Source organism: Pezoporus flaviventris, unplaced genomic scaffold, assembly GCF_033815535.1.
Source record: "Pezoporus flaviventris isolate CSIRO_AGI_PZ_B2104156 unplaced genomic scaffold, CSIRO_AGI_Pfla_v1 ptg000097l, whole genome shotgun sequence".
Classification (NCBI taxonomy): Eukaryota; Metazoa; Chordata; class Aves; order Psittaciformes; family Psittacidae; genus Pezoporus; species Pezoporus flaviventris.
Genome location: NW_026892645.1, coordinates 4,774,168 through 5,224,763, shown reverse-complemented (window position 1 = coordinate 5,224,763; position 450,596 = coordinate 4,774,168). Strand labels below are relative to the sequence as shown.

The 450,596-nt window shown below is 47.3% G+C and overlaps 12 protein-coding genes and 3 long non-coding RNA genes across 42 annotated transcripts; 10 read left to right on the top strand and 5 right to left on the bottom strand.

Annotated features, from left to right (window-relative positions):
* Positions 1–6,935: 6,935 nt before the first annotated feature.
* FIBCD1 (fibrinogen C domain containing 1) lies at positions 6,936–22,153 on the bottom strand. 4 transcript variants are annotated; one of them, XM_061476606.1, is made up of 7 exons: positions 22,031–22,153; positions 15,975–16,451; positions 14,985–15,144; positions 14,094–14,230; positions 9,522–9,618; positions 9,072–9,251; positions 6,936–8,830 (listed from the first exon to the last, which is right to left on the bottom strand). In XM_061476606.1, the coding sequence occupies exons 2-7, from the start codon at positions 16,446–16,448 to the stop codon at positions 8,571–8,573; spliced, it is 1,308 nt and encodes a 435-aa protein (XP_061332590.1). In that variant the 5' UTR covers positions 16,449–16,451; positions 22,031–22,153; the 3' UTR covers positions 6,936–8,570. The 4 variants fall into 4 exon arrangements, with proteins under 4 accessions (XP_061332590.1, XP_061332587.1, XP_061332589.1 ...); XM_061476603.1 differs by lacking the exon at positions 22,031–22,153 and adding an exon at positions 21,084–21,222; XM_061476605.1 differs by lacking the exon at positions 22,031–22,153 and adding an exon at positions 20,518–20,880.
* A 10,802-nt stretch (positions 22,154–32,955) lies between these two features.
* On the top strand, positions 32,956–50,617 carry LAMC3 (laminin subunit gamma 3). 2 transcript variants are annotated; one of them, XM_061476804.1, is made up of 28 exons: positions 32,956–33,482; positions 36,818–37,122; positions 37,281–37,411; positions 38,355–38,521; positions 39,053–39,241; positions 39,394–39,511; positions 39,592–39,690; positions 40,001–40,137; positions 41,502–41,618; positions 41,883–42,075; positions 42,284–42,396; positions 42,619–42,837; positions 44,586–44,774; positions 44,858–45,103; positions 45,432–45,585; positions 45,676–45,818; positions 45,900–46,078; positions 46,170–46,308; positions 46,719–46,924; positions 47,188–47,264; positions 47,357–47,491; positions 47,790–47,934; positions 48,047–48,208; positions 48,491–48,593; positions 48,706–48,905; positions 49,161–49,307; positions 49,513–49,612; positions 50,229–50,617. In XM_061476804.1, exons 1-28 carry the CDS (start codon positions 33,065–33,067, stop codon positions 50,477–50,479), a joined length of 4,782 nt encoding a protein of 1,593 aa, XP_061332788.1. In that variant the 5' UTR covers positions 32,956–33,064; the 3' UTR covers positions 50,480–50,617. The 2 variants fall into 2 exon arrangements, with proteins under 2 accessions (XP_061332788.1, XP_061332789.1); XM_061476805.1 differs by having other exon boundaries at positions 32,957–33,482; positions 48,050–48,208.
* Positions 50,618–52,646: 2,029 nt separating this feature from the next.
* On the top strand, positions 52,647–64,239 carry AIF1L (allograft inflammatory factor 1 like). Its single transcript, XM_061476512.1, has 5 exons — positions 52,647–52,788; positions 57,330–57,396; positions 60,336–60,377; positions 61,450–61,612; positions 63,234–64,239. Exons 1-5 carry the CDS (start codon positions 52,711–52,713, stop codon positions 63,319–63,321), a joined length of 438 nt encoding a protein of 145 aa, XP_061332496.1. The 5' UTR covers positions 52,647–52,710; the 3' UTR covers positions 63,322–64,239.
* Positions 64,240–65,839: 1,600 nt separating this feature from the next.
* NUP214 (nucleoporin 214) lies at positions 65,840–109,483 on the top strand. Of its 4 annotated transcripts, none has more exons than XM_061476694.1 (36): positions 65,840–65,956; positions 67,262–67,457; positions 68,248–68,399; positions 68,667–68,871; positions 69,284–69,354; positions 69,689–69,752; positions 70,448–70,551; positions 71,156–71,262; positions 71,870–71,936; positions 72,506–72,629; positions 74,560–74,721; positions 75,788–76,244; positions 77,611–77,786; positions 78,446–78,537; positions 79,100–79,189; positions 79,532–79,681; positions 79,919–80,077; positions 82,213–82,316; positions 82,836–83,018; positions 83,503–83,588; positions 83,690–83,773; positions 84,104–84,340; positions 85,085–85,246; positions 86,138–86,246; positions 89,387–89,462; positions 90,162–90,270; positions 91,428–91,533; positions 93,193–93,266; positions 95,059–96,810; positions 98,306–98,376; positions 98,877–99,030; positions 101,147–101,296; positions 104,026–104,197; positions 107,564–107,706; positions 108,532–108,556; positions 109,251–109,483. In XM_061476694.1, exons 1-36 carry the CDS (start codon positions 65,915–65,917, stop codon positions 109,282–109,284), a joined length of 6,249 nt encoding a protein of 2,082 aa, XP_061332678.1. In that variant the 5' UTR covers positions 65,840–65,914; the 3' UTR covers positions 109,285–109,483. The 4 variants fall into 4 exon arrangements, with proteins under 4 accessions (XP_061332678.1, XP_061332676.1, XP_061332677.1 ...); XM_061476692.1 differs by having other exon boundaries at positions 98,874–99,030; XM_061476693.1 differs by having other exon boundaries at positions 98,303–98,376.
* A 9,462-nt stretch (positions 109,484–118,945) lies between these two features.
* Positions 118,946–129,577, bottom strand: FAM78A (family with sequence similarity 78 member A). The gene is made up of 2 exons (XM_061477085.1): positions 128,219–129,577; positions 118,946–120,544 (listed from the first exon to the last, which is right to left on the bottom strand). The coding sequence occupies exons 1-2, from the start codon at positions 128,479–128,481 to the stop codon at positions 120,016–120,018; spliced, it is 792 nt and encodes a 263-aa protein (XP_061333069.1). The 5' UTR covers positions 128,482–129,577; the 3' UTR covers positions 118,946–120,015.
* LOC133281459 (uncharacterized) lies at positions 126,174–130,551 on the top strand. The gene is made up of 3 exons (XR_009747524.1): positions 126,174–126,349; positions 126,475–126,620; positions 130,438–130,551. It is a non-coding gene; the product is annotated as an uncharacterized LOC133281459 (long non-coding RNA).
* Positions 130,552–131,277: 726 nt separating this feature from the next.
* Positions 131,278–131,989, top strand: LOC133281367 (uncharacterized). Its single transcript, XR_009747489.1, has 3 exons — positions 131,278–131,394; positions 131,648–131,784; positions 131,888–131,989. It is a non-coding gene; the product is annotated as an uncharacterized LOC133281367 (long non-coding RNA).
* Positions 131,990–134,165: 2,176 nt separating this feature from the next.
* On the top strand, positions 134,166–147,524 carry PLPP7 (phospholipid phosphatase 7 (inactive)). Its single transcript, XM_061476843.1, has 2 exons — positions 134,166–135,317; positions 146,686–147,524. The coding sequence occupies exons 1-2, from the start codon at positions 134,867–134,869 to the stop codon at positions 147,048–147,050; spliced, it is 816 nt and encodes a 271-aa protein (XP_061332827.1). The 5' UTR covers positions 134,166–134,866; the 3' UTR covers positions 147,051–147,524.
* Positions 147,525–164,652: 17,128 nt separating this feature from the next.
* PRRC2B (proline rich coiled-coil 2B) lies at positions 164,653–213,018 on the top strand. Of its 14 annotated transcripts, none has more exons than XM_061476584.1 (32): positions 164,653–164,775; positions 178,525–178,688; positions 179,650–179,827; positions 180,037–180,139; positions 180,952–181,024; positions 183,815–183,958; positions 184,586–184,827; positions 185,221–185,342; positions 185,805–185,947; positions 186,548–186,641; positions 187,021–187,213; positions 187,595–187,913; positions 188,555–188,751; positions 191,205–191,412; positions 192,133–192,352; positions 193,004–195,067; positions 196,025–196,224; positions 196,712–196,857; positions 197,224–197,365; positions 197,961–198,043; positions 198,703–198,894; positions 199,034–199,228; positions 199,664–199,750; positions 200,666–200,770; positions 201,376–201,568; positions 202,837–202,934; positions 203,511–203,638; positions 204,465–204,705; positions 206,167–206,343; positions 207,004–207,095; positions 207,653–207,773; positions 208,222–213,018. In XM_061476584.1, the coding sequence occupies exons 2-32, from the start codon at positions 178,574–178,576 to the stop codon at positions 208,360–208,362; spliced, it is 6,756 nt and encodes a 2,251-aa protein (XP_061332568.1). In that variant the 5' UTR covers positions 164,653–164,775; positions 178,525–178,573; the 3' UTR covers positions 208,363–213,018. The 14 variants fall into 14 exon arrangements, with proteins under 14 accessions (XP_061332568.1, XP_061332566.1, XP_061332567.1 ...); XM_061476582.1 differs by having other exon boundaries at positions 178,521–178,688; XM_061476583.1 differs by having other exon boundaries at positions 164,659–164,823.
* A 1,718-nt stretch (positions 213,019–214,736) lies between these two features.
* On the top strand, positions 214,737–226,653 carry POMT1 (protein O-mannosyltransferase 1). Its single transcript, XM_061476818.1, has 19 exons — positions 214,737–214,909; positions 215,196–215,302; positions 215,879–215,929; positions 216,268–216,414; positions 217,413–217,524; positions 218,258–218,323; positions 218,895–218,988; positions 219,435–219,590; positions 220,179–220,309; positions 220,544–220,639; positions 221,978–222,070; positions 223,088–223,184; positions 223,276–223,368; positions 223,532–223,652; positions 223,912–224,009; positions 224,509–224,622; positions 225,129–225,255; positions 225,917–226,094; positions 226,311–226,653. The coding sequence occupies exons 1-19, from the start codon at positions 214,788–214,790 to the stop codon at positions 226,483–226,485; spliced, it is 2,178 nt and encodes a 725-aa protein (XP_061332802.1). The 5' UTR covers positions 214,737–214,787; the 3' UTR covers positions 226,486–226,653.
* Positions 226,521–232,828, bottom strand: UCK1 (uridine-cytidine kinase 1). The gene is made up of 7 exons (XM_061476816.1): positions 232,701–232,828; positions 232,441–232,600; positions 231,666–231,762; positions 231,425–231,567; positions 231,246–231,340; positions 230,147–230,195; positions 226,521–229,778 (listed from the first exon to the last, which is right to left on the bottom strand). Exons 1-7 carry the CDS (start codon positions 232,785–232,787, stop codon positions 229,591–229,593), a joined length of 819 nt encoding a protein of 272 aa, XP_061332800.1. The 5' UTR covers positions 232,788–232,828; the 3' UTR covers positions 226,521–229,590.
* A 943-nt stretch (positions 232,829–233,771) lies between these two features.
* Positions 233,772–234,637, top strand: PRRT1B (proline rich transmembrane protein 1B). Its single transcript, XM_061476627.1, has 3 exons — positions 233,772–234,098; positions 234,220–234,363; positions 234,454–234,637. Exons 1-3 carry the CDS (start codon positions 233,853–233,855, stop codon positions 234,598–234,600), a joined length of 537 nt encoding a protein of 178 aa, XP_061332611.1. The 5' UTR covers positions 233,772–233,852; the 3' UTR covers positions 234,601–234,637.
* A 3,187-nt stretch (positions 234,638–237,824) lies between these two features.
* RAPGEF1 (Rap guanine nucleotide exchange factor 1) lies at positions 237,825–321,553 on the bottom strand. Of its 6 annotated transcripts, none has more exons than XM_061476807.1 (26): positions 321,380–321,553; positions 288,575–288,714; positions 284,361–284,539; positions 281,038–281,194; positions 277,091–277,179; positions 276,633–276,785; positions 275,125–275,248; positions 273,789–273,972; positions 272,681–273,196; positions 266,346–266,548; positions 263,702–263,860; positions 254,144–254,425; positions 252,699–252,791; positions 250,971–251,059; positions 249,518–249,629; positions 247,829–247,904; positions 244,780–244,864; positions 243,381–243,473; positions 242,838–243,023; positions 242,595–242,679; positions 242,273–242,367; positions 241,720–241,798; positions 241,475–241,576; positions 241,002–241,099; positions 239,817–239,945; positions 237,825–238,835 (listed from the first exon to the last, which is right to left on the bottom strand). In XM_061476807.1, the coding sequence occupies exons 1-26, from the start codon at positions 321,402–321,404 to the stop codon at positions 238,685–238,687; spliced, it is 3,684 nt and encodes a 1,227-aa protein (XP_061332791.1). In that variant the 5' UTR covers positions 321,405–321,553; the 3' UTR covers positions 237,825–238,684. The 6 variants fall into 6 exon arrangements, with proteins under 6 accessions (XP_061332791.1, XP_061332792.1, XP_061332793.1 ...); XM_061476808.1 differs by having other exon boundaries at positions 263,702–263,857; XM_061476809.1 differs by lacking the exon at positions 252,699–252,791.
* A 33,402-nt stretch (positions 321,554–354,955) lies between these two features.
* MED27 (mediator complex subunit 27) lies at positions 354,956–440,033 on the bottom strand. 3 transcript variants are annotated; one of them, XM_061476813.1, is made up of 8 exons: positions 439,757–440,030; positions 437,495–437,639; positions 407,790–407,920; positions 382,317–382,410; positions 372,119–372,226; positions 365,745–365,786; positions 357,486–357,563; positions 354,956–355,463 (listed from the first exon to the last, which is right to left on the bottom strand). In XM_061476813.1, exons 1-8 carry the CDS (start codon positions 439,960–439,962, stop codon positions 355,329–355,331), a joined length of 939 nt encoding a protein of 312 aa, XP_061332797.1. In that variant the 5' UTR covers positions 439,963–440,030; the 3' UTR covers positions 354,956–355,328. The 3 variants fall into 3 exon arrangements, with proteins under 3 accessions (XP_061332797.1, XP_061332798.1, XP_061332799.1); XM_061476814.1 differs by lacking the exon at positions 365,745–365,786 and having other exon boundaries at positions 439,757–440,032; XM_061476815.1 differs by lacking the exons at positions 382,317–382,410; positions 407,790–407,920 and having other exon boundaries at positions 439,757–440,033.
* A 2,114-nt stretch (positions 440,034–442,147) lies between these two features.
* On the top strand, positions 442,148–450,283 carry LOC133281356 (uncharacterized). The gene is made up of 2 exons (XR_009747483.1): positions 442,148–443,845; positions 450,060–450,283. It is a non-coding gene; the product is annotated as an uncharacterized LOC133281356 (long non-coding RNA).
* Positions 450,284–450,596: the final 313 nt, after the last annotated feature.

The window sequence follows — 450,596 nt, the reverse complement described above, 5'->3', positions numbered from 1 at the left end:
ATGGGCAGGCAGGGGCCAGTTGATGGGGCTGGGGAAAGCCCTGGATCTGCAATGTTGGGAGTGGGATTAAAGGCTAAATTTAGCTGAGTACAGTAGGAGTTGATTTAACAGATCAATGCATTTAACAGTTTGATTGCTCCAATTTTCAAGGCTATTGAGCTTAAAAGTGAGAGTGCTCTGGAGGAAAAATAGCTGTCGTGTTTTTGTTTTGGTTTTTCATGTCTTTGAAATTACAATGTTCATTCTGTCAAGTTTTCCTTTAATGTCATCCTGCCTTTTGTTGAGAAGTTGCTTGTCACAAGATGTAAAGTGTGGTCAGTATTTTATGCTCACGCTTTCTCTCAAAAGGAGAAGAAAGTTATTAAGGATGGGTTGGTGTCTCATAGAGATGCTGCTGGACCAGCGTGCTGCCTGGCCCAGGGATGATTGGGGGTCAGCTGATAGCCTCTTCCTTCCCTGACATTAATTCTTGCACGGTTGAAAAGAGAGGAGAATAGACCTAAAGGCTGTGTCACCCTGGAAGAGGTGGTTCCAGGTGTCACACTGGCATCTCAAAGCGCATGGCTGCTAGTCCAGGTGTGGTTCCTGGCTTGGGTGGGTTGCTGAGAATGATGCTTCTGGATAAACCTTCCTCTCTGGTCAGTCCTGATGCCTTGGCAGTGCTGTTGGTGCCCTGAAACTGTGGGTTAGGACCAGCCCTGCAAGTCTTTTGACTGTTTAGGCAAGGCTCAAACCTATCGCCCTGAAGTGCTGCTTGGTGTTTTATCAGGGCTAGATCCAGCTCAGCAGAAAGCATACCTGCGACCCAGGCTACACTGAAGTGCTTCCCCAGCAATCACCCCCCTGTCGAAGGCTGTGTTTGTCCTAACATCCAGTGTGCTGATAGAGGTCCTACCCCTGCTCCCAAAGCTGCAGTGCTGAATGACCCATTTATGATGCATTACCCACTTCATGAGTCCCATGGACATGATTAAATCGTGTTCTTTCTCCACAGAGGATCCACTTGGGTTTCTGAGATTTGCTGCTGCTGTTGTATGAGTGTGTATAGTGCTGCAGGGCTGCTTGGGGTGGGGAGCAGCCTATGGGGATGGAGCAGATGAGTGGAGATAGGGCCAGGGGAAGGACCAAGGTTGTGCTCTGGTCAGGGAAGGACAACAGTGTTTTATAGAGGGTCCCAGCAGTGGTGTGATGGCACCAAGTGTCTGCATCGGTCCTTGCATGGCTGAACCCACTGGCCATGTGTAGAAGCATCCAATGCTACCTGGTGCTGTCCCTTTGTGGGCTGTTTGCATGACAGTGGCCTTGCCCTGCCTTGTCCACACTGCTGCCTGTGTGACCATGTCACAACTAATCTGGCTCCGTCTGTGTGCAGGTGGGTTCTGAGCTCTCCACTCAAAGGTGTTGGGGGCCTGGGTGTTTCCTTGGGGGCTGCCCCACAAAGGGATCTGAGAGGGGTGTGTGTTCCAATGGGAACTATCCATGTCCGGCATGCAGGGATGGGCTTTCCAACCTCCCAGGGGTCACTCCTGGTGTGTTCTCCCTCTCCCTCCTCCCAGACAACACCCCCAGGCTCCAGGCAGTTATTTTCCATTCACTTTTACCTTCTCCACCAAGCCTCAATCACCAAGGAGCAGCAGTGAAGAGCCTGGAGCGCTGCCTGTTCCCATCGGCCATCCCAAGGAGTGCCCCTTTCCCCCCCCCCCCAGGGTAAGGAGGATGATGGCACCATCCCCATGGCATCCCTATGCCCATCAAGGAGCCCTGGGGTGCCTGGGCTGAGTCCTGCTCTGTTCCAGATACCAGGTAAGCGCTGTGGGAAGCTCTGGCTTTTACTTATGAATAAGTTATACAGAGGGTGGTTGTGCTTCAATCAGAGCCTCATTATACATATGGTTTTATCACGCTGCTCTGACCCTATTCCTCCCCTGGACTTAAGAGCAGGAGCTCAGGCATCCCCCCAGGCCCCACCATCACCCAGCAGGTTTCCTTTCCCTTCCCACAGCGCACGGTGCCACTTTTCCCTGCAGCGATCCATCACGGCAAAGCCAGGGATTTACCCGCCTTTGCTAACCCAGTGTTGCTCCGGAGCTCTTTGCCCTCCCTCCCTCCCATCCCTCCCCTCCCCAGCTCCAGCGCAGGGTAAAATTGATCAATGCATGCTTATTGATGGTTTGAATGCTCAAAAGAAAGGGGGGGGGGGAAGAGACGTTGCCATAGAAACATCGATAACGTTCCTGTCTCCGCTGCGCCTGCGTCCCCTGGACCCACAGCCTTTGCTGGGAGCCGGGAGGGATCAGGGTTGGGATTGGGGTGCCCAGGGTGGGTTCAGCCCCCCCCCCGGGTGCCACTGGGTTTGTTGGTCGCTGCTGTGGTCCCCATGGTGCGAGATGCAGCAGGGATGCAGGGGAAGGGAAATGCCCTTCCTCTCATCACAGCCAGCACCATCCTCATGCAAAGACCAAACCCTGATCACCTCTATTCCTGGACTCCCTCCCATTTCATGCCCATGGGGCTGTGACCCACATGTAGGTCCCTTCACCAGCCCCTGCCTCCATCACTCCTCCCTAGACCTGGTGTTTTCTTGCAGGTTCCAGCTTGAATCCATTCCCCCTTCAGTCCCACACCGCTCCCGCTGCTAGAGCAGCTCGCCCTGGCCCAGCAGTGCTGTATTAAGTGGTCTGTCTACTGATGGACTTTATAATGCGTGTCTTGGAGCCTGATTTCCAACCCCCACCCCCCCCAACCAAGTCTTGCCACAGTCTTTGATTTTGAGGGTGCAATTTAGCTCTTGCAAATCATTGCCCTGCTTCGTTTCTGTGCCTGCAATGAAGTATTAGCAGTCGTTTGGTGTCTAACTTGCTGTTAGTGCCTGCAAACCAGGTAGTTAGACCTCTGATTACTAATATCTCTTGCCTGCAGTGGCAGGCACAAAAGCAAATGTCGTCATTGGCATTGGCAGAGCTAAATCTGTCCAGAGGAGGAGAAGGCTGAAGATGAGGCTTATCCTCTGCTGGATTTTGGGGCTCACACGTCCCCAAGCTGCACTGTTGGCAGTGGAGGGGACTGGAGAGCAGGAGCACACCGAGCACCCATTTGTGGCCCTGGGGAGGTGCAGAGGTCCTTGTTTCAGCTCCTCTGCACCCAAGTTACTGCAGGGATTACAGCAGGAGCAAGTGGTGATAAGGCACCAGGAAGGGCAAGTGCTGGGTGATGTGACAAGGACACTGAAGGTCAGTCATCACCCCCTCACCCTGGTCGCTCTGACAGGTCCTGGGCCAGGCAGTGGGGCTGCAGCAGGACTGGGGATGCCAGGGCAGATTTCTGTGCTCCCTGCAGGGGTTTCCAAGGACAGGATTTTCTCAGCCCACTGGCTCGCACGCAGGAGCTCGTGTGAGCAGCATCTTGACACTAAGCAGAATTTGCTGCCAGAGGGACTTTTCCTTAGCAGGCAGGAGAGCAGCAACGCCACAGCTCTGTGGAGAGCTCTGAGGGTCCTGCTCCTTCCCGACAGCCCTGTACCACAGATACCGGCACCATCAGCACTGCTGTAACCCTTCGGCCCCTCTGTGGCCATGCCAGCTCTGCCTGTCCTGGTGCAGCATCCCTGTGCCGCAGACAAGGCTACGTGTGACAGGGGCTTCTTCTTAAGGCACCCTCCTCATCTTCCATTGCACTGGCTCCGGATGGAACAGGAGAGCTGGAGCAGGGCTGCAAGCGGAGCACACACTCTGTTCCCCTTCCCCAAGCAGCAAACACTCCCCCCCCCATACCCTTCTGCCCAAGCAAACCCAGATGAGACGGAAGGGAAGGACGGGACTGGGTGACCCGGAGGACGTCGAGTCCAGGCGCTCATCTCCCGAAGCGGAAGGTGAAGCCCAAGGTGAAGTCCCCTTTGCTCCCGCTGCAGCCGTTGAGCTCCTGGGCCACGTTCCGCTGCGCTTCCCCCCCGGCCCGGAGCTCGGAGCCGCGCTGCCGGCCCGGCCGCTGCCCGGTCCCTTCCCCTCCATCGCCCCGCAGCTCCCGGGCGATGCTCAGCAGCGCGCTCCGCTCCTCGCTCCGCCCGCTGGGACCGAGCAGGGTCCGTTCCCCCCGGGGTCCCCGCTCCTGCGGCCGGCTGCGGGGGAAGCAGGTCCCCAGGCTCGGGAGGAAGAGGCCGGACAGCGAGAAGGGGGCTCTCATCTGGAGGAAGGGCAGACATCAGTAAGCACAGAGCATCCTCAGGCAGCGGCCAAAGCCTTGGCTGGCGCATGTGCCCATCCCACACCCCAGCAAGAAAACCCCTCCAGCACCCACTGCTCCTCTACACCAGCACCCAGTTGCAGCAGGGATGCTGGCATTAGGGTCTGAGCCCCCTTTGCCTTTCCTCTGCCTCCTTCAGACCTCCTCCCATTCATCTTTATCAGCTCCCTGCTGCGACTCCCCTGGTTCACAGCCAGGATGGGGCTGGCTGAGCCGGGCTATTACCACTCAGGTTGATGGGTTTCAGAGCTGCTCATTCCTCTCAGAAGCACTGCAGGGAGGACTTAAGTGCATTCACCTGAGCCAGGCTCATCCTCCCTGTGTGCAGGTCCTACCTGCAATGCCTTCCTAATGCGAGAGTGGAGGAAGGTGCTCGACATCCCTCTGCTTTATGGGGCTTGGAGGTGCTGAGCAGCGCGGCATGGAACGATGCTGGGATGACCTTGAGCGCAGGCAGGGCTGCTCTGCTGCCCCTTCCTCCTCCCGCAGGTCTTCAGCGAGGGGCAATGGGGGTTTTAATTATTATTATTATTACTTTTTGCTGGAGATTTTGCCTTAAAATGTCACCGCAGGTGATGGGGACACCGCAGGGTGTCTGCCTTATGCTGATGGAGGGATGCTGTGGGTGCTCCTTGCTTCTGCGCTGGACACAGCTGAGCGCAAGACCCTGTTCCCTCCTTCCCAGCAACCTCTCTGCCCCTGGGGCTTCACTGTGGGGTGCTCCCTGCCTGGTTCACACCTTCTGCCTGCAACGATTATTGTCTTCCTCTAGATTAGCCTTTGAAGGTCTATAATTTGAAAGTATAGGCTGTAAATTGAGAAATTGAGAGCTAATTCCAAGCAGGAGCATGATGATCCAAGCGGCATCTGCCTGTTGCCTATTAGAATCCCTTGTTTAGTCTATGAATGACTAGGTATTCCTGAAGTACACGGCCAAGGTGATCCAGTAAAGTCAAATAATCGTTAATTTTAATTGCTGTGTTGTTAAAAACGTTCCCATGATCTGTTTATCTGCCTTTCTGTTACCTCCCTCTTCCCACGCAGCTGCCCTTCATGGACCCAAATTGCTGGGTGCACCCAGAGTGGGGAGCAAGCAATCAGTGCTGCCTAGTCCCATCCCATCAGGGGTACCAGTGGGTGTCCAGACCATCGCCCCTTGCTGCCTCCCACCAGTCTTTGCCTCCCGCACTGCCCATCAAGGTAAGGATGCAAAGCACGGGCAGACCCAGACCCAGACCCAGACCCGGACCCACACACTCACCTCTCCGCCTCGGGCAATGCCCCAGAACTGCTCCACCGGCCCCACTCCGTGCCCAGACTGAGCTGCCCAGCCCGCACTGCTGGCCATTAAATACCCGCTGGTGCTAATGGCTGTGTGACCCCTTAGTGTGTGGCCCTGCTGGGGAGGGGGACAGGGGGCCGGGCTGGTGGAGCCGCCACAATGGGAACTCGGGTGCTAATTAGAGCACCTCCCTCGTTTGCTGTCTCATTTAGAGGAGAGGCTGCGTGTGCTGTGCTGGGGCTGGAGCGGAGGCACCGGTAACTGATGGGGATGCTGGTGGGAGGGAGGGTTTTGTCTGGGGGTAGCAGCACCCTCCATCCCCTTGTCTGGTGCTGGGGGTGCCAGATGTGTGTGCGAGTGTGGCGGGTGCACAGCACTAACAGAGAACCCTGAACCCCCAAACCTGCTTAGGGCCTGGCGCTGCACAGACAAGCCCCAGTGCTCCCACCCTCCTTGGCCAGCGCACGCAGTCCCCCGTGCTAAAGTGTGGTCCCCAACGCTGGCACCTTGCAGCATCCCCCGGGGCTGCTTCCACTGCCCCATCCCTGCCCTGTTGGGTCTCCCCAGCCCTTCCCAGCAGCACACAGAGGGGTTTTGTCAGGCCAGACCCATGACGGGATGGTGCTTGGATGCCATGTGCGAGCCCAGTATCACCCGTATCACGGTGGGAGCTGCGGTAACGCGGTGCTGTTCCCTTTGCCATCACCACAACGGGCTCCTCCACGGGCACAGCTGCCACCACACCAACTAACGATGAGTTCCTTTTATTAAGGAGTTTAGAAAGTCCACATGTACAGCTTTGGACACCACTCACACACGACCTAGACTTCACAGCACTGCTACACACCACGACCTGGCCCAGGGCTCCATCAGAACGTACGTGGCCAGGTCCTGGACCACCCCCCTCCCGAGGCATCCCTCCCCGGGGAGGTGTCACCGAGGATGGGTTTAGCCTAATTCAGGGCTGCGGCGCTCGGGAATAATCCTGGGAAATCCTGCATCTTGGCATGGATGAAATACCTCTCGTGCAAGTCAAAACAGAGTCATGAGGGAGTCCTGGGGGACAGGGGCAGGTACACAAGGGTGTGCTACCGACAAGCTGCACGTACAGCATCCCGCATCCCCTCCCCAGCACTGAAAACTACTGGTGGAGGGGGCCAGGGAAGGGATGAGCCTTCCCACCCAGACACACGGCTCCGTGTGCTCCTTGTCCTGAAGGTGAGCGCTAGAAAACCCGGCTACAGCTCATCCATAGGAACCGATGGACAGAAAGCAAACACGGGTGTTCTGCTCCCTGCCTTGCGCACAGGGGTCCTGAGGTGCACGGGGAGATCCTTGGAAGCTGTTGGGGGGCTCCTGCTCTTGTGCTGGCTGGGAAATGCCACCACTGAGCATCCTCGAGTCCCATGGTTTGAGCATCCAGCCTGTGGGCAGGGATGGAGCCGGTGGAGCTGGTGCCTGCGCTCGGAGCTCGTCCTTGTCTGCAGGCTCAGAGGAGCATCTTTGGCAGAGGGGGAGCTGCGGTGATCCCGAACACATCACTGGTCCCTGTTTTCCTGCCAGGACAGGCAGACAGGGACTCGCCCAGTGGGAGGAAGGGGCTTGTCCAGCACAGGATCCAAGGTGGGGAAGGCTTAAAGGAAAGGAGAAGCACGCAGGGAAGATGAGCCTTTGATCTCCCTGTGCCTTAAGCTGCCCTGGAAACAGGGATGCTGGGAGCTTTCCTGCTGTCCTCGGGCAGTCTGATGGTGTCCCTTGGGGACAGGGCAGGGGTTCTGCTCCCCATCGCTGCTGTAGTACAAGCAGAAAAGCGTGGCAGGGTCCTGGCTGTCCCCCTCCCCGCTCTGCTCCCATAGAGCCCACTCAGGCCGGGTTGTTTTGGGGTCAGTTTTTGGACTTGATCCCCCATTTGAGTCTTTGCGGGGAGCCAGGGGCAGAACTGAGCCCCACACCTTGTAGCAGCTCCTCCTTGGGTTGGCTGGTGAGAAGCATCCTTCGCCTGTGCCTGGTTATCAGGGCCCTGCAGATGCTAAGCCCCACTTGGGGCTTCTTTCTGCAAAACCTTAAAGGGATTTGAAGAAATGAAAGGCTTTGAATATCTGCAGGTGCTGAGCCAGAGCATGGCTCATCCTGAGCAGAAATGAATGCGGATCCCCAGGGTGGGAGCGAGCAGAGCTTGGGTTGTGCTGTCCCGAGCCAAGGGGTTTGGGAAAGGTTGCAGCTTTTGGATGGTGAAAGCCCAGCGTGGATCCGAGTGGGTCTGGTTGGGGAGGGAAGAGCAGCAAAATGCAGCGGAGCCGTGCTGAGAGCCTTCCTCTCCTCCTCCTCCTCCTCGCTGTGCTCCCTGTTCCGAGCTCTGCTAAAACAGCTCCGTGCTGCTCAGTGCTGGGTCCTTGCAGCACCAGGCCAGGGGCGATGGGGACTGAGGAGTTTGTCCCTTTGTAGCTGCATCCTCTTGCAGGGGGAGAGGTGAGGGGTTTACAGACCAGAGAAGGAGTCACTGCCACAGTCTGGTGCCGGCACAGCCGAGCCCTCCCCATCCCAGTAGCACCATGGGGTGAGCTGGGACCATGGAGCAGCAGCTTTGCCCTCTGGGCTCTGTGGGGCTCAGGGCTCCACACACTGAGTGTCCCCCAGTCCCTGTTCAGCTCAGTGAGGCCACTGCTGGGTGTCTGTGTCTGAAGCAGAGATGAATGGAGGTGTCCCATCTGCCCAGGCTGCTGCAGCCCTGCTCCCTCCCTCCTTTTCCTTGCTGGGTACCACTTCCCACATCACTGCATCCCACAGCCCTCTCTGCCATGGGCACCAGCTGTGGGTCACACTCTGTCCAGGACACCCAGTTTGGCTGCAGGAGAGCTGTGGCAGCAGGAAGGAAAGGTCCAGTGATGTCCACGGGTGCCTGGGGGCTAAAGACACCCTCAGTGGTGCTCCCAGGTGCATCTTGAAGATGAGTCAGCCCTTAGGGAGCATGGGGAGGGTGGGAGACGGGGGAATGGGGCGGTGGGGTGGTGGGGAAGGGCAGGGGGTGGGGGGGTCTCATGCCATCCACCTAATTCTCCTCGCGGACAGGCCGGATCTTCATCTCGGTGAACTTGAGGGAGTACTGCCAGCCGGTCCAGGAGGACCACTCGATGCCGTCGGCGTAGGAGCTGTGGTGGCCCTTGAGGTACTGCCCGTTGAGGTTGGAGGTGTGGCAGTTGCGGTACCACCAGGCGCCGTGGTAGAAAGCCGCACAGTTGTTCTCCGAGTGGTCGTTGTCCAGGTCCTTGGTGGTGAACTTCATCCCGTTGTGCTTCAGGAAGGAGTCACCTGCCCCGGGGAAAAGGGAGCCATGATGGGCCCTTCCTGCCCCTCACCTCGCCTTTGGGCAAGCTCCTTGCCCTATGGAGCTCCCCTGGGCACCCTTTGGTGATGTACAAGGCACTTGGGGGTCACTCAGCCTGCAAACACCCAGATGCAGCCCCTCTCCTGCCTCCGGCTCCCTGTGGCTGCAGGGATGCAGCACCGGAGGAGGATGCTGACGCCCCACCGTGGGTTATGGGGTCCCTACCTGCTGTGCCCGAGTAGTCAGCGATGGAGATGGGGTACCCGTCCTCCTCGGGGTCAACAGAGAAGAGCCCCACGCCGAAGCTGCCATAGTGGGCGAAGGCGGTGCCGTTGTCAAAGTCCTCCAGGTCGATGCGGAGCTCGTAGCTGCCCTGCACTGTCAGCATGTGGATGCGCTTCAGCCCTGCAGCGGACGCAGAGGGTGAATGCGGGGACCCCACTGAGGATGGAGCCCATACACAGGGTGTGGGGTAGGACATGGAGCGATTCCCACCCTCCAGCCCTTGGTCTGCTCTTGCTGCATGGCCAAGGGCATGGGTTGTGATTGGAGGAAACAGCCCCATCGCTTCCCTGCCCCTGTGCACCCACCCGGTCCCCCCCTGCCTGGTCTTGGTGTCCATTCCCTTGCAGAGCGGACCCCAGGCTTCCCAGCAGCGCTGCCAGCCCCACACACCTAACCAGTGCTCCCCCGTCAGCTTCCCAAAGCCATCCCTGTAGGCTTCCCAGCCACGGAAGAAGTTCACGGAGCCGTCCTCCCGCCGCTGGAACACCTGAGGAAACACACAGGGCATCAGGTATGGGGCTGCTCCGAGCCTGCGCACCCCGGGCTCCCCGCCATGGTGCAAATTAAACCCTTTCAGCTCAGGGATGTGCTGGTGTGCAGGTCCCCAAGGGGATGCTGGATCATTATGTGCCAGCTCCCAGGGATGGGTGAGTTGGTTCAAAGCCCTCCGCTGGATCCTCTGCCTGGAAATGGGAGCAGAGCTTGGGAAAGCCACAGTGTGCTCCTGCAGGAAGGTGGCCAGTGCCCACGGGCACATCCCTGAGGCTGAGCACATCTCTCCTCCTCCCTTTTTCCTCTCCCGTTGCTCATCAGCACGTCATGCCCTGTGCGTTTCATCCCCCTTTTATCCATACTTTCGGGCTTGATTTGTTGACACTGATCCAGAAAATGCTGTTCTGTGTCCAGCCATTTGAACTTAATTAAGCCTCCAGCCCTGGATTAATTGCATTAAACTTGGCTGAGCCAGCCTGCCCGATTGCCACCAAGCGCTGCGTACCCATGGCCACAGCAGTGATTTGGGAACAGCCATCCCATGTGCTGGCACCTTGGTTCTAAGTCTGGGCTGTGCTGCTGAGCCCATTCACCCTGGTTCCAGCATCCCAGGCTCGGGCAATGCAGCCGAGTCCTTGTGCCGGCCGGGAAGCACCGTGCTTTGCCGTGCCGCAGGGATGCTCCTGGCTGCTCCTACCCTCTTGCACAGGCAGGGTTTCATCCCAGAATGCAAAGGAGACTCAGCTTGTGTTTGCCCTTTACAATGGGTGTTTTGGGGGGCTGCGGATGCCCTGCTCCGGCGCGCTCCTCGGCACGGCTCTGATCCTGCTGTACTTACCTTCTAGAATTAGAGCCTTAATTTTTATCCCTGCGTTGAGCACTTGAGAAGCTGTGGTTAAGCCTATTTAAAGGGGCTTTCTTGAGGCTTGCTGGGAAGGGGGATGGTGCTGGATGGGGCCCTGAAGCTGATTTTCCTTGGCTCCAGTGCTGCCATGCAGGGAAGGCAGCAGAAGCGGCACCGATCTCCCTCCTAATCGGCTTTGACCCGAGGTTGTAAATAGGCCAATTGCTGAGCAGTGCCCAGGGAAGCGTGCGGGGCACGTCCCCGTGGCTGAGCTTTTGGCATGCTCAGGAATCATCACCTCAGGCATCGCAGCAGCCCTTGGAGCCTCGCTGCCCACCAAGCTCAGCCCCGAGGGGCTTGAAAGCAGGCCGGGAGGTTGCTGGAGGTGCTGTGCCCTCCTGAGGCTCCTGCTCCATCCTCATCATCCCTTGTGCTTCACCCCTGCATCCGCCGGGGATGTGGGAGCTGCCTCCCCGCACCGGGATGCTGTGAGCACCGGTGACCGCAGGCTCGCAGCCCTGCCTCGCTGCTCTGCTCCTCCTCATCAAATATGCATCACCCTCCTCTTAAGCAAAAAGGATTTCCTTCCCTTCTTTAAAGGCAAAGCTAAAATATTTATCTCCCCCGCTCTCTGCCTCCCCCGGTCGCTCTGAGCTCACAGGGCAGGGACAGGCTCCTGCAAAGGTGCCAAGCCAGAAAATGGGTTAAAACCAGAGGAAAGTGGGAGCGCCAGCCGGTGCCTGCCATGGTGCTAGCGGGGAGGGAGGGCTCTGCTCCTTCTCCTCACAGCCCCCCGATGCCAGCTCCCACCAAACCCCATCAGGCTCAAATCACAGCCACAGCCTGGGGAGATGCTCGACCTCACACCTCAGTGCTCAAGCTCCTGGTTTCCAGCAGCCACAGCATGGACCCCATAGCCTCAGCCCTGTGGGGTTCCCTGCAGCCCCCATCTCCATCTTTGGGTTCAGCGATGGACAAGACAACCTCGGAGCACCACAGGAGCCAGACCCTGGGAAGCGCCAACCCTGTGTCACAGCCGGTGAGCACTGTGACCGGCAGCACTGTCCCCACCGGCAGAAGTGTCTTGTCCCCGTTCATGGTGACACATAAATCCTATCCTTTAGGAACAGCACACGTCACCCCAGGCTGCTCTCAGCCCCTGCCTTCGGCTCAGCCCAGCCTGAGTGTAAATGCATTGGTGTCTGCTCAAACCCCCAGCCCGCTCCAGGACCCTCCAGCGGGTGATGAGCAGGATGGGAGCAGCCATCCCCACCAGCATCCTCTGTGTGACAGGTGCCCATGAAGCTGGAAGCTGTCACTTAACATTACCACAGCCCTCACCCTGCTGGCACAGCCTTTTCTTACGCATCTTTCAGCTTTCCCACTGTGGACAATGATGCTGAGGTGGCCAGAGCCATCACAGCACCGTTGCTTACAGAGCCGAGATGCTGATCCCAGCTCCAGCAGGGCAGCGATGGAGGCTCAGGAGCACCATGAGGTGCATGGAATGTTTGCAAAGACTTCCAAAGACAACAGCATGTGAAAGGCAGCTTTTTCGGGCCTCCAGGATGCTGAGCCCCCCCCGCCCTCCATCACCCTGTTATTACTTTAATTACATGCTGGAGGTGAGTGCCAAAGTGGGAAGTCGGGGTCAGGATGAGCAATTACATGGCTGCATCCTGGTGCTGCTGCCGTGCTTGGCTCAGCTGCAGTTAAAGTCAGTGCTGAGCACAGGACGCAGATGCTCCTGTTGCCACTGAACCAGACCGTCCCAGGCTGGATGTGGCCACAGTGGGAAGCAGAAGCGATGGTCCAGCGAGCGCTGTGCCTTGCTCAGCCTTCCCAATGAAGACGAATGACCAAGGACCTCCGGCAAGCGAATGGGGTGACACTAGAGGTGAAGCAATGGGGACAGGATGGTGCTGAGCAGCCACCCCGGCCAGGTTTGTCCCCAGCAGGCTGTCAGGGCAGCTCCCCGAGGTCCCTAAGCTGTCCATGCAGGCTAAAGCTGAGCTCAGCAGCTCCCAAGCTCCCGAGTCAAAATTGATTCAGCTGCTGCCATCGCTTCCATCCACCCACCCACATGCAAATGAGCCCAAATGTCAGGAGTGAGCGCTCCGGAGGAGGAGGAGGAGGGAAATTTCCCAGGCTCTGCGCTGCACCTGGAGCCCTGGAGAGCCCCAAGGACCACCCTGCACCCCCGACCCCATGGGACATGGCTCAGACGCCCCCTGCACCCCAAGGGACCGCAGGTACGTTTAGGACCCTGTGCTGCAGAGCAACCCCAGGAAACGGGAACGGGAGCCTGGGGCGAGCATCCTCAGCGCTGCTCTGGATGCGCCCATCTCCGGAGCGCCGGGATTCGGCACCTGGCTCGGCTCCTTGGCCACGCCGTGCCCGCCCCACTGACAGAGCCCACGGCGCTGCTGGTGTCAAATCCTTCCCTTCGCCCCCTTCCCAGCCCAGCCGGAGCCCTCCCGTCTGCAGCAGCTTTAAATAAGCCTCTGAGTGCCTCGCTAATCACCTTGGGCTGCGATTCGGGCAGCGCTTGAGCTCGGCTGGCGCTGCCGGAGGCTGCGCTCGGGGCTTGTAAGGACCCTTCCCACCCTGGCGAGCCAAGGGCGGTCCCCCCTTTTCCCCTCTATGAGCCCCCGAGGAGCTGGTTCCCGGCCGTGCCTCAGTTTCCCCACTGGTACAAGCTGTGCATGGCCGCCCGCAGGGGTGGGCGCTGGGCACTGAGGTCGGAGGCTCAAGAGCCCCTCGAGGGCAGCGGGGTAAGCTCTGTCCTGGCGCTGCTCAAAGCTTCTTATGGGAATCAGATCGTGGGGATTTGTTTCCTAGAGCACCCAGATGGAGGGGTGCTGGCTGCTGGGCTCACCCAGCCTGGCCTTAGGGAGAGGCTGCTGCCCACTGAGCCCCTGCCAGCTCCCTGGCACACCCTGCTCACTGCCTCTGTTACTATTACTTATTATTATAGAATCATAGAATAGTTAGGGTTGGAAAGGACCTTAAGATCATCCAGTTCCAACCCCCCTGCCATGGGCAGGGACACCTCACACTAAACCATCTCACCCAAGGCTTCGTCCAGCCTGGTCTTGACCACTGCCAGGGATGGAGCATTGTGGGGACGTTGCAGCAAAGCAAATAGGCCAGGGCAATGAATGAGTGAATGAGCGCAGTGAATGAGCCCCCCCGTGCACCCCTGCATTAGACAAGGCAAAGTGTGCCAGGTTTGGGGTCTATCCTGGTCCCAGCTCACCAGGACCACAAGGACAGGGCAAAGCACAGCCACATGTCCCATGGCACCGGCCCCACCAAGGATGAACTCCAGCCATGGCATCCAGCTCCCTGCCTTAAACCACCCTCCATTTCCAGCTCCCCAGACCCAAGGCAAAGCCACCGTGCTCTGGCTGGAAGCACTGGGCAGTGCTGGCACAGGTAACATGGCCAAGCCCATTTGCTCACTTCCCTACGGGAGCCGGCACCCCATGCACAGCCAGACCCCATTAACATTTCTCCCCCAATCCCAATGACACATTCAAGTGCCAAGAGTGACATCTCCCACCCCAGCATCCCATGGCCAGCGGTGGCAGCACGCTGGCATCCCCAGCACGGCAGCAGCTCACCGTCCAGCCACCCCCATCGGTTGTCATGTCACAGTAGACCTGGAAGCCGGAGGGATAGTGTGTGGGGAAGATGGAGTAAATCCCATCCTCTTGCTGTCCGCTCACATAGATGTCAAAGCAGTCTCGGGGCCGGGAGCCTGCAGGGTGGCATTGGGATGGGGTGGGACAAGAGGAAGGCTGGTTAATTAGTGATCTAATTTGATGTCTTGCCATCTCTTTCAGGCTCTCAACCTTGCTGCCAGCTCTAGTTGGCTGCTTGGTGCTGCCTTGCTCTTTCTCCTCTGATGCTCAAAGCGAGTGATGCTCGGGGGGATGCAGCCACCATGGGGACCTCTCAGGGCAGCCAGGACTGACCCCGTGTCCCTGCGTGATTGCAAAGGCAGGCAGGGACCCAGATGGGGATGAGGGAGCTGATGCCTGGAGGTAGCTGCAGGCAGTGTGAGCACTTGCTCACAGCCCCAGGACAGTCTTACTCAGCTTCATCTCAACCAAATGATGAAGAATGTGGCTGTGAGTCCCGTACAGCGCTGCCCTCTCTGCCCGAATGGAGGTGAATAGTCACTTTTTGCTCTGCTTTTACCCCTTTTACTCTGCTTTTTTTAGAGCTGCATCTGTATGGAGAGCAAGGAGGTCTGCAAGGGTGTGAAGTGGGTTTTGTGCTGGCTTGGCAGGCTGGTTTGTGGACAACCGCAGGCTGCACGGTGAGAACCGCTCCTTCTAGGACACAAGTTTCCATCTCCCTTCTGCTCCATCTCCCCCCTCACCTTGCCAACCCCTCTGCTCTATTAAACCCCTTCTCCGGGCTGGTTTCCCCCACCTCACGCAGTGTTCTCCCTCCTTCTCACGGGGGCAGAGACCTGCCAGAGGGACCGATGAGGACCCACATCTCACCATTGGAGCAGCCCCGGGGCCGCGCTCCCCTGGCCGGTGCTCGCTGCAGGTCAGCCTTGAGCCGGGGCCGGGCTCCACCTCGCTCCTTCTGCAGCGTGTCGAGGACGTCGCTGACGGAGCTCACCAGCCGAGCCATGTTGGTCTGGCTCTCCGAGAGCAGCTGTGGGCAGGAGGGGGCAAGGAACTGTGGTTAAATGTGGTTAAACCCCTTCCACACCACAGCCCCTTCACCACCCGCAGTGAGGATGCTCTGCCTGCTCCCATGGCCAGGCTATGGCAGCAATGCTCCCTGCCAGGTTATGGGCTCGTGGGCACCCAGTGGGGACATAGAAGCCACAGCAGATCCCATATGGCATCTCCAATGCTTTTTGGCTGGGGGTCAGGGTCCAGATAGCTCCTATTTGTCACCCAGACTTGGGGGTGTTGGTGACGCCACCCCGTGGGATAAAGAGCATCTCTGGGCAAGGGATGGGATCATGGAGGAGGCAGGAATAGCCGTGTCCTGAGATAGCCGCCAGCTCTCTGCCATCCCCTGAGGTGACCCGGGCTGGGTGAGTGACATGGGGTGGCTTGTGTCAGAGCAGCAGGATGGGGAGTGAAGTGAAGCAGCGGGATTGAGCAGCTCCGGATGGAGGGAGATGAGCACCAGGAGGGATGGGCATGGAGCCGAGCATCCAGTGGTGCCCCTGGCATACCCAGGTAAGTGTTTCAACACAGCCCATAGACTGGGAAATGTGAGGGATTCTAAATGGGGTGTGTGTGTGTGTGTGTGTGTGTGTGTGTGTGATTGCTGCATGAACAACCCTTGGGATGGTCCTGTGCTGTGCCCAGCTCTACTCAGAGCTGATCAATTCCCGAGCACCCATCTTAAACCTCAGTTCATCTCCCCCGGATACCATGGGCAAGAGATGCAAGCAGCCATGTCCCTGGGGACATCAGTACATGAGGGTCCCCAAGGAGCACCCTGCATCACCCCCAGCCCCAGCTCACCTGGATGAGCCTGCCCTGCTCTCCCTGCAGGGCGCTGAGCTCCTGCCCCATGGCGCTGTGCCCCTTCTTGAGGCCGTCGCAGTCGGCACGCAGCTGCACGGCGTGTGTCAGCAGCTTGGCCACCTCATCCGCCACGGTGACCAGCAGAGCCTTCTGCTGGCTCTTGCTGGCCTTGGCCTCGGCATCGTGGTCGGTGATGGCACGCAGCAAGGAGCTCTGCAGCCCCTCCAGGCGCCCCACGGTGCCCGCTGCGTCGGGGCAGTTGGGGTCGATGAAGATGTTGATGCGGGAGCTGTCGGCTTTCTCGATGGTGACCAGCGCGTTGGCTTCCTCGGGGTTGGTGCTGATGACCGGGGGTGACTCGGTGACGGGGGTGTGGTAGTGGTTCATGAAGAGGATGGCCCCCGTCACCGTCACGGCCAGGAGGACGGCCACCGAGAGCAGGACCGTGCACAGGATGTACCCGCAGCTCATCCTCTGCGGCAGAGACACGGACACCATCGCACCCATCCCGCTGCCCTTCATCACACAGGTGGGTTCAAACCCTCACAGGCTTTGGGGAGGGGGGGGTGGGTCCAGCAATGAGGGAGGTGATGTTGGACATGGGGGTGATGGCAGAGGAGGGGACCACGGAGACCACGGTGCTCAGTGAACAAAGCAGCTAAACCCGCCTGGAGCTGGAGGTATGAAACAGCAACGAGAGCAGCCGGTGGTGTGTGTTATCTAAGGAGATGATGCTCCAGTGGAGGTGCAGTGCAGGGATCCCTGCTGCCCTGGGCACAAAAGTGGGGAGAAAAAGGGAAAACACCCCCTGTATCCCCCAAAGCAGGGACTGCAGGGGTAGCAAGGAGGAGAGGGAAGGCAGGGGCTGAACCAAGAGGAGGCTGCAGGTAGATGATGGGGACGTGGCACCCAAAGCATCGTGGGGACCTGCTCTGCGCAGGGCCACACATCCCAGTCCCCCTTGTGCCCTCACTGCCTGCTGGTGGGGAGCGCTGCTCACAAAGCCCTCAGACCTGTTCCAGAGCCTCTGGTGATGGGGAGTTGCTATAGAAAAGGTCTCTGACACCCCCCCAAAGCCCCTGGGGCAGCTCTGCTGCTGCAGGGACCCATTGGCTCAGCCCATGGGAGCTGCTCCGTGCACACCGAGAGCCTTTTCTCCTTGCAGAGTGTGAAGCGCTGCCATCAACGAGAGGGAGCGAGCTGCCTCCTAACCCCATCAGCCCCTGTCCCCCCCCCGCCAGCTCCCCTTCTCATTGCACCTGCAGGACAGAGGCTGTGATTCTCCCCTGACCCCGGCTGCGGCTGTCACAAGGCATTGCAGGGCTGCCAGAACGCTGCAGATTCGGAGAGACAAAGCCTGCTTTCCCCAGAAACGAGGGGAAAATTGCTGCATCTGCAAAGATTGCCCAGGCCCTGTCCCCTCCTGTGCACATCTATCTGGAGTGACACCTTCCTTCAAGCACCCTTCAATTCATGCACGCTCCCGCAACCATTTGCATTAAGGTGACCCCCCAGCTGCAGTGGGGCTGGTCTGACCAAGGGCCTGCGGTCCATGCGTGTCCCACCAGCCCCAGGGGATGCTCTGGGTGTTTTCTCTAGCCCATAGAGTGAGGCTGGAGATGCAAATGGTGCTGGGTTGAATGCGAAGCTACCCTGCAGGGACCTTGCAGTGAGGCAGCCCCAGGCTCAGCCCCTTGGTGTGCATTAAAAGATGTCAAAGGCAATGAAGGGAGCTTTTGGTGAGCAACACGTGGAGGAGTTCGCCCTGTGATTGCGGATATGGAGCCCTGGCCTGGGGGCACGAGGGGCAGCGGGGAGCAGCAGGATGGTGCCAGACAAAGGTGCCTGTCACTGACAACCTTGCATGGACAGCAGGGTCCTGGGCTCAGTCCAGCCCCTCAGCACCCTGCAAGCATAGAACTGACAGGAGGGACCAGAGGCCGGCATTGGGTGGTTTGGGATCTGGAGCATGAGATGTCCCTGTGGCTGTCCTGGCTATCACAGCAGCTCTGCATCCTCCCATCCCTCGCGCTGCTGCTCCCCACCATACTGATGTTCCCAGCTCAAATCCTGCCTGCTGGGACACCCAGATGGGCTGCGATGACCGAGGCACCCATCTGAGCATCAAGGGTTTCAGGAGCAAAGCCACGCACGGCTGATGCTCATTTCCTGCAGCCACACAAATCCTTTAACACACTGAAACCCCGCAGCTGTATCCAGATGTTTTCCAGCCTTCAAGCCCCAGCGTCGCTGCCCTCCCACTGGCACTGGGAATTGGGGAAGGAAGCGGGGACCAATCCCCTTGGCAAGTGACCCCCCTCTGCTTGCCACCACCAGATCCCACGCGGCGGCAGCTTTACGAGTCCCACAGCATCCTGCTGGCAGGTTGTGTTACCTGGCAACCTGCAGTGGGGAGAGGAGGGAAACGCTCCACCAGCGGCACCAGCGATGTTCCGAAGTGGGGTGTGGGTCCCCTCAACCCCCTCAGCTCCCAGCATGGGGCCCTGCAGACACCTCTGCCCCATGCTCCTGCCCCAGCATGGACACAGCCCTGGTGACTCCAGGGTCTTTGCTGCCCGTGCCATGGCCTTAGGCTGCTGGGTCTTCCTGGCAGGACTTTCAGACAGCTGCAGGACATCGCCCTACCCTTGGTTATTGATGTCCCCCTGGGGACACCCATCGGGCTGGAGGTCCCGGTGTCTCCACATCACCTCTTCCTAAGGAGAGCAGAAGCTGAGAGTCTGGGATGTGCCCAGGAAGAGCAGAGCTTCACTCTCAAACCTGCTCTGGAGCTGGGGATGGAGCTTGGGAAGGAGCCTCAGGCAGGAACCGCGGCACTGTTGTACCCCGGGTGTGAAGCTGAGCCACGACCTGCACTGGTTTAGCTTTAGCTCAATGCTTGGCCACCCATGGGACAAGGTCCTTGGTGCCCCAGTCACACTGTGCCTGCCCTGCACCCTGGGGCTGTGGGTCCCCAATGCCCATCATGCCCCCCAAGTATCCCCCACGAGTGCCCGTGCTGGGTGAAGGGAGACAGCAGCTCCAGCGCATGCAGCCTGTGGGGAGGGAAGGAAAGGAGCCAAATTGTCCCCGAGACAGCGAGAGCAGAGCTGGAGATGGGCTGGTCCTTGGGGAGCATGGATGGAGGGAGGTGGCAGGAGAGGCTGAGCTCTGCCGTGGGAGATGCTCCTCGAGGAGGAGGTGCCCTTAGCTCCTGCCAAAGCCGCTGCTCTTTGCCGGCTCGCCAGGCAAGCTCTGAGCTGTGCTATGGTAGCAGTGATCACAGGCACCCCTGGGTGCTCTGCTCACCGAGCCATGGTACAAACCAGGACCCCTGCCTTGCTTCTGGGGTGGGTGAACGCTGAGGTTTGCATTGCCAGGGCTCAGCTGCTGCAGCAAACTTTAGTCCAGGTACCCCCACGTTACTGCCGGGGTGCCCCCAGCTCCAAAGCAGCCCCAGGACAGCAAGGGCCAGCCCCTGGACCCCCCAACCCATTGCTCACTCTAGAGCTGCTCCAACAGCTCATTGCACAACCCAGCCACTCACTGCTCCCCTGCCCGTCCCTCTCCATCCTCCTGCCTGCCCAGCTCTGCTACTGCTCAGCTTTGTGCAGGGCTGCAGCCCCCTTCCTGCTCACCATGGGGCTGTAGCCCCTGTACCCACATCCTCCCGGAGCCTAATGCTGCACTTCCCTGTGTCCCTGCAGGCACAGAGGCAGACCAACTGCATCCCACTCCCGTTACCTGCTCTCCTCCGTCATCCAAAGCCTGCCTGCCACTGCTCCTACAGCATGCCGTGCCTTGCAGCTCGGGGAGAGGAAGAAGAGGAGAGGGCTGGTGATCACACCAAGCTGGCTCCGTGGGTGAGCATGCAGGTGGGATGGGATGGGTTTCCACTGGAGCTTACAGGAGCTGGGAGACGGGCTGTGCAGCATACTCTGTCCCTCCTTTGCAAGCCCCTGCCTGAACCACTGCTCTGGACTGTGTTGTCCAGCCCCATATGGGTGTTGGGGTCCGATCCATCCTATCCAGCTCATCCTTGGAGCCATGGGGGGACACAGAGCTGGTTGGATAGAGGCTCCAGCCAGATGCCACTGCTTGGAGCCCTGCATGGAGGGGATGCGTGCCAGGAAGGGGAGAGGAGAGTGAGGTTCCTCGCTGGGGTCTGGAGCTTCTGCTGCCTCCCAGCGCTGGCAGCCCCTCTCCAGCGAGGCAAGGGAGCCCTTTGCCATGGATGAACTGAGCGGGGAGGAGAGGGCTCAGAGGAGGGCGTGCAGAAGGGAGAAGTCAGGCAGCAGTCCCTTTCCTGCATCGCCGCCCGTGGAAGGAGGACGGGGAAGTGGCAGACCTGGGAGTCAGTGTGTCTCATGGCTGCTCACCCAGCATCGGGGTGCAGAGCAGCGGCGGGCGCTGCCCTCTTCAGCTCCTTCCCTTGACCCACAGGCTCCATCGCTGTCCCCCAGCTCTTCCCAGGCACTATTGCCCACGCTCCACACTCCTTCCCTTCCCACCACGCCGCTTTGTGCCTCCGCTCCCCTACCTGCTCGCAGCCCCTCGGCGCCTGGAGGCCGGGCAGATGGCCGCTACCTGCGCGCTGGGCTGGACACGTGCGGCCGGTTGTGAGAACAGGCTCCGGCACGTGTGCGGCACCGCAGGCTCTGCCACCGCTTCACCGCACCCCACCGCAACACCAGCACCCGGCGGGGGTCGGTCCTGGAGGTTAAGGCAAGGCCGCAAGCAGCTGGGAGACCCCGAAGCGAGAGGGATGCCTCTGGCTGCAGCAGGGAGCTGAGATGCCAAATCCCTTTTGCAGGGTTATTTAAGCAGTTTAAGGCATCGCAGGCGTGTGTGGCTGCCCCAAAGCGTCACCCGCTGCCCGGCAGAGAGGCTGGAGGGTGGGGGGACACTGGGTGCGGGTAAAGAACTCGGTAATTGGGGATGGGGGTGACGGGAGGCAGCGCGGGGGCTCCGCACGGCCGGTACAGCACCGGGCTGCACCGGGAGAGAGGCTCCATGGGGAGAACCGAGATAAAGGGAGGGGGGATAAAATGCGGTGGGACCCCCGGGCTGCCCCCCGCTGTCCCCCGCCGCCCCCCGCCCGGTTACCTGCGATTTCTCCTGCTGCCCATCCTCAAGTTGCGAGGCTCCTCCCATGGTTTTCCAGCGCTCGTTCCCCATCGCGTTGCCAACTTCCAGCACAAGTGCTCAGAGCCCCCCCGGACCCCTTCAGACCCTCGTCCCCGGCAGCGCAGCCCCCGGCCCGGCTGGCCGCGGCGGGAGGACGGGCGGCGGCGGCGGCGGAGGAGGAGGAGGAAGAGGAGGAGGGAGGAAGAGGAGGGAGGGAGGACACGGGCACGAACACGGGGGTGGATCTTCCCTCCCCGCCCGCCCCGCTCCCCCCCCCCCGGGGCTCCCCCTGCCCCGCTCAGGGGACACCGCCCGGCGATGCCCCGGGGGCTCCCCCGCTTTCTCCCCCAACCCCGGTGGCTCCGGAGTCATTCCGGATCCGAGCCCCTCGCCCTGCCCCGGGGCTCCGCAGCTGCCCAGATGTGGCGCACAGCTGGAGCGGCGGCAGCAGGTAAGGAGCGGTTGGGGCCAGCGGGTCCTGGGTGTTACGGGGTGCTCGGGGCCGGGGGGGGGGGGGTGTGTGTCCCGGGGACCCGCTCACCCATTTTCCAAGGCTCCGGTCCCCATCTCAGCACCCCATGGTGACAGGGCTCAGATCCACCGCTAAGGCAGGGATGGGCAGAGAGGGGGAGGGCATTGGCATCGCCCCCCCCCAAAACCAGTGTGCCCAAGGGTAGCAGGGGGCTCTTAACAAAACCCAGTGTATGGTGGAAAGCTGGTGCTGGCTGGGGGGAGGCAGCGGCAGGGCCCCCCGGCACACAGGGTCACACCGATGCCCACTGGAGCATCCCTCGCCGAAAGCCCAGCGTTCCCAGCCCCAAGCAGCAGTGCTGGCCCTGCGTGCAGCCAGCTCCCACACACCATTCCCCCCCCCCAACATCCTGATTTACCACTATCTCTCCGGGATGTGGTTTTCTTTACCGTACCTTTGCAGCACCTCCCTTAAATCTTTTATTTGCCGCTTGTCTGACCTGCGGGCAGGAGCGCTACTGAGTGGCTCAGAGGAGCATCCTGAGAGCAGTGCGGGCTCAGCACCGGGCTAATCCGGCTGGGGGGAGGCTGGGTTCTCTCTTGAAGCCCAAGGAAATCCTCCTAGAGACCCCTGCACACTCCCCCTCCTGCAGTGTGGGGCTGGCCCCTGGGCAGACGGCACAATGGGGCTGGGGGATGCCCTGAACCCCCCCGGCTCTCATTCTCTGGAGCTCAACCCCAACTGAAACCCCTCCATCAGTTCCCATGTGGCTTCACTGGGGTGGGGGCTGCCTCCCTGCCATGGCAGGTACCACAGGGGTGGCAGGTTGTGTGTGCTGGGGGCCAGGGGTCCAAGCAGCATCTCCCAGGACACATACCCCATTTCGGACAGAGCTGCCTGAGTGCTGGGCTGGCAATCAGTGCCCTCAGGCTCTCTGGGGCGTGTTGTCTCCCAGCCAGGTCCAAATCCTGCCTTTGGCTGCAGGGATGTTGTGAGGATTTACCGGGCAATGCTCATGGCTGGCAGCCCAGCTCCTTCCCTGCGGATGCTTTTCAAGGACTTCCCTTTACAGCTGAGACCGTCCAGCTCATTGCACTGGTGGGGTGCTCAGCACGCCAGCGCCAGCCAGGCTCCATCCCCGCACCACTTGGCTGCTCTGGAAGCAGGAGGCCGCGGGCACCCAGGAGGCTGTTTTAGCTGAACTCCAAACAATAAAAACTTATCATTAAAAAGAAATGTATCTTGGCTCCGCGCGGCCTGGCAGCGCGGGCAGGAGTGATTCAGTGCCTTGTCAGCCCTGGGTGTTAGGCACGCCGAGCTGCACAACTGGACCCTCTCCAAGTCCAGCAACTCATTTTCTGCAGATGGAGCCGGGACCGTGCAGCCGCTGACGTTTAATTTGCAAGCCAACATACCTTGACATCACCCACCGCCGACCCGCGGGGCTGCTGCGGGAGGGGAGGATGGGGTTGTGCAAGCAGGGCTGGACCCTTGTAGCCCCTGTCGTGCGTGGGGTGACCCTGCTGCGCCCTGACATAGGGGTGCAGGGTCTTGCTCAGTGGGTGTCAGTGATGCTCCTGGACTTTAGGCTCGTGTGTGGTGCTCTGAGCTGCGGCAATAGAGCGGTGAAGGGCTGTGTTTCTATGGCTGCCCCATCCCTGGCAGTGGTCAAGGCCAGGTTGGTCAGGGCTTGGAGCAACCTGCTCTAGTGGAAGGTGTTCCTGCCTGTGGCAGGGGGCTGGAACTGGGTGAGCATTAAGGTCCCTTCAACCCAAACCATTGTATGATTCTACAAATGCGAGTGATGCTCAGGGTAAGCCACCCCAGCAGGTTTGCTGGCCTGGCTCATCACTGACTCACACCAAGCCATGTCACCTCCTGCTACCCGTGATGGGGTCTGGCTGTAGATGCAGCACTGGGACCTGGGAAGGGTCCCTGGCTCCCACCCTGCACCTCCAGTGGCCCCACAGCCCTGGATCCCCACCGGCTGTGCCAGCAGGGATGGGATGCTCAGGGTGTAAGGACTTGGGCACACACTGGGGCCAGGGTCCATTGGGCACAGCCAACTCCCCGGGGCTGACAGCAGCTTGTTTGGTTGGGGAGTGGGCTTCTGCTAGCAGCCCAGCCTGGATCAATGACAGACGAGGGATGATTCATGTCTCGGGCTGTGGCCGGAGGGCAAAAACGGAAGAGAGGTTTGATGTGAGGATGCCGGGAGGCTGCTGCGGCTCCCAGCAGCATTTCCCTTCCCCGCACTGGCTCTGCTCACAATGCCCGGGGGTCCTGGCTTGGCCTGAGGGCAGAAAACAACTGAAGCAACAAGAGATTGAACCCGTGCACTGAAATGAGTCTTTTAAACCCAGATCCAGACACTGTCTTTTATTCCGTGGTCCAAGACTGCGGGAATCACAGCGGTGGTGGCGGCGGGCAGGGGCTGGGGTCAGGTTGGCTTCATGCTCCTGTGGGGGCATGAAGAGTGAGACACCATGAGACAGAGCTCAGTGGCACTTCACTCTCCCTGTTGCGCTCACGGTCTGCATCCCCAGGGCAGCCGAGAGGACCCATGTCCACCTGAGACACGGAGCGGTGCTGGGATGGGGGAAAGGCTGACGAAGGGACCGACCCCTTCCCGTGGCCGGTGCCACCCGAGGCAGAGCCGTCGCTGTGCACACGCAGCATCAAACATCATCACCATATTAATAATGAAAGGGCAGCTCCTTCGGAGCTCTTCGCCCTGCGCCGATGAGAGCTCGCAATGCAGAGCAGGCACGTGAGCCTCATCCCAAGCAGCCGTGGGGAGAGCCGTGCTGTGGTACCCAGATTGTTCTCCCCCAAGCCACTGACATGGGGTGACAGAACCAGGCCAGGTCCCCCCTGGGTGCTCTCCTTGTTCTGAGGTTCCCTGTATGGGAGTGGGGCAGCCCATGGTGACCCCACTCCTGTCCCCTGTGCAGGATCCCCCATCCCACCGTGTCCCATAGGAAAAGGCCATTTTGGGGTCCAGGGAGCAGCCTATTTCTTGCAAGGGCAGAGCGCTCTGACCATCAGTGACACCACTCGCTGTGCCAGGGCCTTTGCTTGCCACAGGGGGAATCAATAGCTCAGACAATGAGACAAACTACCTGCACAGAGGGCTTGGGCTGCAGACAAAAGTGGGTCTGTGGCAGCAGCTCCCGGGGCATCTCTTCTGCTCATCCCTGTGTAAGAGCTTTGGGTCGGCAAAAACCTGTCTTTAACCCCTCACTTTTGTCCAGAGCATCTCCAAGCCTGGTTGCTCTTTGTGAGGATCTCAGCAGGACCAGACCGAGGGCTGAGCATCCCTTCTTTATCCTCTGTGCTAAACCCCCTGTGGATGCCCTCCTCCAGGTAGGAAGGACTCAACCCCCCTGTGCTGGTGGAAGTGGAGCACCCTATGCCCACCCTGCTCCCATCCCATGCCCATCTCCCTGGTGGTGCCCTGGTTGGGAGGACCCTGCTGTGTTCCCCCCGCAGTCTTTTCTCAGGCTCTTTTCTTTTTCTCCCACCAAACACTACAAAAGCCCCAAATCCTCCACAAATGAGAATTCTCTTTTTGTTCCTTGTTTCCTTTTGCTTCCTGCCACGGCACGGTATCGATTGGAGCTGATGCGCTGTAATCCACTGGTTCTGTGAAAAGCTGGCATCCTGGAGTCCCTGGAGGGGCCAGATCCTGCCCTGGGGTGGATCTTGCTCCTCTACGAGGCTTGGGGTGCAGCAGGAAGTCTGCGTCCCCCCTATTCCATCCTATCCCTCCCCTTGGTGAGGGGGAGGCAATGCAAGCAGCTGCTTGGTGGGGAAAGGTCCTGTCTTAGCGCAGAAGCAGGTTGGATCCTGCTGGGATGGATGTTCAGAGTGCCAGGCACCAAAGGGAGCCCTCCTGTCCTTCCAATGGGGCAGGGGATGGTGGCACAAGTAGACACAGGAGCTGGTGAGAGGGTCTGGCTGTGGGGCTCTATAGAGAGGAGCAATTCAGCTTCCCAGCAGCCAAGAACCCAGCCTGAAAGCAGCTCAATTTGGGGTGCATTGCTGTACCTGCATCTGCAGCCCCTCTGCTCCCCCCTGCCCCACTCCACCGCCATTGCTGCTCCATCCACTTACTGATGGCAAATGGGCTGGAGCTCTGGGAAGCAAGGGAAGAGGGATGGAAATCCAGCCAAAACCCTTCCAAAACCACTGGCAAGCTTCTCATGTCAAACCTTTTCCCGCATGAAGAGCAGCAGCCCGGGCCATCTGGAGGAGCATATGCAGGTGAGCAGGAGGTGGTGGTGCCTTCCCTGTGCCATCACCATCAGCAGCACCCCTAAAGGGCTTTTAACTGGTAAACACTAACCCCAAAGGAGGGGTGGGCACCCCAATCCCAGCCGGATCCCTGGCTTTCCGTCCCCAGCTACCAAGAGCTCTCTGTTTAATATAGCAATTTGCAGAAGTGATGATGAATCCCAACGCAAACTGCAATAGCGGCCGAGTTTATTGCAAGACATTAATTCAGTGGTTTAATTGAAAGCACAGGAGCAGGATGGGAAAGCACCAGCCCCGGGTGGGAGGAGGATTGCTGACCCTCCCTCAGCTGTACCCACATCCACCCCTAATTCCCGGCAATCAATGAAGCCCGAATTAGCAGATTTACTCCTCAGAGGACTCCTCCATTGGCTGAGCATCACATCCCGCATCCTAAAGCCCCAAGTCTCCTAGCAACTCCCCAGCGCTGCCTCTGCCCACCCATTAACCCTTTCCCTGGAGCCCTCTGCGCCGTGAGCAGCACCCCAAAGCTTTGAAGGCATCGCTGCCACGTTGGGTGTGAGAAGAGGTTATGCAGCAAAGAAACCTGCGGTGGTACCTAAAGGATGCTCGGGATGCTCGGCTGGGCTGGCTAAGTCAATACTCGGAGGGTTTTATTATGGGTGGCACAGAGAAATCCTCAGGTTTATGTACTGATGGCAGAGGGTTGGTTTCTAAATGTCACAGTAGTTTGGAAGGTTTTATCCTCCTGACTTGCGGAGATGCTGCGAAAAGGTCAGGGAAACCCCAAATCAAAGCCAGCCCACACAGCTCCCATCCGGCATCGGTGTTAGGGGGAGCAAAGCATGAGCCAGCCTCTTCCTCCTATTTCAATAGCAAATCGATCATACTGATTCTTTGGGAAGGGCATGAATTGTGCTGGAGTCCCTCTCCCAGCCTCCCTGCCAATGGAAATGTCCTTGGAAGTGTAAAATCCCAGCAGGACACGGTGTCATATCCAGGCTCAGGCTGGAGGGTGTGAAGCTGCTCAGTGTGGGTGTTACTTCAGTTCGGATGTCCAACACATCCCTGGTTTTGCCTTTAGAGATCAAAAAGACGGGGGAAAAAAAAGGGTTGGAAAAAAACCAGTGGGGTTTTGGTTGAAAAAAAACCCCAACCCAGTCTTTTTCTGTTTTTTGAACAGTCTGAATATTTACAGGCTGAGAAATATGCCCAAAGATCCTGTGCCTCTGAAAAGGATAAATCACTTCTCTTACTTTCATGTGCTTTGTTGGGCTTTATCTGAAACATAGTCATAAAATTACCAAATTGAAATTCGGAATGGGGGGGGTGGGGGGTGGGGGGAGAAGGGCAGAATATCTGGAGGGTTTTGTCGCTGCTTCTATTTCCTTATTGCCAAATAAAATACAATTAAAGCAACATTTTCGACGCCAGCCAGCAGAGCTAACATCAGTTTTCTGACGGCACTTTTCTTCTGTCAGCCAATGAAAATAAATGATGCAGGATTACCAGCGAGCATCCAGGCTCCGTGCCTGCAGGGGGATTCGGAGCAGCAGGCATTCGAGGACGAAACAGAGGATTTCAGTCCTGCTCTAAGTGGAAATCTCTGGGGACGTGATGCACAGAACCCTCCTCCGCTGCCTGCAGCGATGCTTTGCTGCTCCCCCACTTCCCACCAGTGTAACCCAGTCCTCGGTACAGCTCCTGTTGGGGGATGAATGAACCCAGGACCCTGCAGCGCTTTTGGGGTGCCCTGGTCAGATCAGTGTGGGTCTGGTCCCCCCATGGGGCTCACTCCTATGCTGGGGGCTACCGGCGGCTCAGCTGCTGACTGCTCCGAAATCCCCGTGGTAATTGGATGAGGGCACTGGTTTCCATGAGGATATTAAATCAGAGCCCCAGCTCCGATCCGGGGCGACACGCTTGGGAATATAAAGACACGGTAGATCACATTAGAGTGGGGTTATTTCTCCTGCTTTAAAGTCAAAGGTATCACAACAACTTCTTATTTGTCACAGAGTGTATTGTACCATCTCTTATTGATGGGAGGGAGATGTTTGTCACTGCAGAGCCCGCAGCAGAGGGGCTGAGCACTCACAACTCATCACAGCGATGAGCTCTCAGGGAGCTTTGGAAAGCTCTTAAGCCCTTTCCGAGCCTGCTTTCCCAAAGCTCCCTGAGAGCCCATCACTGTGATGAGTCGTGAGTGCTCAGCCCATCTCAGGGAAGAGCTTAAGGAGTGACTGTGACCACCAGCAGTTGTGGCTGTGCAAATGCAGGTCCCCCGTGTGGCAAAGCAGGAGGGGCTTTGTGTGCAGGAGCTCAGTGCCATCATCCTGAGCTCGCTCCCGTCTCCCCATGGGACTGGTACAGGGAGTCACTTAGGAAATGAGAGGGCTCCAGCCCCCTGGATAACCCTCCCTGTTATGGGTTTAGTTGGGTTGCTCGTTGTGGTGACCATCTGGTGGCATCTGCTGCTGCTCAGCTGTCACCTGCCCTCCTGGTGAATGGGGTGCCAGGGGACGTGTCCATGGACCCAGCACAGGGCTGCCATGCCAGAAGACTGGCTCCCATCACTCCTGCCATGGTGGGATGAATGGATGGATGGATGGATGGATGGATGGATGGATGGATGGATGGATGGATGGATGGATGGATGGATGGATGGATGGATGGGTGGGTGGGCGGGCAGAAAGACTTCAGGGGAGGACAGACAGACAGACAGATGCATCTCATTAGATGGCCTCAGGTGATGATAACAAGCCCATTAAAGGGGTTTATCAAGGCAGGCCATGGGCTGGCAGCAAGGTTTGCTGGCTTTAGCTGAGATTCTGCTTTTGGGCTGGGTAGAGCCTAAGCTCCTGCTCAATAATTAGAAAGGCTTTGAGGAGGTTTATACTGGTTGGCCTCACTTGTGAGCAGCCATAATATGATGAGTGATTAGGGACTGTGAAGCTTTTTAGCAGGTATCATTAAGCTATTGATGAGCTTAGCAGGGAAAGGGCCTTTTTGGCTGTGCCTGAAACCCACTGGTCCTGCCCTGACCCATCTCTTCCTCCCATACTGGTCCTTGACCTCCTGAGCCCCAGTGAGATGGGTGAAGCGTGCGTCCTGGGGACAATGACAGCTCAGTTGTCATCCCGCTCTTAGTCCAGGTCAGACCTGGTGTCCTTCCCCAGTGAGATGGTGAGCTCGTGGTCATGCATGGCTGAAGCTGGGATGTCCCTGTTTTCACTGTCTGCCAGGTGTGAGGAAACTTGGGATAATTAGCTCTGAAAAGGTGGCTTCCAGACATCTGCATCAGGGGAGAGGATGGTGACGCCTGTCTTGGCAATTGCTTTGGGAGCATCTTGCCCCCACAGAGCTCGTTTCCCAGCTATGGGACTACCCCATTTATCTGGGTGCTGCTGGGGAAGTCTTCATGTTCAAGGGGTTGTCCTCTTGAAGGACAATGTCCCTGCCTCGTCCTCCTCTTGTCCCCCTGAAGCCCTCAAAGGCTGGGAGCCTGCCTGCCTTGGCAAATCCTCCCTCAGCTCAGCAGCATCCTGCCCATCGTGGCCTAGCTGGCATCAGTAGCGTTGTATTTACAGCAGTGTTAATTAAATACTCTCTGTAATCAGTGCCATGCCTGACCCCGCTCTGTGAGCCAGGGTTGGGCTGTAATGTGCCATCACGGAGTGAGAACACGACTGCTGGCGTCCTGGGGATTTTCTAACAGAGATTTACTCATCCCAGGCCTTCCATTTCTCTGTTTCATGACATTTTGCAAAGTTCAGGTTTACAAAACAAGCCGGCGCGTGGAAGAGATGCTGCGGATGTTATTTAGACTGCATGTGCCGTTTCCCACTCCAGGGGATCTTCATCCTATGGGAGCAGAACTGAGGGGGGCTTCCAGATGTGCTCTCCTGGGCTGGTCTCCTTTGCCCATGGGGCTGCTGCTCTTCATAGCATCATAGAATGGTTTGTGTTGGAAGGGACCTTAAAGCTCGCTCGGTTCCAACCCCTGCCACGGGCAGGGACACCTTCCACTAGAGCAGCTTGCTCCAAGCCCCTGTGTCCAACCTGGCCTTGAACACTGCCAGGGATGGGGCAGCCACAGCTTCTCTGGGCACCCTGTGCCAGCGCCTCAGCACCCTCCCAGGGAAGAGCTTCTGCCTTGTATCTAATCTAAATCTCCCCTCTGTCAGCTTAAAGCCATTCCCTGCCACTTCATCGCCCTGCTGCAAAGCCCTCGGTGCTAGAGATCCCTGCTCCTCTCATACCTCTGTGTGTTGGGGAAGCAGTAAAGCACTGTGGCTGTGCCGATTGGAATGATTGTGGCATCATTCAGCTGAACCTGGCTCTAATCCCCGCTCCAGTCCCAGGGCGAGGGATGGAGTGGGAGAGATGGAGCAGTTGGGGCTGCTACCCCAGAGGGGCCAGGCAGGCAGGATAGATGGGCTGCTGTTGTTTTGGGGGCTAATTGGGATGCTCAGCTGCTCTCTCTTAAAAATAAGCCCTGTGTAAAAGCTGTTTGGGAGCACGGGTGCAGAGGCAGATGCTGCTTGCAGAATCCTGTTTTAGTGTGCAACAGCCTCCCAGGGGCTCAGTTATGGGCAGAAAAGCCCCTTTTGGCAAGTTGCTGGTGGCAGGAGCTGCGTGCTCCAGGAGGGTGATGCAGCATGTGTGCTGAAACCCAGGGATGGGGAGTGCGGAGGAGGGTCCATCCTGGTAGGGTGCAGCAGGCATGGAGATGCACCAGCACAAAGTGATACCTGGTGCCTTTCTGACCCATTGCCGTTTAACCCATGCTCAGCTCATGAGCTCTGTTGGTGAGACCTGGGGGAAAGGTGCATGACCAAACCTCCTCCTCAGCATGGAGCTGGCCTTGTCCTACCCAGCGCTGCAGCAAGGGCAGCTCATCCCTTCTGGAGAAGGTTCTGCTGTAGAGCAAGCGTGTGCCCATCTGGCAGTACAGGCCTGGGATGCAGCCGGGGTCAGGGGTACCCATCCAGCTCTCACCGCATGGGATGGGGCCACCCTCAGCCTCAGTCCCACACCAAAGCACCCTGTCTAAAGCTGGCTGTGCTGCCGGCTTTGAGCTGGGCTGCGGGGAACAGGAGCTGTGGCTCTGCACACCTCGCTCCTGCCCCCTGCCTGCCTTGTCAGGTCTGATCAGGAGGAGCATCAGTCGGCCCCGCACTCTCTCTCCAGATTTAATTAACGGGCCTTTCATCTCTACCCTGAAGGAATCTGCTATCTTCTGTCTTCTTAATTAACGTTCATTAAGCAAATCAGAAGAACATTTTCTCCTCGCCGCCTCCACAGCTCTTAACCCTTGCGGGGTGCCAGGTCCGTGCTGGGGCAGAAGGTTCCCGTGCTGTGATGGCAGGTTGGGCTGTCACCACAGCCTTGATCTCCATGCCTCTACTGCATTTGGACCAAAGGCCTGGGGCGGTGGGTGAAGTGTCTCCAGGCACAGAGGACTTCAGCTGAGGTGGGGCTGGGGGCAAATCTCAGCTCTGATTTCTCTTATGGACACCCTTGTTCAAGCTCGTCCATGGAGGACAAGGGGCTGCTTTAGCTCTTCTTCCTGCCCAGGGATGAAGCTCACCCAGGGCAAGGTGATGTATCTGTCTTGCTGTGAGAAGCCACTGTCCAGACCTGGTAGGCATCGCAGCGTAGGAAAGATGTGTCCAGCATCTTGTTCTCAGAGCAAAGGGGATTATTTGGGGCTACTCTTGCCCTTCTCTTGTGCAGTGACATTGGATGTGATAGGGTTTTCTCCGTGTAGTGTCGCCCAGATCTCCATCAAGCTCTGGCCCCACGGGCTGTGCTGGAGGAGGAGATGGGATGGGGATACCCATCAGCTCTGTTCAAATCCACTGTGCATCCCGTGAGCAGCCATTGCACCCTGGCTGCATGATCTCATTACTCTCTAATGTCAACCCCTCTGCAAGTGGGGATGGGTTGGGCAGGAAGTAATCTCCTGGGTGTGTGTAACACCCTGAGGAGAAGGTGTGAAACCCATTGCATGGGAGACCCTCTCCTGTCCCAGGCTTGCAGCCCCAGTAACAAGGCAAAAAGCAAAACACCTGGAAAACCTCACCCCTGCAGGATGCAAATCCCTTAAAACAGTGGAGAGGCGCAGGGCAATTATGGAGCTGAAAACCCTTCTCTTTCTCCCCGGAGGCTGACAGCGGGTTTGCCACCGGCTGCCCGCTCCCAGGCAGCTGATGCACAGCTCCTCGGTGCTGGAAATTCACCCTTCCCAGCAGAGCTGGCTCGGGCTGTCAGAGCCCGGGTCAATATATGGTAATGGGGCTTTGAAACGGCGCTGCTGCGGGAGCCGCTGCCGAAGACTCTGATTCACAGCTCCCCTCCAGTGCTTTCTCCCCGCAGCGTGCGCGGAGAAGGAGAATAAAACAAATAGGAGTGGAAGGGAAGGGAAGGGGAGGGGAGGAAGGGAGCTTAAATTATACATGAGGGTTAAGCTTCCAGGGCTCCTGGGGGCAGCTCGGCTGAGGGCCAAAGGCAGTGCTCCCCTTTGCACCCCACTTCTGCCTCTCTCCTCATGTGCTGACACCCTCCTGCCCCCATGGGTCAAATCTGGAGGGTGCCACAGTCCTGAGAGGGCCCCCCCTCTGGCACAGACCATCCTGAGTGTTACCTGTGAAGCTGCTGATAAAGTGGCTTTGGCACCCTGCGGATATGCCCCATGGCAGCAGGCAGGGATGGGAGCCCTCATTCATGGGTGCTGGTGTGGAGGGTTAGGGGCTGTCCCACACCTAGCCAGGTTGGTCTGAGTGAGGGAGCAGTGTGATTTATGGGGTGAGAAGAGGGTGCTGGGTCTGCTCCAAAGCTTTTCCCTCACCCTCCTCTTGATTTTGGGGTTGTGAGAAAAGTGGAGACCCCCATCAATCTAAGGAAAAACCCATGGTGTGGGGCATGTATCACCGCCAGCTCATCCCCGGGGCTGAGAAATGGAGAAGCTCAGCTCCATCTGTGCAGCTCAAGGTGCAAACACCCCATCCCCAAAGCAAATCTCCTCTGGAGGGATCCCATCCTGCCCAGCCCCGCAGCGTGTGGGACCAGGGGAAGCCCAAACCTCGCAGCCTGGATTCAGACATGGAGCTTTCGACATTCCCAGCAGCTTCCACAAGGTGGACCTCGGAGCGAGAGGAGGTGCAGGGGAGGGGGACTTGTCCCATCCCATCCCATCCCATCCCATCCTGTCCCGCCTGCTCTCGCTATGCCATCCGGAGGAGGCTCAGAGTCCGGGCAGGCGAGCCCCAGCATGGCACAGCATCCCGTGCTCTGGCTGCTGGCCCTGCTGTGGCTGGTGCTTAGGGCAGGGGGCTCATCCTCCTGCTGGGACCCCCGGGGCCAGCCCCGCCGCTGCATGCCTGTCTTTGAGAACGCTGCCTTCGGCCGGGCTGCTCAGGCCACCAACACGTGTGGTTCACCCCCGGAGGAATACTGCCTGCAGATGGGCGCCCGCCACGCCAGCGCCCTGTGCCACCGCTGCGATGCCAGCGACCCCCGGCACCACCACAACGCCTCCTTCCTCACCGACTTCCATAGCCAGGAGGAGAGCACCTGGTGGCAAAGCCAGTCCATGGCCTTCGGCATCCAGCACCCCAACTCCGTCAACATCACCCTCCATCTGGGTAAGTGCCGGTGGGAGCCCCTGCGGTGCTCCATGGGCAGTGGGTGCAGCGATATCTGGGTGTGGATGCTCCTGCATCCCATAGCAATTGCTGCTGGTTCGGGGTTAAAGGCAGGATGTTCCCTGGGGCTTTTAGGGGGTGTTAGAAGGGAGATGCCCTCTATGGGGAGATCACCGAAGGGACTCGGGGAGGGTCTGCCCCATCCATCAGCAGTGCTCTGGTCCTTTGTGGGGTGAGGATGCCAGCACTGTGCCAGCCTGTGCTGTTTCCCAGCCACCTCTGCCTGGGGTATCTGCTCTCACAAGGCTGCTTTTTACCTATTATGCAAGTTTACATAGCGGGGGACAGGCAGGTCCCTATCCCTGGCCCCCCACAGAGAGCCTTGCCCGCTGTGGGTGAGCATCGTGGGGCCAAGCCTGTGCTGTTCACCCCCGGTGCACTGCTGAGGATGCCCAGTATGTCTCATGGACCCAGGGCTCTGCACACACAATCCCAGTTTTCCCAGCTGGGATCTGACCCTCTACATTTCAAATACTGTTCAAGCCGCTCCCTCGGAGGGAACTTAAACCCATGGGGCATGCCTGGCATTTTAAAAAGGTTTTTTTAACATTTGCCTGCCATCTAAACTACCCTGACTATTGGCCAGCGCTGTAAAATCTTCATTCTCTGCAGTCTCCTGCCATCTGCATGCCGAAGGGGGGTAGTGGAGGGGCTGTGATTGGAGCCGGTAAGGGGACAGCGAGTGCTGGTGGGACCCAGTGGCCGGGGTTGGGGTGATGGTGGAGGGTCTGTGCCTGCCCAGCAGTGTCATAGGAGCTGCTTGGCTGGGTGAAGGTCACTGCTTTCCCAGCCCCCTGTGAGCAGATGGACATCTGGCCCTTGTCCCCAGGGTTGGGCTCCCCGCTGGGCATGAGAAGTGATGCAGGAGGAGCCTGCTCCTGCCAGCCCCATGGCAGGATATCTGCCGGCCACTCACCCATCTAACACAGGCTGTCATTGCCCCAGATTCACTCGTGTTTGACCCGGGGCACAGACAATCTGAATGCAACTTGAGAGGCCAAGCAAGCCATTGCTGCCGGGAGAGTTTGTGGCCACCAGTCCCAGCTCAGCACATGGATCTGTGCAGGCTCCAGCACACCAATGTGTGCAGCAGCCCCTTGCCCACCCTGAGCTGCCCAAGCCTCGGGGTTTGCTTCCCAGTCTTTGTTCTGGTTCTCCCCCACCTGCAGCCCTGTTGGACCCCACACTTGGGTTTCCAATGGAGTCTTGTCCAGCCCCTGTGACCTCCCTGCTGTGTGTGTCTCCCATTAACACATCCAAGGCCATAACGTTGCACTGAGCTCATCTGCAGTCCTAGTCCCTGTGTCCCTTCCTGAGCCAGAGCACTCAGAGTACTGATACCAGAGCATCCCCCTGCAAATGCACCCCTCCTCCTGCATGGCTCAGATACTTTGCTGTGTTGAAAAGTGCCATTTTGGTGCCCGGTGCATTGCTGTGACCTTTCCCACAGCTGCTGGGCCCTGTTCTTGTCCCAGCTGCAGACTCTTATTGCTACCTTAATGCTTTCACTTGGTTTATGGAGGAAAAACCCAAGTGGCCCCTGCAGCTCCCACATGTGGCCCAGGACGAGTCCTCGCTCGTCAGCTCCACTGAGTAATCAGGTTTTTAACCCATGGAGCATGTCCCTGCCATGCTGCTCATCTTGCTCATTCCCGAGGCAGATGTCTTGTAGGCTCTGCAGCGTGGTTACCTGGGGAGCTTATTAACTAACATATCAAATGAGGTGCACAAGACCTGTGTTTACCTGTGTGCCCTTGGTTGGCGTTAATTACATTATCCTCCTTTAAATCTCTCTTCTCCGAGAGGTTTCAGCCACGCTGTTACAGTGCATCCCACTTGGAGCAGACCACTAATCCCAAGCGCCCGTGGCCATTGCATTTACCCTTCAGACATCAGGCAGGACCCCAAAATACCCGAGGGCAGCCCATCAAAGACAGCAATCAGGGCTCCTGCTGCTGTCACCCTTCGCTGCCTGTGCACCCTCCCAGAATCCCTGTCCTGCTGCCCACTCGGCTTTGGGATGTGTCACACCTTCCCGAGCAGCAAAGGGTAGGCAAGCAGCCTGGGTTATTGTCTGGAATTCTTTTCTCTCGGCAGAATGAGGCTGATTTAAACGCCTGTCTGGGAAAAGCACGCGCTCCCTCGGGATGCTTCCCAGGGCAGCCAGTCTCCTCCACCCTGGCTGGAGGCACCGAGCTTGGGCTCCCCCAGCCCAGCGGTGCCTCCCCTTGTGCAGGGCTGCTTGAGGCAGGAGCTGTTTGTTGACACAGCGCCGAGCTCCCTTCCTCTCCCAGAGGAAAATGCTCCAGGAGGTGATGGCCCTGACCTCGCTGCTTTGGTTGACATCACCACAGGGACCGTGATGCCTGGGAACCAGCACTTGCTGGGCATCCTCCCCTGTGCGGGGTGCAGGCAGGGGCACCCCCGCTGTTGAAGTCCCAGAGCATGGTGGTGATGGGACGACCCAGTTGTGGCCCCTTCCTGGTCCTCATCACCTCTGGGTGGGCTGTGAATGGGTCTGTGTGTCCCCCACCGGGTGCTCCCCGTGTCCCTGATGGGAGGCAGCTGCTTTTCCCAGCTCTGGTAGCTGGGCTGCCTCGGCTCCCCCGCAGCAAAGTTGCAGCACATATGCGACAGTATTCATATGGGCCCAATTAAAGGCTTGTTTTCCTAGTCCCGGAATAACCCCTCTAACATTCCCAACTCATTATCTTTTCAAATAAAGCCAAAACCTTGCAGCTAATTGTTTTGTGCTGTCAGAAGCGGTGCTGTTATGGAGCAATCCAGTCTTTGAGCTGGTCCTTCATCTCTGGCAATTAAGCGGTTCTGATGTTCACTTTGGTGTTTTCTTTTTCCCCTTTTTTGTTAGTTCTTTCAAGCGCTTTCAGAGCTGCCCCGGGGATTGGTGCCTCTCTTTGTTTTCATCCCAGCAAAGACAGCGGCAATGCTGGGTCCCAGCATGCAGGTCCCTGGGAAGGGACTGGCCTTGACCTTTCCCACTTTCCTATCCCTGTGGCACTGCTGTCCTGGGGATGCTCCTCAGTGCCCTGGGCCTGACTCTTCCCCTCCGGCAGCTGGTTAAAGCCTGGTTTTGCAGTGGCTCTTTGATCCTGCAACCCGTCCGGTTGGATGGATCCGGATGGGGTTTGGGCTGCAGCGATGAGTAGCAAGGTGCTGCTTTAGCTGTGGTAGATGGGGTCAGTGCAGGAGGGTGCTGCTGGCAGCTGTGCGGGATGGAGTGCTGGGGTGCTGATGCGTTGCGGGCCTGTCCCTAGGCAAAGCCTATGAGATCACCTACGTGAGGCTGAAGTTTCACACCAGCCGCCCCGAGAGCTTTGCCATCTACAAGCGCAGCCGCGCCGAGGGGCCCTGGGTGCCCTTCCAGTACTACAGTGCGTCCTGCGAGAAGACCTATGGGAAGCAGAAGCGGCTCTTCCTGCGCCCGGGGGAGGACGAGCAGGTCGCCTTCTGCACCGATGAGTTCAGCGACATCTCCCCACTGAGCGGGGGCAACGTGGCCTTCTCCACCCTCGAGGGACGGCCCAGCGCCTACAACTTCGATGGAAGCCCCGCGCTGCAGGTGCTGCTGGGGTGGGAGGGGAGATGGCGCCTGGTGCCCTGGGATCGAGTGCGCTAATGCCTGTGGTGCCCTGCATCCTTGTAAGAAGAGCTGCAGGATGCATCCCGGTTGGGGAGCTGGTGGTCCAGACCAAAGCATCTTCCCCGTGTCTCCTGTAGGAGTGGGTGACCGTCACTGACCTGCTTATCTCCTTGAACCGGCTCAACACGTTTGGGGATGACATCTTCAAGGACCCCAAGGTGCTGCAGTCGTACTACTATGCCATCTCTGACTTCTCTGTTGGCGGCAGGTGAGAGCAGGAGTGGTGGGACCTTCCTGGTCTTGTTTGAATTATGGTTTTGGGGCAAAGTGCCCAGATGTGGCTTCCTCCATGTATGAGCCAGAGCTGGCAGTGCAGAGATGAGTGATGAAACCTTGAGCCCTTTCAGCTGTGGGCTTTTTCCCCTCAAGCTCTCTCCATTTGCCACCAGCTGTATTTGCATTTGCTTTGCCCCCTCCCAGCTTTTAATGGCTCCTATGGGTTTTAATGGTGCTGGGGCTTGTGTTACTACTCCTGTGGCCCTGCTTGGTCCCTAGGAGCCGTAAGAGGGGGTCCTGTGGTGCTAGCAGAGAGATACCTGGAGGCTGGTGGAGGAGCTTGGAGCACGGCCATGGCCTGAGGAGCTGCTGGTGGGATGGGGGAGCAGATGTGGGACAAAGAAGCTGGTGGCATCCACTTGGTGCTGCCCCTGGGCTGTGCTCCAGCTGGGAGGAGTGAGAAATCTCTCTATTGTGTGTAAGAGCTGCCTGCCCCAGGCAGGGCCATGGCTGCTCCCCACTGGCCAGCAGTCCCCATCACTGTCAGCTCACCCCTCCCAGGCTCCAGCAGTTGGAGCTGGTCAGCATCTCCCACAGGCCACCCTCAGTGTGCAACCTAAGGGCTGGTGGGGCTGGGAGCACTTCAGGGACACAATGGGAGCTTCAGTGCCAGCACAACCTGAGCTGCTTCCTTTGAAGCTTTCTGCTTCTCAAGGCCAGGCTGGATGTGGTTCTGGGCAACCTGGTCTAATTGAAGGTGTCCCTGCTCGCTGCAGTGGGTTGCAGTAGATGACCTCTGAAGGTCCCTTCCAAACCAAACCATTCTATGGTTCTGAGCAACCTGCCTCGCTGCGCAGCCCGGGCATGGCCCCAGTGCCGGCTGCTGTCCGTACAGTGTCAGAGCATCTCACTCCTGTGCTGGGGCCTTGCTGCAGGTGCAAATGCAATGGCCACGCCAGTGAGTGTGCACCGGATGAGGCCGGGCAGCTGGTGTGTGTGTGCCAGCACAACACAGCCGGCACCGACTGTGAGCGCTGCCAGCCCTTCCACCAGGACCGGCCCTGGGCCCGCGGCACCGCCGACGCTGCCAATGAGTGTCTGCGTGAGTATGTCCTGGCTGGCTCCGTGGTCATGGTGTGCGGTTGGTCCCAATGGGGTTTGCTGGTGCTGCTGCATCAGCACATCTGGCAGCTCCTGCCCTTGCTGCATGGGTTGGAAGCGCCTGCTCTATCCCGTAAGGCTGCTCTGGGCAGGGAGGGAGGAATGATCCATCCCTGGCAGTGTTCAAGGCCAGGTTGGATGGGGCTTGGAGCAAGCTGCACTAGTGGAAGGTGGCCCTGTCCATGGCAGGGGATTGGAACTGGATGAGCTTTAAGGTCCCTTCCAACCCAAACCGTTCTGTGATTTGCCCCCTTCACAGCATCCTCCTGGGATTCCCCAAGATTTCTTTATGCCATGAACGCAGCCATCTGCTCCGTGCATGATACTGCACCAACAGCAGAGCCACTGCCAAAAGCTCCCACCGCTGAGCCAAAGCAGCCCCTCCGGCTCATTCAACCCCATAGAACGTTGCTTTAACCCCTCTGCCCCCCAAGTGCCAACCGCCATCTGCCTCCCCCCCTCCTTCCCGCAGCTTGCAACTGCAGCGGCCGCTCGGACGAGTGCTTCTATGACCGGGAGCTGTTCCGGCGGAGCGGGCACGGGGGGCACTGCCGCAACTGCCGCGACAACACTGCCGGGCCGCACTGCGAGCGCTGCCGGCCCAACCACTACCGCTGGGAGCCGCAGGCAGCCTGCCAGCCCTGCCACTGCCACCCCGCGGGTGAGAGCGCCCGCACCCAGCCGGGCTCCGGCCCCAAACCCCTGCCCCAGCCCGGGCTCGGCGATGGGGATGGTTGGGGTGCGTTGTCCTTTGCCCCGGGGGCTCCCCATCGCCCTGGGGTTGAGCCTCAGGGCTGGCCGGGGTCCCCGCAGGCTCCCTGCAGCCGCAGTGCGATAGCTCGGGGACCTGCCTCTGCAAAGCCAACGTGACGGGGTGGAAGTGTGAGCGCTGCAAGGACGGGTACCACAGCCTCAGCGAAGGCGGCTGCAGGTGAGGAGGAGCCCGGCCCCGGGCGGGAGCAGGGAGACAGGGCTGGGGCTCACATCATGCCTTTATCTTGCCCTATCTAGACCTTGTGCTTGTGACCCAGCGGGAAGCGTGGGCTCCTGCGACCCCAACACGGGGCATTGCACCTGCAAGGAGAGGGTGGAGGGGCACTTGTGCAACAGGTAAGCACTGTGACCCCCGGGTGGGGATGGGACCACTGCCCCTCTCCAGGTCTGGATCAATGGTGGGGCCCAGTGGTCAGTGCAGAGCAGGCGTCTTTCCTCCCGTGGGACATTGCTGCTTCCGACCCCCTACACAACCCCTTTGAAAGGCTTTGGGGTGGGAATCCTGCAGGGTCACTCCCTGCAGAGGCCCTACCAAGGTCCTCTGGATCGCTGGGATCGGGCTCACTCGGAGCTGTCTCCAGTCCCCCCTATGGGATGCTGCTGTGGTCCCCTGTGCCACAGCCTCCTGCTTCCTCCCCGTGCACAGGTGCCAGCCGGGCTGGTTTAACCTGCAACCCCACAACGCCGCTGGCTGCACCAGCTGCTTCTGCTATGGCCACTCCACTGCCTGCACAGCAGCAGATGGCTACGAGGTGGCTCAAGTCCGCTCTGACTTCAGCCAAGGTACCAGCCCCAGCCCTGGGTGAAATGGAGGGCCAGCTCCAGCCCCAAAGCTCTGGCAGTTTGGGAAGGCTGGGGCTGAGCATCCCCCTTTGGGGATAACTGGTGGTGATGGTTGGAGGGAGGGGTCTCTGGCATGCCTCTACTTTGTTGTTAAACCTCAGCTTTTGCCTCCAGCTCTACGGGGATGGGCTATTCCCATGGCATCCCTACAAGCTGATGTGCTCCCAGGGCTCTGCAAGGCTCAGGGCAGGCTGTAGAGCCAGGCACAGCCATCCCACCACACCAGGGACTGCTGGAGCACTAAAAACCAGCTCAGAAAGATAAAAACTGAAAGGATAGAGCCTGGTGGAAATTTCCCCCTTATTCCCTCCTCTCCCCACCCTTGCCTAGGATAGGGCAGGGATGATGTGAGTCAGGGGAGCAGGATGGGATGCTCTCGCCCTGCTGCATCCAGGGCTATGCATGGCAAGGCTGGAAGCGTTCAGGATGCTCAGGGAAACCCTGCCATCTGCTGTGTGCAGCACTGGCTGCAGGCATCATGGTCCCCTTGCAGGGACCCCTGGGCACCCTTCCTTGCCTGCATCCCGACGGGATGTGCGCGCCAGCAAGCAGATGGATGTGAACACGCCAGGCGCTGGTTTATCCTGATTGCCTTTAAACCACTCTGCCAATTGCTGTAATGTCTTCCACGGCCTTGAAACAGAGCCAGGCTCTAAACTGAGTCTTTTTTCCACCCTTCATGCAGCCAGTTTGGGGCTGCTCTTTTAGGGACAGGTTTGGCAGAGCCCTGGGGCCGGGATGCAAAAGCCTCAGCACGGCCACTCCCCAAAGCATTCCGCATCCCGCAGCTGAGCTGGATCAGATGCAGGTTTCCTGTCCTGGGTGAAAGGGTCCATATTCGGGGTGATTTGATAACAGAGCACAGCCTGGGAGGGATTTCCAAGTGTTCAGCCTGGGGCTGGAAGAAATAACTGACCCTGGGGAGCAGGGGGGGCTTAACTGGTTTCTGAAGGAAACCAACTTAATGCAATTACACCCCGTCTCTCCTGGGCTTCCTGCCCTCTCCAGCCCACAGTAATGCTGGAGCCGCAGCACAGACAGGGGGGCAAAAGTTTAAAGGTAGTAATTTCCTCCAAACCTAAGAAAATAAACAGATGGGGGATGGATAGGGCTGCTCTCCAGCGTGTGGGAGCATGGAGCCCAAACAGAGCAGGGTGTTACAAAGTGCTGTCCCCTTCCAAAACCCTTTAGAGGCTTGGGAGGAAGGACAGAGCCCCCCAGAGCAGCATCCCCCTCCCGGTGCTGGGCTGGTGGGGACTCACTGCTCCCTTTTTGCCTGTGCAATGCTGTGTGCTGTCACACAGGGCCGGAGGGCTGGACTGCTGCAGCTCCGGGTACCACAGACCTGCCACTGCACTGGGCTGATGGGGAGATCATCACTGAGTGGCATGGAGAGGAGCCCGTGGATTTCCTTGCACCAGGTATTGTGTGCGATGGGTCCCTGGGGTCCTGCTCTGCCGTGGGGATTGCTACACTGATGTGTGAGGTGCTGGGCTCCATCCCAGAGCTCAGCCTGTCCCAGTAACACAAGGCCAGTGGGGAGGGATTGGAGTAGTGGATGAAGACCCTGGGAGAGCAGATTTGGGCTGGCCCTGTACCCTCAGGGTGACCACTGCTCTTGGCGATGCCCCATCAGAGCCGGTCCCTCCATGTCCTACAGCCTTTGCTCCTCTCTTCCCTTGCAGAGAAGTTTCTGCAGAACCAGCGCCTCAGTTACGGGCAGCTCCTGTCCCTGCTGCTGGGAGTGGAGGGGACGGTGGTAGAGACTGGGGTGCCCCTGCTCCAGGTCCAGCTGGTGCTGGAGGGTGAGGGCCTGGAGATCACCATGCCCAGCAGCGAGAGTCATCCCCAGCGTGGAAAGCAGGCTGTCACCTTCAGGTACCCACAGGGTGCTTTGGGGAACCTCGGCTGGGTTTGGAACACAGCGTGTCTGACCTTGCCTGGGCTGCCCTGTGCTCCCTGCATCCCTCAGGGATTTAACTGTGCCCCCTTGCTGTGCCTGCGTCCCAGTGGGGAGCCGAGCTGTCCTGCAGCACATGGTTGTCAGCCTCACCCTGTCCTTCCTCCCTTGTTCCTTCTCCAACAGGCTGCAGGAGGCAGAGGAGGGTGTGGAGCCTTTGCTGTCAGCCTTCAGCTTCCAGCGCCTGCTCTCCAACCTGACCGCCCTCCGCCTTCGTGTGAGCCACGGCCCTGGCCGAGGTGAGTGCCTCCGTGACTCATCCCCTTTGGGATCAAGCTGGGAAAGGGCTGGGGACATCCCAGCAGCATCAGGCTCTCTGGGATGAGCGGGTATAAATACCAATACCAGTACCAAGGGGTATCTTGGGGTCTCCTGTGTGTGTGTGGAGCGTTTCCAGGCAGGATGGAGAGAGCAGAGCCAAGGGCTGTGCCACCCCATCATGCTGCTCTCTGCTCTCGCAGGCAGGCTGTCCCTGAGCGAGGTCCAGCTCACATCTGCCCACCCCGGGCCGGGAGCAGGGGCAGGCTGGGTGGAGGAGTGCTCGTGTCCCGTGGGATACACCGGGCAGTTCTGCCAGTCCTGCGCACCCGGCTTCAAGCGCGAGATCCCCTTCGGTGGCCCCTTCGTCAGCTGCGTGCCCTGCGCCTGCAACCAGCACGGGGATTGTCACCCCCTCTCAGGTGTGCACCCCCGGGCTCCCCGTTCACCCCGTGCTACGTGCATGGGTGACAGAACCTGTCTTTGCTTGTTTCTGAGGGATGCTGGAAACCATCCGGGAGGTTGCGGTACCCAAAACCTGTAAGTTGAACTGGTTGTAAGGACTGGATTTGTAACTGCAAAGAGAGATAATTAATGAAGAGCAGTAACAGTGGGAGTTTATAAAGGGGTATCTTTCAGGGTACCTTATGAACTTCAAGGATGAGGAAGGAGAGGTGCTGCTCCTCAGAGGAGTAAGCAGGCAGGGGTCAGGGCAGGAGGGATGGAGGATGGGTCTCATAGGCAGCATTGCTGCCCGATGAGCAGAGCAGGACTTGGCACAGCCCTTACACCCACAAAACGGACAGAAACCTGAGCAGAGAAATAAGGAAAAGAGCAGGAAAACAGAGCAGTGCCAGGCTTGCTGGAAGTTACCAGAGCATCCGGCTCTCATGCTGCCTGCCCAAGCCCTGTTCTGCTTCCAGATCCAGCTCAGAGGTGCGTGACTGCAGCAGGGACTGTGGCTTGAAGGGAGGAAAAAGCAGTCTTCAGGGCAGCGTGACTGTGTCTGAGGTGGTTTGTGGGGTGTTGGCTCTCCCCTTCCTCCCAGCAAAGTGTCTGGATGGCTTTGGTTGGGGAAAGGGGGCAGGACTGCAAACTGCTGCCTTGGAGATGAGCTGGCTGCATGAACCCAGCACCAGCCTCAGGGCTGTCAGCCCCAACAGATCAGAGCCATGAGGGGTTCACGAGATGCTGCCATCCACCCCTGCAGAAAGCAGCAGCTCTGATCAGCGCTGGGAATAAGATGATGCATTTGGTACCCAGACGGAGCCCCTGGGGCTCCTCGCTGGCTGCCTCCTCTGGGCGAGGAACTACAATAGTGTATGGCTGCGATGGGAAGGGCTGGCAGTGACTTTGTGCTCAGTCAGTGCCCCTGCCCTTGTGAGCAGCAGCTCTACAAACTCACCCCTTCTCCTGCAGAGCTGGGGCTGGTGCCACCGACTGCACAATCCCAAGGGATAGGGCCAGGTTTTTGATGTCCTGGCCCGGGCGCTGCCAGCCCGCCTGCTTCCTTTGGGTTTATTTTTCCTGCCACCCACTTTTCCTTTCCTTTCTATCGTCCTGCTCTGCCTGGATATGGGGAAAACGGAAACACACCCAATTCCCTCCTGCGCAACCCATCTGGTATGACCTGACCCCACAGATCGGGGGGGGGGAACCTCCCCCTGGCTCCTTAATCCAGTCAAGCAGAGCATCTGCCTGGAGGTGGGGGCATCCTTCCTCCTCCTCCTCCTCCCAGCTGATTTTGGAAGGCCATGACGCACCGGCTGGCTCCCAGTGGGTGCTGGCTGGCTGCTCCCGTGTTCCATGACAGGCTGGAGATCACACGCCTCGCTGCTGCTGGGAAATGTGTTGTGGATTATCGCAGGCGCCGACAGACTCCTGGCACGTTGACGGTGCTGCCAGCGCCGCCTCGTCCCAGCACTGCAGGGGAGGGCAGGACTGGCAATGTGGCTCTGGTGTCCTCTCCAAAACCTTGTTCCTTGAGCAAGGACAGGGAGGGAAAACACTCCAAGTTGTGGCTGGGGATGTGCAGGCCATGTGGGATGCCATGGCTGGAGCTGTGCATCCCTCTCTGGCCCTCAGCACTTGGCTCTCCATCCCTCCCGTGGTCCCTGTTGTTACTCAAGGCTGTTTCTGCAGACCCTCAGCCCCATGTTCCTCCTCGCAGGGCACTGTCAGTGCTTACACAACACAGAAGGTCCCTCCTGCGAGCGCTGCAGCCCCGGGTTTTATGGCAACCCCTTCACAGGGCATTTTGATGACTGCAAACCATGCCCCTGCCCTGGCAGCTCCCCCTGCACCGAGGTGCCCAGCACCGGGGAGGTTGTCTGCACCCATTGCCCACCAGGGCAGAGAGGTGAGGCTGGGGACGGGTGGGCAAGGGGGGCACTGGGCAGCGCTGGCATGGCTGGATCCTTCCCACCTTTTCGCCTTCCCCAGGGAAACGCTGTGAGCTCTGTGATGATGGGTTTTTCGGGGACCCTCTGGGGCAGAGGGGCCCTGCGCATCCCTGTGTCCCCTGCCAGTGTCATGGGAATGTGGATCCTAACGCAGTGGGCAACTGCGACCCTGTGTCCGGTCGGTGCCTGCGCTGCCTGTACAACACAACGGGCGAGCACTGCGAGAGGTGTCGGACGGGCTTCTACGGGGATGCGCTGGCTGCGAATCCTGCTGGGAAGTGCGCATGTACGTATGGTCCTGAGGGCTGGTCCTGCTCCCATCGGTCCCACTGCAGCCAGAATCCCCCAGCAGCGGAGGCAGAGGGTAAAAAGGGGATGCCCAACAGGTTTAGGGGCTGAGGGATGGTTAGGGTTGGTCCCAGACGCCTAGAAATGGTCTTTGCCCCCTTCCTCCACTGCCATCCTTCCTTGGAGATACTCCATCCACTCAAAGCCCTGTTTGATGGGGGGGATGTGGCCCTCCATGTTTATGGGGCTCAGCCCTGGTGCCCTATTCCCACTGTCCCATCTGTCAGCCCCATGGCATGATATAAGCAACGTTTTGTCTCCCATAGCTTGTGGTTGCAACCCTGATGGCTCAGCCCCGGGGCTGGAGGGCTGCGATCCCAGCTCGGGCCAGTGCCACTGCCTCCCACATGTGACAGGCAGAACCTGCGGGCTCTGCCAGCCTGGCTACTATGACCTGCAGCCCACCATGGGGTGCAAGAGGTAATGTGGGGCTGTGAGGTGTCAGCAGTGGCTATGGATCCCCATCTCTGGTCTCTACTCTTTGCATCCATCACTCATTCATCCCCCCAGCTGCCAATGCCACCCGACGGGGTCACAGGACAGCGAGTGCCATGCAGTGACGGGGCAGTGCTCCTGCCAGCCTGGTGTCACAGGGAAGCAGTGTGACCGGTGCCACCACGGCTTCTTCGGCTTCTCTGCCAGGGGCTGCCGAGGTAACGGGGATGGGGATTGCACCGCGGTCCCTGAACCAGGGCCGGCAAGCATGGTGTGATGCCTTTCTGCCACCGCTGCAGCCTGCAACTGCTCGCCGCTGGGCTCCGTCACGCCGCAGTGCCATGAGAACAGCACATGTCTGTGCCACCCCGGCTTCGTGGGCTACAAGTGCGACCGGTGCCAGGCCAACTTCTTCCCCGACCCACCCAGCTCCCGCTGCCAGCAGTGTCCTGCCTGCTATGGGCTGGTGAAGGACGAGGTACCGCTTGTGTCCTGCCATTGCGGGTGCACCACCCCGGCCCCAGCGCTGCATCACTCTTCTGCTGTGTCCCCTCGTGTCTTTGCTGCAGGCTGACCAGCTGAAGGCCAGGCTGCAGGAGATGGAGGAATGGCTGCAACAAACAGGCTGTGATGCCCGCCCGGGCCAGTCCCTCATGATGAGAGATGCAGCTCGAGGAGATGGGCTGCCCAGTGCTCACCTCCTGCAAGGTATGGGGACACCCGCTCGCTCCCCACATCACCCTTTGGGGACCCTCTGCTCCCATAGAGTGGGAGTGACATGGTGGGTGGGTGCAAGGAGGTCCCAGGTCAGTGCTGGGATCAGCATGGGTGATGGGGTGACTGAGAGGGAGGCCATGCCTTGTTGTGTAGGACAGAGCACTGCAGGGATGCTTGCATCAGTGGTTTTGAACAGCCATTGATGGGCATTACTGGGGGCTGAGCTTTGGCCCATGGGGCATCCTTTGCGTGCTGCATCCCATGGTCCCTCCTGAGCATCTGGCAGCAAGTTGCCTTCCTCTTTCATCAGCAAGCAGTGGGAAGGGTCTTGGGCTTGGGGCAGCATCAGGGAGCCCTGAACACGTCCATGGGCATCAAGCAGCTGCCTGTGCTGCCTGCAGGTGCCCGGGCCATCCTCTTGGCACAGGTAGGGTGGCTGGCAGGGGCGCTGGGCACCGCGCAGGGCCGTCTCAGCAATGCCAGCCAAGCCAGTGGCTGCTCCGGCCACGGACACCCCAAGACCTGCACCCTGCTGTCAGAGGTCGGAGCTGCGCTGCAGTCGGCACAGCGGGAGATCCTGCATGCTGCAGACACCCTGGCTACCACGGTGCGGGTCCGGGGGGGGCTGGTGTCCATCCTGGGGGGCAGTGGGATGCGCAGGACTGGCGGGTGGGATGTGACCAGCACTGCAGCGGGAAGCCTGGGGTCCATGTGGGTACAGCCCTCCTCACAGCTGGGTCAGGAGGAGCTTTCTCCCTTGCTTGCCAACCTCCTCCAGCCCTTTGGGAGGTTCGCATTGGTGCTGGGCCAGTGGCATCCGGGGGTCCCTGCTCCTCGATGGGGTCTCACTGCTGCTGTTTGGGTTTCAAGGAGATTCCCCAGGAAATCCCTCAGCAGCCCACAGACTGGAGCCGCCGGGCGCTGGAGGCACGGGCACTGGCCTTAAGGTACATCAGCACACCCAGGAAGGGGAGGCTGCCTGCCTGGCTTGGGGTGCAGGATCTGAACATCACCCCTCCGTGTTTCCCTGCCCTTGCAGCCATGAGGACGCCTTGGTGCAGGTGGAGGCAGTGGTGGGGAGAGCGCTGCGTGCCTCCAACGCCAGCTCCGAGCTCCTGCAGAGCTTGCTGGAGGGGAATGCGACGGAGGATGTGCAGCGTGAGCTGGAGGCCGGGTGAGGAACTGGCAGCAAAGGAGCCCGGAGGGCACCACAGTGCCTTGCCCCTGGCCAGGTCCCTGTTATAAGACTGGATAACAGTGATTTAGCATCTGCCCGACAGGGATGCGCTGAGTCCCGTCAAACCCACTGCACTGCAGCGCTGCAGAGCAGAGAGCCAGGGCGCTCCGTGCTGGGGGTACTTCAGGGAAATAAGCCCACAGCATTTCCTACTGCACCCATGACTGGAGCCAGGTCTCAACGATCATCTCCATCCTTTCCGTCCACGGGTGACAGTGGCTTCCTGTGCACGTAGGTACGAGGAAATCCAGCGGGCACGGGATGAGCTGGGCGCTAGCGTGGCCGAGGTGGCAGCGGAGGCCAGGAGAGCTTTAACAGCCGTGCAGCAGGCGAATGCAGTCATGGCCGAGCAACTTCTGCTGGTGTCTGCACTGGGGCAGGTGAACAGCGTCCACACTGAGGCTCCTGCTTGCATCCCTATCCTGTTGGGCAGCGCTGCCTCCCGGGCAGGGAGGTTGCTGTCCTGGAGCGCTGACATCCCTGACCCCACAGCAGACGCTGCTGGCACAGGCTGGAGACCTGGCACAGGACACGGCAGCGCTGGAGCAGGCAGTGGAGGCGCAGGAGCCATCAGCTCTGCAGGCCACGGAGGCATCGCGTGCTGTGGCAGCCGGACTGCAAAGGGAGCTGCAGAGGATTCGTGGCTTCAAGCAGGTGAGTGCTGCTCACCTGCATGGGGTGTCCCTGTGGAGTAAGTGATGGGGACCCACTGTTCCAGCTGGAGCAATGGGCAGGCTGAGTGCATCCCTCTCCTGGCTCCTACCCAGGGTACAGCGGGTGGTTGAGCCCCATTCCCACTGCTCCAATGACTGGGAGGGGGTCAGGGTGCATGTTTTAGGAGACATCTCCCCTTAGGATCCAGATCTCCCAAGGAACTCACCTGCTAAGCACCTCCTTGCCCCCTCCCCAGCCTCACTTCTTCTCTCCTCTCCCCAGCTGCAGGACCAGGCTGGCTCTGCCCATGGCACAGCCACATCGGCCGTCTCACATGGGAAAGCTGTGCTCTCTGATGCAGAGTCCCTCCTGGCCAGCGTGGAAGGTAAAAGACACCAGCCAGAGCATCTCTGGCCACAGCTCAGCTCTCGTCACACTGGCTCTGGGTTTCAAGGGGAGAAAGGGGCAGTTTGGTGATGGCCGGGTTGTCCCCGCAGGCATGAGGAAGGTGCTGGGGCATCGGAAGGGCCAGGCTGCCCTGCACAGGAGGATGGCGCTTGTGCGGGATAGGACAATGGTGGAGACACAGAGGAAGATTAAACAGGCAGAGAAGACACTGGGAAACTCCTTATCCATCTCCACTGCAGCCCAGAGGACAGCCAGGGAAGCTGAGCGAGTCACTGGGGAGAGCGCCAAGGTCTGAGCAGAGGGATGTGGGGTGCGGGAAGCCCACATTAGGCTGCAGGACATGGCTGGGCTGGCAGCCGCCACAGGCAGAGCCCATCCTGCTCCAGGGCTCCCAAATACAGCTCCTGCTGCCCATCCAGCACAGCCCATCCTTGTCTGCATTGCAGATCAGGGGGATGCACCCGACCAGGGCTCCAGCCTAGGAGCCAGCCGTGGTCCCCCTGCATGTCCTGATGTGACTGTCCCCATCTCCATCCCTTTGCAGAGGGCACAGGCGGTGCTGCAGGAGAGCAAGCGTGCCCGCAAGCATGCCAGCCAGCTTGCTATGCGTGCCAATGAGACCCAGTGGGAGCTCTCCCGGCAGGAGCATGTGGCTGAGAAGCTCAGGAGGGACCTGGAGGAAGCACATCAGGTGAGCTGGGCACCCTCAGGCAGGCTGTCCTCCATGGAGCCTGGAAAGGGGATTTGCCCACAGGGGAAAGCATAGGGAAGAACCTGGGAGCTCGGGCTCCACTGTATGGGGATTGTCTTGGGGATGCTCCTGGGATTCCCTCCCTGCTCCTGTCCAGCCAAGGGGCAGCAGTGTCCCTGATCTGGGTTTCTGTCTGTGTTGGAAGGTGGGGATAGAGGTGAATGACATGGCAAAAAGTCTCCAGGAAGCCCGGGGCTCGCTCACTGCGGACATCGAGACCCTGAACGACCTGCTGCAGAGCCTAGGTGAGACAGGGCCCTGCGGAAGGGACAGCCTGTTGGGGTTTGAGGGTCTCCTGATGGCTGGTGCTGTCCCTCCTGCCCTCTGGCATCCAGGCTGAGCTGGGTGCCTCTGCTCAGGGTCTTAGCAAAGCTTCTTGAGGGCTCATATCTCAAGGAAAGCCCTTGTGCGGGATGGATTGGAGCTTGCTGAATGTGTGTGCTCATGCGTGGTGTGGGGACAATCATCTCCCTTGGCATCTCCAGGAGGAGCAGGGCTTGATCAAGGGCCCGGTCCCTTTGGAGCCAAGGGATGGGTTCATTCCTTTGTTGCTGGCTGGGTTTGCTCCATCTCCTCCTGCTTTGATCATCCGGGTGTATTTCTGAGTGCTCCAGCACTTGTGCGTCTGAGCAGCTTTGTAAAGGGGTGGAAGTCATCACCCATCTGTAAGAGAGATGTGCCCCAGCCCTGCCTGCAGCCACAGCCCTCTTTGCTTATCTGCCATCCCTGGGAAGCTGCACTGCCTCCATGCCCCGCTGCACCCGCTCCCTACAGTTTGCCTGGTGCCGAGGGTCTGGAGCACATCCAGAACCTCTGTTCCCAGCTCTTTGCCTCTCATCCCTGTCCTCTCCCTTTGCCCAGGTAACCTGGAGCCGGCCGTGCCAGTGGACGCGGTGCTGAGCGCCGGGAGGCTGCGGCTGCAGCAGCTGCGGCTGCGTGTGGCTGCACCGGGCGCCCTGGCTGGGCAGCTCAGCCTGCTGCAGCAGGAGGCTGCGCGGCAGCAGGAGAAGATCCAGGCGGTGGAGAGCGAGCTGGCTGAGATCCGGGCTGACAAGCAGAACCTAGAGGACATCCTGCGGAGCCTCCCCGAGGGCTGCTCGCAGTGGCAGTGACAGATCCATGGTGGCTGCTCCACCACATCTGTGCTCCCCTGCAGAGCGAAGGACACCCTGTGCTCACCAGCATCGATCCCCCCACCGCTCTCCATGCTGCTCTACATACAGTATCACAGCCCAGGTCCTTATTTGCACAGGTTCAGGCTCAGCATCCCATGTGCTCTGTGATGGACTTTGGCCACCAGCTGTCCTCAGGGCAGGGGGCAAGCAGCTACCAGTGACCACCCATGTTCCTGTAGGATATGGAGAAACATGGTCATGGAACATCACAGAGTTGGTCTCTCACCATGGAGTGAGCAAAGAACTGCCACCGATCTCCATGCTAGACACATCCCTCCATCTGTCCCACCAGCAGGGAGGGACTGCTTATCAAGTGTGTAACATACCAAAGCTGCGGTGCCTCCTGCCCCAGGAGATAAGAGAGAGGCTGTTGAACGCATGCTGGAAGCTGGTCTTGCTGCACAGCATCCTGCAGTGCGATGCTCATGCGCTGGGGTCACAGAGGTGCAAAGACGAATCCTGGTGAAGCCAGGCAGTCCCAGCTGTCCTGTCCCGGCTCTGCTTGGCTCAGTGGATGCCACCAGGTCTGGCTATGAAGCAGCCCAGCTGCTGGCGGGTGGCAGAGCAATGCACTGGGCAGGAGGGGGCAGAGCTGATGCTTGCAGCCCCGTATCGGCACCCGAACACCCTCCCCGCTGCAGAGGAGCCGCTGTGGCACCAGGCAGCGCAGTGGAGAGCAGCAGGACACGGCCAGCTCCTGCCAGTGTCACTCCCGCAGGATGTCAGAGGTCGGTGGCTGTGTCTCCTTTAAAGGAAAGGCATGTGTGTGTGTCCACCCTGCACTCCCATGCGGCTGGGCCCGGCCCTTGCTCAGCCCACCCTGTGCTGGCTGCATCCTGACTCCAAGTAGCAGTTGAAGTCACTCCCATCAGACCAGAAAGGAGTCCCCAGGCTGGAGCCCACTTCACTTTTTAACCTGTTTAACCTGTTTTCTTTGGCTCACAGTGCTGGAAATCAGGTTTGCTCAACTCTGTTTGTAGTGCTAGATGTGTACCTGCTGCCATAGACACTGAAACCCCCAGTGTCATCTCTGGTGGGTCCAGTGGAAGGGACACAGGATTTTCCTACCAGGAACAAACCTATCATCTCCCTCCTAATTCTGCACAACAGCTGCCCAAAGAGTGGGGTGCCAGACCTGCAGCATTGCAGGGGCTCCCCGCTTGCTGCCCAAGAACAGCTCAATCACACAGCAGCACGAGCACATTGTGGTTCAGCTGTGGTGAGAAGCAGGGAGCCACAGCCACGTACCATCTCCCTGTGTTAACGATTACACATCTCCAATCCCCATACAGATCTGCTGCTGTTACAGAGATGCCAAGGCTTTGCCTTGTGCCTGCTGCTGAAATGTGGTTCATCCTCCCTTTCTGGTCTCCTTGGGACTCTGTTTTAGCTGGTGACACCTGCCTAGAGCCATAGCCATTAAAGTTTCTTAATACAAGACATAGCTAAGCATCTGACCAAGCAAATGGCAGCAGGAGGGGGGAGATGTGCTTGCTGCCTTCTCTAGGAGCAGAGGAAGCTGCACCAGGGGTTGAAATGCAGCTGGGTTCATGGTGATGTGGGCCAACAACCTGACAATTCCTACTAAAACCCACTTTAACATAGCTATTTCTAAGAGGAATGCCTAGCCAAGACCACAACCTCCACAACAGGCTGCTCAAGGTTATGAACGATCCATCCTTGCAGTGTTCAAGGCCAGGTTGGGCAGGGCTTGGAGCAACCTGCTCTAGTGGAAGGTGTCCCTGGTGTACCTTTCCAACCCAAACCATCCTATGGTTGCATCCTGCCCAGGACAAGCATCCTTTGCTCGTGCGGTAGATGCTTTTTCCCTGCTGTTTCTGCGCCGGAGCTCACTCAGCACCGATCCGCAGCCGCTTGTGCTTTATTACAGCCCCGAGCTGCTCTCAAACAGCATCTTAGAAACGTGGTCCCTGTGCCGGCAGCCTCCAGCGACCGAGCCCCGATGGGAGGGACGCGGCGAAGCCGCCGCGTCCCTCCCATCGGGGCTCGGTCGCTGGAGGCTGCCGGCCGCGGTACCGCTTCCCGGCCGCGTAGTTCTCCATTCAAACCCTCCCCACGGAGCAGGGAAGGGGTTAACGACCGGGGAGAGGGGCCGGTCCTGCCCGCCTCTATTTAAGGCGGCGGCCGTCGAGGGGCGGCTCCGAGAGATGGCGGCTCCGCGCCGACCGAGCGGCGGGGGGCTGCGGCGGGCGCCGCAGGACGGGCGGCTGGAGGAGATCAATAAGGTGGGGTTAGAAGGGGATAGACCCGATCCCTGCGGGAGGGAGCGGGGATGCGGTGATCCCGGTGGGGACGGGAGGGAGGAAGGGGCAGGTGGAAGTGGGTCCCACGGAGGGAATTTGGGCTGGATAAGGGCAGTGGTGGCTCTTTGGCAAGGGGGGGGAGTGTTCCCTCTTCGGCTTCTCCACCCGTGGTGTTAGGATGCCACAAAAGCCCCTTTGGGAACATGCTACAGCAAGAATAGGAGCTGTTGCCCTCCCGGTGGGCTTCGACCTCCCCTTTGCGCTCTGATTTCTTCTCCCAGACCAAGAGGTTCTGCTGTTCAAAAGAGCAGACTTAAGCCTCTCTGGTTTTCAGCTGCAGTGGGTGAATGGGGAGCCCGGGGTGGTTGGATGTCCCACAGACCTCGCAGGGGGAAAGGCAGCTCCTGGATTAGTGCAAAGTACACTGGGCTGCATGCCCTTCATGCTGGGGTTAAGCGAGGTCCTCTCCTCAAGCTTTCAGCTTGCCCCATCCCTTGGCATAGCCAGCGAGGGCAGGTCTGTTAACATCCCCCCCTGGCCAAGAGCAGTTCTGAGGGTGAAAAGTAGGTTTTCACCTTGAAACAATGAGCAATGGCATTTCCAGGGTCATTTTCAGGTGGAAATCACGGACGTAGCTGATGCAGCCAGTGTTACAGGTGGAAAAATCAGACCACTGCACAAGATGAGAGCCTGGAAGAGGCAGTGGGCTTGCCTTGCTCTTGTGTTGAGTGGGCTGTGAAAAGTGCCAGTGTGTTCCTCCAGGCAGGGGTGAGACAGCGGAGGTGAAGTTTATGTAGGTCACTGGAGGGGGAATTGCGTCAATAGAAACCAGGAGGTGCTGGGGAATAGGAGTGGGGAAAAGTGTAGAATGAGAGCACTTGGCTGAAAAGGAGCCTTTGAACCCTGCTGTGGGAAGGCAGGCATGAAACCCTGCGCCAAGGAGGTGCATAGGTGGGTCTGATGCAACCCCCATGGCCAAGGTGGGGTTGACCCTTGGGTTGGGGAGGAAGGGGGCATGCTGTACCTACTGCTGCTCCAGAGCCGCCCTCCAGCATCGCTTGGATGCAGGGTAAGTACATGATCCTTCAGCTGGCAGGAGCACAAGGACTGAGCTTGGGAAGCCCCAGGATACTGCTGCTGTGCCACTGCTGTGCCCCAGGGTTGGGGGCTCTCCGTTCCACACAGGGAACAGGCTCCTCTCTTTTCCCATCACTTCTGGCAGGCTTTCTCTCTGGGTGAGGTTTGGATGACAAAAATGAAACAAGCTACATAACTTCCCACTGACGGAGCTTGCTTGTGTCCTTGCTGCCCTGTGTGTTGGCTCGGTGCTAGGAGCAGGGATTTGAGCAGCTAGAAATCAAGCTGCAGATAGCAGCTGCCTATAGACCCTGAGAAGCTGTTTGTGCTGTAGTGGCTATAGGCAGCAACCCTGATGCTGATGTGCTCTGCCAGCTCTGTTGTGGGGAGTTTGCTGTGAGAGGGATGCAAAGCAGCTCGCGCCTCCCTTGGACACAGAGCTGGCACTTAAACCTGGGCTGTTATGTGGCTGGAACCAGGAAAGGGGTTTCCCAATCCCTCAAGAGCCCCAGGGCTGCAAACCAGTTAAGTGCTGCTAATAACACCTATCAGGCCAAATTCCTATCAGGCTTAATCTCATTGTCTCATCCTAACACTTGACTCCCTCCCAGCCCTGTTTTCCTGGCTGGTTTCTACCCCAGAGTTCTCGTTGGGAAAAGGCCCTTTGGCACGCAGCATCCACAGTGCACATGTGTTGCTGAAGGACAGCTGAGTCCTAGTATTGAATTCTCTTTTCCAGCCCAAAACACTCCTCTGGGATTCCCTCTTGGCCATTCCCCTCTTCCTGGGGAACAGCAATCACATCGGTTGGCCTTTGTGCATCAAGGTGGCAAGTTTAATCCAGCACAGATTAGTTCCAACCTAGTTTTACCTTCTAATACGCTGGGCTGCGGGGAAAGAGTTCATCCTGATGGGGAGCAGGTACCTGCTTCTCCCACCCCAGCAGGCACGAGCATCCCTCAGCCCCTTCCCAGCCCCAGCAGGCAGGGAGGCTGGCATCAAGCACAAAGAGCCCAGCGAGTGCTTGGCCTGATGCTTTTTGGGGGATGCTCCTTTTTGGGGAGCAACGAAGGATCTGGCTTGGCTCAGGCTGTCTTGCAGGTAGCTGGGACTTGTGTGGCTGAATTTATTGGCTTAGAGAAGTCTCTGTGCCCCAGGAAAGGCTGTTGAGGGCAGGAGCACAGGAAAGGCAGAGGCTTATTAAGCAGTTCTTATTAATAGAACATGCCCCTTAAAATGGGAGCTTTCGCAAAGGGCTCTAGGAGGAACTTCGGCCACTTAGGGCTGAGTCTGAGTCACCGGCCCTGGGGACTGAATTCCTGTGTGCTATTGTGAGCCTTTGCCTTATCGCAGTCACAGCCAGGCTTGCATACAATGTGGAGGGAGGACTGCCTTTGAAATACGCTCCCCTGTTGCTTCCTTTGCCCTAGAGCAGAGCTGTGACACAGGTGGGCTGTCCGGTTCCTTCCAGTTGAAGTGCAAGGGGACTGGGTCCTGGGTGCGTGCTTGTGTCACCCATCCTGCTCTGGTACCATGCTGGCAGGGGCTGTTGGTCCCTCTACCCATTGTGTATGGATGTAACATTCCCTTCAGTCTTTGCTGTGCTGCTCCTTGCTCCCATGGAAATGCAGGGTTTTGCTCTCGCATCCCATCCTGTTGGAAGGGGGAAGCTGTTTGCTGCTCCTGCAGGGCAGGAATGAAGCTGTGACCTGGTGCCCAGGGGATGCTCTACCCCTGTTTAGAGTCTCAGTGATGTTTTCAAGTTCCTAATACAGAGCCTATTCAGTGGCAATAGCAGTGGGTAACACTACTCTGCTCTCTGGTGACTTCTTTTGCTGGCTGAGCCCAGGTCTCGAAGCTGAATCGGGCCTTTTGTGTTGGGCTGGCAAATGATACCCCTGGGTAGAAAATAACAGATAAATGAAATTGAGTTGACACAGGAGAGGGAACTGGGAGCTTTGCTTTCCACCACAGTTCTCTATTTGAGCTGGTGTCCATGGTGAAAAGGGAAGTCTGTGCCACGCTGGTTTAGTGGGCATGGTTGGGAGGAGGGGATGGCAGTCACTTCTGTCCTAGGGGACTTCCTATAAAATCTTAGCTCAGCTGCAGGTAAAAGACTTGCCAAAGCGGTGGTAAACTGGCTGTAAAGGCATCTGGATTCCCTGGGTAGATCCAGGCTGTCCCAGCAAGGAAGGAGGGAGCAAGTGTGGGCTGGAGGGGTCTAGAGATGTGCTATAGAGTTGGGGTATCAGGCAGTGATCAAGTGTGAGAGACTTGGGGCAGGCTGTGGCAGCATGAACCAGGCATCAGCTTGGGTGTGCAGTGCTGCTGGAGCTGGCTCAGCACATTGCATGCGGGAATAGCTCCTCCTGGAAGAAAGGGGAATGTGCTTTGCAGGGCATGTGGTTACTGATGCCTGTGTGGATTTCATGCAGTCCTGATGCCCTGGAGCCTGCACGTGGGGCTGCTTTGGGGTAGTGGTTTCATTAATCACAAGTGGTGCTGCTCCACTGCCAGTGCCAGAGATTCTAGATTCCTGGTGACCCATTCCTGCCTTCCTTGTGAGAATGGAGAGCAGTGGTGGGGAGCACATGCCCAGAGGAGGGAACAGCCTCAGCCCTCTCTCCACTCTAACCCCTGGAGAGGTTTTATCTTGGACAGGCCACGCTCAAGCTGTGCAGATGTCAATGATTTCTGCACTGAAGAATGTGGTGCTGCTGCTGAGCACACATCAGTCGTTGAGCTGTGCTGGAGCTGGGCGGTGTGGGAGGGGAGAGGCAGGAGCAAGACCCTGCTGCTTTGCATAGCGGTGTTGATGGCAGGGCATGGTGGTGGAGCTGGCTGGGCAAGCTGTGGTCTGTTCTTTTGGGGACCTGAAGGGTTCTGAGGTGGGTCTGGGGATGAGCAACCAGAAGTGACCCTCTACAGCCTGAGCAGGGCAGTGGGGGAAATGGGGAGAGAGTCTGCGAGTGAGAGCCTGTTCCTTGCCCCAAGATGCAGGTCCTCTCTTGGGTGCGTGCTGTTCTGCAAACACTGCCAGTTCTATTTGCTGGCCCTCAGAGTTTACCCAACAACTCTGACATCAGAGTGCTTTTTGCAAGGACTAGGAGTCCTTGCTGGGAACAGGGGCCTGACCCCTGTGCTGTGCATGCTTAAGCAGGGAAGTGGGGAGCTGAAACCTTGGGTGAGCAAAAAAAGGGGTTCCTGCCTTTATTCCAAAGGCACATGGGGTTCAGTGCAGTTGGTGGGGAATCTGAGACCCCAGAGGCATTCCCCTTGCACTGGAATGTTAATGACAAGGTGTGGAGGGATTCAAGCCATTTGCAAGCTTCCTGGCGCAGTTGCCCAGATGTGGCTCTCTGGGAACTGCATAGGTCTGATGGGTGATGCTGCATTTGTACGTTTTCCTCTGCATCTTTAACCTTGGGGATATTATTCTGTTTCAGGAATTTCTCTGTGACCCAAAGTTCAGCGATGAAGAAGATCTGGAGGAGAAGTTGGCAGTGTTCAAAGGTGAGAACTGGAGGCTTTCCTTGTCCTTTCAGCCCGTTTGCTCTGAACAGATTACTTTCCTCTGTGCTTGGAGGTTCTCTGCCAAATCCAAGTGACTGAGCTGGCATGGATGCCTCCCCCTTGCTTGTGGGATGCAGTGAAACTCCCTGGAGAGGTGTTTTTTTTTCCCACAGGAGCCTCTGTGCTTCCCTGACTTGCAGGGCAGGGACATGTCACCCTGCAGACATCGTGCCTGGCGGCTGCTGCTACTGCAGAACCTGCTGCGTGGGCAAAACCCCAGGGAGCAGCAAAGGAGGATGGTTTCTGTCTGGTTACCTACACAAGCTAGCTGGTATAATGGATGATGCAGTCCATCTTCTCTCAGTGAGTAGGAGGACTTCTTCCCACAGAGGAAAGGTCTCAGCTGCTTCCTGAAGGAGTTGAAGCCTTCCTCTCCCCAGGAAGAGAGTCCCCAGACTCTTCAGTCTGATTTAGACCTTCCCAAGCCCCCCAGGTACACAAGGAAACGGCAGTGAAATGTGTCTTAATCCTGGCCAAAGCCTACCTACAGGGGGTCAGCACATCTGGGGCTTAGGTTCTGGCCATTTGCTGGGATAGAGAAACAGCTTGAAAACTTGGGGTCCTCTGGAACTGGTCCCCAAGGTGGTTGCAGGGCAGGAATTGGCAGGGCTGTTCTGGGTGCATCCACTTTCTTTCCAAGCAGTGGCTGAAGGCAGTTGAGAAAACATGCCTTCTGCGTCACACTGCCCTTAAGGCTTGTCCTCAACCTGGCTCTAACCAAACAGAACCTGACCTTGCTTCCATTGCAGGCATTGTTTGTTATTTCCATTTGAATTTTGGCTTTGCAATCCAGCAAGGAAGAAGCTGGCTGGGGTTTTGTGATCCCTTACTCTGCTGGGCACAGAGGAGCCTCCTGTGCTCCCTGTTCTTTCTCTGTTGCCTTTTGTATGGCTTTGGCTTTTGGCTGCAGCCCTGCATTATTTTTCCCATCACAACTGGGGCTCTTCAAACATTGCAACCGTAGGTCAGAGGCGCAGAATCCCCTGTAATGAGAGCCTTTGGCATCTCCCCCCGCTGCCTCGTGAGCTTGCCTCCGTGGCCTGTCCTGCTCTCCAATGCCTCCTCCGGCTCTGCCAACAATCGGCTCATTGTGTGATGATGGGGGGGGGAATGTTTCTTCTCCTCTGTCCTCCCCAGCCGGGCCTGGGGAGCCCCCGTACACTGCTTCTGTAAATGCATTCGTGAGGGGAGGGACCATGCGTGGTTTTATCTCACTAAATCCCTGCATCTGGGGTGGGAGGGAAAGATGTGAGCCGAGGCTCAGAGCACAACGATGTGAAGCTGCCTCTGTTCTCTCTGCTTTTGGCCGAGCGTCAGCTGAGAAGGAAAGAAAATGTGTGCTGAGCACAGACATGGCAGAGCAGGGTTTGTGCCCCCGGCACACGCTGGGGTGCCTGACCCCTACCCAGGGAGGTGGCAGTGCATGTACACAGGGTCACGATGGTGCGGCAGGGTGTGGGGAGAGCCAGTTGCACAGCAAGCATTGCTTTGGCCCCGAAGCATGTGTGTGACAGCCCCGATTTCACCTAGGATTGGTTGCTCCGTTATTGAAGGGAGACCTTTATCCCTGCCTGAAGCATAGACAGCTTAGTTTTGTATGTGGTATTCCTGTAGGGTCTGTCCTGGTCAGCTTGTGACAGCAGTAATCCCTCAGTTAAGATCCAGATGAAGACATGCCAAGCCGTTCCTCTGCTTCCTGCCTGTAGCTGCCCATCACTCCAGTTAACCCAGCACTTTCCCTTCAGAAACACAGGTCACAGGAAGGCTCTGATGTGTGAAATACCCACTCTTGCCTTTAGCTCCTTAAATCACCCTGCCACTTCTCTGTTCACGCTCATCCACTTGCTGGTGCCCCTGGAGCAGAGGCAGAAAGTCCTTTTCCCTTGGGGGAAAGGAGCAGCTGGGGAGGTCTTGCTTAATTTGAGCCCTCTGAGGCTGTTGTGGGGAGTGCTAACTGCAGGGCAGCGATCTCTACAGCTCAGCGTGGATGGGTGGTGGCAGCAGGCAGCTTGCTCCTCTCATTTAGCAGAAGCGAGATGATGGGGGGCCCCCTGCGGTGCTGGGAGCTATAAGACAGACAAATCCTTGCCTGAAGAGCTTAAAGTCTAAATGGGGAGCAGCTAGCATGGAGAGGGGAGGTAGGAAGAGCAGGTGTGCCATTCCAAAGGTCAGAAACAGCACAGGATGGATTTGAGTTGAATAACCAGGATTTTGGCGCTCTTTTGTCCTGCAAAGCTAAACCAGACCTTCCTGAGCCGGCTCTGCCTTTCTCTGAGGATGCTGGAGTTGCCTGTTCGGCAGTGTTTGACACGAGGCTGGAAGGGCAAACAACCTGCTCCAGCCTAACTGCTCCTAGGTGTGCTCTTGGCTTTGCCCTCTTGATGTGGTCCTTGAGCATCCCTCCTGCAAGGTGCTGCTCTGGGAGCACAGCACACAGCGTTGGGAGAACTGCAGAGTCTGACCCTTGCTATTGCAGGCAGCTGTGTCATTTAATCTCCCTCCTAATCCGATCAAGATTCATTTTGAGAGTGTTCAGAGTGTTGTTTTCCTTGCTACTCTTTCTGGGAGTCTGTTCCAGAGCTTTGTTTTTCTTGCTGGCAACCGTCTAATGCTGTTCGTGGCTAGCTGATACCTTGTTCTCATGCCAGTGTTTTCCTTCGGTGCAAATGAAGAGCAGCCACAATTAAAGAGCACTTAACTCTAGAGCTCTGGAATTGAGATGTGTGATAAAACCACGTCTGGAGATGGTCTCACTCTCTGAAACTGTACCAGTCTTATCCCCAAACCTTTTATTTCACTGCTGTAAGCAGGCAGTGCCCCAAAGCCCTGCACACCCCCTACTCTAGCATCATGCTAACTTGCTTCTGTGTCTCTTCCAGAGAAGTACATGGAGTTTGACCTGAACAACCAAGGCGAGATTGGTGAGTGATGCAGGGATGCTGGGCTGCAAGTGCAACTGCTCACCGAGCTGGTGTCTGCTGTTACATCAACTGCTTCCTTCTGTGCTTGTGTTGCTGAGGAGGAAAACCAGTGTTCTTTTCCCTGTGTCCAGCCTTGCTTGGATCTTCATTGCCATTCAGGGGCTTCCTTGGCTGTTCAGCCCCTGCCTATCGGTCTCCCTTCACCTGCTTCGAGATCTAAGCTCTTCTCAGCCCTCACCCCAGGTTTCTGCTTAGCTCTTCCGCTCTCTGATCTAAATGCCCTTTAGAAGTTTTTAACATCTCCCTTTTTTCTCCACTGAGGTCATCCTCTCAACCCGCAGCATTTCCAGGGAAGCTGCAGGGCTTGGATGCTTTGCCTGGCTTGAGGCAGAAGTGTGTAAGACCAAGAAGCTCTTTGCTTTGCTGGGAGGGGAGCGGAGGGAAGCAGGGACTTGGGTGTGAGTCTGGCTCCTCTGAGCAGCCTTGGTTTGGGCCCCAAAAGCACCGGTTATGTAAAGATCTGGCCTGGAGCTGACACTGCAGTGCAGTCGCTCGCATGCTGTGCCCTTCCAGGAGGCTGCTGCCTTGTTCCCCTCCTCCATCAGTCCTCAAGCTGAAGGAGAGCCCTGACTCAGGGCTGAGCTGCTGTTTCCTGGAGGGAAGGGGCCACAGCTCTCAGTGCAATGGAAGGAAATGGCCTGTGGTGATGGGCACCTGCTCCCCACAGCCTGTTTGTCTCTGGCGTTAACCCCAGCGTTGCTTCCCTCCTCCCCATCATTGTGATTCTTGGCACCATGCTCTGAGCTGGAGAGCAGTGTCCTCGCGAGTCTACGGAGCACTTGGAGAGCTGTTCCTCCTCTCTGTGGTGTTTTCATCTTAAGCTGCATAAATAGGAAGTCGATGCTCTGTACTGGGCAGTAAACTGTACTGGGAGGTTTCTCTTGGCTTTCGGCAGCAGCTTAATGCTGTCAGCCTTGGAGTCTGCAAGGGAGGTGGGAATTCATTCCTACGTCCATAGGGTTGGTCTGTGCTTGGTGTAGTCACCTCAACACCAATCGCTTTGCTCTTGCAGACTTGATGTCTGTCAAAAGAATGATGGAGAAGCTGGGGGCTCCAAAGACCCACCTCGAACTGAAGAAGATGATCTCGGAGGTGACCGGAGGGGTCAGCGAGACCATCTCCTACCAGGACTTTGTCAACGTGATGCTTGGGAAACGCTCTGCTGTGCTCAAACTGTGAGTGTCCCTGGGAGCAGTGGGGAAGCAGACGTTGTTCTGCCTGGTGGAGGTGGAGCTGTGCTCGCTTGGTGTTCCTGGAGGGCAGACAAGAATCCTTGTGAAGGGGGAGTTTGCAGAGAGACATGAGGGTGTGCAAGCTCACGGCGAGGCTGAGCAGTGGCGAGTACTTGCAGCAGAGCTGCCTGCTGTGTGTTAGCACAGGCTTCCTCCCACAGGCTCCATGCAGAGCCATTCTCCTCTCCTGAGGGCGTGCAGGCACTCAGCACTGCAGGGCTCCTTCCCGTCCCTGCCCTGTGGCTCCCGCTGGCTTTGGGGACACAGGTTTCCCTGTGAACGGTGGCAGGACTTGAGTGGTGAGTGATGGTCCTGCCAACAGCGGCAGCGCTGGCTCCGGTTTCCCACAGGATGCTCCCTCCCTGCCTGATTGTGGAGACATGGGCAATAGATGGAGATGCGACACAAGCTTGAAACAGCCAGCTTGCGCTGGGAGAGGTTTTCTGCAGTATAGGCTGCCAGCATTAGCCTCCCATGGCCCCCTCTGCCCTCTCGACAGGGCTCTGAAAGTCCTGGTGTCACAAACGGCTTCCAAACACTTGCTTGGCTCCATCTCCACCCCATTGAAGCCCGGCTTTTCCTTTCACAGCCACAGAGGCCGGCCCTGCTTTTGTATCTGTAGCCACCATGAATAGGAGCTGCTCCTCTCCTTCCTCCTCACCCCTTTCTGAAGGCAGCTTTAGAAGCACAGCCAGCTTTCAGGGCAGGTTGGGAGGAAGGACCTTGTGCCCACCTCTTATGTGGTCCTTCTAAGCCAGTGCATGCTTGTTGGCCATGGGTCTCTCTTCTCCCCACCGAGTACACTGTGCCTGTATGTTGGGATGCTCCTCTTCCAAGCACACGCAGACTTCTGGCACCCCTCCTCTTCCTTCCTTTCCCCACCAGAGCAGGCTGAGCTTGTCTCGTATCTCCCATCTTTCCTCCCAGCTTCAGCAGCTTTCACAGATGGGTCCCTTCTCTTGCTGAACAGACGCCCCATTGTCTGTTTGGCTCTTTAAAGCAGGAGCAGAAATGTAAAACTCGTGGCAGGAGCAGTGCAGCCCTTTGATCCAGCGTGGCAGCTGGCATTCCCAGCGTAGCTGCAGTCCTCGGGGAGGAAGACAGTGCGAGTGCTTGCAAAATGCTTGGGATTCTTCTAGCCAGTGCCTTGCTCTTTGTCTCTGCCCTCCTCCCTGCCTGTTGCTCGCTTGCTGTTGGCTTTTGAATGTTCTGCTGTGTACAAGGTGGGCCAGGGATAGAGTTTGCTTTTACGCATCAGGAGTGCTTGGCGTGCAGTGTGCATCGAGTGTGGCCGTCTAAAACGCGCAGATCCTCTGGGCTTTGAGAGGAAAACCAGCAGAGGTTTTAGGAACCCACTCCTGGGAGCTGCTGGGAAAGCAAAGCTCCCACCAGCCCGGCGGCACTGCCCTCTGTTGGCTTTCCCTCCTCTGCTAATTGCCGATCCCTCCTTTGCATAGGAGGCAGATGCTATTTTTCAGCAGAGAACATAATCCCACCCCCAGTAATGGGTAAAGATACAGCCACGTTTTGGTTTTATATTCATATTATCTGTTCTGCTTTGCAGGGTGATGATGTTTGAAGGAAAAGCCAACGAAGGCAACCCAAAACCTTCTGGTCCGCCTCCGGAGAGAGACATAGCCAGCCTGCCTTGAAGAGGACAGGCTGGATAACAGGCACTGTTTGCTTTGCTGGTCTGTAACAGAGGTTACCTGTGCTTTGTTACTCTTTACTACGGACAGTCCTAGTTTTTGACTAACCTGCCTTAGAGGAACAGCAAGGGAAGCTGGAGACCCCCAGTTTGTGTCTTTCTGCTGCATCCCTTAGCAACGTGATTTGTTAGACAGAAGCTGTAGCATCAAGTATAACGTGAGACCAAAAAAAACCATAATCCTGTGACCTTCCTCTTTCCTCTGCCCTTCCTGCATTTCTCAGATGAGGAGCTAACTTTCCTCCCAGTGTAGGGATTCAGAGGTGTGCTTGTCCTGCCCTTGGCCTTGCAGCCAGACATTGAGCATCTCTCTGACAGCAGTTTCATGGGTGCAAAGAACTAAGTGCCTTCTCGTCTCTGCCCTACACTTCCTGACTTTGGACTCGTTTTTCCCCTCCTGACCTCACCAAAACACAAGTCGGGCTCACACCTCTGTGGCTTATCTGATGCTAGGTGAATGCTGGAAGGTGCATGGACACAGAGGTGTGCCTGCAGGGCCTTTCACCTTGGAGGTGGGCACAGTGACTGCAGGGACAGCTTCTGCCCACTCCTTGGGTTCATCCTGCAGTCAGATCTTAGTGGGTCCACTTGCCACTGCAAGCGAGGAGGGTAAAAGCTACCGGAGGGTCCCCCTTCCTGATAAATCTCTGCTTGGATCCAGTCAGGAGCATAACCTCCCAGCAGGTTATCTGTCCTATCCATCGAGTGCAGAAACAAGCCTGCTGTTCTGCCTTTGCAGCCCCTCAGGGAGGCCAAGGGGACATTAAACCTTCAGGCGAAAGGAAGTTGGGTGACTGAGCTGTGAGGTCTGTCCTCATGCACATGCTCTGCCCCCCTGTGTGTCTTTCAGTATGGTCCCCTGCACTATGAGACAAGCCCTCAAGCCTGCAGAATCAGAATGGGTGTAAGTGTGGGCTATGAGCTGGCATCCAGATATAGCTGGGCCTGTGCTCCCCACACCGTGGCTACTGCAGGGATTCTTGCTCTATACTTGCTTTCTGGAATCCAGATGTTTCCTCTTTGCCCGTTCCCTCCTCTTTTCTTACATTTTCTTGGCAGCTTTTAACTTTTTTTTTTAAAAATCATGGTTTAATAAATAATTTTTGAAAGGAAACGCTGATGATTGACTCCGCTGGGCGATGGCTCCTGCCAAAGGCTGCACTTGGAAATAAAACCCAACATTCTTGCTACTGTTTGCGTGAAAACCAAAGCTGTAACGGGACGGGAAAACGATGAGCAAAAGCAGCACCAGTCTACTTTAAGGACTGAAAATAAATCTTCTGAAGCTACACTGTGTGTCAGTGTATTTAGTTTAGCTCCTCTGAAGCTTCATCTGTATGACTGATTGCAGATTAAGTGTGCTGGTTTCCAAGTCTGTTAATATAAACCCTTAAATAGATCCTAGAGATAGGTTTGGGCTGTCTTGGTCTGATCTTTATCTGTAATAACTGAGTGCTGTGGAGTTTGTGTTAGGAAATGCAGAGGCTGCCTGCTAAAAGCTGCCTTTTCTTGATTTACTGAAGGGAGCAGGTGGTGGTGCTTGTTGAAGGAATAACTTGTTTATCAAGAGCCGACACTTGCAGTGCTCCTCTTGAAAGAGGTTTTGGGTTGTTATTTTTTTCATCCTCTCTGCTCTTGAAGCAATTGCCTGAGGTTCTTGTCTGATGTGAGCTATCGAAATGGAGACCAGGCTTCCTGGGGGGATAACTGTATATGCTTTTCCTATGTGTTCCTCAAAAGGACAGCACTGCCCTTAGATCAGAGCCTGCGTTTGCTTTCTGCTGCCTCTTAGCCTCTGGGACCGCACCTGCTTTATTGGATGTGTGTGTTAAAGCTGTTGTTGGGTTAGACAATAAAGGGAGCACATCCCACAAGGGAAACGGGGTTGTGGTTTGCCACAGTTCAGGTCATGCCCAAAGCCATCGCTGCCTTGTGTCTCTGTGGTCCTGGAGAAGAGAAGCACGAGAAGCACAACCCGATGGAGCTGGGAACAGCCTTTCAAACGTGCCCTTGTCTCTATAGGGCTAAACGCCAAGGTGATGCGCTGGCGCTGAGTGGGGCAGGGGGCAGCAAGGCGAAGCCCTGTTAAAGCCCGCACTGCTCCCATGGGTCCCAGAGCACCAACCGAATCCGCTCACAGCTTCCCAGCTCACCCCCCCGGAGGTGCCCAGGGACCACCCCGACCACCGCACCGGGCGCTCCCACCGCAGCCCCCGCTACCGGGAGCGGGATGTGCTTAGAGCTCCAACAAGGGCGGCGCACAAAGCACCGGAGCCCCTCACTGTGGGCTGAGGGAGGCGGCGGAGCAGCCCCCGCCCCTCGGGGGCCGGTCCCCTTTGGGGCCTCCGCGCCTGGGCACCAGCGTTCATCAAGCCCCGCTCCGCCTTCACCCTCCCGTCCCCGCCTGGCGCAGCGCGGCCGAGGCGGAGCCTGCTGGAGGACCGCGGAGCACGGAGAGCGCGGCCCGCCCGGAAGCGGAAGTGAGCGCAAGCGGCGGGGGATTCCCGGCTGTGGCAGAGCGGCGGGGACCGCGGGCCATGGGGGACGACATGGACGTGATCCCCGAGCGGGAGATGAAGGTGAGCGGCGGGGAGCGGGTTTGGCTTGGGGCCGCTGTGGGCCGTGAGGGGAAAGGGGGCTTGGGGAGGGCTCGGTTCTGCGCTGTGAGGGGTGGTGGGTTATGGGGTACATAGGGCTGCGTGGTGTTGGCTCGGGTCATGGCGGCCCCCTTTGAGGCGGCCCTGGGGGGGTTGTGTGGGGCGGAAGGGGGAAGAGTGCGGCGTGGGCGTTGTTGGGGAGGGTGTTGGTAACGGCTGCGGAGGGGAGAGGTGGAATGTGAGGGGTGGAGGAGCCTTTGGGGAGCGATGTGCTGAGTGCTGCCGCCAGCACGCCGTGTGCTGGGGATCCGCTTTGGGAAGAGGCGCCTGTGGCTGTCTGCTATGGGGCAGTGTAAACTGCAGGGTCGTGCCGGGCTCTGCCGTTGCTGTGTTGACCGGAATGTAGGAGCAGGGACATGGGGGTACGGATTCCTGAAGCCCACGCCGGTGTTTGTGTAGCTGGTTTCTGCTCAGGCACCTGCACAAACAAGGGAGTTGGGCTGTTTGTTTTGTGGAAGTTTATGAGTTCTGCAGCCTCCTCAGGCCGAAGGAATGTTCTTACTCAGTGCTTTAGCAGTAATCTGGAACACACAGCTCAAATGCTTGGTTTGAGTTACTGGCCTTAGACCCAGTGCTCTGTTCGGCAGCTGGCACCTTGGGAAGTGAGGCTCATTCCTAAGGGGATGCTCAGGTTTTGCATGATAATAGTGGAGCTGAGGTTTCTTAAGTCAGTTTGTGTTTTGGGAGGTTTTTATCTCCTCTCCCTTTTGCAAAGCGGCAGTGTAAATTATAAAGAGAAACAAATGCAAAGAATAACATTATACAAAGTAATTACTGGGATGGGTGGTAGGAATTACTGTGTCTGTTCAGTGTGTTATAAAGTACCCTAGCAAGCAAAGATGCATCTAAGCAGATGTGTGCTTTTGTTCAAGCATGGTGTGTTTCTGCTATGTTCCCTTCTCTTTCCTTTTCGTTCTGTACCCGTTGGCTAGTTTTGGTATGTTTTTGAGGAGGTAGATGTATTCAGCTCCAACAGGTTTTATGAACATAGGCAGGGGGTAGAAGAGAGATTCAGCGATTGGAAAAATGTGGTGTGATTTCTGCCTTTCTTAGATAAGGCAGAAAATGGGATGGGATGGTGAGAGACAGTGTGGATGTGGACTTGGCCTTGGCAGGTTTGGCAGCTCTTGTGGAGAGGATTTTCAGCTTGCTGTCTTACAGAAACTGAAGTAAACTATTCCTTTTCACCAGCATATGTACAACTACTTCCCGATTGTCTTGCCACAGGATTTTCAGTTCAGAGCACTGAAGAAGGTCAGGATCTTCGATGCCCCTGATGATCTTCCCAAAGAGCGCTCCAGTCTCCTTGCGGTGTCTAACAAATATGGGCTGGTCTTTGCTGGTGGAGGAACCAGCCTGCAGATCTTTCACACTAGAAATCTCCTCATGCAAAACCAGCTGGGAGAGGATCCCAATAAAATTGGTAAGGTGCACTTGGGTTTCATGGTCTTTGCAGAGACAGCTTTATGTGGTTTTCTATGATATGGAGCTCTTGGCTTCTGATACAGCCCTTGTCATGCTCTTAAGTGTGCTTGAAATTACCACATTTTCTTGTGCAGAAGGCAGGAACAATATTTGCTGCATTTCTAGCAGAGATGAAGTGCAGTTGTTGGGAACATGTCACCAGAATGCTCTGTGGTGACTCCTCTCCCAGTGTCATTCAGGTTTGGTCATCTGTGCTCAGTGCTGTACAATGAGGTTGCCTTTTTCCCTGTAGCCACATGTTGCTTTGGTGGCCAGTCTTTGAACCATGAACTTGTGCACGCATCAGGGATGTGAGTGAATGGAGGGGCAAAGTTCTCGCCCTGAGTTACCTGCCCTGGCTACATGGTTGTCCTCTAAGAGAGGAAGCAATCGCTGTTCCACCACCTAAGTTCTAAATACACCAAAGTGCAAAATGATTTTCATTGTCCTTAGTAACTGTACCATCTGAGGTATTCATGTGCATGCATAAGTAAACCCAAAAATCTGTCCACTTATTTTTCCTCCAACTTAGGAAGAAAAGTGGAATTTTCTCTTCTTTTTTTTTGGCAACTATTGAGACTGTTGGTGGAGATCAAGGGATTTGCTTTCACTTAGTTTTTCTAGACATTAACTTTGATGGTGGGTGATTTTTGCATTAACTTGTTCTAATGGTATTGTTTTTCAGGAAGACTTTTTGCTATTGAAATTTGTCCCCTTTATTTTATCTTTCTTTCCTTTTGTGTTTTAAGTGGAGAACGTTCAGAGTACTTCAGTTCCCATGAAGTTTCCAGTGCAGCACCTGGCTTTAAGCTGTGATAATCTCACGCTGTCTGTGTGTATGATGTCCAGTGAGATCGGTTCCTTCATTGCCTTTTTTGATGTCCGCACATTCTTAAACCAGGTAAAGTGTATGGAAAGTGGGTTGAGGTTTGGGGTTTGTTTTTGTTTTTCAGAATACAGCAAGAGGAGAGGCATAGCTTGGGTGGGATTTTCTGTCTCTGTGATATATCTTGTAAAGGAGTTGCTCAGTAAACTCAAAATATGCTGCTTATTTTTTTTATCCATCATTAATTTAAGAAAGATCAAAATGGTTTTGAATTATGAATCTGGGGGGAGCTTGACTTTGTGCTCAACTTCGACCATCTCATGTGTTTTTCTTTCCTAAAAGGCAAAACAGCAGAAGCGTGCATTTGCTTATCACAAACTGGCCAAGGACTCGGGAAGCACAGCAGTGGTCAATGACCTGAAGTGGAACCCAGCCAGTCCTGCCATGGTAGCCATCTGCCTGTCTGATGGCAGCATCTCTGTCCTGCAGGTCACAGACTCTGTGAAAGTGTATGCCACGCTGCCTTTCACTGTAGCTGTTACATCTGGTGAGTGGCAGCCTCTGATAGCGTGCAGAGTATCTGACACTGGACAGGAGAAGCAGACTGGTAGATGTAAAAAGAATCAAGCTGTTTGTCTCAGGAGGAGGTTTCTTAATGAAAAATCCTTCACAAAATGAAGGATTTAAACTCCCTGAGACTCAGAAAATATGTTGCAATGTGGCCACCTTTAGTTTGTGCTGTCTCAGGCTCAATTTATTTCCAAGGAAGCATGTTATAAGGGTCATTATCTGTTGGGTTTTGATCTGTGCAGTCTTGCTTTCTCTGTGACTGTTTAATTCAGATTAATTTTTTTTTTCCAGGGGAGAAAAACTGTGGTTTTAATTTGTTGGTTCTGCTTTTGTGAGGCCTTGTAACTCTCCAGTTCCTTAGAGCTAATGAAATTCTCTTTTTTGCTTAGTGTGTTGGAGCCCAAAGGGAAAACAACTGGCTGTAGGGAGACAAAATGGCACCGTGGTGCAATATCTGCCTGTAAGTATGGTTTGTAGTAAGGCCTTATGTCTGTTCATTACTTTGTAATATGCTTTATTTTCCTCGTGTCACAAGCTACAGAATTTAATCAGGTGGCACATGGTGTGAGCTATATGAAGCTGCTCAAGTGCTTCAGTAATTCAAGTGTCTTAGACCAATGATGGGTTTAGTTTAAGGTTTGCACCTTACACTGAGAAATCATGATTTCAGCGTGGCGCAAAGTGAATGTTAAAGAGTGGGTGCTCAAAACCAGTTCTCTGGGCTTTCTTCAAAGCTTGCAGTTGGCTTTGTTTGTTGGCTTATTCTTTGTATTTAAGCATGGTTTCATTTGCAGAATCTGCAGGAGAAGAAAGTGATCCCTTGTCCTCCTTTTTATGACTCGGACAACCCTGTTAAAGGTACATCTTGTTTTCTCTTTTCAAATATTTCTGCTCATTCAACCTCATGTTGGGTTTAGTTCTAGCAGCTGTATACTGCACTGGTTATATAATTACAGTGTGGGTTTTAAATACTTGGAAAAAATAATTATATGTTTTAGCTCTGGGTTGTGTTACAAAAATTACCAGTTGGCCAGGGTGCTTGTCTATTTCTGGAATGCTTTAAATACGCATATTAAAAGCTATTTTTTGCTCACTGGAGTGATAGACAATACTGTCACAAGCAGCCTCCATTTAGCAGGAAGGTTTCTGGATATATATCCCATTCTCGTGTCTCCTGTGAGTTTTATCCCATCATGTCTCTTCAATAAAATGTCAAAGCAGTAAGTTTAGAAAAACAAACACTTGGTATGGACATGCCAGAACATCAGCCATGTTTGGAAACACTGGCAGTGTCTGGCCTGTGATAAAAACAAGTAAATCAAATACATTCTTTGTTTGAAATTTCTGGGATTAAATAGGGCTGTTTTTTTTTCTTCCCCTAACAAGATTGATGTTCTCCAGACATACCACTGAAATTCTTTATCTTGGAAGTTATTCCTTGTTTGCTTGTTTTGTCATTTACTTTTCTCTGCTGTGCAGTGTTAAAATCAAGGTACAAGGAAGTATCATTCTGAAGTATTCCTGGCTGAGGTATTTGCTTCCTTCTCTTCCAGTTTTGGATGTGCTGTGGATTGGCACATATGTCTTTACTATTGTGTATGCAGCAGCTGATGGGACACTGGAAACACCTCCAGAAGTGGTCATAGCCATATTGCCTGTAAGTGCCAGAAAGTCACTAAAACAGGAGTGTTTGTTGGTTGTTCTTGACTTATTACAATGGCAAGTTGCTTTTATTAGTCACGTTAGTATTGTATAGACTTTGAGTTTGGTGCGACTGTAAATTATGGTTTTGGGGTTGGGGGGTTTGAGTGGAGGTAATAGTATCCACTTGAATGCCAATCAGTAACTTGTTCTCTGGTGAGATCAAGTTATGACAGGAATACTTCTATTATCTGAAGTAAACAGGTGGGAAGAAAACCTAGCCAAAATAAGAGACACACACACAAAAAATATGTATGAGGACTCTACATCACTTAGTTAAGGAGATTTTAAGGCTTGATGATATGCTTTTCCTTGGTATAAGGTTATTCATTACTGGGGAGGCAGGGGCTGTGAGATTTAAATTCCCTGGTAGCCTCTTTATTGTTCCTTTTGGAAGGAGGGTTTTGGTTTGTTTGCTTTGTTCTTTTTTAAGTGGTCTCATGATGCCTGTTCTCTCTTGAAGTATGTAGCAATTATTGGTGTACCCTGATGCAGTGGTATTTCTGGGAAAGTACTTGATTTCTGTGATGGAAGGTAAATTATCAATGTTTGCTTTGCAGAAAAAGGAAGAGAAGCGACCAGAGAAGTTTGTGAATTTCATGGAGCCTTGCTACGGGAGCTGCACAGAGAGACAGCATCATTACTTCCTCAACTATGTTGAGGAATGGTAAGTGGTAGGAATCATGGCAGAATCTTCCTGTTGTTTCTCATGTCTGAGTGGTCAGTGCTTCTCTGTATGTTATGTCCCTCCTTTTTGTGAAGTACATAATACCTGAGGGTGAGAGAAATTAACTGAAACTATTATCTTGTAAATGCTTTGTTAAAGTACAGCTAATTTCTCCTACATGCTTTATCTCAGTGCCAACATACTCATTTGTCTGGTGTTATCTTGTTATATGTTGGTTGAAGCACAACCTTTTGTCTTGCTTAACTGTGTGTGAAGCAGCTGTCCCTAACTTTTCAACTACTTAACTTGAACCATCATTACTTATGATGATAAAGTGTCAAGTCATTGGAAGGCAAAGGGATTCAGCCCCTGGTGGCTAGCTTTAAATAAAAAAAAACCAAAGCCCCATCAAAACAAAATAAATGTTCTATAGTGGTGTAACCAATCATGCCTCCCTTAGGAGGCAGTTAAAAACATCCAAAGATGTTTTCATCTCGGGAAGAAAAGTCAGTTTTATAGTCTCATAACGTAGTTTTTAATTCGTACAGATTATAATGTGGAGCTGGGGGCCTTGTTGGTTTTGACCTGTTTGTGTCTGTGCTTACAGGGATCTGGTCTTGGCAGCTTCAGCAGCTTCCACAGAAGTCAGCATTCTTGCCAGGCAAGGGGATCAGGTAATATTTTTTATTCCTCTTCCATTTGTGCCTATGCACCTCCTCTTTCTTGAAAATCTATGCAAGTATAACCTATATAAGCCCTGAAGTACAATGAAATGGTATTTTTTTAGGAACAAAACGAAAACGCTTTCTTTTTGCATCTGAGTTGTACTGAATCTCAGGATAAACAGAATTCTTAGTTGAACAAGAGGTCAGAGTGGCACAAAAGAGAAAGGTGAAACAGAAGCAGTATGTTGTGAACCAGGTACCAGAAGTCTGTTTTTCATGATTCACTTGGCATTCTCAAAATTTGATAAAGCTGACTATAATGAAGTGATTCATATGAGTTCATCAAGTTAAACACTAAAACTGTCTGACCTTAACTCTGGTGTGCAATGAGGTGTGAGAAGTCACACAGGAATCTGTGGAGGGCCCTGATACTTCTGGCATTTGTTAATCTGACAAATGTAAGTAGTTGCTCTGTAGCTTTTTTGCAGTCTTGTTTTTCAACTGTACTGGGCTGAAGTTCTGCAGAAGGCTGATCACAGGAAAGCAGCAGGCAAAATAATTATCTTTATTTTTTGCAGAACTGGGAATCATGGGTTTTGGAGGACTCCAGCAGAGCAGAACTTCCTGTGACAGATAAGAGCGATGATACTCTGCCTGTTGGTGTTGCTGTAGACTACACCAGTAACATGCCTATTGTGATCAGTAAGTCTTGTTAGTCTTTCCTGTGGAATAATCCAACCATAGCAATATATGAGATATTTTTGAGGGGGAGCCTGGAGATCTGGGTTCTGGGAGATTGTTCTGAAAGGGAGACCAACGTATGTCCTGCCTTTTTATATCAAACCCACAGCATGTGGGCTTAATTCTGTGTAAGGATTCAAGTGGTAAAGTGTTAAATACAGATCTTGAAAGCTTTCAGCAGCCTGGGATACTGCACTAACACAGCAACAAAGCACCCGAGTTATATCTGTGTTTCACAAAGCTGGGGTAACAGTGGGTTTAAAGCAGTTGTACTCCAACACCAGTGATTTCAGACTGCCTGCGAGGTTTCCTTTGTTCTTGTAGCTCATGTCATTTTGCAGAACCATTTTGTATGAAGCACATTTGCACTGATCTAAAGGAAAAGTGGGTTAGTTTCAAAGCCAGAAAAAGCTAAGATCATTGAGGTGGATCCATAGGTTTTCGCTCTGCATTAAAGCACAGAACCTATACTGACTGAACCCTGCTGTGCTCTACATCTAGTCCGTTGCATCGCTGCTGTAACCTCTGTGCTGCCTGAAGGCTCTTCAAAGCACCTTTGTCAGAGGTTGAAGCTGGAGGTACATCTGAACCATTGCATTGTACCTTAGTGAATTCTGAAAACTCTCTCTTGAAACTTAGAGACAGGTTGAAATAGAGATGCCTTCAGGCAGAGTGGAAGGTACTGCAGTCAGGAGTTCCTGAAGAGCACAGGAGGATGCCAGTTAACTGAGAACTTTACCTGAATGAAAACCTACGGTAGGGAATTGAGGTCAACCTTTGTACTTGAATGCCAAGTTGAATTTGAAGCATTTTCTTTGTTAGTCTGTACAATTATTGGATTAAGAAACTTGTCAGGACAGATATTTTAAAGCCCAGGTTGTGCTGCCCTAGGAGTTTTTAGAAAGGTTTTTGGAGAAGCTTTGCTAACGCATTGTCTGTGTTCTCAGAGTGAAGTCAGCTCAGGTTTTGGCTACACATTAATTGGCTTTGCACTTCACTGCAAGGTTGGATTGCAAAGAAACTCATTTGTCCTGGAGCTTGTTCCCATGTGGAAACTGGCCTTCCCTAGCATGCTTTTCGTGAAGAACCAATAGCTAGAGAAACATGGCCACCCACTGCACTGCCTAACAAAGCACTGTGATTACAGCAGATTTTTCCTGCATGCTGGATTTGTTGGGATATTTTGTTTAATTTAGCACAGTTAAACCATTACAGATTTTTTTATTTCTGTATTGCAGTATCTGTAATATATTCTATATAATATTACAGGTATTATTTATTTATTCATAGAAATATAGGAAATGATTTGGGGCCTTTAACTATGCTGAGGCTATTTGAACTGAAGATTCTTAGGCTCAAAGCTGCAGCTGCACGAAACACAGATATTTTATATCAGAGGTTCAGATCATCAGGGTGATTGCTTGATGTTGGCTTTCTTTAAAGTTAAAAAGCTGTGAGTCTCTCTGTACTTTATGTACATGAATATTAATGATGTGACTGGACCCAGTGGAATGTGGGGATTGCTGAAGGGCAGAGAGGATTGAAGGAGGGAGCAGCGTATAGGTGAAGAAAAAGGTGCTTCAAGATATGAAAAAGCTTGGCATTGGAATTCATGGGCGAAAGTTTGGTTTTGTCATTCAGGAGGTGGCATTTGATTGTCAAAATAACCCTTCATCTATGAATTTATGAATCACGAAGTCAGGAATAGGAAGGAGTAAAGAAGGGAAAAAGAGAATTGGGCATTCACAGAGAAGCAAGGGAACAAAGACGCAAGTGAAAGCAAGAAGGGCCGTATGTAAGAAATAAGGTGCTAAGCAAATCACCTGAAGGTGCCAGTAGGAGCAGAGCAGGAAAGTGTGGCTGCAGGACTTACATGTGTGATTTCTGGCAGGTGACGAGAAGACCCTTCCTCCAGCTCCAGTTCTGATCCTGCTCTCTACGGATGGTGTGCTCTGCCCGTTCTACATGATCAATCAAAACCCGGGGGTTAGATCACTGATTGTGACCCCAGAGCCATTGATGTTAGTAGGGGAGAGAGTTCCAAAGTCAGCAGGTAGGTGCTTCGGTGGGTTAGGAGAGCATTTGTCTTTGTAGATCTTTGTCATCTTCATTGGTAAGTTTGGTAGACAGACATGTATGTGGTCACAGAAAATATATTTCATTCTTTATAATGGTAATGGGGAGCAGTTCTTGGGTGTTTTGTGCTCCCAGGACTGTTCTGTGAATCAGTGTGAAATTACCTAGTCCTGTTCATTATTCAGGATGTTGAGTACTTTGCAGACTGTGCACGTAGACTCTGTTCTGCAATCAATCTTTGGAGAACAGGGCCAAAGCAATTCTAAGAGGCGCTTTGCCCAGCTTTGGGGTGTATGACTGGAACTGCAGCAGTGGCTGCAGGCTCTGCTTGGGGACAAGGATCAAGCACTGAGCATGATCTTTATGTTACGGAGGGGTGATGGTTGTCCTCTACATGTTTTGCTATAGGAAGCCATGGTATGAACTAAAGTTTTGGCTGCAGCAAAAGCTTATTTAAACAGCAGGTTTCTGCAGCACTGAAAATTCTGTTTGCAGGTGAGGAGTAGTAGTTTTATCTGAGTTATATATGTGCTGCTGTATGCACTGTGAAGTAGGCAGTTTCCTGTGCTGGGTTAGGCAGATAAGGTGATTGTTTTGCTTGTTTGCATGCATGCAGTAGTAATTGCAAACTGACCATTTTCTTCCCTAAACCCAAATTTGCTTCTCCTTCCTCAAACAGAATGCTTTTGTTTGGCAGCCTGCCTCTCTGCAGCACTGGCTGACTTGTGTGCTAACAGCCTGTTTTATATAAGGTGGCAGGAGAAGGGTGAAGCCTTTTCACAGGAAATTCCAGAAAACATTAATCTGGGCAGACAGTAGTATTGATTTTGAGTTGGACTTTGTGCAGTTTCTGTATCACTTATTCTGTTTTGGGGCTGGAAGCCTGGCTCTGCCATTTCTCTTCCTCAGTGTAACTGTCTGTCCAGCTAGTGAGGTGTGGTGCTGAGCTGTCCCCATCAGATAGCATTTGGCCTTACAATGCCTTCTGCCATTAGTCAGTGCAGCTGTATGAGTCTCTTCCTTTCCCATTTGTCTTTCTGCAGGAAGTACTGCCACAACTCCAACCACTCCTCCAACTTCTTCAAAGCCTGACACAGCACCAGGGGTTGCTCCTGCTGCGCCTGCCTCAAGTCAGGCTCCTGCAGCAGGTGGAGCAGCTGCTTTTTCCTTCATGCCTTCAACTGTGAAGATGCCCGGCTCTACAGGCAGTGATCCTCCACCTTACCCCTTTGCCGGTGAAGCCTCCAAGCAAGCCCCGACTCCCAGTCTGACTGGAGCAGCAACATTCTCTTTCTCCTCTGCTTCTCCTAAGTCATCCGTGACCCCTGCTGCTTCTGTAGCCACTACTACAACTACTGCCACCTCCTTTTCATTTGGATCCATGAACTTCAAACCAGCTGCAGAGAGCTCACCAGGGCCACCTCTCTCCACACCACCTGTTGCACAGAAGACCACTTTTGCCACTTCGGCTTCTTCAGTCAAAGTGAACCTCAATGAGAAGTAAATAGATGCAGTAGTTAATGCAGTGGTTGCATATTTGTTAAATTGCTCCAGGCACGGAGTGTGTGGTAGTTCTGAAGATGGTTTCTGGCTTTTTGCCTCACAGCTGTTTCCCATGCTTCCAAGAAAGCACTGAGGAAGCCTCTCTTTATCTGAGTCATAGGACTCTGGAAACCCTCCGTGCACACAGTGATAGAGGTTATGTTCAGGGGCAAAATAATAGTCAAGGGATAATGCAAAAAATTAGACTGACTGTTTGCCAAATTGTCAGAGACCTGTTTTTTTCAGGCATCAAACAGTAATTCCATGCCTTAGTTTGATGCAAATTATGTTTAAAGACTCCTGGAGAACACTGGGCTTTGCAATCCTTTATGTCTGGGCCTGGTTTAGTGTGGTGGTGATAGCACATGCTTCTTTGAGTGTTTGTTGAAGGTTCCTTACCCCTAATCTAAAGAGCAACTCGCAGAGCTGAGAGGAAGCTGTACCCGTAGCTGGCTGATTTCTACTCCCATGGTCAGTAGAGAAGGTGCCAGACCTGATTTTGTTCTTCAGTGGGTGCTTGTCACTGACCATAGGATCCGAAAACTTCAAAGCCTGTTCATGCCAACTGAAAGCAAACTAATCTTGATTACAGACTGTGCAGAATGAATTTGGGTGATGAGTGTTCACAGATCATATACCCACTCTTCCCTCCAGCTCCTGAGACTTGCTCTCTGTTTTCAGAAAGAATGGTTTAAAACACAGCTTTGCTAATTGGACTTGCTTTCTAGGGAGGGAAATTTCCATGTAAATGCATTGTAAGAAATTCCTGATGCTTTAAAGGATTATTTTTTTAATTAGGAAAATCTTAACTGCACCAGGATCTGATGGTGGCTCTTAATGGCTTTTTGAATTTTATATTTTGTGTATAAAGCAAATGATACGCTTGTGAATTGGCTGAATATTTAAATTGGCTGCCTTGAGGAGCTGAGTTTGCAGATGAATAGAAATTCATAGTTTGCAGGGTTTCTTTGAGCCTTGCTGCATGGATGACACTAAAGACAGCTCAGATTTGCTATAATTGGTGCTTTGGTGAAAAACTACGAGGTGCATTTTGAAGCAGGAGGGTACTTTTTGTGGCATTTAACTTTTGCTCACTGGGTGGGTCTATGGTAGCAGCCTTTGTGGTACCACATATTCAGAAATGATCCTGAATGGCTCCTTCCTGATATTACCAGAAGCTACACTTGTAATGCTGTATCTGGAGCTTGAATTTTTTGCTGATCCCAGAGGATGCCAACTCATTAGAACCTAGTGCCTCATTTTGGATGGAGGGAAACAGCCAGGACCAGTTCAGAGCTGAAAGATGTTCTGCTTTTCATTGCAGGTTCACTGCTGTAGACACCTCTTCTCCCACTAGCAGCAGTGGTCAGTGCACTTCCCCAATGTTTTCATTCTCCAGCACTTCAAAAACTGCTTCTGGAGCTCCTCTGAGCCAGTCCACCCCCCCTGCAGCTTCTCCCACCACACCACTGAAGGCTTCGACACCTGTGCCTGCTGCAGGTAGGATTCTGATGCATGTTGTTGGGCGTAATGCACTGTAAGCAATGTTCTGAAAGTTTTAGGACATAATGAGCTTTGTTTGGCTTCTTTCTTGTTTTTCCTGCTGCCCTTATTGATGCAGTGAACCTCCTGATCTGCACACTGTAACGATGGGATGGATTTAGTGCTGAAACAGAGAAGTTTGGCCATTCGCATTTGCTGCTCCCTAGAGAGCCAGATGTGAAATGAACATATTCAGCTGCTTAAGTTCATCCACAAGTTCTGGCACTTTCAGTGATCTGTAATGCAACTCTGATTAGGAATGTTTCTGAGCAGTCACACAAATCAGTGCCTTATCTTGCATCTTGATCAGAAATGAGTTTAAATTAGATCACACTTGTTTGTTAGCAGAATAATATTCAATCTCAGAGGATCCTGTGACCATATTGAGGGTCCTTCAGGAATGTTAGAGCCACATGCTGGAGAGTGACAATTGTTACTGTTAGCAGGGAAGTTGAATGGGATTAAAACAGCACCTAAGGAAGGTGTGTTCTTGCACTAGGGCCATACTACCGTTGCTTTTGGATTTGACAGTGGCTATTATAGCTTTGTGTGATCGCAGCCTTTTTTTCTCAAGCTTTGTATAAGTTCATAATTTACTGTTTCTCTTTAAATTCCAGTGTCACGTCCTGCTCAAAACATGCTTTCCACTTCTTCAGTACAGAAGACAGCCAAAATCACCCCTTCTGCAGCAAAGCCAAGCTCTACTCAGGTAATGGGAACTTGAGTGGACTCTTTAGAGGCTGAATGTTTTACATGTCCTGTGAGTCACTTAGAATTCATTGAACTGAACGACTGTCCTTAGGTCAAAGAATTAGCTGACTTTAGACATTAAAATAGTAGCAAATCTGTGGGACTAAATCCATGTTTTGTGCAGGTCTTTGGGAGCTGTGTTTTGGTGTATGTTGTCATAATCACAGTAACAGAAACTAATTCTTCTTGTTGGTATGGAAATGAGGTTTCACAGCTTTCCTAGCTAGTAAGCAGTCAAGAGTTGCCCTGACTGGCTATTAAGAGAGACATGGATATTAAAAGCAAAGCACTAATACAGAGCAGCCCACAAAGACTTTGTTTGCTTCCATAAAGCTTTAGCCATGTATCCCCAGGTAGCCTATGGTCCTACTTCAAATGTGAACATATCAGTCTTAGTCTGTGAAACTAGTCTGAATGGAGTTTCTAACATCAGGCCTCTTGATATTCTGAGCTCCCTGTTTCTAAGGATATATCCCTAATATTGTATTTTTTGTTTGTGTGGGTTTTTTTTTCTTTTTTAGGGCAAATCATCAGTCCCCAACACAGCTCTAGATAAACAGGCCCACCAGTGGAAGGATTCAGACCCTGTCATAGCAGGAATCAGAGAGGAGGTGAGATTTCCAACCAGTTCTCTTAATTTTGGAAGCTGTAAGACCACAGACGCTTCAGCTCACCTGTGATCTGGTGGTGTCTGTCAGTAGTTTAGGAATCAGAATGGCAATTTTTCCCAAGTTAATCAGCCTGGTTTGTAATTGCTGTTTGTGTGTCCTGTTCAGTCATCTTTAATTTCAGCCACTGTGCTGGAAAAATGGAGTCTTTTCCCTGTTAATGTTCAAGAATAATTTCTTGCTTTGGCTGCAAAACAGCCAGTGTTTACTGTGTGATGTCCAAGAGCTGTGACATTTGTTCTAGTCCCTGCAGTGTTTCAGTGGTTGCACTTACTTCCTCTGTAGATTGCACATTTTCAAAAGGAAATGGAGGAACTGAAGGCCCGGACTTCCAAAGTCTGTTTCCAGGTTGGTACGCCAGAGGAAATGAAGATGTTGCGAACTGAGTCGGATGATCTTCACACTTTCCTCTTGGAAATTAAGGAGACAACAGAGGTGAGCAGAGTATCTTCAAACTGTTTAGCTCCTCAGCAGTGACTGTTCCTCTCCTGATGTTCCTATTTGACCTGCTAGAGCTGAAATGATGTAGATGGAGCATCTGACTGTGCTGCTTTAATGTGGGGGTAACATCTGCGTTTGTGCTTTCAGGCAGACCCTTGCAGAAGCCCCTGTGCTAGAGATGGCAATTAAAAATAGTTACTTTGAACCTTGTTCCATCTGTTCCATTTGCAGTCACTTCATGGAGATATTTGTATTCTGAAGACAACCTTGCTGGAGGGATTTGCAGGGGTAGAAGAGGCTAGAGAGCAGAACAAGCGGAATCATAGCTCGGGCTATCTACACTTGCTCTATAAGAAACCTTTGGATCCCAAGAGTGAAGCACAGCTTCAGGTATGAAGTGTGTCAGCCAACTTCTAATCTAGAGTTTGAAATAAAATAAAACTGAGGCTTGTGTAAGTGCCCAGCAGTTTTGGTCTCCTGTAGATATTTATTGTTTCAGCAGGCCTAGTAAAAGTGGGATGAGCTTTGTTTTCCATGAGTTTGCAAGATATGCTGAAAATCCTCTCCTGAAGTTCCTCTGTGTTGTTGCTGTTTGCAGTGATGACTCAAAACTGATGAAAGGCAGTAGTTCACCTGAGATCCAAGTCTATTCTAAGCTTAGAATGTGACTCTTGACATCCTGTTCCTTCTCAGCCCGTAGTGTTTGCTCAGGGATTTCACTTAAATGAGTACTTTTTTTCCCCAACACTTTGTAGAAGAGTTCTTAGAATTATTTTTATCTTCAGCAAGTGCCTTGTGGAACAATTTGATGATTTATTATGACTTACAGAATTGTGTAGTTAATTTCATGGATGGCAGAACATAAAGCTAAATGATATTCTAAAAGCTGGGGCACAAAGGCAAATAACCAGCAGCACATAAAGAGGCTTTCAAAAGCATGAAAGAAACTAGGGGTGAAGCACTCTTGCAGCTCGTGATGAAAGGGCTATTTAACCCTAAGCAGAATAGAGTGAATGTGCCTTACAGATGATACTTGGTTTTGAGGGGAACTTACTAGTATATAAAAGATCTTTGACTAGCAGGCTGAAAACATAATTGAATGTCATCTTTATTACAGTAGGTATGAAGAGCTTGCACGCAGTTACTAGAAATCAGCCAATATGAAGTAATTTCTTTTAGGCCTGATCTCTAATCTTCACCTGGATTCTGTAGAGTGATTCTTAGTCTTAATTGTATGCCTGCTTTGATGTCCAGTATGTCTCTGTGACATTTCAAGCTTATGCTCATGACTTCAGTGAGGTGACAGCCTTGAAATTAGTGTTTTACTGATCTAGAGAGAGGATCATGAGGAAAGAGTAACAGTGAGAGAAGTGGAAGTGGATTGGAATGTATGGAGAGAGCTGTCAGGTCAACTTTTGGAAAGTGTAGGAGAAAGACGCCTCTAGTCTGACTCTTAAACCTTGTTCAGTCTACATCCCCATGCTCCTGGGTGATAAAAGCTCACTTAGTTAACTTCATGTATTGGTTTTCAGTGATCCTGGGGCTTTTCTGATGTCCAGCCATATTGATTTGCTGTCCTGAGAGTGACTGCTATATAACACTCCTAGTTGCTGGGGAGAGGAAACCTGTGCTTGGTAGTGTGTAACAGCCCACAGTAGGACTGGATTTGGTTACAGCTTGAGTATGTCACATTAGAATTTCATGCTCTATCTTGAGAACAGTTGCAGTGGAATTTTTCCCAAGCTGTGTTACTTGGCTGCTTCATCGTTGTATTTCAGCGAGCATTCTGTTGGGATGAGCTGAAACCAACTGCAGTTTCCATTTCCACTGTACGAGATCGGAGTTCAAGACATGTTCATGCCATGACAGGCTGGAGGGATGACAGTAATAAGACTGAACACTGGTTTTGTTTAGGGAGCAGGGCTTGTAGCCAGAGGTCTCTGGTTGAGTTGTGCAACTCTGTGGTCGTGGATAAGTCACTTTACTTTTTCTGTGCCCTTTTTTCTTTCCTACCTATAAAAATCAAGTTAATTCCTTGCCTTAATGTGGGAGTTATGAGCATTTGTGAGTATTTTCATGAATCATGGTCTGTGAATGCTGGTATCCTAGAGCCATGTGAATAGCCTGCAATGCTTTGAACACCTATAATTGTTGGAAGTTTCAACACTGTAAAATGGGAGCAAATGAATCATGTTCTGCGAATGAGATTTGAAATAAGGTTTGTTTTGTATAATGCCTGATGTTTGTAAAACCCTTTCTGCAAGGACCTGGCAACGTTTTGAAAACATTATGGAAAGTATTATTTCCAGCTGAGAGCTGGAATAAAATGTCCTGTGAGTGCTCCAGCCATTGATAAGTGGATTTTCACCATGTTGGGTTCTGTTGTGCTGGTAAAACTTTCCAGGCAGAAATATGGGAAAGTGCTGCATGGCTTGGGCCGGATGAGCTTAAAGAGTCTTCAACTTCTTCATCTGAAACTGAGATTTCTGAAGTGAATGAAAAGCTGACTTTGTTTTGCATGGTAGGAAATTCGGCGCTTGCACCAGTACGTGAAGTTTGCTGTTCAGGATGTGAATGATGTTCTGGATTTGGAGTGGGACCGGCACCTGGAACAGAAGAAAAAGCAGAAGTGAGTAACTGAAACTGGAATACAGAACAAGGAACTTGTCAGTGAACGTGGCGTTATTCTCGAATCAAACAGACAAAAACCCTTTTCTGTTTAACAGTATGATCTTTTACAAGGCATCTAGGAATGAAGCGTGACTAAGACACCTAATGGGAGCTATAGGTTCAGGCTGTTTGGCTTCATGCATGCTACAAGCTCTGCATCTTTGTGTACAGCGTAAATAGTGCTTATAGAAAAAAATGTAAGCTTTGTAGAAACCATTCATTGGTGGTAGCTGCTGAAACCTTTCTAATAAGTAAAACATCTGAAATTAAATGAGGTAAACTAATAAACTTGCAGCATATCCAAAGGAGAAATACATATTTGAGATGAACTGAACTGCTTTGGTGTCCAAAGCAAGGCACGTTGGATCGCATGGAGTTTAAGTAGCTAGTACCACTAAACTACTTTGTGTATGCATGCCTGCTTGTGGCCAGATAATAGAGTGGTCCTTATCCCTGTCTCTTGATCTGGTGTCTTAAGGCGTCTCATAGTTCCTGAGAGGGAGACCTTGTTTAACACCCTGGCTAATAACCGGGAAATAATTAACCAGCAGAGGAAGAGACTAAACCAGCTCATAAACAGCCTGCAGCAGCTCCGACTTTATAATCAGACATCTCAGTGGAGTGTTCCCAGTGATACATCTTCTCTTAGCAGTGCTCAAAGGTATGTGAAACACAAGTTCCTGGGTAGTGTTGACACTCCTTCTCTCTTTCCTCCAGCAATATGCAAGGGTGCATCTTCCAAAGAGTGCTGTTTGTGGATGTGGTATTGGAAACAGGATGTCCTAAAAGTCATACTAAATTATGCCCATGTAATAGAGAAGCTCATGGGTTATGTTGTGTGGTTCACTCTTTGATGCTTATCAGAAATTTCCCCTACAAGTTACAATTTTTATGGTAAACAGGACAATAAAGCCTCCTACCTCAGGGTACTGCTGGCTGTCTGAATTCAGGGGAGGAAGAAGAGAATGGCTCTTAGAGTTCCAAAATAAAGATGCATTTATTTAAATAGCAAAGTATCTAGAGGTGCCAGTTGCTCTTGTAGATAAACTAATGGTTCCAGTGCCTCCTTTTGTCCCCCTTTTGTTTCTGACTGGGTTGGTTTCTTTCTGCTGATCATGGTTTTTCACTGCTCTGTCTTGTCCCAGTTTTGACAGTGACCTTGAAAGCCTGCGCAATGCCTTGTTGAAAACTACCTTGGAATCACATGCCAAACCTCTGCCTAAAGTACCTGGTAATTTATTCTTTTTTCCTGCATTCACACCATAAATGTGAATCACTTTGGTTTTGGCTTGCAGTTTGATTATAGGCTAATAGCTGTCTTTGCTTTTCCAGCTAAGTTATCCACTGTGAAACAGGCACAGCTGAGGAATTTCCTAGCCAAGAGAAAGACTCCACCAATTAGGTCTACAGCTCCAGGTAAACCTTTAGTTGCCATAGAAGTCTGAAATCCTTTCCAGGAGGGTGACCTACCAGCTGTGGGAATCAGTCCTGAAATTACCTTTTGGATTCTAGCTCCTCAATCCCTATTTTTCATTTCCTGTTCCCTTATCAGCTGTCAGTAAGTTTCCTTCAGTTACTGTCTTATCAAAGACATCTTTTTGTCACAGTTAAGAATCCTGTCAATGCAGGATTAAAACAAGCCAGTAGAAGAGCACCCTAAGATAGAATGTCTCTGTTTTGGCCGTTAGGCTGGATGGTTCCCTCAACTTTTAACACATACATGTGATTTTGTTTCTGATATTGCAGCGAGTTTATCCCGATCTGCCTTCTTATCCACAAGATATTATGAAGATTTGGATGAAGTCAGTTCAACATCCTCAGTTTCCCAGTCACTGGAGAATGATGATTCACAGGCAGTGGATCAGGAAGAAGAGGCTGCTCCAGTCCAAGTCCCTCGTCATGCTCCTGTGGTCCGTACTCCCTCTATCCAGCCTGGTTTGATGGCACAGTCTCCATCCTTTGGGAAGCAGCAGCTCTCCCTGGGTACTTTGCGTGAGTTGTTTTTGCGGTGTCTCTCCCCTGTCCTGCACGTTTATCTCAGTATCTTTAACCACTGTGTCCATTGCCAGTGCTTCAGGTCCTGGAGAAATGAGGCTGCAGCATGCAGGTTTACATTGCCAGGTTTTTAGAAGCAGTTAGCAGACAGGCGTTGTAACCTCATGAACTTGACCTGAAAGCACTAAAATGTCTTGACTTATTGGCTGTGTTTTTCTGATAGCCTGTTTCTTTCAGCTAGTACTGACCATAGGTAGCATTGTCTTCCTTTAGTAACTTGCCTTAGGTGTATGCCATTATTTCTTTAAATAACGCCTAAAGACCAGGACACTGAAGTACTACTACATTTGGTTGGTGTGGCCAGAGTTAGGAGTTCTGAGCCCAGTGAGTCACAGTAAGAATTAAATTTGTATACTGTCAGTTTTCCTTGTGTGAGAGATCTTTTTATATTTTCAATCTCTGTATCCAGAGAGAAAGATATGGTGTCAGCAGACGTGTCTGTAACGGCAAACTGGAAGTCATTGAAATAATAACTATTGAGACTTCCTTGCTTGATTCATTGGGATATACAGAAACTGCCAGGGACAGATTGTGTTGATTGTTTAAAAGCCCTGCAGTCTTGTCAGAAGGAAGCTGTGTGCTTAGAGGAAGTGTAATTCAGCAAAGGCTTTCAAGTGTCTCTGATCTATAGAGTTATAATGAACTGTAATATTTTTGTTTGCTTGTTTTTAGTGTCTACATCTCCAAACCGAATCATACCGCAAGGGGCAGATAGTACGATGCTTGCAACAAAGACTGTGAAACACGGAGCCCCTGCTCCCACTGTCACTGTTCCAGCACCACAAGCAGCTGCTGCTGCAGCTCTTCGGAGGCAGATGGCTAACCAGTCCCCAGGTAAAAGGATGGCTAATTGCCTAAGTGATGTCTGAACAGTTGAATGTGGCTTTCACAAGAATTTATCACTCTCAGAGGAGAAGGTCATCAAAGAAAATGTGACACAGATCTGTATTTGTTGCACCTCTGAGTTATCCAGTGTTTCTTTGTCTTCCTTCTTCCTTTAAGCCTGAGAAACTCCCACCTTGGGTTTCTTCGTACCCCTACTCATCTGTGCAGTGGCAGAAATGTCGATAACTCTCAGGAGATCTTAGAGTAGCAATTGATCTGTGTGCCAGAAACTGCTGGAGAGGCACTGGCCTCTATTAATAACTGCTCATTATTAGCTAGGCAATTAAAGATCTGAGCTGTAAAACAATTTTAATATTGAAAAGCTGAAGGTGAACTATTGAATTAAGCCTTGAATCTTCTTGTAAGGTTTTGAGTTGACAGGAGAAAGGTTTCCCAATTTAAATTCTTCTTGTTTGGTTCTAAACAACACTGCAGCATTGGTGTAGAAAAGAAACAAAATTCAGTTACTAGTAGTTTATTTTCCGTGCCCAAAGAGAGCTTAAGTGTAGGAAATGGACTAGTGATATGAATTCTGGTGGAGGCCAGGTGTAACTACACAGGCCATGTCTGTAAACCTGGGATGTTGCAATGTGGGTAAGGAAAAATTTGTAAGAATAAATAGGTTTGGTCAACTAACAATGAAAAATCTATCAACTAGATAGAAAGCTCTCTGCTGCTTTGGTGTCCACTCAGAAGGCTGACATACCAAACATTAGCTACACCACATACCTTCTAGAAACCTGGATGGGTTTCTTCTGAAGTTACTCATAGGCAACCTATTGAATGAAATGCTTAATATGGAGAACATCTTTATCCGTGTTTTTTTCCTTTTCCTTAAAGTTGTAAGCACTTCCTTGACTGAATCAACCCTGAAAAACGTACCTCAAGTGGTGAATGTGCGAGAACTCAAGACTAGTGCATTGACTCCAGCTGTCTCTGCAGTCATAGGGTGAGTGGGTGCTCTCCTTCTTTCTGGTAGCTTTGGATAGCACTTGCAGTAGAGCATGTCTGCCGATGGGGAGCAGTAGTAGTGTTTTACATAGTCTGACAATGTAAGACCTAAAGTAGATGCATTTAGAGAAGAGTATTGAGTTTGTTGAATGAAAGGAAGAAATACTTTATTTCCAGGTCATTTAAGGATTTGCTAATGGCTTGTCCTGAACAAATGACAAGACCAGTGTTAACCTCCTTCTCCATTAGTCTGTGAAATGTGTTTTAGTGCTGCCTCTCCTTTTGGGATCCAGTGGTTTCACTGCTAATATGTACTTTGTATCCGGTGCCTCTCCAGTCACTACCTCTGCTCTGCCCTTCTGTGTGGGAAGTGCACCCCTTTGTCGCTGAGTGTGGTCTGTGGCCTTAAGCTGTCCAGATGTTGTTCCTTATACTTCATCATCCATTACAGAGAAAAACTTCTCTGGAGTTATGCCTCTTCTGTGTGTCCTCGGATTCACCCGCTGGGGGAGGGAGAACTGTGCTGTGGCTTTTCTGGATATCAGACATCAGAATTTTGACTGAAGGGTTGGGTGTCACTAGGGGCTGATCTTTGGAAAAATACGGAGCTGCGAGTCTGTCTTCCTCACAAGTAAATGATGAATGTTGCCTTTAGCATTTAACCTTGAATTTGTAAAGGCTTCGTGTGAGTTAGCTGTAACACTTGGCTTTCCTACTTCTGTCTCCTACAGACAACAGCCAGCTCAGCTCATTCTAGAGATTTCTGTCTTATCACCAGGCTTTTTCACCAGCCACAGAACTTGTCCCTTTCTCTGTCCTTCTCATGACCTTGAAACTCTTTGCTTGAAGTTCCTACAGTTGCTTAAAACCAAGATAGTGATTGTCCGTTCTGGGGCTGGGGAGGCAAGGTCATCACTGAAAAGTCAGAGCAAAATTGGGCTTCCTGTGTAAATAAAGCAGGAGAAACTCACCACATATATTTGACATGTCCACGTGGAGCTGTAAATGCTTTATCCATGTAACCGTGGGCTATACGTGCAGCTCCTGGAACAATTTCTCTTGTGCATCACTTGTCATTTTCTTACTTTGTGTATACCCTCCATTGTCAAAGAAAAAAAAGTGATTTTTCTTTGATGCAGCTTTTCAAAAAGGGGAACAGAGTCTTGCAGTGCTGGTACTCAGCTGCTGACCTTGACATTTACTTCATGGCTTCTTCTGCATTTTAGTTGGGAAACAGTTTGGGAGCCTTTTGCTATTTTATTTTCTCCTGAAAGTGATGAACTGAGAGGGGGAAGGGCAATGCTACATCTTTTGAAATGAAAATTTGCAGACAGCTCTGCTTGGAAGATTTTGCTAAAAGCAATGTTGTGGCCAGGAAGAGTTCTCCACTCTTAGTTTCATCAGAACTATGATAAGGAAAGTGAAGAGTACTGGCTGTACATAGACAAGGACAAAAGCGAGCAGTATGTCTCTTGAGTTAAACTGTAGTTAAAGACCTGTCTTTCAAGTCATTTTAGACTGACAGTATTGATTGATCTCTCTAATTTATAGAGCACCAGCTAGCTTGATATCTTGAAGGCTTTTTACAGTCTTATCTTACAGCTGACCTCATAAAAATGTACCCTCTAAAAAGTCTGCCCAGATGAACTATGCCTGCCAGTCAGGTTCAGCTCTAAAATAAAGAGCATTCACCCAGCAAAGTTAATTCATCTGGTTTTGCTGCTTCAGCCATCCTGGCTCTCTTCTGCTGCTGCAGCACACTCTTTGGGTTGTTAAGCAGTAACGGGTTTTCAGTCGTTATCAGTTGTTCAATGGCCTGTGGTGAGGTGTGTTGGTGGTCCCAGTCCAGTTACTTTATATATATAGTTTCCAGTGTAAAAAAAAAACCTCTTTCCATAACTGAAGTCAAACCCAACATTTTCATAGCCTTGTCAGAGAAGCTTGGGTTAGGTGGTCTTTATACTGATGAAAAGGTCTCACCTCACATGACTTTCACAGGCCTCCTGTTGGTTTATTCTTTGTTCAGGGTGCCTGTGAACTTGAAATTTACAGCTGTGCCTTCCCAGCATGGACTCTTTCCAGTGCTAATCTTGGAGTTTTTCTGGTTTTCTTTACTTTTGCTCTGGGTAGAGGGCAAATCTGGGCCATGCAACAGAGAGAGTGCTCATTGCTGGAAGGAAGGACTTAACAAAGCTGTTGAAGGCACAAAACCCTATCCAAGACCAGATGGCTATGCAAATTTATTGTTCCATGTGTGTATCCCCTTCCTTTGGAACATAGGAAATTTCTGAGTTAGCCCATCTCTGATCAAATAGTAAATGCAGCTTGAGAGTCCTCATGAATTAGGAGATGCACAGCTTCTGATGCCCAGATTCACTTACTGTCTGGGATTTGAACTTAAGCTTCTGGTATTGGTCTTTTAAGCTGCTGAGCCTGGTAAGCCACAGACCTGAGGAGTTGCTAAAACTGGATGGCTCATCCCAAGTTATGGTGGTTTGTTGTGTTAATGGCCCACAGCATGTAAGTAGGATGCTTCATCCCAGAAGTAGCTGCCATTCTGCAGCAATTGTCTGTGGGCTTTGCTATACGATTTATTTCGTGGTTAAAATTCCCAAACCTGTAATGTAGAATATAGGTTAATTTTATCACAGTTCTTGCCATGACTTATTAATGTTTATACTACACTTCAAAGACACGAAATGCTTCCCCCCCACACCCCCAGCTTTGCCTCCTTGCTCAGCATTCAGAGAGTTGCATGTACTTGTCTGGGCTCCACACTACAAAGGAAGCTTCTTAAATTTGTTATCCACTAGGCATAAAATTGTAATCCCCTTACCTGCTGATTTTTCATCAACTCCCTGTAAAATAGAAGGGCCTGACTCTCTTCAGAGACAAGAGTGTGTGAAGAAGGCTTGATCATTTAAGTCTAGGGCTTTAAGCACATTTGCAGACTTCCTTTGTTAAATGTGGCTGATTCATTTAAGAGGTTTATTCCCTAACCAGATTTGTTAGTTTGGGGTTGTGTGTGGAATCTTTAATAGCGGTGGTTGTTCAAGTGTTCTGGAAGCTGTGCTTTTGAAAGGTGAGGAAGTCCTCTTTTAAACTAGTCATTTAATGTTTGAATTTTTACTTTTGAAGGTCGTCTGTACCTCATTCTGCAGCCCAGGCAGTCCACCAAGTTTTGGCAACTGTTGCTACAAATCAAGCTAAACAGGTATCTTTATAGAACCCTTTCCCTATGGAATAGTGTACCTGCACATGCTCAGCACAGTTTGGGGGTGTAATTGTTGGTGAAGAGGTCATCTAAAAATGTCTCTTCACAGCTTGCCCTGCATTCCTGGCAAACCACTTATTCATCTGTGACCTCGACAGTGTGATACCAGGCACATCTTTGTTATGTCTTGCCTTTTCTTTCTTATGAAGGCTTGCAGCTTTCTAGTGGCCATAGCCTTGCAGCAGTAAGGGTAGCAGCTAACAACAAACAGTATTGGGTAGATACACCAAAATTTCACCAAGAAAACTTGAAAAAGTGCTATGCAATCAAGGGAGAGAGTAGTTTGTCTATGCTTTTGTTCTACTGAAAACATTTCTTACTGGTCTACAAGCTGCTAGGTTTTACATTCACACATCAATAAGAAACGCAGCAGTCTTTGTCCCCTGGAATCACTGAGCTGTTGCCCATGGAGGCTTACTGGCCTCTGCAAGAGACTTGTTCAAGAAGTTGAGTATTGACCCTGCAGGTAAGTGTTGGGGCATAATGGGCCTCAGATTGAAGAGCACTTCTAAGTGCTAAGCTGCCTTCCTCTGCTTAGTTCTTAAGTCATTGCGTGACTCTCGTGATACCAAACCAATGTCAGAAGGACCTTTGTTAATGGACAGACTGCACTGACCTGAAGTGTAACTGTGTTTTCAGACACCTCTATCAAGCTCACTTAAGGGACAGACTCCACCTTCCTCTGTGTGTGCACCCTGTCCCGTGGCATCTACAGCTGGTCCAGCATCTTCCAGCAACAAAATCTCAGGTAAGTTGTCTTTAGTGGAGATGGAAATAAGGCCTGGGTGTCTCTTGCTACCTATTAGGCTGCACAGTCCAGAGAATGAAGACACTGAGGAAAAAAAAATTGCCTCCACTGAGAGGTTGCTATGCTAATTTTGATGGTGAGAATTTGAAAAACCAAGGTACGGAAGAGCAGGAGGTTTGTTTTGCATCCTGCCCTATGTTTTGTCTCTGTTCCTGCACCTAGAATTCGGTGATAAAATTCCTTGTTCAGAGGGGACTGAGAATGTGTAACCCTTATCAAGAAATGTGGAAAGCACATTTACCAAAGTCTGCTGTGATTTGAAAGCATTGCCATTTTGTTTTTTAAACATGAAAATCATGCTGTTTTCAGACATGCTGGTTTGATTTCTAAGCACACAGCACCTTAGGAGTACCTGAACTAGCTTGAAACGAACAAATTCAGGTACTGGGTCTGTTGAGCGCTGAACTTCAAGGCCAGTTCAGGTACTGTGATCAGTTGCACACGGTTTAGAGGCTTCTAAGGAAAGGAGTATACATCATTCAGTGCAAATGGGGGAAGATGAAACACTTAAGGAAAGAAGGAATTGATTTTTAATGTGTATTAGATAATAATGCTTGCACTGGACATGGTTTTATAAGCTTCTTGCATAAATGTCTGAAATCCATCTCTGATCTTCTGTCTGTAATCCATGGATGTAGGTTGCCTCTTAGCCAGGGGTAAGAAGCAGTAAAAATAACTAGAAATCATTTGACTTGGCAAACACTTGTTAAATTTTGGTTTATTGAAAACATCAGCTCCTGAATTTGACAGCACTTCCTTTGTATTTGAACCATGTTTCAATGCGTTGATGAGAGATTTTAACAAGGATTTCTTGATTTTGTTTAATTTTTTTTTGTCAAGATGATGACACCTATCTTTGCTCTCATCTGGTATATATTTTGCCTTAATTCTTTGAAATAATGAATGTGTTCTCTGATCTACCAACAGTAGCAAGAATGTTGCTGTGTATAAATACCAGACCTGGCATAAGTGGCAAAAAGCTTTGTTTCCAGTTGATAAAATTGCTGACTGCATGTGCAAACTGTTCCTTCCTTTTCTGATAGCTAGATGACAAGATGTTTTTTCTCTTTTATAACACTTGTTCTTGTATCTTATAGGACAAGGGACAGTAAAAACAGTTACAGCTGTGACTTCTTCTACCGTGCCATCCATACAAGCAACAACTGCACAGCTTAACAAAGCCTTCTCCTTTTCTTTTGTGGGGTCTGTATAACATTAATATTTCTTTGTAGCTGATATTAAACATGAGTATTGGCTGTTACAAACATTAATATTTCTTTGTAGCTGGTATTAAGCATGAGTATTGGCTGTTAGACCAAGTGTTACTTAAAAGCTGCATAATACTGGAGAATGGCACCTGCAAATGTTAGATTGGGGGGACGTGTTGCACTAGAATTCTTGGAAAAGACCTTCTTGTTTATGGAATCCTACCTGAGTGAGGTCTGAGGGTCTGTGAGAATTTGACACAATATCATGTTCCTTTGAGATTTTTCAGTCTGTAACTTACCAAGAGTGCATAATGGCTGGTTTGCTTTTCAGGTTTATCTAGAGTGGACTATTAAACACATCATACGCTCTGTGTACTGCCGTTTCTCATCATTAGATGATGATTTGAGATTAAATTTCCAGTTAGGACTTGAAATTTGTACTGATGGTCAAACTTGCCGAATTATTTATTTCAGTATAACAAATGCCATGTTTTGGCTTGAAAAGTAGTCTGCTCATGAAGGTGACTAGGGAGTCCCCAAGCCATCTGGTGATTTCTGTTACATAACAGTAACACAAAACAAGGTATATGTTACGAACATGCAGTTATTCTGAAATCTCTCTTATAGAGTGTTTTTTCTTTTCAGTGATGACAGAAATATTTCTTTGATCATATCTCATGTTTGGGGGAGAAGGATGACTCCTTAGAAATGATTGTTTTAAATTCTGCATGTTTACCTGTCTGTTACTCAAGTGAATTTCTCATTATGAAGTGGCTAATATTAAATGTTTCAAAACACTCACACTTTAAAATAGCTGATTTCTTTCAGTCTTAACTATTTCTCTGCCAATTGGTCAAGTGGATGTTACCCAAATGCCTTGCTGTGCTCTTCACAGGGCTAAAAGAGTCCTTTTGAGAGATGGAAATTCAGATTCAAAGTACAAACAGACCCAGCCTTTGTCCCAGGCTGCAGGGCCTCAGTCTATAAATCATATGCTAAATACAGTGCCGTTGTCAGTCCTGTCTGTTACACATCCTGAATTCTTCATCAGCAGCTGGTCTTTGAGAATCAGAGAAAGTTTAAAAAGCCACAGGGAATGAAGGTCTCTGGAGGACCCCAGTGCTCATTTTGACAGATTACAGTTTTTTTGCAAGACAGTATTTTTAGTGTGAAACAGTCATGGAAACTTTTAATACCTGAATTGCTATGAGTGATCTCCTTTTTGACAGGTGGTAGTATCCAGTTATTCCCTATTGTACATACACTGTCTCTTAGCTTTTAGCTCTTTTAAAGTCTAATTGCCACTGTGGCTTCTGCTCTCACTAGTCTCTGAAAAGCAGTTAGGACTTGGTGCATGGTGTTCTGCTTAGCTGAATGGGGAGGGAATACACAGCAGAATAGAAAGAATTTGGGAGGATGAGGGGTGGTCAAAAGAACTTTGACTCTTTAACCCTCTAGAAGGGTTACAAATAGGAGACAAATAGAGCCCAGTCATGCTTCTCTCTGTTTAGTTGTTGGAGAAACTGTTCTCGTGCCTGAGCGTTGTACAAGTCTGTACTGGAAATCCGAGTCTCAGAGTTGTGTTAATCATGGGGTTGGAAGTTTCACCCCTTTGAGCTAAGTGTCATTCTTTCCCTTTCTCCTTTCCTTCTAGGTCTGGATTTAATTTTAGTGTTGTCACATCAGCTGCTTCATCACCGACGCTGCCCAGCCTGGCTTCATCACAAGGTTAGTTTGGAAGAGTGTGCAAACAATATCTCTTCGCTGCTAAGAGAATGCTTACTCTTCCTAATTTGTGTGGTTCTTGTTGTAGTTCTATTATTAAAATTGCAGTAGCTGCAGTAACATTACATATATATGCTGGATTATGCCCTGTAATGCACAGAAATCTAGGCCCACCTGCCTTTTAACTAAAAGTAAGCAAAATACTTGCTGCCAAGAACATCTAGGAGGGACTGGTTTATGAAAAGGATAACATCTGTAGTCATTTCCTCTGTTGTCTTTAATCTGTAGATTTGAAGTTGCCAAGGTGGTCTGATGCAGCAAGCTGTCATTAAGTGGAATGAGCTTTTAGTAATGGGAGGGGAATGCTTGGGATGGCATTGTGTTGCTTCTGAAATTGAGTTGACAACATATAGTCCTCTTTTCCTTTTCATAGGCAGACAATACGTGGTTTGTCTGGAAAAAGGGGACTGATACATCTGTTTTATAGTATTATTGAGGATTTCTGCCTCAAATATCAGTTTTGCAAAAGAGATTGGATGGTCAAAAAGTCATTTCCAGTATTACTGGTTACTTTAATAAGAGATACTACCTCTTCTTACAAATCTTGACTTGCTTCTATCCTTAGAGCATCACAGCCCCAGCTATGCTACTAGTACTCTCTTGGCCTTAAGCAGAGAGAATGAACTTGGCTTAAAACTTGAAGATTTGGTTAATGTAAAAGCTTAAGTAAATAACACTGATTAAAAGAGCAGTGGGAGGTGCAGGAGACAGACTTGTAAACCACAGCATTGTGCGAGGGCAGTTACTGCATGCTGCTCTGTGAAATGGTAGGAGCACCTTTGCCTGTGTTAGCTGGTGATGGAAAAAGAACAGAAGAAATTTCAGTGCCTCAGGAAGAAACAAATGCTACATTATTCAGTATCAGTAACTAGTATACTTAAATATACTTAATAGACATAGAGAGAAACACAAGGATAATACCAGCTGTGCTAAGCTTTTGCTTTTTGTTATTTAGTCTTCATGCATATTTCCTGTACCTTATCCAAATCAACACATAGTCCGAACACCAGTGCAATGTTTTCAAGTCAGAGTTTGGGTGCATTTGTTGCTCAGAAATGAAATTACAATGCCTCAAACTTGTCCAGTCTCCCTTGAAGCTTCAGCACTTTCACACAGTTAGACAGCAGTATATCTTGTAAGTGGGGCTGCTTTGGCAATTACATCTGAGAGCTTTTCTCTAGTCTTTCAAAGCTGAAAACAGGATGCATAGAAACTGGTTGATGGTCTATAAATAGTTGAATTTATAAAGAAAGATATGATTCTGTAGAATGCAGTGCCTGAAAGTATGTTTGTGACCCAACTCTGTTCTGAGCCTATTCTGCTCCCTACAGAGATTTCTGTAGTGAATGTCAGGGTTTAGCTGAACCAAATAAGGGGTGAAAATGGTGTTAACAGGAAATGGTCTGTAGTAACCAGGTCTTCTGTGTTTTATCAAGTTGTTGAAAAACACATCAGAGCTAAAGGCTGAAATTGTCTGTACTCAGAGGAGGATGGTTAAGTGGAGGCTATGACATGAAAGTAACAGTCTTTGTTACTGCAACCCTGTCCATAAAGGCTTCAGATGTCACTGTTGTCTCCTGAATGCACGTGGAAGGGGTTAGAGGCTTTATAGTTTTGAGGCAAGACCACTGTTTAGCCATCTGTAAAACACTAAAGCATGCTGTTATTGTAAGAATTATAAATGAGCTTTGCATACTGTAACTCAGTTTGTAACTTCTGTCACTCTCTCTGGCAGCCCCTGCTAAGGAGTCCACCCAGACCGACTCGTTTTCACTTGCTGGGGGTTCCAAATTTGGAGTAGCCCCTGAGAGCTCCTTCACTTTTGGGTCCCTCAAGCCAGCAAGTGCTCCAGGGGCCTTAGCAGGAAACAGCTCCTCAGGAGATGGTACCCAGCCAAACAAACCTGCAGCAACAACATCTTCTGCTCCATCCACAACGGCTGGCAAGTTGGATGTCCCATCTAAATCGGGAGATCACTTGTTTCAGAGCAGTATAGCTGGGGAAACTCTTGGGAGCTTCTCAGGACTACGGGTTGGTCAAGTAGATGATAATGCCAAAACCACCACTAAAGCACCACCTACCAGTGTTGTAGGAGCGCAGTCATCTAAGGTATCTACAGTACCTTCTGGGTTTACTTTTGGTGCTCCCCTGTTAGGAAAAACTGGAGAAGCTGCTTCAACCTCAGTCACATCAGCTGGCACAGCATCCCTGTCCATCAGCACTAGTGCCACAGGCAGTCTCTTTGGTAATGTCCAGATAACCAGCACAGGGTCCTCTGGGGTATTTAATCTTGGAAGCTCTAGTGGCAGCAAGCCCACCTTTTCATTTGGTGTTCAGCAAGCAAACAGTATGAGCACGTCCATCTCTACCCCTTCTACCTTCTCCACGTCAACGTCCCTCTCATTTGGAAATTTCTTGAGTTCAACACAAACTGCTGCAGCTTCTGCTAAGGGTGCAGGGGATACCAAATTACTGTTTGTGCCAGAAAAGCCATCTGAAAGTGAAGCTGTAGCAGCTGGATCTTCACCTCCAACAACACTCTCGCCACAGCCACAAATACAGCTTTCAGAGCCCATTAAAGAACCCGCTTTACCCCAGGCCACAGCTGGGGACATGGTCTCTGCAGGCTCTGGCACCACATCACCAGCATCTCCCCCTGATGCTGTTGCTGCTCCTGCCGCCACAAGTGATTTGAAGGCACCAGTGCCTCCTGCTGTTCCTGCAGCTGCCCCACCGGATCAGAATGTCCCAGCAGCAACTTCTGCAACAAACATTGCCTCTCCTGCAGAAGGCACAAGTGTGTTGGCTGCTACCTCTGATGCTACTACATGTGTTCAAAGTCCAGCTGTCGGTGCTCCTGTGTTTGCCCCCACTTCTGCAGGCTCCTCGGTGTTCTCTCAGCCTTCAAGTTCCAGCTCTTCTGGCTCAGCATTTAGCCAGCCTGCTGGTGATACAACTGCTGCTCCTTCCACACCACCTGTGTTTGGACAACTGCCAGCAGGTACCACAGCATCCTCTCCGTTTGGACAACTCACCACCAGTACCTTGGCCACTGCCACCGCTACTACACAGGCTGCCAGCTCAGGTTTTGGTACTTCTGCTTTTGGTACCACCACTACTGGGGGCTTTGGTCAGCCAGCCTTTGGACAAGCACCGACCTTTGGGCAACCAGCAAGCAGTTCTTCAGGTGGTTTTACCTTTAGCCAGTCTGGGTTTGGGGCAATGCCAGCCTTTGGCCAGCCAGCAGCTTCCACAGCAGCCTCAAGCAGTGGCAGTGTTTTTGGAGCACCAGCTAGCACCAACAGTGCCAGTTCCTTTTCCTTTGGACAGCCATCGGCCAGCACTGGAGGTGGGCTCTTTGGACAAAGCAGCCCTCCAGTGTTTGGGCAGAGCACTGGCTTTGGGCAAGGAGGATCAGTCTTCGGTAGCGCTGCCACCGTTACTACTACAACATCATCTGCTGGGTTCAGCTTCTGCCAAGCTTCAGGTAAGAACAAACGGAGGGAGATGTGATATCCCAGTGGTGATGTCTGGCTGAAGTACAGAGAGCACTGAGTCACTGGGGAAAGTAGGACATTTTTAGTGTCTTTTTTTATTCCCCCTATGGCACTTGAGGGTTTTTGGTTTGTTGGCTGGGTTTCTCTTCAGTTAGTAAGAAGAGGAGCTGCAGTGTGTGTATGAGGGGGAGGCTAATGCTGGAGACTAAAGAAGCTTTTGCTGTGCTTCACTCTTCATCAGTGGGCCTCTGAATGTAGCCTTGTCAATCCAATCTTGTATTCATTTTTATACTTACAAGTCTACCTTGACTTAATTTTGAATTATGAATTGTCCTGCCTGTACAAAAATAAGTGGGTTGGATTCAGCACAGTGTAAAAGATCTTAAACTAGTGTGCTGTTGTAAATTGTTACACTCAAGTGGCAAGACAGCTCTGAAATCATAATCAAAGCAATGAGTACAGATGCAGCACTTCTTCAGTGGGCTGCATAGAGTACAGGCAGCAGTAGATGTATAGCCAGGTAATGGTGCTATATCATTATTGGAGATGGCAGTAGATTTTAAGCCTTCCAAGTGATGGGTTAGCAAGGAACTAATCTGTTAAATCTGCTTTTGCCTTTGGAAACATCTCAAAATGAAATATAGCAGCAACATGAGCATCAGCTACCTTGTCTACACAGTTCAATTGAATACTTGAACAGACCAGGCCTTCTTTGTCAATCTCCTTTTGTTCTCCACATTGCTACAATATATTGTTGGTTTTTTTCCCAAAGCTTTGTCTGTACAATCTTCAGATGGCTCCCAGGGACAAGTGAAAAGTACACAGTAATAATAGAGAACATGTATTTCCAAAGAAGAAAAACTAATTAGGCTCATTTAATTAAAAATGATGGCACTGTAGGCAAACTGCTTGTTCATTTTAACTACAGTAACAGAGAATACTTAAATAGGGGGAAGTGAACTCTGCTTGAGAAAGGTGTTCCTAATTATAGAAATGAAAGTTTTACTACAAAATGCACATTGAAGTGAACTGGAAAATGGAACATGGAGTTCTTTTTCTAATCAAAACATTTCATTATCTATAACAGGAATCTTTAGGTAACAAAGCTTCTTACGCAAGCGCAATCAAAACGCTACAGCGCTTGTTCGTGACATGGAGGATTATTATAGCCATGTTAACAGAAATCCAGTTCTCTTATATTGTTAGCAGCAATGTCACAATTGGCCTTTTGTTTTCTGTTTGGTTTTAAGTTGGCCAAAGAGAAAAGGAGACTGACTTTCAAATAAACTCTCAATGGAATTTACCATGTGTGTGTTGGTACATACTTTAAATCTGTCTAACCCAAATATATTTGGTAACGGTGTATCCTGTGTTTTGGTGTAGGAGACCTGTCCTCTCCCTGCTCTGGACTAGTGTCACCTCCCTGAATTGTCTTACACCCTAGTAATAGTCATGATGGTTTATTTTCCTTTCTCTTCTTAGCAGGTTTTGGTTCCAGTAACACAGGCTCTGTGTTTGGGCAAGCAGCTAATACTGGAGGCACCGTCTTTGGCCAGGCAAGTACTTACTGCATTTGTAGAAACATGAGACTGTTTATGTAGAGTGGACTTGTTCAGGATTCCCTGCCTATTTCTGGTAAAAAGGTATAATTTGACATACTCAGTAAAAAGCATCCCAGACTGTACTGAAAGTATTTGCTATTTTAGTGGGCACCAAAGCAGCATTTGAGCAAATGTTTTCCAAGGAGCACGAGGGATAAATGTTTTATCACGTGCAGGATAAGATAAGACATGTGGAAAGTCACCTCCTTTTATTCCATGCCAAGTGGACAGTGGAGGGTAAGTTTCAAAGACATTATTATTCTGTGTCACAGACAAGGTTTAAGACAGACGTGAATAAGATTTCACTGCATTACCTGTGGGGATGTAATTGCTTTCTGGTTCATCAGCTCCTTCATACATCTAGAGGAACAGGCCAAACAGAAAGATCTGCCTTGGGAGCTTGTGGTGCTTTGACTTTGTTTAAACCCCTTTTTGTCCTTTTTGTGTTCTAGCAGCCATCTTCTTCCAGTGGAGGCTTGTTTGGAGCTGGAAGTGGTGGGAGAGGTGGAGGCTTCTTCAGTGGTCTGGGAGGAAAGCCAAGTCAGGATGCAGCCAATAAGAATCCCTTCAGTTCCTCCAGTGGAGGATTTGGATCTGCAGCTTCCCAGAGTAAGTGAACAAAACAAGAATACAAAATGTGCTGTGATTTCCATCTGCTTTTGGGATCCCATCTGCTTTTCTGCTGTTAGTCATGTTTGAGTAAATTCTGTGTTACCATGAAAGGCTTCTAGGGGGTAACAGAGACAGATACTACGCATCATGTGTAATCTGGAATTTTTCTTTTAGGTTTATGGAGAACAAATAGGGAAGCCATTGAAACTAAAAAGCAGATGCAGCAAGCGAGAATAATATCTATATTCTGTAGGGAATTTGTGGCCAAATGCTTCTTTAAAATGGAATATTCTAAATTCTTGTCACTGAATTTCTGCTTCCAACTTGACTGGAAGTTAGAAAGCTTTAATTATTTTTAACCTTCTCTAACTCTGGGCAGTATTAATAATCTAGGTTCAAGAGAAACCAAGCTAACAAGTATGTGATGGGTAGCAGTATCCTCAGCTTTGGCCCCGGAATGACTAACACATATGGATAAGCTCTCTGTCTGTCATTTTTTGTATATAGGAGGAGATGTGAATTTCTTCAGTCACATGGATGTAAAGAAAAACAAATGTGTGCAGTGGCTGGTTTGGGGATGTAGTCTGTTTTGGCAAGGAAGCAGAATTAATCAGTTTTTACCCAGATTTGATAGGCAGGGTGGGTCTCTCACAGGTAAACTCGTACAAGGAATTGTGTTGAAGCCCTCTTTGGGAGGAGGGACTCATCCCTTGTCCTTTCTTTTGCTCCAGTTGTCAGCTAAAAGGCATCAGTCCACATGCGTGTGTTTGCTAAATCAGTCTGCATGTGAGGTGCCACACCAACCCTCCCACATGTTGCTTCTTGTCCAACCAACCTACCAAAAGAGGCATGAAAAGTAGTTAAGAATAAATTAAAGCTGCTCACAGGTTCCTTTGCACCAGCGACTTTAAGGGGCTATTAGAAATTCTTTCTAGAAGCTATAAAGGATTAACTGTAAAGGCAAGAATCAATCACTGTCCACTAGTGTAAAGATCTGATTTTTGAATGCCAGAGTCAAGATAAAAACATGTTAGTTTTGAGTTTTCTGGGCTAATAGGTCTTGGTAATACCCTAAAATTTGAGCTGAATGCATATATGCCATTGTGTGCTCTAGCAATTAGTTGGAAATACTAGCAGGTGCTCTCGTGCCTTTCGTGTGCAGCAAGTGTAGGTCTGCACTTGTTCCATGCATTTGGATGTCACAAAAGGGATTCATAATGATTTCTGAAGTGTTACTGTTATTTAATGAGACTGCCCAACTTTGTTATTTCATCACTTGTGACATGGGTTTGGGAGAAGGGGAAGGCAGGAGGGGTGGAGTCCAGCAGGTAGAAAGCACAAAGAAAGGGAAACTGTGTCCAAGATGTAAAAATAAGGGAACAAAGGGAAGCTGTAGAATTCACTGCAAGTGGCTAGAAGTTGGCTTCAAGTCTTGGGAGAGCAAATCCATTTGTTTTATTACATCTTTAATGATCCTTTGGGATTAATGGTTGAGGTCAGTCCTCTAACTTTGCTAATTGATCCCTCCTTTATTGCAGCACTGGGTTTTGTGATAAAATAAAACAGATGGTTCACCAGAGAGGAGCTTCGGTTATTCTGTGTCCTGCCACTAGATGCTAAATCCCTCTGTAGCCTTATGAGAGAAGAAAACTTGAGTTATTTCTCAGTAAGGCTGGAAAAGTTTGGCTCCTACTTTAAGGTTCTGTCACATAGTTGTGTTAGGAAATACTAGCCATTGCCAGAATAGCTGAGAATCTTTAACTTATGGTAAACTCCTATTTGTGTTGTCAAGAGAGACTGATTCTAGCTGCTGTGATTTCTCACTTGAGGGATTGTCTTTTAGTGACTGCGGCACAGGATGCAACTAAAATCATCCATCACTGTGATTTCCTAGATTGCAGCAATAAAGGGTTGTTGGTGGTCCGTGAGATCCAGAATGGATCTCGGTGAAACTACAAAGCCCTCTAGGAACATGGGGAAATTTGGCTTCTGCCTGCAGAGTGCTGTTTTCAGTGTGGTGTTCATTTTGTGCTTGGGGATCTGCTAATCCCGATAATAAAGTATAATGTAGGATGTTGTCTGTTATGAACTTCTCAACTCTTCTTCTCCCCAGATTCTTCCAGCTTATTTGGAAACAGTGGAGCAAAGACTTTTGGATTTGGCAGCTCATCTTTTGGAGAGCAGAAGCCTACAGGCACTTTCAGCTCTGGTGGTGGAAGTGTGGCATCTCAAGGCTTTGGATTCTCCAGTCCAAACAAAGCAGGTACTTTGTTTAATCCACCCTCTATGAACAGCCATGGTTATCTGTGAGACATTTAGGATTCTACCATTTAGATGTCTACAGCCTGGACTCGATACATGTACAGGAATTGTCTCTGAACAATTAGTGAATGGAACTTTAGCTGGTGGATTCAAGGCAAGGATTTACAATTCTATGTGCAGAAAAGCATCCAATAAACTACGTTTTCAGGTGTTCATTCCAGAAATTCCCACTGCAGTTTAGGAGCAGAGAGCTGTGTGAATTAGTTCTGGTCTTAGGTACCATAAAATGAGGAACACAAAGTATGGAACTGAAGAAATTTTTCCCATTTTAGATGCTTCCTTGGAATATTGTCTTCCAGACTTCACTCTGAGTTTTGTAACTCTTTTTGTCCCTATTTCTTCACTTGAGTGAATGCAGATGCCTGCAGTGGGAAAGCGTCCTCATAAAACTTGCATCCGACATGGTTCAGGTCCTTCTCTTTTGAAATCAGTCTTGACCTGCCATCATCCTCTCTTCTGTTCTCTGCCAATTGAATTAATTGAATCAAATATTGGAAATTTCACAAAAGCTCTTTTCTTTTTACTGTCATCTGCCCAAAGAAGGAGCCACAAGAGGAGTGGTGAGTGGCAAAATGTTCATTTTGTTGATAGTCAGACAAAAATGGAGGTCCAAAGGGTCAGGCAAAGCAAAGCTTCTCTCCTTTATCCTCAGCCCATTCTTACAGTGCACATTGATGAAGATGGGTACCGTGCTCCAAGAGTGTCTGTTGAAGCTTTGTTACTGGGGGAAGTAGTAAAGATTTAGTCATCCTTGAAGTTGTCTTGAGAAAATGGTGCTCATGAGCTCCCTTTGGAGAAGCAGTGCACTGAGAGGAAGCGCTCTCTGCTTGTCATTAGCTGTGCTCTCATGTTAGTGAAGTGGCTGAGAGCATAATGATGGTGCTGTCAGATCCAGCAGCCCTTTGTAAGGTGTCTTTCAAGTATTGCATTCCACTTGGTAGCTGTAGTTTCTTGTGTCTGGCATACCTCCCATCTGCTGTTTTTGCTAGAGGAGGAGAAAGGCATTGCTGAAGGAAGTTCTTCTTTCATTCACCCACGAACTCTTTCCTTGCTTTTGGTTAGTTTCAGAATTCTTCTTGTGATAGGATTTTCAAGTAGTTTCTGCAGAAAATTCTTCCACTCACAGCGAGCTCAGATCCTTCCCTCCTCTGCTTATATTTGCTAAACACCGAAATGAACGGGATGTCTTCCCCTTTCAGCTGCAGTGAAGGGTTTTGCTTGATTGGAATCCCCCTTTGCCCTGGTTTCACTACTTAAAAATAGTGGAGAAAGAAAAATGAAACATGTTAATATGCTTTGCAGAAGAGAGTTAATGCCAAGCAGAGCTTCAGCTCCTGTGATAAATACTCTGACTTCCTAGAGATAGAGGTAACAAGATACCTATTCTGTGTTTAAATAATTCAGGCCTAGCATTTATTATTTTCCAGACCTTTTGTGTTTACAGCCAAACACTATCTGTTACCTTGACATGGACTGGAATTTCACCCAGGGTATTGAAACGTGGGGTGGTATCCCATCCTCATCCCTAGTCAAACAACAGAGCAGGTGTCCCTCACGCTCCACAGTGTCAACTAGAAACAGGACAGTAGTATCAGCAGATGAATATAGAATAAAATCATCTGTGTAGGAGTCTAGATAGAGCTGCAGAAAGCAGCTAAACCCTGAAGAGAAATTGCCAAGAGCGGAGTTCAGCTCCTGATTCCCTGCAGGAATCTGCTGACCTGGCATTTAATCATTGCATGTTAGTTTCCACCACTTAAACCAGGATTAGATGATACCCTACCTGAATCTTTTTGCATCACGGCAGCACCTAAAAACCAAGCTCACTATCTATGATCTGATCTTAAGAGGTGAGGGACGCTTACCCATTGCATAAGGGAGTTCTTCCAGTTAAAGCACTTGCATGCATGAAGTTCTGTCTGCAAGACACCCGTGTGTCCTTCCAGAGCTTTAGATTAGAAGCCAGGGTAAAACACTGCAACCAGGCCACAGCAGCAAACGTGCACAGAGCTGACCTTTACAGGAGGCTTTTCATTCTGCACTGTTCTTTGGGGTCCTTTGGATAGTAACTTGTTTAAATGGTGATGAGCAGAGCTTTACTTTAAAAGTGACTACATAAGTTAAGCTTTTTTTTTCTGGTAAGAAGTGCTAGTTTTATGATGAAGGAAGAATATGTGTTTTTTGAATAATAATAAAAGCACCAGTCTATCACCTGCTCTATGTATGTTTATTGTAACTTGGTTGTTGTGCACATTTCTATCTCACAGTTAAAATTCTGGTCTTTTTTTTATATAAAGCCAGTAGAGATTCCTTCACAGTGTGCTACCATGTATGATGTATAACCACCTTCTAGTACAGCTCTGGGGATTGAGTCGATCTTGTGATGAAACGTTCAAGAGACCCAGAATATGGTTTTCTTCTGGATAGTCTCTTTAATTTGGTGCAGTTTTTTGCGTGCATTCAGCCCCTTTTCTTATCCCTGCCATACCCTGCAGTTTGGTAGCAGTGGGGCAGTTAGTTTTATAAATAATGCTGTGTCCATATGATAAGGTGAACAGCCCCATTATGGAGATTGTCTGCTTAGAAATCTAGTTCTTTGTTTTGTCTCTTTCTTTCTGCATTATTGTTGATGTGATGTTCTTGTTCCTTTTTTGCCTCTGTTTTGCTCAGGTGGCTTCGGTGCTGCTCCAGTGTTTGGCAGCCCTCCCACTTTTGGGGGATCCCCTGGGTTCGGAGGGGTGCCAGCATTCGGTTCAGCCCCAACCTTTTCAAGCCCTCTGGGCTCAACGGGAGGCAAAGTGTTCGGCGAGGGTACAGCAGCAGCCAGCGCCGGAGGATTTGGGTAAGCCACCGGGGTCCAGGCATGGGGAAAACAACGTTGTTGCATGCCAAACACTATTACGTTTAGCTACCTCTGCATTAAGGTAAAGAATATGTTCTGTGATTGACTGCAAAGCTCTAAGTGTCCATGGTTTGTTAGTTTAAAAATCAAAGAAAAAGGCAGAGAACGAAGACTTCATTCCCAAAGGAAATAATGCGTATGATCTCATTTCAATGCTGAAACTACTGTGTTGAATCTTTAGTTTCAGAGATTCAGAGGGGAAGGGATGCGAGTCATCTTGCAACTGTCTAAGGAAATGCAGGAGTATTTTCTGTGTGCACACTTAATGAGTTCAGATCTAGGCCTACAAACTGTGCCTGGCAGAGCAAATAATAAACATCGTTATCTGTGACTGTCTGGCCACCTTATCTGCTTGTGAGATTTGGGCTAGAGATACTAATGAGAATTCAGGCTGTCCTCTCACCTTTGGAGGTGGGATGAAGCATTTGTAACAGTCTGTGCTCCCGGAGCGATTCGTGTTTATCCCACACTGATTGGTTTTGTCTGTTTCTGTACCCCTTAAGCCTGTGCTTGGCACCAGAGCAGATAGCACTTCTTGTTTTGTTCATTAAACACAGAATTTCCAACCTTGCAAAGCAGCTTCTGCAATAGGCAGCCAGTGCACTTCAGCATTGCACCACCAGCAAGCAACTCTCCTTCATGCCCTACAGTTATATTCAGACAGAATAGACCCAACTGAAAAAAGGAAAAACCTCCAGTGAGAAGAGGAAACTGGGATCTTGGTGTTTACTTATTTCACAAGCATTTCTCTTTTAGTTCCAGCAGGAACTGCCTTTATGTAAGGGACATTAGAACATCCAGAAGTGTCACCTGTTAATTCCCCATGAGTTTAGGCAGATGCCCATCTGCCAGGGCACTCCTGAGCTACGGGAGGCTTCAGCTCAGTGGTTCTGCTGCATCCTGAACTCTGGTGCAGCGAACTGGAGAGTCCCTTTGGAAAGAGTAAAAACACAGGCAGCTTATTTAAATCCCCACAAAGAAGGATGCAGGGATGACTTAGCTTCAACCCAAGTGATACTTTGTTGAGTTCCAGCTTGCACCCATTGTGCTGCAGGATTTTGTAGTGAAACTGGATGCGTTCAGTGACAATGTTGGAAGCTTAAAATGGGATTTGGAACAAGCAGCATGATGATGCAAACAGAGCTCTTGCATAAGCACTCTGCAGGCTCAAGAAAGATAATTCAGTGGCTTTAATTGTGGCAAGTTTTGAGACTTTCTACTCTAGCAGGAAGGTGCAGACTCGGTCTGATGTTTTCAGAGTTTCCTGAGGAATTGGATCCAAACCTCACCATAAAATTGTGAGCAACAGCTTAATTCTGCAGTATAAGGCAGTGTCTGTGCAGGGCACCTCTCTTCTGCCTTTCTCTTGAAGTGAAACTCTAAAAATCCCAATTCTGGAGAAGTTACTTGCCAGTATGTTGTGTGGTATTAGCTCCGAGTGGCTGAGAACACCCTGCTAACTTCAATCCATGTGATTCATTGCTGCTTCAGTTCTGAAAGATCTGCATCACTTGATAAATGACTTGGGTGTCAAAAATAGAAACCACTACACTCCTGCAAAGTCTGTAATTCCGACTGTTTGTGAGCAAATCATGTTTTGCTTGCATAAACTAACCTCAAGTGCCTCTCAATTCTGTTTTGCATAGAAGCTTACAAAAGACCTGGAAATGTGAGCAAGCTAAGTTTGATTAAATTGTTACCAGGCAAGCACTGTATTTCATGTCTTTTTACGTAAAAAAAAACCAAACGTATCCATAGCTTGAGCTGTTTCTCTGCTTGTGCTGTGCTTCAGCTTTTTCAACAGGCATGTTCTTCTGGTTGCAACTGAAAGAGGCAGTTTGAACCACACGTTTCCTTGTCACTATTTTCATCTCCACTTCCTTTCACCGGTTAGACATGATGTGTGTGTTTAGTTGCACGGTCCTGAGAAGATGGAGCACTGTGAAAATCTCTCGTTCTAAAACACATCACTTTATCTTGCTGCTCTTTGAAAAATGAGCTCCAAAACTTGTTCTGCCTTTCCTGAGGAAACCGTATTTGCGGTTCTGAGCTGAAGTTGTCTGCATGTTATATAGGTCAAGAGCCAAACCAGAGGCACAGGGATGATTAGCAGGGCCATGAACTGCCCACTGTATCTAATGCTGTATGTGGAAGCGGCGTGTGCAGTTGACAGTGTCTGGGATATGAGAGGTGATGTCCTTTACCAGGTGAATTGCTTGTCAGACTGCTGCAGGAGTTATCTTTAATGTGGAGAGATAGATTTTGATGTGTGTGCTGGGTTTTTCTGGGTTTTTTTCTTTGAAGTCTACTAGATCTGGATGGATGGAGAGGTGCGTTAACGTGCTGTCAGCTCACATTTTAAGTCAGAAATGACAGGAGCTTGTGTAAGGCACAGCCTTGCGAAGCTGGCACGCTGTTTGACTCAACTGTCTGCTCATGGGAGGGCTGGCGCTGGGTTAGTGCTTGCAGCATTGTGCACTTGCAGAGCTGAATGCGCAATGTCTGTGTTTTGCCCTGTTCAAGTTAGAGAAACACTTGAAGCTTGGTTTTGGAAGGCACCTCTTAATGCTTCTCCCAATTCTGAATCATGAGTGGGGGCAGAGAACCGTGATGTGTACTGTGGTCTCATTAGTGTGTCATGCTGATAGCTCTACAATGCCTGGTTGGACAGAGTGGGTGGAGAAGGGAGACCAATTTCCATATGTAAAAATGCTTCTTATTTCAGTCCCCAAAAGCAATTGGGGAAGTACTCCAAGGGTAGTGGGGAGAAGTGCCAGGTAGGTGCAGATCTTCAGGGAAGCACTGGAACTGAGTGTGGTTCCAAATGGGCTGGGTGAGGGAAAGGAATTGAGAGATCTGCAGATGGTTCATGTAGGCAACAGGTTAAGGAGCCATCTGAAAGCTGGGAGTCAGGGCTCTGCTTTGTGCTCTGGCCATCAGCAGCTCATACCAATCCTGTGTTTGCTGGGTGAAAACTGCACAGGGGTGAAATAATATCTTCCATTTGATGGCTGGAGTTGGTATTTCCAAGCACTTAAAAACGTACCCTGTGTAAGCATGAACATATTTGTCTTTCTACCTGGTGTACGTTAAGCACAGGAGCTGAACAGATGTTTGTATGTACAATAGCCTTCCCCAAAAGAGTAAATCCATTTTCAGAGCGAGCAATTATCATTATTCATATCAGGTGGTCTCTCTTGATGCATCATTGTTTGAGTGTGCTGTTATCATTGCAGGTGTGGGGACAAACTTCCAGTGTAAGTTAGATGATGTTTGCAAATACTGATTTTTCTCTTTAAACTGCAGGTTTGGTGGTACCAGTAACAACACAGCATCGTTTGGCACACTAGCAAATCAGAACACCCCGACATTTGGCTCGCTCTCACAACAGGGAACCGGTTTTGGCACACAAAGCAGTGGATTCTCAGCTTTTGGGACAGGTGGAGGAGGTAGGAAAAGCTGAAATATAATGAACCTAACAGGCCCCATGTGTACAGCTTTCCCTGGAACGTGGGTGGGAATCCTCAGCTCCTTGTCAGAAATCTGCGTGGCCCTAATGCTGCTGTAGGGAAGGCACCACGGCCTGGAGAATTGTGCTGCAGGGGCGGGTATAGTGTCTTCCCAGAATTTAGCTCGTAATTCCATCACTGAGGTGCTGTGTTGCATCTGAATAAATCACTCTCATCGGGTTAATGCTTTTCACCCCCTTTCATAAAGCTGTTCTTTCTTCTCCAAGGGAAATCTTGAGAAATAATGACTATTCAGTACCATATGCATGGGTCTCTGTATGTAAGCACTTGGTGTCAGAAGAAGATGCACTGCGAGCCTGAGCTGGAACAGCAATAGCCAGATTTTTATTTGGTGTAATTTGGTAAAGCTGCAGTGATTTATGCAGGGCTGAGAACAGAGCCTTTGGGAGATGGTATGCTCATTGGTGTCACCATTGGCTTGTATTAAGCACAAGCTCCCTCTTCAGAGAGCCGCCCTCTATTTTCATGGAGAGGTGAATAAAGCAGGGACATTGTATGCAGTTACTGCTAATGAATGGACCTAGCTGATTGCCAGTGAAAGCAAAGCCCTCTTAGGAACTGAGGCAAGTCAGTTTTCTTCTAGATGGAGATTTGACTTCCATTGTTTGCGCATTGCTCTTTCCCTGGCCTAAGGCAGGAAAGAAATGCTTTTCAATCTGTGTGTGGGAGGGGATGTTTACTACAAATCTTACGCATTCATTTTACTTTTTACCAATTATTTTCTTACTCTTGCATTTCTTTCAGGGTTTGGGTTTGGATCAGCTAACACGTAAGTACCATTTTCTGTCCACTTCTTCATTAAAAATACAAATAGAATCAAAATAGAAGAGTTGAATGGTTTACGAGAGCAAGCTTTGAAAGTAGCACTAACACACGAGTCCTGGTTTCCTTTTCAGTGGCACTGCATGGAGCTCAAAGTCGTGGCTCTCAGTGTGTGCTTTCCAGTGAGGTTAATCTTTCATATGAAAGAGAATTTTCGGTTAGATCACGCTCTTTCTTCACCTCTCAGGCACAGGATGTGCGTGCTCACGCTGTGTGTGCGAATCTAATATCTACTCCATTTATCAGGTTGAAACAAGGAATTAAATAAGTACTTTTCTGGCTGAATTGAGATGATGATTTACAGTTAAAGAACAGGACGAGGAGCCGAGGTTAGCTCTGTCATTCACTCTGCCACTGCCCTGCTCAATTAGGTTTAGCAGGTTTCTTAAACCTTAGTTTCCCTATCAAGCAGAGCATGTGTATCTCTCCAGAGAGAATTATGCTTATTCTAGAACCTTCCATCTAGGTATGATGTTATACCTGAGCATCAGGTAAAAGATGCTGGAAATACCAATGCGTTCTCATAAGCTTCTGATATTAGGGAGACTGGAAGAGTGTTTGAGAGAGCTGCTGACTTAATACTGCCTGAGGGAGACTCCAGCACTCATTGCTGTGTCGTTTCTTTTCTTCTTGCTCCACAGATCTTCCTCTGGATTTAGTGGATGGAGAAGCTAGAAACATCCTGAGCCCTCCTGCAGAACTGCCATAGCTCCTGCATTCATGGATCGTCCGCACGACCAATACAGTTTTTCTTTGAAATACAAGTTCTCAGACTTTTTTTTTCCTTTTTTTTTTTTATTTTAAGAAAAAGATTTTGCTTATTTTTATGTAACACTTGTTCTCACTCTATATTAAACTATTTTATCTGCCTTGATGTTAGTTGTGTGGAAGGCTTTATCTCCCTGCATCTAGAAGAAATAGATGTGTGCTGTGGTTACTAGCCCCGTAGTGGAGTTACCTTTCTGCTGTTCATACCATGCCTAGACGAGGGAGTAGCTCAAGTTGGTTTGTGATACAAACCAGCATGTATTTCATTGAAGAGAATGACTGATTGTCCAGGGCCCTTCACAAGGGGCTGAAGTTTTGCCCTGCTAATTTTAAGTATGGGATGGTCCACATGCTTCTCTCAGTGAAGTGCTAAAACTGAGTCATGTGTGAGCCAGAGGCTTAGTGGAGAAATAGGAAATTATCTGAGAAGAAACTGGCAGCGTGCAGAACACGTTCCCATGGCAGTAACATTCAGCAAAGAGGTGGGAAGGAAAAGCTCTCCTATTTTTACCTTTCTGTACATTTTACAGAGCTCAGAAAATGAAACTCGGGTTATAGGGAAAACTTCTGGCCCTTGTATTAAAGCGTGACCTCCATGCAGAGGCGTTAGTGATTCTGCAGCTTACAGTTTTGGCTGTGGGCTTGTGACATGTCTGAGATTGTGCTTGTTCCCTGTGGCTCTCAGCTTTAGTCAGGGTCCTTTGAAACTCTCATCTGTTTATACTTGAGCATAGTGAGCAAGTGGCTTAAAGAATGCCCTGAAGGCATTCTGGACAGACACTTTCTCTGTCTGATGCATCTGACCTTCACGAAACCTCTACATGATGTAAATGGGGTTTTGTTGCTCTCTGAAAAATGCTTTGGATATAACAGCTTGTGTATTAGTTGAATACATGCAGATGGGATGGGGTTTATCTTGTTGGTTCTGTTAGGACATTTTGGGGTAGTTCTGCTTTTGCTGTTATCAGCAGAAACATTAAGGTTTCTTTTTAATACCACACAATTTAAGTGTCACTTTTTGGTTTGGTGGGCACGTGGTGGCTTTTTGGGATTGTAAATAGTTGATAACAGCTTGGGTTTGGGTCCAAGTGTTCTAAACCAAATACTTCTGTCAACAGTTCCTGAAGAAATCCCTTCTTTCAAGTCAACCTAAAAAGTTAGTGTTATCCTAACTCCTGTTGTGGAAAGCATCCTTCTGATCTCTGCAACAGGGAATGACATTAGGTAGGTCCCCTTTAAAAAGGAAGACCACTGAAAGATGGGAATTACAGTGTACAAGGAAGGCTTATAGCTTTGCTATAGGCTCCAAGGCTTTTACATATGCCCTGGATTTCTGAACCCTGGCATGCTGCGTGTCAAATTGAGACAGCACCCTTGTCAGGGGGTTGTTTATAACCTCCCTTTCCCTCTAATGGAAGAGAGTGAGCACTAGAGATCCTTGGAGAAAATCTACTGCAGTTTTGCTGCTTTGGCGATGGAAGAAAAAGCTGAAGATGGTTGAAGTGTGCCCTCCTGCTACGTCCTCCTTGACTATACACCATTTCTTATGGCCTAGAGGTGATACTGCTGCTCTGCTTTCCTTCCTCTTTATAAATAGCAGTTGGCCCAAACCATTGACCTTAAATTCTTTGCATTAATCTCCCCTCGCTGTGGCATGCGACACCTCCTAGCGAGGCCATATCAGCTGTGCTGCCCCAGATAGCTAATGAACCTCTTGCTATGGAGAAGATTGGCTCGGTAGGAATGTGATGTTGGCACGCTGGACCATTTCAAGTTTCTCTTGTGGAATGATGGGAGCAGTTGGGGGGTTGTCCCTGCTGCGCTGCTCGCTACCTGTTAACTCCTTTACCCTGGGCGAGTGAAGGGCCTGTGGAGTCACTCCAGATCCTGACTGAACACTGATTTCCTTGCCACGCTTCCAACATCATGGCTGAAACAACCCAGCCCCCTGAACTGCGTGCCCTGTTTCCATAGTAGCTGCTGGAGGCGCCGAGCAGCGCAGAGAGGCTGATCGTGACCACGAGCCTACAGGAATAAGCACAAAACGGCAGCAAAGTCGGCTTTGAGCAAATCTGCATTTCCATGGGATGAGTCAAGGGCTTGGCGAGCGCCTGGCTCTGGGTCGGTGGTTGCCAGGAGCTGGAGCTGGCTGTCAGCTGCGTTAAGTGGTCTGGGACCTCATGGCCTCCCTCCAGGGTTCTGGGGACAGATGTCCACCACAGAGTAAAGCCACTACCGCAGGAAGCCCCGGCTCAACAGAGCTGGTAAAGAAGCCAAGGACTGACTGGGCTTGGAGCCCTGGTTCTGGTGGCTTTGTTGTCCGTGCTGGTTCATCCTCAAGTTAACTGATAGCAGTGACTGCTCTAAAGGAGCTTACCCGCTTGTCTGTGCTAACGTGGCCGTGCCTTTTTACCCTGCCAATTCCGTATGAGAAGAAGCCTCGCCAGGCTTTCATCAAAGGTGGATTCTTAATTATTTCTAATGAAAGAACACATTTTTCCCTCCCTTGAGACCGTGCCATGGCCTGGAGGCAGCGGGAAGCCGAGTGCTATGGCAGAGTGCTAATGATGATGTTACAGGCTCGGTGGGCAGAAGGGAGCCTGAGGTGTAGAGAGAGGATCTCCCCAAACCCATGGAGAGACCAGGACGGGGATTTCTGCTTCTTGAAAAGGGAGGAAAGCTCCTCAAATCTCTCTGTAAAAGGGGCAAAACGTGGCTGTGTCAGAGGCACAAGAAGGAATGAGAATTATTTCATCTTGTGTTTTGAAGAGGTTTACTGTATAATGCTTGGTATTCCAGAATACAGAGGTCTTGCAGAGTGCCAGTGGTCTCAGCGATACCCCTCAGTCTGGATCCATCTCCTGGGAGAGCAGGCCATTGTTTCTTTGGCTCTTCCTTGTCACAGCACCATAATGCCATAAGAACAAGGAGGAGTTGCAGGGTTGGAGCTCATCTCGTGCTGCCAGGTTATATCCCATGTGGCCACCTCCCTGCCAGAGGAGAGCCAACCTGCACTGACCAAACCCCTGATGGTGCTCAATGGGAGAAAGCAGACGTGTTTGACGTGACCATCCTGCTCAGGGCAGGCTTATCGGGCTCAGCAGCGAGCTGCTGGGCTGTGCTGGTGTCTGTGTGGTGAGTCTCAGGCAGGAGGAGGATCCCCGTGAGAGATGGGGGAGGTTGGAAAAGTGCTGCTGAATGTTCCAGGCCCTTGATCCAGCTGCTGGGAGCAGGGTGGAAAGGTGAAGGAGGGTGGTGGCATTACTTCTCCCACCCTTTGCCAGCAATCCATGTGGAGCTGCCTCGCTTTCCCCCCTCAGCCCATCTGTGTCCCTGCTGCAGCAAGCCCAGAGGCTGAAGTGACATTTTATTTATCCCTTCTTAGTTTTCATGCGTCCTGCCCTTGTGCATTGCTTCCAGCATCGCTTCCAAGGAAAAATAATCCTGCATGAGCATGTCTGCTGGTGCCGAGGGAGTGTTTGTTCCCAGATAAATGTCGTGCTGAGCCCCAGGGGCTCAATGGGATGAGCAGCCCGTGGTCAGCAGTGAGACCAGCGCTGTTCTCCCCCCTCTCACAGCAGCGAGACCCCAGGGTGATGCAGCCATCAAGTAAAGACCATTCCTCACCGAGGGATGAGCTTGGACGTGCGAGCATCATTTTCAAGCTCTCTCCTGCATGGACTGTGGATGTCTGTCCCGGCTGCACGAGGACCCTGCGGTTATGCTCAGTGAGGTTACACTCCCCATGTCCCCTGCCTCCCACCATCCCCACCTCTTTTGTCCGCGGTCACAAAGCTCCTTCCCCGTGTCTCTGGCTCCTGCTGCAGTCAGGACTTCTCCTACGTGCCCTTATCACGCACGGGCACACTCTGTGCTGCCAGCGCCCGTGTCTGAACTCATCCTGTTCCCAACCACGAGATAAGATGAGGTGTGGGGGCACTGCTCCTGGGGGTGCGCAGCCATGGGTGATGCTGCAGCCTTGGGCTGGGCTCCTGCCTCGTCACTGCATCCCCTTCCGACAGGGACAGGACCCCTTTTTGTTTTGGAGCCGTTCCTGGGTCAGTGCTCCCTATAGTATATGGGGTATGTAGTATAATATATGCATATAGTATATGGAGTCTCTGCAGTGCTGCTCTGCAGGCACCAGGAGCTTCAAATGCACTGTGTTTAAATGATGCTTCAAAGGTGAAATAAGCTATTGCCCTATACTGAGGGAAATAGGGGACAACCCCACAGTTATGAACCAGGGCAGGATCAGACCTCACTCTCCAGTGCTGCTCTCCTGTGTCTGGGCTTTTTGGCAGGGCTCTGTCTCCAGTTTACACTGACTTACAAAGGTGTTACTAAAGGCAGCCTTGGGTACCTCGGTGCAGATTAATGAGCTGTGTTATAATTACACGGAACACATGACGCGGTATTTTTGCTCTATTTTTTTTTCAATAGATGCCTCAAGGCTCTCCAGTGCATTGCTAAAAATATTGGGCTTTAACACTTGAAAACATGCGAAGGAACAGAGCGAGTGCTTGCAGCTGCTGCACGTGAGCAGCTAAAGGAGACGTGAGACAGAAGAAACAGGAAACAAAACCTGATTTGCATCAGCAGAGGGAAGTCCCTGCAGAGCGCTCGGAGCAGGATGGGGAGGCCGGTGCCCTCCACTGAAGGAATTGCTGCCCCTGCTTAAAACCCGGCTTAGGAAATTGCAGAGCCCCAAGTGGCAAAAGGTGAAGTTTGAATTGCAGCCCCTGTACCCACTGCAAGGAAGGGTTGGGGTTGGTGGTGCTTGAACGGGGCTCCAGCTCAGCAGCCAAGGTCCTCCCCGTATCCTCGTCCTTCCCGGTGTCCCTGTGCACACAGTAAGGGACCGGGTGCTCTTGGCTTTGTCAGGGTGTCACCCCAAACAGCTGCGGGCTGGCTGCTGTCCTCTCCGCACCCCTCCCTCCGCATCTAGGACATCTAAATTTAACCTCCTCCCAACAGATGAGCGGGACAGTTTCCACCCTGCAAAGGGATCCCGGAACCTGTCCTCTCCTCGGGCTCCATCCCTGCACATTCCCTCCCTCAAGCCATGACCTCCTGTATGTGCCTTTCCTCCTGCCCTTGGCTTTGTGCCGCCGATGGAACTCCCCAAACGGGCCATGTGGCTCTGTTTGATGTGGGCCCGCACCTCGGTGGTGTGGATGCTGGCGCCGGCTCTCCCCACTGCAAAGGTTGGCTGCAACCTTCAAGGGGCACAAGAGGCTTGTAGCAGGCTCCAGGCAGGACACGAGGAGAGGCAGTGAAGGGGGGACATGGGTGCGAGGTGCTCCTCATTGGGGGTGCTCCACAGGAAAGCCTTGAGCGTGGTGTGGGTCCTCCAGTCTGACCAGGCAGGAGGGTTCTACTGTACTGGGTGGAAGCGGATGCAGCAGGTAGAGCAAGTCTTTGCCCTGCTGCTCCTTGGAGAAGCCTTGATCCTGCTTTACAGCCTCGTCAGAGAGCAGCAAAGCTACTGAAAGGACAAGGGAGAAATTTGTGTCTTCCTTTGGCGTGTGGGCAGGAGCCCTTGGAGGGGTTGGTCATGGCAGGAGGAGCTGGAGCACGGACCTAGGAAGTGCCAGGATTGGGCCCTGTGGATTAACAGGTCAGTACAGAAGCTGTGCTCCCCAAAAAGAATCCCAGCAGTTTCCTTTCCTGGAAAGCAAATACAATCATAGAATAGTTTGGGTTGGAAAGGACCTTAAGATCATCCAGTTCCAACCCCCCTGCCATGGGCAGGGACACCTCACACTAAACCATGGCACCCAAAGCTTTGTCCAACCTGGCCTTGAACACTGCCAGGGATGGAACATTCACAACCTCCCTGGGCAACCTATTCCAGTGCCTCACGACCCTAACAGGGAAGAATTTCCTCCTTATATCCAATCTAAACTTCCCCTGTTTAAGTTTGAACCCGTTACCCCTTGTCCTATCACTACAGTCCCTAATGAAGAGTCCCTCCCCAGCATCCCTATAGGCCCCCTTCAGATACTGGAAGGCTGCTATGAGGTCTCCACGCAGCTTCTCTTCTCCAGGCTGAACAGCCCCAACTTTCTCAGCCTGTCTCCATACAGGAGGTGCTCCAGTCCCTGATCATCCTCGTGGCCTCCTCTGGACTTGTTCCAACAGTTCCATGTCCTTTTTATGTTGAGGACACCAGAACTGCACACAATGCTCCAGGTGAGGTCTCACAAGAGCAGAGCAGAGGGGCAGGATCACCTCCTTTGACCTGCTGGTCACGCTCCTTTTGATGCAGCCCAGGATACGGTTGCTTTCTAGGCTGCGAGCGCACACTGCAGCTGGCTGAATGTGAACACTGTGGGGGGCAAAGAACGATGGAGTTAATACAGGGCGGTATTTCAACCCCACTTGTGTTGTGTGGCACGTTTTAACCTCTCCTTTGCCTGGGCTGGAAGGGGCAGAGGTGCTCTCTGCTGCCCGGGGTCCCCATGCCTGGCTGAGGGGCTGCCACTCTCCAGATGTGCCATTTACAGCTCAGCATCTGACCGTGCTTTTGCTAAGTAAGCATCAGGAACCCCAACTGTGGCAGCTCAGCTGCTGCGGTGCCACCAGCGCAGCTCCGTCCTGCTGCTGACAAACACGGGGTGTCTGCTGGGGGTTTGAACCAGAGCCCTGCGCCCGATGCGGTCTAACAGCTGAAGGGGCACCCGTGGGAAATGGGGTGCTTATTGCTGCCTTGGAACGTGCGTGCAGAGGTGGTGGAGCTGCTGGTTCAAGAGCGGCTTCCACCCAAACGACTCCAGGCGGACGCGTCTGAAAACGTCACTTTATTTCTCTGTTATAAAAGCAGGGTTTTGTTGGTTTTACATCTCTGTAAGTGTCCAGACTCGGTACATCTCGGGGTGGTTTTCACAGTATCTCTGCAAGACCAAGGACGATTCTTATTGCTGCGCCGGGGCTCGGGCAGCCCTCGCCTTACCCCTTGCTGCTGGACCCAGCCTTGCTCACTGCTGCGCCGGCTCAGCAGGTCTATACCCCCCCCAACACTGCTTCACTTCTCTATTGACTTTCTAAGGGGCTGCCCCGCTCTTGCCATGCTCATCTCAGCGTTAAGGGTAGGAAAGGAGAACCGTACAGCCCATGACGCTGTGGGGCTAAGGGGAGGGTCTTGGCCAGGGCTCACCCTGCTGCTTCCCACCCTGGACCACCACAGGATTCTGACTGGGATGGTCAGGCTCTAAAGAGCCGAGCATCACCGATGGGAGAGGTGAGGCAGAGACAAGCTCACGCGCATCAGGATCCCATGGTGGTGCCCCATCGCCTTACCCGTGTATCCTTTGTGCATTCCTGGTTCTGTAAGAAGCTGCCAGAGAAGGAGCTTTATTTACCTCTTATTTACCACCCTACTCAGTGCAGGATGCCCTGGGTCCCCAGACATTTAAGTCCCCATTGGGACCCTGTCAATCCCCATTCTAACCCCATGACCGTTAACCAGCCACAGCAATAGCGATGTCTATAGCACCTGCAACTTCCAGCCGCTATTCCTTCTCTATTCAATCTGTCCCAGTCAGGTCTGTAACGAAGCAGCGTTGGAAAAACATCACTTTTAATCACAACGCATGAAATCTCAAAAGAGGCAGCATCACTTTTCTATGCCATGTCTGGTGATGGAGGTGGAGGGGCACGTTTCAACCTAGGCACGGGATAAAGGCATTCTTTGGGAAGGGAGAAGTCCATGCAAAGCCAACCCCAACGTGAACTTTGAATTTCATATTTACTGCTTAGCTGGGTCTGTTCAGTGCAACGGAACGCATTAGCCAGGAGGTTACTATCAAATTGCATGGATGCATCCAGTCTACCAGGTAGAGGGAAGTAGGAGGAACGAGATTTAATGCACTGGGAGACTAAGTCCGACACAGAGCTAAGTGGAAAAGGACGTAGGTGTTCCCTGAATGTGGTTTTTGGTGACTGAGAAGAAATCTTTCCTTGGAATTCCTTCGTGCAGCTTATTAAGACAACTGGGTCCGATTTCTTGGACCCATGCTGACATCAGTGAGAACTGTAAGTACTCAGCACCCGGAGACAAAGTGAGTACCAGGCATAAATACCCCTTTCTGCTCATCCCAACGGGACTGCATCCAAGCGGTAGCCGAGATGCGAGCAAGCGTTATCAGCTCTTCACCCACAGCTCACATTTTGTCCTCTTCTGCGTGTATTGCCTAGGAGAAAATACAAGTCCCAAAGGGCTGTGCCAGTAGAGCTATAGTTAGCATTTGAATCTGTGTAAGAAAATGGAGTTTAATACAGAGTGACCGTGCAAGTCAAAGTCTCCCTAGCTTCATCCTGTATAGTCCCAAAGCCTAGATTTAGGCTAACTTTGGCTCATGGATTTGGGTTTGATCCAGTCCTCTTGTCTGCAAGCTGCTTGTGATGCTGGACTTCCTACCTCTGGGATCTGCCCGATGAAGAGAGCAGCTCCGTGACTGAGCATCTCTGAACACCAGCGCATGGAGGAGGGTGCTCTTCCTGGGAAATGGGGGTACAGTGGTTGCAGGGACCCAGGATCCTTGTTTGCTGGTTTGAGATTGTCATGGCGGGGGGATCTACCTTCTTGACCTGCTTTCCCCGGGCAGGTGATGTTGAACCTGGTGCCAAGTCGATGACGTGGCTTTGGAGAAGTGGGAAGGAGAACTTCTTGCTGGTAATGTCCTGTGCGGGAGATGAGGATGGCAATAGCAGCGAATCGGTGCCTCCCCGAGGGGAGAGCCTTTAGAGCAGCGTGTGTGTGGTTGTGAGACCTGTTCAGACCAGCTCAGCAGGGCCAGGCTTGTCTCTGGCACGCCGAGCTCTCTTCAGTCCTTGCTCTCGAGGCAAATTGTTAACAAGAGATGTTTTCTAGGGGCAGGAGCTGCAGAGGGAAGGGGAAGTGCTCTGCCTCAGGCTGTGTGCTGGAGCAAGAGAGCAGAGCCTCCGCTTCCCATCCTGTGCCCTGTCCTCCAGATGCCACCTCTGCTGCAGGACTTCCTCTGCGTGCAAACCATGCCCTTCCCATTCCAACGGCTCCTCCACGCCGGCTCCCTCTGCAGAAGTGCCTCCGGTAACCTCTGAAGCCTTATTGAAACCTACAGGCTCCACCTCCTGCTCCAATGCACCTTCCTTACTGGAGGATCTAGACCCAAGACTCAGTGCTGCCCTGCTCGCACCTTCTCACGCCTTACCCTTTGCTACATGGATGTTTGTGCAGTAACCAGACAGGCACAGTACCATGGTCCTGTCCGTACCCCATTCCTGATGGGTGCGTAGACCGTGAGGTCATTTGGAAGAAGATTCTCTAACCCCAGCGTGATTTGTTGTCATGGGAAGAAGAGTTTTTCCTAGCTTCTGCTTGGAATGGGTGCCTGTTATTTTCAGCTGTGGCTGCTCCTGAATTATGGATATTGCTGGGTAGACTTGGTAGATAAGATCTGCCCTCGCTTACACCCATGCATCTCCAATTACTTCAGAAGGATCCTTTTTATATCCCGCTCTTCTTACAGCGCTGTCAGTTGGATTTCATGGGAAAACTGGGCAACAGCTTCACCAGCAGCCCCAAGCTGGTGGATTGCGGGCTGTAGCTGGCAAACATCTGTGTGTCTTAAAGCCAAACCCCGTGGGACATCATCCCCTCTTGGTGTATGTTACCTCCCAGGGCCACAACTCCAGCTGTGAGCTTGTCCCGTACGATTATGCTAACAGGAGACTGAGACCACCAAGCGTAAGCAGTGCAAGCTTCTTGCTACCTCTTCTGTGAAGCAGGGACGTGGCCCGGTAGCTCCCACTCGAGAGACATCCTACCGCAGGTTTGGTATTTGCATTGCTTTGAAACTGAGATTATTTCCATGCTTTCTTGATCCAGGTTGTAAAACCAGGAAGATTCTCTTTTTACCGTGCTTCTCCCAACTTCAGGCCCTTTTCTTTTCCCGTCCATCAACACCCTGATGGATCCATCCCTCGCTCCAAAACTTTCTCCCAGAGATTCTGTAGAAAAAGGACATTCTGCCTGGTGGTGGTGGTGTTGGTTCGTTGTTTTTCAGACGTAGCTTTAAGGCAAAAGTTTGGCAATGCAAAGCAAAGTCTACATAAGGCCGCATGACTTGGATTTGCAACTCAGAACCTGATAGCTTAAAAAAAGAAAAAGAACCATAATCCCTATCTTAAATAATGAACTTTTCGCTCCAGGAACTTGTTTTGTTCTCAACCAAAACGGAAAAAAAATAAAAGGAAAAAAAAAAAACCAAACCCCTTTTAAAATCCCAAATAAAATGTCCTTATTGTTCGGGGCAGTCTGGACAAGCTAATGAGACTGAAGTTCAAACAGTAACTAAAGTAGGGAAGAAAAAAAACCAGCTCTAGGGGTAGACATCAGTGTTAGTTTCTTCCCTTAGGAATCCAGTGATGAGACAGACCCCGGTCAAAGGTCTCCTCTTTAGCTTTAGCACAGTGAAATCCGTCCCAATGGGAGAAGGTAGAATGGTTGCATTTGTTGAATGAAGAAAAAGTGCATTCTTGATCTTGCTCAGATTCTACGTGTGTGTTCTAATACCTAAGTGATTGTTTTGCTTCTCGGGTTCGTCGGTTCGTTTCTCTTTTTCTCCCTTTTGGTGCCGGGACGCCAGGTTCGTATTACCGATGTTTGGGAGGTATCACCACGAGCGGCTGCCCATCCTTTGGCCTCCACATGAGTACCTGAGCATCATTGGCATTGGGTTTGACAAGGGCACTGGGTGGTATTGGCTCATTCTTGCTAAGGACCTGGGGCTGCTCTTGAGCAGAGGGCTCCTGCAGCTTGGCACGCTGCCCCAAGGGTCTGCTGGGGTTCACCTCGATGCCCAGCCTCATGCGCCATTTGATAGTCTGCAAGGTCACCATCTCGTTGGTAGCCGTGTTGGTTGCCACCAGCCACGTGGTGAAGCTTTGATCCCGGTGAATGCTTGTGAGTTTGGCCACGTTGCTCTCGCTGACGGGCACTGCCCACGTCACGCTCGGGTAGAAGTTGTCGTTCATGCTGATGTTGAACTTGGACTCCTTCTTGGTGGGACCCACGATGGTGCAGGTTTCCGTCGTGTTCCCGTACCAGGGATAGTTCACTCCATCTGAGTCGCTGATGGCCTGGATTTTACCGTCCAGGAGATCCGGAAGCTCCCAACTTGACCTGCCGCAATCAACAGCAAGTTATGGATAATGCATTAATTAATTAGATTAGAAGCATGCCAGGCTTCAAGGAGGGGGTGTGAATGCATCCCCCTCCCCTTCAGCTTTTACTTGAATTTGTGCCTTTCACACCATCCTGCTGAAAACGCCCCATCCCTGCCCTTAAAACTGCCTGCCCATTTCCAGGACTGATCATGGAAGTCTGTCCTGCTGTTAAACACCACTGAGGAGCAAGCATCAAGCAGGGATACCTTGCAGGGACCGACGGTAGCCTGGAGTGGTTCAAACTGTGTCTATTTAAGGCTGCAAAGGGTAAGTGCTCCAGCGCTGGAGATAACGCAGTGTTGCAGGTATCTCCTTGCAGGTCTTTGGCTGTCTGAACACAAGGACTCGCCCCAGCACTGTATTCACCGGTGAGAGCAAGGCTCGGGGCTGAATTGCCTTCTCTCAATAGCACAATATCTCCGGTGTCAGCAGAAGATCAGGCAGGCTCAGAGCTGGCCATGGGCTGAGCTGACAAAAGGACCAAGCGATTGAAGTAGGACCCAACATAAAGCTTCCCACTGCCCTGTTCTGTTCTTCCCTTTCAGTCCCTGGATAAGCCGCTGTCTCTCCCTGCTGTCTGCCTGGCGCTGCCCCTGTAACCCATCCTTCTCCAGCCCTAGGAAGGACCCAGTTCAAAGGCTGCACCCCAGGCTCCGGGCTGGGGATGCTATTACAGTAATCAGAGAAACTGAGGTCAGCCAGCCTGTAAAACTGCCTGAGCCGGTCGCTGGGCGCTGCGCTTGCGAGCAGGCAGAAAGGTCGGGCTTTAGAGCGAGCAATGGAGTGAAAACTGCCTCTGTCACCTTGCAGCGCACAACTGGGGTTGCGTTTCTTTATTAACTTCTGATTTAATTAAGATGAGGTCTGCCAATAGGAACAAACTGCTGTAAATGCCTCAGACAAAGGGTTAGGGACAGGCAGAGCGATGGCATAACCACAGAGCATGTGCCAGGTATTTTAAGGACACTCCTTTATAAAGCAGGCTGGTAGACATGGCTCTGATGTATCTTCTCCTTCTTGCTTACGGATGAGCCCTCCCAGCATCCAGAGATGCTGAAGTGGCAGAAGGGGCTGTGTGGCAGCAGCTCCCAGCCCTGACCCACCATGGGGCTGGGATATGAGGCTGTATCCCAGCCCCCCCCCAAACCCTGTGGCCCCCTACATAATGGGACATAGTTTATCTTGGGAGGGACACCGAGGACATGTGCTCAGGCTCAGCAGAGTGACTGTCCAAGCCTTTATTAAGCCCAGTGCTGCAGCTTAAAATAGCCCCTTTGGCTGAAGCAGGGGCTGGAGTGGGCGCAAGCAGGCAGGGGGCTCATGTGGGGCCCAGCCAGCTCTAACCCAGCGCTGGATGAGCTGCTCCTCTGCTCTGGCCAGGACTAATGTGTCAGTCTCACAAGGCTGTTTTGTTAATTAGTTAATGACCGTGAAGTGCCTCCATGTTTGGAGCCATTGGATCGCTCAGCAGTTGGCTGTAAGTGCCTGGCTGGGGCTAGAGGATACTGCAGGGGATTTAAAGATCTCATTTCTCTTTTCACCCTAGCAGGGGGGGGTCCGAGTTAAAAATGCCCCCTGTGCCATGGCAGGCGTTGAGCAAAGGGCTGCCCTGTGCAGGAGGTGGCTGGTTTGCAGGGCAGATATGGCCTGGGAGGTTAAGGGCAAGGCAGGACGCATGCTGTGCAGCAGGGATGGAGGGATGCTCCGAGCAGCAGGACCAGGGTTATGCAAGCGCGACATCTCCGTGCACAGATTTAGGGGCTGCTGTCAGCTCTGGCACCGCAGCTGCAGCAAATCCTCCCCTCCCGAACCCATGGCCAGCAGGCAGAGGGAGTCCTTTCCCTGGAAGAAAATCTGTAGTGAAGGCAGCCAAAAGGAGATCCCTGAGCAGCCCTGCCAGGACCCCCATTGCTGCAGAGACGTTGATGCGCTCTGCTCTCTAAACCAGAGTCATCCTCACTCGCCATCCCCCATGCTCTTCAGGGAAAAGCCCTGGGGATGCTGGATGAGAGCAGCCCTCAGCAGGCAGATGAGCAGAGGTCGTGTCTGCAGCCCCCACCTCCTCCCCACCACACAGCCCGGCTCTGAAACACCATCTGGGGGCTCTTTCTCTCCCTTTCAGCAGATGGTTTAGGATTACTTTCCATTCAGTGGCCAGGACCCAGCTTGGCTGTCACCTGGGGATGAGATGTGATGATTTCCCAGAGGTTCACCCTGACAGGCGTGGTGCTAAGGTGCAGCTGCAGCATCTCTGTGGGTACCACAGTGCCAATCTGGGACCTGGGATGCTGCAAGAGGCTGGTGGGCGAATGGCAGAAGAATCAGGTAGAGGATGCTCTGAAACTGCAGGGCAACTAAGACCTGCTTGTCCCTACACATATCAGATCCCCAGACCAGTAGAGAATCCCAGACTGGATTGGACTGGAAGGGACCTTAAAGCTCATCCAGTTCCGACCCCCTGCCATGGGCAGGGACACCTTCCACTAGAGCAGGTTGCTCTATTATCAGGATTTGCCCAGGGTTTAAACGAGAGCAAGAAGTGGATCTGTGTCAGGGCATGGGGAGGTTGCTGAAGGCAGGATGCTGCCCTCAGAGCCTGCAGAACCTCAGTGCAAAGCTGAGCGTGTTGGTGAGCAGCATGGCTGCGCTCAGGCTCAGAAGCGCATCCTGCTTAGGAAAAGGCATTGGCAGGAATGGGGAAAAAGAAACTGGGCTGTGTTTCCTCAGGGAGCACCCTGTGTGTGGTTAACCCTGGGGTTTCAAAACCACGAGGCTCTGTCTGCACAGCTTAGCCATGAGAAGAAAACCGAGGCCTTATGATGATCCCATGACTGGAGTGAAACCAGATGGTTGCTGCTGGTCGTGGTTGGCCCTGTCCTGCCGCTACAGCAAAGCCTGCACGCTGGCCAGGTTGGTAGCCTTTGCTTGCATAGCGTGTCCGTGTTAAACAATATGCTAACAACTGGCTTTTTTGGATGATTTTGAACAGAACGCTGTGGAATGGTCTTTGGCTGCATCAGCATCTTTCTGTGGTGGTGTGGAGCCAAGAAAAGACCAGAAAGTGCCCAGTAAACACTTTGCTGACAATAGCAGGGAAGAGGCATGAAAAGAAACCAACCTATCTGGTTTCGTGGATTCACCGTGGCTGATCAGCTCCAAAATCAGTAGGTTCCGGTTTGTAATGCTTGTTCCTGCCTCTTCTGAAACCTTCACGGTCAGGATGGGCACCACCAGAGACTGGATGCTAACAAACCCCTATTAACAAATGGCTTTTTCCTATCAGAAGGAACTTTGAGCTACTTCTTGTGGCACAAGCATAGCCCTGCTGCTGACAGCCAAGCAGCTTTATGTAGGTTTTCGCCTCCTAGTCCTCATTCAGATACACTCCTTCCTATTCTGTCACATGAAATGAAGCCCCCCAGCTTACCCCGAGCCCCCCCCAGCACAAACTGGAGCCATCACTGCAGTGACCTGTGCAGTGACAGCAAATCCAAGCAGAGCGGCCTCCGGCCCTGTGCATCCCGCAGTGACACGGGGACGTTCAGTTAACCTTTTACGACAGGCATCAGGCACTACCAGCACCAATTCCTTAAAGCCAGCTCCTAATTAGTCACAGGCCAGGTGGACTTGCATAACCTCGTGCTTTCCCACACCCTTCCCCTCCACCAGCTGCCTAGATGGGAGAAGCCGATCTCGGATGCTGACTGTGCTCGGTGCGGGTACCGGTGCAGTGCGTGTGGGTGCAGTGAAAAGCCGTCTCGAGTATTTCGCATCCCTGCTCCTGCCTCCCTCCCTCCCCTGCGCCTGTGCTGAAAGAAAGGGAACCTGACAGTCGGAACTGCTTGATTTTAAATTGCCCTTTCCAGCGCTTGTCTCGCCTGCTGCAGCACAGCGAGAGACTCAAGCCGCGGTTACAGCAAAGAACAGGAAGGAAATTCAAGATGTTGTTCCCCTGTTGTCGGAGTCACGCTGCTCTGGTCCCTCTTCCCTCCCCATCCTCCAGCTGCGTGCTCCTCCTGGTGAACCGGCAGCGCTGCTCGCTGCGTGCTGGTTCAGGGAGTAACACCAGCAGAACGCTGGCATTAAGGGACAGATTGCTGCTGCTTTAGCTGAGCAGGCTCAAATCGGGCCGGACAACCTATTTGCCTGTGTTAAAGTGTCTGCATACAGCACAGGTAAGGGCAGCAAAGCCTTTTCCTCCAAACCCCCAGAGGGTCAATTCCCACTGTGAGCTGACCTCCCTTTGCTTCCCAGGGAAAGGATAACCTTATTTTTCTCCTGTGGTGAATCTGGTTTTGACTGTGTTTTCCCTTCCGAGGACTCGGGGTTTATTCTCTTGACAAGTTGATTTCTCGAGTTCATTGTGCCTCTGCTGCAGGGCATAGGAGATTTACTGTCACAAGAGAGATGCCGGGTAGGTAAAGCGATGATGTAATGCTGCAAGCTGCCCCATCAGGGAGAAAGATCCACCTGAAACTTCTCCAGATTCTGGGCTGATCATATGCAAACTCCAATTTATTTCTCTCCCTGTTTTGCATATCTCCATCTGCACCGCTTCTTGCACATCTCCATGGAGATGAAGAAACGAGGCTGGATAATGCTGTTCTGGCATCACCCAGCCACTAACACAGGTCCCAGCAAGTGCTGCATGATGGGGAACCAGCACCCATGGGGGAGATCCCAGTGGGGACCCCATCCAGCTGCTCCCACACAGGCCTGATCCTGATGCTTCCCACTGCACAGCAGCATCCTTCCCTAAGGAACAGGGTAAAACCCTGCTCGAGGGAGCAGCAACAGCAGCCAGGAGATTGCCCCAGTTCTGCAGGGAAGTGGGGTCAGAGAGCACTTCCACATCCTCATGCTGGAGGTTTTCACATTCCCAGCAGCACCTACTGACTTACATGTAAAATAATGCCAGCGTTCACGCGTCATCTAAGCTTTACTTGTTTTCCTTTACACCTAAAACCACTTTGTTTAGCCCCAAATGGCCAGTGCCACTTTAAATGTGTCTGAATTATTCCCTCTGTAACTAATATCCCTATATAGGCACCGCTCCATCTGCTCCAGTATTTCTCAGCTGTTTCTGTCCTCAACCTAATGGCCAGCTTATACACAGCTAACAACTTTGGAGCATGGAAGTGACAAATTAACCCAAAGCCTGCTGTAAGCACTGATGCTCCGAAGGATTTGTGATGATTTGGTGTTTTCTGTTTGCTTGTCACCCCAGTGATCACAGATATGTGTGTGGCAGCAGCCTCTCTCCATCATGGAAAGTTGGGACAAATACTCTGCCGGCATAAATCAATGCAGCTCTGTGGAGGTCAGTGAGATTACATTGAGTTACACCAGCTACAGGCTTTGCCCATCTTTCGGATAGGTTTGTGTCCTGTCCCTCTCTCTGTAAAGGTCTTCCAAGAGCATGTGTCAATGGCATTGAGAGAAGCCTTTCCTCCCAAACACCTTTATTTATAGCTTTCAGATGGTGACAGGTCTATAGAAAGAGAGTGGAGGAGCAGGCCAATTCCTGCTTGTGTTTGGGTAACTCCTTTCTCTGTATCAGTTAAATATCAATGAACCTCTTAGGGAAAAATCCTTGTTTCCATGATTTTCTAGCTAATAACTCCCTGACATAGCTGCAGTGCTCAATTCTGACTACCTGTTTCCAGCACTCAGCCTGTAGATACAACTTTTCCTTGGTCTCAAAGCATTCCAGTAAGGGAAGACTGTACCAAACCCTCATTCCAAACACAGGCAAACTCAGGTGCAGGGAAACAGAAGGATACAGCAGTGCTCTGCTGTACAGAGCAGCTCTCTGCCCAATCCTCCTTGTTTCAGTGGATGTGAGCTGTATTTCTATACAGTGGACTTCTCTGTTTTCCTTCGCAGCTGGTCGCTGAAGACAGGATTTCTAAATGAGCCTGAGAATTACACATGCAAATCCCATAGGCCTGGAATTGGGAACATCTGAGCAACAAATTGTCCTTGCTAAAGATGGTGCCGGAGCCAAAAAGCCTACAGATTTCGGGCCTGCTGTAAGTACTTTTAAAATCAAGCTAAGCTGGTCTGCTCCCTCGCTGAGCCTCACTGGTGCTGTTTGCCGGGTGCCAGTTTGCTTCTCAAGGCACTTTATGCTTGAGCAGAGAAGGGACATGGGGACAAAAGTGGGGGGGACACTGTCATGGCTACTCCTCACTTGCCTTTCGCTCTGGTCCACATCTTACAACACGTATGCGCTTTATATCTGAGATGCTGAACCCGTGTCCTTATCTGAGCTTACAGGCAGGAGGGAGGGAAGAAGGGCCAGGATGTGCATGCAGATGTTCAGGTTGATGGCAGGGAGGCACTGCACTAAGTCAGTCTATCCTGCTCTGCAGCCCTACCCGGTGTTCCCTCAGCCCTCCTCATTGACCGTCTTTTAAGCCACACAGAATGACCCTTGAGGGGCTGAGCCAGCATCCCTCTAACACCAAACACTCAGGTGAGCAGATGGGAGAGTTCCTTAGGATCTGACCTTCCCGTCCTTCCTCCCTTGCCCCTGAGACCGGGCAGCATCAGCACCTCCAGCCCCCAAACCATCTGCCAGCCCAGGGCTCTGCGGTCAGGCTCATCCCCGTGGCTGGACAGACAGATCTCTGCTGCACCCAGCGCTGCCAGCACCGTGCACTGCAGAACTGCTGGGCTGTGCAGGCATCTGGACATCAGGTGCTGTTGCTGCTTTAACTGCGAGCCAAATCCTGCACCAGCGTCTGGTGATCAAACTGGCAGAGGACTGGGGAGGAGGTGACTTTTCTGTGGGGAGGTGACATTTTCATTTCACTCGCTCCTGTCTTATTCTTACTGTCTGACCAGTAACAGGGTGGTTTTCCTGTGCCAAACAGCCCCTCACTTCCCCCTATCTTATACATATACCTATCTTTCTCCTCTTATATTACCCCAAAAGTGGGTAATGTGAATTTTTCACCCTGTAAAGGGTTTAACTCTCAGTGGGTTAAATCCATCTTGTTCTGTCCCTGTAGGCTGCCTGCTGCCATAGGCAAGGCAAGCAGGATCCATCCCCTGATGTCAAATGTGTTCCCAAAGCTGCTGGGCCACCGAGCCCCCAGTGGTGGCCCACTGCAGCAGCAGCAGTGCCCGCTGGGGCCAGCAATGTGCCACAAGTGTCAGCCCTTGGGTTTCCCTGGGGCTTCTCAAGGAGCAGATTTACCCTGGGAGGGATGGGGAGGATGCAGACAAGAAGAGCAGGGGGTCAGGGGGACCCTTTGTGTAAAGCATGTATCAACAGGGCTGCCTGCGGTACCAGGGCGATCTGGGCTCCCAGGATCTCCAGTGCTGCTCAAAAGCTGTTGGGAAATGCAGGATTGCTTTTGGGTTCCTATCAGAGCAAGTGGGTTTTGGTTATGGCTTGGGCACATTTCCATTAGATGGGAAGAACACCCACTCCTTTTAAAGGGCAGGGACAAGCTCTCCTGTGTTTTAAACATAGGGTAAAGTCCTGTTAAGTTTCAGAAGAGCTGGGTTTTAAAATCAAACCATCTGCATTAGAATTTTCAGCTTAATCCAGTACTTCCACCCAGGCCATGGTCCTTCCCACAAGGCAAACGCACCCGCACGTGCTCGTGGAAATACTTACATTCCCTGCTCCCCGTAGTGATTGTAAAATTCCATGTGGCTGCAAGCCTGGATCCAGCCCACAATCCAGGTCTCCTTCTTGGGAATAGGGGGCACCAACACTTGTGCAGAGGCTCGGAAGTGAGGGGTCCGGTAGCGCAGGACCACGCTGGAGGACTCGTCGATGCTGGTGGGAATGGGATCGATGGAGGCTTTGACTTCAATCACTGAAATACTTTCCCGGAAAACTTTGGATTTGCAGCTAATACTCTGAATACAGCCCATGGCATACCCCGAGTACAGTCCGACGCAGCTCCTAGGGTACTCCAGCAATCCTGGGGAATATTAGGCATTGAAATTATCTGGTGCTAGATCAATTACAGATCTTCTTGGTTTGTAATCTCAAAACTGATATCCATAGGATAGAAAATTCATCACGTAAAGCCTTAATTTGAGTATCTGTCTTACAAGTACTGCTATTTTTGAGGCTAGCTGCACTTCAGAAGCAAAAAGGGCCTTTAAAATTGTTTTCCCCTTTTAATGACCCATTAAATGTATCACTCAAACAGTCTTTGGGTTAAAAAAAAAGGGCTCTTGAGTTCAATAAATAACGGTGGTGTTCTTAGCCGATATATTTAGTCCTTCCTTTCCTCAGATGCGGTCTGTCATTCACCGTCAAACATAGAACTAGCCGGTATTTCCCTTTATTCTTTGGATGAAAAGCAGACTGTTGATAGACACATCTATATAAATAATGAAATAGTTTTTAGCCCCGGCTTGTCACAACCGGTGTGGATTTCCACTTCCTGACTTGCAGTTGTTCAGAACTTCCTTTCGCACACAAAAAAATCACAATAATAAACCCGAAAGAAACGACGGGTGGAAAACGCACGGAGTAGCCAAAGCCCCGGTGCTTGGAGGCTCCTCCGCCGGCGATGCGGTGGGGATTATTATTAACTATAATGCCCTTTCCTTAGAAATAGCCGGAGCCGCACGGACCGACCGGGGGTCCCGCTCCCGCAGCGGGGCCGCGCTCAGCACCGCGGAATCACCGCCCGTGTCATCCCGCCGCCACGCACCGGCCCGGGGGGCGCCGGCCCCGCGGCTCCCCTTCCTCCTCCTCCTCCTCCTCGGCGAGCGTCTCTCCGCAGGGGTGTCCGACCTTCCTCCTCCTCCTCCTCCTCCCGCTGCTGCTGCCGGCCGAGCGGGCTGCGGCTCAGCCTGCGGGGCTCATGGGCTGCCCCGCACACACGCGTGGGCCCCGCGGGGCGGTCACAGCATCCCGCGGCGGCGGGAGCAGCGCCGAGCCCCGGCCGCCGCGCTCCGCACCGGGCTCCGCACCGGGCTCCGCGCTCCCTGCGCTGCGCGGAGGCGCGGTGCGGCGGGCGGAGGTGGGGGGGGGGGGGGGGGGGGTGTATAGGGGGGAGGCTCCTTCTCTCGCTCCTTTTTTTCCTCCCTTCGCCTCTTTGCTAGATGCCCGGGGAGGTGAGAGGAGCAGGATCGGTGCCTCCGCCTCCTGGCTGCAGCGAGCTTCCTCTCTCGCAATACATTCATGCATACGGGGACAGCGCCGGCCCCGCGCTCAGCCTCGCCGCTGGAGCTAAAGACGGGGGGGGGGGGTGGTGTCGGGGAGGGCTCCCGCTCCGGTCGCAGCCGCAGGATCAGAAAGGCAACGGGGTCAAACTTTGCCCGAACTCGCCCGTTGCTGCTCCGAGCCCCCCGGCGCTCCCCGCCGGCCGCCCGGGCTGGGACCGCCGCATGACAGCGGCCCCGAGCCCGCTGCGCTCCCTGCCCGCCCGTCCTCCCTCCTTCGCCCAGTCCCATCCCTCCTCCCCCTTATTTCGCTTTTAAACTGCAGCTGTTGAGGCTAACCCTCCTTTGCAAAAAGCAGCATTTCCTCCCACTGCTCCGCGGATTGTGGGTAATGTAGTTTTGGTGAGACATGTCTCCCCACCCCTTCCCTTCCCTTTTCTTTTCCCCTGTGTATTTGCTCTTGGGGTTTCAGCTTAAGAGTTCCCTCTCCCAGCTGGAGCTCGGGTGGTAGATTTGGGAAAGGGGTGGTCTCCTTCTGTGCAAAACCTGTAGCCCTAGGTTGATGGACTGGGTTTCAAGCAGCCAGAAAGGCAGAGCTCTCCATAGCAGCGCAGCGACTGAGGGGCAACTGGAATAGAGCCTTAGGAGCCACCCAAGGCAGCAGCGGCCCGTGGCAAAGTTATAAACTTCTGTAATGGATCATTTCAGGAGTAACGCTGCTGAGGATCCCAACGGCAAGAGCTGAGCACCAGGAGAGGGGTGTGCGTGTCCAGCGTTTTGGTAAGAGCTGCTGTGCATTGAGGGGGACGCAGAACTCCGGGTGCGTGTTTGTTATTATTATTGTGTCCTTTGAGGTGTGCTTCTACGTAGGAAACCTGGGGAACCAAGAGTAAAAACCTCTCTGCCAGTGATGCCTTCAGTGTGCTACAGCGGAGCAGAGTGGAGTAAATGTCTTTTATTCATGGAGACATGGGATCAGGAATGGTTTGGGTTGGAAGGGACATTAAAGCTCATCCAGTTCCAATCCCCTGCTACAGGCAGGAACCCCTTCCACTAGAGCAGCTTGCTCCAGGCCCCTGTGTGCAACCTGGCCTTGAACACTGCCAGGGATGGGGCAGCCACAGCTTCTCTGGGCACCCTGTGCCAGCGCCTCACAGGGAAGAGCTTCTGCCTAAGAGCTCATCTCAGTCTCCCCTCTGGCAGGTTAAAGCCATTCCCCTTGGCCTGTCCCTACATCCCTTGTCCAAAGCCCCTCTCCATGTTTCCTGTAGGCCCCTTTTCAATACTGGTATATAGTCCTTCCCACCCCGTGCTCTCAACAGGCTCGATGAGCTCACGCTGTGCCTGGCATTCTCCAGCACTGTGCACTTGCTGTCTGCCCTCCGATGGGAAGGAGAGACAGGAGCTACTGGGTGATCCTGACAAGCGAATGCCACGGGATGAGGGGAGGGTCTTTTCCACTGCAGCAGGTGGAAAACACCCCATCTATTGCTTTTCTTCTGTGCATTTCTCAAAGGTTTGGCCAAGTATTTCCTTCAAACTTCCCAATGAAGTGCACAATTACAGTCACTAGCCCCGCCACAGCTACAAGAGCCAAGAACACACTCAAGTTACAAGCAACTTACCATCACGTAGTACAAGAAAGAATGGAATGAGCATCTCCAAGTGCAATATCCAGTTGCTTCAGCAGCCTCCAGAAGGTGTTGAAATCCTTTGACATTTCCAAGACTCTTTCACACTTTTCAAACAAGCTTGTCACACTTTCAGAGCATCATGAATCTGGTGAAACTGCGTCTTCAGCACCTCCATTCTCACGAAGCTTCAGCCAGGTTTTGCTTCAACTTGGCTGTCTCTGGTGTTCTGGTCAAGGAGGAAATTGCATTATCTCATTCTAATTAAATCAGATTTTTTACTGCAGATGGAGTTTTCTCTGGGTTTTGGTCGTGCCCATCCCCATCACGCTGCTGGGAGTGATGAGTGTGGCTGCACTGAGCCCGGTATTAAACGACTCCTGTGCCCGAGAGCATGCTGCTCACTGATGGAATGGTTGGAGAGGTGAGGCCAAGCTGTGATAAGTATGAATTAGGAGTGTCTGGTGATGCTGTGTTGTGTTTCCTTCTGCTCCTTGTTTGATGAACCTGCCCATGTCTCACTGTAGCATGGCCGTGCTCCATTCCTCCTATTATTACCCCCAGCACTGTGCCTCCATGTCCTTCCAGCATGGTTTCCTGGTTTATGGAATTGCAGGATCTGCTCTTCACCATCTGATCAGCAACACATACAAGCGGCCCACTGGAGGCTACGCTGTGCTGTGCTGATGGGCCTGGCTGGATCTGCTGCCTGTGCCATGCACACTGCAGAATATCACATTTCACTTTGGCCAAGCTCTCTCTTTTTCACCCCCTGAACAATCACACCCAGGAACACCATGGGTTTGCTTGCAAGCACTTTGGCTGCAAGCTCTGCTTCTTGGCCAGGCACTGCTGGAGGCTGGGATGCACCAACACTGCCGGTGAATCACAGAGAAAGGGGATGTTGCTGCCCTTCCCATCCCACCCCATCTCCAGCCATCCATGGGGACTTGTGGCAGGCACCCCGGGACTGCAGCACAGGACACTGCAGGGTGACCGGGAGGCAGGAACACAGTGAGGCTGAGGGAGCTGGGTGCATGGAGCACACCAGATTTGTCCGTGCGGATTTGTCCGTCCGGGCATTCTCCCAGGTGATCCGTGTGGATCGGGTGTCAGGCCTGGAATAGCCCTGCTGCAGCAGGAAGCCTGTCTACAAGCTTAGCAGGGATATTTATAAACCCTGGGGTTTGTGGCTGTGTTGTGAGCAGTGCAGCAGGACGGTGCTCATCATGGTCGCAGTGCAGGGACTGGGGTGGTTTCCTTCCCAAGCTCGGTTTCCCTGGCTGGATCTGGTGCTGACAGCCCACCCTGCTGCAGGAGAGCCCAAATTGCTTTCCTTTCCCACTGCCCTTTTGACAGGGGTTTGCTGGTGCTGCGTCCATCCCATGCGACCCTTCCTCCTCCATCCCCTTCCCGCTGGGGCCTCGGGCTGGGCTGTGATGCTGGACTCTCACAGGGAGGCTGGGGCAGCTCTGTGTGTAAGGCAGGGAAATTCCCTTATATCAGCATCAGCAGAAGAGACAGGCACCAGATTAAATTAACTCCCCGGGCTTTCAAGGTACTTTTTACCCTGTGACATGCTCAGTAATAGCTCAGCATCCTGGGCACTGGACTGGACAGAGGGAGGGATGATTCTCCCTCTTTCTGTAGGCTTTCTGTGCCTGTGATGTTTGCAAAGAGCCCTGCACAGCAGCGGCCCTGCATGGAGCTGGAGAAGCAGGGCACCCATCCAGCGGGGAGGTGATGTCTGGAGCCAAGCTAAAGCGGTGCTGATGGTTATCTCCTCGGCTCATGGCAGGTGGGTCGAGATTTACCACATGCCTCGGAGCCGGGCAGCGGGATGAGGGCAGGCAGATAGGGACAGGGTGCTGACTGCCCTGATAACGTGAGAATGCTGCTGAGCAGACAGTGACCAGACAGGAGCTGGTGGGTGTCGGGGATGTGACAGTGCCAAGTGGTACCCGAGCTGAAGGGGGTTGTGGTTTATGGGCTGCCTGGGGTGGGGGGGCAGCTCTTCCTCCAGCTGGAATCATCACAGATGAGGGGTAACTTCCTAGAGGGTGTGATTCAGAGATGAATTGATGCGATTTTCCCTTGAGAAAGGGAAATATGAGCAAACCCAGGAGCTCCTCAGGACCTCTGGCACTTGTTCGGCCAAGCATTGCTCTCGCCTCTGGTCAGTCGGTCAGTCAGATGGGCAAGGGCTGGATGCATAATTCTCACAGAGGGTTTGAAGAGCTATGGATTAAAAGTGCAAAGAAAGTGCAAACTTTTTCTTACTGTCTTAGGAAGCCAAGAGCCACCCCTCAATTAGCACCTCACTCTCTGTTGTAGTTTGGACTGTTAAAGACACCTGGGTGCCTGATTCCCTGGGTTACCTGTCCAAATACTGACCTCCGCAACTGGGTGTTTGTGTAGGCAAACGTCACTGTCACCGAGAGATGCGCCTGTTCAGCTCCTCGGTGCAATACTCATCCTCTCCACTTCTCTGCCCACGGGGGATTTCCAGCCTATGTGCATAGGAATAATCGTGTTTCTCAGGCGTGTGGGTTGTGTGGAGCCGTGACAGCTCCTTGCCCAGGGAAGGTAACCTGCCTGTCACCCGCTTTCAGCCTGGGATGTGCGATGCTGGATGACACGGCACAAGCGTGCGGTATTGAGGCCATGCTCAGCGCTGGGGGCAGGAGGATGGGAATTCATTTGTGGTGCCGTGTCTCTTTTAATCAGGAGGCAGGTGATGCTTCTCTTTGGTCCAGGAACGAGGTGAGTGATGGGAGATGCTGCGGGGGTGCATCCTGAGCGGGAAGGGAGGATGGAGCTCGTGATGCTTGAAAGGTATCCATCCAGGGAGAGGAAGGTGGTGTTTAGGGTGCCCTTGCAGGGGGGGGAAGATGTTGCAGAACAGATAAATCAAGAAGATACCCAGGTAGAATTCCCTGTGGGGAAGCCCCTAATCAACACCCAGCCTTGGAGCTTGCAAAGCCAGGCTGCACAGTACACGATAGGAGCAGTGCTAGCTGCCATGGGGAGAGGGGATGCTGTGATCTCCTCCAGCTCCTTCTCTCTGATACAGAAATGTGAATTGCCGTGCCTAAAAGAACTACACTTCCCAGTTTCCCTTGCAGCCCAGGGGAATAAGCAATTGGAAGATTTAAATAGACCAGGCCAGAAGCAACCAACCTTTGGCACAACGCTTTTCCCTCCTCTTCTTCCAGTCTATTGGCTGTTTAACCTTTTTCCCTGGCACTGGAGTGGCTGCCAGGCCTGGCATTAATTCTCCTTCCAAGCTTGCTAGGCCCGTGAAGTAAACAGCCATGTGCATTCCTTACTCTATATTTAACAGCTGCAGTCTGTGCTGGGGGGCAACTGCAACAGAGGGGAACCTTTGCAGCTTCCCAAATTCACGGCTTGTGAGGGTAGGAGTGGGGGAAGCTTCCTGCAGGGAGAAGAGGGATTTCTCTCCTTCCCGGTGTTTGCAGAGCAGGTTGCGTTAAAGAGAGACTGCAATGCCAGCATCCCAGCCGCGGTCCAGGGCAAGAGACAGGAACAATGTCCTCAACAGGGCTGAGTTCCTCTCCCTGAATCAGCCCTTGAAGGGGACCCAGGAGAACAAGGGCTCCGGCAGAAAGCAGAGCGGCCAGGCCGGAGGAGCTGGTACCCAGAGCAGCAGCCCCAAGGAGCGGAGGCAGTCGCAGCAGCTGCCCGAAGAGGACTGCATGCAGCTCAACCCCTCCTTCAAGGGAATCGCCTTCAACTCCCTGCTGGCCATCGATATCTGCATCTCCAAGAGGCTGGGGGTGTGCGCCAACACAGCCTCCTCCTGGGGTGGTGCCCGCTCCATGATCAACCTCCTGGGGATAACGGGGCACGGCATCCCCTGGATCGCGGGGACGCTCATCTGCCTGGTGAAGAGCAGCACGCTGGCAGGCCAAGAGGTCCTCATGAACCTGCTGCTAGGTGAGTGGCAAACCTCCCTCCCCACCGGGAGAGCCCAGCCCTGGTCACAAGGGGCAGCAGCAATGGGACTCCTCCTCTGCCTGCTCCCAGCCACCGGTGTGGCTGGGAAGCAGGGAATGACCTTTAGGGTGAATGCTGCACGTATTGGCTGTCCCGGTCATGGGTACCATGGGTGATGGGTGTAGCAAAGAGTTGTCTGAGAGGGAGCCAGGAATCCTGGAAGCTGGTGGTACCCATGGAGTAGGGGCAGGTCCTCAGTCCTGCACGGGACAGGCTTGTCCAGTCAGATCAAGGAAGTGTCTGTGATGTGCAGGTGTATACCAGCAGCCATGTCTGTATTTAATCTAGGGTCATCTGCATCGGTGGTTTGATAGGTGGGAAAGCGTAAAGATTTGAATCTTTGATACGTGGATCGATTCCTGAAGATATCCTTGAGGAAAAGGTGTTCCCAGACCTTGGTTCACATCTCAGCCACCACGTGATGGAGTCCTGTCTCCTTCCCTGCTGCAGTTTGATCTAGTCTCGGCCTTCCCTTGAGGACCTTTCTTGCTGCTGTCCCATTTCCGTGTGCTAATTTGACCCAGAGGCTGTGCAGGTGGGCTGGGATCTCTCTGCCTTTCCTGCTAGTCCTCCTTTGCGTGGTGGTCGGTGTCGTTGCTTCTGGAGGTTGGGATGTGTTAAAGGAGTTGCCTTCTCAGTTAAGCAGGGCCTGTTCCACCTGTGTGGACCAATGCCCCACCAGTGACCATGCTGAGCTCTAGGCATGACTTCCCTTAGATCCTGGCCCCAAACCGCCCTGGCCATGTCTATCTGAGGACCTTGCTCTTCTTGCTCTTCTGCTTTTGGCATGGTGCTCAGTTATCATGTTTTTCCTTGTGACTAACTGCTATCTCATCTGGCTGGGATCCACCCGAGTGTTTCACCCTCTCCCAAAACCAGCGATTGGATCTCCCACTTTTGGTTGGTAAGAGAAATCAAAAAACATTGGATTTAGGCCTTTGCTTCTCAGGGATCCTTTTGAGAAGACATAGGGACCTTGTATTTCAGAGGCGCCCCAGGTAAGGGACCACTGCGACGCAATGTGGGCTCTGCAGCATGGCCCCAAGCTTTTCTTTCTCACAAGCTCACCTGAACTGGCTTGCAAAGCACAGTGGTGCCTTTTCTCCCCTCTTGCCTTTGAAAGAGCCCGTCCTTGTGCTGTGACATCTAGAGAAGGGAGGCCATGGCAGGGAAGCAGCCAGAATAGCATCAGCGTGATGCAGAGCCCGCTGATGTCAGCAGCTCTTCCAGGGGCTCCTCAGTGTGCTGGGTCAGCCTCTCGCTGAGAGAAGCTCCATTTAAAAGGGCACGAGGATGAAATAGGAGGTGACGAACGTCAACGGGCACCGTGTCCAGATGTCTCTTGACCTGAGAGCCTTTGATGGTCTTGGAGCATGAAAACTGACCTCTTTGGCTCCAAAATATTTGCGGTCCTTATAAAGCGCTAGTGCCACCTTTGGCTTAAAAACAAGGTAGGTTTTCTCACCCTTCTGTTGCCATCTGAGGAGGCCAAATGCGAAGCCACCTCTGGGGCACATAGGAACTTTGAGTATCGGGTGGTCACTGGGAGAGCTCAGCCCTGCACCACTGCTTGGGTCTCAAACGTGGTGACTCGACAGCTCCATGGAGAGCTCCAAAGAGCAGCCTCCAAATCGCTCCTTTTTGCCCTCCAAGTGGACATCACTGAGCAAAGCACCCTGAGCCTCTGTTGTCAGAGCTTCCTCTGCAGGACTCGTGTCACCCCACAGAGCTCATCTCTGCGTGGCCTTGGTTTGATATTCCAGATTGCAGTCAGAAACTCCGAGTATCCGAGTAGCTGCTGGGGTAATATCTGCATTGCTGATGGAGGAAGGAGCCTGGCTCTGGAGCGTGGCTCTGGTGGACCCAGGCAGAGCCCATGAGAAGTGGGGTCTTGTGTAGGTAGGAAGGGCATGACACAGCTGCTGCATCTGGCATCCTCGGTCCCTCCCGCTGCTGTTTTCCTATGGTTCACATCCATCAGGATGTGCTGTAAAGTCCTCCTGGGTAGGGACAGCCCAAAGGGAGGGGAACCTCCTGATGCTTCCCTGGTCTCTGGGGAAGAGGGAAGCGGGGAAGCCGGTGCTGTCTGTGGTGCCCCTTCCTCACCTCCCCTGTCTGTCCTCCCTTCCCCCTGCTTGCTGAGGGTTTCATACATCAAGCAGAATTTCTGATGCAGTCTCTGGGCAGGGAGCCAGCCCATCACAGAGCACTTGTTTAGGATGTGCAATCAGGCTTTCAAGGCGAGGAGACAGGAGACTGCTGGAATGGGACCGGGAACCTGGCAGAAGCATCACTGCAGATGGAGGGGGGGCACTTGCGCCCGAGGAGCTCTTGCCAACACATGTGGGAGCATTTTGGGTGAGGGGGTCTGACGCCGGGCTGCTCCATCCATCCCAACTGCAGATGTTGATCAGCAACCCCAAAGCAATGTTTTCCCTCCGTGTTTGCCATCTGTGATGGAATCTATCGATTCCCCTTGTCAGCCCTCCCAGCAAATGCCAAACAGCCAGAGGAGCACGTTCACGAGTTGCTGCCGAAAAGATGGAAGGGATCAGATATCTGTGCCCACTGTACAAAATCCCTCTGCCAGAATGTGCTTTCAGGAAGACTCTATCGGCGCTGCCAGCCCTGGCTGTTGAAGAGTCAGGAAGAAAGTCTGCACCCCTCAGCCAAACGGAGGAAATCAGGAAACCCCCACTTTTAGAGTTCATTTTATTTGAATCAATGACTCAAATTGGAACTTTCAGGGCCTTTCAAGCTCTCCTCTGCAATCACAAGGTTTTCATGAACACGGAGCTCTCAGAAAATCATTTGAACCTTGCAATTGGTCTTTCAGGGGGAAAACAGATGTAAAGCTTGCACTGAAATTCCCAACCTGCTTTAGAACCAGACAGAAACTCCACCGAACGCTGGGGGAAGCAGTGCCTCGGTGTCTGGTTCTGATCCATCTGGTGAGGATGTGGATCCAAATTTAGTGATTCATTGACTGTAAAGCCAGTAAAGAACATTTGGATCATCGATCTAACCCAAGGCAAAATACATGCTGGAGCACATCCCTTAATTTATTCCTGTTCAATTTGTTATGGGGAAAAACCCAAACACTCAATCTGATGTACAATTACAAGTGAGGGTGAACTTGTCAGAACTGTTTCTGTATTACTGCAGTGGTAGGGATGCTCACAAGCGCCTTCCTTTCAGTTTGACTCTTCCCTTCACTGCATCTGCATACCCTCGCCTCTCCAGCTGAATAGCTCTTTTAGCCAACATCTCTTCTGCCTTTCAATATTTTGGATAGTGCTCAAGTCATTTCTTCACCTCCTATTTATTAAGCTGAACAGATTGATCTTCTTGTTAGAATGATGATCTTTCCAGGTCCAGGCTACCTTCTTGCTCTGATGGAATATGGTTATCTATCCAAAGTGGTCATTCCAGTGAAGTCCACCTATTGTGTTTAGAGCCAAATAACCGCCTCATTTAGTTATCTGCACTCCAGCCTTGTGCCTTTGCTGGCAGAAGGTATCTGCTTAGTTAACCCTCGCATATAAAATACATATTCATGCTCAGTTTGAAATACCACCATTAACTGGTTCTGCTTTGCTCACAGCTTTCTGAAATAGGCATTTAGATGAGGAGAAAAGAAAGCTCCAGTCACCCCTTTGCCTGTTGTCTCAGTGACACAGGTCCTGGTCCTCCACCATCACCAGCTGGCTCTGCGTCCCTCTTCCAAGGGGCGGGTTGGCTCTTTGGTGCTGTCACTAAGCATTTATTGCCATCAAGTAAAGCAGTGCTGTAGGGTATGGCCGTAGCACCATGAACAAATGACACAGCAGGAGGAAAGAAGGGGAGCCCAGGGTCACTTCTCCTCTCCTGAAGGTCAGTGAGGAGGCAGTTCTTGCTCTCTTCAGCCTTCTCCCTGAATACTGACCTAGTTTTAGTCTGCCTGGGAACCAAGCCATGATATTCTGAGGCATAGTCCCCTGCAGACTTTATCCAAAGCCATGTATGTATTCATGTTTAAATATATATGTATTTATAAATACATATACAGGTCCAGGACTCTGCAGTCCCACCCCAGAAGCTTCCAAGCAAGACCAGGTTGGTAGGAAAGGAAGGAAAGACAGCAAGAAATGCCTTCTCCTGGCCCCTTGAGCCCCTGCTGACCCTGCTTTAACAATACAGAGGTGCTTCGGGTATTGTCACTGGAGGCCATGTGGTGAAAACACAGATAGTAAAGCCCATTGCTGCTAAAGGTCACTGAGTAAATCAAGTGCCCAGGCAGCACAGACAAGTTCATCCTGTTGAGCCTCAGGGCCCAGCAGCCCAGACTCAGCCGAGAGGCTGGGGAGTTGCACGGTGGATGGATCAGTCTGTACACATCGCTAAGCCGAGAGCCCCAGAGGTGGTTTGGGGCCAGATGTGTCTGTTTGCTCCCCTTTAATTTTCCCCCTGTGAGGCTCAGGATTTCCTGAGCTAAGCAGGGCAGATGATGCTTCGGCAGGGAGGGGGAGCCGGTGTCCTGTGTGAACCCTCCCTCCTTGTAAAACCCGGCCCAAGGAGGAGGTCCAGCCCCTGCCCAGTGTGCACTGAGACCTCAGCAAGTTTGCTGCACATCTGCCCAGTTTAAATGTCAGGTAACCCAGTATGACTGAGCCATGGCCAGGCAGAGGGAAGGACACAGATGCCCGCTCTCTGCATCCAGCATCTAGACACAGGTCCAGCCTGGCATTAAATACTCCATCACATCAGGCTGCTAACCTGCCTCTAGTTGTCCTGCCCGGATACAGCAGTTATCTGGTCCTTTGGTGGTGCCATCCTCACCCTTCATCACCCTCAAGGCTGATGAGCTCAGGCATCCCTGAACAGCAAGTGATGCTCAGCTCTCCCAGCTTCCCTGCCCCCCTTCCCTCTCCTTCCCTGCCTGCTTCCTCTATAGCAAATGTATACTGCTCACTGCAGGGCAGGCTTGTGAGTCTGCAGTGTCCCTTCAGATGAAGGACAGTCAGTGACAGGCTGGGACCCATCTGCCTGCAGCTGGAGCAGGCATGGGGCTATTCCCAGGGACATGCATAGGGTCTCTATCAGCCCCATGGTCTGATCAGCCCCTGGGTACCAGGCAGCATCAAGGGGCTCAGCTCCTGGCTGGCTGCTTGGTGCTGAGGATGCTGCAAGGCCTGCAGCCATCAGCGTGCAGCCCTTGGGGAAGCTGCAGCAAGCTGAAATCCAGCCCTCACACAGAGTGAGCAGGCAAAATGTTCCACAGCCTGAATGCAGAGTGAGAGAGAAAGAAGTGCGAGGGTTGTTGAATGGGAAGAGGGGGAATAAACATGGGAAATGAGTCATCCTTATGTCTGTCACTCCGGGAACGGCTTCCCATTGCCCCTGCCTGGAGCAAAAAGGGGACTGTAGCTGTTTCACGCAGGCAGAGCCAGCCCTGCCGGGGAGGCTGAGCCAGGCTCTGGCCCAAAGGGAGATCCCGGGAAATGGGTGAGTGTGTTTGCCTCTAATGCGACCTGACGGGAGCAGTGGCTGGGAAGAGGAAGGTGGAGGAGTGCTGGGCAGTGAGGTGAGTCTCTGGGAGGAGCAAGAGCAGGGAGAGCCCATGGGGTATCCTGCTATGGGACCGGAGCAGGATGGGAGGGGGGAATCGGATGAACTGGCTCTTTTCTTTCCCCTTGGAAGCCATCTCCATGTTTTCACCTGGAGCACAGTTCTGGTCTCACTCTCTGTTTCCAACTAGACAGGGATGCTGGAGACAAACCTGACCTGGGTGTAACGCACTGCGAGGCATGATGGTTGGAGACCCTCTGAGTACCACAGCATCAGCCCAAACTGGGGTTCTGGGCTGTTTGCCTTGCTGAAGGCAACAGGGTGTACACACAAGCCTAAGCAGCACTGAGGCCAAGGGAGGAGTCCAGCCTCTATGGGCTGCACCGTGCTGGTGGTCACCAACCCAAGGCATTTTCCTTCCTTCACCAGTGCTTGTGGGTTGCTGCGTGTGGCTCTGGGATGTGCTGATGTTCCCTGCACTGCTGCCATAGCATTCAGGGACATTTCAAGCTGTCAGAACCCTTCTGGGATGCAGCTGAGCCATCCTGGGGGGGTGCTCCGCTCACGTTCCTCACCAGCACAAGCCCTTTTCACTGCGCTCGCCATCTCATCCCCAAGCTGTGCAGCCCCCCCTCAGTCAATGATGCTGAGATGCAAATTACCCAGCTCCCAAGGGCACAGTATTTCCAAGGAGGGAACTCCAGGCAGCCTGTGTTTGCACTCAGGGCTGTTTCTAATCATCTGGGATATAGCGGCTCTATTTTTAGTTGTTGGTTGGGTTTTTTTCACTATTAATTGTACAATGCAGCTTTCCACCATTATTCTTCACCTCCCTGTGGCCACTTATCCCATGCTGCTGCTTGTTCAGCCAAAAAATAACCTCCCACCAAAATGCTCCAGCATCTGATTCATTGGTTCTTCAGCGTGTCCTGCCATCTGTGCCTTTTCTCAGCTCTTACACCCAATAGTACCACATTTGGGGAAGAAAATGGAGTAAAGGAGTTCACTTGCAGAGGAGTGGATCTCTTCCAGCTTCCACCAACTCCACCGGAGAGGGGTTGGAGATGCTTTTGAAACCTGCATCTTGCATTAGTATCAAGTAGGCAAGGCTGCAAACAGCTCGTTTTCCAGGTCAGGGAGCCTAATGCCTGCGGGAGATTTGGGAAGTTCAGAAACAGGGGCTTCCCAAGAAGGAGGCAGTGCTCATTATTATGAATTAATTATTATAATAAAAATGAATGAATTCATTATTATAATAATAATGAATGAATTCTTTATTATGAATTCTAATTGTGCAGCAAAAAAATCCGTTTTCTGGGAACGGTGACATCTGCCCTGAGTGGCTGATCCGGGAATACAGCACCTTCAAAGCCAGCTGTAGTGGGGAGCACGTGCCATCTCAGTGGTGGTGGTGTAGCACAGAGTAACCCGGGTCGGAGCTGGCTGCAGGTTCTGAAGCACAGGCAAAGAGTTATCGACAAGTTGTCTTTGCTTTAAGACAGTGCTGGGGCCAGGCAGATGGGGTGTTCAATGCCCTTGGTTGCTCCTGAGCTCACAGGATGGGGTTGCTCTTTGTTCCTGGGCATTTACCCCCACCTTTTCCTCTCCCCACAGCTCATAGTCCAGCTTGTGGCTGCTTCTGATCCCAGTCTCACAGGCTGGGCTCTGTCTCATCCAAGCAGCCCCATGTGCACGGAGTCACATGAATCACGGCTGCAGGAACGGATGAAGCCAAGGGCTTTTTTGGCTTTCTCCTTTTTCCCTCTCTGCCCCCAGCACTGCACCCAGGGTGTTTTTCAGCTGTGATTACATGTTCATATAAACATCTCAGCTGGAATCATCCTCTGTCCCTGGAGACACTGCCTGGCTCCAACGTGGGGCAGGCAATGGATGCCCCCAAGGGTGCTCGCTCCATCCTCATCCTCAGCTGGGGCAGAATGGACCTTATGGGACAAAAAGGACCTTATGGTGACAGGGGATGTCCAATAGGTTCAACTTTTCATAAACATGAGCTTTGGGGTTTGGCTTGGTTCTGCTGCAACGATGCTTCTGGTTTGTCCTTGTGCCCTGCCTGCGCAGGGCTTGCCTCTTTGCTCTTAATGGGCTCCTAAGGTTTGGTGGCAGGAGCAAGGCAGATAATTGTTTTCCTTTTCTTATTAATAGATATAAAACGTCTGCCCAGGGGGCTCACTTTCAGCTCATTTGCTGTGCATCTGATGCCAGATGTTGGCTATTTACATACCAAGGTGATCTCTGGTGCTAAAATTGTCGCAGGCAGGCAGGACTTGCTCTTTGGTTTTGTGCTTTAAGGAAGTTTTCGGTGTTAGTGGAGCTTTTTGTGATGGTTTTGCAGGGGGAATCTGGAAGGATTTTTTCCCTTTGACAGCAGGTCAAAAGGGAAATTATGGGTCATTTTCAGAAGAATGTGAAAGCTAATCCTTCCTTTGCTCTTTTATACCCAGTGCTACCTGGAGTTTATATCCAATGCTGCCTCTGTTTTAAATCCAGTGCTGCATGGATCTGGGGAACGGGCATGATGAAAAAATCACTTTAAATGAAGATTTCTTGCTCCTCTGCTCTCACCTCGGTCAGGAGGCACGCTGCCATCCCTGCTGCGCTCCGACAGCCCCGTCTGCCTGTCTCCAGAGAGCAGCATTACGCAAGTGCAGGCTGCTAAATCAGCTGCAGGCTCCCTTCTGCAGTCCCTCCCCGGGCTGTATTTCCTCCAGCCTTTAGTCGGGTCACTGAAGGATTTGCTCATCTCCTTCCCATGTTAGGGACAGGGAAAGGGCAGACCGAAGGTGATGCTGCTGCTTTGCAGGTGGCTGCTCTGGGAGGTGCAAGATTAAGGGCCTTCGGATGCAAGCAGTAGCCAGTAGGCACCAGAGATACCCATCTGCAGCTGGACCCATCACTAAGGATGCCCATAAGAAAGTTAATCCCGTAATGGATGAGGAGGGAGGGTTTGGTTTGCGTTAAGGAGCAAAAGCAAGTGAGCTGAAGTCCAAGTGGGTATGTAGGTCAAGGAATTGCAAGGGAATAGGGCTCAGGCTGGGGCTGCTGAGTATCTCTGCTCCTGCAGGGTGCCCCATTGGCAGCACCATCATCAGCAGTGCTTGTGCTGATTCACCCTGGCAGCGCAGCAGCAAGTGGGCAGGGGCACAGAGGTTCTGCTGAGCCCCAGAGCTGGGTGAGGGCACTGGGACCCCCAGTACCTTAGGGGCTGGGGCAGGGCAGGCTGCTGGGGCTGCTCCATAAATCAGTTGTTTCATGGAACTGGGTGGAAGGAACAGAAAGTGCAAGGGGAAGAGGCAGAGAAAGCACCAGACAGAGGGATCTTGGGGAGGTTTGATTTCAACAGCAGATTAACCCCAGTTTTAATGCTGTCATGCCTTCAGATCTTGAAATGTGAGCAAAGGAGGCTTTCTGCTTTCTGTGCATCATTTGATGAAAACCAAACCTAGCAGTACTGAAGGCCCATTTTAGTCATCTGCTGAATGAAAGGACTATTAAACCAGCTCTTTGGCATGTTCTCCATGCCCTGAACACCTCCATGCACACAGGCCTGCATCCCTCAGGTTGCCCTGACATCCCCTTTGCCCATAAAAAAATCTTGGAGGTGCAAAATACTGACAGATATTGGTGAACACCACCCATCAGTAAAGCACAATACATCCGTGCTACTGATCTGCAGGCAGATTTCATGGGGAATGGTGTGTAACAGGTGTATTGTACACCATGGAGGAGACACTGGGTACTTTGGGGTACTTCCTGAGCCCTGGCTGAGCTCCTCAGCAATGCAATAAGCTGCTGACTTCAGCAGGAGCAGCTTCTTCTCTTGGCAGCGCTGGTGCATCACCTTTGCTGAAATGAACATGTGTGCCTGGGCTCCTGAGTTTGCATCCCAAGGAGCCAGTTCTCACCCAGTTCTTGTCCAGGTGAGATGGGACCCATGAGCAATGCAGCTGGTGAGCTGAAGGACTTGGCTGCATCGAGGCTGTGGAAGGGTCACCTTGCTGGGGTGAGGAGCTGGGCTCAGGGTGATTTAGGAAGCCCAGCATCAGCAGAGCCGCGTGGCTGCCCAGACACAGCAATACTGCTGGTTAGCTTCAGCACTTCATTACCATCAATGCTGACAGCATTCAGCTTTAACAGGAAATCCCCAAGACTGGCTGCTCCAGCCTGGGTTTGAAATTCCTCCCTCCCATTCCCCTCCCAGCCAGCCCCTTAATAACATATCCGCAAACCATCAAATACAGAGATCCACTCTGTGCCAGGGTCCCCCTCCATTGGCTGTGGACCTCCCCCTTCTCTCTGCCCATCACATCAGGCAGGCTCGGTGTCCTGTCTGTCCTTGTCCTCCTAAGCCCATTGCTACTGCTGGTGTTGCATCTGCAGCCTCACACCTTGATTCAGACATCACCTATAAACCTTTCCTTCATCTCCACCTTCTGCTTCTCATTGTGTTTAACTTAGAGTCCCACTGTGGCCTGTGCTGCTGTTGACACTATAAAGGAGCTGGTACCCAGGCCTTTTCCCCTGCTCCATCTCTCCTCCACAGCTCTGAGAACCCAGGAGTGGCTCGGGCAGGACCTGGTTTGCAGGAAGTCCAAGGAGTTCCTGCTGTCCCCCTTCCCCATGCAAGATACCCTGCAGATGAGAATAGCCCTTCTATAAGGAGAGAATTTGGCCAGGATAAACCCCATCTGCATCCCAAAGCAGTGCCGGAGGCTGGCTGTGCAGGGGTGGCACTGCGGGAGGCAGGCAAGCAGAGCTGCCGTGACAGCTCCTGCCAGGAGGAGCTGCCTGCCTCCAATGTGCCACCTCATTTCCCATCCCCTGCCACCGCCGCACTCCCATCCATCCTCCTGAAACCTTGTCAGCTCTCAAGGAACAGTCTTTATCAGCGGAGAGGAAGCAGGCGACTGGCTGCTTGCATTCCTGCTGAAGGAGCAGGCTGTGCTCATGATGCTCTATATTTCCTTGTCATCGCTGCGAGGAGCTGAAATCAGCACTCTGGCTAATGAGGAGGGCTGGGGAAAAGCAGATGAGTGGATTAAAGAAAACTAAAATCAATGCTAGGAAATAGAAACGACAGTACCAGTCGGCTGGGACAAAGGAGGTGGGGTGAAGAGGAGGGTAATGAACACAAGTGCTGATGAGTTTTGCTCCCAAAGCAGTTAGGGAAGAAAGGTGATTTAGCGTCAAGATATGTAGCTGCAGGGATGGTCCCTCTGCTGCCACAAGCCTGGATTTGCTTAGGCTGAGGGATGTGTTAACCCCAAACCACGTTTGCACAGGGAAATGGGTGCATGGGGTGACTTGAAGGGAGGAAGCCCCAGGAAGAGGGAGGAGAGTAGAAGCAAGAAATGGCTTGTGAGTGTTCAACACCTCAGCTAAGGGAGAGGGAGGACAGGAACAGGGACACTCAGTCCGGTGGTTTCAGGGCCAAAAGAGTGTTAATTTTAGCTTCACCAGTTGCTCTTTCCCTCCCCAGGCAGATCGCTTGCCTCTTCAGTTTGGGTTTCTCCCAAAAGAGATGGTGCTAATGGTACTTGCCTTCCCCATGGGAGGGTTAATTAACATTTGGGTGGTGATCAGAGGATGGGGAGGCTGCCTTCAGCTGAACCGGGGACACATGGGTGGAAATGAACCCAAATCTTTATCTAAAACCAGTGACCATCCTTGAATGTTCTGCCTTGAAACTTGCCTTTGACTCAGCTCCATCTCTGACCTTTCTCTCTCATCTCTCATTCTACAGCCCTGCTCCTGGACATCATGATTGTGGCTGGGCTGCAGAAGCTGGCCAAGAGGAAGGGTCCGTACGATGTCACCCCTGGCTTGTTGGACTACCTGACCATGGACACCTATGCGTTCCCAGCCGGGCATGCCAGCCGGGTGGCCATGCTCTCCAAGTTCTTCCTCAACCACCTGGTCTTGGCCATCCCTCTCCGGATCCTGCTGGTCCTCTGGGCCCTCTGCGTGGGCTTTTCCCGTGTCATGATCGGACGGCACCACATCACAGATGTCCTGTCTGGCTTTGTTTTCGGCTACTTACAGTTCAGGCTGGTGGAGTTGATATGGATGTCTTCTAACACATGTCAGATGTTGATATCCATCTGGTGAACACAGGGGACTTGATGGCCTTTCCACTGGAAACGAGTAGATACTTGAAGAGTCTCCCTCCCAGTGTTTTCTACATGTTGTTTGTTGGAAGCAGTTGTAGCTTCCATGAGTAGTGGTGTTTTTTAATGTTGCTTCCCCACTTGAAAAGAGTTTCTTGCAATGGATTGGGTTTTAGCAATCAAGGGCCATACCTTTGGCCCTATTCTCAAGCTGTGTTTGGACAGCAGCCTAATTTAGCTTTACGGGTAAAAGAAACGAGCTACACGGCTGCCCATGGGTGGTTGACATCAGCACCTTGGTGTGTCCTCAGGAGAGGCAGTGCCTGAGGGTTTCCTGAGAACACGTTGGTTAACTTTTTTGATGCTAAACCATTTTGGCCACAGTGCTTTTTCCTTTTGTAAGCCCAGGAGTGTGTCTTGTACAGAGTCAGGACACTGCCGGCACTTCACAGATAATAAATAATCAGAGAAATCCTGCCCTGTTTGGTTCTTATCCTGAGGGAAGGGACAAAAACCAGCTCAGTGCAGCTTTGAGATACGCGGTCAACTGGGAGCAGGTCTTGACCGAGGGGATGCAAATGATCCCTTCAGTGGTTTGCTTTGCACGGGGTGGACCTAGATGGGTGCTCAGGATGCTGAAGGTGGTGTGTTGAAACCAGCCTTTCATCTGCTGTTCAAAAGTCTGCTCCGTGAGGGTTGTGGGGAAAGGTTGGTCTGGTAAAGGGCAAATGCAAGTTGTCCATTTTCATCCTAGTTAGGGAGTAATTGAATAGGCCTTGTGCTGAGTCGTGGTGATTTTGCAAAGCAGGTCTAGTTACAAAGCAGAGTCTTCGTGGCTATGATTTTGTAATGATGCCAAATGATGGGAATTTTCAAGGTGAGTCTTGTACAGCATTGACTGTTTTCTGGTGCACCCAGCAATGCTGGTGAGCTAGAGGGAGGCAGCCAGGACTGCCCATACCCCTGTCTCTGCTTGCTTAGCTGTAACCTCATTAGAGGTAAATGTTCCTGTGTCTTACCCTGTATGAAATGAGGAGACCGCTCTGACCTTCCTTATTGCAAGGCTGAACTAATTGATGTCTGTGAACTGGTCCAAGGTTACTGAATACAAAGTTTGATACCCAGACACTGTTCTGCTGCTTCCCATTACTGACAAGCAGCCACCTTGAAACCTGGCTGATGTTTCCACTGGTGACAGCCATCCTCAGTGCAGTGTCTCTGAAACGGATCACCCATCGCAACTGTCTAAGAAAATCCCATAGTTTGCACAGAACCCTCCAGTTCTCTCTGGTTTCTCCGTCTTAAGAAGAGTTTGATGTTTGGAAGGTGATGGACACTGCTAGACTTACCACCTGGGTGCATCCTGCAAAATGAAAGGATCCCATCATCCCTGTCCTCCTGTCTCTCCCAAGTGAGCAAAATACACCCAGCAAGGCCAGGGAACAATCTTGCGCTCTCATCTATCCATGTGTGCTGGAGATCCTCTTCCTACAGGAGCTGCTGGTGAGAAGGAGACATTCAGATAATGACTGCTGCACGCCGCTGACATTCCTTGCTCTTTGATAATTAACATGAAAAGAAGCTAAACAGAAAATCTATCCCTGGCATGTGTCTCCAGCTGGGACGTGAGCGCAGCGCCCTGGGAGTCACCGAGCTCCCGCGCTGCCAGCGCCGAGGCTGGAGCAGAAGCGTGGTGAGGAGAACCACCGTGTCCTTCGGAGACCAGCCTCCCATGGAGCTCCCTGGGGAGGGCTGTGCGAGGGTCCCGCGGGAAGGGCTGTCACTGAGTGTGCTCCAGAAAGGGGAGAGCTCTGGGCCTTGCTGGTTGTCTCTGGAGGCTGCAGGTCGGTGCAGCAGCAGGCAGAGCAGCAGGGGGTGATCAGTGATGCCCCAATCCCCTGCTGCTTCTTGTTTAAATGGGGTGGGAGCAGAGACATGGTGCTGCGCTTGGCATCCATCAGGGGTTTTCTTTGCCAGGCTCCTTCTCCTGCAAAAAACGTATGTGAAGAAGTGAGCTATGGTTCTTTCTCTTTCTTTCAGACACTTGTCAGCGTTTATCCTCGCCCCTAGGAAGGATGGAGCATGTTACTGCAGCTCCAAAGGTGTGTGTGTGCACCTATGGGTAGCTGGAGATGGTGGGTACCTAGAGGTGCTTTGTGGGAAGCTCTCACTTCGTGATTCTAGGTTTTATACTGAACCTTTGCAGATAGGCTGGATGCGTCTACGGCCATGTCACTGGGTCTAGGTTTCCTTGCACTTGTATTGCCTTGGTCTATCCAGGATGGCTTTGAAGGAGTTCATCCTGGTCTTTGCTGGTGTGATCAGGAGATTGTGGCATGGAGAAGCTGCCATTGTAGGTAACTTCAGCTGAGCTGGTCTCATCCTAGTGTGTAGCTGCAAAGCAAAGCAGGAGAGCAGGGAGAGGTGAGTTGGGGTAAACTGGGGTTCACAGGGCAGGGCTCGCTCCCACACAGGGTTTTTGTGGGGAACCTTCCTCCTTGGCACCCCTGCAGCCTGCACCCCTCATACTCCCTGGTACTTCAGTGCCCAGAGTGGGGGAGCACCAGTGCTTTTGTGCTCGCTGCAGGGAGGGTTTGGGGTGAGCCCTTGCAAGATGAGTGTAGATCTGGGCACAGAGGCACTAGGAAAGGCCCAGAAGAGCCTTGCCTTGGCCATGCCCATTCCTCCCAGCAAGGCAAGTGGCACAGCAGCACATGGCATCTCTCATCTCTCTCTCCCAGCTGCCTGCCATGCCAAAGGTACCGCTCAGAAACAACCAGCATCACTGCAGTGAAAAACAGCTTCTGTCTCTATAGCAACAGTGAGGGATGGTGGGTACCACCGTGGGGCTGCATGCCCAGTACCCATGTCCCTGTCACCCCACAGGCTGGGGCTGGGTCACCTATTACCTCCTGTGGGGAGGCAGAAGACAGCCAGCCTGGCCTCCCTGGGGACACAGCCAGGGAGCAGAGACAGGACAACGTGGTTCTTCCATCAAAAAGGTACAATCTGGAGCATCTGTCCTCAGCTTTCAGTCCCAGTAACACTACCTCAGGCTGTGGTGAGGATCTGAGAAGCAGCGTGGGGAGGGATTCAGCTTCCTGCGCTGCTCTCACAGACATCTGAGGCCAGATCCTGAGTGTTTTGGCTCAGAGGCAAGGAGGGCACAGCAGCATGAGGGAAAGGACAATCCCTTTGTTCAAAGGGCTTTGGGCTTTACATCTGTGCAGATGCCATCTGCTTTTCAGCCCTCAGTTGCTGCTTGTGAAGAAGAGGATGGATGCAGTAGCCTGTCATTAAAGCCCTGCAGTCTGAGGAGCATTTTCTCCCTGCTTTGAGGGTGTTAGAGGGATTGGGATGGGTGTCAGCCCCAACAGCACTACTGGATCATGGGCTTCTGTGTAATGTGCTGGCGGCATCACCCAGCTGTGCTCTCCACTGGCCTCAATTTAGCAGGGGCTGTAACAAACCTCAGTGGGGAGGCAAAAAGCCAAACGGTTTGAGCTCCTTCAGGATGGCCCAGGAATGTGAGTGTTTTCCCTGAACATTCAGATCCCCAAATTCACCCCCACAGGGCTCAGGGAGGAGTGGTCCTTCCCAAGCCAGGACCACTCCATCCCAGCAGGAATGAACAAGCCCTGATCGTGGCATCTTCTGCCTAGCAGTTAATTTAACAGATGCATTAAGACAATTCCTCAGAGGAGGCAAGTGCAGCCCGTGGATTTGGGTACCATGCAACCGGGAGAGTGGTGGTGATTTAGTTTGTGATTCTGCTACGTGCAGTGGAAGGCCCCTCCTTCCCTCACCCTAATGCTGATGATGCTCAGCAGCAAAAAGAGATTTTAATTTATCAAAAAATATTAAAGAGGGTGCCAGGGCAAGGAGCAAATCTGGATTATATCTTTGGACACATGTGGGAATCACAGCCTGGGTGCTTAGATCCCCCCCTTCCTGACCTAAGCTGGTGTTTTATTCCCACAAGCTGTTTCATACATTTGTGGCTGGGGCTGTGCTGGAATGAAGGTGGGACAAATCCCTTCCCATACCAGGGATGAGCTGTCCCCCCTGCCATAGGGCTGCCCATGGGGTCCTCTCTGCTGCCCCCAAGATGGGGTGACTCAGCCCCTGTGTGTCCCCCCCAGGATGAGGCAGGTGATGGAGAGGGAAGCTGGCTGGTACCCCGTTGGCAGATTTGAGGATCAGGAAGGCTGTTACACAAGGTGTCCCTTCAGTAGCACAGGTCTGCCTCTAGTTCACGCCATGCTGGGTTTTCTTGGGCAAAACCACTTCTTTTACTCATTTGGTGTGTTTCTGATGCGGGCGAAGGGACCCATGGGCTTAAGCAGCTCCCAGCAGCATGGTGCTCATGGCACAGCCCCAACACTGCTTCCTGCAGCACCCAGGATGGCCCCATTAGCCACAAACTACTTTCTGGGGCTCAAAAGTTTCACCCCAGTCAGGGATAATCATCTGCATAATTTTAAGTGAAGTATTTTTATTAAAGTGATAATTAATATTGTCATTTCCAAGCTAGAAATTTGTTGTGGAAAGCCTAAAGAAACAGGATGGTTCCTCCCTTTCACACCCGTGTACTGTGGAGGGTGCTGTCAGAGCAGGTGATGCTGCAGATGAAAGATGCGTGAACACAGCTGATGCCTTTTATGTGTGTTTGGTCATCTGAAATAGAGACATAACCCGTTCCTGCCTTGGCATGGGGGGCTCCAGGCACAGGCACATTGGCTGCAGGGTAGGAGCAAGTGATGGTGTCACCCCAAAAGTCCCTGGCTGATGTGCCTGTATCTGAATACATAGCTTGGTTTCAGGTGGCGCAGTGGGATCAGCTCCCCCAGGAGGGCAGGGATGGGGTTACTTTGTTCCCTGCTTCACTGGGACTCAGATCTCCGTGTTCGTTCCCCAGGACACAAGAGTCAAAGCGGATTACGGGTCCCTCGGCTGATCACAGTTATTTCATTATTTGAGTGAAATCCCTTGTAAATACCACCTCCCCCCTTTTCTCTTTATAAAAATAGAAGGCAAGGAAGAATTGGAGATTTAGGAAAAGTCAATCGCAGGAATCACTCGAAAGCCATTAACCTCCTGCAGCCTGAGCAGGGCTGAGCAGCGCCTGAGCCGTGCGGTAGTGGGGAGATGCTGAACGCCCCAGTGCCAGTGGTTTCCCTAGCCTCCCAAAGCAGGGTTTTCCATGGAAAATCTTAGCAGGGGAGGCGTCTCCGGCTGCGTGGTGTTACAGCCACTTTGTTCACAGCTTGGCCATGATGAACTGCTAATTGTGGTGGTGGAACAAATTGGCTCAAGCACCCAGCAGAGTCCAGCACAGTCAGGTCTCTGCAGCCGGGAAGCCCTGCGGCAAATGAGTGGGCTCAGGGCCATTGGAAATGCTGATGCTCTTCCCTTTACTGTGTGGCTCCTCTGAGCCCCTCTGGAGGATGGGAACCTGGGCATTGCACAGGGATCTCTCCCAGTTTTCCTAACGGATTTCAGGCAGCGGGAGCTGGTTTCCACTCCCCAAAACCTGCTCTGTCCCCATCCCCATCCCTCCCATACACCCTTGCCACAAGACCTTCTCTGACTTCATCACTTCTCCCACAACCAGCAGCCTTGTGCAAGTCCATCGGTGCTGGAAAGTCAGACCTGCAGCAAGTCATTAAAGTAAGAGCAATGGGAAGAGAAAAGCTGAGAGCTTATGATGGATGTTCACAGAACACTTGTCCAGAGACCAAAGTGCTCTGGGCATTGGGTGATGTTTGCTTCCAGCCAAGGAATAAACACGCTCGATGCGGTGGTGATTAAGGAAGCAGCCTCTGATATCTTCGTGCATCCACTGCAAGGATGCACACAGCAGTGATGCCCTCTCCCCACCGGGACTTGCACCTTGGAGCTGCCAGTACTGGTTTGTCATGATTTGCTTGCCCTGGCTGCTAGGGGAGGGGAGGGTTTATTTGCTTTAAATCCTAAACCTAAAGTTGTGTATTAATAGCATGGTAATGTGTGGCTTTTGTGTCCAGTGCAAGCCAGGGGTTATATAAAACACAGATTAATGGGAATCAGCAGAATAGAGGAGCACATGGAGGGATGCGGTGAGGATGTCTTGGGAGGGGAGGCAGGGGGAAGTTGGCAAGTCCAGAGAGGAGAGAAGGTGCCTGAGCAAATTCAGAGTGCTTCCTGGCAGGATTTGCTCTGGTGGTTGTTCTGCAGTCCCCGATTCAGGACATTTCCTGAGCCAGCATTGCTGTGACTGGGGTCTTTTGTCCTGGGGTGATCACAAGAAGGCAGAAATGGGGTCTGTGAATTTGACTAGAAGTGGTTCATGTATTTTTCGACACCATACATCATTTCTGCACCTGCAAACCAGCAAACAAACCACAGGCCAGAAGGTAAAGTCATAAGCCAAAGGAAAGGCACATTTTTCACTAGGTTGTAAATAAACCCCCATCACCAGCCAACGCAGCTAGTTTCTCCTCTCCCACCCCAAAAAGCATGGCTTAAGAAAGACTGGGGATTGTCAGAAACTCCTTCTCACTCTTGCTCCTCAGTGATCAATGGTTTCTATGCACAACCCACAACAGCATCGCCCCAGTTCTGGGCAGAAAGGTTCCCTCTTGCAGACTCAGCCTAGAAACATTCAGTATGTGCTGAAGGGGCAGTAGGGACACTAAACCAAACCCCTGGCCTTTGCAGAGCAGGGGCAGGGCAGGAGAGATGAGCAAGAGAGGGAAAGCAACAGGTTTTTGGGCACTTGCCTCTGATGGTGACCTTCCCTAGGAGAGCACGACCAACTCAACCACACAGGAAGATGCTTCCCACCCCGGAGGAAGGCACAGCAGGATTCCAACCATCAATCACATCCCGCCGGGAAGGGCTTGTAAGGGTTGTGGGATTCCTGGTGGGATAGCCTTTTTTCAAAGCCTCCTGCAATAACAGCAACCGTTGCTCAGCTTCCTTTCTAGATAACCTTTTTCCTGCTGCCCAGCATGCTTATCTGCTGCAGACAGACTGGCAAGATGAACCGGAAAGCTGATACCTTATCTCTCCCTCTCAAGGAGCTTATTTAAGTGTTGGAATGTGTTGCGATGGTAAATGATTGTTAAAATCTAAGTGAGGTACATGGGCCTGAGGACAGGTCCTGCTGGGAGGGAGCATCCAGTGAAAAAGGACACTCGCAGGACTACAGCTTTTCCAGGCTTTTCCATCTTTTATCTGCCCAAAGATGCAACGCCTAAGCCATGAAGTGTTTGTTTAAAACCAAAAGGCATGGACTGGGTTCCTCACTAATCTATGGGCTAATGCTGCAGGCTGCTCACAGCTCGGCAAGGCTCACCCCGTCCCCTCGATATGGCTTTATCTGTGCTCAGTTTACTCATTGCAGGAAATACACTGCTGTGGGTGGGAAATATACTTGCGAGGGGTGCAGTGAGGGTTAACAGCGTGTGATATCACATAGCACATATTCCTCACTCACCCTTTAATCTGTACTGGTGCAGGCGGCAGTAAGATGCTAACACATCCATAAAGGTAAATAGGATTTGAGAGCTATTGGGCTAATTGAAATGAACGGGGCTCGCCTGCTCAGACAGCCTGATACAATGAAATGAGACCTCTCTGGGGACACAGGAGTCGAGCAGAGCTTCAGCACTTCACTGATTTCAGCCACTGCAAGTGGCAGCCACAGCAATAGCGATTGCAGACGCCGGGTTTGAGCACTGTGGCAGCAGAGGAGCCAGGGAAAACCAGTGTGGATGGGGTGATGTCCCTAACAGCTGCTGAGGAGAGGCGAGACAGGCTTATTTTGTCCTGTCCTGGGTGGAAAATAGATGTCGGAGCCAGTGCCAGCCTGGAGCATGCTGCCAGAAAAAGCAGGGGAGCTATCCCTCCCAATGGGCAACTGTGTTCCAGCGTACATGGAGGATAGGATGGGGAAAAGGGGAACAGGGAGCAGCCCAGCGCCAGTGTGGCCCTAAAGAGCTCTAGGTGCGAGTGTCCAGATCCCAGTGAGTGATGGGGGCGAGGAGGAGCCCCTGCCCTAACAGCACCACTGAGGGCCGGGCTCAGGCTTAGGGATGGCTCTTGCTGCTCCAGCTGCTGTTGCATGGTAGTTGCTAGAGAAACTGTACGTTGGCAACTGCTGCCACGGGCTGCTGCCTCTGAAAGTTAATCTGTTCCACATCACTGACTACTTTTCCATAGCGATGTATAAGGAATCACCATTCCAGAGCAGACCTCAGCCTGTCTGTGTGACGATGCCGAGTGCTTCAACAGAAATACATGCGGCAGCCAGGATGGGACAACATGCTTTCTGGGAGGTCTGATCCCTTCCCACACTAGCTAGAGCTGACCCATCCCTCGAGGCTTCTCATTCCCTACAGACCCCTTGGAATGATTTGATTATGTTGATGGGGAACAGGGCTGATATAGCTGCTATGTCCTGATCAATGCTGTGTGCCCCTGCCCCAGCCCTTCTTGCTCTATTCCTTTATGGCAGCTCTCATATTCTGGGGATGTCACCTCTCCAGTCCTCGCCCTGCATGCCTGCTGGGTACAGTGACCATCAGGATGGGGCCAGGCTGTCCTGCAGACAGCGCGATGTCCGAAGGCACCCAGCTCTGGCTGCAGCCCCCACATAGCTTAGCAGTTGTCCCTGTCAATGTAAAAAGCAGGAATGGGGGCATCCATCTGAGCCTCTTGGTGTCCGTGTCTTGTGATCCTGAAACCCAAGAGCCCCCCCTGACTCAGCAGGTTATTAATAACGCCCTGGCTGTGCTCCCGCCGCAGCTCCTGCCAGCCCTGGCATCGCCTCTGTCTCCTCCATGGCCAGGCGAGACACACACACACCCCAGACAAGGACAGGGCTCCTTCCCGATGGCCCCTGCTCCCCATCTCCACCCATGGGGCTGGACAGAGGTGGCGTGAGGCACATTGGAGGGGTGTGAAGAGAGTCCTGAGACCCGCACAGGAGAGGTTCCTGGTGGTGCTGAATTGAGCTTCATCACACCCTGGTCCCAAGTCCCCTTTTTTCGTGGGCCTAAAATCAGCCCTGGTGCAGGCTGCAGGGCAGGTGAGTTGGGCTTGCTGGGCTGTAGCATCAGCACTGCTGCCTGCCCATTCCCTGGGCTGGGACACACCGGGTGTCCCCAGTGCTGCAGACCCTGGTGGCGCTTGGCTCCCCCGTCTATTTGGACACCCGCTGGGTTTCCACCTCTGCTGAATCTCCTCTTTCAGTCACAGCCTTTGCCCTTGCCCATGCTCCTCTTCCCAGGACTGTGAGGTCAAAGCAGAGAAGCCACGGATCCCTTGGAGACTCTTTAGGTACTCGTGGGACCTGGGGGGAATGAACAGCCCATTCAGCAAAACTCCTGCCACAATGCAGTCTGGGTTTGGGCTGTTCCAGAGGGAGCACACAGGCTGCAGGCAGCCTTCTGGGGGTCTCTGAGCACTGGGGGTCACTGCTAGCTCTGGGGCACACAGACCAGAGCTGCCCAGGTCTCCTCCTGCCTGCGGTGGGGTATTGCACACCCACACCCTTGTCACATCATACAAACCAGCCCATCCCCAGGGGGTTCAGCAAAGCTTCAGGTTGGTTTGGTGTGAGGGTGAGCCAGGCTGTGTTTACCAGGGCTGGTGCTCATTAGCCAGGTTCGTTAGCACTCCCTGGGCAGGTTTTAAATAGCAAAGTGGGAGCTGCCCCCCTCCCCCCCCCCAGCCTGGGGTAGCTCTGGCTGCAAGTTGGAGCACTGATTCCTTCCCCTTCTCTCTTCTTGGTTCTTTTTTCCCCTCCCCTCACAGACCTCCATGTGCTGCACCACAGGGAGGTGGAGGCTTCACTCTCACCGTTGCAAGCCTTCTGGCACAAGGAGTTGTGCCCCAAGCCCACATGACCTCCCCTTCTCTCCCAAAGGAGTCTGTGTCCTCTCCAGACCTGTGCTTCATGGGTAGAGCTGGAGCTCTTTGCTGAGTCCTGGGTAAACTCCCAGAGTCCTGACAGCTCCATCCATGGTTTATTCCCTTCCCATCTTTCCTGCGGAACCCAGCACGCAGGTTTGTTCCTCTTGTGATGGGGACCAGGGCTCTGGAAGGGGACTGGAGCCAGGGAAGAAGGCAGCACTAACTTCCACCTGTACTCTGGGCTGCCCCAGCATCATGTCTCCATTTTGTGTCCCAGGAGGGAGCACTTGGGCTTCCCACCACCGATGTGGTTGTTTCCATCCCACAGTGCCCCATCAGTGGGCCATGAGGATAGAAAAGGGAACTTCTTTGCAAGATGGATTTATTTCATCGGTGTGACCCATTCCTTATTCTCCTCACTGCCCTTTCATCCCTTTTTCCTTCCTCATTTCCTTTCCAGGGCTCTCCCCCTCTTTTCCCATCCCCTCCAACCTTCTCACCCCTATTTCTCACCATCTGCTCATGCCCTCCCATGTCTTGGCCTTGCGGCAGGTGAAAGATTTCAGCCCACCATCACCAATCGAAAACCCTCTCCCTCCTCGACGCCTTTGCCTCTTCTTTGCGCACCAGCGGTTGGTGTGGGACCACCATGCAGCGGGTAAGCGGCGCTCTTACCGCAGCCCTCTTGCTGCGGGGAGGGATGCGGGGGATGCGGGATGCAACCCCCGGGGCACCGGGCTCGCTGGGCCGGCTCCGGCCGCAGCCCGCCCGCCGCCGCCGCCGCTCCCAGGCTGGATTTGCCGCTCCCTCTAGTGGGAACCGGCGGGATGTCGCTGCAGCCGCCCGGGATCCCGGCCCCGGGGGCCGCGGGCAGCAGGGTGGAATGGAAGTCCCGTGGGGAGTCACACCGCGCTCCGTGAAGCTATTCCCCAAGGACCTGCAGGGACAGGAGAAGGGGAATGGCTTTAACCTGCCAGAGGGGAGACTGAGATGAGCTCTTCGGCAGAAGCTCTTCCCTGTGAGGGTGCTGAGGCGCTGGCACAGGGTGCCCAGAGAAGCTGTGGCTGCCCCATCCCTGGCAGTGTTCAAGGCCAGGTTGGACACAGGGGCTTGGAGCAAGCTGCTCCAGTGGAAGGGGTCCCTGCCCGTGGCAGGGGTTGGAACAAGGTGATCTTAAAAGTCCCTTCCGCCCCTAACAGTTCTATGATCCCTACAGCGGGGCACAGGGAGCACAGGGCCTGCCTTGTTCAGTTAGCACCCACTGAAATACTCAGGAATTGTGTTAATAATTAAAGAAGAGACTGAGTTCAAGAGGGATTTTGTGTGATCTCATGAGACAGAAGGGACAAATCCAGTCATCAGGAAAAAATCTCTCTAAAGCATAGCATTGCTTCATAAATTCCCTAAGAAAAAGGCAATGCTGCAACTCTGGAGTTGTTCCAAACAATGGCCTTTGCTTGGGGGCTCTGGAAGTGAATCCTGCAGCCCCTGTTCTTTGCAAGTTACCATTTCTGTCTCTGCACTTATGCAGGATTCGCATGCTGGCCAGGCTGTGATCAACCCACTGCAGATCAAAGCCCCCCTTGTCAGGGGCAGCGAGAGCCTGCTTGCTTACAGCAGGGATTGCAGCTCCACCAAAATCACTTATTCTCATCAGCTTCATCGTGTTCAGAAGCAGCTGATGGCTCCCTTTGGCGGGGTGAAGCGAGATATTTTTGAGCTGTGAAACAACAGCTGCCTCGCAACACATGGAGCGGAGGAATGGGATGGTTGTGATTGAAGGTTGGAATTGTAAACCCGAATGTGTCCATGAACTTATATTCCTGCCACATCTGTGGTTGTTAGGGGGGTTTCAAGGTAGGAAATAAAACTGCGTTGGTTTGGACTTAATTGTAAAATCAATTAATTTACCTTAAAACTCTTTTAATAAATTTGGGATGAGTATGGCTTCACCTATCCTTGTTTTTTTGGGGAGGTTTCCCCCTCTTTGTCAGTGCAGGTCTTGTGGCTAACTCCAGCAGCAGGTATTTGTCTGAGTTTGCCTCTAAAGTAGGCTGCATTTCCCATGACTGGATGTACTAGAGCGAATGCAATGGCATTTCAGGAGTGTGGGGTTTGTTGCTAAAATATCTGGATCAGCTCTGCTGAAGTTTGTCTCTAGTGTTTGGGACAAAAGCAGATCTTCAGATTTAGCATGAAATAAGACTGATGGATATTTGTGTAACTCAGTGATGTGCCTATGACTTGTCAAAAAAGTGGGGTAGGTTTATCTAAGAAAGGCACGTTGCTCTTCTCAGCAATACTTCTTGTTTTGAGATATGCCTTCTAGGACACCATATCAAATAACTGGATTCCTTTATTTATCTTTATTTCTTTTTCCTAAGCCCTTTAAAAGTGGGGGCTTTGACGGAGCAAAGGTGCTAACTGCAAAAGCAGATGCTCCTAGCAGTGTTTTTTTTGTATGTTCTGGAAGCAAGTGTTGCACTGAAAAAACAGATCTTTGCCTGGCAAAGGTTTGCTTCTTGCATCTCTATCCTCCTGTTTTCTCCTCTTTTCTGAGTGTTCTAAGTGCAGCATTTCAACAGCAATCTTCAGAGTCTTCTGAAGGACACAGACTGTCATTTTTCAGACAGATGGATGGTGCTGCTTGAGATTTTCTTGAACCTCTTGCTATTTAGGCAACCAAGGCTGTGTAAGGGCTTCCAAGTGGACGCAGTAAGAAAGAGTCTGGGCTTTAAAAGCTACCTTGCTAGTTTCTGAACAGCACAGCCAAAGGAAAAATCACCAAGCCAGGATGAGCAGAAGCAGAAGCCTTGGTTTGCAGTCACACACAAGGAAAAACTGAAGTCATGGCTAATGAAGTGTCTCCAAAACACTTGCAGTATCAGGCAACTGGTATTTGGTTCTCATTGCAAGTAAAGCTCAGAGCTAAAGCCAGCTGAAAGCAATTCACTTCTCATTGGAAGAATAGTTTCTTCCTTTTAATCAGCTCTGTTTTAAATGATTTCCTTTTTTAGTGCCTTAAATAGTCATTTTGGTTTGTCCTTCAGGCAGCCAGCATTTGCTCACAAAGAATGGTTTCGGTCTGCAGACTTTAAAAGGACAAACAATAGTCTGGCAAACAGAAATGCTTCAATGGCATTGCGTCTCTATATGGAGCCTACAACTCCCATGGGCTGCAAAGGAATAAAGAAAAGAAACAGCCTCCACCTGATCTAGCAGCTACAAGGAGCAATCACTACGATACTAACTCCTTGAATCTGCTCTCATCTGGGAAATTGGGAGGAAGGGATAAAAATGGAAAGTAAGATCACAGCTGAGGGCACCTGGTGTCTCAGCTGAAGGAACTGAAGTTGTTGGCTTCGTCCTGCCTCAATGGTGAGATTTTGTGGAAACTGAGAGTAGGATCATCTTAACTCAAGCGTGTCTTTTCATACCCACCTGTAAAGTAGAACTTGGTACATATGATGGCTCAGCAATCCCAAGGCCAGAGATGGATTTGATACCCTGTGAACTGGTCAGCTATTCAACAAATGCTGGGGGGGGAGAAAAACTCTAAGGAACTCTACAAACCAGCTCTGAAAGCAGAGCTATCATAACTGCATTGCAAGACACCAGATACTTAAAGCAGATGCACAGAGGGGACCATGACACAAGTTAGTGTGAGTTTGAGTGTAGTGTTGCAGACTTCGCTTTCCCTGATCACTTTTAACCTAGTTTGGAGCAAAGGCCAAGATTCCTGGGGTTTTATATTCTTTTTTCGTTCCCAGTATTTCATACTCTATTTCAGCTTAGAAAGGTGAGAGGCTGTAGCTTCCTCTCCCACCAGAGCGCTTCTTTGTTCGTCTTATAAACAAGTTTATGAAAGCATCTCTATTGATATTGGGCCTTAAATAAGAAGGGGAGGGAAATAAACCTTTTATATTGGAGACCCAGTGTCCCTTTGTTCTGTTTGAGGTCTGCCTTTTCAAAGTGTTTCCTTGTATTTGGGTAACACAGCATCATACATGGGATTAGAGAGAACTGCCATTGCTCCCCATGTCTTCTCTCCCACCTCTCATATATGATAACTCAACTCTATTGATGTTCTTGCTGACTGAGTTTTGGGTCCTAAGGCCCTGTTCACTTAGTTGCAGGCTTGAATTTCCCTGTAGCTGTTTTGGATGAGCTAATGAAGTCAGTGCAGGCATGAGGCATTCTTGATTGACACAACTGAATTTGAACTGCATTTTCATGCTGCAGGGCATAAACCAGCTCCTACCTCATGGGATTAGAAAGCGTATCCTCCCATGGACAGGTTACTCCACAACCGTCCACTGCCCATTTCCTCTGCAGCAGCTGGTATCGGCTGCTGTCTGAGATGGATAGAAAAGCAGGACTGTGACCTGACCTGGGAAGGGTAAATGCATACTTAGTTTGTGCTGAATAGCCTCTGGATGAGGACCAGAGCAGGATCACTTTGCTTTTTCCACAGGGATTGTGGAGTTTTGTGAATGCAAGGGCAGTAAGGCCCTGTCTTATGCTCCACACTGCTATTTAGAGCTGAGCAAAGTGATACCAAAATGACAGAGATGCATTTAGCCTTCAGTTAGCTCTGCTAGAAATTACCAAATCCCCCAGCATGATGCAAGCCATGGTCAGGGATTTATAGATTCAGAGAAAATTTTTGTAGAAGCTGTAGAATATATAGGAATTGTTTCTAGGAAGCCTTAGACCACAAGACACTTCTGTAGACCCAAATTCTATACTAGGACTGTAAGCCTTCTGTAATGATTATTTTCTAATTGACAGGATTCTTCATTTGCAGAAGGATGAAGCACACAGCAGGGTTTCTGCTCTTACTTGTAATTAAACCTGGGAAGAGGGAGAAGGACTTTTCTTGCTGCAAGAGTGTTTGTCTCTCTCTGTCCAGGGGATAATTTGCTAAGTTCTTTGGAACAGGTCAAAAATCAGTGTGGGGGAGCAGCCCTTCCAGAATGGATCCTGTATAGAGCGGTGCATTGAACTTCATCTAAGCAAAACCTGCTCATCAGGCTCTGCCCAAATCTCTTCTCACTGTCAAGACTCTGCACTCACAGTTTATTGTGGGTCTAATCCCACCAGTTCTCTGCTTACATCAGTTGTTTTGATTTATACACAGGCAGGTGAAAATGGAGCAGGTCCTTTGAAGAGCAGCACAGGAACTTGTCACCTTGTGCCAAGGTCTGATGGTATCCCTACGGACCAGGATGTAGTCGAGTCATGCTTTGCTCTTTGGTGGTAGGGACAGATGATGCTCTTTCACTATTCAGATCATGCCCAGCTGTGAGCAGTGAAGGGAAGAGAAGCTCGGCCTTGATGCAGTCCTGAGCCATAAGACTTGCAAAGATCCATGGAGTTGGCCTTGGCACACCGCTGGGTGCAGGTGGAAAAGCCATGCGTTTGTCGGGGCTGCAGTGTACACACCTGGTAATGAACATAGTATGGTCGTTCATCTGTTTACTTTTGCCTTTTGAGCTCCACAATAGGTTGCATTAGTTTTGCTTTAATTGCTGCATCTATTCCCTTGGCCTTGGGTTGTTGCCTTGGAGATGCACAAGAGCCCTTTGGAGAAGTGCTTATTTCAGCAGCAGGTGTGAATAACGCTGACCTGGGCAGGCCTCTGAGTCACCTCATGGTGCAGTGGTTGTAGGTGGCTGCATGAGTCACTGCAGGAGAGGGGATCCCACACTGCCCCATCTCCCCAAGGGCAACACTAATGCATTCCATGTGCTTCATGTTACTGTGCACATAGTACAAGATGGTTCACTCTCCTCTCCCTCCTCAGCTGATGCGGGGTGCGAAACAGCATGGTGCTGCAAAGCAGGGTGGCTGAATGTGGAAGGCAGCAGCCCAAATCAGAGGCACTCTGAAAATGTGGCTGATTTCTCACACGTAGCTTCTCTCATGGAGGACAGTGGGGTTTGTATGGGCAGGAAGCAACTTAGAAGAGCTATTTGTGTGTGTGTGCATGTGTGTACTTGTCTGACTGATGGAGAAAGCAAAACTAAACCCACCAGACTAATGTCCCGGCCGCCTGGTGAGCGGGAGTTTGTTACTGTCAGGAAGGAGGGTGGGCTCCTTCATGCGAGAAGCTATAAGGAGAGAAGTGAAGGGCATTGGCCTGCTGTCTCTAGACAGGAAAAACAGGCTTCAGGAAAGATGAGACAAGACACCAAAGGGGCAGGAGTACACTCTAACACTTTAATATCCAGAAAAGGAAGGGATCTGACAACCAGATGATGGTTTTCAGCAGTGCTGGTGTGTCTCTTGGTAGCTCAGTGCCTGGCAACTCCGATAGTGGTGCAGATCAACTGTAGGAACATCACATATGGTTCAGAAAGCTGTTCATGCATTTCTTCCCCTGCATTATTCTTGATGTCTGTCTGAGATCAGACACATCTCATGAGCAGCGATCAGGTGCCAGGCCCTGCACTGTTCCTGTAATGTGGGGAGAGGCAGGAGGCATTGCCTCCACAAGTGAAATGCGCTGTAAAATCCCTCTAAAGCCACCTTCTCTTCATGGGCAAGGACATGCACGGTGACCGCACATGATGCTGACCTCTCAATGAGCTAATGGGCGTGTTTGCAAGAGGCCAGCAATGGCCCATGTGCTTGTCCCACATACATATGACATACATGCATACATTTGCATGCATATATGTGTGTGTGTGTCTGTGTGTGCCATTTCTGCGTGCAGCTGGACAGTCCCCAAGACATAAATGCAGGCACATCTGCAGTCTGGACTTTCATTGCAACATGATATAGACACCCGTGTGAGTTTGTGACAGGACAGGAAAGGAGAATTAAGGGGAAACCACATCTCCTGAGCTACAAAATATCCCCTGGGCATAGGAATTACACTTCATAGTGACTTCTACATCATCTTCAGCGCCCATCGCTCACCAGGAGCGCTGCTCACACGGTGCTGACCTGAAGCTCTTTTGGCCTGAGCAGGGGCTGTGTTTGCCTCATGAGGCTACTTGTATTTTACAGCTTGGTAGAGCCTTTTTGGGGGGTCAGGAGTGACTGCCTTACTCTACAGCATTCGTTTCCATCATCATGAACGAGAGAACAGATTAAAAGGCATTTCTGAGGTCTTCCAAGGGGTGGTTTCTCCAGGTTGCCTTTGAACCCGCTGCCCACGGAGCCAGGCATGAGCGCAGAGCGGCCTCCACTACCCCTGCTGCTACCGGACACCAGTCCCTATGCCAGGCATCACCCCTCATCCCTCCCCAGGGTCACCACAGCCAGGAGGGATAAAAACCGCTCCTGTGCCCCCTCGGTTGCCCTGCCCGGGGTGCGTGGCTCGAGCCGGGGTGGCTGTCGGGGATGAACCCCACAGCGGGGTCTCCTTCGGCAGCATGGTGCCTCAGGGCCTGACAGGAATGGGGGTGTCCCCGCCCGGCTCCATCCGCCCTGCTGGCTCTGAGGCGATATCTCCGTTCGGGCCGGCCGAGCGCCTGACTCTGGGGAGCCGCAGCTCTGCCCCTTCCCCTTCCCCTTGCCCTCTCCCCTCAGCACCCCGCCTCCATCTTGGGCCGCCCCTGCGGTGCCGGCGGGGCCCTGCAGACGGCGCTGTGCGCAGGGCGGCGGCGCCCTCCCGCGCGGGATTGACAGGCCGGGCCGGGGGAGGAGGAGGAGGAGGAGGAGGTGGAGGCGGAGGGAGCGGCAGCGGCAGTACTGAGCCCGCATCGCCCCGCAGCCCGCCGCCGCCGCGCAATCCGCAGACATCCGCCGCGCCCGTCGGCCATCGCCCCTCCGCACCCGGCTCCCCAGGCACTCCCGGCTCCCCACCACCACCACAGGTGGGTATCGGGGGCCGGCGGCGGCGGCGGCCGCGGATATTTGGGGCGGTGAGTGGGGCCGGTGGGGGGGAGGAGGAGGAGGAAGAGGAGGAGGAAGGGGAAGGGAGGGGGAAGGTGGGACGAGGCAGCCCTAAAATGGAGCCGGAGCCAGCGGCTGCGGCACCCCGCGGCCTCCCGGCGCGGCCCGGTGGCGGGGGGGGGGAAGCGGCGGTAGGGCCCAAGCGGGTTCCCCAGGCCGGGGGTCTGACTGTGGGGATGCCCCCCCTCCATCCTCGGGCTGTCGCAGCCGTCTGTGTTTGTTGTGTGACCCCCCTTCCCCCGCGGGGATGGCGGCGCCGGGGGCAGCCGCGGGGCCTGCCCCGGCCACATCCCCGGTGAGGGCCGCGGTGAGGCCCGGGGAGGCTGGTGGGCCCGTTGTCCGGGCTCCTGCAGCCGGAGCGGGTGTTGGGGTGTGCGGCGGGGCCGGGGCCACCCCTGTGGGGTGCAGCCCGTGTTGGGGGGGGGGGGAGAAGGAGGGCCGAGGTTGGGGGGGTCCCCGCTGCAGGGGCAGGTTGTTTTTCTTCATCGTCTGGAGTGTGACACAAAGATATTTTTGTCGCGCCGTGTGTGTGTGTCTCAGCAAAACAAGGGGCGGGGGGGGCATCCAGAAGGCTCGGTCGGTTTGTTATTGTGCGGGAGCCTACAAAAGGGTTGCTGAGGCCGAAAGCTGAAATGCGGTGTGTGTGGGGGGGCAGCTGCTCGGGGAGCGGGGATGGAGTTTGTGTGCACTGGTGGGTGCTGAGCGAGCTCCGTAGGTAGGGCTGAAAAGATGGGGTTTGTCTGGTTTAAGAAGGGAGTTTTTCATCTCCGTGGGGGAGCAGATGTGCTGCAAGGTGGGGAACCCCTATTGCAGGTCCTGGGACACATGTGCATCTTCACCCGGCGGAGTGGTTTGTTCAGTAGTGGTGGTTGTGAACTAGGAGGGTTTTTTTCATTAAACAGGTGGCTACGAAACTGCCCTGATCCCCAGATTCAAAGCTGGCAAAAGGGGGTTGAATGAGCTGGGAGTTGTGGGTTTTGCTGGCAAAGTTGTTTTGTTTCTGTCTTCTGAACCTGCAGAGGATGAGATACTCTTTTAAGCATCAACTCCTCAAGTATTTGTATGTTGATGCACTGGTGTTCAGGGTGATAACATATAATAAACATAAATGTTTAGGACTTCAGTAGTTATATTTCTTTCTAGGAACTGATACTAAGTATAAGTACAATGTCTGCATTATCAGCTGTAGCCTGCTTAGGGGAGGGCATCCTAGCCCTTCCAGGACTGAATCAAGGTGTACAGTGGAAGGTTGGTTTGTGTTACGCCTTGTCTTGCAGATGCACATCATCCACTGGAACAGGCCCTTTCGTGGTGGAAAAGTAGCTGATCTCTTTCACGGAGAGTCCAGATTTGGAGAATGGGCTCCTGAGGAGTAGATTACTTAAGATACAAACTGGCAGGGTTGTTACTTTTGGACCTGACTTTTCCACCTGCACTGTGGGATTTAAACTCCGGTGTCCTAAAAGCTAGTGCTGTGGGCCAGGGATTGGGAAGTAAAGTCACCTGGAAGAGAGAGGGAGGCTGAGGCCATATTCTGAAAGTAGAACTTAAAGAGAGGATGGAAAATTATGGATTTGGGTTAATTTCTCTGTGAAAAGTTGAAATAGCTCCCTGCATTTTTCATTCCAAACAAAGTATTGTAAATGGGGCTGGGTTTTATCCAGAGCACAGCTGGGGTCATTGTGGGTTCATCATGGGCAGTGTTACTTCATTCAGGACTGTGGCCTAAGAGATTCTTCCTAGGCAGCAAAGTCTATTTTTGGGCTATGGTAAACAAGACCTCACCTTTATAACCTCTCTGAAAGGATCTGCTCTTTTTACAGGTAAAAAGTTCAGCTTAAAAATCCTATTCAGACAAATCACAAATTCTGTTTGAGATTGCAGGCGGAGGTTTGCTTGGTTTTCATTAAAGAAGTCACACATTTTAGGACACTTTTAGCAGTCTTCACCGATAAGCAAATGTATTTCTACATGACTTGAACAGATACAGATACCTTTCCTTTAAAAAAAAAAAAAGTAATAAACCATGAGTTTTATATAGATTTCCCAAGTTGTCATTATATAATGTCTTGGTGACTTGTTCCTTCTAAATTCTGAGAATTTTAATTTGCTCTTACAGTGCATTTTTGGATGAACTGTGGGCTTTTTCTTCTTTTTCTGTGAATGCATGAGAGCTTAAAAGTGAAACTCAGCCAACTGGCTGAAGCTGGAGAAGTAAGTAAATAGTCCATATGAATGCTGGAAAGGAGATGCAGGGTTTGAAAGTCTTTTGGTTTTAATAAATATGAGTAATGTTCCTAAAGAATGTTGATTAAAATGCTTTAAGTTTATGGCCACATTTCAATGAAGTCTCTTATTAAAGCTTTGTGTAAAACCAAACTTCAAAGGCCAATTTACTTGAACAACCTCCTCCTGAAAGCAGGGGTGGCATTAGAGTCCGCATTTGGCTTAGGCCTGACACAGCCTGCCTCGGTATCCAAGGGATGATATAAAGACAGGCAACCCTCAGCCTGCGTGTGTGTGGCACTGATGCTTCTGCATCCTCCTCCTCCTCCTGCAGGGTATCCCATCTGAGGTGTAACTGGGAAAAAACAGGACCATGGTTTTGGCATGTGTGGTAGCGCCTCCAGAGCCTGGTAGATTATCCATTACAGAATTATCGGCCTATTTAAGATTCACAAGTGTTGGTTGCTCAAGGCCTTAACTGTGCTTACCTGAGCAATTGAAAACATTTAAGGGTGAGCCTGGACAACTTTTAAGTGCTGCTGTGTTGAAAATAATAGCAAGCCATTTTAGTTTTTCTTTTATGATGTTAGTCTGTACAAAGAGATTTTGCTGTAGTGGTATTTCCACTTGTAATTGGGTGTTTTCTTGTAGGAGTAGAAGCAGTATGAACAGGAGAAACTTACTGAATACATCATGGTAACTTCAGGGAGGGAAGAAGAGGATTTATTCCAGGGGCTAGACCTCTGTGGACATCCCTTTGCCTCTTTACTAGATTCCTCATTTATTCTGCAACTTGGCAATGAATGGGTTGTCTTGGTGTCAGGCCTTGCTTGCTCTTCAGCTAATCATGCCTTGTAAGTGGGTTTTGTTTTTCGTGTGGCAGTGACTCATTCTCCTAATAGGTTGATAATTTCACAGCTCCTTATCACTGATTTGTCATTGGGAACAGAAGAAATACAACTGTGAGTCTGTCAGGTATCAGACAAGGAGGTGAAAACACACTGAGCAGGTAGGGGTTGGGGAGGCACAGCTCTCTCCTTTGCAGAGTATCTTTTTCTAACTGTTGAAATGAAGTGGCTTTGTTACTATAATCATGAAACAAAGCACCTAGAAAGCATCTTCTGAAGGGGCTTTTGCAGGTACTTGCAAAACCTGTGTGGTTTGGTTAAGGGGTTGTTCTTTCTCACAGGAGAATATGGAGCTAAAGCAGGAGGTTGTGTTGTAATGTGAAGCCTCACTAAATGTAGCTTGGGCTCATTTTTAGTGAGTAACTTCTGGTATTCAGGACGTTGTCTGTGTGCATGTGTGCTTCCTGCATGGAAGTAACTGAGAAGTTGGAGCTTATGAGCTGTCTGTTTTGGAGCAAAGCTGCTGAGATGTGTATAGCTGTAAATCCTGATCTCTTTTTGGTCTGGGAGCATTGAGACCATAATCAGAATGGATTGGAGGCTGATCTAGTAGCTGTGTATTTACGTGTGGCATTGGTAGGTTACGAAACTGCTTGACTTGCAGTACTGTGGGGTCTGTGAGGACAGAAGGTGGTTTTGAGCTGTTGAAAGGTGTATGTGCAGTTCTGCAGGGGGCCATTGTGTTTGCAGCCAAAATACAATCATAGAATCATAGATTAATTAGGGTTGGAAAGGACCTTAAGATCATCTAGTTCCAACCCCCCTGCCATGGGCAGGCACACCTTACACTAAATCATATCACCTTGTCCAACCTGGTCTTGAACATTGCCAGGGATGGAGCATTCACAACCTCCCTGGGCAACCTATTCCAGTGCCTCACCACCCTAACAGGAAAGAATTTCCTCCTTATATCCAATCTAAACTTCCCCTGTTTAAGTTTTAACCCGTTACTCCTTGTCTTATCACTACAGTCTCTAATGAAGAGTCTCTCCCCAGCATCCCTATAGACCCCCTTCAGATACTGGAAGGCTGCTATGAGGTCTGTATTGGTGTTCCGAGCACTTAAATTTTCAGGAAGGTGCTGGTAGACTGGAATGGACTTTAAAATACTACAGCTATTATTTTGTGGAGGACTGGTGAAAACAATCATCCCTTGATTGAAAGGGATGAAGTAATGACCAGATTTGAAGCATGAAAAAGTGAAAGAGGAGGTGAAGGTGAGCCAGGCCTAAGTGCAAAGAAATACAGGGAAAATACCAGGAGGCAAGCAAGGACTTGCTAAGAGCACCCTAGGATCTGGCCAAGAGGGCTGCTCTGTTGGACTGTAGTACTTCAGATGTCCATAGAGCTTCAGTTAGTTGTTGGAAGCATCCTCAGTACCCGTTGAGCTGTTTCAGGTGCTTAGCACTTAGGGGGAATAACCCATATAGTATTTGCAGAGTTAACACTGAAGGAAGAGAGTTGGTGGAAGAATCCTTCTGGGGTAGCCATTGAGACAGTTAAGATGGGAATTGTAGTGGTGGCGCTGCAAGGAATGCGTAGAGACAAGGTTGGAGAGCTTGTGTTGGGACTTTACCTCCTCCCCCTTGTGTGGGAATATAGTGATTTTTTTGGAAGAGATCTGCCGTGGGGTAGGTTCTTCATCTCTTCCTACCTGCATGTGGGCTGGGAGCCCATACAAAAGCATCGAGTGCTCTTCTTTGGGGTTTGGAGTGGGTTGTGAAGCAGGCAGAGGGGGGTAGGGACATACTCAAGAAACACTTCTTCATTGCCGGAATAGTATGAAGTATGGTTTTTATCTTTCACTGAAATAACCAGAGAATCAAGCTCCCACCTAGAGATTGAAACGTCACGAGTTGTCACTCAGGAGCAGGTTCACAAGATCTGAGTGTTAAAACAGTCTTTGTGTTCTGTACTTGAGCAAAATGTTGACTAAGTGATGTCTGTGGTCCTTTTGTAGTGAAAGCAGTGTATGGGGTGGTTTATTTAAGAGGTGTTCACAGCATTCCCCATGCCAGCATGCAGATCTACTCCTTCAGAGCCCCTCTGGAGAAGGGCTTCATGCTGCTGCTGGCTGCACAGTGTTAGGAAGGCAGTGTGATTCAAAGGGTGGTTTCCAGCCCCGGAAAGTGGGAGATGAAGGGTCTTCTTCCTGCTCTGGCACTCAGTGTAGCTGCAGAGTTCTGTGGTGTCATTTTCCTCTCTGGAAAATGAAGTGATGACGCTTACACACCTTGTCAGTTATGCATTGCAAATATCTGTGTAAATTAAAGCATCTGAGAAATGTTTTTACTTCCTGTCTGGCTTGGCATAGTCCAGATGCCCGATGCATAGTGTTGAGTTGCTTAGCTCTCCAGAAAAGCTAAAGCTATCTAAGGCTCCTTTCTCCAGAGTACTGAATCACGCTGTATAACATGTTTTCTTACCACTTTGTAGCTGTGTCACATTCCTGTTAGCATCCTTGGCAGTCATTTGTAGTGCAAATGGCTCCTATGAACAGGCTTCCTGTAAGAAGAATTGCTGTGCAATGCTGCATTGCCCTAGTGTCAGTAAAATCGGGGAACCTGGAGGAATGCTTCCTTGGAAGCTTCAGCACTTGCAGTGGTTATGAACTGCAAGCTGCTCTGAACTGTTTGTGATCCTGTTAATGGTTTGAACTGGCTGCATCAGTCTTGATGGCTGTGGGAAACATGAAACAATCTGATAGAGAAATCTATTCAGCTCTTGCCAGGGTAGCTTTGTACCCTGCAGTGTTGGTACTGGCCCTTCTGGATGTAAAGGTGTCTGCCAGAGGAGCTCCTGTCAGTGCCTCTGGGAGGACCAGGACTTGAGGGATCTGCTCAGCAGGGATGTACAGGAACCTCTGCCTTGTGTGTGCAGCGAGGGATTAGTGCTTACTTCTTGCTGGTTGATATCATTGGGTTTTATCTCTAGTCTTCATAAAGATAACCTTTTGTGCATAACCTGAGTGGAAGCTGAGGCCCTGAAGTTAGCAGACAGCCTGAGAGTGTGGAGAGGTGCAGCCAAAGCTCAGGTCATCAGCAGTGAGGCTCATCAGCACAAGATAAACACCCGCCTCCCCATTCCAGTGTGATCCTTCCTGAGACTGCAGAGAAAACAGAGCTGTTTACTTAACAGCTGATGGCATTTCTGTGTAAAGAACTGTATCTGTTGCTGAAAAAATAGCTGTTAACCCTAAGGACTGCCAGCTTTGCTCTTGATTTCATCTCTTGGAGCCATGACATCTCTGATTTTCTCTCTGCTTGTTTGCCTTAAAACCTGTATTCACTGCCGAGAGATGGAGTAAGCTGCTGAGCTTGGGGGCAGGTGAAGGATTTGTGAGATGTTTGTGATTTCACTGGAAGAATTTCTCTGGTCACTCACCAGAATACGTCTCTTCCCTGGCAGCAGTTGATCACAGTATTTCTGCTTGCCCTGGCTGTGGATGGCTCTCTGAGGTGAGCTACATCTAAGGATTCCAAGAGGCTCTTGGGTTCTGGAGCTGGCAGCAGAGGTGTTTCACTGGTGCTGCTCTTGCTGTATCTTACCTGAGCTACGTGGGTATCATCGCTGTGATGATTTTTAAAATTCTATGTGGCACAAGTGTCAGGACTAAGAGAATTTAACCACCTTGAAATGCAGTGCCAGGGGACAGTCCCACTTAGAATGGGTTGCTCTAGACATGGCAGATGCTGCTGCAGTGCTTTCCCTCCTTGTTTGACTCTTCTTAACAACTTACTTGTAACCAAGAGCTGTGGAGTCTTGGCAGTGTGGGTTTAGGTGGCTGAGGCAGAAACCTGAGCTCTGGGATATTTAACACTGCCTACGGTCTTAGCTGTGCAAACTGTTTCTCTGCCTTGGTTACCCATCCTGTAAAATAGGACTGATAACACCAGCTCTGTTATCCATCAGCAGATCCATACCAGCTGCTTGCAGTCTGTTGTTGCTCAGATACCTAAATGCCCAGTTTACCTTACAATTCAGCTGAATGTTGCCAGGAGCTTTCTGAACAGGTTTGGCCAACAGAGCATTATGTCAGGGATTTGTTCTGTATTTGGATTTAAATGGCTTGTTCTTGATCAGCCACTTTGTTTTGGCATTGAGGGAACAGGATGTTGTATCTATGTGTTCTCCCTGAATGTTCAGATCTCAGAGGAACCTGAGCAGAATGGAGTGGAAGGTGGAATCGCTCTGGAGGCTGTAGGTAGTGTGCTTCAGCTCTGGGCCTTGGTTGTGGAGGAGCCAGAGTGTAAGTACAACTCAAAGGATAAAGATCTGCGTTTAAATGAGCCCTCCTTTGAGTAGGCAGCTCATGGAGATCACTAGGTTGCTTCCCTTTCCTCTTGTAGTACAGTGGTTGAGTTCTTGATTTGTAGAGGCTACAGGTGGTTCTTGCTAAACTGAGCTGCTCTGTCTTCTGTGGGGTTTACCTCTTGAAACGTGAAGCAGCAGAGAAATATGCTCCTCTATTTCTATTGTGTCTGGCTGCCAAAGTGCCTACAGGAGCTCACAGCTTCTAAGCCTGATGAGATTTATGGAGAGGTGTATCAGAGTCAGTTTGTGCTGGGTCTTGTCTCATTAAAAACATTTATGGCCTGGATGAGAGGGCAACGAGTGTGATGTTGGTAGTCGGTTCTTCCAGGTTGCTCCATGTGAGACACCTTGCTGCCTCCCTGCAGTAATTAGTTCTTGATTCTGAGGGGTATGAAAGCCCTGCAGTGCTTCCTCTGAGGTTCGAGATACAATTACTCCTTCCTTATAAGCTGGCACCAACAGGTCAGTTCCTTTTTCACGGTGTGATGGGGCAGGTGGGCAGAAAACTGCCTCTGTTTCTCTGGAGGGCTGTTGTAGACAAATGCTCCTTTTAAGGAAAGAATTAACTGCACACCTTGGGCTTGCTGCTGCTTGAAAAGGAGAGGGAGTTTTATGAGCACAGGATCTCACAAGCACTTTGTGGGCTGTGGCCCAGCTTTCTGACTGTTTTTTTTTGCTCTGTGCCATAGTCTTGCATCCTCAGGATGAAGTATTCCTTATCTCTGTCTGCATCCTCAATTACCAGAGGTCAGGGCTCCTTTCCAGGGTGTGCCATTGTCTGTCCAGCCCTTGCAGAAGGGACCACAGAACTTGTTAATGTTTTTGTGTAAATACAGTTGAGCTGTTCTTCAGAATCCAGTCTGCTTTATCTGTTTCACAGTAAGTTACAGATCCACCCTTTCTGTCTGCCTTTGCCTGCCTGCCTTCCTTCTCAGCACTGGGAAAGGTGTTTTGCAGAGATGTGAAGCTTCTGTGTTTTACAGGCCAAACCTGAGATTAGGAAGACCTGTTTTCTCGGGAACTGTGCAGTGGCTCAGGAACAGGAGCTGTGATTCCCAGCCTGATGGCTCATTTATAAGAGGGGACAGCAGGTGAGCTTGGTGAAGACAGAACTGAGAAAACGAGGTCAGGTCATCTTACAGGGCATGCCCTTTCTGCCCACTGTGTCATCGTGTCTTATCTCATGCCTGTAGAGCTCCACGCCGCAGAGCTAATGATAGACGTGCTGTCCAGAAGGCTTCGTGGTCCTGCTGCATGTCTCAAATCCAGGATGGTTTGGCTTGGAGAGGCCTGATGATGGGGCTGGCCAGTGGGCAGGTTTGGCAGACAGCCTCCAAGGGTATTACTCTGCTAACAGCATACTTCTGCAATATATCATTGGAGATGTGATCTTGGTCTCCTATTCCCTGTTTTCACAGGGAGGCAAGATGCAGAACGAAGCTGGAATCGTGCAGAATTAAAAGAACTGGTACTGCCAAGTACAGCTATTGAGCTAAGCAAGGAGGATCTCCCCTTGTGAATCAGAAGCTTGGCTATGGGGTGTCTGTCTTTTCTCTGTATTGCAGACTGCTGACTTGCTTCTCCCTGTCTGTCTGTCAGGATTTGGTGCCACATTCAGAATCTCGATAGGCCCTTTTTCGGGTGTACCAACAAATCTTGGCATCTCCCTCTGGAAACAATGCAACAGAGTGGCAGCAAGTGGTTTCTCGTGGCCTAGGCTCTTGATACCCTAACCCTCTGCCTGCTGCACAGCTCTTCTGCATTGAACCTGTTGACTCTGTACTCAGATGCTGATGTTCTCCTGTTGCTCCTCTTGCTAAATGGTCTCTTCTAGGAAGTGAACGCTTATCTGATACCCACTAGACTGATGATGTCTGCCTGGCCCGAACAGGGCTTCTACAGGATCTAAGTGCATCTGGCACCAAGCCCCTAGGGCAGCTGGTCATGCTGTTTCACCAAAGCTCTTCCAATGGCAACCAGTGGTGTCCTTCATCACTGAGGTGATTCACAAATAGGTGATTCTGGGTGGGACATGGTCCAAAAGAAGTAGTGGTTATCTCCCTGCTGACAGGTAAATAAATGTTCAGCTATGAAAAGCACCAGCAAAATTGACCATGTGTATTTTTAAAGAAGAGACAACATCCATAATCTTCTGTAAAACTATATTGTGCTTTTTAGAAGGTTTCACGTTACCGGTAGCATGAGAGAGCACAGAAGATTTCAGTTTAACATCAACTCCAAACACTTCTCTGAAAGTACAGTTCAGCTTCTGCAACCTTTTCTGAACAATTTATGTAAAATTTCAGGTCAAATCTTCTGCTGCTGGAGAAAAGCCTTCTCACTGTGAATCTCCATCCTATTATGTTGGTTTATCTTTGTGACTGCTGCTGTGTGTGAAGGAGTGAAGGTCTGCAGTGGTCTCAGGTCCTTTCCATGGGTGACTGTGCTCAGTGTAAAGCCCAGTTATGTGTGAGTAGTTGAAGCGATTCCTTCTAGCGTGTGTGTGTGTGTGTTACCTTTCATACATCTGTTTGCCCTGTGTAATTAAGGCTGGCTACCTTCCAGGTATTCAAGCTCCATCAAAGTCTTGTGAATAAAACAGCAGCCCAGCCTACTTCATACATAGATTTACAAAGAGCTTTGCAGACAATCCTGTTTGTCAGGAGTTTCTCCCTTTGGCTGTATTTTCAGCGTGGGGGTTTCCAGTTGTTACCAGAGCCAGTACCTCAAGGTTTTCACATGGCTCTTTTTGCAGGATGGGCTCCCCATGCTCAGTAGATCCCTGCTGCAGCTCCAAGGCTTGCATGCTCTGGCACTTAAAATGTCATGGTTGATCTCTGGATTAGAACATACCCCTTTAAAAAGCAGTTGGACAGGGTCAGTACCCAAACATCAAATCCAGGGCAGCATCATGTGGACATAAAGACTTGTGGGTAACAGCTTTCTGTCCAGGAATTGACTCTGGTGCAGTTATTTGGAGTCTCTAATGTAACTGGTCACACTGCAGTATTTTCTGATTCCTCTGAGGCACTCTGTATTTTGCACTCCTGTGCTGTCCCTGGATGTTACAGCAGGCATTGCTGGCCCTGACAATGGGAACAGCTAAACTCCATGTTAAAACTGATAGTGAGCCTTCCCCCAAGGAGCTCAATAAACCCAGAGAGAAACCTTGCAGGAATGCTGGTATGGATTTTTCTGATTTCTCTACAACAGGGGATAATGCTTTCTTCAGGGTCAGCTCTCGGACACAGTGCCCCTGAGCACCGTTCAGAAGCCTTGCCGAGGCTGTCCGTTGTCAGCATTAGCATGTGCCTTCTGGTTCTAGCTCTCCTAATAAGAAGCGTGCAGGCTGGCAGGTCAGTTCTTAATGAACTTGATGTTATCAGAAATGGCTTCACTCTGGAAGGCCTTGATGATCACTGCCAGGATTCCCTCCTTGATTGTGTGATGGGAAGATAGCCCAGTGTTGTGACAGCTGTGGCCGGTAATGCCTGTGGATACCTCAGATCTCCTGTCAGGAGGGACAGGCGGCAGCAAGATCCTTCCTGCCTGCAGGATGGCTCCAACTGAGCTCAGCATCACTGCAGCCTCTTTGCACAGTGACCCTATGGAAATTGCCTTACCTCTCCATGGACTCATTTTTCCCTTTGGAGCACACACGTAACACAGAAAGGTGTTTTCACCTTTTCAGTTTCAAAGCATTGGAGAAGTTCAGAGTAAATTTCACTTATCCAGACAGCAGTTGTGGCTGTCCCAGAAAGCTTAACAGGGGGCTTTATCCCAAAGTGTCCTCAGCCCCTCTTTTCTGAAGTGTTTGTTTATTCCTCCTGCATCCTTTTCATGATATAAGATGTAATCAAGAGGCAGCTGAGACCTAGTTACATAAGTGGTTGTCAGGGTTTCTCTTTGGCAGCATTCTGCTCCATGCTGTTCATGTGCTGGCTTTCCAGAACTTGGGGATTTTCTGTTACCTGACTTAAGTCCTGAACCTGATGTGGTAGCTCCTTTCATTTTTCCTAATGTTGACTTATTTTGTCTGGTTTGGGTTTTGTAAACCTCACAGTGAATTTTGTTGCTTAGGATTGTGTGAGGCAGGTACAGGACTGATGTGGTGTGGATAGGCCCTGAGCAAGGCTCCCTCTGTGAACCTGTAGGAGCTGGTGGCTGTGCTCCTGCCAGTGCAGCTGCAGGCTGGCATGCAGCACCCACTGCTACTCGCTCTGATCTGGGGCTCCCCACAACTCTGCCAGCTCAAACAGGTCATTGTTCTCAGCCCAGCTTCTGCTTTCCTGCCAAGTCCATGCTAATCACTGGGTTTTTCTCCCTTTCTCTTTTATGTCTGTCCTACTAATAACATACAGTGGAAATGGGCAAGCGTGGGAGGAGCTGTTGTTTTCTTTGGCACACAGTGACCATCTGAGCAAAGAGTGAAACAGATTGGAGCCAAGATCTGTTTGTTACTCTGCAGGAAAAGGTGCCTCTAGAACGCTGGCCAGCCCTGTTGCCTCCGCAAGCCTTTGTGCTGCGGCCCTGTGTGGAGGTTCAACAAAGGTGGCTGTGAGAGGCTTCTTGTGGAACCCGGTGTTTTTCCCCATGCGTCTTGTCGATGCCGTTATTGAGTGACAGAAAATGCTTTTCTTCCCTTATCCTTGACCATGCTGCTTGCTGTAGGACACAGAATCTACAGCTTCTTGCTCTTGCCAGGCCTGATATAAATCCTGCAATGCAGGAGTGAACACTGCATGGTGCCACGTTTATTGGTCAGAAACTTGCCCCCTGGCAAGAGTATTTAGATAAGCTTTATTCACCTATTTCCAGATAGCAGCACATTGTCAAAACTGGCTGTATCCAGCATGTCTGTGGCCTGTGCTTTATTTTGTACGCAACGTGTGATGGGCTAATCCTCTTACCTGGAAATGACTTTTGAGAAGGCATTGCTGGTGGAACTTGTAGCCTCTGGTCAGATACGCTTTCTTTCAGAGAGTGATTCTGACTGCATTTAAAACATGCTTTCAGCTGGATGAGTTTTAGACAGGGTGAAGGGTGGGAAGGTCTGATATATATTGATACATATATGTATAATTGTGTTACTCTAGCAGAAGTTGCATCCTGAAAATGGGATCTAGCAGATGGTCTCTGATCTAGCGTAATAAAACTGCCAGCAGTTCTAGGCTCGAAGTGGAGGCTTTGCAACAAGAAATCTGGAAGTCTAAATGATGTGTGAAAAGGTTAGATTGAGCCTCTAGATTTGCGAAAAATGCAAATGGAGAATCGTGCTTGAGAAAAATGAGAGAAAGATCCATTGAAAGTAAGCAAAGTTTATTTTCTGACATAAAAGCTGACCTAGGGGGTGTGTGTTCCCCGTGTTTCAGCTTTGTCTCAGTCTAAGAGCCAAAAGTTGAAAGTAAAGATGCTGACGGCGTGAAGGGTGTTAATCACAGCATGTTGTGCCAGCAAAAAGATCAGAGTGAAAAATTAACAAACCACATCCATTGTGAAAAGTGTGTTTATAGCTAAAAAAGGTGTTGAAGGTGCCAGCAACAGAGATGTAATCTCTTTTTATCAAGCGTTTTTAGGATTCATTGTAGATCTGCTGAACCCACAGGTTCAAGAGTCTGAACCTGTTTAATCTGAGCAGGGCTTTTGGACTCCTTCACTCTGTCTCATGGCCAGCAGATGGGAAAAGAGAATTTGAAGAAATAATTCTGTTGCCTTCCGGTGGTGCTTTCAAAGCATTAATTGCTGGTATGAGTCATTAACTGTGGCCAGTGCAGAACCGTAATCCTGAACATTACAGACCTGGCTACCAGTGCTTTACTGGGAAACCCAATGATAAATTCCAGTATGGTGTAAGACCCAGTGCTTTCCTGTCGTTTGTGTTTAGGAATTGTTGTGTGTAACTGCTTGTTGTCAGACTTCTTCTAAAGCAAGGACGATATTGACCACCCTCTCTTGTATTCTCATACTTCAGGAAGCTTACCTCTTTCAGCACTGGAGTGGCAGGGTAAAGAAGAGATGCAATGAGAAGTGCGTTCCTGCAGTTCTTTTCAGTGTAGGAATCTTAAATCCCACAAGCTTCTTGTGACTGAAGAGGGTTAAAACCTTGTACCGTAGTGTGTCTGCTCACTGCAGTTCTAGCAGTTATGTGTGTTTTACTTTTTACATGTCTGAAGCTAAATAACCCGTTTGGTGTTTCCCTGGTTCTCTTTCATTAAAAGGCAGATCGGGAGCGGCGCAGAGCAATTTCCTTACTAGATGACATTTCATCGCAATGTCCGATCGTTTGGGGCAAATAACCAAGGGAAAGGATGGGAAAAGCAAGTACTCGACTCTCAGCCTGTTTGATAAGTATAAAGGAAAGTCAATAGAAGCTATCAGAACTACAGGTAAGAAATGCCTTCAGAAAGCTCCTTTTGGTGGCTTCCAGGAGGGTTGTTGCAGAGCTAATTCAGGTCCTGTGGGTAGGATGCCCAGTGGGAAGCAGCTGAGCTGCAGAGCTGTTTGCGCTGGTGTTTGAGCCTGTGTTTCATTAGGGCTTCAAGGAAAATGTCTGGTTCTTTGTGCTGCTCTTATTGTAGAGGCATGGAGGAGGAATTACAGCAAAAGAGCTGGGGGACTGCAGGTCCTTTTGTTTAGCCTGTGTCCTTGCTGCAAAGTGATCAGGTTGCAAACTTGATTCAGAGCCTTACCAGGGTAAGGCAGTTAACCTGACTGAAGGGCCTGAAGTTGGTCAGGCCTTTTGTGAGGCAAGAGTGGAGGACTAAAGGGCTCTGGGGAAGAGCATGAGTTAGTTTTGTAGTGGAGATGTGACCAAAAGTAGATGATCGATTCAAAATGTATAAACACTGCCTGGACTGGCTCTGGATTTGGTGTGGGAGTAGAAAACCAAATAACATAAAATGCCACTTAATAAATGTGATCTGATGGCTAGAATTAGAAAATGGAGACCTTGGTAATCCAACCCAGGAGTCCCGAAGTCTGTCTGCCAAGAGGTGGACTTGGGTGGGTGTTACCCCAAGCTGTGAAAGGAAAGTGCTGCTGCTTCTTGGTGAAATGGAAGAGGAGTATTTTCTCAGGTAGCTGAAAGACTCTGTGGGCATTTTCTGTTTGGGAGAATTCCTTCTCTCTCCCTCGTGACTGTTCAGAGGCTGCCTGCTACCCAGCTGCTATGGCAGATGCTGCTTTGCCGTGGTCCTGCGGGAGATGACCTGTATGTTCACGTGTCAGCAGTGTGCTGTTTGCCATACAGTTCTACTGGGACAGCACCCAGCCACAGTGTCCTAATTAATGTTACTTACCGAGCAGGATATAGCCCTCTCTGACGTGCTGTTGTTCCTTTCTCACTAGTTATTCCTAGACATGGCTTACAGAGTCTCGGGAAAGTTGCTGCTGCCCGGCGCATGCCACCCCCTGCAAACCTGCCTAGCTTGAAGTCTGAGAACAAAGGAAACGACCCCAACATCATTATAGTACCCAAGGACGGTACAGGATGGGCAAACAAGCAGGATCAGCCAGACCAAAAGAGGTGGGTAGAGTTATGTTTTGTCAGGCAAGCAGGAGCAGTTGTGCACTGCTGTGCTGTGTGTTGGACCTTAGAGTGATCAGTTCTCTGTTTGTGCCAGCGTAGAGCCAAGGTTACCTTGATCTTTTAGCAGCTGCCATATTGCCAGAGTTGTCTTGTCTATCTTCTTGCCTTCCTTCCCCTTTGATCTCCCCTCTGCTGTCTCTCTGCAGTTCCAGTGTGACGGCTGCACAGCTGCAGGAGTCGCTGCCGCAGCAGGGTTTGCAGAAATCTGTCTCCAATTTACAGAAGCCGACACAGTCAATCAGTCAGGAGGTGGGTGCAGGCACTGTGACTGCCACTCTGCTTCCCCTGTCCCCACACAGCTTGAGGATTGTCTTATTGTCTGTGTAAGAATCATCAGGCTGCAATTTACACAACAGCTCCTATGTAATCAATTCTTATAGAATTGACTGTCTTGACTCCAAGTCATTGTGCCCCAGGAATGCTGTGCTGCAGTTAAAAGTATAATTCTGTGCAGGTTACTTCTGTACCTTTTCAAGTATGTGCAAGAAGTCTAGCTTCAGTCTTGAAAGAATGGCTGGAATGTGGGATGGCTGGTTAGGACTTCTAAGCTATTTTACTTTGGGTCTAATTCAAGTGTTGCTTGGTGACAACAGATGCAGCTCTTGTTCCCAGCCTGATGAGACTTGGTAAGAAGAGATCTGGTCTTGTGAAAGAAGTAGCCAGTGTCAGGACCTGAAAAGGTTACAGGCAAGGAAAAAAGCTTTCCCAGAGAGTGCAGGGACTTGGCCCCTCTGTGCTGTAGATTTCATACTTTTAGTCTAAAAAAGTTCCCAGACCTCGAGGTTCAGGTAAATCAGGACAGGAGTTACATTTTGAAGAGGAGGAGAGTGGTTAATGCATGAGAAGGTAGAGTAGCCTTCAAGCTGAGGTGTAGCATGGAACAAATCTAGAATATTAAGAGGAACCATATGGGAAAATGTAACAGAGCAAGGGGAAAGCTTGATTAGAGGGAAGAAATCAAGAATGGTTTGAGGAAGTAGTTGATGAAGATGAAAGGAAATGAGAAACAGTCATGAGACTTCACTGATCTGTGGATGTTGGGGTTTGTGTTTTGTTTTCAGAGTACAAATTCAGTGCCAGGTGGACCAAAGTCATGGGCACAGCTGAATGGAAAGCCAGCAGGACAAGAAGGTGGTGAGTATGATAAACAGAAATGGAGCTGGGTATTCCTTGCATCTCCCAGATAGGCATGAGATGGAGTGGACTCCATTTCTTTCTGCCTTCTCTGCCTGGACCAGTGTGGAATGATGACGCAGCTGTCTTGGTTACAGTGCACTGAGGCCTTATGAGTCTTGTTTTCAATCTGTGTGGGGTGTTGGCTGGAGTGATGCAGCTGCACCTGTTCAGGTCTGCCACTGCAAGGCATAGCTTGAACAGGGTGTGTTTATTCACCACCTTGAACCAGCATTATTCATGCACTTGGGAAGCAGCAGGGAGTTCTGGGAGGTGAAGGTTTTGGAGGAGAAGGGAAACACTTGCCCCTTCTTGAGCGTCTTCCATCAGCCCAGAGCAGCATGTAGTAAAGGTGCAGAAAGTAAAGTGGAAGAGTGGAGGGATTGGTTTAGAAGAAAAGGGGAGGACATTGCAGACTGGAAATACAGGCATCTCCGTGGCTAGTAGCACAGGGAGCTTCACCTAATTAGGTGGTCAAAGGTGAGGCTATAATGATAATGCTCAGGAGGCTGCTCACAGCATCCCTGGTCCAGTGTCAGTGGGTGGAGGTGGCATTGGAGCTGTTGCAGGATGTACTTGCCTATGCCTTGGCTGAAACCTTTCTGTTAAATCTCCCTGGGTAACTGTGCTGCTAATGGGTTCTGCTTGACTCAGGATCCTAAAGCAGTATTAGCAGAAATTGGGAGTTTACTTGTCTTCACATGCATCCATTTCCACACAGGAGGTGATTTCCAGCTGCACTAAGTACTACCATTAAAACTGTAGTGAGAATAACAGCTCGGTTCCACTGGTTTAATGTGAACAGACCTGGCACCATTCAGTTGTTGAATGAAACTGCAGAGATTTGAGAGAATTGAGAGCTGCAGATTGCAGAAATGAAGGGGACAAGCCTCTCCTTAATGAGGGATAATTAAGAGACAAGTCCCTTAATGAGAAGGTGTTTCTGAAAGGCTAAATGTTAAAGCAGCGACCTGCGCTTGCCTGAGGTTGGTGGCCAGTGCAAAGACTGTGTCTTGTTTGGTTAATTGGTACTTCTGAGACACTTGCTGTGTCTGTACCTCCTACGGTTGTTTTGAAATCCCATCATGTAACAATGTTCTTAAAAGATTTTTTGAAAACTCATTCTAGGTCACACGTATCAATATAGAGTTCTCAACCCAAGGAAAGAGTTGCATATGTGGCTAAGAGCAGCTTAATTAGAAGGTAATTGAATCACAGAGGCATCAGAAATCTGACTGAAAGGACTTCTCTAGGCCATCCCGTCTCCTCCCACCTCGTCTTCAGTGGCATTGAAGAACTGCTTTTCCTCCAAAGCTAATATAGCAGTTTCTAATATTATTGACAAAGAGGAAAGTCCTTTGCTTTTTGCTCTCTTTTAGGTCTTGCTGTTGTAAAATCTTTCTTGGAGGGTATATCCTGAAGAAGTGTGGTCTCGTAGATTAATCATGAACTGCTCCGTGCCAGTGTCTTCTCTATAGGGGGCACTTGGAGAAAAAGGAAGATGCACCAAAGTTTTATCAGTGTGATGCTACCATGGGTTAGAGTTGCAAATTGTTAATGCCTGCGCCTTAACAGTTGTTACATTGTGCAGCCTTACTTGCAGGTGGAAGCCTTCGCTGAAAGACACGTTGTCAGTACTCTCATTGCTGTTCTAGTTCTCTAGAATAATGCAGTAGAAATCAGAACTCCTGGCACATCTCAGATGTTCTGTAGTGTTTGAGAAATGTCATCTTTGTGTATTCTCATCTCTCTGAAATATTTGAAGATTTTACATGCAGCAGTTCCAGTGTCTTCCCTTGAAATACTGAGGTGGGAGCTCTTGTGCATTGGGCAAGTTCCAGAAAGTGAAATGACTTCAAGAAGCCTTGATGTTTTAAGGCAAGGAGGGACAAAGAAATGAGCCTCTTCTGTTAGGTCTTCAGTACTCATTGCTGGTACTTCCAACCTGGCAATTCTGAAATGCCTTTTTTAGAAAGAGAATTAGCCAAGTAACACCAAGAGGCAGTTCTCAGAAAACAAGTTTTTTAAATCCTTAGTAGTGCAATAATGCTGACAATTTCCTTTTATTCAGTGTTACCTTGCCAACAGCTTTAGGCAAATCACTGTGGTATGTTTTCCAGGCACTGGCTGATCTTTAGCATTGACAGAAAGCTGTCATTCTGGGGTGGCTGATGACTCAGCAAGATGCTTTGCCAGTGACTAGAAATGAAGCTGGTCTGATCTGGCCAGTGATCTGCATCTTAAAAATGCTGCAGCAGGGAAGAGTGGGATAGAGCACATAGCTCTCGGGCCTTATCTGTGGTCTTTCGTTGAGTATGTCGCCAGAAATCTTAACATTAGCCTTCCCCTTAGAGTGAGATCAGAGCAGAAAGAGTCTGAAATGTCAAATACTTGGTAAGAGGTATCAGCTGTAAGGGATCTTGTGGAATTTATATCTCTGCCTCAGTCTGAATTTTGTACTTTAAAAGAACAATTGGACACTGAGAAAGTTCACTCTGGTGAATGTGCGAATTTAAATGAAGATCCCAAGTGAAAGAGTGTGGGAGTACTGGGTGAAGACATGTGTTGTTGTGTTGGTGACAGTGTCTCAGAGCGTTTTGGATGCGAGCTGAGGTGCTGGTACGATAGTAATTGGGGTTTAAATATGATGGAGATTCAGATTCTCTGGAAACCAGTTTCCAGGCTGATCTCTTAAAGGAATTGAAAAAGTGGAAGGATCTGCTCTGAGTCCCACACTTACTTGTCTGACAGGTTCAAGGGCCTCAAGCCGACTGTTATCCTTCTCTCCCGAGGAATTTCCGACGCTGAAAGCAGCTGGCGAGCAGGACAAGGTTGGCAAAGAAAAGGGCGCCTTAGATCCGTCGTATGGGCCAGGACCAAGCCTCCGCCCCCAGAGTAAGTCATTGCTTGTGTCTTTCTGCCTTATCCCAGCTCATAACCCCATACACTGTTTTGGGCAGTGGGATGCCAGGTCAGGATAATACCAGATATTCACCTTTATCTTTTTATGAGCTCACATGTGTCCAGCTGCTTAGCAAATGACCTGAGATTCACTTGCAGTGCTGATGTTCTCTGCCTGAGTTCTGTGGTCCAGGCAGTGGAGTATGGAGTGTCATCTACTGCATTGTTTAATAAAAGTTGCTGAGTGTTGTTGCAAAGCAGACCCTTTCCCCCTGGGCTAGGGGAGTCACAAGTGAAACGGGTGGGTGGTGTAATGTGGCTTCTCTTGGAGTGTGTGTGCATGATCTCATTGGCCTTCTGCAGGGTTAGAGATGGGGAGATGCGGAGCAGAGTTGGTTGAAATTCAGTCTTACTGACAAATAAGGACACCACTGGTGCAGCAGTTATTTAGTAACAGCTGATGGTGCTACACTTTGGAAAATAAACACATTGAGAAATTTTCCTTGGTCCCTGGTGTTCTTCTACATTAGGGCTTGACCCAGAGTATTTGAGCTCAAGACTTTCTGCTGGAGTAACTCTCTGCGTTTACAAATGCTAATGTAATTACCACCTCCCTTCCAGATGTCACCAGTTGGAGGGAGGGCGGTGGGAGGAACATAACCTCTGCCACGTCTCTGACCGCCTCCCCTGCTGAGCTGGGCAGCAAGACCCCCAGCACCGGAGACGGAGCCCCCTCCTCAGTGAGTGCCAGCGATCCGAAGGAGCCGTCTCTCCGCCCAGCTCAGCCTGTCCGCAAAGGGGCTTCGCAGTTCATGGGGAATGTCTACCAGCCACCTACATACCATGACATGCTACCTGCTTTTGTAAGTTGTTCTTTCCCCACAGCTGTAATGTCCTTATTGAAATGTGTGTGTGGGTTGAGGAAGCTGTCTGCGATGTTCAGTTGGTTCAGTGGCTTGCTCAGGGATCCCTCTTGATCTATTTTTAGCTTCCTCTGTTGCATACTTGTGCTTTCAAGCTGGAGTAGTGTAACACAGCCTTGCTCAGCCCAAGGAAGAGTTGCTGCTTTCCCTCCAGGGCTGGTGAGGGTAACCATTAGCATGTGGCATGTTAGGCAACCAGATGTGAAATGTTTGGTTTCCCTTTGTGTGGATGCAGCTACCATGCTCAGGTTGTAACCTAATCTGGGAAAGCCTTCGTGTGGCAAGGAAAAACAGGCAAGGAAAAACAGGCTAATCTACTTTGTCTTGTTCCAGATGTGTCCGCAACAGCCATCTGAGACCCCTGCATCGCTGGACCGAGGGTCTTTCCCTGTTCCTCAGCTTCGGCTTGAGCCCCGGGTACCTTTCAGACAGTACCAGATGAATGACCAGGATGGGTAAGGCTTCTATGACCATCCCACTTGAGGGGCAGGTTCAGGGTGGTGACATGACCCTTAAACTATGCAATAGCTTGGACCAAGGTTTCAGTTGTGTAGGTGAAGCAGCAGACAGCCACAGATGAAACCTGATTTTTACCTAAAGAAGTAGTGCTTTGCTTCATCTGCTGTAGCACCTGAAATGTTGCAGTACTGTAATCACTGTGTGTCTGAAGAGCAGTGGACAAGAGAAGTAGTTGTGTATGATTCTGGACTGGAAGGGTGGCGGCTCTCATCTGTCAGCCCTAGAAAGTGGGTACCAGGTAGACAAGGGGAAAAAAAAACCTTTGGACAGGGAGAGAGGGTTGGAGGTTGTATGTAAGTGTGTGGTAGAAAAGGACTGATTGACTGCTACAAACTCGACTCTACATTATTTTCTCTACTGTTTGCTGTTTCTAACCATGTTTTTGCATTTCCCTGTAGAAAAGAGAACAGGCCCAGCCTGTCCCGCCCGACACGTCCGGTTCGGCAGCAAATGGAAAGAGCACCTCGGCCCACCATTATCAATGCAGAGAACCTAAAGGGGCTGGATGAACTAGACAACGATGCAGATGATGGATGGGCAGGTAAAGTGCTTCCATTCTCCAGCTTCAGGCAACAACTTAGGAGGTGAAGTAGTTACTCTTCCCTGATGAAGCGTGAAATAGCCAGGATATATATTCTGGTGGCTCTGTTTCACTGCCACAGAAGGAGGGCAAGCAAAGAGTGGTGTGTGTAGTTGTGAAACTGCTATTGGTGTAAATGATGACACAATGGATCCTTCCGATCCTTTCCATCACACTGTGCTCAAGGAATTGGATCTGAAGACTCCTAAAAACTGAAAACACCAAACAGGAGGATAGCAGTATGGCTACGTGGAAGAATAGTTAGTCCTACCTTTTCAGTTTGGGCATTAAGTATCCACTTACTCACAGTCTCACTTGGTGGCTGTCTCATTTTCAGCCCCCGTTCCCAGACTGTTTGCTGCTCCTCTTCTGGGACCAGCTCAGCTATTGAGCAGTGTGGGGCCACACTACTTGCATCATTTCCAGTGGTGGACATTTGGCTTTCCAAGTAGCTTATCTGTGCCTTCTCTGGTTTAGTGCTACAGAGGGCATAAGCTTTATCGGGACAAAGGACCTGTTTCTTTTCTCTCATATATCCTTTCTCCAATCCTGTTTTTGTAGGCATCCATGAAGAAGTGGATTACTCCGAGAAACTGAAGTTTAGTGAAGATGAGGAAGAGGAAGAACCTCTTGCTAAAGATGGACGACAGAAGTGGTAAGAAGAGGCTGTATTTGCACCTGTGGTTGTTTCAGTAAAAGTAAACAATACCAGGATCTTCTTAAATCTTGTTGTAAATGTTGAGGCTTGATCCTCTCTGATTCATACTGTAACTTCATTGATTCCACTGGCCATTGTCGTGAATGGGCTCCAAGGATGTGCATAGGTCTTGATGCTGAGTGTCAGGATGCCAGGCTTTTTTCCTCCTCCCAATAGTGGTATTAGTCCTGATGCTCCTTAGGAGGAAACCCATATTGGATGTTCTGGTGGTTTTTTGATCTTTCCTTCCTGCTACAGTCAGATGTCTTTGCCACTTGATAAGAGTGGAAGTGCTTTTTGAGGCAAGTCACAATTAGCAAAGCTGTTTATATTACAGGAACAGCTGGGATCCCAGAAGGCAGCGACAGTTGTCCCTGAGCTCTGCAGACAGTGCAGATGCCAAACACACCTTGGAGGAAGGAAAGAGTTGGAGCGACTCGGTTGGCTTGTCCCGGTCAGTCCGGAAAGGGCAGGATTCACAGCAGCCTCTGAGGAAGCTGAATGGCTGGAGCTCTTCATCTGAATACCAGGTAGCTTCAACTCCTGTGAGTAGATTTGTGCCACTGAATGTGACACGTTGCTGCCCTTAAGAGGCCAGTTTGATGTTTTGTTGAAAATGGGATGCTGAGGAATTCCTCAGTTCTTTGTTTTCTGGAGAGAAATGCATCTGCACAGCGCTCCTGCTAGAGAAAAAGAAATCGAAGCTGGTCCAGGGCAGTGAGGTTGTCAGGCAGGGAGAATGTGGAGCTATTAAATCAGATAGCAATAACTCCCCCCACCAAAAGGGGGATTTGCATGCATGAGAATAGGAGGGTGGGGAGTCGGGAGGGGAGTTCCTCAGTGGGATGCAAAGCTGAAGGTACAGGAGAAGTTTGGGTTGTAATTATTGAGGAATGTTTTTCCTTTGGCAGAAACCCACAGTGGGAAATGTTCTCAGACAGCAGTCCCTCGAGGACAATAAAGAAGAAAAGGTGCCACTGAGACAAAAGTTTGTGCACTCTGAGATCTCTGAGGCTGTTGAGAGAGCCAGGAGGCGGCGGGAGGAGGAGGAACGACGAGCCAGGGAAGAGCGTCTGGCAGCCTGTGCTGCAAAGCTGAAGCAGCTTGATCAGAAGTGCAAACTGGCTCAGAAGAGTGGGGAGACCCAGAAACACCCAGAGAATGAAGACGTGAGACCAGCAAGCACGGAGAAAAATGCTGTGCAAGAGAATGGTTCTGCTTTCCGTAGAGGTACAGAAACATTGCTTGCCTCACCTTGTGAGAACTGCCTTTTTGTGTTGTGCCACTCTCTCACCTGAAGTGTCAGGGAGGTCCTGGGAGAGAGTGTTTGGAGGGTACCTTATCTGCACTTAAAATCAGCTGCTTCGTGTACTCTGCAGAGTATTTTGGATTGGTGATGAAGGTTTATTTAAAAAGTCCAGTTAAAACAAGTGCAGGCTTCTTTGATTGCCTCTATGTATGCTCAGTCAGCTCTGCTAGCAGAGAGCTCGTTGGAATGGGCCTCTTGATCTTGTGATTGGATGATGATATTGAGAAAGTGCTTCTGGGCCCCAGGTCAGAAAATCTTCTATCAGTAAGTGCTTGAAGGTTTAAGGAATAAGAGGGGAAAGAGACTTGGTTTACCCCCCCCCAGTGCTTAAGCAGAAGGCTGATAAATCCTATTTATCACTAAAACAAGATGGACAAAGCCTTCTGGAGCTGTCAAAGCAAGTCAGAGAGATTGTGTGTAATGTGCTATATATGGTTGTAATAAAGTTCAACCAAGTAATGCAGTTAGGACATGCCCTCACCCATGTATGCTGTGATGTGGTGGTGCACTTGCAAGCCCTGGCATGAGCAGGGATCTTCAAGGTTTATTTTGTTCTCTGCAGCAACCCCTGAGTTTCACACACAAGAGGCCTCTGTTGGCTATGTGGAAGAGGAGAGTCCTGCCCCAGCAGCAGCAGCCCAAAGCAGCAGTGAGGAGGAGCTCGGAGAAGCTCCCTCTCCAGCACAGGAGTTCAGCAAATACCAGAAGTCTCTTCCCCCACGGTTCCAGAGGCAGCAGCAACAGCAGCAGGTAATAGATGTGACACTACCACCCCTCTTCCTTTGGACTCCCACCAAACCGTTGCATTTGTTTGATTCTCAACACCATCAGGCCCAATTAACCAACTGTCTTTGGGCTGAGAGGTGATAAATGGGGGTCTTCTTCGGTACTTGAGATTACAGGTACATCCTGTCTGATGGGTAAAAAGACTCTACGTGAGTTATGTGAATTCTTCGTGCACCCTTTGATGCTGGAACTGTTGTGGTTAGGGCTTTCTGTGGCTGGGGAGAGTCATGGGCAGGCCAGGTTTGTCACAGGTTTGCCTGGGAGAAAAATAGTTGCTGCTGTCAGAAACGTTGACTTGTCTTACATGGTTGTCTGGGTGTCTTCTGACTGCGTGAGATCTTAGGGACTATGTGATTCATAGCAGAGCTCTGGTTTGCAAAAGTGTGTGTGCAGGAGAAGCTGGGGATATGGTCCCCTTCCCATATGGCTGTCTTGGTCCTTGCCGTAGGCCTGATCCAGTGAAGTCTCATGTCTTTGGCTGGTAGTGAACCTGGTGAACACCTGTTCTTACTCCCCGGCATAAGATGAGAGCCAGTGTTCTTGACTGCTGCAGTGAGGAGGAGCTGAACATACAGGCCCAGGGAAAGGAAGACCTTTGGGGATGAGCTGCTTCCATTTCACTTTGCACTTGCTGTGCCCTAACCCTGTTAGATATGAGAAGCCATTTGCTTGCCAGGGGCAAACTGTGCTCAGGTTGGCAGGAGTTTGGGCTGCTTGGGGACAGAAAGTGAGCACAGTGAAGTGGCACATTCCCATTCTACCTCCTGCCTTGGCAGAGAGCTGGTCCTTTACATCTGCTCTCATTTTCCACCTACCCAAGTTTTATCTGTGAGGCTCTTTCAGATCTTTATTTTTGTTGCGCCATAAATATGTTTGGTCTTGTCTGTTTCTTTTTTATTTCATTGAAAACTCCGTTCTGGGGCTCTGAGAGATCAGCCAGAACTGCTGTATATCTTGCATCTTGCCTGGTGTTACAGTGCTGTATGAGCCATACGTGCTCTTCAGCTCTTTTTCCAGAGGCAGTGAGCCTCCTTAGTTAGACTGAGGGACAGAATATTCAGGCTTGAGATAGTGCAAAGTTAATTGCCAGTCTTCATAGAATAACCACTTGAAATGTGATATAATCAATGCTGCTGCAAACCGTAATGAGGAGCTCACATTTGACTTTTGCTTGGGAGCTCAGTAATTGCTCTTTTATGGATGTTCCCCTGTGCTTGTTACTCGGCAGTTGACATTTTCATGATTCTAATGCACAGCAGCAAACGCTGCCGATGTTACTCTTTAAAAGAGATGCTTTTAAACTAAAAAGAATTGGATGTCTCTGATGCCATGCTGGTAATTCCACAGGTCATTGCTACTGGAAGAACATGAAATTTTCATTTTTATTTTCTCTTACCCTCTGTGGTATTAGTATGTATGAGGCAGTTTGTATTTTGGCTGGTTTGTATTGCTGCTTTGGTAGCAATGGTTCCATGATAAGAACAAAATAAATACTAGTGTTGGTATCATTAATGAAATATTTTCTCTAAGGTACTAGAGCACTAGATAACTCAGATATAATCTTTGCATTTATCTGAGTTTCCTGCTGTAATGATGTGTCAGGTTCAGATTTAAGGATGTCTCTCTGGCTCTGCAGTAGGGGGTTGTCTTTCTTGATGAACAGTTACAGTGTCTGACAGTGCTGTAAGCTCAGTAAGAATTGATGGTGGAAAGTTTGACAGGTAAATAAATGTATTTTGTGTTAATGGGAACCCTTTACCTTTGAAAACTTTGGTACTCAAAACTCCCTTCAAATACAGGTGATTCTCAGACCTTTAGCAGCAGTTAAATGTCAAATCAGATTATGATCATGACAGTTGTCGGCTGTGCAAGAGATGGGAAACAACCTTAAAGTGTCAGCTTGTCTCTGGAGGATGCAGGAGAAATACTATAAATTATTAATAGCTCTCTTAATTGACTTTAGGTTGTTCTTATCTAATCTGTTTGGCTAACATGAGTAGCACTAATATACATGCACACTAAATAACTTACAATTGCATTTCCCCTAAAGAGCAGTGTGTTCTGAAGTATTTGGTTCCAATTAGGAAATTGTTTGACCGGAACCTGTCCTGTAGCTCGTAGAAGCATTAATCAAGTGCAAACTCTGGGCTTGAAGCTTATCCCTTGCATTTGGCCGCATTTTCTGGCCTATGGAGGTGTGATATTCTGGCTGCAACATATTTTGGCTGTTCTGGGTATTCAGAAAATAACAACTACTGTCACGTTCCCAGCTGGTAGAGTTGCCCTTTATTTTCTCTACCCTCCCATCTGATCTGTTTTTGAGACTCTAATACATGGAATGTGTTTTCCTTTGCCTGGCTGGTTTTTAAATGCGATTCCTGGCACTGTGACCATTCATGTCAAACAGCTCATCCTCTTCCCTGCAGGAGCAGCTGTACAAGATGCAGCACTGGCAGCAGCAGCAAATCTATCCTCCCCCATCCCATTCCCATCCCCAACGGACCTTCTATCCGCCGCACCCCCAGATGCTTGGCTTTGATCCTCGCTGGATGATGATGCCCTCTTACATGGACCCTCGCATGGCCCAGAGTCGCACCCCTGTGGATTTCTACCCTTCAGCCCTTCACCCTTCAGGTAAGGTGCTTTCAGTGTTCTCCTTTATCATGCTGTTGAGTTGATCCATGTCTGGAAGGTTGCTGTACTTCAGCCACCTTACCTCTATCCAGACTTTAAATTCTGGCTGGCTGTGATTGACCTTCTGTAGGGATGAGAAAGAGTCGATTGCAGTGAGAGCTGGTTAAGGGGATGGAGGAGGTTGGGAGGGAGGACACCTGCCTGTCCGTCCTCTGCACTGCAGTGGGTAGGTCTTCCCTAACAGCTATGGAGCCTTGGAGGTGTAAAAGCAGATCTTGCCCCTTAGAGAGGGATCAGATAGGGAGTTACTGTAAACATGTGAAATCTTAATAGACCCTTTTTGAGAACTGGGATCCTGTAGTTCCTGAGCTGTGTGCTTCTAGCACCTTCCTGTGTTGTTATTGATCTTCAGAGGTGTGACTGTAAACATCAGGATGTATAAGCCGTTTCCTTGAGTTTGTGGTTTGTGTCCATACACCTGCTTGCTTCCAAGCCAATGATGGTGTGTAGCGTTCTGAAAGCTATGTCACCTTCTTTATCACTCCAGGTGTATTTCCCAGCTGTGTGTTTCCCAAGCGCAATCTCCCCTCTGTCAGAAAGGTTTCCATGGCTGCAGTCACCTGCTGCCCTGGAGGGAAGGGGAGTCAGGCTAGCTGTGGATTGTTAATTCTTCTTGGTTTTGAGATCCTAGTGTTAATGGTGTGAATTCTGTCTTGACAGGAATTATGAAGCCCATGATTCAGCAGGACTCCATCGGTGGGAGCAGCTGTCGGTCTGAAGATCAGAACTGCCAGGCAGGGACAGCAGAAAGGAAAACTGCTCCCTTGGACCCTGTGCCCGTGTGGGGCCAGGAGAGCTACACATCCCTGCAGACTAAAGGGTACTCCCTGTCACATCAAAAACAGGCTGACAGCATCAGCATGGAGGGGCTGCATGCCAGGTGAGTGCAGAGCACCCTTCTCCTTATGCGTGCTGTGATGGGAGGTGATGCCATAAGTCATCCCTACTGAAAGGGAAGTGTAGAGTGGACCTAAAAGATGATATTTCTGAATAGGCCAAGGTACTGTCCTGGTAGCATCCTTACACTCTTGAGTGTGTTATGTCGTGGATGTGTTTTAAACTGAGCTGTTCAGAGTTTTTCTATCTAATGTCAGTCTACGCTGACCAGCTTGGGAGTCTGTTCAGTAGGAAAAAGGCTCTTGTCACCCACGTGGGTAATTACAGAAAACCGAGTTAAAAATTCTGATATTTTCTAGTTTGTCTCTGAATTCTTTGGGACTTTCTGTAACCAGTTCCTTGTTTTTGTCTCTTTACATATGTTGGAGACTGAATCTCCCTTTATTTCTTAAGTTTGCCCGTGCATGCTAGGAAGTGTTTTTTTCATTGTCCATTGATTAGACAAACCAGGCAGTACAGCCTGGGGCCACAGCACATCTGCCCAGCATTCAGGTGTTTATAGGCTTATTGCCTCATGATTTAGAACAAACACCAACTGATTTGTTTCCACCTCTTGTGCCCAGCCTAGGCCCTTGGAGACATGTTGTGCTTTGCATTAGCTGACTCTTTTGTTTACTGTTTGTTTCCTTCTCAGGAACGATGGTTACTCTGCTGCTCCTGGAAGGCAGGAGAGTCTGAGCGCCCAGCGAGATCTCTTTGAGGACAGAGGGGAGGAGTACTTGAATGCTTTTGACAAAAAGGCCCAAGCAGACTTTGACAGCTGTCTGCCTTCTCAGAGGATAGGCCAAGATCTGTTGTTTCAGCATCAGGAGACGGTGCAGGAAACCTGTCCTGCTGGGAGCCGCCACGCAAACTTGAGGTGTTCACCCCTACAGCCTGATTTCATCCAGGCAGAGAAAAAGCCTGAATACAATGGCTGGGATATCAACCACCATGAGAAACCTGCAGAGACTGCAGCAGAAGCTGCTGAAGAAGCTCCCAGGGATGAGCAGTCATTCAGTGCTGACCCATGGAAGAAAGAAGGAGCTAATACCAAGCAGCCCACAGAAGAGACAACAGAGTGGGCTCCTGAGAACCGCACCACCAGCGGTCAGCACCAGGAGCAAATGGGGAGGACGCGGCGATCGGGCCCAATTAAAAAGCCAGTCCTGAAAGCCCTCAAGGTGGAGGAGAAGGAGAAGGAGATGGAGAAGGTTAAGCTTGAAGCAGAGGACACCTCGCGCCCACTGAAGGAGAAGGCAGCTGTTCAGAAAGTAGAAAGTGAGTCAGATGATTCTGCAGCCTTAGTGAACTCCACACGTTACGTGCTGGATGACAAAGGTTCTTCCCAAGCCACCCTTGCCCGAGAGGCTGAGAAATCCCAAGAGGAAGAGGAGGAAGAAGAAGAGGAAGAGAAACCAGAAAGAACCTGGGAGAACAAATTATCCAGAGAATCCGGTGACCTCCCTCCCACCAAAAGAAACAACTGGATCTTCATTGATGAGGAACAAGCCTTTGGTGGGAGAGGTCAAGGACGTGGACGAGGGAGAGGCTTCAGAGAGTTCACTTTCCGAGGCCGAGGCACTGTAGTGGGCAGCCGGGGGGTCTATAACAACCAGCGGAGCAGCCGAGGGCGAGGGCTGCGGGAGTTCAACCAGGCAGAGGACTTCCCCAGGGGCAAGCCAAGGCGCCGCATTGCGAGCGAGACGCACAGCGAAGGGTCAGAGTATGAGGAGCTCCCCAAGCGTCGCCGGCAAAGGGGCTCAGAAAACAGCAACGAAGGCTCTGTGCTGGACCGCGAGGACAGTGATTTAAAAAAGGGAGACTTCAAAGAGTCGTGGAGGTCCAACAAAATCTATTCAGATGATCACAATAGTCTGGATCCGAAGATGAGGGCACCGAGAGCTTTTGGGAGATCACTGCCGCCAAGACTGAGCAACTCTGGCTATGGGAGAAGGGGGTTCATGGGTAAGGAGCCCACGCAGTGGCAAGGCAGGAGTGGGGGAGCAGGGTGGCAGGAGTACAGCCACACCTCTCCATCGGACGCTTTTGGGAGCAGGCAGCAGGCTGACAGGGACTACATTCAGGATTCTTACAAACACGTGGATTCCTTCTCCAGCCGGGTTTTCGATGAGAGTCATCTGGATGACAAAAGGCACTTTTTCCAGGAGGATTACTCAGCGGATCAGGAGAACATAGAGAACAGGCCGTTCAGGAGGCGGCGTCCCCCCCGCCAAGACAAGCCCCCACGATTCAGGCGCCTCAGGCAAGAGAGGGAATCAGTTGGCCAGTGGAACCCTGAGGAAGGAGGCCCCAGCCTACTGCCCAGCCAGTGGCCTGGAAGACCCAAGCTGACCAGTGCAGAGAAGAGCAGCATTTCGGGCAGACGGTCTCCTGAGCTGTCCTACCAGAACTCATCAGACCACGCCAATGAGGAATGGGAAACAGCATCTGAAAGCAGTGACTTCAGCGAGCGGCGGGAGAGGCGAGAGGGAGTTTCAGAGAGTGAAGGCCAGCTGGAGGGTGGCCTCTGCAGTGGGAGCTTGGGAGAGAAGAGGGAGCTGGCAAAGAGGAGCTTCTCAAGCCAAAGGCCACTTGTGGACAGGCAGAGCCGCAAGGCTGAGCCGGCAGGGTTTGCAGAGCAGTCTGTCAGGACTGGTGTGGGAGCAGCTTCCAGATATGAGAGTCAGCAGAACGGGACGCTGATAAAAAGCAAAAGGTGAGGCTGCATTCTGATGTGCAGAGATCTGCCACCTGATACGTGGGTATCAAGGTTGGAGAAGGGCTGGACATTGGGCGAAGAGCTATGGGCTGTGTTTCTTTTCATCTAGTGCAGGTGACTTCCATGAGTGTTTATCCAACTGTGTGACACCCAAGGGTTTCATCACTGTCTGTTTCACTATCGATCACTGCCTTTGCTTCCATGCTGGGAATCCAGGTTTATGGAAGTTGCTGAGAAACTGTGGTCATGTCATGTGCTGCTGCTCTTCACCTTAGTTTCTGACCAAGGCAGCTCTCTACTGTCTGGACTGCCTCTCTCTAGATGACAAATAATGAAGGAAATCTTGGTCCTTAATTCCAGTCCTGTTGTGTCTTTCCTCTCCTGTCATGAATCCCCAGTGGAGTGTAGCAGAGGACAGAAGTGAGGGCCGGGTTTTCCTGGGACAGGTTACTCTTTAGTGAGTTGAACACTTGGGAATGATGTGTAGATGGTGGTCAGATGGGCACAAAAAAGCCTGGGAGAAATAGGAAAACTACGGGTTTTTTTTTTCTCTTTCAGTGTCATCAGCTTCTCCCCATCTCCCTTTCCCTCACATTGATCCTTACCAAGAAGGATGCATTAATTGCAAAGGGGAGCTGCTAGAGCAGTGTCATAGGAGGGAAGACACGGGGCCCTCCTCATAGAGACAAGTGAGGGTATTTAGCTTTGTTGCAGGGGCAGCAAGTTTGACTCATGGCTACAGGTATTCTGCTTCCATCCCACATCTCCAGTAACATCTTTGTAATGGGCTGCATGCTCAGAATTTTAACATCTGCTTCAGTTGGCCAAAGGCTGGGAAAGGATAAGGTGTGATTAGAAAACTGGTAAAGAAAATACAGCCCATGTGTTTTCCTCTTGGTACATTTACTCGTCTTGTAGGGACAAATCTAATTCCTTTCCCTTCTTTCCTTATAGGTCTCCAGAAGAAGGAGGGGGCCTTGGCAACACCAGTGGTGGGAGCAGCCACTCCATTTACAGCTTGGATAGGGCCTCCCATGCCAACTCGGAGTGTGCTGAGGGGCCAGGTAAAAAGGCAGAGAAGGAGCCCAAATCCACTGTGCAAAGAGCAAGTGAGAAGGGAGAGGCCTTGTCACAGTTTGAACTGAGTTATGGAAGTGAGTGTCTCTACTGATTTGTTTCTTTAAAGGGATAACACAACTTCAAGACAGACTCATTCCATCCAGTGTCATTTTAAGTATCAGGCTAGTTTTTTTCCATTTATTTACACTAACAAGAAAATTCCAGTGTATCTAAATAAGGAAAACATGAAAGACAAAAGATGGCTTTCAATTTTAAACCCAAACTTTTCAGCCCGATCTAACAGTCTCTTTAATGTTTGTTCTATAGAAAAGCAGGTTTTAGGGAGAATATTTCTGTATTTCTATCCAAGATGCTAAATTGCAAGCCCAAAATACCTTATATAGTGTGAAGGAAATTAAGAGAGCATCCAGAGTGGGGAACTTGAGCTCTGCAGTGCTGCTGGCTGAACTTGCTTACCTGTAGCATGGATTCTGTTTGAAATGCACTCTTTGTTATTGCAGTTTTAAAGCTTTATCTGCATATACAAATGCACTGTTTTTTCCCTGTATGTGCTTTGTTCAGGTACCATCATCGATAGTCGGGTATCGAACACAGCAGAAGAGAATGAAGTAGGTTCTATGGCAGGTGAAGGCTTCATTGAGGTTCTTACTAAGAAGCAGCGTCGCTTGCTGGAAGAAGAGCGAAGGAAAAAGGAACAGGCTGCTCAGGTGAGGAGTGGGGGGCAGAAAAAGCTTAACCTGATACATTGTTGGACTGCAGTCGGAGGAACAGGGCCCACAAAGTGTTTTGCTTTGTATCCCATTCCTCTACCTCTTCTCCCCCAAAAAATCTCATGCTGCTGGAGGCAGCTTTTTTCACTGCCTTGTTGTACTGGGAGAACCTCCCAGTAGCCACAGGGTCCATTTAAAAGAAAGAGGTTTGCATATCAGAATTACTTTGTATGGTTCTATGAGATGAGTTGGGGGCTTTTCTTATTGCAGCATATAGAAATGCATGGTTTGAACTTGCCAGGAGCAAGCTGTATTAGCTCAGTGCAGGAACAGGTCTTGCAGGCTGTGCCTTTTCTGTTTCAGGCACCAGCTAAGGCCCGTGTCCTTCAGTCTCGCATTCCTCCTCGGTTTGCCAAGAAGCAGAACAGCTTGTGCTTGGAGCAAGGTGATGTAGCAGTGTCTGGAAACAGCCTGGGCACAGAGATCTGGGAGAGCAACAGCCCAGGTAAGTTTAGGAAATGGAGTACTTCTGAAGTGTTCAGAAAGCTGAGTAATCCTTTGGTATGTACAGGAAGGACAGGGTGTCTGTGCTTAAGAGCATGATGCTAGTGGGAGTGGGAGGGGAGCTAGCAGACATCTAGAGTAGCATCTGTTCATACTGTGCTGTTCAGCCATCCACCTCCTGTTGTTGACCATGTCAGTCTCCTAGTCTATTTCTTGAGTCATCATGTAACATTAAGAACCTATTACATAGCATTTTCTAGCTTGTTGGGCTGCATCTGCTTCACCCATTTTCTTATTTCATCTTCCTCTGTTTTCTCATTCTGTGACACTGAACAGCTGTTGCCTTCCTTGTTTCTGTCTCTGCCCTTTCTTCCTTTACTGTTTCCGTGTTCCCTAAGAAGTCTCTTTGCTCTCCATACCCTGTATTCTTTGTGCCCCTTCACATCTCAGCTGGTCAGGCAACACTGGCTTTCTGAGGTGGGGAGAGTATCTCGTGTCTAGAAGTGGAACATTCATAGTGTAGCATGCACAGTGTACCAGGTGTGCTCATAGTTGTGTTACAAACAGCTGAACCCTGCCCTCTTGTTTTCTTCCAGCACTTTCTGTTCAGTCTCCTGGCAGCGATTCCTGGAACAAACCTGTAAATACCTTTAATGGTACTGAATCTAGCACCACTGAGGTAAGTAAGTGGCACCTGATGTGCCATTCAGGTATTTTGTGTGTAAAGTTAACATAGGTGGCTTATGCTTCTCATTGCTCCATCTGTGCTTAGCAAGTCTCAGCTCTGCTTTTGCAATTTTAAACTGTCCCTTTGCGGTTCTAATTTGAGCTTGATGCTGCTCAAATCTTGACGTAGAGGTGTTCTGTGCGGGTGTAAATCTAGAGTAACCATCTGGTAGGTTATGCTCCTAGCTGGACACAGAGTGTGGTGGAGTCCTGTAGATCATGTCTGCGTGCCTCTGCCCGTGAGCAGTGTGTAGCTGTAGCCTTACTGTAGGGAGGGTGGAGAAGGTTCCTTAATTCTTCACCTCTGGAGACCAGAGTTCAAATCTGGTTTGGGTCACAAGTGAAATGAGCTTGGCAATCTCAGCCTAGTTTCTATGTTCATCACTTCTTGCTTATTCTAAAGCCACAGTCCATTTGGTGCATTGGTTTACCCTGTCTCAGGGTTGCTTAGAGCTGAAGCAGCAGCCAAGGGATCCCCAAATCCTTTGCAGTTAGAGAATGCGATTTGAAAAGGGACGTGGTCTTGCTGTTTTCTGGGATTGTTTTTTTTTTCCCTCCTTTGTGGAGCTGGGTTGGAGTCTGGGGCTTTAACACATTTCGTGCTTTGCATAGCAGGGTTTTAAAGGCAGCCAGGGGGATAGTGGCATTGACTTGAGCGCGGAGTCTCGGGAATCCTCCGCTACCTCCTCTCAGCGCAGTTCTCCATATGGCACCCTCAAACCAGAGGAGATGAATGGGGCTGGCCTGGTGGACGCAAAGCCTGACTGCCAGAAGGAGCAAGTGCAGAAGCAATCTGATAAAAAGGTAATCTGGATTTGCAGCCAAGCCAGAGCTCATAGTGGGAGACCCTGTGAAGTGGTTGTGTTGTTCTTAATAGCATTTTTAAGGCTTGAGATTGGCTTATTCAGTCTTTGTGTCTCAGCCTCTTTGCTTTCCTGTTAAGGATTCAGATCAAGGCTCAGGACAGAACAAGGAACACAAGCCTGGACCAATCGGCAACGAACGCTCCCTGAAAAACAGAAAGGGTTCGGAGGGAACGGAACGGCTGGAAGGCAATATTCCCCCTGTTAACGGGGTAGAAATTCACGTGGATTCTGTACTTCCTGTGCCACCCATTGAATTTGGAGTAAATCCTAAAGTGAGGATTGAATTTAATTGCATCTTCTTGGTGATTTGAGCTTGTTGAAATAGGAAAGGTGGTTTGGGGCAGAAGGATGATTTGGAGGAAGCTTCCAGCTGTAGATTTGCCTTAGATTTCATTACTGACACAAACCAGGTACTCAAGATGTCTCGGCAAACATGTAATATCCACTTGGAAATACTGTCCCAAGGACCAGCTGGGGTGGTAACAGAGGTGAGGGACAAAATTACGGTCATCTAAGCCTTTGTGTGCCTCTGGGGGTTGCCTGCTGCTCAGTGCTGAGAAATGTCGTCTTGTTCTCTTCCAGCAAGTCTGACAGGAGAGCAGTCTTTAGTGTCTAGTGTCGTGATTCAGGCTAGAGTCATTAACCATGAGAAGCAGATGAGTGGCCCTTGAACCTGGATTTGAATTTTGTATATTTTACTCTTTCAGGATTCTGATTTCAGCTTGCCACCTGGTTCTGCCTCTGGCACTGCAGCTAACCCTGTCACCAAATTGCAGGATGCCTTGGCCAGTAATGTAAGTATTTCTTTTGGCACTGATTCATTGGAGATACTCCTTGGTTAAACCTCGCTCCAAAGAGAGCAAGTGTATTTCTTTGCAGTTGATTTCCCACTTAATGCTTAGGCTGCACATGTGACTAAAACCCATAATGGAAATCTGTGCCCTCGAGGTACATTGGTAAGAGGAGCATTGCTCACTCAGAAGGGGTATAAAGAGCGACCCCATTATCAGTGTGACTTGTGTAAAGCAAGAGGTATGTCTGAGGTCACCAGCTTCCTCCCCTGAGACACAAGAGCGTTGGTAATGGAAGTTGTACAGATAGTGGTGTTTTTAGCTCCGGATTGCCAGCATCCTTGGAAGGTCTATTCTGCCACAGCAAGGCAGAGAAGTGTAACTTTAGTTAGGCCCTTTTGGAGGTTTCCCAGCTTATTCCAGACACCTGGGTATCTCATTGTTATATATGAAAGAGTGAGCACACTGAAAGCCCAGCTTGTAGCTCAGCTGTGCTTGGCAGTATGAGAAACTTGCAAAGCTTCTTTGAAATGTCTTCAAGTTTGTTGTCTCTTTGATTTTGGAGATTTGTCTAAAAGGGTGTTTTTTCAGAAGTGCTCTTTCAAAAAGAGGTTTTGTCCAAAATTTAGGTGGATTCCAAATACGGGACAGGTGGAGGAACTCGTGCAAAATGAAGTTATTGAGTCCGATTGATGCTTAAGTAGAAGCTGGTGTAACTTGACAGAGAGGGCGTCACTGCACATAACCAAAGCTTCATTTATTCCAACAGCAGAATGGATCACAGTCGAATGTGGTACTTAACTCCTGCAGTACCGCTGAGGATTAAATCCTTTGAGGTGTACTGGAGTTGCTAGCTGGTAGCTTATGACTTTCTCATGAGAGTTATAAAGTACTCACCATTGACCCATCTCCCCTCAGGCAGGGTTAACGCAGTCCATTCCCATTCTGCGAAGAGATCATCACCTTCAGCGTTGCATTGGCCTCAACCCAATGTCCTTCCCCACTGCAGATCTCACTCTTAAGGTAAGCAAGCTGGCATGTGTGGTTGTCCTGGGTGTGGATACCATGTTTCCATGGCCAGGGTATGTAGGATGGAGAGATCTTTCCCAGAGTGTTTTATTAGGTACTGCTAAATCTTTAATTAGCTCCAGTAAAAGTGTGCATATGCTGACTACAGCAACAGTCCTGGATGCTGAAGTCCTTGGCACTTGTAGAGAACTGCAACAGAGCTTTCCTGCTGTTTCAGTAGCTGGGGAAAATGGTTGGTCAGGTATCCTAGGTGCCTGATGGTCTAAAGAAGGAAAAAAAAAAAGAAACAAAACCCAAACAAACAAACAACCCCATCCCAAAAAACCCCAAACCCAAACAGCATCAACAGAAAAAACCCAAAATAGACAAGAAACACCACTAAACCCAGAAAGCTCAGCAGATACCAAGTAGGGGTTGAGTGTTTGTGAAGGATGCTTGCCCATTGGAAATTGCTGTGAAACCCCATGACCTGAGACCTGCCAGCTTTCCACTACATCTAGACTGAATTTGAACCAACAGGTCATAGATGAGGAACTCATGGCTTCAGTATTGTCCTCCCCATTTGAACTGTCTGTAGTTATTGTCCTTCATTTCCGTAGATGGAGTCTGCTCGTAAAGCTTGGGAAAACTCTCCTAGTTTACCAGAACAGAACTCCCCGGGAGGCGCAGGCTCAGGCATCCAGCCTCCTTCCAGTGTTGGAGCTTCCAACGGTGTCAGCTACAGCTCTTTCGGTGGAGTTTCCATGCCTCCTATGCCTGTGGCATCTGTAGCACCTTCTGCATCTATTCCAGGTACCTGCAAACTGTGGCAGCAGTATTTGCATTGTCTGGTTGGTATTTAGGAATCATCTGATTCTAGTAGATGAGAGGCATGGTGAGAAGAGCTTATGTATAAAGTTAACTGACTGGTATTTAATAGATTCTTAACAGCAATTCAGTCAAGACAGAAAGAGGGAAGTCGCCCCACTTCGAAGAATGTCACTTGAGTGTAACTGGTGTAAATTTAGCACAAGGATGACATTCCCTGTGTAGGAGCAAGTCTGATGTCTCAAGGTCTAGCTTACCCTTCACTGTGTGTTCAATAGAACAGGAGGGAAGTGAAGAAACATGTGGCTGAAAGATTTCAACAGTCCCAATATCAACCATTCATTCCTCTGCTCATTTTGCTATTTAAGGCAGAGGTTCTGAGCGCCTTCTGCTCTTTGTGTGTGATAACAACTTGCTTGTAGTTTGCAGAGCTCTGGGAGGTGGGAAGGTGTTGCTGTCTTTGAGTTAGAAGCAAAGCTTGGGCTCAGTTGTGTTACATATTGTGTGTAATTAGGGAGAGCATCTAGAAAAAGGAAATGTACTTTGTTTCTCTGACTTCTGGGTCCCAACGGACCTCTCATGTGTGCACTACCCTTTTCATTCCTCCGTTCAAGAACAGAGGGGAATATGCTGAACAGAAGTGATAGCGAGTGGACCACTCTAGTGAGTCTGTTACTAGCTTCTGCTTGGAAAACAGATTGTTCCAAGTCAGGTGATTTCCTTCCCTGCTCACCCTCATTTTGCTTGTAAATCCCGTGGTTCAGATCCATACAGAGCCATAAGAGTGGCACAGCACTTTCTAACCGGTGCCACCTTTGGGGTGAATATGGCTTTTAGATCTCTTGTGTGAAGGTCTCAACGCCATATTTGCTCTTTCTGTGCCTTGTAGCTGCAAAGATGAGATGATTGCAGAGCAGGCTTCTGGCATTTAGGAAGAGTTTGGAGTACAGTTCACCAGTTCCTGGACTGTTACTGTTTCTGACTCTTTTGTGGAGGTGGGAAACCTGGGTTTACATTTAGCCTCTTCCAGAAAGGTATGATTAATTCACAGCAAGAGAACTGCTGTAAGCAGGCTGCTGGCTTTGGTACGTGGATTTATGAGCTCTGTAGGCTCTTTGGAATGGGCACTATGTTTGTGTTGACTTGCTGAGCTGGTTGCTGAGGGGTAGGAAATAATCTCGACCTGCAGGTCTCTGCAGTGCACTGTGTCTGTATCTGTACCTTGAATTTACACCCAGCCTTCTCATGTTTAGGTAACCATATTCCACCCCTGTATCTGGATGGCCATGTGTTTGCAAGTCAGCCCCGCCTGGTCCCTCAGACGATACCTCAGCAGCAAAGCTACCAACAGGTGAGGCAGAAACAACCAGGTAGTGGTTTCTCAAGGAGTCTTCAGGGTGGCATTTAAGAAAACTAGGAGTCGTTTATCTCTGGTAGCCCAGAAGAGCTTAGATGTGGCTCCTTTAATATTCCTTGGATGCTGCTTCCCAGTGGATATCACAGGTTAATGACACTGAAGAGAGGGAATTGAGGGGTTTTCCACTTTTATACCAGTGCCTTTTGGTTGTGTTTAACTGAAGCAGATGCTGAGGTGCCTGTGTGAAGTAAAGTAAATTCCACAGCCAGTCAGTACTTATGAGCAATTTCACTAGCCTTTGTAAACGAGAACTGGGATTGTCAGTGTGTATTCTGTGTGGGAAGCACGTTGGTCCCTGTATGTGTCCATCAAATGCCTCTTGCAGGCATCAGTCTTTCCTCTTGGGTGCTCCTGCCAGTGTGCTGCTGGGCTGTGGAATGATGCAGGGGCTGGGTAAAGGTGCAGTGTCATGGCAGATTGATTCGTGGAGGAAACTGATGGATTTTTTAACAGCCTGGGAGAGTTTCTGGCTCCTCTTGCACCTCTCAATCATCTTAATCTCTTCTGCAGGCTGCTGCTGCTCAACAGATTCCCATTTCCCTCCACACATCCTTACAGGCCCAAGCTCAGCTTGGGCTGAGGGGTGGTCTGCCGGTTTCCCAGTCCCAGGAGATGTACAGTTCCATTCAGCCCTTCAGGTAACTGCTTCCAGCTTTTATTTCCTCATGGTTTGATTTCATCTGTTCCTGATGCCGATGCACATTGATCAGATACTCTGTGCTCATCTTCTCTTCCCCCTTTGTTGATGTGCTCCTAGTAACATTGTTGGGGTGGAGAGCAAGAGTATTGGGGCATATGTTGCTTTGCAGGACATTAGGAAAGACTGTCCTTGGAAAGTTACTCAGTTGTACTGCCTACCCTCTTAAAGCAGGAGGCAAATCTTGGAAAAGATGCAGAAAGAGGAGTTTTGTGGGCTAGCAAACAGGCTTAACTAGTGAAGAACACAGAACTTACAGCTTACTGTATTTGCTTTACAAGACAAAGGGTTTAATCAGATCTGAGTACCAGGATAATGAAATGAAATTACTCTGTTCCTTAGGTACAAACTGACAAGAACAGAATAAATGCCTGCACTTTGGACTAAAAATTGCTAGAGCTGTTTGAATCTTTAACTTCTGATTCTTTCTTGCTTTATAAAACTGCTGTAGACTTCCAGTAACCTGAATCTTCTCTTAACTACTAATCCAGAGTTTATTGTGCAGGATATCAAAACATAAACTTTGTCATTCTGTTGACTATTTCTGCAGCAAGAGGACATGGTTGTAAGGGCTTAAAAGTGGAAGTAAAAAAAGAAAAATCACCCTGTTACTAAAATGGAAGGTGGCATCACAGCTTATTTCTAAGCTGTCAGTTTAGGAGAATCTGAGAACTGATTGCAGGCCAGATACAGTTTGGCAGGAGGTGTGTGTGTACAGTCTCCAAAGGTTTTCTATGTAATGACTTGAGCATGTTTTTCTTCTCCAGGTCTCAGGTGTATATGCACCCCAGTCTGTCTCAACCCAGCACCATGGTCCTGACAGGAGGCACAGCTCTGAAGCCTCCGTATTCCGCCTTCCCAGGCATGCAGCCCTTAGAGGTGGTGAAAACCCAGTCTGGGTCCCCCTACCAGCCCATGAATGGAAGCCAGACACTGGTTTATGAAGGCCAGATAAACCAGGCGGCTGGCATGGGAGCCTCCCAGATGATGGACTCTCAGCTTACGCAGGTTAGGAGCAGGGCTCATGAGCCACTCCCCGTGTACAGGCTTTTTCACAGCCACTTGTTTCTGAGGCTGGGTTGAACCTACTATTTGTGCTGAGTTATGTGTTTGTGTGAACTGAGCTCTTTGTAAAGAGGCAAAAGGTTTCCCCGAGAGACTTTGTTCTGTGAGCCATTGTTTCAAACATGCAGCACCTTATTTAATGAGATGCTTGCTAATTGTCTATCCCTGCTGAGATGTCATTTTCTAACTCTGAAGTCCTCGCCCTCAATATAGACGTTTAATGCAGATCAAACCTTGCAGTGCTTCATGCGTAGGAAGCCATAAAGCAGTGGTTGTACTAAAAGTACCTCCTTCTGAGAGCCAAATCCCAACCGCCTCCAGATTTAACTCTGCTTCCAGGGTAACTAAAACCTTTTATTAAATGTTCATCTATCTTCTCAATTCATTTCTTATGCAGGTCTTATTTACAACTTCTGCTGATCTGTTTGGCAGCATCTTAACAAGAATTTCACTGTGTGAGAAAGCTTTTGTAAAGCGTGGTTCAGATAAAGACATTGAATCCTCCTGTGAGCATAGCTGTACTTGTGGACACATGTTTGATTCTCTGGAGAAGTTTGATACTTTTATTAAACTCATTTATTTTGTGCAACGTGTTAAGGTTTATTTGTTCTGTTTAAAGAGGGATTTTTTGTGTTGTAACTGACATAGAGTTAATCCTGAAAGTAATTTAGCTGAGGAAGATGCAGAGTATACTGGCAAAGTAAATACCTGAAGAAATGCTTTGTCTGTCATAAGCTAGCAGCTTGGTCTCTTGCCAGCCTTAGATTATTTGTTGGTTTTTATTTATTACAAAGTGTTGTCATAGAACCTCCCAATTCCAGCATTTGTGAGGACTGCCAGATGAATTAGAGGGAACACGAGTCCTGAGCTATATGTTTCAAGATTTCTCTTAATTATTACCATCACCAGTTTGAAGCTCAGTGCAGAACACAGAGCTGAGGTTGCTATCACTTTCTGTAGAGGTTCAGTCCTTGAAATGCTTTGGCTTGAAAGTGTAGCAGACTTCCTGGTCTGGGCATCAAAACTGCAAATAAAACACTGAACACTGAACTGCCTGATGCTGCCATCATACCAAGAGAAAATGACCCCATGCAGTGACCATGAGGAAGACTGAAAAACTGGGAGAAGGCTTTAGGCAAGGAGGAAAGCCCTGTGTCTGAGTGCAGTCCTGTTAAATCAGTGCCGTGTTAAAAGCCCAGCTGAGAGGGTGTTGGCAGCACTGCCAGAACATGCATTTCAATGTGGAAGTCCCTCTGTTACGTTGATTTGCATACATTCTGTGCCACACTGCATGGTTTGTGAGCTTCCTTTTAGTAATGCTGTGTGTTCAGGGTATTAGGAGACAGAGTCTCAAACAGCAGCCTGTTAACACCATGAAGTTAACTACATGTCCTTATCACTCAGCTAACGATGCCTGTGCCTGGCTCTCAGCTTCCTCTGCCCCGCTATGGCTCTGGCCAGCAGCCCCTGATTCTACCACAGTCCATCCAGCTTCCTCAGGGGCAAAACCTGCCTGTAGGAGCTCCCCGAAGAATCCTCCCTCCTGGATCCCAGCCTTCTGTTCTTGCTACCAGCAGGGAGGTAAGGATTAACTCCTGCGTGCTCACCTTGGCATTGGTTAACCTGTCCTGCATTGAAGTCTCACTCCTTGATACTGGTTGTTAAAGGGGAGACTGGCTTATTTGGATCCTTAAATAACAAAGCCAAGGATTGGTGTTCAAATGAAGGAACCCTTTTGCCCTCATCTCCAAAGAGCAGGCCAGCAGTTTGTCAGGTTTTGCTGCTGGTCATCATTCTGTTTCCAGGGAGCCACATCCTGCTTTGATCCAGTTTGGAGTCTCCAGTTTTATTACATGTTTACACAGGTTTCCCCAGAGTGCTTGAGGGGTGGTGAGCTCCAGACACAGTTGGAATACTGCCCAGATATTTCACACTGTTGTGAAGCTTGTCCATTTGAGTAGGTATATTCATGTCATGTCTGCTTTGATGGATTCATATCATAAGTTTGTCTATTATAGGGGAGAGAAAGCACAGGTCCTGTGTTTTCTTGTGCTGCTGGCTTGTTGCTTTAATACAAGCAGATTATGTCACTTACAAGCCTCACTCTCTTCGCCTGAAAAATGTTTCTTCTTCTAATGGGCACAATGGGTAGAAGGGCAGAGATGTGCCTTAAGTGTTTATCTGAAGTAGTAAGTGATTTGGGGATGCAAAGATGATACTCTTGCTCGTTTTCCTTTGTAGTCCTCCCAGATGGAAATGAAAGGGTTTCATTTCTCTGATGGTAAACAGAGTATGTCCTCTGGAGGGTCTGTACCATCACCACATACGTACAGGTAACGCGTGTATGGAACTTAAACTCTCTGTAGTCTGAATGGGGAAGAAGTAGTGTTCCCCATTCAGTGACATGGTGCATGCATCATCCCTGTACAAGATACACTTGGGTTTTCACATGTAGAATGTGCTCACTATAGTCCAAATACGTGTATCAAAATGCATGATCATGGCTTTCAGTTTTGGGTGTGGACCAGTGTGTATCTGTCTTGGCCCTTTATGCCTGTGGGACGTGCATGAACTTACTTGTTAACTGAGTCGTAAAGACAACTTAGAACTGGTGTGTGCTTTTGTGTTCCTTGCTAAGGTGGAAAATTTGAGGCTCATTGAGTAGGCTTTTTAATTTCCAGCATGGTGCTCTCAAGATGAGTGGTGCTCATGTCTAGACATACCAGACCTTCACGTCATTGAGCCTTTTTTCTCCTAACCAATCCATGTGTTGTCTTTTGGGCTGGGGAGCTCGCTGATGCGCACAGCACAGGCTCATTCCCTGTCAATTGCTGCTTTCTGCTGTCTGTTTTTTCTTTCACACATGAATAAGGTTCTCATTCCATTGTAGAATTTACTCCATGAATATTGTCGACTCTTCGATTTCCAGGCCTAGCTCTGCCAGCCCAAGTGGGAAGCCATCTGGAACAGCAGTTAGTATGGGCTCTGTGCAAGGACACTATGTGCAGCAGGTAGCGTACATCAGTACTTTGACCCAACAGTGTCTGCCCTTATACACTGTCATGCTTACGCCTTGGACTTTTAAGGGTGTCAGAAAGGCTGGTGTAATTTGGGAGCTCTTACTTTGCCTGAAGGGGGAGTGAGTGGGTAGGCGTTATAATGAGTCCAAGAGTAATGTTTGTGTGATTTGAAAGTCAGGGGAGATTAGAGGATTACCTGTTTTACAGCGTCTCTGTTGTTTGTTGTTGAGTTTTTGTGGGTTATTTGTATTGCGAGGCATGTGAAACACTTCAAGATCCTTATGTGGGGTGTTTTAGGACAGCAGTGTGCTGGAAGAGAAGAAATACCTGGATTTTGGAACAAATTTGATGTCTTGCGTGAATGATGGTCACAATTTGGTTTTTATATCTGCCTAGAAGAGTCTGTGCTAGCTAATGCTTTGTTATTGTATGTCAAAAGGCAAAGCAGCGGGTGGATGAGAATAAAGCCAACTTGGGAGCAGTAAAGCTGCAAGAAACAGCCTCCACAAACCAGATGAAGCCAGTGCGCACAGGAGCAATCAAACCTCAGGCAGTCAAAGTGGAGGAAAGCAAGGCCTAGGAGCACCTCTGATGCCCGCCTGGTCCTGCTGCCTGAGAGGCCCTGCAGCTTAGACTGGACCCCACTGGATCTCGTGAAAATTGCCAGATGATCTCCCTGCCCCACATAGACTGACTACAGCAACATCATCCAAGCCTGTCTCCCGACAAAGCAGTTTGAAGCAGTGGATATGACATTGACCTGCTTGCTTTAAAACCAACCTTGTGACTTCTTAAGTGGCTCGAGCCATTTGTTTTTTATTTTTATCCCCCCCCCCCCTCCATGCCCCATCCACAGGTAGCTGTGATCGCTCACTTGGCAAATCGCATCCTTCTCCTTCCCTACTTCTGTCTCAGCAGAGTGGCAACTGGGGGAGAGGGGTTAGTTTGAGGTTTTTCATTTTAAAGGCAGCTGAGGTTTTTACAGAAATGCTATATCTTTGTTTATAGCAGAACTTTTATATGTTCTCTCATTTTCCCCACCCCTTCTTTCTGTTTTCCTCATTCCTTTCCAAAAAGAATTCCCTCCTGCTCAAATTATGTTCTGACAAAACTCTGCTTTGTTTTATATATGGTTCTGTGCTATGTTGAGAATCATGACTCTTCTAAATTGAGTTTGTTTGGGTATATTTCCCCAGATGATGTAGCCTTTCAGGTTATTTGATTTTAAAAATACGGGACAGTTATGGCATTCATTAATTTTTCAATATCCTTGTTTTAAGCTAGAAGCAGTGCTTGCATTAAAAGTAAATGTGTACTAAAGGTATATAGTAGATCAGTGCATTAATATTGAGACTTGCACCATGTTAATTGTAGCTTTGGGGTGCTTGTGCACAACAAAAATGTGGCATTTTTGTTTTAAGCAAAAAAAACTCCAAATTTCTGTTGCAAACTCATCTGGATCTTAGGGGGATTTGGTTGGTTGGTGGTTTTGTGGGTTTGGGATTTTTTAGTGACTGCCAAACACACAATAAAATGTAAATCATAGATTTATGAAATGTAAACTCTCCTCACCACACATCCATCAGAAGAGTTGGCCAGAGCCAACGGGTCTGTATAGACTACTTTTTGTAGTTGTGATGCTCTCTTACACTCCCTACCTTGGCCGCTCTAATTCTTCCTGTCTCCTGGGACTTGTTCTATCTTGTGTTCATCCCTTGGGGCTGCTCTCCTAAGCTTTGCTCTTCTCCCTTTTCCCTAAGTCTTGCTTTGTGTCCCTCTAACTCAACAGCCTTTTGTAAAATCAATGTAGAAACACATCGTGAAGGGAGCCCCTCTGCAAGGCAGCCGTTTTAGCACACTTGGAACCTCCTTTTTTTGTGTTGGAAATGCATGTTACAAAGGCAGTTTGGAATCATCCTTTTACTCGTCCTTCCCCAGATGAACAGCAAAGCATCAGTGCAGTTGCTTGTAGTGCGTGTACAGTTACCATCACTTCACACTTCCCCACCAGTGTTTGATGATCTATGGAAGGAAGGTCCCAGTGGGAAGGGGTTGGCTTTTATTTCTGTGGTTGTTTGGTTTTGATTTGTGTGTGTGTGTGTGTGCGTGTGTATGTAGATTTTTAGAACGGACTTCCAGGTTCCTGGAAGTGCATGGAGTCCTTCAGCTGATGGTAGTCTTAAGTAAACTTGCTACTTTCAGCTACCTTGGTTTGTCTTGTTTAGCTCTTTCAAAACGTAAAGTGGGCTGGTCACTCTGAAGTGAGGGAAAGAAACCATTTCTGCAGGAGATGACAGCTTGCTAACTGGCTGTGCTGTCTGCCTCTGCTGGGTGGCAGCAAGTCGTTTGGTGGTGGTTCCAAAGAAGATGCTTTGAACAAAGAATGTATTTGGGAAGGGATCTGAAAGGTGTTCTTGTTTCTCTGTTTGCTTTATTCCCCCTGCCCCGTGTTTTGGGCAAGATCCTTCATAACTTTCTAGGGATGCATTTGAAGTTTTAAGCTAAGTATAAATAAGTGTTTTATACAGTAGCTTTAAAGAGCTTAGAAATGTAAACTAACTTAGACATAGTAATGTCCCCTCTCCACAGGTGTCCCCATTGACTGTGGCAGAGAGAACCCAAAGGGAAAGGGATAGGATGGTACTTCTAAGAAAAAAAAAAGCCCCCTTTTTCCCCTCATGTTTTATGAATTTTTGACTTCAGAGTGTGCCAGCATCTCTCTAGTACCCTCATCCAAGTACAGGGTTGGAGATGTAGTGAGAAATTTTTCCCCAGCCTTCAGCCATCTCCCAGACCTGCATCTTCATCTGCTTGTCCTGCTCCCAGTGTTTTCCAAAGATTGCTCCACCAGTAGGACATCCCAGCCTCCTTTCTATTTTCTTCCTTGGAATTCATGAACAAGAGGATTGTCTGGGTTTTCTTTTTTTTTTCATTGTTATCCTTCTGCCCAGCTGGCCCTAGCTAATAATAGCTCAGAATCTAACTGTAATGGCTAAAGAGACTTACCCAAGCCCCCCCTGCACATCTCTTTCCTACCCTAGAAACACTACGTAAGCTTTACAAAGACACTAACCTCTTTCCTCCCACCTGTATGACTTTAAAATGGTCAAATGTGTTGGAGAAACTGGGTTATTGCTAGACACAAGTTCTTGCAGTCCTTCGGATGTAAATGCCATCAGAACTACAATACTTCCTGTTGAAAAAGATCACCCTTCTTTCTCTTTTAACCCCTCCATTCCTTCCCCCAACAGAATAAAACACTAGAATTTATTTATACGTATTTGATGTTGTAGGTCTAGGTGAAAAAGTAATTGTTTCACTGCTCTATTTATATATTATGTCTGAATTATTCTGTGCAGGAAAGGCCAAGAAATGCATGTGAGCTTCATTCCATTCCTCACCATTGCGTGACTGTCAGCTGCAGTTGGCAAGACTCTTTCACTTAATGGAGTTTTGTGTGATGGAAAGCAGTTTCAGAGCCCATATTTCTACAGTGCAATATCCTTCCTTTCTGGCATAGATTTTTTTGTTTGTTTAAAGCTAGTGCAAGGTTAGTGCAGTTTGTGGTGCTCTCGAGTCAAAAGGAAAGCCTCTGATCCTTGATGCAGAAATGCCAAGGCTGCTGGTATGCTGATGGGAGTTCAGCTTGGGGAAGAGAAGAATGGAGATGCATAGAGCGTGGATATGGTTTCTAAGGGGATACTTTGCTTGCCATCTCCATTGCTGAAGGGTTGGGCCTTAATGATTTATTCCTTTGTGAGTTGCTTTTGCTTTGACTGGAAATCAGCTACCAAATTGCAGGCTCCCTCTGCTAGGAAAGGTGCAGTGGGAGGGAGAGGTGGAATCCATGCTTCCAGCAGCAGTGGGTGAAGCAGAACTATTCAGAGGCTGACTTTGGTGCTTTTTGTTCAGCTGAAGGTCTGAAGCACGTGTATAATTGGTTCTCATACACAGTGATTCATGGCCTAGCAGCTGCATTCAGTGCTGCTTTCCTCTCCAGCCCTCTTTTAGCTCTTAATTTGGAAAAAAAAATATACTAAAAAATAAAGGAGAAAAGTAAAAAAAAAAAAAAAGCCACTTTGTACGTTTTTAAATAAGTGGAAGCAGCACAGTCACCAGTGAAACAGGTATGCTTGTTGATCTTCCATCCTGGCTCTGCCCTGTGCCACTCTGCAGTCGTCAGTGACTCTGAATGTGTTTGCAGCCCATTGGACTCCCATGCATGTCTGTGTTCATGCAGAGGCACTCCGTTTAACAGTCTCCTTGCAAGAATGCTGCAAAGCTACAAGTTGCCCTGTGGTTCCTGTGTATTTATAGGTATATATTAAAACCCCCAAGCCTAGCATTTTTGCTCACCTCTTGACAGGCTGCTCTTCACTTCCAAGCACCGCTGCATGCCAGGATCTCGTTCTGTTGCGTTTTAACCTTCTGTTTTGCTTCTGGCTGGTTCAGCACAGGTTAATCCCTTGTAGCAGGGGTTATTTTTGACGTACAGCAGCCCAGATTTCCTCATAAGATGCATTTGTGAATGAGAATTTACAGCAGGCATCAGGATACACTTAGTTTGTGGCCCATCGATGGAAAAGGTGCGTTTTGCCCAAGCAGTGGAACTGCTGACAAGAAACAGCAGTACTCCAACCCCTTTGTTCTTTATTTTAACCCAAAGACCACCAGATATTCTTTGTGGTCACAGCCATCCCATTGGGGCAGAAGGCCTGTCCCCGGCTCCTCGGGATGGCTGCAGCCGCAACGCAGCCCCTTCCTTAGGGGACTAGCAGCAGTGAGGCACTCCCCCTTAGCATGTCTTGAGGCATTGTCCTTAGCTGGAATCCCTCTGGTTCTCTGTAAATCCTTGTCTTCTCAAGGGGATATTGTACTCCTTAAAGCTTTTAACCTCATGACCTGTATAGGACATCTTTTTTTTTTTGGCCTTTCCTCTCTTTGTCTATTCATGTAGACCAGATATTTGAAAGGGCAGACGATGGATAATTGTGTAACGTGCAACCTGTTTATATATATATATTTTTTGGGAACTTTTCCTTGGACCGGAACTCGAATCACGGCATCACCAGGCCAGTTGCGGCACACTCTTTATCGCCCCTTTTCTCCTCGTTTCAGTACCTATTGTTTCTCCTTTCAAATATGTGATTGTATTAGCTCTTTCCATATGAAAGAATTCTCCTTATTTAAATAAAAAAAAATTAAAAAAAATAAAGCAGATTATGCTTTTCTCAAATTCCCCTGTGGCTGGTCTGATTCTTTCGGTAAATTACTTGTGTGTGTGTGCTTTTATTTTAATTACTTTACTCTGTTTGAGTGGAGGTCTGCACTGAGGGGAGCTTGCAGCTCGCTCCCCACCGCCGCCATGGCGGGCAAGCCGCGGCCTCATCCCACACGGCCGTCGCCATAGCAACAGTGGATGCTCCTCCCTTTCCCGCCCTTACGGCGCTGCGTGCGTCTGATGTCACATCCGGAGGCTTGAGGGGAGAGGAGGGGAGCCCCTCGCTGTCTCCTCAGGGCCGGGGTCCCGGGCCCGCCGCCTCCCCCGGGGCACGGGGACCGGCGGTGCCGCGGCCCCCTCACCTCCGTAAGGCTCAAGGGGCGGTGGGGAGGCCTCATGGCGAGGTTAGTGGCGCTGCTGACCCCCGTCCTGAGGCTCAAGGTGGGGGACGGTGCCCGGGGGCTGCTTCCTGAGGGGAGAGTGGAGGCTTATTGTGGGTTAGGCGTCCTGAGCCGCCTCGCGAAGCCAGCGAGGGGGTTACAGGGCTGGATGTAGGGTGGCTGTGGGTCCTGCGCACCCTCTAAACCTCAAGGGTGAGGCCTGGGTGTGAAGTGGTCCTGCTGCCCCCCATAGAGCCCAAAAGGGGATACAAGGTCTGGTGGGGGTTAGTGGCCCTATCATCACCTCGTAAGGCTCATGAAAGGGATGCAAAGCCGGCAGAGGGGTAATGGTTTCTGAGGAGCTATGGGGGGCTTGTCTTGCGCTCCTGCCCCGGGGCTGGAGGGCTGCCCGTACTGCAGGGAGAAGCAGGATCCTCTCCACCAGGGGGTCCTTCAGGTCCCAGGGCCTGCAAGGCGATGGCGGAGCACAGGCAGTGGGTGACCAGCCCTTGGGACAGTGCTGTGGCGTCCCCAGGGCGGGTGGAGGGCACGGCTTTGCGAGGGGCTTCTTAAAAACTGTTCCACACAGCACTTGTGTCTCGTAGGTAGCGATAAAGGACGGTGGCACCGTGCTTCAAGGTGGTGATGTGCCGGCAGCTTGCTTTGTTCTCCTCAGATCAAAGGCATGCAGATGGATTTATTCTGGTAACTTTCAGCTGTGTTGAGGTGAGGAGATACAGCACTGATTCCTTATTTTCCGAGCTAGCTTTTAGCAGTTCTGTGTGCAGGAGTAGAGTTCAATCCTGCTTTCTGCAGTGCTCCCCCCTAGGCTGCGCTAGAGCCCTACAGCACCTACCCCTGTGCTCCAGGAGCGGCCTTTTAACACAGAGGATGTTTGTGGGTTCTGCCCCTGCCTCATCAACTCCAGAAATAAACCATGTTTGCAAGGAAATAACCTTTCTTGTTTGTTTTTAAAGCTGCCTGAGCAGCCTGGTGCCTCAGCACGTGGTTTGCCTATCACTAGCATCAGATTTTGGGCTGGGTGGTTTGCTTTGCGCAGAGCGGAATATAGGCTTGAGTTAAGCTCTTCTGTTTCTGCAGAGCCAGTGTAAGAATAAGCAAAGTTTCTAGCTTAGAATTTATGACACCATAACACATGCAGAAGTGTGATATACATGTAGGGCTGGTAAAATCTTCATTTTTCATTTTAACTCCTGTAGGTACAGCAGAAAACATAAATGTGGAAAGTGAGAGAACTTGGGAAGATCAGCTACCATGAGTTGCTAGAAGCAGAAAGTAGTGGTGGATGCTTTCTGTTGTATCATCTTCAGCAAGCTTTGAGCAAAAGGGTGACTGCTGCTCTTCTCTGTTTACTCCTGGAGGCTTGGACAGACCTTTGACAGGATGTTGGGATTTCTGAAGGAGCCGGTTGTCGTTACTGTGGCGATAAATATGAACATCATGGTGTTGACTCTGGTGGGATTAATAAGCCGACTCTGGGGGCTTTCCTACCCACGGGCTGTAGTGTGAGTAGAATAGTTTATTTTCTACTTGAATGACACAGACATTTGTTTTTTAAACATTTGTGAGTAAGATTGCAGGAGCGGAAGAGCAGAGCTTGCCTGATGTCAGCCTTTGTAAATACAATGATTGTGCTTCCCTCATAGAAACTCCGGAGGGGAAGGTAAAGGGGCAAAGCTGCTGCACTTCTTAGCTTGCTGCCAACAAATCAGTATTTTCTTTCTTAGTATCCCTGTAGCCTCCGGGATACTTCCAGTTAGATTTGATACATTTCTGCCTCTTGTGTTGCAGTTTTGATGAAGTTTATTATGGCCAGTTTGTTTCGCTCTACATGAAGAGGATCTTTTTTGTGGATGACAGTGGCCCACCTTTTGGCCATATGCTGCTAGCCTTGGGAGGTAGGGCTCTCCTGAAATTGAGAAGTGGCTGTTGCCTCTTACTGTGGAAGAAAGAAGTGCTCATTAGAAATGGGTTGTCAGATCCTATTACTGGGGAAAAGCACAAGGCAGATGAGAGATTCTGGTGTAGAAAGAATTAGGATTTCCCTTATTTAGTATGATTAGGGGGCTGTTGCATGAGTAGTGGGGAGGTGATGGAGCTGTGTTACCCAGTGCTTTGCAGGAAGAGAAAGGTAAATGAGAACTGCTAATGACTAGAAATAGTAGGCAACAAGCAGATTTTCTGAGTTCCTTTCTGAAGCTGTGATGTGCACAACATGAAAGTGTATGGGAAGGAGAGATTAAATGTACATTTAACATTGTCACTGAGAAGCTGCTGTTCCCCATTTGTATTCTTTGTGCCTCTGCACATTATCAAGCACTACTATAGGAATGACAGTACAAAAGAGGACCTTTTGGGGAAAGAGGGCTTTCATGCATGGAAAAGCTATGTGTATGGGAAATGGTTCCCTATTTAGCACTGGTTGTTATGCTTTATTTGAGGCTGGAAGTTCTGAATTGTTGCTTATGTTGTAGGTTACTTGGGAGGATTTGATGGCAACTTCTTATGGAACAGGATTGGAGCTGGTAAGAGCTGATTGTAACTGTCTCATTCTTCTGCAAAAATAAGCAGTATTTCAGCAGTTGACAGATTTCCTTTTGACTAGTGGAAACAATGCCTTATCTGACACCTTCACTTCTCCTCTAAAATAAGACTTCTGCAGGTCTCTAACAGAAGTTTAAGGTACTACGATTCCGTATCACAGATCTTTTAAAACAGTTTAAGCAGTACAAGACAGACAATAAATTAGTAAGGGTAGGAGTTAGATTCAATAACTGCTGTAGTCATAAGGAGTTCTGCACTGATCTGTCTTCTCTGCAATTAAGTTTCCAAATTGGTGCATCACTGTTGTCTCCTCCCTCAGAATACAGCATGAACGTTCCCGTTTGGTCCTTGCGACTCCTGCCAGCCCTAGCTGGTGCTCTCTGTGTGCCTTTAGCGTACCAGATTCTGGTAGAACTGCAGTTCTCCCACTGTGCTGCACTCGGAGCTGCTCTTCTGATTCTCTTAGGTAAGGTTATTCCCCTGGACCTCATTCTTCATACGGGGGAGAAGGGTCCCTTTTCCCCTTGTGAATTTTTAGGGTGCCTAAACGGCATCATCTCCCCACAGAATGCTGTTAACACGTCAGAGCCCACTTTCAGCCCTGGCCTGTATCACTTTCTGCTGGTTCCTTCGATCATTACAGCTTTGCAGCAGGCTGCTGTTTGAGGCTGAAGCTTTATAAAATTCATTATTAAGTGAAGTGAGCACAGCCTCACAAAAAAAAAAACACACCACATTTCTTGCATCCAAGGAGACTTGTACTCTCTCTGAGTTTTGCAGGATGAGTTATAACATACAGGACAGCCCTACTTAGAGTCAGAGTTCATCAAATTTCTTCATCATCAAACTGCAGCAAACCAGTCTGTGTCCTTAGCACCATGGTTTGACGTTGTTCTGGTGTGTGTAACTCAGTTGCTTGGTTTTTTTCTCTTGAGGATCTGCTGGCAGCTGCCTGAAAGGGAAAGAGCCTCTCAACAGCCCTTTAACAGTCTGATAAGAGAAACCTCTCCGACCTACTGGCTGCTTTGATTCTGGCTCAGGGAATCCCACACAAAGCAGCTCCTTGCAGCTCCCTTTCTTTAAGATTTGTCATCATACACGTGGCCTGCTGGGGTCACTGCTTGAACTCTCTTTGCCTTGAGAACCACCTCTCTGGATTTCCCAGCATTGATTTTCTTTGCCTTTGTAGGCAAGCACAGTACCTTCATTTGCCTCCTGCCAGACTTTATGACTTGCTCACCTCTTTGTCCTTGGAGACAGTTATGGCTATGTACTTTGCTCCTGCTGGGAGGTTTTTGTCCCTTTAAACCCAACACCTCCCTATTACAGCCAGTAAAATTGCAAATGAATTATCTGTCCTTAAAGGAACAGGTTCTTCTCTTGGGTAATGATGTGATTGTCTGAGGTATCACTTGCCTATAGATAAATTTCTCTAATTTTGTGTCTGTTTCTCTTTTCCAACAGAGAACTCTTTGATTACTCAGTCAAGGTTCATGCTCCTGGAATCAATATTGATTTTTTTTATCCTACTTGCAGTTTTGGCCTATCTGAAGTTCTACAATTTGCAAAAGCATAGGTAAAGCTGGATTGCCTCCCATCCTTTTGGATATTCTTGTGATCTTTTTCTGTACAGCCTGTGTGGGTTTTTCCTTAAGTCACTTCACCATTCTGCAGCTCACTTCATCTGTCTGTAGAATCCTGTGTTTTGACCTGTCATATGGCTGCCCCAGAAGCTTTCTCTTCTGAGTGATGTCAAGGATTTTTTTAAGTAGTAGCAAGGTTGGTTTTTGTGTTTTACAATCAAAAGAACTCCCTTGAGTGTACTCCTTTGACCACACAGCTTTTCATTAGAAGGTTTCCTTCTGTTCACAGAAACACTGATGATAACAGGTCAATGAATGCTCCTTTGTTACTGTTTACAGGCACTGAGTGTAGAGATCCTTGTCTCTCTTCTTGTAACTTCACATGTTCTCTGATCCTTGCAGAGGATAAAGTAATCTTCAGTAAAGGAAAATTATCTTTAAACTAAGCCCAGCAAGTGATGTAGTACATCTCTTTTATCTCCAGTATCAGAAGGCAGGTAGTGTTCAGTTCTGCTTCTTAGGATACAGAGAAATACATTTAAGAACACACTGTAGGTCAGGGCTGAGAACTGGTGGCATGGGAGGTTCAGAATGAGAATAAGGAGTAGAATAAAGAATAGTGGAGTCCTGCAAGGTTGTTTTCAAGTTAAATTACCTGAATTCTAAGGATCCTAAGAAGGTGACCAGGTCTCACCATAACATCCTTTTCTTGTCCTTTTATTTAAGTTCCTTCTCTGGAAGCTGGTGGTTTTGGCTCCTGTTGACTGGAGTAGCTTGTTCTTGTGCAGTTGGGTAAGTGATGACATATACTTTTTGTTAGGAAGCTGACTGTCCTGCCTGCCATCAAAGGTATCAGTGGGCCTTTAGATTTTGAAGACTGATTCTTGCTGCCATTCTGGGCAGACATCTCCATGACTTTTCAATTAGTTAGCTTGTTTCTCTAGTGAGGATGTCAGTTCATCAATTCACAGTGGGCAATACCAGCCATTAGAGGGTACTGTCCTGGGAAAAAGAAAACATATTTCTCAGAGATGGTTTTGTGTTATAAATCATCATCTGCATTTCACCTCTCCCTCCTAGTTGCTTCAAGCTGCAGTAAGTCTGGATTTAGGGGCTGTGTGCTTTGTGATTTGCTACCTTGTCATCAAGAAGGTTCTCTGTCACTGTGGTTATTTAATGTAATTGGCAAACAAATTATATTTTCTGCTGTCAAAGCCTTGAGGCTTATTTATGTTGTATGAAACTTGTCATGGATCTAAGTCCTTGGACCTTAATGCATCTTGCTCAAGAGAAAGTTTGAATGCTTATGTTTTACATTAGGTAATTATTAACTGTGTTCTTTTTCTATGCACTTTCTTGTCAGAGTGAAATACATGGGCCTCTTTACCTATATACTGCTGTTGACCATTGCAGGACTCCACTTCTGGCATGTGATAGGAGACCAGAACTTGTCAAATGTAGGTAGTGCAATATGCAGAATATATTATGGGTATCTTTTCAGGCCAGGAGCCAGCCAGGAGCCTTGCAAACCCCCAGAAAACAGTGCTATGTGTCGCTGGGTTTTGTACTGACATTCCTTGCCATAGTCTGCAAACCCTCTTGTCATAGAACGGTTTCCCAGCTCAGTTGCTGGGGAAGATGGAGTGAAGTGTAAGAAAAACGTGTGTGTGACTGGCTTTTCTGCTCTTACCCATGTCTTGGCGATCTGTGCCTCAGCATCAGTGCTGTTTCACGTGCCTCCTCCTAGCTCCAGTTCAGATCCTTGGTGGAAGTTATCAAGCTGTCCATGAAGTTATAGCTGAGTAAGGGTGGTTGGGGGAGCTTAAACACACCAAGTGCACTGGTATTTTAACATTTTTCATATATGGAGCATGAAACCAGTGAGTTCTCTGTGTTGTTCTAGGTTTCCTTGATGTGCCATTTTCTAGCTAGGGGACTGGCCCTCATCATCATCCCAGTGGCAATGTATGTGTCCTTCTTCTATGTTCACTTGACTTTGCTGTATCGCTCTGGGCCTCACGACCAGATTATGACAAGTGCTTTCCAAGCCAGCTTGGAGGTAAAGAAAATGTGATCATGAAACTCATGCATTAGGGGACAAGAGGGGAAATCTGTCTTATGTTCACTATTAGAAGGTGTGCAGTCTTGTTCCTTTGACCTGTGTATTTGTTCTTTTTATGTCATTTAACTACTTTGCTGCTGTAGATGAAGCAATAATGACTGAAATCCTAATAACAGATGAAAAGCTTTTTCAGAGTGAACCACAAACAGTATATTAACTCTTCTGCTAAAGATTTGTCCTCTCCTGTAGGAAACTCCACAGCAGTAGATACAGTACTGAACTCTTGAGTGATGATGTATACTACAGGATGATAATATGATTTTCTGTAGTAGAGTGCTTAGCCTGTCTTTTAGAACAGCATGGCTTTAGGGATATTTCCTAAGACTATGTAGACTTCCAGGCATGAGTGTATTTGCTGTCTGCTGAGTATGGTCCTGCAAGACTTGATTTTTTATAGATACAGCCAAATGAGAAAGCATTGTGCTAAGATACTGCTATGTTGAAGTGACAAGTGACTCTCTATAGAATTTAAACAGCCTCTGGGTTGTTTCTTCTTTCCACTTACCCTGTCATTATACTTCTCAGGGTGGGCTGGCTCGAATCACTCAGGGTCAGCCCTTAGAGGTGGCCTATGGCTCTCAGATTACTCTGCGGAACGTGTTGGGCAAGCCCATGCAGTGTTGGCTCCATTCTCACACAAATACCTATCCCATCAGGTGAGGAATCAGGTTGGGTCTGTATTAGGGTGAAAGTTATGCCAGTCCAACTGTCTCAGTTTGGGTCCTAGCAATCTCTTCATTAATCCTTCAGAGCGCACTGCAGATGCACAGATTCTCTGTGCTCTGTAGGAGTGGAGCCAGTGATCTGGTGCTGTTTTGTATTGCTGTGACTCTCATGAGCACAGAAATGTTCCATAACACATCTGTGGGGTGTTTTAACTTTCTGTACAGGTATGAGAATGGCCGAGGTAGTTCCCATCAACAGCAGGTGACCTGCTATCCCTTCAAGGATGTGAACAACTGGTGGATCGTCAAAGATCCTGGAATGTGAGTATGCAAGAGATTTAAATGCCAGTCTGCTGTCAGCATAGCTTCTCTATGCTTCCAAAACCTAATGAGGGCATAGCTTGGGTTGGACATAACTATTCTATGAGGCCATGTGTACTCCTAAAGAAGTGATTTGAGCGTCAGAGTTGGTAAGTGAGGCTCTTTGCACACTCCTCCTCAGTATGCTAAAAGCATTATCGAGGACTCTGAAATTCTGTCTGAACTGCTTCTGCCAGAGCATGGGCTGTGCTTTGCACAAGGGGAACTTTAAAGACTCACAAGACCGGTGGGAGCTCTTCAGGTGCTTTGCATGAAAGGGAAGTTCTGCCTTTTGAAGTGTGTGAGCCAGACATTAGAGTGCCTTGATGAGTTTTATTAAACTTGAATGAGTCTCAGAAGAGAGTAGAAATCACTTTTGCGGAATGAGTATTTCTTTGTATTTAAAGTGTGGGATGAGCTGTAGAATCTGCCATGTTGGGAGGGATTCCAAGTGGATGCCTGTGCCTAAGAGGCCTGGTTTGTGCTGAAGTGTTTTGCCGTTAGAACTGTCAGTGAAGAGCAGGACTCTGCCAATAAAAGCCCTTGTGTGATATCATTTCATACTGATCAAAAAGTTGCTTTTGATGTTTTTTTATGTTGCTCTGGGAACTGTATAAAGAGTCCTATCAGAAGGACTGTGAGCTATTATAAATCATACCCACACTGGGAAAGTTTGTCCGTAGTGCAAGCCTTTCAAGCAGGAACTCTACCAAAACCAAAACTACAGAAACACAGTACATCTTAAAATTCTTCAAACTCAAGACTCTTACGAGCCCTGGAGGATGTGGATTCCTTCTGTAGGATAGAATGCAGTAAAATACAGGCAGCAGTTAGCATTCCCACTTGCCAAAGGAAGCTTTAGACCTCCCCAGAAGCAAACAGAGAGTTTGGTCTTCATGGTGGAGATAGCCATTAATCTCTTTTACAGTTCTGCCAAAAGTGACATCAGTTGTAGCACAAACCTGTCAGACCTCACCGAAGCACTTATTTCACAGAAGCCACCAAACAGCTGCTTAGAGTGAATAATCTGAACTTGCTTCTGACTGACCCATATTCAGACCACTGACCTAATGGCTGGGGTGTTGGTATCCCATTACTGATCCTGAAGCATTCTGCCCTTAACTCACCTTTGCCTTGATGAGCTTTGGTTCCATCTGTAGATCGCTTTAAATTCTCATCTTACTGCCCAAACGTCTGTCCCTGCCTGCAGCTTCTTGACCTAACAGTTTGTTCATGACAAGGTTGCCTTATATCTAAGGAAGAATGTAACCACTTCCTCTTGGGTGTCACTCCACACAGGCAGCAGCTGGTGGTGAGTAACCCACCCCGTCCCGTCAGGCACGGGCACATCGTGCAGCTGGTCCACGGCATCACAACTCGGTACCTCAACACGTAAGTCCTTCCCTCACCCTCTGCTGAGTCTGCTGGCTAATTCTGCTGCTTGTCTCTCAGATTAACTGTTCAGGGCTTGAAACACCCTTGCATTCAGGTATATATAAACTGCCTGTTATTGGTGGATTGTATATGCATTTTTTATATATATATATACACACACATTATCTATAGGAGGGTTAGCTGCATAAGCCATCCCTATAACCCAGAGAAAGGATGCTGTATGCTTATTTATTTTTTGCAGTTAACTTGGCAGTGAGATTTGATACCAATCACAAACTGTTCAGTGGCTGCCAGCTGCTTCTGGTCTGCCCTACTAATAGACTTAGAGGGAGTAGTGGTGGTTTCAGCCATGTTCACATTTCATGGTGGTTCTGCAGATTCCTGAATACACAGGCCCCTTGGTGAGTCTTCATCCCTGCACCTTCACTGCCTCTACTCCAGGCAGGTGCAGATATTTAGTATTTTGTGTGACTGTCAACCCAAAGTCAACTCCACTCACTTTGATGGAGGAGCCTCTTGTGTGAGGGATGTGCTCTGGAAGTGAGGAAGATGTTTTGGAGGATCCGGTGTGCTGTGGCTAATTGCCATGGCTTCTTGCCTGTTTTGTAAAGACTGCAGTATGAATTTGCCTTCTGACTGCTTCCTGCCTATACTTGAATACCAGATTAGGAAGGGGGTTGGGTTCTGAGTTTGGGTTTTTACCAAGTCCCTTCCAAACTTAATTTGTTCATTACTGGAAACCTCAGTGAACAGCATCTCTGTTTGCCACAATCAGTGCTTGTTTTTCAGCCTGGCATAGCAAGCATCTATATTGGCTTCCTCTGGGCCTATTCCTGGCAACTCTTGGTAGTGGGGAGGGTTCTCCTTCAGAGAAAACAGTGCAATCTGTATAAATGTGTTACTTTTTGCTTTATTACTGAGTCTGGTCTAAACCAGTTCAATACCTTTATGAGTTTGCTTTCTATATGAATTTGGGAAATGGTGTTGGAGGATCATGCTTTGCTTGTCCTCTAGGCATGATGTTGCTGCCCCTCTTAGCCCCCACTCCCAAGAAGTTTCCTGCTATATTGATTATAACATCTCCATGCCAGCACAGAACCTCTGGAGAGTGGTGAGTGGTCAAAGGGAAGGGAGGAGCTCATCGTGTTGCAGCAGAAGTAGCTGATACAACATGACAACCAAAAGCCATCTTCCTGTTGTAGGAAATTGTAAATCGGGAGTCTGACACAGACGTGTGGAAGACAATTCTGTCAGAAGTGAGGCTTGTTCACGTGAACACCTCTGCAGTGTTAAAGGCAAGTGGATTTGTGTTTGTCTGCTCCATGCAGTTCTTGTAATCTCATCTGTCTGCTCTAAAATGCCCAAACCACTAAAACAAACAAGTGAATAAAAGGAAACAATAAACTTCCTCAGTGTGTTTGGCAGGGCTATAAATTTACAGTCTTCTTTCACTTTCAGCTCAGTGGAGCATCTTTACCTGAGTGGGGATACCGGCAGCTGGAGGTGGTTGGCGAGAAGCTATCCAAAGGCTACCACCAGAGCATGGTGTGGAATGTGGAAGAGCACAGATATGGGAAAAGTATGTTTGAGCCATGTTCTTGAAGCAGATCTCTGTGAGTGGGGGATGCTTCATGTTGATGGGAAGGTGGCATCGTGTGATAGAGCTCTGGCTCTATCATGGTGGCAAGATCCCCTTAGAGGTCTCCTGTGTTTGGACTATGTATTGGAGGCAGGCTGCAGGGAGTGTGAGGAGCCAGGGATATATCCTATGTACTTGCTCCCCTTTACAGCTTTCTGTCTGTTAGTGGTTATTTCTGAACTATGCTATTTTCTTCCAGGCCTAGAGCAAAAAGAGAGGGAGGTGGAACTCCACTCTCCCACACAGATGGACATAAGTAAAAACCTCAGCTTCATGGCAAAGTTCACGGAATTGCAGGTGAGGGCTTTGTTATTCCCTTCATCTTGCCTTCTGCTGCAGGGCAGGAACCTGAGCATTTCTGCAGGCTCTGAGCCTGAGGGTTCATTGTTTATTCCATGCTGATAGAGTAGTTTGGCTTCCTCACTGGAAAAAAATATTTCAGACTGCACTTAGAAGGGCATTAGAGATTTATGCTATTCAGTAACGAATACCCAAGTGATTGTGTAAAAAAAAGAAGGGGGAGGAAGGGCAGTTGGGCACCCAGAAGCTGTCTGAAACTGAACTGTAATGTGCTATATATGCAGTCAGTTGTGTTGATGCCCTTACTAACACTGTAGAAGTGTATTATATAAAAACAAAATAAACCCCCTGTATTGGTTAGTATCCAGTATGAGATATGCGAAATCCCACTCCCAGGTAAGGAACTTAGTATCTTACATTTGGAGCTGTTTACCCATGCCTGCTATCCCACTCATTGTTGCAATTCTAAAACCCTTCTGTTTGCTTTTTTTCCTAGTGGAAAATACTGACATTAAAAAATGAAGAAACAGAGCATAAGTACAGTTCCTCTGCTCTTGACTGGATCACAATGGACACCAATATTGCCTACTGGCTCCACCCAACTTCTAGTGTAAGTATGAGAGGCAGAAGTAAATGAATAAATAAGAGCCTGGTGAAGAAATCAGCCTGTTCAGTTCAGGTGTGAGCTCTGGGAGTGTGAGTGGGAGCAGGGCTGCAGTTCCAGCCAAGGAGTTGTGCCAGGATTAACTTGTCCTGTATTAAGAATATATTTTCCCTGAGGGTTGGGGTTGGTTTTGGCATGAGAGCCAGCTTTGACAGTAGTTGCTTTTAATTAAATCATGTTGTCTTGTTTTTGGTAAAGGAAAACTGCAGTTTAATAGTTTCCATTATTGATTCCATTTAGGAGATGAGTTCATTTCCAATTGCATCTTTTAAATGCCTTACATTACAAAAGAGTCTGAAAGCAGTGAAGTTTATCAGCCAGCTTTGTTCCAGGAAAGAGCAGGTCCTAGCCATGCACATCCTGACATTTAATTTAGCAAATAGATGCAGGTAATATTTAAAGTTACCTAAAAGAACTGCAGAATGTTCCTACTTCTGGCTTCTATCCTTCAGGCCCAGATCCACCTCCTTGGGAATGTTGTCACCTGGGCTTCAGCAAATGTTGCTGCTCTGGTCTACATGTGTCTGTCCCTGTGGTACTTGATACGACGCAGGAGAAAGATCTACGACATTCCTGAAGGTCTGATTCCATTGTGTATGTGTGTGTCAAGGTTGGGCGGGGAGGGAGGGTTGTTGCTTGTTCTACTACCCCCTTAATGGCCCCCAAAACCATTTACAGCCATATGCTTGGCTATCCCAGCACTCTTTCCTAGGAATACAGAGACAGCTAGCATAGCCTATGAAGAGGCTGATTATGGTTGTCACATGATGACCATCACCTCGTAAGACAATATAGCAGGCATCACAGTATTTGAGTCATTCCCTGGATGTAAGAAACATCCAGGCCTTTGCTTTGGATTCTGCTGGGCCCTTTCATGATGATTTAAAATAGATAGATACTGGCTGTGTGGGAAGGGGTTTATTCTAGATGTGTTTGTTGCTGCTGAGGTACCATCTCCTCTGTATGGCCATGCAGTTTAATGTTCATCTTTCCGACAGCATGTTTTGTTGTCGTGCTGTGAAGCTGCTCCATGTGGGTACTAATCTGTCTTGATGGGGGCTTATAATCTTGTGTGACAAAACATAATCATTTCCCTCAGCTGAATGTGGTTAAGTTAAAGGTTGTATTAGCACAAATGATAGAGAGTGGGAGGGAAACAACAAACTATGACAACAGGCAACTTCTTAGAGGCTTTATGTTTCCATGGACTGTGCTTTGAGATATCTCCTCTATCCTACAGATGCGTGGCAGCTCTGGGTATCAGCTGGGGGGATCTGTGTTGGAGGCTGGGCTGTGAATTACTTGCCTTTCTTTGGGATGGAGAAAACACTTTTCCTGTACCACTACCTGCCTGCCCTCACATTCCAGATTCTCCTGATTCCCATTGTGTTACAGCACATCAGTGATCATCTCTGCAGGTATTTAGTTTTAATGGATAGGTGGACAAGAGAAGAGACACTGTTCTCTTCTCCCAGGCTGGCACTTTGGCAGGCTGCTGCAGGGAAAGCAGGACTTTTTTCCAGCAGTGGCCATACTGCATTTGCAGAAGACAGGCCATATGAAATCTTCCTTTAGGATGAAGTGTTTGACCAGCCTTGGTGTAACTGCTTTTTTCCCCCCCTCTCTCATGCCAGATCTGTGCTTCTCAAGAGCATGTTCACTGCATTGATCGTAGCCTGGTTCTCTTCAGTTTACTTTGTCTATTGCACATTCAGCCCTGTGACCTACGGGGAGCCCTCCCTGTCTGTTACTGAACTGAAGGACTTGCGCTGGAAAGACAGCTGGAACATCCTGATCCGAAAACAGTGACAATTACCATCTCATTACAGGCAAAAAGAAACACCTTTTATGCAAAGCCAAGAATTTATTGTCAGTATAACTGAAATCTTAACAGACTGATCAAATAATTGACAGTAGTCCAGCTCTAATTATTACAGGAAAAGAAAATAAAAGAACATTGTTACAGAAAAGTCTCAACAGTAATACAGTTGTTATGAGCACAATTCCCAGTTTCTGCCCCCATTACATTCACCCTTCCACTGCTCCTCAGGGTTGCTGAATTCAGTCAACAGCATCCCAGCTACTTTGCAGGGAAGAGTGCGCTGCAAGGGTTTCTTCTTCTTATCCTGGGAGAACAATGGTGATGATTCCTTCCTTCTTGCAGTACATTGCACTTAAGGCTATTTTACATGTTTCCTAGCACCTTGCTCTGCAGTTCCATGTTACTAGTTACTATAAATGGCTTCTACTCTCCAACATATCAGATACTTTCCTTTGTTTTCTTTTTATTCCTAAAAACCAGGGTTTTCCAGCTCTAAAGCTTACATGTTTTTAACCTTCAGTAGTTGGCCCTGCAGCCTCCAGCATCATCCCATGACGGTATTCCTCAACAATGCATTCTTTGCCCCCACTTCCAATGCTCTGCTATCATCCCTATTTCATTACATTACAGCACTAAGCCAAGTTTATAAATAGTTCATTCTGCAGAGAGTAATGACTTGGTACTATTATCTATGTATAATCATTTGGCATAACCATGATTTTTTATGAAGCTAAGCAAAAATAAAACAGACATTACAAAAATTGCTGTTACAGCTAAACAAGCTAAAACAAAGCTTCAGGCAGGCCAGGAAGTCAGCCAAAACCAGAAGAATCGTTTGGCCTTGTGGCATTGACATGAAGCCTGTGGCCCACTACTATCAATGGCAGGATCATAGTTACTGGGCTGCATGTTTACACCTCAGTCTCATAGGAAGAGGAACTCAAGGTAGAACTGATCATGCTGACAAGGAAACCTGCTCTAACTTGTACATGAGCTCAGGGTAAACCCATTTTAACTCAGCCCATGCCCTGGCCTGCACCAGCAGAGGAATTTAGAGTAGGGTGTGCACGTGAAGGACTGGGATTGCTCAGTGGGGACACTGTAATAGCTCTGTACAGGTATTCAAAAAGGGTTATAGTACCTACACCACATCCGATTCATTCTCTTCATGTGGCTGCAACAGCAGGATCTGACAGTAGAGCTCAGAGCTGACCAAGAACAGCACTCCTAGCCTGACCAGGGTGCTCTTTATAGCATTCCTCACTGCTCTAACAAACGCTATTCAAGGCTGCTTTGAGCTCCCCCCGCCTCCAGAGGAAGGTATGATCAAACACCACAGTCATTCAGAGTAGGTTTTAGTGACTGTTTTGCTCCTACTTCAGTCAGCCCTGATAGCTAATGCTTCAGTACAGTAGCTCATACTCTAGAGTCTGTCACCCTGAGCTAAACAGCACCCAGCAGCAGTTAGGAGAAGAGCTTTCTCCTCAGCATTACAAAAGTGTACCTCTGAGCTGTGGGGATCACAAACAAGACAACAGACCTTTGCTGATTTCCAGTGTTGAAAAGACTGTAAGGGATGAAAGTGCAGACTGCACTTTGCTTCATTTATTTTCCTCCAAAGCTTCAGCCATTACAGAACTAACACGAACAATTCTGGCTTAAGGGGAAAGAGAACTGCTGAGTTTAAGAAGCATCTCCAGAAGTGTCCCTTTCTGTACCTTTGTGCTGCTGTAGTGCAAGGAGCACAGATACCTTTTATATAAAATGGTCATTTCTCATCACTGTTCATCTGCTCATCAGCCCAAGTCACACACCCCCATCCAACACAGACAGCCCCTGGGTTTAGAAAACTAGCCAATATGAAAAAGGTCCTCTCAATAATCTCCCTCCCCCTTTACTCCTCCTTAAAATGACACCGTAAGTCGAGACTCAAGAAGGGTATCACAAGGACACTTTCAAAGGCCCAGCTTGTGCTTGATTCCATATTGCTGCAGGGTCACTTATCTGGGGTAAACAACAGGAACTGGGATGTCACTGTTTACTTCCAGCCTCTTGTCTGCTCTATTTAGCAAACCAGACATTCTTGAGTTTAAACTGAGTGCAAGGGAAAGGCTTTGACCCTGCTGGAGGGTAGAAGCATGTCCAGACAGCTCTTTGTGCTGTCAGAAGGAGGCTCCTGCAATTGCTTTCCCCCCCTTACTACCCAGCTCCAGAAGCTGATGGATTCCACCCAGCAGAATCTGCAACCAGCAGTACACAAACGCCCTAAAAGACACTAATACTGACAAGGTCAGGTCTCTGTTTCCATGAGCAACTCAATCCAGTTGGAGCTCACGCATTCAGTAACTGTGGTAAAGAAAGACAACTATTTGGGTACAAAAAATAATCATACAGTGTAGCAAAGTTTGGGAGCTTAGAAAGGAATAAATTAGGAACCAGAATCACCCAGCTTGGTCCTGACCACTTGATGAACTACAAGTTCCCATTTGTCCCAGACAGTCCCTGTTTCATCTCTTATCTCAGGGGAGAGATTCCTCTATAGATCTATCCTTCCATCCCCACGGGGTAAAAGGGAAGCTGGCCAGCAGGAAAGCAATGCCACAACCCAAGGTGCCCAACAAGGTGGAGAAGTGAAGGCCTGCACCTGCTTGTTAAAAATGAACAGGGTGTGAACTAGTCTTGGCCAAGAGGCTGCTTCTTCTTTTGAGAAAACCAGGCAGATAATTTTCCTCTAAGGAAGATCATTAGGGAAATGGGGTCTCTTGCTAACCACCAGTAGCACTTAATTTTCAGGGGAGCCTTCAGTATTAAATCTCATTTTGAAAACTCACAAAAGGCAATGGCACTGCCTCCAACCACGTCATCAAGTAACATCAGTGATCCAGGCATGGCAGGGAGAAAAGGGAGAGGGGTTTTGGAGGGGAGAGAGGCTGCAGGCCAACCCTTTCCTTTCCCCTCTGCAAGGCCTTTCACACCAGTATCCCCGCCACTGCCAGGATGATTTATAGGGCACTTCACCAACCATTCTGTTGAAGTCCTTTCCAAAAGTTGTCTTCATCATTGGTCTGGCAAACCCTTCAGACACTGAGGGGTTAGTGTGGACGGCTGCTGGATTCCAGGTGGGAGCGCTTCCCAGCCGCGAGTACACTGCTGCTCTCTGTTTGCTCTGGGAATGGGCGCTTGTAGGTCCGACCGTGTCCGTTCACCGCCCCTCGCTGCCACTTGCAGATGTCTCCATTGAGGATGTCTTGAATGTGCTGCACTATGAGGTTTATGGCAACTGCAGAAGGAATGGGAAACAGCACACGTAGGCTTTCTTGGCTTGAGCTATCTAGAAAATGTGGAGCATCCAGCCCTGTTCAACTCAAGTTTTAGCAAGCCCTTAAATAAAACACTGTCAGCCCTCTACAGCAAGTCAGACCTCAATAGAAACCACCAACTGCAAGACCAGTTTTAATACTGGTGTCCTGCTCTGCATCTGATAGCACATTGGTTTTTCCAACCCTCAGCAGAGGGGCTCAGGCAGCTCCCTCCCCTACAGCCCTCCAGCAAAACACCTTTCCTTAGAAGACTGCAAACAAAGCAGCTCTCCTCCCAACCCCAAAGGTGGGCTCCCCAGAGAAATCAGAGAACCCAACTCCCTTTTACCCATGTTGTCAACTCCTCGGGGGATGATCACATCTGCATACTTCTTTGTCTGCAAAACACAAACAGAGACTTTTAATGGGAAAAAGTCAGGTTTAGTCTAGGAAGAAGCTGCTACCCAACATCAGAAAGCTGGGGGCAAAGATGGGGGGGGAGGGTTCCATGCTCTGGGACTGCAAGGTTATGCTCTTGGTCATGGTAAACACCTGAATGAACTGAGAAGTCATTCTGGATTTAAGATCAGGGATTGTTCTTACTGTCCCTCTGCAGTGAAGCAGCAGGGAGAAGCAGCAGCTCAAGCCTGGAGTACTTGCTTGTACACGCCTGAAGAATATGCTGCCTTCAGACAGGTCATCTGCTTTGAGGCCAAGGTCCGTTTGCTGGTTCTCATCAGCATTTCACAAGGCACTGCTAAATCTCTACCAAGCACCCAGGTATGCAACATGCATGTGAAATTCTTTCCTGCCTCTGATGACATTTTATTGATCTCCACCAGCACTCTTAAACAGGCTGGCAAACTCAGCATTCCTAATGAGTGCTTTTACAGTCCCAGAATTACTCTGATCCAGAGCAAGAGCTGCCTGAGATTTCCATCAAGAGCTGCCTTTTCCATCTTATTTAATTCACAAACAGGATTTTGTTCTCAAAACGCTTTGTTACAAATTAATTTGATTATGTGAGCACTTAAACTGGCCCCACATTATATGGCATAGCAAGCAGATGCTATAAGGGTCTGCCCCAGGTATTCACCAGTGTTCCCTGTTGAGAGAGAGCCTGCAGGAAACCAAGTTCCTCTTTCTTTCTGCAAGACTAAAGAATGAATGCAGAGTGGGAGTGTTTCAGTCAGAGGGACCCATGTGCTAAAACTGCCTCCTGGGATTCCTGTGGTGCTGTGCAAGCAGAATGGACCAACCACTTCAGCTCCTTAACCAAGCAGCATGTAATGGTCAAACAGATGAGGAAGAGGGGAGAGTGTGAGACTGGTGAAGTATGAACACCAAAAGCCACCACTGCTGCACGTACAGCGCAGCTCATCCCCAACTGACCCTGTTCCTTCTCTCCCCAGAACCCCCACGCATCAAAGAAGTGAAGCACTCAGTACCGGTAAGCAGAACTCCTCAAAGGCAGGCTTGACAAAGGTGGTGTACTGAGTGAGGATCTGCTCCAGGTCCCTCCCACGTTTCATATCGCGCAGAACTGGGGTGGAAAGGTAAAACCATCAGTCTCACCACAATGGATATGGCACATAGGGTACTGCTGCTTGTGCTGGCAGCGCGTTACCTCTGCGGGACAGCCGGACATCAGAATCTGTGTCAACAAAGAGCCGGAGGTGAAACATGTCCCGAATGTCCTGATTGTAGAAAACCAGGATCCCCTCAAAGAGCACCACGTCGGCGGGATAGACCACTGTTGTCTCTGCCTGCCTGCAGGGAGAAACACCCCGTGCAGGCTGCCATCGGGCTTTACACCATGGCTGACTTCACCCTCACAACCACCACCCCCTCACAACCCCCAAACCTACCTCGAATGCGTCACGAAGTCGTACGTTGGCACCTCAACTGTTTTGCCCTCAACAATGTTTTTCAGGGTTGTGTGCATCAAGTCGTTGTCAAAAGCATCTGCAAGAGGAAGGTGTAAAGAGGAACAACCGCAGATGCTGCTGCATCAAATGTTCTGCTCAGGTTGTCTGGACCTGAAGGAAAAACTCTGTCCAGTGATCCACCAGGAAAAGAAGAACTTACAGCTTATTCCTTCCTAATGCTCCCTGCCCAAGTGATAACCACTGCACTCGGTTAGAGAGATAAGGAAGCCAGAACTTGCTGTTGATGAGCAACTACAACACAGTGAAATGAAGAGCCCAGAAGCAAAGCTGCTAATTCACTGTGTAATTTCCCCAAACCGCTTGGTAATGGCGTGATTTACACACAACGGTGGGTGTGCGACGCTTTTAACCTGGAGGCTAAGAGTAATTTAGAAAACCTCAGGCATCTTTCACGCTTTCCATTATCCACCCAGGCGAGCCTATAGCAGGCACCAGGGCAGACCGTGGTCCTGTTTGCAATCCGTAACGCCACCCTGAGCAAGGGGAGCAGTTGTTTATAAGGACAAGAAGTACCCGGACAGGATTTGGGTGTTACTGGATGCTGTCAGGAGCCGGGAATGAGGAGACAGCGCCTGCTCCCCAGCATCGCGCCCCGCGTTACAACAGCAGCCGGCAGCAGGGGCACAGACAGCGGGGCTCGGGGGAAGCAGCGCTTCCAGCGCACCCAGCACCGCCCCGGGGGGGCTCGGCTCACCCGGGTGGTCGAAGTTGTACTGGCCCTTGAGCGCCTTGGCCTGCTGCTCGGCCGTCAGCACCTTGTAGAAGCTGTCCTGGCTCAGGATGAGCACCTTGCGCTGCCGCTGGTCCACCTCCTTCTGCCCCAGCAGCTCCATGATCTTCTCGCACACTGTGGACTGAGCACAGCGGGGTGAGGCGGGGCCGGCCCGCGGGACCCCCTCCCTCCCTCCCAGGGGCCCTGCAGCCGGTCCCGGCGGGCCGGCCGCCGGCTCTCACCTTGCCGCTGGCAGTGCCGCCGCTGACGCCGATGAGGAAGGGCCTGGGCCGCGGCCGGTCCGGATCGGGGCCGCCGGCGGACGCCATGGCGGGGCTGTGGGGGTGCCGCGGGGCATCATGGGATTTGTAGTCCGGGCGGGGCACCGCCGGGGGGGGCGTGGTGACTGAGGGAGGGGCGGGGCTACGGGCGCGGGGTGCGCTCGGCGTCAGCCCCGCGGCCACGGGGATGGGGAAGCTGCGGTCTGCAGCCCCGCGGGCACGGTGCGGGCATGGGCACGGCTCTGTGCGTGTGCGAGCGCAGCCCTGGAGCGCTGCCGGGGATGGGGCAGCCACGGCTTCTCTGGGCACCCTGTGCCAGCGCCTCAGCACCCTCCCAGGGAAGAGCTTCTGCCTTGTATCCAGCCTGAGCCTCCCCTGTTTAAGTTTTAACCCGTTACCCCTTGTCCTGTCACTACAGTCCCTAATGAAGAGTCCCTCCCCAGCATCCCTGTAGGCCCCCTTCAGATACCGGAAAGCTGCTATGAGGTCTCCACGCAGCTTCTCTTCTCCAGGCTGAACAGCCCCAACTTTCTCAGCCTGGCTCCATACGGGAGCTGCTCCAGCCCCTGAGCATCCTCGTGCCCTCCCCTGGCCTTGCTCCAGCAGCTCCGTGTCCTTCTTGTGCTGAGGACACCAGAGCTGCGCCCAGCGCAGGGAGCGGTTGGACCCGATCTCAGAGCTCTTTTCCACCCTGTTTGGTCCCATGGCTCCCTGTACCCCCCCATAGCCATTAACATTTAACCACCCCCCCCGTGTGTGTGACCCCCTCCGCGGTCCCGAGCTCTCGAGGCTCCCCCGTCCCCTCCCTCGGTGCCATTGCGGGCGCGGCCCCGGCGAGCAGCGGTCAATGATTAAACCGGCCCGGCCCGGCCCGGCCGCCTCTGCGGGGCCCTGCGGGGACCGCGGCGGGGCCGGGACCGAGTGGACGTAGGTGGGACCCGAGGCGCGGGGCCAGGACCGGGGAGGGGGGGGAGACCCCGAAGTGGAGGGGAGGCTCCGCTCATCCGCTCCCGCAGCCCGACCCTGACCCGGGAGGGGGACACATCCGGATGCGCAGGGCCGGGGCTGAGCCCGTCTCAACCCCGTCCCCGTCCCCGCAGGCGTTTCCGTGCCATGGAGAGCGAGGCGCCCGTCGGGTCCCGGCGAGCGGAGCGGGGCGGCGGCAGCGCCGGTTCCTGCTGGGAGCCCCCCGGGGCCGGGCCCGTGGTGGTGGCGGCAGCGACCAACGCGGCCTTCGAGGAGGACCCCCCGCCCTACTCGCCCCCGGACCCCAAGAGCGCGCATCTCCTGTACCCGCCCTTCCCGGTTCTGCACCCGCCGGGGCCGTTCCCACCCCAGGGCCTCCCGCCCCGCACCTCCGTACGTACCCCCCTGCCCCGCTCCGAGCGGGGTCACTCCTTGCCTCCCCCCCCCCAGGGCTTGTGGGGTCCGAAGCTTTGTGGGAGGCACAGGGGCTCTAACAGCCTGCTCTGTGTCACAGCATGAGGGGGCACCGAGCACCGCGGGGCCCTCAGCCGCCGGCCACCGGCAGCCGCTGCCCAAGGACTACCTGGTGGAGTCGGTGCTGGTGACCGTGTTCTGCTGCCTCCTGACCGGGCTCGTCGCCCTCATCTACTCCCACGAGGTAAGGATGGTGCGGGCCCCACGAGCACCAAACCCCGCTCCTGGCCCTGGGGGCCTCTTCTCACCTCTCCCTTTCCTCCCCCTGTGCCAGACCCGGGCTGCGCTCGGGCGCGGGGACGTGGTCCAGGCGTACGCGGCATCCAGGAAAGCCCAATCCCTGGTCCTCTTCAGCCTCCTCTTCGGGTTGTTCGCCTCCATCAGCTGGGTCATCTACGTCCTGGTGGCCCTGTACCTATAACGGGGACCCCAGGTCCCAGGGACACGGCCTGGCCTAGGGGCACAGCCGCAGCCCCTGTGCATCATCACCGGGGCTGCCATGGGATAGGGGTGACCAGGAGGTGTTAGTGCGGCGGAGCAGCCACCCCGGAGCCACGCGTGCCTTTGCCTGCCCGCTCTCAGCCCCGCACACCACGGCGTGGGCAGGAGGAACCGGAGCGGTGCTGGTGCCGTGTCCTGCGGGAGCCGGCGCTGAGCAAGCAGCCGTGTCGGAACAGCGGCACCGGGTGCGGGATGAGGCTCTGCTGCAGGATGAGGGATCCTGTCACCGCGGAGCATCTCAGAGGTGCCAAACAGGACCTGGTGCAGAGGAAGCATCCGGTTGGATTGGGGCTGGAGACAGAGGCAAGGGCCAAAGAGAAGCCAAAGCACGTGTGCAAGAACCCTCCCCGGTATTGAACAGTGTGAGAAGAGACTGAATCACGTCATTTAGCTGCTGTGGTGATTCTGCACGAGTAAATCACACACAAATCAATCAATCACACGCAAATCAATCACACACAGATCAATCAATCACACACAAATCAATCACAGATCAATCACACACAGAGGCTGCATCGCCTCCTTCCTGCTGCTTCCTGATTGAAATAAACCACGGCTGCAGCCAAAGCTGCTGTTTCCTCTGCAAGGACCTTCCCCTCCATCCCGTGGCTTTTGTCCACCACCAAATCCGGGGTAAATTCCCCTGCAATGGGTTAAATCCGGGTTTCCTCCTGAAGCAGAACCCTGGCATGGGGAGCCCACATGGGGCTGGGCTGGGGCTGCAGCGGCCCCAGGCCTGAGGGTGCCTCTTGCAGGGAAGGCAAGGGGAGGATGAGCTTCCAAAGGCCGCTCCGATGAGCTGAGCTGAGCTGAGCAGGACACGCGCGTGTCCTGCACCAGGGATGGATGTGCCAGGCCCCATGGTCCCATCCGGCTTTGCTGCCCGGTGGGACACAGCACCATGGTCCACCCCCAGTGACGGGGGGACGTGTGGGGTCAGCATCTGCACATCCATCTCCCTGACAATGATTGCCAGAGGGATCCTGAACCCTGTCCAAGGCTGGAATAGTGCTGGAGTGCGCCCGGAGCCCGCAGGGGTTACTTATAGCCCCTGGTGCCAGCACACGGCTGCTGCACGGGCCGGGCACGCACTGACCCATGTGTCCCCTGGGGAGATGGACACAGGGGACATCAGGGCCTGCAGGAAGGTGACAGGAGCAGAGATTCCCCTCCCAGGGGTGAGGCATGCACTGGGGCAAGGCCGCCCCTTTGGAGGTAGGGATGGGGGGAAAACATAAAAGGGACAAATGCAGAGGGGGACATGAGAAAACACGAGGCCACACCAGCGCCAGAAGTGGATTCGATTGTCACTTTAATCCACAGACTGCTGCATGCACTGTAAACAGGACCGTCAGGCGGGTTTGTTACCGGTGTTTATTCGTCTTTAATATAAAAGGTACAGGTCTGAAATGTTCGCAGGAAGATGCCACCATCAGGACTGGGTTAGTGGTAAATACACAATGGAACCGATGGGCTGCGGGTGGGAGCGGGGCAGGGGGCTGATGATGGGGGCATCACTCCCCCTGCTCCCTGCCCAGTGCGGGGAGGGGATGGAGACCCCATTTCCCCCCCAAAAGAGAGGCGATGCCCTTGAGGATGCTGCTTCCAAGACACAAACACGCTCATGGCCAAGCAAAGGGCTCTGCTCTGTGCTCCCCAGGTGCTGCTCCTGCACTGGGGGGGGGTTCTGGGCGAGGAAACCCTTCCTTAGGGACAACGGCAAAGGGGAGAAAGGGGATGGAAAGGCCGGGGGGAAGGGGCTCAGCCCCATGGTGCAGCTGAGCTGGTGGAGGGCAGGGAGCGAGCCCCCCCCCATTGGTGGTATGAGAGCGATGGGGCTGTGGCTTTACACACAACACGCCTAGAAACAGGCTCTGTCAGAGCACAGGGGCCCAGGGAGGTGCTCGGTGCCGGCCGGGGCAGCCCGTGCCAGACACGGGCTCTATTTGCCTTGTCACGGCCGTGTGGGGTTTGCCTTAAAACCTGATTGACAAAGGCAAGCACCGGCGTGAGAGGCGGGGAAGCCTCTGGGGACTGCAAAGCCTCGGCTGGACACAAACGGCTCCGGTGCCCTCGGTGCCATGGGATGAACCGTTCTGATGTGCTCTGGCTCAGACGTCGCGTTTCAGCGCAGGAACATCCCCGCTCCTCCCGCTCTGGGGATGCACAGCAGGAGCTGGCGCTGGACCCCACGCTCTCCTCACCTAGAAGATGCCCCCACAGGCAAATGGGGGTCTCTCCCTGTGCCTTGGCTGCCGGAAAATAATGGAGCTGGTGCAATCCCATGGACAGGGCAATGCTGCCGTTGGTTCGGGCAGAGCTGCCGTCCAGCTGAGACGTTGCAATCTGTAGGAGGAGGTGCTTGCACCTCTGATTCACTCAAAGTAAATAAGAGACTTCAGCAAACACAGAGCTGCTGTTGAGAAATAAGGATGCTCTGAGAAGCACCCATCTGATGCTCTGAGAAGCACCCATCCGATGCTCTGTGAGAGATCCCATCGCGAGCTGCTGCCCTGAAGCCACAGGATTTTAAGACCAAACTCTAAAAGCCACGAGACACGATGCTAAGAAAGGCTTCACAAGGCTGCTAAAACCTCCAGGGTACAGTTAAATCCACCATCCACGCTGCAAACCATGGGGTGAGGAGAGAGGAGGGGCACGAAATGGCCTGACTGGGGAGGACAACCTGGGTGGGGCACAGAGAGGGGACAGAGGGGCTGAATAAGGCACACCAAACAGATTGGGGTTAACGCTGTGTGTGTGGGAAATGAGACCCCCCCCCCCTTTGCTCTTCCATGCTGGGCTGGGGGCGATGGGGACCTGCTGGGGCTCCTGCCAAAGCGCTGAGAACAAAGCAGAGCACCAAGGGCCAGACACACATTTGGCAACAGCGAGAGGAGAGGAGTGGGGTGCAGGGGACGGGGCTCAGCCAGGCACAGGGCTCCTTCCCACTTCCATTCCCAACCCCGGAACCATCCCGCTTGCTCCGATGCCTGGCTCCTGCACCCGCCCCGAGCCTGCTTTCTTCCAGCACTCGGAACAACATTGTCACTGGTGGGGAGTTCTATACATACTGGTTCGCACTTCTTTTTCCTATAAACTCGTCGGTATTCAGACATGCATCGAAAAGAAAAATCCCCAAAGGATTCTAAACACTAATATTTACAGTCTCGTATTCTACAGCATTTACTGTGCAAAAGCTAGTACCATCGCTAGAAGATAGGGCTCCACGGACGGGTGACCCGCAGTACCTCGGTAGTCCGCGTTTCCAGGGTTCGGAGGGGTCACCGTTGCTTAAATAAGGAGATCTGAGAGGAGGAGGGGGATACGATGGCTGGAGATGGCCCATTTTCAGTGCCTCTTCCCTATCTACGACCGGTGCCTTCCTGCCATGAAGAAGGCGCCGGACCTGGGGTAAACCATAGACCCCTGTAAACACAAGCAGCTCTGCGAAAGCAGAGCTCCTCCGGCAGGCAGCGGGAGCCTCTTCCATCCTCATCTCCTATGGACGAACACGTTTCAAGGTGGTGGTGTTACAGGGGAGACTCAAACCCTCAGCTTCCACCGCTGCTGCCACCGCTCCGGAGACAAGTCTGTGGGTGCTGAGCTCTCGCCAACCCTCCTTTGTGGATGAAAACAAAAGCCTGGGTATTCCCGGATGCAACCGGCCAGCAAACCAGTAACACACCTGCATGGGACCCTCCTTCCACAAGGCTCTCTCCCCGGGTTTAAAGCTGATTCATGGCACAGAGGGACGGGAGGAGGAGGAGGAGGAGGAGGAGGAGGAGGGTGAGTGCAGCGAGCACCGGCTGATCTCTGCCCTGCGCGGCCCACGGCGCGCCCCGGTCACCTCTTGCCTGCTGCGAGCGCCCGACGTTCACCCCCCCAGCGGGGAGGGAGGGTGCATCATCATCCAGTAACAGGTACAAACACGGAACTCCAGTCTCATAGCTGCCCTCGGGGCGCCTGCGGAGCAATTCTCCTCGCTCGCACAACCCCTCCTCCTAGGTTTTCTCTTCCCGGTCTGTTTTCCGCCTCGTGATGTTCCGAGGTTTGATTTTGAGGGACAGCTCCCACAGGGCCTCCTCAGCCAAGTGGTCGCTGAAGTCGTTGAAGAAGGACACGATGTCGTCGTTTCTTTTGATGTCGTAATGGCTGGAAAAGCACGGAGGAGGGATGCAGTTAAACTGGGGCTGCTCCCAGCTTCAGGCTACCCTCGCCCCGCCCCAGGGGCATCCAGCACCGTGCGCTCAGAGCACAGTACACAGGACAGAAAGTGACACCAAACAAGGGGAGAACCAACGTGCCCATTGCTGAACTGGGGGGAAATCAGACCCCATCACACTGAAATGAGCAGGGGACTGGAGCTCCTCCTGTATGGAGACAGGCTGAGGAAGCTGGGGCTGTTCAGCCTGGAGAAGAGAAGGCTGCATGGAGACCTCATAGCAGCCTTCCAGTATCTGAAGTGGGCCTATAGGGATGCTGGAGAGGGACTCTTCATTAGGGACTGTAGTGATAGGACAAGGGGTAGCAGGTTAAAACTTAAACAGGGGAAGTTTAGATTGGATATAAGGAGGAAATTCTTTCCTGTTAGGGTGGTGAGGCACTGGAATGGGTTGCCCAGGGAAGCTGTGAATGCTCCATCCCTGGCAGTGTTCAAGACCAGGTTGGACGAGGCCTTGGGTGATATAATTTAGTGTATCCCTGCCCATGTCATGGGGGTTGGAACTAGATGACCTTAAGGTCCTTTCTAACCCTAACTATTCTGTGATTCTATGAAATGAGCAGTTGGATCTGCTGCCCTTGTTGCAAGACAGCACTGGGGAAAACCCACCATGATCTAGAGAACATAAGGATCGTCAACCTGGAGGAAAAAATGGTGTCTGAAAGAGGAGTGGGAAAACTGCACTGGATCTCAAAACTAATACAGGAAAAATGTCTTCATAACCTCGAGTCATATTCAACCCAGAAAGGGAAAGAGGCTGTGACCAGAGCCCTGTCTTCCCCTTACACCTCCATCACAATGCTTTGGTTTCAGACTCCCTTCCCCTTGCACAGTGGCTCCCATGCCCCCACCCCAGTCCCCACCATGGTGCCTTCAAAGCCAGTTCTGACCCCCACTGCTGCTGCACTTACACTTGTTGGAAGCACCTCATGCTGTCCAGGATGTTAAACTGCTGCCAGCGCTTGGAAAAGTTCACTTTGCTGTCAATGTAATCAGGGTTTCCCAGATGAACAAAGGTCAGGTCCTGCAGAATCAGGCCTCTGAAAGAGAGAAAGGGGCAGCAGGCCAGGGAGTAGGCAAACAAGTAGAGAGGTTAGTCACACAGGGGCAGGACGCCAGGCAAAAGGCAGCCAGATGCAATTTAACAGCCTCCCGCTGCTGCCACCATCAGCACAGCAACTCTGAACCAGAGGGAAATGTTCCCCAGCAGCAGATCCGAAGGTGTTCAGGCGCAAGGTGCCCACCACACACAGCTGAGGGGCCTCCAAGGCCCTCACGGTCACGCTAAGGGTGCTGAGGTTGTTCTTTCACTCCCCATGGAGGAGAGGACCCAGCTGGAAGAAGGCCGCAATGGGAAGTTCCTGCCAGGGGCTAAACCTTCCCTCCAGTTTTAGGCAAGAGGGTTTCCCTAGCAAGGGGGTCTGTGCTGCCTTCCTCCTCCCACCTCCCCTACTCTTCTAAGTCCCTGCAGGTGCTGCTGTGGTCCCAGGCAGATGAGATGCTGTGTACCTGTGCAACCTCTTCCCACAGAACTCTTTCCATGGAAGAAAGCAAGACCAGGAGAAGTTTTACTGGTGCAAACCCAGACCAAATCTGTTCTCTAGATCAGAGGGCTCTTACAGAGAAGTGCAATGGCTTCAACCTTTCATCTAGAAACAGCATGAAGCAGCATGTTTGACAAGGCAGACTCCTCATTTACCAGCTCTTGCAGTCAGCAGAACCAGAGCTGTTGCAGAACCTGGTATCTGCTGTGGGAAGCTGTGGGATCCATTCCAACTCTTGGTAAAAATCTATCTTTCTGCACAAAGATCTCTAAGAAAATACATTTAAAAAGCACCACCTAAAGAGCCAGGCACTTGATCCTTCCTTTGCCACAGTCAATTCACAAAAAGATAGCTGCCAGCCTGCCTTCCTATGCTACAGGACAAACTGCTCCAGAAGAGGGCATGTGGGTTGATGTGGCACACTGCCATCTTATTGTAGACACAGGGCAAAAGGCAAGTGCTGAGCTGAGCAGAAGCTCCTGAGACATCCTTGAAGGAACTCATTTAACGGGCAGAAGTAATAGCAAAGGGAAGAAGAAAGTCCCAACTCACAGGTAAGGTATGCAGGGAGGCTCCACATCAGCCAGAGCTGCTCGGTAGGCGCGGAAGGACGAGGAGCTGTCAATCAGCGTGCAGTACTCAGCCAGGCCCTGCAGGACACAAAGCCCACAGTGACACCACTACTGTAAGCCCATTTTCCTTGTAACCTCTCCCCAGAGCACCAGGGAGCTCATGCCATCCTGCAAACACCTCCAACTGATTTACTCAGCCTGGTCCCAAGTATGTATGAACACGAGTCTTGCTGCTTTCAACCTCACCAAGCCTTCAGTTTGCAGGGAGAAGGAGGCTGTTCCCATCCAGTCACACTTCAGGCTCCCAGCACATGGCATTACACCCACTGGAGAGCAGTCACCCAGCGTCCCTCCACCCCTTGTTGATGCTGAGCTGTTAAACCCACCCAGCTGTTATGTGCTGTAAGCACAGTTCTCTTGCCCCCTGGAGATAACAGCCCTCACTGCTCTCACCTCTGAGGTTTGCTTCTGCCACTCCAGCCTTCGGATAGGTGCAGAATCCAGTGCAGAAAGAATGGCCAGATAGGAATTAAAATTATTCAGCTTTCGTAAGTGCTGTGAAGAGGGAGAATATTCCAGTTACTCTAGAGATCTGAAAAGCCTTCTAGCACCAAGCAGCTCTACCAGCCCCAAGGTCCCACTCCCCTGCTCCTTTAAGGAGCAATGTGTGTGATTCACAGCAAGAACCAAGCTGATACCTTCATAATCTTTATAAATTTAAGGAGCAGCCTCTCTCGGTCTTGGGCTTTCTCTTGGAGCATAATTATTGACCGGACCCTGGGAGAACAGACAGAGAAGAACGGATAAACCCACACAAGCAGATCTCAGATTCCTTCTTGTTTCATTTCATAAAACCTAGTAACTGATAAGCATGGGCCAACCATACAAAAAAGTTCACGGCACCTCCAATTTAAATGGAGCACTCTCCTCACAACAAAGAGAAGACCTTAAAGGATGACCACAATAACCCTCCACTGAGCACATTTACTTGCGAGGGCAATGTTTGTTTGAAGGGCTCCGTGGTACTGACAATAATTGCTCTGTGTTACACTGCCCTCCACAATCCTCCTGATTCCCTTTCTTGTGTGCTCTTGGCTCTTTGATGAGTGCCCTGAACCTATTCCTTGGCCAAAAATACATCTTATCCCAGTGGTAATAAGGGAACCCAACTCTCCAAGGACTATTTTGAGTATTTATAGGGCCCTGGGGGTTAAGCACAGTTCAGTGCCACAGTTGTTCTGAGCTCCTTACCAGTAGGACATGTTATTAAAGTGCTCTGTGAACTGTGTGAGGTTGGGGCTCTTCTCTTCATTTTGCTCCTTCGCCCAAAGCAGAACTTCTGGGATCTGCCAAGGAAGAAGAGAAGGGTGGGAAAATACCACACATTAAAATGGGATTTCTGCCTCGAGATTCCCAGTTGCAGTCTGTGTTCACTGCCACTTGCTGACACAAGTCCAGATGTCTCCTACAGCCCAACAAGTGTGCTTGGGGAACAGGCAGAGAATACCAGAGATGGCAGAGGATACATGTCTGGATCCCTCCCACCACCCTTACCCCATCCTCAGCTCTGTACCTCGATTTTATAGAAAAGTTCAGCATCTAGCAGGGTCAGCTGCTCAGCTATTTCATGACTGTGGAAATCATGCAGGGTCCCAGGCCTGTAGGAAACAAGGATGAGGTATAAGGGCTCAGAAAATGTGACCTGTTTTCTTCTCTGTCTTGCAGTTTGGACTGTGAAAACTTCTGTGTCCACAGGAAAAGGGATGTCCCTTGGTTCTCAAAGAACCAAGCTACGGTCATGTGCATCTTTCCTCACCTGGCTGCCACCCCACGGGCTGCAAGAGGTTTGATGGAATTGGTGTAGCTCAGCATTTTCTTCTGATCCACTTTATCCAGGATGTTTTTGCGCAGCACTCTGGCGAGGCTCAGCTCCCCGTTGCACACCAGCCTGAAGACCAGGTCCATCAGCAGCTTGAGGATTTCTTCTGTCAACTCCACTAAGCTGAGAGAAAGATGGAAAACCCAGGTAAAGGGATCAGAGCTACAGTGTTTGTATCGGTACCGAGTCTTGTCGCTCTTTCCTACAAGCAGAACTGACTGAAATTCCTCCTCTTCCCAGCTCCTCCTTTTCCAGAGATTCCCCTTTTACTGGTTATTTTAAAACTGACCCATTTAGGACACACCGAGCACCTGCTCTTCCAACAAGAGGGTTCAGCACTGGAAGTGTCTCACTGGTCAGGGTAGGGGATTTCAGCTGCCATTAGAGGTGAAGTTTAAAACCCCATTTTCATTAACTGCCAGATGTCTGTGTTGGTACTGACCCCACATCTCCCACCCTGAAACAAAGAAGGTGACTCACCACAGCTCGTCCACCACTCGCACCAGCACGAAGAAGGTGTTCTTACTGACTCGCTTCTTAAACGTGTCTGGGAAGTGGCAAAACTTCTCATATGTTGGTTGCAAATTAAAGAATCAACTTCATGTGGTGAGACCAGCATCAGTGCAGGGAACAGCTGCCTTGAACATCAGAATAGCACTGCTCTATCTTGACTGAAACTGCTGCTCACTTCCCAGAGGATAAGGGACACTGATGTGGCTATAATGAAGATACACACCAGCAGGCGTGTGAGGAGGTACCTACACCTCACAGAACTGATGCTGGAAGAGCAGGTGTACCCTGAAACTGTTCTCTCTAAGGTGGAATGTAATGAGCAGCACTCCTCTACTGAGATCTCCTCCACTGGTCTGTGACATCTGGTCCCAACAGAGCTCAGATGTCACCTCTACCTTCCTTACTGCCCAATTTGCTGCAAGGAGAATGATGGCAGGGGAGACAGCACAGGTTGAAAACGCTTCTGCCAGGTGGACAAATGGAAAAAGGTTATCAGTAAGTCAAGTACTGACAAGGGCCTGCAGGAATGCCTCAGTATTTTCAGTGACAACTGCTCTGCAGTAAGGTTTGCTGTGTCCTTGGCCGTGCTGATCTGAGCAGGAGCACAGGGAGCAGTAGCCCTGCTGCAGATGGCAGTGATGAGCTGCAACACAGGACAGGGTGATGTCAGGCTCCCTTTGACGTGTGACAGGACCAAAGCCCAGGAGGCTCTTACACTGCATGAACCAGACACTGACCTGCTCAGCTGACAGTGAAGGGAGCCACGGGAACAGGGCCGAGGTGGGAACTGCAGGCAGGGTGCTCAACAAGAAGCTTTCTCCATGCTCAGCCAGAAACACTAATGCTCACCCTGCCACGTAGGGGCCCTTGCTTTGTTAGCAGTTACAAGCTCAGTTCAGAACTAGAAGGCCAAGAGGACGTTATCTTCTGTGCTGCATTTCTTGTAATAAGAGAGGGAATAGGTCTTGATTGTTCCGTCATCTCTAGTATTGAACTACACCTGCCCAAGCACACAATCCCCATGGCCCCTCTGGAAGGCACAAAGCACCGTGATCCCCATCCTACAAAAAAGATGTCCCAAACAAATGACCAAATTCCCAGTGATTACAGAGAATCTGAACTGCTCTTCTCCCCTGCCAGGGCCCTCAGGAGACTACTCTCAGGGCAGTACCTGACCCTGTCTGGACCTGCCCAGCAGCACCTCCCATTGAAGGAAGTCCTACCTGGGACACCTCCAGGGCAAGCATATTACTGACTACATTCTCAGCAGGCTTTTGACCAAAAAACTTGCCACCATCTCCCTCCACAACGACTTCTCAGCTCTGATGCCTGGCGTGGGTGAACTGCCACTCATTTAAAAGGATATCTGTACTGCAGCTTCTTGATGAGCTCTTCAGGGGTAATAAACGTCCTGTATGTAGTCAGGAAAGCTTCACAGTACAGCACCAGATCTACAGAGAAGGACAAGAAAGCCTCAGTCAAACCTGCTTTCAGGAAAAGGAAGCTTCTTTTAGGGTTGAATCCAACCTTACAGGAAGGAGACATGGACACATTTTGACACACTTCACAGAAACGCTGTGCTGTTGTTTCTTACCAGCAGATGGACCCTACGGCACAAGAGTCACACTGAAACTGTCCTGACCTCACCAGCCCGGCTCCCATTTGCAGCACTCTGGGCTTGCAGCTTCGCTTATGTGACCACCAAAGGGGTCAGTGAAAATTACCTGCTTGTGGGACAGGCACGTTCATTAATGGTTCAAGGAAAAATGTCATTTAGACCTTGGGGATGCTTTAAGGAGAAGATCTGATGGGGGGGGGGGGCTGGTTCTCTGTCTTTACTGCTTACAAGGCCCTGCAGAAGGACATGGTCTCTCTTTCCTCCCGACCAGGAATGCATGTGTTCAACACGATGATACAGTGCTGCAGACCCTCTGCTTGTGGTATGTTACAGGAAATTACTGGCTGGGTTTAAACCATGACACTGCCCCAGGACAGTCTAATATGACATTAATTTCAGCCAAAAGAAGACTAAATCACGCTGCAAAAACTGATGTTACCAGGACCACAACCCTGCCACAACACAGACACTGCCACAGTGCATGCAGTTAACTTCTGTTTCTTAATCTGCAGCAGTGGGTGCTCCAGGCCCCTGAATCACAAAGGTTTTGGCCATTGTCATAGGCACAAAGGATGTGATTTGAAAAAGCAGGAACTGCAAATGGGAAAGAAGACTTCAGATCAAGACTGCAGCACACTCTGTCCTGAGCAAGGCCTGGTCACTGTGTACAGCAGTGGTCACAGTGGAAACTTATCATGCCCAGTATAAAACCCAGCAGCCCTGCAGGTAGCATGTGCAGAGGGATGGCACTGCGACCACTGGCAGAGCACTGTTAGTGCAGACAGGGAGAAAAGGCTTCTGCTGTGCCTGCCCAGGCTAGGCTGTGCAGGTAAAGCTTGTTTCAGCCAGGACAGGGATGGCCCCACACCCACATGCTGTAACATCCATCCACTGCGCATGGAGGGTGGGAAAGAGCAGGGCATGGTGTGCCGGTTGTGCCTCTCTACCTGCAGTGTTTCTCTTGGCAGGAGCCTCATGGAGATGCTGCTTCCTCCTGCTCTTAAATCAGAAAGCTCTGCTGCCTTTTGGTTAGAGACAATCAGACATAAGCTCTAAAGCCCGAGGCTGGGTGAGTCCCCAGCCTCATCCAGCTGTAATCCTGCACTCACAGCAAACGCGCGTGGCTGCGAGCAATTAAGTGACCATGGATTTTATTCCTAAAGACCACAAGTCTCTCTTTATCCCTTACTGCATTTAGCTTTTTGAGAAAATTCGAACAGACAAGAAGCATCATGCAACAGGGCGTGGAGTTACATTTATTCTGGGTTCCCATCTGCCCAAAAGGCAACGTGAGGTAATACAGCTGGTCTGCTCTGGCACTTGAAGCTGCCAAGAAATTCATCTTTAAAGGAAAGCCTCTTAACTATACCCCTCTGTGCCGTTTGGCTGATTGATTTACAAGCCCTGAATTCCTCTCATTGTAAGCTTAATTCATTAACCCTCTCAGTCACCCAAACACTGGGTTAGCATAGCACGAATTCCTTCATGCTCCATTCAGCTCAGTGGCTTGGCAGAGCCTGTGGGGCCAAGCTCTGTGACTATTCTGAGCTCCCTCCACCCAGTCACTCTCCCTGTCCTTGTTCTCCTTGTTCTGGAGAACAAGCAAGAATAAATCAGAGCTTCTCTATTCCAGTTTCAGCATTTTTATAAGAGGTATTCCCACCATCTCATTTAGACTGCTTTTAAAAATACACCTATCTACCCCTCATGCAGTCAGTTGCCTCCTCCTCTCTGTATGTTCCTAACTTTGGTCCTTTCTGCTTGGATTCAATGCCTGATGTAAACAGGGAAAAATTGCTGTCAGGGGAAAGATTTTCTTGCTAGCTGAATGGTGCTGGTAAGTAATTGCAAGCACCTTATGCTACAGTAAAACCCCTGCCATTTAAAAATGCACATGAAAGATATCTCCCCTTTGGCTATCAAACCTCTGAAATACGAGCGCTGAGTGGTTCAGTGGGTTCCTTGCATCCCAGGAGATAAGGAGATCAATTCTGGTTAAGGCCATCAGCACAAATGTGTTTGGCAGGGTCAGAATCACTCTCTGGAAAGATTGCAAAGGCTGCCTTTGCCACAGGTCTTGGAAAGGAGCTGCTTTGTGAGGGTGGTGACTGGGTGTGGAGAGACAAAGTGGGTTTTTTACCAATCTAGAGTTAAGGGTTGCTAAACTCCCTTTTCTTCCCTCACATCTCCTTCCCTCTCTGAATTGGTCTGGGTGGCTACCAGCATGCAAGTGGTAGAAAGTGGGACTAGGACATGTTAAGTTGAAAATAAGGGGTGTCAGAAGACCAGCACCTGAACAGCTTGCCCAATGCCCATGGGTACTGAATTAGACCCAAACCAACATCCTCCTTTCTTTCCTACTTTGATACAACAGTCATTCCAGCACCTCCTACACCACCACTGCCCTGAAGTTCAAAGGGTAAGGAGCACTCTGAAAGCAGGATCCATGGCACAACAGGCTGGTCACATCTGCTCTTGGAGAAGACAGTGGCCTGCCTTGGCAGCTACAGAGACACCAACACAACGCTGTCATCAACTCCATTGGTGCGCCTTGCCTTTGCGGATCCGGGCAAGGGCTGTGAGGAATTAATACCATCCCTGCTGCTAAATGGAACAGGTGCTTATCCAGCTTACCTCCATTTCACCAGAGACAAGCACACCCCTCTCTCCCCTAGCTCACAAACCCAGTCCTCTCCACCCTGGCCCAGCCATAGCATGACTGCACACGCTGCAGAAGACAAGCAGCATAAGGCCACACCAGGCTGTGCTCCTCAGCCCTTTGGTGCACCCACTGTACCTTTCCTGTCGGTCTCTGTTGCATGCACCAACAAAATGTCTCCAGATCCACCACGAACATCTGGCCCATCATCTCCCTGCAATGAGAACAGGAACACTTTAGGCATGGCCCAAGCTCTGGTTTACCATCTCTGGGGTTCAACCTCAGCAGCAACTGGCAGAGCACACAGTGTTCCTGGCACTGCCTGCAGTGCAAGCTGGGGCATGGTCTTCAATGCTGGGCTAATCCTAGAATTTGAATAAAGCATTTGGTGTCCCTATATGAGGATCTGGGCTGATCCTCACTCAAGTCTCTCAAGGCCAGGCTGTGAAGCTCAGTGAAAGCTGAACCTTCTGTCCACAGAAGAGTGAACAGAAATGTCCCAGACTCCCAAATGCTCCCAAAAGACCATTAACGGAGCAGTAACACTGTGTGAACTGTCTCAAAGTGCAGGATCACGTACCCCAGAGGCTGTGGGGTGAGAGGTCATGCATTCAACTTTCATGCTCCTGAACATCAAAACCTAGCGAGTTAATTCCCTAATCTGGAAGTATTTGGCTGGAGGTCACCTGAAGTGATCCAATAACCAGGAGCAGAAAACAGCCCTGATACCGGCTTGACCCCTGCCTTTCTGCTCCCTAAAAGCATCTTTCTTCTAGCTCCTGTAATTCACAACTGAAATATGCAAAACTGACCTATCACTCAGCCAGCAGCTCCCACGCTGCAGGAAGCAGCTCGTGGTGGCAGTTCTATCGTGTTTCAAACATACAGACCATAAGGGAGAGAAAAAAGAAGAGCTGACAGATCTGCTAGCCCAAATGTTCAGAAATCACTAATTTTTGTTTTTTTTTCTTAAAGGAAATATTTCTGCAGAGGAGACTGGAGTCGAGCCTGGCTTCCCTGAGCAATGTCTGTCATTTTAATAGGCAAAATACAAAACCCCCTTGGATTGCAGCCAAAGAGCAGTTATGTCTAAGATACGATTTTTTCAGGTGACCCTCTGGCAAGATTCATGAAATACTGCTTAAAGAATGAGCAATAGCTTCCCACTCTCTCCTGCACATCTCGACTGACCAAAGACCACTCCTAAAGTGCCAGTAAATGATACATTCTCTCTGGTTTTCAGCCTAGCCCCCTGACAATCTGAAAGCTTCAAAAGCCTGCATATTCCCCTTGAGCTGCACGTGAAAGACAGCTTGGTTCAAGAGCACAGTGAGCAAAGCTGCCTGGGAGTGCACCCAAGGCTAAAAACAAAGCCATTTCTCATATACAGGAAGAGTCACTTCAGCTGCTCTTCCACACCAGTAATATCCTGCTCAGGAAATGTGCTCAACTTGCCTTCTTTCTGAAAGGCCAACACCATAAACCTGCACCTGGATTTATTGTGCTCAGCCTCCCAGGTGCTTCATTTCAGGCTGGCACAGGCTGAAGAGGTGGGAAAGAGCAGACTGGGAAAAGGGCAGGAGATGCGTTGGTTTTTAGAGAGACATCTCACATTTTGTTAAACCCCATTCATTGCCAATGCTCCCTGCCTGCACCAGCATCTTATACTTTTCACAACAGCTGCACACATAAAGCTGCATACCACTTCTGCTGTAACCTAGTTTTCCCTATCAAATAAAAGCTGATGCCTTGCTTGTGCTCACAGAGAATGAGGCTTCAACATAGCATAAACCAAAGAGTATAAAATCAAACCCTGAATGCACCTACCTCTTGCTTCAACGTTAACCTAGCCATAATTTCACTGTGGTCGATAAGGGATAGCTCATCTACCTCTTCCTCCAACTGTGATGACTCCAAAGCATCTGGTGACTGCTGCTGCCTGTAAAAAAGAGGGGAAATATCCATCAGTGTCATTGCCCATCCAGGGGAAGAGATGCTGGGTCCACTCGAGCTCTCAGTGTACAATCCTTCATTAAATGACAGTAAGTACACAGACAGGCTGAGGTAAACCTTCTGCAAACAAGCCCGAATTCCTAGCTCTAATTCTGCTGCTTTGTGCATCTCTTGAAAAAGAGGAAGATGAACCTTTAGGACCTGAACACTTGTCTGCCTGTGCTCTTCTGGCAGGCAAGATTTTACTATGCCCTGCATAAGTATACACTTCCATGTCTCCTTAATCCAGCAGCTTTTTAGTGCACACAAATCTAAGCTCTTCCTCAACTGTATAGAGATTGAGCACACCCTGCACATATGTATCTTGGTCAGCTCATGACCCGTTGTGCTGCTACAAGGGAGGATGACAGGCTCTCTATTTTGCAGGAGAATAAGGCAGAAAGCTCTGACCACTTTTTTGGGTACATCCACAACACTAATATTCCTACTTCCAAAGGCTGGCTCTTGTGCCTGGACATATGTCCTCTGTACCGGTATTCCTAAACAACACAAAAGCATGCATGTTCTTTATAGCTTTCCCCAGGCACAGGTTAAAATCCTGTGCACCAGTCCGTACTTTGAAGCAGACAGTGAGCTTTGCAGAGCACTCTTGTATTGTCTCCTTCACTGCAGGGATTAAAACCCCCAAACCAAGTGCAGGAAAATGGGGGAGGGAAGTTGACTGTCACACACAAAACAATGCCATCCTCTAGTTTCGCTTTAGAAATGCAATTGAAGAGCAATCTCGAGCAGCAGGGAAGCACTCCACTCCTCCTGAAGCCCATCTGTTACAGCCTGCACCTCTTCATTTACATAGACAAATGATAGCTAAGAGCATTAGAAAGGATATAAAGCCTCCTGCTTCAAGGCCCCAGCCAGCCTCTAACTAGCAGGGTTAGGAGGAAATTCCCCTCTGGAAGACTATTTCCCAGCAGTGAGATAGACTTTTTTCACACGTTTCCCTGGAAGCAGAAGGGAGCAGCCAGTGCCACTGACAGCACTGCCAATTAGGTGGGCTTAGGAGGGCTAGCACAGGCTGCATTAACCCCCACAGGCTCCCTGAGTTGAGTAACAACGTCTTGCCAGGATCCTCTTTCTTCAGCAGGATCCCACTGCTCACCACTGTGTGAAAACCCATGTGTGCTTAAGGTTTAGAGACAATTGAGGAGCTTGAGGGTGGAACAGGCAGCCCCAGGGACAGTTTGGTAAAGGGCAGGGCTAATGGGACATTGGTGACTCTGCACCCTTTGAGGCTGGGGAGCAGGAGTACCAGGAGAGTCAGGCTCACCTTTCAGCACCATCTTTGCCTTCCTTCCCCATGGCACTGCTGTTCAAAGTGGAGTCTTTGGAGTGGCTGTCTTTGACAGAGGGAGATTCCTGCAAAGAGAAAGGAGGTTTTCATTATTACAGGGGGTCCTACACCCCAGCTAGCCTTGCATTTACAGTCTGCCTGCCTCTAAACGGCCCTTTACTGGAAATTCCTACAGAGCAGTTAAAGATTGATGCAAGTTAATGCCAAATACCAGGAAAACACAGAAGTTAATCAGACAGGAAATTTGGGAGCATCTCTGGAGACTAGTGTAATTAGTACTGTTTGCTTTTAACATTGTGAAATGATGCTGAAAGTTACAACACAAGTCAGCTGTTGTCTTGGATTTTAACTCTCTCACAACTATTTCTCCCCTCCAGTCCTTACTGTTGAAACACACTTGCTTTCTGCTTTAATCAGAATGGTTACAGCCAGCTCTAAGCTCTTCAGTTTCAGCTCCTCTCTTGATCTCAGCCCCCAAAACACCAACTGGCCTTAGGGGGTGGATGCACACTGCCGATCCCACCTCCCTTCTCTTCCACCAGGAGAGCTTACACAATGAGGCAACGTTTCCACTTCACAATTCATGGCTGTGGAAATGAGACTAATGGAAAAAAGCAGAACCAGCTGAACCTGCGGCACAGAACAGCAGGTAGAGAGCTCAAAGCAAAGATACAGCATTTTAAATTAGCCATTTATTAAGGAGACAAATAGCCATGAACGACAAATGGGAATATTAATCTAACAGTGCTGGAGCTCAGAATTATTTAATATCATGCAGACTGAGACTTGGAAATTCAACCTATTGAACAGAGGGGCTTGAAACCATCTGCACACTATCCATTCAGCCTGGAAAACAACACTGGTGAGCTTCAGGTTCTTGGTGTCTGCAGAGGTTTTCCAGACTCTACCTGTAAAGCCCTTTGCTTCAAAGTTGAGAACCAGATCACAGCTGCCCAAAAGGATGGGCCTGCCTGGATGTGTCTCTTGAAGGGAAATGATGGGAGCACTATCTCTTGGCATATTTAACATCAGCATGGATAAAGGTCTTGGAGACATCCTGTACATGCGCCTTCCAAGATGAGGGCATGCTAAAGGATCGCCACAGATCTCTGCTGCTGTTTCCTATGACCCAACAGGAAGAGGGTACCTCCCTGCAGTGGAAAACGCCGTGTCTCCTCTAGGAAATAGCTAAGATACTGAGGCTTGAGCAAAGGAAGAAACAGCGTGCCATTATAACGCTAAATCAATCACTTACTTTGTATCCAAATGGTGAAGGAAACAAGAAATGATTTAGAGCTCAAGGCTTTCTGCATTAAAATAGGGAAGCCAAAGCAGTTAGAAGAACAGAAACAGCCCCAGGGTGGTGCTGGTCAGGGGGCAGCTTTCTGGAAGGGAACCTCACGCAAGCAGCTCCAAACAGCCAGCAAAGTGCAGACCAAACAGCGTGGCAGGAGAAGCTGTCCCTGTCTCCTGCCAGGGCTCACCACGACCCCAAAAGCATCACCTGCTCTGCACCGGGAGCAGGAGGCCATCCAAGCCAGGAGTGGGCAAGCAGAGGGACCACCAGCAAGGGAGCCAGGGCAGCAGGATGGACACAGGAGCTCCGCAGTGTGCAGAAGAGGCCGGTGCCAAGCGCGTCAGCCCCAGCGTGAACTCAGCATGCACCAGGCAGCCCCTTCCCGGTGTCCTCTCCAGGTTACTTACTCCTTCAGAGCGAGGGAGTTCCCCGTTGCTCTGGCCAGAGGAATACAGATTGACGTATTCACCCTCACCAGCCTCCTCACTGGCGTTTTCACTCTAAGGGAGACAGGATGAAAGGAAATACGTGATGGTGCTCCCCGCCAGCACAATGTTAGTGAGAGAACGTGCCCACGGGCTGGGAGGAGAAGCGCTCTCGGCAGCTGCTGTCACCTAACTTGGAGCCCTTCCTTTGGCTCAACGGCCAACACAATGGCCAACAAAGTACAGCCAAGGCTGTACTTTACCGGGGCTTTTAAAGGACTGTCCTGAAGGTTGCAGCAGCACAGCAGCAGGCACTGCTTTGTAAGAGCTGCTGTGGACTCCATGCGAGACTGTGAAGGTGTAATATGCACGTGTAGATTTCAAGACTACAGAAGCTGAGCATCCAGAGCTTGACACCCAGTGCCCATCCGACCCGCGCTGTGGTCCTGCTCCTAACTGCAGATCAGCCCTGCAGCCCTGAGGGTATCAAATATACCTCTCAAACTGTGATACAAGCACAAACTAAGGCCATCACACCAAGCTAAACCAAACTTGAGGGTTTCTGGGCTGTTACAAGGACCCAACACAAGGAAGATCAACTGCAAGGTCAGCATCAAGGTGTAAAACCCGATCATTTACTCTGCAACCAGTGCTCCTCTTCCAAACATCGTGGAGAGGCAGCACTACCATGCACCGTGCTGACAGGAATCAACTCGAGGCTTTGCAGCAAACAAAAGAGGAGCTGCTCGAGAACTGGGTGTTTAAAAGAGTAGCTGTAATAGACAAACCTGCTCACTGATCTGCAAGACTGATCTGGGACCTCAAACCAGTAGTGCTGTATCAGTGTGGGAACAGCGTTAGTCTAACTTCACCAACATGTGATGCTTTGCATCAACGTGCAGTGCCACCAAGTACACAGATAAGGCTGCTGGGAACTGGGAAGAGCAGGAGCCTGGAGAAAGCAACAGGTTTATGCCCAGGAGGGACAGAGCTGGACTGGACCCGCTGCTCCTGGGGCTCACCAGTGACTTAGGAGGGAGCAGCAATCACCCTGCAGAAACTGCAGGATGTGAACCACCTTTAGGAGCCCATGTTTAGAAACAATCAACCTCACAAAACACTCCTTTGCCTTTCTCAGCTTTGTATTACAATTGCAGGAAGCTACAGCAACTTCTCCTCTCCCCTTCACCAGCATTTGACATTTTGTGTTCCCTACACATGTGCTAACGTTTTCTCAGACCTGCTGACGCTGTTCATTTGTTCCAGCCACCGTTTTTATATGAAATTACCTCTCTACAATTCACACACACATTTGCAAACTGGACTAGATCACATGTAGCATGTATTAATACACGAGACATTTTCTTTTAACAAACAAATAAGCGCAGCCTTGTGTTAAGATGCATAATCTCTATGGATAGTCTCACCGAAGGCGTCTGGAGAGAATCAGTGAAAGAGGTTTCAGAAGGAAGGCAGACAGGAGCATTCCCGTTAAAGCTGCTCTCCTGAGAAGAGGAGTTTGGCACATCCACAGTGCTGGGAGACTGGCTGGCTGCGGCAGGCACCGCTAGGTCAGAGCTCTGAGATGGATGGACGGGAGGAAAAGGTGGGGTGGAGCAGGAGGAGGAGGTAGAAGAGAGGAAAGGAGGTATGGAGACTTGGTTGTGAGGCACAAAGTCCTGGGAGTAGGACCTAAACACAGATTTGTACTATGGGATGCAGAGACGTACAACACAAAAACAAGGAAGATGGGGAAAGGAAAGAGACAGACAAAAGAAAAAGTAATTAGATTGGCAGCAGCGCAGCAGTGACAGCACAAGGCACAACCCCAACAGAGGCAGCTCTATTTTATCACCCACACACTACAGCAGGATTTGCTACCTGGGACACATCAGCCAGTTTTTTCTTCCAGAGACTTGCTCCTGCACAAACAGAAGCTTGGCTGCTCACCTCACAGAGAGGAAAAGGGGCACCAGGGTGTTTACCTGCAGGTATCCAGCCTTCGCTAGGCAGGGTTTGAAAGCCCGGGTATCTCAGTCCTTTAATGACAGTGACCCTGAAAATCACTTGAGTGGATGACAGGATGAGAGGGCAGGCAGAAATACCTAGATAGAGAGAAGTACTCCGAGTGCTTACTGCTTCTCTGGGATTTTCCACAGGATCCAAATTTAAGATGCCTTTTGCTCCAGCCCTGTAATTTAACAGCTACTGTGTCAAGTCTGTTCCAGAATACACAGCTCCCAGGGAGGAGTGGCTGGATGCCGTCTTTCAAGTTGCACTGAGGGATAAAGGAGCTTACGCTGTTACTCCTTCCCATCTGAGCAACACAGGGAGCAGAAATGGTAATTGCCCTCAGGAGCGATGAATTCCTTCTCAAACTGATCCTTTAACGCAGTGCCTCGAAAAGTCAGCTGAAGAGATGAAAAGAGATCATCTGTGTACAGCTTTATTTCACTATCTCTCCTAATCATCAGATTACTGCTCAGATAATATTAAACGGGGTGCAGTGGGAATATACTGTGCCAAGAAAAACAAGAGCAACCCTCTGTCTTTTAACATCTGGTGCTAGTAAGATTTACCATCAGGGTTAAGTCCAAAACAAAGCTGACACCCAGCAAAAACCGAGAGACAATAACGCTAAACCTGCTGGTGAGGAGTTTATTTAGAAACCTGAAGAGCTCAGCCACTGGTGAGACCTGTGTTGTAGCCAAGCAGACCAAAAGGAAGGATCACATCATCCAAAACAAAACCCACACTGAAACGGAGCTGGGACAGTTGCTCCTTCGCGTGATCTGCGGCAGAAGGATGGTGCATTATAGAGCTCTCCAGAAGCACAGACACAACTCGCTCAAACCAGGCTGAAAAGTGACACCGTTGTGATGTAGAAAGGAGAAGGGACAACAAAGACAGGAGTCAGAGAATTCAGGCTACCTTTTCCCAGGAGAGTTGAGCGTGTGACAAAAAGCAAAGCTTAGTCTGTCACCTGAGCCCTGGCAGCAGCATCCAGTCCAGCAGTGGTATTTTTGTTTCTACCTAGGAAAGACATGAGCTTAAAAACCTAAACTGAGAACAGCCTCGGGCCAAAAACCTGGGCAAAAAAAGCTTCTCCACTACAAAGGAAAGGAAACATAAAGGTCAATGGCTACACTTTACCTTCCACCACCTTAATCCTCAGTGGTTGCCCTCCGCTGTGCGTGGAGTCCCGCAGTGCTCTGGGTGTATTCTGCGGACCCCAGACAAATTGCAGGCCATAATACAGAGAAGCAGAGGGAGAGGCTTTGGAAAGAGAGCTTAAAAGACCACTGGAAAATAATTAAAATGCAAATCCCTACCACATGCCTGTGGCTAAAAGGAGACTGGCTCTAGGACAGGCTCCTCTCTCTTCCTGCCTGTTTCTTTCCGGATGAGCAGCCCTGGCTCCAGGGACACTGTCAGCTTTTGGTGCTGCCTCAGTAACAATGACAAGTCTAATCTCTGTATTTACTTTCTGCCCAGATAAATGCTCTGCATTTATTCATTTTCACTTGCATGGCACAAACCACTAAATCCCTCGTAAGAAGCCAGGCTCATTACATCACCTTGGCTCAGCAGATCCATTGTGCCTGCACATCTCCCTGGTATTTCATGATCTCACTGGCCCTAACATGCCAACTATTGCCCCAAATCCCAGGCTAGACCCCCCCCCAAAAAAAACAAACAAAAACCAACAGGGGCAAAGTTGATGGAGAATGTATATCCCACCAACCACTGCTGCAACAGTTCAAGAAGGCACTCAACAAAGGGCTGTCCTGATAATGAGATCCTCTGATCCAGTAAAGCAAATAATTTGTTCAAACAGAACCTATGTGCCAGCTCCCCTGGAGCTGGGCTTCCTGCACCCACATAAGACAGACGGCACATGCCGTCCTTCACTTTGTAGTTGATGGACATCTCCCACCAAGAAGTCCCGAGGTTTTTTGTCTCTGACCTGCCGAACCCAAGAGAAGAAGCCAAGCTTTTGGAAAGCAGTGGTGGAGCTCAAGCAGGGCAGGAGAGAAAGGAAATCACTGTCCTCAGTCAAGTCACACTGGGACAGGCAGCACCCTGCGAAGCTGTCACGCTATGTGATGGAGCTGGCAGGGTTAGTTCAGGCCAAACACTGGCCGCGAGGCTCAGCAGCTGAGCTGCTGCCTGGTACATTGCCTGCAGGCTGAGCTAGCTGCTCAGGGACAGGAATTACTGCTGCTGGGGCAGAAGAAATCACACAGCTTCTGCCTTGCACAGTTTCAGGGACATTAATCCCAATTTAAAGGCAATTCAGACCTAAATATAACATAACATTGCATACATCTTAAAAGTTTGACTGTGGATATGTTACTCCTGACAATCACTATACATTGATTTCTCTGTGGCCTCATCAATACACCTTTTGAAACAGTCTCTTGGCATGAGAAGTGTTGAAAATGCTGCTTTAAGGCCCAAGTGCCCAGGAAAATGCATTCATCTTCATTATGTGATCCGTGAACAATCATTTAAGGAGGCAGACATGCTCTCAGCATGCTGTTAACAAAGGGAACAGCGCAGAGAAGCCTTTGGTGCACTGGCATTAATTAGCCAGGCTGCTCTCCGACTTCCAATCCTGTTGTAAAGTTGCATCTTGTGGAAAGCGAGCCAGGGAGCCCCCGCCTTCCTTTGGAGCCAGCAAGCAGCTCTGGAATTCCAGCTATGCAGCCGTGCTGGGACAGGAGCCAAGAATGAAGCATACTTTTAGAGGGGAAAAAAAAACACCCTGCGGTAGACATGATGTCCATATGGCACCCATTCCTGTTGCTCCCCAGTCAGGCCCTGCCCAGCCAGCAGCTGCAGCAGGAATTGTGGCAACAGCATCCATGGAGTTTGGGCGTTGGAAGCCCTGTCATCCTTTCAAAGACATACCTTTCTGGGGAGAGGACAGTCCATTCAACAGAAATGTCACAAGCGAACCAGTCATCCTCTAGTCTGACCCCCAAGAAATCACTGGCAAGAGTTTATCCTGGAAACAGATCAGTGCTTGTTTTAATCTGCTTCTTAGAGGTTTCTTTCAGGGTCAGTAAGACCTCGGTTATGGCTGTGCTGACACAACCTCCTACCCCTTGGCTTTACTTTAAATGAAGTACTTCAAGATAATCTCTGGGAAAGCTCGGAAGAAGGATGCATCCGGATCCTGTGAGAAAGGATGCTTTCCTCTATCCAAAGTCCGGCCATGCTGCCAGGCTCCCACCACAGGACCAGAAGATGATCTGCCAGCATGAGCGATCCTGCAAACGGCCAATGCAAGGACAGGAGTTCCCTCTCCTCTCACCAGTAAAGTGGATCTTAGAAACACCTATCTGCCACTTGGGAAGTACTTCCACAAAGCATGGAAGCAACCTCGTCTCCTGGGAACAGCAGGAAGCCAGCATGGCCAGCCTGAATGTTTACCGCACACCGTGACACACAGAGGTCTCCCAGAGATGGCCTCTTTCAATTTGCTGCCTTTGATTTTCTGCAATGGTCAATATTTTAGAAGAGCTTTTCATCATTAGCAGCAGTGTTACAGAATGTCCCTAAGGTCAATGACATTACGACCGTTTATTTGGATTAGATGGCAGGAGATAAGCACTCTAATAGAAAACTCATTTCAAGAGTGACACTGCTCTACATCCACTAGGCATGGCTGACCACAGGTAACAGGGTGTTTCCATAAAGGGAGCCACTGGTTCTGCGTTACAGCAGTCTCTATCCTAAATTCAAAGCTGAATTCAATTACATGGCTGACAGAGCATCCGCAGCATCAGCAGACACAGTCTTTACCTTTTAAGCACAACCTTCTCAATTACCCTATGGAATTCTTCTGCCAAATTAATCTGTGATCCCGTCAGGCACTCCCAGATCAGGTAAAGCATCAGAATTCCAAAACATGAAGCTATCAGAGCAAAGGATCAATCTTTTAGATCTCCCCTGCTAATGCTATTGAAAGAATGACGTGGGCAACGTGCCAGAACTGGATGCCCAGATTCTAACAGTACAGAACTATGTTCACAAACTACTGGGTGTTGCACAAAGCCGTTACACCCTGAGAATATAACTGCATAGACAGCTATTGGAAAAGACTTCCTATCTCATGACACAATGCTGGACTTTCAGGTACTTTTGCTAATGAGGAAGGAAATGCTCCTGCAATGAATGGCTGGAAACACAAGCTGCCAACAGAATGGCTTCAAGCACTGCCACAGGAAAGGCAGCAACTCCTCATGCTTAAATGTTTCTCAGCAAAGCCTCTGACCGGGCTGCACAGCTGACCTCCCTGTTTTTAAGCAATGGTTAGCATAGCAGATGGATGGATGGATGGGGCTTACTGTTCCCTTGGGAAAGGGTCTCCTGGCTTCTGCACAAGAAAACACAAAATCCAAACTTCTCCTTAACCGGGAGGGATTCTTGCACATCTTTTCAACAAATCAAATAAGGGGGCAGCAGGGGAAGAAAACATTTGTAAGATATATTAACATATGTAGGAGCTATTATTAACCATGCTATCACACATCTCTCTTTTGGAACTATCAGGAGAATTCCATGTGATCACACCTACAGCGTCAAATCTTATTCAGCCTGTAGACAATACCACCATATCTAGCAAGCAGATCTTTAAAAGGCAGAGCCTGGTGACAAAGACAAGACTCCTAAAAACTCAGTCACACAAAAAACGTGGGGTGTGTGGCCTATGAAGTCAACAGAGGGCTGGTTAAAGACCTACACAGAGCCATAGTGCTCCAACTGCAAGAAAAACATAAACCACTGGAGGAAGTGGTTTTCAGAAGCAGGAATTGGTGATCCAGCACACAACAGCACTATTAATACCATTGTGCAGCCCTGCCGTGGGCAGTGGAAGTGACCACAGAAGGAACACTAAACAGGAAAGGCAAAACAATATCTAGGACTCAGAGGACAGTTAAATGGATGTAAATCTCTCCCTCCCCCTCAAATTAAGGAGCCAAAACCTACTTATGAGAGAAACGAATTAACACTATGATTTCCCATTACTGGTTTGACCAAGGCTCCCACCATCAGATCACCATATGAATCAAACCAGTTCAGTCTCTGGCGAGGGCCAGAACTGTGGCGTGTGCTGCAGGCTGGAAGTGAGCTACAGGAACAGGGGCAAGGCGGGGCAAACATGTGAAGCACATGTCTGCATCATGTGCATCTTTAAACACTTATCTGATCCTCCTTTTCCTGAACATACGTTAGCACAGAGACAAGAAAGAGAAACAGTTGCTGTGAATTTTCTGTGAGCTTACTCAATTTGCTCAGGAATGGTGGGAACAAGCGAGAACAGAAGCGCTGAACTGGAGCTTTCATAAGGAAATCACTTGCGCCTTCTGCTGGAATGCTGACAGCCAATTTGGTTTCTGGAAAATTACTGGAAATGTTTCTTAATTAAAAAGAAAACATAAGAAAAACCAACATTTTGAGAAAGTTATTTCTCCATAGTGGAGGATGCAGCCAAATTTCCACTAATGGCATGTACATGCCTTGGAGAAACAAGTGTGTTCCTTGTTTCGGAGAGGAAAAGCTTCCTAGCTGTAACTGAATGCAAGGCCTTCTGCAGTCTTTGGTGGAAAATATGTGGATGGATAGCAACTGAGCTTGTAACAGGCCTGATTTCCTCTGTCAGTGCAGAGCTCCCCAGCTGCCAGGAAGTAACGAGATTCCAAGATCTGCCATTCAGATACCTGCCCACCCATTTCCAGTCAAACAGCACATGGAGCTAATGAACCAAAGGATGGTATCTCTGTCTTCTGAGAAGGAGGGAGGCAGGTGATCAGCTAGAGAAAAACTACTGCCAACAATCAATCACTGAGGAGGATGGTTTCTTACTGCATACCTCCTTTCCCAATGTTTAGCAACTCAAAGTACTTTCAAGAGATGGGAACCCCTACACTTATACCTGACAGTACAATCCAGTTGTCCCCCCGACATTGGATTTAACATCTTATCTGTGCATGGGATGGGGAATGATGCTGCAGCTTCTTAAATATCAGCCCACACTACAAATAGGACCACTGCTGGCACAGAGGCCAGACACGAATCAGACTCGGTTAAAAGCAAGCTCCACTTGCCAAACCTATGAGGTTTGATCCAGTTGCTCAAGCTCTGCCTCTCCCCAGTAAAAGCTATTACCTCTGACACAATTTCCTGCAAAGAAGGGAAAAGCGCGATTAGTGGGTTGAGAGAGCGGTGGTGGCTTCTGGATTGCAGCAGTGCCTGCAGTGCTGATCGCAAAGAAAAGAGTCAGGGTTCTAGAAAAGAAATTCATATATTAAAAGAGTAAAGATGCTCTGAGCAACTTCACCTCTTTTCTGCTTCAAAACACCATCTAAAAATAGTCTTTTTAAGCCCCGCAAATCAGTAGTAAGGCATTAGTCCTTCACCTGGCGTATTGAGCTAATGGGCTAACATGCAAAACATGGTGTAGTTTCAGCTTTGCTGCTGCCTGCACATGAACAGATGGGGACAGGGACAGGTTTTCCCCCTGGGATTGACTCCTGCTGTCCACACCAGTCTCCAGGGAAGGAAAAAAGCACAGGGCACTTCCTGAGAATTGGCTGCGCTTGGCAAACCTGCAATGCTCTGCTTGCCTTGGGTCAATGGACAGCCATTTCATTTATGGCTTCTGACTTCCTGGTATTGATCTAAGGAGGTTTTTGCTTCCTGTATAGAATGGATAACTATTTATGTAGGAGACATATAATTTCAAGAGATTCAGTAATCACCGCTGGTATCTGGGTGTGCAAGAGGCCAACCCTCAGCTGGCTGGTATCTGAAAGGTGTGCTCTCCCCAGCATTAACTCCCTTGCCGGGGTTGGTGCAAAGCTGATGCTTAACTTTAAGCAGGTTTATTGCTCCCCACAGTGCTCACTTGAGTGGCCTTTCTCTGGTGGCATAAGAGGACCAGAGCAATTTGCTTAAAGTGTTACTGGTGCAGTTTGTGACATCCCTCATGTGAAACCACACGCTCCTTCCAGTCAATGCTCAGGAGCAGATTGCAAGAGGGGCTCCGGCCCTTCTTAGTGCTGAAATGCAGGGTGTCGCCCTGGGAATGATCCAAACCTTGACAGCTGTTTTATATCTCTGTCTTATTAGGGATAAGGAAATGGGATAAACCATGGTTATGGTATTACATGGGTCAGCTATGATGCCTGTAAGGACATTGGCATTTTGCAGCTCGGAGACAAAGAGACACTGTCATAGTGAAAATCTCATTTTTCCCTGTGAAAAAAACAGACCAGCTACAGTCATGAGCAACTATGAGATTATCATAATTTAAAGGCATTAATGGAAAAATCACCATTTTAAATTCAGCTTATGTCCTTTATGCATTTGACGGTGCACTGTGTAATTGTTCCCATTGTTCCTCATTCTTCAGCCACTTCCCTCACCAAATCCTTGTAAAAACAAGTAAGGATTTTTTTTAATGAAGTTTTATCATTTCATAAAATATTCTATTCACAAAAATGCAGCCCAAAGCAAGATGAGAGCAGGTCAGAACAATTAAAACGATAAGTAACCACTTAATCCAACCAGGACACTTTTTAAATGGAAGTGCCTGCATATTTTGAGAACATTACAGTATCATATTCATAGCCTCTCAATCAAAGCAAAAATAGTCAAGTGTTTTTACATAGTCTTAGAGTTCTGTGCATCGCTTGCAAGGATCACTATCAAACAAGAGAGCTGTACAAGTCAGAACTCTTGCATTACTTTGAATTTAGAACTGTTTACCACAGATTTCTGCAAGCACTAACCTTTCCACACCTCAGCCTTCTCATCTGTGCAGCAAAATGATGATACTGTTCTCTCTCACACAAGTGGAAGCCAAAAGCTTTCATTCCTTGCTTGTGAAGTAGCACTACTTGTGAAGTATTTGAATACTTTCTTCTTTGGACCAAAGATTATGGCTAATTTTTAGAGAATGAGTAAGTGTTGAAATGGGGAGACAGCAGCGGCGCAGTGGGAGGATACCATTTTCAAACATTTAACATTAAACTAACTAAACACTTTCTGAGTTTTCTCAAGTCTTGTCTGATAATTTCTGTTCCAGAAGAAGTCTAATTTAACTAAACATCCAGGTCACTGTTAAAAAAGTCTACTCTCAGTTGTCATCACACAGCAATCAGAGCATAACCACATAGTTTTACATGCAAACGAGCCCCATACTGATGAGCTGGTGGAATCCCATGGTTAGATTTAATTTCATTATCTTAACACTTTGTTATTACTACCATTTAATTTAAGCAGCTAATCACAGATTTAAGCAGTGCTCTAAGATTAGTCTTATTTTGATTTGAATCATTCTTGGCTCCTCCTGCCTTTTTCTCTTCAGAGACTGCTCACAGTGCTCATCCATCAGCAAATCATACAAGGTTACTGAACTCATCTGGGACCATGGAGACGTGAAGGGAAGCAGACAAGCAAATATTAGATAAAAGATCTGGTAGAGGCCATTTTCTAGGAAAAAAAAATAAGGAGCTGCAGCCACTGTTCCATGAGTTTGACTAAATCCATGTATTTGGGGGACAGCATCTTGTTATTTCTCCGAAGGCCAGCCTCACACAGCAGCCTTTAATCAACTCATCCACATCGCTGACATTATGCAACTGAACAGAAAGACTTTGCAGCTCTGCTGTGCAGCCTGGGGAACATGTAGGTCAAGGGAATGTGCATGGCACACAGGCCAGCTCTCTTTCGTCAGTCCCTCACCACAAATGTCAATACTGCTGCTTATATAAAGCAAGCCACACCTCCCCTGTGCTTCACTTAGTGGGATTTACACAGTTTTTCTCACCTGGCTGACTGCTACATGAGTTCAAACCCCCCCAGAAGAACCTTTGGCTTTACCTGCAACCATGAGCATAAGCAGAGTTTGCACAGAAGAGTTTCATCAACACAAAAACCACACACGTGTTAAAGTGCAGAGAGCCACTCACCGAATGCACAGGAAAGGAGCTGTGCCGGTTGAGAAAGGAGTTAGAGACTGACATAGTGAGGCCCTGAGTGGCACCGGTGTCCTCGGGGGTGAAGGGCACTTTAGTTTGCTGGACACAGTAGGAGACAGGAGAGAGAGAAGAGGCAGCATAGGAGGCCTGCTGAAGAGGGAGAAGAAAGCAAGAGACAGAAGACACGAAGAAAGAGAACACAGAAAAGGCTATGAATAAAAGGATAAGAAATGCTAACTGCAAAACAATGCATACAATGGCATGCTAAACAAACAGCTATTCATACAGTTCATCAGTCAGACACATCAATATGCCTTTCTTGAGCTCAAGAGGCACGGCAAAAATCACAGTTCAAATCGTCTTTGTTTCACAAATCCCTTAAAAATAAACTCCAGCCTCCCTCTTACAGTCCACCCGTGGTCAACTGCTGCAGGAGGAGCCAACCTGCTCCTCGCTGCCCTATTTATCCCATGGCTTGTGGGGCAGATGCCTATAGGAGGAACTGGCTTTTGTCTCTGCTAAGCAGACAGTTATTGCAGACTCCTACTTTTTGTGGCAACCTGCACACTGGGAACTTGGTCTCTCCAGTGTGAGCTATGGGTCCTCACTGCCCCTGCTGAGATACTGCTGAGGAGAGTGATGTCCTGCCGTTTTTCAGTCCAATCCAAAATTATCTCATTTGCACAAGGGGAGATATTACACTGTAAGTAACAAACACTATTAAGGAATTTCTCCTGAATTCCACTATAGTAAGGAGTCTCAGGGAGGGTAAGGTGTATCTTGGCTTTCTCAGCTCTGACTTGTTAAATATAACCTGCGGTGCTTCATAAATAAGATGTGAAGCTCACACGACAGGACTCCCTAATTCTTATTTTATAAAGGAGTCCATCCAGCAAAACTTGCCTGCTGCTGGAGCAGCTGATGCCCATGTGATTTGTTATTTCAGAAACTCTCACGGAGCAGGAGCAGAGGAACAAGAGTCTGGTGGCTTTTACAGTGACTGCTGAATAAGCCATCATCTGCTTGCACCACTTTCCCAACAGAGAGATGAAGGGAAGGGTGGGAGGCTGTGCATGAAGAAACCTTTGCTTCAGGGAACTGCAAGCAACACCTTGATGGTATCAGCTTGCAAAACTAGAGGAATGCCTAGCAGGCAAACCAGTGACATCTTGGCTACCCAGAAAACAATTAAAGGGCAGCAAAGAAATGCTTTGCTTCAGCTGATGAATTCAGGAAAGGAGCAGAATTTTTCCTCAGCACAATGGCTACAGTAAATCTCTGTTGACAAACCCTCCCTTGTGACCATGTAGCCCATATCACCACTGGAAACTATCACTAGAGTGTAGCCACCTCTAGGAGAAGGTAGGGCAAGGGACTGCAAAGTGCAAGTGACAGTGCAAGGATCACTCTGATAAGGGAATCACAGACTCTGGAGAACTGCCTGATCCTTTTAGAGAGGAGTTCGGTAGACACTTTAATGTCCCTGCAAAGCAGATGGGACACAGGCATTCCAGGTCTCACCCCCCAAAACAATAATGCATAATACTCAGTTTAGCTTAGCTGGAAATGTTAATTTATCTTCTTAGGACTCCTACCTGCATCACAGGAATGCAGTTATGCAAATCCCAAACTTAAGAGTTCCACGTTGATTTCCCACTTGATTAAAAAGCATCACCCTGGGACAGTCAAACTTTAACACAGATAGCATGAAGAAATATTGCAACAGTCACCCTCATGATGGTAAGACCATGGCTCTGTTCCCACATTTCCTCCTGTTTTGCTAAAGCCACGGCCAACTTAAGTCAGCTACATCAGCACCAAAAATGCCTTCTTTTTGATAAAAAATAGAGCAAATCAAATAATTAATCTAATAAACCCCTCAGGATTGGTATTAAAAATAGAGAAAGGAAGACCCTAAAAAAAGAAATAGGACAAAATCCCAGTTCCACTGAGGTTGGAAACAAAACTGCTGCTGCCAACACTGAGGCCAGGATTTCATCCCCCACATGGAAAATGGCACTTGCTGTACTGTTAAACCCACCACCAAAACCACAAACACATATGGATGAGCCTTTCTGTGCTGGCAGTCGGAATAACAGGTAAAATCCTGAATCACACAAAGGGATTAATGTGAAGAAAACAAGCATGAGTTAAAGAATGGTTATACCAAAGTCCTGTGGCTCTGGCAAAGACTGAGCCATAAAAGCAGTTATTAAGTTTAGCTGTTATTATTAGTGGCATCCTTGACAACATTTCAAAACAGCATTGGGAACAACAGTGCAGCAATCTCTTGAAAATCACGTTGCTCAGCGTGTCAAAATCTTCAAAGCAGTTGTCGTTACACAAGCCTGCAGCCTGGCACAGATTCAGCCATGCCATGTGGAAGACTAATGTTTCATTTCAGGGCATTCTAGGACTTTCAGAGCCTTATGGGGAACAGTCTGAACATGGGGTTAGAAAGGAGCTCAAAGTAGATGATGCAAAATGCTTAAGAATGTGTTAACAAGATGACAAGGAGCATGATGGGGTAACTCTAATAAGATATCCTCCCACCACTACAGCCCATCAGAAGCAGGAGGATCAAGAACAGAGCTGTCTCAGAGAGTCCAGGGAGGGCACAATGGATGTCACTCACCAGCTGCCTCTGCTTGGGTGGGAGAGCAGGAGGAGGTGCCAGATCTTGAGAGGGGTCTAAGCTGATAAAGGAGTCATTGAACCCATAGACTTCCATGAGGTGCTTGTTCTTCTGCTGGTAGATGTGTTCATTCTGAGGGGTCTGGTAGAACATGGACGGCTGTGGCTCGGAGTAGTCTTCCACAAACTGCATGTACGCCATCACTGCAATGCAAAGAAAGGTCACACTCACTGCTCCTGGTCCACACGCTGCAGCTCAACAGCAGGCAGGATGCTTATCCTCAAAGTGAAGTCAGAGTAAGGCCATGCCACTGTCAGCTGGGCTTTGCTGCAGGCTGGGAGCAGCAAGGCATCCGTGCTGTGTTCACAGGTAGCTCACACAGTCAGTCACCATCCACCTTGCAGGAAAGGATCTGAATATCCCATCCTGCAAGCCAGTGCACAACAAACATAATCACAGGCTACAAGCACATCTGACAACAGTTTAAGGAAACCATGAGGTCTCCAAACAGCTACTTGAGAAGTTTGAGTCACTAATGCTTAGCCCAAATTCCTTCCTCATGCAACTGAAAGCAATTTTGACAATAGTCCTCAACAGCTTATGCCCAAGGTCATAAAAAAAATCAGAATAACTTCAGTCTGCTTTCTAGGAGGCACAAATCATCTTGTACAAAGATGCAAACTTGACAATAAATCTATACTAATTATTGTGCATATAAGGAGTCTCATATCTGTAGTCAGCAAAATTTCTAGAGCGAGGAGCCTTACGGCGTTTCTCCATTCTAGCAAGCTGATAAACTGTTACTGGAGAACACCTACCTGTGAAACTGAGTGTACCTCCTCCTAGCTATTTATATGCCACTGCTGATACGGGATACTTACCTTCTAAAAGTGCCACTGACTGTGCCTTTGCACCTTCTTTGCTCCAATCCAACACCTTTTGCTCCCATCCCTTTATAAAGCATCTTTATTTTAGTGTTGGAGGGGGGGAATGACACCCAGTGTCATAGAAAGATCCCCCCTGAATTATTAAGGATCACAAATGTACTTAATAATATAAAATAAATACAGAACTCTCTTCTGCATACCTGAGAACAGGAGCAACAGATGCATTTAAGTGCCATAAAAAGGACTAATAAAGGCCTTTTTGTAAATAAGCCATTGTGCACAAGATACTCTGTGATCGTTCTTCCCTTCCTCCTGATAAACCAGCAGTTGTCAGGTTTTGTAAATCTGGTCATTAGGTGGCAATTATGGTGGCATTCTGCTGGCATTTCAGCTGTACAGCTGAAATGAATGGGTGGCTTCAGTGAAAGCTATAAATACAATGCAGTACTTGCTCATCACGAAGCTGCTTCCCACACTAGCTGCAAGGCAAAGCCCTCTGTTCACCTGCCAATGCACATGGATGGGCCAGCCTATTTCAAACAGGATGCACTGTGCTAATGTGTCACTGTGCACCTGCCTTTTGCACCCTTTTTTTTTTTTTTCAGATTTCCTCTGATATTTAAAATTCCAGAGCTATCACTGCTGCCCCTTCCCACAGAATGGAATCCTTCTTTAAAGCAGAATAAAGAAAGAAGGCCGAGGAGGAAACCTCAGCTGATGGATTTCAATCCCGACCGGCAACACCTGCTGTCCCCATCCTGTGACCCTACATGGACCTGCCAATGGACAACCTATTTGTGTCCAGCAGCACTGCCAGCTCCTGCAGAGCTCTGCCAAGGCTGCTTGGAATTCTGACCCCCAGCATCCTCTGCTACCCCGGCCTTGCTCCTCTTCCTCCCCCAGCCACCCTCCTTCACAGATACAAGTCACCACCCTTGCTGGTTCACACCTCTCTTCTCGAAGGAAGTGTGCCAGAGGTTTCAAACCGCACACGCATGAGTGTTGGTGTGTGCTTGTGCCTGCTCATCTGCTGGTGTTGGCACTCCTGCTAAAGCCAAGATCAAATTTGCTCATGCATGTGAATTGCAGCCTAACAGTGAAAAGAAGCACGTCCTGGTGAGATTCTGTTATTTGAAATCAAGGTAAAGGAGTCTTGGTGCAGAAAAATACAGAATTACTAAAATACTACTTTCAAATATCAGTGATTCAGTTGACTAAGGCACTTCTATTAATACCCGTGTCCTGAAAAATGCCCTGGTATCATACAACAGCTTTAGAGGGTAAGATCTAAAGAAGGCTTATGAAAGATACTTCTCTGGCAGCAAAAGTGAATTAAGGTTCACGACTCCTTGGAGAAGTGTAGAGGACAAAAGCTTGAGGGAAAAGACCACATTCTGAGAGCTCATCAACTGGGTGGGATAAAAGCCAAGAAGTCAGGCTTGGCAGTCCTGGTATAATGCAGCAGATGTTGCTAAATTCAGACCAATCCTTCTAAAGCAATCCTTAACATCCAGATCTGAAGACAGCACTCAGGATTGACAGCTGATTTCAGATGTTTGCATGACACTACAGCTCAGGAAGTGCTGGTGAAAAGGGTATCACATTAGACACTTGGGTAAAATTAAATTACTGTACCTCAAGGTAGCAAGCCTGAATGCTATTGAGAGCTTTAACTCAATCTGCAAGGGACTAATGAAGAGCTCTTTTATCTCGGCTCTTTATGAGGCTAATGCATCCCATCCTCATGGCAGCTGCCTGCCTTGCTTGTTACAACCAGCCCAGGGCAGGTGAGCATGTCTCTGCTTCTACTTTGTCGTCTTCTCTGTTTTTAGGTGAAGTGAAAAACAGTTGGGATGGTGAAATACAAACCTGGCTCAGGAGCAGAGACTGCAGAGCACAAATTACAATGGCATCGTTAAAATGCTGCCAATCTTGAACAGGAGAGCCAGGGAGCAGGGCCACTCCTGAGACTGCTGTTTGCAAAGGTTCGTCCCTCCCCCCTTCTCCCTCCATTCCTTCCCCTCTCTGCTGTGGTTTTGAACAAGGCAGAAATGTAAAAAGCAGATGGGGAATTACATCACCAGCTCAGATCAGGCTGCACACCCTGCAGTGACTGTGCAGAGGGAGGGATGGAGGCTGCAACCTCTGCTGCAAGCAGCCGGGGTGGAGTGACAGTCTCAAGGCAGCACCCCAGGAGAGAAGGGAGGTGTGAGAGAGAAACCTCTCCCACCACATGCCCAGCTTATGTCAGCTCTGAACCCAGACAGAAAATAAAACCCCCATAAAATCTCGGACTGAGGCTACAAACACCTGCCCAGCAATCTGCTTGCAGTGCCTTGGCTGTCATTCATGAAGGAGCTAAAGCTGCTCAGGGATTTCTAGCACACATCAGTTCTGCCCACATGGTAGAAGTCACAGGTATTGCTCAGAATGCACCAGCAGTGCCCCAGCCAGCTCGCTGTGCAGCCAGTGCTCTGCAGACAGGGAGAGCAAACGCTGGTCCTGGAAGCAGCACCCGCATGCAGGAGAGGAGAGAAAGCAGCAAGTGACCTCTTGCCAGGAAAACACCCTTGGTGCAGTGGTTGTTGGGAGATTATCAGCAATAAGGCACATCTGCAGTATAGGTAAGGCACAGTAGTATCCAAAGCAAAGGACTCACTGAAGGTCTAGCCCAGCTCCTGGTGCAGTGCCAGCAGCCTGTGCTACAACTGGCCCTGCACAAGCACAAGAGATTTGTGTGCATGGGCAAGAGCCAAAATAATGGAAATTCTTAGGCTATACAGCACATCAACTCAGTGGAGAAATCAAGGTCAAATAAGCCAGTCTGTGCTGTCACCTCTGGGAGGAGAGCTGTTTTTCAGAGTTGGCATTATCCACTGGCTAAGCCCAGACTGCCCTCAGCATGGTTCCTGCAGTTAAATACCAGCTGCTTACAGGGCATCAAGCTACATTTTGTTCCCACTGACAAGGAGGAAAACATGAATAAGTGCCTCACCGCTAGTTTCCAAGCTGTTTGGGGGGAGGATCATGTTATTTCTGACTCTGGACTCTTCACTGCAGCTCTCCATATCTGTGTCTTTTACATCAGGAGCATGATGCTGGTGCTCAAGCAGAAGTCTAGAGTAATCTGCCTTTAGCACAGTAACATAATAATTTATGTGAAGCTAAAAGGCTTACCAGTCCTCTGTTTAAATTATACACAAGTCAACTCTTGGAAGTCCCTCTGAGCACAGCTCACACCAATATACATGGTTAACTCAAGCAGGATCTGCTGTATATTACCAATAAAAAGAACATCAAAGTATCCACTGCAACATTTCCTGCCAACTACCAAAAGATGACCCACAACAAAGGGACTACAACCAAGTCCAATCTGTGTAAGCTCTAGATCTTGTTAATAAATTCACACATCTCCTCTGGATCCCAAGAGTTTGTTGGTGTTGTGGAAGCAGCACTGCCTCACCTATGTGATTACACAAGAGTATCTACATGCATCAGCCTCCAGGCAGAAGAATCCTGGGTGCTACTATACAGCCTGGGTAATGTTTTACTGTCCTTTTAATGTTGAAAATAAAAGTAAAACTAACAACCACAGATCTGTGGTGTGATATACTGTGGAGTAAAGACAATCTAAAACAAGTTCTTGATGTCACATGAGTGCAATTAAAAACCCACAGCAGTCAGGTATCAGCCCAAATACGACTACAAGCTTTGCAGCAAGGGTGCTTTATCAAACCATGAGAGCTGACAACACGTTAGGTAACAGCTTCTACCTTTCCTAACAATCCAATCTGTTCAATACTCCAAGAGCTTCTCATAGCGCCAGATGACAATTAACTCTTTTCTAACATCAAAGAAATTCACATACAAGGCTGTGGTGTTGAGGTTAAAAGTGTGCATGGGAAATAATGGAGAAGATAGCTTTTAAAACTGTTTTTAACTAACTCCTTAAGATCTTATATGATAACAGAAAACAAAGACATGGGACCTAAAGAGGAAAGCAAACAGCCCAGATCTCTCTTTCAACTGTCAAATTGCCTCTTACCCAAGATTTACCCAGGCATCTCCCTCTACTAAAGCTGCCTACGTGCACAAAGGTGCATCTCCCTGCATCCATCCCAGTCTGCATGGTGTAAAACCACCTGGACCAGCCCTTGTTATCAACACCCAGAGCCCAGCAGGACCTGATCCTGCAGTCAGGAGGCTCTGCATCACATCCCCTTGCAGGTGAGTATTCTGAAAAGCATGAGCCATAACAACCAGCCTTGGCTACGGCCCGTGCCAGCTCTTACATCCTTTCTGTTGCCTACAAACAAACACCTCAGCTCCTTTTCAGTTGCTTTCAGTATAATTTAAATGTTTTCTTCCCAAAGAGGGCAAAAGTGATTTCCTGTATATAGGGAAACTACCATAGGAATGGACAGAATACTGACCCTGCTGCACCACATGCTGATCTTGCCTCCACCTTATTCTCAGTGAAGAGGCTTATGATCTGCAGAGATGAGTCAGAAAGCCAATCCAGCACTTTCAGATCAGCTCTCCACTTGGGCTGCCAGCCACATAACGTAACACTGTTGATCCAGATCTTGTATACACCACCTCCTCATGCAACATACAGCTGCAAAGCAAGCCAGTGACTAGTGAACTAACATCTGCTGGATCTCACTGCATAGTTTGCAGCCTTCCTTGGCAGATCAGTATGGCTGCTTGTTTGGCATGAGCTTTCACATGTTTTCAGCCATGAACATTAAGGAAGTCAGAATAAGGTTGTGAGCTGGAGTCACAGTCAGTACTGGTGTGCCAGGAGCCTGGCTAGGGCCAGAGAGCCTTTGCTTTAGAGGCTGCTCATTTTAATGATGTGGGAAATTCTTAGCCATCCAGAGGAAATGAGATCCCATAGCAAAGCAGTAGTACTGGACACTAGGTTAATAGTCTTGTCTTGCCCAACTGTGTGGGTGACTATGTTCCTATTCCCAAATAACTGCTCTGGCAATGCTTGGTTTTGGACAGAGAAGCAGCCCTTTCTCTGAGCTCTTGGAGAGTATCCAATTCTCTTCTGCAGTGGCAAAACACTCGTAAAACGGGGACACAGGAGCAGGAATGGACATAAAATAGGAGGATACACTTGGAAGATCTGCAGGGCAGAGTGCCTTGGAGACTCACACTCAGGTAAAGAGAGAAGTAAAATGGTCTCACTATAGTAATGTAGATGCCATGTGGTGACAGCTCCCCTTGGGCCTGGATCATTCCTGGCTCCAAGAGTCACTCCCTGCCCACCACAGGTGTGACACATCCCTTCCATGTCTTTGACACGACTAACTGATTTTGACACAGCCTCACGTAAGCAAGAACATTACCTTGGGGGTCACCATTACTTAGTGGTCATCAGAAGCACAACTGCAGGGAAGGAGAAACCCAAGTAAAACCCAAATACAAGAACTTGCTTACTGTGTTTGTTTTTCTTCTCTGGCAGAGGAGGTGGCTTCTCAGGGTCACTGTTAGAATCTGGAGCAGCAAAATCAGCAATGAATTCAACTGGTGCTGAAGAGTTTCCTTGCTGGAAAGGCAAAACAGCAGCAAACGGTGTGAAGGGTATTGATGGGACAGACACTGCATTCTGCATGTCATCCTCCGAGATGTTATCGTACTGGGAAGGGTGCCTCTCATAGGACACCCTGCAGCCTGAGTTATCTGAAGTCTGAGAAGCTGCACTCCTCCTCTTCTTTTCTGGTAAAGCTGGAGGAGTCTCTGTTGGCTGTGCTGCTCCTGAGAGGCTGCAGAATTCCAGTGGAGGAGAGGTGCCCTGTGGGAGCTGGAAAGCATGTCCATGGAAAGGGGAGCCAGACTCACCCAAAGACTCTGGCAACGGGCTGAGGATACCTGGAGCCTGCTGAGGTATCTGATCAGCATTGGAGAGGTCTTGCTGCAGGAATTCATAGTCGGGATCATAGTGATCTGATTGATCTGGTTAAACAGAGGAGACAGGAGAATGATGAATTAGTTTCTCTCTTCCACTGTTTAGCCCTTCTTAATTCTGCTCCTCCCACTCCATCAGTTAATTAATCAGTTCATTTAATCAGATTGCTATTTTGTTGCAGCAGGGACCATCTTGCTACACCTTCTGTAACATCCAGCCTTAATAAAACTCCTCCCATTATTTCTTTACATTAGCAAACAAGTAACAAAAATTCAGCAGGTAGATCATTGCATGTTTCATATCTATATTTTTATTTTCTTTCCTAGTATGTAGAAACAACATCTCTTTAGTCTACCAGGACTGTCATTTCTGCAGACAAGTCTGAAATCAACAAAACATTCCACTTGAGAGAGAGCTGAATTGAGTTTGAACACAATCATCTACAGCTAGGGAAACACATTCCCCTGGGCTTTTTCCTATCCGACAGACTATAACTCTGCATAGAACCGCCTGCAGCAGCTACAAGATGACAGTTGCAAGCGCAATCCATTTACTTCTGCATCACAGCCATGACAGCTCCCAGGCAAGAGTGAAGGGGGCTCCTCCAGCAGCAGGAGGACAACCCTGGCCTCTGCTTACCTAATGTTTCACAGCTTGTGTTGCGGGAGCACTGACCGCTGTCGCGGTCCAGAGAAGAGAGCTGCTCGTCAGACTTGCTGAGTTTGCCGATGCTACTGCATGGTGAGAGGCGAGGAGATTCCCCCCCATAGGAGTGGCTTCCACCTGACAACCTTCTCTGGGCATAGCAGTCCACATCAAAATCCTTAAGCAAAATAAACATCAAATTACTGTCATTCTTGGCAGCTCACTAATAAGGAAGATGCAGCTTGAGGACCAAATACCTCACAGTTGTGTTAAGAAAACCAGGAGGGAAGAGGATCAGTGCTGCTACCCCCCTCTAGTTACACAAGCTGTGTGTGTGACCCACACTGAACTTCACAGAGGCTGAGAAGAGTCCCTCACTGCTTCACACGTCTGATAACTGCTTGTCCAGACACCGATAGTAGGGAATTAGCCTGCAAGACTTCTCATGAAATAGCCTTTAGCAACCGTTTAGCTGAAATGCATGCAAAGGCAAAATAAGCAATAGTGAGATATAACTTTCTGTGCCTCTATTGTATTTTCCATGTTATACATTTCTACTTTTGAAGTTCCTCAAGCCCATCAACCTGCGAGTGAACTGCTCAAGCGATCCCATTTCAGCAAAACAACCTAAGTGTGACTGTACTAGGAACTGAAGAACTTCCACAGCTTCATCTGGGTCAGCCAAATGACTAAGCCAGAGCTGAGGTTTTAGGGATGAGGACAAGATTTGATTTTGGTGCAATTTAATACAATTCAGGTCCTCACTGCTGAGTTAGGCAAGTTCCTAAATGTGTAGTGCAACCCAGCCACTTACCTCATAAACCCCAGTCTAGCACAAGCAATGGAGCATGACTAACACACACAGTCCCCAGTTTTCTGTATGTTCCCAAAGCACTAGCAGTGGTCAGAGCAGTTGCTCAAACTACTGCTTGTGTTAAAAGAGGTTTTAAATTGTGACTGGGTGAAGACATACTTGGCCTCTAAGTAAACCTTGGTGAGATCTTGGTAAGCTCAGTTGTGTACCTGATCTCCTCAACACAGCAACGCTCAACCACTCACATCGTCACACTCTGTTACAGCTCAAGGCAACAAAGTTTGTAGCAATTTGTCAATTAAATCCAAACAACACTGTAAAAAAAATCACGCTGTTCACATTATTTATTATCCTGATGTTCCTGTCACTTAAACTCCTGCTCCCGAGTTCAGGGCTGTTTGGGACGAGCAGAGGCGTGCAGGGAACTGTGCAGCTGCAGCTCATGGCATTTCTCTGAGCTTTTGCTGCAGTTCGCAGCACGTTTCTTTGGCTTTCACAAAGGGATTATGCCATTACCTGTCTGTTGATTCCAACAGGTAAACTGGACCCACTGGTGGCTCGACTCATGGGGGCCACAACTGCCACTCTGGTCGGGGAAGGTGCCGACTGCCGCTTTTTAGGAGGTAATGCTGGTGGAGGGCTGCAAGACACAACAGGCATTGATGCTTCCAGCAAAAAGACTTTCAGAGCTTTCACAAGCTTGTTTTTCCAGAAAGTCTTTGACTTGGCAGCCTCAAAGCTCACAGGTACTTGTCCAAAGCTGGCCAGGAGCTATTCAGCAAAGCGTATGCACTAACAAATATCAATTTAAGAATGCTCTCATGGGTAGGGTCCTGTGCAGTGATTTATTTTTAAGGTTGGAAAAGAGTTGGTATTTCTCAAACAAAAACAACTGCTGTTTTCAGAATTATTTTTAATGGAGCTAATTAGCAAGGTAATTATTTCTTAATAAAAGTGGTGAAAATCCAAATTAAATGTATTGTTTGACCCCTTCCTCCCACCTTCCAGGTTTGAAAACTGTTCAGAGTTTCAGAAATCTACAGGAAAGGACAATTCTTTTTCTGCTCTTTCACTCTCCTGATGAGCTTCAGGGAACAAGATGGTCAGTGTTGCCCTCAGCATGTGAGGGATCCATGCTCTGGCATGAATCTGTTTCAGATACACATATTAGCATTAACTAGTGAGATTTCAACCACTGTACTTTTAGTATTTGCTTCTAATGGTGCCTAAATCTGGTAACCATCGAGCCTGTGAGATACCCAAGAGCATGTTCTGTTTCTGGAACATACCACCAAATAGTTATAACACCCATGAGAATTCACAAAATACATAGAAATGTAATTCTTTTTGCCAACCACAGCCCTTGATGACACATTTTCATATTAGCACAACATGCATTTTTCACACCATCCATGAGCACCAGTGCTAGAGAAGAAAAAAACTGCACACAGAGGCCAAAAACCTGTAAACTGGGGTTTTTCTCTTCCTTCTCAAAATAGAACATAGAAACTTTCATGTGGTTACTCGCAGATCAGGGTAAGAACTAGGTAAAAGATTTTTTTCACACACTAGTGGCTCCTTTCACTCTTAAGCAAATGCAGAACAACCTGGATGTGCAGGACAGGCTGGTAACTGTCTGCTGATGTTAACAGAACATTTCCCACTGGATACAGCAGCAAGACACTGTTGTACAGTGTGGTGTTCATATATATGTTTTAAATAAGGTTCTTATGCCTTTACGTGATGCCTCTCATGCAAGGATGTCAGGGCATGGCATTACCCTCACATAAAAAGGAAAGGAAAACACAGATAATGAAGGGTATTGCTCAAAACAAGGCAGAGAGATAACAAAGTCATAAACAGAACCCAGGAGCAGGGAAGAATTACTCTCGAGGACTGGAAATTCAGAGGCTTCACTAACCCTCCTTGTGATGTTTCTTGTGCATATTTTGCAAGGTTGTTGAAAAACCAAGGAGCTGGTAAGAGCCACTGGTATTCTTCAGTCAGCTGGTTGCCAGTATTACCTGTTTTCTGCCACACGAATGCTAGGCAGAGGGGGTTTGGGAGGTGCAACTTCTTCGTCCATGGAGTCAGTCAGTAGCTCATTGGATTGAGTCATATTAGTTGTTTTGTTGAGGATCTCCATTTCTCGGTCTGTAAGGGGAAGTTCTGATGGGCTGCAACAAGCACAACACAGATTATATACCACAGAACACAGCAGGAATGTAGCACGCTGGCAGGTTAATGCATATGTTAAATCACACACAATATGAGAGACACTTACAGCATACCTATAGGTATCTTCCCTATCCTATCATAGCATATTCTCTTTAAATGGTCCCACTGTAATGGATGAGGCTACATAAAGAACACTATGCTACCCTCTGTGAAGAACTAAATGCTTTAATTCAACTATCAGTAACCAGAAATTATCACTTCTACATTAGTCCTGCAGACAGGAGAAACCCCGCCAGTGACCCACCTGTCAGATTTACATGCTGGTAAACTGGGTTTAACTGGGCTTGTGGGAGAGGGATGCTCCTGCTTTTCAATCGTGAGTCTGACCAGCTCCTGATGGATGGAGAGAAGAAAAAGAGAATCATCATTATTTGCTGAATGCTGCACTGAAACATCCTAGGTCAGAAAGGGATGTTGGCACAGTAAGCTCCTGGTTACCCACATTATGGATTAACGATGGCATGGACACAGAGCTGAGGTGGGTGTAAGTGTGGAACAGAGATATACAAATGATGCAGCACTGTTTCTAAGGAGCAGCCTGCACCTTTGGCTATATTTGAGTTAAGTTTATAAACCCTAGCCCTAAGGGGATTCTGCACAAACCCACATGTGCGTCTTTTTGCCATGCTTCCTCTTTCCTCTATTGTCACAAATATGTTCCAGTCCCTATAACACCCTAGATAATGCAAATTGCCTTTACATACATAAAATGTAAGTACACAAAAGTCTTACACAGTGGAATACTTCATCCAGCTAGTGAAAAAATATAAATAATTGCTTTATATTTTATAAGCAAGTATATATTTGTCTCAGAAAGCAAGTTTTGCGTAAGATGCCCAACAAGAAGTTAAATCAAGAACACCTTTATTAATAGGCCTGCTTGCCCTGAAGCCATCTTTTAACATGTTAGCAACGGAAGTCTTAATTATTCAAGGAACTACTCTGGGTGTATCTGTTATAGGAAGATAAGGCTCTGGATAAAGAGATAAGGGCATGATAATCCTGAAATATAAGTCTGCCAGCAGTCAGAACAACAATCAGTCGTGCTAGAAAGATGGAGAGAACATTTTACAGATGTCTGAGGCCAACAAATAGATCTACTGTTAACAGATGCAAACACATGCCCTCTTACAGGCAGGCTGGAAAACTGGCAATGTTTCCTGACAGTATTGGCTTCCCAGCATATTATGCAAAGGAAACTATATGGGATCAATTTTTAATTTTAAAGCACCCTGAAGTACAATGTCATCATTTCAGTATCATCTTCACGTCCATGTCTGTGGAGCTTGGAAACAACTGTCATTGCTCTCTCAACGCAATAACTGCAACTGGACCGTTGTCATCATCAGCTTTCCAAGGAAAGGGAATATTCTAGTTCTCATGTTTTTATATAAGGCTCTATTTAAAGCTCAGTGTCCATGGGTCAACATACACACAAGAGGAATAAAGTACTGCACCGGATGTGCAATGGACTATGAGAACAGTCCAAGTGTCCATCACAGCTGATTTTGGTTTCAATGTTCTACTTATGTTCTTGGTGTGACCTTGTGCTTAATAATAATGTACACTGTGTCAAACAAAAGCACAACAAAACACTCAGCTGGAAATGGAAATTCCCACAAGTGAGGATGGAAGAGCACAAACATAGTGTATACAGATGTCCATGTGGGTTAATGCTATGAAGATGTTCCTGTCTGAGACAGACAGACAAGAGCCCTTGTGAGGAACAGCATGTTCTAAGTGCCCTGATGAGGAAAAGCACAGCACCAAGCTGACCACAGCCAGGCAGCCTGCCCAGCTCCCACCTAGAAGGGGCATGTCCCCCAGTGGGGAAGTACTCTGCTACAAGGAGCAATAGGCCTTTTGACAATCTATCAGGTCCACTGTGATAATGTACATTATATTGTATAGAGAAAAGTAATATAATTAAGGCTCTTCTATCACAGAAAACAGGATCACTCTTTCCTCTAAACTTTGACCGATATCACTGGATTCCATGGACCCTGATTTTTAATCTTCTCTACTAACCCCAAAATGAGAACTAGCATTTGAAAATGAAGCCAAGATCTTCAGTGTACACACAGAGGTAATCAGCACGCAATCGAGCCAGATGCGCATTATGCTATTCCTTATCAGCAAGTAAAGAGATTCCTGCAGCAGTAATTACAGATAATTAAAGCCTCTCTACAAACTTTTGCTACTTCAGCAAGCTGGAAATTCCAAAATGAGATGGATTTTTAAGAAGTTATGTAATCAAAACAAGGTTGTTTTTCTTTTTCCTTTTTATATATGGCTAGCAAGGCATCAAAACCTGAGATCAAAACAAAAGTAAGAGAAGCACACAAGTGACTCCTTTACGCTTAACTCTGAAAACACAGGGGGAAGTAAGCACTGAAATGTGGAAGTGGATCTGATGTGATCTGCCAGAAACACAGAAAGGGCTCTCCCACAGCAGAGAAGTGTCCAACTTCTCAGTTCTGCTTCCAGACCTGAAAGCTGGCTTGGCCCTTCTAAAATAAACCTTGTTCCTCGCTGTGCAGGAGAAGAGTGCATGCCGCTTCCAAATGCTGACCTGTTGATGGGCAGACACATTCGCATCTACCCAGACGGACGCACATCTGCTCGCTGACCAGACATAAGCCAGCTCCAACTGGAAGGCCAAAATAACTTTTCGTCTCACAACAAAGAAGAGACTGATATAGCCATGCCATGCAGTGGAGCTTAATAGCTCAGGCTTAGCACTGTACAGACCTGCCTGCATTCATTCCAGCTGCTTGCAGCGTGGGCAGAGCAGGCATTCAAGACCTACCACCCATCCACACAAGCACACGACTTTGGCTGGAAGGCAACAGGTACTGGGGTTTAAATATTGAAGTGAATGGACAGAGGGTCTCCAAGTCTCCTGTGATGAGACTACACAACTCTATCCCAGATCTGTTGGAAACACGGCTCTCCATGGGATTGTGCAGCTTCATTAAGTGGTAACAGAGTGAACCCTCCCCACTATTTGCTGGGATTTTACAGCTCAGATACCACAGCACAGATTTTCACGTACTGCAAATTGCTACTAAATTCCAGCACTAACAGCAGCTGAGGCTTCAGGCTAAACTCTCTTCCTATATCCTGCTGTGCAAATTTAAGATCGGCTTTTCTTTCCAAATCTGGATCTTAAACGGCATATTGTGGAAAATAATCCTGGAAAATCTGTCTTCTCTTAGTGATGGGAATGTTTTGTTTCAAAGATGCTTATTTAAAAGGCTTGACAATGAATAGATTTTACTATCTGTGTTCGAGTAACATGAAAGAGATATTCAGAGCATGCAAACACCACAACACAACTCCTAAAAACATGATAACCAAAGCTTGGGAGATCCACATCATTTCTGCATTCAGCTCCAGTTTACAAAAACTAAGCTGAGGTGCAGCACAGTGAAAGCTGTCTGTTCCTGATACACTAACCCAGGTGAAACACCTACTGCAGGTCTTAAAACTCTATCCCAACTTCCCCTCCGTACTTGATCTGAACATCTCCATTTAGATTCAGATCTGCTGTTGGAAGAGGCTCAACTTCCTCTACAGCTTTCAAAATAAGACTGCCAGGAGATACAACAGGCTCTCCACTGGTGCCCTAAGCCCAGGTCAAGCCAACTTTTAACTGCAGTGCTAGGACAGCTGAATGAACAGCCTTGGCAGCCATTTGCGCAGAGACAAGCCTAGGAAATAGAAATAGTGGGTACCAAAAAGCTTATCAGGAGGAAGAAGGAAAGCAAACAGCTTTCCCTGGGTAGGGTAGGGAGGGAGTGCTGTAAGTAGACCTCACAAAGGATACAAAGGTTTCTGTTCCCATTAGTTATGTAAAATTAATCTCCAGAAAACTGAGCTGAGCTCATCACCTGTCCCACACCCTAATCCCACTGCTGAAAGTGATGATGGATCACTGACAAATCCCTTAAAATTTATGTTAAAACACAGAGCTGGAGTCTGAGTCTCTGTGGGCCTTGACAGGAAGCATTTCCATTGTATTTTGCCAAGACAGAAAATATGCAAACTCTGTAATCTGCATGGGAGACTGGGAATGACTTGCTGAAATTTAATATGATGCTGAATAAAGATTTCAACCTCTTTCAACCAGATCTCTTCTAAATCCATTATTATATACCTTATATAATTTACAGGATTTGTCTCATGTACCTTTACTCCATCCAGAACTGCTTTTATGACACCCTTCACTGTTGTCACCATCTCCTTGTCTTCCGAATTCACGCCTTCCAGCATCACTTGATCAGACCAGCGGATTAGATTGGCCAGACTCTGGTACACACGGCTATAGCAGGATGAGATGGCAGAGCTGGACAGTTGAGAAAGAACAAAATGAAGTTATGGAGATATTATCAAACATTACGAGAGTGCTTGATTTAAAGCGCATTTCACACTGTTAAAGACATCATTGTTCTCATTTTCTCTCTGACATCCAGAATTTGTGTTGAGCAGGTGACAAAGCCTGGGTTTCTCCTTTGATGCAGTTGCCCTCTAGCTCTCCAGCACCAAAGAGGATGACAGTAGGCAGGTACAATCAGCAGATCATTCTCAGTTAACAGAAAGAATTATCTGGGCTGCAGATTAACACAGCAGTGCTAAAAAGAACATCCTTTCCATTTTAATTTACAGCTCCATCCCATGCCTTAACTTCAAAGGTAAATATTTAAGTGCTATATTTAAGTCTAAGTTACATTATTTCACCATTATCTTTGCTTTCCTTCTTCCTTATTAACTCTCCCCAAAAGTGTCTTGGATAATTGAGAGCTACCTGTATTACAAACCATTGCCTCAACTGTTTATAATGCCTGAAAACATGTAATTAAAACCTGCTTCTTTACAGAAATTGAGCTGAATGAATCTCAGGTTTGGAAGAGGAAGGGTGTTGCTTTGTTTTGTTTGCAATGAGAAACAGAATTGGAGCTATTGTTCCAAAGGGGGAAAAAAAAAGAAGTTTGGAAGGATGACAACTCTAAATAAAAGTTAACTGTAACAACAGCGCTCACAGGCATTTCCCTGGCCATTCTGAAAGCACTTACTTCATTATTAAACAAGGTGTGTAACAGTACTGCTGATGGCAACGCTTCAACAATTCTTTGTAAAGCTAAATCAACTCCAAACTGCATCAAAACCATAAATAGATAAGAGAAGGTGTAATCTTGCAATCATTACTGATACAAGTGTTCCAAATCTCCCCATTTTAATTCAGGATCCATTTTATACTGGCTTAATTCCAGTGATTTCATTATCTGTGAGAAGAGAATCGAGCCCACAAGCTTCAAGGAGATTATTTAGGTGAATGAGGTTTGCAGGCCTGGAGAAAGAGCTATTGTCAAGTTACAACCAGGGAGATACAAACAAGGGGGGGTACTTTTTGTTTAGCTGTTTGTTTTTTTTAAAAGCATGCTGCTTGCCATTTGTTCTAATTTCAAATGAAATTAGCTTGGTAGGAGATATTTCCCAAACAGGGCCCTCCCCCATCTCTTTCTAAGGCTTTGATTTCCTTGCCATTAATCTTCAGCCTGCTTCCTTCTAAGGAGGCAGTAATTGAAAGCCCATTTTGTGCTAGATTTAATTACTTTTTTCCTTGATGCAAATGCTTCCCTTAAAGCCAAAAGAAGTCCAGCAATGATTGCAGGCCTTTCTTCCACACTGACACAAGTCTGGCTCACTTTTCCTGAGGGGGATTTGCTACCAAAACCACCCCTTTGTCACTACTGGAAAGAGATAAAGTACATCGGTAGGCACAAAAGGACACAGCCTGTTGAGAACACCACATCCCTTTTATTACTGTGAGGCTAAACAAGGTACAACATATATCTGTGCTTTAATACATACTGTTTCCAGAAAGAGAGACTTACCATTACGTAGAGGACTCCACTGCCTACTGACTATGAAAATTCTGCTTATATGGGTAAATACAGATATCCAACTGTCAAGGTTGCATTAGTTCATCACTAAGAGACAGGGCATAAGAAATTTGAAGAACAGAACTGTCTCAAATACTGCTGCTGCTGCAGACCACTTGGTTGATATTTATTTTCAAGTATATTCTTGAAAGGAAAGATCGCCCAGCAAACACGCCCTGGATACAGAAATCAAAGCAAGCGGCTATAAAGATAATATGTTCTATCCTAAAAATATTTGCTGGCATTTTACATGCTCTCCTGGTGTAAGGGGAAAGTTCCCTGTTTCTTTTATTAAGTGAGAGCAGGTGCTTGTTAGGAATTTAATGGCTGTGTGAAACCTGATAGCAACAGAAGAAACTTCTGTGCCTGCACCAAGAAGCCTGATAATTGTTCCCATTCTAGCAGCTATTGCTCTTTGTAGTTGTACAGATCCAACCTAAATTGGACCCCTCCTGTCCCAGCCACAGCTCTGATTCTCACCTATTGCTTCTTTCATTTCGTACAGTCAGATACAACCCTGGCCTACGCATCAGGGCCAAACACAGATAAGCATCTCTGCAAAGTATTTGGCACCCTACTGCTGTCTTGACCATACTACAAGCTTTTCTTGCATCAGAATGGAAATCAGCATCTTGAAACAAACAAACAAAAAAAATCAAGATATTTAATCAGAAAACAAATAGGAACAGTACAGAAACAGGCAGGATTTCAGGAACCAAACACCTGCATTTTTTTGCCTAGTTTTGTGCTTTTCTCTGTCTGTGCTAATCTTGCTTTTTCTATATTATCCAACGTTTGCTTGTTTTGTGTAAATCATCTCCAGCATCTATGGGATGAGCAGTAGCTACATCTCTATGGCTTGACAACTCCACAAATTCCTATAATCCATGTTGAGCTTTGCTTTGGCAAATTTCTATTACTTCCCTGGCTCCAAACTCGCTGTCTAAGATAATACACAGATAATAATAAAAGATAATACACATAATCTGTTAAAAGATAAAACAAATAATCTGTTGAGAGTAGACAGGAATAAACTTGGAGTGGTTAATCTACTGAAGTACATCTATTGACTTCTGTTCTGTGTCTGATCCAGTAAAATCCAAAAAAGCAGTTAAGAGTGGAGGCTCAAGCTTCTCTAACATCAGAGTGGATAAACCGAACACAAAAAGGTATTACTCTGAAGATGAACTCTTTTTCAGGTAAAAGCTACTGGATTTGCTAGCTTTTAGGATACCACCATGGACTGCAGAAGCAGTGTAGCACCTGAGGGGAATCTCCTGCTAGTAAATGATGCATTTCCAAATTTATGCTAAGAATCATCCCTTCTTCCTCTCTGAAACCATTCTGATTTGCTTTATCTTCCCAAAGCATCGGCTTCTCCACAGCAGGGTACCCGCTTTTAAGTCATGTTTGAAAACTGCCACATAATTAGTAAAAAACAGCCATCACTTCATTAGCCACTGCAGCATTGCCTGTCTCCTGCACAATGTGATTCTTTACATGCAAGAAAGAGAGAAGCTGGGAGCCTGCTGCTCTGTCATGGTCCCAAAACTCAAGAAGGACGCTTACCTTTGCTGGATGCGTGGATCGGTTTGCACCAAGGGCAGGATGGCTTCCAGCACTTTACTTGCTGAGCCTGGCAGCATCTCTAACACCTTGTTATCAATTGCCATTTTGTCCACAATGGTCTTAAAGTAGCGCAATGCACTGACAACCTCCTTCTCCTTTTCCTCTAGCCATGATACATTCTGAAGAGGAGGAAACAAAGGGGGGAGATGTTAAAACCTGATGTTACACAGCCTTCTCACCTCCTCTACCCTGCACACCTTCTGCAGGCAAGTTTGCTGCCTGTCCCTGCCCCTAAGTGCAGATAGCAATGATAATGCAAGAAAGGAAGCAACAACTACTGGTTTTAATTGAGCTGCTCCTTTGATGCAATCAAAGTCCTCCAGCACATCTCACTACCAAAAGGTGTTTTCAGCCAGCAAATGCAGCGGATGAGCCAAAGGGAAAAAGAAAAGAGGACACCCCCCTGCCCTGAATCAGAAAAACTTACTTATGTCTCCATTTCTGTATCCATCCTCATAGTTTCAACAACATATGTGCTGCTCATCCTTACAATTCTGATTAATTCTCCTGACTCCAATATGCCTACTTGTTTGAGAGTGGGCTACAGTCTCGTACCTCCATTCACAAATAACAACCTCCATCCTGATCAGCTTCCAACCCAAACCATTTTGTGATGCTGCTGGCACAAGGGAACTCACATGCTTTCAGAGGGACAAACTGTGAAGGTTAGGTTTTGGCATCGGTGAATGAATATTGCAGAAGGGAACAATTCATTGGAATAAAGCTGAGTTGCAGTCACCAACTTCCTTGCCACCACCAACGCTTAGAAGAGGAAACTCAGAAGTGATACATGATGCCTTAAAGGCATTCTGGACAGGGATATTTTTAAGAAGTTTACCTGAGTACGCCTGGAGGACTTTTAATGCCACAAGCAGCTCCTAAGTGAGATTTAAATGAACTACTGAACACTGTTAGAAAAGGAGCAGAGAGCTTAGCAGAGTCAGGTTTCATCCATTATCTCCTCAGTAAATTCAGCTTCAAGAATTAATGACCTATGGGCATTGTGCGCTCCCCATACTCTTGTCAGCTGTTAGACTGCTGCTTTTCTGTGAAATCAGGCCAGCAGCCCAAAAGGTTTTAGGAAGAACAACTTATAGGCAACACTGGTTAGTAATGTGGGGCCAGTTGCATAAAAGGATTAGATTCCCAAGTCCCATAGAGCTCCAAGTCTAACATCCAATCCAGGACCTGCAAACCACCCTGTCATTTTCCATCTCATCTGGGAAGTGCCCAAACTCTGCTGCTGCTTCCACTTTATGACCATACTGCTTGCCAGGCACCTCAAGTTCTGACCTGCAGCCCACAGCACCCAAATTCCCTTGCTGAGGAGCATCCTGGCAACTTACTGATACAAAAAAGGACATTTCTCATTTTTCAGGCATTTCACCACTGCAGAATTTACTCCAAGAGATACGGAGGAGCTCAAACTCAGACGGTCTGGCACATCATATAAAATGATCACACATTTCAGGGATGAAGAGCCCCTGTATATCCCCAAGCAAGTATGACCATGGCCCTCTGGTCAGAGCTCTCAAAAAGAAGTGAAAAAATGTGGACTGCAGTTCCTGCTCTGATGGCTGTTTATGTATTTCATTCAAAAACTGTTTCCTGAAGAAAGGCTTGTGACTTAATAGCTTAAACACTCTCCTGGCGCTTAGGAGGGATGGGCTTGATTCTGAGAGTTCAGGGCTGAGAATGACAAATGGAAACACATATCCTTCCGCTGAGCACACCAAGGCATGCAAATCCAGCTACCGGACACTATATGGGACACAGCCCTCCTTTTGCAACTTCCCTGCCAGCTCTTTGGGTGACATTCCCTAGGAGCACTTTTACTGAATCTCATTCTGAGGTCCAGAGGTACCGCGTATGTGTGTGCGTATGTGTGCACACAAACATACACAAAGCAAGCCTGTACATCCTACACAGGATCACAGGTGCTGCTCAGAGCTCGCATACATCAATGTCAGTTGTTGCTCCGAGGCTGAAGTTGCTTGTGTTTAGTGCTTTACTCACTGTGGCCTGAGAACAACAGCAATAAATCTGGAGAAAGGAGCAATAATCTAGTGGGATGGATGGATATTAATATATCCCCATGCCTGTATCTCACAAGAGTAATGATATTAAGTTTTTCCACCAAACATCTGTGTTCCTAATGCCAAAGTAGGAGTCTTCCCTTAAATAATCATTACAAATGCATCATGTATGAGACACAACTGACCCAGAAAGGGGTTACAGCAAGCTGTACAGAACACACCCAATTACAAAAGCTGAACAGACCCTTTTTGCCTGCATTTTGGCAATGAAAAACCTATTACAACTTTGCATATGTTGCTGAAGGACACTACTGTTCCTACAATATGCCCTATGGTTAAGAACCAAAGACACGGTCCAAGGGACAAAAGGAAGCTCAGAAAAACCTCCCCGTATGGTGCCGAATTTCTAGGTATAAAGGGGAAGAGGAGAGGTCTGCATAACCTTCAGGTTACCCATAGTGATTTCACATTAATTTTTTGGTATTGCTATTTCTGCTCTACAGTGATTATCTACTTAAGATGCTATTTTTATACCCTTGAAGTACTTAAAAGGGAGGAAAGGATGATATTTGGTTCATCAAGTATGTCTTCTGACAGAAAATCTCCTGTTTGTCAACTGATGTCTATATTCCAGTGAGGGAATCTGGCAACAGTCCATGCATATCCTCTTCCCCACTCCCTCCACACAAAGCTAATGAGCTCACTACATCCAACTAATTGATTAGTTGGACAGTAGCTATTAAAACACACAAGGAATGAGCCAGAAATCAACAATATATCACAGTATAAAACTGCATACAGCTTAAATAATCATGTATGGTAATAAAAACTACTGCAAGTGTTTTGTTTTCCAATTAAAAAATCCCAATCTGCACATAAAGAAAGGTCTTGCGTGTTCAGCATGCCTTATCAGTAAATCTTCTTGAATTGTTTTTAAGAGGAAAGAAAGAAAAGCAAAACCTTCACCTGTTATTAACATGCTAAGATATATTTGCTGTAGGATAGCATTTTGAAATGGATACTTCATTTCCAATTTATTTAATTTGTGGTCAATTTAAAAGAAGGCCTCTAAATTATCTCAACGTCTTGAAACATCGTTGCAATTAAAAGCCTTCAAGGAGTACTCTCCGATTATTCTTTCATTTTTCAATAGCAGCCAGCAATGCAAGCTCCTCGGCTCAAGAAAGCACATCCATAGCCTCCTGGGGGAAAAAAAACCCTACAGCCTGGGAAATAAAAGCCTCATCATCTTCCACCTGATGGTGCAGAATAGGGCCAGGAATCCCTGCAGCGACTTCTCTGGGTGTTAAGCACATCACACAGAAAGATAGCTGTATCTTGCCGACTGCTTTCAGTAACACTACAACAACCCTCAGCAGAGATAATCTGAAAAGGTTTGCACTCCTGGCACTGCACACTGGATGAGACTTTCAACAACTGGGAAAGACTGTGAATTATCATAAATAACCTCATTGGTCTTAACTATCGGCTTGAAAACTGACTGCAACAGTACTGTTACAGAGACAGTCTCCAGCCTACAAAATGAGGTCACAACAGCAGAGGAGATAACACTGCCATGGGTTTGTGCTGGGAAAGAGGGGTGACCTCAGCGCTTAGAGGACTTGGAGTATGTTGGGGCTGAGGAACAGTGTGCTGGGATCAGCAGCTGCTTGAACACATCTGTTTGACTCCCCGCTGATGTCAGAGATTGAGCACATCTTTGGACCAACTTCATGGATTTGCTTGCCTGGGTTTTGGGGTTTCTGAAAGGATCCATTCCAAAACCAGGCAGTTATCTGGAAGCTGTAAGCATAGCCATAGGGTGTGGAGCATTGTGGAGAGAGATGTGTCATGCCATATACTACATGCCATAACGCGACAGATAATTGCTTATGGCAGGAGGTCTCATCAGGCTCTCCAAAGGGAAGTACATGCCTTGGTTGCTCTTACTTTACACTACACAGTACAGTTTATAACTGACCATAAAGTAACACTGATGATCCTGGAAAATCTGCAGAATTCTGCAGAGGACAAAGTCACACACTGGATTTTGATAAAGTGAGTACCAGCAAGCAAAACAACAGCAAGACTAATAGAACAGGTCCTTCAACTGCTTACTTTGTTCACTGACTTCTCTGGTGTTTTCACTGTCAGGTCAACTTGCTTTCCTTTCTTTGAAGGGGTTCTCTTTATTTTTGGTGAATGAAACTTGCCCTTCAACTTCATAGTGAACGAGGAGAGATGGGAACGCTCAGAATCTGGGAAGACAAAGAAACACAGTACTGGATTAGGGTGAAATTGTTGAAACCGGGGACATTGTGCTACAGCATTATCTGGGATATAACTGCACCATGTAAATTTATTGCAACCTTGTAAATTTGTTGAGTGGAACAGGATAAAAATATAATTGTGGCTCTCTATTAGGCTTCCAACTGCAGTATCACCATCATTTCCTGCTTCCCCTCAGAGGCAGCAACACTGTAGTGCAAAGGCAGGAATAGGAACACCTCTCTTAAAAGCACTTATCCCCAGCAGATCCCAAAGTACTTTACAAAGGAGGTAATCAGCATTGCTCTCTTGCAGATGAGTCAAAGGGATGAAGTGACTTGTTCATAGACGTCTGGCAGAGCAGAGCTCCTGCCTGTGTCTTCACTGGGGGTCAGCAGCCACCATGGGTGTGCAGGCAGGGTTCTGCCTGGTACCCAGGACCAGTGGCTGCACCAGGTCCTTTCCGATGTTATGCCTTTCCTAGGCTGCTGATCTCTGCTCACTTGGCAGCACCACCTTTGGATGTGGCTCCATGGATAATGCGAACAAAAATGCCAGCCCTTGTCAATTACAATAGATTTCACTTCAAATGTACTAGAGAAACCAACAACCAGAGGGATCACTTCAATACCAGGGCATCCTTGAAGGGGCTTAAATACAAACGGCTCGACCCTTTTAACAATTGCATTTTCATGGGGTTTTGAGTATCTAAAAGCAGAAGTCTCAAAGGTTAGCAATCATGCCATATGCAGACTTACCGTTGAAATATATTTTTATCTGTTTAGCCACAAAGCTAAATAAAACTACGCTTCCTTGTAGAGAGCAATTCAGAATGCATTTCGAGCAAAGAGCACTTTAATAAATGAAGGTCTGAACTGCTCTCTAGTGACTCAGATAATTCAGCAGAAGTTACCAAACTTGCCTTTATATTAAAAAGAAAAGCAAGCAGTTTTGCTGTATGTTTCATTTTTCTTTTAGATTACTTGGGAATTGACTGCCCTGGCTGTAATGAGCCCAAACACCACAGCCCCATGCATGCAGCACTGCACCACCTTGTTAGCATGCAGCCTGCAAACAGAAAAGGCTGCTGAGTCAAATCTAGCACCCAGAAGCTAAATACCACACTGCAGCACAAACACAGCTCCTCGTACTCAGAAATTACCTAACCCAAATCAAGGGAAGGAACCTGTGCTTGCCTCCCCAAAGGGCTGTCCCTTTAAACTCAGTTTCCTGTACTGTGTTAAGACCCTGCTATTAACACCTTTACCAGAGCTAACCCTCTGGTTAATTGTGTCCTCTAGAGCACAGTCTTGCAGGCATGCTATTAATGGAAGCTGCACCAGCACCAATTGTCATCTAGTGTGGCTGCAGACCTCCATTTACAGGAGTAAATGCATTTCCAAGTTTTCTTTGTATCATAAAATCCCGTTTAATGCTCTGAGGAGGGAGAAACTAAAGACCTTGGTCACTGCAGATAAATCCAGACATATCAGTTGGCCTCTGAAGAATCGCTTACAGCAGCTGGCACCTTAACTTAGCAACGATTTACGTCATTGCTTTACATCTACAAGGGGATCTCCAAACCTTTAAAACCCCTCCGGCTCCACAGGGCGCTGAAGGTCACCACTGAAAACAGTTCCTGGCTGCTGTGGTTATGCTCTTGTACTAACCCCTCCAACAGTTCATAGTTATTTCATACACCATAGGAGTATTTCTATACATGCATGTGTATGCATGTATGCTTGCCAAGAAAAGTCATGGCTCTGAATTTATTTGTCAAGGACTGGCAAACAATTGCAACAATTTATCTGTAGGGAAATAATAGTAGCAGCAACAAACTGTATCTGGCTCCTCCACAGGCTGCAGTGAGATCCAAACTGCTGGTCTGAGTAAGAGAATGTTCAATACCTACAGAACCCTCCATTGCCTATGGTGATAATTTTGCCTTCTAGGGAATAAGACATTTGGAAGGGAAAGATTTCATAAGACTGCCATTTCCTTTTCTCCTTCCACCAGACATCTCTACCCACCTTTACGGGCAAGCAGATGAACAGATGAATTAATGTGTGCGTAGGGTGAGGAACCTCCAAAATGAGATGTTCTGTCAGCAGAGAAAGTTTCTCTTCTGCTAACAGCAGATCCCCATCACCACCACCACCCTAACCACTGCCCTTTGCTCTCTTTACCCTTCCATCACATCAAACACTGCATCATTTGCATGCCACGCTCCAAGGCGACACAGACCAACAGAGTGAGGACAGGAGCGAGTGTCTGGAGCAGAACAGGAACTTCTTAAAATAGTACTAATGAAGTAAAGCAGCTGGCATTTGCAATAATAATAAACGTTACTGTTTGAACAGCCCTGTTAAGTCCTGCTTTGAAGACCACAAACTAATGCAGCTTTTTTCTGCCATGTCTCTCCATCTACAACAAGGCATTTTCCAGATCTCATCTGCTCACAAGTTTCTGATGCATTTGCAGTTAAACAAATGAGTCACAAACCAATATTCTCCAACACTCAATTATGTGTAGCACTTAAAAATAGCACTTTTCTTCTTCCAAGCACATTACAAACATCTTCTTCTCATCCTTAAACAGTTAGGTCTTAACCTTACTCTGCAGATGGGAAGCAGGCACAAAGGTGAAGCAACTTGCCTGAATAGAGCAGAGGGTGAGTCAGTGACTCCAGTATAGCATCTCCATCCAACTGCAGGCCCCCATCCCTATCCCCATATTCACGAATCAAGCCGTGAAGCTACTGTGATTATATTCAGTGAATGCCAACAGACATTATTCAGCATGATGGGCTTTAAGCTTTTCAAGCAGATATATCATTCAAGCATGATAAACAGAATTTGCATTTTAATAAATCGGGATGAAGTAGTGCAAAGGAGAAGTCAGGAAGGTGTCCTGGTTCAAAGGCAGCAGTTACCTAAGCTTTTACAGACGAGGACTGAAACCCTCCTGCAAAAAGCAAAGCTGAGTGACGTCCTAGAATGGGTACATAGCACTGGTCTGCTTTGAGAAAGTCACTTTCTTTACACTATATCCTAATTTAAATATCTAACATGTCCCATATCTGCGCAGTTAAAATATTCAACCAGGACAGCATGCCTTTACAGATCAATTAATCTGATAATGTACAGAGAGAAGCAGAAAACAGAGTCATGGCAGTGTTCAAACCACCTTCCTGCCTGTCTGCAGTAACCAAACCCCTTAATGCAGCATTGAGGTTGTTCCCTGAGCTTGGTAGCCAGCCCACTGGAAACTGTTCTATCATATTACCCTCGACTCCTATTGATGAATAACCAGCAGTGTTTAACTGGAATCTCAGCACTGGCTTTCTCAACTTCTCTTTCTGCTTTTTGGTGTGCAGGAGGAGGCTACCCTACACTTCTGTGCAGTGTCCAAGTACTAACAGGATGAATGGGAAAAGACAAGGTCATAAGCTTGATGGAGTTATATCAACTGAAAGGGGAAAAACTTGAGGTAGTGTTGCGTTGAAGCATTTCTGTCTCAAAGGAACCACTTTCCGTCCCCTTGTATTTCACCTGCCCAGATTTCTCTGCTGTGAAAAAACCCCAATCCCTTCAAAACTACTTTACTCTGGATCCGAGTTTCTTGATTTCTGACTGGAAGGTTTAATACGTCACTCGTCTCACTGTTAATTCCATCCCCTGTTAATGAGACTCCCGCTCCGTTGTGCTTGAACGCGCTCCAGCTGTTGAGTCACGGCCCCGCTCAGCTCTCGGGCTCCTCTCCCCCCGAACGGCACGTGTCTGGGGTCCGACCACACACACAACAGGAGAAAGCTCACGTTATGTGCCTGCTCCAAGCAGCCCCGCTGCCAAGGGTGGCCACAGGGGAGCTTTGGTACCCCTTGAGCCCTACTGGGCTAGGGAGGCCACAGCCACCTCGTCCCCTGGCAGCTCCACCAGCCCTAGCAAAGCAGTGCTGCCTGCCAGTTCGCTGACAGAAAGCTAAATCTGGTGAGGAAAGAACTGCAGATTTTAAACAACAGCAGATTAAGAGGCACAAGGGAAGGCAGATAAATCAGCTTACGTGCTTGATGGTGAAGAAACTAGGCTGCTCAGGGAGAAAGCCAGCAAGTCAAAGCCCAATGTCCACCGAAGCCATAGTCAAACGGTCGCTTTCCACTTGGTTCAAATGAACTCCAGAAATTAGGTCAAAAAACACATGCTGGTGAATTCCACCAACCTAACCCAACAGCAAACTATTTACTTTGAAGTCAAAGTGAAAGTTCAGGGTTTTACAGAGCTCGGTCATGGCAGACTTTCCAGTTTTGGGGTAACCAGTATATGGGAGGCTTTGGAGATGGGAAATAACCCCTGTCTGCTTCTGGACCTCCTGGTGATGTTTCTGTCACTACAGCACAGCTCAATGGCAGGCAGACTCCAGCAGCAGGGACGGGCAATTCCACTGTTCAACTTGCTTAGTGCGCATATCAAACGGACTGAAAACAGGCTTGGAAAAAACCAAACCCAAAACTTTAGATTACAATACCTTTTCTTTCCTTCACGTGAAAACCTAAACCTTCCATCTTCTCTCCCTCTGGTCGTGCTCACACACCGAATGCCTGCAGCTTTAGAGGCGACAAAGCCTTAAAAAGGGTTATAGTTCATTTTCCAGCTTGAACTGGCTCTTGTGGCTTGTTAGAAAGAACGAAGTGGAGTCTAAAAATCTTATCCCACAAATGGTTCTCTTTTCAAAGGCCATTTGGGTCTCTGCTGGATGCACATATTTAAAAGCTATCAGATTAAAAATAAGAGCAGACATCTCTCCCCATGTCATAATGAAGCTATTGTGCACATTTTTAATCAACCGCTCCTGCCATTTCTGCCACGAGCCCTTTGAAGGCAGAGGTGACTTATGTAATGAGTTACACAACGATGCCCATTAAAATGGCATTTGTTCCCTTGGGCTCAGCTCCATCATTTGTGGAAGACAAAAGGCAAGTTGCAGGGCTTCAGCTAAACCTTTGCTGACAGCGACTTTAAGAGTTCAGAAGCAAAAGGGAAAAAAAATAATGAGCTATAGCTCAAAATGATCTTTCTGCTGAGGGTGTCTGCCTGGTGCTGTGATGCGGTACCCAGCGAGAGGCTACAGGGCTGGGACTGTGGATCTGGCTCCTCAAGACCCAATTCTGCTGTCAAACACAGCAGAACAGGTGATTCAGGATGGGCAGATGGGCATATGAGAGCTTCCCACATGCCACAGAGAACAGATCTTTAAAGGTTTTATATGACTACTGCTAGAATTCCCAACTGTCTTCCTTTCACCCTGAAGGCAAGGGCTGTATCTACTGCATACCTGTAAGTATGCACACACATCTGTGGAGCCTCTGCCCTGGCTAAAGCTTTTGGGCTCTCCTGTAATGCAAACATTAAAATAATAGTGATTACCAGAAAATCGAGGCCTTTGAGCTTTGCAGAAATGTTGCTCTAATCTGAAACTCAAACAGCCTCCCTCAGCAGCTGAGAACCTCTACACAAGCACTGGCAGAGCTGACACATTAAGGCACAATGTGAAGCTCACCAGTGAGCTGTGGGAGAAAACTACCAGGAAACTGAAAGCTGCCACAGAAACAGAAAGCTACCACTGGTAAAAGTAAAGGTTAATAATTCTGTGGTGGAGGGCATCTCTTTCCTTGCAACAAAACAGTCAAGCCTGCCAGTGGGTAGCTATAAGGATGGAGAGGAAGAACTAGGCTTTCAAGGAGAGTTGAACAAACAGATGATGAGAACCCCAGATAAGTTCTCAGCCCTTTCACACCTGCAATGCGTAACTCTGCTCAACAGCCTCCTGCTACATTTCACGCCCTCTTTCTCCAGAAGTCCTGGGGATGTTCAGACGTCTAAAAATGCTGATATGCAGCGCTTGTGCGGTGCTGGGTGTTCTCAAAGGGATGAACTGGGATCCTGAATATAGAAAAGACAGAATGTGACGGAACAGAGTTAAAATACCCCTCTTAAATGTATAAGCGTAGCACTGCTGCATGTTGGACACGCTACAGAAGCCTCAGGCCTACCACTTCCATTTCCATTAGTTTACTTTTCTCAACTTTGCCATTACCTCCAGAGACTGAAGCAAAGAGAATTTATTCAGAAACAAAAAAAAAGACCTGGTTGGGGATCCAGAAAGGAAAAAAAAAGGGAGGCTCCAGTGTCAATGAGGAAGTTTGCCCACCCTAACCTTTGTACCTTAGGTGGAGCTGTTTGTAAGCTGCTCCAAGTCCCTCTCCAGGGAATCAGACTGCCAGGACAGCAGCCAGGTTTGAGAGGAAAACGGTGGAGGAAGGGCTGCTCGGGAATCAAACAATCGCTCTTGAGCACTAAAGAAACTTTACCACCACGTCACCTTCGAAGCAGCCTGCTTTGGGGAGCTGAAAGCCCCACTGCCCTTTTTGTGTTTTGGCAACATTACAGTGAATGAGCATAACCCAGCGAGCATTAATGATGCGCAGTGACAGCACACAAACTCCTATGGAAAAGGGAGGCTCAGTTCCCTCTCAGCTGGCCAGGCAATGCTCACTGACTCACAGGCTTCATTATTTTTTACGCCACCCTCTGGGGCCTCCAGAGGAAGCAAAACATTTTGGTTTGTCAGAGAGCACATTTCTGTTTTGATCTTTTTCTTCCTTGCAGCCATGAATGAGGCATCTCCAGCTGCAGCAACCTCGAGTGGAAAGAGCTCACAGTGTTCGCAAGGGAAAGGGGAGGCACAGAGGGTAACTTATCAATTCAGCCACGTCTCCCGACTGCAGTGAAAAGGATGGGGGTCAGTCAGTCCCATTCATTTTACAGTGCACTAGTACCACAGCTCCTCTTCCTTCCAGTTTTGTATTTAGAAGCAAATCTTCAGGTTGTGAGGAAAGGAAGATGCACCAGACCAAGCAGCAAGTTCAAAGCAGCTGGCCAGGTTCCCTCCAAGTCCTCTTTTAACCTTAAGGGCTTCAAGAAGAGAGAAATCTCCTTGCATGCAGACCCATAAACCAGGAATCCTTCAGCTGCTGAAAACTGCAGTAATGCCACCCAACCGATTTACTGGGGGGAAGGAAAAAGGTACAATTAATTGAACAAAGGGGGATTTAAGGGAGCAGGACTTTGCTGCCCAAGCTCAGTTTCCTCCAGCGCACCGAAGCTGGCTCTGACACTCCTTTCTGAAACAGATGCTGTAATGTATTGATAAGGAGCAGACAGGACTTCAGTTCTGCTGTATCTGAAAGAAAACCACTGCTGCAGACTGGTCCTGTATCAACTCACAAGCAGAAAGGTTGCCATTTACCAAATCACTAGCAAACCTCTGTGCAGCATCTGGTGAGTCTCTGGTAATTTCCCATTTAAGTACTGATTTTGTACAGCCCTGCAAGCCCGAAAGAACTGATGGGATTACAACACTGGTAACATGACTCGTAGCTCCCTCTGTGCCAGCACCAGTAAACCAACGAGAGAGTCAAGTAGCCTCCAACATCAACCAGGACTGCTGTAGTCCATGCTCTTTTTTTACACATAAAACCCACCAAGGCTGTTAACATTTAATTTTAAAGGGAGAAAAATAATCCAACTACAAGGCATAACCTCTGCTTTACTGCGGCAAACTGCTTTGACACAGAAATTGAAATGGCTGGGAGACAATCTACTGAATTTCTCTGTTCACCAAACATGACTTAATATGGGGTCCTTGGGCATCCCCACTCGTCTAGTGGCTTTATGCAGATATAGTCATGACAGTGATTCAGACATCTAAAAATAAAGCCCTGCAGGCACAAGTATGCATGCACACTACCTGAGTCACCCTGGGCTGTAGGGAGCATACGAGCCAAAGCCAATTTGTTTCATTCACACTACTGCCATGGCCAAGCAAAAAGCCTTGTCACTGAGCTCCACTTAAACTCCTTCTCCCCTCCTCTCATTTTACTCGAGCACATTTGGACTCTTTCCACGTTGAAAACCCTTTATAGGCTTGGGTTTCAGTCATATGGCTGTCAGCTTTGAAAGTCAGACCTGAAAGATTATAACCTAATGTTGCTGAAGTTGTTTATCCATCTCCAAGGTGACAGAATGTCGTCACTGGCACTCTACAGGACTGCAAGCAGAAACACATTATTTCAGATGCTTTAGGGAAAAGCCTAATTGCTTGCAACCTGCCCACAGGTTCAACAGCTGAAAAACAAGGTTGTAAATGAGAGCCTTGCCTTTGCATCTGCCCCACTACACCAGCTCTGAATGGGAAAAACTCAGCCCTCTTTCATCCTTAGAGAGTAACCTCAGCTCTCATTCATTAGGCGATGGAAAAAAAGAAGAGAAGCTGGCTCGGATCTGCCTGACACAATTTCCAGTTGCTTTGGACATTACTAATTATAGTCATCTTTATTTTAGACCTCAGATTACAGCCTCTTTGCACATTCAGTCTGACTTGCAAAGCTAACATCTCTTTTCCAGTGAGCTCAGGAGGAACCTTATACCCTGCCCAAAAGCCACCACCCACACTCATATGAGCTGAGCACAAGAAATAAGATCAAAACATGGAAAGCATTTGCTCAAACATGCTCAATTTTATTTCCTTCTTTAGCAAGTGGCATAGATTAAGGGCAACAGTCCAGGTGAGAGTGTGATGTAAGCTCTTTTCCATGCATGTTAAGAGATGAGCTAACTGTTCTGTAAAGAAGCCTCATTTCTCACTGTTCTGACTAGCACTGTATCCTCAGGGTTCAGATGCTGAAAAGCAGATACTTGGCTCAGTAAGATTAAACATGTCTGCACAACTCCAGTGCACCGTGCTGGGGGCTCACACCTCTGCAAGAGAAAGGAAAATGAATTTGAGGAACCAGGCCAGCTCTATCTCCTAAAGGCACTGCAACAGCAGTGTAAACTTCCCTGATACTGCTTACTCAATAAAACAAGGCATCACAGGAGGGCTATGCAAATCTCTGAACTTTGAAGTACCACTGTGCTGTTGCCCCAAAGGGCCAGCTCTCTATCTCCACATACACAGACAAGCATGTGCGCAAAGAGATACAGCAGCACCGCAGGTGTGAAATTTCTGATGTAATCAGGTCAGAAGCTGCTGTTACATGCTTGTCGTGCTGCTTGCACAAAGGGTTAATGAGCTGTAGGCCATATCCTCAGTTCCATACCCTGTTCTATACCTGATAGGATCTGCAACCAAACCACCAGTTTTATTGCCTGCCTACAGGCAGGAGGAAATTTTAGTCTCCTATAAGCACAATTTGAAACATTGGTGCCTCCAGCAAGGGGAAACCGAGATGTTAATTGAACTGAGCAGCCCAGGAGGGAGCTCCCTCTTTGTTAGCTGTAGGATTAGCACATCCCTAGACCATCATGGCAGGAAACATGAGGTAGCTTACAGAGTCTAAGTGGGACGTCTGCCTTTACATTCTACTGCACTAAACATTAAAGGTTACTTTAGCAGTAAACAATTATTTGTGACGACTCTCTGTTTTATCCCATCTTCTCATGCCAGAATGAAAATCTCCTGGTTATGTTGCTCCTACACACAACTGGTTCAAGGAGAAGGCAACTGCTACAAACACCTGCAGCTCTCCCCAGTCTTCTCAGCAAATCCTGACTTTAAAACAATCAAATCTTTTAAAATTATAGAGAAAAAAAGAAGAAAAACCCAGCAGATCTGTACAAGCATCAGCAGGAACACAAGGGGATTCTGAAGGAATGCAACAGCATCAGTAACACAACTGAGCCTAGCATGGAAACAGTCCCTAGACTTTTACTTGTTAATTTAATGCTGAAGAAAAAGCAGCTATTCCTTGGCTATTTTGGAATATGACGTAGCCTAATGTGGTGGTAAGTTTGGAAACTCACATAACAAGGGGATAGCGAAGCCTTCTTTCTTTGGAGCTGAATTCTTTGCCGTCACGCAATGTCATCTCTTGTATCACCCAGGCTGTCTGTATTTAAACAGGTAGCTATCTTTAATGGAAATTAACAAATGGGGGCCCTACTAAGAATCAGTTCCTATTTTTAATGAGCTTCCACTTTGTTGATACAGGAAGCTGGCCTGCATTTCAATAAGAAACACCCTCAACACTGACATACAACAGCAGGGTGACAGCTAAAGGGAACTAAGCTGAGACTGTATTTTACCAGAAACAAAGTTTAACCTTATCTCAGCATCTCTTTATAGTCCTACTGAAACAATCCTTTCATCGCTGAATAAATCTTGGTGCATTAACAGCTACTTGAGCGTGGTTTTTACTTACTGTCCATTATCATACCCCATCCCATGCAGAGCATGTCATCAGGTTTCGGAAGTGAGATTCTGGCCAAGAGCCATATCTACCAGGGAGGCACTGGGTGCCACATGAATCTATGAAAAAAAGCGTGTTTTAAAACCCAGTGCCCAGAGAAGCTGTGGCTGCACCATCCCTGGCAGTGTTCAAGGCCAGGCTGGACAGGGCTTGGAGCAACCTGCTCTAGCAGAAGGTGTCCACAAACTGGATGAGTTTTACAGCCCCTTCCAACCCAAACCATTCTATGATTCTGTAATTCTGTGGCAGAGAGACCTCAAGTTTCTACAAATAAGAAATAATTTTGTACAGCATTTATAGTTAATTTGGTTTTGACAAAGCAGCAAAACCACAACCAACAAAGCTATTTAAGTCTCTGCAACACAATACGCGATTGCGTGGCGATCCTGCCATCCAGCTCTGAAAGGTGAATCAATACTCATTCCAGCTCGTGGTGCACCGAGCCATACTTTGGGAGCTCTGGGGGTCCACGTGGAAAATAGCAGCTAGTCTGTAACGAGAAACTTCAGCTCCACAAGGCCTCAAGCTGCATGGTGCTGGTCTGGCAGCCCCGAGAGGGCTGAGGGTCGGGTCAGGGTATGCTCTATCACGTCCAGGGAGTGCTGCCTCCTCGCTCAGGCTAAGCCTGGTGCTCTGTCAAAACTTCAGTGTGATTAACTGTATGCTCTGTGGAAAAACATTCAATAACCTACTGATTCCTGCTGCACATTTAGTATGTCACAGCAGCCGGGTTCAGAAAGATGTTTATACAAAATACCTCTGGTACCATTATTAGGAGGGTAAACACCTCCCAGACCTTCTGTGCTTCATATTAACAACTGGTAACGCACAACCACCCTCCATAATCTTCATCCCTGTCAGATTCTGCAGCATCAGCTGGGTGCAGCCAATGAGCCGAAAAATGACACCATAGTAAAGCAACAAGAAACACTGTAAACCATCTTTCAACTAATCAAGAACCACCTATAACGTTGCAAACATGAAACCGACTTTGTACGTATGACCTGTGTTTATTATTTTGCAGTCTAAGCTAGTACTAAGCTTTGTGTCAGCGTAGTTAAAAACCATAGCTTTGTAATTGCTAATATCACACAAGACTGTGTGTCCAGCACTTGGCAATAAGAGGGGGGCAGACAGCAATGTCAAAAATAGGAAAGCAGACTTTTCTATTTTATCTACTCTTATCTGAAAACTCATGGGGGGGAGAAGGAAGGAGGAAATAGAAGGAGGAAGAAGAGGAGTTGGGGTGCTGCTTGGCAAGAAATACGCATGTGTGTTGTGGGAGGGGGTTGAGAGGAGTTGAACACTGCAGCCATTGACTGCAGGACCTGAGCAAACATCTGCTCCCCACAAGGAGCACAGCTCCCTGCACGGCTTCACGAGACTTCCAAATTGAGCTTGGACTTCACTTGTTTGAGCAGTGGTTTAGGGGAGCTTCCCTTTCCTTTCTACCCTGTTTACAGATTTACTCAGCAAACTCACTTGGCCTCCCTCCCCAAACAAACAAATACATTCTGCCTTTTTGATCCTCTGTGTGCTCATGGACTCTACTCTGAGCTCAGCAAATAAACTCTCCGCTACACCTACTTCTAAAGTGCTGATTCCTGCAGAAGAATGACAGATGGAAGATCTCTCCCCTGCGTCATTTTTGGCAACTCTGCAGTCAGGAAGGCACTCTAAATGCGCCCCCATTCTTCATTAACCTGAAAACCAGCTGTGTATCTATTGCTAAGAGTGCAAAACTAAAGATGTCTCAAACAAATCATGGAAAAGGCATTTGATTTTGGAAAAATGCTTCATTAAATGTGTTGAGAGTCTCCAGTTCCTCTGCAGAAGGCTCCTACAGTCTGTATGACTTTAAACGGTAACATTTCCATGTCTATCCTGATATTGCACACAAGCCATAGGTACAAAACACCCAGAACGGTCTGAGTGCTGTTATTTGATAAAAACCCAGCACTATATATAGCAGTCACAATGTTAAATTATGAAACTGAACCCATTCATATGGAAACTTTGACAGAGGCCTCTCACAGAAGACATTTTCAACAGGGATTCAAATCACTTATAAAAGAGAATTAAAAATATAGAGAAAATACCTCAAGTACAGTCAAGTTAATGTGATATTTGTTGGCTAAGAACAGAGCAGGTGAAGAGCTGAGCTGGTTTTCTGGCAGCTGTATGAATCTATATAAGGGAGAGCGCCTGAAACTACAATAAACTGGTATTTATTATGATAAAATATACAAACATGCAAAGCCACAAGAATCCTACAGCTCAGAATTTACAATGAGGGCTGTTCCATGCATAAAAGTGAATTCAAATCAATGTGAGGGCTAGAAACTCACATTCATTATTCCCAAAGAACTCCCTACACAGTTTTGCTTCAGAATAAGACTGGCCAACTGCAAAGTGGATTTGGCAAATCAAAAGACAAACTGGAAATAAAGGACAATATTCAAGGATAAAGCTCATACAGATGGGAAGCTGCTTCTGAAAGATAGAAAATGACAAACTCCTCGAAGAAGGAGATGACAAATCTTCCATCTTTTTCTCATAGGAATTCTTCCTACAATCCAGTGGCCTGTTCTCAAAATGGTTTGTGTCTGTTTCTTTTTTCCCAGTTAGTAGGATTGATTTTATTTTGTCGTATTTATGTAAAGGACACTCCAATGGAACTATAGGGAATCAGGAAAACGGAGGAAATAAACCTGTTCCTCCAACATTCTTCATTGTAAAGCAGAAATTCCTGATTTGTGCTCTCATGTTAAGAATTGGGTCTGCTTTTGCAAAACAACCCAACAAAGTGCCAGCTCCACTGAACTACTTTGTCATTCACAACCCAGTGGAAGGCAAGTCAACCGTAGGCCTAACGGCAAAGCTCTAGGCTTACATTCAGTCAATAAGTCTAAACAAAGCCTAACCTAGCACCGAACAGGCATCTAGTTTTTACATGGGAATTTGCAGAATGTTAATTTTGCCCCTTTAATATCAAAACTGCCATCTCTGTGGCTCTGAAATGACTGTGTGATGGGCCTTCATTTTACAAAGCCAGAAATTCATGGCACAAACGGGTAAGAGGTAGGGATCCAGAACAAGTGACACTTGCCATCAGTCACATGAAAATCTAATGCAGAACAGATGCAAAACCACGTCAATATTGGCAGAGGACCTACCTGGATGACAGCAGCTCAATGTCACCGTGAGTGGCATTAAAGGACAAATGGACTAACTGTGATCCTGAAGCCACATAATATTCCTATAATCAGCTTAAAGCACACTGCCAGTCAACAGCCAGCAGAGAGTAAACAGTTTGGCAAAGCTGTTCAAGCAATAATCAGGTTACTGGGAAATAAATGACCAATATTCACAGCAAATGACCCGGCATAACCCATCTCACGATCCCTAACAAGCTCTCCAGATTTAACAGTATGGATGCTTACAGTTGCTTTCAACATTTCAAACCAAAGAAACCACTGCCTCATAGTCTTAATTGCCTCCCTCAGCAAAGCAGAAGGGGATTTGGAGTCTCCATAAATTCCTACTAGCAAAGGAATCAGGCCATTAATTTTCTAACATTCAGTCTACCGGGCTTATTTTACACCATCACTAGCCAAACCAGAGTCCAATAATGAGATGATCTATTTGGAAGTAATATTTTGCTTGGAGGAAAAAAAGAAACATCATTTTCATCTATAATACCCATAAATCACTTTATTTACGGACTACAGCTTGGGGACTCAGGGCCGGTCTAGTGATAGGATTTCTCTTCTATTTGCACCATGTCAGCATCTGCTCTCTTCATGCGAAAACAAAAAGCTGCCCAAAGACATTATAGCTCTTTCACACCCTGAACCACCCATATCCCAAAGAGTCTGCCTAGTTCAGTTAGTTATAATCACACTACATTTTGCATATCCTAGCATTTTAGTATTGAAAGTGTTTAGGTGAATATATAATACCGACTGGTAGAGCAGCTCTTGTCCAACTTCAAACAAATATTAAACACTTCTTTATTTGAAATGCTGAAGTCAAACGCTCCAAGGCTTCTTTCACAGAGTGATCATGCAGCAAATGATGGGTATACAAGGTGAACACCAGTAAATACAGTCAAAAGTATCCTCCTCTCCCTAGACATGTTCTTCTGTTCAATTATACTGTGGTAGATATGCTTGTTAAAGGATTTTCACACACTTGAGGAGCCAAGGCTGGTAGGGATTTTTGTATTTTAAAGAAACATTTTACTCCTATATATTCAGTGCTTTTAAAGAGAAGCTCTGATTGTGCTGAATTATTGCATCAAGAAACAATCATCTCCAAGGTAAAAGGTAAGAGAAATATCACAACAGGAAGAAGAGAAATGATATTCCAGATATGAGAGCAAACAACACTGCTTTCAAAGTGTGCTGGGGGCTATACAGAGCCCACTTACTGCAGATAGGAATTCAGATTGGATTTTGGAGGTCTAATCTGAAATAAAGTCATAATATTCCTGGGGGTAAACAGCTCCAGAGAGCATTAGTGCTATAGAAAGAGGCTGCTTTGACCAAATTACCATCACTCTTACTTGAAGTCACATCTTCTGGTTGTGTATTAACCCAATAATCTTGTATGATCTTCACCTCAGTCTATCGTTCTCCCTCCACAGTAGCACAGGCCAGAAAGGGGATTCCAGAGTTCAAGCCCATTCTCTTGCTGGATTATAAAAATCACAGCGTAACCGTATCACACAAAAGCTCATCCACTGGGACCTGATGCAAAACAAGGAGAACCAACACAAGGAAAGCAAACAAGGAAAGCAAACAAACAAGGAAAATCGTTAAACAAAGAAGGAAGATCTTTGAAATCATCAGTCCATTCACTTTAGTGCTGTTAATTCACAATGATATTGATTCTTAGAGCACGTTCTAAATTTTCAGCAAAATAAGTGTCATTTTATATGAAAAATACGACCTGCATTTGAATTTCTGAAGAGGAGCACAGATGTACACAACACTTTGCATGTTAAATACGGGCTTCAATTTCACACGTGCCCATCTTTTCAATGGCAAATCTGTTCTGACACTGCTTATTGTACCAGGATCTACAAAATTCGGAGCCACAGAGTTTTGATAGCAAACAGGCTGTCTACAGAGAGGCTCAACAGTGAGAGAAGGAAAAAAGAGGCTGCTCGGTCGTCAATCAGATTCTTTTTAATCAGGTTGAAACGCTTTGCTGCAGAGAGGGGGGTTCAGTCTCTCCAATCCACATTCCCATCCCTCATGCTGCTTTCTTAATTAGCAGCAAGTGGGCAACAGCTGTCAGTAGCCTGGAGGCCAGAAAGTTATCAGCAAAAGGGGCATGCGTAAAGGAGAGAGACACGGGGGCAGCCACAGAACAGGTCTGTTAAATGCACGAGTGGTCAATGCACGCAGGAGATCCGGCCCCAGCCGAAATGGCATAGTAACACATGGGCCTCGTATGCTGACACGGAGAGGATGCTCTTCCTGCTGGCTTTAGTCTGGTTGTTTCAACATATGACTAATAACAGGAAAATTTAAACCTAGAATAGAAGGAAATGGGAAGGCCACCCTAATGTCTCGATGGAAATACATGGGGGTCAGTTCAAAGGCACAGCGTAATATAGTCTTCAAGATTGTTCCTGAGGTTTTAAGCATAAAAGTTGAAGCACGAGAGAGAGGGAGGAGAAAGGATGTTTTACTTAAAACTGCAGAGAGAAACTGTGGCAGAAGATATGAACTTAACCAGAGGTGACTAGAAGCCGTAACCTCAAACAGTACGAAAGAAAACTCTACTCAGTCATTACTTCTGTATTAAATCCTACAAGCCCACGTCATTGGTTATGACCTTATTGCACCACATATTAGACTAATATGGATCAAAAAAGAAATTTCTGCCCTAGAAAGATGATACCCTCTGGTCAAGCCATGTGCTTATCTGGCAACATAACTCCAAGACCCTGGATGATCAAGGAATAAAGTAATTGCTTCCCTGTTGGATGCACTGATTACTGTCATTTGTGGCAACGAGGAACTCAGCAAAAGCGTTAGCAATAAACTGCATTATTAAAATTTCCCACTGCCTATTTGTTAATGAAAAATTGCCACGATCCTAACTTCAGCTCCTTCCAAAGTCAGGCTTTTGAATTTGGCTTTAACCTTCTCAGAAAGCAGAGATTTGGAGCAATTTTCTGAGGCCTGTCTGGCAGGCTGCAGTTCTGCCAGTTCTAAATATATATCAGCTTTCTGAGCATGAACCTCCACAAGGGAAGCTGGGCTGAAGATGGAAGCATTTCCCCAAGCTGCCAGTAGTCTAGCAACACATCTACAAACCCTCATCAAATTAAGTGCTTAATTACAACTCAGACTTTGAGACTCTGGAAATTAGGATAATCTTCTGGGAAATTTATTAGTCTCCCACAAAAGAAATTGCAACATACAAGCCAAAAAAAGCGCAGAGCTTGGAGAGTGTTAGCCCATCAAATCACACCTTGTACTAGATTCCTCACCCTAATGCCTGGAAAATACGAGGTGAGATCCGCAACTCCATTTCAGATTCTTGAGCCTCTGTGAAGGATTAGTATCAACATAACCAAGAGGTTAAACCATGAACAGCAGTCTCTTGTAAACAGTTGAGAAACGTTTGAGAAGAGGTTGATGGAAAGCTAAGTGTGCACAGACCTTCTCACACATTACTTGGGGAGTGTAATAGAGGCAGGGCTGCAAAGGGCATTGCTTGGAGAAGGTCTCAACACAGGCACTCATCACACACCACCTAAATTTTGCCAGCAAATCACGGGCCCTGCTCTGTTCCTCTAGGTGGCATGCTCTGTGCACACAATATAACCTGCGTCTTCTCACAAATGGAGATGCCACCACTACACAGCACATCTTCCCTTCCTACTACCTAATGAGATCTGAAATGCCTTAAAAACATGAACTAACAACCCACTCACAGGGTATACAGCTCCAGTGATAAACTGAAAAGCCCACAGAAGCTTATGGAGAAGTGGACATCATCTGACCAAAGTTCTATCATACCAGTAAATGAAACACAGGCAGAAGTTGTACTCACTATTCTCACCTCACTACAGACAGCACTCTCCATCACCACCCATCATGAAGTAAAGGGAACAGAATAAATGCTTGCACAATGCTCTAAAAATGTAAACTCTAGATAAACACTAAGCATTACATATTTCCCTCTTTGATTCATGAAATCACTGCATCAAAGGAAATTGAATCTTGTTCTCAAAATAAGCCAGAACATCCCACATTTCCCATTGCTACCACTCTCATAAGACATGACCTGAGGAGCACATTCAGCAGCAGGAGAAGCTCTACCGCATGGGCAAGATGTGTGTGTATGTTTCTTTGCTGTGACACATGCACCACTATTTGCTGGCACACCCCTATACATCTCCAGGACAACCCCACTGAATCAAAACCTTGTGACACAGGCTTAGACACGCGCATACCCATCAATGCGAGTGCATGCATCAAAAACCTGTAAACTAAGAGAAACAAAGGGCAGTGGAAGGTGACAAAGAAGAAATCACATCCTGGTATCAAGGACAACAAGGAACAATAGAAAATGAAAAACGGTTCAAACACAGAGCTCAAATGCAGAGTGAACGAAGGAACTGAACTTGGGTTGGAAGTATCTCAGAAGTTGAGCTAGGAAGTGATTACACTGGGTCTACTTGTACACTACATCAGCTATAGATGAAAGGGTTTTCCCCTTCAGCAGCTCATCTCTGCCTACCCAGCTTCCAGGCAGGTTCACATTTGGAGCACAGTACTTCTCATTTACTCTTTTTCTTGAAGCTATGGAAATCTACTCACGGGTTTTGACAGAAGTCAGCTCTGTGATTTAAAACAGAGGATACAACAAAAAGGTCCACATTTTTACTGATGAGGACATGACTCCATTTCAGGTGTGTCCCCTGTCTAATACAGGGCTTGGCAGAAATCCAGCCTAAGTAACACTGGTGCTAGAAGGCTAGGAAATGCTAAAAGCCACAAGATGCCTACTTTCAGAGACAGAAACTGCTACATTAACTCAACATGCGTTAAATCAAATAAATTTGTATCCTGGAGCAAGAGTCTGGGGAGTGTCCAGACAAGCCCTTACAAATAGTACCCAGCCTGAAGTTAAATACTTCTCTGTAAACTATCACACAGACTGTGATACCATAAGAACTAGAAACTTTTTCCAATAGAAAATTCCAAGCGAGTGAAACTCTGAAAGCAGCTCTTGACACAGCTTACCCACGCGTTGGTGCTGATCATTTAAGCTCGCACTGCTTCCTACTGATATTAAGGCTTTCACGGGATTTTTCATATGGCTTACTCATAATGAACAGCTGCTCTGGCAACTGCTGCAGTCAGCATGTACTTCCTGCCTTGAAAAAGAAGTCATCAATACATCTCCGTACAGAAAACTGTACTCTCTTTAAAACAATTCATGATAGGGTTTAGATATCAACTGGCTACGTGCCACCGACACTCCCTTCAACAATGGTTACACCCTCTATACAGCTAAAAATGAAATAGCTGAAAAGGAAGACGTTTTATACAAGTTCCCAGGGTAAAACACATCTGAGAGGCACTGGTCTGGGACTCACATTGTTCTACTGAAAGAATAAGCATCTGAGTCCAAATTGTACTTCCTTCACCACCTTCCCAGACTTGCACAAGAAGAAAATCCAGCTGAGCTTTCCTTTTACACTTCTGGTGCTCTCCAACAGAACGAAATCCCAGCATTTTATAGAACTGTTAAATGAAGAAGAAACGCTGCAGATTATGATTTACCCTTTTGTTAGCATTGCTTGTAGCACCAGCGAGACTGGAGAGCTCTGAAACCCGTTCAGTGTTGACTTTATGCTGAATACAAACGTTGAGTGATCTGCCCATACAGTGAGTCCTCAACCACAGAGATCAACTCGCAGCAATGCTGTTTACAATGCCGCCAGTGAGACAGGGTGTCAAGACAAACATCATTGTATTAATTGCATCTGTTGATTAACCAGGCCAAGAACAGCCTTGTTTCAATCACAGGCCTTATAAGCCAGTACTGAAACGTTACTGTAAGTGTTGAGATGGATGAGTCAACAGATAAAATACAAAAGCCTTTGTAAAGAGACTCTTGCTGGAGTAATTTGATAAGCTGCACAGCTACACAAAATGATGGTCTTTATTGACATAGCTTGCTCATATAGTCCTTAACTTGGTTTTATGTTTCAGTCTTGCTTTTTGCAAGCTTTCCAGTCAAAGCTAGGCAAACACACACATACTGTTACCTTTGCAAAGGTGAAAGATGTGCAAAGATGTGTAACCCATATGAAAATAGTTTAAAATGTTGTATTAGATACTAATCCTGCACACTTGGGGAGCTTACAATGGCTCGTCTCTATTTTGGATGCTGTCCTTGACCTTGTGGAGTGAAAGACCTTTCAAACCATCAGATAAATATAATACTGGAGGCTCAAGGGTCAAACCAAGGAAGGAAGCACTGGCCACACATCACGGACAAACCTCTCTTTCCATTCTTAATCGTCTGACATGATCCCTGCAATGTCGCTTAAGGTCACCAGATTCAGGTTACTGAAAGCATGACATTTTAAACCTGATCTCTCTCTCATCCAAACCCATCTGCAATTCATCTTTTAAGGCTGAGATTATTCATTCTGGGGGAATTATCCACTAATCAGTTTTTATCTCCCAACTAGCTCCTCATGCTTGCAGCTAGCAAAGAGCTCAGTCTGGCAGGGGTTCTTGCTCCCTCTGCTCTTACTAGAGACCATGGTAACACAAAATAGTCCCCCACAGTACATGCTTTTAAATACATTTGATGGCAACTCCATGACCAAAGGTTAAGGAAACTGGCACCAATTTAGCAGCCAACACTTCATGTAGCCAGGGTACAGAGGCACAAAACAAAGCTTCAAGTTATGAATTGCTTTGCCTGGGCTGAGCACTAGCTCTTTACATCTTCTTGCAAAGGGAACTGCTCTGTATGATTTTCTCCCACCATGACTTTTTGAAGAAGGATGAAAACTAGGGAAAACCAGAATGCCCCACAGGAAAAGGAAGTAAGGCATCCAGTACTTCCCCTAAAGTACACATGCACAGAAAGAGGTCAGCACTGCTTTTTGGCTCTTACGCACACTTGCCCATTAGCCCGGCTGCTATTCTGTTCAGTATTTGTCAGTCAAATGTGAAACTCAAAAGAAGTATGTGGTCAAGTAAGTCAATACACTGGGTTCCTCAAGTCTTTCTCTCCTACTTATTATAGCTCACCCTCCGCTACAGCCCTGCCCCATTCCAGGAAAGCATTTTGTATCGACTGCTCATTTGCTATGAAAATGGTTTGTTCCATTCACTCATCACAGTATGCACCAGCACAACATTCATTTACGTCTCTATCTCCCGCAGCAGATATCCCTATTCTGCAGGGGCATCACAGTAAGATGCGTCCTTCATTTGCACGTATCATGCAAAAAAAACCCAAATCCAGGCAGATAAGTTCCCTCCTGTATCTCACCCAGAAGCCAAGCCAATTACTTCACAACTTCCAGTTTGCATCAGGAAACACAGCAAGGTAATGATTTGGGGTTATGTAATTTTCAACTCTGAGGACCGTGTAAAAACAAAACCAAACAGAATTCACCTGGATTTCTCCTGACAAGCATATTGCTGAACTGGCCAAAAATCCTATTTTACCCCCTGCAAAAGAGAAATTCTGGAGATTCTTCAGCTGGTATGACTGAGGATAAAGGGCATTTTACGGAGGTACAGTGAGAGCATTCTGGGAAAGAGAGATGCTTTTAATTCCCTCTGGTTCATTTAATAAAATTTAAACATCGTAGCTTAAAATAATCCTGGCAGACAGAACAGGCCAGACCTTCGGATCCAACATCCAATCCATCAAAACTGTTCTCTACCCTCTCCTTGGGTAAAATAGCAGGGATGGAGAAAAAGAATCCATTTACGCAGAAGAGCAGAAACCTCTCTACCCAAACCCATTTGTTTTACTCTGCAAATATTGACAGATGAGTAATGAAAACTGCTGCAGACACCGGCTCCTCTTCAAGGCAGCATCAGTTACTAAACCACAACCACAGCTGCAAAAATATTAAGGAATTTAACTAAATGACTCCTTCAAGGGCACGGGATTGTAGGAGGAGCCAGTTTCTGTGCTTTGTTATCATCCCAAAGGTTAAGATTAACACAAAGCAGTGTTACTTTTCTGGATTGAAGAGTTTTGAATAACAATTTCATGAAATGTGTCCAACCAAGTATCAATATTTCTAGCATGACTTTTTTCTCCAGTATAACATTTGAAGCTTAGTGTCCTACGTTGCTAAAGCTTTTAGATGTGAAGTACCTCATCTGAGAAGTATTACATGATAAAACCAAATGAAAAGAATAGTAACAATTAAACCCACATCCTGTTAGCTCTCCCCACAGGACAAGCCACAGCACTGATCGCATTGCCAAGAATGGTGTTTTGCATGAGTTAGGAACTTTGGATGCCAGACTCAGATCAGGACTTCGATCAACTGCCATGTTAACAGCACGTGTGTCCTGGGAGTGACTTCAGAATCAGTTCTGCTTTCATTTGATGGGGGATATTTATTTTGGATAGTGTATATTTGGAGCTCCAACAGACCAGATGGCCAATGGCTGTAACCTCGGATGCTATTATTTATACCAGCCCTAAGTACTTACAGAACTTGAGAAGTATCAAAACAACGACATAAGCTAACAACAACCTTCCAGCATCCTTTTTGTTGTTACTAACACTCTTACACACCTTGTTGCCAGAGACTCTCAGGATTTATAGATCCAACTTATCTGCCCAGCTGCCAGAAATTATCCCTCAGATGTTTCCTTAGTTTTCCCTTCTTTATCATGTTAATAGAACATGAAGTGTAAAATACACACTGAGGTGGTAACCCCGAGTGCAGACAACTGTGGTCAACATCCAGGTAAGCATTTTTAACTTATGCACATGGTAAAAAACCGCAACAATCCCAACAACCCCAGGCAAAGACATGGGTTTCACAAATGTCTGGTCCAAACAATGGTTTAGATCCCTTGGACTTTGGCACTCCCCAGGCTGTCAGCCAAATAGAAGCTCAGAGTTCTCCTGTGTACCACTTGCGGTATTCCTGATGTCTCCAGGGAGCCCTAGGAGTGAAACGTACACCTCAGATTTGAGGTCTAATGAACAAGGCTGTAATTCAGGATAAAACCGAAGAGTAAAAGCTGCCAATGCAGAATTTATACAAGTGCTTTCACCCGAGACAGATAGGAGCAAACCATCTTTGTTTAAAGACTACCTGGAAATGTACACAGACATAATGAGAGCCACATTCTCTCTCCACATGGTTTTAAAGGGTTCATTTGCCCTGCCATTTTTACCAGGATACTCTGGCTTTTAAGAGCAACCCACCCCTCCGCTGGCTCCTCTGAGGTGTCCCCAAAAGGCACACATACTTGCTTTTTTTCCAAAGGATTTTGCTTTTCCTTGGCATTCCCTGTTCCTGGCCAACCAGTTCACAATTCAAGGAGTCTTTGTTCTAGCAGCAAGGGAAAACATTATTTTTTTACCAGTGCTTTTACCTTTCAGCCTGATGCCAGATCATGGGCTGATGGAATGCAATACATCGTGTCTCCTGGGGCTGAGCAGCACAAGGGGAAGCAACGTTAAAAAGGCTAGTATCTACTTCATCTCTGGGAACCAACAGCGAATTAGATAAAACATTACCAGCTCACAGACCCACCACCAGCATCAGGGTTAATATGAAGTGAGCTCCTGCAGGCATCCCCTTTGTGATACGTAAGGTTCTTCCATTAGTTCTCCCAGCAGTGATCTGCATGTGAGATGGGATCTTCTTCTAACCCGTTTCCTCCCTCAAGTGTCATGTTGTCTGAAGGGTGCACACCATGGCCTAACAGCACATTTGCTTTAGGGCTATGAGAAACAGGCATGCCAAAGTGAGGATGACAGTGAAGAAAAGCCTTCCGAACTCTGCCTCCACCAAAGATGCAGCAAGCCCTTTGCTAAATCAATTCGTTCCATTTCACATAACTATAGTTTCAAGCAGTATCTAAAATCTCACTGAACGGCTTCCCAACAGGACAGAAAATTGCCCAAGGTTGGGATTCATGTCCCCTAACTTAGCTGGGTAAATGCAAGGCGTTAGGGCCTATGCTAGTCATGGTCACCACAGGCTTTTCCTACAGTCTCTGATGAAAGGTGAGCACTTCTAACCCAATATAACCAGTATTAAATCTCCCAGAACTAGAAATTATCAGAATGAAAATCATACATCAAAAAATATCTTAAACTTGATACACCCCAAATAGTACCTGTTTCAGTATAGTGCAATTTTGAGCCAGATTCACAGAACTAATTCTGAGCAAAGGTATTCTCAAATCACCATAAATCTCTCTTTCATGAACTTATCTTACCTTCATCACTACAATAGACCAGAGCAGGAGACAGAAGTACCACTGTTTCAAATGCCAAAGAGCTAACAGCTATTCATGGAGGAAACAGAAAAACTAAGCTGAAAACAGAGAAAATTCCCACCTGTTTCTGTCAGTTAGGCTCTCCGAGGTATTGCTCATAAAGAGACAAGATGTGACTTTCAGATGCATAATGGTTTTGGTACAGCAGCCCTGGAGAAGCAATTCCAAGCAGCAGCAGAGTGAACTCAACCCCTGCACCACTCATACCATGCTCCATGAAAAATCTGGCAGCAGACTCGATATATCATTTCATGTGACCTTTGTAGGGATATTTATATAGAGAAACCACCTCCTGCACAAACCAGTGCTCTGCATTTTCCTTTAAGTCCCTGTAGATTCATAGATGAGCTCTAACTAAATCTGTTGTAGTCCTCCATAGCTCCTCAAACTTATTATTCCTGTATATAATGCAGTTTAAAGCTTCTTCTAATGAGAAAAGCAGAAAATACACACTTCAAAAACATTAAGATGGAAACATACATACAACCAGGGGTATCTAATTTCTCTGTACACAGAAGTTGCAGCATACATCACTCCCAACAAAATGCAAGGTTGCACTGTTAATCAAAAAGTGGATGAGAGCCACCTCTACTTTACCCCCCATATTCAAATTTACTAACTTAAGTTAATAGAGCAGAAAATGAAAGGCCAATATATCACCCAAGGAAAAGTGTGCTTCAAACAGTATTGTCCTGCTAACTGAACCCCACTGTTGGATGGATTCACTGAGTGCTGCTATCTAGAATTGATTGGAATGTACTATACAACCAGAACAAAACCATTGATTTCCCTGGGTGCCCTTTACTGATGTTGGGTTTGTAAAGGAAACTTTCTAAATATGGAAGTAATTCCTGAGGCAACTGTAGCACCTTGCTCAGTAGGGACAGGACAGATTGGTAAACTGAGAAGCACAATAAAAACATCAAAAGGAGGGGATAAAACAATGTATGCTGGACACTGTGAACATGCTCCTTTTGCTCCCATTTTAATTGTTAAAGACTACCTGCAAACTACAGGGTAACAGCTACAGAACCACATATTCATATTCAGTCTCTTGGTAAAATTCTATCATGGTTTAATCAACCAATCAAGTTGCAGCATCTGCTTACTCCAACTTTACTATCTATGAGTACCTATTATTTGATTTTAACCTCTACTGATTTTTTTCTTTCTTTCCAGAAGCCTAAAAAGAAAATTCTCATCTGTTTTCTTTCAAAACCCAAGATTTTGTACAATATAAATAGGACTGGTTCAGTGAATGTTATATACGCAACAAAATGTATCCCCACATGAAAGCTTGAGAGAGGAAGAATGAGAGCATGAGAGTGCTCTCCCTCAGCGGAATAGTGAACTACTATTTCCTCAGAGGCACCAATGGCCACACCAAGATGTATCACAAAATGCACAGTATTTTCATGACACCTGAAAAGCTCTACACAAAGCAGCACAGACCATCACTCAGGTAACGTAAGCTAATGCAAAACATGCATTTTCTTATTTCAAAGAACCTCAGCCCCATAATTAAGAAATTTCTTCTTTGGGTGCCACCCAAATAACTCTGTCAATGGTATCAAAGGGGAACCAAAAAAAAAAAAAAAGACAGAAATGTAAACCCAAAATGCTATCCAAGGCTTTGAATTGCCATACAGCTCTTGTCAATTCTCAGATCTCTTAGATTACTTTCCTAAATATGGTAAAATAGAAAGCAAGTACAGGAGAACCCATCCTCCCAAATCTTCACAACACTAAGCGAGTGAATGCTCTGATATGGACCATCTTTTTCTTGTACTTGTTTCTATTGACTTTTTCTTGCTCTCAACATGAAAACATCATCTTACAAACTCCAGAGAAAATAAGCTACGGTAGCAGCTAGAACAGCAAACAGATTTACCATCAAGAGACTGTTTCAAAGCTGAAGAGCTTTAACTGGAATATGGAACACAAATACCAATAATCTGATCCATCAGCTTTCTCAGGTTGCTTCACAGAATATGTGGGGACATAGTTTCTCTCCCACACAGATGAAACTGTTTGCTCTATCAGGGTCACACACCATAAGAAGAGACTGGAAATGGATTTTTAAGAGTGGATGCTATGGGTCATGTCATATAAATATAGCTGTGAATTTGTCAGGCTGCAGTAACGTGGATAGCAGAACTGCAGAACATTCCTTTGGCAGCACGTCCCAACCTGCAGGATTCCTGCAGCTTTTCCGGATTGCTGAAATTTATCTTCTGTCTCTTTGCCTTGGAACAGACTCTGTGAAAGCTGCCGGGAGCCTCCTCCTTGCCCACTTTCCCTTTCTGTCATCCGTCTGTCTTTTCCTCTTTGTCCTACTTGCCCACCATTCCCTTCTCTGCTAACATCTGTGGGCTGCACATCCTCTCACCTCCTTTCTGCCCTATCCAGTCATTCCATCAACAGCTCCACTTGTGATGTCCCTTTTTCCTACTCTAGCCACCTCGAGTTCTGCACCTTGGAGTTCTGGGGCTGCAAATTCACCCTTATGAAGGCAAATAAATCTAGCTTTCCTCCAAGCAGCTCTCCCTTTTCCTCTAATCTCTACTAAAGCACTGAGAACAACACACGGTTCTCCATTACCATACCGCATTCCATTTTGTTTGTTTTAGACAAAACTGACAAATAGTAAAGCTAATATTCTTGCAAGAGCCGTATGGTTTTGACACTCCTTTCATATTGCTTCCATGACGATGGCTGAATCCTATTGTTTGCTAATGTTCATAAAGAAAAAAAGACAGATGTAACACCAAAGCACAAATTTACCAAATACTGAGGCATTTACAGCACAATAAATTGCTTTCAGAGAGAAAAGCCTATTCTGTCACAAATTTGAGAAGCTGAAGGATCCTTCTCCATGCACAGGTTGTTCTCCAGATTATGTAAAGTCTCCACAGGATGAATATAGGCTGCAAGGATTCATTTCACTGCCAAGCAACAGCTCACAGAGGTCAATAGCACTGCAAACTGGCAAGAGACCCCAAAACTCCAGGTCTCTAATTTCAGCAGAAAAATGCTGGGATGATTTGCCTTGGAAAATGGAACCAGTTATAGCCTCTACATGTACCCAAACCATGCAAAACGATGGGTGTGGTGAGGAGGAGAGAGGAAGGCACCTATTATATTACCATACCTGTAGCTCTGACATGTCATTTGTTGGTTTTAATATACTACATAGCTTCTGGAGTTTTATCTGGCCCAAAGACAGGAGATGCTTTCTATCACCTTTTCTTTGCTGGGGTTCAAGAATCTTTCAAAACTGATGCTATGGTAACAAACAGTTACAGCTATCAGCTCTCAGTAGCCCATCTGACAGCTACCTAGACATCTCCTGCAATACACGTAATGATTGAGTGCTCAAATTGAATCTGATTAGCCATCAATATCCGTGCCAAGGAAGCAGGAGTTTCTTTAACATAAAGTCTAGAAAGTTAACACTTCATGTTCCTCCACATGCAGTTAAGATGCTGTAAGCTTATGAATTGAATGCTCTCCTTTTGAAGGATTTCTAAGTCAACAGCAAAGCTCATTTTACCAATGCCACTCAAAGGTTCCAACTTCAGAATAAATAAAGTGTTAATATCTGTATTTGTAAAAGACCCACACCTTTGCATCAGAGTCTATCTGAAAGCAGTTACAGATTGACTACCTTCCCTAGAAACAAACACCCAGGTTTCTTCCACTCACGCAACACAGGGCAATGAGTAAAAGCCATGCTGACAACCTGCAGGTCCCTTACATATAGGGAATGTTCTCTGCAAGTGAAGTAACAGACCTTTGTGAGGGACATCTGTGTATGATCTTGACTGACAGTGAACTTCCACTCATCTCTGCTTGCCAGGAGGTCAGCAAGAGTTACCACCACATAAAAATCCCACCAATAGATATATTTAGTCACTGCGGTTCAAGGAAAACGACTGCTTGCACTGAAAATAAATTTAGCAATTGTTTCCAGTTTCTGCTTCTTCACTAAGGCACAGCCCAGCTGCTTCACATTCCAGAGGACTTCAGCTGTCTTTTTTCTCCACTCCTTGTCCACTTCCTTCTTACAACTGCTCAGACCATCTCAATCTTGCAGCAGTTATCCCGCAGGCTATATTTCTGAACACTCCAATCTTGAAGCTGTGCAACAGACACCTGCCGAGCCTATGATAACATGCTAAAAATGCAAAATTCTGCCCTTTGTGTCATTTAGTGATCATCTTGTACCTGCATTTTGCCTCTACATAAAACTAGACTGAACTGCTGATGCTTTTTAAACAGGTTAAAACAGGACACACATGCTGAGCGACATATACATGCAGTAGGTGCTAAAATCCCAAGTAAGGAAAACTTGGAACTGAACTGCCTTTATGGTTGTGAAGTGAGTCTTTAGAAGAGTTTAATTTTCATATTCCAAGACACTTCACCGACAATTTTTACTTCACTTGAAAACCACCAGTAAAGCAGCATTTACACTGGTCAACTGCAAAACTTAACTGGAAAGCCCTTGCTTGTACTGGAGAAGACAGTACAGTGGTGAATGCACAACTGAACTGAGAAAGAGCTCTGCCCAGTAGCTCACCTGAGCATAACTGACACAGAAAACTGTACAGGTGTAAAAAAAACTATGCAGGATAATTACCTTCCATAGAATGATCCAAGAGACAATGACAGCTCAAAATATATCCTTTCCAAAAATGAGATCCTGGGAAACTTGAGGTTAATACAGACACATTCACAGATGCATAATTCAGAATCATGTAAATTGATGCAGAGGGCTCTGGACAAACATAAAGTTCCTATAAAGATGGGAATAATCAGGCCTCCCGAATGATTTCTTCTATTTTTCCATTTTCCTTCTGAACAGAGTTCTCCTGGGATTAGCTGCTAATACTACAGAATGAGACTTCAGAGGTGAATTTGCTTATCGGGCAAATGCTTATGAGTAAAAGGTGAAAACAACAGCATTTTGTGTCTGCTGGGAATAAATACATCCAGTTGAGTCCTGAGCAGAATAGAGATGACTGACTGCGTGACAGGTAGCTAGCACTTAAAACAGTTATCCCAAACAACCTTTAGCAGACAGCTATTGAAAAAGCAAGCTTACAAGGGATACGAACACCCTGCAAGAAATTACAAGATTAAGACTGAAAACATCAAGTAGAATAAATCTTCAAAGTATGGCACCCATATGTTCCTTGGTTTTAATAAAGGGTATTTTTGACTGGACCTGCTTCATGGAAGAGCTTGTTTTAGACCTGATGGTATCTAACTGCTCCCTTATTCTCCCAAATGATGCAGAATAGTTCAATTCCCTGGAGCACGTAATCCATCAGGTAAATAAATAGAGGAATTCATGTATTGCCATGGCAACAGGAAACCCAAGCACCATATGTGACCTTCTCCACTCTTTCTTGGCACCCTTCTTTGGGATTTTAGATCAAAACTATAAGACTAACTAGGGTGATAAATATTTTCTGACAGTGAAGATGAAACATCACAGTTCTAGAGTAAAGAAGAACCACGACTGGATGCCATTCCTTCTCCTCAAGGCAGTAAGTGTTTTGCTTTGAAAAAGTGTTTAGAAGTCTACTGGCTGGAGCCTAACATAGCAGGAGGCCCAATACTAGTGAAAACAAAATATACCATCTTATTCTACATGACCAGATGACTCCCCTGCACTCCAAAGCAGTGCTGTGAATTGCTGCTCTATGGTGACCTTTCTGCTGATGAAACAGCAGTACTGAAAGGCTCCAGAGGGAGTCTTGTCTGCTCCTCCTTGGTGGACAGGATGGTAGCTGTTATCATTTATTCTTGTTTTTTATGAAGTGCCAACAAGGTGTTTCATTTAAGGACTCAGGAAGCAGACGGATGTAAGATCTCAAGGGATCTAGCTCTACAGGGTAACACTTCTTTCCCCAGCAACCTGACTGCTAGATACGTGAATCAAACCAAATCCCAAGCCCATTCTAAAGTTTGTCAGAGTAGCTTGTTATCAGGCAAGAACCTGTTTTATTTACCACATAATGGGGTTTGCCTGTATTTCCCTTCCCATAAGAAAAGAAACACATTCAAATGTACACAAATACATAGACCTTAGACCTCATCACATTTGTTTCATGACTCTGTACCCTTTGTTCTGCTACTGCACACATTTTGACAACTATCCCAGAATTACTGCGCTATTATAGCCTGTGTTTATTCGGTGACGCTATCAACCAAACTGTTTGTGTCAATCAGAAGTTCAAACACTCAGAACCAGTGATCAACACTGTACTGCACTGAAACTGCTGGCTTCCAGCCCTCCTCCCCTCTCCTTCCCAGTCTTCTCCACTTTATACAGAATCACAGAATCATAGAATAGTTAGGGTTAGAAAGGACGTTAAGATCATCTAGTTCCAACCCCCCTGCCATGGGCAGGGACACCTCACACCAAACCATCTCACCCAAGGCTTTGTCCAACCTGGCCTTGAACACTGCCAGGGATGGAGCATTCACAGCCTCCCTGGGCAACCCATTCCAGTGCCTCACGACCCTAACAGGGAAGAATTTCTTCCTTATATCCAATTTAAACTTCCCCTGTTTAAGTTTTAACCCGTTACCCCTTGTCCTGTCACTACAGTCCCTAATGAAGAGTCCCTCCCCAGCATCCCTGTAGGCCCCCTTCAGATACTGGAAGGCTGCTACGAGGTGTCCATGCAGCCTTCTCTTATGTCCCTCTTCCATCTTTGGTCTTTACACAGCCAATGTGGAACTTCTTTCTTCCTAAAGTTCTCATCTCCGCTTCCTTGCACAAGACTGAGGGCATCAGTTGGTGAGAAATGCTTATAATGCTGGTACTTTGTATATCTAGACTGGATTTTATTATTTAATTTTACATGACCTTCTAAAGAAACCAAAGCACAAGCAGTTGAAAGAGGACAATTTCCCAGACTTACAGTTTCTCTCGTTCAGCAAATTGTCACTGCAAGACACAGGTACTAGAAAGAATGCCTCCACACGAAGGCTTCACCCAATGCATCCTCAACACTATGGTTACAGCACTGACCTGGGGATGGATCCTGCATGATGTCTTGAGTTCTTCAATGGGAGGTAGGTGTGTTGCAAGGTCGGGTCTCTAGGCTGCATAGTATCTTTTGGCCTTTCTACTCTATTGTTTATGGAACCATGCTGCGTTTGTGTGTGTCTACAGTCATCGTCCTGCTTTTGAACTCTTCACACTGTGTCTCTGGTGTGGAGTTATATTTACTATTCTCACAGGGTTATTTACTGCACACGAATAAACAAAACCTGATCACTTACTCATATATCTGTAATTACTGTATACAGCACTATCAGCACCGGCTAGAACTCCAAGCCAAATTCACCTCTAGCATAAACAAGTGGCAATTATTTTAGAGCTGGCCCCGGTTCTATATATGATATGCTGCTGACACCTTCCTGACTCAGTTCTCCATTTCCCAGACAAACAGTTGCAGCCATATAACAGTAAGCACTGAAAAGACATAGCCAGAATCCCAAAGCAAAGTGCTGTGTTGTGATCCTATGTAAGGGATCATGCACCAGATTAACCTATGATATTTCTGGAATAACATTTGTCCCATGATGCGATGCACACTTGTGAGACAGTAACTTAGCACTAAGAGCTGGAAACATGCCTATGTATTGCACTTAAAAGCCGGCTGCTAGGCAGCCAGTCTGCTCATCCCTGGAGGCCGCTCCAGAACCTGTATCATGGGAGAACATATTTGTATACAGCACAGCTCAGAAGCCAGAACAAACCAGGAATGAATGATCAAAACCAGAGAGCACTGCTACCAACTTTACTCCTTTGAAAGAGGAATCTTTCCCAAATCAGTGGCTGCTGTCCTGGAAAGCCCGAACGCTGCACTCACACATCCCAACTCAGGCTGCTACCCTACGTTCCCCAGTAGGAAACTGCCAAGCTATTCCTTACAGTAAAAAATACAAACCAGCATTGATTTTTCTCTGCTAATTAAATGCAGCATAATTAAACTAAGTAACTCCGCGCCTTGATTTGCAAAACACTAATTGAATCTTTAAAAATACTACTCCCGCTACACGCAAAAACGGGGGCATTCAACCATCTAAAGTGACAACTGAGAACCAGGCACGACTCCAGCAGCACAGAGAGACAATATGAGCCGTGCTTGAGCGTTTCCTTGTGAGAGCAGCAGCAATCTCAGCAGCCTTCCCCCATCCCTGGCACCTCAAGCAGAGGGGAGAGCTTTGAAAGAGGGAGGAAAAAATGAGCACGTTCCCTCTTGACATTTGCCCACGGAGTCATCTTTTCTCATCTTGCACAAACACCAGGAGAGGAAAGTTGGAGAAGTTGCAATTAATCATAGCGTGTAGGCCCCGAAGCGTTGCAGCGCCCCGGCTTTACTGATGCTTCGCTCCATGGAAAGGACCGCAGAGGTGCGGGGAAACGAGAGAGGAGGAATAAAGGGGTGAGGGAAACAAAAAGGACAAGGCGGAGGAGAAGACACAAAGCCTGACCCACACGGCACCCGGAGCAGCGCCGGCAGCAGCCGCCGGCCAGAGCGTTCCCGGCCGCCCCGGGCCCAGCCGCGGCCCCGGCCCCAACCCGGGCCCTGACAGGCGCCTCCGGCCGGCCCGGGCCGCCGGTACCCCCCCCCCCCCCCCCACCAGAGCCCCACCGGGCCGCGCCAGGCCCACAGCCGGCAGCTCCGGAGGGCCGCGGCGGCGGCGGGGCGGCGCTGAGGGGATGGCGGCGAGCGCGGCCGGCCCCGGGGGGCTCCCGCTGTCCCTCCCGGCCCCGCTCACCTGCTTTCTCGATCTTGCCGGACATGTCGGAGCCGGGCTCGGCGCTCAGGCCCTGCCGCGCAGGTAGCCGGCTGAGCGGCCCGCGGGGCTTTGCCAGCCGCCGCCGCCTCCCGCCTGCTGCCGGCCGCGATCCGGGGCGAGGCGCTGCGGCGGCGGCGGGCTGCGGGGCTCGGCGGGGCTCCGGCGGCGGCGGCAGCGCCCGCCCCCCGCCCGCTGCGCCGGGCCGCGAGGGGAAGAGGCGGCCCGGGGGCTCCCGCCGCACACGCGCCGCCCCGGGCCGCAGCGCCCCCTGCCGCCTGCCGCCACAGAGCGCCGGGCGGGGCCAGCAGCGGGCCCTGCCCGGGACCGACGGCGCCGGGCGCGCAGCCAGGGGCCGGGCAGCGCCCTCAGGGCGGGCAGCCCTCGGTGCTGTCAGCCGGGGAGCCCCGGGCCCAGAAGTCTGCTGCGGGCCCCGTTCCGCTCGCCGGGCCTCCACGGAGGAGGTGGGGGAAACCTGAAGGAGGGAGACGGCCCTGGGGGGTGGTTTCCCCCCCAAAACGCGATGCCCTGGGCGCGGGTTTGGGCAGGGCAGGGACCCGCCGGTCTGCGCTGCCCTTGAGGCCTCCAAGGCGCTCTGTGATCATCCAAATAGGCTGTAACGGGAGAATGTTTCTCTTGGAATGCTCCTGGGCAGCTAAATCACTGCTAACCAAAGGGAAATGAAGGTGGGATTGCTTAAACCCCGACACAGGTATTGCCTCCACCGGGCGCAGAGCATCCTCACAGCATCCTGTCGAGCACCTCACACCCAGCAGCACTGGCCAATGTGAACCCAGGCTGCCCAGCCCCGCTGCTGGAATTCCCACAGGAGAGCGTTGGGATTCGGCTTCCAGACACCAACGGCTCCGTCCTGGCCCCCCTGACCTCAGCGATCGGTTTAGTTTGAGCCTAGGAAGCAGCGGGAGCGGAGAAGTGAGTTCCCTTTGGCAGGATGAGAGCAGAGCCAGCGGGGTGGCCCTGGGCAACAGTAAATGGATGATGGGCCTATTTGAGAACTGACTCATTTCTACGACTTCATTAAGGACAAACTTCACCGTAACACCTTGACTTGCAGGTAATGCCCTGTGCTGTGGACCCATAAAGCTCTGAAGCCTGGTGAGCCGTCAGCGGCTGTTTACTTCCTCCTAAATGGAATCAATCATTCGCGAGGCTGCTAGTTTTTTGCAAGCTTTACACACAACTTTTTAACAAGCTGACTTCATCAGCTTGTTTAAACATCTCACACACCTGGGGCTGGGCACAAGCTGCAGCAGGAAGTCTCCAACAGGGAGAAGTATGCTCTCATTAATGGGGCTTTTTGAGAGGCTTGTGGAGAGCTTCTGAGTGTATTTTCTTACTAAATCTAAACCCCCCAAAAAGAAGATTTAGGGGCAGATTTTCCTCTTGCTGACACAGATGTAAAGGGTGGCTGTCTTGAAGCCATGCTGAGCTGTGCTGACTCACTCGTATTAGTGAGTGATAGTAACTAGGAACCGTAGTGGGTGATGCTAATGCAAGCAGACCCGGCTGTGAGTACACACAGGAAGCAGACAGATGAAGTAAGAAGCTGCTATTCTTACACTCTCCGCTTTCAGTCTTGGGCAAGGAAGAAGGAGCATGTGTGCAATAACGTGCGATATGAACAGAACAGCTACTAAATTGGAAGGTCTTTTCATAGTCTCTGATATAAAAAGCCCCGTTCTGCCCATTATTGCCTCCGGGGGATGCTAGAGTTTCTCTTGAGTTTTCTGCATTAACATGTAACTCACACCGCCGGGAAAACCTGATGCTTCTATATATCCCATTGAGTTGGCTGAGGAAAAACACCCCAGAGCTATGTTGGTGGGTGTTGTTATGGACAGAGTTGGGGCCAGGAGAGCTGTGAATGGCTTTCTATGCCACTACAGGTGCTACGGAGATGTTAGAACTGGATGAACTTAAGGTCCTTTCCAACCCAAACTATTCTATGATTCTATGATATGTCTTGCTGCAGGCTGGGGAGAGAGGAAAGAGGAGGACTGTAACTGTTACCTTCAAATGGGAGCAATACTGAAGCATCCTGCAATGAGCCAGTTTTTCAGGTGCTGATGTTACATCAGGAAGACTATGTTGTGCCTTTGTAACAGTGTGGATACCTGCTTTGATGAGAGTGCAGTGCTAAAGGTCATCCTGCAGCAAGAGGCAAGCAAGAGGGGTCCAACAAGTGGAGCCTCCTTCCCTAGGTGTTTCTTCACCGGGAGAAACTACCTGGCCACAAACCTTTGCAGATGGTCGGTCTCCACATGCAAACCCCTCCGATGTCCTCTGCTTCATCCTTGTTCACCTATGCCGCCAGCAGCTAGGGAAAGGCCAACGGACAGAAACTGCAGCCCCGCAGGGTGATCTCCTGCACTGAGTCACTGTACTTTACAGCTGACCCACTGAACAGGGGAAATTGTGCAAGAAATGCCAGCAGATTGAGACGTGCGATTAGAGAAGAGCTCTCCTGCCCTCTAGTGCTCTTCCCCTCTCCGGGCAGCTTCTTCCCACCCCAGCCCCTGCTCTCCTCTAGTTTATGGGGCCAGGGCTGCAGTGATGCGGCGTCTGTCCCTGTAGAAATGCAAGGAGATAGCGGCTGTTCACCCCAAACACAGCTGTCCAAGTGGGTTTCAGTAGCAGGGAATACTGGGATTACATGGGGAAATGCATTTTAGCCCACTGCCTTCTTGCATGATGGCTTCTGAACCAGCACTCGCCTTGATAACATTGCTGCTCAGTGTGGTTAAGACACAAGCAGCTCTCTGTAAAGACCTTATTCAATACTCACAAGGATCCCCAAGCAACAGATACACCACAGCGACCTGATGTGCTCCTGCTACCGCACACACTCAGCCCTCAGGGTGGAAAACTTCGCAACTGGGAAGAGGTAGAAAAAAGATGGGGTGGAAGCAACTAAAGCAAAAGGGCAAGATTCTCACCTCCTGTTAATGGATGCAACTCCTCTGAGGTCTTCAGTGGAGGCAAAAATAGTAGTGAGGTGCCAGTATATGGGGGAGAAGGGGAATTGTTCAGGGAAGGAGAAGATGGCATAGCTGCAGGGAACAGGCTCTGTGTGAGAGACTCAGAGGAGCAATGCAGAAGGGGACAGAGCTGGGAGCTGAAGTAGCTGAGGGCAGAGCTTCTGTATCAGCCCCCTGGGGAAAGAATATGTACATATACACGATGCGGGCTGCATCAAACTTCATATGAGCAAAAGAGCACAAATGGGAGACCTTGATCTTGGGTACATCCCCATTTTTCACGTCCTCGAGGCAGCCCCCGTGTTTCGCAGGGTTCCCCATACCTGGCTGGTGGTCCCACTGTGGGCAGACCCTGTGTTCTTTGGCTGAGCCGCACTGACACATGACTGACAGGGCTTTATACCAGCTTTTTCCTTTAAAAAAAGGGAAGTTTGGGTGCTGACTCTAGAGGGCAGCATATGCCGGCACATGGGGCTTGGGGAGGGGGGGCAGAGCTGAGCCCCCAAGTCTCCGGTGCAAGGAGAAAGAAAAAAATCCCGGGGCTGGTTATTCAGAGGAAGCAGCCCTGAGGATGCTCCCCAAAGGCCACGCTGCTCTCTGAGCATCCGGGCACGGAAATGGGGCATCAGGACACAGGGAGAGTGGATTTATCCCTGTCTGCAGGTGGGACATTCCAACCTTGGAACCTCGGTCACTTCTCTGCTCGGCCAAAACTGAACATGGAAAATCAAATCCCCTCGCACTGCATAGCCCTTGAGCTAAGCCCCACGAGTCCCTGCCCCGGGCTCATCTCTGGCCTCAAAGACCAACAGATCCTTTGGCTGCTTGAAATGTGTCCCTCACCGTTTCAGGGCTCCCCATCTGTAAAGCATAGCCAGTCCCACAGGCAGGAGGGCAGAGACCCAACAATGCCCAGGTCACTGGGGCCAGGTGGTTTAATGAAAGATAAAGTTGTACTTTCAGATCTGTTGAAGTTTTTTGATGTCTTTGTCTTAGTCATTTATGAAAGGAAGTAAATAGGAAAACGTGTTTTGGCCTCACACTACTAAAGGAGGATGAGGTGGATGGAGAGAAAGGCTGAGAAGAACTCCAGGCCCTGGGATTATTAAAAAGGAAAACACAGAGAGAGAGATTAACAATTTTTGACAACTCCCTTGTACATTTAAAGTAATTAGGAAGGCACATGTGGAAGGAGAAAAGGCTATTAAGGTTCTTTCTCTGGCCTAACCTTATCCCTCTACTGGGGGCTGTATTTCACAATGGAAAAATGAAGCATGTGAATCACCACAAAAATACATATTGGCTAACACTGAAGGGAGAGGCTAACAAGCTGTCTGGTACCCCGAGGTGTTTCTGTCAGCACTTCCCTGGTGGTCTGATGTCCTCTCAATCACCTCACCACATGTGGAAGTTCACATCCATAGCTCGTGGAGACCAGAGGAGCTTCACATTTGGACCCCCTTCATTGCAGTGCAGCTCGCATCCACTTCCATGAAGGACCTCCTGGAAATGGAGACAAGCCACCACGTAGCCTGAGGGTGTTCAGGAAGGATAGGATGGAGGGCCCCGTTCAGAGCATGAGAAGCAAACCCAGCCCATACACAAGTGCTCTTTAAAACCTCGATTTTCTTCCAGGTCCTTTTCCATGGATCAGTGACCCTTCCTGCTTCACACTACAGAGCAAACAGAAGCTGAAGGTGACCCAAGTCACTCCCTACAGGAAAGAGTGAAACCAAAATGAACCCAAAAAGAAAATCAAAATCAATATTCCAAAGTCAAACAATAAAAAATGTGTTATGGAAACAGAGGTCACCCAGAGAATAATGTAATTAGATGTGACAGCCCAGATTTCCTCTCTCTGCTAATCCCAAGCGGGGAGACCTTGTGCCCAAGCCAGAGTGTCACCTGCCCATTTAACTGAAGGATCATACAGTTCATACAGCTCACAGCAGATGCACATAACTGGAAGGAAGTGGAAAGAGAAACCTGAGGGAGCTGGATGAAATGCAGAGGGTCATGGTTTGAAACAGTGAAGACACAGAGAACATGCCTGGGAGAGAGGGAACACGTTTGCGTGTGGAAAGGCATCACCTCCAGTGTAGAAAGCTATCTTGGGGTGGGCAGGCCTCTCTGTGCCTCAGTTTCCCCTTTTGTAGAAGGGCCCTTTCACCTTTGCAATTAGATAAGACAGACACAGACTCCTCTAGACCGCATTATAAGAACAGCAGCCAGTGTGAAGATGAAACAGTGATTCTCACCCAGCCCTTCCGAGGTCCCTCTCAGGAGCATGCGGGCTGATGAGCTGCAATGTCTCGTGCAAGTACCTAGTTTGGCTCTTCCATCCCTGAAGGAGGGACTATCCCACCCCCATTCTGCTTCTGTTACTCCTCTTGCGTACACTGCAGGCAGCATTGTAAATGTGGGGCACGTAGCTCTGATAATGATGTGAACTTCAAACCATTATTTCTCAGCCCAGAGCGCTTCTCCTCGCTGTCAAGCCACTGCTGATGGGTTGTTTAGTGTAGTTTTTTCCTCCTACCTTTTTTTCCTCTTTTTTTTTTTCAAACTTGACCTCTTGATTCTGCCTGGGAATTTAGGTTGGATTCTTTTTATTATTGCTTCTTCTTATTATTATATTTTTGCACAAAGTTAGCAGCAGGGAGATGAAACTTCCCATGAAGTCCATTTGCCAGCAACACTTTCTTTAGCAGAGCAGACAATAGAAAAGCAAAACTAATGCTCTGGCTGGACATGACACTTCCAGCACCATGGTGACCGTGGTGACACCCCCCACTGCTGGCCCAAGGGTGACCTTCAGCTCCATGGAACACTGATTTCCTTGTCAGCTGTGTGCCTACCTACCTGGGCTGAGGGGTCCCACGGCAGGAGCTGGAGCTTCTCCATTCTTTGGCAGCCCCATCTCAGCAGTTGCCTCTTCAATGGCTGTTACCAGCTCGTTGTTTTGCTGCTTTTTGGTGCTTTTTGGTGCTGAGGTTCCCTGCAGGCTGGGGTGTTCGGGGGATGTCTCCTGTGCATTTAAAGGTGGCTGGATTTAATGAAAGAATAAGGAGTGAAAGTAAGAAGTGTGGTGTGATGGAAGAGTCAGAGTCCTGTCTCCATTAACCAAGAAAGCTCCATGGCACTCAGGAGAAGGCACAAAGCTCACAAAATTCAGTTCTCTCCCCATCTGTCTCTGCACATCTAACTGGAGTGCCTCAAAGCAGCCCAAAGAGCTGTGATCAGCCTCAGCCTCTGGGCTGGCCTGCGTCCCCTGGGGTGGGGTATTAAGTGGTGGTGTGGGTCCATCAGAGAGCCGATGGGTGGGTACAGCCAGCCTGGGTGCTCCTGCATCTCTTGCCTAGAAGAAGAGGCACAGATGAGCTCCTCTGCTAGAACAGCCCCTGCACTCTGCAGGTCATTCAACCTCCGTTACTATTACCATGGGACCAAAGCCTATTTTCTCCCCAGCTTAAAGGTGGACAGAGTTTAGCTCCATTTCTGATAAAACCCAGCTGTGGTCTGGGTGGCATAAACCCCAGTTTGCAGCACATTTCAGATGGACATTAAGACTCATTTCCTTGCGGCTGTGATAGGAAGAAAATAAACCTCTCATTAGCAGCCCCCCTCAGCAAGCTGGAAAAGCAGTAAAAGCCAAACTCCAACTTGAAGGAGACCCAAGGGATAAAATCAAGGTATCAGTCACCTTTCAATAACAAAACAAACCAACTGATTCAACTAAAAAAGAATCAAGGTGAGCAGGACAAGAGGGGACATCCTCTTGCCCTCCTAAAACACCCCAACAGCAGGACACACAGTGGGGAGTGCTGCCTGCCACCCCCTGGGCTTGAAAGATCTCCCAATGACCCCAAAATTGGAGTACCTCCCCAGTTAAATGGGAGCCTATGCCCTGCCTTCATCCCTCCCCATGGGTCTGGATTTTGCTGCTGAGGCTGTGGATGTGTTGGGAGAGAGCTGGAAGCTCAGTGGAGATTGGGTGGGAGTAAGATGAGGAAGGGGAATGTGATTGCTCCCTGTTAAGCGGGGATGCTTCCAAGACACCATGCGGAGGAGCAGCATCACTTCTGTGTCCAGAGGGTTCAGAGAGGCTCTGGACTGCACAGCAGCAAAATCGGGGGGGGGGGGGGGGGAAACACTTCAAAAATAGCTATTTGAGTGCCAATGGTGGCTGAGCAATGCTAAGGAGAACTCAAAAATAGAGCAGGGCAGCACGACTGTGGATCTCAACTGCTGTGACAACTCCTATGCAAACACAAAGAGAAGAACACAGGTCCTGCTGGTGCATGGGGTTTGCTCTCAGGGAAGCAGGCTGAGTATTGCTGCAGGCAGATCCATGAGCATGCAATGCAGTTGGGCAAAAGCAGCCCCTTCCCCAAAACCAGCGGGTTTGGGCAATGCAGAGAGAGGTGGCAAACCTGCAGACATTGCTGTGACTTTATAAACTTCACCTTGAGCAGGAGTCTGCCCTCGTCACCCCATCATCTCAACAAAGATAGAGCAGAAATGGAAAAGATCCAAAGAAGTGCAACAAATAGTATCAATAATCCATGAGAAGAGATTAAAAAGATTTAGGGCTGTTTAATTTAAGAAGAGGAGGGAGGGAATAGAGGTGAAGATAAAGAGGGCACGGCAGAGGCATGCAGAGCAATGGCTGATGTAGAGGAGGTGCCTGGGAGCACAAATTTGCCCCTGCAGCACCCAAATAGGAGATACTCAATGTGATTAGAGGACGATACCTTTCAAACGAAAAGGAGGCAGAACTGCAGGACTCCCTGCCATGGGGTTTTGTGGGAATGTGATGTTCAGCAGGATCCACAATGCCAGTGGGCATAAACCGCACTAACACTGGTGTTTGCCAGGATTCAATTGAATAAGATAGAAACTGTTCTGTCCAGGATTTTGTACCTTTAAGGTCTCCTGCACTGTCTCTACTGAAGGCAGGACAGTGAGGTGGGGAAACAAACTTGCAGGGGTAATTCCTACCCCTCCAACAGCTTCATGTTAAATAGCCTGAGGACGGGCCCCAAGCTACTGATGGGGAAACAGTAGCTGGATTTCAGCATCTGCCTGGAATAGAGCCCGTAAGCGTCCTTGGAGGACTTGGCCGTGAGATGAGAGAAATACATTTGAGGACCTATATAAAAAGCAACAGTGAATAATAGTACTTGGCATCTACAGCATGTGCCCTTCATCTCTGCATCTCAAAATGAGTGTCTGTGCATTGAGAAACTGAGGCACGATGAAACACAGGCACATGAACAGCACGTCATCCAAGAGCCCACGGCTCCTGCACAAGTGCAATGCACTGACAGCTTTCCCTCCCTAGAGCTGCACATCTCCTTGGCAGCAAGTTATGTGAATGTGAGTGCTACAGGAAAAGGAAAGCAGGTTATAAGTTGAAAGCCAGGATGGCTGCTCGAGGAGGGCTCAGGATGCTGGCATGCTGGGGGCTCCTGCAGCATCAGCTGCATTGGCCTGCCCCACTGCCCTGCAGCCAACAACATCCCCAAGGCAATGCTGGCAGTGGGGTCTGCAGCCAAAGCAGCTCAGACGCCTCCTGCATAGGAGGTGGAAGGTGGTACCAGTGGGAGAAGAGATAGGTCATGCCTGGATGGGGATGATGCGATAACAGCAGTGAGGACCACCTGCTCCACCTGGTCTACGCAGAGGGTTTTGCTGTAAGAAGCCAAGTAAAAGGATTAGACAGGAGCCTGTCAGGAGGCCAATGACATCTAGAAAGTATTAATCCCTGCAGGGTGCCACTTGCCAGTGTGTTTGATAGTGGCTCTGTGCCGGCTGCTGTGGTCTCTCACCTCTCTGCTGCTCAGGAGTGGTTTTGCTTCAGGGACTTGCTGCATGTTGTTTTCCCCTAGTCTCTTTTGCTGTAGGAATTCTCCTCCTGTCCCACAGCCTGCCTCTCCTCGTGGATTCACCATGTGGCTTGCTTTGATCATCTGCTCCCTCCCTCCTACCCCAGGTCCCCAGCCTCTTTCCTCCTCAGCCACAATCCCCAGTGCCACCTCAGCCCTATTTCATCCTTAAACGAAGCTTAAAAGAGCCTTTAAGGGGGTAACGGGGGAGAAACAAATATTCTTCCTCCATAGGTAGGCTGTCACCCTGAGCCGATTCCCCAACAGCCCGGCCCGGAGGCACCCGGCTGTGCTGGGGCTCAGGGAGCATCACACAACGTGACACCCCTGTGACAACTTCTGTAGCTCGGCCACCCTCAGGGAAGGGAAAATGAGCAACTGTAGCTTTAAACCAAAGATTAGATGCAATTTCCCCCCCCCCCCTCTCCCTCCCTTTCTCTCTCCTCTTTTAAAGGGAGCTTGTCAAGGTTTCCATCAATAATAGATAATGGTGCATCACTCTGGCAGGTTACACCCTCCGGCTGTTTTGATATTTTCCAGAGAATTTGTCAGCAATCTTACAGCAAAGGAGGGCTGGGGGGGGGGAGGGGAGAGGCCTCATTAATTTTTTGTCATTTGCATTCCCACTGTTAAATAATGTATTGATTGCTCTTTCTCTCTCTCCCTCTTTAATTCTCTCTCTTCTGCGGTGTCTCGCAGCCGATGGCCCTCACTCTGTGACAGATGAGTTTGTCAGGGGCACCAGACAGCTCGAGCTCCCCAGGACAGGGCTGGGACAGCTCAATGTGACCCCGGTGCTGGCTCCAGCATCATCACCCAAGTCACAGCTACAGTGGCACCAGCTCCTCATAGGGGGACACTAAGGTCTCCCTCAAACCAGTTGCTAAGACATCCCAATCCGTGACTTAGTGATTCACCTCCATACCCAGCTCCTGCAGTTCGGGAGGGCAAGAGCAGCGCCTATCATCATGGGTATCATCAAAGGAGGAATTGCCAAGTAGGAGGAATGGCCAACTAGGAGGAATGATAGTGACACACAGCAAGAAGGAGCTGCTACAAAAGCCAACATGGGCAGCTCTTACCTTGGAAGGGCAGGGTTATGGAAATGCTGACGGGATTTTATTCCTTCTAACTTCATCAGGAATGTCCTTGCCCATCCTTTTGAGAGACCTGAATCCAAGGCCCTGGGAAGCCAGCTACCAAGTCTGTTGAATTGCAGCTGAGCTAAACAAGAATTAGGGCTTTGCTCAGCTTAATGCAGCTTGGCTTCCTTTTTAATTAATAAATACTTAATTACATAGTTAATATTTTAATATTTCCTTTTAAAAACATCTGATTTAATGGAGTTACTGACAGCTATTTGTTTTGTGTGACTTTTATGTTGATCTTCCTCTTTCATTTCTCCTTTTGCCCTTCACCCACTGCTCTAATCCCGAAGCCCCCAGTTGATCTTTGCTACTGGATATTGGCAGCCGGGCTTTCAGCTGAAATGGAATCTGGTCTTTGGTGCTGACATCCATCAGCCAGAGGTGCTAATGTGAGTTATTAGCACTTGGGTACCTCACTGCATATATACCAACCCCTGGGGAGGTGAGGTGAGATGCTCGTGCTGGAGGTGGGGAGGTGATGAGCAGGTACAGTGCTGGGGCTATCCCCAGTGTCACCCCCAAAGACGGGGAGAGCCCTGAGCCTGTGTTTGCCTTCCAGCCAAACCCTACCCACGTGCACAGCCTCTTTCAGGAGCAGCACATCTGCAACAAGGTGAGGATGGAGAAGGACCCCAAGCAATGAGGGTGAGGAGAAGCTCCACACCTCCTCTCCTAAGCCTTTGGCTGTTGTTCCAGGGTGGTGCCCACCCTGTACCCAGGCATGTGGATGCATTGAGAAAGGCACTGAGTTTAAGCATCTATGGCTTCCTATACCCATCTCCTTCCCAGGCAGCTTCAAAGCATCATTCCTCTGGTGGGTGTGTGCCTCACCTAGGTGAGATATCTCCTCCAGCCTCTCCAGGGACTCATATGGTTTTTTCACAGTAATCTCTATGAGCAGCCTGTTGGCATAATAAAACAAATAAACAGAAGAGTTATAGCCGAAGCACTCGGGGCACCATAAAACAGGCTAAAAGCAAATACAGTGTCGTTAATCCATCATAAAATAACAGCCTCTTACAATCCCGAATGCATCAAAATGAACAGGAGAGCATCAGGGTCGCAATTCAACCAGGGATGTGTTGAATGTGAAGTAGGGCTGTAAGCAGCGGGGTGGAAACAAACACCAACCCGCCGGGTACCAGGTAAATCAGGACTCCAGGAACACAGACCTTCCTGCCCACTGGGGTTTAAACCCAGTAACACCAGTTCAGGCCAGGAAGAGAGGTGTGTTACATGCACCTTGGTCTCCCTGTTGTCTGAGAATTGGGATATTCCCAGCAGGGATAGCAGTAGCAGAGGCCGGACAGCTCAGTACACATCTGCTGATGAGAGACATGAACACAGCCCTAACTGTGGGGCTGGAGACATCACTGGGGTCCCTTTGGCTAAGCAGAAGGTGACCCAAGTCACCGGAAGGACACGAGCACTGTGGTGCTGTGAGGATGCTGGGTCCTACATCCCGATGGCTGTGGCAGAGCCTCACTCTCTCTGCCAGTGAAGCCAGAGGAGACAGGGCAGCATGTCAGGAAAGGAGGAGATGAAACAAGTCGGGATGGAAACTTAACAGGACTCTAAAGTGCTCCATCTTCCCCACTAATGAGGGCTTTGCATGTGTGAGGGCAGGAAAAGATAAGACACCCTGTGCTAATAAAGCCCTGTGACTGGAGGCACCGGCACTAATGAATTCACCAGAGAGTTGGGATTCCTTTGGCAGGTCTAAGGAGACAACAATGAAAACATCAAATCCAGGCACCAGTACAACATTCCCGGGTGCAGCCAATCCCTCCGGTTTGCCCATTGCCTACAGGGCCTGGCTGGGCAACGGGAATGGGGATGGAATGAGCTATTTGAGGGACGGGATGCTCAGGTGCCCCAAGGCCAGGCCCTCACTAGGGAAAACCTGAGCCCTGGGGCCACGAGAGATCAAATGCATGGAGAGGAGGGCAGGGACAGAGCAGGGACAGACAGACACCACGTTTGGTTTCAAAGCATTTCATACATGCCATATGCACAATCAGTGCAGCTGACACAGAGCCATCCTTGGAGAAAGCACCCAGCAAGGGCTGGTTGATAACCCTGCAGGTTGAAGATTGTTTTCTGAAAGCAAACATACACAGACATACATTCAACTATACACCTTAAATATATTAATATGTTAGTATGCTTATATTTAACACATTAATATTAAATAACAACCCTAAATATACACCCCCCCCCCATCTATAATATAAGCTATGGGGTTTAGTCTGGCACAGACAGCAGTGGCTTTGGCAGAGACTATTTTTGGAAGCCTCACAAATGCCCACTGGGCCCCCATTTCTCACTGCAGCATCTTTTATTTGAGCAGAGACATTAAGAAGGAGCTGCTTTGCTGTCTGGGAGCCGCTGGTGCCCGCCTGTCCTCACTGTCACCTCGCTGGGCATTGAGGAGTGGATGGATGCCCCTCAGGGTCCTTTGGTGCCTCTTCTTAATTAGAAACCTCATCTCTAAGTCTTAGATGCCCTCTGCAGCGTTAGTGGCTCTCACCTGCTTGATCCTGGGAGATTATTTTCTGGTCTCTTAAAAAATAACCTCACCACCTCAAACCCTTCAAGTCCTCTTTCAATTCTTTTCATTTCACCTCCTGTAATTCCTCACCAGCTTAATGACTCGGTAGTAATGAATAAGATGAAAATTAGGGCTTAATAAGTGTTAAGGAAAAGGCAGTCTTTCTTGCTGATGAATAGAATGCACTGGTGGGAAAGCAGAGGCTGGGGAGAGCACAGAGATAACCCCAAAGCTCTTTCTGACCTTGAGAAGGGTGATACTAACACTGGGTTGTAAGTGATGACAGTGACAGGCTGCAGCGGGCCCCAAAGACACATCAGTCCCAGGACAAGGATGCTGGAGGTAAGTGGGAGGGGATGGACATAAGGAAGGGCTGCTGGATGGGAGGTGACAGTGCCCAGCTCAGCACCCCAAACACCCCATTGCCTTCTGGCCAGGGCAGGGGCTGAGCCCAGCAAGACAGCAGTAAATCCATCCCCACGTTACTGCTGTAACATCACCACGCAAGACACTGACCTGCCATCGAGTTTGCCTGTGTGGGGCAAAGCCTTGGCTGGTCACCCCTGTGCTGGTGTTAGGCTGGGATGAGAGTCTGGCCATAGATGGCATCAAACTGGTAGAAGCACAATATTGCACCCACTGCTTCATCTGCCAGGGAGGTGCCTGTGGGTGCTCCCTCCCTCTCCGATGCAGCACCCGTCTTTCCTAGGGTACCAGTGGGATGGTGCTGACTCAGCTGGAGTGAAGAACCTGCTGACTCAGCAGGGGCAGTGCTGACGGGAGCTGCTGCTGTGTAACACTGGCAGGACCGGGAGCAGCCGATGGTTACCGGTACCCGAGCACCACGTGCATGAGTGCGATCAGTGGTGTGGGCTGTGCTGGCGAGGATGCCAGGGTATGCCATCAGGTTAACCCTGGCCTCTACCACAAGCACAGCTAATGACAAGCCTGCCCGCCCTTCACTCTGCATTAGCTGGCTCTGAATGTAGGCTCTAATTAATGATAATATTGGGACTGACAGATAGATCCAGGGGAAAAAAGGTGCAGAACTGACTGCCCTGCCAGGAAACGTGACCAACAAGATTCACAGCACCCTGCTGCACACCCAGCCCCGAAGATGAGGCAAACACCATTGGTGAGCCTGAGCACCACGCACTGGCATGGCCACACCATGGGCAATACTGATGGCTTCCTAAGGGGCTCTGAGAGCCCCCCATCCCTGCTGCTGGGTGCGTTATTTGAGCGAGCAGCTCCTCAATCATCCCATTTGTGGGACCCCTCATCTGTCCCCTGCTCCCAATCTCTTTTTGGTGCCACCAGCACTTTTTCCTGCCAGGGGTTACTTTGCTCCTTCAGCTCCCAAGCGGTCACTTCTGAAATGCATTTCTTCTTCTTTCCATCCTTATTTTACTTCCCTTGGAGCAACTGGACACGAGTGACAATACTGGGTCCAAGCCCCTGTTTACTCATCTGTATGCATCTGCAGAGGGCTCCGAATGCAGCCTGGGTTCATTTGGGGCTGTTTTGGAGAGAGGGTTTACAGCCCAAAGCAAAAGCTTCAGTCTCAATACCTCTAATGAGCCCAACGAGTCTGCTGCTTGGCAATGCCGACAATGGGGCTGAGGAATGAGTCCAGGTTGGCTGAGCAGTGCTCTGCCAAGAAGGGTGCACCACCATGAGCCCATGGAGGAGCAGTCTGGGTTCGATGTAAGAGCATTTCCCATTAAAGGATCAGGCTGGATGCACATCTGTACACCCACACTGGGAGCAGGTGACCTTGCACACATGCAACTTTAATTCCAGCCATTCCAGATGCAACGAGACACTGAAACCAGTGACTGCAAAGCATGAGCAAGGCTTGCAGGCAACAGAGCTGCCCTCCCATCACCTCCTCCTCCTCCAGGTACAGAAGGGAGGCTTCAGGCAGCACAGTGGGATTTTAATTCCCCTTTGCAAGGAAGAATTTCCCTTTCCCAGTACAAGAACTAGACATGGGGTTTCCCACTGGGGTCACCTGAAATCCTCAGCCAAGGGTGATGCAGGTGATAAGAAACCTCATATAGGCTGAGGAGGAGAGTGGATGAGTAGCTCAGAATGATGGGGGCAAACTACACCAGGCTCTGGAAATTCCCTAAACCAAAACCAGTTGGCTAAAAAAGCTATTAGAGGAATCAAACACACAGTATTATGGAGGATCAACCACCGTGGCCCATTCCTGCTCTCTCTTGCAAGTCTGTTTGTAGCTACAAGGGGAGACAGGAGACCTGAAAATCACTGAAAAGCCACTGTTTTGTAGCAGGCACCTCCAGCAAATCCCACTGGGGATGAGCACTAAAGGGTAGGAAACTACACTACAGAAGAGGCTTTGCTACTCGCCTTCGTGTCTGTATAGCAGAGCCCATCCTGGAGCTCTTCCCATTGCTTGACACACGGTGGTGCAGACAGGGGTGGTGTGAAAGCTTCTGAAAGCTCCATGCTGGCAAAGGTGTCCCTGTGGCAGGGAGGGTTGGAACCTGGTTAATGGCTCAAAGAGGAGCAGGGAGGAGCCTTCCCCCTCTCCTGGGGCCTGGGTGCTGCAGCATCCTCATCCCCTCCACTTGGACCCGACCCAACCAACCCACTGCTGCCACTGAGCTTTACTTCATGACCAGAAAGCAGCACTGGGATGCAAAAGGATGCTCCAAGCCCCAAACCCTCTTTGTCAATTTATATTTAAAATATTTCTTTTTTTATTATAAGCCTTATAAATCTCCTCCAAGTCCGGCAAGGGGCTTCAAAGGGCCCCTCCACATTGAAATCAGATGCTGCTCCTGCAGAGCCCAAGATCAGGAATTCCTGCAGTGGGAATCAATTGCCCGATTAGGGAGAATTGATTGCCCTGGCCTCATTAGTATATCGTTAGTGCTGACCCCATGGCTGGCCCTGCTCAAGCAGGCTGTGACCTGGATGGATTAAAAGGTTCCATGCACCAAAGAGGGATGGGAAATCACTAAACAGGAGAGGGGGAGGCAAAACCCCTGTCAATAGCATCCACCTCATTACCGCACTGAGGCTTCGAGTGCTCAACACCCTGGGAGCATCCCAGGGGATGCAGCTCCTGGGACATGTGGCAGGATGCTCCATGGGGACCTTGGAGGGTTTCTTCGGGAGCTCCAGCCCTTGTGAATGTTGACTAATGGGTTTTTTTTTAGTGCTGTGAGTCAGGAGCCCCATATAGGGCTTCCATCTGCGCTGCGTGAGGCCTCGCCAGACTGTGTTTTAGGCCCCCGTCCAAATAAAGCTGAAGAAGTGGTTGGGTTTGATTTGTTGGGGTTGTTTTTATCTTGCTCAGTTTTGCACACAAAAGAAGGGGAGAGGAGCCCGGGCTATTCCCAAGGCCTCATCCAGCCTCAATCTCCCCAGGTCCCACTTTGGGAATGACCTACCCGAGGTCAGGAGGCAACCTGCAGCAGCGAGCCTGCTCCAGCTTGGTGCAAACAGCAGTGGGTCACACCGAGGGGACGGAAAGCTCCCAGAACCTGGCTTTGCAGAATCACCTTTGTCCTGAAGACTTAGGCTGCAGCACATCATGGCTTCGCTATCAGCATCTGCACGGACACAGAAATCATTTCAGTGGCATCAAAGGACCAAACCGAGCCCCTGGGAGTGAATGGAGGAAGCAGCTTCATCCCGAGACCTGGGGTAGCTGCTGCCCAATGCCCCAGGGTGACGTTCACCCCGAGGCAAACTCCAGCCCCATCCCTGGAAGCACCTTGGTCCCTTCTGGGGCTTTCAGGCTCTTCCCTGAACCAATCGGCACAGGAGACCCTGAGCATCCTCTGCTTTCAGGTAGAGGAGTGATTCCCAGCCCCAGGAAGGGCAGGAGCACCAGAAACATGAAGAAGCACGCAGCATCAGCCCTAATGTTTGACTGCAAGCTAATGAAATCCTGGCGTTGGGCAGGAGCAGACCAGGCACTTTCCCAAAGCCCCATTAAGCGCCCAGGGCCATTCAGGAGGAATCAGTGCCAGCAGCAGGAGCCCCAGGGAGGTCATGGACATGGAGCAGGGTTATAGGAAAAGTTTGTTCTCAGAGACCCTTTGAGCACCCAGGAGCAGGTCTCTCCTTTGTTTTGCTTTAGAAATCTGATGTGCAGTGAGAGGAATGAGGAGGCAAATGGGGTCCCCCTGCCTTTGCTGTGCTGGGGGGATGTGGGGATCCCACCTTAACCACCGCGTCTTTCCAGGATGGAATTGCCCATGTCTGACTGACAGCAGCACCATGGGCATTGTTCAGATTTATGATGCCTTTATGAAGTAAAACATGCAACCAGAGATTAAATCCCGGTTTTCCAAATAATCAGCACAGATTTGGCAAAAGAAGGGATTTCCTTGTTTCCTCACTGCTGTTTGGGACATTGCTGCAGCAAAGCGGCCGGCTCTTGCCTTGGATGCAGCGGTATTCCCACATGGGATGCAGTCCTTCACATCGATGCTGTCCATCAGCTCTCATTACAGCTCATTTTCTATGCTGGGTGAATTATTGCAGGAGGCTCCTTGCCGGCAACCCATGTTCAGCCCCTTGCCAGATAGTGTAACACAGCCAATTAATTAGCAGCGATGTGATAACGACCCACGAATCTCATAGCTGGAATTGCACCAGCATTTGATCTCCTATCGATTGATGGAACAGGCTTCCCCCTTTCACAAGTTGTCTCATTTCCCCCTGGATTTCATGCCACCGTTTCCGAAGAGGGATAACTTGAGCAAGGACAAGCACAGGAATCGCAGCTGCCTGTGGGATGGACGCCGCAGCCGGTGATCATAGAATCACAGAATGGTTTGGGTTGGAAAGGACCTTAAGATCACCCAGTTCCAACCCCCCTGCCATGGGCAGGGACACCTCACACTAAACCATGTCACCCAAGGCTCCATCCAGCTTGGCCTTGAACACTGCCAGGGATGCATCACCCTGCTTGCAGCAGTGCTGGGCAGAGAGGAGTGACCCAGGGACCGCAGCATCCCACAGCATCTCCCATCTCCTACAGGGACCCCAGGAAACATGGGACAGAGCCCTGCTCCCTCCTGGTTTTGGCTATGGAGAGGGCATCTCCAAGGCTTCCTGGTCACACAGCTGGCATGGAGGTAGTGCAGAGTGATTCTGTAGATACATCTCCAAGATGAGGTGCTTGCTTCAATCCTTGCTCTGCTTCAACCCCTGCAGTTGCTCTGCTCTTCACCTGATCAACAGGGACCATGTTTCAAGCAGCTTTTCCCAAGAAAAAAAGCCTTCCGGATCTTTCCCTGTATTTCCAACTGGAAGAAAGGCAAATGCTCCCGCTCGCTTCCAGCACTGGAGGAGCCTCGTCCCACTTGGCACCGGGCTCCGTCACCCCTGAAATGGAAATGAGTGAGCAGGATTCATCTGAATTACAGTGACCCTCCCAACCCCAGCGCTTTACAGGAATGATTACACATGACGTGATGAATAAGTAATGTCTCACCACACATTTCCACCTCTTCTGAGCGTCTCCCTGTGATCTCTGTGGCTTTCAGAAAGGGACCTGGAAACAGGAATCTATTTGCAGGCAGCAGAGATGTTTGAAGCCTCCTTCATGCTTTGTTTCAAGTGTTTATCTCCTCTCGGTGCAGCTGTGCCTCCTCCATGGCAGGCGGGTGCGAGGAGCAGATCAGGTTTGTGCTGCTGCGGGTCCAGCTCCTGGTCCAAAGGAAAAGTTGTCCTGAGCATCATTAAGGCATCATTAAGAGAGATGTGAAACCCAGCGAAATTGGGCTGGCAGCTGGATCCCAGAGTCTGATTCATTAAGTAGCTGATTAACATCCATGTGTCCAACGTGGGTGGCTTCGGCATCGCTTTGCTCGCTGGCAAGGGGAAGCTGGGGGATGCGGGACGGGGATGCGGGACGGGATCACTGCGCTGCAGAGGGCAAGGCAGAAAAGCCCTCGTGCTCAGCACGGTGGAGATAACTTCAGTGCTGTTTAAACATCTTCCTTCTCTACGCAACAGTCCAAGATTTACATAGCAAATCCTGACTTACTGTGCCCTACACCCAGCTGGGCAAAGGCAGGGTTGTACAAACTGCCCTGCCCTTTAGAAACAAACCAACCAAGCAGCCACCCCCCAGGCTCCCCCTTCCCTTGACAAATAAGCAAATGAACACAGGGCGGATGTTTCAGCACCCAGCCTGATGTCTCGCGCTGCCGAGCTCTTCCCCCTCTTCATGACATTAGTGTTGGCTAAATTTAGTTATTTTCACATCATTTCAAAACAAAGAGTCAAGGTACTCCATTTTTTAAGTATTATGAAGAAACATTTTGACACGAAACCCAACCCCCCATTCATCAACTCCTCGTCTAATTCAGCACAAGCTCATGAATAATTTCCATCAGCCTGAAACTGCTTTATCATGGGTGAGACGTAGCCCAAAGCGCCTGCATCGATGTGGGGATCCTCTGCCCTTGCCCAGCTGCCAACCCAGCTCCCCAGGAAGGACTCAGACAGCAGCGCTTGGGGTGATCTGAGGGGCAGGAAGGCAGAGAGCTCCCATCTCACCTCTCTTCTCTCTATCACAGGCTCCATTGGTGCCCGCTGCCCTCATGGGCTTTCAGATGGCTTCACATGCACCTCAGCAGTGCAGGGGCTGCCTCTTGTTCTCATTTGCCTAAATAAGGCCTGTACAGAAAAGCCTTTTCTACACCAATTCATATTGCCATCAGTGGGTCCCCCTCATATTCCTCCCTGCATTGCCTGCCTCTGCTGTGGACCCGGCTGTAAACCAATGCAGGAGTCTGAGCCCACAACTTCTGCCCTACTTGCAACACAATATTATCATTAGTTTTGCCTTATGTTACCTTTTGAACAACCTTTTCCCTTCCTGGGGTCTCCTGAAGCCAGCACATGAGCGTTCAGTGCGGTTTTACAGCACCCAGCTTCGCAATGAGTGGGGTTAAGCTGAAAGCTCTTCTCCTTATGACACTGGCAGCTTTGCACAGTAGAATTGAAGCTGAGGGTTAAGGTCTAGCTGAGGTCCCAGCTAAGGGATGCTACCAGGTAACCTGGGAAACATTCAGTGCTGGTTAAAGCTCCCATATGCTGCTGCAGGGGCACCTTTGGCAGCCCAGGTTGGCCCATTGAGCAGAACCCGGAAATTCCAGGGCTTTGTGGTCCAGCTCTCCGAGCATCACATCCCTGCCCCATTCCCAAGCACCACCAAGGAACGATCCTCAGCCTCCTCTGAGCCTCCCCAGGCATTTCTTGCCCACAGCCCCAACCACCCCCTCTCCCACCCTGGTTTTCCAAAGGGATCCATGTGCTGCTCACCGGGAGCACACGGCAGCAGAGGAGCTGTGGTGGGGCAGAAACCAAGGGGTTATTCAACCTCCCCTGAACTCCAGGGCTTGGAGCAGCTCAGGCTCTGCAGATGCCAGTGGTCAGAGGGGGATCTGAAGTGTTCCATGGGTACCCGTGAGCCAGGGATGGATACCCGTGGGCAGAGGTTATAGTTTCACCCAGCACTAAGACATCAGACCGTGCCCCGACTCAGGCTGGAGCATCCACTTCTGATGGGACACTGCCTCTGCCATAGCCACCCACTGAGAACTGCAGGAGCAGAACAGGCCCGTGAGGGGGAAGGGATTAAAAGAAAACAAAGAAAAAGAACCAGAAGATTAGAAATTATAAACAGGAACACCACCAAGATGCAGCTTTCTCCTCAAACTGTTCCTTTAGTCCCAACAGCGTCTGCTCCGCAGCGCTCGCGTCTCAGAATCCACAGCTGCTCAGAGAACTCAGAAAAGCTCATGAATTATTTATCCCTGCTCAGATCAATCCTTCAGAGTGCTGTCAGTGAGGAATCAAAGCCCCAACAAGGCAGGCAGGAGAGGGAGCAGCTTCCACCCTCCCCAATGGCCAGCAGGTCCATTGGCTTCTGTGCTGCACTTCGCCCGTTTCCCTCCCCATCCCGTCCCCATCCCCATCCCTGTTCCCATTCTCATCCCTGTCCCCATGCAGCCGCAGTGTCCCCACACACGCCCCACTTCTGAGCTCCTTCCAAGATCCTGCGTATTAATAATTGATGGCAAAAGCTTATTTTAAGGCACTAAGTCACCTTGTTCCCAGAGAGGCTTCTTCCCCACGCCCCCAAATCCAGCCTGCTTCCACCAGCACACAAACTCGGCAGTGCTCTATTCCCTTGCCCACAGTGACTCCATCTCCTGCCTGTAGCTCTTTATACTCCCGGACCTCTGGCTGCGGCCAGAACCTGCCTCCCCACGGCCTCTTTCCCCCTGCAAAGAGCCAGGGAAGTTAACACAGAGGGATTGCAGCAGCCAGGGGAAGGACCAGCCCCATCCCATCCAGCACCCCCTGTTTCTTGAGTGCTCTGCAGGTGTCTTCCATGGAGCTGCAGATGTGGAGGAGAACAGAGGACAGAGGCACTGCCTGTCCCCCCTGTCTGCTATGGACCAGGGTTGGAGCTGGGATGAGAGAGAGGAAACGTTTCAGTTTATTCTTCTCTTTGCTTTTCAGAGCTAAAATCCAGCCCTGCACAGAGATGGGCGACGTCCCTGCACACAGGGATGCTCCAGGCTCTGAATCATGCCCAGGAGAGCTGCCAGGCTCTTCCCCCATCACACCACTGGGACATTTCACATCTCTACTGACAGCAGCAGAGCTCAGCACAGGATCTGATCCCAAACTGCTCCCTTTCCCATGAGCTCCCCAAACCACCCTGACTTACTTGGGGGTCCCCAAAATGCTGCCCTGCTCCCAGAGTGAGCTCCTCTCCTGAAAGTGCTGGGATTGGTCTCTGTCTTCCCCACCCCACCCTTGTGCTGTCTGAGCTCTGCTTCAACCTCATTCCTACAGCATCTCCCCTCCTGGAGCCTCTCCATTTCCTCAGGTGGATGAGGTGCTGCTTACTTAGTCCCTGCAAAGCTCTGGGTCCATCATTAACCACCTCCTGCTCTCGGTCCCCAGTGATGCTCCTGCAGCTCCGCTCTGCAAAGCCCATCCACAGCCCTGCAGGCGAACGGAGGAGGTGGCTGCACCCAGCCCTTACCATGCCTGGGGTCCTGCATGGGTTTGTCACTGCCAAAACCCAGACAGACCCCATATCCCACTGCCTCAGCCCGCTGAGCGAGGGGCAGCGGGTGCACAGCACTCTGCTGCTGTCCTCAACATAGAACCACAGAATGGTTTGGGTTGGAAAGGACCTTAAGATCATCCAGTTCCATGGGCAGGGACGCCTCACACTAGACCACGTCACCCAAGCCCCGTCCAACCTGGCCTTGAACACCATCAGGGATGGAGCACTTACTGCTCTAAGCAACCTATTCCAGTGCCTCACCACCGCGGGCTGCTCTGGGAAAGCCTCCAAGCGCAGCCCTGAATTCCAGCAGCACCTTCCCCGGCGCAGAGCCATTTATCAGCACACAAACAGCTCCTCGCTAAAGGCCACGCCGTGACAAAATGCCAATGGGTGTATTTCCATGCGATACAGCCCGCTAACCTGGCCTTCGGAAAGCGTCCGTCCCTTCGCGGGCATCACCTCCTTAATCAGCCTCTCGTTACTGATCGCAGATTGATGCCGGTGCCAGCAGACAATAGGCTTTCCTTTTAATTTTCAGCATCACGTTTAATTAAAGCGAGGTGGGGCCGACCCCGTCAAACCCGATCAGAGGCTGCCGAAACCCCGGGTGAGTGAAAACTCAATGAATCAATTATTGATTCACCTGTGTTCGGATTCATCCATCACTGCCTTTCCCTGGGCAGCGCAGGGACGGAGCTCGCGAGCTGTTTGCCTTGTGGCTGCTGTTCTGGGGCTGCTCAGGACGCTGCCGTGTCCCCGGGTAGGGAGGCAGGGAAGCATCACCTCCCTCACCCCCTTCTCCCAGGAGATCCCAGCCCAGCGATGCAGCGCATGCAGGCTTCACCCTATGGGGTGTTGCTGAGCTTCCAGCCTTGTTATCCCCTGGGGGAAGGATGCAAACCATGGTGAGAAGTGGGATTAAATAATCCATCTCTGCACAAAGCCCACATTAAAGGCCCTTGGGCTGGAAGAACAAGTGCGTTTTCCCATATGGGAGGCCCTGGAGCTGAAGGGTCAGTGGGAGCGATGCTCGGGGCAGGGAAACCCTGCTCAGCCATTGCCACAGGTGAGAACCACCACAAAGCTCCTGCCTGGAGGGGGTTTTATGTCAGGAGATGGGGACCAACAAGAGGTGGCTGTGATGGGGAGAGAACACCCAGCAATGAAGGGAAGCGCTCAGCCACCAGCACTGATGGGGTTTGCCCTGGGTGAGCAGCACCAGCCCCGAGCCGGGCAGGATTTGGGTTTGGGCTTGAGCCGGAGCTCAGGAATGATCCAGGGATGCTGGAAAGCAGCAGAGCCTCAGAGCACCTGCAGCTCCTCCAGCACTGCAGCAACCCCAGCCCGGAGAGCAGACACAGGTTTGGGTGATGAATAAAGACGGATCCAAGGAGCTCCCACCTGGAATACCAATGGCAGAGACCACTCAACAGCACATTTGGAGCCAGGGTCTGGAAGTGGCAATGGGGTATTTGCACCATTCGGGGAGAGGGGAGAACAAAGGGGTTTGTTGGATCCAGGAAACTTCTGTTCTTGGAATAAACTGCCAAAGGCTGAGAAGGGTGAAGGGCTGGATAGAAATAGCTGGAGCCTGGGGAAGGATTGCCAACAGCATCGCCTCAGCTCGTGAGTCAGCAGCATTAGCTCTCACCTCAACAAGCAACCTGCAAATGGTGCAAATCTGCTTTTCACAGTTCACCGAACCTGCTAAACGGCCTCGGATCCACGGCTCCGAAATGACCGAGTTAATGAGGAAGCAGGAGGGAAGGGGGGAATGAAAACAAACACAAAGTCGGGGTTTCATGTGAAGGGATGCATGCAGCCGTCCTGCGTGGGGTTAATGCCGCGGGATGCTCAGCTGAGCTCCTCGCAATCGCATCCCCACAAACACACCTGGGACCAGTCCTGAGCTGGGCCTCCCTTTTACCTCCCTGTTATCCCCCTGCTTGCTGCAGTCGCAGCCCCTCTCTGAAGCCTTTGCTGTGCGGGGGGGGGGGTTCTTTGATCACATAAAGATTTCCAATCCTCCTGCATTGAAACCCTCCCATCATCAAACACCAGCAGGACAAGGGCATCAGAACGTGCAAGGAGATGAAAGGGGCCGTGTGTTCCCCTCCCGTTGTAAAGGGCTGAGATCAATGCCACGTTTCCACTGGGATGAAAGAGCCAGCTCGGCTGTGGGGGAATTGCCTGGGAGGCAGGAGCAAGAGCGGGGGAGCCGATGGAAGGAGGCACCCCAGGGTTTACCTTTAAAGTATTTTTAGCACCGAGATCAGGAGCAAAAGCTGCACCCGAACGGCTCAGAGCAGGGCAAGGAGAGGACGCGCGTGGTGGGGTTACCTGTGCGGAGGGCTCCTCGAAGCAGAGCTGGGAAGCGAGGAGGGAGCTGAGAGCAGTGAGCTCGGCTGCTGCTTGTGCTGAGCTCCTCCAGAGCGCCTGAGAGGCTGCAAGCATCTCCTGGGGTCTCACCCTTTGGCTTCTCGCTCCCGAAGAGGAAACCCATCAGCTCTTCGCGGGGGGCTGCGTGTGGGAAGGGACCTGTTGGCCCCACGTGTTGAGATCTCGGTGTTCGCACGCCCAGGGGTGATGCTGTTGATCATCTCCAGCATCTCACGGAGCTGTGCCACCATTTGTCCCTCCAATGCCGTCCTCACCCCGATACTGAGCCACCATCTCTGCTGCAGGCCAGGTTAATGCCAATTTAGGCACCAGGGGTCTTTCCACAGGTGCAGGCAGTGAGTGTTTTCCCACAGGAAGTGGGAATGTCAAACCCATTACAACCCTTAATTCAAATGCTGTTTGCTCTCTTTCCAGATAATGTCATCTTAATGTTCTCCAACTGGCTACTATTAATCTTGCACCATGGATGGACAGATCATTATGGATGGGGGGGAGAGGGGGGATCTGTAGCAGAGCTTGATCAAGCACGTTACAGAAAAGCACTGTGATTTATGTCTGTATCACACCACGTACTCAGACGGTTCCATGAGCTGGTCCCTGAGCAGGTACAGGTACATGCCCCGCACACAGTGGCATTATTTGTTTAACTAGGTGTGTAAACACAACGTGGAGGCATTTAACGGGGTATAATTAAATCCTGGCAGGAGAAACACCTTCATACAACACATAGCTGGGAAAGAGGACAGCCCCGTACCCCTCTACCCTGTTCTGGGGACCTGGCACCTCCCCAGCCCAGTGCTATCTGTGGGGCAATGCAAGGTCTTCTGCTCTCCCCAGTCCCTCTTTGTGAGGTCTGTACCCCTCTTTCTCTTCTTCTCCCCCATCAATACCAGGCTTCATTTCCTCTTCCCACACAACGCAACTCTGGGAGGAGCATCAAAGAGTTCATCCCTTCTCATCCAGCATCCCCAACCCCAGAGCCCACGGTCACCCCTTGGAGCACGTCACCCCTCCAGCATCCCCCAGGTCCCATGCACTCCCCTTAGGCCAAGCCACTGTCCTCCAGCACATCCTGCACTCAGGGACTGCAGATAACATCCTTGGAGGAGTTATTGAATCCCCACTGGGATCCAGGATCTTTGCCCAGGCCCTTTTCCAACCTCTTACTGCTGCTGGGGCTCACAGACGCCAACCCAAAAGCTACCTCTGTTTTATTCAGCCTCATGAAGCACCCCAGAGCATCACCTCATGAGGTTTAACAGCTGCTGCATTCCCTTGCTGAGATCGTTGCATTGCTGCACCCTGGGACCAGTCCAAGACCTATTGAAGCCAATGGAAAACTCCCATTGCCATCAATCAATCCGAGATGGAAGGAGGGTTTGTGAAGCCTGTGGCACCTCATGGATGAAAGGTAAAAACAGAACTATTTCCAAAGTTTACCTTTTAAAGAAACCTGATTTCCTGTGGCCAATGAAACAGCCCCAGCACTGCCTGTTGGGATGAAACCAGGACACAGTCCCTGTCCTGCAGACACCGAGCGCAGGGCGAAGTCTGCTGAAATCTCAGCACAACCTTGGAGGATGGAGAGGAGCCAAAACCCAGCCCTGCACTCACATCCAGGGATGCCACAAGCCGGGATTCAGCCCCGGTGGCCTTTGAGTGCAATAAGAAAGAACAGAAAATGAACTGAAATAAGAAGTAACGGAGGAAAAGGACAAACCAGCAGGTATCCGGGTGTGTAAGTCATCCCTTTGGAATAAGGGCCTAAAAAGGAGCTGCATCCAAAGCTGAACAGGATGTAAATGGCATCAAAGCAGACCAAGAGCACGTTGCCCTGTGCTAACAGCCTGACAAGAGGAAGTCTTGGTTGGCAGCACCAGTTTTCAGAGCAGTTTACAGATCAGTGACTTGGAGGTGGGGTTTTGCTTCTGGTTTTATGTCATTACTCTGCTTCCCAAGTGCCCTTTAGAAGCTTCGCCTTTGCTGTGCTGCCTATGAAGCAATATCCCCACAGTGCTCATGCAGAGCTCTGGAAGCACCATAACTGGGGAAAAAGAGAGTGAATCTAGGGCTGAAAGTGATGCTTTTTATTCATGCCACCACTATTTAATGACAAATGCTCTCAGTGTTTCTGATAACCTGGGGGAGGGTGCATCTATTCCTCTCTTACCTTGTGCTTTTGGCTTGTGTTAAGGAAGAGAGAACTCAGCTCTTTTCTAGTTTGGAGCCTGCTAGGAAAGGGCCCATGCTTGGCTGTTGCTTCAGTCGTGGTGGAGCAGTCCCATTGCCAAGAAAACCCTTTTAAAAGGGTCTGAAAAAGAAATCCTGGCTTTTCTGTGGGATTTCTAACACTAAAACCACCAGAAGAATTAAGAACAGGAGCAAACGAACAGGTTTGGATAACAAGATGCCAAACGTGGGCCTGCCCCCAAGCCTCAGAGCTAAATGTGTGAACAGAATGGACAGTTTGAAAGCCTTAGAGCAAGCGTGGGGATTTCTTCCTTGCAGAGGGCAGTATCCCCCTTGCAGACTCTGCAGGTGTCAGGTGTAATATCCAATGGCTCACCTCTCACTTCCCAGCAGAGCTCACAGTCACCAGCAGAGACTGAGCAGGACTCTTCTTCCTTACGGATCACCCGCTGCTCCTTTAAGGATGGGAAAATGTCATCTCACAATAGCTTTAAATGTTTCCTAGCACAGCTCTCGCCTCAGCAGCTTTAATTCCATGGGTGTCTGTGGCTGCGTGAGGACAGCAAAGGTGCAGGGTGGAAACCAACAGGAAATGGGAAGAGCCGAGCAGCTTCACCTTTTGTTGAATGCTCTGGGTTTAATTTCCTCATGGCTTTCACTGCAGAAAACTAATACAAAGGATCCAATTCAACTGTAATCTTCCACGGCTGATGCCCCAAAAGCACGTGCAGTGGTGGGAGTGGGATTGAGCAGGAGGGTAAGATCCTGAGCACATCCTACATCAGCATCAATCGCTTCCCTCCACAGCTATAGAGCTCCAAACCTCAGAGGTGAATCCACACGGTGCCTGAGCAGAACAGATCTTCATGTGAAGCACTGGGATGGTTTCTCTCCCTCCTCTTACCTGGGGGCATATCCGAGTCAGAAAAGCGGGTTTGGGGGCATTTGGGAAGAGGGTTTTGGATGCTCACGAGCAGTCACCTCCTCTGCAGGACTTATATGAGAGCTGGGTGCAAACTCAGAGAAACACAAACATAACCAAGCCTCCTGTTAAGGTCCTGTTTTAGTGATCCAGCATTTGGGACCTCACCTCACCTGGCGGCAGGGGCTGGGCTGCTCCTTCAACCCCTGGGACCATCTTTCCTCCTGCAGCAGGATGCAGGCAGCATCCAGCCCCTGGGCAGAGCATCCCCGAGCTGCCATTCCCATCTGACATTTCACTTTCCTTCAGGTTCCCTGGCAGGTTCCAGCCTCTTCAGCCATAGGAGCCGATGACCTTTCTCATTGGGAAGCAAGCAAGCAGCGTCCACAGGTCACCTCTCCCCATAGCTGCTCTACAGATTGCTGTGAGCCAAAGGGAAGCCACAGCCCTGTTGTCATCCCTGAGCTGAAGGGACTTCAGGGCCTTTAGCAACAAAAGGCTCCTGCTTTCTTAGTGTTTAAAGAAGGGTCATCAAGAGAAGCGAGGCTGTAAGGAAAAGGGCTAAAAATACCTTAATGAAACCCAAATGCATGCAGGAGGTGCAGATGGTGAGAGGCAAGGGCATAGCAGCGCTGCACGAGCACAGCCTGCTTCTCCCTGCTACCCATGTTATTTTTATACCAAGGCTATGGTGAAACTTCCTGCCTGTAATTCCTCACCTGGGGATGCTGAACGAGCAGCTTCTTGTGAGAACTCCAGAGCTGAGGCGTTGATACCATGGGTTAGTTATAACCGGGTACATCAATCCCAACCTGCGCTCCTGGTTCGGGTAACTCTCAGCATCACACTCTGGATGCAGGCGTTTGCTCCCATGGATCTGAAGGGATTTCACCGCTGAGATTTTTCCCCCTATTTGCTGTTTTCCAGCTCTATTCCTCAGCTGATTTGCAGGAACTCCTTGGAGACGTTGAACAAGGACAGACCCTGGTGCGGCGCTGCTTTAAACCCCAAATGACAAACCTCAGCACCCGAATAACCAAACCCCTCCATCCTTGAACCCGGCCCCTGGTTTTCAGGGCAACCTTCTCGTCAGCACAAACGCCTCCATTACCAGCCACGAGGACTCTCATTTTGAATCAGCCTCCTTATTAAGATAAAAGCATAAATAAATGAGAAACGCTCAGCTGTCCCTGGGTTATCACAATACAATAAAAGACCATTTCCATTCCTATGCATTTTTTAATCCCCTTTCATTTCCACGACACAAACCTGGTAATCAGGCATTAGTGCCCTTGTTGAACCTTACAGATGATGACCCCCCCCCTTGCTGTTCCACAGGCTCATGCTCTGACCTCCCGGAGGGTTCGTGGCCCCCCTGGTGCTAACAAGGAGCACATCTGGAGTTGTCTCTTACTTTGATCACTTGGTTTTAAAAGGGAAATAAAAGGGATGACCTCAAAAGTTCCAACAAGTTTGTGACTCATCTTTTCCTGCATAGCCATTAATTACCTGATATTGAAATTAGGGTCCCTCAGAGACCTCAAAGAGAGGCGACGCAGACCCCGGTGACTTCAAGGCAGCTTTGTTTCGGGGTTGTTGCTCACAGAAGAGCCAGTTCCACCTGCATCCCCCTGCTCCTGACCAACAAATGTCCACGGGCAAAGCAGCCAGGGAAGAAACCCCCCTGAAGCTGGCACTTCGCCCTTTTACTTGTCCTTCCTGAGGACACCAGGTGAGGTCAGAACAAACCCTGCCCAGCCATGCTGTGCTCATGGTAACCCGAGGCGATCGGAGGGCTGTGAGGTTCAAACCTAACGCAGAAGCTGGTTCCCATGGATTAAGGTGCTGAACTCAGTGATGAAACCCGCACGGGAGCGGGCTGTGAGGCTGATCCGTCCCCTCCCACATGTACCTGCACTGAAGCCATCACGTGAGCCTGTACCCAGGTCACACTGGCAGAGGTGTGAGCGGCAATAGGAACGTTGGAGGTTTCCATGCAGTGGTGGGTACAAGCTATTGAATCACAGCCAAGCCTCCTGCTTGCCCACCCTGCTGCGAGAGACATCTCCCACCTCCAGGCTCACTGGGACAGAGCAAGAAGTGACTGAATCCCAGCTAAACACTGATAGAAACACAACAACAGGGCAGTCACAGAGGTGTAAAGACCACTGGTCCTAGTTCTGCCTTTATGCAAACCCTCCATCAGCAGTGATGCAGCTCCTTTGGGAGGTTTTGCCCATCTTTGGCACTCACACACCTAGGATCAGACCAAGCATTGGAGCCAATGCTCAAAATTCAGCTCCAATTCACCATTTGTGCTCTCACAGCTCAGTGAGGACCAGCACCCAAGGCAGGACTGCAGCATCACTGCACGGTGAGGAGCTCTAAGCCTCCTAGTGAGAGACAAACATCCTGATATTTAACCTGCATTTTCACCTTGAAAAGCCTTTTGCAAACCCCCAGAGTGGTACTGACAAGCCTCACTGAGACCACATGTACTGAGTTTGCATGAAAGATGCTTTCACTCACCTGCCAGCCCTGGGATGCAGGTCAGATGAATCTCCTTTCACTTACCATCATGGCTTAAAGATGTCCTACAGGAGAACCTGGGTCTCACCTCTGCCTGCAGGAACACTTCAGGGTTCCAGAGCACACAGGCAGTGGCGTGCAGGAGACCTGGTGAGGCTTTGATGGGCTTAGCTGAGAACACTCATCTGTGGTCCAAGAGCTTGTATAAGCACAGGCTGGTACCCAGAGCGCGAGGGCTGTAAGGTAGGCCCAGGGATGCTGTCCTGCTGCGGGGGGTGCTTCTCAGTAGAACTTAAGGATGCTGGGAGAGACCAAAGGGAAAAGGCAAGCACCCCGAGTCCTCTCAAAGCCCTTCTCCAAAAGCTGGGTCAGGAACGATTCTGGCTTGAACCAGCCCTTTCCCCTCTCCCTGCTTACATGAACTGGGTTCGTATTCTACTGTGGGTTGCGCTCGGTGGTGCAGAGCTCCCAGTTAACCCAGGGACTAATTCCAAATAGGTATTTGTTTCCAAGCCGGCATTAAAACCTTCGCAGGAAGGTAAATGTACAAGGGAGGGAAGCAAACGGGAAGGCTTTGGTTAGAAAATTAAAGTTGTTTGCCATGGCTTGATGGCTTAATCAGCCGATCGATATTGCTCACAGGGCAGGCAGGGAGGGAGCCATGAGCCGCCATGAAAAATGCATGAGGGGACAACAGAGACCTGGGAGCAGAAAATTAAAAAGTCAGCCTGTTACATTTGTCCAATATTGGCAGAGAAATTAAAGTGGTTTTTTTTTTGGGGGGGGGGGGGGGTGCTGGGAGCTGGCTGCAGCCTGCGCTGTGCAGCTGCTGCTGGTTCCCTTCAGCAGAGAAACTTTCACATTAATTAAGTTGCTTTCTTAGCACTAAGATGGATTTTGTAACCTTTAGCACTCGCTGGCACCGGGAGCACAGGCGGTGGGGCTGGCACACGGGAGAATCAAACCAGGTCTCTTCACACCGGGGGTGCGAGAGCAGAGCGCGAGCGGGGCAAGTGATACCAAGGGGATGCTGAGCGGGGTGAGGCAATGCCCTTTTCCTGCACTGTTAGGTGAGGTTAATACATCACTGGAGTATAAACAACAAGGATGCTGCTTGGACATACAGAGCCCGAATCACTGGAAGCAGCACCATTGTTTCTGTGTGTAGATTGGTTTCCTTTGGCTGCTACTGCTCTGGCAGCAGCCCTTGCCTTGCAGAGACAGGCGTCAAGAGAAATGCAGTCTAGAATCACAGAATGGTTTGGGTTGGAAGGGACCTTAAAGATCATCCAGTTTCAACCCCCAGTAGGGGTCAGAAGATGCTCTAGAAGAGGTGAGAGACAAGCACCCTTTACGGATCACAGCCCTCGCTGTTTGCCTCAAAGAGCAGAGCTGTGTTAAAAGCTGCAACAAACTCCAACGATTAAAAGCAGCAAGGTTGCTCATCCTGCAGCTGAACTGCTCTTTGTCACCCGCCCCTGTTAACTAAGGGTGAAATAATAGTGCCCATTACCCAAGCTACAAAGCGGGGGAAGAACACCACAATGCTGTGTGGTGGGAATGGCTTTTTTGTTAGGAGCAACCTCCCACCTTCTATTCCTCACATTCCAAACTCAAAATGAGCCTCTGCTCAACTGGAATTCCCCATCTCAGCAATAACCCAGCGCTGGCCACTGAGCACTTGGACCTCAGGGCAGTGAGCAGAGCCCAGCACACGCTGCAGTTCATAAGCTTTAGATGAGTTTAGGGTAGAATTCTACTCTCCAAGACAGAAATACCTCAACCTGTTGCACTCGAAGGCTTGCAGGGATGGAGATCACTGTTTCTTCCAGGGCCTCTATGAGAGAGGAGATTCCCTCCTGCTGCAGTTCCTGGGGGAAGGAAGGTGACCAACAGGTTTGCACGTCTCTAAGACAATTATTTTTGTGCTGAGGTACCAACAGTGGATTTTATGCCTTTCCATCAGGCTCGCCAATTACAGGTTTAAAATACCAGGCTCAATTAACACAGAGTGGCTGATGCCGTTTCCTGCAGCTAATTAACAGTACCAAGGCTTGATGCCACACACAACACTTTAGTGAACGTCAGGACTTGCTTTCTGCACCGTTATTTCAGCATAAACAGGCTGGAGCGGTGCCTAAAGCAGGTTAGATACCATATTATGACCTTTATATTAACAAAAAATAAAAGGCTTACACTATCAGAAGCCCAAAGCTTCTAATTAGTGCAGTAATGGGACAGAGAGCAGGGATGCCTGTCTACAAGGCGCTCTCTCATCTAAGATGCACACGTTGCTCTGCCTTGGGTGATCTTTGCACCAAGAAGGCTACCTGGGTCAAACAATAGCAGGAAAAGCTGTCATTAGGCGATTCAACTGCAGGTGGATTTGAAATGGCCTTTACCCCATATGGCAATGGTTGTGTTTGGTGATTGGGAATAATTAAAAATAAGAAGTTAAAAGGGATCAGATCTCACTTACCAGCATCCTCAAACACGTACACGTTCACTCTTCTTCACTTGTGCCTCTGAAGGAAGTCACACACACGCTTTTTCCTCTCTTTTACAGAGCCAGCCTTGCACAGATTTGTGTAACTAGAAAGCTGCAATTCCCACCTCGCAGTCCTTGCAGGAAGGAGCTGCTGTCTTTGGGAGCTCAGTCTTTCACGATACCAGCAACTACAGTTAATTTAGTACCACGCAAGTACAGGGTGATACTGAAGTTCCTTCATTTTTCAGTTTTCACAGCTATAAAATGGGCTGTTTCATAAATGCTACAGGTGCAAATTATATTAAACAAGTGCTTTAAAGTCTCTGAGCATCTTATTTCAACTGGGTTCTTCCCCTTCCTGCCCTGTTTTTGTGTCCCCTTCATCCCCTTCTTTTTCTTAAATGTGATTAACTTCACACTCCTTGCTGAGAACCAAACCCAACTTTGCCACCACCAAAGCCCCTGAGAAGGATATCTTTTCCTTCTCCAGCAGCTTTTGTAAGCAGAAGGAACCTTATAACTCAGTCTGTAGCATAACACCTTAATGTCAATTCATCTGGAAAGTCACCGAGTGACAAAGCTTCAGACCTCCCTTACCAGCTCCCAAAAGGAAGCTTATTACCAAAGCCTTTGTGGCTTGTAAAGGAAGCAAGAGTGCACTAGAGGGAATCACAGTGGAATTAATCCAAGTGGCTATCAGGAGCTGACAGATGAAATGACAGCCCTGAGGAAAATCCCAGAGAAGACACAATCTGCTACAGTCCCAGTCAGGACCAAGGACCTTCCCCAGCTTTGGGTGAAGGAAAAATGGCTGAGGCTGGTCAGAGCTGAGTACTCCGAGTGCAGTGATTACTGGGAGGGATCATACTCTTCCCTGGCACGTTGCAGGTAAATTTTACATCCCATAGGAAACATGGTGTATGTGTCTGCGCTGCAGAAGCTGTGCTTTAGGGATGAATTCTTTCACTACTTCCAGTCTTAAACCATGACAAACTGTCACTGCCCATCACACGTGTTCCAACCACTTAATACATGCAGATTATGCTAATGTTTTTCATTACAATCTTAGCAAAGGGAAACATCTGTTGCCCCCACCTTAGACAGTACATTGCATCTTCCAAGCTGCCACATGCCTTTGAAATTCCATGCTCGATCAGCACCATAATCTCTTCCACATACCCCCACCCCGCCCATATCAGCATTCAGATAAGCAGCCTTGCAACAACCACCCCCCATCCTATCTGCAGGATCTTTAAATGTTTCCAGTTTTTCTAAAGAAAAGAGCAGCACTGAAAATTCCCCACCAAACCCAGGGATTCTGTTGATCAAATAAAAAAAAAATAAACCATCACAAATTCTGGAATATAAAATTTATTTCAAACTTGTAAAAGTCTTCAACATTGCAAATTCTGTCACAAAACACAAACTGTACACAGGTATTTTCACTAAGGTTTAGAATAATGACTTCTTACTGTCAGATGCCCCCAGACATGTCATTTCACCTCAGAAGTATCAAGTGATCACACACAGCTCCTTACCATCCTCTTCAAAATCCTTTAGTCTCACATGTGCCTTGCAGAGCGTTGGCTTTTAGAGTCAAATGTATTAGTGCAATCTCACTACTGAGTACAGGGTGAAAGGTTCAGAAACGGAATCATCTATCAAACCATCAGCTCTCTTCCAAGCCCCACGGATTGTCCACCCCTCACGTTATCAGGGTCTGGGCTTCTACTGCCTGCAAGTGTCATGGAAAGCTTCAAGCGTTCGGAAATCCCTCCATGTGGGTGGCAGGCCATCCTGCAGAAACTTTCCGCAGCGCTGGCATGGAGCCTGGAACAGCTTTATGTAACTTCTTAACCAGGTCTAAAAGGAAAAGGGAGAGAAATTAAGAAAACTGGAGAGATGTTCCCCTTTGTCATCATTCTTGTCAAACAGCGATAGTGGCAAGGACAGAGAATGTACTTTGGCGAGGCCCCAGCGAGGTATACAGTGATTTTATAAACACAACCATGCCCAAGATTACAAGGTCACTGTATAGCTGAATTCCCACTTTATTAATCATGTTGTGCTTTTTTAAGTCACTTAAGCGAATTTGTTAATAGAAATTCTTGCACTCTGAGCAGGAGGTATTTGTAGCTAGAGAAACTACACTGATGGAAGGCAAGTTTTGTAATGTCCCTCATATTTTTACTGGAATATAATTGTTCTTGATGGGTACCTCCTTCAAGCAAATATTGGTTTGTCTCTTCCTATGATCATCTATCACACCCCTGCTGCAACCATACTGCAGCAGTCTCAACTCTTCATAGCTGAAGATATAAGGACTTTCACAACAAGCTAACTTCCTCTCTAATGTGATTTTAAGATCAATATTCATTGGTCACAAAAATACTGTACCATTTTAAATCTGATTACACTGACAAATATATATATATATAAAAAAGGCTAGTGCAGAACAACACAGTAAGTTTAGGTGTTCCTAGGTACAGTTCCTGCCTCTATGATAATGGAAACAATCCGTTCTACATAGCAATGAGCATTGCATAACTCAATTCTCGAGATACACAGCTAAAAAGCACCTAGGCCAGCAGATTTATACTGTGAAGAATGCACATGAATCTTGTCATTTAAAGTCCTATTGAATAGCATCGATGAGAGAAAACTGTTTTCTGAAGAGGTCAGCTGAGTTTATTGAAACAAATCCTTCCATCTTCATCAGAGCCTTCTCTATAGCAACCAAACCTTTGGACGTCAATAACTGTCCTCCAAGAGAACTAGATCTTCTCTGGGTTTAGCAGTGAATACAAGGACAAGGGCAACAGAACACTAGAAGTAAATTGCTGTTATTTACTCGAGTTTGGATGGGCTTTCCTTGCAATACAGAGAAATCAAATTTGGATGGGCTTTCCTTGCAATACAGAGAAATCAATTTACAAAAATACGTAAATGAAGTTAAATTGTGCACTTGAGACATCTGTTGACAGCAAGGAGAAAAGAAAAGGGTTCTTCATCCCCATCAGAAAATAAGGACATCATTATATCCTGTCATGTGGATTGCACAACTGATGTGGAAGGACCAACACTTCTGGTGTACAGCTGGTTTTGCTTTCTTGGAAGTTTCAAGAGTTTTATCAAATTGAGAAGGCAGCTCCATGGCTTAACCAAAGGTGCTACTCATCCTATTAAATCCTAGTTTTCAGAAGTGTGTTAAACATGAATTTGACCACTAAGAGCTGCTCTGAAAAGCATTTCAAAATTAGATCAAGATGCACTCCAAGAGAAAAGACCTTTGCAAACCTCTCATCTTAGTGGCTGTTTCATTAAATAAAGAAACCAGCACAGCAGGTAAGGGAGCCTGACTGTTCTGAAATTACACAGCTGAAATTAAAGATGCAAAGATATAATAGAACCAATGCTACTGTATACACCTAAGGATTGTGAATGACAAAATTAGATGGTACCAACTGGGAATCTCCTCTTACCAGAGAACTTCCAGCAGAGCAGACTTAACTACATTTAGAACTCAACTTCTTGCACAGTATGAACAGCATGAAAGGGCTGGGCCATAAAGAAGCATTCGGTTGAGTTTTTCCTACTGTCTTTCTAGCTGGTCCTATCCAGACCAACTCTGCAAACAGGAATCTTCATGCTAATATTGAGAACTGTGACAGAAGAACCATATACAGCTCAGTCTTCCAAAACTAATTATTGCAGGGTAGTGAGAATGAGCTCTTCATTCAGGTATGAGAAACAAGAATTGCAATCTCTACTGTCTAGCTTGTTTAAACAGGGGAAATTACAACTGCATCAGAACTGTTTAATGTCAATCACTGTAAGGGCACTGAAGTCAGTCTGTATGAAAAATGTATTTTCCAATACACTTACCATGAAAGATCTGACTACCACATCTGGCATTTGAGGCAGCTGGTAGTGCAATAGAGCAGTGGTTGCGTGATCTGTCACCTGTAACAGGTAAAAGGAGAACATACCCTTATTCATCTGTACTTTAGACAAAGAAGTGTTTATCTGCAGGAAAACAGTATAAATTCCATGGGGAAGTAGCAAACCAAGGATTCCAAGACATTCTCAAGGTAATTCTGGGTAGCTTTTGCCACTGGCCTTCCATTCCCTCTGCCAGCTTCACACAAGGATCAGTTGAAGCAATCATGATAAATAACTGTATGCATGCAGTAAAATCAAGCACACCTTTGGAAGTTCATAAACATGATAAAACCTAATAGCGTTGGTAAAAGAATCTAAACTGGTGGCTAACGTGAGCCAAGGGATGAGGAAGGCAACCAGCTCTATGCCATGTGGAATAACTCTAAACTAACATGCTTCGACTACCAGCCCAGCCATAAAAAGCTAAAGAAGCCCCAACCCTTTTGTACCAAATAAAAGCATCCATAGCAAATAATTTGCTTCCCTTTCACATACCTACAGCATAAGAGCAAAATCTATGCTCCTGTGACTGTCTTCTGTGAAACCATAAGTAAGCAAAGTCACTGAACAAACCGTGCCAGAAGAAAGCACTCTGGTCTTCTCTTTGTATGTTTCCTTTGGTCAGTTTTTTTACAGACAATATATTCTCTTAACCTGGGCTGATTTGCTCAACAAACAAACAAACCATTGTCAATAACGCAGCTAAATTAAATACTTCTGAAGACCAATTTATCAGAGGTTATGACTTCCCAAAACCCCCCTAAGCTTTGGTTCTGGCCTTTTCTACTGAAGAAAAACAAACAACAAAAGACCTCAATATTAAAATGCATTTTAACAGAAAAGATTTGAGTATGCTCCTCTTCATTTCCTAATGGGGAAGAGCTAAAATATTTAACTCTTGCAGTCCTATTTCAGGTTGCTTACATTGAGCAAACAGCAGTCAAGCTCTCAGTTTCATTTCATTTGAAACCAGGGATCAATTAATATGCTTATGGTTTATAAATACTTGCATTACTAAAGGATTTCTAATAGAAAGGTTTTTCATTTCCCAGACAGAGCCGTAACAAGATCTTACATCTGGGAATTACAGCTAGGCACAGTACATATAAAATGTGTATTGTTCTGTGTATAGTAACAAAAATGATTACAGAAAAATCAGGAAAACCAATGCTTTGGTAGGATTTAATTATTCTTTTAAATCACTGCCAATTTTTGCTTTTTCTGGAAGGAGGCAGTTTGACAGCTCTGATACAATTCACCCAAAGTAACTCAGCCTGTCAGCTTCTGAAGTTATTAGCACAGTCAACAACTTGCTTATTCCCAGAAGTTCAAGGCTGAATGCAGAAAATACTGGCAAAATTCTTTAGGCTGGACTATTAAAGAACTCGAGACAACACAACCATGAGAGCTCTTTCACATCTTGTAACTTCTAAATCTATTAATGGTCCCCATCAGTAATATCAAAGCATCCAACAAATGGCACAATTGCTCAGTTAATGATTAAATTGTATTTTCTACTTCTAACATGGAGAAGTAGTGCTCTTCTCAAGGCTTGTCTATGTATTTCCCATGGTGTGTCTATATCCTATAGCCAATTTTGAGTAAGATGAAGAGTGAACAGAAAATACAATTGCTATTCCAATCTGAACTCTACTTGTTCCCAATCTGCAGTCAGCCAAACTTTCTCTGGAGAAAGGGAGGCTCATGCTTGAAGCTATTCAGTAAAAGACATATTCCTGAATAAATCCATGTATAGACAAGCTCTAATTCACACCATACAAAACTTCCTCCACAGAACACTACATCAAATCAGTCTGTCCTATACCAAATCTAGTTTTAAGTTGCACTACAATTTTAGAAACAGATTCTGCTCGCATCAGTCGCGCACAACTCCCTCCAAAAGCAGCTCCATTCAGCATGAACAGGGACATATGATTCTGACATTTGGAAGGGAAAACTTTGGGGATTGTGCACATTGCTGTTAGTTTGCAAAAACAAGTCACAAAATGGATCTCAACCTGCTTAAACCATTTGTATGTCACCACATGAAAAATAATATTAGAAATCAGGTGATTAACTGTGCATAAATAGCACAGCAGAACTCCAGTCAGTGCTTTCTTTTAAACACATCTCTGCAGTGTTCAAAAATGCCTGCAATCCAAGCCCTACTCGCTATATGAATTCTTTTAAGATGGTTCTTTTAGAGGATAGTACCAGACATGTCAAAGAATAGAAAGTTCTGAAGGTATTTATGAGCAACCACCCTCCTTCTGCTGTATTTCTACTTCTAACAAACTGCCTTTTCTTTTTCCTCCTTGAACAACAAAGTTGCTTCCTCTTGGCAGAAGAAAGTTGCTTAAAAAACATGCTGCTATTAACAAATTTAAACTGACTGGCCACTTTGGCACAGTCGCACATATGCTGTTCCTATTGTAATGTAAAGCTAATGAGATTCCACAGGGAGATAAAAGCCATCCCGGCATTGCTAGAACACTAATAGTGTTTTCTGAGCAAAACAGAGCTGATTTCTACCATAAGCAAATGCTGATAAAATGCTTCTAAAGAAGATCAAAGTGGGTGTGAAAAGTGAGGAAGAGGAGTAGGGAAAGACCCCGTCAACCCACCCAGCAAAGAATGATACCAAACAGAAAAGAGCTGGGCAAATGATACAACAGGCAGTGCATGGGAGGAAGAATTAAACCCCTCCCAAGATAACAGAGATGATGACAGAAAGCACACACTGACCAAGAGTAAAAAAGATGGGGGAAAAGAAAAGAGGGGAGGGAGGGGGATTGAAGATCAATACCAGGCTTACTAATGGCAATACGATTTCACACCAGAGCAAAGCAAACTGCATAGGCGCCAGCTCACTTAAGGGACATGCTTTTGCTTCCAGCTAAGTTGGAATCACAAACTAATTTATTCTGGGTGCAGGATGACATTTTGTACATTTCAGGGTTTTGTTTTATCTTATTAGCTTCTCTTTTATTGCTCTACCTTACCTACTGCTATCTAAGTTATCAGTCACTTTCTAATTTCTCTTTTTTATATGGGCACATATTCAGAAGAGCACACATTGATTGGGATAGATGTTACTGTGGACCTCGGAATAGATTTTCAAGAGATCTTGCAGAAAAGCTCAGTATTTCACAAATCATATATTGAAAAGCACCTGGAATTTTTGTCCGAAAAAAGGCAAGACAGGGCAATTTCCTGAAGCACAATTTTGCTAAACAAAATACCTATTGTTTAAATAAGCACTTGAGACAGAACAAAACAGACTCCAGTTACATGGAGAAATGAAACAGGCACAGACTCAATCTGAACAAGAAGACTTCCCTTCTTGTTAATAATTACATGGCCTGAGATTTTATTTCCTTTTCTCCTTTTTGCTTCCAAATTCAAGTTGACTGTAACCATGTACTTCCTAAATGTATCTCTGCTCCCTTGTCTCGGGCACCGTATACAGCAGGAATACAGAACAGACTGACACTGGATCAAATCTCATCTTCACTATGACTTTGTGCTAATTAAATCCCATGTACTTGTCACTTCGTGAACAGCCAGACCCCAACAAGTGAGCAGGGGTGGTCGGGTGGCTGCAAGAAACAACCTGTGGAGTGGGGAGATGGGAACTCCTGGCTCCCCTTGTGCAGCCCCCTGCTCAGTAAAGCAAGAAACAGCTCATGAGACCCACACCAGTGATGAGCAGAAAACAAAATCCCCGTTACTTGTCCCTACCAAGCCAACAGCAGTCATTTCTAGAGCATTTCTACTCACTGCTCTGCTGAAACGTGGTGACACATTGAAAAAATGGCATTATTGGGCCTTCATGACACTTGTTGGTCATACAGCATTCCCAAAGCTGAAAATTCATTAAAAAACCCCAAACACTGTACAATTCACAGGTTGAGAAAGCTGAACAAGTGCTTCCTCTAACTGGACTAAACAGCACAAGAGCAAGGACCTATGTTACAGCTTTGCTACACCTGGCATAAAACCTAAAGCATGACAATACAAACATCACAGGCTAAATTACTGAAGCTGTATCTCTCCTAGCATTTCATCTCACTGCCACTCAACAGGCTTTCCAAAAGGAGGCACAAAACTTCCTTTAAGATTCATAACTTTCCTTGCCACTCACTTATTGGTTTATTCCCTCAAGTACAGCACTGACAACTCCATCTAATATAAAGGGATTCTCTAACTCCCCTGAAAGGGTTTTTAATTTTTTTCTAAACCCTGCTAAGTTCATGGCCTTAGCAGGAGCCTGTAACAATGAGTTCTGGAGGACGATCACAGCACTACAAGGGAAGAAAAAAAGGAAGTTATTTTATTAATGTTTAGACCTTTTATAGTGTGGAAAACCGCACGAGTGCCTTTCTTCATTTCCAAGGATTCCCATTACTCAACCTTCTCTCCAGGAACACATTTGAGTCTCTCTAGAGGGAATCTGGTGCACAGAACCCAGTGCCCGAGAGGCGCTCGGAAGGATGATAGATGGTGCCTCTATGAACAGGCACAGATGCACTGCACACAAATCCCTTTATACAACCTTCCTCACTCCCAGTTCAGTAAAACACTATGAGACTTTTCTGAAGAGCAGGATTTATCACCTGTTTTCAGAGCTCACAGAGTGTTTAAGTTTTTATTTCACACGTTCTGCTCGTTTGGACTGGGTCTCAGGGATTTCATTTTGCCCAAGGAGGTCTTTGAACAGAGCAAGTACTGATCATGCACCAGAGCAGTCACACAGGTGACCCTGGAACAGTCCATCTCCTCTCCTTGAACAGGCATCATCAATAGCCCAATATCTGCCTCATGCATGCATTCATCCTGCATGTGATTTTGTTCTGAGATTATTGACAAGAATACATCTTCATACATTACAATACTTATGTGCCCTTGTAGTGGTGAAAACTGTGCTCCTGAGTTCCATCACGTTGGGATCATGCAGCTCACAAGCAGCTGGATAGGCACAATCAGCTTCTCAAAGGTGAGGTGAAAACATGCTTGAGAAGGAAGTTTAATGTCTGCCATATCAAGCCAAAACAAAACCAGTTTGTGGCACACTAAAACTGAGAGACCATCTAGGTGAAAATATGAATGGGACTCTGAAATCAGAATGAAATATATGGAATGAAATACCTATGTACCAGAATGAAACAGCCAAAATTATTACATTACACAGCAAAACAAGCTATGCTGCTTTCAACTGAGCAGCTTGGTAAATGAAACAATTAATGTTTGACACCATGTCCCATTGTGATCCACTCATAGCAGTTCACTATTCTGTATTTTCACCTATTTTTTGAATGTAAAGTTATGAATACTGCACCACTCTCTACAATATGTGTTTTTTTAATCCTCTGGAATTATCCAGCCCTCATGTACACTCTTCTTCCCACCAAGATTTAAGCCCCCTAAAATTTCCTTATTTCCCGTTTCCTTCCTCCTCTAGCACTAGTGGATCATGAGATGCAGGGAGGTTTAAGATACAATAAGGAGGTTTAAGATCAAAACAGTTGCCAGCTCCTGTGGAGTTTAAATGTCAGACCAACATGGAAGTCTGCAAAACCTTTTCTTAGCTCTTTGTGCTTTTGCCCTTTCAGCCTTCCCTCTCTTATTTTCCAGCTCCATTCTCTGAATCTAACCCTGCTGGTAGATTCAATGCCTATAAAGCTTATTCACCCCAGGACCAGATTCAAGGAATCTCCAGGGAACTTTGAAAATGACTGTACACTTTAACAGTAATGGCCCTCCAGGAGCCGTCCCCCATCAAATTATACACACTTGGGTATCCTGCCTAATAATAAGGAGAGAGAAAAGGCTTGCTGACACAGCCAACGTTTGCAAACAAAGAGTCAGGACAAATTTAGCATCGTTTGACAGGGTTGGATTGAAGATCAGAGGTCTCTGGTCCTTAACCTAGAAAGTCATGCTGTAAACCCTGTGAGGATTTTGACAGGCCTGCAGCTACCACAGACAGGTATCTTGTGAGCTCCAGATGTTGTTATATTGTCATTGAAGACAGAGTTTGAGAACTTGGTCCAGCTTTTAAAGAGAAGCAGCCCTGCCCTTCAGAGGGATGACTGATTTCACAGTGTTAGAGGCAGCAGAGCTGAAAGGGCTGCCCAGCCTCCATGGGGGAAGCTGTTAACCATCCACATTTTTCCTTCTCAGCTCAGCCTTTCCACATTGTGTTACTGGTGACTGCCACGAGAAACACATTTCAAGAACATTCAGATGTGCTCTGACGCATTTACTGATGACTTTTTTAATGGCATGAAAACACTTGTTCTGAAGATCCTGCAGTATGGATCCTACACTAGCAACTGAGTAAAATAAAACAGTGCTAAAGAAACCATTAATTCCCTTAATTTTGCTCCTGCTAAATCACTAGTCCTGGGTATTCTAAATGGCTACAAGTGCAGGTTCAGAGAATGAAGAAATCAAACCAAGCACAGCACCAGAGAGAGAAAACTTACTAAGCTGAACCATGGCATTTTCTATCATCTGTTTGAAAACTTGACCTAGGTCCTGGCTTTAATTTCTTCAACTACCAGCTCAACAGCACAGAATCTATTGATTAGAAATACCATCACCTTGCATTTTTATCACATTTTTCATGCGAGAGTCAGAGAGCACTATGGAACCAATTCAGCAATAGCTCCTGTGAAGTCAGCAAGTATTACCCCAGCCTAAGGGAAGCAGAAAACTGATTCAAAGACAGGTTAAGGTGCCCAAGGTAACACAGCGACAGAGCGTGGAGCAAAACCCATAAAATCACTGTAAAAAATGCAGGGAGCAGTTCAACTGGCTTAGAGGCAACCCCTTCTCCTGCAGTCTTTCCAAAACCTCACAGTTTATTATCATTTTGCACAAATTACATCCATATGACTTAACCCTTGCCAGTTATTCTAAACCAAAACATCCAGGATCTGATGCCCAAATGAGCTTACAACCACACACACATGGGGAAACTGAAATGATGCACTTAATTATAGAACCTTACATTTATTCCATTGCAAAAACTACTTCAGAGCACACTGATAAACAGGTTACTGAGATATACACTGCTTTACTTCTTGCTGTATCACCCTACTTGACACTAAACATAATATTTTTGAGGAGCAAGGAAAAAAGGAAGAATATTTAATCCACTAACCTCTGGGGTAGAGAATCAACTGCAGCAAAATTCTGCTTTAATGCTAGGCAGAGAGGGAGAGCAACCAACCTCCCTACAAGCTGTCCTTTGATCTCTAGCAGGTTAATATCATAGGTCAAACATCTTCCCTTCTGACTGCATCTGAAATCTTGGAAGGAAGATACACAAATACAGCCAATATGCCATTCTTTTGACCCCTGCTTTTATGCCCTTTCAGGTCCCTAACCCCCATTTGTTACACAAACTACAGAAGCAGATGAAAGGAAGCCAGTGTACTAGCTGGAGACTCAAGCTCCTTGAACTCCAGCTTGAAGGTAAGGAAACTGGAATTTAAACCTGGATCAGTTTGAACTTACAGCATTTTTGACAAGAGGCCTTCAAAGAGAACCCTTCTCTTCCCTGCCTGGAAAATTGTGAGATACAGATATTTTCCAAAACACTTCAACCTTCTTAAGAGCTTTATATTCACTGCTCCCATTCTCTCATTGGTGTTTTCTTACTTTCTGGAATGACACTCATTCCAGTAACTTACTCCTTTTCCTTACACCATCATGGGCAGAGAAGCAGGCAAAAATATCATAATGGAAAAAATATCAAAACTCATTTTGAAAGGGAGTTCTGCTGATTTATTAAACTCAAGCCCTCGGGAGTGGGAGGACAACCAAAATCAGTGAAAACAACAAAACAAAATGAACCTGAAACAGTCCTTCCTCCCCCAAAAGATTCAAGCTCAAAACCAAGAGTGCTTGAAGATTCATTGAGAAATTTCAACATAACAGTAGTATAATCTCCAATTTCATATTTCAAACCATAGACTGGAATTGTGATGGGAAATAAATCCAAATTAAATAGCAGTAGAAGTGATCTCCTTTTCTATTCACAGTTTTCCACTATTACAGATTATTGTTTGTTATTTGCAAGTTATGGGGACAACGGAATAACTCTTGAATTCTTTTACATAAGGGCCTAGATAGTTAAAATAAACTCTGCATATCTCTCATATGCATTATGTAGAGAGAAATTATGTGCCTTACCTTCTGAAAAACTTGATAGTTGGATTTAGACCATATGTCAAGCTACAGCAGGAAAGAAAAAAAGAAGAGTTATATATTACCACATGTAAAGAAGAAGCTTTATGGAGAAAAAAAAGCTAAGCAGCTATTGAAATTAAAAGAGTAAGTAAAAGTTTTATGGAGACATATTTCTTAGTTCACTATTTTGGGCCACTGCCTTCACCTGTTGCAATCCAAGAAAGGGAACTGATGATACAAGATTTCCTTTGTGTTGCAATGAAGAATGAACATGGTTCATCCCAGTTTCAATTAAAATGATCTATACAAGACCTGTTGAATTAATGCGCTCTCTTTAAAACCAGCAAAATCTTCATTTGTATGGGGCTGTGGCTGATCTACACAAATATTCATCAGCTTCAGTCTGTTTCTAAAACGAGGGCATTTTTACTCAGTTTCTGCTTGTCTTGTGTCTGAATAAGTGATTCAGTTACAAACGACTCAAAGAACGTTTAGCTGAATTAAGCCAAAGCACTGGTCTACTGGGGCTAAATAAAACATCCCTTAGGAAACATCATTTACATTTGCAGACAAAAATCAGTAAAACATCAATAAAACAGATTTAAGGTTGTAGATAATTGCACACATCCATGACTTAAATGTGTTCAGCTATATACGAACTGAAAGGACTAAAACTGAAGTAAGTTTTATTAGCCCTGGAAAGCAGAAGGTAAGGCTGTGTTTGTTAAACAACTAAATGGCTCACATGTTAAACAACTTCAACTGACATGCTAACACTCTTCTAGCCCAGCCCCGTGGAATATCTTGTACTCTGTCAAGGAAAAGCAGCAGGGAAAACCAAGAGGAACTTCTGTCAATCCCAGACTTGCAAATCGCTTTTTTTTTCCCCTACAGATGCCACTGTACTCAACAACTCTGTATTGTCACAGGTAAGGTGTCCGATACAGTGTTAACCAGAGGAATCTGTCTAGACAAAAGAAGATAAATTTATGAGTGAATTTATGAATTTGTGAAGCAGGAATAGCTCCTGTAGTGCTTCACAACATGGCTGGGCACACGTTTTCCCACAATGCGGGCTTATCTCCTTTACTAGGAGGTACGACTCATTATTTTAATTCTTATATGCCCGTAAGTCCCAGGTGAAATGACAAGCCTTTTTAAAAGGCATAAAAAGAGTCTGAAATAGAGGAAATCCTATGAAGTGAATAAAATGCATTAGGGAGAGGTGAAGGAGGAGAGGGGGAAGGATTCTGAATCCAAGTAATTAATTTACATTGCTAAAAACGTTCAGAATGCTGAAAGTTCCCATTCTTTTAAGAGTAGCACTGTTTAGTGGCCCACTTCTAAATACTGGTTCAGAAGTGACTTGTGAATTACCAATCCTCAGCCTAAACAGGAGGTGATGTTGAAGACTGAAAATGATTTCAGGATAGATGTTTCCTGGCATAGTAACGCTGACCTTGCCTGGAGACAAAAAGCAGCTGATGTCTCAATGCCTTTTCCAGGTTAGATGAAGACAGAAGTACCCCGAGGCATGCACCTGCAAACCTTTTTATGTTTACTGGCTCTTAGGGTACGATCAAGAACCTGCATGAATACCAACACCACTCACACACTTGAGTCCACAAGCAGTGGTTCGGCCTGGCTTTGGACCTGAGCTTAAGTTACACTGTAGTAACAGAGCTGTGCCTGTTGGGATGGAAGCACTGCATTTCCATATTTGAAAAGTCTACATTTGCACATAAAAATAATTAATGCATGTTTTTCAAAAACTGTTTCATGTAATTTAAAGCTTTCTTTGACTGCAGACAGATTTGCTATAATTGGAATGTATATATGGTTTTGCTAATCTCTAGTGATCAAACCAAGTGTGTGATCCTCTCTAGTTAGACTCAGACAGAGTCCGCTTCAGATGCTGCAGTGAGTCCAGCAGGTTCTGAATGTTCATTATTTAGCAAAGATTGAAAAGCTGAAAAAATAATGAATGTCTGTCTCACAGACATGATGGTATCCAAGTTAAAAAAAAGAAGAAAAAGCAACCAACCCCCCCAGCCATATGCATACATCCTAAATGACTACCCACCTTTCCCCCAGAAACCGAGGATTAAGGCAGAGGCAGATTAAAGAATGCATCGTTATAGGTCTATTATTCTTCAACTTTTCACTTTCAATCAAGACACACATTTGTAACCAAAAAACTGCTGAAAGCACAATTTCAGGGCATCCTCTGCATGCGAATTAAACTGGGGCTTTTTTTTCCCAGTGCCTCACTCTCCCAACCCACCCCCAGCATAAGTAACAAGAGGCCATTTTCTGAAGGTCGTCTGAACGATTTCAAAGGCGATAACAAATCAGAATGTTCCCTGCATCTAATATCAAACAGGTCCAGTGCCAACACTTATTAGAGAAATCGGATTCAACCCCCTCTTCACCCAAACACACACACATCCAGCTTTGAAGTGGAAAGAATGCAGGGATCAGAAATTACCCAAGAGACAGCTCTGCCTGCCTTTGAAGCTTTCCTTTGATACTACCATTTCTTTTCCTCTCTTACGCTAGGAGGCTAAAAGATGCCTTTTCTTATTGATATGGGGTAATTAATGAAGCCATAGCATTAACACAACCCAAGTTCCTTAACATGATAATTCAACAGAGACACTTATGTTTCTTCAGTTAAGTCTCATGGATGCAGAAGCAGGAATCTGGCTAGGCATCAATGTTAAGTACCCACTCTAAATACACCCTGCCAAGGTGGTTCTTGGTCTCTTCATCCAAAGAAAAGCAGGGTATTATTATGCCAAAAATTCCTGATATATTTTTATTGGCAGACCAGAGCTACTAATGGCTCAGCTGACAATAAGCTTGCCTTGCAAAGGTGAGCTGCATTTGGCTTCATTTATTCAGGAATCAGGACAACACTAGTAATTAATTACTATCCATTGTTAAATTCCAGTGCAAAATGAGCATGTCAAAGATTGAGATGAAGGGTGGCACGGTGCCATCACTAGAACCATGAGGCTAATTAAAATGCATCAGTGTGTGGTGGACACAATGGGTTAGTACAGTAAGCAAGAGACTGCAGAGCGATCAGCATAGAGAAACCTACAACGTGTCACAGGCTGCCAGATCTCACCTATTGTTTTTGCAAAGTGTCACCAAAAAATGTCTAAGTTATGCAGCTGGCAACTTGGCAAAGACATATTCTGCAGGGTTTATGAATAATTCAGGAGAGAAGTACACAGTGCACTTAAGAAATGCAACAATTCTTCGTCTGGATAAGCAAAGCTTGAAAATAAACCCCAGAATGTAGTGTCTTATTTTATTCACTGAAAGCTTAAGACTTCTATTTTTTTCACCCTAATTTTGAAAGTATCTAAATCTGTAAGAGGGAGTACCCAATTTAACTAGACTTCAGTAAAGCAGAAACCATGTGAAGCTTTCACAGAAGTACCTGTCAACCTACATAGCACAATGTACAAGCACACAGCAAGCTACAGCAACCTGGAGACTGCAACGTCAGCTTTCCTGTGTAACTGCTAGTTACACAGCTCCACAACTACAAGAAACACTCGTATTTGGTTCTTTTTCTAGACTTGCCTGACTAATGGACCAGAAACTTATCAACACCACTGCTGTTGGCATTCCTCTCTTCCCTTTTTCTTCCCAAAATCTGCTCGAAGAGTTGTACTTTCAGAGATAAATGATGACTCCCCTGATCTGCAAGCAAATTGTTGGCCTCTGCTGTGCACAGTCCATTTTTCACTTACTATCAGTGATCATTCAGTCTCCTGATGACAACCACCTCTTCTTTCACCGAATACTGCTGAATACATTTTGTTGCCCCTAAGCCCGCTCTACTTAAAGAACACCCCCCTATTGAATCTTACTTTTGTTACTTAAGGTACCTTCTGCCTGGTGCAGTTTGGAGGATGACTCAACAGACCTGCATTCAGCTATTTAAGTGAAAAGAAGCACAATGCCTTACTCAGTGTCCCTTCTTCAGCATGGCTTACAGAAAAGACAGCACCTCCAAGATTACTATATTATATGATACCACCCCTACTTAATCTTCTGGCTGCTGTTTACAAATATTAAATGCTTCCTAGGAATACATAAGCTAACCCCCAAATCATTGCTGATTTACTGTGTGAACTGCTCACTGGAAAAATGATCATCTCCTACTGTGATCCTGAGGGTTCTCTGTATTTTTGGTATTTAATAAAGATGACAGTGGCAATCTCTTTTTTTCATACCCTTCTGTGCCTCTTCTGAATGCTAGTGCATTTTTCCCCTCTATCAGGCTAGAAACTGTGAAAAGTGAAAAGCTCACTGGAGCACTTTCCCAGCAGCATCTGTTGCGACAGGGAAAGAATTGGAATGGACTTATGTTTGCAATTGACTGTAATCGCTCATTCCCGGCAGGCACAATAAGGAAAGTGGATCATTGCAAGAGCACAATCTTATTCTTAATTCTCCAATTACCAGTACAGTTAATTAGTGAAAAAAAGAGGGAGCTCACTGTTTGTCAATATGTGCTCCTGTTGGCAAAACTAGCAAGCTACGCAATTATTCAATCTCCCAAGCCAAATTTACTCATGATTTAAGCGGATGAAACTCCAATTCTACTTAAGTCAAAGGAAATGTTCCTATTTATACCTGAAATGCAGACCTTCAGGTTTGCAAAAGCCCTGGGATGGCCCAAAGGAATAGCAAATTGCCACGTAAAGGTCACAGGTCCATGCATCCTTGTGGGAGCAGTCACATAGCCAAGACTTTGGACACACAAAGCTAAATTGGTAGAAAACAGACTCCCCAACAGACTGGCTTAAAGCAAGAAAATAAGCCAGGTGTTAGCAGTGATGCTCTGGAGAAGGTGAACTGCTCCCCACTGGCAGCAGACAAAGGGTAGTGCCCTGTGCCCAAAGCTGGCCTTGGCAAGTCCTATTTCCCCCTCGCAGCAAGTGATGACAGAGAAAAGGTACATGGCTCTCAGGAGAGTTAACCTTGAGCTAAACATAAGCCCAGTGCCAGATGCTGAGTTTCAGAAAGGAATTCTTTTACTTAGCTTTTCAGCATATAGAGCATTATTGTATTTCAAGGGAGCTTCAAAGGAAGCTGGATTCATCAGAGAAAATGAGCACACCCAGATGAAGTGTGACACAGGAATCCATCAAGCACTCTCAGTGCTCTTTCGGCAGACTATCATTTCACTTCCGAGCAGAACTTGGGGTGAAGAGGGGCTGGTGCTATAAGTCTGCATTTATATGCTAATATACAGGGAGTATAGTGCAGCTGCTTCTGCGGCAAAGTGGTATTTAAACCTGCACATCTGAATAATGCAAATTAAAATGAGGCAATTTTTGTTTTACTACTTCTTAGGCCAATCCCCAGCCCTTTGAGTGAGAATGTCTCACCTGGGAGATGCAGCTGTACTATCTCCTTCAGCAGATCAGCTCCTTGCCTTTTCTAGAGAACAGAGGTTCAAACTCAGAGCTACTGAACTCTGGGTCAGTACACAACTTGCCTCTGTGTGCTAAAACACAGTTACCACTTTTGAAAGGGAAAAAAGTCTCACCTCATTATAACATGGCCTATGGGTGCCAAATACTCATCTTGATATAATGAACTTTTTACTTTAATAGGCTTCATAATCGGAAGAGAAAGCTCCAGAGAGAAAATGTGAAACATGGAGGTATTTAGTAGTGGTAAAGGAGAGTCCTGGTGGATGTCTCTGTAAGAGACCATTGCACCCTGAAAACAGAAACAGGCTAAGCTGAAGGCCATCAGGTCCCGTTAACATAACCTGATGCACTAAAGAGAGCCATACGGAGTGTGTGCAGTCAGAAAAAAATTGAGGGTTCAAGCAGGGTGAATTGTTCATAAAACAAATCACTCACGGAAACAGGTAACACTTGCTCTAATAGCTGCTATTCAGAAAGTGCTAATACGAACAAGCAAATTACTGAGGACTACCCACCCCTGATGCTCACAGCTGTGTCTATCAAGTTGAACATAAAACTAGCCTAAGGTTTCCCAAAGGCTCTCAGAAAAGAGAAATCTGAACCTTGGGCTACTGATGTGCTGGTACACTGAAGAAATGTTTTCTCAGCAGACACTATTAACGAGGCAACTGGGGTCTGAGGTGATAAATTAGAAATTCAAGCAAGGGCTTCAGAGCTGAGAAAGAAATCAGACATTTGGATATGAAAAATCCAAGCAAAGCATGATAAATTTAAACCAGAGCATTCTGCAAAGCATCCACAGAGTCTTTTGACATTTTTATCTTTCTGGCGAGTTTGTGATGGTATTTAAATGACAGAGAGCAGCAATCCTAAGTCAAAATAGAATTGAACACTGCTGGATATACAATAACCTACCTTGCCATCTTCAGTATAGACATTTTCATTGTACCCTTTTACTATGGTCCGGTCAATGAAGAGACTCCGCATCACCACTATCACTTTTAGCACTTTTCCTAAGGTAACCTGTCAAGAACAGAAGGACAAAACCAAGCTGAAGGACAGCTGATGGCGTCTGAAGACCACCAAGTTAACAGATTAAGTTGATGCAATTTCAGTTCTCAGTATTTTATAGACAGACCAAAATAAAAGACTTAAACCCAGTGCATGTTATGAAGAAGCGACAGACTATAAAGTGCAGTACAAACATTCATTTGCAACTAAAACTGTATCAATTCACAGTATTCCCTTGTGCAGACATGACACTGCCAAGTAACACTCTCAATTTTATTAACACCACAACTCAATAACTTGTCAAAAACAATGAGCAAATGTGATTATTTTTGATGCATTTGATATTCTCCAATGTAAGCCCTCTTAGAGAAAAAGAATTTGAAAGAAGAATTGGACTCTTCCAGTGCCAGCTTTTAAAAGCATGCCATGAGTTTAATGGAAAACATTTTAGGTCCAACAAAAAAGTAAAATTATTTAAAAGGAAACTACTGCTAAAAAGTAAAAATGTTACATTCTCAAAGGTTTCATTTTCTTCTGTGCAAGTGGTAAAGTGTAAAGAATAAAACCAGTGTCATGGAAAATATATAAGGTCAGTCAGAGTATAACAACAGAAATAAGCCTAAATTTCATTACTGACAAAAATGCAATAACGAAGGCATTTTAACCTTAAAATCGATTTAAATTTCAAAGATGAACTTGCACTTCAATATTGTTGTGATGTCTAACAATAATTCTGTCTTTGTGTTTGGTTACACAGAGATTATTACAAAGCTTTTGTTCACCCATAAAAGCACAAAAGAGATAAAAAAGGAAACAATTGGTTCATTTTAGTAATTCCCAACCAGCAGCAGCTTGTTTTCTATGTCTGCGTTCCAACATTTCATTCAGTATAGATGAACACCCGCTACAACAATTGTGTTTTCATTGCTAGCCTCAGCAGACAAATCCAAGCCCAAAAAAATCAGTCAATACACATCTTTATTGATTCGTTACATGTTTTTCCTTTTTAACTTCTGCTAATGACTCCTATCTCCCACCTTGTTTCAACACGAGTAGCCTCAACCTGATGCCCACTAACAGACTAAAGGGCAGATCAACTCTGAATAATGGGATGCTTTCCTCTCCTTGAGGGAAAAACTGGCACCAATACTTCATCTCCAAACTGATGCAAGGACTGTGCTGCAGGAGGGAAGGAGGGGAAATGGTGGTAGGAATGGCGTGACAATACAGGACTTAGCAGAGCAGTTACCTGAGCTACTGTAAAAATACTGATGTTTCATGGCCTGTGCCATCCACATATCATGAATAGCTTTTTCTGATTCCTGCCTTCTTAAAATAGGTTGGGATTTTCTGAACAGGCATGCAACACCATAGCAGGTGCTGTGAATTTGGGTTTAAATGTCATCTCTTGCTAGGATACTCTGTAGTAAGACCCAGTTAGTCTGCACATAAAGGAAACTGGCAGAGTTATTTCAGCACCAACCACTGCAACAAGTTAAAAATAGACCCAGAGGTGCCTGATCTATGATGCCGGTCATCCACTGGAATCAGAAAGTTCTGTCATAACTGCTAAGATGCTGCTCTACCAACACCCAGATCCAGCTTTATGTATAATATTTTCCATCACCATTGCTTTCACACACTTCCCTGGATGCTCACTTCTTTCCTCTTCCCGTACATTCTGCATTCAAGTTACCTCACATTGCTGCCAGGTAGAAAGAAAACAACACTGGATGAAGTTGATCTGAAGCCTGTGTGGGATGCTCCTGATTTTTCAAAGTGAACAGTGCAACATAACAAGCTGAAGAATCCCATGTTTGGCACTCCAGCTTGCTTACATATACTTATTGTTGGCCTCAAATCTCCCCACAAGATTTACCTGCACAAATGTTTCAAAACGCTTCTGCATTAGCTCATTGCTTTTTCCCAGGTCATCTGTTTTCACACCCTTCCAATGATTCACTACATGCTTTCAGAATCCATCACAGCTACCCAGTTCCCAGCTAACATCCATCATGCAATACCAAAGGTCAAATTCTGCAGACTGGTCCAGAACAGTAGCCTAAATCACGCACTTGTTTGAATGTCAAAACCAGCAGGGTTATGCTGTCTCCACATGCATAAGGAGCTGGATAAAGGTGTCCTGGGTTCAGCAGTAGCAGTCATGTTTCTCCTCCTTGGTAGCTGGTGCAGTGCAGTGTTTTGACTTTCGGCTCGGGAACAGAGCTGATAGAGATGTTTTGGTTTGGCCAAGGACTTTGTGAGCCTCATGCTCTGCCAGGGAGGAGGGGAAGCCGGGAGGAAGCAGAGACAGGACACCTGACCCAAACTGACCAAAGAGGTATTCCATACCACAGCACGTCATGCCCAGGGATGTAACTGGGAGTTAGCCGGAAGGGCGGGGAGACTGCAGGGTTGGAGGAGGTGTCGGTCGGAGCTTGGTCGGGCCTGGGGGGCGAGTTAATGGTCAGCTGGTGCTGAGGTGTTGTATTCTCTTCCCTTGTTATTTCCTTTATCATTATTATTACTGGTGGTAGCAGTAGTGATTTGTGTTATACCTTAGTTACTAAACTGTTCTTATCTCAACCCGTGGGAGTTGCATTCTTTTTGATTCTCCTCTCTGTCCCTCCGGGAGCAGGGGGAGGGAAAGAAAGTGGGGGAAGTGAGCGAACGAATTACCTGACTGGGTTTAAACCACGACAAAAGGCTATGTATAAGGCTATGTATAAAGGCTGTATAAAGGCTATATAAGGCTGTATATAAGGCTGTATAAAGGCTATGTATAAGGCTATGAGCTGCCTGAGTAAGGCACTGTCCTTGCAATCTCAACTTGCCCAAGGGTTAGTGCAAGGGAGTCCTCTCCATGAGTAGGGGCACCCAGGCGTTGTGGTAATATGAATAAACCACTGAATACGTTGCGACATTGCTGGGTTACTGCTAGGTTGCCTGAATTAGCTCTTACAGTGTTCTGCCACCAAAATAGAAAGCTTTCCTATCTTGTGCCGCTGTTTTGACATGGGATTCCTGCAGATTTTACACTGGTTGGAAGAGACATAGGGACTTGGATGATTTTTGTAGGACTGTATCATTAGTTAAGTCTGACAGAAGCAGTAATTTTGTAAAACTAAGCATAGCTCAGAGAAATTACAGTTCAACATTTTAACAGCATTGAAAGAATGAGGCTAGTAGTACAAAGAATGAACAGCCTGTCACTAGACTAGAGGATGCTATGTGATTTGGAAGCCAAAGGTATGCTCCGTAACTATTTTAAGGTTAAAGCACATTCGATATTGTACACCATAAATGGGATACACTTTATTCTCTCCTCTAATAATCAGGTTTTCAGGACTTAACATTTTTGTTCATCTCAAATCATGTTTTCCAGCAAACCATTTTCTTTCAATGCCTGCTCAACTTAGCTAACTGGAGTCCGTGGGCAGAAAAGATCTATGTATGGAATATAATTTACACCTATAATCATGCAACTGTGTCCCTACAGATCACCTGAAAGAAGGTAATAAAAAACTAATGGCTCTGGTATAAAAGTAATTTGGTGGTTCTTCTCTGAGCTCCAGTAGTGCAGGTCTCTCTTTCTGCCAGTCAGGACTCACCCAGATGATCCCCATTGACAGGGCATCGAAATGTCCCTGCATTTCCACAGCTACTAACTGAAAGAAAATTCCTTCATTAGACAGAAAAGATACCTTTCAGTTGTGACAACCAACAATTTCCTTTCCAAGCCAACTTTTCCTATTAAATCTCAACTTCTTCTGTCGATATCCTGTTAAGACAGCACTTGGCTTTATAATATTTTGCCTGAAGGATATACGCCAACTCGTCCTTGATGTAGAAAATTTTAATTCAGATCAATACATGTACAAGGTCACTTTAAAATTCAATTAATATGAATTAAAAAATATGCCCCACAGTTCTGTGAGCTGAAAATGGAACAACTGCCAGTTAAATACTTCTGTAGCTTCTGTTTTGGTCTGTGTAATAACAATGTTCTTCTATCTTCCTCTTAACTAAAGTATACTAAATTCAGCCGGTTAAGTTATTCATAAACCCTCTGCTTCTTAAAATGGCAAGCTCCAGAAGAAGGTAGGCCAGGCAGCTGACTGAAAGCTGCAATATTATGCAGCTTTTCTGACAAAGATATATAAAATAAAAATCTTCTTGAAATACCCCAGTTTTAAAAATATTTTGTCTATCACCAAGCTAATTCTCAAGGAGCAGATGACAGCCAGAGCATGCCAAGGAAGGGGGAGGGGGAAACAGAATAATCACTGAGAATGGCTTTGATAATTTCTCCTAAGACTGCTAAAAAAGTTCCCATTTAACAACACTTATGATTGGAAAAGAAGAAAGTCCCTCTCCAAATAAGTGAGAATCAGGGTGAAAATGAGTTTACAAAGTGAAAAGGATTAAAATTCATTTACCATAGCAGACTTCTGCCTGGAGGAAAGAGCTTGAAATCCCCCCCTTTAATTCTGTCTCCTCGCTGAAACTAATACCAAGTGAAAAGCCCTTTTATAAACAATTTTAAACATGCATTAACAAAAGTTCCCTCTCAAAATGTATTTCAAAGTTTGCTATTAGGGAAACGTGTGCTGAAAACACCAAGCTCCAACTTTGCAAAGAACTCCCAGAGCTGCAGATTTCCTCTCAGCATTCCAGGGAATTTGCTGCTGATTTGAGCTGCAGATGCTCTGCAATGCAGAGCTAAAAGACAGACAACATTATTTTCAGTTAACATGGGGACCTCCCTGCTTGGATTAAAAGGAGCACAAGTTTGTGTGTGTTCTTTATCCACTTTAGGAAACAAAAGAGCTTCAAACTAGAGATGTAACCAGGCTGTACAGCAGCGAAAGGCCAGATGCCTGTTCTCTGCCATAGAGCCAGCCACAAAGATGCCTGGAAATCGTATTTATTTATACGAAAAAATAAGGCTTCTTTATTAAAGTAAAAAAGAAAAAAAAGAGAGAGAAAAGCACCCTCAGACTTTCAACTCTATTTTTTTCCTGTGTCTCATCTGCTGCTGGTATGAATTCTGTGCTTTCCTTCACATGCTCATTACTCTTTAATGATGCCTATTTGTAAATAGCAAGATAAGATGCAATTAAGCCATTAGAGTCTAAACAAACAAACATACTAATTGGGTTCTTTACAAGGATTTCTTTTTTTCATGCAAGGGCTGGAATTTACCTTTCATTAGTCTAACCTAATTGCACTAGTGCAGGAGAAAAACTCAACATAAATGAAGGGCTTTAAATGATTTTGCCATATTAAGGATGAGCTGGTGATCCTCGCCCTCGGTAACATGCCGCATTCCCATAGTAAGGTGAATAAACCGGCACAGGATATGGCTGAAAGGTTAAAAGAACAGATTTTGCTAGTGGCCAGTCACACTTCTGGAAGGGTCACACTAGTCCAGCATCGCTACAGATGATCAAATGGATTCTGTATCTCTTTTCCATTCTTAATTGTAGCAGATGAGAAATTTTACAGGGATGATACTGATGTCTGATTTTACAGACTATAAGTCTATGGGAAGACTCTTCCTCATCTATCCCATTCTGGTATTAGACAAGCAGAGAATAATTTATAATTTACACGGCATCTCATGCTTGCATAGTCTGGTGATCCAACACATTCTTCTGTGTATATACCCTCAAATGCTGGCTTACTGCTTTTCAAATGCTGGATCTCAACAGACTAACTGTGAAGCCTCCGCAAGCCCAACAGTCCCAATATGAGTTCAGAAGCGATTCCTCCTCATCCAGCACACACACGAGATCCTGAAACATCCCAGTAGTTCCACTGAACACCATAACCTAGGAAGTGTCTCCAAGAGAGTAAATCCCTAAATGAACTTTCACCCCATGTGCCTAAAATTAGGTGCCTAAGCCACCAAAGGTGATCAACAGATCTACATCCCCATCATGAACCCGCCTAACTGTACCCAGCACCAGATTCCCAATGAACCACCAGACTGGTGAGGAGGAATGCCTACACTGCTAAGCGTTTGGGAAAAAGAGATGATTTTGAAAATAACAAATTAAATTGTTTCCAATCAAGTACAACATCAAAAGCAGTTTCAAATCACTTCATAGATTTCTCCCTCTCCTCCCAGTTCTTCAACATCAGGGGCTCTTGAACACAAATCATTTTGGTGGCCATTCTGAATGGATAAATAATACATTTCAGAATCCATTTTTACAACAAAAAATAACAGCAATTTTATGCAAAACACTGATAAACAAAAACGAGACAAGAAATTATTCAGTTTTAGTGAACAGATGTCTAGCCGATTTGCAATTAATACAGCCCACTTCCATACAATCAGACTGTTTAAAACGCTTGGAACAAGATTTGAAAGTTCAAATGCAAATGTGCCTGATTTTATGGAGAACGAATAAAACTGTACAAAAACATATTTCAAACTTTTATATGAGAGACCCATTTATACAGTTTATACATTTATAAAATTAATTTACCATCAAAAAGTTATAGATAACATGAAAAGAAATTCTTTCTGCCATGAGCTTTGGTTTGGCAGAAACAATTCAATTTTTCAAATTGGCAGCTAGTTATATATGTCATTATGCTTTAGAAACAGCTCAAATTACAGATTATTATTCATTCATCTCTAAAAACATTTACCCAGTTTTTGTAACTTGCTGTAGCAGTGCTTTGCTATAGTTTTACAAACACTGGGGATACAGATGACTTTAAAGACAAGGTAGGTAGGTCCCAGACGAAGACAAGAAAGTAAGTTTCTATGCCAGGACTAAGTAGGTGCATGACCCTGAGGAAGTCATATTTATCAACTGGAAAAGTGAGGCTAATTGCTACTGTTTTCTAAATAATTTGTGATATTAATGAACTAATTGTACACAGCTATTGTTTCACATATACAGAACTACTGTGAATTTTGATAAGAGAAGCAAGATGTGTGAAGTAATCATATAATGATCACAGCATCAAATGATGGTATTAGAAAAATAAAGTATGCAACTAATCATTTTAAAAACGTAAAAATTTTGGCATTTTTCATTAATTAAAAATCAGATTATGTTTTCTTAACATACAAGATGAGGTTTATCTATTTACAATTCCTGTCATTTGACCAACACAATCTCATGGAAACCTTAAGGAGTCTGCAGTTCCCCCTGCTGCTGCTGGAAATTAATTTTGCATAACACGATTATTAAAGCAGATATAATTCTATGTTTAAGTCTTTTTTTATGCATAGTACGATTAAAAGACTAATTGAAAAATCACTAGTGAAGATTGGGATTAAACAGCACCTTGAAATGCCATGATAAACTGCTTTTAAAATCAGCTGAGAATTTCACACAGCTCGGAAAGGTTTCAATTATTTATGTGTTTGGTCTGTGTAGCATAAATCTAGACTAATGAGGTACAATTGCTATGCATAAATCTAAAGCATGAAAAAACTCTTTATTGTCTGGAGAAAGCAGGAACCTCAGAGGACCAGGAGGTAGGAGCCTTTCAAGACAGCATTCACACTCTCAGGAACAGTTTATTTTCCTTTTTGTTTACGTGAAAGCTGCACCCTAGTTAGGGAGAACCCAGCTTAACACAAAGGTTACTTGCCAGAAGTGTTTGACATAGCTGCTAATTATTCCTCTTGAAACACTGGATGAATGTTAGACTGTGAAAGACTCACCTCTACAGCTAAGGACATAAATTGATTTCCATGTGCACAGGAAGTTGTAGGCTCCAGGGATGAAACATTCTTTATTAGGTCTTTTTCCTAAAGATTATTTCTTTGGCAAGGTCTCCAGCTATTCTGAAGGTTCAAAGAACCTCACCAGCGCTCCTTTCCTCTCCTTCCCCATCTCCTTCCATTTGCACATTCTTAAAATATGTATAAGTGCTTACCAGTGCCTTTGAAGATGGAGGCTCTTTTTCTCTGGTAAATGGAATGATTGTGTTTAAAGATGTATTAATGTAACAACAAGACCTCTGTGTCAAAGACCTTCGTAAGTAACAGCAGGTATGACATGAACAGTCCAAGGATGCAAATGGTTGAGATTATACAGTGAGCTAATTAACTCTGAGCAAACAGCACGGTTTGAAATACTTTTAAAGGAAATAAGCATTATCTGAATTCTTTGGTATTGTGATAAATCAGGCTGCTGCAAGGGAGCTACTCCAGATCTAACTTGGGATAAGTTCAGAGTGAGAAATCACAAGTACTTAAGAAAACTCCCTTCTGGGGGAGGTGCTCTTCACACTGCCCATCCTGCAGCACCTTTCACTGAATGATTTGTGGCTGAAAACAGCAAAAGCTTTTGTAGCAGTCAGGGCCAGATGGAAAGTGCCATATTGGCAACATCAACTGAGACAGATGGGAAAGAGGGAAAACCTGCCTAAAAGAAAAAATGATAAACCCATCACACAATCACATACAAAAATACTTTAAAAACAATCTTTTTGATCTCTGATCCAAGGAAAATATGCATACCACTGGTTCAATGTGGGCCTGCTAGCTTGTAGCAACATAATGTCCTTGATTTAGAGAACAACTGCAACATGGAATTCACTAAATTACTACTGCTTGTAAAAAAGGGCTTCTTTTAATAAGATAGGGTCGAAGGGTGGTAACTGTACTTATCAGTTAACATCCAAGATAACTGACCTTATTTCCTAATGGGGCCTGAACCTTGAAAAACATCTGTTTTTTGCCCTCAACAAGTGGAAGGTACTTAATATATGCAAAGAGGAGCTGCTCTAAGAGAATGGAAAGGGTTTCAAGGTAAAGAAGTAAAACTAGGTATTCTTCTATGGCAAAATAGTTAAATACAAAATCAGCTTAAGAGGAAACGCATAAGCTTCCAAGACTTACAGCTTCTTAAGACTGCACTGATGATTTCAATTCTTTTCTAGAATATATTGTTCCACTTGGAAAACTCACCAATTGCAGATTAAATTTTTAATGCCAGCTGTTTATTTTAACCTCTGACTGGGTTAATCTCTTGCAAATTTGGGGCTATTCAAAGTTAATAATGGGATGTCAGACAGTTGATTAACTAGAACTATAATCACAGCTATACTTATAATAGAGAAATTAACAGAACCTTTGAAAAATACAGGCAAAGTTGTAACCACGATAGGATTTTAAAGTCAACAAACTCTAAAGCCAGTATAAAATCTAAGGAGCGATTCTACTGATGACTTATATTGAGGCAACAATTTTGTTTCGACAAAACACCTGATTTTCAGATTTGTTTTACTGTTTGCTTAGAAGCAAGAAATATACTCACATGTATGCTACACTCAAGGTTTTTGTAATAGCCTTTGAGAGAAAGGAAAAAATAAGAGGAAGTACCATGAGAAACCTGAGGTGGAAAAGACTGGTCTGGTCTCAGTTCTTCACCTGTGTATATAATGTATTTTCTAGTTTTATTAAAGATTTGGAAAAGCTGCGACTTCTGCCTTTCACCCTGTTAGAGGAAAGCCGGCATCCAACTGCCATGCTGCAGACTCCACCTCCACATTGCTGTTCTTAAAGACTTCTCTTGCTATAAGCACAACAGCTGCTTGTGAAAACTGGTGTAAACAATAGGTTCTTCTGGAATGAAATCTTGCTTGGTCAGGCAGAAATAAGTCGAATATATTGGACTTGTTTATCTCTAATCCAGCCTTTATCGCTCATTTACTTCAAAGGCAAACTCTTGACTTCATCATCTAACAGAGATCCACTGACCCAAGACCAATTTGAACAAATTTAAATCATTTTGGTTTCCTCCTTCTTTTCTTCCTCCCACCACACTTTTCCTTCTTAATTATCATGATTAAGACTCACTCATTGCCAAGACGAACACAGGGAAGAGTTGAGCTTGTGCTCGTATTTCTACAAACAGATTTAAAAGTGAAAACTAACAGACCTTTCATTTAAAGGTGAAATTTGTTCTATCACCCACCTGCTTAAGAGCAAGAAAGATCCTACATGGTTGTGGTGAATGAAGAACAGTATGTTTCTGAAAAGATCTGGCTGTAATAACGTGCATTTTAGGAACAGTAATTCAATGTGTCAAGAAATCCATCTCGAGGCATTAATGACCCAACTTACCAGAAGCATTGCAGAGGTTCCGTTTGGCCGGGATAGCTGGATAGACATTTCGGGAAACATCCTATCAATCCGATTGATCACATCATCAACGTATCTACCAAATAATCCAAAACGACAGAATTAACACACATGCTCCTTACTATCACTCCTTTTCAGCAACATCCACAGGACTTTCTGAATTAGATTCTCTTTGATACCCACATATTCCTCAAAAATGCATGCAAGTATAATTTAAAAGTTATTGATAAGAGGAAGCAAACCAAAGCCCTGTGTAAAGTGTTGTGAAAATTAACTACTCTGCTCTTAAGAACTTACACACTTCTAATTTTTGCCATAATTTTTCTATACTCTTCCCTCAGGGGGTAAAAGGATATGCTATCAGAATTACTCTTCCAGTGCAGGCATTCATAGAATGTCACCTCCTCACTCTTTCTTTGAGAAACTAAACAGACAGAGGTTTTATCAAAGTCTTCACACTATTTCCAGTTTGTTTGGAGGTTTTTTCCTGAATCTTTGCAATGTATTTCATGCACGGTGACTCTAAAATTGGCTTCTACATTCCAGAAGTTTCTCTGGAGTGATCAAACAGAAGTAAAATAATACCCCTTCTTCTGGGTATAATCCCTCTACTTATGCAGGCCAAAGCAAGGCAGTGTAGGGTTGTCTTGGTTCCCTGGTACCTTATTAAGAGCTGACATCCACTAACATTGAAAACTTCACAGACCTTTCTTTACAGAACACATTGCCCCATTCCATGGGCATACTTGCCATCCTTCAGCCATTCTTCTGGACACATTAAAACACACAGTACTTGTTTTAGCAGTCTATATCATCTGCTCACTAATCTGTCCCTTGGTACCCCTCTTGGGTCTCCTGAAGTACAGAGAAGAAGAGAGGAGCCTTGTTACCATACACATCTACAAACTCTGCAACTTGGTCAGATCCGTGAATGCATTTATTGATAAAACTGTTTTCATGCCAGTCCACAGACGTGCTCCGGAAAAAAAAGATTTTGGAAAAAATCAGTTGTCCTGGTTAGATTTAACACTAAAACTGAAAACCTAAATACTTCCTTTTGGCCTACTTAAATAAGGCAAAAAATGCTGAATTCTTGCTCTTCAAAGTGAAGTTCTAATGTTAAGTTGCTAAACCTCTCCCCCTCAAAAAATAATGAGTCGCTATGCTCCAGTTGCTATTTTTGCAAGGGATTAAAAATGAGAACAAATAAAATAAAATCAAGAAAGCCACACTTCAATGGCTGGTGAAGTCATCCCGCTTTGAAAAGTAACAAAAGAATGGAATTACTTATGACAACTCTGCATAAAAATCTTAATCCACACTTCTCGTTGTGTTGAAAAGTTTCCCATTCACTCAAACACTCATTAACAGCTTCCTGATAAGCAAAGTCAAACATCCACAAGCCAAGAACTTTCTTAGGAGGGTGAAAGAGAAGACACCTAAGACACTGCTTCAGGGTGAGTAAGTTACGCACTGACACTATGTACCTAACTAATTTTAAACATCACCAAATCCCATACTTTTGAGGGTTTATACAGGCTCTGAAAACAGCTATTACTTATGTGTGAATAGAGATGACCAATTGTGAAACAGGAAAGGAGAGATTCTGGGTTGCTTGATGAACACATGGTTAGGAACAGAGCTGATAGCCTTGCACACTAGGATGCATTACTTTTCTAGTTTTCCAAGCTCTGGGCAATAAGAAGTTAGAACAAAACACAAAGTTGCATAAAACAAGACACTGACACTGTCTATGTGCGCTACGGAAGGAAAATTCAACTCATTTAAAATCATACAAACAGTAGTTGGACTTGTGCATTTAATCTGTTCAGGTCCTCCTGAAAAACCCAAGCAGACACATACATTTATCCTTTGAAAATGTGATCCAGCTGGCTGGAGGGAATCAATTCTTCAACTCTTTCTTGGACACAATTACTTTTTAAACGTAAAACTTATCTTGACCTCGTGCCTTAAAACTTGACTCAATCCCAACTGCCACCTTATACCTGACAGTATAAGGCAGAACAGAGAACACACAGAGAGCTAGTGAAGAGTCTTCCCTTTATGCAATACACAGCAAAACAGAAACCTTCCCCAACTTGTATTAACCAGCTTTTGAAAGAAGTTAACCAGTTACTGGGATACTTTGGGCTTAGAAGCCTGTTAATTTTGTAGCACTCTTCACAGGTCAGCTGACAAAAAAGAACATTAAATCACACACTTCAGAAAATACACTTTGGCAAGGCTCAGCAACTCCATCAGGCCCATCCACACACATAAGTTGCTCCCTCTCTTCTCAGTCAGGAGGATGTCAGAGAAAATCCGAAGACCAGTATGATAAAAGAGCATTGATGTATGTATGATCATTTGGCCCTTTGCCTTTTTTCAAGAAGACATCAGGGTTTCCTGAGGACTCATCAGAGCAGAAGGATTCTTCAAAGATGCATGTATAATTACTGAATTAGCCTGTCTATATGGCGGCCTCAAATATAAAATGACAAACAACCTCATCTAAGGCAAAATTCTTCTACAGATATGCCCTTCAGAGAGGACATCTGGTAAAACATCTTGCAAAGGGATGGATATGATAAATCAGATGCAGCAAAGTAATGCAAAAGCGTAACTGGTGACGACTCAGAGAACATATGATAAAGACAAGATAAAGTGCACTCCTGAGGCTGTCTGGAAAGAAGGTCAGAAAAAAAGCTGCGGTGTGGAATTCGCTTTGTGGAACTAAAACACATTAATGCCAAAATAAGAAGAATCACAATTTACACATCTCCGTCCAGTTTTAGGAGTTACGGTATTTTTGAGCTATTTATGTTACAGAACTTCTTACGCAGCCAGGGAGAAGCGTAGCACTTAAGGATTGAAAAGTCTAATTTTACTCTGCCAATGAGCACTTCTAACTTTTAACATACTTACCACATCCCAGTTTTCTCCTACTTACAAAAGATGCTGGTTGGAACAAGCATTTACAAACCCAGAAGAAATAACGCAAAGCAGGGAAAAGCAAATGGAAATAGATCTGCTCAAGCATTTGGCATATCTTAATCTTAAGGAAGAAAAAAAATCATGGAATTCTCAGAATTAAATACAAGCTGAAGTTATTTGGTAGTAGCTTTCCTTATCCTAGAAGGGGCATCGTTCCACCACCTAGGGGCTGAACAGAGAGTCTAGACAAACTCCCTCCCCACAGCTTTTCTACCATGCAAAGGATGTTCAAAAAGGTCTGAAAACAGACCACAAATGACTGCAAAAGATCATACACAGTAACCTCCATATCCAGTTATGCACAGTATTTAAACCCTGTTTAGACAGAATTTCATCCTAATTACTCTTCTAGGCCTCCAAAGACAATGTATTAACACCCTGTAAGTGCAACACCCTAAGTTAGTCCCATTCTAGTCAAAAAAGCTTCACATAACTTCACATGCTCTCCAAAGCTGCCAACACTGAATGGTTATTTCCATTTTAATGTAGTAGAATGTTATTTCTACAGACATGCTCTATTGATACTGCTGTGTTTTGACTTTGGCAATCTACTTCACGAACATTAACAAAAACTGAAACTAATTCAAAATATTACACCTCAAATGAAGTCTTGTTTTCAACATGCAGAAAAATCAACACTAGACTAAAGCAACAGATACTCCTTGAAGCATCTCTCTGATGTTTTGCCAATGAGTGTATATATAAATACTTTAGTCCGTATTAGAGGAACAATGCCTGAGACAGACCAAAGACAATTTTGAAGCCTTTTAAGGGATAATTAGCTATGCAAAATATTAAACAAAAACTGCCTTACTGACACATCACGTTGACAAAGCAGAAATAATTCAGGAACCATCTTTGTAGATAAACAGTCTCGTACCATCTCTTTGATTTACATTAAGTCCCTCCCCCAAAAGATAGCAATATAGAAAAGTAATTCATTATGAATGCCTTTCAATTCCACGCTGGACAGATGGCTTAGTTCTCTAATGTGACCTCTCTTTTTTATTTATTTATTTTTACTGGATTAGATCCAGCAAGCCAACGTTAGTGTGATGTTTAACAGCTTAGACAAGATTTTAATAGCATTGATCCCACAGAGCGTTTAACTTGCATGCTGTTCATTTTTTCCACTCAATACAACAATTTAAAGATTAGAAATATAGGTGTTAATGCTAATTTTCCGAGGAGGTCTTTTGGAATAAAGAAAACGTTGCTAAATGATTCTGGGGAGAGAGAGAAAAAGAGACAGAAAAAAAATACACATATAAGGGAGCATAATCTTCCCTAGGTACCCAATGGCAAATACCACATATAAGATGAATAGCAACTCCGTAACTTTGTTCAGTCTGGATTCATGATACCCTGGACAGCAAGAGGGCAAACTCTCCACACGTTCTCTCACTGGCACAGTATTTACTTGCTCCAGAAATATTTTTGTTTGGCTTTCAGTTACTATTTTCAACACAACTAATAATTTCTCTTCAAATCTGATTATTTCAGCCACATGGGCCCTGCAGACTCCTGCAGCATATGTAGCGTTTGCTAATGACTGATCAGTGCAAAGAGCTTGCCTGCACTCTACCAAGATCTATGAACAGCTATTTTTTGCAGAACCAGACTCAATGTATAACTTAAAGCTTTTAGTAATGACACGATTTTAAATATTATGGGTTTTATGAAAAGACTAAACAGTTTTCAGGCAAGCTGATTAGAGAAATATTATATTTTAAAACATACGAGGCAGTCACAGTTCTCGTGTGATTTATTCATCAATGAATTAAAGTTTTAATTTGATTCCACTACCTGCTGAGCAAGTCTCTGCAGGCAGCAAATTCAAGCTGATAGAAGGCTTTTCAGAAGCATCAATTAACAATAGTTATTAAAACAGTGACCTCTGCCAGCTTTTGTGAGATGACACTTCCTGCTTGGATAGGCAGTGAAGAGTGTGAAAAGAAATTCAACAACTCTCACGCTGAGAAAGCTACTTCAAGTCTCAAGACTAAATTAGACAGCTGGCACAATCTGTGACATCTGTACAGCAATCCTGCAAGGTTCTGCCTCTTTCCCCAAATTCCACAGGTTTTGTTGGTTTTGTTTTTTTTTGTGTTAATTCAGGCTCTTGCTCTTTCCTTCTGCAGAACCTCTATAGAATTGCTCACGTTTCCCCGCTCCAGTACTAAAATCACTTGCTTGTTTTGACCAAATTCTCCTCCAGCACTAAGCTTCCTTGCCAGGCTGTCTTCTCTTACCACTGTTAATGCTGTTGTCTTGTTCCTTCTGAACAATCTGCTTCAGTGACTTCCTCTCCTCACCTAATTTCCAAGTTTCTGTTAATGGAAGACTCCATACAGTCTCTTTCTGGCTTGTCTTATTTCCTTCTCTTCCCTTCTCATCTGCACCCTAACTTGGTCTCTGCTACTCCTGCAGTGTTGTGACTCTCAAATTATAAAGGAAAAATGTTATCTCTTTCAAATAACTGATTTTGAACGACAAGGACGTAAGCTGAGGGCAGAAGGGGCAAACCCAAGTCTCTCCAGCTACGCATAATTCTTCAGTTTTATGGCTACAACATATGATCAGCATTAGGGAGTTTCAGCACTGTGTCTTAGTAATATGAATCCACAGGCGTGGAAAGAAGCAAGACAGAATGTGTGGCTTGTAGGGTACAAATGTGCTTAGAGACCTTGGACAAAGGTCCTAAGGAACAAATCTGCTGAGATGCATGCCTAACCCCACTCTGCCCTGCAGGGGAGCAGTGACACAACACATAGCTGAAAGTGCTGAAAGATTCAGCTCCGAACCTGAAAGAAGGCAGATTTCCATTCATTTTTGCAAGTCAGCTTGTTCTCAACTTTGCTATGGATGTTATTTCGGTCATAGAGGAATTACGTTTCATTATTGAGTGGATGTAAAAGATTAAGTTATGTGCCTAAATAGTCTAGAAATGTTTACATATAAACACAGGGTGGTCTGCCTCAAAAGCATATGCACATGTAGCTGTACCAAACACTTCACCATCTGCACTTCTCACTCCCAAAAGGCCAAACCTGGTATAGCACTTCAGGATGCATGTGAAGTCGTTTGGACAGTTCTCTAGAAGGCAAGACAGAGTGTTTAAGGGTTGGATCTACAAAGACATTTAGAAACCCGAGGCTGTGATTCAACAATTTTCAGTCTTCAGCACCAATAGTGACATAAGGCATTGACACATCCCCTCCCGCATGCTGCAGCACACAGCCCCCTCAACTGTGCTGTGCTGGAAGAGCTGGATCACACAATTGAGCTGGCTTTAAAAGAAAATGAAAAAGAAGAAAAATGTATTAGATAAAATCTAAACTGGTTTCATGATTCAGCTCCCTCTGTGGCTGCACACACTGTGTGCCAGCACAATTCCTGCTGGGACCATGCATCATGGGGCTATGAATACTGTACACTGGGGTCATTCTATTACAACGATAAAATATTGGTTTATGGTAAAATGTGCTACTTATAGTGTTGTTTATACAACAAACACAATTCTGAATTCTTCAGTGCTACTGTGACTCCACTGATAAATTACACTATGTAAACCTGCAAGGGATGTCCTCAAGGTACAAGCTGACAGCGATGCTACAAATGCAATGCAGGTTCTCTTGCTGAATGCTTATGAAATGCAAACCTGCCCCTGCACCAGTCTGTAGACATCTGCACACTTACATTAAATATGAACACCTCTTTCATGCACTCTGAACACACACGTTGTCAATATGTCATTTGGTTTTGTAAGAGCGAAAGACATCTGTTCGCAATACTGAATTCTAGTGTATCGCCTTAAAAAGTGTAACTTTAATAAGGAAAACTTTAAGTTACAAATAGAGCCCTTGCAGTCAAACCCCCATTGATATTTTATTATATTGTTGAAATTGCTTTCTTTGTATTTATTGGAACACTCTTCAAAATGCCTTTAATTCACAGCAGTAATCAAGAGAGGAATATGGATATTAGAATGTGTGAAAGCTGGTTAACAAACCAACCCGGCATCTACTTTACAGTCATCACTAGAATCCTGTCTGAGCCTGTTACCAGTCTGTGCTTTATGGAAAACATTAACTCCCTTATACATACCTCGAGAGGAAAAACAGCCCCCCCCATACTATACACCATCAGTAGTAATAGAATTTCAGAAGCAATACTTCACAGCCCATATGCATTGCTTATATTTCCACTTCTTCATGAAACTACATGTTGCTCCACAGCCCTACGACAAATGCTAACAACAGTAATTTTCAGGGACCTGGATGAGAATCGGAATTATTACATCAGTGTTCAGCTACAAAGATGGTTCTTGAATTACTCCTAACTTGTCAAGCAATTTTTGCCCCACCTGTTAGCCTAAATTTGCACATGCACATACGTGTTTTCCATAGAGCAAAGATGTGCCAAAAGTCCTCAGGAGAAACTCAAGCCAAGAGCTCCAGACAGCCTTTTAAAACACAACAAAAAAAGTTAAACGACTGCACAAACTATGACAGTTCTCCCCCCGGGGGTTTCGAGATGGACAATTCTCACCCTACCCACCACCTACAGTTCAGCAGAGTTCATCTGAGGTTGCTTGGCTCTGCACTATAAGGTGAATCCACCTCTCCTGCATTCACTAGTCAATCGTGCAGCGAGGGAGAGGGGATTAAACTGTGACATGCTGATTGTGCTGATGTTCAGTAAACACCAGACGGTGCTTTGACAAAGGCCTCAAACTAATGCACCAAGTTCAGTCCTGCTTCTCAAAAAGACAATGGGCTGGACTGGTTTTCAGCCCACCTGCCCAGCCAGGTCCCGAACAAAGGAAACCAGGCTCCCTGAAAATGGGAAAGTCCCACTGTATACACTGCCTGCCTTACGGGATCCCGATACTGCACATTACTCCACGCTGTCATCCTTGAATTCAGCCTTCTAAAGCTAGAATTCAGTATTTTATAACATGTTATTTTCAGCTCTGCTATTGAAGAATTACATCAATAGCAAAGTCTTCTCACTTTCTTTGTGCTTTATTTCTCCCTCAACAGAACAGAAATTACAGTACTTACCTGCTTTTATGAAAGGAAACAGGTGAAGCATGATACCCATTATGTGTTCTATACCTATGAAAAGCAGCAAGATTTTACCTTTGGATGGAGAGACTGATGAATAGGAAACACAGGATGTCGTGCAGTTAGACCTCTTCATACACTATACATGACCATATGACAAGCACTGCTGGAAGGAAGAGATCTTAGTGATCATTATATTAGGCACATTAAGTCCCAGAAATTAGTAAAGGCAATGCAAATTCCAGAGGATTGGAGGAAGGAAGAATTAAGGATATAACCCTCTGGAGACAGGCTATTATCAAAACAGGTGAGCAGAGCACTTCATGAGACAGGCTTTGTTTGTACCTGTTAAGTTACCAAAGCCTTGGCATTTTCTGCTTTTAAAAACGTGTCCCCTACTTAAATCATGCTCTGATGCTTTGCAGGCAGTATCATGTTGGTTTAAAACATTCTTTAAATTTGCAATACCTCAGTACTCTGAAAACCTGTCTTGCTGGGATTTCTCATCCTCACCATACATTTGGATTAACTTCAGCTAAAACCACTGAGCTTATTGTCTCTGCCATATCCACACTTATGCAAGGAGTCAGACTAGATGACCTTTAAAGGTCCCTTCCAAGCCAAATCATTCTATGATTCTATAATGCAGGCACCAGCATGCACGTGAGAGCTTCAGACTTTATTATTTGATGTATGCAGGGTGTGGTGTGTTGCTCAGTTACTGACTTTTATATCAAATGATTCATGTCCTGTTAGAAGCTACCGGGATGAAGGTACTCAGCTTTTATGCAAAATGGTTTCAGTGCTGTAGATATGAGCAAAACCAGTGCTATTACCTTAGAATCTGCACTGGACACTTGTTGTGTTTTGCAAGTGGATTTCTTGTAAGCATGCTAACATCTAACATACTTGGACAACAAGACAAGTGCCTGCAGGAGCAAATTCGGCAAGGGAAAAAGCACAACCAAAAAGAACCATCAAAGCCACGACAGCATGTAAAATATGGCCTCCATCATTTCATTCAAGTCCTCACAGTAACGTATTGTTACATTTCTAATTTCTTCCTTTAGAATTATGTTATTCTTCTAGAACAAGATGTTGGAATACACAGAACTAGGAAGCAAAGACTCAAATTTTAGGCCTCATCAATAGATTTCAAGCAGCCACTCAAAAAGAGCATCCACTTCAAGACCTAGTGCTCTATTACAATTACAAACCATGGTAAAAATGGACAAGCCTTAATAGCACTAGTTCTAAGGGTACTTAGGATACTTGATACCGGCTTTTAAAGACACTTAAAATCAATGTGTTCTGTAATTAAGGGGGAAGTAAGGGTGAAGAAAAAAAGAAGATAAGATGCTGTAATAAATGATCCTTTGTACAGCCCAACACAATTTATTACACAAGCTTCACCAAATACCCATTTCAACCATTGTGATCACTGACTTTATGTTTTCTTGGGAGCATTTCATAATTAGCCCTGTTTTATTCTCTTCAGAATTATGCACTGACCAAGCATTTTGATCTGTCTGCGATACCGGAGAGAGAAAAACCTCCCTTAAAACTCACAGGTTTATGAAAAGACTCCTTCAAGGTCAGTTTTACACTCCAGTATGAAACCCACATATAACAAGTACAATTAGGCATTTATAAACTCCAGATTCTCCCCAGTGCAAACACTTTGGAGAGACGCCCTTTAGAATATTGTTTTCTAGAAAATACACTTTCATCACTTCGTTCTCCCAACATGACAAGCCGTTTCTTAGGTTGGGATTTTTTAACAGGGCTCATGGAAATTAACTGTGTGGATTCAACTGAAAGCCAACAAGGGGGAAGAGGGCTAATCCTTTTAAAGAAATTCTCTGGAAAAAATAACCAAAAAAATTCTCTTTAAAACAACAGAGCTGGTTAAAGGAAAGGGCTTATCATGGCAGCTACTCTCGGGCTTGCCAAACACCACCCAGACACCTCAGCAAAGCAATGGCAGAAATTCACTGCACCTTTCTGGCCATTCTCCCACTCTCGTAATCAGGCTCCCCTATGCACACGAGGATCAGAGAGCGACTGAGCAGAGACCCCCAGGCTTTATATTCACTGGGGCTTTGAAACGCTGCAGGCTGCTTTGCCTGTGGTCCTCCACTGCGTAGAACAGGCAGAGCAGAGCTTCAAGTACTTCACCAGGCTGAAACCTGGACTGAAGCCAAAAGAGGTACCATGATAAGCCAATACAGTTCTGTTTGTGAGTATATTCTTCTACCTGCATCACTTTACATTACCTGCAGAGCTTCCCTAGAAATAAAACATAAACCAGCTTTTATGCCAAATATATCTAAAGCAGAATAACCCCTTTAGAACAACTGTGTCTGGTGCTATCAGGGAGAAACATTCAGCTTATTAAAAAATAATACATTTCTGTTTATGGAAGTATACTAACAGAGAAAACTGCCTAAGTGAAAAACAAGGAATGAAGATCTCCTTAGGAAAATGCAAGCAGGATTAACAACATTGCCTAGCTTTGTTTCTTGATACATTTCTTCAATTCTGCACATCTGCTTCATTAGTATTGAGCTCAAAACTTATAAAAGTCAAATTCCTTCAAGGTATGTCAATCTGGTTACTCAAAGTAAAGAAATTCCAAATTGTCAGAAAATTTCCAATATTAAATAGGTACAAATTAAAAGCCTCTATGCATTCACAGCTCTCAAAGACAGAAAGAAGACTGCTCACTGTAATGTGAATGAGGGGGGTGAAATAACCCACCACCAGATGAGACTGTACACGGTCACAAGTGAGAACCTGGACTCGGCCAAACGGCATCTCAAAAGTTCTGCTACAGAAGGGACAAGGAAAGATTCCTTACAGACTCTGAAGACAACTCCAGCCTGATCAACCTTTCCTCATCAGCTGCCAAGCGTCTTGTCTCGCCTGTCTGTCCATGACAGTGTCTCTCAGCAGGGAGTGGTTTAGTACCCCAGTAAGATGCTCTGATACAAAGATGCTCAGCTACAAATCACTATCACAAGAAGGTTTAATTAGATTTTTACACTGACTAAAGACATTCCGTATACGTGGACAAAAATTTAAATATGGAGATAAATGACAGTGGTTTTTAAGGCAAGGTTACTTTTGGGTCTTTTTCATCTTAAACTTACTGTTCCTATTTTTCCTTTTGAGATGGCTGTTCACAGTGACACTGTCCAAGCTTAAAGGTTGTTTATGAAGAGGGTTCAGTAAATTTTTTGATTAAAAACTCTCTAGGCAAATCTTCTGAAGTATTCTACAAGACAGATATCAGTATTTTCCTAGGAAAAGGTTTGATGGTAGCATAAACATATACCTAATTAAAAAGAGAACAAAATCTCTGCTTCACAGAGCTAAAGCTACAGAATAGTTTGATGTCGAACACATGTAGAATATTAACAAAGGTACCACTGCAGTATGGTGTTTTCATTTAAAATACACTGTAAAAAGAAGAGAATGGGACTCACTATATTGACACATCAGCTGCAAACTGTCTGTATTAGCAGACAGAACTTTCATTAAGAGATCCTTATAACAAAGATCTCTCTAAAAGCAACCAGAGGAAAGTTGCAGACCCCATGCAGGCCAGGGCTATTACAGCTATTGCAGTCGTTAGGAAACCACTATCTCAAATTCATGCTGCTACCAGAATACAGGCTCACCTAGTGACATGACAGCAGATCATATGATTAATTAGCTAACATGTAGCTACTGAGAGCCAACCTGTTGAAGCTGATGCCCTACAGAAACAGATAAAATATTACAAAATGGTATCTGTCACCCTCAAAAGATTGTCCTGAAGTTATATTTCCAAACATCAGTGAATTTGCAGGTGTTTCAAGGGAGCTCTCCGTTCGTGCTCACTCTGCATTCACTACTCACTGCACTGACACACATTTCTGTATTTGACTTTTGGTTAATCCTTGAATTATTCTTCACTTTTTGCCTAACTGTAATCGCCACGTTTTCCATAGATTCAAAACACAAACAATACACATTGTGCACTGATCTAATGTCAGACACACTCTTAAAAAAGGAGACAAAAATATTAGCCGTTGACTGTATTGTACAACTTTGGCAAAAGACACAAGACAAACATTGCACAACACCTCTGGAAAGGAAGCATGAAGATGGGAAAACAGAAAGAGAAAGCCTCACTGAAAACAAAGCAAATGGAGTTGTAATTACATCCTCAGCTGCACCGCTGAGAGGTTCGCCGCTTTGCCTGTCTTCATGCAAGCCACACCATTATCCTGAGAACAGACTTCTTCAGAAGATGCAACCAGTGAGAAGTCAGTAACAGCAAAAGACACAAAATATGGGCAAACAAAACAAAGGGCTTACTTACTCTGTAAAACAAAAATATCCCCAAACCCTTAAACCATGAGCTTAAATACATGTGTGTGAATACATTTTCCAGTATCACAGGGCAGTCAAGGAGCACTTTCCTTTCCCACACACCACACCGCATCCAGGCTGACACATCCGGAGAGGCTCCACGCTCAAATCAGAGCTGAACTTCTCTCAATATATTCTATCATACACCCTCAGGAGATGGAAATGAGCTACTTATTTAGGATTTGAAAGCAAAGAGATTCAACTATTTGAACAGACTTCATGTGAGGGAGAAACCCTCTTTCTTGAAGTTCTCTGAAACAACCAAGGAGAGAACAAGTTAACAGGTAAGGGAATATTTGAAACAACCTGAAAACTAAGGATTATCCAACAACCAGTTCCATGTTGTTTGTTTACACTTGCATTTTAGGATGTATTTAGGTTGTATGGAGGTGACAAGCACCTGCTCCAATAGAAGGTGTCCCTGCCCATGACAGGGGAGTTGGAACTATATGATCTTTAAGGTCCCTTCCAACCAAAATCATTCCCTGATTTTGTGGTTCCTGTTTAAGAAGATACCCGACAGATTTGCAAAACAGAGATCTTTCAGATCCAGTATATACTGACACTTGACAAAGCAATTAATAGGTTTGCTCGCATAAGAGCTTGCTGCTGAAGGATGATGCCTAAGACACAACAAAAACTAAGTGGCTTAAATACATACAAATGGAAACAGACAATTCAATCATGGCATTGCAGACAGATGCAAGAGTACACAGCAGGAGAGGCAGAAGAATATTACAACACTTAGGCTTCAATATCAGAATTTCTATCTCCATTGATGACTTAATAAAAACCAGAGGGAAGAGAGCAAGTGTGGAACAACCAAAAGAAATTAGTAGCAGCAGATACTATTTTAGCTGTACTATTAAAAATTAAAATTGATTTTCTGTCTGCGGTGTTGCAGTTGCTCTCTTTGCACTGAAATTTTCATTTTAAAAGCATAATCACATGTTAAAATAGCTCTACCTGGCATCTTCTGCCAACGAGCTCATTTTACAAGTGGCATACAAGAGCCACCATCACTCTGTCACAGCTAGAAATGCGTCTCACTTCCTCAGAAATACCTATGATAGCATTATGTTTGCTCGTCATCTACTACGCAGTAAAATCACTGTTTAAGAAGTAACTCTATGCACAGAGCAACTTTCAAAGTAGAAAGGATCATGGAAGCATCAACATATGAACTGCTTTTAACCCATATTTTAGATTAAAAGAACTATACAAGTGTTATTTTAAATCTCAAGCACTCCTCCTTGCAGTGCTCTTTTTTAGTTAACTCATCAGGTTCTTACTGTGGTTTTTTTTTAAAGCAGGCTACTATAACCTGCATCTATAGCTATATATATATAACCTGTACAACTACTTAGCTTCTCCAAAAGTATCTGCATTCTCCCCCCAACCTCTCCCTAGAATGGGGTTATTTTCAAGATGTTTCAACAAGAACAGCACTAAGGAAACCTCTAGAAGCAGGTGAACTGCTTCACTGATAACTACAAGTGTAGTTTTCCAACCTTGGAGGTTTTCAGGATTCACTTAAGGCAACATCACGACTAATCTGATCCACTTGAGAAAAGAGACCATCTTTGAACAGGAGGCTGGACTAGATGACCTCCCGAGGTCCCTTCCAACTACAAATCAAAGAGGATTCAGATTTGAGACTGTGGAGCACCCACTGCCACAGCAGACTTTTCCATTGATGTCTACTTGACTAGAAAACACAAAAAGCTGCAGCATACAGGGGTTAAGCAGAGGTGGTGGTACCCGAGGGATAAGCACATAAACACACAGTTGGAGGAATTACAACTACAGAATCTATTCAGCGTGCTCAGTGGACACATCGTGCTTCGGCAACTGAAACACCCAAACCCATGATTATCAGGCAGGATTCATTTCCTAAACTTTCAAATCTATGTGTTACTTGCTAACAATATAAATCAGTCACATTCGGCTCATCAGCCTAATGCCCTCTTTTCTTAATTTATATTTAAAATTGAACCATAAAATAAAGTTAAAAAGCAATAAAAACTTAAACTTAGGTATTATTTGTTATAACAGTAAAGTACTGTTAGAGATGACTATGATTCTGCAAACTGCCATGTAGCTGATTAGGCCCAAATTTAGATCCAAGTTTGATTTGCCTTTCAGTCGTTCACAAAAGGCTCTTTTCTAAGACCTGTCTACAAGGCGCATACAAATTTGTCATGAGCAAAAGCATCATCCCTGCTGAGCAGCTGTTAAAATGCAAAAGTCAAAATGAAAGAAGGTTCTGCATGTAAAATAGGGAAGTCTAAAAGCCTGGGGTTTGGCTTGAGGGGAGGCTCGTGTTTACAGTGCTATTTTGGACACAGATATTAAATTCCAAGTCAAAATACATCAAAACAGTGGGGTATTTTTTGCCACTTCTAGAGCACATTTGATTTTAACACCAAACACTAAATGCAACAATCAGCAAGAGCTCAACAACTTAAAGATTTGAGAAGTCTAAAGGAGCTTGACACAGACTGACAGGCTCCAGCCAAGCTTGCTGTGTAATTATTTCATGTGTCTGCACTTTGTCTTCTATCACTGAAACGAACACCTAAAGGTGAGAACACAAAGGAGACAGAATAATACATCACCCCTCATTTATCAGGATGAACCATGACAGTGGATAGTTAGAGCTGCCTATTAGGTCTCACAAGTAGGAATTACACGGTCATTCATTCCTCACAATGGGTCACTCCTGGACTTTGAATTTTGTAAAAACTTCACTGGTTTTGAAGAACTGACAAAAATCCAGACCCTGCCCTGGATGAAAGCATCTGCCTTACAGTTAATGCCTTCTCTTATCCCAGCTTTGTACAAATACTACTCGAGTTGCTCTCGGCGCTCCTGTGTGGTTCCCAGATGACACAGTTCATAGTTCACATGGGGAAACCAAGGCATCGAGCAACCTGACAAAACAGTGATTTGCCCTGCAATAACTTATTCAGGAATCTCTGTGTTGTCAAGTGCCTTCAGACATACATGGCACAGAATGAAAAGGCCAAATACTATTCCACAATCAAGGATAGAAACAAAGTATTACAGGGAACAACACAGCACAATGATCATACACAGAACATAATCTTTGTTTCATTCCCAGGACAGCATTCAGGTAAGCTCAGCAAAGGTTAAATAAGTGATTAACTACCACAATCTGTGTGCCAAACACTTTCTTTCCCAAACTAGACTTTGGAAGAACAATCCTGAGCAACACAAAAAGAAAAAATTCATTTCAATGCAAATACTGCTGCATGGAATTTTGGTTGCTAAAATTAGAGGATTTACTATAGGATTCACTATAGGATTCCCCCAGCCATGACTCACAGATAATAAAGAGACTGCCTGCAGTCAAAGAAAAAAATCAAAACTAGGTCTGCCAATGTTAACAAGGTCTTCCCTTGTTCAGACCGTTTTACTCCCTGTATTACCCATGCAAAGGTAAGAAACAGGCAAATAAACTAATAATGAGGCAAATATATCTATGGCCAATTAGAAATGTGTGTTACGCTATTAAAACACTTGTTTTCAAAATCATATACATACTACTGAGTAACATAACTGAAATTATAAAGACACTGTGACTCTTTATTAGTAAAACCTATACAGCAAAGAGGAAGTACCTTGCAAAATCTAACCATTAGGAATGAAAATAATAGCATCTATAAAGGGATGCAAATCAAATCACCCAGTGAAGCTTCCAGTGGTTGCATTTTATTTATGTTTTCCATTGGCAATTGAGAAAATGGGACTAGCAAAATGATTGTACCAAAAGAGTTCAAATCATTACAAATGATGATTATATTTAGAGGAAAACTCTATGAAGTCATCAGCTTTTTTTTTGTTTAACCCATCCATAGGGTACATCATAAACACACGAATAACCAGAGAATGCCCTAAAGTGAAATTAAAAAGTAATAACAGTTATTTTTAACATAAAGTAAAGAAAGCAGAGCAAAGCAGTTCTCAAACTCTGTGTCCTTTCTAATTCTGAAGGGCATTTACTCACCATCCTCAAACTCAGAAGCTTGGTTGGCTGACGGGTGCTGAACGCAGCCACTCGAGGCAGCACGGGCAGCCCCCCACCACCCACCACAGTCCCCAGGGAAGGGAATGGCCCCATTAATCCCCAGGTAAATCCCCATCTGCAGTTCATTACCTTTTTGTTGAAACTACAGGGGACTTCAGTTGCCTGCATTTGCAGGTACAATTTAGATATCACAGCTGTTTTTACAGTGATATACATAGAGCTTCCTTCTCCTTAACACTACAGGCTTCACATTTCAAAGTACTTTTATCCCCCTCATAGTGTAGCTGTTTAGTTTTCCTCTCAAATGCATAAAGGTTAATAAATATATTCTCAATACATTCCTATTGCCATTCTTGCTGCACTACCAAAATATAAAGACCTTCTCCCACCCAGCTTATTATGGCTCAGCTCTTTCTGCTCGTCATCTTTGACAAGGGAATATACAACCAGTGCAGATGGGAACACTTCCTGTAATGCGCTTCTTAATTTGGCAAGCTGCAGTTTTATTCTTTTCAGATTGATTGTCTGCTGCAGTAATGCTGCCTCTAATCACCCTTCCCAAATAGTAAAGCTGAAAAAGAAAGGGGTTAAAGCAATCATATGATAAAAATCACAGCATTAGAAAAAGCTTTGATATCATTAACTTCATACAAATTTCCTCTCTTATCTAGCTTGTTCTTCACTGTCTAATTAGTCCATCCACTGGTAGTTTGTGTTCCTTTTTTTTTGACAGAGAAACAAGCAGTTAAATGAGTGTTTGAGTCTTTAATTGCACATTAACATCTTCATCCTTAACTTTCTTTTTTACTGAAAGTACAGGGATTCCCTACAGTGCACTATTAGTGTTCTGCTCTAAATGCTGCAAGGGCATCTTCTAATGGTTGGGACTATGGAACAACTTTTAATTAATTGCCACCTTTTAATGGCACAGTTCTCACACAAACATTACCTCTAAGGCAAACATACATCAAAGAGTCCAAAATTTGCTCTTTTACAATAGAGCTGCAACCCCCAGTAACACTAATGTTCACTGAGGGCTACACACTGCTCTGGATCTGTGCCTATTCCAGAAAATGAACACGCAGATCATGCTGGTACACAGCCCAAAGTTTCCAGACAGAGACAGCTTTTTCACTTCCCAACAATGGGGTGTTTCAGCTGATCTTCAGCAAAGTAGATGGGAATTATGTCAAATCACGGCTCAGTCACACAGGGCTGCACAGCAGACTCTGTCAGTTCTATTTCTGGGATTAGTTTGCGGAATATGACACCAAAACATCAACAGGGATCAGCCCCAGGCCTCTTCTGGCTTATGGCTTCAAGACAGTACCGCTCATGCAGGTGTTCACAACAAGGACATTTGAGCTCAGGCTATCAATCCATAAAAGCTCACAGCACACTAGGAAGTGAAGCTCTATACACTGTGAAGAAATGCTGAAATCTTAATTACAGGCAGTCTCTTTCCATAGCAGTTGGTTAGAATATTTGTTGAAAAGTTAATTAATGGAACAGATTTTTTCCTCTGTGTTAAAGTACATTTGTTAAGTTTTACAACACAACTATTGCACATTTCAGTAATTTACTAGGAATAAAGCAGCATCCCAAATCCTCGTCTCTTGTACTTTTATGGATAGAAATCATTATCCTGCTAATGAATATCGTAAGGAACATCGAGTTAAAAATCTTTCCTTTCGACAATCTGTGTTGATCAATGCCTGTTGGATTTTTGTAGTTACTTCGTAAGAAAATATGCACCTGTATGGGACTTAATGGAATGAAATTCAGCATATAGCTGTAGCCAAAGAACCCACTGATCTGGCATAACAAAGATTGTTACAGAACCCCCCGTTGCCAGATATAGCAACACAGCAGGAGATTAGATGAGGATTAAAACTTCCACAGTTCCACAGTTCACATGGGAGGTAACCCAAGCGAACAGAAGTGAAAACAAAGCTCTTCTCTTGATAAAACTCAGCTCACAAAAGTTTAATGATGCGCTGTCACCTAAGAATTTTTCCCTCAAAATTTGTAATATATTACAGGTTCAACCATGGCAGATGCTTCTCCAGGTTTGGGATCCAAGTGTCCTGGCTATCAAATCTGAAAAGAACCAGAGCAGCTCCAAGCCATCCATTAAACATTACCACTGAGGGTAACTTATATCAGAATTTGTAATACTGTGGTGGCAACGTACTTTTGTAGTTAAGTCAGAGAACCAGATTTCTTAGCTTGCAGTGCTGGGGAAACACTGTTGAGAAAAAAATGAAGAAGCTGGGATAATTTAATTGCAACTTTTCCTCCCATGTCCTAGGATTCAACTTCAACACACGCTGTATTTAAGGAAACCAGAAACACCCAAGGATCTAACTAAAACCAAAATGAAAGCTGGACTTCTTTTTTTTCCACGAGGTCCTGTGCTGTTTCCATAAAACACTTGTCTTAAAGCAACTGCTGGATCCCTGCTTAGTAGGCAGACAGGAAACCTGAAGAAAAATCCCAAACAAATAACCACACTGCTGTATCTTAAAATAACTCAAAACTATCGTATTTTCAATAGCTGCTGAAATTCAACATGATCTGAATTCTTAGCACTTATTTTCCTGGAACAAAGCTGTCAAAACAGCGGTTTTGTGTTTGCTCATTGTTCTCTATTATATTCTACATGGGTTGAAAAATTCACTTGAGGATGTGCTATTCTCTGAAGCAGTGTTGTAGGCAGCAGTCTGAACAGGCTCGTGTTATTCTGTAGTTCTCCTTGAAAGAAACTAAATACTACATACGTTATGTGTATTCCCTTGAAAAAGGCTAGAGGAATGGGTACCATCCAACTGCCATCGTTACATCAAACCCCTCAACCATCACCACCACTGGAATACTAACCCCCAAAATGGATTTTATACATCCACAGCATGGATTTTATGATTGAAATAGATTTTCCTCTAGGGAATGGACAAACATTCACAAAACCACCTGTGTAATAAGCAAATCATTTTTACTAGAGGTTAGAAAGAACTCGCACTCTATCCAGCTAGATTAGTTTTGGGAGTTAAAATACCAATATCTGAGGAGGGGGGAAACCAGTATTTTGGACCTTCTGTGCAAAATTATGGAGCTTACTTAAAGGCAAAACAAAGAACTGACCACAGAACACAGGGGCAGAGAAAAACATAAAAGAAACAAACTGACTATGATTTTCTAAGGGAAAGTAACTTTTAAAGAGACTTTCTATTTAGTTGAACCAGCAGAAATATTAAGAGACTTGAGTTATCAAAAGATGCTGCACCATATGCACATAGACTCTCAACGTTAAAATCAATATAGCAGATAGGGATAAATGTAATACCCTGCAACTTACACTAAAACAGCTTCCCAAAACACCTGCCAAACAGGTGTTCATCGATCTACTCCAAATCAAAAGAAAACACTACAATGATATGATTCAAACTGTGTACATGATACCAAATACTAAAACTAATGTTCAATCTACGTGGTACATGGCTGCAAAGTAATTAAACCTATTCTTGTAAATATTGTCTTACAATATAAAGAACTAATTTTTAATCTTTTCTTTTTCATAGAAAAAGGGATTAATTTGTGGAGCAGAAGAGCCCTATATTTCAGCAACATGTTCTTCTACAGTTCCTGTTGCACTGTCTTGATGAAGTCAAACTAACGGAATACTGAGAGAAACTTAGACATGAACAGGGATATTAAATGAGCTCCTAGTATTGAGAGTTATTGGAAACTGATCTCTTCCTTATTAATGCAATTCCCCATCATGTACAAAAAGATATCTCCATGTTCCAGAATGCAAACATAGTTTTAATCTTTAATTATATTCTCAACCCCAACTCTTCTGGAAAGAAATACAGACGTGGGCCTGAGGATTATTGCTTTATTACATTATCATCTCTGTGGTATTTAATGAATACTGATACTTAATGCAGCTTTGCCAGGAGGGGGAAAGGAGAACTTCAGAACTGCACCAAGAACTTCTGACAACTTCTCTCACAATGGAAGGCAGAGTCACACTCTTCCCTCTTCGGCTCCTGACTACTTCTAAGAGGAGGCCCAATGTTAGAGGACAGCGTGTAACACAGAACAGGATTACTGCACCAACAACACTCCCGTGGTAAATACCCACATTCCTCACAGCCTCCAGACCAGGCATCACACTTCACTAGGACATCGGATTCCTGGTGCTGGAGCAGGAAACCCTACCTGGCATCTCAGTGAGGCCAGACCAGCTGAGCAGGATTTAAACACAGGGTCTTAAAAAATCCAAAACCTATGAACATTTATTGGCTTAAGCATGATTTGCCATTACCTTCAGAATAATCTGCCTCTTTCTTTCACTGTGAAAATCCCTGAACCTGGGAAGCAATCAGATGCTGTTTATAAAATGAAATGCTGAGAAAACCCTTCCCTCCAAGAATGCTTGACAAAGGGCTCATCAGGATTCTTCTTAATGTAAAACTGATAAATTACACAAGTGAAGCTCCAAATAATTTCTTCTGGCACATTTGATGACTGGGTGTATAGTTTGTTTATATATATATATATATATATACACATATATATATATATATACACACACACACATACACACACATACAGCTTTCAGTCAGTTCACTGTTAAAAACAGGAATTTTGTTTTGAATATTAAATCACTACTTTAAATCAAACTCCTTCCCTGAAAGTCTGACTTTATGCCCTGAAGAAAGTTCCTGAACAAATGCAACAGAATCTTACAGTGTTACTTATATGACAGAACCATTAAAACTGATAGGGCATCAATTCTATGAAAGAACAACACTTTGACTATGCTGGTACTGAATCAAGCTACAATAAACACCAAATGTGGGAGAGCTATAATTTTCCAAATCCAGATGATTAGATACCTGCTGAACTAGTAAATTAACTTTTTAAAGGAGACCGCTCACAAAAGAGCATCTTTTGCTAATGTAGCTCCAAAATGGAGCAAATCTGGACTTCTTTTAAATATATCCATCTTCTCTAGAAGGTCCAGATGGATTCTGAGTGTACAGAGCAGAATAGAGACCTCCTCCATCTCACCCAGAACAAGTGCCAGAAACAACCTGTCCCTCCTGAGACTCTGCCCAGCACTCTGCACTCAAGCCCTTCTTACCTCATAAAAGTTATCTTCACAGTTTATTACTGCTCATTTATCTGGAGCAGTATCATGGGCAGCACTGTCTTTGTTTTTTCAATAATGGAAAAGTAATTTTGCTGCTCTGTTTCTAGCAACAGAGTATAAATTCACAGAGATTTTTTACTCAATCTATTACAATGTTTTCACTGTCAGGTTTGGGTATCCATCAAACCACAAGAGATTTACAAGACAAACTGAAGAGCCCTAAAACAAAAAAATTGGACTCTTTTACTCAAGCCTCTCTGTCCATTGAGCCTGAAGTTGTCAAACAAGAAGCAGACTTCAGCTTCTTTATTGTTTATAGCCTGCTTATTTCCCCAAAACCACACGTGTCACAACAAATGACCCTAAAAGGCACCAGAAAGGGCAAGAGCCTTAGTACCTTTTGCGGTGAGCAAGTTCTTGTTCTGGCAATTTCCTGCCAGACAGAGAAGACAGATGATTAATCTGGGAGCACTGAGAAAGCCCTATACAACAGAGCCATCAAGTCACAAGGTTGTCAGCCGAGACCCCTAAAATTTCCTATTAAAACTAACTGACCCTCTTGTGTGGGCCAATGAACACAACTGCAAGAACCTAGTCAACTTCCTGCGCTTCCTCTTTGCTTTCTTCTGCCTCATCTCACAGCAACTCACTGCTGTCATTTTCCAGCTAGACAAGTGACATACCACAGTCTGCCAGGCTCGCAGCAGGGTAGTCCACCAGCAGGGACTGCTTCCATGGGCTCACTGCTCCCAGCCACCCCAGACTCTTTGAGGCACAGCGTTCTGGTCCCACAGAGTCATGGAGACAGCTTTGGAACTAGGAATTTGCTTTTGAGATGTGGTGCCAAGCAAAATAATACAAGATTAACTGCGTGAACTACTAAATTTCAAGAGAAGAGAAGAAAACCTAAGAGCTATGCTTTCTTATTGACTACATTTCTTTCAAACCAGAAGATGACACTCTGGTTTTCAGAAGGATTGCATGTATCTGCTTTTCTAGTCACTTGGAAGGAGCTGACAGCTTTCAGCACTTCAGCAAACAGAAGGAAGGAACCAGCAGCCAGATGAGAAGCATGTGAGGGAACGCATCTATTAGCAAGTACAGGGAGATGTCTTGTTAATAGAAGACAGAAGGAGGGACAAAGCAGGGGGAGAAAGAAGCCAGCAGTTAGTCATTTTCTCATACAGATACATTTGGCTAGAAAGGAGATGCATGCCAATCTAGCATTCCTTCCTGCACTTTCAGAGCCAGTGAAAATCAACACAGAAAAGCCAAACTGAACACCAAAAGGCCGCTCTTCAAAACTGTTCAGAGCACTTAAAAACCCCTCAGATAAGGAAAACAATGAGAAAATGAAAATTTTCCTGGTTACAGGACTGAGACCTTCCATTTGTAAAAACACCTTTTTGATTCAAAATCGCTGCTGCTGGTTTGGGTATCTACTAGTGAAAAGCTAAGGCTTTTGGTCTCCAAAACATCTAAAGATGGCCTAGGGGTGGCAAGGGACCAATGAGTGGGCCCACCAAGAATAAGCTTTGCCATTTGCAAAACCCCTTCTCTAGCTCCTTCTGTGAGCACGCAGTTTCAAGAGATGTCCGAGCCTCCAAAACAGGATGAGAAGGTTTTGGGTTTGTTTTGTTTGTTTCTTAAAAAAGCAGAGCAGGGAAAGAGAGGAAGGGCTCAAGTGAACAATGAGTTGATACAACAATCAAGTTTTGTATCACCACCTTTATGAGAAGAAACACCATTTGTCTCTGTTCAGCCTCTGGAATAAAACTTAAGTCTCACCATAGCAATAAAGATCAAAGATACAGATTAATAAGGTAATTCCTCATCTTGTGTCACTGCCATTAAGAACATAATGTGCAATAGCAAAAGTTGCCCATGCAGTGTTTTTAAGGAACAAGAACATAAATAAATCCATCATGCTCTCTAATGCTACCTTTAACTCAGATTAAGCCATTTAACATCAAACTATCCTTATACAAAATCTGCATAAAAACAAAAGATTTTAGAAGATTCATTGTCCTATCGTCACTTATGTTACCTCCTCAACAACAGCATTCCTTGCATTCTTTTGCAGGCTGAAAAGGATTACTGCAGCGTTGCTATTTGCTCCAATCTGCCATTCCAAAATGACATTTTGGCATATAGCCTGTTTGTACTACTTCTGTTTAAGAAAAGCTCTACATAATATAGTTGCTCTGAACAACATTTAATATATACTTGACTCACAGCACACTGGTACTCAGCCCAAATACTTCTCATTTAACTTAACAGCACACATCAAAGGAAAAAAAAAAAAAAAGAGAGAAATAAATAGTTTCCCCTTTCTTGACTAATCAATAAAGCCAAAAAACCCTGAACTCCCATGGGAAAAATCAGTATGCAGTATGCCATATATATATCAAGGAGATATGAAGTTCTGCACCTGATGCTTTCTTTTTTTGGATTTTATAAAGAACGAAGGGGAGGAAAAACCAAACTCACAGCATGATTCATCATTATTTGCATGAAACTCCAGCAAAATCAAGATATTAAAATGCACTTGCCACACTTTTTTTAATACTTTTCATAAGCCTATTTTCATAAGTCTTTTCATAATCCACTTCTGCCCTGTGTTGGGGACAAGATACTGGATTTGACTTAATATAGCTATTATTCTCTTCTTAAAGACATACCAAGATAGCAAATAAGGACAAATAAGGAAAGGTCAGAGAGAAGAAAACCAGTGACAGATAAAGGACCAGCTCAGCATAAACATATTTTCCTTGTGAATAATGCTGAAAGTAGTAATAAGATACTGAAACATAATTCAACTACTAGATCAAGCTTAATTACCACACTAAAATTATATTCTATCTGCAAATTCCAGATAAATGCAAAACTGAGGAAAAACTCACCTGCAGATAGAGACATACTTTTTAATGTGTGTATTATATATCCAATATTAAGATTCCCTTTGATTCCTTCATCAATTCAGGCCTGACTCTGGTGACAACAGGGACTTTTGTCATTACAACTATGAAGTTTTTAGAAGCACAATGTTTATACACCAGTGACTTGCTCTGTGAAAAAACCCAGGCAGCTTCCACAAACTACAAGGATGCTCTCAGCACAATGAATAATTGCTCAGCACTTCATTTTCTCCATAATAATCATTTTCGTATACGTAACTAAATATTTTAAGCAGTTTATTAATTTATAAGCTTAGCTGTGGACATCTCTGTGTTTCTGGCATCAGTACACAGCCTGCCTGAAGTGTTGATACTCTATGTCCTCAAACAGTTCCTAAGTGTCCTCATAATTGCTTGTCACCTGTAAAAGACGTTTAGATCCAATGCAAAACTAACATATGGTGAACAGATGGACTCAGACAGACGTCTGTCGAGAAAGTGCTCACACCAAAGACTTTTTGGCTTCAGCCTTTTAGGACCTTCAGAGAAGTGCTACTTGAAGCTTCAAGTCATACTACTCAGGGGAACATCATTCCTCAATGACAACCTCATGCTGCAAAAACGTTTATGACCTGCTACAAAGAAGAATCCTTGCAAGTCTTATGTTATCAAGGACCTCCATAAGAAGAAGAAACAAATTACTGTTTCTACAGGGTACCCCACCCCACCAATCAGAATAATTCATCTTGTATGAAACAAAAATGCAAGCACAAGGCTGATTTTTAAAGAATCCAACATTACAATTAAAAGTTTTCAAGAAAATCTGCTCCCCACCATGCAAACTCTTCAAAATACTCCATTACTTACTGAGGAGGTAGCACAAGAGTTGTTGGCTGGGCTTTTGGTCTGCGTTTTGCAGATACTCCCATCTGGTTGGCTGAACGTTTCAGAGACTGCTGATTCAAAAGGCCAGATGCCAGCCCGGCATGGTACTGCAACTGGATAATAAAACACATATATATTAAAATACACACCACTGCAGTATGCTGTCTATGTCAGACCTTTACTATCTGTACCACCTGATTTAAATTACAGCCAGTCAGTAAGTTAATGTATGGTATTTCACACATATATTGCTTGGATGGAAGATGATGCAAACAAAAGCATATTTATAGTCTGCTGTGAAATAAGTATCACAAGGAAGTTATGCTATAGGGCAAGTAAGATGATGAATCCAAGACATCTTCTCAAGTCCTAACTCTCCTGAAACTTGAGCTCGCTTTTAAATGTGAAGACTGTTTCTCCCCCTCAAGGATCTCAAGGGATCAAGCATTCTTACTTTTTGGAAGAAAAGAGGAAGAAAGATGCATAAACTGGCTTTTTAGAAATAACACATCTTTAGTTCTTAAACATAAAACCACCAATATTCACAAAGAAGTTTCTACCACTGTAAAGAAAAATCTACCCTTTAAAATACCTGCTAGCATCTCTCCATAGCATTGCAAGAACATTCACATTCAGTAGCTTTCTCCTAACCTTTTATTTTACTTGCCAGTGAAAGACAAATTTAGGAAGGACACAACATGAATCTGCAAGATTTTGAGTACGATCCCACTGCTCAGAGATGTAGGAACAGCCACAGTGCTGTATCTGTCCTGAAACCAGTTTCAAGTGCAACAAGTTGCAAGCTTACCTCTAAAAGCTCCCAGTTTATATTTAGTTCTTCCCTTTTGAAGGAAGCTGGGGAAGGAATTCAGCGTCAAACAAACGCAATTTCCTTCATCATTCTAGTCCCCACATCAATGTGTTCTTTAAAGTGTCTAAAGATGTGATTCGAAAAGGTGAACTGTTTGGTGTGAATCTAAAAAAAGGTACAGTTAGGAAAATACAATTCAGGTATGTTCAGAAAATAAAGTGGGCTTAGGCAAAGCTACTCTGCAGGGGACTGACTGAAAATGAGTGAAACAAAGCAGGGTAAAGTGATCTACTTGAAAATGGCTATTAAAATGAGTGAAGCTAACCAGTGAGGCAATCTGACTCAAATGTCAATGCTCAGAGCATCCATAAGGCTTTTTAACAGGCTCTTGATACACTTGGCTGCTTTGCCACGTGATCTTGGCTGTGGCACGACATGAAGACACATTGCATTCCTAATGGGAAGAGAACCGTGCTCTGACAGGGGAGGGGGGATTGTAGTGCCCCAACAGCTCGCCTTAGACCAATGAATTTTACTCAAATTTGTTTTTCTCCGACAGATTTCTGAAATGAAAAAAAAAAAAAAAAAATCAATGAGAGCAATGGACAGCACATGTTTGAAAGGCAATGTTTCAAAGTGTCAGGGGCTTAGTTTTCAATCTTCACTCCCAGAATTTGCAGTGAGTGCAATATGCAGGGAATTAAAGGAAAAGACAGCTCTGGCAGAAGACCTCTCCAACTCCAGGAACACGCTTTTCCCTTTTCTTCTTGGATCTTACTAACAGCAGCCCTCCTGTAGCCATTTTGTGTTGGTGACACCAGTCGCTGTGCAGAAGGACACTGGCAGCTATTTCATGGATGTATCAATTGGACCCTTGCTCAGAGATGGAGGTAACCAGCATAAAATAATGCTAAGCATAGATGCATTTTAAATGCAACCTTTTAAAGACATTTCATAGCCTCCCAGCTAGTCTGACATTTAGTGGTCAGGCATTAAAAAATTCAAAATAAATATATTTTAACAATTTTATACATGAAGGCTGACCCCCAGTGATTAAACTATTTTTATTAATTATAGGTATTTCTTTATAATCTACCTTTGCTCCTAGGAATGCAGATCCAGCTGTCAAAATCTATAAGGGCCATTAAATATTTACCAACCATCCTTATAATGGGAGAAAAGGTCAAAGTTAATAAAACTGACAGGCAGCTTCTTTCCAACTTGATTTATACATTATTAAAGTATCACATACTGTATTGCACAGAATGTACTGCTTTTGGGGGCAAAGAGATGTTAACTGAAGAGACTGGGAAATTGTTTCTTAATCGCTTGTTCTGAGGAGCAGAAAAAAGACTGAAAATAGTGCCAAAACAGTAACGCTAACATCAAAACTATAGCCTGAAGATTCAACCGTCCTGATGGATAATAACACGCTACTCAGTTCCTTTTTCCCCCTTGTAAAATAAACTCCTTTGTCTGTCAGCATCAGACATGACAGCAAATCTCAGCTAGAAACATACCAATGCCCTCAGAATTTGTACTTTCCGACAAGAGAATGCTATTTCCAAACATACTCTCTTCACCTTAGGGAACACAATGGAAGGTACTGTCAGAGGGTACGCTGGGTGTTAAAAGGCTCATACAGGAAAACAGAGATAAGCTCAAGGGACACAAACCCGCTGAGGGTTAATAAACACACAGAAACCACATTTACCTGAAGTCCCCGAGTTAGAGACTGCTGATGGCTGGAATAGCACTGCAAAGAAGTGTCTACCAGCTACTGCAGGAGATGAGATTCAGGGCAACGGAAGCCTTTGGCTGGACCAGCAGAGCTGCTCTGCCAGTCAGTGTCTCCAAAGTATGATCCATGCAGGTCTAAGGGACCCTATGACCCAACAAAGCCAAAGCTGGACACTTGTAGATGGTCACAACTGCCTTCTGTAGCGTATTCCAAACAACCTTCCATCTGCTTTTGACAACTGTGCTCATTTAAACCAGCAGAATGGTAAACAGCAATAGCTTGATCCATGGAATACTCCAAATACTCACTGAGCTTGAGCGCAGGTGCAGCACTAGGTAGTACTGCAAAGTATTTCTTTATCAGCTGCTGAGGAATGCCCCATCATTCAGAGGCTTTATTACAGCAAGCATCCACGTCTTCCAGCTTTGAGGAATTCCAAATGGTTATGTAAAGTTAACCTCTTTACTTCCTAATAAAATTCCTCCTTAAAATTTCAACAAGATTGATCTTTTTTTCCCTCTCCCAATACACGCAGATGAAACATAAAATGTATTTCACAAACATAAAATCTATTTCACAAAACTAGCAAATAAAACCACCACCAACAAAATCAACTAATAACACTTCGCAGCGAGGACATACACCAGTGCCAACTTGCACAGTTTTAGGATGAGTCTCATGATACCTGATATTTTTCTTAGAAACTGTGTTTCCAAGTAGATGTGTGAATTCCACATTTAAAAATCAAGAGACTCTAGTTCTCAAGGATGTAGGAAAAGTACTTAAACTAATGCTTAGAGCTTTACCTGAAGGTAAATAAACCAGAATTTGGACTGGTTTTAGTTTTTATTATTTTTGAGATTCATCATTTCTCTCTGTTAATGGTAACACAGCCTATATTTTTTACAAGAAAAGATTATCACTAATGTTCTACAGGTGCCATAATTCATATTTTCAGTGTTCTTGAGTATATGAAAACTACATTCATGTATTGACAGCTCTTAACCTTCCCCACAAAGTGAAATTTAACACAACAGAGACAGCACTTTGGAGTCACTTCCCCGACAGCTGTAACTGTAAAGAGAGCAATTTCTCCATTCATGTAAGTATCTTTGGCTTTCACATGAACTATTTAAAAAGAGAAGGTGTATTAGAGAAATGCAGACTGGATTTCATCCCAAAAGCATGCATATTCTTTAAAAGTGAATCACATAGTAGTTGTTTATTCTACCTCAGTGACTCTCTTCTTACCAGAAAGACAACACACCCCTAAAAAAGCCAAAACACACAAAGAAGAACCCGTCTGACCCCTCCCAGAGATACCTGCTGCAGATGACGTTTAAGGTTTGAAGCAGACAGAGAACTTCTGCTACAGCCAAAGGGCGAAAATCAGAACAATGCAGTATGGCCCCTTTGTTCAACAGAAATGTCTTGACTGTATCATGACAGTTTATATTCTGGCCTCCAGGCCTACACTACACTGTGTGTTATGAAGCTACAAACATGTTCACAGTGCTAATTTAAAACTTTTTAAATTAAAGCTTCATCATTAGAATTGTGCTGGGTCTAAAGGTCTGTAGTTTACATAATTCATGGGCTGGAGATTTTGCATGTGCTGACTGCTGACCAAACAAGTCATTACACTCCACTTACTGACAAGGCCATTGAACTGGTCGGGTAGAAAGTAGGTAAGGGGGGGGGGGGGAAATCACTTGGAACATTTACAATTGATTGTGTCAAATCACAGTTGCACATTAAATTTACATAATACCGTTATTTAAACCTTCTTAAGCACCAATAGGTCCTCTTTCTTTAAAGACTGCAATCAGAAGAATGACTTTTCTTTGTAATCACATTACCCTGTTGTGGTATTTTTTCCTCCATTCTCATGTAAATACTGATTGAGCCCAGATATAAATTGAAAAGCACTTTCTCAGACAGAGATAATAATAAAAGAAAAAGTTCATTTCCATTCCTCCAAGAAAGGGAGTTTTACAGAAGAGCCTGACAGATACTTACCCATCACGGAACACTGATGAATACATGCACATTTGCCTTCTTTTAAGATACCCAGTGTTTTGCCCCTCATCATTAAACTATTTCTCCCTTGCAGCTAACAAGGGATTTGTCTATTATGATAAAACTCTGGTCCTTCCTTTGAAAAGAGCAATGAGCAAGCAAGCAGGACACTCCCCCAGTTTCATCTCTGCAGACTAAACTAGGCAAGAGAGAAATTACACTACCTTAATTGAGATTTTTAAGCTTCTCTCAGATAATGAGGCTGGTTTGGAAATTCTCTTTTTCTCCAAACAACGTTTGATCATTTCAGGACAGCTGAATTCTTAACTTGGCCAAAACAGCATCAATAAACAAAAGGAGCAGTCTTCAATTTCTTTACTCATTGGTTTTCCTCTTGTGGAACTGGGTTGCAGGCTTTTCAATTAGTAAGAAAGCAAGACATTGTGCCTTTGCTCCAGTTCACAATTTAATTACAATGCTTTGTTCTGTTTTTTTTTTAAAGCATTTTTTGCCCCAAAACGCATTCCAGTTGACAAGAGTATTTAAGCAACAAATACCTATCTGTGATGGGAACAAAGGCTACCCCTATTCTATACTTTCAAATCCCTTTTCCTAAACACCCTGATCTGACTAAACTGTGAAACTAATGAGCTCACACTTCTGTTACAAGCGTTTTGCACAGCACAGCTCTTACTTGCATTGCACTGAGATGTACAGTGCCCGTGCCTCACCCTGGTCAATAAACCAGGGGATACAGAGCATTCCGAGGACACCTATCTGCACATGCCACCTTGCTTTTCTCTGAGATCTCTCCTCCTTTCAAGACCAGGGTGTTGAAAAACAACCGCAGACATTTTATATGGATATTCCTATAGTGGTACATATCTCTGTTTCTTCTAACATCTTCTCTTCACTACATTTTGTTATTCCATTGTCTTTGAATCCCTATTTTTGCCGAGAGCGCTGTTTTAATTAGTGTCAGATTTCAGCCCTAAAGTGTGCTCTTCCCACACGTTTCTTTCGAAGACATTGAAGTTCTGCTGATGAACGACTGCATCAATGTTTCCTCACTGCAATACTGCTTGCAAGCCTTTGGCTTTTTACCATGCAGAGATAGCAAATCTGGCAGCACTTTCTTCAAGGAATTGGTCAAAACTTCAGCCTCTGCATCCCTTGCTGCCGATAAAATTAAAACTGCACTGTTCTAAGTGTCTGCAAAAGCCACTCCTCCTCCAGGTTTTGTTTTATTAAGTATTCTGGAATCCACTTAATAGTTACATTAGTGTAATATTCTGGCTTTTTGGATAATGTCACCACAAAGGAACACTACACAGACAACAGGCTCTGAGGTTTAAAGACATGAGGTATTGAAAATGGATAGAGGCAGAGTAATCATAATCTGGGGCTACTCACTATTTACCTCTTCAAAAGAGGGAATAACTGTATTTTATACTTAAGATGTTCATAAATACCTTGAGGTGCTCTGAAGGCCTTGAGCTTATCTGTTTCCTGAAAGATAACTAAATGAACTGGCATTTTGTTGGATATGCAGCTACAACCCAGACACGGAAAAGAACCACAAAAAGCAGATTAAAATTATTACATTGTGTTCTGCATCTATATGTCAAAAATAAAACCACGTGCAGTAACAAACAGTAGTATTTTCAAGTAATCCTGAGCTCAAGGGTAGTAGTTGGTACAAAGGTGATCCACTTACAGACAAATGATCTCAGTGTCACTCTATGCAATATATTCACACTTGTGTGTTCACTTAATGGATTTCATTAAAGTTTAAAGACCCAATAAGTGCACTTGACCAATAACTGACAGAAAACCCAAATTCTTTTTTTTGACAAAAATATTATCATTGCCTAGGACAACTAATCTGTAGCAGGGACAAGTCATCATTAAAACTCAAGACTAAGGACACAATTAGCATCCTCCCCCAGTGCTGCTGTGCTCCCTTAAACAGCCACCGGATCTCTGAACTGAAGCCATTGGTCTCCTACTAAGATTAATATTTTCTAAATCCCTAGACTAAATCTTTGGTGTCAGGGGCTCAGGTGGCAGCTATGTCAGCATAAAGAATGGCCTGCTGCCTCCGCGACTGGGGATGCTCAGGTGCTTATAGCGGAAATGTGAAGATACTTTAAAACTGAGTGGTAGAATAAAGGAAACACTCCTCAGATTGTCTAACAGCATGCCATGGTTTGCAGCTCTGTGGTTGGGCTTTACCTCTACAGCCAACAGAGTACTTTTCAGACAAATAAAGTAATTAATACTCTTCTTCAACAAAATGCTTGTATAAATCCAGCTAGCCCAGTTGCAGCAGCAGACAAAGAAGAAAAAGACAGTGGAAGAACAGATGAGAAAGAAGTCCATTAGCAGACAAACAATATAGCAGGAATGACCTTGGCTGCTACTTGTTCTGTTTTTTTTCCCCTAACTCATTAAATTTAATTATTTTAACTTCTGTTAAATGTCTTTCCTGAGCTTTGCTCACCCGCACAATAATTAAAGTGCACAAAATACTCAGATTAGCAAATCCCCATAACTGAGTATCAGACACTTAGCTATTAGTCAAGCCACAGGTCTTTCTGCCAGCAAAGGGAATCCTGGTTTTACTGATCTCCCATGGCCAACCCGAGGCCAGAAGCTGTTACTCAAAGATAAGAACTTCAGCACACACTTCATCCTGCCACACGTATGCCATGGACAGATGGATACGCTCTGCCAGGCTATACCAGATATCACCACTCTCTTCTATCACAGGTGATCACAGTCCCACACCAGCAGGAGTTGCATGAGTAGGGTTTAAACTGAGCTGAACTTGCCAAATTAGGAGAGAATGCTTCCTTAAATGGTTACTTTTGCTAATAACCTAGCAGATGTCCCAAAGCAATGCTGCTGGGAATGCTAATCTCCAGCCTGCTAGCAAGGACAAACAATTTAAAGCCTGAAGCAGAACAGGCAGATCTGGAACATAATGTATGTGGCCTACTTCTCTGTATGAACATCATTCCTATAGCTTTAGAACATTCGTGGATGGATGAATTTATACTCCTTCCAATACAGTGTAGAAGTAGCCCACAGAAAGTATTCCCACATTAAGTAACAGCAACTGATAAAGGTCACTTACAGGGTGGTTAAAGAGGTTTAAACTCTCGCCCTCCGCTGTAACAACACCCATTTTTGCACAGATAAACCCTAGATTCACCATAGGTGAAAGTTAAAAGATCAGCTACATTCTGGAGGATGACAAAAAGAAACGCATCATTTTCCCCCTTGGAAACATACCACATTCAACACTGAACGGACATCTCCAGACTATTTCTTAGGGAAAAACATCACCACCACTGTACTTCCAAGCAGAATTCTGAAATGTGATGGTCAAGAGAATCTGAAACTTTCCCCTCCTCCAATGCAATTAAAAAAAAAAAAAGTGCTTTTCTGCCCTTACTCAAATTTTCTGTATTCAAAAATTAATGACATATATCTGAATACTGTCTGCAACCTGAGACTGGCTCCAGGGAGACAGAGCAACCCTGCTCATCACTCACAGCCGGGCAAGCTCTTCCTTCTCCAAGAAGTGTTACTGAAGTTCTTCTCCAACTAAACAATACTACATATTAACCAAGAACTCTACATTAAAACTCAACTATATTTTCAGAATAGCTGTTTATGGCTCACAACATGGACTTCCAGGGATCTGATCCGAAACGGAACACAAGAATTAAAAAACCAGCTCTGCATTTCATTAGGACATTATATGAGCGGCTGGATAATCATAAATCTAGGATCCTTGTCCTTTGTATACAAGGTAGAGAGATCCTCTTACTCCATACTGGTAGAGACCAAAATGTGTGTTCATACATCAGTCTATGCAATGCACTATTGATAATAGCAACATATGGCTGAGCTTTGTTTTAAAAGAATAAACCCCTACCCTTAGGGATTTTTGAATGTCTCTAATTTCAGATGACCAAAGTGTAATGCATGAAAAAGCAGTTTAAAAGATATATGCAGTTAGACATCCAAAAAGAAGTAAACATTTAGTCAGATTATTTCTGTAGACTTCAAGGAGTTAAGTCATGAACATTTTTAGGAATGTAAAAAGAATCCATCAGGTTTGATTGGTAACTTTTAACTAAGACTGAAAAAACTGAAGACTGGCAACATTTTTTTCCCAGAATAATATGCTTCCTTGGCTTTTTTTCAACACTGTGCACATAAATCAAAGAAATGTTAAAGTAGCCCATACATCACAAGCTGGCATTTCTAAACTATTTACAAAATCTGTAATAGTCAAGAGGATGGAAAACACAGAAGTGTGACCAGCAAAGTTACTGCAAGAAAATAAGGCAGTTCTACCATCCCAGCAGGTTAATTAAGGTTGGAAACAACTATTGATTGTAGAACTTAAAAACACTAAACCAAAACAATCCTCATAATGCAGGGTTACAAAAACCAAACAAGACATTGTATCAGCCAAAACAGAGAGAAGGGGGGTTTGAGCAACATGCTTGCTCCACAATTAAGGTACATGGTTCTGAAAATACATTAAGCAAATGCTCTAATGCTTTTTACAAGGGCCTGTACGGACAGCACAAGGGGAATGGCTTTAACCTGCCCGAGAGGAGATGGAGGTGAGCTCTTAGGCAGAAGCTCTTCCCTGTGAGGGTGCTGAGGGGCTGGCACAGGGTGCCCAGAGAAGCTGTGGCTGCCCCATCCCTGGCAGTGTTCAAGGCCAGGTTGGACACAGGGGCTTGGAGCAAGCTGCTCTAGTGGAAGGTGTCCCTGCCCGTGGCAGGGGTTGGAACTGGATGAGCTTTAAACTCCCTTCCAACACAAATCATTCTGGGATTCTGTAATAGTAAGTCTTGAAGTACACACAGAAGCAGGACTGACCTTACATCTGCAAAAAGACAGACCTGAAGTTATCAGTAACTCCAGTGCTTAGCTGCATATCCATCACATTTTCACACCCCAACATCTAAGCATACAACAGACTTATACAGCTCAGGTTTTCCTCAACAACTTTTACAAACGAGAATCTCATCTCTTCTTCTGAAAGGAAAGACATGGATTATGGAAAGCTTATCTGTCCATCTGTTGAAGATGTCACACTCTTGACTAGAGAGTGCAAAAAGCACAGAGATGTTTTACAACCAAATCCAAAACTTACTGTAGTCTGAACTGGTGTAAAAGCCATATGCTTTGCAAAAACACCTCTTATGCTACACATTTTTTTACCACAGCACAAAGAGTAACAGTTCGAAAGCTGCTGTAATCTTTATTTCTGAAAATAGATCACATATTCTTACTCTCATCTGCCACGCTCAGGGAAGCTAACTGATCAGAAACTGGAAAAAACAAGGAAATGCTACAGTGGGCAATGGAAGCTGAAGAAGACATGCTCTGTTGCAAGAAATTACCTGCAGTTTACAGGTAACACAGCAGCCTGGAGAGTCCGGGATAATACACTGAGCAGAAGGGTTCAGTGGGATGGCACATAAAGCGGTTTTACAGTTTTCTCTGTCAGTGTTGAAGACTTGCAGTACGAGTATTTCAGATGAAGCCAGGGGATTGGCGTTAGGAGAAAAACAAATGGAATACACTTTATACTATTTTCATGGGAGCTTATAATGGTATTATAATTAACTCAATTACACCACGAGATTAATAGCCTTTAAAATGCTCCCAGCCATTCATTACAGGCCTAATTAAAACTCTCTTTTGGTGCTGAGCCAGCAAGAAATATGAAACTACTTGTTAACTAACAATACAGAAGTATATACGGTATTATCTTTATCACACTGTTTGTTTCCATGGTCACAATTCAGTGAGCAGTTTGCTTTGGGTTTTAAAAAAAATAATATGAAAGACAAGGGAAAAAGGACAAGATGCCACTATAGAGGCTTCAACACCTGCAACAGCTCACTATAGCTAACCAGTTTATTCCTAGTTTTGCTGCTACAGTTAAGGGCTTCTACAATAGCAGATGCCTTTCCTCCTACATGTCAATTAATTTGCAAATGCGCTCAGGTTGTAGAAATAATGAAGTGCTGAATGCTTTTCTATTGACAAGTTTTGCTGTCAGGAGGTGGGTGCTGTAGGCGAGCTGCTAAAATGCGCTGCTGCTATATGTATGCCAAAGGAGAGACATGCCACGAGAAACATGGTCGACAGCTGACAGGGCACATCTATTATTTTATTTACCCCTCTGTCACTGGAACCAAAAGGAAGAAATCCTCTCCAAAAGTTTTTTATTGTATCTATAACACCATTTGCAGTGAGATTTGAGCTTCTGTCTCGACCCCAGAAACATTTCATATTCAGGGAGAGCAACAGTGGTTTTCCATATATTGTTATATATGCTAAAAAAGTGACATTAAGGTTACAGATGAAGACTTCAGTAACTAGGAAATGCTTGAATTCTTATTGTCTGTGCAATCTAAATCCATCTGCTTATACTAAGGATTCAGACTTTGATTGTGCTTCTTTCCAAAAGACCTCAAATTACCAGTCTGCAGGATCCCATGGATGAAGAGGCAGTTATTCAGCACCATTTTCATGCACAGAATGTTATTTACAGTATTTCACACAATGCCCACACTTATCTTCTCAGATGTCTTCCATGATATTTTTCCTGCTTTATCTTGCTTCTTTACAAATACTGTTAAATTTACCTTCACAATTTTTATTCCACTCATGCTGGGTGTGGATCTGGGGAAACTCAGATTTTTTACTAAATGTTTTTACTACTTACTATAGCTGTAGTAGAGTTTCTATAGATACTAAGTGCAGTCAGGTGCTCAGCAAGTTTCGAAGCCAACAGAAAATGCTTTAAGCCAGGTCATGGCAAGGTTGGAATTCTCTACCCCTGCTTCTATCACTTGAAATAAAGGATTAGTTGGTAGCAGTTCAACATTACTTTCTGCCTTGATCAGCTACTAATTGGAAGTGAAGCACATGTTGCCAGCTGTTCTCTGAAAGTAAGATAAAAAACTGAGATTCTGAACCTTCAAACTCAAATCTGTTCTCTGGAGGACAGCACGTTCACATGGATAGAGATCCTTCTCATCCCGAGTCCTCGTTAGAATGCGTATAGTTAGTGACCACAAAACAGAGCACTCAGCTCTTGAGAGTCTGGATGATTGAAGTTGATCCTTTCCACAAGCTTCTTAAGACCTATTAAGTCAATCTGGAGAAACCTTGGTGAACATTCAGTCTTGCCTCTTACCTAATTCAAGTTACTTCTGTGTTTAAACTTTAGCAAACATACTGAGAAAAAAACCAATATGCATGTGCTCACCTTTCTGACGGAGAGGAACAGTCCCATACTATTTTCCAAGTCTTTGTGTTTAATTACCACAAGTGTTTAAACTTTGCACCTTAGCTGTAGTAGCTGTTAAATTTCTATTTTCATTACTAAATTTGTTTTGTCTTTGCTATAATGAAGAACCCTCTTATCCACTTTTTCCTCTTCAATAAAGATGGTGGTACAGAGCAAATCATCCTCTTTTCTGAGTGAAATAAATGGAACTTTTTTGATCATACAGAAGCAGCACAGGAACCAAAATGCTTTTGATCAGTTGTCATGTCTCTCAACTAGAAAACCACAGATTAACAGGCACCTAGGCAAATGGTAACTAAGTAGTTTGGCAATTAAAATAATGCTTAAAACCATTTTAAAGTGTTAGTAATTGAAAATGTTATTAGTACAGGTACTAAGAGGTAAAGAAATTTGTTGTTAAAAAATAGATGATTTTCTGCTTCTTCAAATATGCGATTTTCAGGCTGACCTTGTCCTTTTAAATTTTTATAGCATCTTCAGTTCCAATTTGAGATTTTCATATGGGATAGGCAAACCTTCTTATGTTCAATATTAAATGCAAGACACCTTCTTGGCATGATGTGCAATATCAATAATATAACAGTACCGATTTCAGGAGCAGCAATGTGGCATCAACACACATACCTACATGAATAGAAATTTAACCGTGTATATCACAGAAATCTTTAATGTGTCTCGGGGAAAAAAAGTAGGTTTAAGACAGCTCAAACAATTTGAGAATTCCTCTTTTGCCACATACACACATGCCCCTGTCATGCTTCACAAAGTAACCCTGATGCAAGAAAACATATGCTTCTCTTTACTGGACTCAAAATAGGAATAGAGGGGAAAGAGAATGATACTCAGGGCCAAACACAGGCTTCTGAAGACCAGACTTGCAGCTGTCACTGTATTTGGCATGAAATGTCCCTACCCACACAAGCCCTGCAGTACTCCTATAGCTAATTGCCATGCTTTTTGGAAGTGATAAACACTACAGACTCCTTATTTAGCTTATTAGGAATCTGCACTGATGTTATCAGATGAGTTTAAAGACTCTGAGACTGAGATACTTCTAAGTTGCTGCAGGACCCAACTAAAGCCACAAGAAAACCTAAATGATTAATTTTTATGGATTTCAAATGAGACTGACATACATTTAATTTTCCATGCATCATCCACCTTGCAGGCACTCTGCAATAACCCCATTACTACTTACATGTCTATTACCTCAGACATTTCAGCTCCTCACCTAAATAAGGACGTACCTTATTTCTGTGCCTTGATAATCACTAAGACACTTACTGGATCAAAAACCAGCAGTTTCTCACTACCACAGTTTAAGGCACCAACTAAACAGACATTTCTCTCACTGCTTTGTGGACTTTATTATTAATGAAGTAAAAATTGCAGACATCAATCTATTGCTTGAGATGGTCACCATAAGGAAAATAAATAGCAAGTTAATGTGGCTGGCCACTGTGGCTTAGCAGGCATATTTACGGGAAGGGAAATTAAGAGCACTAACAACCGCAGAGATAGAAGCAAGGTAACACTGGACTGGTAGAGAAAATTCTTCTATACAGCTTCATCTGGCCAAGAGATGTTTCCTCCCTCAAATCGTAAGACAAACTTCTGTGATTGTTTCAACTACTTCACTCTTCTCACTGAAGACCACAATGCTTAGAAAACCTAAGGATATAATGGTCAGAACAAATGGACACTACTGACCTTTTCCTCTTTCTCCAATATTTCCCATTGCCAGCACCACCCTACTGTGAATGGGTATCCACCCCATTTTATCAACTGCTTCCCACCAAATCATGACGCATCCGATACACATGGTCTGTCACCCTCCATAACTTGCCACTCCTGAACAGCCACAAAACGCTGTACCCTGTATCCTCGCTTATTCTTTCCTACCTTTCTCACCTCAAAAGCCAAGGCAACCCCTTCTCCTCCAACAGCTTTTCATCTGCCCAGAAACACACACTTTGTGGAACTAAGCACACCACAATACCCAGCACTGCAGTTGCAGTGGGTGCAGAACATCAGAGAACTGCTGGAAGTAACACTAGTTTAGTTTGAACAGCAAATTGAGAATGCAAAGACATATTTATTCATAAAAGAAAAAAATCCCACAAACCTGCATCTTTTTGGTCTTAAAGACAGACAAGGAAATTGCATTAGAGAAAGTACACAATCATTACATTACAATTAGGTTTCAAAACAGACAAAAGCTGATAAATTCAGTATTAAGTTTTCCAAAAGCATCCATAACTCTTCAGCAGTGCATGTACTTATACAGCCAAAAAGGATCTCTCTGTATGAGATCATACCACCAGTTACATGACAAACTGGTGTGTGTTTAAGGAAACTGGGGCGGCAGAGGAGCAAAACACAGCTTTTAGCAAACCATGACATTTTATCTTGTTTCTAGAACTTCTCTAGCTAGGAAATCTTCTGTAAATGAGGACACTACCTACCTCCCAAAGTTTATCGTACCAGACCAAGTAATTCAGCAACATATACGACCAACAACTCAACTACAGTTTTTGCCTGAGGCATTAAAGACATAAAAGAGCAAGGAAAACTTACAAATGGTGCTTAAGACCTGCTGGTGGCACACTAAACAAACAGAAACAATTGAAAGCCACAGAGAACTTAGTAATTTATACTACTGAGTCTAACGCTTGGACAGTAAGGAAAACAGATGGCTCTGCAATATGGAGATGGCTCAATCGGCACAGGGATGCTGCACTAACATAGTGGCAATCGTGTGCCTGGTTGCTGCAACAGCCACAGCAAACTGAATGCATCATTTCAGTCTATAAGACAAAACAAAAGTAAATGAGAGTGAAACAAAATAGAACTACTTATTCTGGTTAGCTTATACTCCTTGAGTATAAGCATGATCTGGAGTTTTTTGGACAGTCCCACATTGCTCTGAGCAAATCCACCTGGCACTAGCAGCATTCCTCTTCCTGTCCTGTCCCCTTCCCAGTAATTCTGCATCCTACTGAACAGCTCTGAATGTCAGCTATTTAGTTCTACTTTTAGATCTGCTTTAAATAAAAGTGTGCTGAGTAAAAGCTGCATAATGAAGGCTCAAAACCATGGAGATGGCACAGACTGCCATTGGGCAGCACTACCAAGCTGTGGGGGTTTCATTTTCTGGTTTTCTTCCTAGCAGACTCATTTCATTTGTGGAACGAAACCAAGGGAATTTTCCAGTTACATGCTGAAGCAGATGAGCAGCTGGCTGGGCCCAAGTGAAGTCCTGTTTTGGACCTTGAGGACATACTCGGAGGCAATGGACTCACTGCGCACATGCACATACAAACACGTGACGAACTGCTGAAGGACTTCTTGACAAATGCATAAGGAGCTCCAACTAACTTGCTTTAAGTATTACATTTCAAGGCCATCATGACTAAGCAATAGAGCAGTCATGCAAAGACTTCTAATAACCTAAAAATCTAACCTGCAACTTTTCATAAAAGCCAAATCATTATAAACTCTGACCACAGGAACTTCTTTATTTATATATACATACACACACATATATACACAAACGCTCTCTTTAGGGAATCAGAGCACAAGTGAAAACCTAACTTTAAATCCAAGCGCAGGATTCTTCTTCCTATGAAACTTTCCTATGATGAAGCAGGTTGTTTAAAGGGGAAAGTCGCCTTCTTTGCTCAAATACTTATGATAATAAAGGGGTTTTCTTCCCCTTTTCCAATGGGTATTTTACATTGGCAGCTGAAAAATCACTGTTTCCATAAGTAGCCTTTAATGACAACAGGCATCATCATGGGTTAAAATAATAAAATAGATTTAAGCAACTTGCAGGAACAGATAAACCAAATTGGTCAGTAAATGTACTGTTTGACTTCAGCAGCCGGTGGGAAAAATCACTAAGGATTTGCTGCTGCTCCCATTTGATCACGCAAACCTCTGAAAACTTTGCCTGGGCCATTATTTATTTAAAGAAATATTCTTTCCATATTTACCATAAGTGTAGTGAACATGAGACATTAGTTTTCCAGACTTCACATTGCGGCTGACAAAGCAAAACGCATACTGATGTTAGAGAGCCATCAGAGCAAGACTCTCTAAAAGGCCACCTTAAATAAATGCATAAGAAATGTCTCCTCAGTCCACTCAAGCAGAGTCTCCAGCCACTGCTGTATGTCAGTGCCTATTTTAAAAGCAGGTCATGGATGCTTACAGCAAAGCCACAGACCTTTCATTTCTATACAGCTGGGAATTACTACATTTTGCAAGTTAGCACATATGAAAATACGCTAAGGACAGTACTCTGAATTAATTTAGACTCCAGGAGTTCTATTACAAATGTCCTTTGAAAAACATTCCTTACCGCAGTTTTCAGGTGGGGGGGGGAATGACTCAAAGAATCATTTTGGTTCTTCCAAAAAATTAACAAGGACTTTATTCACCTCCGTATGCAAATACGGTTGTCTGTAACATGGAAACATGATTTTGAAACACTGCATTTACAAGACATAATAGTCCAGAGCTGTCTGCTCTCTATGGACATCTGTATTGTACCAAGCTGCGGCATAAAGCACTACTAATGAGATGCTCTTTCCATTCCCCACAAGCACCTGCCTCCACACATTAAGAGAGTTATGCCAACTCTTTCCCATCTGTGCTGCACTTCGAATAGACAACATCATCCCTTGGATGCAGCAACTCTAGCAACTGAACGGATCATTTAACAAGACACCTAGACTGCAGATTTCCTCACAGCCTCCCCCTGAAAGAGGTTTCTTCCACACCTGTAGAGTGTAGTGGACGATTGCTCCACCTCAGGGCTTCCAGGGGGAAGGTATTGGCTTGGAGGAAATACAACTACCTACCTCCCTCATCGACAGCAGAAAGCAAGCACATTGACTTGTGCCCTTTATGTATTGATGCTCTAGCTGAGTAAATTAAGATGTACAAGGGAAAAGCAAAGAGCACCAGAAGTGGGTGTACGAACCAGAAAAGCATAGTAGCAATTTTATATCTTCTTCAATGTTCCTGAAATGTGATTACAGTTGACCTTTAAATCTAGTAGATCAACCAATCAATTCTGCTGGAACAACCCTGTATATGTGATCTTAGGGCATACCCATACTCAAAAATCTTCCAGAGGCTGCCTGGCACAGTCATTTTATTTTGCTGTAAAAGTTACCACAATTTGTCTCAATCGATTTTACTTGCAAGAAAAGCACAACATCCAAACTGCAGCATCAGCAGACACTAAAGGTCTTAGCTTCTTGCAGGATGAATGCAATATCAATAGTTATTAGGATGTATTCATATGAGGTACACAAGAGGGATGGAAAGAAGATGTTAGTAATCTCACTTAATCCTAACACAGACCCAAGTCAGGTTCTTCAGACTGTGGGAAAAAATGATTACAAGGAGAACTATAAACACTCTGAAGTATTTGCCAGGCAAAACATTGACTGTGAAACTGAAAACATATTTAACAGCACTTCAAGTAGTAAAGCTACTAAATCGTGCTTTAACAAAACAACCCAAAAGGGGTTATTTTGGATGGCATTTGCCTATAGCAGTCTTAGAAGTGAAATCAGCAACCAATAGTGATCCTACTCGGATGCAACATCGCTCAGAGGTTTCTCATTCTGTAGCACAATCTTCATCATAGAAGGGAAAACAAAGATATGACTTCTGAAACCCCATCAAGCAAGTTATGGACAGAGGAAAGAAAAGGACGTGCAACTCCAGAGTCCCCCTCAGTCCCATTATACACTTGGCAATGCTGCCACTTCCCCTTCCCCATCAGAAGTGCTCACACATGGTATCATACACTTGGTTCACAGAGTCAACTTGACAGCAAGTTCTTTTACGCAGAAAGTCATTAGATTCACTCCATGTTATATGCCAGGGTGTCCAGAAGAACCAGAAAACTGGAAATTAATTTTTGCCTTATCAGGCACAAGAGAGATTATAGAATTTATCAGCTCCATGATGTACAAAATCTCCACAAACAGCTCTGGATGAAGCACGAAGCAGTGCAGCCAATCCCTCCCTCCCTCCTTCCTCCCTTCCCTCCCCCCCCAAAAAAAAAGATGGCAATGAGCAAACTGAAAATGCTACATTGAAAATTCTGAAAATACAAGATTTGACTCGAGAGTAAAACTGAACCATACGGCAAGCCAGAGAACTTGTGAAGTCTGAGTGCAGAGACAACTGCAGAGAAAACTCTAAATAGAACCCATCTGAAAGCATATGGGTAGGGCAGGAACATCAGAATAAAAATCTAGCTAATGGTAAAACACACAGTGATGCTTTTTTCTTAAAAGTCATGTAGGAAGAGAAACATATAGCCAACCTCATTGAGAGATAACCTGGGGGGAGGAGGAAGTTATTATCCTTTTAACTGCAGCTTATTTGATACAAAAGTGACATTTTCTCTGAATGAAGAATTCCTTTAACATAAAGAAAAGCCAACTTCTGAAATGAGATAGAGCCCAGTAACACTGCAGTAGTTGAGAATGTCATGATTTCCATCACGAAACTGTTTTGCAGAGATTAGGAACAGCTGTTTCAAACCGAATTAGACTAAAACTGGAAACAAGCTGTCAAGACCCAAAAAAATATATTTTATACATAAAAGGATTTGATTCAGCTGTTCTCTTGTGGTGGTCAGCCAAAAGAGAGAAATAAAGTAACATCCTGAGATTCCAGACGTTGTCGCAAAGATTCTCTCATTTTGAACACTCTTTATGTAGATTTATTCCTTTGAGCATTTGGAACAGGAAAAATGTCAAACAGCTCATATCACAGATTCCTGAATATTTTCAAACCACAGGCAGCTTAAAACAGTTTAAAGACACTTCAGGACTCTTTCTGCTCTAGACCCCATTTTCTGCAACTTCTGTAGCGGTAACAGGATGTTACAATACGGAAAATACACCCAATTGCTGTTGACATGAGATTAAAATAATACACTTTAACCCACCGCTTGAGTAACAGTACATGCATACAGCTCCTTTTTGTCATGCTCGCAGATCCTGGGAGGCTTTTAGTGGGTATTTTCAATATCGATTTCCACAGGAACTGCAGATTCAGATAATGAGAAGTAAATACATCTATTTTTGAATATACTGTAAAATGTCACATCTAGATACAATTCTTTTGTGTCTAATGGCCCATGCAGTACACAGGGCACCTCTATACTATGTGTAACTGCCCGTTACAGAAGCATAGAGAATCCAAATACAACCACCAAATTAATAAAGCCTGGTATCTGTTTCAAATAGAACTATTTGTTCCAAAGCACAGTTCTGAACATCAAAGACCCCTGTGATTTTATTACATGCTGTAAGATGTGGCCATTATGCTCTGCTTTCCAACCAAATCTAAAGCAGTCTTGAAAATATCCTTAGCATTTCAATATGGTCATTACTTTTCATAATAATGATATATACTAATTCTACCCAATAAGTATCTTAGTTATTACTATCAGCTTGTCTGTCAGTATATGTTCTTCTAAAGAAGTCCTATGTGGGAACAAGTCAATCTAACTTGAGATACTCTATGATTCTGTATAAAAAAAACCACACACTCCAAATACACATTTTTAACTAAGGCACCAAGCAAGCACACAACTATAGTCATGTGCCATTTCACCTTTCAGATTACTCACACCATCCAGCAATAGGCATTTAACTCAAGTACTTAAGCTCTCAGGAAACTCAGTGGAGCACCACAGCATGACAGAACCCTTCACACTAACCCAAGAAGAGCACAAGAAAACTGATGCTCAGGATACATAAACTTTTGATCTTTCTGTGAAAAGATCAAAAACGTGTTAGACTAGCACCTGGTAGAATCAGTCAGCTTTCATTATATCTTCTTTTATTAATTCAGAGGACATCTTTTCCTAGGCATAGTGTACTGAACAAATGTCACAGTATCACAGTATGCTAGAGATTAGAAGGGACCTCAGAAGATCATCTAGTCCAATCCCCCTGCCGGAGCAGGAACACCTAGATAATGTTACACAGGAATGTGTCCAGGTGGGTTTTGAATGTCTCCAGGGAAGGAGACTCCACAACCTCCCTGGGCAGCCTGTTCCAGTGTTCCGTCACCCTCACTGAGAAGAACTTTCTTCTCAAGTTTAAGTGGAACCTCTTGTGTTCCAGTTTGTACCCATTACCCCTTGTCCTATCATTGTTTGCCACTGAGTAGAGCCTGGCTCCATCCTCCTGACACTCCCCCTTTATATATTTATATACACTAATAAGGTCACCCCTCAGTCTCCTCTTCTCCAAACTATAGAGACACAGCTCCCTCAGTCTTTCCTCATAAGGGAGATGCTCCACTCCCTTAACCATCTTAGTTGCCCTGCACTGGACTCTCTCCAGCAGGTCCCTGTCCTTGAACTGCGGGGCCCAGAACTGGACACAATATTCCAGATGGGGTCTCACCAGGGCAGAGGAGAGGGGAAGGAGGACCCCTCTCGACCTACTAACCACCCCCCTTCCAATACACCCCAGGATGCCATTGGCCTTCTTGGCCACAAGGGCACAGTGTTGGCTCATGGTCATCCTGTCTTCCACTAGGACCCCCAGGTCCCTCTCCCCTACACTGCTCTCTAACAGGTCGTTCCCCAACCTATACTGGAACCTGGGGTTGTTCCTGCCCAGATGCAGGACTCTACACTTTCCCTTGTTATATTTCATCAAGTTATTCCCTGCCCAACTCTCCAGCCTGTCCAGGTCTCGCTGGATGGCAGCACAGCCTTCTGGCGTATCAGCCACTCCTCCCAGCTTAGTGTCATCAGCAAATCTGCTGATAGTACACTCAATTCCCTCATCTAAATCGTTGATGAATATATTAAATAATACTGGTCCCAGTACTGACCCTTGAGGCACTCCACCAGATACAGGCCTCCAACTAGACTCCGCCCCATAGACTACAACTCTCTGGCTTCTCTCCTTCAGCCAGTTCACAGTCCACCTCACTACCTGATCATCCAGTCCACACTTCCTCAATTTAGCTGTGAGGATGCTGTGGGAGACTGTGTCAAATGCTTTGCTGAAGTCAAGGTAGACCACATCCACCGCTCTGCCATCATCCATCCACCGTGTTATTTCCTCATAAAGGGCTATGAGAATGGTCAAGCATGACTTCCCCTTGGTGAAGCCATGTTGACTGCCCCTCATAACCCTCTTATCCTTGATATGCCTTAAGATGGCACCACGGATAAGGTGTTCCATCACTTTCCCAGGGATGGAGGTGAGGATAAAAGTGGATAAAAGATTTTATTGATGTTTTTGTTTCTTGTGCAAATGGAAGCCTTGCACGCAGGCATTTAAAATTGGATAAAATGAACTACTGTATATGCTTGGGTTAATCTTGTATAGCAGAAAAGGTGATAATATGTACCGATACGTCATCTTTATCTCCAGAACTTCAGGATTTTACAACTCAAATAGATTTAAATGCTAGCTCACACCAAAGATGATGTACCAACAAAAAATAGAGTTTGGAGTGAAGCAGCTCCAAGTGCAATATTCATAGTGTCTACTCTCTCATCAACCCCAAACCTGCTCCACACTGTGCCACTCCTTAAACTTCTAGGAGAACTACATTATGCTTGTGCAACTACCAAACAATCCTGACAGCCATAATGTTACAAGGGCTACAATTCTAGTAGCACATTTAGAATACTGGTTTTCCCCATTTCTACTCCCAGCTGACCCAAAGCAGAAGAATATAATTACAAGGGGAAAGGGGTGAAGAAAAAAACCAAACCCAAGCCCATTTTTCAAGAGGCAGCACTTTACAACTATAGAAGAGTCATTCATCAGAGCTCCTGCAGAAAGCAGAACACCAAACGCAAGTATCCATAAAAGCTGGGTCCAATACCCAGCCAGACCTGAACCAAAGTCCACCTCCAAAACAAACATTTTGAGAAGAATGAAAAACGAGCACATCTGCTGGAAAGAGCAGACTTCCTTAATGGCCTGCTTGACGTCATTAGTGAAGTCTTACAACTTCAGGGGGAACAGACAACTTTTCTCAAATTAGCAAGCAAGAATATATTTTACTATCAGGAATACTTTGGAAAGAGCAAACTCGCTCTGAAAGGTCATCCGAGATCAACCCCACGTCTTTTTCAATACACCTCTACATATGTTAAAACCAAAAAACAAGCACAGATACCAACAGTAATGGTACTGGTGTCGTGGTATGTAATTTCTATTTCACATTCTTCAACTATCACAGCATCAGAGCCTCAAAACAACAACACTCCAGCAGGGCAGGATTACTCTTTCCTCCCAGGAAAATAAAACCCAGTATGCACTGACCTCAGGAGGGAATAAATTTCAAGAATCACCATAGACCTTTGGGTTACATGTCTTTAACATCAGCAGCTAAGTATTAACTACTGCTAGATATAAAAGTGCTACCACATTTTTGCCAGGTGTACCTTTCCATGCAGCAGTAACCAAACCAGTGCTCTGAGTGCACTTTTAATGACATCCAGCTCCTTACAGACTATTTTCAATTTCATTGGCTTTTAGGGGACTTCCATGCTTTGTAGCCCAGTTATCAACAGTATCCCATTAAGACAAAATGGGGAAGAATTGCTTATATGCAATTCAAACAATTACATCTCCCTGTGAACTGTCTGTGGCAGGCAGCTTTAGTAATTATGAAAGAGAACTCCAAAAAAGATTACAGATGAGCGTACTTCTGCATTGAAAAAACACAAATAAGAGTCACACAAAAAGACCGGACAACAACAATAGCAGAGAGCAACAAGGTGACATCATTAAATTTTCCTTTTTATTTGATTTCCTCTAGAAGCTGTAAAAAAAAACCCAAATCTTTTCCTTATAAAGAATATCAATGGAATGATTATCATCTGTATCAGTTATTTTATATTAGTGTTCATATTCCTTGAATGCCCTTCATATAAAGGTGCCCAAATGCTTTACAAACATCTTTAATATGCCTCAAAGAAAGCGAGACACAACTCTGAATCTCTGAAAACATCCTCTGTGCTTTCATGGTGGTCACCATCCGCCAGATGATAAATCAGTCAGTTGTGCCACCGAGAGCTGAGATAGCAGGCAAACATGAATTTTAAAGTAATGCTGGGTCCAAGGGTTTCTTACAATGCTCCTCTTGTTCTGCAGTACTGCATATTCTTCAATTAATCCCCAGACAATATGGATTTCCAGTTATGCTTTGTTGTATTTCTCAACTTCGTCCTTTTCTGACGATCTGATGTTTGTACCCTTACTTACTCATCTACATACTGCATTTCTGTATCTGTGCATGGTTTAGTTTGCTTCAAAGTCTGCTACTAATACAAAGCAATGCAGTTTTAACCAATTTGTTTAGAAAGGGAAAGTGTTTGCTGACTTACAAATCAGGTAATTCAGCCATCCACCATGAACCACATGAAGAGTTCTTCCAGAGTTAAAAAAGGAGTTTAGGGGCGGAAGAACCAGGACTGGCCAGAAGTGTTTTGGTTAAAACACAGCAACATCAATCATTTCCATCCTGAAATAGGCTAACAGCTAGAACATTAATACTTATCAAAGAAACAGGGGGAAAAAGAAACCCACTCATTAGCAAATAAAGGTGTTGCAAAGCATTAAGTAATTCCCACCAGCTGACAAGGGGGCTGTGATTTATAATAGTGTGTATTGATAGATCACTTCTCATAATTTGGGGAAGTGAGACTGGTACTGCTTACAGCATTATTTTGATCAGAGCCTTGCAAAAATACTGGGAATAACAACAAACACCAGGAACAGCAATATACCAGATCATGTTCTGGGGCTGATTCAGATTTGAAACAAAGTATTTTAACAAAATCCAGTAAGAAAGGAATAAGGTGTTTGGACACACACCACCTTATTTCACACAAACATTCAAACTACATAACAAATAAGCCAGAATCAAAGATCAATTATTTCTCAACAAAAATTGAGCAACAAGTTACTCATCAACACTGTTTTCTTCCTGAAGTAACAAACTAACCTCAGTCTACCAAAATGCCAAAGAAATTCAAGTAGCCTGCACACTGGCACAAGGTGGCATATGTGGCAAATTCTCACTGCCACAGCATCTTTCCAGGAGTGCAAAGAAAAAAAGGAAATGAGTAATTTTCATTTCCTTCCGTTCCAATTATGAGGTGTCAAAAACACTTTTATAGTTACACATGGTAACAGCAAAATAGTTAAGATAGCCCTGGGTTGGGTTTTTGTTAAAAACCAGCACAGGAATCAAAGGCAAAGAAACAAGTCCAGGAGCTGAAGATTCCAGGGATTCCCAACTGAGGAAAGAAGATGCATCCTTCAAAAAGAAGATGGATTTTATCCACAGCTGATTTTATCCATCCCAACACCCCAGATGCTGCTTTAGGCAGGATCTCTCAAGAGAATAAAACCAATTCAACATACCACAGCCGCTGATTCTGCCTTTACTTTTGCTATTATTATAACTTCCCATTTTCATTATGGTTTTCTCTATTTTCACTATTCTTCCATCTCACTATATTCACCGTTTTAAACTATCATTGCATAGCTTATAAATATTTAACATCCCACCATTTTCCTTCTCCAGTAAACTCTACTTAGACTATTGTCATTCCTGCCCACCCACCCCGTTGTACATTTTGGTGCAAACACTCGTTTCTTTAGCAAAGCTTTTCCAGTGCTTTTTCCCCTCATCGCTGTAATACCGAGGATAATTTAGTGACCACCCCTGCCACTGCTGGTCACTAAAATCAACCCTGCAAGAATAAAAGTCAATATTCTCCAGGCAGACAATTGAGGAATAATTAATAACTAGAGCAGCTGGAAGCAAAAAGGAAAACCTGTTTTTCTAGTCATATTAAAAAGAAAAGAGGTGGAAAAAAAGGAACATTAATGTAATTCTCAACAGCAAGGGCATTTCACCAGAACATTTGCCTAAATTCACACAAAATTAAAAGCCCATAAAGGGCATTTTTCCAAACTGCCAAGCAAACAACATTAGTCACTTGCTGTATGATACTTGGCATCTATGAAGCATTTCTGTCCAAAGAACCCAATGCATTTGAGATACATTTAGACTAGAAACTCTCCCGAGAAGTAGGCTAAGTATTACTGTCCTATTTTATCCCTAAGAAAAATGAGGCACAGAAAAAAAATCATGCATCCTGTTCAAGGTTACAACAAAAATTAGTAAGAGAAGCAAGAACAGAACGCAAGCCCAGCTCCTGTTTTGTACCCATGTACAAGAAAACACCAGTTCATGTATCATTCATTTCTCCAGTGACAGGAATATAAACTCCCATGACTTATCTGCACAGGAAAGAACTCCACAGCCAGCAATCCCTAAGAGCCTTTCCACTCCAGCTTCCTCTACAAAATACTGATTCTGCTGTTACAAAGCAGATTAAATGTGCTCTTCAGACTGCAACAGAGATATCCTTGTAGGGACTCGTCACTTTGTTTCAGTTCAAATCTTCTTTTACATTTTTTTTCATTTGTTCCCTCCTGTGAGCAAACCAAGGGATTTTAGTCATTTCAGATCTTCACTTTAAGTAACTTCGCCAGGGCTCCTGCTTACTAAGGATAGCACTATCTCAACCTGGACCACCAACCTTACCACTCTCACCCCTGCAAGCGTACATGATCTTCAAAAGCCACCTCCAAAAGTACTGGGCAAACATGATCCAGTTACCATGCCAGAGTCTTCTTCAGTATCACACATCTGTTACTGACTGATACTGCAGTACAGCTGGGAAGAACATGTTTCCCAATGTGGAGGGATGAAATCTCAGCAGAATAAGCTGATCTCCATGACACAGCATCTCACAACATTCCAACACTGCACCTTTGCAGAAAAAAAAGTCCTGAAAGGACAAAATCTTGGCCACCTGCCTGAACTTCCAAAGAACTGCCAACATAATAATTCAGTTACATTGTCCATGCTACTGTAAAACTATATTAAATTCAAAATGTTTGAGCGCATCCAAAATCTAAAATTAATGTTCCTTGGAATGAACACTTTGTTTTACAATCCAGATGCACAACAACAAAAACCCCTTATTCCACAGTGGTTCTCTACTGTTACGGTTAATATTTAATGTCATTTATTGTCATTAAACTCAATATTTGTGTCTAATCAATACTAAGCTACCAAGGGCAGTCGTAACAAGTCTGGACATTCTCTACAGGCTCTATCGATTTCTTTTTTTGAGGCCTACAACAAACACAATTTACACAAATAATTTATCAGGGAATATGTCAAAATAATTTAATAAACAAAACCTATAAATTCCTTTTCTCTTCTGTCATATGACAGAAAATAATTTTAAATTAATTAATGGTAGTCTCAACAGTTCGATTTTAAATTTGTGTAAAACCAAGAGGAAGCTATGAAGTAACAAATAATTTAAATCCAAACATTTTGTAGTGTATTTCACCATGCAGATGAACAGTGATATTTTTTTCCATTTTGTATTTGCCAGTGTATTACTTTTAAATTAATTTATGACAAGTCCTGTCCAGCTTTGTTCAGCTGGAACATTTACAATGCACACACAAGTTGCCATAACCTTCTTCTCACAGATGATGTAAATCCTACTCACACAGGGAGTCACAAAGTCAAAGTTGATTTTTTTACTTTCTGCTTGAGGTAATGGGTAACAGCCTTCCCAAACACACGGTTATGATGATTTCTAAGTATCATCTCACAAAGATAAAACAATACCGGCACCACCACCACTCACATACACCTACATATATAGGCTCAAACTATAGAAGTGTTGGAATTGGAGCAAATAGACAAACGCAACTCTGAAAACAACAGAGTACACAACACTGCACATCAGTCAAGGTACAATCACGTGTTCATGGCTACAGTTGTTCTAAATTTTCCCCACTTCTACTGCTCTTAATGATCTTGTTTGAAAGTCCGAGAAGAAACTCCTTGCTACAAAGGAAAAAAAAAGGACTTACAGAAGACAGCATTTTCACTTGGGCAAATAAACTCTGCTAGTGTTGCTATCATTCAGCAGCTCAGGGAAGACTAAGACTTAGTTTGCCTCTATCCAAAACCTCAAATGTTTCTTTAAGCCTGGTAGAAAGACTATAGTGTTGGTTTGGTAGTTGATCCATTTTGCATATCCCTTCAAATACGTAAAAGTAAATAAGCAGAGTCTCTAGCAGTGACTAAAGCTCAAATGCTGAGCATGTACTACTTGACAACACCCCATTAAGAGAGGGAAACTTGCCCTATAAAAGCATTTGCCTTGCTCAGTGCACATAAAATATGCTGTATATTTTCTGCTTCACTGGAATCAATGGAAACACCTTAACAGACACTGCCTCGGGCATGCACAGGGCGAGGGTATACAAATGCTTTGCCAAGGGCAAAGAGGATGAACAGATACACACTACAGGCAATAAATAACCTCACTAAAGCAGCAGATGAAAAACAAAAGTTTATACCACTCAAAGAATGAGTTCAAACTCCCAAATCCCCAAAACTCGCATCTACTCTGACCACCAGCATTAACCTAACTGGATAAGGCAACCACACAAGCTTTTCTAAACATTTTCTATATGGATTAAGTGTATAATATTGGCTTGATCACATCATCAGCAAGTATTTTCTCCCCCACAAAACACTTCTGTCACCCAGTACTAGGAAGAAATACCAAAAAACACCCAGTTGCTCTTATTCATCTAATGATGCTCTTATTCATGAGATCATGGTCTCATCTCCAGCAGAAAACAAGCAGCACTCAGGAACAAGGAAATCCAGCATACAGGGTCTTGTTTTAGAATTGACCCAAAGATTTTAATCAGTATTTCAGTCTAGCAAGTGCCTTCAAAATTCCTTTCACCTAAACTTAGCACTGATGCATTCTCCCTACAGTAGTTTCCCTTGAAATCCAGAATAATGCAAGAAGCAAGCACCTGGTAACAAAAAGTAAACCAGCAAAACTCAGCACATCTAGTCCTGACTGTTCCAGGTCACACACACACACAAAACAGAAAGCCTTTGACTGCTACTGACATCTTAGATTTCATCTGCTCAGACACAACAATCATTTTACAAAAAAATTCAACAGACAAGATGTACATAACTACTAGAATCAGAATTCGACTACAGTTACTAAACAGAGACAGTCCACAGGAAAAAAAAAAACCACACAAAACCAAAAAACTACAAACTTCCTAACTTACCAATAACACTTTATCTGCATTACCCATATCGAACGACAGCTCATTTTTATCTTAGCTAATAGTATATCTTCAGTATTACATTAGAGGTCACATATACATCCTCTCAGGAAACAGCACTTCAACTGTAATGAAGAAAACCTATTTTCTTAAATTCAAAAAGGAGGGGGGGGAAATACCAAGTAGGCCTAAATATTGTTGCACAGCTACTACATGCCTCCACACAGCCCACAGTCAGCTATCTACTTACATGACTTCTACTGATACATAAAGAAGCTAAAGCAAAGAAGAAGAAGCATTGAGCTCTTGCTTGCAATAAGCTCAACTTAAACTTCCTGTGTTTTTCAGCTGTCTTTTGTGAGCTCTGTTAAACACCTGGAAAAGTAAAGTTCCTTTATAGCTGCATGTGTATGTAATTAATGCATTTGACAAGCTGTTGTGTTCCCAAACAGCTGCTTCCATTATACCAACAAGTATACCATCTGCAAAACTATTTGGTAAACTACTGTAGGTAAATATCAGGATGGCAGGTGCTAATAAATAACAAGCACTGCCAAGATGACACACTTCTGTAGGGAAAGTTTTGAGTTTTCCCACTGTACTTTTCTGCGCTCCTGGAGCAGGCAAACTTAAGATACTCAAAGAAAGGAACTACTATTGTGACTCACAGCAAAAGCAAAATAAGGTTCTTGGCAAATATCTCTGAAATCACAATTACGTGCAACTCATCTCTGTGGCAGTAAGGCGAAGAGTTAGGTGAGTAAATCTGCACGTAAAAGTGGGTCTTCTCACAATATGTAACCAGCCACAGCTGCAAGTATTAATTGTGGGAAGTAAAACAAGTTGAAAAGCATCAGGTAAGTCTAATCTCCTATGTTAACATTTGTATCTTAGGGAATTTTCTGTTTAAGTCAGTATGACCTTCACTATGCTTTGCATCCAGAACAGCCATTTAACCAAAAAAGCTTGTCCATGCATCCAAGACCAGATCAAAATTGGGCTTTTGCTTGACCCAGCATCAAAACAAAGCTGCAAGTATAAAGAAATAACCATTCTAATGTCCAGTATCTCATGAGCCACAAGGAATGATGATTAATGCAACCTCAGCTGAAATCTAAGAAAACTAAACTAAACAAGCTCTAACTTGTGCAACCAATTGTGCAGGAAAAAGTAAGAGTCATACAGGTAGGTATGCTCTACCTCCAATTTACAAACCTGCTTAAGTTTTAGGTAGTCATACACTGAAAAAAAAACAAACAACAAAATATATGCTGAATAACTACCATGGAAAGTAGTATTTCGCTTGGTACTTAACACCCCCCTTGAAAAACAAGGGCATACCTCAGTATTGCAGAAAAGTTTCCTCCTTAATACACTATTTTTACCCTTGAAAATACATTTAGGTACGTATTATGCTCCTGAACTTCAAAAAAAACTCGGCGTTTTTAACAGTCTCACACACTCAGAAATCTACTGTACCACAACCCAAACATTCTGTAGAAATACACAACTAAAATACATGATGTATTCTCTTACCTTATTTGACCATTTATAGGCTTGAAGAAGTTGACTGTAAAGAGGTGTTTTGTCCTGAACAGGATCTAGGCTCAGGAGTCCACTGTTGTGCAGGGGGTGGTTCTCAGATGGTTTACCCACTAGATTGCTCAGACGCTCCAGTTCACTGAAAGAAAATAGAACGGCATTTTTTAAGTCAGATCTGCAGATACAGATACCTGAGATGTATACTCCCTAGTGCTAAGCCTGAAGATGGTCCTGCAGTGTTTGCGGTTACTCTAAGCAAGTATAAGCATTCCAAGTTCTTAAGGCAAGGAAGCACCTTCTGATTTCCATGAGCAATTTATACATTTGTAGACGTGTAAAATACTCAACTAAAGCATAACAAGCACCAGTTCCCAATGGGGGAAAAAAACCTCACTGTGAAATGATCTATTCTTGCTTAATTTCTCATTTGTTAAAAGACTACATTTAGTAATAACAAAATGTTAAGCAATTTTTAAAACTTGCATTCATCAACTGCAGAAAAAAGCCTGGCTACTTTGCACAGATGTAAAATGTAGCTTTTCAAGTGACATGCCTAGTCAGGTGCCTTTCCTTTTGCCTTTTGAATGTTACACCCTACTCTGAACTGCAGAGCTTCCACTAAATTAAAAGCAGGATTCAGACCTTTCAAGAGGTAATTTCTGAAAAATCTCTGTAAAGAAAACTCCCAACTATCTCAATTTGCATTTAATAAAGGTTATGAAAAGAAACACCAACAATTGGGGAACTGACAGTTGGAAGACTTCCACACTTCACTACCACAAAATTCTCCTTCATTAATCATCTTTCCTTCCAGTTTCCATGGCCTACATTCTTTCTAAGCTTCTGGCATGGGGAACACTCATGGATGTGCTTATTACTTCTTGATAAAGTACAATAAACCAAATGTGAATAGACATAATAGCTAAGACTTTGTTGAGCTGGGATCCCAGTCCATACTTCCATGATGTGAGCCAAAGTCCACTGATGACATTAACTTCAATACACTCTGAAGTATTCCCTTGCTACTTGAAACCTATGCTTCCCAAACATGTAAGAGAATATGTAACACAGATAAATTGCAATATTCGGGGGCAGTTGTGTTTCAAAAAAGAAAAATCAAATATACTCCAAAAGAGTTATCTTGCAAGGAATCAGGAAAGAAATGGTCATCAAAGCACTGATACGCACACCCGCTAGAGATGTGGAAGAGATGGTGAAACAGGAACTGGTGGAGTTTGATGATGAAGACGCTCTCAGGTATGGTAGTAAGGATTACACAAGAACTTCACAGCACTGAAATCCTGGTTGATAAACTGCAAAGCAGCAGTAGGCAAACATGAAGCCTCCTCAACTTGAAAGCAATTAAAACCAAAGTGATACAACAGAAGACTGTAAGTCTGTGTATAAGATTATTATTATCTACCATCTTTCCCAACAAAAGGAAACAAGTAGGCAAAAAATTACATTAACGTTATTAGAACTGAAAATTAGCACGGTTAAAAGAAACAAATTCTTCTAAACCAGATCCTGGAGACCCAGTCTCTGGAGCCCACAAGATGTGCTGGGAAGGGCGATTCTGTGCTCGCCCTGCCCTTGGGCACCTCATGGGCAGCACTGATGGCTCCCAGAAGGATATGAGGGAACCCAGAGGGAGCTCAGCACTCTCCAGCAGATCCACATGGATCAGCAGCCTCAAGAGTTTGTCTCTGTCTGCACAAAACACACCTCCTGGTAGACAGCAATACTTACAGGTAGTGACTTTCCAGCATTACAAGTTTTGGTAATAAAATGGTCATTCTTGAACCACTTGGATAATACTACATATAGTCAGAGCCTAAAAGGAGTGAGATGTTTGTTGATTTTGGTTTTTTTTAATGTTAACACTTCAAAAAACAGAGAAGTATCTCCCTGCAACCAAAAGCATTCACCTCACCAATGGAACCTGACAACTCCTTTGTTAAAACAAAACAAGGACCACAAACAGGTAAACAGGAGCAATTTCATCCCTGTGGAGACTCCGGAACAAAACAGCACAAAGTGGTAACACGCACGATGTCGGAAAGAATAAAATGGACCGTTCTCACATTTATTTGCCTAAAACTTTCTCGGGGACTGCGAACGGCGCCACCGGGCACTTCCTGAGGGCCAGGCCCGGGGCTGGCGGGGAGGGACCCAGAGACCCCTCTCCCTCCCCGGGGCCAGGGGCCCGGCTACACCCCGAGGAGGAGGGAAGCCCCGTCGGGGCCGGCTGCTCACCCCAGGTCGCGGCTGACGGAGTGCAGGCTCTCCTGGAAGGCGGCCACGAAGCCCTTCTCCCGGCCCTCCAGGGTCTCCTTGTTCCGCATGCCATCCTTGAGGCAGTCGAAGACCCGCGTTACACTGGAGCGCAGCGCCTGGATAGCGGCGATGGCTTGAGAGAAGGCCTCCAGGTTCACGCCGGGGCTCAGCACCCCATCCGCCATCTTGCGCGGCCGGGCCCGGCCTCTCGGCGGCAGGCGCTGAGGTGCGCGGCGAGGCCGCGGCTGCGCGGGGCACGCTGGGAAATGTAGTGCGGGCTCCGCAGGGGCGGGACGGGAAGCGGTGATCGCCTCAGGCGCTGCCCCGGGGGGTCGGCACCGAAAGCCGCTTTTTAGCCTTTTATCCTCTTTTTTTTTTGTAACATAAGGGATTTCTCCATCAAAAGCGGCGTTTCCCCGTGCGCCCTGTGCCCGCCGCCCGTGACAGGAGCGGTCTGCCCGCCTCAGACCCCAGGGTAAAAGGAACGAGCTAGGGCAGTGTTTCTTCTTCCTCAGAAACACGTTTTTTTCCAGTCAAATATCCTCTTTTCTTCTATTTCCCTGTGCTGTGCATCACTCCCTGCTCGCAATATAAGGGATATTCCCTCCTCCGTGGAAGCTGGAGGGTGTTTTCCAGGCACAGAGCCAGAAGTAAATGCATTTAAAAGAGGGAGCAATGGCCTGTGTCCTGCTGCACCAACTGTGCTTAGCTTGAAGAAGGCAAAGTGCTTTTATAGGCCTTGAGCTCATGGACAAACTGAAGAGCTGATGGCGTTACAGTTCACATCTCAGTCGTGATTACAGCTGAAATAACAAGGACCTTCATTATTGAGTGTTTGAGGAGCACTGCAGAGTTCGAGAGGGCTATCATAGCACCAAGCAGTTTGATTCTGTAGGAGCTGCTTATGCCTCCAATGCCAGCACCAGCAAGCTTTACCCTTAGAGTGCAGCTAAAATAAATAGAGTTAAAACAAATGCAGCACTGCACCATCCAATGGTCGCTCCACGCAAGACTAAATTGCAGCACAGGGCTAGGTTCTTTGGTTTTTCAACTTCTAAAGTAAATAGCAACCTCTTTCATAAAGCTATTAATTAAATTCAGTGAGCGCCATCCACACAGCCTGATCCTTTAGTCAGGATGTGAAATGGAAATGAATGCGACAAGGAACAGCAGATGTGTCAGTGGCCAATCGAAGCGAGGCTTTGCCCTCCACTCGGTGACACTTTTCTGTCTATCATACATCAGAGACTGAAAATTGCATCTAATCAATTAAACATTCTCAGCCAATATTGGTAAGTGAAACCCTATTACTTAGCATAAAGAATGAGAAAATGAAAAGGTTGCGGTTCTACTCCTCTTGAGCATAGTAATGCTGTTGTATCTGAACACTGGGGTAAAGCAAACCTGGAAGCAATGTAGGCTGAAGCAATGTAGTTCAGCCTACATAAATGCTGAAATATATAATGGTGTACTTCAAAGAATCAGCAGTGGACCAAGCACACTTAATAAGGCAAATGTGAACAAGTCAGGAATAGTTCTATGTAAAAAAGCACTGAATCGAAGTATAGCAGCCCCAGGCAGAAAAGGACAGGACTATCTCAGCCAGACTGGCAACTTAAACTGGTTATGGAGCTGTAATATTAGTTATGATAGACATAAAATACCTTCCTTTGGACTATAATAGATTGGTGAAGAAGGCACTGTGTTATCATAAGGGAACACTTGGAGGCTGAAAGATCATTCCTGCATGGCTTTATTCTTTATTCCTCTCACTGCAAAATTCAGGCTCTGGGTGCACATTGCAGATGACTGTAACTTATTTTGTATGTTATTCCTTGGAAATGGGTGATTCTTTTCCATTTATTCCCCTCTGATGTAAGGTTTATTTTTAAATAGATATTTTCAGCTGTTAGCATCACATTTATTTTAACTATCTCTAAGATTCCCGTCATTATGGTGCCCACGTTCAAGGATTTATGATTTTACATCCTACCTGGAACAGCAAAAGGCCTTGACAGTTGTTTTAATATTTGAAACAAAACAGTGGCCTGACAACAAATCTATAAATGTATAAGGAACTATTTGGAACTTGCCCCTAAGGAACAAAAAACACAGCATAGCTTTGACTTAGAAACTCAAAGGAGGGCATTCACATTTCTTGCTCCAGGGATCTGTTTTTCCTTGTGTAAATGAGGAACCAAGCTCTCCTGAGCAGACCACAGGCAATGCAGAGCATTTTCAACTCCACTGGCTCTGTGGGGAGTTAAGGCAGACTTAGCTTCAACACCTAAAGATAATGGCTTGAGAACAGGAGGTCCCATTCCTCTTATTACTCCTCCTTTTGTTTTGCCACATCTAGAAGAAAAAGACTGTAGAATTTGATGTGCTCATCTGTAGGGCATTGCCTTACCTAAGTTGCTCACTGCATTTTTTTAAGCAATATTCCTTAAGTGGCAGCTTGCCCAGACCAAAGCAGTATGCTAATTTCATCTTCATTACAGGTATATTGTAAGTGGGCATAACGGATATAAAATACATGAAACCAGGATTTCTCCAAGGTACCGATAAAAATCTTTTTGCCCTAAAATCACCGGTGAAACATAAAAACAAGAATCCAGCTGATGTTCAAAACATCTAAAAATCTTGCTGTCTGACAGCTGTTGAGTGGGCTCCTGCAAAATTATTTGGATAGCCCAATATGGACACATATCCACGTCTGTGCAAGCATCAGAACTGACATCTTTTATCCTCTCCACCAGAAGTTCAAGGACCTAGTGTGCTCCCTCCAAAAAAAGGATCACATTTAAAGCATATGGGTTATATCCACATCACACAAACACAGTGTCCTGTAGAGATGCAAACAGCAGCTGCAGTCCTGAAAGCAGCCTGCTCTGTTAGTTCAGCATTCTGACCAGACTAATAAACCTTGCCTCTCAGCATTGCTAATGAGCTCCAGCAGAGCACCGCGCTAACACAGTGACACTACAGCTAGCCCACTTATCTCCACACATTGCTGCACTGTACCACGTAGATAGATGAAGAGATGGAATAGAGAAGACTGCAGTGAACTGCCAGTTCTGTATCTGTTCTGTGGCTAAAGAGAGAATTTCATTTTGGGTGCTGTCAGCCTCATAACGTACATAAGCTCTGAATTCACTTGGAGAGGAAAAGTTGGGGGGGGGGGGGGGTAACAGTCCAACCTGGCATCCCATGCAGCTTGACAAGAGAAGTACAGTTCTCTTCTGAAGCAGAAGCTTGGCTGGGGAGCCTGTAATTAAGATGAACCTTTCACAGCAAAGTATGTTATGGCAATATTACTCAAATTGCAGCTACTGAGAACCAAGTGGGCTATAATTAATCAGCATCATCAAAGAAAAGGGATGATTTCAGAATCCTTGCAGAGGTACTGTAAACAATTTGTTAGGGAAGAGAGTGCCCAATTAGAAATGCATTCTCGTTTAGGAGGAATTAATTTTGTTGTCAAGAGAGACAACTAATGGTGACTACTGGGTTTCATACCAAGTGCAGATAATCTCTCATGAAATGTCTGGACAGGACTCAACGTTTGGAATAACTCACGTCATAAGGAACTATCTTTATCTTCCTCTGAGATAGATAAATGCTGATATTTAGTCTGTGGCAAGCTGGACTGATATTCATCACCAGGGCCTCTTCATTTCTTCATACTTCATTGCTCCATTCTTGACAGCACTTCAGATAAATATAATAAACAGATTAATTTTTGTTCTTGTTGTTCAAATAATTGTGACACTCAGTGGTGTAATTGATAAGATATTCTTGCTATTTTTACTTTCCTTTTAATTTCTTCCAGGTATTCAGTCTTCACTTAGCCGCAGAGCTTACTACATGATGCATTATTGAAACAGAAGAGAAGCTGGGGGTTATCGACTCATGTTTGAGGTTTCTGCCAAGAGAAAGGAATGAGTCCTGCCTCCTTTTAGACAAGGGGAATGGCAAGACATTTCAGATGTGGGGGAGCCTTGATCTTCAGTGCTATTTCTTTCCTATTGTTGCCTGAATCAGAATCTCCCACTACATCCAACAATAGTGAGTGAAAATCTGATCTCAACATTCATGCCAGTGAAATAACTGAGCTGACAATGATGTAGTCCTCATCAGATTTCCTGTGGGATGAACAGAGTTAGCTTCATATTGTTTCAGGCTCTCAGGCGACCAGGCTCACATTCAAAAGGATCTTCCCCCATATCATGGTATATGGAAAACAGACCTAAAGGCCTCCCGTTCCCCTTAGAGGGTCACTCTAACTGTAGGAACTACACTTCTTGGGTGGTTATTCAGTTCCTTGTCCAAAGTGTTTCAGTTCACAGTTATAAAGTGTCCGCATTACACACAGAAAATCCAGTGTGTAACAGATTTGTCTGCAGAACCACTAACGACTGGATGGATTATGGCTCTTCAATTCCCTCTTGTCTGATGCAACTGCCACCCTTGATATCAATTTAAAGATAATTCAAAAAGATTTGCTGTTATGCTGGGCTGCTCCTGGAGTTTTGGTCCCTGGGGATGTCAACTTAACACCTTATCCCAGCACTGAATTTACATCAGAAGTATAAAGCAAAATACAGAAAGTAAACCCTACCCAGTAAAACTCATGGTGTTATTTTATGCATGCAGAATTCTGTCCCAAAATATGTCAAATTTTACTTGCAAAAATAAAAGGCTGCTGTTTGATTCTGTATGTGTGCAATCTGCAGAGAAGTATACTCAGCCACTTCTTTCCTTTAAACATTCAGTGATCAAGTGTGGAATCCGATGTAAAACCAAATGGGGAGAAAGTATCATTATTTAAAGGCTACATAACTGCTTAAAATTAGAGCTGTGAAGGCATCAAAAAATACCAGAAATCACAGATGGTTTGCAGATAAATTCACATTGCATTTAGTCCACTCAACATCTAAAAAAAACCCCTATGCTTTTGCCTTGCTTTTCAGTCTATCTGTTGATGCCTGCTCACAACATACTTTCTTTAAATTGGGCTGAGTCGTGTTCTGTTGCCCTATACATTCAGTTCCTCATCACTTTGAAAGATCTGCTCAAATACACATATTTTTAAATGATGTAGTTAAAATTTAATATATTTTGCACTTTTTCAACATGACAACTATCCTGAGCAGGTTAAATAAGGCATTAGCAGAGATGAAATAGTGAGAACAGACAAGCAGTTGTGCAATATGCAAGTGGCTGAGACAGAATGACCTGATTGCTTCTTCTTGACTATACTGATGATTCTGCAGTATTGGAGTTGGTTAAACGCATTGTTTTCCCTCTCCAAAGACTGCAGAATCAGGCTTTTACATAATTCTGGGATATTTGTATTATATTCTGCATATTTTGTTTTCTGATAGTCTGCAATTTAACTAGTTAAAGCCTATTTGCCTTCTTTAATGCCTGGGCTGTATTTTCAAATGTTCTGTTTTGTCCCTTGGGTTTTCTCTCTGACACTGGTTTGCTCTGGGGAAAATTCCACTTCCATTAGCATGAAAGACCAGGATTTGGCACAATCATTCCAGCCTCCCCGCCTAGCAGCAGTCAGCAGAATTTGCTGAATATATAATGCTCGAATTCTACTCCTTACCAGCTTCTTGCAGAGGTAGGATTTTGCAGCAGGCAAGAGGAAGCTTGAAACATAATGGTTATTCAATACATGGTTGAGCACATCCCCTAGCTATTGCTCTTCATTGAACAGGTGCATGAAAGTTTTAGATGGCAGTGTATCCACTGTTATGACAGTAAATATGATGGAGTTCATGGTACGATATATGGTATCTCTTCTTGCCAGGAGCAAACTCTAAACTGCAGCTTGGAAAAGCAGAGGTTGCTTTTCCCCAGGCTCTTTGAAAAACCTGGCAGAGTAACAATCACTGAGACAAGATCACGGAGTTCTGAAGTTCCTGATTAGTAAATATTATTTGAGACAAGTGTAACCTCAGGACAAGAATGCCTGACATGAACCAGATTTCAGGCATGATTTTGGCAATCTTTATTCCTTCTGCATATAAATGCAGCATGCTGAGCAACCGTCCTGCCTAACTCCTGAGCTTAGCTTTCCACATTCCACCAGCCACTTGCCAAGAGTCATTTGTTCTCGTACTTCCTACAAAAGCCAAGCTACTTCTCATAACTCTCCATCCTAATTAAGCTACTCGCTGGCTTTTATAATCACCTCTTCATAAACCAGTCAATCTCAGCAGGATTTTTAAGAGCTGAAACTGGGCTGATATCCCCTTAAAGCACCAGCCATCCTGAAACAGCAAGGTCTTATTCTTTACTCTTTAGCTTTTCTTGAGTGCCTTCTTTCATTTCTTTTCCAGATGTAAAAGAGAAGGGCCAACAACAAAAATAAATATATGCTGAAGGCTGAATGAGGGCATGGAAACATGCAGTTTTCCAGACAACTCAAGCACTTCTAGCAACTGCATAGATCACTATTTCCTTTCAAGCTGTTTCCCACTCAGTACTGTTCATCAATCCATTAAGGAGGACAGACAACCATGCTTTTTAACAGAAACCCAGACAAAATGGGCAGAATAAATCAAAGTTCTGGGATATTCAGAACTTCAGCATCTCAGAAATCCAATACTTCATCTTGACCTTTATTCAAGAAAGCATCTGAACCAAACTTAGAGTACATACAAAAGGACTTTTAAATCGATAAACCTTTTTATACCACTGCTCCCTGCTTCAAGAGCCTATTTCTGGAAGTTTTAGGGCAGCTAAACTGAACTCAGTTCAGAGTCCACAACCAGAAGAGCATTTTTCTCTGGAGCAGGCTCCATGTGGAAGGCTAAAACTAAACAGAGCATCCTAGCACCCTACACCACACAGCTGGCATTGCTCAAATTGCCACCAGACTGGATTTACCTGGAAGCTTCTACTCCCACAGACATTACTATGGAAAATGTCCTGCATGAGTTATAAAAAGTTAAGCAATTTGGTGTTCCCAAAAGCATTCTAGTGTGTTTCTTACTGTCTAATAATATGGGATAAAAGGGACATCAATACTTGCAGGTAGTGGAGGCACCATATAACATGGAGATAAGATGGCTTCAAATAAATCCTACCTTCATTGCGTCAGGACAGAAACAGAAGTGCATGCACAGGCAGAGGGGCTGCATTACTACCAGCATCCCCAGCAACAGTCTGTTTGGGTGTTGCTCCCCCAAGACCAGCAGACCCAAAAGTCACATGAAGGAGAATGCAAGCTTACAGCATCATGGGATAGGGAGGAACCAAAGAGAGCCATGTGTGGTGTGGTCTGCAGATACTGAACAGATTGGATTGTTTCCAAAGGCTATTATCTGAAAAAGACTTTGCTTTATACTTAGGCCAATATGGTAAACTCTGTCCACTTAGCTCAGGGAAAGGTCAGAGATATTTTGAAGTAAAGAAAGGCCATCTGTGGCAGCTGTATCCAATTCAGAGAGATAAATTATCCCCAAAGGAACATGAGGAAAAAAATCCTTATTTATTTTATTTCTGCATATTCAACTTACAGTTACCCTGGTGCATCCCTGATATGGACTTGAGCGATGTTTTCAAGCAGAATCCAGCCAGTCTTTCCTACAATGAGACAGAGGTTGTCTAAACAGACGATCACTTCCTGGAATTTGCAGATCTAATTCCATACTCCAGTATTTAAGGTCTCCAGCAAAAGTGACACCCATCTTCCCTGTAAAAAAAAAAAGAAAAAAAAAGAAAGATTTTCCTTCTATCCAGAGATTATTTAGTGCTTTGTTATTGACACTGCTCCTATTGAAAGATTTAAACATAAAAATGCAGTGTATTCAAGTAGTGATCATTTTTCATCGTCACTTAGTGACACTACAGCCTGTAGTTAGCTGCAGCAGATTTATCTTTTCTGCTATTGATCGTGTGTGGGGCCAAGCTGTTTTCAGGTACCTGGCTGTATTGCTTCTGAGCTGCAGGAAGAAATGCACACGGAGTGCACAAAGGTGATGCCAAGCAGTCTTGATTTCATTCTAAAGCTGTTTAATTATTTCCCTATAAAGGGTGAGATAAGTTCCTAGAGGATAATTTGTTTGTGGACACAAGGCATTTCCTGCTTGATGAAAGGAACAGTGTGGAAATGCCATTTCCCTGTGTAGCTCAGCCTACACGATGTCACAGAGAGCTGGGTTTAAGGCACTAGATGCAAACGAAAACTTAAGGTACTGAAGGACAGTTGTTTTGTGAAAAGTAGGGGCTGCCAGTCAGGTCCCTAAAGCAAGCCTGCCATGACCTCCTGTGGTGAAGATGCTCTCTCATGAGGATTCCCATCACATCATGGAAAGATTCCTTCTACTTCTTGAAGCCCACAGAGAATGGAAAGCATTACCCCAAGGGTTTGGAGCCCTCCAGCCTCCAAAGCTCCGTGAACAATTTTTATACTTAAGGCACAGGGATTAACTCCAGTCACCTTCTGAGTTTAGAGTGAAGCTGAAGGGAAAACAAAACAGAACATTTAGATGCAAGGTAGAACCTGCTTGTTCTCAAACAGTACAATATTGGATCCCACACTTTTGTCTCAAACACATCTACTATATTAAACAGAGCCAGACATCTATATATGTTCTTCTTCACTTAAGCCAAATACATCAGTAAGTGCTGATACAGAGGCTGTGAATTCAATGGCTGAATAATGCTTGCGGGAATCCTTAAGAGACCAAGAAAGCTTTCTCTTGAAGCTGTCATGCACCTCCCTGATGGATCGCAGCTCACAATCCATAAATGCACTTAATGCGGGGGGCAGTCAGGACCAGATCTCCAGTTTCCCACAGCAGTTGCTCTGTTACAGAGCTAAAAGGTGCATTTGTGCTTGTTTCTCTTTCCAGGTACTAGCTGAAATGTGACCCAGCCACCTTTATATATGTATGTATATATGTATATATTTAAATGTAAGCTGGAAAAGAGGCATACAAAGAACTTCAATGAATGAACAGACTATTGCACCTCAGTGCTGTTTGCAGCTTTCTCATCCAAGTGAAGCCGTTCATCCACAGCCTTCATTGTGACTTTGAGTCACTCCCTTTCTGGATATTGCATATTTGGATTAGAAAAGGGAAAGACAATCACTATATGGACAAGGAGACCTGTTCTGTGCCTTGTGCCCCCTGCTTCTTCCTTCCACTCCTGATGGGAAGACCCTGAATACATGGAACAGCAAAAAGCCCACAAAGAACAGCAAAAAGCCCACACCATTGTAACTGCCTCTAGATGAAAAATACATACTTTATTCTAAAGGCAGTGACTTAACCAAAACCAAGCAAGCTATACAAATAGAAGACAGGTATGTAGGTTCACCCCAAGTATTAACTTTACAGTGTTCTAGCTCTTCTGTCTTTCCTTCTCAATCATGTGTTTGAGTTCATTTTCTGATCACTTTTACCAAATATATTCTTCTCCCACAGAGACCTAATCTTTTTGCACTCCTCTGCAGCTCACTTTGACTCACTTGTCAATTCCTGATCCAAACCCTTTTGATTAATCATCTCTGAACAGGTTTATCAATCTGTTCTGAAGCCTGAACACAGAAACATACATGTTCAGCAGATATTTCCTCACTGAATTTCTCTGCTACACTATTTTGGAGAAGAGTTCCAAACTGTGCCAACTAACTCTTGCTATTTGCAGACTTGGGAGATGGGATTCTAAACCGTGAGAATTTGCCAAGGTAGCTATACTAGCAAAAGGATATTTCTCCTGCTGTAAATAAAGCTCATTCCTGTTCTTCAAATAAACTGCGCTAGTAGAAGGACTTCCACTGCCTCAGCAGAAGGTTTTTGTTGATAGAAATATAGTTTCACCTCTTGCAAAACCAATATAGCAATGGTAACAGAGCTTTGGACCAGGACAGGTTGTTTTCTCCTCAGTATTCACAGCTACCAAAAAAAAGGAATATGATCACTGTCTTACAGAATAAAAAGTGGCTTAATTCTGTCCCCCAAAATAACCTGCACTTTTGATCCACTCTGAATTCTTTTTCCCACAAGGCTTTCCTGCACAGATAACAACGTTAAGCAAATTAGCAAATTACTCTCTCTGCAAGAGCCAGGTCATATTTCACCATTAGAGAAGGAGGCTGATTTTCGCTTAGGTGGAAACAGATCCACAATAACAGTATTTTCAATTATTCACGTCTCAACATTGCCCCTCAAAATAGTTTCATTTTGTTATATTTAATGCTTCACCATTACATCTTCAAAGTATGTCAGTAATTACAAATCTCACTGTTTTATTTTAGGCGCTGCTCTCCCAGAGTGACAGAAGCGCACAGATTGAAAACGCTGCTGAAAAGATTGTTGGAAGATAGGGAAAACCCATCTAAGCTTTGCCTAAGTGGCAAAAAGGAAGGAGATGCTCTTTGGGCACAGTAGCAAGAACATAGGAAAGTTTCTAATGTTCATCATTTGCTTAAAGCCCAAACAAGATTCTGTTATGGTAAACTAAAGCACTGCAGTATTGTGAGTTTATGGTATAATATTTTGGCCACTGTGGGATGTTATACTGCAATATTGAAATGAAGGATCATACTCTGAAGTCTGCAATCTGGTGCCCCTCTCTGGCTGTCATATCTGATTCTAAACAGAAAAAAAACCCATAAAACATATTGAGCAAACTCCATCTGATGTGTCAAGTAACAAGTAGCCCTTCGTATATAGATAAAAAATTATGCACACCAAAAAATTGCCCCAAACTTCCCCTCTTTCAGGGTATTAAAGCTCTTCCTGTTGCTATACAGTGAGAATATTTTATAAGCTTTATAAGCTCTATCACTGAC

Bases quoted from the DNA above. Each gene is read 5' to 3' on its own strand.
- FIBCD1 (XM_061476603.1), bottom strand. From the start codon at position 21,155: ATGGGGAACGAGCGCTGGAAAACCATGGGAGGAGCCTCGCAACTTGAG. The intron at 16,452-21,083 runs GTAACCGGGCGG...TCTCTGCCGCAG, and splicing joins GGCAGCAGGAGAAATCGCAG to AGGATGAGCTGCGGGTACAT. The intron at 9,619-14,093 runs GTGAGCTGCTGC...GTGTTTCCTCAG, and splicing joins CCGATGGGGGTGGCTGGACG to GTGTTCCAGCGGCGGGAGGA.
- LAMC3 (XM_061476804.1), top strand. From the start codon at position 33,065: ATGCCATCCGGAGGAGGCTCAGAGTCCGGGCAGGCGAGCCCCAGCATG. The intron at 33,483-36,817 runs GTAAGTGCCGGT...GCCTGTCCCTAG, and splicing joins CAACATCACCCTCCATCTGG to GCAAAGCCTATGAGATCACC. The intron at 45,586-45,675 runs GTAATGTGGGGC...TCATCCCCCCAG, and splicing joins CCCACCATGGGGTGCAAGAG to CTGCCAATGCCACCCGACGG.
- AIF1L (XM_061476512.1), top strand. From the start codon at position 52,711: ATGGCGGCTCCGCGCCGACCGAGCGGCGGGGGGCTGCGGCGGGCGCCG. The intron at 52,789-57,329 runs GTGGGGTTAGAA...ATTCTGTTTCAG, and splicing joins GGCTGGAGGAGATCAATAAG to GAATTTCTCTGTGACCCAAA. The intron at 60,378-61,449 runs GTGAGTGATGCA...TTGCTCTTGCAG, and splicing joins GAACAACCAAGGCGAGATTG to ACTTGATGTCTGTCAAAAGA.
- NUP214 (XM_061476691.1), top strand. From the start codon at position 65,915: ATGGGGGACGACATGGACGTGATCCCCGAGCGGGAGATGAAG. The intron at 67,458-68,247 runs GTAAGGTGCACT...TTGTGTTTTAAG, and splicing joins AGAGGATCCCAATAAAATTG to TGGAGAACGTTCAGAGTACT. The intron at 86,247-89,386 runs GTGAGTGGGTGC...TTACTTTTGAAG, and splicing joins GCTGTCTCTGCAGTCATAGG to GTCGTCTGTACCTCATTCTG.
- FAM78A (XM_061477085.1), bottom strand. From the start codon at position 128,481: ATGGGCTGTATTCAGAGTATTAGCTGCAAATCCAAAGTTTTCCGGGAA. The intron at 120,545-128,218 runs GTAAGTATTTCC...TGATTGCGGCAG, and splicing joins CACTACGGGGAGCAGGGAAT to GTCAAGTTGGGAGCTTCCGG.
- PLPP7 (XM_061476843.1), top strand. From the start codon at position 134,867: ATGCCAGCATCCCAGCCGCGGTCCAGGGCAAGAGACAGGAACAATGTC. The intron at 135,318-146,685 runs GTGAGTGGCAAA...CTCATTCTACAG, and splicing joins CCTCATGAACCTGCTGCTAG to CCCTGCTCCTGGACATCATG.
- PRRC2B (XM_061476584.1), top strand. From the start codon at position 178,574: ATGTCCGATCGTTTGGGGCAAATAACCAAGGGAAAGGATGGGAAAAGC. The intron at 179,828-180,036 runs GTGGGTAGAGTT...GTCTCTCTGCAG, and splicing joins GATCAGCCAGACCAAAAGAG to TTCCAGTGTGACGGCTGCAC. The intron at 196,858-197,223 runs GTGAGGAGTGGG...TTTCTGTTTCAG, and splicing joins AAAAGGAACAGGCTGCTCAG to GCACCAGCTAAGGCCCGTGT.
- POMT1 (XM_061476818.1), top strand. From the start codon at position 214,788: ATGTTGGGATTTCTGAAGGAGCCGGTTGTCGTTACTGTGGCGATAAAT. The intron at 215,930-216,267 runs GTAAGAGCTGAT...CTCCTCCCTCAG, and splicing joins ATGGAACAGGATTGGAGCTG to AATACAGCATGAACGTTCCC. The intron at 224,623-225,128 runs GTAAGTATGAGA...TCTATCCTTCAG, and splicing joins GGCTCCACCCAACTTCTAGT to GCCCAGATCCACCTCCTTGG.
- UCK1 (XM_061476816.1), bottom strand. From the start codon at position 232,787: ATGGCGTCCGCCGGCGGCCCCGATCCGGACCGGCCGCGGCCCAGGCCC. The intron at 231,763-232,440 runs GTGAGCCGAGCC...TTCCTCTTGCAG, and splicing joins GTACAACTTCGACCACCCGG to ATGCTTTTGACAACGACTTG. The intron at 230,196-231,245 runs GTACTGAGTGCT...TGTGTTTTGCAG, and splicing joins TTGAGGAGTTCTGCTTACCG to ACAAAGAAGTATGCAGATGT.
- PRRT1B (XM_061476627.1), top strand. From the start codon at position 233,853: ATGGAGAGCGAGGCGCCCGTCGGGTCCCGGCGAGCGGAGCGGGGCGGC. The intron at 234,099-234,219 runs GTACGTACCCCC...TCTGTGTCACAG, and splicing joins GCCTCCCGCCCCGCACCTCC to CATGAGGGGGCACCGAGCAC. The intron at 234,364-234,453 runs GTAAGGATGGTG...CCCCTGTGCCAG, and splicing joins CCCTCATCTACTCCCACGAG to ACCCGGGCTGCGCTCGGGCG.
- RAPGEF1 (XM_061476807.1), bottom strand. From the start codon at position 321,404: ATGTCCGGCAAGATCGAGAAAGCAG. The intron at 276,786-277,090 runs GTGGGTCACTGG...TGCTTGTTGCAG, and splicing joins CCAGCATGTAAATCTGACAG to CCCATCAGAACTTCCCCTTA. The intron at 266,549-272,680 runs GTAAGCAAGTTC...TTTGCATTGCAG, and splicing joins AGAGAAGAAAAACAAACACA to TGATGGCGTACATGCAGTTT.
- MED27 (XM_061476813.1), bottom strand. From the start codon at position 439,962: ATGGCGGATGGGGTGCTGAGCCCCGGCGTGAACCTGGAGGCCTTCTCT. The intron at 382,411-407,789 runs GTAAGTAATGGA...ATTATTTGGTAG, and splicing joins ACTCTTGTGCTACCTCCTCA to ATACGTTGATGATGTGATCA. The intron at 372,227-382,316 runs GTAAGTTGGGTC...TGTTCTTGACAG, and splicing joins GAACCTCTGCAATGCTTCTG to GTTACCTTAGGAAAAGTGCT.